This window comes from Onychostoma macrolepis, chromosome 13, assembly GCF_012432095.1.
Source record: "Onychostoma macrolepis isolate SWU-2019 chromosome 13, ASM1243209v1, whole genome shotgun sequence".
Lineage (NCBI taxonomy): Eukaryota > Metazoa > Chordata > Actinopteri > Cypriniformes > Cyprinidae > Onychostoma > Onychostoma macrolepis.
This window is the reverse complement of record NC_081167.1, coordinates 14,792,354-15,369,069: the sequence shown is the minus strand read 5'-3', so window position 1 is coordinate 15,369,069 and position 576,716 is coordinate 14,792,354. Positions and strand designations below refer to the sequence as shown.

General features: G+C 37.0%; 30 protein-coding genes, 3 long non-coding RNA genes and 1 pseudogene across 75 annotated transcripts in view; 20 read left to right on the top strand and 14 right to left on the bottom strand.

Annotated features, from left to right (window-relative positions):
* si:dkey-103j14.5 (isoaspartyl peptidase/L-asparaginase) overlaps positions 1-10,329 on the top strand; it is a 15,385-nt gene extending 5,056 nt beyond the window's left edge. For all 4 annotated transcript variants that reach the window (XM_058796680.1, XM_058796682.1, XM_058796681.1 and 1 more), the window contains exons 4-7: positions 1,140-1,297; positions 4,984-5,102; positions 5,297-5,407; positions 9,479-10,329. In XM_058796680.1, the coding sequence (XP_058652663.1) occupies positions 1,140-1,297; positions 4,984-5,102; positions 5,297-5,407; positions 9,479-9,684 (594 nt within the window). In that variant the 3' untranslated portion in view covers positions 9,685-10,329. The remainder of the gene's footprint in view (positions 1-1,139; positions 1,298-4,983; positions 5,103-5,296; positions 5,408-9,478) is intronic.
* Positions 10,330-12,422: 2,093 nt separating this feature from the next.
* Positions 12,423-63,831, bottom strand: LOC131552711 (sorbin and SH3 domain-containing protein 1). Of its 7 annotated transcripts, none has more exons than XM_058796671.1 (27): positions 63,726-63,831; positions 50,630-50,672; positions 49,742-49,828; positions 49,096-49,212; positions 48,092-48,207; positions 46,832-46,979; positions 46,110-46,258; positions 45,936-45,996; positions 45,712-45,786; positions 42,762-42,791; positions 42,585-42,681; positions 41,022-41,136; positions 39,364-39,447; positions 35,258-35,272; positions 33,303-33,352; positions 30,075-30,250; positions 22,811-22,896; positions 21,896-22,060; positions 21,747-21,793; positions 21,528-21,642; positions 21,310-21,435; positions 19,503-19,697; positions 18,764-19,312; positions 17,370-17,468; positions 16,690-16,874; positions 15,207-15,313; positions 12,423-15,049 (listed from the first exon to the last, which is right to left on the bottom strand). In XM_058796671.1, the coding sequence occupies exons 3-27, from the start codon at positions 49,770-49,772 to the stop codon at positions 14,982-14,984; spliced, it is 3,006 nt and encodes a 1,001-aa protein (XP_058652654.1). In that variant the 5' UTR covers positions 49,773-49,828; positions 50,630-50,672; positions 63,726-63,831; the 3' UTR covers positions 12,423-14,981. The 7 variants fall into 7 exon arrangements, with proteins under 7 accessions (XP_058652654.1, XP_058652659.1, XP_058652655.1 ...); XM_058796676.1 differs by lacking the exons at positions 35,258-35,272; positions 63,726-63,831 and adding exons at positions 24,728-26,029; positions 52,567-52,747; XM_058796672.1 differs by lacking the exon at positions 63,726-63,831 and adding an exon at positions 52,567-52,733 and having other exon boundaries at positions 46,110-46,255.
* Positions 63,832-64,705: 874 nt separating this feature from the next.
* pik3ap1 (phosphoinositide-3-kinase adaptor protein 1) lies at positions 64,706-79,929 on the bottom strand. Its single transcript, XM_058796115.1, is given in 21 exon segments — positions 64,706-65,667; positions 67,432-67,532; positions 67,901-67,971; positions 68,098-68,265; positions 68,364-68,424; positions 69,174-69,376; positions 69,475-69,537; positions 69,917-70,186; positions 70,618-70,686; positions 70,923-71,082; positions 71,361-71,557; positions 71,744-71,873; positions 72,467-72,609; positions 72,796-72,940; positions 73,602-73,828; positions 74,283-74,388; positions 74,391-74,698; positions 76,228-76,526; positions 77,682-77,771; positions 79,486-79,591; positions 79,791-79,929. Coding segments are annotated over 17 exon segments (2,517 nt in total). The 5' UTR covers positions 74,682-74,698; positions 76,228-76,526; positions 77,682-77,771; positions 79,486-79,591; positions 79,791-79,929; the 3' UTR covers positions 64,706-65,555.
* Positions 79,829-85,350, top strand: kifbp (kinesin family binding protein). Its single transcript, XM_058796116.1, has 7 exons — positions 79,829-80,275; positions 80,407-80,505; positions 81,214-81,293; positions 81,384-81,567; positions 81,848-81,941; positions 83,936-84,048; positions 84,131-85,350. The coding sequence occupies exons 1-7, from the start codon at positions 79,829-79,831 to the stop codon at positions 85,007-85,009; spliced, it is 1,896 nt and encodes a 631-aa protein (XP_058652099.1). The 3' UTR covers positions 85,010-85,350.
* Positions 85,351-88,675: 3,325 nt separating this feature from the next.
* srgn (serglycin) lies at positions 88,676-92,522 on the top strand. The gene is made up of 3 exons (XM_058795991.1): positions 88,676-88,834; positions 89,949-90,087; positions 91,839-92,522. The coding sequence occupies exons 1-3, from the start codon at positions 88,768-88,770 to the stop codon at positions 92,104-92,106; spliced, it is 474 nt and encodes a 157-aa protein (XP_058651974.1). The 5' UTR covers positions 88,676-88,767; the 3' UTR covers positions 92,107-92,522.
* A 1,303-nt stretch (positions 92,523-93,825) lies between these two features.
* On the top strand, positions 93,826-99,796 carry vps26a (VPS26, retromer complex component A). 2 transcript variants are annotated; one of them, XM_058795969.1, is made up of 9 exons: positions 93,826-93,955; positions 95,906-96,055; positions 96,147-96,222; positions 96,680-96,836; positions 96,991-97,155; positions 97,302-97,408; positions 98,053-98,121; positions 98,417-98,559; positions 98,664-99,796. In XM_058795969.1, exons 1-9 carry the CDS (start codon positions 93,953-93,955, stop codon positions 98,775-98,777), a joined length of 984 nt encoding a protein of 327 aa, XP_058651952.1. In that variant the 5' UTR covers positions 93,826-93,952; the 3' UTR covers positions 98,778-99,796. The 2 variants fall into 2 exon arrangements, with proteins under 2 accessions (XP_058651952.1, XP_058651954.1); XM_058795971.1 differs by lacking the exons at positions 93,826-93,955; positions 95,906-96,055; positions 96,147-96,222 and adding an exon at positions 96,268-96,420.
* Positions 99,797-100,923: 1,127 nt separating this feature from the next.
* supv3l1 (SUV3-like helicase) lies at positions 100,924-108,253 on the top strand. Its single transcript, XM_058795967.1, has 15 exons — positions 100,924-101,354; positions 101,589-101,666; positions 101,966-102,073; positions 102,161-102,275; positions 102,402-102,570; positions 102,657-102,768; positions 102,904-102,981; positions 103,542-103,633; positions 103,857-104,037; positions 104,227-104,320; positions 105,061-105,280; positions 105,369-105,449; positions 105,554-105,730; positions 106,452-106,600; positions 106,750-108,253. The coding sequence occupies exons 1-15, from the start codon at positions 101,096-101,098 to the stop codon at positions 107,126-107,128; spliced, it is 2,292 nt and encodes a 763-aa protein (XP_058651950.1). The 5' UTR covers positions 100,924-101,095; the 3' UTR covers positions 107,129-108,253.
* A 141-nt stretch (positions 108,254-108,394) lies between these two features.
* hkdc1 (hexokinase domain containing 1) lies at positions 108,395-120,164 on the top strand. Of its 2 annotated transcripts, XM_058795963.1 has the most exons (19): positions 108,395-109,271; positions 110,461-110,623; positions 110,758-110,906; positions 111,167-111,286; positions 111,449-111,544; positions 111,675-111,774; positions 111,910-112,093; positions 112,565-112,720; positions 113,000-113,233; positions 113,316-113,620; positions 113,866-114,014; positions 114,198-114,317; positions 114,462-114,557; positions 114,808-114,907; positions 115,037-115,220; positions 115,538-115,693; positions 115,982-116,215; positions 116,306-116,459; positions 116,784-120,164. In XM_058795963.1, the coding sequence occupies exons 1-18, from the start codon at positions 109,209-109,211 to the stop codon at positions 116,454-116,456; spliced, it is 2,760 nt and encodes a 919-aa protein (XP_058651946.1). In that variant the 5' UTR covers positions 108,395-109,208; the 3' UTR covers positions 116,457-116,459; positions 116,784-120,164. The 2 variants fall into 2 exon arrangements, with proteins under 2 accessions (XP_058651946.1, XP_058651945.1); XM_058795962.1 differs by lacking the exon at positions 116,784-120,164 and having other exon boundaries at positions 108,396-109,271; positions 116,306-116,705.
* Positions 113,885-137,831, bottom strand: LOC131552296 (uncharacterized). 2 transcript variants are annotated; one of them, XR_009273938.1, is made up of 6 exons: positions 137,041-137,831; positions 136,193-136,305; positions 135,914-136,109; positions 132,839-133,013; positions 132,095-132,160; positions 113,885-114,023 (listed from the first exon to the last, which is right to left on the bottom strand). It is a non-coding gene; the product is annotated as an uncharacterized LOC131552296 (long non-coding RNA). The 2 variants fall into 2 exon arrangements; XR_009273937.1 differs by lacking the exon at positions 136,193-136,305.
* hk1 (hexokinase 1) lies at positions 127,582-143,022 on the top strand. 3 transcript variants are annotated; one of them, XM_058795964.1, is made up of 18 exons: positions 127,582-127,873; positions 130,416-130,578; positions 132,841-132,989; positions 133,781-133,900; positions 134,072-134,167; positions 134,272-134,371; positions 134,638-134,821; positions 134,912-135,067; positions 135,896-136,129; positions 139,149-139,453; positions 139,979-140,127; positions 140,638-140,757; positions 140,844-140,939; positions 141,059-141,158; positions 141,304-141,487; positions 141,936-142,091; positions 142,208-142,441; positions 142,530-143,022. In XM_058795964.1, exons 1-18 carry the CDS (start codon positions 127,811-127,813, stop codon positions 142,675-142,677), a joined length of 2,757 nt encoding a protein of 918 aa, XP_058651947.1. In that variant the 5' UTR covers positions 127,582-127,810; the 3' UTR covers positions 142,678-143,022. The 3 variants fall into 3 exon arrangements, with proteins under 3 accessions (XP_058651947.1, XP_058651948.1, XP_058651949.1); XM_058795965.1 differs by lacking the exons at positions 127,582-127,873; positions 130,416-130,578; positions 132,841-132,989; ... (4 more) ...; positions 134,912-135,067; positions 135,896-136,129 and adding an exon at positions 137,986-138,125; XM_058795966.1 differs by lacking the exons at positions 127,582-127,873; positions 130,416-130,578; positions 132,841-132,989; ... (4 more) ...; positions 134,912-135,067; positions 135,896-136,129 and adding an exon at positions 138,135-138,262.
* A 624-nt stretch (positions 143,023-143,646) lies between these two features.
* tacr2 (tachykinin receptor 2) lies at positions 143,647-149,046 on the bottom strand. Its single transcript, XM_058795968.1, has 5 exons — positions 148,366-149,046; positions 147,127-147,321; positions 146,722-146,872; positions 146,093-146,289; positions 143,647-145,890 (listed from the first exon to the last, which is right to left on the bottom strand). The coding sequence occupies exons 1-5, from the start codon at positions 148,758-148,760 to the stop codon at positions 145,698-145,700; spliced, it is 1,131 nt and encodes a 376-aa protein (XP_058651951.1). The 5' UTR covers positions 148,761-149,046; the 3' UTR covers positions 143,647-145,697.
* Positions 149,047-150,707: 1,661 nt separating this feature from the next.
* tspan15 (tetraspanin 15) lies at positions 150,708-172,979 on the top strand. Its single transcript, XM_058795972.1, has 8 exons — positions 150,708-150,899; positions 155,162-155,347; positions 156,342-156,416; positions 161,714-161,809; positions 164,040-164,153; positions 168,556-168,606; positions 168,973-169,089; positions 171,666-172,979. The coding sequence occupies exons 1-8, from the start codon at positions 150,816-150,818 to the stop codon at positions 171,843-171,845; spliced, it is 903 nt and encodes a 300-aa protein (XP_058651955.1). The 5' UTR covers positions 150,708-150,815; the 3' UTR covers positions 171,846-172,979.
* Positions 172,980-188,721: 15,742 nt separating this feature from the next.
* On the top strand, positions 188,722-209,030 carry rufy2 (RUN and FYVE domain containing 2). Of its 4 annotated transcripts, XM_058795746.1 has the most exons (19): positions 188,722-188,837; positions 189,289-189,436; positions 193,792-193,965; positions 194,393-194,510; positions 194,863-194,964; positions 199,622-199,745; positions 199,834-199,898; positions 199,995-200,060; positions 200,208-200,277; positions 200,360-200,461; positions 200,706-200,822; positions 200,921-201,088; positions 201,276-201,373; positions 203,444-203,563; positions 203,680-203,809; positions 203,963-204,057; positions 204,141-204,189; positions 204,346-204,426; positions 207,630-209,030. In XM_058795746.1, exons 2-19 carry the CDS (start codon positions 189,361-189,363, stop codon positions 207,771-207,773), a joined length of 1,899 nt encoding a protein of 632 aa, XP_058651729.1. In that variant the 5' UTR covers positions 188,722-188,837; positions 189,289-189,360; the 3' UTR covers positions 207,774-209,030. The 4 variants fall into 4 exon arrangements, with proteins under 4 accessions (XP_058651729.1, XP_058651728.1, XP_058651727.1 ...); XM_058795745.1 differs by lacking the exon at positions 188,722-188,837 and having other exon boundaries at positions 188,904-189,436; XM_058795744.1 differs by lacking the exons at positions 188,722-188,837; positions 189,289-189,436 and adding an exon at positions 190,628-191,179.
* Positions 209,031-209,161: 131 nt separating this feature from the next.
* Positions 209,162-217,102, bottom strand: hnrnph3 (heterogeneous nuclear ribonucleoprotein H3 (2H9)). 4 transcript variants are annotated; one of them, XM_058795750.1, is made up of 10 exons: positions 216,988-217,102; positions 216,072-216,181; positions 215,818-215,973; positions 214,156-214,299; positions 213,590-213,728; positions 212,908-213,098; positions 210,240-210,445; positions 209,993-210,128; positions 209,839-209,895; positions 209,162-209,719 (listed from the first exon to the last, which is right to left on the bottom strand). In XM_058795750.1, the coding sequence occupies exons 2-10, from the start codon at positions 216,157-216,159 to the stop codon at positions 209,646-209,648; spliced, it is 1,191 nt and encodes a 396-aa protein (XP_058651733.1). In that variant the 5' UTR covers positions 216,160-216,181; positions 216,988-217,102; the 3' UTR covers positions 209,162-209,645. The 4 variants fall into 4 exon arrangements, with proteins under 4 accessions (XP_058651733.1, XP_058651734.1, XP_058651732.1 ...); XM_058795751.1 differs by lacking the exon at positions 216,988-217,102 and adding an exon at positions 216,965-216,983; XM_058795749.1 differs by lacking the exon at positions 216,988-217,102 and having other exon boundaries at positions 216,072-216,896.
* A 2,093-nt stretch (positions 217,103-219,195) lies between these two features.
* On the top strand, positions 219,196-236,814 carry LOC131551720 (phenazine biosynthesis-like domain-containing protein). Of its 4 annotated transcripts, XM_058794802.1 has the most exons (10): positions 219,196-219,364; positions 220,808-220,904; positions 220,989-221,087; positions 221,166-221,275; positions 221,411-221,440; positions 221,524-221,612; positions 221,899-222,074; positions 235,127-235,189; positions 235,314-235,385; positions 236,745-236,806. In XM_058794802.1, exons 1-10 carry the CDS (start codon positions 219,281-219,283, stop codon positions 236,759-236,761), a joined length of 837 nt encoding a protein of 278 aa, XP_058650785.1. In that variant the 5' UTR covers positions 219,196-219,280; the 3' UTR covers positions 236,762-236,806. The 4 variants fall into 4 exon arrangements, 3 of the variants coding, with proteins under 3 accessions (XP_058650785.1, XP_058650784.1, XP_058650786.1); XM_058794801.1 differs by having other exon boundaries at positions 235,314-236,814; XM_058794803.1 differs by lacking the exon at positions 220,808-220,904 and having other exon boundaries at positions 219,222-219,364; positions 235,314-236,814.
* Positions 236,815-240,050: 3,236 nt separating this feature from the next.
* On the top strand, positions 240,051-245,047 carry LOC131552339 (phenazine biosynthesis-like domain-containing protein). The gene is made up of 9 exons (XM_058796032.1): positions 240,051-240,327; positions 240,456-240,552; positions 240,698-240,796; positions 240,880-240,989; positions 241,634-241,663; positions 241,749-241,837; positions 242,097-242,272; positions 242,447-242,509; positions 242,670-245,047. Exons 1-9 carry the CDS (start codon positions 240,244-240,246, stop codon positions 242,780-242,782), a joined length of 861 nt encoding a protein of 286 aa, XP_058652015.1. The 5' UTR covers positions 240,051-240,243; the 3' UTR covers positions 242,783-245,047.
* A 3,990-nt stretch (positions 245,048-249,037) lies between these two features.
* On the bottom strand, positions 249,038-251,868 carry LOC131552577 (uncharacterized). 2 transcript variants are annotated; one of them, XR_009274014.1, is made up of 5 exons: positions 251,483-251,868; positions 250,961-251,011; positions 249,885-249,986; positions 249,725-249,780; positions 249,038-249,535 (listed from the first exon to the last, which is right to left on the bottom strand). It is a non-coding gene; the product is annotated as an uncharacterized LOC131552577 (long non-coding RNA). The 2 variants fall into 2 exon arrangements; XR_009274013.1 differs by lacking the exon at positions 251,483-251,868 and having other exon boundaries at positions 250,961-251,295.
* Positions 251,869-254,153: 2,285 nt separating this feature from the next.
* LOC131552391 (phenazine biosynthesis-like domain-containing protein) lies at positions 254,154-256,343 on the top strand. The gene is made up of 9 exons (XM_058796159.1): positions 254,154-254,318; positions 254,447-254,543; positions 254,689-254,787; positions 254,866-254,975; positions 255,070-255,099; positions 255,185-255,273; positions 255,512-255,687; positions 255,862-255,924; positions 256,083-256,343. Exons 1-9 carry the CDS (start codon positions 254,235-254,237, stop codon positions 256,193-256,195), a joined length of 861 nt encoding a protein of 286 aa, XP_058652142.1. The 5' UTR covers positions 254,154-254,234; the 3' UTR covers positions 256,196-256,343.
* A 17,843-nt stretch (positions 256,344-274,186) lies between these two features.
* Positions 274,187-293,747, top strand: LOC131552815 (phenazine biosynthesis-like domain-containing protein; annotated as a pseudogene).
* A 5,267-nt stretch (positions 293,748-299,014) lies between these two features.
* On the top strand, positions 299,015-301,400 carry LOC131552813 (phenazine biosynthesis-like domain-containing protein). Its single transcript, XM_058796938.1, is given in 10 exon segments — positions 299,015-299,207; positions 299,336-299,432; positions 299,567-299,665; positions 299,749-299,858; positions 299,966-299,995; positions 300,080-300,168; positions 300,625-300,668; positions 300,671-300,799; positions 300,926-300,988; positions 301,134-301,400. Coding segments are annotated over 10 exon segments (858 nt in total). The 5' UTR covers positions 299,015-299,123; the 3' UTR covers positions 301,247-301,400.
* Positions 301,401-311,690: 10,290 nt separating this feature from the next.
* LOC131552814 (phenazine biosynthesis-like domain-containing protein) lies at positions 311,691-318,533 on the top strand. Of its 2 annotated transcripts, XM_058796939.1 has the most exons (9): positions 311,691-311,831; positions 311,960-312,056; positions 313,775-313,873; positions 313,957-314,066; positions 316,375-316,404; positions 316,504-316,592; positions 316,860-317,035; positions 317,157-317,219; positions 317,432-318,533. In XM_058796939.1, the coding sequence occupies exons 1-9, from the start codon at positions 311,748-311,750 to the stop codon at positions 317,542-317,544; spliced, it is 861 nt and encodes a 286-aa protein (XP_058652922.1). In that variant the 5' UTR covers positions 311,691-311,747; the 3' UTR covers positions 317,545-318,533. The 2 variants fall into 2 exon arrangements, with proteins under 2 accessions (XP_058652922.1, XP_058652923.1); XM_058796940.1 differs by lacking the exon at positions 316,375-316,404.
* An 89-nt stretch (positions 318,534-318,622) lies between these two features.
* Positions 318,623-330,838, bottom strand: dna2 (DNA replication helicase/nuclease 2). The gene is made up of 23 exons (XM_058796933.1): positions 330,508-330,838; positions 330,341-330,388; positions 328,646-329,562; positions 328,368-328,541; positions 328,089-328,272; positions 326,705-326,853; positions 326,358-326,489; positions 326,027-326,255; positions 325,810-325,927; positions 324,066-324,222; positions 323,769-323,963; positions 323,167-323,397; positions 322,947-323,063; positions 322,756-322,865; positions 322,494-322,603; positions 322,097-322,318; positions 321,340-321,533; positions 321,102-321,191; positions 319,921-320,128; positions 319,739-319,828; positions 319,461-319,643; positions 319,166-319,312; positions 318,623-318,998 (listed from the first exon to the last, which is right to left on the bottom strand). The coding sequence occupies exons 1-23, from the start codon at positions 330,535-330,537 to the stop codon at positions 318,945-318,947; spliced, it is 4,089 nt and encodes a 1,362-aa protein (XP_058652916.1). The 5' UTR covers positions 330,538-330,838; the 3' UTR covers positions 318,623-318,944.
* Positions 330,839-330,935: 97 nt separating this feature from the next.
* Positions 330,936-334,648, top strand: LOC131552812 (E3 ubiquitin-protein ligase TRIM39-like). Of its 3 annotated transcripts, none has more exons than XM_058796935.1 (7): positions 330,936-331,142; positions 331,623-332,164; positions 332,592-332,684; positions 332,845-333,078; positions 333,161-333,183; positions 333,379-333,512; positions 333,610-334,648. In XM_058796935.1, the coding sequence occupies exons 2-7, from the start codon at positions 331,640-331,642 to the stop codon at positions 334,194-334,196; spliced, it is 1,596 nt and encodes a 531-aa protein (XP_058652918.1). In that variant the 5' UTR covers positions 330,936-331,142; positions 331,623-331,639; the 3' UTR covers positions 334,197-334,648. The 3 variants fall into 3 exon arrangements, with proteins under 3 accessions (XP_058652918.1, XP_058652917.1, XP_058652919.1); XM_058796934.1 differs by having other exon boundaries at positions 330,939-331,142; positions 332,589-332,684; XM_058796936.1 differs by lacking the exon at positions 332,845-333,078 and having other exon boundaries at positions 330,939-331,142; positions 332,589-332,684.
* A 1,629-nt stretch (positions 334,649-336,277) lies between these two features.
* Positions 336,278-371,816, top strand: psda (pleckstrin and Sec7 domain containing a). 6 transcript variants are annotated; one of them, XM_058796926.1, is made up of 17 exons: positions 336,290-336,741; positions 342,779-345,146; positions 345,234-345,351; positions 346,160-346,691; positions 348,818-349,273; positions 355,961-356,146; positions 356,443-356,523; positions 356,644-356,756; positions 356,911-356,969; positions 357,666-357,755; positions 363,395-363,438; positions 365,764-365,951; positions 366,747-366,817; positions 366,941-367,098; positions 368,044-368,188; positions 368,988-369,131; positions 369,211-371,816. In XM_058796926.1, exons 2-17 carry the CDS (start codon positions 342,927-342,929, stop codon positions 369,460-369,462), a joined length of 4,857 nt encoding a protein of 1,618 aa, XP_058652909.1. In that variant the 5' UTR covers positions 336,290-336,741; positions 342,779-342,926; the 3' UTR covers positions 369,463-371,816. The 6 variants fall into 6 exon arrangements, with proteins under 6 accessions (XP_058652912.1, XP_058652909.1, XP_058652911.1 ...); XM_058796928.1 differs by lacking the exon at positions 336,290-336,741 and having other exon boundaries at positions 342,695-345,146; XM_058796931.1 differs by lacking the exons at positions 336,290-336,741; positions 342,779-345,146; positions 345,234-345,351; positions 346,160-346,691; positions 348,818-349,273 and adding an exon at positions 352,942-353,448.
* A 320-nt stretch (positions 371,817-372,136) lies between these two features.
* LOC131551829 (nuclear factor NF-kappa-B p100 subunit-like) lies at positions 372,137-402,018 on the bottom strand. Of its 2 annotated transcripts, XM_058794993.1 has the most exons (32): positions 401,622-402,018; positions 393,805-395,052; positions 390,502-390,609; positions 390,128-390,322; positions 389,718-389,864; positions 389,139-389,345; positions 388,812-389,049; positions 387,724-387,839; positions 386,274-386,321; positions 382,315-382,435; positions 380,253-380,292; positions 379,574-379,643; positions 379,424-379,464; positions 379,112-379,210; positions 378,874-379,025; positions 378,593-378,705; positions 378,339-378,497; positions 377,648-377,752; positions 377,473-377,561; positions 377,220-377,358; positions 376,565-376,702; positions 376,276-376,449; positions 376,041-376,182; positions 375,728-375,842; positions 375,344-375,551; positions 375,068-375,237; positions 374,798-374,900; positions 374,344-374,567; positions 374,151-374,232; positions 373,902-374,065; positions 372,852-372,963; positions 372,137-372,752 (listed from the first exon to the last, which is right to left on the bottom strand). In XM_058794993.1, exons 2-32 carry the CDS (start codon positions 394,970-394,972, stop codon positions 372,676-372,678), a joined length of 5,064 nt encoding a protein of 1,687 aa, XP_058650976.1. In that variant the 5' UTR covers positions 394,973-395,052; positions 401,622-402,018; the 3' UTR covers positions 372,137-372,675. The 2 variants fall into 2 exon arrangements, with proteins under 2 accessions (XP_058650976.1, XP_058650975.1); XM_058794992.1 differs by lacking the exons at positions 386,274-386,321; positions 387,724-387,839; positions 388,812-389,049; ... (4 more) ...; positions 393,805-395,052; positions 401,622-402,018 and adding an exon at positions 382,845-383,063 and having other exon boundaries at positions 382,315-382,370.
* Positions 372,970-378,468, top strand: LOC131551833 (uncharacterized). The gene is made up of 4 exons (XR_009273834.1): positions 372,970-373,204; positions 374,777-374,870; positions 376,598-376,775; positions 378,332-378,468. It is a non-coding gene; the product is annotated as an uncharacterized LOC131551833 (long non-coding RNA).
* glud1a (glutamate dehydrogenase 1a) lies at positions 400,696-412,839 on the top strand. The gene is made up of 13 exons (XM_058794994.1): positions 400,696-401,532; positions 405,532-405,612; positions 405,699-405,754; positions 406,177-406,240; positions 406,814-406,908; positions 407,868-408,047; positions 408,963-409,100; positions 409,261-409,398; positions 409,521-409,601; positions 409,881-410,004; positions 410,690-410,781; positions 410,887-410,949; positions 411,933-412,839. Exons 1-13 carry the CDS (start codon positions 401,130-401,132, stop codon positions 412,050-412,052), a joined length of 1,635 nt encoding a protein of 544 aa, XP_058650977.1. The 5' UTR covers positions 400,696-401,129; the 3' UTR covers positions 412,053-412,839.
* A 135-nt stretch (positions 412,840-412,974) lies between these two features.
* Positions 412,975-414,928, bottom strand: zgc:193505 (uncharacterized protein LOC559113 homolog). The gene is given in 4 exon segments (XM_058794995.1): positions 412,975-413,337; positions 413,452-413,691; positions 414,482-414,586; positions 414,589-414,928. Coding segments are annotated over 4 exon segments (435 nt in total). The 5' UTR covers positions 414,629-414,928; the 3' UTR covers positions 412,975-413,287.
* Positions 414,929-415,845: 917 nt separating this feature from the next.
* On the bottom strand, positions 415,846-424,848 carry sncga (synuclein, gamma a). The gene is made up of 5 exons (XM_058794996.1): positions 424,585-424,848; positions 418,439-418,480; positions 418,190-418,317; positions 417,355-417,411; positions 415,846-416,756 (listed from the first exon to the last, which is right to left on the bottom strand). The coding sequence occupies exons 1-4, from the start codon at positions 424,703-424,705 to the stop codon at positions 417,355-417,357; spliced, it is 348 nt and encodes a 115-aa protein (XP_058650979.1). The 5' UTR covers positions 424,706-424,848; the 3' UTR covers positions 415,846-416,756.
* Positions 424,849-431,080: 6,232 nt separating this feature from the next.
* mmrn2a (multimerin 2a) lies at positions 431,081-449,509 on the top strand. Its single transcript, XM_058795664.1, has 8 exons — positions 431,081-431,481; positions 437,580-437,702; positions 438,496-438,602; positions 438,943-439,026; positions 439,740-439,904; positions 443,626-444,062; positions 444,138-445,653; positions 446,305-449,509. Exons 1-8 carry the CDS (start codon positions 431,147-431,149, stop codon positions 446,706-446,708), a joined length of 3,171 nt encoding a protein of 1,056 aa, XP_058651647.1. The 5' UTR covers positions 431,081-431,146; the 3' UTR covers positions 446,709-449,509.
* bmpr1aa (bone morphogenetic protein receptor, type IAa) lies at positions 449,491-469,626 on the bottom strand. The gene is made up of 13 exons (XM_058795665.1): positions 469,430-469,626; positions 465,239-465,375; positions 461,028-461,301; positions 453,813-453,978; positions 453,600-453,702; positions 453,407-453,503; positions 452,843-452,933; positions 452,330-452,465; positions 452,040-452,232; positions 451,649-451,946; positions 451,395-451,570; positions 449,767-449,897; positions 449,491-449,626 (listed from the first exon to the last, which is right to left on the bottom strand). The coding sequence occupies exons 3-13, from the start codon at positions 461,095-461,097 to the stop codon at positions 449,501-449,503; spliced, it is 1,587 nt and encodes a 528-aa protein (XP_058651648.1). The 5' UTR covers positions 461,098-461,301; positions 465,239-465,375; positions 469,430-469,626; the 3' UTR covers positions 449,491-449,500.
* A 217-nt stretch (positions 469,627-469,843) lies between these two features.
* On the bottom strand, positions 469,844-516,808 carry ldb3a (LIM domain binding 3a). The gene is made up of 17 exons (XM_058796504.1): positions 516,655-516,808; positions 516,261-516,454; positions 500,318-500,469; positions 496,475-496,550; positions 493,393-493,415; positions 491,826-492,029; positions 487,661-487,827; positions 487,513-487,549; positions 486,314-486,406; positions 481,100-481,288; positions 475,435-475,491; positions 474,185-474,324; positions 473,731-474,100; positions 472,661-472,841; positions 472,420-472,540; positions 472,193-472,308; positions 469,844-472,090 (listed from the first exon to the last, which is right to left on the bottom strand). The coding sequence occupies exons 2-17, from the start codon at positions 516,354-516,356 to the stop codon at positions 472,001-472,003; spliced, it is 2,112 nt and encodes a 703-aa protein (XP_058652487.1). The 5' UTR covers positions 516,357-516,454; positions 516,655-516,808; the 3' UTR covers positions 469,844-472,000.
* An 8,694-nt stretch (positions 516,809-525,502) lies between these two features.
* opn4a (opsin 4a (melanopsin)) lies at positions 525,503-552,726 on the bottom strand. Of its 5 annotated transcripts, none has more exons than XM_058796963.1 (12): positions 552,443-552,726; positions 549,604-549,918; positions 541,972-542,114; positions 541,063-541,196; positions 533,300-533,503; positions 531,373-531,544; positions 530,938-531,099; positions 530,177-530,284; positions 529,068-529,263; positions 528,794-528,964; positions 526,930-526,998; positions 525,503-526,405 (listed from the first exon to the last, which is right to left on the bottom strand). In XM_058796963.1, the coding sequence occupies exons 2-12, from the start codon at positions 549,754-549,756 to the stop codon at positions 526,139-526,141; spliced, it is 1,779 nt and encodes a 592-aa protein (XP_058652946.1). In that variant the 5' UTR covers positions 549,757-549,918; positions 552,443-552,726; the 3' UTR covers positions 525,503-526,138. The 5 variants fall into 5 exon arrangements, with proteins under 5 accessions (XP_058652946.1, XP_058652948.1, XP_058652949.1 ...); XM_058796965.1 differs by having other exon boundaries at positions 549,604-549,779; XM_058796966.1 differs by lacking the exon at positions 552,443-552,726 and adding an exon at positions 548,924-549,012 and having other exon boundaries at positions 541,923-542,114; positions 549,604-549,687.
* A 4,767-nt stretch (positions 552,727-557,493) lies between these two features.
* Positions 557,494-576,716, bottom strand: part of usp54a (ubiquitin specific peptidase 54a) — a 59,548-nt gene continuing 40,325 nt past the window's right edge. For 3 of the 6 annotated variants that reach the window (XM_058795875.1, XM_058795873.1, XM_058795874.1), the window contains 9 exons: positions 576,478-576,614; positions 575,214-575,372; positions 574,912-575,031; positions 570,284-570,440; positions 569,074-569,969; positions 561,480-561,607; positions 561,191-561,328; positions 560,350-560,566; positions 557,494-559,769 (listed from right to left, as the gene is read on the bottom strand). In XM_058795875.1, the coding sequence (XP_058651858.1) occupies positions 559,210-559,769; positions 560,350-560,566; positions 561,191-561,328; positions 561,480-561,607; positions 569,074-569,969; positions 570,284-570,440; positions 574,912-575,031; positions 575,214-575,372; positions 576,478-576,614 (2,512 nt within the window). In that variant the 3' untranslated portion in view covers positions 557,494-559,209. Of the gene's footprint in view, positions 559,770-560,349; positions 560,849-561,190; positions 561,329-561,479; positions 561,608-569,073; positions 569,970-570,283; positions 570,441-574,911; positions 575,032-575,213; positions 575,373-576,477; positions 576,615-576,716 lie in introns of those variants that run through there. The other 3 variants (XM_058795877.1, XM_058795878.1, XM_058795879.1) reach the window with 3 other exon arrangements.

Here is a 576,716-nt window from a genome sequence, read left to right as displayed (position 1 = left end):
GCGATCAAGCTTCACTGACTTCATGCTCTTGCTTTGCAATCTAAAATGCACAGTATTTGACAAAGAAATATGACATTAATAACCACGTTAATATTTAAAAGTTTCCTAAGCCAGAGTTATGGTTCAATCCATTGAGATGTTGTACAGAAAGCAACACAAAGAAATAAAACTGTAGAGAGCAGGGTATTGTCTCAATAAATAATAGCAGTTCCATGTGGAGATATGGGCAGTAAATATGAAAATAAAGTGAAATGGTATACATAAGATGTGGTGTAGTTGTTTTATGCTGTAAACTCTCTTTTTGTTAGAGTGTTTATGTGGAAGATATAACAGCACATCCAAGGGAATCAGAATGCAACAGATAAGACTACTACTGATTTAGTCAGAACAAAGAGCTAACCGTGTAAGACATTGAACAATTTAAGGCTGTTAACCTGTCAAACAAGGCCTAAGGGCTCATCTTAATTTGTATCATCTGCATAAACATTTGCTATAAAGATGTTTTGTAGAACAAACCTGAGGATAATTCGCCTTGGGTTCCCTCTGGAATATCAAATGGATTTTTACACTCAATTACAGTATACTGTAGTCAACTGAATTTTTCATTTATGACTAAGGTCTGTGGTTGACATTACATGACTTTCATGTTCTGTTCTGTAACAAAAACGACACACAGTCATACTTAAAACATGAATTTTTAAAGGGAAACCATAGCTTGAGACAAGCTAGTATGTAATCTGCTTGCTAAGTCGTGACATATCAAATACTATTTCCAGGATCAAGCTGTCTACTCTTTCAAGTGAGAATACTGTCTTAACAGCTGTCTATGAGAGCAAACTTTTAGAAACTCATGATGTACACTACAGGCTCACGGCGTCCAAGACACCAATATTTTAACAACTGATAAAAAATAAATCACTGTCTGTTCGACTGAGATTTCAACATGAAGGTTAAGATCATGATTTTTCTGTAGAGGTACAGCTCACCATTAGTGTATACTAGCACCATTTGTTGTTTGCTTTTACGATCTGAAGGAGCGTTTGGACCTGGAAACGGTGACACATGACATCAGACTGGATAGAGTAAACATTTAGACTACTAATCATCTCTTTAATGCCATTTTTGTGGTTTTTACTCAGACAGATCATGTCATGTTGACAGACAGAGGAGCGAGCATGTTTGCGGAGCGCATTGGTATTCCAGTAGCTGATGATTTGGTGACTGAGCTGGAACGTAAAGACTGGGAACAAAGCAGTAGCTATCCTGTCGGAGTCGAACAATTCTTCAACACACAATTGTGGGTAATTTTGTCAATTTTATTGAGATGTTTTTAATAATTCCTGTTTTCTTGACATATTCATTTTAGACACTGATTTTGATGACTGTTCAGTTAAAGTAAATTGTCAACAGCTTTTTTTGGAATGGTATGTTTTGTGTGCTTGAAGGGAAAGCATTTGGTGTTGCTTGAATAATTTCTCTTTCAACTATCATGAAAAAAAAATAAAGGATGAAAATCTGGAGTTTTAAAAAGTAGTTCTTCTTGGCATTGAGGCAGTGGGCTGAGAATGGCAGCATATTGGCGTGCTGGCCTGCACACAACTCAGGTCATTCCCTGAGGCCTTAGGCAGTGCAGTTAGAGCTGTGTGGACTCCAGCAAAGCAGCCTTACCTGCCTGCCACCTCTACTTCCCCAGGCTGAGTGTTGAGTGGTAGTGGAGTCAGGGCCATGGCGGGGTGTAACCTCAGTCCCTGAGGGAGTCTGTAAAAATAGTGCTGTGGAGGTGCTAAGTGACAGTTGGCTGAGCTACTGCCTTTCATCCCACCCCGCTGTGGCTTCATTATTGATAGCCTCCCTCTGCTCGCCCTGTACTACCATCACTGGGCTTTTTAACACACAGGCCCTAGAACTCAATTACCCTCCACCTTTATTTAGGTGATTACACAGCCTACCTCTGCCCTTCTGGTCTGACCATGCTTTTATAGTACAAGTCACCGATGTGCCAGTACTTCCTATTCACAGCATATTGATCAAAACAGATTTAAGTATTGGATAAACCTCAGTCATGTAATAAATATGGACACCACTATTCAGGATCAAAATACAGTTAGAAAAATTATGTATGAAAATATGAATAGAATAGAGAGCAATGGTAGAGTTCAAAAAAATGAAAATTCCATTCAAAAAACTTGCCTATCCTAGACTTAATGTGTGCTGCGAGGTTGTTAATCAATTATATATATATCAAGCATAGCCTTAGTTATGGCAGGTCACGTCAGTCGAGATCGCATCAGCTGACTCTTAACTAATCCACATCTACCTATAGGAATTTGATGCCTGTCATTACTTCCTTATAGAAGGTTCATTCAGTATTATTCGACAGCTCAGGAGCTAATTACCCTCCTCCATCCCCAGCTCCTCCTTTTGTCCACAGTCAGGACTTGACATTCAATATTCCTAGTTGAGTCAGATCCTTTTATCCCAAATTATGTTGTTACATTAAATTGTCATTAAGAACATTAATGATATGTGGGGTTATTGCTGCTCTCCCTGCTCTTATCAATGCTAGACTGGGAGGTTTTGCCCAGAACAGAACCATACTGCCAGTTCACACTGTATGTTAATTGTCAATATGATTGATGATATTGGTCCTGACAGAAATGCTTTTATTGAAGCCATCAGTCTGCAATATTTAAAATTATTTATTTTTAAATAATTGTGTTCAACGATGGAATTCCTGTTAAAAACTGCATTACCCATGATTCTGCAAAGAAATGTACACCACCAATGAGATAATTAAAACAAGCAAAATGCCCTAAAAGAATTCTTTAATGCCTGCCCACTTCCATAAAGAACTGAGAATGACATAACAGAGTCAGACTCCCTACACTTTTAAATACTTGTATATTTGTATGTATAAGTTTTGCAATAAATGTAAAACTTGCTTCGATATACACAATCAACATGTTTAAATCAAGAGTTATATTTATTCATTTTTATTTTGTCATTTGCAATGCTTCATGGGATTGTAGTTCTTTTCTTCATCAAAGCTAAGTAATGCAGTCTTGTACCTTTCACATCAAACTTCATAATGTTGTTTTGATTCACCTCATAGCTAGTTCATAGTTTCTAACGCTTTAACAAAGACTTTTTAAAAATCCCATGGGAAAAGATGAATCGGAAAAAATTATTCTAGAACCAAGGCCACTGAAAAAGTGGCTGGGCACTGTTGTACTTTATTGCAAAGATAATGATTATTTTCAAACAATCTCCATCACACAAATGGATAACTCTGCCAGTGTTTCTATGCTGTGGTCATCAGTATTCTCAAACAACACAGTTTTTACATTTTTCGGCAGAATCAGCCTACAAATGGCTTATTTACTGCTGTCTCTAAATATTAAAATGGAATAGGAGAGAGATTTTTAATATTGGAAAAACTGACGCTAATAAATTGAAGCCCTTTTCTATGTCGGAATTTTTACAAATTTAACTTGCTATGTTACTAATTTGCACAATTGTAACTTTGTCAAATTTCACAATGTGATTTTATGTTTCACAATATAACTTCTCGGATATTTGAATTGTGATTTTAAAACTCACAATATGACTTTCCTTATCACATTGTTACTATATCTTAACAGCGAGACTGTCTCACAGTGTGTTACTTTTGTCATATTTTAAACTTCATCTCACAATTATTATTATTATTATTTTTTTACTTTCAGGTTGAAACAAGCTTCCATATGCATCTGCTTTAAATGCATACTGTTGTTTAGTTTTAGCAATTAGTATGTAGAAAATACATTTACAACAAAAAGTTGTCAAAAACAACCACCTGTTCTTCTTAATGAGAACTCTAAACTTCTATTCCAATATCTGCACACTTCATTAGGCTGTTTATGGATGTGTGAAGATTTACTGCAAAACTCTGTGATAACTTTGAAGTGTGAAATACAGTCCACCGTCAAGCTGCTTTTAAAAGCTGTTTTCACCTAAACCGATGAGCAAGATCGAGGCATCGCCGGTGATTTAAAAGAGCAATCAAGCACCTGCCAAAAATGATTGATGCCTCAAATCTGGAACCTGACAAGTGATTCTTCGCCAGCTGCTTCAGACAAATATTCTCCACGAGGACCATGTTTGCTCTCCAATTTCTGGGAGAATGGCATGGAGGCTGTTTTCTTTAATTTCACCTTGAACCATTGTCCTCCGTGCCGCTTCAAACTCATAACACACGCTTGTTTTCCACAGCACTGCTGCCTTAATCAGAGTTTCATGGGATATGAAGCCTGTGAAATACTAGGGTCTCTGTTCATCCCACATTCTGCTCTCTATTCTATTTCCTTTCAAGTGAACTGGCAGGGAAGACTGATGTGCGCATCATAAGAATTGTGTTTTGTTTTTTTGAAGAGCAATCCATACTTTTTCATGTGTCTATAGAAATATCACAACTGATACAACACTTTCCCTGCAATCTCTCTGAGTGTACTTTGCCAGACTAGCGGCTGTGATTCAGAATGGTGAAGGGCACTTATTCTCGCTCTCTTCCTTTGTTGACAGGCAGATGATGATGAGTCAATTTCGGGTGTGCTGGCACTCTTAAAAGCATCTGTGAGGTTGTCATTAGCACCATCCCTTTCGAACATCACCAGAACAGTGCAACATGCATCTTTTTTGGACTGAAAATCACATAGGAAACAAAAGTAATTGCACAGAGGCTATTTTTAGAAGGGAGTTTGAGGCTTTTATCCAGTAGATTATGACTGCAGCGTATTAAGTTGAATTCCGGGACAAAAGTCTGTCTGATGAAGAGGAACTAAGCTAGAGGCACATCTCTGAGTGTGATGAATAATAATGCTGTCTCTTCAAAGCACCTTTTGAAAATACCATGTCTGAGACCATAAAATTACATATCTGAAGAAAACAAATCTCAGCGCTAATCTTTATTATTTAAGGTTATAGAAATTTTTTTCATAATTATAGGGGCCATGATACAGTCGGAGCGGTGGCTCTGGACTCTTTGGGTAATGTGGCGTGCGCTACATCCACCGGAGGAATCAGAAACAAAATGGTGGGAAGAGTCGGAGATTCTCCTATTATAGGTGAGTTGGATCAGAGATAGAGGACAGAGATAATCTCAGTGTCACACCAACATTAATTTTGAAGCAGTGCCTCGGTTGAATGAGCCATTTCGGGTTTGAAGGTGTCAGCTCTGATCAATACTCAATTGTCAGAGTGTTTTCTCCCGAGGTAACACACATTAACTCTGTGCTGCTGTCTTTTCCTGTGCGATAAGGATCTGGTGGATATGCAGACAATAGAAGTGGCGCGGTCTCCTGTACTGGTCACGGAGAGTCTATTCTCAAAGTCACCTTAGCCAGATTAATCCTCTTTCATATGGAGCAAGGTATGAGACTTCTACACTAATCCTGATGAGTGTGTGAGTGTGCATGCACACTCGTTTACATTTAAGGGGTACAAAAGTGTCCATATTTGCTTAATTAATTTTGTGCATAATCTGTTTTTTAATGGATTTTTTTTTTGTTGAAAGGTACCTTTCAAAACTACCTTTCAAAAGTTTGCAAGATTTTTTAAAGAAAATGAATACTTTCATACAGCAAGGATACATTACATTGAATAAATAAATAATAAATTAAAAAATATATATATATATATATATATATATATATATATAAATAAAAAATTCAATGAAATGTTTTTTAACTGTCTATTCATTCGTGAATCCAAATGTGTCATGGTTTCCACAAAAATATTAAGTAGCACAACTGTTTTTAACATTGACAATAATAAGAAATGTTTCTTGAGCAGCAGATTAGCATATTAAAATGATTTCTGAAGGATCATGTGACACTGAAGACTGGAGTAATGACTGCTGAAAATTCAGTTTTGCCACCACAGGAATAAATTACTTTTTAAAATACTGTATATTAGAATAGAATTTTAAATTGTAATAATATTTCACAATATTTTTTAAGTTCTTGTTAATTAAATAATTGCAGCCTTGGTGAACAAAAGACTTCTTTAAAATAATAATAAAAAATAAATAAATAAATAATAATATCAAAATCACATAGACCCAAGAACAGTATGTATTGGTTCATTTGGTTAGATGATGCATAACATGACTGTTTTCTATATTAATGTATAAGAGAACATGTATATTTTAGGTCCTTGTCTTCACTATTTAATCATATTTTAATTGGTCCTGAAATGTGACAAATTAATTTACAGTATAAATATCTCCATATCAAGACAGAGGTCATAAAAGCTGCATGCATTATACTTATATAAGAATGATAAAAATTACATGAAAACAGGTGTAGGTGGAGTGTAGCATGTCATGCTGATGCCAATTATAATACTTTCAATAAATATAATACTTTTTCAAAGTCCTGTCAGGTTAATCAATATCACAGAATTACAAATGACATAAAAAAACAATTATTCAGTCAGAGCTAAATAAGATTTAATTTTCAGTATTTTCTTGTATATTTTGAATGGAAAATTCACATCACCCATTTGTTTTTTTCCCCTGCTTTGTCTTCCCCTTTGTTTGTGTTTTTACTCTTATGCAATTTGTGTTCATATTGTTTTGGCTTGCAAGGTCTCGATCATCTCTACCCCTTTACTCTCACCCACATGTTGCTATTATTATCAGATTTTGTATAACCTAGCAGAATGAATGTCAAACCGCACACAAATCGGATGCTGCTGTTGCCAGTCATTTTAATTGGTGTGTGTGAGAGAGAGAGAGAGATAGAGAGGCAAGAAGGATCGGATGTGCTGCCACAGTAGGCAGATGATAATGAGGTGTTTTTGTCTGAGGAAAGAGTGTGAAGGGTCAGCAGGCTATTGTTTGCTTTGGCATTCTGTGGTAATGATGCTGCAAGCGCAACCATTCTGTTTTTATATACAAGTTCTTTATTTGATCAATTATTGGGCTTGCCATTAGGGTCTCAACTATTTGTTGAACATTTGTGTAGTTGATTAGTGTGATCAATTCATTTAGGTTTTTAAAAATATTTTTAGTTATTGGTACCATTGGCACTACTTATAATAATAATAACAATAAATATGATGAGCATAAAAGCTTTAATAATTGGCTAGAGGTCCATGAGTCCCCAGTTAAAGCAAAAAAACGAATTCACTGCTCTGAAGAACAAGAAACAGGACACAAAGAGATGGATAAAAGAGAATTAAAAATAGACATTATAACTAAACACAGTACGTCCATATAGAAAAAAGCAAACACACAATGCAAAAGATATTAATAATAAAAATTCTAATGCTACAAATTGGAAAGTGTTTGTCGTTGCTAGGCTGATGTTGGACTACTAAGACTACAATACTAAGACTGATGGAATGAGAAAACCACGAGAGCAACATATCTTGTTCACTGTGTGACCTGTAAAGGGTCACTAAGGACATATACACTGTCTGTGCAGTATTTCATCATACGGCACACAGAGATCAAATGCTCTTGATTTTCTTCTGTTGTGCTGGAAAATACTAGAAAAATACAAGCACAATAGAAAATGTTGTGAAGTTGAATGAACCTATGTACACTACGTTTTAAAAGTTTGGGGTTGGTAAATTTGTTTTTATGCTTTTAATGCTCACCAATCAAAAATACATTAAAACAGTAAAGTTGTGAAATAACTACAATTTAAAATAACTGTTGTCTTAATACGTTTTAAAATATAATTTGTGATGGCAAAGTAGAATTTTCAGCAGTCATTCATTACTCCAGTCTTTATAGTTCATACTAATATGCTGATTTGCTGCCCCAGAAACATTTCTTATGATCAATGTTGATTTTTTTAAATTTGAATAAATTGAAAACTAAAAGAATTTCAAATCACATTAGCCAATATTTTATTCACAATAGAACATAGATAACATAACAAATGTTTAAACTGACTGAAAAGCTTATTTCAAATTTGATGCCTGCTACAGGTCTCAAAATAGTTGAGCCAGGGGCATGTTTACCATGGTGTAGCATCTCCTCTTCTTTTCAAAACAGTTTGAAGACGTCTGGGCATCGAGGTTATGAGTTTCTGGAGTTTTGGTGTTGGAATTTGGTCCCATTCTTGCCTGATATAGGTTTCCAGCTGCTGAAGAGTTTGTGGTCATCTTTGATGTATTTTTCGTTTAATAATCCGCCAAATGTTCTCTATAGGTGAAAGATCCGGACTTCAGGCAGGCCAATTCAGTACCTAGACTCTTCTACTATGAAGCCATGCTGTTGTAATAGCTGCAGTATGTGATTTTACATTGTCCTGCTGAAATACACAAGGCCTACCCTGAAATAGACATCATCTGGAGGGGAGCATATGTTGCTCTAAAACCTTTATATACCTTTCAGCATTCATAAAGCCTTCCAACACATGCAAGCTGCCCATACCTTATGCACTTATGCACCCCCATACCATCAGAGATGCTCGCTTTTTAACTGAACGCTGATAACATGCTGGAAGGTATCCCTCCTCTTTAGCCCGGAGGACACGGTGTCCGTGATTTCCAACAAGAATGTCAAATTTGGACTCGTCTGACCATAGAACACTTTTCCAATTTGACAGTCCATTTTAAATGAGCCTTGGCCCACAGGACACGACGGCGCTTCTGGACCATGTTCACATATGGCTTCCTTTTTGCATAATAGAGTTTTAGTTGGCATCTGCAGATGGCACGGCGGATTGTGTTTACCAACAGTGGTTTCTGGAAGTATTCCTGGGCCCATTTAGTAATGTCAATGACAGAATCATGCCGATGAGTGATGCAGTGTCGTCTGAGGGCAAAAGATCATCAAAAGATTCAGAGAAACTGGAGAAATCTCTGTGTGTAAGGACAAGGCCGAATACCTTTGTTGGATGCCCGTGGTCTTCGGCCTTGTCCCTTATGCACAGAGATTTCTCCAGTTTCTCTGAATCTTTTGATGATGTTATGCATTGTAGATGATGAGATTTGCAAAGCCTTTAAAAACAATGTTCCTCAACGTCAAATTGCAAAGTATTCCACAATCTTTTTACGCACTCTTTCACAGATTGGAGAGCCTCTGCCCATTTTTTACTTCTGAGAGACTCTGCCTCTCTAAGACATCCCTTTTATAGCTAATCATGTTACAGACCTGATGTCAATTAACTTAGTTGCTAGATGTTCTCCCAAAACTTCCAATCTTCTCCCAATCTTTTCAAAATTTCTTTTTCAGCCCTTTGTTGCCCCTGTGCCAACTTTTTTGAGACCTGTAGCAAGCATCAAATTTGAAATTAGCTCATTTAGTGGATAAAAGTGTAAAATTTCTCAGTTTAAACATTTGTTATGTTCTCTATGTTCTATTGTGAATAAAATATTGGCTCGTGTGATCTGAAAGTCTTTTTTCATTTTATTCAAATTTAAAAAACGTCCCAACATTTCAGGAATTCAGGTTGTACTTGAGTGTTTTCTTTGTGAAATGCAGGGAAATCAGCCACAGCCGCCGGTGCCGCCTCACTTCAGTACATGGGAGAGAGAGTGAAGGGATGCGGAGGAGCTATTGTTCTGTCCTCCACAGGGGACTGGGCCGCCAGCTTCACCACACCACGCATGGCTTGGGCCTCCATTAAAGAGGACATCCTGCACTACGGGTTAAATCCCAAAGAAGATTTCACAGAGAGGCTGAAATGATAACATTATACTTTAATTGTATTTTCATTCATTATTGTGAATTTCTTAAAACTTTCAGTTAGTTAATTTATTTTGCTAGATTCTATCAGTTTCCTATGTGATTAATTGTATCCTTTATACAAATCTAAAAGTTATTTTACATCAGTAGTAATGAGATGTTTCTCATATTAAGAAAACAAATACTCCTCTCTACATGTTCTGATAAGTTTAACCAACAGTTAATGAATAATGATTGATTCAAAAATGGGTGAAAATATTGTACATTTTAGTAACTTTAGTAGCTGGATTACTGTACATAGAATATTTAATTACATTTATGCAGGTTGTCCCTACGGTTTCCTCGGTGAACAAACAATAGAAACACAATATGGTGTTAAGTGACTAAATGAAGAATTCTTAAAGAGTTCTGATAAGCTTAATGAATAATGATAAGAGTTATCATCAGTTAATGGCATCATCTTATGAAATGTATTCACAAATTACATCTGAATACGTCATAAACTGTATTCAGTAAGATAGGAAGACATATGGGAAATATAACAGAAATATACTGTACAATGGCAAAATCAACATATTAATTTAACCAAATACATCTGTTTTTACTACATTTGTAGAATTCAACACTATTAAAGATTAATCTTACCACTTCATGTCTTCAGTCGCTTCATTTCAGGTTTTTATGTGAATGTTCTTGCTGATTTGTGAAAAATATCCTTGATTTTTTTGTTTGCTTCTTTTAGTTTGTGAATATATCAGTGATGATATTATAAAATGGAAATGAGGGAACACTTAAAATATTCCAGCCGTGGGAATTGATGGATGAATAATTATGTCCTGAAAGTTTAATTCTTTATTAGGAAAAAGTTTTCACAACTGCTCCTAGTTAGTGTCCCCTTAGTTGCCCTCCTCTCATTTATTTATTTCATTTTTCTTCAAATTAAGGACAGGCTGTGTACTGTATATACGAAGACAAATATGCTATACAGAGTATAAGTTCACACGCTTTTAACAATTAAAAATTGTCAAAACCTTCTAAGATTTCTGTGCCCTTGTAATATTACTGTATTTCTTCTGCATTATAAAACAGTAAAACCCATTGTAGTTGAAACCATGCAGCAGAGCAAAGACGTGCAGGAATCGGAGTTTTCTGCCTCTCCAAAAAGGCAAAAATTTCTCTCCTCTTTTTATTGCAGATGGAGCTGATTATTCCAGTGATTCCTGCACCCCTGCTGAGCACAGCACCTCTACAGCAATTAACATTTTGACATGTTTGATCAATCACTCAGACTACAAAAGAAAAAATAATAATTAAATAAAGATTATTAGCCTGGATGCATTCAGTGTATTTGATCAGTGCAGTGCTGTTAGATCAAAGCATTGCACGAAGTATGAAGAGCCGACATTACAACATCTACCCAGCACCATGAAACAAAAGTGTGCTTCCTCAACTGGAAAAGATAAACATTATGCGGAGAGCAACCCCTCTGAGCTTTAAATGAACAATTCTGACTTCAGCAGAGCTGAAGTAGGTCAGTATTTGGGATTCCTTGTTAAAACTTAACAAGTCAACATTTTGCTGAGCTGCTGAGATGTTCTGCTCTGTTGATTTGAGTAAGCTCTCAACACCACTAAAATATAATGTTTCCTTTTCTAAAAACTTAACTTTTTTCTTTCTTTCTTGTTGCAAATGAGCAAAAAAAAGAGAAGTAATCTTCGACTACTGTTAGCGAATGCTGTTAAGACATTTACATTAAGCCAGTTTTTACATAACATTTATAGGCTACTGGTTGTCCCCTACTGTTTCAACAGAATCCTCAGTGAACAAATCGAAACACAACTGGTGTTAAATGACTAGATTACACAAACAGAATTTACCTCCTGTGGTTGGGGAAAATTAGATACTAGTGTTTCCGTGTCACATAATCAGCGTCCTACTGGGTGTTTTCCCCCTCACTTCAATTTACTTTTTCAAGTGTACAGTAGGTTAATTGCAAACATCTGGGACTGACAGTATCACACTTACCTTGTGTTTATGCTTTACTGAGATCGTGTTGCAGCCTATTTTGTTAATGTATCATCGTTTTTTGAAAGTGTTATTTCTGTTAGGTTCCAACTTGTGTTTCATTACAAAGTTTTCCCTTCATGACAGAGGCAGTCAGACGTTGTTTTATTAAACGCAGAACGAGGAAGTTCCTTTGTCTGTGCTGCCCCTTAGTGGTTATACGTGGTATTGCAACGAATGTATTAAATGAGGTGGAGTGTTTTTATACAGTGGGTTTAAAATTCCACATAAAAATCTGGGATCCACCATTTTTTTTTTTTTTACATTATGCATTTAATTATTATTATAATATTTTTTTTAAACCTTCTTGCATTCTAATGGAACACTGACTTATAATACAGCAAATGCTTTTCTTCACGCACCCCATAGACGTCTGTTTTGGGAGTGTAAGTGACCCACGTGGATGTGTACTAGTCACTGTAATTTCGACAGAGAATTCCACTCACTTAACTGTTGCTGTTGCTCCAAAGTCACAAAAATACATACAGTGGCTATAAGTCTTTAGTCCAAAAAGATTACATTTTCTTGCTTCCATTTATTAGATCGATTATTTTTATTTTTTTACTTGGGAGAAGATATGGGGTTTAAACTGATATTTTTCACTATTACTTAATCACACTGAGTATATAGCATTTGCACAGGCCGTGCACATCACGACAACAAACATAGTCAGTCAAAAGCTGTAATATTGTTTATTAAATATTGCATAATGAGGCAATCACAGCAGTAAATAGTGTTTTAAATTCATTGTAATTAACAGCACTGCAAATAAACAAAAACAAACAAAAAATGCAAAATTTGTCTCTGCATACAGACCACAAAATAATAATTATACATTAAACATCTCAGGTGTCATCTCACACTCTTGAATAACTCATGTGATTGTGGTAACGAACTCAGTAATTGTCTCCTGTGACACACTAAAACGTACTTAAAAAGTAACGTGTTTACCTCAAGGCAAAAAAATAAAATGAGGCACAGTTCAATGAAGCCATGAGACAGAAAGGCATTTCAATCCCAACACAGTGTCAGAATTGCTCGTTCAGTCATATGAGACGGCCTGTGTTACACAAATCTCTGTGCTTTCCTAATATTCTTCATTTAATATAAACTGTAATATTCATAGAGGTTGCTGTAACTTCAATCACTTTCATTCATTTTACTTTACATATTTACAACTCTGACAGAATAGGAAAACTGTGAATTTCAACTGTGTTCACATCCAAGTTAAAAGTTTCTCAGAGCACTACATTCAGATATGCTACGCTAACGGTTCGAAAGGCCAAAACATCATATTCAATAGAGATCACATATACGTATTTGAATTCCGTGTTGATCTTCTATGTGATTACTTCCTGACAAAGGTTTTAGCAACAACCACTGGTTTAAAAAATGAAAAATATATCATCTAGATATTTGAAATGACTCATTTCCGTCCAAATGATCTTTTCCTAATTCTGGTTTTGAATTGGACGGAAGGCTGGTAAGCATAAGAGTCTCAGACGACCCTCATGCTCTCTAGCAGCACGTTCTCTGGCATTATATGGAATGGACCTTATAAAACTAAAGGGGAGATTCAAAAAGACACAATTTCATCTGAAGAAATCCAAACATATATCTTCAAATTTGCAATTCTACTTCTTAAAAGGAAGCAAAAGCAAATCTACAACCTGGAGTAGATGTGAACTACATTCAGTTAAGGAAGACCACAAGCTAATCAATGGAGACTACCTAACTAATAAATGAACACAGCAGTCCACATGTAGCATCCTCTACTGTGAATGGCACTTTGAAAATGAGGTACAGCAATCTTATATGGATCATCATTTCCCAACATGCAACCATATTACCAGTCATAACACTATGTAAATGTCACTGTCAAATGGTACCTGGGTTAAGATGTTATCAAGGCCTGTTATCAGAGGTAAATACTGCGCCTCAGACTCGTAATACACTCTTCAGAACAACCAATTCAAAAACGGATGACTGAAAGAGCAAAATATGCACTACTCGGGCAAATAAATAGTATGTTTTGAGGCAAAGCATCTGTTTAGTGGGGTTTAGTTGTAGCCCTTCACCTCACTATATTACATTACGCTTAAAGCTTAAAGATTGTTTTTTTTTGCTACCAATAAAAAAGCTTGTTAGATCTGGAGTTTCTAGAGTCGGTCACTCCATCGTAATCTTATGAACAGAAATTTGGTAACATTTTACAACAAGGTTTTATTTGTTAACAATAGTTGCTCATAGTTAGCTCATGTTAACTAATGCATTCAAATAAATAATAATAATAATTTGTCACATTTGTATAGCACTTTTCTCTGTACTCAGAGCACCAAGTTACTCTTTTCGAAGGACATCTTAGGATTTTTACGCCCACACAAAGTCAGGACCAATTAACAAATGTTAACAAATCAGACCTTACTTTAAAGTGTTACCATAATTTTGTATGTCAGTATGAGACAGTAATTGCTGTGACGTTATCCTCCTTAACATGACCAACACTGATTTACATCATTTTGATGTCTACAAATAGCTTTGCTTGGATTCGCAAATACTGATGTTGTCGTCTCATCCTTTGAGCCCTCATCAGAATAGAAATTTACATCATACTCTTTATGAAAGTATGATAAAAAAGCTCCATAAATATGTTTTTTTTACAAAATGGGAGTGTAAACTGTAATTTAAACACTTTTCAAAATGGCTAAACCTAACTTCTATGATCCTTTCAAAGCTTCTCTGACCTGTAACCCTTAATACGGACACCTTCAGGTGCTTTCAGTACACTGTCATCTCTAACGGTCACACTCAAAGTCCATCAAACATTTACAGCAAAAATAAATAGTAGAATTTCATGTTTTTCAGTAATGTCAGGTATGTGATGAAACTGTACTTCAGTACAATTAGCAGCTGTAAACTTAAACACCTTTTCCAAGTCTGATATACTTCATATTAATGGCTTTTAGCAGAGTCCGAACATTTTCAAAAAGCAAAAACAATGTATTCTTCTAAATCCTTCAACAAATGCTGCCACTGTAGTACAGTTGAACTGCATGTTCTTCGCTGACATGCCGCACACCTTTACTGATCACATACCTGGACATTCATCTGGGAAAGACCAAATTTTGCAGGGGAGAAAAAGTCTTCATTTGACGTCAACAGGTAGAGTGTCCCAAACGGATCAGGCTGCTTAAGCATAGTGTTAGAATCTCTTCATACAAACCATCATTTCGTGTCACAAATTAACAGCTTTCACATAATTTCCTGGGAAAGTGCCAAACTGTTTTGTCCTCTTGGATGTACCTGCACAGAGAACCCAGTGCATACATAAGAGTCTGGGTACAAATAAACGGAAAACATACAACTCCAGAACAGAGCTCTATAATATATACATATATATGGATTTAGTATGGGAGAGATGATGTAATGGAGAATCGATGCGATGATCAATGACACTTACCCACAAACCAGCCATCATCGCATTTCTCCATGACACTGACCAGGTCTCCTTCCTGCAGCTCCAGCTCATCATCATTCTGAGGCATGTAATTGTACAGAGCCTGAAATCTACAGCAGAACACAACACATCATTACACGCATGGAAAGGGAGGAGGTAGGAAACTACAGCACAAATCACACTATTGACCAAATGTACAGCCTTGTTTAGTCTTTCAGTTTAGTTGAAAAAGAAATAAAGTTGATTGGCTTACATTGAAAACACTGCACACAATTTTGTCTGTCTGACACAGTTGGTTTTATAATATGTCACACTACACACTTGACAGCTCATAAAAAGTTGACACACTCCACAGCTACATGAAATAATGCTTAATAGATATGTACATAAAACAAGGCTAAAAAAAAACAATTTGTCACGTCATTAGCGATTTTGTTCAAAAAATGTTACAAAGAATTCTATTTCCAATAAATGCTATTCTTTTGAAATTTCAACATCAACAAATCCTGAAAAAAATGCATCACGGTTTTCAAAAAAATATTAAACAGTACAACTGTTTTCAACATTGATAATAAGAAATGTTTATTGAGCACCAAATCAGCATATGAGAATGATTTCTGAGGAATCATGTGACACTGAAGACTGGAGTAATGATGAGGAAAATTCAGCTTTGCCATGAATTACATTTGAAAATACATTAAAATAGAAAACACTTATTTTAAATTGCAATAATATTGCACAATATTGCTGTTCATTACTGATTTTTGATAAAAAAAAAAAAAAAAAGAAATTGCAGGGACAAGGTGATGGTTAAAAAATGAGCTGGGAGGAAAATTACATTTCAATGCTTTTGCATTTTCTCACAGAACTTTTGCGTTCCCTTGATAAATTTCGAGTTTGCCCATAAAACTTTTGAAATGGAAATAATATGAGGCAGTAATAAACACTATGTTTCAGTGCAGTTTCTCGGGGGAGCGCAATAATTTTGCAAGATAACGCAACTGTTTTGCAAGAAAACACAAACGTATTGCAAGTGAACACAAAAGCATAACTACATAATTTCCCCTCCTATCTCATAATATTTTCTCTGTACATAAGAGACATCTTTTTTTTGTTTTAATGAAACCCACTGTATATACTTTACCTTAGCTTCTTAAATTTAACTCAAACTCGACTTTAGTTTGTATTGAAAACTGTTCTTTGAACTGCTACTATTATACTTTTTCTCTACCTAATCTAAGATAAATGGGATAAATGTTTGCTTTAAATGGGAGCTTGTAGAAAAAAAAAAACCTTGACTTGAAAACTAAAAGTTTAATATTTAGCATTTAACATAATTCAAAACATCCTAAAACAACTCATCCGTAAATATGGTTTAACAGTGTTGTTGAGAATTACTGAGGGATGTCCTAAATTTTTAAAGTGCAGGTCAGAGGAAACTACAGGTGCATGGACAGAGAAACACACCGAGGTAGATCATACTTACATCCCACAGCTCATGCGTCCAGGCTCAGGACTGCTGCTCTGGGACAGGGGTTGCTGGGAAATGATGAGAGAGTGTTTACTGGGAGGAGGCAGGAGTCGGTGGGCGGAGTCTATAGGGCGTGACAGAGTGCTGCAGTACCTCACTGAGGTCTCTGCAATATTCATGATCTCATTACACACTGCCTCCTATTGGTAGAAGAGGGTCAGCCCAAAAGGTGGCCACAAACCAGGAAGTGGGGTCAGTCATTGAGATGGAAAATTGAGTTTGAGGAAGGGGCGGTGTGGTTAGAGAAGATAGTAACAGGGCAGAAAGAAGGGAATGTCCATTAATACCAGGAAAGCCGGAAAGGATGGTAGTATCCAGAGGATAAGCATGGAAGAGTAAGACAACAGAGTGAGTGCATGTGGAAGGAGCGGAACATACGCCACAATCATATCGGACGGGCTTACTTGCAGGGTACGGAGATTTGTCATGCATTACATGGGTGAGTTTAAGGATTAGATATCACATAAGATTAAACACTGAGATGAGCCTTGTGATTGACTGTTATGTGTATCATAAGGACCAATCAATGCAGAATATGAAATAGCTCATATTCATCATTCATATTCAATCAATACAGACGACATCAAGAAATAAGTATGTGCATTTAAGAGTAATCTTCATGAGAGTTCATTTACCGTGAATGAATTGGCATTCATGTTGTTGTCTTGAATGTCAAACAGCATGACAGGACTTCTTGAAGATCGCCCGTAATATTCTACATCATTTCTTAATGGCTGTGAAAAAAAAAGAACTTGAATTAAATGATCTGCCTTTTTAAAAACATATACCATATATGTCTGCGCACAACGATTCATGTTCATCCATGAGATTTGGGTTCAAATTTGAAAATTGCACAAACAGCAGTATGGTTGCCACTTGATCAGTCCATTATTATTTGCAGAGGACTGCAGTACAACCTTACAGTACATCAAACAGATAAAGGACTGAAATAAGACTGTGAGTTAGTAGCAGTCACCACATTTCCTACGAAACTTCAATCAAACAGCGTGACATCATGCTGGGATGCTCCCTCTAGCGGAAATAGTCCTTAGGATAGCTTATATTTCTAGTTTATGTAGCTTGGTAGTCAGTAAGACTTTTTATTGTTTTTTAAATAAGTCTATTATGCTCACCAAGACTGCATTTTAATTTAAATTTTCACTATTTCTGTTTTCATATCTTTTAAAATGTAATTTATTCCTGTGATGGCAAAGCAGCGTTTATTTAAAATAGAAATCTTTTGTAACAGTGTAAAATTTTGTCAATTTAAATCGATTTAATGCCTCCTTGCTTAATACAAATATTCATTTCTTTTAAAAATCATACTGACACTCTTTATAACCTAATACGTATTTGTCATTTGAACGCAGATACAAAATACAAGAGTTCTTCAAACAATTACACAGAATTAACCATCTACTATTAATATAAATCAGGGCTGTCGAACTGTTTTTTTTTTTTCTGATTAATTGCATTGTATGCTTAAATCAGTCACAATTAATCACATATATCAACATTTGCTAAAAAAAAAAAAAAAAACTGCCTCAAAATACATAATTAAATAGACAAATACAGAAAGTGCCTTCAGATATCGAAATATTATTTGTTATTATCAAAGAATTTAACCCTTGCACTTGCCTGACAATCCTTTTTCCAATCAAAATTTTCAATCTGCCATTAGATTTAGGGGTCCTTGTTTCATTTCAATGTGCACACTCTATAGATTTGTATCAGACATGCATGATTTCATAATAGGCAACATAAACAAAAAATATCAACATCCAAGCTTCATGCTAATCATGTTAGAGGTACATGCAGCAGTTCCTTTTCATCTGTGTTTCTCTCAATAGCGTGGAAGCCTCAAATGTGTGATTGAAACTCACTAGCACAACCAGAAGGGTCAGATATAATTTCCTATCTCAGTCTGTTAGATCTACAACTCGTGCCGATGTAAACAGTGACCTCCCTTGAGCTTAGGCACCATATGATGGGCACCTTTAAAAAACACACCACACCATGCAGAAGATACCTCTGCCGGACTATTGTTCCTGCTGTAAGGAGCCTTGCGGAGGCTGCCAGCCCTGTCTATTTCAGCCCCATCCCCTTCCTGAAACTCCTGATCCAGCCTGTTGCCCCCTGTAAGCCAACCCTCAAGCCCAGCACCCCCACAGGGACTCAGGCTGCGGGACAGGCGGGGAGAGGGTGGAGAAAGAAGGAAGTCCTCGCCTTGAGGTGGAGTGAAGGTGAGGAACGGGGTGGCCGAGCAGGGGCGGGGTGGATAGGGCGGGGGTAAAGGAGATGTGGAGGGAGAAGCCATGGGGGAGACGCAGTAGGGGCTGCCGCTGATGGGAGGCACGGGACTGGCTGACATGGAAGGGGGCAGATATTCGCCCCAGCGGTATGAAGCGCTTGGCAGAGGGGGGAGGGGTGGGGTGGGTGCAGCAGGGGGGCTGCTGCTGGCTCCGCCCACAGTGAGCGAAATCCATTCGTTGGAGATGGCGTGGACTTCGGGGGAGATCGAGCGGCGGGGAGACCGCGGCAGAGGGAGAGGGGAGGTGGTGAGCCGATTACGAATGGGCTTTTTGGAGGGCAAGGCCGGGTGCCAGGAGAAATGAGAAGAAACAATAAAGAGGAAGGAGGAAATGGAGAAGTGAAACAGTGAGAACAACTATATGAGATAATGAATAAACAAAAACAAATGGGAAAATGAAAACAGCGAGTTTTCCAAGAAAATGATTCAAGGGCCACGACTATTGTCAGGTCTTTACCTGTGGAGAGGCATTAGTGCTCCGGTGAGGTGACTGGCTGATAGGGGGATCAGGGTAGTCCACTCCATTTTTCACTCGGGGTCTCTTGTGCACCTCTATGTAGGTGACGGGGAAGATGCCCTGCCGGTTAGTGCCAGAAATTTTGCCTTCATACCAGTTCTCATCTACTCGGCGAATCAGTGTAATACGCTCCCCCTACAGGCAGACAAAATGACACAGACAACACACACACATTTATTTTTCTTTTATATGTATATTTATATATATCGTTCAAAAGTTTGGGATTAGTAAGAAAGTTATACTTTTATTCTGCAAGGACGCATTCAATTGATAAAAATTGACAGACATTTATGATTTTACAGATTTATATTTCAAATAATTGCTGTTCTTTTGACCTTTCTAGTCCACATGAAAAAATACTATAGTAATTTATAGTAAATACTAGTGTTTTTGAACCATACTATAGTAAAGTGTATTATACTGTATATATTATAGTATTTACAACACTTTGTTAATGAATGCTACAGCATACTGTAGTATTAACTCTAGTGAATTGATAAACTAATAAATACTGTAGTATTGCCTACATTAGTTTTTACTACAGTAAAGTGTAGTGTATTGTAGTATAATATACCCTATAGTTGTAGAGAACTATCACGGTGCACACAGCGGGGAGGAACGAGGAGACAAGGATGAAACTCAAAATACAGTCTTTAATTCAAACCAACAGGGCAAGACAAGGCAGGGCAGACACACAGGAACACCGGGAGTAACGAGTAGACCAGACGAAAAGGAACTGAACGGGCAGAAACTAATATAAACTGGATAATTACACACACACCTGAACTGAATAAACTAATGATCACACTGAACAAGGACATGAACATGACCAAATATAGAAACATGAGAACGGGAAACACACAACACACGACAGAGGACTGACAAGAACATAGTAGGCTACAGTATTGGGTAAAGTAATTTGTTTATTACTATAGTTGTTATATTACCACCACAACTATAGAATTACCACAACAAATTAATTCAAGTACTTTACTATAGTATGGTTCAAAAACAGCTTAGTATATACAATAAATTACTATAGTATTTTTTCATGTGGGAAGTTTTTTAAAAATGATGAAAATAAATAATCAGTTTCCTCACAAAAAATATTAAGTAGTGTATATGTATATAAACCATCATCAGTTAACACACAAACACACAAGCATTTGAAATGGTGTGAGTGCAGTGTTCTTTGGTATTTCAGTAGAACAGAGTCATTTTCTGACTAATTTACCTGCAATAATGTCTGCAAGGTAAAGTCTGCTTAGATATGCATATGTCCAGATGTGACTCAACATTCATATCTAATCATCTTCTTGGTGAATTTGATTATAGTCACTGTTGTCTCTGTATATAGTACATTTTATTCTGCTGGCTGGTGACAAATCTGTCCTGAATGTGTGGCTTAATTTGCAGTGTATCTATCTTCATTTATTTTTATTTTTCCTCTTCCATAACATGTTTCTGAAAGCTTTCTGTTCAGCTTGTTTCATCACACTTTAAGTGTGTTTAACTCCACATTCATCTCAGTAAATAATAATAAATAATAATAGAATGCATGCCGTTGAAGGATTACTCCAAGAGGTAGTTTTCTAAATTAAGCATATACAGTACATATAATAATAATCTCTCTAGTTCTTGTTGCTCACATATCAGTAGTGGTACACTATGCGTGGTTAAGGTTGACGACTCCTAGATTAATAAAGCATTATAAAGCATAAGCTTTATTAAATTGCTGAAACAATACCTTTCTGAAAGACATTTCAACAGCAGTGTCACCAGTGAAATTGAATCGAGCAATAGCCTCTCCATACTCCAACACCTGGACCGGAGCACTCTTTTTGGGCTGAGCCTTTTCTGTAGGGGGCAAGATCTGGAGAAACAGCATTACAGACAAGAGGTTACTGCACACTCGGAAACTCTATAAATAAAAAAATCTAATATTAAAAGATAAAGATAATGTACCTCAACGTAGCTACGCGGAAAAATCCCAACTCTCCCATGATGCTCTCCCTCAAACCAGTTCTGATCAACCTGCCGGTAGATGTATACAATATCTCCCTTTTGAAATGGTAGTTCCCTGATAAAGGGGAAGTAAAATGTGGTTAGATTTGTGACGTAGTATTCTAAATATGACATGCTGTTATTAACAAACACTTATTATGATCTTTGTGAGACACTTACTTTAAACTTTCTGCTCTGAAGTCAAATCGAGCCAGAGCAGGAGTCCTCTGCAGATAACAACAGACCATTAGCATTATTTCACAGTACTGCATTCAGTACAGGAACTCTCAAACAATATCCTTTAAAGCATAAAATAGAAGATGTGTCACCTCTATATTTTTTCTCTTCTCTTTCTCATTAATAACCAGCAGGTCGCCGAAGCGGTCATTAGTAATGAACTGTTGATGAGTCACAACCAGCCCAGCATGTCTCCGAGCAGCTGTATCTGCCTCTTCCTGCTCTCGCTTTAACCGTCTCTGCTCTTCCAGAATTTTCTTTAAAAAGAAACAGGCATTTAATTAATAAAGAAAGGGGTTTATGCCTATTATAGATTTAACACAATGTATAGCAGCAATATAAGTCTCCATAAAACATGCTTTAAAATCCATATGCCCATCATTATTAATATATACACTGTAAAAAGTGGTTGACTTAACTTAAAAAAATTTAGGAAACCCGTTGCCTTAAAATTATTAAGTAAATAATAATAAAAAAAAAAAAAAGTTAAGCCAACTTGACAATTCACTTAACTTATTTTTTTTAATTATCACTTACTTAAAAATTTTAAGGCAACGGGTTTCCTCAATTTTTTTTAAGTTAAGTCAACATCACTTTTTACAGTGTATACACTAGTATGTATTCCTAAACTTCTTAAAACCCTGAATGTAAAATTAACAATATAGATATAAAATAGAATAAAAAAATTGTTGATCATTTATTTTCCCTTAAAACAAGATACATTTATACAATTGTGTAAATAAGATTTTTTTTTAGGGAAAATATTTTGAATTTTTTTTTATTACTGTTTTATGATTAAACCTCAATAATTTTGTCATTGGGACAGACAATTCTACTTAATTTCAAGATATACTCTTTGAAAACAAGTCATATTATCAATGTTCTTTCACAAACAAAATTATCTTGTTTCAAGGATGTTTACATGTTGTTCATGGGAAAAACATAAACATACTGATTAAGAAAATGATTTGTTTTTGGTGGGAAGATAATGTCAAAACAAATGGCACCTCTTTATCTCCATAGCGTTTCCGGATTGCCTCATCTGAGTTTTCTCCATGATCTCCTTGGCTTAATGGATGTGAGGAATCGGATTCTGTTTGAAAAAACACAGAATTCACTTTCTGTTGCCATGATAAGTAAAATTACACAAAGAAAGAGTAAGTGCCATGATTCAAATCTGTCTTGGCTCAAGCATTGCACAACACTTCATATTTCTGAAATGCCCATTTATACAGAGCTTTGAAAGAGTCAATGAGAGGATGATATAGACACTCTGGAAAGAACACAAATACAACAGAAGGTAAATAAAATACATATCTAAATTACATGAACATACAATGGCTTACACATCTTACAGTTTACAATTACAATAGTTTATTAATGTATGTATTTTGAGATCTGCAGGATAAGCATAAGCCATGGTCTGTCAAAATAAAAAGATGCATGCATCGGAAAAAAAGTATGGTAAAAATACACAACATTCAGACATTGTTTTAAAAAATGTCTAGAGTAATATGTATAATGCAGTTTTGAAAATAAAAACTTAAGACACAAACAAGTAAAAAATAAACTTAGAGTGAAAACAGACTCACGCTAGGGTTACACTATTTTGTGTATGACTAATATGACTTTTTTATTTCAAATCAAATCTATGAAGCTGTAATTTACAAGGCTTTGCAGTAAGATAACATTTCTTTCTATGCATAAGAAACACTGTTAAATGCCTGATTAATGTACATACTGCATCTGTTCAGGAATAACATGGGAGGCCTGAGTATTTTCTCAAGCTGACAAGAAGCTAAATGACAAGTGGGTGAATCCCGTGCCAAAATTCCTCTCAGTTTTCAACTCTTATCATTATTCTTAGGAAGGATGAAAACAGAACTTCTGGTAAGCAGTAATAAATGATAATGGATCACAGTAAGGCACATAAGTATCCTGTAACTTCTAAAAATGATGGGCATATAGAGATTGATGCAGATTCTATGACTGTAATCTGATGGTGCAACAGTCATTTTACACAAGTAAAAATTTGGTAACACTTTACAATAAGGTTCCATTAGTTAACATTGGTTAATGTATTAACTAACATGAACAAAAAAATGAGCAATACATTTATTACAGTATTTATTCATCTTTGATAATGTTAGTTAATGAAAATACATTTGTTCATGGTTAGTTCATGTTAATTCACAGATCATTAACTAATGTTAACAAGCACAACTTTTCATTTTAATAATGCATTATTAAATGTTAAAATTAACATTACTGAAGAAGATTAATAAATGCTGTATGAGTATTGTTCATTCTTAGTTCATGTTATCTAAAGTAGTTAACTAATGTTAACTAATGAACCTTATCGTAAAGTGACTATAACTCAAAGTTTTATATTATACTACTGTTTATGATTCGATTACATAATTCTCAATGTTTCATGGGATGCATAGATCATTCCCTCACAAAACAACTTAAGTACAGTCTTGTCATTTTGTCTGAATTTCAAATACATTTTTGCTTAAAATAAAAAATTAGCTTAAACTTTATTGAACAATGTTTTGAAATCCTTTTGGAAAAACAATTCTGGAAACAAGGCAGCATGATAGGCTCTTTTTAAAGCCTGATCTTGGTTTGTTGCTAATTCTGGATAGTATGTTAAACAGGTAATGAAAAAAGTGGGAGTCCGAGAATAAAAAAAAGTGACATGACACACTTTTACACTACACAACAGAAATGGATAATATGCCAATAATATGCTGGTTACAAACCACACAAAGTCAGCACACGGCAGAAATGGAAAAAGTAAAGTCACTCGGTGATAGCAGACAGGAGAAAGAAAGGCTGGAGGAAGATGAGTGATCACAGACATTGTCATGCCCGGACATGAGTGGACAATCTGACACTCATGACACTCTCAATATAGCCACCTTCAGAGTGATCTTTACTGGCTTCTGAGCCCTCCACATCCATGAGGTCATCCGAGTTGCACCCCTCACAGGGAGAGCTGTCTCCATTACTGAGCCTCTCCAGCACCTCCAAAGAGGACAGGCGCTGGGGAATCAAAGGCTTCAGCTTGGCCGAGATGACATCTCCGGTCATAGGCTTCATGGCAGAGAGAGCGCATGTCTTTTTGGCCTGTTGACTGTGTAGGGACCTCCGTAAGGAGAAAGGCGCTGGTCCCATCAGAAGCAAGTTCCTGGGGGGAGTGCACTTCTTCTCCTGCTGGGTGTTGGCCTGTTGGCGCTCGTGCCTGAGGATTGTGGTGAAACGTGTGTAGGAAGCCGGGCAGGTGCCTTTACACTTGCTTTGTTTGGTGTGGAAGGGGAAGTGATCGTGGTGATGGTGACCTGTGGGTTCTGAGGTACCGCCGGATGGCGTCTCTTTGGCAGGATCATGAATGCAACTGTTTTTGTCTTCCGATCTGCCCTCATTTAGATCCAAAGGGAAGTCAGTTCTTGAGGTGTTCGGGCACTCGTCTTCCTCTTTTAGGGTCTGGGCCTCTGTATTCATGGCTGGACAATCCTCAGGCCCTGGCAGGACTAGAGTCTCAGCTGACAGAGCGGACTGGAGGAAGCAGGTCGGAGCAGGGCTGTGAGGCGGACTTGGGTTACTAGGGAGTATGGGCATTGAGGCGGAGCGAGTGGGTGCAGAGTTCGAATGCTGAATGATACGCTCAAACTCCATCACCCGAAATGTCACAGCATCCCGGGGGATGATCTCAGTCCTCTCCATGGTAATGTCGTCCCCCGGCTTCTCAAAAAAGGAAGTCAGGCAACGGACACTACCGTGGGGGCTGGAGCCCAGAGAGCTCGGCCTCTGAATGTTGTGCATGTTCCGGTAGAGGGTGGAGAACTCGGCTGTGCTCCTCACAGATCCCACAAAAGGTCCATTTTTATGCAGGTTGCCCTTGCAATCTGAATTTAACCTGTGATCGGCATCTGTTGTATCTCCATTGCGTGAGCCACAAGCATCGTGATGCAGATCCTCGCAGCTGTGCGCTTTAGGCCGCTGTTGTGTCGGCTCGGTCCGTCTTTCCAGGCTCCCATCGGTAGAGGGAGATAGCTTGGGTTTAAACTTGGAGGGAAGGATTTGAGGGATGCAGGCTTTGGCAGCGGACAAGGACTTTTTAGTCTTATATTGAGAAGCTAGTGCATTAGTGGCAAGAACTGAGTGAGTATTTACAGAAGAGCAGGGTGAAATCATACAGCCATTCCCACCTTTATAATCCACTGGCAGGCATGCAGGGTAACAGAACAAACAGTGAATTAGATTACACTCATAACAAGCAAAGACACAATAGTACCACACGACTGGCAAATAATGAAAGAAATGTCACATCAATTTCTAAATAAATATTCAAAACAAAGAATATATTGTCAGTACAATTATCAAGAGCATTCAAAATGGTTCTACTCTGAATTGTCTGAGGGTAATACATTGGGATTTTTTCCCCCAAACCAACTAAAAAAAGAAAAAGATTTTTCTGACAGGGCTGACTATCTACACAACACTGAAACAAATACCAGCCCCTAACTCTAACCTATTCCCTAACCTAGCATATGGTAGGACATCCTGACAGATAAAAGTGATACTGTCACAACTGGATAATGGGATCTATCCGTGATTTTTCTAAACTCTAAATCCTTGAAGTCTGAACTTTTCTTGACAGGTGACTGCATGATGGAGTTGACCAAGGAAATCGGCAGTTGGGCGGGGTTTGCGCTTAACATTTTTGGCAAAGAATCACGGCAGTACATCTCGTATTTATAAAACATGTCAATGACAATTTAGAATGGATAATAAATATTCCATTAAAAGGCTAGTTTAATCATTTAACAGCTAATATACAGTATCTCACAGAAGTGAGTACACCCCTCACATTTTTGTAAATATTTTATTATATCTTTTCATGTGACAACACTGAAGAAATGACACTTTGCCACAATGTAAAGTAGTGAGTGTACACCTTGTATAACAGTGTAAATTTGCTGTCCCCTCAAAATAACTCAACACACAGCCATTAACATCTAAACCGCTGGCCACAAAAGTGAGTACACCCCTAAGTGAAAATGTCCAAATTGAGCCCAATTAGCCATTTTCTCTCCCCGGTGTCATGTGACTCATTAGTGTTACAAGGTCTCAGGTGTGAATGGGTAGCAGGTGTGTTAAATTTGGTGTTATCGCTCTCAATCTCTCATACTGGTCACTGGAAGTTCAACATGGCACCTCAGGGCAAAGAACTCTCTGAGGATCTGAAAAAAAGAATTGTTGCTCTACATAAAGATGGCATGGACTATAAGAAGATTGCCAAGACCCTGAAACTGAGCTGCAGCACGGTGGCCAAGAACATAAAGCAGTTTAACAGGACAGGTTCCACTCAGAACATGCCTCGCCATGGTCGACCAAAGAAGTTGAGTACACGTGCTCAGCGCCATATCCAGAAGTTGTGTTTTGGAAATAGATGTATGACTGCTGCCAGCATTGCTGCAGAGGTTGAAGGGGTGGGGGTCAGCCTGTCAGTGCTCAGACCATACACCGCACACTGCATCAAATTGGTCTGCATGGCTGTCGTCCCAGAAGGAAGCCTCTTCTAAAAATGATGCACAAGAAAGCCCGCAAACAGTTTGCTAAAGACAAGCAGACTAAGGACATGGATTACTGGAACCATGTCCCATGGTCTGATGAGACCAAGATAAACTTATTTGGTTCAGATGATGTCAAGCGTGTGTGGCGGCAACAAGGTGAGGAGTACAAAGACAAGTGTGTCTTGCCTACAGTCAAGCATGGTGGTGGGAGTGTCGTGGTCTGGGGCTGCATGAGTGCTGCCTGCACTGGGGAGCTACAGTTCATTGAGGGAACCATTAATGCCAACATGTACTGTGACATACTGAAGCAGAGCATGATCCCCTCCCTTTGGAGACTGGGCCACAGGGCAGCATTCCAACATGATAACGACCCAACAACCTTGCTAAAGAAGCTGAGGGTAAAGGTGATGGACTGGCCAAGCATGTCTCCAGACCTAAACCCTATTGAGCATCTGTGGGGCATCCTAAAACGGAAGGTGGAGGAGCGCAAGGTCTCTAACATCCACCACCTCTGTGATGTCATCAAGGAGGAGTGGAAGAGGACTCCAGTGGCAACCTGTGAAGCTCTGGTGAACTCCATTCCCAAGAGGGTTAAGGCAGTGCTGGAAAATAATGGTGGCCACACAAAATATTGACACTTCGGGCACAATTTGGACATTTTCACTTAGGGGTGTACTCACTTTTGTGGCCAGCGGTTTAGACATTAATGGCTGTGTGTTGAGTTATTTTGAGAGTACAGCAAATTTACACTGTTATACAAGCTGTACACTCACTACTTTACATTGTAGCAAAGTGTAATTTCTTCAGTGTTGTCACATGAAAAGATATAATAAAATATTTACAAAAATGTGAGGGTGTACTCACTTCTGTGAGATACTGTATATACTGTGTGTATAAAATATATATATATATATATATATATATATATATATATATACACACACACATTAAATATAATCTAAAAATATATAAGATTTAAAAATAACTAAAACCAAACTGCTAAGAAGACAAGAGGCAGAAATATCAAAGCAAAATAACTTCAACTTTACTTACACTAGAACAAACAGCATGTAAAAGAAGGTTTTGTACAGACTACTTTACAGTGCTTTTTTTACAACAAACATAAATCTGGGGGACTGTTAAAGGCATTTATAAATCAATAACAACTAGAGACTTCTTGCAAACTGCAAAAAAAAAAAACAATATATTCAATGAGAAAGGCTTCAGTGTATCAGAATTTAAATGACATAATTAAGTTCTAGTAGAGTAAAATAAAGAAAAGTAATTATTTCTGTTAACTTACAATTGCCAATGAACTGAAATACCACAAAACTACCAACTGGAACATCTCTTGCAGCACGTGCATGTGACTCCCTTGGAAATACATGCTTGTGCCTGGCTCAATAACTCTTTTATGTTTAAAAACTGTTTTAGAGACATATACACTGCAAGAGAGTATCTAAAATTTATTTAGCAATTGCTCTTCTGTTCTGACTTCCAGTAAGTTCCTCAGTCCAACCAAATGCATCATTTGTTTCCTCTTGTCAAGGTTTGTCCAAATCTGCCAATATGATTTTCCCTTTGACCTATCACAGGCTCCCCCAAACCGCACCAAGATAGGCACTTACTCCCAATGTGGTCATAAACTCATGTAAGCACTACTTGAGTGCTCCACAAGTCTTGGGATTTCTCACCAAAGAAACCTCAAGTGTGCTGTGATGTTACCAACTGCTATCCACAGGAATTACAGCCAGAATGTTAATAGATATTTACAGTGCATTGCCAAAAATGCAGCAGGACTTGATAGTAGGGGAAAACAGGGAAACGTTGCAAGCCAGATTCAAACTCGCATCATTTGGATTAACACCACAGCTCAATAGTTTCAATGTGTAAATAATTTTTGTATTGATTTCTTTATACTCAGTTATGAATTAGAAACATATCTTAATGAAGTGTCACAGATGACTCAACAAGATACATGACTGCATTGTATGTTCTGTATTCAAAATATGTTGTCTTGGAAATTCAAAGCATACAGAAAGAGTTAATAAAAAATCTTCACACAGTGATCAACAAAGCCCCTGTCTAAACATGTGGGTCATGTTAACTATTAACGGATACAGTCATCATCTTCAACCCTTTTCGCCCATCCTCCGGGTCAAATGTGCTAGCATTCCATTCATGACCTCACTCTGACAGCTGACCCCTCATACCTGGCCACCCTTGATCATGCTGCATGTTTATTTCCTCTGCAGGGTGAATGTCTACCATCAAATCTGCCTATTAATCTCTACATCCATCCCCTTTCCTCTCTGTCCACACCATGGCCCACTTCTAAAGCAGTTGGACACCCAACTGAGCCGAACCTCATGAGCTCATTCTGTCTAAGAGACCGGTGTGGAGAGATTGACTAAAGGTCAAACTGGACATCTGTTATGTTTCAACTGTGAAAAGTGGCCAGCTTTAACAAAACACAGAAAGACAAATGAGCTGTGTTATTTGTGTGATATTGTGAAGGAAGGAAGGAATGTGGAAAATGCTGATGAAAAGGGGTTCAACGGGCAACAAATGGATCGGATTTACAATAGCGTGGTGTGATTTCGATTATAAATCCTTAAATCAAAATCATTTCAAACCTGAATAACATTTGAATCTCAGTAAACGTAAGTAAAACGGCCTGGAAGCCTACCTTTAGAAGAAGTGCTGGGGTTGCGCTTGTTAAGCGCTCTCAGGCCCTGCAGTGGGATGTCGCCGCCCTCCAGGACACTCTTGTAAATGTGCCGATCACATTCCGGAGCTGCCTGCCCACTGGCAGACAAGCTGTCCTTCTTCTCCACTTCACCGTTGCCTGCTTTACAGGCTGAGCTGGGCACAAATAGAGATATGAGGCTGTGACTCACATAAATCATCATCTTCACGTGACATGTCTGAATAGAACAGAATGATAGTGCCACGTTTACTCTATATGAAATGCTTATTATTAAAAGAAGATATAGAAAATAGAAATAAAAAAATAGAAATAGGAAATAGAAAAACTATATACTACAGAATGATTATAAAATCTAAAAAAAGTACTTTGCCATGGGAACACTGCACTGAAGATTTATTTTAGCACACTTCCTAAACGTGCTCACACTATTGAAAAAAATCCATAAAAATTATATGTGTGTGTGTATGTTTTATGTTTTTATGTATGTTTTAATTTGATAAATACATTATTTTACAAATGTAAAAAAATGAATTCATGATTAAAAAATATATAATAATAATAATAATAATAATAATAATTATTATTATTATATGCTTCAATTTAATAAATGTTCACATTTCTTTACAAATAAAAATAAGAAAGAAATAAACAGACTGAATTCTTTGAAGAATATATGAATATTAATTTTATTTGTAATGTAGGCCAAACAATTTAAAACAGTCTGAGAAGTTTTTAGTCAGCCTGTGTTTGCTCTTTGATATAGATGAGACGGCACCAGCTGCTCTGGCCCTTATCACAACATTCCTCAGAGGCCTGTGTGGCATCCTTTAAAAAACCTATTTGAAGCTTTCCGCATGTAGCAGTTAGTCATATAAACCTACAGTATGTGCTTACAGGAAACCGTCCAGAAGTTTTTAGGGATGCACAACTTTAATAAGTTGTCTTGTGTCAGGTCTTCCCATGTAATGAGCTGTAGTCACTCTGTATAATTATATGTTGGTATAAGAAAAACTGAAGTATATCATGCTTACTTATCAAATATGTCACTATGCTGTATGCAAAAAAGTTATAAAACAGCCTGTCTAGAGTTCAGTAAGGCCTTGTTATGTTTCACCATACTATTCTCTGCTGAAAACCAAAAATGTATGATGGTCTCAGTTGGTTTAAATTGGTCTATTTAGTCTCAGTCTGATCAGCTTACAAGTGCTCAAAACCCTAAACCAGACCAGTCTAAAAAAGACCTTAAATAGTTTTTTCAGCAGGGTTAACACAACAGACTCACATGGGCTACATGCTAAGTGATTTGGGAGGGAATTTTAACCATGAGAAGGATTTTAAATGCACAGACAATGGTCCTACACATCGGCAGCTCTGTTTCGAGAGAATCATATTAACAGTTACTACTCAACGTGCCAATGAAATCCTAAGGGCCCTAGCATACTTTCCTACTTTTTCATAGTTGGAAACAATAAAATACCCATTATTCAACAAAAATGATGTGTGCGAACAAGACACTGTTCTTGTGACTCCAGCTTTATGAATTATTCCATCATTCTGTACACAAAATAAAGTCTCCATGAATGACATCACTCCAGGGATGCATCGGATGCTTTCCGCTGGAGAAGTGTGAGATGAACACACGTCATTCCAGACGCCACTGGCTCCAAACTCAGGAACCTGAGCAGCTGCCTGACAACTGCAGGAGCGAAGATGGTCTTACCAGATTTATCTAACCATTAGTAAAGCTGAGTAAAGTATTTTCATGCTGTTCGGCTCCTTTTCAAGGATCTGTTAGCCATAAAGCAGAACTATGTTTCTCTCAGGGTTACACTTACACAGGGTTCGTCTCTCACACATTCCTCAAGTCATGAGAGCATATTTTCGGTTTAGTGTTTTGGCTGAACACTAGTTGGCCTCCTGGTTTATAACTGAACCATGTGGCTTTTGATAAAACAATAAACTCCACATTCAAACATCAAAAAGATCCACACACCAAAGAGAAGACTGTTTGGCTAAAACCATGTGCCAGAGATTCTTAAGAGAAATGCAAGTACCACAAAAGATTCATTCATTCATTCGTATGTTTTAGCGTTACAGTTTTGGCGAAGGAAGCTAAGAAAAATGTTAAACTGTTTTAACTAATGAATATGTTTACTGTTCAAATCCCCAGTTATTTTTAAAGAATGCTTTTAAGGAAAGCTTACATGACATTAAATTGATTGTATTTAGGTTAGGCATGCTTTAGATAATACTTCAGATGTTTTTCCCGCAAATATTCACATTAAGAATAAAATGTTCTACCTGGAGCATATAGAAATACTTGGAGAACTCTGTAACTTCAAGCTTCAAAATCATTAAAAAAGAAAAAAATTGAATAAGGAAATAAGAAATAAATAAGCTGAATAAATACATTTAAAATAATCATAATAAAAAAAATCTACACTATTTTTTATATTCCTTCCTGTTCTAGCTTGTACTATTCTGGAAAACTTCTGAAGCTTCGTATTGCTAGCACTTCTCATGTTACTGCCTCCTTAAAATTATTCATTTTTGGAATTCAATGCTTTGGATAACAGTGTCTGCTAAATGAATAAATGTAAATGAATAAATGTTTTCTTTGAAAATTATGTTATTTTACAATTATATAATTAATAATTGTTATTAATAACATTTTAAGAACCTGTTCAAATGTAAAATTCAAAAGTATCTTAAAAGCATAATTTAAAGACATAATATTGCTGCTGTGAAGGTGTTATTACGTAAATTCCCCATTTCAGGGAAAGATGTCAATAAAAAATGACACTTCACTTTCACAAACAGCACATTAAGATTTGGGGGATTTCTCAACAGAATGGGTGGAGGTACAAGGTCCCTTATCTCTCTTAAAAAGACATCCAGGCTTTATTTTCAGACACTAGTTTCAGCACGAAACAAATCATCACACTATCCAATGCCTCTCCTCCAACGAGCAATGAACGAACGCACGCAAAAATACATCACACGAACACATACAGCCTGTATTGCAAATGGTTGTTCAGGAAACAGAAGAAAGGAAACCAGGGAAATCTCCAGAGCCCCGTGACAGCTCTGCCTGAGAATAGATGGCTGGAGAGCAAGACAGACACACAAACACACCCACATACAACTAGGGCGTCAGAAAATGGTGGAGAGGAACATTTGTGAGGGAAAGAAGGAACATGGACTTACTATTGCTGTAGGTCGGAAGATGTTTCCAAGGGGCTGAAAGAGGGGGCACTCTGCAACAAACCAAACAAAGAAGTCATTGATAGCTCCAAAGGCTTGACTCTCTGGCAGCTGGAAAGGGAGAAGGCGCATTAGTCAGTCAGGCTTGTGAACGTCTGCCGCGTCCAAAGCTCTGAAACTCTTAGGTCCTCCGGATGAAGCCGAGCGTGGAGAAGTAAGCAAGTATTTTGGCCTGCATGCAAGTTAGGGGGGAAAACAAGCGACTGGGAGCGAGGGGTGGGATTAGCAGGGACTGTGAGGGGCGCCCATTTTGGGAGGGGGCTGTCAGTGCTTCCACCAATCAGCTGCTGTCTCTCACCGAGGCTCTCTTTTGTCTTCTATTGAGTCACTCTCATTACTGGCCGGCCAGACAGGGAGACAATTAACCAGCTGGTGCAGGAAGCAGGCCAAATTACATGGGCAGACACACACACGAATAGATTTACACACATATATTAAGAATATCACGAGTGTCGGATCGAACATGCTGTACAAAAATCACAGGCCGATATTAATAGTACATCAAAGGAAGTTCACATCACGGGCATCCAGTGCTGGGTAGCAACTGATTACATGTAATCTAATTACGTTATCAGATTCCAAACATTAAGTACCTGTAATTAGATTATATTACATTTTAAAATGCTTATAATCAGATTACAGTTACTTTTTGTATTAAATTATTATTTTAAACTAAAATATTTATCTGAATTCCCTGTGAGATTTCATTTTTGAAATGTTATAACTTTAACATAGGTTCTCTCAGTTCTCTGATGTCGGTTAATGGTCACACTGACATGCAGGTAAACAAATGAAATATTTCTATTTTTAGTGTTCAGGTAAGCAATATTTATTTGTCTTTAAGTTTACATTTTTATGACTAAATTAATTAGCTTTTGATCAATTCACTAACCCTCTGCAGTTACTTCACAAACCCCAGTTTGGGAAACCATGACATTTAATGCACTTTACACTGTTGATAATACATTTTTTTTTTTTTTTTAATAATGTGCTACACAATAATCCTATTCAAATCTATGTGATCAACAAGTTAGGTCAAAAGTAATTAAAAGTAGTCCAATTATATTATCTAATATGTGTAATGTAATGGATTACTTTACTGACTACAATTTCCATCATGTAATTTGTAATCAGAAACAGACTACAATTTATAAGTAATCTACCCAGCACTGTGTGCGTCAAGCCAATAAGGAGAGTGGCTGTTATTGCCGGGCAGCAACTCCCGACGGCAGATCAGAGAGAGCCATTCGCTGGGACGGCCTGTAGCCCTCCTTGCATTTTGAATGGTTTGCAGGCATCTAATTTTAGGCTGCTGTTTCTGTTGCTTTTCCCTAAGTGCACATCACAGATGGTAAAAATAGCGTGACAGCACACCTCCGAAGAAAAAAGCACAAGTGGTGTTTGCAAATACGATTGCACAATCCCAGCCTTCCGCTGTCCCTTCAGAGGCATGCCACATGCGTGCCAGCACCCCACAACCCCCTCTTGTGACCGACAGAAGAAAAGTTCAACTCCTGACCGCAGCATGTTCATCCCATTGGTTGCTGGGGTAAAGAGGATCACGAATAACCTTCGCGAATGAATACAGGCTTTGTGCGAGAATATCGCTCTATTTATACAGCGTCATGTTCTAGAAGTTTTGTTTCCTGAGGAACACCCAGTGACATAACAAGCCGCTATTACGTGTGCAAAGCGACCTCCAGTGTTTTTGTCCCTTTTTTTTCTTTCTTCCCATTTTTCTTCTCTCTAAAAAAAAACAGCCGGCACAGCATCTCAAGAGGCTTTCGCACGAGACTTGGCACAGATGTGAAGAATAAGCAAACAGGAAGCATGCATGAAAGCCTTATCTGAAGTGGCACGCATCTTAATCTAAATACTTGTGACGGCCAGTACAATACCTTAGTGTGATGCAGCTGTTGAGATGAAATGATAAGAAAGTGAAATTATGCAATTAAGTATAATATAAACACTGTTACTGGCATTATAAAGTACAGAAAGCCCTGTATACCGTATCTGACAGCACGTGTTTTTAAAATAGTACGGTATAAAATACCATGTAAACAGACTAAAAAGATGATTCTGTTTATCTTTAACTGTGAGGAGGACTAAAGGAAACAGACTTACGAACAACCACCGCAGTAAAGTCAGAACTGTTATAAGTGAGATTTAAGCTGAGTACTTGACATTCTTGACATGACCCACGGAGACGGTGGGTGAAAGTGACGTGCAGTATGTTATTGAGAATATGGTTTCAAAGCCTTACGTTATTTGAAATGCCAACCGAAACAGCATTTCTCATATAAGGTATTTAACTTTAAAGGAAATGACATCTCAGGAAGTAATAATGCTGGGATAGTATTCCTTGAGAATTTCCCATTGTCTTATCCGGTATGTCCAGTTGTCACATTGGGGTATACAGGGACTAATTTCAGTATGTAGGCCTTTATGTACAATGAATCTATCCTTAAAAGACATGAAAATTCTGTCGTCATTTACTCACCGTCGTGTTCTTCCAAACCTATGTGACTTTGTTTTAACTGCGGAACCTAAAAGACGATATTTTGAAAAAGGTTGGGTTTTATACAATAAAATAAAATAATTGTATTACAATAAATAAATTAAAAACAAGTCATACTGGTTGGAAAGACATAAGGGTGAGTAAATGATGAATTTTATTATTTGTTGGGATCTGCCACAATGCCACAATGTGCTACAAGCATTTATCACTGCAAGGAGACTTTTTTGGGGGGGGAAATGTCTATATAACTATTTTTAAATTAAACCATATATTTCTAGCTTATATGCCTTGTAGTTCTAGCTGCTATTTCAAAAAAGGCCATAATAAAGATCAAGAGATGTTTACCACAGTATTTCCTAGGATGTAAATTCCTTTCCCCTGATTGTTAAGGCTAGTCAGTGGAACAGTGTGTTAATAATGTTTGTTCATTTTCATGTGCTAGTTTCCAAACAGGTGCAGGAGATGACTCAAGAAAATTTACAACTTTTCTGTTATATAAATAGCATACAATGTGAGTGAGGTACTGTGCAACTTAACCACATGTACAAATGGGGCTTATGTGTCCATGTATGAAAGTATAACTTTACATGCAACCTTTTTCTTGCATTCCCTGATAAACTGTTATTATCAAAGCAAACCTTCTACAAAATAATGTTGTTGTCTCTAATTGGACAAACATGTAATGGTTATGAACTTTTGGTGCAGTACTACTGTATATGTCATTCCATATGCTGGTAAACACGGGATCTGTAAGAGTCGGGCTGACTGAGTTTGGCGTGTCAATCACAAAGGAAGCCAGGTCACATGCAGTCTCCAATAACCTTCGACCCACTTAAAGACAGACACACACGCAGCTTCATACTTAAAGCTGCCCCCGGTTAGGAGTCAACAAGCTCAACGAGTCTATTGCTGGGACTTTCTGTGACCTCAGTCTCAGAGCTTTAGGACTTAAGCTTGTATGACAGATACTGTTGTTAATATTTCTAAAACTAACAAAATATCTCAACACATTTCATGAGAGTGCATGAGAGAGCTTTAGAAATGTACTTAATTTGATTTTTACAGCTGAATTTTTATGGGAATCCTACTAAGCCAATGAGAATTTCACACTGGCTTGTGAAACTAAGACTATTTCAGCATTGCACTGTGATCACAGTGAGACCGGGCCGCATCAGCAGACTCTGAGACACCCGCTCTCAAGGGAAGTGACTCCTCACTTTCGTCTCTAAACAAGGAAATCTGGAGAGAGACAGGAACCTTCTCTAAACTTGTGCCATGACGCTGATGGTCAGATTTATGAGTCTATCCATCAGGAATGCAGCCTGTGACTCAAGGGTTTGGTTTCACTGTCAGAAGAACCGATTCTAAAGACATGGCATACATGCCATTCAAATAGGATGCATGCATGGACAGTAATATTGTGGAACATTATTACAATTTAAAACAGCTGTTTTCTATTTTAATATATACATTTTAATTGTAATCTATACCTGTGAAAGCAAAGCTGAATTTTCAACAGCCATAACTCTAGTCTTCAGTGTCACATGATCCTTTCATTATTTTCTAATTCTGTTTTATTAAATAATTATAATATATTGGTTTGGTGTTCAATTTTTTTTATTATCAGTGTTGCTTTTTTCAGTATAGAAAGTTCAAAAGAAATGCATTTTTAACAATTTAGAAGTCTTTACTGTCACTTTTGATCAATTGAATGTGTTTAATTTAGATTACAAAAATACTGAAAAACAGTTTTTATAGTACATAAATATCAATATTTAAAATTACTAATGTTTTAGTTATATCTCCAACCCTAAAAGCAATCATAGTGAGTTTCTAAAAAGAAAGGTGAACAACCCAATCACCTTGGGGTGTATCATGGTACGTGTCTCCAAGCAAATAAGTGTGAACGAATGTGCTATTTACTCCCAGGTGTTGAGTTGATGACAACGCTGCATAGGCTCTGTGTCACTGATAGCATAGCGACAGTCTTCCTATCCTTCACTGAACCCAGTGACAGCACGCTAGCACTACTTTACAGTGCTTTACTTACTTACTGCGTCAAGGTCAGACAAAAAGTTTACACTGCAAAAATATAATCGCCATGAGCGGAGAGATTCCGGCAGGATGTTATGTACTTTCGCATTAGTTAAGGTGGATGGAGCGAATCTGACAACCAATAAGCGGATGATGCAGAGGCCAACTTTTCAGTCATTGCTGCCAGGCAACACTGCTGAAAACAGGCAACAGGGTTAAGCACAGGGGAAACAGTTTGGCTAATGCTGAGACTGTCGTCTTTACCAAACTAGTTGTAACATCACAGCTTGCTGTCTGTTTCCAGTCTGGGCACTCCATAAAACTGAAAACCTACTCAAAGCCATCTGTGCCAACACCAGAATTACTGCCAGTTAAATAGCAGGATCTCAAAAAAAGACAAGAGCTTCCTAAAGACACAGGCTGCAGTAGTTTTTTGTCAAATGAACCCCAACTTCAAATCAGATGCCAGTTTAATGCTTTATCACAGTGCAAAAGATAACACACTGAGATTCAATTACAGTCAGAAAAGACAAATATGAGATGAACAAGATGGTGAAAAAAGGTTCAGGATTTAGAATATAATCAGGAAGCATACTGGGAAACTGAGAGGTGGTGTTTGCCATTTTTTGACTGAACTGTTAAACGTTTCTATCTCTGATGCAGCTTCTGAAGCACATTGTGTTGTTTTTGAACTGCTATGCACTCAGTTACAATGGGCTGGATAAGGAACATATAGATGAATGGTCAGTGCAGACAGGAAGTGATGTAAGAACGGTTCTAACGGGCTACGTTCACACTGCAGGCAAATGTGGCCCAAATTTTTGACTCGGATCTGTTTTTCTCATGACTGTGTGAACAGCACAAACCACATGGAATCTGATCTTTTTCATTTCTATTTGTGCCACTTCCATATATGGCACTAAATGTGATACAGGTCAGAAGTTTTGCAATTCAACCACAGTCTGAACAGTCATATCGGAATTAGTGTTACTTTTACGTCACTCCAGATCAACATTTGTCACAATTCTGCTTACTTTATGTCCTCTGTGTTTACTTTCCGTGGAATTGGGCTACTTTTTTATTGTCGCTGCGGGTTGTTTTTCAATTATGTGGGTTCAAGCGACCACACTAAGGGATATTGGGCTAGTTTTGGACTAGTTTTGAGAAGCAATTGGGTGGATTTTGTTGTGAAAACCTGGCAATCCTGTTTGTATCGTTCTTTTGCGCATACGGTTCAGTTCAGAACCATGATCTGTTCACACTGGAAATCTGATACTGGCCACATTTACAACAGAAATGTGAACAGCTATACAAAGAATTAGATCTGAGAAGGCTCGCAGTGTGAATGTAGACATAGACAGACAAAAAATATTTAGGGTCCTGTACGAAAAAAAAGGGATGACATGCAGTTTTTTTAAATAAAAATGGGTCACTTTCATACTGCCAACTTACCGCTTTGCCAAACTCCATCTCAGAAAAGAACCTATACCAAGGCTCATTCTCTAAATCTACATCTTCTGGACTTATGCCCTGAGTCTACAGAAATATGGCAACAAGGAAAGGAGGACAAAGAGAGAGAGAGAAAGAAAGAAAGAGAGAGAGAGAGAGAGAGAGGAAGATTCAGAATACAAAGACAATGAGACTGAATGATGATGTTACATGAAGTATCTCTTAATGTCATGATCTCAGACAGTAAGAAAGGCTCCAGGCTGAGAGAGTGGTGGAACCATGAATTGGATTTGTTTCCAGCTTGATGACTTATTGCAAGAACATCCGGTTGATCTCAGCAGTCAAAGCAACAGGAAATAAGAAATAAAGATCTCATAAAGGCAAAGTCCTGATGATGGAAAGGGATCCATTAGAGCTAGGGCAAAATCTTTTACACTGTATAACAAGTGAATAAGGAGAATAAACACATTCATATATTCAAAATGCATATTTTTACACCTCTGCTATGATTATAAATATTTTGCATTGATGTTTTTAAAAATATTTGCTATACTTAAATATCTATAATACAATAATTATGCTAAATTTAACATTACACTATCATTCAAAAGTTTGGGGTCAATAAGCTTTTTTTTTATTATTATTCAGCAAATATTCAAACATTCAATTGATCAAAAGTGACAGTAAGGACATTTATGATGTTACAATAGATTTCCTTTTGAAGGAATAAGGATCATGTGACAGTGAGGACTGGAGTAATGTCATTGCAGGAATAAATTATATCTAAAAATATCTTGAAATTTAAAAAGTTACTTTAAATTATAATAATAGTTTAGATATTTACTGTTTTTACTATATGCTCAAATAAATAAGCATAAGAAACGTCTTTAAAAACATTTAAAAATTGTTACCAACCCCAAACTTTTGAATGGTAGTGTACACTGAATTTTCACAGTAATGAAGGACTGTTTCTGCAAAGCTAAATCAGATGAATAGACACAGGCAGCACATTATCTTCTGCCCTAGATAGGACCTGACCTAGAGCCATTTTAATTACTTTCCCTAACAATGAGAAGAAAAAAAACGAAAGACCTAATGCAGCTTGCACTTTCTCTGCTTCAGTTGTTTCACTGATGAGGATCCAACATACTTTGCTTTACTTCTACAATAAACCTATTACAGCGGTATGTCATCAGAAAGACATTATGTAATAGCAGCAGCTCCCAGAATGAGTCACGCTTACAAGATTGAATCATTGAATGCCATAACAATAAACCTTCCATGAAAAAGACCAGACTGCAGATACATACAAGCTCCTGCAGGAGCCTCTATTCTTAACTGGGTCTGGACACTACATGTGTCACTTATTGATGAGCTATTTATAGCTGAGTAAGGGGTCCTCCTACTTCCTATATTCTAACATTACTGTGTGCACTGTGTGCGTCAACAAACAGGATCTATATGATACGTATCACAACATTGAAAAGGGTCGCCAGTACAAATCACCTACTGAGGTCACTTAATAAGACTACCAAGAGCCACACAGCTGTGAGTGTGCTGTCATTGTAAGTGAAGCAGGCAGAAACCAGCGTCAAACGGTAAGCACAGATCTGCACCACCAACACCAGCAAGCAAACATGCATGTATAAAGAGCATCATACCGGTCTCTCCAGCTTCAGCACTGAAGACTTTCCTGGCTCGTACTCAAATATGCTCTTGGGCTCGGCGCGGTACTTCCTGGTGTCTACTTTCTTGTCAGGGGGCTCCCACTCATTCCTGCAGGGATGCATGGGGGGGGGGGGGGGGGTGGGGGAAGGAGATGGAGTGATACAGCCAGGGAGGTGGAGAGTTGCCATGGCAACCAACAAGGGCAAGTTTTGACTGCACGTTCCCATACATGCAGCGTATGTTTTAAAAACACAGCATACATCCCTTATGTAAAAGCACTTTAATCATCTAACCAATCTACACCAACATGTGTTCAGCTACCTGTATTGTATAACTGTAATTTAACAAATTTTTTTCATAAAATTATTACAAATTAGTAATACTTTACAATACATCACAAATCTTTGACGTTAGTTATGTACTAGGTACGATGAACTAACAAATACTGTAATATCAATTTTTAATTTTTAGATTTGCATTGTGATCTATGTTAATGTATATAATGTATATAAATAAATATAATAATAATAATATTGTATAACAGCAGTGTAACAACAATTTATTTATATAAATGTGCTACTGTTCATACTGTTAATTCAGTTTGTTCAAAATAATCTAATTAACTTCATTAAAAGAAATAAACATTAGCATGGAAAACTAAACACTTTAAAAGCACCGTTTAATGTTAGTTCACAATTCCTAATTAATGTTAATTAATTGAACCTTTTTGTAAGTTTTCTCCAAATTATATTATCATTACAATCTTTCGGGTGAAATGTAAATATTAATAATAACAATTATATTTACATTATAGTGCACTGCCATTCAAAAGTTTGGGATTTTTTAAAGAAATTAATACTTTTACTTTTATTTTAATTAATTTAATGCATTAAAATCTTTTGCAATACCGCTACTGGAATATTACAAAAGATTTATATTTAAAATGCATGCAGTTTTTTTCTGACATTCTATTCATTGAAGAATCTTGAAAAAAGTATAGGTTTTCTTCATTTAAGTAAAAATCCTCATTTAAATCATTTAAAAAATTCAGAATTTCTTTATTTATGCAAATCTCAACAATCCATGTTACCCACAAATCTTAAGAATCTTAAAAATGTTTTATTCGTTATTCACATGTCATTAAATGCTTGTGTTCAATTTTTTTCAAAATGCTAAAACCTTGTTTATCCAATTTTTTTAAAATTATTATTTATATATAAAACCTAAAATAAACTACAAAGATACAAGGTAAAGATACATTATGGTAATGACTTTTCTACTAGTGAACACAGATTACTTTAAATAAATGGGTATCTATTATGAATTTTAACAGCAAACAGCAACATCTCCTAAGCCAACACATGCTTGTTAAGGCAGCTGAAATACAATGTTTCACATATTGAGGTTTTGTGAAGAAATGTCATCATCTCTATCTTGAGCAACTCTAGCATGGTGCAAGAATTCACACTCTAATATGAAAGTTTCAAGACATCAGTCAATGAATGTGCTAGAATCTGCTTCATTAATCATAATATTTGTTTCACGTCACGGCTCACCTCTGAGGTTTTAGGGAAGATGTGCGTGTTGGTACAGGCATCTGTCCTCTGGAGCTCCCCACATCTACAGCACTCTTGGAGCGAGGGACTGCCCGCACTGAAACACAGCTTTCTTTAAATAAGAATTCATAGTGTCGCTTATGTTTTCTCTCGAAGGATTAAAATGAAAACACTTACCATCCTCACCACCATATGACAGCATGTCATCTGAAAGAGTTAGAAAATACTTATTAGGTACAAATAAAAGTTAATACAGCTGACATATTTTGAGAACTTAATATATTTATTTCACATTTCAAATGTATTCCTAAGGTAGTTTATAACCTGTTTTCTTATTGTGCTGTACTTAGTGTAGCCTGTGCTCTAAAGCAGCATCTCTGGGAGGTATTCTAAACATCTAATATATACTAGGTGAAAATTACAGGGATTAGTGTGACATACATAGCAGTCCATTATCAACTAAACAGCAGCTCCAAGACAAGGCCGCTTTATTTCCTCAGACTAATCCAACCAGTAGATGGCACTATAACCACAGCAGTGTGTTTTCCTCATGCTGGAATATTCCATTAGCCGGTTAGTTACAACACAAATAAGACATTTTCACCACAAACTACTGAAAGGAGCCATTTGAATGATGATTATTTAACAAATATTTGAGACCAGCATTGGAATGGCATTGCTAACAGTGCATTCTAAAGAATCCAATGGATACACCAGGCCCATTAGGTGTGTTGTTGTGACTGCTTTAATAATTCAGCAGAACGGTTCTCTAAAAGCACAGCCACGAAACACATCACAGAGGTATGAAAGCTCTTAAAATGGAGGTAATCAATCTATGAGTTTTAAATACATGGTGATGTGGTTTTCTCGGTGTGTTGAAAATAGCTCTGTTACCACAGCTCACCTTGAGTGCTGTGATGCCTCTTTAGGACAATCAATTTGTTGACACTGTGTACATATAAATCAGCATCTATTGCACATTGGGATTTGTGAAAGAATGGACACAGGATGGAGCCAACAATGTGGCGCATTAACACCTTATTATATACACTGCGGCTATTCTCAGCCCAGTTTGGGAAAGAAATGCTAATTAAATATAATACTTTTATTTAGAAAAGATGCACTAAATTGATCAAAATTGACATTGACATTATAAAGTTACAAAAAAATTCAATTGTTTCAAATTTCAATTATTTAAAGGGCACCTATTATGCAAAATCCACTTTTACATGGAGTTTGGACATAAATGTGTTGGCAGTGTGTGAACACAACCACCCCACAATGATAAAAATCCACCCACTCCTCATTTTTTAATCCCCTTTAAACCAAGTCAGTCTCACTAGGCCTGCCGTTTTGATTCTCACGCAGTGTGACTGGTTTGCTATAGTTTCTGCCCTCAGCGGTTGTACTCTGTCCTCCATTTTCTCCGCTGGAGCAGATGTAACGTCAACAATGTCTCGCAAGCAATCCCCGTGCTCTGTGTTTGGATGTAAGACTGAACATAGGAGTCTTCATTTTCTCCCAACATCTGAGCTGCTGAGGACGCTGTGGATTACTTTCATTTTTCAAGGTAATGCGCCTCAAAATCTACCTAAATACGTGTATCACTCCAGACACCTTTGTGAATGTCAGGTCATTATCCACCTTTTTCTTCAACGCGGAAGTAAGCCTATGGGTGAGACTTCCGGTTCATTAGCTGCTATAGGTAAATAACGAGGAGAATAACAACATGCAGTAAATGGTAAAACTTTTTGCACTACAAACCAGTGTGTTCATGATTAAGATAATACATTAAAATAATATGATAAGACACTCTAATTTTCAATATCAAGCAGCAAAACGAACTGTTTTGTACAGCTAAAAATAGCTAGACGCGGATGAGACCGGAAGCTAGACGCATAGAATTTACAAATGGCCGCGCCCATTTTTATGTCAAGAAAAAGGTGGATAGTGCTTAGCGTTTTAACCGTATTTGTGTGCGTACATTAAGTATTTTTAACTGGTCAGAGCGCAGAACCTGATTTCACCAAGAGCAACATGTTCCTGGATCAACATTTTTGTTGACCCTGGAAAAACATTGTTATTAACCAATCAGATTTCAAGAGCCAGTTTATAGTTTTTGTGAAGTTTAGGCTTATAATCAGTGTTTGGTGCTTGTACATCAGTGTCATTCATCTATCATTTCCTCTGATTTTAGGGATTACTCATGGTTAAAGTTAGGTTTAGGTGTAGGGATATAGTCAAGAATAAATTTTTGGATTAAAATGTTGTTCCAGAGTCAATAAAATATGTTGACCTAGGAACACATCTAACTCAGCAAAATCAGGATGTGCGATCAGCACCGCACTTGTGAGATTAGTTTGCGCCGTTCGTAGCGCGAGATTAGTTCGGTAGCGCGGTCGCGCGGCTTGCCGCGGCGATGACAGGTCAACGCGGCACGAGCTCTGTAACATCGTGCTGTTTCATCCCACTTTCAGTGCATTTGGCTTCCCATATGTACGGCTAAACACCGGTTCTCTCGCTCTCAGTTATCTTGTAGATATGCAATGCAGAGAGACTTCTGGAGACTGGGTGGGAATATGCAGCTCATTTGCATTTAAAGCGATACACTCCAAAACAGCTCTTTTTTAAACGCACCCCAAAAATGACATTTTCCAGCTGTTATAATAAATGATCTGTTGTGTATTTTGGGCTGAAACTTCAAAGACACATTCTGGGGACACCCAAGACCAATATTACATCTTGTAAAAAGGGGCATAATAGGTGCCCTTTAACAGGAATCACAGAAATATATTACATTTCAAAATATATTCAAATAGAAAACAGTTATTGTAATAATATTTCACAATATACTATTTTTACTGTACTATTTTTTTTTACAACAATACTATTCTTACTGTTTTTTTGATCAAATAAATGCAGCTTTGGAGAGAAAAACATTTACAAATTCTTACAGACTCTAAACTTTTGAACAGCAGTGTATATCCTTTCTATTTTGGTTTTCATTAACTGTATATAAAATTACCCAACACATATATAGAGATAAATGTGATGCTAAACGACAGACAGAAAAGAGTGGCATGGAGGAATGTTAATAAATATCAGATTATAACTATTACTAAGGTACCTCTGGTTTTCAGTGGCCTGTCATTGCTCTCTGGAAATATGTAGGTGGGACGATATGGATTTTCTTCAACAAGCTCTGAGTAAGGTGAGTGAAAGACAAAACACACACTGACAAAGATGACTACACACATAGATACATGACTGAAATGTGACCTTCAGATTTGGACACACAAAACGATGAAATAAAAGTGTTGATTGTATGTGATTCCCAAGGAGCATCTTTACCTGGGACTTTGTGAATCTGTTTGAACATGTTTCTGTACCAGTCCTTTGACAGCTCTGTGTTCTAGAAAACAAAATAATACAGATGGTGTTTTATTTAAATAAGATTTTGGCTATATTTATGTAGTCAAAGTCTGCACAGGTATATCTTGAGAACTAGAAATGGGCGTTTCTTACCCGTACTGGGACTCTGGGAGCTGGGACAGCCGAGTGTTCAGACAGTCTCATTCTCTTTCCTTCCATGTCTGCTGGCGTCTCAGAGGAAGATTTATTCTGGCTGACGGCAGGGCTCCGATTAGGGCCACTGCCCTGCTCCGCCACAGCTTCTGAAGCACAAACTCGAATCATAAACGTCCAGAACACAAGATAAAATACACACTGGTCTGGTTCTTTCAGCTGACACTTATCTAGGACAAAATCTTTAAAAGCATCACTGAATGATTTAATATTTAAATGAATAAATTATTGCTACAGCTCTGTTCGTACGGGAATTGTTTTTTCTAAGAAGATCATATATATATTTATATTTGTCAGATGTACTTTGTAATTTTAATCTTGTTGGAATCAAACAAGTTTCTGTTATTCTCGCAATGCTTCTCCTCATTAATCTGAACAATTGTTGAATACTGTAAACATTTTGTAAAAAATGTAACTTTTAGTTAATCTCCACTCCCATAACCATACAACAGACACTACCACCTTAATAATAACTACAGAGATGCCATCCAGTCACACAGACGTCTTATGTTAATTTTACCTCAAACATAACTTTGAAAACTAATCACAAGGGACAGAACATTCTCGTTTCTCTTTCTACATCATGAAAGCATTTCGATTTTAAATGCACGTGATACTTTTAATTTTGATCCATCCTGAAGCATTGAGAGGCTGATATTTACCTCTGCTGTGCTGCAGCAAGACGATTGTTGGGTTGACGCTGCTGGTGGAGGGATATGAAGAGGACACTTTGGCTGATGAGGTAATAGGACTTGGCTGATCAAGGCAGGACGTGAGCTGAGACTGACTCTTACTTACAGGTGAGTCCACCTGAGGAAAACACACCAAAACAGACACTCTAGTGGTTGTGAAATACAGATAAGTTTGAATTTCCCAGGATTCCTTATGGGGGAAATTTGCATGAAATTTGCTTCACTACACTTCTCTTTCAAGCTAACAATTGTTGCAAAGATTCCTCTGCATTGCTGATAAAGACAATGACAAATAACATAGAACAGCACTTAAAGTATTTGGTCACTTCGAATTATTTGTCTTCTGTCTTGAGGAGGTCATCAACACCAGGAGTATTCAGCTTTATAATAACATTTTTTTAAGATTTATATAATGCTTAGCCAGTTTTATTTTTATAATATTATAGTAGGCAACTCATTTATATAATTTACACAAAATTACTACAATTAAAATATTTTACATGGTCAGTTTTCATTTTAAAGAGATCAGTTGGTGGTAGAAATTGACTCCCATAGCATGGAAAAAAAATTGTATGTAAGTCAATGGCTACCAGCAACTGTTTGGTTATCAGCATTCTTCAAAATATTTTATTTTATGTTCAACAGAAGAAAGAAATTCATACAGTTTTGGAACAACGTGAGGGTGCATAAATGATGAAATTTTCAATTTTGGGTGAACTATCCCTTTAATTTATTTTTAAGTTTTATTAATTTTAGTACTTCAATTTATTCAACTTCAATTTTTCAGTTAGTTGCATTTCTAGGTTTTTAATGTAATATTTTTATGTTTTGTCTTGTTTTTATTATTTTAACAGTAATAGTTTTAGGTAACAATAACAACACTTGCTTAACAAATCACTAGTTAAAAGTTAGTTAATAGTCAAAAATTATATACATTTTTCAAGTGACTTCTCCACTAATTCCCTAGAGCACCTTTAGGGATACATAATTGATCACCTTGGATCTATACCATTATAGATGATAATGCAAATTTCATCTTGCTTGTAAAATATTGACAACATTCATTCACTGCTCTCATTTAAATGATTTTAAGATTGAGGAGTTCCTCAGTGTCTCCAGAGATCTTGGGACCGAGCTGTTTAATTAGCACTGATATCAATCTCTAAATTGCATTTTTGCAAGAAAGCAAAGTATTGCTAAAAGGAATGAAGTTCAGACATGATGACTCACTTTTGTTGGTGTCTCATTGACCTGAGTTGAATTTAAATCAGCTCCGGTGTTGTTTACACTTCTCTTAGCCAGACTTGTTTCTGTGGCATCTCCATTGACCGCACCAAGCCATCCACCTGTAACAAATCCAAACAGTTTGAATTCTCAAAGAATCTCCAAGGCACTTTTTAAAACCTAAAAAGGCATAAACGTGAAATAAAGCTCCCTCCACTTGGCAGCAAACCTGTTTGCTTCCAGCACTAACCACAATTTATGCCACAACAAATTCCTTAATCCTCCATTAAACGAATCACCAGCCAGAATCTGTCAGAACTGAACCCTACAGAGAGTCTTCATCCACTGAGATGCTAATTTATGACTGGAAAAAAACGATTCTCTGAACTTTGTCAGAAGAACAAGGGGACCATTGAACCCACTGTAAGAAGTGTTTGTTCCAATGGCCTTTTTATTCAGGCACAACAACAATTAAGGCATCTCTCCCAAGTGCTGGCAGTTAGCCAGAATAGTCCCAACATGGAGATGTTGAAAACGTCCATGCTGAAGGTTTCCATTTCCACAGCTCAACGTGGGTGTGAACAAAAGACGTCTTTGATTATCCCCTGCAAATATGAACATTCACTGAAAGTTATTTGAGCAATGAAGTTGACTGTCAGACAATGATGTATATGTTCCACAGAAAATACAAATTTGTCTGTATAATTTACTGTGCAATTTAGCAACTAACCACATCATGCCCATTGACTGTAAAACATAACCTAACATGAACCTTTTCATTAATAGGAAAAGAGGAAACTCAGGAAAGCACTGTTCCTGTAAACAGAGATCCTTCCAGTTAATGGGGTACAGAAAAAAATAAAAGCACTTTTTAGTGCACATTATCTGCAGCTACAATCATATCCTAAGTAACATTATGACAGCACACAACAATTAGTCTGGCACTGTCCTGCTTTGTGCAATATATTCAGAGCACTCTCCTATTGACAAATCCTGCATTTCCAACTCACTTTTGGCAGAGTTCTTGGATAGCTCTTGGCTTGTGCCGTCCTCATCATCGATGTGCACTAGTGTGGCCCTCAAAGTAACAGCACCCTTACCCTTGCAAACACGGGTAGGGTCCAGCTCTGCAAAAACATAAGCAAAGAAACTGATTTGATCTTTTCAAAGCACTAAATAAAGTTTAATATTACTCATTTGTGATCCTGGAGCACAAAACCAGTCAGAAGTAGCTGGGATATATTTGTAGCAATAGCCAACAATACATAGTATGGGTCAAAATTATCAATTTTTCTTTTATGCCAAAAATCATTAGGATATTAAGTAAAGATCATGTTCCATGAAGATATTTTGTAAATTTCCTACCGTAAATATATCAAAACTTTATTTTTGATTAGTAATATGCATTGCTAAGAACTTCATTTGGACAACTTTAAAGGTGATTTTCTCAATATTTAGATTTTTTTGCACCCTCAGATTCCAGATTTTCAAATAATTGTATCTCAGCCAGATATTGTTGCCAGATATCTTAGCAAATCATACATCAATGGAAAGTTTATTTATTCAGCTTTGAGATGTATCTCAGTTTCAAAAAATTGACCCTTATGATATTACTCATAACGTTACTCCCCCAAATGCTACAAATGCTGCTCTAACCAGTAGGCATGAGATCAGGGGAACTCTTCATGATCCTCAAAGGAGTTACTCGCACAGCAGATACAGTGCGCCGACAGGGTGGACGTGCTGCAAAACACACACAACCGTAAGTGAGATGTGGAGAACAGCAAAAGAAACTAAAGAGAGCTATTATAATTGCATTTATCATTGTTTTCAACCTCCTCTGTGACATTTGGGTCTTGACCCACCCATCGAGAAACACTGCATTAGTTTTACTAAGTTATTTGTTAGACTTTATTGAGAACAACAGCTCTAATAATGCTCATATAGAGACCCCAGGGCTTTATAAGTTCTAGGAAGATTGTAATCACAGTGTTCTCCGAAGGCTGGCACAAATATCAAGAAAAGATGGATGAACGGAAGGAAATAGGGGGCCTGGCAGTGAGAATACTGATTCAACAAAGACTCAAGCCAGAGAGAAAGACAGAGAGAGTCTGTTTGTGATTGCTTACTCATGAGCCTCCTGCATCAAGAAATTAGACAGCTATTATTCCTTCCTTGTTACTGTCTTTTATGTATTAGTGTTTTAAAACAGGCTTAAACAATATTATATATTGAAAATAGATGTTTAAATTGCCTTTTGCTGTTTTACCATAATTTATGTTGTTTTCTTTATCTGTGTTGCAATTGTTTTGTTTTGCATGTTTCATTCATTACATTTACATTTAGTCATTTAGCAGACGCTTTTATCCAAAGCGACTTACAAATGAGGACATTAGAAGCAATCAAAACCAACAAAAGAGCAACAACATATATGAGTTATATATGCATATAATATTCATGCCCATATAACAGAAAATAAAGGCCAGCCAGGCCTGCATAATGTCAAGAAACTGGATGGAGATACTGAAAGTGTGGCACGCTTACCAGGGGCTGCATCAAATTTCCCTGTGCCCTCTGCTGGAGAGCCCTGCAAATGAAAATGAATGAAAGGAGAGATGAAGGGAAATGCTGAGACAGAGAACAATGTTGCTCAGCATATCATTAGGAAAGAGAACAAAGAATATTGAGTGGCTGACAATCAAGATTTCAGCAAGTCAACAAAAACACCTCCATGGTATGTTCCTTAGCATGTTTACAACTGCAAAAAAGCTAGTGCAAAAAATGAGGGTGGGTGATATGACCAACATCTTATTTCACAATTTGAGAAATGTTATCATGATATATATTGTCCTACTGCACAGCCCTAGCAAAAAATATGACAATTAAACAGTGATCCAAAAAAAAAAAACCCTGCCCTGCTAGCTTGACTTGCTTTGAATATTTAGGCCCGATCTCAATGGCTCTGAATATAAATATTTAAAAACAACCTAATTGGCTGGATTGTGAAATTTCAACCAGAATAATGTTACAAATAATCCTACTAATATGGTAAGTGTGAAGGTGCTGATGCATGAGGAGACTGACTATCCCTCTAACTGATGTGTCACACCTATGTTCGTGGTTCACACTGAAACTAGATACAAAGTGACTCGTTACAGAACATTGGCTGAGTAAGAAAATATGGGTCAATGAAAATGTATATGTTTCAGTAGCTGCCAATGGATATCCCTCTAGCACAGATGTTTCTGCCCTGAGTCACTTTGGATGAAAGTGTTTGCCAAATTAGATAATGATTAGTATATTAGATACTAATTACTATTTGCCAAACGAGAGCTTTCTTTATACATACAAAATATTACAGAAGTCCTGGGTAATTGCAGATATTCCTGTAACATTTCTAATGGATCCCAATGTAAACATTAACCATCTGTCTCTATGCGAGGTGCTCTGTCTCATTGACTTATTATAGCCTACAGCTGCTGTCTATAGGAAATCAGAACCAGTTAATTAGCCAAATACTTAAACTTAGACAATTTAATAGCGCCTATATCTTAATGAAATGTGACCCTGGACCACAAAACCAGTCTTAAGTCACTGGGGTATATTTGTAGCAATAGCCAAAAATACATTGTATGGGTCAAAATTATCCATTTTTCTTTTATGCCAAAAATCATTAGGATATTAAGTAAAGATTATGTTCCATGAAGATATTTTGTAAATTTCCTGCCGTAAATATATTAAAACTTAATTTTTGATTAGTAATATGCTTTGCTAAGAACTTCATTTGGACAACTTTAAAGGTAATTTTCTCAGTATTTAGGATTTTTTGCACCCTCAGATTCCAGATTTTCAAATAGTTGTATCTCGACCAAATATTGTCCGATCCTAACAAACCATAAATCAATGGAAAGCTTATTTATTCAGTTTTCAGATGATGTATAAATCTCAATTTCAAAAAATGTACACTTATGACTGGTTTTGTGGTCCATGGTCACAAATAATATGGTATATAAAAAATGTAGCCTAGACAGAAGACTCTCTCAGATGTTTACAGAAAAGACTGTTAGGACTGGATTTACCCACTTGAAAATGGATATCGTCCTAAATTTGGAGTTGTTGAATAGTTGCGTAACAGCAATTTTGTAATTCAGTAATACACAAATATGCTGTTTATTTTAAACATTTATATAGCATACTGAATTGGATAAGTAGGAATCATTTTCCATTGTATATTTAAAAACAGTTCCAACAAAAACAGCTGCATGCATCAATCCATCAGTCAAGAGTCACATGGTTTGAGGATCCTTAATACTCTGAATTGCTCCGCATGCTGCCTTTTTAGAAGATATGCTAATAATCCTGATTTAACTTAAACTTCGAGGTGTTTTACTAAATCCAAAGCCATAACAGTCAATAATTATATATGAAACTGATTTATTTCTACATATTAATCTTGATAATATCATACTGACTCAGCTTACCTGTAAGGACCTTCGCCTTCAGAGAACTTCAGCTGAGCTTAACTTGGTTTAAAGACCTAACAAACACCCAAACATTGAGGGTGTCCTTTTAAATGTCCTTTGTTGCAGCCTATCATACAAATCCAGACTATCATGTTCTATTGTCTTCAAAGAACTGAACCTTAACAATGCTTTGCCTCTTTCAACTACCAAGATGGACCTGTCAGCACCTGCCACCTGGGAATGTGGCACCTACTTAGCATGTGATGAACGAATTACAGCATCCTGCTTTCCATCCACCTCTCCATCCCTGTCTGGCATGCCAAGCACCTCATGAGGCTATGAACTATATTAAGATAACTGTAAGATAATAGACCAAATATGTTATAAATCTGGATGTTTGTCATACTAATATGATAAAGTACGAACTGTTGACTGTTTGATTTGAGGGGTATCAGAATAGGGCATGGGCCAAGTTGGACTAGATACAACTTTCTCACAGTAAATAGTGACCTGGGTGGTCATATCAAGGTCAAAGGCATGAACACTGACAGTTCAGGCCACTCTAGTGTATTAAAAACACTTATGATGATTACAGTCTTGGCTAAAAATAAAATAAATCCAGTATAGTCATTCAGATAGATTTAAAAGGCATGCTAGAAATATCCTAGGAAATTAATCTTGAAAAAAGTGTCATAACCAAGAACAACAAAAAAAACAATAAAAACTTCAATCTTATTATTTGTCTAAGCCAGCCATGACCACGATATCTGCTCCCCATAACTGTACATTAAATCAAATATCTTTAATCGGCTGTATTTTTCGTAATGTCATGCAACAGCTCTGTGTTGAAACAGATAAATCGTGTGAACAGACAAATTGCTGGAAACTTGTTGCATTGTGCCTGGTAACTGCTCTCAGTCCAGCTGGCCTTCTCGGGGCAAAGCTGTAAAACAGAGCAACAGTGCAAAGGCTCATGTCAGACATGAGTCCAAGTCTTTGTTTCAGAACCAAAACACTGACTCGAATCTCACTCAAGGCCAAGCTGTAACTCTCAGGTACACAGTTTTGGCTCATGTAGCTATTGGTGAGAAAAGGGGCGTCCTGCAGGGGCACTTAGTAGCTCAATAAATCAATTCCTCCATGGAGTCTCTTACATTTCTGAACGTTTTAGCTCACTGAAAGTCCAATACAAAACATTAATGTTTTATTTATAAAGACAAACTTTTTTTTTTACAAAAATGAAACTCTATCATTACAGTGACTGTAAAGATATATATCAAGATATATACTGTATCATTTTAAACAGTAAAAGATTTTTAAAATGTTATGGTAAAAACCAGTTTTTTTTTTTTTTGGTTAACAGTTTCCTTCAGTGAAAAACTGTAATAGATTGGACACCTAACGGGACACTTTATGTAATTTTATAGTAAATCTGAATACTGTTAAATGTACAGTTTTATGAAGTGAAAAGGAAGAGGTCATTTTATAATTTACAGTGAAAAGCCATAAATTGACTTTTTTGATATCAGTTATGCACAATAGGGTTTACATCTTGTTTCATCTTATCATCTGGCAACCACAGATTAAATAATGATGAAATAAAATACCTCATCCTGCTAACACGCATTTATGAGCTTTTCTCCTGAATTGCAATTAGCTCTACTCACCCCAATTTTCAGCCACAGTCTGTTTTTAGTTTAGAATATTATCAATAACACACAAGTGGTAACTATTTGAAGTTTGTTTTGTTTGATTTAGGTTGATGTTAAATGATACATTATTTAATATAATCTTACATATTTTACATATATATATACACACACATACACACATTATTTAACATTGCTTGCTAACATAACAAAACAATGTAAATGCGCATATTTGACTAATAAAAACAATTAATTCTGACATTATTACATAAAGCACATTTGTTGTTGTTTTGTTTTTTTTCAGTGTAGACAACTTATGAAAAAATAAATGGTCCCTTTCCTAAATTCCCTCCCTTCTACCAGTTTATTTCTGTGAGCAACACCTCGATCTTGTGAATGTCAAAAAATTCCCGCATATCAATAATGCTGCTGAAAGCCTTTCAAGAACTTGGCAAAACCCTGTGAAATTCAGCCAGATATTCCACATTTTGATGGCAGAACAATTGCCACAATAAAAGACTTTTCAAATAAAATCTGTGAGAACTCTCCAACCATCACAATATCCAGAAAAGTTAATAAGTCACAGCATTAGATTCTAAAGCACAGCTGAAGGTCATCATGTACATCCCGCACTGTTTTCCACTCCATTATGCCAGTCCTATTAAAATAATAAAGGGGGTGACACAAGAAAAAGAACCGTGATATTCCACCCAAGAATCTCTGGGGATTGCCTCATTTTATTTCCATGACAGCTTTTAAAGAGTCCAGCTTTAATACACAAAGGAGCTCTACAAGGGGCCTGCTGTAGCCGGAGCGAGGGGGCCGGAGGGGAGGGGGACTCTTACATAACACAGTTTGACTTCTGCTTTGTCAACAAATGGCAGAGGGGGACAGAGAGAGAGAGTAAAGCTCACCAGGATCACAGCAAACAGCTCCAAACATGGCTCGAGAGTAGCGCTGTAGAAGAACAACCGTGGGTGTTTAATTGAGAATAGCCCATCAGTACCGTAAACATCTTCAGCAGACACACTGGACGGAGGCCTAGACTGTCATACTCTCCACACATTTAAACAACGGCATCATAAAAGGAAATGTATTCAGCTGTGGTATTTGCCTCAGCCACCATTCATCTACACGTGTCTTTTTTCCGAGCATGACATTACTGTTAGAGAAACCTCTCAGCTATATTACAGAATAATAGGAAAGGTGATGAACAACTGAAAAGGGAGCTAATAACTCCAAAAAACAAATACATGTAAGTGTAGATAATATTAATGCTGATGATTAATGCTAATAGTGTGAGCTTATTTTGTTTTACTTACTATTCTGAACTCCTATGGGCTTTCAGGAACACAAACAGTGCATATCAAAGCAGTTTTTCTATAAAAATGCTCAGATTTTTTAAGCTGACCCACTAAGCATGTATAGTTGTTGAGTTTAATTAATGCATTTCAAATAGACCTATGCACAGAAAAAAATAATTTTGCGGTTTAATCCTATTTGTCCTTTTCCAGCATGCGCAGGGATATGAATAGTTAGTTTCCTTGTTTGACTGTTTGCCTGTTTTATTTACATTTATTCTGGTCCTATTATTAGTAACTTGCTGTCTTGCAACATTAAGAGTTTATTCCTATATTATTAACATGATTAGTTAGTTGATTAATAAGTGTTTGTGTGTAATAAGTAATTCGGTATTATTTTTTTATTATTATTGGTGTGTGTGTGTGTGTGTGTGTGTGTGTGTGTGTGTGTGTGTGTGTGATGGTTTTCATGTGATGTGGTCAATAGTTTAGGACAACAAGCACTTTACTCTCCATGACATGTAAATTAATTTACAGAAAATAAATGCATAACATTAAATTATTTAAAACAGTGTATATAAGGGAAATTTTACAATTATTTTTAGTTTATCTTTAATCTTGGACATATGTATTATTTCAAATAATTAAATATTTATACAAGTATATAGGCATCCCAAGTGAAGTTAATTTATTTAATTTTATTTTCTATATAGTGCCAGATCACAACAGAAGTCATTTAAGGTTCCTATTAATCAAAAGTAGGTGATTACACTTGGACTAGTATCTGTAAATATTAAGCCACAAAAAGACTATTTAAAAAGGAATCCTATCCTGCATGTTGCGCACTTGAGGCTGCAGTATTAGCAGCTGTCATCTCTCTAAATGAGGACATAAATACATGAACAACATCTCCAGAACTGCTCTGAGAGTCACTTCATGAGCATTTTACCATTTCGTTTGAGTAAAACTAGCCTCATATCACACAGAAATGTAAAGGTATACACGGCAACCTGTCAAAATAAAAGTTCGGATTAACTTGAAGACACTATGCCAGAGATATTGTTCAGTAGAATGTAGGCTAATACTACTAATATTATTAGTACTGCTCCCAAAATTATTCGTTCATGTGCATTCGGGGCATTTTGTGCAGATAGCCTAGAAGTGGTAATATTAACGTTATGTTATATAAATAACGAAGCGTATTCTATGTGAGATAAATGAGTTAAATCCCATTGATTAAAAACCTGCTGCTTCATTCTACTGGTCCTCTTCAGCGCGAGCAGCTCAAAACAGAAATGCAGAACGTTATAACTACGATCATATAATTAACATTATAGTGAGAGCACTATTGTAAAAAAAAAAAGTTGTGAATTCTTAAGGGTTACACATTTTCCCTGTGTATTTATGACTGTCGAATGTCTTACTTGATTCTTGGTAATGTATTTTGCCCCGCCCCCAAATATATGATTCGACTATCAGCCGACTATCGCCATGATTCGAAAATTCCGATTCGACTATGAAAATCCTTAGTCGGGGACACCCCTACAAGTTATATTAAAATATGCACTGTTTAAAAGTTTGGGGTCAGTAATATATATATATTTAAGAAATTAATACTTTTATTCAGCAAGGACATACTAAAATCAAAAGATCCAAAAAAGTAACAGTAAATTCTTTTACATTGTTACAAAAGTTTCTGCTGTTCTTTTGACATTTCTAATCACCAAAGGATCTTTAAAAAATAAGCAGCACAACTGTTAATAATAAGACATGTTAAATTGTAATATTTCACATTATTACTGAGACATTATTACTAGTTTTTATCAAATAAATGCAGCTTTGGTCAGCATAAAATACTTTAAAAACATTAAAAGTTTACCAACCTCAAACTTTTGAATGGTAAGTTTTATATTCTTAGAACTGTTACAATGAAATTGAAGTTAATATCAGGACAATTAATTTAAATGATCATATTTTAAATAATAGTAAGAGCAAGCACATTGATCTCAAATGGGTGCTCGACTAAAAAACAAGTAGAAGAATTAGAAATGAAAAATATTAGAAATGCAAAATAAATTTCTTTGATACTTTTGGAGCTTTGGTGTTGCCGACTTTGCATTTCTAATATGCTTCTACATATTTTAAATAATGCAATTAAAAAATAGTTTAAAAAAAATAATTAAACTCATTTAAAACTCATTTTTAAAAAGTCATGCAAACTGTAGCCTTCGTTCAGGGATAGTTCACCCAAAAATGAAAATTCTGTCATCATTTACCCACCCTCAGGTTGTTCAAAACATGTATGAATTTCTTTCTTCTGCTGAAGACACACACACACACACACACACACACAAAAAAGGATATTTTGAAGAATGTTGGTAACCAAACAGTTTCTGGTCCCCACTGACTTAGTTTTATTTATCTATTTATTTATTTTTTCTCTATATTATGGAAGTCAATGGGTACCAGCAACTGTTTGGTTACCCACATTCTGCCAAATGATATTATATCCAAATTATTTTATGTTCAACAGAAGAAAGACACTCATACAGTTTTGGAACAGCTAAAGGGTGAGTAGGCTAAATGATGACAGAATTTCATTTTTGGGAAAACTATACCTTTAAGACGGCAAACACCTCAAGAGAAAACTAATAACATAATATATCAAGTAATAATTTACTACATATTCTATGACTATAACGTAACAATAACCTCTGTAATGCTATAATGTTATAATGTAAGAGTAATAATGTGTGTGTGATTGCTACAATACTACTAGTTTCCATTTTCCATGATTAACAAACTGTTTCTAAGTAAAGACTACTATTTTAGTTAGAATTGCTAAAATTAACAACTGCAAACAAGATTCCGCTCACAATCACCTGGCTTTATTACTAATGGAACATTTCCGTACCACAACCGAACACTTATAGCACACTATTAGCCTGGCTACTGGGAGCTATCTTCACCAGTAAGCGTTCATGCCATCTGATACAAAGTGACATTTAAAATAACAACTGATATTACATCATGGAATACAGAAGCCCATTATGTCTGGAAGATGTTCTAGTGCACAGCTGTGTATAGATGAGTCAAAGTCTCCGGGTCTGGCCCTCGCAGGCCTCGGCATTTGCTGACCAGGACAACAGGCAGCCACAGAGGGAGGGGCACGCGGCACGCGGCGCATGCACAGTATCAACCGCAGCCCAAGCCAGAAAAAAAGCCTTTGTGCGCAGCATGGATGTTCTAGAAGGACAGATGGGGCAATGATAATGAGTTTCACACTTGGGATACAAAGCAGTGCGTAACGAGGCGGCTTTTGATATTGAATGACTGACAAAGCTCATAAGGCATGCAGGGATTTATTTTGTAGGTAATAAAAATAAAAATGGACCAGACTGAGATCTGGGATACTGAATTTTGGCGCCTAAGTGAACAGCTCAGGATGTGACACATAAGGGTTCATGACATATCATATAAGAGCAAAAAGTAATAATAATGTTCCAAGTTCCAAAAAAAAAGAAATAATAAAAGATTATAAGAATGCTAACATTTTACAGTATGATTCCATTAGTTAATTTGATTAACAAATCAAAAATGATTAACAAAGATTAACAAAACTAACAATGAATGAGCAATACATTTGTTACAGTATTTATTAATGTATTATCTTATTTGATAAAAATGCAACTGTTCAATGTTAATACATGTTAGCTCAGGTCCATTAAATAATATTAACAGATACAACTTTTGATTTAATAATGTATTAGTAAATGCTGAAATTAACATTTACTAAGATTAATAAATGCTTTAGAAGTATTTTTCATTGTTAGGATGTAGTTCACTAATATTAACAAATGGAACCTCATTGTAAAATGTTACCATAAGAATTTACTTAAGGTTTTCTTTTGAATAATTTCATTATTTTAATGAGGTGTTTTATAAGTTGTGTCACCCTGACATTTGTGACTCTATACACCAAATAAATATCAAAATATATTTTAATTCAGAATTTAAAAACAGGATAATCATAGAACATGTGTAAGTTAATGTATATATTGTTTTGGAATGAATTAATTGATAGCACAAAAAGACACATCATTGGCCTTAAATTTATACATACTAACCAAAACTAACAGTGTACAAAGTGCAAAAACAAAGTAAGAAAAATCTGTGAAAATACATCCCAAAGTAATATGAAGGAATTTTCTGTTTTGATTTTCAATGGGTGTTTTAACTATACTTTGAATCACACTGCATTGTGTTGTGTTTTATGGTTGAAGGATATATCTGTAAACTTAATGAAAAAGTTATTGGTCATTTTCTGACAGGACATTATCTCTTTTTCTACAGATTTTTTCTACTGAATAAAGATATTTAGTGCTGGAAATCTCACCAGCCAACAATTCATCAATATTATTCTAACCAACAGAGATTGTAGGCATCCCACTTGCAATGCAGACAGAGACAACTGTTTCAAACCTCTCAGTTATGTGACTGGTGCCTGATAATTTTGTCAGGGGATGTAGACTATTCAGCCACACCTAAAAACGGCTCTATGATAATCCAGACATTTCAAGTGCTTCCCTAATGATGGAGGACCCCAAATCTCAGTGTTGAGCAACACCACCAAGCACAGCATTTATAAAGCAAGCCAAGCCATACACATTCACACACACACTTGGACTTCACACTCTCTTAAGAGGTGAATAGTTCACAGCACACAATATTAACACATTATCTGAAGAACCATCACGCTGAGTGTCCCAGCTATGTGTTACATGGCAAATAAATAAAATGCATAACGTTTAAGCCCTGACGTATCATTGTCACGTTCTGTCTAAATATGATCTGCCTTCAAACTAAGAACTCTCATCGGGCAAACATCATCTCAACACTGACCTCAAGCCAGCTGGTCCACAATCTGTCAAAGCAGCAAGAGGTGAAAAGAAAAACCTGTCAGCACAACACAATCTGAAGCAGAGACGGTCTGTTCAGCTTCTTGTTTGCGTTAGCGTGTTGCTTTGTGCACACAGACCTTGAAATTTGTAGCGCTAATAAAGCATACAGACTCGCGCACACTTCAAGTGCCACTCAAAGGAAAGTATGGGGTTAGATGAAGGTTGCTAAGCAACATGGTGTAACATTGTGGTGTATGATCTGTCAAGGGCGCCTCAATCATTGTCTGAGGCTGCAGGTAACCAAAAACATGCAGACATTCAGACCAATAGCATGATAATGAGTATGATATTGCTTTTAAACAACAGTTAAATAATAAGTTAAGGGGATAGTTGACCCAAAAAATTCTGTCATTAATTACTCACCCTCATGTCATTCCAAACCCGTAAGACCTTTGTTCATTTGTGTTCCGATGATGAACGAAGGTCTTACAGGTTTTCATTTTTGGGTGAACTATCCCTATAAGATTTACAGACATTTTAGACACAATAATGCCAGATACTTTGTGTATCACCACACACTAGTGGCGTTTCATTCTTCACTCTTCTAGTGGTGTTAATGATTCAATGACTCACTCATTTTTTTTTTTTTCTGTTGCACTTTAAATTTCAATTTTAAAAAAAGAAAGATTTTTTACATTTACTTTGGTACACATGTAAGTCAAATTTACTCGTGCAAGTAAACTTTGGACTAAATTTATGTTTTTCCAAGTTATTTATTTATTTATTTTAAATCCAACAAAGTACAACAGAAAAACAAAGTCATTCAAAACTACAGTAAATACAAGAAAAGAAACGTTGCTATATGATTGTATATTAGCACTCTTAAAACGCTGCCCCACCGATCAAATTCGAGGGCTGGACAAATCGTTAGAATGGATGGTTTGTTTTTAAGCAAATAAATAAGCAGCTTAATTCATTAATGGACACTGGACATGAATAATGTTATGATGTATTTGTAATGGCAAATGGCTGTAAGTTGTAAAATGCAATACAACCAATTACACCACAGCAATATTCTACACTGATTTCCTGGAGATTTTCAGAATTATTAAAAGTCACTTGTGTAACTGATAAAGACAACAAAACATGATCTCATAATTAGGCCAAAGTACAAATAAGCTCTTGTTAAAAAAACAGAGGATACTATTAATATGGTAAACCCCTCAATCCTATGGATGTGAGTGACCTCAGAGCACTTCCTCTTTTTGGTTAACAAGTGTTTCAATAGCAGTGAAATGAGAAGTGGCAGCAAATAGCACTAGGAGAAATGGATAATAGCATGCTATTAGCAGTTAAATCATGTTTTGGCATAATTGCAGTGCTACAAAAAGGCTTTTTCTAACTTGACAAACCTTCTTAAAAACTTTTATGGCTTTATCAGTGCTTACAGAGGTGTAGAAATACTTCAAAATCCTGAGGTCTCATGGCCTACACTATAGATCTATATGTAACAAACTGATGATCCTATAAGATCACCAATATCAAATGAATGAGTTTGTCAAATCATTCACAAGACAACTCATTCAAACAGTGTTTCACCACCAATCTTTTGGGCGCCTGTTCACCACACTAGACAGTAACATGATTCTACACAAAGCTTATAAAATATTAAGCAGGCAACACAAATTATTCATTATCTTTGTAAGGAGACAGCTTCCAAAGACGCTGGCAGGAACTTCTCACAAATGTTGCAGTCGCTCACCTACTTAAGATTTTAATGTTGTTCACTTCCTCTTGCTTAAATACTATATATCTCCTGTGCCAGAGGACGATGATAACATCATGTTTGTCTGGCACAGGTGTTGAGCTGAAACATCTGTAAACACAGATACAAATTTTTTTAAGGTGCAAGATTGCATTACAACTACATTATGCTATTAAGGAACAGAACAGAACAACTTATAGTTATAATATTTTGCCCTGTGTTAATGATTGTAGAAATACCTGTTATTTTTAAAGCAGGGAAAGTATGTTATTAAGTTTAAAGGTTATGTTATGCATCTGGTTTTCAATTCCGATACAGTAATTTAACCAGGTTAACTATTTTTAAAAGAACAACCTTCGATTTTAAAATGTATGAATTCTAAATTTAGGAATGTTTGTCTTAAATTATTAGAGTTTTTCAAAAATTCTTCCAGGGAATTTTTTGAATTTTGGTTAATGTATTGCCTGTGTGGTGTACAGTTTATTATGAGGGGTTTACATCAGCAAAAGTGGGACAAACAAACAACACAATTGAAATAAATGTTGCATAAAGAAGAGAAGTCAGCCTCATTATACCTTTACTGTTATTTTTTTTATATGCATTCTCGAAGGTAAGTTACCAACAATATATATTTCAGAAAAACTGCTTGGTTTCTAGCTTGATTGTGCTGGTCATTTATGGTCTAGAGATGATAGCCTGTGAGACTGAGGTTGACCTGGCAGACCATCATAAAGCTAGCTGGTAGACCACTGGAGCTGATAGACTAACAAGTTCCACAAACCATCTTATGATAAAAAAAAAAAAAAAAGTTAAAGCAGTACCTAACTGTTTAGAAATGGAATAAAATATTATTTTAGATGTAGGTGGATTAGAGCATCAAAAAAGCTCAGGCTGAGAGTGAAAAGCTTTTATCTGTGCTCCATCACAAATCTACCAAAAACCGTCCCGCTGCATAGTTCATCTACTATACATCTGCCGCATACACCGCACTGCTGTACAACTACAGGCAGTTTTATCAGTAAGATATGTTTAAATTGTCCCGTTTAATTCTTTCAAGCCATGAACAATGCGATGGATTGAACTCGTGAAGTCTCGTTTCACTGTCCTGCTCCCTCCGCATATTTAGTGAATCCTATTCTATTCCTTATTTGGATGTCAAGTGCAGCTGAAGTCGGATCTCTTTTCCTGCGGAATACAAATAATCTCTATCCCATCTCCTTCATCGGTCACATTATAAACGCTCGTGCTTTCAATAAGCACTGCAATTCATAGTTTCACCCTTTACATCCGACAATATAGCTATAAAATGAGCACTATATAATAATACCACTAATGCTGAAGTGACTGAAACACTTAGCCACGCTGCCGCACTTCTGCACCGCACATTTGTCTGCATCGGATGGCTGCTGCGGTTTATTATAATAAACCCTGGGCCAAATAATAGTGCCCCAGACGAAATAAACACGCAAACTTTCTGTTTTAGTGTGATGTGAAATATCACTGAGGTATTCAAATACTGGGAATATGACTGAGAATGAAGCAGGCGTTGCGTAATACCCACCTTTCTGAGGAAGCAGTCCAGGTTTCCGTATCGATAACGCTGCTGCACGCTGAACAGTGACGGTCACTACACGCCGCTCGCGCTCGCCCGTGCATGGAGCCTCTCACGCTCTCATCACATTATCACTGAGTGGGAGGAGAGGGGCGTTCCGTAGAGGCACAGACGTTTAATCAAACTTTCATTTTTAATAAAGGTACATATTCTGTGCACATTTAAATTATCAATGATGATAATAACAAACAAACAAAAAAACAAAAAAACATTTAAATGACATATATTACATTTCGTTAATAACTTCCTAGTAGATATTAAATTTCAACAATAAAAATTATGCTAGTTTACATGTTGGCAATATTCATTTTTAGCGTTTTGGGGTAATAATCGTTATTTTAATTTTCATAAGTTTTAAATATTTTAAGTCATCTTGCGCCCTCCTAGGAAGTTTGCTGAGGCCCTCTAGTGGTCACAGGACCCCTAGTTGAGAATCACTAGTCTACAGAGCTAAAAATAAATAAATAAATAAATAAAAATGAAAGTAAATATAGATTTTTTTTTCTTTCAAAGTAAGAATTAAAAGGAAAAAAAGAATCAAAATAAAATCCTTTTAATTATAATGGTATTTATTTATCTTTCATTTGGTAGGCTATTTATTTATACTGAATTATAAGGGTACATATAAAAACATTCACAGGATTTGCTGAGAAAGACATTTTTAACATTGACATGAAATTTATTAAGCAAGAAGCAAACTGGATTGAGTATTAAATAATTTTGTGAATGGAATTTTGAACAAATTATCTAAGCCAAAAGATAAAATATGTTTCATGTTCCATTTAGGTAGGCTAAATACTCATTCTTAGGTAAATACAGTATGTGCTGAATATAGTAACTGTATATAGTGTGGGTCTCTATAGAGGCCAGCATTTACAAACAAAGCCTTGCAAACTTTAGAAAGTTTATTAAAAGGACGACACAATATGGAAGAAAAGACTACTTTCATTTAATCAGTTTTGTCTTCATGGTCTAACAAACATGAACACACCCACAAACAAATACTCTACACACACAAACAACACATCTGCCATTTTCACACTGTGCATTCACACTTTTTATGCTGTTAAATACTCTCTTTCTCTGCTTCTTATTTGGGTGATATATCATAGCCAGCAATAAAAAGTGAATACATCAATAAATACTTTTAAAACGCATAAAACTATTTAGCTTTAATCTCATAATCTCATGACCAATCCCAGCCAACACAATCTATATTTCAAATAGAAAAAAAGTTCGGATGTAGGCAAATTCTTGAGTTTGCTATTTGCTACTAATGGAACTCAGAGAGCACAAACCAAATGGCTATATTGCAAACAAGTGACCATATGAAAAGACCCCTCCAACATATTGCATATCTTCAGCTGAAGATTTATAATTTAATACCTATAAACTAAGGTGATTGTTTGCATTGCAAGTTGAGTCTAGATCAAAACCCTTGAAGAACACTAGATACTGGCCGTATATGAAACCACAGGCAGTATATGAAAAATAAGATAGCTTCAAGACTTCTGAAACTGATGTTTGCATAATATCCTCTGTGCTACGTAGATGGCAGTTGGTAAAAGAATATAAATGGCAAACCAGTTTCCTTAAAAGGCACCTTCGCACAAAACCTCTGTAAGGTTATTGACCGACAGGGCAGCAAAGCAGCTGTCTTCAGTTTTGGACACAACCAGTAGCTTTTGTTCCACCTTGGAGAGACTACAGATCTCAAAGGCTCAACAAGAAAAGTGCAGAGTCAAACAGAATGAAAGCCAGCCATGTTGAAGCAGGCCGTCACCATGTGCGTCTCGGTATAGGTGGAGGCGGCATGGGCCTTTGCGCAGGCGTCTGATGAACAGGACGGGATGGAGTCGATACATATCGCTCGTTTAGTATCTCTGGATTCCTAAGAGACAGTGGGTTAAATTTAAAATGAGTAATATACAAACTGAGCTCCAGACAAACCAGGGAAATAGGTTACAACTGTTAAACTTATGTAGCCTAATAAATACATATCAATACATGTTGAGGTTTTTTTTTAACCCCAAATCTTAAAGAGTGAATTCTATTGTTCAAAACTTTGGGGTCTGTTTTTTTTTTTTTTTATGAAAAAAATCCTCACCAAGGCTGTATTTTTTTGATCAGACATGCAGTAAACAGTTATAATGAATATTATTGCAATTTAAAATGACTGTTTTCTTTTTGAAAATATTTGTAATTTATTCCTATGGTGGCAAAGCTGAATTTTCAGCAGCCAATACTCCAGTCTTCAGAGACACATCATCCTTCAGAAATAATTTCTTAATATTATAATTTTGAAAACAGTTGCTCTGTGATACATTTATCTTTTCTTCTATATATTATTTTTTTTTCTTTCTCTTTATTTTTATATTTATATTAGTGCTGTCAAGCGATTAATCGCATCCAAAATAAAAGTTTTTGTTTACATAATATATGCGTGTACTGTGTATATTTATTATGTATATATAAATACACACACATGCATGTATATATTTAGGAAAAATATGTAACGTTTATATATTAAATATATTTATATATGATATAAATTATATGAATATAAAAATATACATGTAAATACATGTAAATATTTTCAAAATATATGCTGTATGTGTGCGTTTTCATATATATATAATAAATATACCCAATACACACACATATATTATGTAAACAAAAACGTTTATTTTGGATGCGATTGATCACGATTAATAGTTTGACAGCACTAATTTGTATTTTTATTTTTATTAGCGATTTTATTATCTTTGAACAGTAGTTTATGTTAGTTGTATGTTTATCATATTTCATGTTGTATGTTTTATTTCAACCTTAGGTATTCTTTTTTGTTTTTATTTACAAAGAATTGTAAAATTAAAGTTTAAAAATCTCCCTTTGATATACACTGATAAAATTTTTACCATTCAAAATGTAGCATCATCCTAACATTTGCATACTGAATTGTGATCAGTTTTGTCTTCTTTGCATATAATACGTATCCATTTATAACCACCTTGGGTTGGATGTGCGCAGATTGCACACCTTTCTAAAATTTCTCTAAATTTATCATAGCTTATCAAAATTTAGGCAGTGGATACGTGGCACCCACATCAGACTGCAGATGTTCTTCACCCCCTCTCTGACACGACACCAATCCTCTGATGTTTGTGTTTGTGTATATTAGCTGGTGAAGATGTAGCACATTCTAAACCCACACTCCGTCTTTATGAGATTTAAAGATTGATGCTTCTACACATGATCAAGTCACTGATGGAAAGTTAAGCTTCACAAACTCCGGAATTGTGGTTTAAAGAGTTCAGCGATTGATGCTGTGGTTTGTCACATGGGGAGGTGTAGAGTGTCATACACGAAGCACCATTCGCTTCACCTACAAACTTTTATTCAGTCATCTGGTACGGTCTCACAGTGAACTTTTCAAAAATAAAACTAGTCTAAGCCACAACTCTCTATGTACATGTTCACTCTGAACTACTTCGAATCTAAAGACTCGCTGTATAAAATAACTGTATAAATTTATTTTTACTTACAGTTTGAAATATACTTCAGAATAGAGCTATGACAGAAAACACGCTCGTCTTTTCTGATTCCAACACAGTTGGTTTTACCTGGTATCGTGTAAGCCATTTTAAACACGTACCTCTCTATTACTCGTGGTGGGACTCTGGGTGGAGGGAGTACTGGTGGAGTATCCACTACGGACCGGAGAGGCCGTGGAGGAAGTGGAATATCCGGAGGCTCCTTAAACCATTAAAGAAAAGACATATGACGTGATGGATTTCTAATATAACAACCTAAGCTAAACACTTTGTGCCAGTATATTTTAGAATAACAATAATCTATTAATGTGTAATGTATTATAGTTTAAATGTTTGCAGTCACTAAGTCACTAAGGCTGCATTTATTTGATCAAAACTACAACAACATTATAAAAAATATTACTACAATAAAGAAAATGAATTTTCAGCATCATTATTCCAGTCTTCAGTGTCACATGATCCTTCAGACGTCATTTCTAATATGCTGTTTTGCTGCTCAAGAAACATTTCTTCATGCTGAAAATAGTTGTGCTGCTTACTATTTTTGTGGAAACTGATAAACAAACTGACCTCACATTCTCCTTCCACCCCACTGCTGTTGCTGACAGTGCTCTGAATGCTCAATCTGTGACTGCTACTACCTGCACGGGTCAAACCTTTACAATTACATTGTAGAAACACTCCATACTTGTAAACATGGTTCTGTTCAACTTCACAGTAATATCAGATGTTATTGTGTGAGATTAAAGAAGTTATTTATTACATACTAGAAGTGCTGGAGGTGCTTCCTGTCTGCCAGCTTCCTCTCTGCAGCGGTCTACTAACAGGAGGGGGTTGGGCAATCGAACGAGGTGCAGGTTCGTACACTGAGCAATTCACGTTCATTTGAGAACCCCACTGAACGTTTGTTTGCATTGGTGCTGTAATCATAAGCTCTAATGGAAAAACAGAAAGATTTGTACATTCTAATTGCATGCCATGCTAACCACTTACGAGTATATTGTATAATGAAATGTGGTCTTCGTTTCCTTACCATTTGCCCCTTTGCCTCTACAGCGTCGAGTGATGCTGTCTCTTAATCTTTGTAAATTTTCCTTAAAGAAAATGGAAAGAGTGTTACAGAAACATCAGAGACACTTATTTCATTTGTTAAACCTATGAAGGGTTAGCATTGTATTTGATACGCAAGGCCTCTAAATTATCCACATGATCAAAGCTTTGCTGAAAAACCTGTTGTACACAATCTACCACATGCATTCTGATTAATAGTTCAAACTTTTTTTTTAGAAAGTAAAAGGTCTTTAAATATAATTTCACAAACTTCATGAACTTCATTTTGCTGTGAAATCTAAATGTAAGAATAACTTTATATTGTTAGTAATATTTCAAGATGAACACCTGCTGGACTGAAGCAACTTAGGCTTATTAAATTATCCATACAGAAAAATAATGTTAAAATGTAATTAACAAATATGATAGATTAGGTTTTTGAGGAACATTTATTTGTATCTTCCAATCATCAGTGTATTGTTGCATTATATGTTTTGCCTCCCACAATAAATTTTGATCATAAAACTAAGCATTTAAATATAATCTTAATAAGACATATTATTGGGAAATACAGAGTGACAACTAATATTTACATGCATTGTATAAAGATCTCATTGATTTCCACTGCAAGCTATCAGAATTTAATCTAACGTTTTGATCATATACATAACATCTACATCAAAGTGCATATTTTCACTCAGTTTGAGCCTCTGAATAAAATGAGCCATAAAAGCCTGATCAAATATGAAAAGAAAAAAAAAAATATGCAAAAATTTGACCTGGAGTTACTTACATGCTGAAAGCGGAGAGAGCGCCATCTTTTATCTTGATCAAACTGCCAAGCCTTGAACTCCTGCACCGCCTCTTCTACAGTTAGCTCACCCACCTTCACCCTCTCCTGCAGAGAGATGAGCTGCCTCTGTCCAGGGGTCTTCATACCTGCAAAGGGGTCATGGTGACTGCTCATGTCTCTGTCTCTAACCAGCCGTACAGGAGCTGCAAGCATGGAAATTTAGATTTATTTTCAATTTAATAATCAATATTCTGTTCATATACACATATGGTTCGCAATTAGGCTCAGGAATCTTTTATACCTAAAGAGGAATCCCTTTCTGGCCGTTGACTGAGTGAGTATACAGGTTCCTTGAGACAAAATACTGTAAAACAGGTCAAATTGAACTGAAATTACTATAAGAGGAGTGTTTTCAGAGACTTAAGATTTCTATTAAAAGGATAGTTCACTCAAAAATTCAAATTATGTAATAATTTACTCATCCTCATGTCATTCTAAAACTGTATGACTTTCTTTCTACCATCAAACACAAAAGAAGATATTTTGAAGAATGTTGAGAACCATGTTGATTCCCAGTTTATTTCTTCAAAATATCTTCTTTTGCATTCCACAGAATTAAAGTAATTATAGAATTATACAGATTTAGAATGATATAAGAGGGAGTAAATGATGCAACAGTTTCTGATTGTAGAAGCTAAAATTAGAGCCTCTATATTTGCACTGTGGTTTAGCTGTGTTTGCACCTTTGGAAATGTAGGTTGTGTTCTCTTCAGGCTCTGGCAGGTTGGCTGGTCGTGGAATCGGCGCTGGTGGGCGGTTGATTATTTCAGGTGTGGATTGTGGCTCCACCGTGTCATAAATTTGATCAGGGCAGCACGGATTATACGGGTCCTCTTCTTCTATGTCCCCATAGATTTCCGCATTAAGGTCATGGTAATCTTCATCATCCATTTCAGGTAATCCACCATTGGTTGAAGTATGTTCAAAGGGTTGAAAACTCTTGTCAGGTTGTGCTAAAGGAAAACAATTCATGTTATTTGACAACTGCACAATATATAATATCCAAGAATGGTTTATACCCATTTGTACGCCAGTTTACATCTTCATAAATGCCATATATTAGCAAGTTCACACTACGCAAACAAGCTACATCCTGTGGCAGAGAGGTTCAAATATACATACTAGCAGAATAAGCTAAGTTGGCTTAATAACTGAACTATTTCCTGGTATGTTACGTTACAAACATGAAAATAATATCGTAAGCCTTTGCAAAAATGTTGTACAGTAATATGTTTTCAGGCTTTTTAATAAGTAACAAGAGTTTTCAGAGATGTATAAAATATGTATAAAAAAAGACAAGATGGAGGGTGTCATCACACGGGAAAAGTGGCAGAAGTCACACAAAGAACTGTTGTGTCATGATCAACATTTCTCATTGACTTACCTTCAAAAAACTTTCTCAACATTGTCTCCGAGTTGGAGTCCTCCAGAGCACTTTCTAGGTCATCATCATCTGTAGAAACATGAATTTTGTGTAAATAGTTTACAGTGCATACCTTAAACATCTGACATTAGGCCTATAAAACATGTCTTTTAATGCTTACATCACATATAATCATAGGTTAGCAGTAGTAACAAAATACGAAAGAATAAAATGTAAAAAATGCTTTAACTTTATGCAATAGTGATTACTGTTCTTGTTCAAGAAAATATATCCTAGAGTTTCAAAAGAAAATACCACACACAAACCCATGTCAGGATTTAGTTTCCTCATAGACTCGTAAATGTCCTCATTATCAAAATTTGTGATGAAATTTTGGGAAGCCTTCAACATGTCCTCATAAATATCCTCGTCACCAGAGGTGTTCTGCGATTCCTCCATGTGGGTCTTCACTAAATCTACTGTCTCCTGTTTTGTTTTATGAAAAAAGAATGATGATGCATTAATTACTGGCATTATCACTGCTGTACGGAAATGAAGAAATACCGCTGTATAAATGAATGCGGATTAATAACAGAGCTATATATAAACTGCACATAGCACTTTTACAGTGCTGTGATATTTAGTTTTACATTCATTAATATGTTTATGTGTTCCCACAGCGTTTCAGGAATTGGTTGACTCGGTTTCCTACAATTTGTTGTCAGTTACAGAAGTCATCAAGAACATTTATGCAATAAACTCACAACATATTCATCCATAGACTGTCTTAAATCGGAGAAGCCACTCTTCTCGGCCAGATTGTTAGGGTAATCCCCGTCTTTGTTCATCACACTGTAGGCCTGTATGGCTCCAGGGCACTGCATTAACAAAGATGTTAACTTTTTTAAGCCATACTTGGCTGAGAAGTGAAGCAGTGTTGGAAGTTCCACATCACGGTGATCTGAAAACAAAGAGATAGCTTTTCATTATTGTTCAATAGAATTTCCTGTCCTCTGAAAAAAATTAACCATCCACACCAGTTCCTTAGCTTGGTGTTATGTTTTCTACCACCATAAAAGATCTTCATTGTAAGCGAGACCTCTATGAACTATAACACAAGCAAGCTGTTATGAATGAAATCACTTACTCGCTGGTGTGTTATCTGCAATTTGACTAATTCCAAATACTTGTAATCCATTTAGAGGCATCCGTTTTTCCAGACAGTCAGCAAGCAAATGATCCAATGACTCGGGCATCTTTGATGTGATATCAAATGCCTGAAAATTGAATATTATAAAAAAGGCTCAATGTTAGTCTTTAAATTAAAGGTAATTATCTGTAACTACTTTATAAAGCAAAACATTATGGTCTGCATGTTAACATTTAATGAATGTTTATTTCTGCTCCTGTTGCCTCACAATTTTTTATTTTTTTTAAGTGTAAAATTGACTTTTTGTTTTTATTGTTACTGACTAAACAACAAATTACGTAAAGCATCTTGCATTTCTGATTTCAGGGACTGATACACTGTCACACATATTTGACATAAAATTACTGCATATTATAATATTTAAAAGATTAAATTGTTTAATTTATTAATTTTATTATAATATTAAATATTAATTAATTATGAGACCTTACATTTTTCACAACACCATAATGTTTCACCAATACGCGTCATTTTTTAATATAATTATATACGATTTATATTTCGTTTTATATAATTTTATTTCTGTGAAGCTACTTTGAAATTATTAATATTTTGAAAAGTGCTATGCAAATAAGCATGGCATGTCTTAACTCCATTATCACATTCATTAACAAGTCATTTCAGTTTATGTAATTCAGTTTTTTTCAGTTTCATCATTACCTGACACATGAACTGCATTGGATCCATTGCTTTCTTTAGATACCTGGAAATCTCCTCCATTTCTGTGTAATATGTTACAGTTGTTGAACAGACCACAGATTCATTTTGATAAAGAGTCAATGAGACTTTCCCAGCTGGCATATCTAAGAGAAAAAAATATTTTTAAGGACACAACCCTGACACAAATCCAAACACAAATTTGAAAAAGACAAAGCTTCTCTTATAATAAGTGAGCACAGTAACAGGAAACAATATGTAAATTCAGTAGAAAGTGAAAAAGCATGGAGGAACTGATATGAAAAGTTCCTCTTTCTGTGTTTTTGTCTTACCAGGTGACTGTACAGTAAAAATGCACTCATTTACAAGAGTCCCAGGCATCCGTTGAGGTGTCGAATATTGAGAGTGAAACTCCACCTCCAGTCTGCCCTCATCCACAATTTTCTTTACCGAGATTATATAAATATTCACAAGATTCTTTATGGGAACAAACAAATGGTGAGCAAGTCACGAGCCAATGTCAAATACAGTAAATGACATAGAGTAACACAAGACAATTGATGTTAATTCCGCAAATGTCAGCAAATGCTTTTGAATGAAATGCTGAAGCTATAGTTTGCTACAGTGTAAAATTCTTTGCTTTCACAAAATTCAAAAGTAACAATAGTTTACAATGTAGAGGATAAAGAGTTTTAAAAATATGAACAATTCTGACACTATCCATTAATAGTGATATGACTTTATCCATTAAAATAAATTAGGCATAATTGGATTTATTATATTCTCAAATAATCAAATCGACTGATTTAAAACTGCATGGCAAAGTATTTTAGTGATTAGTAAAAACACGTTACGGACAGGAACAAAAGTAGTCTATGAAGACGACAACTTCATTCATCTGTGATACTGTGATCACCCATCGCTGATACATCATCCTTCTTTCAACATATCAACGAATTAAGAATGTTATCTAAATTAAGCTTGTTAGAAAAGGGCCCAGCACTGACTTCCTGTCTAATTTGAAAAAGCACAAAGAAGTGTGATCTCAAAGCATGTGAGCTTCATGCTGACATTAACAACTAGGCCTATGTTTTCTTTGAAAAGCTTTCTATTCAGGCTCTGCATGCACTGCGCTTACCCCACAGAGTATTCTATCTGGTTGGACAGCGAGGCAGGTTTGGTCATCTTGTGGCTCTGTGGCATTTGAAGAAGTTTGCTCAGTATGACAAACATCATCCCCGTTCAACTGAATCTGTTCCGTCTCATCGGGTAAAGTCTCGGGAAACTCCGATAATGTGAACTCATTAATTTGTTCTTCTAGTTCAATTTCATATGGATTTTGGCAGTGGTTTTCATTAACAGATCCTAGAATGAAAAATGATATATTAAACTTTATTCAGACTGAACTCTTCATGTTTAGTAAGATTAATTATGATCCACCCTGCAAAAATATGTATGCAAATAAATAAATAAAATAAAATAAACCACTTTATTTTAATTATGTATTATTTAGTAAAATTAATTATGATCCAACATGCATAACTATTTATAGTACATAAAAAATATATATATAAAAAAAAGAAAGAAATAATAAAATAAATTTCTTAATTTTATATTAAACACATATTTCTTAAAATTATATTCATATGCACTCTTTAGCAGTGTGTCAGTCTGCAGGGGAATCATGTTAATGTTTTACATCTTTTTAGGCCATCTTTGTATTATTATTATTGTTGTTGTTGTTATTAAAGGTGAACAATAGTGCAAGTAATTAATATATTCTTATGTTGAATGTACATACCGTTTAAAAAATACATACCGTTATTAATACACTCAAGGACAGTAGACACGTATACTGATGGTTCGTCTTCTGAATTGAGCTTTCTCCAATACTCCCAGTGTTCAAAATAGTCCGCTGACACTTGCCTTCTGATACACCACACAAAAAGGCAACAACTTTGCATGGAGGCTGAAGAAGATCCCGGAAAGTGTCCTGTGCCTCTGGGTCGTGATGCATGTCCAGCAACGCAGTAGACAGCAAAAGCATGATGCACTTGCTAGAGCCAAACAGCTCATGGTTTCTCATCCACATCTCTTCATTCACATCATACAGAATGAGAGAGCCCTCTGGAAAGTTACATGATGCCACCAAGATTTGCTGTAGATACTCGGCCCATTCCTTGGCTTCACTGGTATGAACAATCAACACCTCACACATTGTGTCTCCAGGTTGTTCTGCAACACAAATGGATAATAAACAGAACATGAAGAATTTAAAATAATTTCTTGGTTCATCAACTACCAAAATTAAATGTTACACTAAAATAATTTTCACTCAGAAATATCCTCAAAAAGCAAACATTTCACAAATGTTTACAAAGAAAAGTTAAGAAACACATGTGAATTTCATGTGAAATTTTAAATAGAAAGACACACTCCAATAATCTTTGTTCGAAAAAAAAATTTGTTTACGTAAATATTAAGAAAACTCAAATACATAGTTTTTTCTGCAAAACTGTGCAATTTAAATGAACTATGTTGCATTCAAATCTAACCAAAGTATACCCAGAGCTTGTTTATTTGCTGATTAATGAATTAGTGAAGAACCGAACGCCAGCCATGTTGCAGGGGCTACATTATTGAGCTAGACACTTTTTGTCATAAGATAATTGTACAATAAGTTGGTTTTGTCAACCAAAAATACATCAACACTGTAATTAGTCATCTTTTGTCTCCTAAAATGCTCTATAAATGGCACTCTGACATAGTGTCTGTGTACAAATAAAAACATGATATGAATGAAGAATTAACCAATGGAATTTTAAGAGTCAGGCTTGGTAACTATGAAACATCTTCTATGACCCACATCAACACAACAGAAGTGATCTAATATGGTTAAAGATACATTTCAGGGCAAAGCCTGTTCAGTATGTCACTCAAATAATTAACAACAAATTTCATATTTTATGCTATCGACACATTTGTGTGACTGTCCTGTTTGTGATGTAACCTGACAGAGGAGAATTCACTTTTCATGAAACTACTACAGTACATCAACAGTACCCCTCTGAACACAACTGACTGTATTGAGTTCCACACACTTCAAGTAGATATAAACAGAAACTCCGGTCACACTTTATATTAGGTGGCCTTAACTACTATGTACTTACATCAAATAATAAGTACAATGTACGGGTAAGGTTAGGGACAAGTTTGGTGGTACAGGTAGGTTTAAGGGTGGGTTAACAGTGTAATCATAAATGTAATTACAGAAATTAATTACAGATGTAATTAAATATAGGTATTTTTTTAAATATAAAGTACAATGTAAAAACATGTACACAATAAGTGCATTGTACCAAATGATTAATTCAAATGTAAGTACATAGTAGTCAAGGCCACCTAATATAAAGTGGGACTGAAACTCATTCTCTGAAAGAAGACGCAATTAAGCAACTTTATATCATATGCAAATTTATCTTTTTTAATATTTTCCACAGAAAGTCGATGAATATTAAAGCACAAATACAGGAAGATTTTTTTCAACTTCCTTATCGCTTTCAGCAAAATTATTATTTTGCATGAAATCATCTCTATCATTTTCGACAAAAAGATAAGACATTTTATGTCAGTAATCTATTCAAATTTTTAAAATGAATTCAAAACTACAATTCTTAACCACAGACCAAACCACAAAGACTTTGTTTGTTCAAGCATAACATTTTAATGGCAATAAATGAGATCTTTATGTAAAAATAACTCACCTTGCTTCTTGTGATAAGACTCCCAGGTTGTAATAAACAGTGCCTCGCTTCAGATGGTGTATAGTGGCAGCACCTTCCCACAGTGGCTTTCTGTTTACCTCCGTTCTCCGTCTATAGCTTCTGATGAAAATACACCACGTATATGACTGTGGTATAAGACCGATTTGCCTTCAGCTCATGACTTACATCTACTAAAAGAAACAGTCCATTTCCTGATGGTGGGTGGTAGCGTCACTTCCTAAAATACACTGCAACTGCTTAAACTCACACAGACAGAGCTGCTGTAGGCTGTTGTGACCCTGTAAAACAGACAGAAAATTTCCCAGACAAGTTAAAAACAGAAGTTAAGTAAAACAGCCAGAACACTCAGACCATTCACAAACTTTGTGTACAGCACAGTAACTAAAGGTTTACCACTTGATTCATTCTCATGATTCATAATAGTGCTTCATTTCATTTCAACCCCACACTGTAAAATAAATTAATAAATAAAATAAAACATACGCAAATAAATAAATTTAGACTGTTAAATATTGTAATATCAAGTCAAAACAGTAAAATACTGTTAATATAGCTGACATTCCCAGATTGATGGTTTTTCATTAGACATTTCTTATCAGTTATGTCCATCTTATATTGTTTAATTATTGTTTATTGCATTATTTCATGTGTGTTACCTTTATGGTGTTTTGCATTTGTGCGTATAACACCTTGCACCTTCTATATATATTAGAATTTACCTCAACTACTTGTAATGAGCTTTGATTAATCATGTGGCTTTCTCTTTACCACCTGTGTTATTGTGGTGTTTATCATATGTTAAATATACAAAACAGATTTTCGTAATTAGGTATATTAACATTATTTCAGTTAATAAAATATACAATAAATAAAACTTGAAATGTTGCTAAAATTCTGGAAACCACAGCAGCCTTTTTTTTTAAACTGTAAATGCCATTTTTTTTGTTTGTTTGTTTTTTAAACAGTGCAGTTTAAACCCCCAATTTTAGGTTATTATTTTAGACTTTGAGCCCTAAAAATGAACACTGTTTGCTAGCTGGTAATAACAGTGGGACTATACTGCTTTTCTAACTGCCATTTATATAACTCTGTATATGGGCAAATACAGAAACAATGCATAATCATTAAAGTTCCTATTTAAAAGCTTGCTATTAATGCCATTATTCTATCCACTATTAACTAAAAGGAGGAACTAAAACATTGCAGCCTTTGCAGCGTTTCAGGTACATTTGAGTCAGGTTGAAGCAAAATGTTGAAGTGAAACATACATTAATTGTGAAAATAAAGTGGAGATAAATTAGGACACACACAGTATCTACACTTAAAACATGCAAGGCAATATAAGGAAACATTTCTATAATGATTTCTATGAATACAAGCAACATTTCTATGAGATTTGGCAATTGACCAGAAACTTTGCAAATGTCACTCACCCTATGAGGTTTTATTCTCTGTCCTCTTGTACCCTCAAGAGAACAATTATAAACTTCTTCTTTAGTTCGTGATGTAAAACAAGAATCATACTGTAGGTGTAAGAAAAAAAGTGTCATTTTGTACAGACCACATGGGAAGGATGTTCTTAAATGGACAGTGAACGTTTGAATGAACATATCTAAACATCAGCAAGTCGAGAGACTTAACTGTTCGATTTATAATGTTGGGAAACATAAGTGTCATTTTCACTTTATCCCAATAAACACCAACAAGGTACTAATCCAGCATTAATCCAACAAAACCCAACAGTTGCTGCAATTTGGTGTTTGTTGACTAACAAGCCATATCTCCAAAAAGTATCAACCACATAGGCAGAGGCAGAATTGTTGACATTTTACTAATTTTTTCATTCATTTTTTTCTTAGCTCCTAGTTGCAAGATACTATGTAGGCTAATCTTTATCAGTCTGTAATCTAACCTTTTCGGTTACTAAAACATCTTTTGAAAACGCTGTTTAAATGTATACATGAAAAATGTAAAAAGGTGTACCACCCACCCATCGTTTTGACAGTTTGTGGAGGTTCAGGCCTTAAGAAAGTGGCTCATACCCCATTATTCAAAGCATAATTTACCTGCCAACTGATGAGAGAGTGAGATAAACCACCTACACACCAGTATGGACAGACTAAAAGACCAACAAACTCGTTTTTAGGCAAGATACAGACAAAACATTGCTTTTCATGCGCTGTTCAAATTTTACATTTTGGGCCATTTTGCTTCCAAAATCTCTTTCAGACCAGAAAGATAATGTTTATTCTGTTTTACTTACTGTATCTATCTGTTCCTGTAAAGTTCATTTTCTCAAAATGTGTTTTTCCTAATGAAATCAGAAATCTTCACTTCAGTAGCATTTACATACATACAACAAACTTTGCAATTTGGCTCCTCTCTATATTCTGAAGGTTTTGACAGAGGGGTTTATTCATTCACATGGTTTATACAACATTTTAACTTCTATTCTGGAAATGTATGGAAATAAGAGCAAATTCACTTAGATAATGCCTCATTTGCCATTTTAAACATAAAACATGTAATACAAAACCAGTCTTAATGTACTGTGATTCATCAACTGAGAAAGCATGGTAATACCTATTAGTTAAACATTTTTATGTCTTAACTAAAATCAGCCAGTAGGGATATATCATTGTGTTGATGTATTATTGTACAGTTTTACATATAATTAGGCAGTGAAACATAAAGTGTTGCACATTTTGTTAGTGTAGAGATATGAATGTGTATGTTAGGCTATAAAACATGTTCAACTGTTTTTTATCATTTAATTAGAAGCATCACAGTTGACTTGTGTTGTCTTTTACAGCAGGGACTACGAGTTTATTTTAAAGCGTAAACGTGATTATGAGTGTGTCTACACACACTTACGATATTCACGCGCAGCTGAACACATGGATCAAATACAGGAAATATGTCATGTAAGTAGACATTTGGTCAAGTTCAAAAACCACAAATGTGCCACAATAGCCCCTCACTGCAGAACAAAAGATCCAGGGGGCGGAGTTGGATCCACATCCAGGGGGTGGAGATTGGTAGGTTTAGGGGTGGAGATGGGTAGGTTTAGGGGTGGGGATGGGTGGGTTTATGGATCAGGGGGTGGAGACGGGTAGGTTTAGGTCTATGTAAGGTGGGAGGAGTTGGATCTAGATCCAACTCCACCCTCTGGATCTTGTGTTCTGCAGTGAGGACCATCTCACAATGTGGGCCTAATGTATAAAAAAAATGAGTGACCTGTCATATCCGCCCACTCAACGTGCAAGACGCCTGCTTATGTCTGTGTAATACCAAAGTAGTCTTTGGTAATACACTGCTTGACCTGTAGATGGCGCCAAAATATCTGGAAGGGAGAAAGGGACAGTGACTGATCGCAGCCATATCAGAAGCTAATGATAGAAATAAGACAGCTAGCAACATAACAACTGAATAATTGTGATTTTAAATAAATATTTATTTTTAATAAAATATTTATTATAAATATGTACATTCATTCGTTTATTAAAAGTAGTCATACTAGAACCTGTGCGTCGTTGACTGACCTCTGCTGGTGGAACGCTTGTCATACCTCGAAGAAAACATGGCCGCCAACCAGAGCTCAGAGTGGAGGACCGTGTGCGAGAAATTTCGCCTGGCTCAGGAGCTCTCCGATGTAGAGTCGAGAAAAGACCCTGAGAACAACCCATTCCGGTCAAAATACAAAGCTAGAGATCTGTTGAAGGAAATCCATTGTTCATTGAAAAAAATTCAAATCGAGGAGGAGGGCGAGGCTGACAACGAAGCAGACAGTGAGTCCAGGCAGACGGTGGATAAAGAACCGGAGAATGAATGCGGGAAGTCGTGTTCCGGAGACTCTCCCGCCGGTCTGAGAGAGGCCAGGCTCGCGGTGGTGCAGTACTATCTCGGCGTGAACCACATAGAGACCGAGGAGCTGTCAGCTGGAGAGCAGCATCTGATGACCTGCATGAAACTCATCGACAAGTGCACAACAACACGGGAGAACGTCTCGCTGTTCATTCAGGCCCGAGTAAATATACACGGCATACACGAGCCCTTCCTTCTAAACGCTTGTATAGTTTAATAAATGTGCAGTGTTGTTTGGTGCTTGACTGCTGCGCTTTGGTGTGTGATGATGGTATGTATCGTGTTTTTTGACAGAATCAGCTCGGCATTTTGTGGGCGGGAAGAGATGAGGTCGAAAAAGCACAAGGATTTCTGGAAATCGCCGAATCTATGTATTTGCTCTACATGAGAGAGGTGTGTGTCCCAATGACTCACTGTACACGATACACTCTTACTGTGTACTCTACCGTCCAGTTTATTCATTTTGTAAGATTATTTTTGTGCGTTAGGCGTGCAACATCTTTTAAGTTTTTATTAAAAAAAATAAATAAATAAAAAAAAGCAGCTTTTATTAAAGGCTTTTTTTTTTTTTTTTTACCTTGATAGTAATTTCTAAATCATTCTAGTGGTAGGGTGATTTCTAATAAGGCGAATGGGACAGGTTTTATAAGCTGATTTTACTGGTACAGGCAACAGTTAGACTCCAGTGATATATTTCACAGTGAATTTCACGCACTTAAAGGGATAGTTCACCCAAAAATGAAAATTCTGTCATTAATTACTCACCCTCATGTCGTTCCCCGTGGACTATTTTGCCGATGTCCTTACCACGTTTCGGGGCTGTGAATATTTCAGTTGCATTGCTGTCTGTGCAGGGTCAGAGAGCTCTCAGAGTTCATCAAAAACATCTTAATTTGTGTTCCAAAGATGAACAAAGGTTTTACGGGTTTGGAACGACATGAGGGTGAGTAATTAATGACAGAATTTTCAGTTTTGGGTGAACTAACCCTTTAACTGTAGGGGCTCCAAAAAGTCACAAAAATACATAAAACTACATACAGTTGCACGTACATGATGATAATGATGTTTTGGGCTGACATTTCTTCCCTTTATGCATATCAGGATGGTCAACCACCACTGGATCTTCAAGACTTTTTTGTGGTAGAAGGAGAAGAATTATCCCAGCAAGAGAAGATAAGAAGGTAATATCCATCCCTATGCTCCTCTATATAAAACATTATTGTGCTTCCACCAATGTTTTAACCCCACTTTTTCCCCATATGTGTCAGCAGGTTTGAAATGGCATATACGCACACACTGTATTATCTGGCTCAAGTGTATAAGAATCTGCAGCAGTATGAGAGAGCTGGACAGTACTGTCACAGTACACTACAGAGACAGCTGGAGTACAAGCAGTTTGTGCCACTCGAGTGGGCCATTAATGCAGCCACACTGTCACAGTACTACATCACCAAGGTATGATGTATATAGTGTGTGTTGCACTGCATTTTTCTTTTTTGTAAATAGCAGTTGGAAAACGTACTGGAAGGTGCATACTGCACAACATCGGCATGACAGCTGAGGATCGATCAAATAAGGATGGAGCTTTTGGATAGTCGATACCGATCAAAAAAATGCTTAATTGACCCAATCCCAATCCTTGAGATTGTCTTGGGACATCCCTAATTATAACCTCTATGATTCTGTAGTCAAGGTCATAGTAATTAACTTTGTCTCTGTTGTCATTGTATCACAGACACGGTACATGGAGGCTCGTCACTGTTTGGCTGCGGCTAGTGTAATTGCTACTCTTGCAGGAGAAATCCCTTCAGAAGCAGCTGCCAAAGAAAGTGAGTTTCTGTGTGGTATTCGCTCTTGTATGTTGCTGGATATTGTGTATTTCCCAGCACTTCCATTGCTTTACTGAATGCCATGTGGTGGTTGCTAAATGAAAGCAAAACTCCCTAAATTTACAAGTGGCCTTAGTTTCACTCATAGTGAAAATTTCACTGTAATAATACTGTATTTGATTTTAATAGTACTGAAACAATGGCATTTAACACTATCTGTCTAGCCGCAGCCACTAGCCGCAGATTCCTTCACTAACGGCTTTCCTGTAGCTCAAATAGTAGAGCATGACGCTAGCAACGCCAAGATCATGGGTTCGATTCCCAGGGAAAGCAAGAGCTGATAAAATGTAAAAACTGTAACTTGAATGCAATGTAAGTCGCTTTGGATAAAAGCGTCTGCTAAATGCATAAATGTTAAATGTTAAATGTCTGTTATTGTAACACTCATGCTTGTCGGTTGTTTTGCATTTCATCAGATCCTGAGGTTGTACAAACCAACAAACTGTGGTTTGAACAACTTTGGCCAATGATACAGAACCTCTAACGCAGTGGTTCTCAAACGTTTTACAGTGGCGTACCCCCTGGGGCATTTAAGATTCTTCTGAGTACCCCCACTTAGACCGCTGTCACATCTTTTCCATTAAGGGACAATATTTGCCCCCTTAAATTGATTTACAGGTGCATTTTTTACCTTTAGGGAGGCAGTTTTTCTAGCCTTATTAATTGTATATCATGTTTTATGTCATATTCTTAACATGCCATTAAGTGTTTTATTAATAGAATAAAGCAATAAATGATGGCAAAACTAAGTGATACTTCGCCAGTAGGTGACAAGTCACTGTCTTAATGAGCAAAGCGTCGCGCCATTCATTCATTCGTTCAGTAACGAAGCAAATGGCTGTAGTTATGAATGGGTTATTAATCACTGACTCTCTGAATCGTTCAAAGCCGCAGATTCCTTCACTAACGAAACACCGCTGTTGCTTGGAGACGCACACCAGTTCTGTCACGGATTTCATTGAACTATTATTATTTCGTAGTAAAATATAACAAACAATAATTGACAATATTGTGTTTAAAATGTAGGCTACATTTAAAATGTAAAATGTTTACTTAATATTATAAAATAAATGTCACAGTTGCAAACGTTTGGATATTCAGGGAAAATTGCATTCTTGCTCGTATTTTAAACGTGAAAAACAATAACCCGCACAGGGTATGTTTGTGTATCGAAGAGGTTCTTAAATCGATCTCTATGTAAAGTCTGTGTCAATATTTGTTCTTCATGCTGTAAGTGCTTCAAATCTACTTTTTTAATGTTACTTTAAGTTGGGGTAGAATTAAATGAATGCCAAAGCTCAGCATTTTGTTCGCATACCCCCTCCGTCACCTCACGTACCCCAGTCTGAGAACCACTGCTCTAACATATAGAGATAAGGCTGTAAGTTAGTTTTGTCCAGAGAAGGTTATACCTACTAGTAAACATCTTTGAAAGATCTAGAAAAGTGTTACAATGCTGTTAAACGCCATTAAAAAGTCTGGGGTCAGTACGATTGTTTTTTTTTAAAAAGAAATTAATACTTTTATTGAGAAAAGATGCATTAAATTTATTAATAGTAAAAACATTTGTAATGTTACAAAATATTACTATTACAAATAAATGCTTTTTTTCTTTCTTTTGAAAAAAAAAAAAATGGTTTCCACAGAAAATATTAAGCAACTTTGATGAAAAATGTTTCTTGAGCAGGAAATCATCATATTAGAATGATTTCTAAAAAACCATGTGACTGAAAACTGAAGTAATGGCTGCTGAAAGTTCAGCTTTGACCTCACAAGAATAAATCACATATTAAAATAGGAAACATTAAAAATCCTAATGTCCCCAAATAATGTATTTTCCTGCTTTCCTTTTGTCTTATAGCACATTTATTAAAGTGAATACATGTAGGTTTGAATTTATATGATTACATAAATTATTCTGAATGTTCTCAAAGGTGATGCTGAATGTGAAAAACGTGAAGAGCTCCTGCAGAAGCGAGCCGAAATTGCTAGATGCTGGATTAAATATTGCCTTAATCTGATGCAAGATGCTAAAAAACTTCTTGAGGTAGCCATGCTTCTTTCTTTTACATTTTGAGAGCTTTGACTATTTACTTTGACTTGTCTAAGCATTTTCCATTGCTCCATAGGATAATATCGGAGAACTAGACTTAGATCGGCAGGAAGAACTGAAGAGGGCACGTCGGAATGAAGAGGAAGAAAAAGAGAAGGGAAGAAAAAGCGCCATCCTTTTTGGTTCAAGCGATACCTTTGACTCCATTTGCAGCCTGGAAGAGAGAGTAAGCAGCATGCTTCCACTAGACTTTGAAGAAGCCCGTAGCATCTTTCTGGTGGGTCAAAGCTACGTAGCCCAGGCCAAAGAGTATTTCGCAATAGATGGGCACGTGACCGATCACATTGAGATCTTGCAGGACCATAGCGCTCTCTTCAAGGTCCTGGCCTTCTTTGAACAGGATCTGGAACGCCGCTGCAAGATGCACAAACGTCGCGTCGACATGCTGGAGCCAATCTGCAAGGATTTGAATGCTCAATATTATTTGCTAATCTGCCGACAGCTGCAGTTTGAACTTGCAGAAACCTATTATGAGATGATGGACCTGAAGTTGTCTGTAGCCGACAAGCAGGATCAGCCCGATGTGCACACCATAAAGAAGTTTAACCACTTGTGTTCCTCCTCTATGAAGTATTATCAGATGTTCCTCGACTCCATCCGTTCACCAGAGGGAAAGTTTCCTGAAAAGCTCGAGGATGACCTGCTTAGGCCGGCGCTGGTGGCCAGATTCCGTGTTGCCAGATTACAGTCCAAGCTTATTTCCAGTAACCCAGCCACCCAAATGGAGAATCTCAGCCACTCACTGGAGTCATACAACTTTGTTGTGCAGTACTGTGAGGAGAACCCAGAAGCCAAGACGGCTGTTGAAACCGAGCTAGAGTTGAGCATTGAGATGGTCTCCCTGCTTCCTCTGAAGATAAACAGAATTAGATCCAATATTGCCTCCTGCAACTAACGGGCTGTTGAAAACATAAATAAGAACACCTGACAAATATACACTACACCTTGTTCCTTGCCAGACCTAGATATATCAAATGAGCTTTAGGACCACAGTGTAAGAAACTCCTTCAACTGTAGAACCATTTATCACAAACTCTTGTGGACCGATGTAACTGCATGATTTACAGTCACTAATTTATTTTCAGTGTGCAATGTACAGTTGTATTTAATGCAGTAAAATGTTTGTTTCAAATTTTATGACTGGTATGTTTAGCAGGCCCAAGATTTAACATATAACTGTAATAACATTAAAGCATTTTATGTCAATAAACATAAAAAAAAGCATAAATGCCATTATTCGTTTTGTTTTATTCAGTCAAGACAAAATATTAAAGGAATAGCTCACCCAAAAAGCAAAATTTGCTGAAAATGTACTCACCCTCAGCCCATCCAAGACATAGATGAGTTTGTTTCCTCATAAAAACAGATTTGGAGAAATTTTGCATTACATCACTTCATCTGCAGTAAACGGGTGCCGTCCAAACAGCTGATAAAAACATCACAGTAATCCACAAGTAATCTTACTCTAGTTCATAAATTAACGTTTTGTGCAGTGAAAAGCTGTGCTTGCTTAATCTGTGCATATTTCGCTCCTGATTCAGAAAAGACTACTTTTTCAATGGATAAAGCAATATTATGGATAGAGTAACGGTTTGAATTAAAAACGTCCTGATGCATTTGTTCATTACAAACATGCAGCTTTTAACCTCACAAGATGTTAATTGTTGGACTGGAGTTGTGTGGATTGCTTGTGGATTATTGTGATGTTTTTATCAGCAGTTTGGACTCTCATTCTGATGGCACCCATTCACTGCAGAGGAAGTGATGTAATGCTTAATTTCTCCAAATCTGTTGTGCTGAAAAAACAAACTCATCTATATTTTGGATGGCCTGAGGGTAGATTTTCAGCACATTTAAATTTTTGGGTAGGCAAGTATTAAACTATTCCTAGTTTGTAAGGGTAAACTATTCCTTTAATTGTAAATTTCCATTTACACACACACACACACACACACACACACACATAAATATGCAGCCATTATACTGGTAGATTATCCAGTTGAGTGCAAAGAGGAAAGTACCAGAGAGTACAGTGCCATGTTCATTTTATTCAATTGAGTTGATGTATAGCATCAAGAACATTTAAGCAGCAAGCTTGATGTACACCTTGATCTTGATCTTTCTTCGCAAAGGATGTGGTTCATATTGTACAAGATTGATCACAGATTAGAACAGCATTCATAATATGAGCTGATTTCACAGAGTGAACTGTGCAACTAACGGCTGTTTTCAACAGACAGTTGAACTATACGTAATGAGCGGTTGACCCGCAAAGTATAACCAAAACTTACTGCATTTCCTTCTCTAAATATTTCAGTAATACCATTCTGGTGCTTCTCTTTATTGTTATGCTATAGGCCTATCTATTGTACATTCATGTGATAAACAACTAATACCAAACTAAATACCAGGACCATAGTTTACTAATTATGGTTATATGCCACGTTTTACTCGAACATAAGATTTGATATCAACTAGATTCTCGAATTAGAGTCTTGCTGCAGTTTAAATTAGTTTATTGAACTCATTTTTACTCTCAGGTTCATAAATTATAATCCAGTAAAACTCAATGGTTTTGTAATAATCCTTTCAGTTTCAGTGTGATCAGTTTTAGGTTAGGGTAAGATCAGGAAACCTCTTGCGTGCTTGCTATAGACATAAAGAAAAAAATACACAGAATGCTGTCACAGTTTTATCACAGTAACTGTAAAGAAGAGAAAATGCAGAGAGGGCAGGTTTTTTCCCAGAGGAAATAGCATTACGTGTTTTAGTCAAGTCTCTGCAAAGAGCAAATATGACTAGCTCAGAGGAAGGTCTACCAAACCGAAATTACACACTCCTGTTCTTGAGATACATCATCTGATCATTATGCTTGAAATATGAGTAAATATCCTGTGTCTGTGTGTCTGGGACAATCATCTTCAGCCTGAGTGACAAACAAACTTCAGACGCCGAACCTAGTCAAGAGTTAAGTACATAGTTTGACAAACACCAAACTCGGTGTACATTCCATCTCAGTGCCATTTAAAACATGAAGATTGTTTAGAAACATTTTGAGACACCTTCTTCATGTACAACTGTGTCTTTGAGTTGTAGGGCTCCTTTTTTTTTTTTTTTATCTGTATCAGTTGTCAGGTCATTTCTATATGCCTACATTTTATTTAATACTGTACATTAAACCCCAAATTAATTTGTGTTCTTAAAGTAATCATGCTTAAAAATTGACCAAAAAAGTGATTAGTCTAGTTGCTATAGTATGGCCAAATTAGCAATGTTAACAGAAATATAACAAACTCCCCAGCAGACAGCAGCACTTGTAATACTTAGAATAGTTCGCAAGACAGAATTTCCCACACTTTCCTTTTGCTCATGCATGAAATGGAAAACTCCTCTCTGTCTTGCCATGCTATGTGCTAATAAAAGGAGAAACTTTGTCATTTCCTGTGTGCGCAAAACCACTTCCTGCAAGTTATGACAGCTTTGTATCAACTGTGTTGACACTTTCATATAGTCTATTGTGCGCAACACTGCTCCACTATATTTTACTGTTTTACATAAAAAATGTATTCCTATGTTCATGTTTATAGCAACACACTAAATATTCATCTCACTTCAAAAGACAAACATAATTTTTGTTATGTATATAACATATCTTGTCAGTCGTTCATTTATCAATGTGGATAGTAAGACACAATTCAAGTAGGCCTAATACACATTGAGTAGTAAACACATCACAATTAAATTAATTCGTTTAAAAACATCTACATGCAGTCACTTTTTGTGTTTGTTAAAAATGCCATTGTTGTGTGTCACTCGTACTGTAGAATTTCACTTTCATGTTATTTGATATAATTAGTTGGGAGTGAGATCAACCCATTCCCACAGAAGAGTTACGTCTTCGTTCTGGAAATAACCTAATACTGTAAATTTATGGGTGATTCTGCAGAATTTGACCTCATTAATTATAGGCTGACTGTTAATATTGCTCAACATATCAGACAAGTTACAACAACAACATGTAAATACTGTGGTGCTGGTATGAAAATATTTTTGATAGAAACTGATAGTGTACCTGATATGGGGCAATGGCTTTCAGAATCTTACAGCAGAATGTTTGCAGCATTTGTTGCTTAAGTCTGCACCTGACACAATAGTGATTTATAATGGAGTACAGATTTAAAAAATTCACTTTTTAAAGATAAACATGGACCTTATAAAATGATGCACTGACATCACTTCCATTATAAAACTTTCAAATTAATTTTATTGTCTAGTAGAACACTAGCCTTTCTTGCCACTCACTTTTAGTTCAGGTCTAGCTTTGAGTTTTCCAGTAACACTTTAATATATTTTTGTTTAGTTTTAATCTGACTTGTTTTGCCATTCATGTTGTGTATTTTTAAAACGACGGTTTGGATTCGGGTTGTGTATTAGTAGGCTAATACTCGGTGTTTTTAGGACTGAGTGTTGAGAAACCTTGCCAAACCGAGCTGCTGTAGTAGGTTGCTTTCAGGAAACAATGACGCACACAGGGGCAGGGTCTTGTACATAGGCTAGTACTGAACTGAACTGAACTGAACTGGGAAAACTTCTTGTCTGAGGTTCATCTGAAGACATTTTCTTTCGCATCTTCAGCTTGACAGGGACAACAGAATGAGATTTTACCACATAATAGCTTTGGCACTGGCAATAATATGCCTTTTTGGGGACAGAGGACTGGGTAAGTTTATTATTTTAGCATTTTAAGATCAGATGTTAAAAAGATGATAAACGTAATGGTCTGTTACGGAAAGTGTTTCTGGGTTTCAGAAACTGCGTGTCTTCACGTAAAGATCAAAATAAATTATTATACAATATATTTTAATAAAACAAAATACAATTAAGTAGCCTAACTTTCAACACCGGTAATTGACTGTCAAATCATCCATGATTATACTTAAAAATAAATAAATAAATCAATAACGTTACATCCAGTTCTGTTACGTAACGTTACACAATTAAGCTACAACGTTATTTCTGCGCTTTTAATTTGTCAATTTAACAAAGGGGGAAAAGTCTAGTCTGAATAGGCTAATTTACTTAAATTAATTCACTATATCAATAGTGCCATTAATTAGTAGCTTAATTGTTTTTCTTTTTTTCTTCGATTCTTACTCTTTCGATTCGGTTCTTCGAACCAGTTCAACGGTTCCATCAACTAATCTTTTAATAGCCTACTTTTGAGAAGGAAGTATATGTAATTGTATGGTATTGCACATAAGCCTGTTGCCGATTAAAACATTTTATTTCAACAGAAGAGATGTGGTTTTGATTCACTAAAAAGAACCGGCTCATTAGAATCATTCGTTCGGATTTCGGACTACCCTGCAACGTGAAGCATGGTTTTGATTCACTAAAAAGAACCGACTCCTTAGAGTCGTTAGTTTGGGAATCAGACTACACTGATCACTGCGCGCAGTAAATTGAGAAGCGGTGAGACGGGCGCCGCTGGATAGTAGTGCAGGAAATGGTTTTAAATGCCATGAAATGATAAAAATGTCATATACCACAATATTCGTCGGCGGAATTCATATAATACACAATAAAAATACACAAACAAACAATAAATAAATAACATAAGATAAAAGCTACATAATAAATTAAAAACTTAAACACATGAAATCTATTTGATAAATACAATTTGTGCTTTCAAATTAAATATAGATCATAAAAACGTTAAAAAAATATTTAAGTATTCTGGCCAGTTCATTGTTAAAAAATAATTCCTGAGGAGGTTGAGGATGGTGTTACTGTTAAGTCTCTCATCTGTCATTCTGTATTATCCCTGAACGCAGGAGCCCCAGCCAAAGGCAGGTATATGTGGTTGAAATGCAAGCCAGATGATAAGAATGCAAACTGTCTCACACAAATGGGCCCCTCGGTGCCCCTGTCAGGGCAACGCTCTCGACTTCTGCCTTCTGCTGCAAAACACATGTAAGTTGCATGTTTATTCATATCAATTTGTATTGTGAATTAGTATTGTACTATGGTATGTTGTGTTCATTTTAAAACCAGAATCTGTTCAGTTATTTCTCTGAAGTGTGTATTTATATCTAGGTCAAAACTAACAGGATGCATGCATGTCTCTATTACAAATTCGAATTCAGTTTTAATAACACAAAAATCATTATCACCACTATCCCTGCTGTGATGTTAGAAAAAAATTATATATATATATATATATATATATATATATATATATATATATATGTAAAAATTCCACAACAAATTATCATGATTAAGGATGGGACCTCAGGAGTTGTGTTACAGTTGAATCATCCATCGATATTGTTGTAATAATTTCAATATCTGCAAGAGGAAGCTGGAGTTTCTACATACCCGTATAGGGCTTTTAAAGAAACCCTTCAGAGATGCTATCAGTGTTAAAGTAACAACCAGCAAATAAATAAAAGGGTCTGTAAAACAGAAAGTGTCGCGAGAGACTTTTTTCTACCTACAGGAAGAACTGACTGCTTCCTTATTAAGTATCATATAGAAAAAGGAGGTTAGAAATTAATCTTTTTTAACAAAATATGCTGAAGTTGTTGAATGTCGGGCATTTCCCATAAGTCACTCTTATGTTGTGACATATTGATTGTGAAGCCTTACCACATGATTCAAATCTCTGCTATCGTTTTCCTGGCAGTGCAGATTATTTCTGCTCAAAGTAGTTTAGACTATGTCTTTTCCTGGAAATATAAATATCCGTTAGGCTTTAGAGATGTTTTCTGCAAGGTTTTATAATGTCAGATATACATTTTTAGTGCTCATTTCTACATTTACAATTGTTGTGTATTATATAATTAGATAACGCACTTGATAGCACTCAAATGTTTTATAATTTCTGCCAATCAAACAATATGTGATTATGGTCTTATTGATATCAATGTAACATCAATTTATCTTCAGATTGTGCTTTTTTCTACTCAGCATTTCTCATGCTGAATCACTTCCTTCCACACATCGATCACATTGACGTCACAGATGTATCTCCTCAAAATGTTCATGATCTTCATAGCCAGAAAACAGAATATCTCACAGATTAATAAGATAACTAGAATGTTTCTCAGTGAATTAAAGGGATAGTTCTCCCAAAAATGAAGACTTTGTCATCATTAACTCAAGCTCATGTTGTTCGAAACCTGTATGATGTTTTAATTGTATTGACTGATTGATTTTGAACACAAAAGAAGATACTTTGAAGAATGTTGGTAAACAGTTTCTGGTCCTCATTGACTTCCATAGTATTTTTTATTTTAATTTTTTTCCGTACTGTGGAAGTCAATGGCTACCAGCAACTGTTCGGTTTCTTCAAAATATCTTCTATTGTTCAACAGATGAAAGAAAGTCATACAGGTTGGCAACAACTTGAGGGTGAAAAAATGACAGAAATTTCTTTTTTTGTGTGAACTGTCCCTTTAATGCTCCTGTTATTCACTCACTGTCGTGGTTAACGGTTACATTTCCCAATATCTTCCCTCTAAAGTAGGTAGTCTAAAACATTGTGCTTGTCACAAAGAATATGCATTTTTATTTAGATATTCCATTTTGTTTTTTAAGTCTAGAGTGGTGAGGTCAGTGAGATGGTTAAGAAATGGGCTCCTTATGTTCTCAACAAAATTACAGGAAGGGCTGAGAGGATGTTGGATCGCTCTTGAATGACTTTGTGCTTTTGTTTCCAACAGATTCCCAGTTAGCACAGAGGAAGCCACTCCTGATATGGAGGAGCAGTCAGGAGAGGGTTCAGGTAACTCCGATGCCTTCGCGCCTTTTATCAGCATGGATCAGAAGATGATGAGAGACACAAGAAGTCCAGAGCAACAAGTCGACAAGAATGAAGAGGAGGGGTCGACTGATTTCAGTGGAGACATTGATTACTCTGAATATATTTCACCTAAGAAAATAGATTGGCTTTCTAAAGAGGATTTGAAAGAGGAAAACATTATTGCATAAAGGGCTACATTAGATCTCTTGTGCTTTTTCTTTTTCTTTTTGTACAATGTGAACCATATGGGATGCTGCTTTTTTGGTCACAGATATAATTAATATGTATTCTTAAACAGTGACATGCTCTTCAAAAGTTTATTGTATTCCTGTTTGCATTGTAAGGATCTATTTTGGTTTGCTCTTCAACTTTGAAACTTTTATAGTATTATTATTATTTTATTTACTCTTAATGTCCACAGTGTGACCTATGATCTGTATTAAAACAATAACTTAAATCCATTTGGAATGGAAATATTACTAAATTCAACTTAAATAAAGTTTTTGGATAGCAAGACATTTTGTAAAAAAAATATATTTTTTGCCATATTGTATTTGTAATATATTCTGAACTTTAAAAAAAAAATACAACTTTAAACTATAAAGCATCTGTCTCTTATTTTAAGCACTTTACACCAGAAAAAAGGAGGAATGAACTGTATTGAAGAAATGCTCTAAATATGAGATGAGGTCAGCCGTTCAGGCTTCCTGTTTTACCAGAAGTGTATTATCACACTTTGGCTGATTCGATCGTGTGCATTTCCGGACTCGCATCTCATGACCCGTTTCTCAGCCTCTAGAGTACAGACGTAAAGTTTAGAATCATTCCATATGTGGAGCAACATTATAAAATTGTTTTCAAAAGGTGCAAATGTACAAAAGTATGCCATGTGGTTAAGATGATACACTGCCTTCAGAAACCATTTACACCCACATTGCTGTTACACCTACAAAGTTACACCAGCACAATAAAATATTTGACCTACTCAAGAGCCAAACAGATCAGTATCTCCAGTTTCTTCTATTCCAGCCAAAGGGATCTGCAGCTCCATTAGTGTTGTGTGGCTGACCTTTTGTTCAACTCTGAAGATCACTACATTTGAATAGCTGGCCTGATATCAGAAGAAGTTTGTGTTGTGCAGCATTTCACAGCTTCAAGGGACGTCCAAGGAAGTTTTTTGTTTCTAATATAATTCTGAAGATGCTTGAGTAAGTGTTAAAGTTTAATTAAATGTTTATTCATTTTTGTTTATTTATTTTTAACACAACATATAGCCTGCAAAAGAAAGAAAATCATGCTTTTAAATATTACTTTGCGACACAGTCTGAAAACATGTATGTTTCTCAGAGCAGGATTAAAGTTTTTTTGTGACCAATAGTGGGGCATGTTGTCACAATATATGGGATGGGGTAAATTTACAATGCAACATGCCATTCAACAGTCTACTAAAGGCTTTTAAGTAAAATGTAAAAAATAAAAAGAACACAAAACGATTAATGAAATAAATTAAATTGAATGAATTGAAATTAAGGCACAAATGCATACAAAATTGTCATAAAATGTTTCTGACCAACAGAAATCGTACTTTAAAAAATTAATTTAATTAAGTTATTGAAATAATTATACCAGACACAAATAGAGTACAAAATAATGCTTAAAAAGTGTTTAATTTTTTCTTTCTTTCTGTGTTTGTTACCATTCTGTTACCAAAATTCGGTGCATGGGAAATGACACATTCTAGCATTTTAATATTATAACATGAATATTTAAATGTGAAGAATTATGTGAAACATAATAATAGTTGTTTACACAAAATATGCTTATACAATGTTATTTTTTATTTTTTGAAGTTCAGTAATATGGTTAAACTAAAAAATAAGAAACTTTTATTTTGAAGTTCAGTGGTACGGTTGATGTTTCAGCGCGCACTCGCTGTGTTCCCGTCGTTCCCAGTCCGTTCAGCTCAGAGGAACAGGGATCCAGCGGAAGCTATTCTGAGGAGGACTGTGTTCAAGCTAAAGCTACAGAGCTGAAATGGTGAGCGTTCATTCAGACTGCAATTAATGGTTGAATTCTTGCACTTAATACACCGCTTGGCTTATTCCATCTGGAATAAAAGCCCGCGATCCTGGCAAACATGTTTGCAGTGTATCCAGTCTGAAGTAGGCCATGGAAGTCGTGAAGGATTGGGCGGGGAGGCTGCTCATTATCAGTCAGCGATAAACACTGATAAAACACAGTGAACGGACTCTAGAGGCCTTACAAATGAGCTCTAATGGAGCATTTGTACATTTTGAGCATGTTTTAAAAAACTTACATCCTCGCAAGTCCTCCAGGACCTTTAAAAACAGCTGTAAAGCTGAAGGTTGAATCCAAACTAGATACCGAGTTCTTGTTGTTTTTCACTAAAATGAAGCTATTTCTACAAGTTGGCGCTTCCTCTCTCCGTGTGGATATTGAGAAATGTAATGCACATGATACTTAAACGTTTTCGCACTGCGTCAGTATTTCCATGTATTGGCAGGGCTGTTTATGTGATTATATTTGTTTTGAGACAGATTGAACAGTTAAGCTAATACCAACATATGTTAATTGATGTGTAAAATTGACTTGGAATGTCGCTGTAGGTGTCCTTCAGGCTGAAGTCTGATGTGGTCCTTCAGTTTTGATGTAGTTATGTCAAAGTGTTCAGAATTTTGAACACTTAATTTTTTAAATTTTTGAACTACTGTTTTTATACTATTGCTGCACTTCACACAAATGATGTAAACAAATGCCTGAAACTCATACAAAATATTTGCAACCTGTTACCAAAAATTGGGATGTGTCAAAACCCTGATTTGGGAAAATCTAGATTTTCAATATTCTCACAGAATCTAAACTGGGTATGTGAAGTGGGACAAAAACGAAAAGGGGTTTTCAAGCATCAAAGCTTTAGTTTTTTTCTGCTTTTCAGCTTTAATAATTTTTTTAACATACATTTTTACCATGATTTACAGAAGACTCCCACTAAAATACCATTCAGTGTAACAATAGTTCATAGACCAAAAAATTTTGTCAGGCATATTTAGAACAAGAAACCTTAGCTGACATTAAAAGAAATTATATCATTTAAGGATCACAGTGCAGCCCCCAAAACACCTTCAAACTAATTTTTAAATAATTTAATATAAAGTAAGTTTAGTATGCTCACTTTTTCTTTTACATATTTTAATCATCACGGGTCAGAATTAATGTTGCTTTATTTTTACATAAATATGTCTGTTACGCTGAATAATAATGGAGCATTATTTCACACATATTTTGTCATTTTATTTTCAGAAAAGTTATCTGAAATGTTAAAATAGACACTCTACTTGCATTTAATATGCTTTATAGGTTTGTAAAATTACTTTTAGAAATTTAATTTGATGTGGACGCGAAAATGGGACGTCTCATCTTTGATCCAAATACAAATGTGTCGAAATGAAATGAAAATTCAGCTCATCTGTTTTCTAAATGCATGTTATAGATCTTTTTGCAAATTATTCATACATATATATTTTTAAATCAGTTTTTTGTAATTTATTAATCAAACTGTCGCAACTCGATCTTCTGGGTAAATGTCAGACTTCTCTTTGGTGACACATGCCAGACTTATCCAATCAGTTAGTTTGATTAAACTCCACCCCATTTCTTAGAATCAGATGCAAGCTCTCATTCAGATCTGCCTTCAGCCAAACTGATGAATATAACCAAATTTTTTTCTTTTTTGACAATCTGTTTAAGTTAATTGTACGTCACAATATGGAGAAAAAGATTTGTCGCTACTTCCGTTTCTATCACGACTTCAATAATATAAAAGAAATACACAGAATATAATGTAAATGTAGCCTAAATTAAGCCATCACTCAGCAGGGACATAAATATTAAATGGTTTGTTTAATCATTTAAACATGGTTAACAAGGTGAATTGAAAAAAGTAGAATGACATTGTCATTCTTTCAGAGTTTCCTTGGAGGTCTGTTTGGTCCCGTGTGTGAAATCGATGTCATTCTGAACGATGCTGAAAGCAGAAAAACAGCCGAGCTGAAGACCGAGGATGGGAAATTGGAGAAGCATTATCTGTTTTATGATGGAGAATCAGTTTCAGGAAAGGTGAGTGAGTAGATATCTCCTGTATGACTCATTTCCTAAAGTCTCATAACATTTCAAAGACAACTGACACGCTATGTTATGTCACCCCAAGGTAAATATCAATGTGAAACAAACAGGCAAAAGGCTTGAACATCAGGGAATTCGCATTGAGTTTGTAGGACAAATCGGTGAGTTAACTCAACACATTCACTTATTCTCTTTTCTCAAGGCATTCATGCAGTAAACCAGCCTCAGTATCGCTGTTCTACTGTGCTGAGAGCTTAGGAGAGCATGTGGTTGTCACATGGAAAGGGAGCTAGACTGCTCTACACATTTCTGTGAGGGAGCCGATCTGTTATGGTGCCCCAGTTGAATTCATTATTAAGGTCTTTTTTTTCCCACACTGCAAAAATTGTAAAATAAAAGTTGTAAATAAATCAACGGTTATTAGAAATTTTACAAGAAAATTCTATTTCTGTTTTTCTACAAAATTTAATTCAATTTGTTACTTGAATTACTTGAAACTGACATTTTTAAGTATCATTAGTGATTCTGATTGTCTGATATGCATGCAGTGTTTTTTGTTTTGTTTTTTGTCTAGCCACTGCATAAGAATGTTTGTGTGTGTGTTTTCGCTTCATGCAGAGCTCTTCAGTGATAAAAGCAATACTCATGAGTTTGTAAACCTTGTGAAAGAGCTTGCTCTGCCCGGAGAGCTGACACAGAACCGCAGCTATGACTTTGAGTTCATGCAGGTGGAAAAGCCTTATGAGTCTTATGTTGGAGCTAATGTGCGATTGAGGTTAGTGAAGACTTTGAAATGTTTTTTTATTTTTTATTATCCTGGCTGAGCAATAATGATAAATGACAGTGTTTGTATTTTAACTGCTGCTTTAATTTAAACAGTTTTTTTTTGATAAGTCACACAAGGTCATGTGCTTTTCATGTCTCTGCAGGTATTTCCTTAAAGTTACAATTGTGAGGAGGCTGTCTGATTTGGTAAAGGAGTATGACCTCATTGTGCATCAGCTGGCCACCTACCCTGATGTCAACAACTCTATCAAAATGGAAGTGGGCATTGAAGACTGCCTACATATAGAGTTTGAATACAATAAGTCTAAGTAAGTGCACTTAGAACTTTACTGTTGATTTATTTCCTAGTTACATGAAGTGAGCTGCTGAGTAATTCTAAGTATGTATGCATTGATTGGTTTGAACTAATTAGTCTAATTGATTTTGAGCTAACAGAAGTCTTCTTGCCTATCAGGTATCACCTCAAAGATGTAATTGTGGGTAAAATCTACTTCTTACTGGTACGGATTAAAATCCAACACATGGAGCTTCAGTTGATCAAGAAAGAAATGACGGGAATTGGTATGATCTCCTTTTGTGTTAAGTTGTATACACGTATATGTGCATTTGATTTAAGAATGACTGTTAAAAGTTATTATTAAAGAAAATTTATATTAGTCCAGTTTCTTATATACACTCCTGTTCAAAAGTTTGGGGTCGGTAAAATGTTTTTGAAATATTTGAAACATTTTTGCGCACCGAGGCTGCATTAAATACAGTAAAACAATACTATAAAAGCAGTAATATTGTGAAGTATTACATTTTACAAAAATAATATTTTAAAATGTAATTTATTCCATCAGAAATCATTCTAATATGCTAATTTAGTGTTTAATAAACATTTTTTATTTTTATCAACGTTGAAAACAGTTGTGCTGCTTAATGGTATATTTTTTCAGGATTCTTTCATGAATAGAAAGAACAACATTTATTTGAAATAGAAATCTTTAATAACATTATGATATATGTAATATTAACATTTAATTTTAAAAAATGAATAACAAACTTTTGAACAATAGAATGTTTGTAATTTATTTTTATAAACTTAATTTTTCATAACACTTTTGTACACCTTGTATCCTCAAGCACTTAAAATTCAGTAGTTTCTCATTTGGTTCTGAATAATGTGAGATTTATGATGTGCATCATATGACATGCCTTTCTAGGTCCGAGCACAACTACTGAGACAGAGACTGTGGCAAAATATGAGATTATGGATGGAGCACCAGTGAAAGGTGAGCAGCTGCTTCACACCATTTTTTTGTATCATTTTGTAATGACATATATGTAGACGAGTCTTTTAAAAAGGTTACTACTACAGAAAACACAGAGTACTAATGCCAGAACATTAATAATGGGCCTCATTCATGAATCACGAACAGAACAAATTTCTGTGTAAACCATTCGTTGAACCTTTCGTGCATGAATCATCACATTCAGTTCAATGCGGGGTTATTGAAGTAGAATAAACTAAATTGCCAGTTTCATTACTGACTTTTCCTCCCTATTGGGCTAAAAATGTATTTCTAGGTGAATCCATTCCTATTCGTCTTTTCCTGGCTGGTTATGACCTTACACCCACAATGAGAGATGTAAACAAGAAATTCTCTGTGAGGTACTTTTTGAACTTGGTGCTTGTGGATGAAGAAGACAGGAGATACTTCAAACAGCAGGTCCAGTAGTAATGAAATTTACAGTATAAAATTAATTTTGATCTATACGAATCACATAAAAAATGTATAATTTCGGTGAATAGAATGATTGGTCTTTTTTGTAGGAAATAGTTTTGTGGAGGAAGGCACCCGAGAAACTGCGGAAACGGAACTTCCATCAGCGCTACGAGTCACCTGAGCCTCGGCCGAGTCTCTCTGCTGAGCAGCCGGAAATGTGAGCGGGGTCTGGAGAGCAACCAGCCAGAGACACACGTACCTCTCAGTGACCAGTCGCAGGAGAGGAGAACATCTTCCACCGAACATACATGCAGATCGCTGTTCACATGGTCACCCCTCACAGCTTATGGTGATAAACTGTGCCTGATTTGGCTCTGTCCTCCCTGCCGTCTACAGCAAGCAATCTGTTAGTATACAAGGACACTTTTAGAAAGCACTGGAAACAATAATGTAAGTAATATAGCACATCTTCAAGGTTGCACGCCTCCCTAGACGAAGAAATGTTCTTAAAAGTGCACTCACTGGTATCCTCTATGCTCCACATCATGGAGCAGAAACACATAGACCTAAATACATTTTAAAGAGCTTCCTCATGCATGCTAGCTGGTGAATCTGAGTTCATAGTAACGGTTACTAAAGGCAATGGGGTCCGTTTAAAAAAAAAAAAGGTCAAGAAATGTAATGGCACCCAGCCAACACTGTATTTGCAATCCACTTAAACGCTGTAAAACATTTCTATTTAACTTATTTAGCCATCTTCTCTTTTTTGTTGTTTGTTCTTTAAATACTCTTTATGTTAAATGAATTCTGTCTTTGAAATAAAAAGTACATGTCTATATATAAAATATTTAAAGAGGTTTTGGACTAGAAGCTTTATAAAACTAGGGCAGTTTGTGTAATTATATTGGGCACATGTATTCAACTTGTCAGCCCAGTTTTGAATAACACACTGGCTTAGTAGTAAAAGAGGGCCACTTAGTTTTGTGATCCTAATTAGTTTTGTGAATTTCTGAGATGATTCGTTGCTATTGATTGCTAAATATCATCTCTGCTGCAATTACATTTCATACCGTCTAAATGATTAGACACCCCTGAGAAATGATGGAATTTTGTTGTATCCTTTGCATGTCATCCTGCTAAAATGTTTCCTATCAAAAGGGGATGTTAACAATTTTTCATTGTTGCAAATGTGCTCTTGCATATTATGTGGTTTGTGGATTAAATGTTTATTTGGACCTTTTCATTTTGAAACGGTTTTTGATTTCACTCTAAAACATTATTTTTTTTTTTTACTCACACTACGTTACTTATGGAAATATCTGTGTACAAAGCCATTGAGTGCCCCAATTGAAGAAACACAAGTGTGTTTGGAGAACTGATTGAACAGTTGTGCTACAGCAACTGAGTCATTTGTAAATCTTGAAAAATTGTACATATCCAGCCATAGTTTTGTTTATCTGCCGATGTCAAATAAAAATGCAAGTTTATACTTACAGCTACACTTTTTTTTAATTAAAAATATCAATGTCATTGTTGAGAGGTGCTAAAAATCCATCTTTCAAACACCTATTGTGGTGATTTATACACGAGCTGTCGGGACGGATTTCGCGGGAAATTCTGTACATACGTCATTGGCGTGTTCGTGTCACGTCATATTCATAGCAAAGCCATGGTGAATATATTTTTAGTGAATATATTTTTCCGGTTACAGTCTGCCGTTAAACATTTGAACTACATAATGGTATTGGATCAAATCTTTCAAACCTTAGTGATATTTTATTTGTGAGTAAATTAGTCCGTTCTTTTCAAATAGTAAGTCAAACCAGTTCATACAGGGGTCTGTATTCAAATGTTTTTTTGTTTTGTTTTGGTTTTTTTATGCATCAGAAGTGATTGAAGGTCATGTAATTTTATTGATCGAAGTGAGTTGGAAACCTGTCCTTGAAATAAAATCTTAAAGGATAACAAGTGCCCAGTTTTTGCTTCAGTGTTGTCATTTATTTGTTGTTGTTTTTTGTTTGTTTGTTTTTAAATAAGAGAGAGCTTTAAACAAATAAAATAAAATAACGTCATTCAAACGAGTGAGTTTCGTTTGCGCTGAAATCAACAATCCTGGTTACAACCATAGACATATTGCCTATGGTTACAACTGTTTGTACCACATGTCTACTGTCATAACCCCAAGTAGTTTCCGTTTGTGCCGCTTTCCAAAAATGATTAACCTTCAAGATTTCACATGTTATAGCCAACGTATTCTCTTGATATCTCAGTTTATGATACACTCGTAATCTGTTTCCTAAATCTTTCTAATCTAGACTTTAACACTTGAATCAATAGTGAAATATAAAAAACAGGCATCGCTTCGGGCACCAAAAAAATCTTGGGTCCTTCGGCACGTTGTCACTGAGAGGAACTTGACCTCCTTGTCATCATAGGTATTAGTACTGTTGCAGTAGTTAAACAGAGTTTATTAACATGAAGTTTATAATATAAATTGTGCGACCGCGGCTGCCCTCGATTAAGTTAACAGAAGCTGAAAATGTCGGTAAATCGCTGTGTTTACTTATTGTCGCGCTCTCACATCCGATACCGGGTATGTGCTAGCACAGCTGCTGTAGCAAACAACACTACACTGCATCCAACAAGAAGGACATTTGAAAAATTATCAAGTAGATATTCATCTTCAGACAGTTCATCGAGACCCCTTGACACTTCCCTGTTTGTACCGCTCACCGTCAAAAGCCATGAAGTCGCGGACGGGGCAGTCGGCGAGGAGTTGACGCAACCGCTGGACAGAAGTAAAGGCCGTGTTTATTAATGTTATGTTATTAGTATATAATCGATTTATAGATGACTGACTTTATGTTCTAAGCATTCATATTTGCATATGCATGCATCTTTAATAAAACTCATTCAACGTATTTAAATGAAACCAAACTAGATTTGACCATACAGATTAAATTCGAATATTGGATTCAATTAACTATGATCAGAAATACATCTGATCGTTGTTTATTTATCCGTTTTAACAGGTGAACTTCTGAAGGTACTGAATAGATTCTACAAAAGAAAAGAGATGCAAAAACTTGCTGCTGACCAAGGGCTTGATGGTAAGAATCATGGTCCCATTATTAACCATTGGTGGTTGAGGAGAGACTCCCCACATGATTGTAAAGCGCTTTGGGTGTATAGCAATACACAATAAAAGCGCTATATAAATGCTTCATTCATTCATTCATTACTACATGATCTTACATAATTAACATTGTTTTTGTCAACCACACCCGTCACACTGTGTTATCATAACACGCCCATCTAAAAACTATGCACAGAAGTATGTCAGGAATACTACTGTATTTTGTTTGTTACAAAGCATTTTTGTGATCGTTGTATATTTGTTCTTCCACAGCTCGTCTGTTTCATCAAGCATTTGTCAGTTTTAGGAAATATGTGCTGGAATTGAACTCAATAAATGCTGACTTGCATATTATTCTTAGTGACATCTGTTGTGGAGCTGGTGAGTATTTACAGTACTTCAGATATACTAAATTGTCAATATGTATTAGAAAACCCCAAATCTGTAATTTTCCTTTCCTCGTTCCAGGTCACATAGATGACATTTTCCCATACTTTATGAGACATGCCAAACAGATCTTTCCTATGTTGGACTGTATGGATGATTTACGCAAGATCAGTGACCTACGGGTCCCAGCAAACTGGTACTTAGAGTTGATTTCTCATCTGCACTTTCTAAAGTCTTCTTGCACGATACTATGAATTAGTCATTACACGCAGTATTTTTTTTACCAATACAATATTTTGAACATGATAAACGTGTGTTACAGGTATCCAGAGGCCAGGGCTATTCAAAGAAAGATTGTATTTCATGCAGGACCCACCAACAGTGGTAAGACCTATCATGCCATCCAGAGATTCCTAGCAGCCAAGTCTGGAGTTTACTGTGGACCGCTAAAGCTGCTGGCCCATGAAATCTATGAGAAGTGTAATGATGCTGTGAGTTTCATTCCTCAGATTAGGTTATTTTGGTTTTTAATGTAATTACACATTTTGCAGTTGTGAATGTTATGGTTTCCTATTAGGGAGTGCCATGTGATCTGGTCACAGGGGAAGAGAGAATATTTGTTGATTCAGGAGGAAGACTGTCTGGCCACATTGCCTCTACCATAGAGATGTGCAGTGTCACAACTCCATGTGAGTATAGAGAACATTTATTTTATTTTTTTACTTGATGGTTCTTTAATTTATATTGACTGTTAAGCTTTTGAGCTTATGGAAGCATACTGTATAACTAAAACATATTATTAATGTTTGAATATTTTTTTTTAGATGAAGTGGCTGTCATTGATGAGATTCAAATGATTAAAGATCCTGCCAGAGGATGGGCATGGACGAGAGCTCTTCTTGGTGGGTTGGCTTTGGGAAGTCACCAGAAACCGTATTCATTTACACATACTGTAGGGTTAACATATTTAGGAGAAGATGAATCATTTTGGGATTTGTATTTATTTATTTTTTCAACAAGAAAAAAAACAAGCTTTAAGAATTTTAAAAAAGATCAAATATAGAGAAATATATAATTTTCTAGGTCACTAATCAAATTTGTGTAATTGACTAAGGAAAGGTTTAGTGCCTTTCACCTAAATCTTGATATGGATAATATAATTTAATGAAAACACATTTTTTTTAAATCAGTAAAGAATGCAAATTAGAAGCATTTTCGTTGGTGGTCTCAGATTTTTTTGACCCACCTGTAGCTTATTAATCGCTTTATTTTCTTGTTTGGACTGTGCCCACTTGTATTAATCATTAGTTTCTAGTTATTAATAACATTTAGATTCCTTTCTAAATACTAATTTATTAAACTCGAGATTATGCTATAGTTTCATCTGAATGGGTAAATATGTTGATTGAGGTGTGTTAAAGATGCATGTGGCTGCAAATATGAATTTCCTCTTTCTGAATAGGTTTGTGTGCTGAGGAGATCCATGTGTGTGGAGAAGCTGCAGCAGTTGACTTTGTCACTGAACTCATGTACACCACTGGTGAAGAGGTTGAGGTGAGTCTCAGCAGTTCTTAATAATAATGGTTGATTATTGCAAAGTGACTGGACATTAATATTTATTTTGCCTTTTGCTTTTTTTTTAATTTAATTTTTTATTATGTTGATGCTTACTATTTGTTCATTTGTCTTGATTATCAAATATTTAGGTTTTTGCCTAATGATGTGAGATACTGAGGCCATTAGTGTGCTTTGACATAAATGCGTTTTTATCTTTAAGGTACATAATTATAAGAGGCTGACCCCTTTTTCAGTCTCAAACCATGCTGTGGAATCGTTGGATAACCTGAAGCCTGGCGACTGCATTGTGTGCTTCAGCAAAAATGACATCTACTCAATCAGCCGACAGATAGAAGTCCGTGGCCAGGAGTGTGCCGTCATTTATGGCAGCCTGCCCCCTGGTAAGAGTCCTTGAGTCAGTTTGTTCAGATGTGTCATAAGAGAAATCGTCCACATGGTATATTTATGATCTGGTTCTAGTTTATTGAACTTACTGTATTAATATAACATTGCCGCCCTGTCATTACATCACAATAATTTGGTTTTAAATTTTATCTGGAAACTAAACTAACATTTTGATTGGTCAACAGGCACCAAGTTGGCCCAAGCAAAAAAGTTTAATGATCCAGACGACCCTTGCAAAATCCTTGTTGCCACAGATGCAATTGGAATGGGGTTGAACCTGTAAGTAACTTGTTAAAATGACAAAACCAATAACCTTGTTCTACATTTTGACTCTTAAAACCTTTACAAAATATGAAGTTATTATTTTATTTTTTACTTCCTTACCCAAGATTCACACACAATTTTAGTAAACATTTAATATTTTAATTTTTCATGACCTTGTTTTTGACCCTGAGAATTAAATCAGTGGTTCTCAAACTTTTTGAGCCAAAGGCCCTCCATACTGGCAGAGAAATAGTATTTTATACTGTTAATATTGCAAAAGTTCAATGAACAGATGTATATAAAAAAAAGAAACTATAGTATTAAAATATTAAATTAACCACAGCTCATTTTGTGATTCCAGAAGTTTCAAGGTTTTCAATAAGAATACTGAGAGAAAATAAAAACTAAATATGATTTCAGTTTATATCTTATGTTTTGATTTGGTTTTTAGCATTTTAATTTAGATTTTAATATGTTATAACAGACAAGTGACTGTAGAGATGTTTAATATGTTAATAATAATTTCGTAATTTAAATACTGTTAGTTCCCCTTGTGGCTCCCGGCCCCCTGTTCGAGAAACAATGAATTTAATCTATAATTTTGACTGCTTTGCCTATAAGAAAATATTTTCAGTTTCTTTTGTGTTACATTTAGTGACACCTTTTGTGTCTCTGCACTAATAACAGCATATTTTGCACAAGTGTTTGATTTATTCAGGATATTCAAGAATACACTGGTTCTTTGCTTCTTTTAGGAGTATTAGGAGAATCATCTTTAACTCTCTGGTAAAGCCCAGTGTGAATGAGAAGGGGGAGAGGGAGCTGGACACTATTTCCACCTCACAGGCGCTGCAGATCGCTGGCCGAGCAGGACGCTTCAGCTCTGTGTTTAAAGAGGGTGAGGTCACTACTATGCAAAGGGATGACTTGCCTGTTTTAAAGGAGATCTTGGGGAAGCCTGTTGACCCTATTGAGGTGGGAATAATTTTATATATTACAAAAGTAGGTATGTTGTTTGGAAAAAGGTTTTATTTGTTTATTTCTCATCCATTCATGATCTCAGACAGCAGGATTACACCCCACAGCAGAGCAGATAGAGATGTTTTCCTACCATCTTCCCCAAGCGACTCTCTCAAACCTCATTGTAGGTCGAAATATTCAAGATTATCTCACAATAATATTTTCACAACAGTATTTTACTGACTAGTAATTGCCTTCACTCCCTGTCCTTTCTATTCTTCTGCACAGGATATATTTGTGAGTCTTGCACAAGTGGATGGACTTTACTTTGTGTGCAACATTGATGACTTTAAATTCTTGGCGGATATGATTCAGCATATCCCTCTGAATCTGCGTTCCCGCTATGTGTTCTGCACGGCTCCCATTAACAAGAAACAGGCCTTCGTTTGCACATCCTTTCTCAAGGTGAGCATTATAATCTGAGGGAACTACTTGTGAGCTCGAAACCTGAATAATTCACAGCAAAAACGGATCAAAGAGGATTAATAGACAGTTTTTCCTTTTGACCTTTAGTCATTAGATTTGGTTTAGTTAAGAAATTATTTATAATGCAGTTGAAACAGCATATGTGAAAACTGTCTTTTAGTGGAATATTTGGTTAAAGTGTATCAAAATAAAGAACACTTTACAGTAAGCTTCTATATGGTAAGCATAAGTTAAAACTGTACCTAATATGAAATAACTGAACAATATTTGTATAGCAATACATTTTTCAAGTATAAATTTGTTAGATACTGTAAAATAAATGAACAAAAGTGTATATAGTATAGAAACATGATTATTACAATCATAGTAATATTGTAGCAGTAGTGTAATATAGTAACATTGTTATTTTAGTATTATTTATATACTATGCTATTTATTTATTTATTTTATTTCATTTATAGTGATTTTAGTAATTACATTTATTTTTAGTTAGTTGCCAATGCGATGTTTCTAATATTTATGTCATATCTGATCTAATATTTATTTATTTTATTTAGCTTTATTTCAGTAACCGTAAAGTATTTTTAATAGTTTTAGTTGACAATGTCAAAGTAAAGTAGTAATTGTATAATAGTATATGTATAAATTAACATTGATCTAGTTGATAAATGCTGTAAAAAAAAAAATCTGTCCTCTGTAGTTTGCCAGACAGTTCAGCAGAGATGAGCCTCTGACATTCAACTGGGTGTGTCGACATGTGAATTGGCCCCTGGCCCCTCCCAAAAACATCAAGGACCTTGTTCATCTGGAGGCTGTCCATGATGTGCTAGATCTTTACCTTTGGCTCAGGTATATATATTTTTTTTTTTACCCTAAAACTGAACCCAAAACATCTGTAACCATCATTTATTTATATCGTAGCATTAAATCAGAGAGCAATAATTAACAAAGAATCCCATTTCCCATGATTAACCTCTTGGACCGCTTCCCTCTCGCAGCTATCGCTTCATGGACATGTTCCCAGATACTAATCTCATCCGTGATATTCAAAAGGAACTGGACGGAATCATCCAGGTTGGCGTGCGTAACATCACAAGGCTGATCCGTGCCACAGAGGATCAATCCGCCTCTTCAGAAACCACTACCTCCGTAAGACTTTCTGTTTTAGACACACCTTCACTGAGGAGGGGACGAGGGTCAAAGAATCAACAAAAAGAGCCCAGGGCGATGGACTCTTCACTGAGCTCAAGGTTGGTGCGGGACGGACTACTGACAAAAGAACTGTTACAGCAGCTGCAGAGAGAATGGGTCGGAGAGAAGAGCCAAAATGGAGATGACTCCAATTCAGCAAATAAAGGGAAAAGAAAGAAAAAGTGAACACTAACCTGAGTAACATGGACTTGTATATACTTTTAAAGGATCAAGAGAACAGTATGGCTGTACTGCTGATGTTTTGAACTTGTATCTCCATTTCTGGAGCACTAACTTGCTATAAAACCGAGTGTCAGAAAGAGCCCTGTAACACCCCCTTTTAGATTTGACAATAAAATTATATTGATATTTTTAATGGATCTCCATTGCTTAACCATAGAAAAATGCAGTTTCTTCCACAAAATAATAACCAGAATCAAAAACACTGAAAAAGAGGTAATTTCTGACACCATCAGGTTCCCATGACCAAAAAAAAACGCAAGGCTGCAGCACATGACCTACAGTCCACTGTCAGCCCACTGAACCTGTCGTTGAAAACCAATAATTTGTGTTTACCCTCTTATTTACCCTCTTCTATTTTTAGCATGGTTATGCAGTCTGATGTTATTTTAGGAACTCTACTCAACCAATGAAATACTACAGCTGATATGTGGATTGATTTCGTCATTGTTCACCTTACTGCAACAGCCTTGTACAGTTGAGGGTAGTGTCCTGCTCAGTTTTAAAAAAATCAATGCAAATCAGAACTTGTCATATGTTACAGGATAAATTTAATGGTACTGTCTACTAAAGCTGCACGATTAATCGATAAAAGATCGCAATCTCGATTCAAACACCCATGCGATCTTGTTTCTAAATGTCAACGATTTGTCTGTCTGTTAAACCTTTGATAGTCATATTGAAACATTCAAATCTGTTGGCGCTGCCGCGGAGTTATCATGCACACAGTATCGTTTCTGTCTTACAATCATTAATATTATCACAGAAGAACTAATAAAAGATAAAAATGTATAGTTCGGATATAAACGATCAAAATGGAGCAAATCATAGTAATTTTCACTTTAAATTGACACTTCAAATAACGTTTGTTGTTTACGGTGTTGATTACATTGTTTCACCAATAGGTGCAAACTGACTGTTAAAAACATTATTCAAGAGATTAGTTCAAAAATGCTGATTCATTCAGTAATGGAACAAGTGATTTATTTATGAGTGAGCCATTGGAATCATTCATCTCTATTTGAATCAAAAAAAATTGTCATTCTCAATTTATCCAGAATCATGCAGCACTACTGTCAACTAATAGAGAGAAAAAAAATATTATTGGGTAATTTTATTGTAGTTTGTGACATTTTTGTAATATTATTATTAATATTATTATTATTACTGTTATAAAAAGTAATGGAAAACCTGTTTTTGTACCCTATTTGTAAAAAATTACATGGACAGTTTTATCTACAAATTGATTATTTTACACCATTGTAAATATCAACTAAAATGGAATTGCTAATAGCATGTAATAGCATGCTGAGTCATTTTTTCAGGGTAAATAATTCAGAAAAGAAGTCAAGTGTTAAATGTCTGGTAGATCAACCTGCTCTGTGTTTGCTAAAGGGCCCTGGTTAATCTCTGCCCGTTACTATGGTAACCACATTAGCAGAACGCCTGAACAACATCTTAATCCTTGAACATTTTCCTTGGTTTTAGCCCATAAAACTCTTTGTGAACTTGTTGCTATAACTTCAGCACATTTATTACATTTAATACCTTACAGTTACAAACCCGGAGGAGCAAAGGCCTGATAACGTCTGGGCAGAAATACCCTCTCACTGATCTTGTCAGCTCTGTTCTGGTGAATGTAGATAAGGCTGTTTTGTGTTTCTCTCACTTCCTCATTAAGGATGTTTATATACTGAACAGAAAAGACTCTTTCTGATCTATTGTTTCACTCATGATTGTTTTAAGGTGCTCCTGCTGTCTGGAGTGAATTCAAACACATTGCTAGGTGAGGCTGGAGAGCAGAGGGGCCGGACGAGGCTTAGCCATTAATTATTTAGCCGTGAAAGGGGAGGGAAAAGCAAGTGCTGAACTCTCACATAGGGAAATACAAGCTCAAAGGAAAACTTTCTCTCAGTCATACCAGAATCACTCCTGAAGATTCAGGGGGACAGACCTAGGGACACATTTAGACCTGATGATTCATTTTGTCTTTCAATAAGTAAATCACCTGCGTTGGGAAGTCAAGATGTTTGCGGTCCATTTGCTGTCCTTCTACTTCTCAAAGCTTCAGGAGGATCAGATCAAGAAGGTAACTGTTCATAAAATCTCTTCACTTGTTAAAATATGTTTTTAGACATATGCTCTATCAGAAGTTTCTACAAAATAATGCCCTGTATGTACTGATAAGGTCACTTCTTGTTTTGGTGTCTGTGATGTTCTTTGCGGTTTTGTGATTTTCTGTGCTGACAGTAAGAGTTTAACTCAGTTATCAGTGAATTGTCAGATGTAGCCTTGCGTTCATGATGAATGTGATTTCACTGAGGCCTGTGGAATCATTAACTCTTCTCACACATGCTTTCTGAGGGCAGATAACTGACTGCATGAGGAGAGAGAGAGAGAGAGAGAGAGGACCTTGACCTACTCCTCTGCATTTATTGAACTGATTTTCATTTCCATAAAAGTTCAGGCCTTTTGTGAGCCGAAATTTAAACAACGATTATTCTGTTGTATATTTAGGAATTTTATTTGGTAACTTTTACATTTTTTTTTTTTTTTTTTTTTTACTATTTAATCTCTCCCTTTCAGTAGTACTATGAAGTTATCTGTTATACTTTACCAGTTAAAGACACACCTACTCACTCTTCATTACTGTTTTCCACATTTTATAATAATAGTCATCAAAGTGCTGCAGTAACACAAAAGGAAGGATGGGAATTATATAGGAAGCAAAGGTACATCCAGGGATCCATTTAAACAGTATTGAGGAATCCGTATCAGAAGGAGTTCCAATGAATGCTGGATACATGTTCCACTGCTTTTCCTTGATATGTTCATGCATGTCGAGTAAATATATAAATAAAAGTTAAAAAAAGAAAAAGAGCTCTATAGACAGCTTAAATCTGTCTGCAAAACTAATTTTGAGTGTTCAAGTGTAAGCCTTTGGATCAAATGTATGTCCACGTGTTCACTGATAGTTCATTTTACAACAGTATCATTTTTATCTCCAGAAACACACCTACATTATCTTTCAATATGTCATATCATTGCATGCGTCACTGATAGTATTACGTTTTGCTTGGTCATTTTTTCATTGAAATACATTTTAATATTGTTATTTCTCAATATTTTGTCTATTTATTATTTGTTTTACCCTGTTATTCAGTCACTTATTCCCCAGTACTTGGTTTCATTCAATGTATGGAATAAGAAAGTGTGAAGGAAACAAATCCAGGCATCAGAAGAGATGACAAAACTTGCATAATTGTGTTTCTCAACAGGTAGACCGATTTCTGTACGCAATGCGTCTGTCAGATGATCATCTGGCGGATATATCAGCTCGGTTTCGTCAGGAGATGGAGAAAGGACTGTCAAATGAGAGCAATGCTACAGCTGCAGTGAAGATGCTGCCGACCCACGTTTATTCCACACCTGATGGCTCAGGTACACTGACATACGCGTGAACTATTTTCACATGCGCCAGAAAAGGCAGAACCACTGCAATTGAGAAATATTAAATGATTAAAATCTGATAATGTAGCTTTACATATTTTCCCTTTCATATATTTCTCCTGCAGAGAAGGGTGAGTTTCTGGCACTGGATCTGGGGGGTTCAAAATTTAAGGTGCTACAGGTGAAGGTTTCAGAAGATGGGAAGGGGAAAGTCCAGATGGAGAGTGAAACCTTTCCCATCCCTGAAGAGATCCTTAATGGCAGAGGAACTGAGGTGATCATCGCTTCACAAATATGAGTTGTAACAATAAGGAATCCATTGCAGATTACAAGCTGTTTCCAGTGGATTATGATTAGGACATCAATAAGAAAAGACTGAAGAAATTTTGGAATTAGTTCTCATAGTTACACCAATGCAAAATAGCAATTAAGTATGTATTCATGCATTTTTCATGTGCAATAAACAATGTCAGCTGCTTTGATATAAATAAGCGGCAGATTATTCTAACTGAAAATGTATTCATTCTCTTGCAGCTTTTTGAGCATGTGGCAGAATCTTTGAAGTCTTTTCTACAGAAACACCACATTAATCACACAAGAAAACCTCTGGGCTTCACCTTTTCTTTCCCATGTGCGCAATCCAAAATAGATGAGGTACAGTTGAACTCCAACAGGTTTTTAATGTTAATTCAGCCCGTTTTAATTCAATCAATGTTCTCAAGTCGTTAAGATGTTGATTAAAGGTGGTGAAATAGAAGAAGAGACATTCATGTCAGCTGATCTCCTCACTGACACCTTTTGTTTGTGTTGAGACAGGGTGTCTTGCTGTCATGGTCAAAGAATTTCAAGGCTAGAGGTGTTCAAGGGAACAACGCGGTGCAGTTATTACGGAGAGCCATTCAAAAAGTTGGGGTATGAATACCATTTTCTTCTCTCATCATTTACATTGAATAAAACGAGGAAACTACCCTATGTAGAAGTCATAACAGTAGCCATGTGGAATTGCTGATTCATGTTCATGTTTTCTGTTGTGTGTGTGAAGGATGTTGACGTGGATGTCCTGGCTATGGTCAATGACACAGTGGGGGCCATGATGACCTGCGGATATGATGACCAGGACTGTGAGGTGGGGGTTATTGTAGGTAAGGCCTCACTGAACACTTTTCCCACAATAGATTTAAAAAGAAATATAATGTACTGCTTCAAATGGCAGAAGACCTATAAAACCTTTCCTTACATGGATTACTTGGTTTAATTTTCGCCTTGCATTTCTTCAGGTACCGGCACTAATGCTTGCTACATGGAGGAAATGCGACACATTGATCTGGTGGAAGGAGATGAAGGCAGGATGTGTATTAATACTGAATGGGGGGCATTTGGAGATGATGGTGTGCTTGATGATTTCATCACAAGCTTTGATCGTGAAATTGATGCCGCCTCAATTAATCCAGGAAAACAGCTGTAAGTGTTTATTAATGGGCAAGTCATCAGACTGCTTTAACACAGAGGTGCCCAAACCAGGGACGGGGGGCCAAAGTTGGCTTATAATGACCTCTTATTTGGCCTGTCATTCTATATTACAAAAGCAAAATTTATAAATCTTTTTGCTTTTTCTCTATTTTCTTTTCTTTGCATTGAAGTGTACAAAATATAAGTTAATTTGATTTTAAAAATTCATTTACATATCACTTAGTTGGATATAATGCAACATTTACTTTAGTCCCAAGTTTTCAATCATTTGACCTTCAATCAAGTTTTATTTTTTGCCCTTCATAGTAAAAATTCAGGTTACCTCTCTGATTTACAAATTATTCCCAAAATTTGTGCATTGAACTCTTTTTTTTTTTTCTTTTCTTTTCTTTTTTAAGTTTTGTAGTCTTATGTTTTATAGTCTGTGTATTACCTTTGTAACTCTGGTTGTGTCATTCCCAGTTTTGAAAAGATGGTGAGTGGGATGTACATGGGAGAGCTTGTGAGACTCATTTTGCTGAAGATGGCCAAAAAGGGTCTACTCTTTCATGGCCAAGTCTCTGATGCTCTCCGAACCAAGGGAACTTTCCAGACCAAACATATCTGCTTGATTGAACAGTAAGATTACATACTCACAAATATAAACTATATAAATTGATATTAAATGGGTTAAAATAAGCAATATATTTTTCTATCTATGAGGAATTCTATGCCAAACCTATTATGACTGATTTTAGGTTCTAAATCTTCAAGTTTTATTGATTACTTGAGAATTTTCCCTGCTGAATAGATTAGATTAGCTTGAATTTCCATCTTGGCTCAGTCTGGTTGTTGGTGGTTAGTGTGCTGGTGGAGATGGGGTTTAAATGTACATATTCTAACTGAGGATGTTTCCAGGTATAAAGGAGGTTTGGAGAACACCAAGGAAATCCTTGCAGACCTGGGTCTAAATCCCAGTGAAGATGACTGCATTGCTGTCCAGCATGTTTGTACCATCGTCTCCTTCAGGTCAGCTAATCTGGTTGCTGCTGCTTTGGCTGCCATTCTGACACGGATCCGAGAAAACAAGAAGCTGAAGACCCTTCGGACCACAGTAGGAGTGGATGGGACAGTCTACAGAACACATCCACAGTACGTCAGCTCACCTTCAAAAAAATGTCAAACCCAAGGAGGTTTAGTATGAAAACCCACAACTTCTATCTGAATTTTAAAGGTACCCCAAGAGGCTCCACAAGGTGGTCCGTCATCTGGTGTCAGACTGTCATGTCCGTTTTGTGCTGTCTGAAAGTGGCAGTGCAAAAGGTGCCGCCATGGTGACTGCAGTAGCTCAGCGGCTAGCGTCCCAAAGAAAGGAGATTGATGATACTCTCGCGACCTTCGCCTTGAGCCCCACACAGCTTCAGGAAGTGAAGGCGAAGATGCGTGTGGAGTTGGAACGAGGCTTGAAGAAAGACTCCCATCCGACTGCCTCAGTCAAAATGCTGCCCACTTATGTTTACAGGACTCCAGATGGGACAGGTAAAGGAAACTACCTACTTATAGCAATCATGGTGAAAGGTACATTTTTTTGTGACTTTTTCCTTTTATCATTTATTTTTAGCAATATAATATACATTCTCCAAAACACTTGTCCTATTTAGGGTTGAAGATATGCAGACTATATATTTGAATACATTTCATTATTTTGATTTCATTTGTGTATTTAGTGGGAAACAGAACAGATGTGATGTCTTGAACGTCACTGAATGTTGTTACTTTCACAGAAAGAGGAAAGTACCTTGCCTTGGATCTTGGCGGAACCAATTTCCGTGTGTTGGTGGTTAAGATTCGTACCGGTATGCGAAATTCAGTCCGGATGTACAACAAGATTTATGCCATTCCAATGGAGATCATGCAGGGCACAGGAGAAGAGGTGAAACACCTATCAATAAATAAACAATAATAATCATTTTAGTCCAAATCAATACATTAGTATCACATATTTAACATCATTATTCTGCACAAGGTCAGAAATGTATCAGTTCAACATTCACAAGAAATGTGAATTGCTATTTTCATATTTATTTTGAAAAGTTGTTTTTTTATTTTATTTTAGTTGTTTGACCACATAGTTCAGTGTATCTCGGATTTCTTGGACTATATGGGGATAAAGAACACTCGTCTGCCTCTCGGCTTCACCTTCTCTTTCCCATGCAGTCAGACGGGTATTGATAAGGTAAAAAAGTACTTTGGGTTATCAGAGGTCATTCAATTGTCAATATAATTCTCATAACAAGGCTTAAACACCTTAAAATAAACTGTTAAAGCACACAGACAAATGCTACTCTCAATTGATCATCCTTGCTATCCACTTGTTTAGGGAGATCTGGTCTCCTGGACAAAAGGCTTCAAAGCGACAGATTGCGAGGGGTATGATGTTGTGGATATGCTGAGAGAAGCCATCAAAAGACGAAATGTGAGGGGAAGCAAACAAGTTTTTTTTTTTTTTTTTTGCACATGACATGCTCATTCACATACAAAGAAGCACCATTATCTTTAATGTTAATTAATGTTCCATTGTCACTTAATCAAATGCTTATATTTTTTCATAAATAATTCAAATGTAGCCTATAATTCTTTGATTTGAAGGAGACCTAATTTTTGGGGGGTTTTTTGCGCTACTGATTTTTATATTGGTGTGATCATGATTAAATTTGTTCCTTCAGGAATTTGACCTTGACATCGTTGCTATAGTTAATGACACGGTTGGCACAATGATGACATGTGCATATGAGGACCCTAAATGTCAGATCGGTCTTATTGCTGGTATGTATTAATGTGGTGTTTCAGTGAGGCTGTATGTTAACTGACAACCTCCCTGCTGATTATAAACCAACACACACAAAGATTATAGTATGCAGCATGTCAACACCTCTATGATTCTTAACAACGCAGGAACGGGAAGCAATGTGTGTTACATGGAGGAGATGAAGAACATTGAGTTTGTGGAGGGTGATGAAGGGCAGATGTGTGTGAACACTGAATGGGGGGGATTTGGAGAAAATGATAATATTGAGGACATCCGGACCAGATATGACAGAGAAGTGGACGGAGGCTCACTCAATCCAGGAAAACAAAGGTAAAGATGATCATTTTAGACAATGTTATTTGCCTATGGGTCTAAATAGCTGTGTATGACTAGTGCAATCCAAGTTTTCTGCATTTGTCCACATGGAGGCAGTATATGATCAGGATTTCATGCAGTGTTAGCAACCTGTTGTAATGCACATAGCCTTTTATGGGCAAAAAGCAAAACAAGTGCCATTACAATAGTAATTAATTACTTTTTTCATTATTGGGAAGAAAATAATTATTTTTATTCATTTAAAGTTTTAAAAATATATAAAAAGTGTCAGGTTTTCCAAATATAATCTGATGTTATCCTCTCATTTCCAGGTTCGAAAAGATGACCAGTGGAATGTATTTGGGAGAGATTGTAAGGCAGATCCTCATTGATCTCACAAAGCGTGGCCTTCTGTTTCGCGGTCGCATCACAGAGAGACTGAAAACCAAAGGCATCTTTGAGACCAAGTTCCTCTCACAGATTGAGAGGTACAGCAGCCATTTACGACATTAAATGTATTGATCACATGACTGACCTCAGCTCCCTAAATATTTTGGCATATAATTTATATATCATGTTGATGTTGTTCAGCCTACTCCTTCATATTAAAGATGCACTCAGTTGCTTATTTATGAGCCTTTATGAAGTTTTTTAATAAGGAAAAAAATGGAGTGCACTTTTAATAATAGACATTTATCTTTTAAAGTAACTTAAATCTCTTTCCTTCTAACTTCAAAGTGAATAAATGCAACATTATATATTTATTTTGACTCTAGTGACCGTTTGGCTCTACTGCAAGTGAGGTCTATTCTGCAGAGTCTGGGCCTGGACAGCACATGTGACGACAGTATTATTGTGAAGGAAGTGTGTGGAGCTGTTTCCCGTCGAGCAGCTCAGCTCTGTGGAGCAGGAATGGCTGCTGTTGTAGACAAAATCAGAGAGAACCGTGGGCTGGATCATCTGGAGATTACTGTGGGAGTGGACGGCACGCTTTACAAGTTACATCCACAGTAAGTAAAGATTAGTGGAACATCTTTACATTTACATTTGATTAGTGTTTGATTCATATCCTAAACTTGACATGTCGCTTTTCGTGACAGCTTCTCCACAAACCTAAAGGACACTGTCAGAGAGCTTGCGCCCAATTGTAAGGTGGATTTCATTCTATCAGAGGATGGCAGTGGGAAAGGGGCGGCCCTGATCACAGCGGTAGCACGGCAGCATCATATAGAGAAACAAGAACCTCACTAGATGGTCAGACTGGGTTTCTTTGAGGGCTGATATGTTGTTAATATGATTGTTGAGTTCAGGTTTCTATGAGTAATCATATAGATTCATCAAATGACAATGCTCACAAATTCTTGCTCATTTTGCAGCTTGCATATAAAATGATATCTATTTTTTGCCATCAGGTACATTGGCAGAAAAGTGTTCATTTATTACTTTTTATTCTTTTATTTTGAATGTATTAATTAGTGCAATAAAGACTGCACTGATGTTCATGGTGTTCAGCATCATTTTACTCTCACTGTACATTGCCTCTTTAAAGGCCTATTTTCTTGTTGTCCTTTTGTTCAGACTCAGTGAGCGGTTTGCATGGCCAGTCAGAGTGAAAGGCTCACAGAGGCCAAACTAAAGGGGGCAGTGGCTGTGTGCAGAGGAATGTCATGACAGTATGTTGCTCTAGTGCTCTGTGATGGAGTCTGAGAGGCTTGGAGACCAAACAACCATATTAAATCAGGAGCTGCTACTGTACTTTGAAAAGCTTCTTTTTTTTTTTTTTTTTAAAAGACAAATTAGAAGGCAAATTAGAATCCAATTCAAAGTTTTTTTTTCTGGACTGTGAAAATCATTTTAAGATTTTATTTTAAACTGATTTATTTTTTAAGGAATAGTTAAAGGGATAGTTCACCCAAGAATGAAAATTCTGTCATTAGTCCAGGTGATATGTGAAAATAATGTTCACTTTTTCATAAAAGCATGAAACTTGCTACACTTGTATAGTTTGTGGCCCTAAACATTTTCAGAAATGGAGCCATCGGCAAAACACCTTGTGGTTGCCATAGCGACCATTTTACTTTCTGCCATAACCAAATTATGTATTTTATGTCATATCTCCTGAACCAAACATAACACAGAAAAAGTGATGTCTACCCCTATGTCAAGGATTACAGTGATACCATATACAACAACATAAACTGTTCAGGTGAAGAGTTAATGGTGAAATCAGCAATGTGAGAAGGAAATAACAATATCGGAGTATCACAGCATTTACAATAGTCCATAATATGGCTATTAATTTTTTCTTTCTTTGATAATTAATATTTTATTCAATAATACATGAAAAGATTGTTTTCAAGAATACTATCATATATTTCAGAGATATAAAAAAATCATCTCTGGTAAGTGTATATTTCCTTACCTCTCAGGCAGAGACATGTAGGCGGTAGTGTGTTTCCAGTACATTCTTGTTCTCTCTCAACAACGCTCTAACATCACATGCAGACGGCAACACAATCAGCTGAACAGTTAATGGTTAATTCAGTGACTTTATGAGAAGGATTACAATGAAATCTTTATGAGAAGTATTACAATGAAATCTCAGAAGATGCAGAATGAAATTTCAAACATATTTCATGTAAACTTAATTTACAATCACTCTCTGGGGCCAGAGTTGTCTATTATATTGTCCACAAGGGGGAAGCCAGAGTCCTGCATGTGGGCGGGTACACGCAGGTGAACCACTAATATTTGATGTAACGGGTGGAATAATATTTATGTGTAGGGTGCGGTGTGAGTGTGGGCCAGACGGTGACAAGCACGGGCGGGTTGCGGGTACAATAACCAAAACTATTTTGACTCGGCCCAGTACACGCTGAGCAATGTAGCCAATCGCGCTGCCACTGATTGACAGCTGTAGTAAGTATATTAAAGGGAGAGCTATTTGCTTGCTTTATGTATTTAAATCTATTCACAATTTGAATAAAAGTTTTAATAAATGAGTTTTGTCTACCTCATGTAGGAGATTTAATGCAGGTGCAGTTGTCAAATGGGTCAGGTATGGGATTAAATTAGTGTTGCTTTCAGATAATGTGTCGGATGTTCTGTTAATTACTGCGGGTGTGGGAAAATCATTTCACCAGCCAGGAAAGGTGAATGAAAATGCCTCTCTGTGACGTTACCACGAGGCATCGCTTACTTGCAGATCTCAAGCTTCTGGAGGGGATGTAGATTCGTAAGATTGAGGAGGAAGCAGGAGGGTGCTGAGCCTGTTGCTGTTCTGTACACGTCATGAACTTGATGCAAGCCGCAACCGGTAGCCAGTGCAGGGAGATAAAGAGAGGTGTGCAGTAGGCCCTTTTGGGCTCATGGAAGACCAGTTGTGCCGCTGTAGAGGTTTGATTGCACATGATGGAAGCCCAGCTAGAAGAGCATTGCAACAGTCCAGCCTAGAAATGACAAGGGCCTGGGCAAGAAGTTGTGCAGCATGCTCTATTTGGAAAGGCCTGATCCTCCTGATGTTGTGCAATGCAAACCTGCATGATTGAGCTGTCTTTACAATATGGTCTGTGGAAAGAAACCCTGTGGCCAGTTGATGTTCTCTGGATTCCTCTCTCAGGAATCCCTGAAAGACCTAACTGTGAGATAAGATTCAAACCAGTGGAGCGCAGTTCCTGTGATGGTACACAGGAGAATCTGATGATTCACAGTGTCAAAAGTGGCAGATAGATCCAGCAGAATAAGAACTGATGATTTGGAATCAGCTTTCACAATCTGCAGGGCTATACTGACCGACAGTAAATCTCAGTTGAACGGCCACTGCTGAAACCTGATTGGTTAAAGTTCAGTTGGTCATTCTGTGAAAGAAATAATGTAACTGTGTCTATAAAGGTGTGAACCAAAAGGTCCATTCCATTGGAATAACAAAGGAACAGCATTTTTCAAATGTTGTCTGTGATACAACTGCATGTGAAAATTAAGTCAAGCTGGTTGTCTGATTTGTTAGTGCTTATGGTTAGCCATTTGAGATTGAATGAAGCTAGGAGTGGAAGTCGAAGTCTGCAGTGTAAGGCTCCTCAAGATGCATTTCAAAGTCACCAAAGACTACAAGTGGACTGCCATCCACAGAAAATGAGGATAGCAGCCCATCCAGCTCCTCTATAAAGGTGCCTAGTTGACCAGGAAGGCGATAAATCATTACAATATGGAGTTTAACAGGAGTTGTTACCATAATAGCATGAAACTCAAAATAATTTTTATTGCATAGGGAAGAGTGGGTTGAGTATTTCCAATTATTAGAAATGAGTAGACCAGTACCCTTCCAAACTGACGGGGGTGTGAGAGAAAGGGAAGTTGTTAGAGAGAACATCAGTCAAGCCCAAGATTCTAAGAGTAGATTGAGAAGCAATGGCCAGAATTAAGTTTGTTGACAGCTGACTGACAATTCCAGTGACCCATAGAAAATGACAGAGGTGCAGCAAAAGAGGTGCAGATAGGACGCAGGTTAGCAAGATTTCGTTGCCATCTGCGTGTGATGTTAGAGCATTGTTGAGAGAGAACAAGAATGTATTGGAAACATACCTACCCGACTCTGCCTGAGAGGTAAGGAAAAATACACTTACATAAGATTATTTTTTTTCTAAAATGTATGATTGTATTCTTGAAAACAATCTTTTATTGTACTATTGTATAAACTATTAGTCAAGCTGGTGTGTGGTGGGCTGCTCATTGGTGGTGGTTGAGGAGATTCCCCCTTCCATGTAAAGCGCTTTGAGTACCCAGAAAAGCGCTATATAAATGTAACGAATAAATAAATTAATTAAAACACTATTTTATTGTACTATTGAATACAATATTAGCTAATTAACAAAGAAAGAAATTAATAGCCATAATATGGACTATTGTAAATGCTACGATACTGTGATTTCCTTCTCACATTGCTGATTTCACCATTAACTCTTCAAATGAACAGTTTATGTTTTTGTATTTGGTATCATTGTAATCCTTGAATCCTTTATGGCGGAAAGTAAAATGGTCGCCACGGCAACCACGAGGTGTTTTTGCGATGGCTCCATTTCTAAAAATGTTCAGGGCCACAAACTATACCAAACTATTCTTGTAGTTTTGTAAATTACGGTTGAACCCCTGATGTCACATGGTCTATTTTATCGATGTCCTTACTACGTTTCTGTACCTTGATCATGGTAATATCCTTGCTGCCTGTGCAGGGTCAGAGAGCTCTAAGATTCCATCAAAAATATCTTAATTTGTGTTCTGAAGATGAACGAAGGTCTTATGTGTTTGGAACGACATGAGGGTGAGTAATTAATGACAGAATTTTCATTTTTGGGTGAACTGTCCCTTTAAGGAAAGTCAACATTTTCATTCAGTGTGTGTGAGTGGACCACGTTATTTTAAGATATTTTTACATCTTTTTTGAAGATCCAATCCACATTCATTATAATTCTATGGAAAAGAGTGAATAGTACACTATCGTTCAAAAGAATTATACTTTTATTCAGCAAGGGCATTAAATTGATAAAATCTGAAAAGTACAAAATATTTCAAATAACTGCTGTTCTTTTAAACATTACATTTAGCAAATAATCCTGAAAAAAAGTTTCATGGTTTCCACAAATATATTAAAAAGGACAAAGGTTTTCAACATTGGTAATAATAATAATAAACCTTTCTTGAGCAGCAAATCATTATATTAGAATGATCGTGTGACACTGAAGACTGGAATAATGATCCATCACAGGAATAAATTACATTTTTAAATTTAAAATATATTAAAATATAAAACAATCATTTAAAATTGTAATAGTATTTCAGGAAATCACTGTTTTAACTGTATTTTTCGACCAAATAAATGCAGCCTTGGTGAGCAAAAGAGACCCTTTTTTTTTTTTTTTTTAAACATTAAAAAATCTTACCAACCCCAAACTTGAACATTACTGTATATTCTCAGCATGTACATTAAATATATATTTGACAGCTTTTCAAAGACTTAATAGATCTGTTTGGGATAACATTAGCACGTTTCCCTTTTGTGTTCACTAATTTAAGCTCCTAAGGGATTTAACAAAGCAGTTCAACCAGGCCAGCTCCTGCTGACAAATCCTCATGGAGCTGGAAGGGAAAAGTTTACTCATCGTAATCCTTCCCGCTAATGCTAACTAGCTTCAATGCCGAACAATAGTAGCTGCAGCTAGTAGCCAAGCTCTTCAGCACGTCACCGTACCTGCATGGTGCTAACATGCATGCAGACATGCTCACTTTGTAAGAACACACTTTTTAGGTTAGCTAACTCTGCTAAATTAAGTGCAATAAAGAAAGACACTTCTCTCTTACCTCTTTAATTTAACTCGATACAAGGAACAATGTTTAGCATTGTTTGTTATTTGTGTAATATCAGTAAGTATCAAAAGTACAAGCTCAATTACAATCCTTACAATAGCACCTCTCTCAGTGCGGTGGCATTGTTGTGTTATACAAGAGCATGTGTTTAATCCGACTTGATCTCAAGGAGCCAACTAGTTCAGCTGACGGTGAGATTCTCTATCCTATTTTTTTAAAGAGTAACCCACCTGCCTTCATTTATGGAAAGTGACAAGGTAACAAAACTTCCTACATCCTGTGTCTGTTCAAATAGCTGTGTTTAGAGAACAGGCTGACATTTTGTAGTGTTTAGATCCTTAAAAATGTTCTCCTGGGTCCTTTAAATTTCAGCAAAAGCCCAATGTTATTATAGTATTGGGTTATACATTAAGTTTATTTGTAACTTCTGCCATATACAAGTATACAGTAAAATTACAAATTATTTATCCAGGTCCACAGTGCAAATTCCAGACAGATTCATGACAATTAAATTAGGCCTAATGCATTTTATGTAAGCTTAAATCATGAGCTGAACATTTATTTTACCCCTCGTAGAGGATGTGTTTTGCTCCGCCTCAGTAAACTAAAGACTTGTTAGAAGGAGACAGACATACTGTGAGATTATTCCTGTTCTTCTGGATGTTCTGTTGTGGACATGGTGTAATTAGCCTACTTCTTAGAGCATTTTAGAAAGCAGCTGTTAAATTTTTTTCACTAAAATGTCTCTAATTATGCATTTCAAATTCATAGTTCCACTGGACTGGCTTAATAAGCTAATCACACTGATCAAGATGATATTTAAATCATTTTAGCAAATCACAGCAGTTAATCTTACGTCTATGAGTACTTCAATGTTGTAGGACAAATTGCAATCTCAAAGGTTAGTTATGACCAAAATAACCCAAAAATTTAAATAAATAAATAATTATAATTTATGTCTTATATTTTTAATCACTGTTTTTTTTCCCCACACAGTACCTAAATCAAAAAATAATTTTGGGAAAAATTAGATGAAATTATTTATGAAACACTGCTTTTACTGATCTGGCTCAACCAATCCTCCTTATGCGGAATATTAAAAAGCATATCTAAAAATGGACTTGAATTCACATTAAATTGGTTAAGAACTGGCCAGTGTCCTTGAAAAAAAAACTGACCTCTGTCAAAGTATCTGTCCGCTCATTCATGCATGAACATTTAGCTGTCAAGTGGTGTAGTAGGTCTACTGGGTAGGTCATTTGTGAAAATGTCAGACATTATTTATTATATGTCATATCTCCACTGTCCAGTTGTAGTATAATTTGTAATTCAATTAACTGTAGAATAACCAATAAATAGTTTCCCGCATTTTATATTGTTGTTCGACAATGTTTTTTTGCTTTGCCCTGAAATGCGACGCAAGTCTTCGGAAGGAAGATGCTCGAGTTTATCGCTTACTGATGCGGAGACTCTGGGTTCGGACCATAAGGTAAACTCATATTACGATTATTACATGTAAACACCACAATTACCGGCTTTATGTGGTGAAAGTGAAACTTGAATGATGCATAGTGCTTGAAGCCACGTTAAAAGTAAATGTTTACGGCCACATGAAGCTGTTAGAAAGCATATAGATTGAGGATTTCCTAGAAGCAAGGATAAAATAACATTGTGTACCCACCCTAACAAAATGATAGCTGAAATGTGGTACTTTGTTCACTAAAATAAGTTTAATCTTACCATATCCAAAAACTCGCTCACTCTGCTGTTATTTAATAGATTAAATGCACTGGAATTTTATTGAATAGTACATGGGGTAATTTTTAATTAAAATATTCATATTAATCAAGGATTTATTGACTTTTAATGCACTTTATTTCGAAATGTACAGAAATACGTGCTTTCAAGTTAAGATTATTTTATTTATTCACTATACTATTTATTATTACTGTCTCATTTCAGCTTTAGTTTAGCTCTAGTTTTGTATTTATTCCAGTTTATATGAAACGGTTCATGTAGCGTGGATTCAAATTCATATATAGAGTAAATCCTTTTCACTAAACATGTTAAAAATAAGTTTGAAAAAGTTGTCGGGAGCGCGGTGGTGGTGACGTTGAAGGCGTCGTTAAATGTCGTTTGTTTATAGCCTATGTTTAGCTTTTAAGTTCTGGCGCTTTTATTTAGGCTTAAAAATTCGTTAAAGTTATATTATTTTGTGAAGATTATCTTGATGGACAAACCGGGTAAGTTTCATGAACTATGGTTGAACACAGATCTTATTTTTTGCCTATGAAAAAGCCTATGGAAAAATCCTATTGGCTTTTTGTCGAGGAACCAGTTTCATGCTAACCGCCGATCCGCCTACAAAGTGACGTCACAGTTCCCACACTCTATTAAATCACATAATGACATTAATATTGTGAGATAAAAATTCACTTCCTTTACACTCTTATAATGCTCTGAGTAAATCTGCCAGGAAGTGACAATTTCTCGACTATGCAAAGTGCTCAACTGGCTGGACATTGTTCCCTTGTAAATGAACTTTCAGGAATGAGAGATATATGAATGTGTGCCATACGGTGACATTTCTTGCCAGTATAATGCATGTCCTGTAGAATATGAACATCTCTGTTCTAGGAAACCTTATCTCACTTTGAATCACCTTCAAGTATTATGATCATAAAAAGCATTGGTATCTTTTATATGCTGTAAATGTTTCTGCACTGCCACTGTTTATGACTTAAAATACATTTCATGGAAATCATAAAATTACAGTTGCAAGTTAACTGAAATGTCTCTCAGTATACTTAGGGCTGAATATAGTCAATGTGTGTATTGCTTTTAAAAAAATTGCTTTATAAAACAGAATTCCTCCACGATATAACAACGTTTCAGTACAATAATATGCACATATCCGGGACAAATATGTGCTCTAATATACAGTCATGGCCAAAAATATCGGCACCCTTGGTAAATATGATCAAAGAAGGCTGTGAAAATGAATCTGCATTGTTAATCCTTTTGATCTTTTATTTAAACAATTAACCTTTCATTGGATAATAACAATTTAAAATTGGGGGAAATATCATTATGAAATGAATGTTTTTCTCAAATACACGTTGGACACAATTATTGGCACCCCTAGAAATTCTTATGAGTAAAATATCTCTGAAGTATATTCCCATTCATATTCACAATTTTGAGCACTCCAGGCTGATTATGAACATGAAATTATCCAGCCATGGCTTCCTGTTTCACAGGAATATAAATAGGAGGGAAAACAAAGCCCAAATTCCATTAATCATCCATCACAATGAGAAAAACCAAAGAATATATTTCCTATGTGCAGCAAAAGATAATTGAGCTTCACAAATTAGTGAAGTGGCTTTAAGAAAAGAGCTAGAACAGTGAACATTTCCACCATCAGGGCAATAATTAAGAATTTCCAATCAACATAAAATGTTACGAAACTGCCTGGAAGAGGACGTGTGTCTGTATCGTCCTAATGCACGGTGAGAAGGAAAGTTTGAGTGGCTAAAGACTCTCCAAGGACCACAGCTGGAGAATTGCAGAAAATAGTTGAGTCTCGGGGTCAGAAAACCTTAAAAAAAATGTCAAACAGCACTTACATCACCACATGTTGTTTGGGAGGGTTTCAAGAAAAATTCTCCTCGCTCATCCAAAAACAAACTCCAGCATATTCAGTTATCAGACACGACTGGAACTTCAAATGGGACTGGCTTCTATGGTCAGATGAAACTAAAAAATGAGCTTTTTAGCAGCAAACACTCAAGATGGGTTTGGTGAACACAGGGATAAAAAGTACACCATGTGTACAATAAAATATACTGCTGTATTTTTGATGTTGTGAGCCTATATTTCTGCTGGAGGTCCTGGACATCTTGTTTAGACACATGGCATCATGGATTCTATCAAATACCAACAGATAAAAAATCAATAAGTGACTGACTCTGTTAGAAATCTTATAATGGGCCATGTTTGGATCTTCCAACTGTACAATAATCCAAACACCAACCTCAAAAACAACACAAAAATGGGTCACTGAGCACAAAACCAAGCTTATGCTGGCCATTCCAGTCCTCTGACCTGAACCCTATAGAAAATGAGTGGGGTGAACTGAAGAGAAGAAGCACCAACATGGAGCTGGGAATCTAAAGGGTCTGGAGTGATTCTGGATGAAGGAATGATCTCTGATCTCTTGTCAGGTGTTCTCGAACCTCATCAGGCATTATAGGAGAAAATTTAGAGCTGTTAAACTGGCAAATAGAGGTTTCAAAAGTATTGACTAAAAGTGTGCCATTAATTGTGGCCAATGTGTATTACAGAAAAACATTTATTTCATAATGATATTTCCCCCCATTTTAAATTCTTATTATCCAATGAAAGTTTAGTTTTTTGTGAATTTTCTAAATAAAAGATCAAAAGGATTAACAATGCAGATTAATTTTCACAGCCGCCTTTGATCATATTTACCAAGGGTGCCAATATTTTTGGCCATGACTGTATGTTTAGCTATATGAATGAATCAAATCTGTCATTTGTGATGCTTCTCGTGACGCATCTCAGTGTAATTCGCTGTGATTGGCTCTGCTCAGAAAGAGGATGTTAGGCTGTCACATTCACGTGCTTCTGAGAGGGGGAGGATGGCTGCGTGCCTTGAAGCACGACCCACAGTAAAGCTCATCTGGCCTGTGTTACCATCACCTCACCCGCTTCTACGGATTTTCCAATTACCTTGAATGTTTTCCACCATGACATTCCCCTGAGATACTGTAAAATAAACCCTATCTAATAGCTTAGGCTAAATCAAATTTAACACACATTTTTATTTATTTATTTTTTTAAATGTATTTTATATTTTCATCAGCATTTAATATGTCCAGTATATATAATATAGGATACCATTTGTTTTATTTATTTATTTGATTAATACATAAGCATTTTATGACCAGCTAATATCACAGGGATTTTTTTGTTTGTTTGTTTGTTTATTTTATTATATTAGCATTTATAATATTCAGATTATAGGGTACCAAATATTTTATTTATTTTATTTTTTAATACATAAGCATTTAGCATCCATCACACATCAAAGGGTATTAATCGTTTAATATTTAAAGTTTTATTTTATTTACTTTTATTTTTTAAATCATTTTAACATTTACCTAATGCTTGCTTTTTTTTTTAAAGTGTTGCATTCCTTTTCAGAAAATTAACAAGTGCATGTATCAAATCGGTGTGATGCAAAATGGGTATTTTAGAGCCTCAGTCATTGTAATGAACATTTTAAATGACAATTAAATCACATAATGACATGGATATTGTAAGACAAGGAGTTCATTTCCTTGACATTTTAATGTCATTATGTGTATTTTAACATCAACATGTCATGTGCATCCTCTCTTGTTTTCAAATGTAAATCATCCCCAGCTGTTCACACATTTTAGGCCAGGCCTTTCCAGACTGACCACTAATGTCATTTTTGCCGCCATCCTTTTGACCATCCCCCCTGCCGACTACCCTCTAAATAACGTCACAAGAAGTCTCCTTTTTTTCCACCAGCGTCACACATTTCTAATGGTCCTGTCTCTGAACTGTATAAACAGGAAACATGCATCTGTGCTGATATGACTTTGGCTATAGCGTTACTCAGCATTTCCGCTTCTCCATCCAAATCTACCAACCTAACTACTTTTAAGATCTCAAACGGTGAGGCTTTGAGCATGTGACACACTGAGAACGTGCACTACGTGCCTCTTAGGTGAAGCCCTATTTCTTTCACTCAAGGTGGAAGAGAATGAGGAAAAAGGAAGACTGAAAAGGACTGAGCGGATAGAATGGAAGAAAGAGGTGGGATCTGAGAGGAAGAAGCAAGAAGGAGAGCCAGAGGAGGGGGGCGGCTGTCAGCTGTGCAATGCCTCACAAGCCTGCCCATAAAGTTCAGCCAATAGGAGCACAGTGAGTAGGCAGGGCTTTAGCCGTTCCCCATCCTAGCCTCTGCTGCATCTCATGCAAGCGCATTACATGCAGCTTGACTTCCTAGGCCGAGGAGAGTCAGACATTGTCGTAACGCTGGGAGGGAACACCCCTACGTACCGGCTTCTTGTTTTACAGCTAACCCACGTTGCTTCTGGGCTCAAATTGTTTTGCCTGCCTCACTGGAAAGGATCATAAGGCTTGTCCTTCTCTCTTTTGTTGCTTTTTCACCAAAGAGGTGAAGCAGGATGATAGCGGCACAGCTTCTGGCCTACTACTTCACTGAACTGAAGGATGACCAGGTCAAAAAGGTGAGTTTCATCATTTGTCTTTAACAACTGCTGCTCAAAACTCGCCCTCACGAGCGTTTGCGAGCTTTTCCAGACGCATGACAACAGGTGACATGGGCCTGCGTTTTACAGCAGAGAGTCGTGAGATGCGCCTCTTCTCACGTCCCTCCATCTGCAGCTTCTACGTCACACGATGTGCGACGGCGAGGATGAGAGGACGAGGTATACCCTTGCAAATGACGACATGACGCCGTCGCCATAGGTTGTCGGGTTCATGCTGCAATGTCCTTGAAAGCAGGATGTGGGGCGTCATGAAGCTGCCATGAGGAGAGGAACGATTTTTTTTTTTTTTTGTGTGTGTGTCTCTTTGTGAACGTGCTTATTGGAGAGTACGTCTCTGAGTGGGGGAAGGTGGTCGTGAGCGTCAACCCCCCTCCCCCGTAGGAAGAGTGTCGGGTTTCAACAGCTGACTAACGGCGTGCCTTTGTTGGAGAGTTTTGACAGTTTGAATGCAATTGTGGAGGGAGGGAAAGGTGTAAACAGAGCAGGCCTGCATGTATGCACATGCCTGTGTGTCTCACTTTGAGGATATGTACTCTATATTTTAACTCTGTTAGTAAAAAAAAAAAGCTTGATTTTAAAATACCATTTTAAATGTGATTATTAAATAGTTCTACCTTAACTCAATTGCTGAGAAATATTTGAGAAATACTCTAATATTTGCACACAGATTTAGATATTAATACATAGGTGGTTTATATATTAACTTCTATGATTATTTTTTCCTAGACTATTTACTAAACCATTTTCCTAAACCTAGATGCTAATATAATAAATTCCCCCATTTTAATAATCTATAATAAATAACTAAATTCTGCCACCCTTATTACCTTATATTATGCTGAATTCTTATATAGTGCTATTATGAAAATATTTGCACAAAATGAATTAACCAGATATTAATTTGTCTCAAACTTTTGAAATTTAGAGTTTCGTATGTGCCACTTTCTCTGGCAATGTGCGTCAAGAAGTCATCATGGTTTGGATACAAGTCAGATATTTTATATGCCTCATTATTAATTTCCACAACAGTGTTATTTTAGTATTTATAATTCACTATTACAGAGTTTAATAATATTTTTAATAAGTGTTTATTTTAATATTTTCATTTTAGTCTTTTTTTTATATATTAGTTATTAAACTTCAGTAGTAATTAAACTTATTTCAGTTAACTGCCAAGACAACATTTCTATTTTTGTTCAAGTTTTTTAAGTTTAAGAATTTCATCAAATATTGAATTATTTTATTTCAGTTTTATTTCAAACAACTATTTTTAATAGTTTTAGTTAACAGTAACAACACCGTTCCACAGAAGCACATTAACACTTCAGAGTAAGAAGCAACAGTTGTACTGTGTAACATGGTTACTATAACAACATGTAAGGCATGACAGACTGAAATGAAATCCATCCTGTGTGATTCAGTTGTGCACCTGCTACTCTCTCCTGATAAGAGTTTTATGACCCATAGATGCCATACATATAATTTAATTATAAAAGTTATAATGTGACAGGAAGTTGGTGAATAAGCGATTAAACAGTGGTGAAATGTAGCGTATACGACATAGCCTTTGCAAACAAATCACACAGAGAGAAGAACATGTGAGTGCTCTTAGCACATTTAAAGATAAAGCCACCATTCTCTTCAGCCTCATTTAGACGATCCTGGCAGCTTTACCACTGCTCACATGTTTTTACGAGGAAGTTGGATGTTACTCATGGCGGTTATGCAATGACCCATTTTACACACCCTCCTTGTGAACAAAACAAATTCAACACCTTGAAAGATATTGTAGTAACCTTCATGCAGAAATGTCATCATGTAAATAGAGATTTTACTGGTATATACTGTTTCTTACATGTGTGATATTTGTAAAAAGTAATATATTTATCAAAATTAACATTTGCCTATGGTTTGGAAGACTATACTATGTACAGAACTATATCTGATTGAAAAATATATATATATTATATATATAATAAATAATATAATAATAATATAGTAAATATATTGTCTTCCAGAATATTTGTTATTAATCTGTAAGGGTATCATCAAATACAGAATGTAAAGAACAACACTTTGCATACTAATATAAAGTATTTTTTCATCAATGGCATCATACACAGATTTTAGCCTAAATCTCACATGTGCTCACACTACAGTTAAAGGCTCAATCACGAGTCAGCATATGCAAGAGCAGGTGCTTATGTTTACAGTATTAATTCACTTTTGTTGCTGTGAACCATCTTCCACTAGCCATTTTCCTGATGAATACCGTCTGTGTTTATGTTTATAAACGGCATTGGCCATATTTCTGGTATGTCTGCATCTAGGCCACAGGCCATATATTTCAAGGACACACTGACCTAACAACTGACAGGCAATGACTTGACTGCATTCACCATGATCATCAATATTGATTACTAACAAACACCTGTGTGCTTTAGAAAACAGGGGGCAAAGGGCACAATGTAATTTGTTTATTTTGTGTCCATTTGTGTAGATTGACAAATACTTGTACGCCATGCGGTTCTCTGATGAGACGCTGCGCGACATCATGGCCCGCTTCCGAAGGGAAATGGAGAATGGATTGGGACGAGACACTAACCCGACAGCTACCGTCAAGATGCTGCCCACCTTTGTAAGGTCCATTCCTGATGGATCAGGTGAGCTTATCATTTTTATGGCCACAAATCGTAAATAAATGCCTTTAAAGACCTTTATCTGACAACAGAATCCTTAAGTAATGACAAAAGCTTGCTTTGGAAGTAGCTGAGAAAGGATGCTGTGTATAGACAAAAAAAATCATCCGGGCTTTCCTCATAAATTAGTGTCAAGCAAACTGTGGAGTCTGCAGTTCTGTCCATCAGGGCAAATCAGTCTCGAAAAGAAATGTCAGCTTTCTTCATTCACTTACTTCTTTTAAATGCTTTGACAAAAGAAAGAACAATACGTTTGACCAAAATTTTGTTTTTTCAATCGAAGAGGTCAGATGCTTACAATTGACTTTAAGTGAATTGCCCTCAGAGATACCTGAACCTTAGAAGGTATTCATTAAAAAGCTGTTTGCAATTTGTGAAGAAAACTAGTTTAACCGGTATTGCTGCAAGTGTAGATTTCCCATAGCACAAAAAGTGCTGGCAATCGGTTGGATTTTCATTTTAACCATTTGTTTATTCCATTTTTAAGATGAATATGCACCAAGGCTAAGTAATGGTTACATCTGAAACATTCTAAAGTCACATTCTGGTATGATTCTTTTAAATAGCTTTTGAATTAATGACATTTGCCTGGCTCCAAATGTATTTACTATGCAAACTTTACCACAGTATAGAATGGGATGCACCTACTACCGCGTGTTCACAATATTGAACCGATTTTCCCCGTGCCACAACACATTGAGAGCTGCATTGACATGTGCTCATGCCTTTTTACATGCCCTGCAGCATCCAACCAAACTCACTGGGTTACATCACGGATTATATGAGCTGTAATCCCAGTCAGATTGGCATGTGAAAGTTGACTTCAGTGCAGTTTGTTAGCATCCGTACTACAATGTGTTCTGCAAGGCAGTTTCATTCTAGTTAATGATGGCAGATTTATCGCTCATGTAGCAGCAAAGTAATTAAAAACAATTAGAACAACATGGAAAAATCTGATTGATTATGTGTCCACATCAATAATCCATTCATCCATCGCTGCAATATGTAGCAGTCCAGAATAGCTTGTCAAGAGCAGCTCTCTAGTCCTAAGGTGCTGGACGCTACAGCATAAACAATTCTATATATAGATTCTGATCTATTAACATCCCAATGATAAAACAGCAAGTCTCTCGATATGAAAATGCCCACCAGTGACCACTTACCTGCATTTAAAACAAATGCATCTGATTTCTTGTGGTTTGATGTGATTTTAGATGTTAACAGATCGTCTGTGTACAGTGAGTATAGAATAGTTTCAATTTTGTCAGGTCTCTTTTTGTGTGAATTGCACTTTACCTCACATTACCCTTTATATTTGTACTCATCTCTCATTTAAATGATAAAGTTTTCCAGGAATGGTTTTAATATGTTGTTAAATGACATATTAAGTTTGCTACAGGTCAATTCAGTCATTAAAAAATACATTTAGGATGTTGAAATAACATTTTACTGTAATAACCTGCAACTCCAGTTAACTGACCTTTCCAGTTGATGCTGAGTTTACAGAATTAAAAATCTTCACACTCCCAGACCCCTCATTTCCAACCTAGAAACAGAAGACAGCCAGAAAAAAGAAAGGCATTTGAGTTTCAGTGTTGCTTGGCAACAAGCACTCCACATAATATTGACAATCTGGACACGTCGAGGAGCCCCGAGAACCAAAAAGACAGTTACAGAGAGCATTTTTGACGTATTGCAAACATCTATTGGCATTACTCTTTCTCTGTTCAATCTATGGCATAAACAGACTTGTTAATCACCATTTTACTGCAAACATTTTCTGAAGAATCTATTTGTAAGAATTTACGTTGTCTTGCTGTGAGTGCGCTGCCTGGGGTGATTTGTTTCTGTCTTTCGCCAGCTCAGTAAAAAAGCATTCCTGATTATCCTAGGTCACAACCAAAATAAATGTTGATGCAGTCTCACCATTTCAAGAATGGTACACTATACCCAGTCAAGTTTCTGGCATGTTGTCATATGGATAATAGTGGCAGTGTCCTTTAGGTAGCTTAATAAAGCAACTTCCAGAAGGGAACGTTCTAACTAGTTTAATGTTACATGCTTTTAAGTATTATTAAAGGGATAGTTCACCTAAAAATGACAATTCTGTCGTCATTTACACATCCTCATGTCATTTTGGTTGAACTATGTCTTTAAGTTAACTTGTGAACTCTTGATAGTAAAGAAATACTTGTAATATTGATGATTTCTTTAATTCACTTACAGAGAAGGGAGATTTCATTGCCCTGGATCTGGGCGGCTCTAATTTCCGTATTCTGCGAGTGAAAGTGTCTCATGAGAAGAAACAGACCGTGCAGATGGAAAGTCAGATATATGAGACTCCAGAGGACATCATCCACGGCAGCGGATCACGGGTACATGACCAGTTTTTCATCCACCTGAAATCATAAACAACCAATTTTTGTTGAAAATACAGTATGTGTGAAATTAAGTATATGAATTAATATTGAACAACGTCATCTGAATAGCCAATATGTTAGTGCTTACGATCAAACATTGTGTCTTTAATATCATATAGTCTTTTGTACATTAGACAGTTAAATGCCAAGTTCTGTCATGAAACTCTAGATGGTACAGGCTGAAGGGTCCTTAGCAAACTGATGATATTCACAGCGTTAAACTACTTGGCACAAGCTGATTGATTCATGTTGCATACGCTGCCAATGAGCGTGCTGCTTTACATTTAAATGGCTAGTTATCATTCACTAGAGCAGTTCGCAGCACACTTTTAGAGTTCCTCTGAAACCCTCCACCTTCCCCAGCTCCACCTGTATAGATCTACTACGGGTTATTATATATGCTATTGTGAGTATTTAAGAGTATTTAAGACAGCAGTATGACTCACATACTCACAGTACCGTATCAGCAGTATTGCAGATACAGCAGTTCTATACTGGCAGTAGCAAGTTCCTGCACTTGCTTTGCAGCAGCAACAATAATCTACAACAGCAGCAGCAATTCAGCAGCATAGCAGATCTATTTCGCCAAGACCAAATACATTAACATTGTCATATCCATTACCATGCTAAAATCTTCCAAGAGTTGTCATAATAGAATAGGTGTTCTGATCTTCTGTCTAAGCCATCCAGCTTTTGTCTACAATCTTAATTGTCTCCATTTTGTACATGCTCATTATTTCTTGCAGTTGTTTGACCATGTTGCAGAATGTCTTGGAGACTTTATGGAGAAACAAAAAATTAAAGACAAGAAGCTTCCAATGGGTTTCACGTTCTCATTCCCTTGTGCACACTCCAAACTGGATGAGGTAACGGAACATTAAATTCTATATGGTTTGCCAAGAAATTATGACATTTACATTTTTATATATTTCTACTACTGTGTGTCACAGATCCAGTTTAAACAATTGAGATTTAGATTTTTTATTGAATCCTGCTTACAAACTTATGACAACATTTGTACTATTGTATTTTTACAGGCTGTTTTGCTAACATGGACAAAACGCTTTAAGGCCAGTGGGGTTGAGGGAATGGATGTAGTAAAGCTCCTAAACAAAGCCATCAAAAAACGTGGGGTGAGTGTTATAAAGTAATCTATTATTTTATGGATGGTATACAGGTGGATATTCATTTTAGACTTTTTCCTGAAGGTTTTAATGGTGTAATAATTCACTTACAGGACTATGATGCAGATATCATGGCTGTTGTCAATGACACTGTGGGAACTATGATGACCTGTGGCTTTGATGACCAGCGCTGTGAAGTCGGCATTATTATAGGTAAAAAAAATATTTATATACTAATATCTCTCTATTTTATGTATTTTATCAGACTCTTAAATGGACAACAAATGAGTTTAAAATTCGAATTGTAGAGTTGTAATGCCCATTTAAATCATATAAATTAAAATGAAAAGAAATTTGCACGCAGCAACATTGTAAAATTAACTTCCCTCAGTGTATATGTTTGATATTCTAAATATGCTCAATCAAAGCTTCTGGATTCTTGAACATCTGCGATGACATATGCTGCTGTGATCCCTCAGGTACTGGCACTAATGCATGTTACATGGAGGAGCTCAGACACATTGACCTGGTGGAGGGAGATGAAGGCAGGATGTGTATTAATACTGAATGGGGGGCTTTTGGAGACGACGGCACATTGGAGGATATCCGAACTGAGTTTGACAGGGAGATTGATCGTGGGTCCCCCAACCCCGGCAAGCAGCTGTAAGTCACAGAATTTTAAAAGCTCTCAAAAATCTTAGCATATTTTATCAGAATTTTGAAGAGGTGAAGGTGAATGTTGGCTGTTTTAAGGTTTGAGAAGATGGTCAGTGGGATGTACATGGGTGAGCTGGTGAGGCTGATCTTGGTCAAGATGGCTAAGGAAGGCCTGCTGTTTGAGGGCCGCATCACCCCAGAGCTGCTTACAAAAGGAAAATTTGAGACCAAGCATGTTTCTGCAATTGAGAAGTGAGTTGTACTTCATTTCATTATGGCCATTATTAATTAGATAATGACCATAAATAAAATGAATAATTAATTAATTTTAAAAATGTACCTAAAGGGACAGTTCACCTTCAGTTGCTGTTCCCCATTGACTTCCATGGTATGGAAATAAAAACTACTATGCAAGTCAATGGGGACCAACTGAAGGTGAACTATCCCTTTAAATCTTATTTGAAAAATGGAATCACTGTCACTAGTGGACTGAAATTAAAGAAATAGTTCACCCCCCAAAAATGAAAATGTAATCACCCTCAGGCCATCCGAGGCGTGGATAAGTTTGTTTCTTCATCAGAACAGATTTGGAGAAATTACAGCACTTGCTCACCAATGGATCATCTACAGTGTATAGGTGCCATCAGAATGAGTCCAAACAATTAATAATCCACAAGTAATCCACATGACTCCATCAATCAACAGTCCATCAATTAACGCCTTATGTTAAGCTGTTTGTCAGAAACAAATCCATTTTTTCCCCCAACAAATCCATCAGGTTTTTTTACAGATAAATTTGTTTGCTACAAATATACAGCATTCCACTTCACAACATAATAGATAAACTGGAGTTGTGTTCTGGGCTATTTTGATATTTTTATCAGCTGTTTGGACTCTTCTGATGGCACCCATTCACTGCAGGTGATACAAACTTATCTGTATCTTGGATGGCCTGAGGGTAAGTACATTTTCAGCATTTTTGGGGGTGGGGGGGCAGAGCTAGATGAACTATTCAGGTCCTTTATGACTCTAAAAATCATGATATTTTAAACCTTACAACAGTACCACTTCTTTCTTTAGGAGCAAAGAAGGACTTACCAAAGCCAAGGAGATTTTGACACGCTTGGGTGTAGAGCCATCTGAAGACGACTGCATTGCTGTGCAGCATGTTTGCGCTATTGTCTCTTTTCGCTCTGCAAATCTAATTGCTGCCACTCTGGGTGCAATCCTCACACGTCTCAAGGACAATAAGAACAGCCCGCGCCTCCGCACCACAGTGGGCATCGATGGTTCCCTGTACAAGATGCACCCACAGTGAGTATTACATTCAGATCATCCAATCAGACGAAAGCATGACTTATCAGTAATAGTATGTACCCAGCATGCTTAGTAAGTCATCTCAGAGGGTTTTGGGAATACATCTGCAGGTGCATGTGACACCATGAGTGAGGGCTGAACCCTCTTGAGGGCTCTTCAGACAAGGGCGAGTTCTATTAATACACATTGAATAGGTTTCCATAAGAGCAGCTGCGCCTCTATTTGTTGTGACACTATACTCACTGACCTTATATGTGGACACTAAATTGGACATTAAAAGCTTACTGAGCGACTGAAAGATTAGAGAAGTTCGCTTTTGAATGGGAACTGATATGACATGAATTTCTATGCCATTCATGTCACATATCACGACCTCTTTGAATGTCAGAATAGAATGTCTTTAAATAAACCTGAAAGAGACATGGCTATGTTACAGGACAGTGTGTTGCCCAAGAACGTTACGCGACGCTTTGGAATACACCACTCCAATAGGTCAGTCTCTGCATTCTAAGTAACCGTTGACATAATTCTAAAAACGCGGCATTCAAGTAAAAAAATGTAACAGGGGCAATTCACACTTAACGCATTCTTTTCCATTGAAAAACGTGCGTTTTAAAAGGTGATCGCAGCATTTTGAAATGCCGTGTAACCCGTTCCAGACGCTGCGAAATACTCCTTGAGCGCAACGGTCAAACGCGTCCGTCGAGCGCAGGTTTACAAAATGACCCATCAGTATTTTCCCATTCCTTGGCGTTTTTAAGCGCAAAACGTGTTCTGTGTGAACCGAACAATAGGTCATATTGTAAACCGGTATCCCGTATCAGAGCCTATGCAAACAATATCTCAATAGCAAGCGTGATATGTATAAAACAATTAAATAATGGAGAAATTAATATTACGTAACTTACATTTTAAATAGACTGTCAGATACTTTGTGTAGTTTTGCTCCTCAAAAGCAATGACTCCGAATTAACCGTCTCCAACACTTTCATTTGTGAACAAAACAGAGTGAATCGTTTGAATAAATGATTCATTGACTCATAAAGAAAGTCTCTTTTTGCGTTCCTGAATGAATAATTTTGAAAGAATCGGTTGAATGAATCATTCAATTAATCAGTCCCTTGTCGCCACCTACTGGCGAAACTATAGCTGTGTCCGAAACCACTCCCTATCCACTATATAGTGCACTATATCGGGTGTCAGCCATTTTGTAGTGCTGTCCGAATTCTGAGTGAACGACTTCATTCCCTACATTCGTTCACTACTTTTTACCCACAATGCATTCTGATTTCGAGTGTACAACCGATGTACACTCGCTGAAGCACTATTTCCCACAATCCAATGCGGAGAACCGACGAGCTGTTAGAGCGAGCCAGTTTGAACGAGAGATGCCGTTTAATTTGCAAAAATGATGAATTTGGTGGATTTTTAAAAATGTACGTTGGTAGTGTATTCATTCTGATGTCTAATTAACGGTCCCCTGAGGGCGCTCTACGGCCATCTTATTTGAGTGCAAAAATGCTGCTCGGGAGAGTTTCAAGATAATACAAACAATAAATACATACAATTATTAATTTGTGCTAATGTGAGTTTATTTTTGTTGACAATATTTTAATAGTATTTAATGATTATGACCATATTACAGAACAAATGAATAATATACCATCAATGAAACCACAAAGCTGATTACAATAGTCATTTTAAGTGTTATTGCTATTAATATTATTTTCTAAAATGAGGTACATGAAATATAAAAGTACATCTAAGATGTTTTTGCAACAGCCAAGTCTCACGCGCAGTGTACACGTCACCGTCCGAATCCGTTCACTTCATTTAGTTCACTCCTTTGTAATATAGTTCACTCAACTGCCTTACACTATATAGGGATTAGTGAATGAGTGACCGAGTGAGCGATTTCGGACACAGTTTATGTAACCTACGGATAGAGTCCACACTGACGACTCCGCTTCGCGTGGCCGCATCACTACCTCAGGTGTGCATTATTTTTCTAATAATTCAACGGACCGAAGTCAATTATTCCGTTTATACTACGGTTGCCACACCTCATCGACATCGATCAGATGATATATTACAAGGCATTCGTCCAGTTTTTCTACTTAAATCGCTATTGTGAGTAGGATTATTTCTTCCGCCAACGCCAAGTAACGGAGGCTTGAGTCGTTGATAGCAGACTAATGCAGTTAATACAGTTAATAAGTAAGTTATGAGACAGAGAGAGAGAGTTTGGCAGCAATGTCTAGTTATACTTAAACTTAGTTCCTTTTGTTCACGAACAGCGCCGTTGTTGTTCCGTCGCTTGTGAGAAGTCATGTAGTTTTTAAGTTGTTAAACTACTGATAAAATCGTCAGAGTAGCGCTAACAACATTAGCGCGATGTATGCTAGTGTGTGTGCAAACTGTAACTGTTATGTATGTGCGGTCTGTGAGGGAGAGATAGAGTATGTGCTTTCCTTCCGTACATAATAAAGTGTAATTTTGTGGCAAAACATGGACATGATCTGTCGTTTTTATTCTTTTGTTTACTATATTTATTTGTTTGGCCAGTGTCGTTGTGGATTTTGGTTATTTTGCTGTTGTAAGACCTTTGAAATAAAATAAATCATTTGGCGAAGTGATATGGTCATGTAATGCGGTCAAGAGCTGCCTGGAACTACGTTCGCCGTGCGTTTCCCTGAAAATAATTGCACACCTTAGAACAGGGTTCCTCAGATCTTTCCCTGGAGGGCCAATCTGCTGCAGAGTTTAGCTCCAACCCTGATCAAACTCACCTACCTGTGATTTTCTAATGATCTTGAAGACTCTGATTAGCATGCTCCTCAGGTGTGTTTGATTAGGGTTAGAGCTAAACTCTGCAGGAGTGGGCCAGATTTGAGGATGCCTGCCTTAGAACGTTGGTCAGCCAATCAGATTCACGCATTCAACAACCCTGTAGTATAATTAGTAATACACACTACACAAACTGACATTTGAATCCACAACCCTCTGTTTCTGCCAGGTATGCCCGCCGGTTGCACAAAACTGTGCGTCGTCTGGTGCCGGAGTCTGATGTTCGCTTCTTGCTCTCTGAGAGTGGAAGTGGCAAAGGAGCTGCAATGGTAACTGCCTGGGCTTCCCGGTTGGCCGATCAGACACGTCAGATTGCCGAGACGCTGGCAGAGTTCCGGTTGACCAAAGAACAGCTGCTGGAGGTGAAAAAGAGAATGAGAACTGAGATCCAGAATGGACTGAGCAAGAACACCCAAAGCACGGCCACCGTCAGGATGCTACCCACTTATGTGCGGAGCACCCCTGATGGAACAGGTAAAAGATGTACAGCTATAGAGTGTATTTTCCTAAAAAATAGGCAAAGAATCCTATATGGGCAATGATCCCTCAGACATAATCTTCCATTCCTTCACTAAAAATGCAGTGTCATAATTACATTTAGCAAAATGCATTCATGCATCATGTCTAAAATCTGCCTGCTCCTCTGCTATGAGTAAATGAAATTCTCTTTATCCCTGTTGAATTGCATCATTGTATAATCCTAGGCTTACTCAATACAAGCACATGACATTGTTTTGTTTCCCTGATGGTGATTTAAGGTGAAGAGTTTTAATATGCAGCTCAGTTAAGAATAGTGCATGCCGATGTGTTTTCACCATCCAACAAATATAAATACTTTGCAAATGTGCTTAGAATTAAAAACCATCTGAATTCACAAATAGAGCAATAAAATTAAACGATGGCAAATTATATTGGATAAATTTGGCATTATTTAATACATTTTTGTATGCTGCAGGATTCATGACTTCTCTGTATTTCTGTATTTTCTCCTTTATATAGAAAATGGTGACTTTTTAGCTCTGGATCTTGGAGGTACAAACTTCAGGGTGCTTTTGGTAAAGATTCGCAGCGGCAAGAGACGAACTGTGGAGATGCATAATAAAATCTACGCCATTCCCATTGAAGTAATGCAAGGAACCGGAGAAGAGGTGTGTGTGGTCATTGTGATATATTTGCACATCATTAAAAGACTAGACTTACACAAAAAGCATCTTTTATATAGTTGTACACAACCTAAAATATTCCACTAAAAATAGCTTTCTATTCATCAGAGAATCCTGAAAAATGTCAAATGTTAATCTGATTATAATAAATATTTTTGAGCTCAAAATAAGCATATCATAATGATTTCTAAAGGATCTTGAGACACTGAAAACTGGAGTAGTGAGGAATCAGAGGAATTTTATTTTATTTTTTTAAATGGGAAACTTAAAAAATTAATACAACATTGTTGAGCATAAGAGATTTGAAAAAAAAAATAATAATTACTGACCCCAAAGTTTTGAATAGTAGTGTACATACAGTATTATGCTATGATATAGGATGTGTTGTTTTATTAATTAATGACTACTTAATGGTTAATAACAATTTTTTATCTCTAAATAAAAGCAACATTTCAACACTAAATTATTTTAATTTCTGTTCCACACCACCTGCAGCTATTTGATCACATTGTGTACTGCATATCTGACTTCCTGGATTATATGGGTATGAAGAACGCCCGCCTGCCTCTGGGCTTTACCTTTTCCTTCCCCTGCAGACAAACTAGTCTGGATGCGGTGAGCTGCCTTGTTTGCTTTTTCAACTTCATTTGCTTATCTATTGAATGAAATCCTGATGATTTATCATACTTTGATGAATACAGGGAATTCTGGTAACTTGGACAAAGGGCTTTAAAGCCACAGACTGTGAAGGAGAAGATGTTGTCGGCCTCCTGAGAGATGCGATCAAAAGGAGAGAGGTGAGTTATGGCATACCATCATAAATGTGACAATACGATACAAGATTTTATAGAGTAATTCATTTTTAAATCTTGATCCTTGTGTGACGAATGTTGTGTATATGCTATATTATGTACAGGAGTTTGATTTGGATGTTGTAGCCATAGTGAATGACACAGTGGGTACAATGATGACCTGCGCATATGAGGAACCCACATGTGAGGTTGGGCTAATTGCAGGTAAATACAATACAATGTATAATGAAATATTATTCAATATATCAAATGTGACAAATAATAAAATTGTACCGCTACATTTTAAAGAGTCTTATATACACATTTGAGTTAAGTGAACATGCTAAGATATTCATATGTGTGATTTTAGGAACGGGTAGCAATGCCTGCTACGTGGAGGAAATGCGAAACATTGAGACGGTCGATGGAGTGGATGGCAGGATGTGTGTGAACATGGAGTGGGGAGCGTTTGGAGATAATGGCTGCCTGGATGACATCAGGACTCAGTATGATAATGCTGTGGATGATCTCTCCCTCAATGCCGGCAAACAAAAGTGAGCAGTTTTACCTAGTCGAATGTGAAGAAAAGAAAAAAGTGAAAATAGATTGATGCAAATGTTTTAAAGTAAGAAAGCAAGTCTTGAAGAATCAGAAAGATGATGAATCTACTGTTTGCTACCATTATTTAAGAATGTAAATGCAGATACTATCAATATTTACAGTCTTACTGCCCATTTTTTTTAACAATTCTTTTAAATTGTAATAATATTTCACAATATTACTATTTATTAACATTATAGTTTCTGTTCTGTTTTTATTAAATAAATGTAGCATTATGGTGTGCATAAGAGACTTCTTATAAAATGATTTAAAAAATCTTTTCAATCCATAACTTTTGAATGATGGTGTGCAATATTTCATTTTTTTTAAATAATGTTTTGGCATATTAAAGATCTAAACTAAACTCTAGATCTAAAAAAGTTTTTTTTTTTTCACTTTTAGGTATGAGAAGATGTGCAGTGGCATGTACCTGGGTGAGATTGTACGGAACATCCTGATTGACTTGACAAAGCGTGGCTTCCTCTTCAGAGGACAGATCTCTGAGACCCTAAAGACCAGGGGCATCTTTGAAACCAAGTTCCTTTCCCAAATCGAGAGGTACTAGTTAAATGACATTTCCATATTTCATCACAAAAACCAGAGAGACTGAAATGCCTAAATACATCCTGTTTAGAAACATTTCAAATTGCTTAATGGTTGTTTCTTCCCTCTAGTGACCGTTTGGCGCTACTGCAGGTCAGGTCCATTCTGCAGCATCTGGGCCTGGACAGCACATGCGACGACAGTATTATTGTCAAGGAAGTGTGTGGAGCTGTTTCCCGCCGGGCTGCCCAGCTCTGTGGAGCAGGAATGGCCGCTGTTGTAGACAAAATCCGAGAGAACCGTGGTCTGGACCATCTGGATATCACCGTTGGGGTGGATGGCACTCTGTATAAGCTCCATCCACAGTAAGTACATGCAAAATAAATGCATTTTTGATTGTATTTATAGCTACAGTGCGTAAATGTGGTACCTGACTTGTGCCTCTCTTTTCAGTTTCTCACGGATAATGCATCAGACTGTGAATGAGCTCGCCCCCAAATGCAACGTCAACTTCTTGCTCTCAGAAGATGGAAGCGGGAAAGGCGCCGCCTTGATCACTGCTGTTGGCTGCCGCCTCCGCCAGCAAGAACAAAAGAGCTGAACCCTCCGTCGAACAAGCCCTCAGCTCCTTCTCTAGCTCTCTCGCAGAGCGTATACATTTCCACTCGCAGCTGTGACTCAGCTGTCATCCACCACGATCCGGCACATCCTTCTGCTCATGCCCAGAGCTGTGATTTGACCCCTTTGCTTCTTATCTCACTCCTACATGTTCCCGTCAGCCTTTCTCTGTGTATGTCTTTGTGTGTTATTAGGGGTTGGTCTATCTGTGTCCACCCAAACTATATAAAGATGTTAAACTGTTGTTAAAGTATTTATGGATGTATATTGGAAAAAGGGAAGAAATGTAAACACATTACAAACATTAAAGTTAAGATATTTGACCAAGTATATGAAGATATTATTTATTTTATTTTTATATTTGATGGTAGACGTGACAGGAAATGGATACCTGAGGGGAAGAAGGTATTTTGTTGCGATTATGCCAAGCTAGTTCCAAACCTCAGTATATTGTCATTTCTCTGTGTGGCAGTTTGTGGTGTGAATATTGCAAAACATCTGAGGAACATTCGCTAACCATAACAGCCTCCTCATTGGTCACAGTTGAAGTGAAGAAGATGTGCAAATTCAGTCTCGCAGTCACAGCTGCCTTCCTGATAATTCAAGCCCCTTATACTGGTCGCTGTACAAATGAACAAGGACAGGAAGCCTATTGCCTTTGCATATCCACTTTCTCTGAAATAGTCTTACCCTCTCATTCCCGAAGAATTTAGCGAATTGTATCATGCGTATTGCTTTTGTCAGCTTTTTGCTGTGTGTGTATGCAGATCTGCGAGTTATCGATACTGATTCCCAGTAAATGTCCTTCTGTGTGCCCTGGCTGGTTATTTGTGAGTGTAGTTGATGTGAGTGAATCTGTGTAGTGGCTCAGAGATCTTCTGATGAATGCATGCCTTATTTGGTAACTGAGGTCTAGTATCTACTGATTTTGTACTATTTCATAGTTGCGCTATATAAATAGATGTTCCTGGAAAAACCTATATAGGAGAAACCCATAAAAATATTTTGATCACCTCAATTTGTGTTCTGTGGTGTCCTTCGCGGTTGCCCAAACACAGTAGCGTATTTATTTATTAAATTTTTTTCCTATGTGATTGTGCCATAAAAGAAAGTCCTATTATATCTATCTCAAATGAATGTATTGACAGTTGATTTGTCAGGTGATGCGGAAAAAGCATGCCTGAACAAAATGGTTCAATTTTAAAATGATCCTCCAATCACATTTCTTAATGTTATAGTGAAAATGCTGGTTATTTTATTATTGATTTTTAAAATTGTCTTGCAGTATTTTTATTTACACACTTAGACATTAAATGGGCCACTGATATCACAAAAATCACAAATAAATAAAGATTTAAACTTTATCTTAATGGAGCCAAATGTGAGCCCGATTGATCAGAAGCTTCAAGGTGAAGTAGTCAGATTATTTGTCTTATTTTTTATGGCTACTGTGTACTTACTCTTTTTTTTCTTTTTTCTTTTTCTTTGTATTCCTGTTCGGTTGTCATATTTGGGTACATCCCAATCCCTCTGTTCTGTTTTACATTTTTGTATTTGACCAAACTCTAGTAATGTAATGCACTAGTAACGCATTAACTGTACGATATCTTTTACTCAGATTTCATACATTCATACAATTAAACAGATCCTAGGCACTCATGCAAAAGAAAAACAAACAAAATCAATAAAAATATCAATTGTGCATTACCCACTGCCATTATATGTGACAGCATAACAAACAAAATAGTTGTATATAGAAAACATACAGCTTAATTATTACTCAGCTACATTTTAGAAATTTATAATTTAGAATTATAACATTTTAGGGAAAAAAAAACATTAACTTTGAAATTAAATATCTCAGGGCTAAAACTAAGGCAAACATACTTAATTCTCTTTAATCAGTCAAACGTATGGAAGTACATGCAGATATATATTAAATATAATGCATGCTGTAAACATTGAGTACCACTGAAATGTAAGCTTGCTTGCCTATTTACAGTACAATTACAACTGTTTGGTTTTGTTTATATTTTAGCTTATATACATGATATCTTCGACCACTATACATAATTAGGCAACACATATTTCCCACCTAATTTTGTCTCTCTGTTTCCAACACTGTCAAATCAACCCAACAGTCATCATACTGCTTACACTGGACTGAATATATCTCAAGCAATCCATACTCTTTGGGTACAGATGCTCTGACCAATTTAATGCTGATTTTGCGGTTTTGTTTTTACATTTAGAGATGCCACTTGACATTTAACCAATATTTACTGCTTAAAACATTCATTGCTCAGTAGTGGTGCATGAATTAACATGGTTAACTGTTGTTCAGGTTTAGGGTCAGTAATATGTTTATTTATATTCTTGAAAGCCTCCTATGCTCAGCCAGGCTGCATTTATTTGATCCAAAATGCAATAAAAAAACTGTAAAGCTAAATTTTTAGCATCTATAACTCCAGTCTACAGAGTCACTTGATCCTTCAGAAATCATTCTAATATGCATGGATTGGTGCTCAGGAAACATTTCTTATTATTATCAATGTTGAAAACAATTGTGCTACTTAATATTTTTGTGGAAACATACATTTTTCAGGATTATTTGATGAATAGAAAGTTCAAAAGATTAGTAATTATTTGAAATATTTTTATAAATGCCTTTATTGCTATTTTTCTGAATATATGCATTCATTTCTTGAAAAAAAAAACTTTCTGACCCCAAACCTTTGAACAGAACATGCAGTATGACCTGATCTATACACATACTAGGACTAGTACTTCAAGCAGCAACACAGAAACAAATAAGGCTTGGTGCTTATGCCATAGGAGTAGATGAAAACTCCACCTGTAAAGCCCGCTGAATCCACAATAGAGAACAATAAGAGGGAAAATCTAAATCTGTTGTGAGGTATTAAGTGTAAGTATGGTCGTGCTTGATTTTAATAATCGCCAACAGGGATGTTTATCACCCTCATCACTGAAATGTTGTAGAATTCAGGCTTTGATTAATTTGGATGTGGTGTCTTCCGGTTCGCTTGCATGATTACGGACCACCATGCTGGTGGTCTCAGTGCGATAACTGCGTCTCATGTGGAAGGTTCTCATGTGCTGCAGCTCCATGTTGTCCTCCTCAGAAATCTTGACGAGGGGGCACCACTGGAATGCTTTGCGAAAGCCTGAGCGGAATCTAAAGAAGGACAGCAGATGCTAGATGTTAACTTCCTGTGCATTAAGAATGGGACTTCCTGAAGAAAAAATAACGATAATAGTATTGATATAAAACTTTATGGATCACTAGATAAACTGACATCAGTGCAAATGCTGCACTAAATATCCATGTTAATGTGTTTACATCTAATTTTTTCTCCTTCCTGTGATGTAATGTTTACCTTTGGTTTAGACAGCAGTAAATGATGGGGTTGTACATAGTGGAACTCATGGCCAGCCAGAAGATGGACAAATAGACCTGCTGGATGTAGTGCTGCTTGTATATGTCTCTGTTGAAGCTCCCCAGGATGAAGTAGATGTGGTAGGGAAGCCAACATATTGCAAAGGTCGTCACCACCACTATCATCATCTTCACAACCTTTATTAAATTGCAAAAATGGCATGAACACAAAGAACTATAATCCAAAACCATAAATAGCTGCTTCCACCAATGAAAAATCTCTCTGGACAGGCTTATTATTATGAAGGACACAAGAAAGAAAAATGTGAAAGGAATGAAAAAAGCTCATTTTCTGTTCTGCAAGAAGAAAAGCATTCTGTCCCCAGGGAAGGTTTTTGTCATTGATTCTTTAAGATTTTATAGAACTTAACTACATTTGCTCATGATAATACACTTTTTTTTTTTTTTTTCAGATGTAGCTACCAATGATGGGTATCTATTTAGAGTTTAGAAACATGACAACTGTCTTCATCTGAGTGTGCATGTGGGCACATAGCATAAGGTAGGCGATTATGTAGAGAAACTGGAATAAATAACAAAATTACACAAGTAAATACTAGCATCCCTAACCTTGCGTTTCGCTTGCATCTGGTTCTGGTAGTGGTTTGATGCTTCTCCAGGGATCTCGCTGCCCCACAGCCTCCGTCCAACCAGGCTGTAGGTCACCAACATCACCAGCAGAGGGAGCAAGTAGATCAGGATAATCACAGCAATCTGATATCTGTGAGATCAAGCATCACTTCAGTCAAATCTACATAAATGCACATTTTTTTAGGTTAGAATCTTCTACTGTCATTTTTTTTATTCCTATGTTATGCCTTTGATGGGCATTAAAATCTTTCAGAAGTTAAAAATTAGGCTACTCTCAATGTTTAACCTCATTTAAAATGATTTTCTTGTCAGTAAAAATTGAGCAAAGCTACTTGTGTAAATCATACAGAATAAAAGGATACAATTTTTGTCCAATTTTCTTACGAGAGCTGATGTTTCCCTCCATAATCGTCGGGCCATTCCACCATACAAACAGTCCGAGGGAAGTAGAATTTGGTGCTGGCGTAATAACACTGAGGAAAGGCCAGTGAAAAAGCCACGGTCCAGATGACCCCGATCAGAACTTTAGTAGTAGTGGAGGAGAGCCTGGGCTTCAGAGGGTGGATTATAGCCATATATCTGTGGATTTCAGCCAACAACATCTTAATGAAAGTGAACGTATGCCTTTAAATTACAGGCTGCCATAAATGTGATATAGCCTATATGTATAACAAAATGGAAAAGGCTGGCAATACCACTTTGTTGACTTTGCCCTTGCCATTCAGTGCATTACAGCGCTTTTTGGACGGAATTCACTGCATGCCTAATATATCACTGGAGCACATCCAGAAAGAGAGGATTGATTGGTTGCGTTATTTCCCATGCTTAATTATTTCACGTGTACGACCGCAGGTAAATTACATGTTCGGAGACGTTGCGCGCTCGAACTACATGCGCACAGGTTCTTAGACCCATTGAAAGCTTAAGTGTGGGTCCTAATCAATTCACCATTTTTATTGAGTTTGCATGAGCTTTTAAGCGCTTTTCTCAATACTTTTAAGTAACCGTGACAATTGCCCATAAAAATAGGAGTTAGGCTATTTATTATTAAAAGGGGCCAAAATGAATATTAATCTAAGATTTATTTTAATAACTAATTTTGACCGTCTATGGAAGATTGGTGGTGGTGCACAGATAAAAGGTTTATAGAGTTGATGGATTTAGAGCTATTTTCCTATGTACACTGACAAAACCTAAACTTTGGTCGAATTAGGTTTATATCCTTGCTGGGAAAAATAGCACTAACCGGCTTCGTCAAGGTCTACCAGGTGGATGTCAGTCCACTTGATTCATCGTTTAGATCAGCTCTTAACCATATATGACCAGCAAAAACATGTGAAACCAGCTGGCATCAGAAGAGTAACAGATCAGATATGTTTTATCACAGGAACTTACAATTTCTGAATTAGCCTATGGCACGGTTAATGTCATGTTATCATATGATGATATATCCTAATATGATAATTATCCTAATCCATGGGAACATGTCATGGTAAACTGAAAAAGAACAAAAAAAGAACAAAAAAAAAAAAAAAAAAAAAAAATATATATATATATATATATATATTGTATAGGCTAAATAACCACAATGATTTTCAGTGAATTGTTTTGTTGTCTGCTTACCTGTCAACAGCAATAGCCGCCATTGAATAAATGCTTGAGAACATTGCTGTTATCGGGAAGAAGTTTTGAAATTTACAGTATCCCAAACCAAAATACCAGTCATTGTGCAAAGCATATACGAAATTAAAGACGGTGTTAAAAGTTGCCATAGATGCATCAGAAAAGGCGAGGTTTACAATGAAGTAGTTGGTGACTGTCCTCATGCGTTTATGTGCCAGAATGATCCAAATAACAGTGACATTGCCAATGATGGAAACAATTACGATTAAAGAGTATGCAATCGCCCATAGTGCCACCTGCCAGTCCGGCTGCTCGAATAGATTGGTGGAGGTTTCGTTTCCATCTTCCTCGTCGTAGAGAAGAGATGTTGAAAGGGGGTCCAAAGTGGTATCCATTGTAACTGTCCGTAGTCACAGGTGATAAATCAATCTGTATGCTTATTCCAGTGAGTGGCTCGCTCTGCTGTCGCTACGACATGGTAAACTTGTGTATTTTAGACATTTGCAGCAGTTCATTTTACAAACAATGAGTGTGGTCAGTGCGCCTCGTGTCCAGACCGCTTGCTTAAGTGCGTTATTGCGCCTGAAGGGATGATATAGAACTGAAAAACTGAAGGAATGTGTGCCAAGTGTTGGAGGTGTGTCGGGTCCAATGCAATGACGTTGACTGAAACACTTTTGCCAGAGCGCATTGTGACGCACAGCATCCTATACTCTTCTAAAAAGCTGGCGAAAAGCAAAATATTTCATTGACATGCATTTGAAACGTTAACCGTGGACAGCTTGCTGTCATTAATAATTGCCAAACCCCTGTAGCGCACACTAATAGAAATGTGTCACAGTTTAGAGCATGTGTAAGGTCTGCTGTACTTGTTCTGCTGAGACGTTGCTTAGTTACCCCTCTTTTCTCCAATTGTGTGAGGTGATATTTGTTCATTTTGTCAGAGCAGTGAGACAGGTGTCTGGGCAGCAGGTGGAGGAAGTGGATAGTGAGTCAGTGTCCATTACTCTTATTTGGACACTTCGAGTGCTATAGGATATTTCAGGTTGATGTCTGAAGATGTCTCTGTCATTATTTTGTGAATTAGGTCTCATCCCAGCACTTTTGAGTAATGGCTAAACTATTTTTTATTCTGTGTCTCTGGTAAATTGCAGTCTGTGAGGTGTTAAGCTAAATATCAAATAATGAGGGAGTTGTGGACACATCAGTGTTTTTGGATTTGTGGAGTAAAATTTAAAATTAGTTTTTATTTTGAAGTAAAAAGATCAAATTAGACCCTTATGATGACTTGGCACAGAACCCAAGTGGTGTGTTGTTATTATTTTTAAATTAAATGTTTATTGTAATTAGTGGGGGTTTTATGTAGCCTAATAATACCATTAATTTGATATACATTTCAAACATCTCTGTAAGCTGAGTGAAATCATTAAATTTGTATTCATAGTGTTGCTATTATGACATAGGCCTATCTTTACTTTTTAATGGACAATTAAATATATTAACAGATTACCTTTCATATGAATCTCTTTTACTTGGATTCTGCTTTGTCTGTCATCAGTTATTCAATTATTCAACTAAATTATCAAAATAAAATATTAAACAGAGTAGTTAATTTAGTATGTTACATTAATTACACTTAAAAATTTAAATATTATTAATAATTATATCAAAAGCTATTATTACTTTCTGTAAAACATTAGACCCCTTTCTGTACTTTCTGGGGTGAGGGCTGGTGCAGTTACTCCTCTCACTCCTCATTTAATAGTTTACATTGCTAAATTAGCAATCCTTTATTAACACATCGGCTGATGTATCATTATCCTCATCCACATTGTTCTTAAGGAGAGCATCTTACCCTATCTTACACCCATTTTATCCTATTTTATTATTTTTTTAAAACGGAAATTTCTGCCAGAGATTTGCAGACTTAATCTGTTGATGTTCGTTTTGTGCAAAATAAAAAAATAAAAAAATAAAAAAATAAAATAAAATAAATAAAAATAAATAAAAAGGTCACTGTCAGCAGTCAGAAAAAAAGGTTAAATCAGTGGTGTCTACATTAAAAACCTATTTAAAACCTATTTAGATGCATAAATCTATAATGCAAATGTTCGTGTTTTATGAGTTTTGTTACATTCAATATCTTTAATATATGCCTACATGAATATATAACAATTATATATAACATTTTCGTGTTAACTGTAGTGTTAAATCAAAAAGTAATAGAATAAGAACTCTAAAACCATAAACTCCTGAAATACAAACAATATACAAGCCATGTGAAATCACGCTCTCTCATTGGACAAACCACCTATCAATCAAAACATTGTGATTCATATTGGCTTGTGTGATAATGGAGCGCGTGCTCTGCTCACTCAGGTAGAAGCTACGAACAAACCAGGAAGTGTCTACTACTCGAACGTATTTCGTGTTATTTATACGTTTTTAACATGTCAAGTGAAGTCAGATATTGCGACAGGTGCTCGTACCTATTTCTCAAGTTCTCGTTAATCGTATATGCAACAATATTCTGGGTGAGTTTGATTGTTTTCTTTATGCGTAATAATAAATCGGTCTGGTATCTATGAGGCTAAATCAAGCAACACAGGTGCAGTTTAAAAAGTCGGAAAAAACAGAGAGTAAGCAAACAATATAACAATAAAGTCTACCAGCAGTAACGTTTGAGTTTGTTTATATATTTTAATTATGTTATGTCACGCATTACCTGTTCCAGTGCTCTTGACCCCACCCTCCTCGAGTAATTCTGCTGTACTCTGGGATTATGGGTTTCTTACTCATTGAATTATCGATCTCCGTAGTAGAGTAACGTTAAATTGTTGCAAATGTTTATCTATTGATTTATTAATAAATATCTGACGTCGCTGTAGAAAATATTAAGCGATAGTATAGGCTAATGAAAACATTTTAAATAGCAACAACTTTCTTGGTAAATGTCTTGGGTAATTTGTACAAAAAAACAACAAATAAATAGTATGTACATAACATAAACGAAGCAGATAGAAACTGAAACAGACTCATTTGAATGGTTAGTGGTTGTTTTGCTTTTGTTATTGATTTCATGATACTGTATGTGGTCATACTGTGCAAAGCCATGCCTTTAAAAAAAAAAAAGAAAAACTCTGACCATTATCTAGCATGGAGTCAAAGGCCATTAGAACCATCATTCATATTTCATTGGCACATAGGCTAATCATTATTACTTAGCTCAAGATTGTTGAATATGTGTTAAGAATATACCACATGAGAACTTTTCTCATTTTCATGAACAACATCTTTCTTATTTGTCTTTAGTATGAAGTTTGTTTGCTATTTGTTAGACCTGTATTTATAAGGTCAAGCTCGTTTTGAACCTACATTAAATTCATGAGACTAGTGTAGTTTGATTGACCCTAAAATGGAATTGTAGGATAAATCATCTGGTTTCATGTGCTTTACAAGATTATAATATCAAACTGTCACTGAAGCAGTGTCATTTCGATTGTTACTAATATGTACAATTTAGGTGTTAATATTGACTTTTAAACTACTAATATGTACCTTTAAGGTTCTAATATTCTCTATTTAGGGGTAAATAAGGTACAAAGATGTAAAGATGTTTTGTACCTTAGGTAAGAAGAAAATATCATATTATCGATACACAACTATCTCTCTCTCTCTCTCTCTCTCTCTCTGTCTGACATTGTACTGTACTTTAAGTCATTAGTGAATGTTCCAGTGCTTTTAATTCAAAACATTATCAAGCATGTATTTCCATATTGCAGTTCTCAAGTTACCTAATACTTTTATTTCCTGATGTCAGCCTGTGACTTACCAAAAATAAACTAGAGAGTCATTTGGGGTTATATAAGCCCTGATATTTATAAGTTTTAAATTCCTTTGACAGTTCAAACTCGGGTCTGATTAAACAGAATTATTGTTTATTTTAATGTTCTGTCACCATTTGTTTCTGTTCTCCACATTTGAAGTTCTTTATTCACTAGACAATAGAGTTTCCTGTTGTTTGAATTATTTTGCATCATCTTTGCATAAACTCTTTTGTATACATTTCACAATTGTGCCATTAATGTATTCTTTATGCTGTTTTATACGCAAATAATGCTTTTCATAGAATTGTTATTCAAGTTTGAGGCGCTGTCATGGCATAGGGACTGTGACATTCTGTAGTTATCTTTATTCTCATCCGTTATTGACATTTGAAAAAGATTATTGTGAGTAAAAGGCTGGTGTCAAAGCTACTCTTTGTGACAGCAGAGGTTTGAAATACTTCGGGCTGCACCATTGTGCTTCTCTCCCCGTTTTGTCAAGAGCAGGTCTGCACATGTTGAACCCATCACACTGACAGCGTAAACAATAGGCCCCATAGGACCCCATTTCAGACCATTATGCCACCAGCCGAGGCTCTTAGTGGCCCATTGGCACCAGCATTTCAGTGCTGACTGACCCAGCGCACACTTTGTGCCGCTTTCATCATGGATTTTCACAAGAGACCTGGAGCACGTGCCTCACGCAGGGAGGTTTTGTAGATTATTACCCAGATACTCTTTGTTTTCATATAGTGTTTAAGCAATGTGTTTTGACATAATCCATTTATTTTCATGCATCTTTATTAGTTATGACCAACCAGATGGAGCCAGTTTCAGCCTGAGAGAATTTCTGTTGAAATGAGGTCGTGGTGGTCTCGGACTCCATCATCCTTTATGCCTTCAGTCTTTATAGTATGCCAAAGGTCATAACTCTGGTTGACACTTTCCAACCAATTTCCTATTTTCCTGGCTTTTGTAACCTAATTGAGGGAACTAAACATAAAGGCATTTCTTGTTTCTGTTTTTAAGTCTTTCAGTACCTCAAGGATTTAGTGTTGCCATTTATGTTATAACTAATAAATATACAAATATAAAAAATTAAAAACCATTATAATGTTTGGTGGTCTTCTGAAATGCAGAGAGGGACTTTGCTTCTCTTCGTTTGTTGTTGTTTTTTTGTTTTTTTTGTAAATTTGCGTTTCATTTATGTTTACACATTCGGGTTAATCAATGCTACCATATTCTTTTATATGTTTATATATAAAATTATTAAAATCACATTATTCACATTACAATCGCAAGTCACATCAAATTCTCATTAACTTACAGTTACACTACTGTTCAAAAGTTTGGGGTCAGTAGGAGCAGCAAATCAGCATATTAGAATGATTTCTGAAGGATCATGTGACACTTAAGACTGGAGTAATGGCTGCTAAACATTCAGCTTTGCCATCACAAGGAATAAATTACATTTTAAAATATATTAAAATACAAAACAGTTATTTCAAATTATAATAATATTTCACAATATCACTGTTTTTATTTTTGATCAAATTAATGCAGCCTTGGTGTGCATAAAAGACTTCATAAAAATTTATAGGTAGTGAGAATTAACATTTTAATGTATGTTAATAGTTTTAAATTGCTCTATAATAATAATAATAATAATAATATAAAAAACGTGTACCAGACATTTGTTTATCTTAAACACTACTACCTATTGTTTAATGATATGAATATCCACCTTCTTTTTTAGCCCGTTAGTCAACAAACCCTCTGTAACCTAATGATGATTGTAGACACGGAGGTGGACCTTTAATTTTACCAAACTATACAGACCTTCATTAAATCCAGATCACCCACAGATCATTTCATGTTTTAAGTTCATTTTAATTTGGACAAGACTAAAAGTGGTCCGAGTGGGTGGGTTGTTTACTCTGTAATTAGTTCAATCATTTCCACCAGTTTGACCTGTTTACACCCCCTCACATTCACCATACACTTTAGTTGCTTCCTTCTGAAACTTGATCCGTTGATGTCATTGCTGAACAGTACTGTATAATTTTAGAAAAATTAGTGATTTACACACTATTTGAGTTTATAATATTTACTGTTTTATCTATGCACTGCCAATTATTTTCTAATTTGAATGCTGTTAAGACATCCCATTGGTACATACCGATGATGCCTCCATTTGAGGAAAAAGATTATGACTTATCCGTACAGACTACATGCTGGTGTGATGTTGAATGAGAAAGGAATGCATTAGCACAACAAATGTGTTGTAAAGCCCATATGTGCACACACACACACACACACACACACACACACACACACACACAGGCGTTAACAGGCGTGCCGTGGAGTGGTTTTACTGCAATTACCAGGGCCGCATTTTGATGGTTATTATTTGATTATGCCATTAAGCCATGCCACTGGAGCTCAGTGTTTGTTTCTCAGGGTTACAGAGGTGCATCTGCTATGTCAGTTTTGCACAACTAAATCTGAATATGCTTCTCCCAGATCTACTTTCTACTACATTTTATTGTGACACAGAAATGGTTTGAGGTTCACACCATATGCTTTAATTCTGCAACTAGTTCAGTAGAGTATGATAATCATGTAGAATATTTCCAAATGGAAATCACACATGGTGCATTGGGGAGCCATTAAGATTTAAGGTTGGAATACATTAACCCAAGGAGGTCACAGTTTCTCATAGCTTTACTTTGCTCTTGTTTGAATCATAATACCTTTAAATATGCAAAACATACTGAAGAATATACACCTAGATTCAGTAGTGTCAATTTTTGTGGCTTTTTGAGGCCCTTAATGTGACTAAATGTACTCTTATGTGTTATTTTTAACCCATGTGCCTTTTAAAGGTACTAGTATAGCTAGTGATATTCTTCCCATCTGTAATGTAATTTTGCATGAAACCCAAATGATCTGATTTGTGTGATTTGTTTCAGCTCATAGGGGGCTTTATTTTGGCCATTGGCATTTATGCGGAGGTGGAGAGGCAACAGTACAAAACTCTGGAAGGAGTATTCCTGGCTCCTGCCATTATCCTCATTGTGCTCGGTGTGATCATATTCATCGTCTCCTTCATTGGCGTTCTGGCGTCTCTCAGAGACAACTTGTGCCTTCTCAAAGTGGTAAGTTTTCATTTTCCCATCAGACTTTTGCATATAGTAGTGTCCTCTTCAGCACATCACTTATTTAAACCATACTGATTATCTGTACACAACACTTCATATTCTATTCTTTATGATTCTTTTTGAAGGAAGCAAATAAAAAATATCATTAGCACAAAAAGACAGTTCACCTAAAAATGAAAATCCTGTCATTATTTATTCAACCTTTCATGTTGTTCCAAATTTGTATGAATTTCGTTTTACAGGGGATTGCAAAATGTATTTTGTCCTTGTCCACATATTGAAAGTCAATGCCTAGTGTTATGTGCCCCATTGACTGTAATTATATGGACAAAAACATTTTTCAAAATACTTCTTTTGCATTCCACAAAAAGTAAATTGGGTCAATAGTAGAAAGCGGAAAACATTCCTACTTAAATCACTTATACTAAAAAGAAGTAGCAAAACAAACCACACTATACTAGTTTATGAGTCATTAGGAATGAAACATTTATCAGTTTGAATAAATGAATCATTTCAGTAACACTTTCTGACTACACATTCACGATGTGTCAAACATCAGATCGCCTGATGTAAAATTAACATGAACGTTGCAGACATTTGATACCAGTCAAACCCATTATGAAAATTACCACTCTCATTTGCCTAAAGATCACATGATGAAGGCAGGGCTATCAACATATTAAATTCTTAAAGTGCAATTATTATCAACAGTACTGAAAATGACAACAGTACTAAGAGTGCTTCCTGTTTCAGACCAAGAGTGGAAGTTTGTCTCATGAAGAAAGTGTCCTCTTAATTTCCAGTTTCTCTGTTAATACAACTGCCTAATCACACTAGCTAGAAAACAAAATGTCACTGGGTGCTGTACACACACGCATAGACGGACTCACTGCCCATGTAGGGCAGGAACAGGCTTGCAACTATCTGAGTAATGTGTGGGTGTGTGTGTCTCTGTTTAATTTGAGATCCTCTCTTTACTGTTGCTTTGCAGTTTCTTTACATGCTGGCTCTCTGTCTCATTTTGGAGCTTGTCGGTGGGATTCTTGCTTTGATCTTTAGGACACAGGTACAGCCATTTTGATCTTCTTTCTAGTTTCATTTATGATGTTCTTGACAAATCCTTAATCCCAAATTTGTAAATTTGAATAAAATGAAAACTAAAAGAATTTAAAATCACACGAGCCAATATTTTATTCACAATAGAACATAGATAACATAACATACGTTTAAACTGAGAAATTTTACAATTTCATGCACAAAATGAGCTCATTTCAAATTTGATGCCTGCTACAGGTCTCAAAATAGTTGGGAGGTGGGCATGTTTACCATGGTGTAGCATCTCCTCTTCTTTTCAAAACAGTTTGAAGACGTCTGGGCATCGAGGTTATGAGTTTCTGGAGTTTTGGTGTTGGAATTTGGTCCCATTCTTGCCTGATATAGGTTTCCAGCTAATGAAGAGTTTGTGAACGTCTTTGACGTATTTTTCGTTTATTGTTACGCCAAATGTTCTCTATAGGTGAAAGGCAGGTCAATTCAGCACACGGACTCTTCTACTACGAAGCCATGCTGTTGTAATAGCTGCATTATGCAGGGATTAAAGTTCTCCGTCGCCACGACGGATTTCCGTTAATTGCAGGGAGTCTACAACGGATTTCCGTTATTTGCAGGGAGTCTACGACGGATTTCCGTCAATTGGAAAAAAATGAGGGGGAAAGAAACATGTAGCGCATTGTTGTTGTTGTTCTGCCGGCACACCAAAAATCATCCCCGCCACGTCTGCAGCTTCTCATTCAGTACGTTTACATGGACATCAATACTCCGATTTTAATACGATTAAGACAATACTCTGATTAAGAGTCTACCGTGTAAACAGAGATCTTTGATTACCTTAATCCGGCTAAAGTCATAATCGAAGTAAACACTAATCGAATGAAGACATGTGGAGTACTACTATTTTAGTCGCATTATTGAAGTGCAGTACAGACATGTAAACACCTTAATCATACTATTACTGTCGTGCAGGACTTATCGGAGCATTTTGCGACAGGATACACACACGGCAGTGGTCAACCGTTTGACGGCAAATAAAAGCGCTTCAACGCCGCCGTCGTGCACGTACAAATAATTGACTGCACTTGAAGCTTTCATAAAATTAAAAATGAAACACCCAAAACTGTATATGGCATCATCACAAAGACGAACTATATGTTTATACTTGAAATTCTGTCAATATTATGATTAGGTTGTTTACATGAGTTGCTTTTAGAATAATCCTTTCATGTTCCCGTTTTACATGTTACAGTACATAGACAGATTAATGGCATGCGTCATGACGTCACCACGCGACGCTATCCGACGTCCCTCCAGAATTTCAAGGAAATTGAAATTCATTAGGAATGCTAATTTTTTTTTTTGTTATCAACATTTTTTTATTTTTCATACATAACATCCAAAAAAAAAAAAAAAATAAAAGGAATGCTAATTTTTTTAAATTAGGAGGACAAGCGCTCCTAAAAAGAAAAGTAAGCACAGAGCCATGTGTAACATAGAGGTCTGCATTCCCGCGGCTGATCAGATTTCTTGCGACGCGGGATTAAATTCCCGAATAAAACGCGGTTGCGGTCCGTAACTCTGGTGCAGTTTGAACGGGAGCGGGCGGTCTAACAATATCCCGTTCTCGACGTCTTTTCAGAACAGCATATCTGCACTTTATTCAAGCACCGGTACAGCCTGCACTGGACTGTTATGCACGCACTGCACACATGAACCAGTGCTTCGTTTTATTTGCGAGGTCTGTGCGCAGCATGTGCAAAGCGATGCTCAGAGCAGGCTGTAGCCTACCAGTGGTGAATATACGGCCCGCAGACAGAACAGGCAGGTTGTCGATGAGTGACAGAGCAGAATAAAGATGGAGCAAAGTGTGGATGCGCTGTCCTTGAAGAACGCTCAACTCGGTTTTGTTTATATTTTGCTTAGCCTATAATTTTAAATGACAGATGTCCAATTTATTTATTTATTTTTCTTCCGCGACATTTTTCCTAGGCTACTGTGTTTACAGCAAGATGTTAAACGAATTTAGTATTTTGACAAGACGAATAAAATTATAATAGGTTTTTGTACAACCTACATTTTGTTTCCCTCTGCGACACTTGTTCCTATATTGTGTTGTAAAGGTTAAACGAATTGTATCCTGACAAAACGAATAAAAATAAGGAATACAATTTTTGTACATTTTTATTTTCTGACACTTTTTTTTTTTTTTCCTACTGTGTTGGCAGCAAAATGTTAAACGAATTTCGTGTCTTAAGACACAAAATTCGTTTAACATTTTGCTGTCAATAAAAGACTCTTGACTAGACGAATAAAATAACAAATACAATTTTGTGCAGACTACACTTTTATTTGTTAGCCTATCTGTCTTTCTTTCAGTAGAGGAAATTTAAATGTGTGATTCTGGAAACGAGATCTAAATTTAGCGGGAACGGTCGGGTAGGGAAGAAAATTATTCCAAGCGGACAGCGGGTGAACAAAGAGTGAATATATCAGCGGTGGGTGCGGGATATAACCTCGCGGGAGCGGGACTTAAAAAACAGTCCCGCGCAGACCTCTAGTGTAACATATTAGATCCATGCATGAGGTCTTAAAGAGACAGCAGCCTAAATAAACCTGCTGCTGTCTTTCATTATACAGTGAAACTATCCAGTGTTATTTTACAGTTGAATAGATTATAGTTAGACCTAACTGAAAAAAATTAAGTACTGATCATTTAAATTTGTATCTTGTTGTTTTTGTTTGTGCTATTGATTGTAATTAATTTATTTGTTCTTACTTTATTATTTACTTGTCTTTTTTAGTTAATATAAATTCAATTCTGAGTGCAGGTGATTCTTGGGTGGGGAGGGGGCGTGGTCCATGGGAAATAGTCCTGCCACCACACCTGGCATAAATCCTAGAGGAAACACTTCATACGTTTAAAAAAATTAGAAAAATGCATTTACAAAGGTAAAAAGAAAATGCCCCTGTAAATCACTTTGAGTCAAATGTTTTTTAAAGGGGATTTGTGGGGGTGAAAGAATGGATGAAACGCATTTGTCCGTGTTTCACTCCATCTTGAATCGCGCTCACGGAAAGTGCTCGAGAAACAGTATCTCTTCCGCGGCTCGATACGCTTTCAACTCGCTTTTTTTTTTTTTTTAGTCTCGAGCAAGAGACTATACAACATTCATGTTACATGCTTTGACTGATTTTTACATAGAGAGGGTGACAGCGCACCGCATTAAAAGAAATGATCATTCATGTTTTCAGTCAAAAGATTTTTTAGAGAGGGTGACAGCGCATTGTGTTTACCGACTGTGGTTTCTGGAAGTATTCCTGGGCCCATTTAGTAATGTAAGTGACAGAATCATGCCGATGAGTGATGCAGTGTCGTCTGATGGCCCGAAGACCACGGGCATCCAACAAAGGTCTTCAGCCTTGTCCCTTACGCACAGAGATTTCTCCAGTTTTTCTGGATCTTTTGATGATTTATGCACTGTAGATGATAAAGTTTGCAAAGCTTTTGCAATTTGACCTTGAGGAACGTTGTTTTTAAAGTATTCCACAATCTTTTTATGCACTCTTTCACAGATTGGAGAGCCTCTGCCCATCTTTACTTCTGAGAGACCCTGCCTCTCTAAGGCCGCATTTACACTGCATGGTTCAAGTGACCCAATTCCGATTTTTTTTTTCCTCCCATGTGGCACAGATCGGATATGGCCCATGACCGTGTAAGCAGGAAAGTCACATGGATTCCGATATTCTCCGATCGGTTTCAGGCCTCATTCATATGTGGAAATAAATCAGATATGAATTGGATACATGCATTTGCGCGTGCCTTGTAAGCGGTCAGATTGGATATTCCCCTGTAAATGCAACTCCTACGTCATTGAAAAGTGAGGTTTTTTTTTTAAACATTTCTGTACCAAATGAAACCTCTCTACTTGAGTAGCAGAGTATTAATTTAGTTCATTTGTGTTAAATAAAAGGCGATCTGACGCTGAAATGTGTTGCTTTTGAAATCATGCCGAGCACTTCAGTCCTGTTCATTCCATTGAAACCACTATATAAAATGCACACAAACATGTCCCTGCCTTTGATATACAATCACTGATGAACACATTTGGTTTTAATTACTAAAAAAACACAATATCTACTACCTATTATTGCATTCGCAAGCTTTCAGCGGAGCTGCGTTCATCACTGTCCTGAAGAATTTGTTCTAGGCTATATAATTATTTTAGTGTATAGATGTAACTATTGCATTAAAAACGTTTCTATATGATTTCCATGTCATTAAATTAAACTCAATGTACCATTCAAATTGATTTGTGATGTCATATATGCTATTTTTGGCTTGTTTCACCAAGTGCAGTGTAAAATGCACATATCAGATATGGGTCACTTTTAAAAGACATGTAAGCACATCGTCCAAAAAATCGGATGTAGTCACAAAATCGGAATTGGTCATCAAGACCTGCAGTGTAAATGCAGCCTTGGACATCCCTTTTATAGCTAAACATGTTACAGACCTGATGTCAGTTAACTTAATTAGTTGCTAGATGTTCTCCCAGCTGAATCTTTTCAAAATGTCTTGCTTTTTCAGCCCTTTGTTGCCCCTGTGCCAACTTTTTTGAGACCTGTAGCAGGCATCAAATTTGAAATGAGCTCATTTAGTGGATAAAAGTGTAAAAGTTCTCCATTTAAACATTTATTATGCTCTCTATGTTCTATTGTGAATAAACTATTGGCTCATATGATTTGAAAATCTTTTAGTTTTCATTTTATTCAAATTTAAAAAATGTCCCAACATTTCCGGAATTCGTGTTGTACATTTCCAAGTGGCAGACTGCGACATGGCTCACATACAGAATTCTGTATTGCATTATTTTATAGTCATTAGCCATGCAATGTGACAATAATTGTTGGCAGTCTCTTTGTTATTCGTTTCATTGGGCTAATGGGATCCATGCTAATTTGAAAAAGATAATTATGAGTACTGTTACATGGTCGCTGGGTCATGACTGTTTTCTGATTAGTTGAAGTTGTATTTCAGCGTCTGCTGAATGTGGAAATTTGTTTGGCTTCTTGACACTTCAGCGATCATTAACAAAATAAGTTTGATGCCAGAGCATCATCATTGTGAACATAATTTCAATCATATTTTTTAAGAAACTAATTGTACCAGTCCCCAGATATTACAGTTTTGAGTTTTTCTAAATGCAACAACAAAGGCTAAACATCCCATGCTAAAAGAAATCAGACCTTTTACATTTTGTTGCAAAAACAACATCTTCCTTTTATAACACTGACCTTTTTGTCAATCAGACAGAGGACCTTCTCAACAAAAACATCCGTAAAGGCATGGTCAATTACTATGATGACCTTGATTTCAAAAACATCATGGACTTTGTTCAGAAAACGGTAAGAGATTTATCTCATGTACAGATTTAATATGCTGACTTTTTAAGATTGCATTGAAGGCATCTTTAAACTTGATCTGTCAAAAAAGTTTCACATAATGAAACTATGAAGGTCCAGATCTCTTTGCATGTACTCACTCTGCACTGCCATTAGCAAACCCATTCTGTTTAAAATTGGTTGAACTTCAAACTATTTTTTTGCTTGTGTGTTTCTGAAAATAAAAGAAGCTGGTAGGGTCCTGTGAATTATTATTTTTTTCCATTCCAATTTTGTTTCAAAAGATTTCTTTTTTCATCCTTAAAATGCATTTAATAATGTAATCATTTATAAATTTCTTTTTTTACAAAAATCTTAAATTCGGTTTCATTTTTCTAGCTTTTCAGTTTTGATTTAATACAAATGTATGATTTCATTTAAATTTATTTAAAAAATATTAATTTAATCACTTTTAATCTAAAGATTGTAAATGAAAATAGGACAGTTTCTTTTTACAAAACTACAAAAATAGCATAATATATATTTTTTTCTTTAGAATTTTTATCAATTCTGCCATCATTTTTCAGGCTAAACGGAACTTTTATTTGAAGTTAAAAGGTCTTCACTATAAAATAATTTATTTGCAGATCTCAGAGCAGCTCTGGAGATGAAGTTCATGTGGATGTACTCATATAGTCAGCAGACACTGAAAAAACCATGAGCATCAATTGTACAGCTCTAATTTTGACTTTTTTATTATGACATTCTGCTCTATATATTCTGTTTTAATGACTGGATAATACAATTCAGTCTGTGTTTTCCACATCACGAAATAATCATGTAATGCCAATTCAGATGTACTTTTTTTATGATCATTAATTAGGTAACAACAACTCCTTGAGTGCATTCAGAAGTAACGCATTGAAACCAACCATTAGAAATTTCTTTGTGTTTATTTATAGGACGAGTCCATTTAAACGGCACTGCTTGTAGTTTAAAATGTTAGGGACCCAGCAGACACATCTACATTTCAGTGCTCCGATATTTCAACAGAAACACTCTAAGTGAGCCCAGTGGCTCTGAGGTGCACTCAGGTGCATGAGAATGACTCTGTGCCGGTCCACCAGCTGCACAACCTCACCGTGCACATCTGCATGTACCTGTTTAAAGTGAGTAATTACAGCGAGCTGTTCAGCAGTGCTCAATTATGTACAGAAATATTACAGCAATTTCATTTTAACAAGCTCCTTTTTGATTTGACTTAAAAGAAACTAAGTAGAGTGGCACCTCTTAGAACAGTCAATTTCAAGTAATCATTCCTCACTCTGTGATTGTTGAAAGAAAAAGGTTTAGCACATTCTGTTTGGTCCATTGTTAAGAAAAAGGGATTATTTTTCTTTGAAAACCACAGTCAGTGCCTGTCACGGCAGTCTTTCATTGTGGTTTGAATGTGTTTTTTTTTTTTACTTTTCTTTCTTTTTTTTCTGTCAAACAGTATCCCAAAAAGCCCAACATGACACAGTAGGTATTTGTTTCTTATTTACAGGATAATTATCTTGAAAAAAATTCCAGTAGAGGGAAGATCAATCTGAAGGACAATAAAAACATCACAGGGAGCAAGTCTACATCGGAATATCAATTCACAAGATTTAGAGAGAGAAAGAAAGCTGGCTGTAATTTTGTTCCCCCTAGTTTCTAGTTAGCCTTCCACAGTAGGACATTATCAAACAATTATGCTCTTTGTTTTCCTTATACTGATGTACAATAATTATATGACAATCAGCTTGAGATGTTTCTTATGAGAGAATCAAGCAATTGCATACGTAATTACCTTTAATGTTATTCACTGAGATTTAAATGAGCTGTGGGGCTGGAATATGAATTGTGCCATTCACTGAGGGAAGACAGGAGCCTAATATTTATTCATGCTTGTCCTCTGAAAGTTTGGCTCAATAAATGAATACAGAGCAGCTCAGATCATTCATTTCACCACTCGTGTTTCATGCCCTGTCAACCTAGGTGCAATTTAGCTGATGAATCACTAGAAAATTCAACTCATATCCAACCATTAGTACATTACCCAAATGTTGCTTTTAAAAATGCAATGTACAAATATTGTTCTAGTAGTCTCGTATATCACTGTCTTCAGCGGTGCCAGAACTTTTCCAAATAATATTGGCCTTCGTCTGAAGCTTTGCTGATATTTCAATCTACAAGCGATTTTTACTGGTTTGATTTCTTCTTTTTTTTCCAGTTCAAATGTTGTGGGGGAACCGACTTCACGGACTGGAAGGTGAACATGTATCATAACTGCTCTGCTCCTGGTCCTCTAGCATGTGCGGTGCCTTATACCTGTTGTCAGAGCAAGGTTTGTCTATGAATATTTTTTTCAAGTGAACCTACAGTTTAAAGTGTCCTTATGTTATGTTTGCTGTTTAACACTTGCAACAAGTCCCTAGTGAAAAATCTAAATACTAAATGTATTTGAAATACATTTATTTCATGTTAAATATACTACAAATACATTTACATGTTTATGTACTTAATAAATAACCCCTGTAATTGTACTTTTATTATACTAAACTGGTATACTTAAAGTCTGCTAATTTTAACAACTAATTTTGTACTTCATGCATTTTAATTGTGCAGTAGTGCTGAAGTCCAACTAAAGATATACGAAAGTATATTTGATTGTGCAAAAGTGGAACATTTGCAAGTATACTTCAGGTACACTTTAAATACCTTGCATTTAAAGACTGATATTATTCAAAGATCATACAATCCTCATCAGTAGTGACATTAAAACAGTTTAGGCTTAATATTAAGAAATGTGCATTGTGCACAAGTAGAACACTAAATAAGTTTAGTCACAATTTTATATCCGCAAGTCTCAAGCAAAATGTCAGTAAATATTTTAATGGTTTTGGACTATACTTAGTATGAAATAAATGTATTTTAAATATATTACTTTTTTACTAGGGGAGTCACATTTATATGCCTCCAGTTTGTCATAAAGCACATGCACAATACCATTTTCATTGGAGTCAATAAGGTTTTATTGGAGCCAGTAAGGTTTTTTTTTTTTTTTTTTTTAAATAAATGAATTATTTAATTCAAAATCAAAAACACATTAAATTGATCAACAATGACATTAAAGACTTCTTACATTGTTACAAAAGATTTTAAATAAATGCTGCTGTTTTGAACTTTGTGTTCATCAAAGAACCCTTAAAAAGGTATCACAGTTTCCACAAAAATATTAAACGGCACAAATCTTTTCATCATGAGCAAATTCAAATCTGCATATTAGAATAATATCTGAAGGATCATGTGACACTGAAAACTGGAGTAATGGCTGCTGAAAATTTAGCTTTGCCATCACAGGAATAAATTACACTTTAAAATATGTTAAAAACAACAACAGAAAACAGCGGTTTTAAATTGTAATAATATTTTACAATAGACACGTCTTTCAAAAATATTTAAATCTAGTGTCCACATTAGATCAAATAGTTAAATGAATGTGTCTGAAGCTGCAGTCATGAATTAATTTGGTGTCCTGTTAACGCAGAAGGTTAGCTCATATTATTGCAGAGTCCTCTTATCTCCAGGATGTTTCATAAACAAATATAGCTGTATGTCTGTAAACTTTGGCAAAGTCGTTGTTAACGGCTGTCGAATAACCTACATAAATAAACCTTCTGTTAAAGAAATATAATCCTAGCATTTTAAGTGTCAGCACTTAAATTGAATGGGAGCAAATACTAAAATTCTAAATTTAGATCAGCCCTGGTTCACTTGACTGGAAACAAAAGCATTTATTTCTTTTGTGAGTCTTTCACGAGGTTACTGTTTGCTTACTTGAAAGAAGATCTAAAGGGAGAAATGTGGGCAGATGGAAAGCATAAAAAAAAAAAAAATTGTCATTTTGTGTTTCTCAGCATTCCCCATTTAGTTTTGTCCCATTTAAGCTCTACTCATATCTGCTTTCAGTTCACAAGTTCACAAAATCTGCTTTCAATTCACAAATAACTGGCACATTACAAATTTTACAGGTGCAAAAACAATGGCACTACATCCAGTGAACTGGGAAAGAACTTTGTCCACACATCATACTTTTGAAATGATGCATGAAGTGTTTTTCTGCTCAGGTTTTCCAGTTTTTATAATACTCGGTTGCTTTGTTTTACTTTTGTTCATTTATGGAAATCGTTGAGCTCATAATGATCCTGCGTTATCTGGATCATTCCTGTGTTGTGTACATTTGAAATCTATAACTGCTAAAAGTGAATGTTCTCGTGATATATTTTAAGAAGTATGTCTATAAAAGGGTACCAGACTTTCAAAAATATGCTCTGATGAAGCATTGATTGATAGCTTGATGATTTACATAATGGCAATAGCATGAACAAGCTGTCTAACTGAATGGAAATAAAGAGCTAGAGCTAGCCATTGCCCAGTGAGCGATTGAGAGTTTGTTTACATCAATTTAGGCTGGAATATTTGTGCTGCTTTTGTCGTGCCAAAAACGATGTCACTTCCTGGTGGAAGGGACCTGGCTTTTGTTAGTTAAAGTCATAGTTCACCTAAAAATGTTGATAATTCTGTCATCATTTACTCATCCTCGTATTAGATCTCATTCACTTTCATTGTATAGAAAAAAAAAAATCTAAATATATTTTTTGTGTTCCCCAAATCTGAAATGTGTCTTATAAAGTCCATTTATATGACGACATGATGGGGACATGAAAATTTACTGCTTAACAGGAATTGACCCATCTGCAAGTCTGGAAGAGTCTGGAAGATATTGTTACACCATGTGCCGATAGAGACGGAAGCTATTTTTATTCGTTTCTTCCGCATTTATTTTCTTGTCATTCTCAACACAAGCCAGAGCATTCGTAACAAGACCCAACTTGAAATTACATTTAACTGAATATTAAAAGAGCCCATTTTTGGAGTTGCATGGGACAGTTAAAAAAAAATAGCTCTTCTAAAAGTGCGACACTAAAGCAGGTCTTACAGTCAAAAAGGACATCTATTTTTCATTAGTTTTGGAAAAAGCACAGAGCCTGTTTGCCGACGTCCAGCTGTGTGCAGATTACCTATGGACAAGCATTACCTCATCACTACTTCAGTCTAAGACAAAGCAATGCTGCTGTCTATATATGAAGATTACATCAGAAAATTTAGTCTGAAATCAAATAGCAGAATGTAATCTGACGGCATTACCTTTAATACCAATGAAATGATCTTTAATCCCACTCCATTAAGCCTGATGGAGATCAATTTGTTCATTGTCGTTTCTTTGCTTCTAAATAAGATTACAAGATATAACATTTTATATCACTTAACCAGCTCTGTGTATGAAGAAATAAATTGTAGAATATTTTGGCAGATGCATTTTCCAAAAACAAAAATCCTGATTCTGCTAACCATCTAACAAACTAAATAAAAGAAAGCAATAAGGTCTATTTTGCTACATTTTGTTTTTCTAAGTGACAAAGTATATTATCCTAAGGCATGGTGCCTACAAAGTTTTGATATAATTTTGACTGAATTTCCTCAAGGTGCCTTAGTTGCAACAATGTCTGCTTATCGTATTAGATACACAGTTGTTGCAAAATAAAATGAGATGTTGATAACTTATCTGCCTTTTTGTTTGTGGACCTCATATTAAATAAAAATCACACATTGTTTAATGTCCTTGAGCTAAATATGTTGATCTTAAAGGATTTAAGGTTTGTCTTTTTGGGTTGTCTCCTGATGTGTGTTTTCCAAGTGTAAATTGTTCCTGTCATCGGTAAACATATTTCATTGAAAACTCTATATATGCAACCTTTTCCATTTAAATGAGGTCATGCCACGCTGATTTAAAGAGATATTTCACCCCCAAATTAAAATTGTAATAATTTGCTCATCCTCATGTTGTTCCAAACCCTTAAGATTTTGTTCATATTTGAATCTAAAGTTAAAATATTTTGAATGAAATCAGATAAGATTTCTGTCCCTCCATTGAAAGTTCATACAACCAAAACTTTAACGCTTCGAAAAGTTCATGAAGAGATCAGGAAAGAAACCCATATGAATCAAGCAGTTCAGTCCAACTTTTATGAAGAGACACTATCACTTTATATGATCAATAGATTTAATTTAAGCTTCTATTTACTTAGAAACATTTATCAACGCACATACATTGAGTGCATTGACTGAAAGTTGCGTGAACTTTCAATGACGGGATAGAAATCTATAATTTCATTAAATATCTTTAATTGGGTTTCAAAGATGAACTAAAGTCTTATGAATTTGGAACGACATTAGGATGAGTAAATGATGGCAGAATTTTAGTTTTAGAGTGAACTAACCATTTAAAAGTAATCAAAATGTCTACAGTTACTCACAGAATGACTTCAGCTTCATTTATAAAGCTTAGTAATCTTATCACCGCATTAGTTTAAGACTAAAACCCTTTATAAATTAGAATGACAAAACAGGGATCATTATATCAAAACTAATGTAATGGAAACCTGTTATGTAGAGAGTAGGCTAGTCATTAATCAGCTCCAAGTGTAATTCCATACATACAGCGGATTGGGAATGTTAAATGTCTTCCCCACAAGAGGTTTTGCTGTTTGCCAAATCAGTACTTTTATATAATCTCTCAGCTGATGTGAGAAATCCAAGATTTCTAAGAACCGTTAGCTACTGTATGCATCTAGGTGTTTTACTTTTATGAAAATATTAAGACTGCATTTGCTTGTGTATTACAGCATTCTGAAGTTGTTAATACTATGTGTGGATACAGGGCCCTGGTGAAAGAGGTATGTGCCCTGATCACACCTCTTTGAATGAAGAAAGTTAATGTAGTTTATAAGTGCATTCTGATATTTGAATAGAGCTGCGTGTCCTTTGTCAATCCACCTGGTATAAATGCATTCATTTGGAGGGGTCAAAGATCTGATCATCTGAGAAGAGTAATTAGAACCACCTTTGACACCTTTGATTTTAACAGGCTGTGAGGACATGCAGCTCCACAGATGAATGATGATCTGCCTTATAACCACATCCAATTATCTCTCAATACATTTCCAATTGATCACTTTATAACACTAGAGTGAGACATAGTGATTGCAGTTTTTTGACTCTGCAAAGTAATAACATTTCTATTGCCTGACCTTTGCCCGCAGAGGCTAGAAAATATAGATGCGATCTACACCCGTGGTTGCACTAATGCCGTCTTCATTTGGTTCATGGACAACTATAAAGTCATGGCTGGACTTCTTCTGGGCATCTTAGTTCCTCAGGTAAGACTTATGCTTATTTAGATAATTTGTATTATTAAAAAGTCTTATGCAGACTATCTACTTTACATAAAACATACATAGATTAAAAGTCTGTAAGCTTGCCAAGAACAAAAATGACATTTTTCTTCGGCTGAAGAACCTTTCAAAGTATTTGAGGGTTTGAGTTAGTTTTAAATGGTTTTCACAAGGGTGGTGTGGGAAAATTGTGGGGGGAAATCTTTTTTTTTGGTCTCTTTTTTTTTTTTTTTTTTGCATTGAATGTCACAAAATCGATAGTGAACAAAATTCTATTTAATTTTCACTTGAGTAGTAGGATGTTAGATTAGATTTAATTGTGTAAATGTGCTATATTTAAAGTTTGTAATACATTTAGCTACATTTACTAAAACTACTACTAATTATAATTAATACATTCAAATTAAAAGCATAACTATTAATTAATCTCAAAAAATGTTTTCAGAAATCCTATTATTCATATTCATATATTTACTTTGACAGAACTTTCCAAAAAAAAAAAAAAATGCCAAAGAATTTGATTTATGAGGATATTTCATCTAGTCTTTATTCAGGTTTCATCGTTATCTGTGCCCACTCATAAATTCAGTGTAATTAAGAACTCTTTTATAAAGTATCTCTCATTAAGTGTTTTCCACACTGATTAAGATGTGGGTGGTGAGAAAGGCATGGTTTAAATGAATTTAAATATTTCTCAAGAGTACCATGAGTAAACAGGTTTTCAACAAATTAGCAGTCTAGAAATCTGATTCACTTACAAAAACAGCCTCTAATGTGCAGCTGTTTCTGCGTGTCCCCCCACTTTAACCAGTGTTAAAGAGGTGCCTCGATGCACTGAAAAACACCTCAGCACAGTCACAGATGTAGATTATCATAATTACATAAGTTCTGAATCTATTTTGTAGTAATTTAAATAATGCTGCAACTTTGATAATAACCCACCAACACAGAAAGCACATGCACACCAAATGTAATTTAAGTCTTTCTTATAAAGGCTCCGGTTGCTGGGAACAGGGCTAAGTTTCTATTAGATCAGACAGTCCCTGTCTGTAGGCTGTTTCGCAGGAAATGATGCCAGAAGATATAGCACTGTATCTGTGATAAGCACAGGTATTGTTGAGAAAGACTTTAATATAGCATTTCCAGCAATGACTTTAATATTCACATCATATTGGATTGTAATGTTTCCGTCTGATGTTTGTGTACAAATGTTTATTCGAGTAAGGAGCAGTGGGAATTTTCTTTTTGTTTGTTTTATACAAAAAATGAGTTTTTCCGTAAATGGCGATTCACAGTTGGGAAAAGTCATTAGTCAGTCTGCCCACACTGTGAAACATCCCAGTTGTTTATTACAAGCTTTATATTACTGCACAAATTGTATAGCATATGCAGTATGAAGTGTGCAGATTAAAGAGAAAGTTCACCCAAAAATTAAAATTAAGTTGTCATTTACTCACCCTTGTGATGTTCTAATGCTGTATGCCCTTCTTTATTTTTCTGACCACAAAAGGAGAAATGTAAAGAAATGTCCCACACGCACTTTTCCATTTAATGGCAGGGAATAGCGACCAGCATAAAGCTTTTTAAAAAGATGCAAAAAGTATGACAGAATGATGCCACATGTCGACTCACCTATAGGAAAAGTATGCATGTTGCGAGAAATCAAGACGAATAAAAACGTGACATGAAATGTCTAGAAATCCATAAAAAAAAAGTATCCATGTACTTTTCTTCACTGAGTTGAATATCTTCAGACTGGAACCTGATTGTCATGACTGACAACTGACAGATAGGAACGCAATAATTTGTTGTGATGAACACAACAGATATATTTACCTACGTCAAGAGAGTAGATGGATTTTGTCATGCTTTTATTAATCTTGATTGTGTGAACCGCTGTGCTAATAGAGTCTCATGACTGTGACGGCCAAAGTCAGGATTTTCATTAAATAATATATTACATTTTTTTTTTTTTTTTCACCAAACCCTATTGTATACCCCCAGAACACTTGGAGTATATGACCCATGTCGCATGGGATTATTCTGTGATACTTTTTTTTTTTTTAATGGTACATGGTATAATTATATCGAAAATAAAATAACCGCTTGAGCCTCAAAGAAGAAGGACTGCTGAAAGATATGCATCTGAAAAGGGATTGAAAGCCATTGTATGCAAAATGAATGGAGAATGTTTCAGACCACTGGCAATATGGACAGACCAGACCCTTTCACCAAATTCACCCCAAGAGCAAATGCATCAGGAAGTCCCAAAGAACCTCAGGGTGCCTTCAATAGATTTGCAGGCAGCTCTGGCAAAAGTTCATGAGCGTGTGCATCAGGCAACCATTAAAAACAGGCTGCACAAATTGTGCAAAATGGTCATCTGTTGAGGGTTTTGGAAGGGCAAAGTCACAGTCCAGATCTCAATCCTGTTGTTATGCTGTGGGGTGCTTGCAATGCATATATGCATATATATATATATATATATATATATATTTTTATTTTTTGCACGGAAGACAATTTTGTTATCCAAAAATAACTTTTTTTTTTTTTTTTTTTAGTTTTTTGGTGTGATCTTTGCCTGGCTTTATATCACCCGTGTGGAAGATGCCATTGAGGAGTATGGACACTATATGGATGGTCTGCTGGACAGCGGAACCTGGGAGACCAAGTACCAAAGCAAGTGGGCCAAATGCTGCAAATGCATGCCTTTGCAAGTGCAAACTCCTAAAAAGCCTTAAATTGGATGGAAAAAAGGATTTATACATGTGCTGTGGATGAAGTGAACTGTGCTGTTACTTTTGTAATACAGATACACTGATGCAAGCAATTTTTATACTGTCAATATCGTTTTCACAGTTACTCCCAGGATTCATTATTTCATCTGTCAGCTGAAAATGGGTAGTTTTTTTTGTGTCAAATATACTGATGCTAGGACTGACCTTCTGTCTTGGGACTAAATCAGATCTGAAGCAGTACACTAAAGACAGAGTCAGAATGCCTTTAGATTTTACACAGGTTAGTTGTGTTTAACAGGGAAACTGTTTTGATTGAATTGGCACCCTGTCATTCTCAGGTAATACAATTCCAGGTTTCTTTTTTCCAGTGCAAACAGTGCTCTTCGCATAAGTTAACGTCTACCGTTAAAGTCCATAAAAACGGCAGCTACACTGATCATAATAAGAGTGCTGTTTCCCCTGTACATTGTGTCTAAGATGAGTAATAGTATAAATCCTGACTATAAAACATTTCCACATTTAAAAGCTGTGTAAATCTTTACTTTTTTTATTTGATTATTGCTTTACTTCAGATTGAGTCTTTACCTGAAATGGGTTGTTCCTCTTAATTTTAATAATATACTGCTTATTATGAGCTGATTATTTTGTAATCTGTGAATTTTAATGTCCATCGTTTACATTTTTATTTTGTCTAGATTATTTTTCAAACTCAACATATTTCTGTCAGAGCTGCATGTGTATGTCTTGTATATCTTTAAAGTGTTTTTCCCTTTCTTTTTTGCCAAATGGTGATGATTTTTTATTATAACTGCATATCTTGACCTGTTTTTATAAATAAATACATAAGATGGATGTTTCCTGACAGGAGAATCATCTGAAGGCATATTTATTTTAATGCACAAAATATTGCATTCATATGTCATTGTTCAGTGAAAGACAATTGCAAACAAACAGGTTGAAGTGAATAATATTAAGCCTTAACATTTTTCTGTCCTTTTTTTCTTGGTCTATTTGGGTTTTCTCTGCTGTTTTTATGTGATTTCAGTGGCTATATCTTGACCTGACTGTTAAAGCTTGAGCATTGCCCTGAACACAGTGAGTGTCCTGCTGAATGAATGAATAAATGATGTTTACAGAGCTGTGTTCTGCTGCTTCAGTGGATCTTCTTATCTGTTCTCTTTCATGCTGGTTGTTGTGTTTGCAGGGGGACTGTGGCACTCTCAATATTGCACTTTCGACATGGTCTGATATCGTCTGGTATCGTCAATATGTGGCAGTCTGTGTTTTACCCACTTATTTGTTCCATTTCCTTTTTATCTCTTTTAAAACCGTAAACAAATATAGTCACTGTTTTTCTAATAACAAGTTCCACAGATTCTGATAAAGTATGTTGGACATTCTCATTAATGCTTGTCATTGTGCATCTTTTCTGTTTCATAACTTTTATAAATATGAAAAGTAGGATCAGTATGGTCTTTACAACATTGTCTGCACACATAAATATGATAATGTATAAAGAAATATCATGTATTATTAGATTACAGCTTCCTCAGTAATTTCTCCCCATTTTGCCTAATAGGATAGAACATCAAGCTGAGCTCTGTACCAGTTTTATTTTTTTAAATGAATGTTTCTGAATGTCAAAATAGGAAGAAATCAAATGGGTTCTTGCAGTCATCTCAACACAGCATCTTATAAAATGTGCCTCTTGATTTTTGGTTTGTCAAAAGTGATGATGACCACTGCCATTGCTGCAATCACAAACCATTGTTGGAGAAGTTCTGATCTGATCATTGTGAGGAGGTACGTTAAAATCAGTCGCACTTGCATACATTTCATCAAAGAAAAGTGCCTTTTTGATGGGCTGCTTCTATTGCATGTGAATGAAACTTTAAGGTCTCCTGTGGAGTGAAAAGAGGCTTTTAGGAAAGGTAGTGGAAAAGTCTTGACCACAGCATGGGACTCAAAGGTTCATATTTCTTTCATAGTAAGGGTGAAAGAGAATTTCATTAAAAAAAAAATGGACACTTATGAAGTCCAGTGTCATCGAGCAGGTAAGTGACTTCCATACAGAAAAGGCATAAAAGGAATTTAAGCTTGTTATAGTGCAATCTTTGTTCACTGAATTGCAAAATATGAATATGACCTTTAGTATTGTTTTTAATTTTATCATATATATATTTATTATATTTAATTTAATTTTCATTTTTCCACTCATTTTTTCCCCCTTTCTTCTCACACATAATTGGAAGATGATGTCAAACTCAGAAACATGGCCAGGTCATTTATGTGCCGGTAAAATCTAATAAAAGAACATTTCACCAAGTGCCACTTTTTTATTAAGAACCTCATTTAATTCAGGACAGTCTTAACACATCTGTATAGGAAACCTAAAATTAACAACTCTATATGCAGTTATTGGGATTTATTGGATTTTTGTCTTTGTTTTTCACATGGTGTGCTATGCTTTTAGAGAGTCCTTTATGCTTATAAAAAATAAAATAAAATCATGACCTCTTCTTACCTCTTGGTGTGGGATGGTGGGATGTCAACCCATCATCCTTTACATCATCTTTATTAGGCAAGGCAAGTTTATTTATATAGCACATTTTATACACAGTGGTAATTCAAAGTGCTTCACATAAAAGGAAGTGAAAAAGTCATTAAAAAAAAAGTCACAACAATAAATACAAGGAATTAAAAAATAATAATAATAAAAACAAGATATAAAAATTGATTTAAAAAGAATTTAAAACGGTTAAGAATAGAAAATGATTATAAATAGTGCAATCAGTTTGGACGTAGCACAGTGCTCATTTGACAAATGCACAGCTAAACAGATGAGTTTTGAGTCTGGATTTAAATGTGGCTAATGCTTTAGCACATCTGATCTCATCTGGAAGCTGGTTCCAACTGCGGGCAGCATAATAGCTAAAAGCAGACTCCCCTTGTTTTGTGTGAACCCTTGGTATTTCTAATTGACTCGATCCTAATGATCTGAGTGGTCTATTAGGATTATATTCAGTGAGCATATCTGCAGTGTATTTAGGTCCTAGGCCATTGAGTGATTTGTAAATGAGTAAAAGAACTTTAAAATCAATCCTAAATGTAACTGGAAGCCAGTGTAAGGACCTAAAGACTGGTGTGATATGCTGGCAGCAGCGTTCTGGATGAGCTGCAGCTGTCTAATGGTCTTCTTCAGAAGGCCGGTGAGGACACCATTACAATAGGACGAGTTTCTCCAAGTCTTGACTGGACACAAAACATCTAATTCTTGTAATGTTTTTGAGATGATATGCTGATTTAGTTACTGCTTTGACATGACTACTAAAACTAAGGTCTGTCTCCAGAATCACATCGAGCCTTGTGGGACAAGACAAGTCAAGTTGAGTTTTATTGTCATTCTGCTACATGTGTGGACATATAGTGGAACGAAATGTCGTGTCTCGCAGGACCACGGTGCTGCATACTAGTTAAACATGAGATAAACATACAACAATGCAAATAAAGGAAAAACAATAGAGCTATACAACAGTTTAACCATCTGACTATACACATACTATAAATACTATAACTACTATACCTAGTTGACTACACATACACAAACTGAGACTGTACAAGAACTTTACATAAATACTGTACATGAAATAGTGCTAAAGAGATATTTGTACATGAAATTGTGCAGGAAATATATATTTTGTACATTAAATTGTTCAGAAGAGAGATTTTGTGGGAAGCAGTGCATAGTGCAAAAGAGTTAGTAGTGCAATGCTCCAGTACACCTTTTTTTGTAGTGCAATATTCAAGTAAACATATATTATCTTATTGAGTCTTTGTTGCAGGGAGTGTTTATAGAAAGTGTCTAGTGTGCATATAGTGGGACGAGTGCGTTACTACAGGTGGTTTGTATAGCCCACTCACCTGTGTGTAGCACACTCAGAATTGCACTTAGGAAAAATTTGTCAATAGTTATTTATGAGTTGGGGGGCTGAGGTGTTCATGGTTTCAGAGCGGGGACAGGGAGATTGGAGTTAAGAGCTCTCACAACCTGGGAAAGAAGCTGTTGAGCAATCTGACAGAACGAGCTTTGATACTCCGGTACCTTTTTCCTGATGGCAGGAGCTGGAAGAGGTTGTGGGAGGGGTGGGTGGGGTCCTTCACGATGCTGGAGGCCTTGCTGGAGCATCGTGCAAGGAAAATGTCCAGGATGGAGGGAAGAGGGGCACCGATGATCTTTGCGGCAGTGTTCACTGTCCATTGTAGGGTCTTGCGGTCAGCAGCACTGCAGTTCCCGTACCAGACAGTGATGCAGCTGGTCAGCACTCTCAATGGTGCCCCTCACATAATAACCTCTCCCTTCTAAGTATGACCTGAACCATTTGAGTACCATCCCAGAAAGCCCAACCCAGTTTTCCAGTCCCTCTAGAAGTATGTTATGATTAACAGTGTCAAATGCAGCACTAAGATCTAGTAGTACCAGCACTGATATTTTGCCAGAATCAGAACTGAAGCAAATATCACTTATTATCTTAATAAGCGCTGTCTCTGTACTGTGATGCGCTCGGAAACCAGATTGAAAATTGTCCAGGTATCCATTTGAGTTTAAGTAGTTGTTCAGCTGATTAAAAACTACCTTTTCAATAATCTTACCTATGAAAGGAAGATTTGATATTGGTCTATAGTTGCTCAACATTGTGTTATCAAGATTGCGCTTTTTCAGAAGAGGCTTAACAACTGCAGTTTTCAGGGAGTTTGGAAAAGTCCCAGTAAGAAGTAAAGCGTTCACCACTTCTAAGAGATCTGCTTCTAAACAGTTTAGCACACTTTTGAAAAAAGATGTGGGAAGTGTGTCAAGATAGCAGGTTGACGATTTAAGGTGCTGTACTATTTCTTCCAAAATTTTGCTATCAATTGCTTCAAAAACAGATATTGTCACTTCTTTTTAAAATTCGAATCTGTGTGACCTCTGCATAACTTGAGGAAGGATGTGCCAATCTCCTTTCTGATATTATTGATCTTCTTAGAAAAGAAGGAAGCAAACTCATTGCATTTGCTGTCGGAGAGCATTTCACTAGGAATCTGACTTGGGGGGTTTGTTAGTCTGTCAACAGTAGCAAAAAGAGTGCGAGTGTGGTTTAAGTTACTGTTTATGAGGTTTGAGAAGAAGGTCTGTCTAGCTGTGGCTAGTTCCACATTGAAAGCATAAAGGCTGTCTTTATAGATGCTATAGTGAATGTCAAGTTTCGTCTTCCGCCACATCTGCTCAGCTTTTCTGCATTGTCTTTTCATACTCTGAACTGCTGTTGATTTTCTCCAAGATGATTTTTGTCTGCCATTCTTCTTGCTGACTTTTTCAGGAGCGATATCATCAATAACATTCTTAACTTTTGAGTTAAATAAATCCAGGAGAAGATCAACAGAGTCTTGGTGTTGAAGATATAGCCTTCATAAATAGCGCACTAGTGTTCTCGTTAATGTATCTCTTTCTGACAGAGACAGATCTAGATTCAGTGGTAAAAGAGATCAATATATCAAAGAAAATACAGAAGTGATCAGATAGTGCTACATCCTTCATAACAATGGATGAAATATTTAGACCTCTACTGATGAGTAAATCTAGAGTGTCCCCACAATTGTGTGTGGGTCCATGCACATGCTGAATCAGGTCAAAAGTGTTTAAAACGGTTATTATTTCTTTTGCAATTTTGATTTCTGCATTATCTATGTGAATATTAAAATTCCCTGCAATAGTAAAACAGTCAAACTCTGAGGAAATTATTGATAACAGTTCTGTGAACTCTTCCACAAAGGCTGGAGAGTATTTTGGAGGCCTGTAAATAACGATAAACAGAATGCGTGGAGCACCTTTCAGCACAATACCTAGGTATTCAAAAGACAAATACTGACCAAATGACACTTGCTTGCATTGATAAACATCTTTAAATAGAGCAGCTACACCTCCACCTCTCCTAACAGTCCAGCAGACACTTGTAAAATTAAAGTTAGGAGGGGCTTATTAGATTAAAGACAAATTCTTATTGGCAAGGAGCTCATCCATCCTTAGTGCTCCCCTGCTGTTTACTAGTATATAATTAAGCTTCCTCTCCATGCTAGAGTAAATATGAATCAACCCCCAGAGTTTTATGGTGCTACGTCTACAAATCAAGCAGTTGTTTGTCCACCAGTCCTGTGAGGTGTTGTATGTATATGATTTGCAGTCTTTAGTGGAGACTGTAACAACGTGGGATCTTCTAAATGTGACCACAATTTTCATTAAATTTCATTTCATTTTCATTTCACATTTTCATTAGGTCAGAAAAGTTCGCCCTTTCATGCTGTGCCCTAGGAAGTCCAATAGCAAGCTATATACTTGTTTTTGTTTCAGGAACACTTACCTGTTTCCCCTAACCCTGCATTTGCTGATTAAACCAACTCCAGACGTTAGAGGAATAGTGAATGATATTGTAAAATAGGTCAGCTAACCCTAAAGTTGTTTGTGAATATTAGCTATTGTTTAGATTTTAACCGTAATATTACTTAATAACATCCTGTGAGTTCATTACTGGACAAAAGGTACAAGAAATGTTTTTTTAAGAGTTACAATCCCATGAAGTATTGCACATGACATTAAATTAAAAAAAACTGTTGAACAATTATTTTAAAAACAAGTTGAAATAATAATGTGGGTTGATGGCTTTAACAGAAACATAGGCCTATAGCATCGAATAATAACCTTGATTCATGTCTCTTGCTACTCACTTGCTCTTGACACAAATGCAAGTGATGCCATCTTGCCATCAGGTAGGCTATATTCCAGTAAAAATTACCTCAGAATACATATCAATATTACTGTAATATAGTGGCAGTATTTGTCTTTGTTGCTAAAACAATTGTTTGTATGTTTTAACGAGCTAGATTTTTTTTTTATAAACAAATCAATATTTCATGTCCATATTTATTTATTTGGTGATAAGCGGAATAATAACAATCTCCTTCAGGTTGATACAAAACTGCCGACTATCCAAGAGATGAGTGAACTGACCAAGACGAGCGATTGACAGAACCGAGGACGTGATAGTAGGCCTATCCTCTTGCATTCTTTTCTACCTGCTGATTCAATCATTACAACACAATGTTTCACTCTCTTGTAAGTCATGAGAACGTGTCTGCCAAGAACATAAATGTAAGACCTAATTGTACTTGCTAGGTGACATATAGTAATGGATGGGAGAGCATGCCTCGTCATTCCTTGTGAGCCTCAAGGATCACTGTTTATCTGTTTATCAACACACAGTGCAGTGGTTCAGAAAGATCCGAAGAAGCATTTCTGACCACATTAAAGATTATGTTAAAGAATATAAATTGTAGTTGAAACTAGATTTTTACATTTCTGAAGAAAACAGTGAAAGGAAAAGCAGAAAAGAGATGTTTGTGCATGAATAACCTGCAATCACAATGCTAGAGCGGTTGCCAGAGCATTGTTATTCTGTTGCCAAGATGTTCTAAATGGTTGCTAGGGTGTTCACTGGTCCAAATTTAAGATAATTTAGAGGCTTTTTTTTATTTATTTATTTTTTTTAATTCCTTTATTTAACCAGGGGAGGTCATATTGAGACTATAGTCTCTTTTGCAAATGATCCCTGGCCAAGAAAGGCAACACTTAAAATTTAAATAAAATAAATTTGGAAAAAAAGAAACCTCATCAACAACAAACAAAACATACCACATTACATAATGACATAGCAACACTACAAAACCCATACCACAACACCTAACAAAAACTAATTAAATACAACAATAAACAAAATATAACATAACCAAGACATCATTCAACAAGCAGTATAAAAAAGCCACAGGCAAAAACAAAAACAAAACGGTAACCAGTGGTGGAAAGAGTACTAAAAATTTGTACTCAAGTACAAGTACTGTTACATTGCTGAAATAATACTCAATTACAAGTAAAAGTACTGGTGCCAAAACAGTACTTAAGTAAAAGTACAAAGTACTCGTCTCAAAAACTACTCCGAGTACTAGTTACTAGTTACTTTTTAGCTGGTGATATTTCATGAAAAAAAAAAAAAAAATTCATTCATATCAAAGATCTATTTGGATAATAGCTACTTTGAACAAAATCCACTTTTATCTTATTGACTGAAATTAAATATTGGATATTGAATACTCCACCTCTTGCTCATAGCAGATTCACGGTTGGATAGGAGTGGTTAAGAATATCTGTTTGTTACGTCTGACATCACGCTTCACCAATTCTGGGTCCTAACGCTCTGCCAGACGCACCAAGAAAACAACAAACTGTGCTAATATACACCCACGATGTCATGTAATACTGAAAAATTATAACCCTAACCTTTATTTCCATACTGAAATCCCAGATGGCCAGACAGTGATTCAGCTAAAATATTAGTGTCTGGGACACTGTGAGCACGGAGACTGTAGTGTGCACAGCAAATTTTTAAATGCTTAGCTTAAATATGTAATATTAATTAAATAGTGCTTATAAATGGTTGTTGAGATAGTATTCTCAAGTGAAATAAGTAGAGGCCCGGAAAAAGCAGTCCTTGCGTCATGACTTAACAAGAGGATTCTCCCCAAGCCTTCAAACTGACGTCATCAGAGCGAGAACGCCATTCCAGAGCGGAAGCAAATTTTTCAGTTTTTGATTAAAGATTACGACTGTAGACAATTAGATTTTTTTCCCAGTGTATTGCACGGTTTAATTGTTCACCACAAGACTAGTAATGTGCATTAAAAAGTAAGTAGGGTCATTTTGATTTCATGACAACTAATCATTTTCAATACCATTGGCAAAACTACAACATACTGTATACTGCCATATAGATATTTTAATATTTAAAAATAAAAATTGTCCATCCATTTTTTCAAGGCAATTATTTCTTTGAAACTGGTTTAATCCAAGTCTTCTAAAAAGACACATTCGCTTTATATGATGAACAGCTTTTAATATAGGCCTTCATGTACATGCATATAAATATTGATCAATTACCATTACAAAAATTTTAATCTTAAACATTTGCTCATTCTGTGTATTTGTGTCTTTAAAATAGCGTAACTTTGTTGCAAAAGCTTACAGCACAAGGATGCTTGATTTCAAATTTGATTTCAAACTGAATTGAATTTACAAAAAAAAAAAATGACAAGTACAGTCAGTAATAAAATTATAAAACAAATGACCTCAATTCAGTTGAGGTATTCGAAATATGACAACATTAATTTTTTGTAAGCAGTGATTTAAGACCCATATATTTTAGGCCTATTTATTTAGGCTAGATAAATGGAACATCAGATGGCTTTGACCTATAATGTCTGTACAATGTAGTGACGCAGTTAGGCAGACTAGGATATTTATATGTACAAATCAGACAAATATCCCATTCCAAAACATTTCTAGCATAAACTTACATTGTAAAGAAATTAAAAAATTAAACAATCTTTGATTGTTGGAAGACTTTCTGGTGCATTTCACGTACAGACAATAAAATCTCCAGTAGCATTTCCACCGGTCAGGCATGGATCTATTATGAATGGTTGATAACTTTCGACAAAGTTTAATCCAGGAGCAAAGAGAAATAATTTCTACTTTAAAAGCACGGAGAGATCGCGATAGCACACAGTCTGCGCACAATATCGGAGTGAGAGGACAAGCAGTTCATTTGTATAAATTAGGCCTATTTGAAAGCTCGCATCCAGTTTTCTGTGACTACATGACTGTTCTCATGGTACAATAAAGCGCTCGCCACATTTGCGTGGAAATTATTAAAACTGTAATAGGCCCTACCTGCAATCGCGCGCGGACATTCAGACTCTGTAACTGACGGGAGGCTGATACCTTAAGTACAAGTAAAAGTACAGCTTTAAAAATATACTCAAAAAAGTACAAGTACCTGAAAAAACTACTCAATTACAGTAACGTGAGTAGTTGTAATTCGTTACCTCCACCACTGACGGTAACCTATATACAATCACACTTATAGCTGAAGGTTTCTGTGATATATGATTTAAAATCATTAAGTGTAATAAAAGTTCTTAACTTCAACTGTTTCTGCAAAGCATTCCAAGTTGAAGGGGCATTGTAACGGAAAGCAATTTGACCAAATTCAGATTTTACAACAGGTATAGTAAAAAGAATGCTGTTTTTAGACCTAAGATTGTACCTACTGTTTTCTACAAAAGAGAAAACTGATAAATAAGAGGGCAATAATCCTATCACTGCCTTATAAATAAAGATAAGCCAGTGATGCTGTCTACGAATTGAGAGTGGAGGCCAACCTGATAAACTATATAAACTACAGTGATGTGTAGAATACTCAGCCTTAATGACAAAGCGTAGGGCAGAATGGTAAACCGAATCCAGTGAGCGTAATACAGACTTTGCTGCATGCATATAAAGAATATCTCCATAGTCTACAACAGACAAAAAAGTAGCAGCAACAAGTTCCTTTCTTACTTTTAAATTAAAACAAGCCTTATTTCTGTAATAAAAACTTAATTTAACTCTCATCTTTTTTACCAAGTTATCTACATGGGGTTTAAATGAGAGCTTTTCATCTAATAAAAAAACCCAAGTAATTATAACATGACACTCTTTCAATTTCCTGGTCATATAGAGTAACAATTTGAGGCAAATCCTGTACCTTACTAGAGTGAGTAAATAACATAAATTTAGTCTTTTTAGAATTTAGTACCAATTTTAATTTAAATAGATTTTTTTGTAGAATTATGAAAGCATCCTGCAATTTCTTTAATGCCTCATATGGAGATCTAGCAGTACTGTATATAATAGTATCATTCGCATAGAGATGTACAGCTGCATCTATATTTGTACAAATATAATTTATGTAGATCGTAAACAACAAAGGCCCTAATATGGAACCTTGAGGGACTCCAGCTATTAATTCTGCCTCCCATGACATAATGCCTTCACAAGTGACACACTGATATCTACTAGACAGATAATTCTTAAACCATTCAATAGCATTAACAGACAACCCAATTTTAGACAGACATTTTAACAAAATGGTGTGATCAACCGTATCAAAGGCTTTCGAAAGATCAACAAATAATGCTGCACAAGATTCTTTACAGTCAATAGCACTAACAATATCATCAACTACCTTAGTGGCTGCTGTGATGGTGCTATGCCCTTTCCTAAAACCTGATTGAAAAGGAATAAGTATATTATTTACTGTTAAGAAATCCTTTAACTGATCACTAACCAAAGACTCAAAAATTTTAGCTAATACTGAGAGTTTTGAGATAGGACGGTAATTGTCCATTTTTAAAAAGTGGTGTTACATACGCTGTCTTCCAAGATCGGGGTATAATATTTTGTTCCAAAGATAAATTAAAAATATAAGTTATTGGTTCAACAATAATGTTAGCCATAAGTTTCAAAAGGAAAGGGTCAAGCCCATCAGGCCCAGCTGACTTTTTACAATTTATATTTCGCAATGCGAATAAGACCTTCTCCCTTGAGATTGGCTCAAAAATAAAAAGGTTTGAACCCCAAGCATTGGGGAGAAATAACCCTGGAGATGAAAGATGTTCTAGCGCTGACTTAAAAAGGAGTCCAGCAGAGGCAAAATGATTATTAAAAAATTAAACTAGATCTTTTTTATCAGTAATTTGCACATTATTAACATTTAAAAGTTTAGGAAGAGCTGAAAATGAAGAATTTTGTACTGTTTTCATTGAATTAATAACTCTCCAAAATTTAGCTGGGTTTTTTAAATTTCTCGTTGTCTCATCAAGGTAGAACTGTGACTTAGCTTTACGTATTTGTGTGGTACATTTATTTCTTAAATATCTAAATTTGACTCAATCATTTTCTTGCCCAGGCCAAATCCCGTTTATGCAAGAGAGTATAATGCATCAGAAAACCAGAGATTATTCCTCCCCTTTACTTTGAACTTTCTCAGGGGTGCATGTTTATTTAAAATACCCATGAATGAATCCTTAAAATATGACCACGCCAATTCAACATCAGGAATTAAACAAACCTTTTTCCAATCAAAATGAAAAATATCATGGATAAAAGCTTGCTGATCAAATGATTTGAAATACCTTTTCTCCACAATTCGTGGAACTTTCTTTTTAAGTTTGCAATTTCTAATCATACCAATAACACAATGGTCACTTATATCATTTGAAAAAATACCTATTTGTGTGCATTTATCTGGATTATTAGTTAAGATCAAATCTATTAATGTGGACTTTTTTGAGTCCTTTGCGTTTGGACGAGTGGGAGCATTTATTACTTGAGTTAAATTTACAGAATCACAATAATCTTTAAGGTCCCTTGAAACATCTGTCAACCAATTCCAGTTCAAATCACCAAGAAGAAGAATTTCTTTCTGATGCACAATATCTGCAAGTGCAGTTGAAAGTATAGATAAGGCTTCCTTATTAGCTGAAGGGAGTCTATAGCAGCAAGCAACAGGTAGTCTAGTATTTCCTAATTTTAAATCAATAGCCAACATTTCGAGGCACTTAGGAACAGTCATAGACTTTATCAAAATAGCATTTAGTCTACAGTTTACATATATAACGACACCCCCTCCTTTGCTCTTTCTATCTACACGAAATATATTGTAACCATCAATGGCAATATCATTATCTGAGAGGGTTTTCTTCAACCACGTCTCTGATATGGCAATAATATCTGCCTTCGTAGACACCGCCCATATTCTAATAAAATCAATTTTAGGCATCAAACTACGGACATTCAAATGAACAACTTTCAAACCAGGTCGACTTGAAAACTCAGAGGGAACATACAAACATTCAGGTTCAGGATCTGGGTTTGATTGAACATTTCCTGCCATAAGTAACATCAATAATATGAGACGACGTTGCCACACGTTTCGATGTTTCATACTCAGACAAACATTTCAACATTTTTCTTTAACCAAAAACAAGTAAACTAAAGAAAGGTCAACTTTAAGTCCATATAGAGACAGTTTGCAAAACTCCTGTGTAGGAGTGTATGTGTGCAATGTACATTTTGACGGTGCGTATGAAGCGACAAACAACGACTTTGGTATATTAGGTGCATTATCGTCCATATAACAAGTCTTTAAATCTAAAAGACAAAGACAAAATAACCATATTACCTGTAATGCACCCATGGCAAACAGACTATTGGAAGACCGTCCACGGTAGATTCAAAACAATCAACGCTATAATCAGCTGGATATTCTATCCGTAAGCCTATACGACAATATGGGAATTGTGTTTGGGCAAAGGGAATGGAAATTTTGGCTGGTGTTTAAACAGGGAAACTCCCAGATGTAGCACTCCAGGCAGACAAGCAGATATAAAGTGCAAAGCCAGTTTTTGACAAGACGAAGTAGAGTCTGAAATTCCAGGCTTTCTCATAAAGTAATTAATGAAGCCTTACTTCGAAACTGGCGTTTGGAGAGGGAAACTCCCAGTTATAACAGATATGAAGTGCTGAGCCGATTGTTAACAGAGTAAAGTTGAGTCGGAGTTTCCAAAATTTCTCATCAATGGACAGATATCGTAGCTGCAATCACTCAACCTTCAGCGTTGTTAGAATAAAAAGGAGACAAAAACAGGAGGACAGAAACGAAACGAGATGAGGTAGCCCAGACTACAAACGTGCTGCCATCTTGTATTGTGTGGCAATATTTTATCATCTGTCAGTTAAAGAAGAAAAGACTAGTTGCTATTTCCATTTCATTATCACTTTAATAATTCTTTGAAGGCATAGTAGCTGTTCTTAATGAATAAGGTACAGAATTAGAGCACAAACAATACTGGATAAGTTCCGTAACAAAGTGTATACTTAGGGTCAGGGATTCTGAAAATGTAGGATTAATAATATTGTAAATAGTCCAATAATATGTTTTTGCCTTAGAAAGCACCATTACAGAGCGGAATCTTGTTTCCTCACATTTCCTTATTTTTTTTACTGCATGTATGAAATAAAAGATCTTTGCAATGGATCTTTATGATCATACATTTGAATTACAGCGTCTGAAGACCAAAAGACAATATGTATTACGATGCCAGCCCACATTCTCCAGCAGGAGGTCTTCATTTATTTAATAAGCTGAGGTCTTTCCTCATTTGAGCGTGTTCTTTAAATAGACGAGATCATAATTACCTCCTTGGGCTCGGTTAATAATGAAGTAGAAGAGGACTGTAGGTCTTGCCGTCTACACCCCTCGCTGATCTAAAATAGGCTTTCTTGGACTCATTTATCATGTCCTTTGGCAGACGAATTAAAGTATTACTCAATATCAGTATCTGCGCACACACAAATCCTTTTGAGATATGAATTTCAGGCCATTGTCATAATAACTGATGTTTGAGATCAAAAATCATCACTTCGCTGTCTTGAGTTCTGAACACAATAAAATGTCAGTACTATAAGTTAACTGACCTTCCCTTCCCCTATGGTTATAAATGTTACATCATCATATCATGTGTGCACAAAAACTATGAATATTAAATAACAAAAACGTCTTTGAACTTTGACTATTTCACAGGAGCTTCACCTCGAGTTCGAGTGCCTCTCTATGGCAAATACCTCCTTCCCAAGGGTATGGAAATAGAGAGACAAAATATGCACTCATTATACTGATGTGAAAGATCAATGCTATTTATAACCAACCGAAATCCTTTAACGCGAGTCGTCTGAAGGGTGTGCCGAGGAGCCAGCAGTTAATCAAATGTTGTTGCCTGGTTAAATGTCTGAAGAACCCTTCAAATTCAATCAGATGTGATTTCCTATTCATGGCATTGCCGATGATTCTTGGTCCCGTGCCTGTGGCATGAAAGATGCAACCAAATCCAACAAGACCATTGGATTCTGTTCAACAGCAAGATTATCCAGTTTGATGGTTCTTACGATTTTCACAGGAAGGCATCAACGCTGAAGGCTTGTGTGATAATGAAAACCCTCCTCACCCTTTGTAATGATGGCTGTGAGGACTACTTTTACATAATGTAGATTTTGTATTTGTAACATTGCATAAAATAACTACGAGATGGAAAGCTAAAGTGTGTAATTACATGTAAATTTTGAGGCATGTAAATTTTAATGCTTGAATGGTGTTGAAGCTCCAACACACAAAAATAATTTGATTTTTTACAGCAGTGCCATAGAAGAACTTTTTTTTTTTTTTTTTTTTTTAATCTAAAGAATCTTTTCCTGCTATAAAACCCTTTTGTATAATGGAAAGGATTCTATGGATTGGATCTTCATTGAACCATCAATGTCAACAAAGACACTATACTGCCTTGTACCTGGTATACAATATAAAAATGTTGATGTAACTAAATAAACCCAGTGTTTATTTAAAAAAAAAGTTGAATCTTTATTTGATTGTTTATGCTGGAAGTCTTTGGAATTGGTGGAAGCTAGATATTAACCAAGCATATTCGATAGTGTGCCATAGAGCTATGAACTGTGGCTATTATTTTGGGTTGGTTTTATCTACTGGATAGTGAGCATATTTAAATACACTCGCTGCCACATTATCACACTCAGTGTTTACATATAAGATTTTGATTTGTTTGTTCGCATGAAAGGCATGAATGCGACTATTCAAAAACCCCAAGGAGTTTTATGAGTTTAATGCAAAGCACTTGAAGACAAATGAATCAGATGAAAGCTCTTTACTGACACTTGCCGTCTCATCACAACATACTTTAGCTCCATGCTTTCAGGAGGATTACAAGTACAAAATCCACTTGTGAAGACTTCAATCAAGTCTGAAGTGGACGTTTGTTTTAAATTAAAGGCTGAAAATGTAAACGAAGTAATTGAAGAAGTAATGATGTGATGGAGATTAATTAATGATGATTTAAATAAATAAATAAATAAAAATTAAGTGTATCTTAGAAACACACTTAGTTTAATTGTGGAAAGACCATTTCACCACTAATAATAAAGTATTATTGCAAGATCCAAATTGATAGAACGTCAAATGAATACAGTTCAAGTTTTTTTCTCTTTTTGGAGGACACTGCCATCTTCTGGTTAAAGGTAATGCATAGAAGGAGAGGAATTTTAGTACTGAATTTCATGGAAGTCACTGAATATAATAATGGCATTTTATTTGTTTTATTTATTTAAAGAAAGACTGAATACAGGTAATATTGTATAGGTAAAAGATCAGATTTGTTTAAACAAGGCCATCCTGAGAATAGAACACAGTTTGGGGTTAGTAAGAGTTTTTTAAAGTCTCTTATGTAGGCCTATACCAAGGCTGCATTTATTTAATCACAAATACAGTAAAAAAAAAAAAAAAAAAGAAAAAGCTATTTATTCCTGCAATGGCAAAGCTGATTTTTTTAAAAAAAAATTTTAAGCAGTCTTCAGTATCACGTTCCTTCAGAATTATCATTGTGATATGCTGATTTGGTGCTCAGGAAACTTTTCATATTATTAACAGTATTATGTTATGCTGTTTCAGATGTGTTTAATAAGAGGGTGCTAAACACTGCAGATCAGTGGCCCTCCTAGAACAGGTTTGGATATCCCCGGTTGAATACAACTTTGCTGAATAAAAGTATTAATTTCTTTTAACAATAGTGTATATTCATTATTTTCTCTGAAATGTGCATGCATTTACACAAAATCATCTAACAAAATGCAACTGCAATAAGCATTGGCCATAATACTTAGCCTAGTAGTGGTATGCCTGTCACATTCATACTTCTCTTGCAGTGCAGTAGGATATCATTCAGAATCCCACTTCCTGAGTAGCCTGCAGGTCCACACTTATTGGCTAGCCAGTATGCTCACATGTCCCGCCCCCTTTGTTTGACCGCCTCAGCTACCCTGCACCCAATGCACTCAGCTGTTCCAGCAAGAGACATCTCCTCCCAACTGCCCGCTAATGCAGCAAATGGTTGCACCTCATCTAATCAGCTTTCCCAGCCCAATAGTACCAGAAGAACACCAGCACAGGGTGTAGACTTAACAGGGTAAGTGTGTATTATTATGTTGCTGCAGCACCACTGAGTGATTCCGTTACATTTTAAAGCAGAAGTAAGTGCTTAAGCAAGATGACAAAGCATGAAATGTTTGAATTCATGTTGTTATCAGCTCTATATGTTTACTGCACTGAAATCTTAAGGTGTTTTGTCTGTTCAGTCCGAATGTGCATACATATCCTTTCATGTGAGGCGGGACATTGGTGCAGGAAATCAGAGTCATATGATAGCCAGATCCTGATCAGCAGAAAACAACAGAAACATGTTGAGTTTGTGACCAAGTCTGGATGTAGGTCATCAGTTGTATGCAGCAGTCAGCTTTTATTTTCTGCAATTTCAGTTAGTTACAAATAAATGACAACAGGTATGCTATTAGTTCAGTTAGACATATGTAAGTGATGTTTAAATGGTAACCACCCTTGTATTGTCTGTATGCATTCAGTGTATTCAGGGCTTCCTGAGAAACAACTTCGTCTTCAGTCTTCACCCTGAAAGGGGTTGTGGAGCAGCAGTCATGTATTCCCCTCAGAGCCTCCACCGGTGGGGCATCACCCACAGCGAAAGTATGGAGCGTTTGGCCTACAGTCAAGGTAAGCTTCTAGAACTTCATATACTAAGTAAAAATATAAAGTATATAAGTTATAGTTGTTTGGAACTCCAGACCCACCCCATTGTAACTAGCATATGGTGACACCCTACTCTAGGAGAATAATCCTGACTCAGCACCAATGAGGTGGTTATCAGCAAAGTGTTCTTTTAAAGCACAATATTAAATTCCTCAGTGTCAGAAATGTTAATTGACTCTTTGTAAATATAATGGGGATTGTGATTGATCCCAGTGACTTGAATCTTTTTGAAAGATATATTTTGTTCAGTGGCTCTTTCCATTGTTACATCAAGTTGTGGACACATTTACTTTGTGCGGCAAAGTTTCGCAAGCAAAACCCAGTAAATTTCAATAGTAATATACGCTGTCAGGAATAGCCTATAAATGGCAAACAAATTCCCAGCACAAATTTGACTAACAGAAATCTGCTTGGTTTAAAGATGACTTGTGAGCTGTGTTCCATACATCACTACACTTTTGACAAAAGACAAGTGAGTTTTGTGCTGAAATGTTTTTTTTTTTAAATGATTTGTTAAAACAAAAACAAAGCTGGGTCCGAAATCACATATTGTCTAGTAGGTAGGCTACTACTTGTGACTGCTAAAAAAGTATGTTCTATACAGTATGAATCTCTGTCAGTCAGTCGCATCACTGCCATTCACAAATCCTCTCCAGCTGAGGCTTCATGGGATAGAAAAGTGTCCATTAGGTGCTATGTCATCCTGGTACTTTTTGCTTACTGGGGACATACAGTATGGAAGTATGCATCTTAGATGCAATGCGAATCGGACACGAACAAATCGAGTTTAATTTATTCAAATTTGCATGCTAATAAGAGAGACCTCATTTAAGAGTTTTTCTTAAGTTTTGTCTTGAAAAGGAATGCAGTCACCTTAAAAGGGAAAGAAGCGAATGAGTCGATTCATGATTAGAACGATTCACTTTGTTTTAACTCACCGATTCGTTCACTAAAGAATCACGACCAATTTTTATAATTACCGCGTGTTTTTCCCCATTATCACGATTATCCAAAATAATTTTATAAATATTATGTGTTAAGGCTGCTAAGCAGTGATTATTTCATAATTTTCTAAATTAAATATTTAATAGTTCAGGACAATGTGCCATACAAGCGGTAGAGGGTAGTATATTCATACTCTTCCACCGAATAACGTCTTTTTTAACATTATGACACCACCCCTTTGCTGCAGACGGATCGCGCAGGAGTGCTCGGGTGTAAACAAATTTACAATCTAGCCATTTGTTCGCTAAAGATAACATGATCATATGAATGGAAAACATACGTCGCCTTTGGGGCGTTGACAAGGAGCATCACAAGGGAAAGCGCTTGAATTTCGTCGTTAACTGTTTATCAATGCCGCTCAACGCATCGCCGCCGTGGTGGTTAGGTGAAGCGTTATCCTGAACTGCATGATATTCTCGTTAACGATGGCGGCACCCGCAGAACAGGACCTTGTGTTGGCAGAAGCAGACAACAACAAAGAGAGAGCGCAAGTGTTCGGTATCCTCAGATTGCAGGAGGATAAATCGGCCGCGGGTGAGAAAGCGAGCAGCCCTGCCATGAAATCTGGAGACGGGAGATGGCAGGCGCCCATATTCGCGTTAGCCAGAAAAGCGTCAGAAACCTTCTCGGGTGGCATTCACGTCTTGCCCAAAGTGACAGAGCCCAAAACATCGCCTTTTTCCGAAGAATGGGGTGCCAAGGGTAGGTTATGGATAACATTAAAGCCCGTTGCTGAAGTCGGGATTCAGTTCAGATGCAGAGCCTACGTGTGTATGGCAAGCCGTTTTAACATTTTGTCGCTTAAAGCTAATTCTGTTTTGTTTCTAATAACGTTACTTATTTTAAATGACTATTAAAATATATGTACAATACTGATTAATATCTATTTAGTTACTCAGTTGTCTTATATCCCATTGCTACTATACTCAGCAACCCAATAGTCCATTATTATTGGTAACAAATTGCACTTTTTTTTCCATTGAATTCAATTTGGATCTGTGCTGTTATGTATCAGCTGTTCACTTCTGATTAGAAGGCCTGTATAAATACAGTTGTTGCTAATAGCTATTCCATTTTTACTAGTAAGAGATACTACTTTATTATTTAGTTAGCGTTGACTATTCAAATATGTGTTCTGATTGTTTTAACGTTTTTAATCTTACTAGTGAGATTGATCTATAAAGTATACATTCAGACTAATGATAATAGAAAACACTAAAAAAAGCAATTGATTTAAATTACCGAAACCAATCTATTGTGCCTAGGAGATAAAGAATAAGTATGATTATGTAACAATTAGTTACTAGTGAAATTGAAAAATATACTAGTCGTGTGCTAAATAATACTTACTGGTAATAATTACTAGTAACAGTTACAGAAATGCGTAGTAGTTATATTAGTGTGGCTTGCCATACAACATTTTCTGCATGATGTCATAATGGTATGATGTCATGAAGAGTGTGCCTTGTTGTTTTGTATTCATTTGTGCATGTAATAAATCTTGGTGTTTTAAGATCACAAAGCACCAGTTCATTCATACAGTTACTGTAAAAAATGTATTTTACTTATGAGGCCTATCAGCCAAATTAGTATGCTACTGATTTTTCATGAATGGTGTTTACCCCCGCCCATGATCATGACAAATAACCAAACTGATTGTAAATTAATTTAATAATAACATTAAAGGGTTAGTTCACCCAAAAATGAAAATTTGTCCATGTTTTACTCACCCTCAAGGTATCCTAGGTGTATATGACTTTCTTCTTTCAGATGAATCCAATCGGAGTTATATTCAAAACTGTCCTGGCTCTTCTAAGCTCTGTCATTGTAGTCAGCAGGTGTTTCTGTTGCACAGACCAAAACACATAAATTAAAGTGCGCGAATCCATAAAAAAAATGTGCCTCACACGGCTCCAGGGGGTGAATAAAGGCCTCCTGTAGCGAATCGATGCATTTTTGTAAAAACATTTTTTTAAAAATCCATATTTAAAACGATATGAACAGTTTTGTGTAACTTCCGCTATCTGTTGTACGCGCGTTCAACTTGAAGCAGCGCTGTGCAGAATGATCACTGTATGACATCAGAGTACCGCGAGAGCGATAAGAGAGCAGACGGATCCTATGCATTCAAATCGTTCTCGCGGGACTTTGATGTTATACAATAATCATTCTGCACAGCGCTGCTTCAAGTTGAATGCACCTACTACCTTTCCGGCGGATGACGTAGGACGCCGGCGCAGCGCATGCACGTGTGAGTCTCGCAAAAAAAACAACGTTTGTTTATTTGAGCAAAGAAAGCAAAGTTTCCTTACTTTACCAAAGGAAAACCAGTCTCCTCCTGGCCTATATCAAAATCTTCCGTAACTTTTCTTTACAAATCCTAGTACTGTGCTTCTAATTCATGACCGACGTTTTGTTTTGTTCTCGATGTCCTACTTCTTCCGCTAGAAGGGCTTCCGCGTATGACAGATGAAGTGAGAGAGATGTGTTTATTACGTTTGAAATATGGATATTTTTCTTACAAAAACGCATGGATTCGCAACAGGATTCATCCCCCGGAGCCATTTGAGGCATGTTCTTTTATGGATTCACGCACTTTATTTGACGTGTTTTGGACTGTGTAACAGACTGCAATGACAGAGCTTAGAAGAGCCAGGACAATTTTGAATATAACTCCGATTGGATTCGTCTGAAAGAATAAAGTCATATACACCTAGGATGGCTTGAGGATGAGTAAATAACAGGATAATTTTCATTTTTGGGTGAACTAACCCTTTAAGAAGAGTGAAGAAATGCAAAACATGTAAAGTTATTTACCCAGAAGTCTGATATAATAAGGCTTCTTTCACATAATAATATCCAAATAAATTGAAAATGGGAACCAACCGACATAAGTAGGAAGTAGATTACCACAGTGTCAGTATTGTTCGACCGAGCATGTCTGAATATGTTTGCATAAGAATTGTTGATTAGCCTGATGATGAAAACAGAGTCCAATGTATCATTGACAATTCAAAACTGATAAGTATATAATTTATGCAGTATTTGTTATTGAAACAGAAAACAAAAAGTGAAATGCTGCTGTTAAGGACTGGTGAGTGACAGTACAGTCAAAACCAGCGAAAGCGCTTTAAGGGTTTGTTAAAATTTAAACTCAGCCATTCAAAGTGTGGTCACATGTTAGTTCTAAATAAACTGCCAGAGGTTAAAGTGCTGTGATGAGTTGTGGATGTTGTTTTTCATTGTCACATCCTTCTACCATAATAATGATATAATCTTTGGATAAATTATTCTGTGGACTTTGTGTCTTCCAGCATTTCGAGATCCTATGGCAATGGAAAGAGCAAACTTACTTAATATGGCTAAGCTTAGCATCAAAGGCCTGATCGAGTCGGCTTTGAGCTTTGGACGAACTCTGGACTCTGACTATCCGCCTCTGCAACAGTTCTTCGTTGTCATGGAGCACTGCCTAAAACACGGTCTCAAAGGTACAGCCATCATCAAACAGCCAGCCTCAGGGAACCATCTGTTACCACATCTGTTATACTCAACATCATAATCATTTAAAGTCTTTACATGCTTGCTTTTTGGTAGAATATCTAATTTACTGTTAAATTTCTCTGTTGTCAATATCTCTTTATATTTCCTATAGGCCTATGTTAGTGTTATTTTTAGGCACCAGACAGATAGCAGCCACTGTTATGCCATGTTTATCTATTATAGGAAAAGAAAATGAGGAAATGCTTTTTTATTCATTCTCAGATGACAGATCATCTGAAGTTCTTGTCCAGTGAGCCAGTGCTGCAACAAAATTTGAATACTATTTTGAGTGTTTCATCAAAGCTTTTGCATACTCTGTATTACATATTGTGACCCTGAGAGTTGCTTAAAAACACGTTTGTCTCCATCTCCCAGTGAAGAAATCGTTTCTTGGTTACAACAAGTCATTGTGGGGGCCTCTGGAGATGGTTGAGAAGCTCTGCCCAGAAGCAGGCGAAATCGCAGCCAGTGTACGAGACCTTCCCGGACTTAAGTATGTCCAGTGCACAATGTTCAGCCTTTCTGTTACATTGATTACACTGCACACACATCTGTAACATTTCAATTTTGTTTAAATCTTTCAAATACTCTGTTAAAAAGCTACCGAGCCCACTACTGTATAAATATACAAATTCTTTCTTACAGTCATTCCTCAGTACAATAATAAATGTGCCATTCAGAATAGGGAAGTGCAAATTTCAGTTCTAGTTCCCTGACAAAAATGAAACTTGCAACTGCAAGTCAAGACTATTTCCAGAATCAAGCATATCACTATCTGTCTGACTATCTATTTATCTATCTACGATTCTCAAATCAAGCTGAACATGTCTGTACGTGTTTGTTAGGACGCCTCTGGGCAGAGCCAGAGCATGGCTGAGACTGGCACTGATGCAGAAGAAATTAGCAGATTACCTACGTCTCCTCATCACCAGGAAAGATATACTTAGGTTAGTATTTTCCCGTAATTCATTCTTTGTTCCTTTGTCACAACAATTGTGGTGGGGTATTAGTAATTAGAGAAGTGATAAGTAGTGTCTGAGACAAACTAGTGTTGTGTTTCCTGCTCAGGCTATCAGAATGCAGTGAGCAATGCTCACTAGAGGGTGTGCATCACATGTAGTCATGTAAAAAATCTTTCTGCTTCTGCTGACTTTAAAAGTATCAATTTCTTATATGCACTACCATTCAAAACTTTGTGGTTGCTATGACTTTTTAAATTATTTTGAAAGAAGTCAGGTATGCATGTTTAATAAACATTAAAAACAGTATTAATGTAAAGTATTATTACAATTTAAAAGAACTGTTTTTCATAGTAATGTATTTTAAAATGTAATTTATTTCTGTGATGAAAGCTGAATTTTCAGTATCACATGATCCTTCAGAAATCATTCTAATATGCTGATTTGCTATTCTAGAAACATTTCTTATTATTACCAATGTTGAAAACAGTTGATCTACTTTTTTTTTTTTGGAAATCATAAAATATTCTATTTCAGGATTTTTACTGCATGATGACTGAAATCACGCAAATGGCCTTAAGCTATTACCTAAAATAAACGATTGTTTTCTAAAACATAATGGACGGAATGGTCCTGAAAGCGCCGCACGAGCTCGCGACGCCATCTGCAGGACAGTTAAAAACATTCAAACAATTCAAAGCTTCAAAGCGCCAAACGCGAGTAGATTCAGCGCTGAAACGTGTTACTCGACCCAGTGACTTTCTATGAATGGCGGTGAGAATTTGAGATTGCTAGTGCTGTCATAAAATCCGCAACGTTTGTGGTGTAATTATATAATAGGCTGTTGTCTGACGCGCCACATGTCTGCTGTTACAGTAACGTTACTGTTTTTATTTTCGATTCACTCTTACTGTGCGTTCACACCAGACGCGACTTGCGTGAATAAATCGCGCTATTAGCGCGTAGTTGGATGCTTGAACATTTTGAGTTTACTCGCTTCATTCGCACGTGAAATTCACTTCACAACAAACGCGAATTCGAGGAGGGGCTTCTGCCAGGCGGCTCCAGTCTCATTAAGCCTGGTTTATACTCGACGCGTCCGCAAGTTCGCTTGGGTGCGCGCGCCAAATATGACGTCATCGCGGTGTTAGCGGAAGTTCGCTTTGGGTGAGCGCGACCTCATTTCGCGTGGCGGTGTGCACGACATTTTTTGAGACTCGGCGAACAGTTCGCGCGCCGCAGTCAACATGAACAGCTTATATTTTCTTTGTAATTTTTATAATAGTTTTTAAATAATTATTAAAATGCCTGTAGCACTGTAACTATAGCAAAGTATTCTATGCACCACAAAACAATGTGTCTGTAATATATTGTATTCAGAATAAAACAATATTTATCAACATTGCTCTTTTGAACTGTTCTTATATCTTCTCATTTTATATAACATAACAAAGACATCACATGGGTTAATCTATGGCAAAGTACATTTTGCAGTCCCTAACCTTTATAGAAGTGTTACATTTGCAAAACACTGTATATACATTATAACATTAATCTTGTATTTGAACAGTTACACCTACTTGAGCCTCAACATGGTAATATTTTTGTCTAACTTGTAATAATGTGGTCTAATTTGAAATGTTAGAATAAGAAATAAGACATCCTGTAAATTCCAACACTGTCGAATAACCCACATAGCCTACCGTTAGCTATACTACTGCAATATGTAGAAATGTGTCTGCATTATGCACAGAAATGAAAGAGTGAACAAAAAGTTTGATGTAAAATTTTATTAAATCAACAAACAATAGTACATCTTGAATGATCTGACGTAATTCCGGTAAAATTCCTACTTCTCTTCTACTTCCTGCGGATTTAAAGGACGATTTCGTTTGTGCGCCCCCTGTCGTTTCAAAGAATATCTCAACGGCGAACGCGTCAAGTATAAACGCCTCGTCCGTTTGGGGAGGTGCGCGCGCAGTCAGTGGAGGCTCGCGAAGCGGAGCCAGGCGCGAGTATAAACGAGGCTTTACACTACACTGGTCCTATCACAAATAACTATTTTTACTATACTATTGTGAGTGTATTTGCAATAGGATATAATTAGAATGAATGTACAAATGTTTGCCATAAGTAGCCTATTCTAGTCTTAACATAGAAATAATACTTTTATGTAACAAATAGGCTATAAATTATGATTTACTATGTTGTGCACAAAGTAACACACCAAGCAAGATCCTTTTTATTCCTGTTTCTATAAAAGTACGAAGATGTATCGTACAGCTCCGGGTATCCACATACAGTGACGGTGATTTTGTCCTCCATTATTGTTTCGGATTTCTGCCTCCCTCCTACGTCGTAATCATGTCACTACTAGAGCAAGCTCCTGATTGGTTAACGCGGCGCGAATTTTCGCCAAAGTTCAGATTTTTCAACTCGCGCATCAAACGCCCGAAATGCTCAATTCGCGCTGCAGGATGTCTATTCGTGTCTTTGCATTGACTTAACATGTAAATCACTCGCGCTTAACGCTTCATTCGCATCTGGTGTGAACGCACCATTAGTGCTAGCTGCGCTGCGCTCAGTGTTGCCAGATTGGATGGACGATTTCCAGCCCAAAAGCTCACAAAAACCCACCCAAAACTTTAACTGTCAAAATAATGTGATAGAATGTAAATCAAGGTTGATAAGAGCCATTTTTAACTCCTTATAACGAAATAATGACGACAAAATAATATAACTATAATGCTAGATAAATTTCCCATGGATCAAATCAGGGCAAATACATTAGAGAACTACCAAATATGATTAAAATATGCAAGCAGACTGTCAAAACAGCAATCAAGAAATTAATCGATACCCTCGAAAAACACATGCATCATTTTCAATGTCAACAGTCAGAATTTAAATGCAAAAAAAGTGCCCAATATAAGTGATCAGAATAAGCAAAGGTATTTCACTCTCGTTCATGCACACACCATCACAGTCAAAACTGTGTCATTCTGTATGATAATTAAAAATTAAGAACAACAACAATGCTCTTACCTTCGTGTTGCTCTATAATTTCACACAGAACTAAGTTTTTTGTGAAGTTCATATTGAACATAATGTAGACAGTCAAAACTAACAAGCTTTAAAGGATAGGTGGACAGGATCGATTTAAATAGATTTTGTTTAAATAATTTAACTGTGCTCTGATTTCGGAGTTGCAGTGATAGAGCCTTCATGTCATCTCCCTCAACAGGTGTAATTCACGTTTTGAGAGTTAAAACACTCTCCACTCTTTACCATCGAACTAATATATAGGCATTATGATCACTTACAGTTATACATTCAAAATCAGATCCGTTATCGCGCTAAAAAACCATCGCTCAGGAATCATCACGTCTGTCTGCTGATCCCTAGTGATTGGCTAAAAGTGCGGTCGCGAGGTCAACATCAGCACCTGATAGGCTAGTAGTGCGTGTGTGTTTAGTAACGTTGTGATGACTGATTAGATGCATGCAGTAGGCTATATGCACACTTGGGCTTGTTTGTTAACAATGTTTTGAAAACCGCCAAACTGACCAAAAACCAGCCTAAATTTTGTCCACCCGCCCAAGCCAATATTTACCCGCACAATCAAATTCAAAACCGCCCAATCTGGCAACACTGGCTGAGCTTGGTTTGAGCTCCTTTAATTTGCATCTGGGAACGCAACATTCGTCATTAGAAACGTTTAGTTTCAGTGTCACACAATCCTTCAGAAATCATTCTGATATGCTGATTTGCTGCTCAAGAAACATTTCTCATTATTATCAATGTTAAAGAAAGTTTTGCTTAATATTTTTGTGTAAACAATGATACCACTCAGATATTTGTATAGGATTTAAAAAAGAGAGAGAAATTAATAATTGTATTCATCATGCATGAAAGTGATAAAAAGTGAATGAAGACAATGATTTATATTTAATAAATGCATTAACAAATTTAATTAATATATTTGATAAATGCAAATAAATGATGTTCATTAAACTTTATATTTATTTAAAAAATCCTGAAAAATAAAGTTTATCACCATTTCCACACAAAATATGAAGCAGCAAAATTTTTTCAACATTGATAATAATCAGAAATGTTTCTTGAGTCAAATCAATTGTAATGATTTCTAAGTGATATTTGACACTAAATACTGCAGTAATGAAGAAAATTCTGCTTTGCATCACAGGAATAACATTACATTTTATAATATATTAAAATTGTAATATTTTATAAAAATATTTTTAATATTAAGTGTTGGGGGCGTGGCATGTGGGCGTGACTTGGGGCGTGGTCAGATTTTCCTTCTTTTTTGTCTCACATGCCTGACCAAATTCTATATAATGCAAATACTTTACAATGGAAAATCAACACGTTGCAATTTCATGGCTTGATCAATATGAGGCAAAGATATTTATGTTTTTATAGACCATGTGGCTTCTTTTTTATACTGAATAAATGGAGCTAGAATTTGGATAGTTATATTGAAGTGATCATACTGTAATTGTATTAAGCTCCATCCATAGAAAATGGTCTCTTTCTATCTATCTAAAGTATTTATATTTTTTGTTTTGATACTCATAAACCAGTGATAAGTGTCAGAGCATTTGTGTGTGTGCATTTGCAGTGAGTTCTATGAGAACTCGGCAGTGATGCTGGAGGAGGAGGGAGCCGTCATCGTTGGTCTCCTGGTGGGACTTAACGTCATAGATGCCAACTTATGTGTGAAGGGCGAGGACCTTGATACACAAGTATGAGTGTTGTGTATTGACCATTTTTACTAACTTGCCGTCTGGCTTATGTTTGAGAAATGTTATTGCCTTGTATTGGAATCTACAGGTTGGTGTAATAGACTTCTCCATGTACTTGAAGAATGACATTGATGACTACAGAAGTGAAGAAAGGTAGAAAGTATACTTGGTAGACAATAATTGATTACATAATTACCTTGATGTACTATGCCGTTCAAATAACCTCCATCATAAATATGTTTTTTATAGAAATGGACAAATTGCAGCTATTTTGGATCAGAAGAACTATGTTGAAGAATTAAATAGGCAGCTGAAGTAAGTTCATGCTCTTTCTGAAGCGTTTGTGATATATTTAGGATGAGTGATTGTGGCTTTTAAAAACAGATTAATCTACTGAAGCACTTTCAAATTTTGATATGAGTGCTTATGAATTTTATCTAAAACTTTTTGTCTTGGTCAAAGTTCTACAGTTCATGGCTTACAGGGACGCGTGGAGTCATTAGAAAAATCCAACTCCAAACTCATCGAAGAGGTACTGTTGGATTTCAGAAGTCTCATCTGTGAAATTGAAGTATTCTATACTAACTTGTTGCTGTCATCTTTTCTTATTACAGTTGGCAATAGCAAAAAACAACATAATTAAATTACAAGAAGAGAACCACCAACTCAGAACAGAAAATTCAGTAATTGTTATGAAAGCACAGCAGCGTCTTGAGGTATTGTGTGTTTAATGTGTTTGTATACAACATACACGAGGCAGATAGTAGTTCATTCACACAAACTTATTATATAGTTCTTATAAACATTATATTATGTGTTCCTGAAGAACTTTCTGCCAGTTTTTGTGATCCATTTAAGTTTAAATCAATAAAAATATTATAAAATGTAACTGTTATCTGTAAAGATACACAGGATTCAGTATATATACTATAATTGCTGTATTTACTGTACTCTATTCAGGTTGCAGAAGGAGATTTGAACTGTGAGCTTGACACGTATAAGCAGTCAAGGCAGGGCCTGGATGAAATGTACAACGAGGCAAGACGCCAACTCAAAGAGGAATGTCAACTTAGGCAGGTCTGTGTTTGAAAAAGGAACCTGCTATTCAGATTGTGTAGTGGCACACTGGCACTTAGAAGAGGTCAAACCTGTTTTTGAATGTATTTGTCCTCAAGGATGTGGAGAACGAGCTGGTTGTGCAGGTGAGCATGAAGCAGGAGATGGAAATGGCCATGAAACTGTTAGAAAAGGACATCCATGAAAAGCAAGACACTCTGATTGGACTTAGGCACCAATTAGATGAAGTTAAAGCCATCAATGTGGAGATGTACCAAAAAATGCAGGTAAAACATCTTTTTTAATTAAGTGTTCTTCCAGCCTGATCTCACGGCAATACGTACATATTTTACAAGGTGGCTAATTCGGAATTAGCCACCTCGTAAAATATGTATGAATTGCCATGAGATAGCGTTGGTTCTTCACAATTTGTGGTTAAAATACTTTGTAATCAAGCAATTTAATCATCAACAGTCTTCAGATGACAGCATGAGACAAAAAAATGACATGATCGCACGGTTGGAGGAGAAGACCAATCAGATAACGGCAACTATGAAACAACTAGAACAAAGGTAAGAAGCAGTTTCTAATATATTTCGATTCATGTCAATCATAACGTTTAGTCATCATACTCCTGAAGTGCATTCAAAACATTTTCAGTCACTTTTGAGTGTTTCAAGTGTAACTTTGAATGAAATGAGAACATTTTGTTTAGCCTGATTCTAACCTTGTATTTCTATGATGTATATAAAAACTTGTGGCCAGTTCAAAGTTTAAGTATGGCTTTGTTTCATTTCATTCAGATTAATTCAGAGTTCTGTTTGCAGAAAGGGCACATTAAAATGATCAAAAGTGACAGTAAAAACATTTCTAATGTTACAAAAGGTTTCTATTTCAAATAAATGCTGTTCTTTTGAACTTTCTACTTTTACTGTATTTTTGAACATTCAGGGCCCTATTTTAATGATCTAAGCGCATGGTCTAAAGCGCACGGCGCAAGTGCACTCACGGCGTGTCTGAATCCACTTTTGCTAATTTAACGACGGGAAAACGGTCAGCGCGCCTAGGCGCATGGTCTAAACGGGTTGTCCCTATTCTCTTAATGAGTAATGGGTGTTTTTTGGGCGTAACGTGCAATAAACCAATCAGAGTCTCATCTCCCATTCCCTTTAAGAGCGAGTTGCTCTCGCGCCATGGCGGATTCGCTATTTAAACGGCGGAATTTTAAGGCGCACGTTTTAACGCGTTTCCAGAGAGCAAACGGATCTGCTCATGCGCGAGCAAATAGGTAGGCTAATTCTGACACGCAATGACTATCCATTATGACATGTATTATAAATATGCACATTTTTATATTTATGTAGTCTACACAATACATAATATTCTTTTAGACTGTAATCCTTTAATTTTCAATAATTTTCAATAATTTGCCTTGCGCCGGGTTTACGATAGGGCCCATCAGCCTAAATGCAGCCTTCTTTCAAAAAACATTAAGAAACCTTAGTTAGTGTACCAGTGTAAATGCATTTCAGGATATGATATCTGCTTTTCCAGGCTAAATCACATTAGTGTGCATTGATGGCGTCCAAACCATCAGTGCTTTTGTTTCATCAGTAGAAGCGGTTTTCAGAGGGTGTAGAAATGTCGGATACCTGATAGCATACAAAGGACTTTGCATGCATGTATTCTGAAGGCACATTGAATGGCTTTCTCTCATCTAACCGCTCATCCTTTAGCATTTGTGTTATTTTATTGTGGTGCCGTGGTGCTGTCATGTCCACTTCTCTGTCCACACGAATCATCCTTCCCTTTCTTCTCTGTTGATTTACCGCCATCGTATTTCTGATGTTTTATGACTGCACTGCTTAACAAGTTCTTAAAGCTTTGGGATGAATTTGAAATTCACTGATATTTACATCCTCTTTCCCTTTTTGTTCCCCTTTTGATTTCTTTTTTCTCATCATCTCCCTTCCTTTCCATTGTTTTCTCTATCAACAAATAGCGATAAAGACCTACTCAGCCAGACAAGAACTCTTGCTATGTCGTTTGTAAAATGCGCTAGCACAGATACCGAGCACCAATACAAACTAGTCAAAGATATTTCCTTCTGAGATTAAGATAAATTTGCTCTTTGTTACTTAACGCTAGTTGTGTGGCGGTACGCAGTGTTCTTAAGTGACGAGTTGATCATTCTTCACTAGCCCCTTTTTAAGTTTTATTTGATGATGGTTACTGTTTTCCACATACTATTTAGTGAGCAAATCTTTCTTGTGGTTCTATAGCATAAATATTTACCTGTAACATTTAACAGTCTTACAAACCACAAATATGACATGTCTTTTATCACCGTCTTCAATAAATTTGATGTTTTCAACTACTCGTGACTCTTTATTATTTGTCAAAAAAACATTAGAAAATCAAAGTAGCCTCGACCCTTATGAAATTGCCAACTCATTTCAACTTTCTGGCTTTTCCCGCAGCACAACATTTCTGTGGTCTGGCTCTGTATATGTCCCTGCTCTATTGTGGCTGTTGAATTATGGCCATCTTTTTATTTTGTTTCCCATATGTTCCAATACATTCCCGCCCATTCCATTACATTCAGAGCCGTAGTTTTACCCAGTTGGTTTGAATTACACCAGATTGCAGGATGCCGAGAGGGAACGTACCAGTGCCGAAGACGGGGTGCGCAAATTCAAGCAGGATTTCACAAACAAAGCTGACAGTCTCCAAAAGCAGATTGCCCAGAGAGAGAAGCAAATGTAAGTTTTGCAAAGGCTATAGAATCGAATTCTAATTTTAGAATTTGTATCACAACGTCTCATTAATGCTGGAGTGGAAAATAGGAAGTGGGTTTTAATTGACACTTTTTCTTTAGGATGCAGCTGGAAACAGATTTGAAAATAGAAAGGGACTGGCGGCAGACGTTACAGAATGAATTGGAAAGAGAGCGAGATACCATCGCCCAACTCGCCACTGAAGCACAGCAAATCAACGGACTCAAAAAAGTAAGATGAATTAATAATAACTGTTAGGTCCACAGTAAATCTGTATGAGGGCTAAGGTGCTTGTCATTTAATGTGCTTCTTCATGGATATTTTTGTTTTGCTGAATGCCAAACATTCTCTATTGGGCTCTGACGTGTCTTCGTGTCCTTTCAGGAGTTTCACAGGTTGCAGGATGAGAATATGCAGCTGAAGGGAATTTGTGAGGAGCAGGAACATGCTCTGGAGGAGCTGGGCTGCAAACTCAGCGAGTATGTATGATTTAAACATCAGTGTCATTTGGGAGCCTACAAATCATGTTATTTATTTACTCGTACACATTTTTCTTATTCAGGTCAAAGTTGAAAATCGAAGATATAAAAGAAGCCAACAAGGCACTTCAGGTTTGAAACATTGTTTGAGATCAACAAGAAAGTACCTGGAACATGTTTATAGACATGTGGCTTATAGATCAAAGTAGCATTAGAAACCACAGTGTTTTTTTTGTACTGTCAAAATTTTATCAACCTTGTGTAATTTAACATGTTCATATTAAATAGGGTGGACAGGTCTGGCTGAAGGACAAAGATGCTACGCATTGCAAACTTTGTGAGAAGGAATTTTCAATCTCCAGAAGAAAGGTCAGAACCAAAATGCTATTCTGTAATACACAACGGTGTCTCTATCACAGCTTGCTGTCCATTCTCACACATCCTCACTAATTCAACTGCTCTAAATAAAGAAATTTACTGGCACAAGGAACGCACTGGACTTATGCACTTGATAACATTTCCAAATAAGGATTAGATGACGCCTGAATAAAAGACTGAGTTGGCAAATGATGCTCTGTACTCTTGAAGCCGGCATGAAATGAAAAATAAATATTCTAAATGCCTGTTATCCATTCTACTGTGAAGGATTCATCCAAACATGTTTAATTTTTTTGGGACCTCTTAATATTTAATCAAAATGTCATAACTCGATCCTCCAGTGAAATGACAGACTTCTTTCTGGTGACGTATGCCAGACTTCTCCAGACATTTAAGCTGTGTTCCAATTCAGAGGCTGCATCCTATGACTGAATGCATCACAGTTGTGCAACAGATGTTGTCCCTTTTCGAAGTCTGCTTCAAATACGGCCTTAAATTGAGTCCTTTTTTTTCCCGATCTACGAAGGATATAACGTGGCAAGGCTTAGACATTGTGCCCCGGATATGACAGGGCTTTCTGTTTTTATTTGAGAGAGAGAAAATGGCAGATTACACTTTTAAAGGTATAATTCACCCTAAAAAATGAAAAATTACCCCATGATTTACTCAACCTGAAATCATCCTAGGTGTATATGACTTTCTTCTTTCAGACAAATACAATCGGAGTTATACAGTGGGGCAAAAAAGTATTCAGTCAGCCACCAATTGTGCAAGTTCTCCCACTTAAAAAGATGAGAGAGGCCTGTAATTTTCATCATAGGTATACCTCAACTATGAGAGACAAAATGAGAAAAAAAAAATCCAGAAAATCACATTGTAGGATTTTTAAAGAATTTATTTGCAAATTATGGTGGAAAATAAGTATTTGGTCAATAACAAAATTTCATCTCAATACTTTGTTATATACCCTTTGTTGGCAATGACAGAGGTCAAACGTTTTCTGTAAGTCTTCACAAGGTTTTCACACACTGTTGCTGGTATTTTGGCCCATTCCTCCATGCAGATCTCCTCTAGAGCCTTGAAATGCTTCTTACGAAGCCACTCCTTCGTTGCCCGGGCGGTGTGTTTGGGATCATTGTCATGCTGAAAGACCCAGCCACGTTTCATCTTCAATGCCCTTGCTGATGGAAGGAGGTTTTCACTCAAAATCTCATGATACATGGCCCATTCATTCTTTAGTTTACACGGATCAGTCGTCCTGCTCCCTTTGCAGAAAAACAGCCCCAAAGCATGATGTTTCCACCCCCATGCTTCACAGTAGGTATGGTGTTCTTTGGATGCAACTCAGCATTCTTTCTCCTCCAAACACGACAAGTTGAGTTTTTACCAAAAAGTTCTATTTTGGTTTCATCTGATTCTCCCAATCCTCTTCTGGATCATCCAAATACTCTCTAACAAACTTCAGACGGGCCCGGACATGTACTGACTTAAGCAGGGGGACACGTCTGGCACTGCAGGATTTGAGTCCCTGGCGGCGCAGTGTGTTACTGATGGTAGCCTTTGTTACTTTGGTCCCAGCTCTCTGCAGGTCATTCACTAGGTCCCCCCGTGTGGTTCTGGGATTTTTGCTCACAGTTCTTGTGATCATTTTGACCCCACGGGGTGAGATCTTGCGTGGAGCCCCAGATCGAGGGAGATTATCAGTGGTCTTGTATGTCTTCCATTTTCTAATAATTGCTCCCACAGTTGATTTCTTCACACCAAGCTGCTTACCTATTGCAGATTCAGTCTTCCCAGCCTGGTGCAGGTCTACAATTTTGTTTCTGGTGTCCTTTGACAGCTCTTTGGTCTTGGCCATGGTGGAGTTTGGAGTTGGACTGTTTGAGGTTGTGGACAGGTGTATTTTATACTGATAACGAGTTCAAACAGATGCCATTAATACAGGTAACGAGTGGAGGACAGAGGAGCCTCTTAAAGAAGAAGTTAGAGGTTTGTGAGAGCCAGAAATCTTGCTTGTTTGTAGGTGACCAAATACTTATTTTACCGAGGAATTTACCAATTAATTCTTTAAAAATCCTACAGTGTGATTTTCTGGATTTTTTTTTTTCTCTCATTTTGTCTCTCATAGTTGAGGTATACCTATGATGAAAATTACAGGCCTCTCTCATCTTTTTAAGTGGGAGAACTTGCACAATTGGTGGCTGACTAAATACTTTTTTGCCCCACTGTATAAAAAAATGTCCCAAGCTTTATTATGGCAGTGAATGGGGTTTGAGATTTTGAAGCCCAAAAAAATGCATCCGTCCATCCATTCCTTCAAGCTTGGAAGAGTCAGGACATTTTTAATATAACTCAGAATTTATTCTGAAAGAAGAAAGTCATATACACCTAGGATGGTGTGAGGGTGAGTAAATCATGGGGTAATTTTCCTTTTTGGGTGAACTGTCCATTTTATTGTTGATATTTGGTGTTAACTTTACTCGAATATCTAATGATACAAAAAAAAAATAATTCCAGGATGTTATTTTATTGGTAGTTTATTATTTTTATTAAGTATATAATGGACCAGGCTGAACATGTTTAGACAGGTTGTGAACCTTGGTTTGTTTTCAGAAGGTTTTCAAGTCCTGTAAAAATGTTACTGCTGCTTGTCAAATGCAGCTGTCAAAGTTGCTAGGCGACAAGAACAAGCTTCAGTAGACTAGACTTTTCCATTTAACAACGTTCCTTTCGACATTTGTGGACTTCTTAGGATGCAGCCCCTGAATTGGGACACAGATTTAGCCTTGCCCCTTTTCATACAATTAAGCTGATATTTAGATCTGCCTCCAATCAACAACTGACGCATAGAACCAAGTCATATTTTTCAAATCATACTTTTTTTTTTGTTCGATAATTCATTATTCATTTCTATAATCCATTTGAATTTGATGTATGTCACAATACAGGAAAAAAAACTATCTGTTACTACTCCTGTTTTATCATTAAAGGGGACCTTACTCTGAAAACTTCTGATTTATATATTTAACTCCCATGAAAAACAACTAAAAGGAAATTCCCCAGAGCTACTGTTTGGATGAATCCCAGAATATCAGTAGTGAAGATTCCACTGAGTCATTGAGTCCGAACCAAACCAAAAAAACAACAACAGGCCCTTTAATTGAAAGCTCTCTTGCTTGTCTTTGTTTGAACAGCACCACTGCAGGAACTGTGGGGAGATCTTCTGCAACGCCTGCTCGGATAATGAGCTGCCGCTCCCTGCTTCACCCAAACCCGTGAGAGTCTGCGACACCTGCCATGCTCTGCTCCTCCAGCGCTGCTCCTCCAATGCAACGTAAGATAGAAATGACAGCACATCGTCAGAAGGGCCAAAATCAGCTTTAACTCACAGACTGCGCTGTCCAGCATCGTCAAAGTGACCAAAATGGATGCACTCGTTTCTGTGTTTGAAGTTTACATTTCACATAGGCCTGTTGCCTCAGAGAAGACTTAATGGCACTTGTGCAGATGGCCAATGCAGTGTTTGTCACAGAGCATGCAATGAAAGAAAATGAGTTTACAAATGGATTAATGACTCTGAGTGCCTCCATCTGGGCTGCAAGTAGACTGATTTAGATTATTTATACTAGTAAAACACTCCCATGCATTGTAAGTATACTTTTGATATTTAAGGGTGAACAGGTTTCATTCCTCAAGAGTCAAAAGTGAGCAAATGCAGTTGCTTAAAGGGATATAATTTCTTGAGCAATTATATTTCAAATTCAGTTGAAATACATAACCTTACATTCATGTGTGCCTGTATAACAAGCCAAACAGACAAATAGGGATTTGAAATGTTTCTCTGAATCTAGATGGGCAAAAAATGTATGGGTATATGTAAGCAAAAATATTGTCAGTGCTGCTCGAGAATGACTGAGGTGGATTCACATCAGATAGCACAGAAATAATGTTCTGAATATGGTGTTCAGGTTTCTTGTCTGCAAACGGTATTATTATTTCACAATTGCAGATTTACTTTGGTACAGAACTGGAACACTACTCACTTTGAGTATTTGTGCTAACGTTTGTCTGGATAATTACTCGAAATACAACTGTTAACTTAAATGTGGAGTTTATGTATGAAACTATACATACGCCTTAAACCACTAAAGTTGATTATAATTCCAAGTCTCGTGTGATGGATCTTAGCGTTTAGGTGCTGCAGTACACACACTATTAATCAGAGGTTTAGGGTCAGTAAGATTGTTTTTGGTTTGCCGGTTTTGAACGCATGAACTCTGCTGTAAGTAATTAAGTAAACAATAATGGTTCATCTTGAAATATTAAGTTAGTGTTATGTTTACTTCAAAAATCAGTAAAGATTTTACAGCTGAAAGACGTGTACCACAACCTGAAGATGGATGTTTAAAATTGTATAGAATTACTTGAGCTGAAAATTCAGCTTTAAAATACATTTTTTAAACTGTTACATTATTTAAATGATTACATGTTTTATAGTATTTTTGATTAAATAAATGCCACCAAAACATTTTAAAAATCCTGCTGACCCTGACGTTTTAAACGCTAATGTACAAAACTCAAGGCTACACAAATCTTCCTGTGTATTAAAACATAATATATAAATGGACTAATGCCATATGTTTCATCTAGCTTTGACCAAAAGCAAGATATCACACTTTATTCTTTACATCACAGTTGTCTTCAATGAACATTCTTAGATCAAAAATAAAATATATCAATAAAAGGTTTTATTCCATGGATGTGTAAATTTCACAGGTTTCAATTAGAAATTTTACTGAGCAGCAAAAACAGGTAAACATCCAAAATGATGTTATTGCTTTGGGAAAGAAAATAAAAGTGCAATCTCACACACGCAACTTGGGCTTCAAGCTATTCATACTCAATTCTGAGTCAAAATACATATAAAGCACATATCTTTAGTGAGACTTTAACACAGAATGTCATATAAAATTCATTAAGCAAAATGTACAGTAGCCGGTCAATCTATATGCAACAGCTCAAATATATATATATATATATATATATATATATATTAGATATATAGATGGATTTCGATTTCATTTTCTTCAAGCCTGGAAAATAGTTTGGGCATATTTCATAGGAACATGTGAAAACATATTCATATAAAAAGACCTTCCAAGCTGGAAGTTCCAACTTTGGGTTGAAAAGTGCATGGTTTGTAAGCATCCTCAATACATGCCCCTTAGTCCACTTCCTCGAGAGCCCATACCACCAGAGTTGCTATAGAAACCTCCTCCGCGGCCTGCAGTGTTTTTATGCCCCCAAAACAAAAGACTTAGATTTGAATGTTGTCTTCACACCTTCTCATCCATACACTTCAACAAAACTATTACATAACAATCTCCACGCAGTCATACTAACCCGTTTCAGACGGCCCACTTGAAGTTGAATTCAGGAAAAGCTCAATGTAACGATGCTCTGCAGAGAGGAAAACAGTGCGAGGATAAATGTGATACTGAAAACAGTTAAGACAGCGGTACAGTTTGAATAAGACAGAGGTTTGGAGACAACTTACGCATATGATTCTTGTCTTTTGACATGGCCGATACAGCATCTTCATGAGATCCGAACTCAACGTCTGCCTCTCCTGTAGACTTTCCATTAGGTCCTACATCAATGTGCACCCTCACAGGAATTAAAGGGGCAAAGAACTGAAAAAGAAATAAAACACTCACACAAGGGCAATAATACTTTACTTAGTGTAAAACTAAATATTGTAAGAATATATGCACAAGAAATGGCAAAACTGTAGTGTTCCTTACATGTGCGATATCCGCCTCTGTAGCGCGGAACGGTAGGCCTCTCATGTGCACAAAATGGCCGCTGTGAAAGCCTGAGTTTGAGTCACTGCTGTAGCCATCACCTCCCATTCTTCCTCTTCCTCTATCATCACGCACGCGCTCTTCAAACATGCCGTTACCAAAGCAGTAGTCGTTAAAGCCATTGTAGTTGTCAAACCCACCATATCCTTATGAAGGAGAGACAAATCAATCTTTTTTTACATTACTTCCTTTCAGTAAATTAAAGAACTGTTCAAAAGTTTACGATTGGTAAGAATTTTTTTTTTGAATGAAAACTTACAAAAGCAGCATTTATTTGATCAAAAATGCAGTAAAAATAGCAATATTGTGAAATTTTAAGCAGCCATTACTTCAGTCTTCATTGTCACGTGACCCTTCACAAATCATTCTAATATGCTGATTTGTTGCTCAAGAAATATTTTGTATTATAAAACATAATTTTTGGGTGTGGAATGGGTAATACATTTTTAATGATTATTTGATGAATCAGCATGAATTTAAAAGCACTATTTAAAAATATTAATATTTTGTAACATTATAAATGTATTTACTGTCACTTTTGATCAATTTAATGCACCTTCACAGTTTAAAAGTACATTTTTCATTTACGTTTTTAAAAAATTCCGTCTGAGCCCGAACTTTTGAACGGTAGGGCACATAGCCATTCAAACCCACATTTGTTAATTAGCTATCCATTTTATTAAAGGTGGAATAGGTGATTGCCTTCAGAAACAATTTTTTGTTATGCTGGTTGAAAGTCTCTTCACATCCCGATAGCAATCATTAAGTTAAGTGGTCTAAATGTATTTATCTGTATTAATATATTCTGTGGAAGGCGTAGGACCAAGAAATGTTCGTCCAATCAAAACGCTCGGTCCGAGCGTTTTTCTTGACTTTCCTATCTGCCTGTCAACGTACGTGTTAGCATACTTCTGCACACTCTGTTCGCATAGACAGGATCAGGGGCGTAAATTTCATCTGACAGTAGGGGGGGACAATAAACGTAAAATTCCTCAAGAGCAATTTTTGAAGGGGACACAAATAATACAGCCAAAATTGTACTTGTAAGGATAGCTATGCGTACACAGCATGTGTACATAGCATGGAGACCGTGTTTAAATATGAGTTCATGGTTCACCACGCGGTCATATTATAATTATTATTTTGCGTCATCCATAGCATTTAGGTTTCGTCTGTAACCTAGTACATCTCTTTCGCATTAATTCAAACCGCATTAAACCCACTGATCTGCCACTTAACATCATATTGAATGAAACCCAACACGTAGGTCTACAATATTAGCCTAATATCAGTTCACACACAGGCTTATCGCCGTGTTAGTGGTGACAAGCTACGGTATTAAGTTTGTTAACCTTATAATCGCTCATAGAAAATTGAAAAATCGCTCATAATTTTTTTTGTCATGACTAATTTATTAATGATACAGTATCATCTGTATTAAAGAGAAAGAATCATTTCACCCGATGTTTAAAGAGAATAAAATAGCCTTGACAGCCTACTTACACATAACTAACTTGCTCTCTCTCACCGGACTCGTGTGTGTGTGTGTGTATCGGTAAAGAAGGAAAGCAGGCAGTGGACCAAACCACTATGAGGAAAGGGAGGGGGGAATCAAAACATTTCTTAAAACGTTTTTTTTTGCGTTTATTTTGTTTTACTAATCACACAATTATTTTAAGTATATGTCCATTGTATTATTTTCAATACACAGAGTCGCTTGTAATGATATTTTTAGGGGGGACAAGCCTCAGATAGGGGGGGTCCTGTCCCCCCCGTCCCCCCCGGGATTTACGCCTATGGACAGGATACGTCATCAGCACGTTCATGCACGCTGTGCAGACAGAGCGAGAATGGCAGACAAACATCAATAACCCGATCTTCCTTCCTAGTATTGTAGTACTTTCACTAACTGTACTATAACGTTTTCTCAGCGGTGAATGACGCATGATGTAGCCAAGCGGTTCCCCATTCCAATCCTCTGCATATTTTGCATGTCTCTTAGTGAACACACCTGATTCAGATAACCAACTCGTTAGAAGTGAGCTACGTGCATGAACTGTGTTCCGATTGACATGCTCCCTACACAGTGTTCATTGCTTCCTACTCCCTGAGCAGGGAAAATCCTGTTTTTCCTCACTTCGGAACATTCATTCACGGATTTGTGCTGCACAGCATCTTCACAGACAGACGAAACTTACTAGAGAAGTGTGACATAATATACCTCTGTAAATAAATACTATTGAAATTTACGTCTTGCACACTTTAATGCCCTTTGTATGGAACATATATGCTCGCTTCGAACTGGAATCATGGAATATCCGGTGATGTCCACTTTGCAGGGCACTTACGGTCGAATAGAACAAATGACGCACGTTATAAGAGAGGACTGGAATTGGGAAACGCTAAATTGTAGTAATGGTGTCTCTGGTATTCTAGTCTGTGAGCGTATATGCGTGCAGGGGGTGTGGCTTTAGACGGCGACTGCAGGGAGGGTGGGACGTTCGCTTTCAGTGCTATAAAGCTAAAGTTTCCAAGATCTCCAACTGCACCTTAACTCTCACAGTGTTTTAGTTTAGTAAAGTTACAAAGCACTATTAAAGTAGCATACCGCTGCTATAACCGCCCCCGCTGCGCATCTGGTCCAGGACAGCACCTCCCCTTCCAGGCCCGGGCCCAAAGAAGCTCCCTCGTCCCATCATGGGTCTGTCATATGGACTAGGCCTCTGTCCCATCATCCTCCGGGGTACTTCGTAGTATGCACGCATTTCATTTCGGCTGCTTTTGAATATCTCTATGTACCTGAGTTTATTTGGAAATACAACATGTTAATAAACGTACAGGCTGTTGAATGTTTAACAGTAATGAGGAACATTTCAGGGAAGACAGTATTTGGGGCCCACTGACTAAATTCATTATGGCATCACAATAACTGACAGTTTATTGTCAGTTATTGACCAGAGGGAGAAGTAGTAAATGTCTGAAATTCTGCCCAGTCATAAAATTTAGCTGTATCTAACAGCCAATTTCAGACAGAAACAAAATCTTAAAAAGTATTGTAAATTGCTTGTTAATTAAAAGGCTCCTTTGCTTCTGCAGTATGTTGCCCAACGATATTATGAAATCATATTTCTGCCTATTTTTTGTCCCCTCATGACACAGTGTAATGTAAAATTAAACATTTCAAGTGTAATAACATGATCATACCATCTTTTTCCAGAGCAGAAAGATGCATGACCCCCCCCCACATTTAGAGATAGCATTAGCACCCAGCCCAGTCTTGCCGGCCCCACCTGTGCCCTATTCTTTCCTTGTGTTTCCCCAGAGCCTTTTCTGCTATCTCCTTTGAGGCAAACTGCACGAAGGCTTCCCCTGTGCTCCTCCCCTGGTAGTCCATCGGCAATGTTATCCCATTTGGCACGATTTTCAACCCTTTAACCCAAGGACAAATAACCCCACATGGGGAGACATGTTAAAGAGCCGCAACATTCTCATCTACAGAAAATACACCCCCCAAATTGAGCCCCTACATCATTCCCTATGTCAGACAAAAACCCTAGAGCAAACCACAAAGGATAAATCCATGAAATCAAAATCAATCAATCAAGAAATCATAGCACAAGCTACCTCTGTGATGCTGGCGACATAACAAATAATGTTAAATATAACCAAAACGCGCTTAATAATCTGTTGAATATATAAAAAGAAAAACATTCAAAATATGATCTGACTAACTATATAAAGACATAAAAAGGAAGAATTGACACAAACCAAAAAACACAATTTTCAGTAGTTTTAAAAAGATGTCCAAGCAATATCTGCAAGTCTAGGAGGTGCTGAAGTGAAACAACAGATGTACCTGAAAAGAACTGTAAAATTTCTTCTTTACTGCAGCCGAATGGCAGTCCTCTTAGACGCAACATGCAACCGCTGCTGCTGTCATAGTCTGTGGGACCGGAGCGTTTCAGCACCCAATCCATCTCACTACGGTTTGACTTGAACACTGTGGAAGGGTCAAGACACAAACAATCAATTATTATACATTTTAACAAACAAATGCACAAACATACCAACTGCTTTAACTTGTGCTATTTAAGTCAGCATAAAACAGTCGTCTTTTCTTTCCTAAAGTGATGCATGTCTGACTAAAGTGGCTTCTCGAAAAAGAAAAGAATGTAGGGCAGGACTTGATTTTGTACAACTAGAATCAACTTGATCATTGTCATTTGCTAACTGTGGCAATCTTATGTGAAATGTTGTTGTGAGAAGGAGGGTTTGTTTATGCTTTTGATTACAAGGGCACATGAAAAACAAATTGTGCAGGAATAAAACATTTATAATAAACAATGCAATATTCCATTAAAAAAAGAATTGTCCAGTAGGGTTGCACAATATACCGATATTACGGCAGTATGGCGATACTAAAGCTTAAAAAAAAAAACTGCACTGGTATCAGATCGGAATTGGCCAATACTCAAAATTTTGGTATCGTTGCATCCCTATGCACTACTTCTAGAACAGGTGTAATAGTTTGTTTCTTGAAGCATCTTTGCAATCACGAATGCAATTCCATTCATCAACATAGCGGCTTTGCACTTGGTTCTTCTTATCAATCATATCAATCATTATAAATGAATATGTTTTACTATACATGCTGCTAACTTGGAAATTCCAAGATATGCAAGCAAAAATGCTCATAACAGTTCGGCAATACGACACGAGCAAGAGTCAAGAGTGCTGTTTTTGTTTCGTTTCTGTGTTCGAATCCAAATCCGCATTGGTTTGGGCGAATCACTGATTCACTAAGCCATTCATTAAACAGTCATTTGATTCGCTCCTGAAGGATTCAGCCGTTTTGAAAGAATCGTTTGAATGACTCTTGCTGCCACCTGCTGGCGGTTTTAAGTTTCCCATCTAAAAGGCATATAACATTCTTTTCCAACATATTTCTATATTTAGAATTTAGAATTTAAAAGGTTAATCTCATAACATTATTTATGCAATTATAAATATAGTCTAAATGTATTAATGCCACATCTAAATGTCACTTCATGCAGCTTCTGTGCAGTGCTAAGGTGAGTTCGTTTACATCATTTCATGGATAACAATAGCCAGTCATTCATTCACATTAATGAAGTATTCTGAGAAAAATCTTGTTTTCATTTACATCTATTTATGAAATTTTGATTGTAGAAGTGAATTTTAAATTAACACAATACTGCATGGTATCGTGATACTACTTGGTATTGTGATACTTCAGCTGGTATAGTATCGTAAGACATTTTTATGGCATCGTGACAACCCTATTGTCCAGTCATTCATGGAAAAGGGATAGTTCACCCATTATAGGAAAGTCAACTGCTTCGTTACCAACATTTTTCAAAATATAATCTTTTGTGTTCATCAGAAGACAAAAACTCATACTGGTTTTGAAACAAGTGGAAGGTGAGTAAATTCTGGGAGAACTATTCCTTTAAATACCATTATGAAAGAATTTTCTACATTGTGTTCAGGAATGTACCTTCGATGTAACGATGACCCATATATTTACGATCTTTTGCCAAAGCCTTTTTAAAGTCCTCTGATGTCTTCAGCTCCACAAACGCCTCTCCACTCGGCCTTCCCTCTTTGGAGAAGGTAAAACACACCCCGTTCACTTTCCCTACAATGTCACAATCTGTAAGTGAAAAAAAGGAAAATCACAACCGCAGCTCTTTATCTGTAAACTCACATAGAGCGCTACAAAAGATGCTTTCAGTTTGAGAGTTTGCATACCAGAGAAAAAGGAGGCCACTTCCTCTTGTGTGCATGACCAAGGCAAGCCACGGATCCGTACCACATATCCTTCATCATTATGAGACATATTTACCTTGACAGGACTGTATCTGAAAAACAAATTAATGTAACACATTGGCTGTGCCTCCAAACCTAGTGAGCAGCCTATCAAAACTCGATCAAAATAGTTCGTATTAGTTGTTTTTTTTCTGTCTTGACAACCTTGGCAGTGTATCAAAACCAGTAATTGCCTACCTAGACAGCACTGTGTTAATTAGTCAATACTCTTAACTCGATCAAAGTAGTTTGTAATTAGTGTTTTCTCTGTAACGTGACAACGTTTGCAGTGCATCAAACCAAGGAAGTTTCCTACTTAGGCTGTCTTGGTAGGCAAGTCAATATATTTTGAGACAGCCATGTTGTCAAGAGCCAAAGGCTCGAGAGAAAAAGACAAACAATAATGACATTTCACACAAACGCAAAATGTTTTGGTGTAATTACGAATACTAACAAGCTTACATCAGTTAGCACTTTATATTAAACGTCAATTTAAGTTAGTTAGCTAGCTAGACAACCACTACCCGGTAGGTCAAAATACGGGAGGGTTTTAAACTTGAGACCAAGCTAACGTGGTACATGTTATATATAGCATTCAGAAAACAGTTCGGTCATGTGTCAAACAAACCGCAACCGACAACCGAAACTGATTAACTTTATACACATCGACTGTAACAGTAGCGAGATATTCTTCTGACAGGATGAACGACCGACAAGTTGACAGTTTCTGGAACAAAAACCAGCACTTCCGCGATCCAAAGTACACAAAATATATTCACCATTGCGTGTAAATGATCAACTTATACATGAAAAGTTAAATATGAAGAATTATGTACATGAATAGCGAATAGCTTCTCACCGTCAAGCGCCGTCCTCTCAGGTAACCCTGAACGATAGTCCAGTAGTCCAGAGTCGAAGTCTCGCGAGAACGCGGCCTGTCAGAGGACACTGACCTCGCTGCAGGCGCACCGAACGGTCTACCGTGTGAGCCGAGGCTCCAAGCGCATGTGGCGCATGCATCACGGAAGAGTCATCAAACGTAGTCACTAGGTTTATACTTAATCCTTTATAATACTGCAATGTGGCACATTCGAACACTCCAGACACATAACAGGGCCATGTGTACTACTGCGAGAGACTATCTGCAGCTCTGTACAAACAAGTACAGCTGTGGGAAGATTGTGAAGGCCAGTGAAGCTAATTAAAACTCAAAACTTTAATCCCCCCTCCCCCCAAAAACAGTCATGAAGAAAATAAATGTAACATTTTTCAGTTTTTGACTGTGTTGACAATGGAAAAATTCAACAGTGCAACAATGCAAATATTAATATTGCAACTGATTCCAGATCAACAAGTGTCTTTTAACTACTACTAACGTTTTAATGAATCATTTGATACAATATTGTGTACATACATACATTTTACTTTGTATTAATATTTAAAAAAAGAAAAAAGTGACACTTTATTTTAAAGCTGTCACACATTACATGCATGTTACATGTACCATTATAATAACAATAAATTATGCATAATTACATGCAAGTAATCTTAAACCAAACCCTAATCCTAACGCTAACCATATAGTAAGTAGGGTGATATCAGGCAAATTGGGCCATCAGGTCAAATGGGCCATTTAAGGTTGAAGTGTCTTATCTCTTTAAAAGTTAACAGCCAATGACTGCAAATAATTTTTAACTGTTGCCATAACAGTACTTGACATTTAGCAAATTAATTTATTGGTCTGAGGTTACAAACAGGGGAGGGGCAATGCCTCAATCTGAGACCACACCAGAAAAAGGCAAGGTGAGTGGCCTGACATATCCAATATTACTTCTCAATATTAAGGATGATAAATCAATAAAAAACAAATGCACATTTAGAAATAATGATTCATAACCCATGTCTTGATGGCCTCTATGAGATAAAATACTGATTTTGTTAAATAATCCAGATTTTTATAAAGAAAAATCATTTTTAGTTACTGGCCCAATTTACCTGAATGTGTTAAGATAAAATGAGCCATTAATTTCAGTTAAAATGGGCCACCTTCTGAGTTGAGTTTAAGTAGAAATTCTGGTGGTTTTTACTTTTAAAAATTATTTCTATTATTATATATTGTATTTTAGCATTTGTGACGTACCTTTTTCACATTTTATTACAGACAGCATGAAAAACAGAAAGGATCAGAAAGGAAAGACGAGGGACAGAAAGGAACATAGAGGAGATAGAAAGGATGTCTGCCAGGGATGGGGCAAAAAATACAATCAGTGGGTAGGGGAGAGGATGAGAGGAGCATTGGCAGAATATAGGGAGACAGTTGAGAGAGGCCTAAAGGCAAATGTATGCTTTCTTGCGAGAGCTTGGAATATCCCACGAGCCACTCTGCAAAGACGTATCAGTGGAGATATCACTGGCACAGACCATGCTTCTGGTCGAAAACCAATCTTCCCAGAAGCAGCTGAAAAAGAGCTTGCCACAATGCTGAAGCTAATGTCCATACCCTCTACGGCGACCCCAGTGACCCAAAGGCCACTCAGGACTGGGTGTGCTGTGATCACTGTAGTGCCTGGTTTCATGAGCGCTGTGGTGAAGAGAATGGCATTTTTGATGACGACGGCTTTATCTGCCAGGACTGTTTTTGAAAAACCTTTACATCAATCTTGAACGCGAATGCGCACACACACTCTCACACACCAAATGTTCGGGTTTTTGTACATTTTTCATTTTTATTGATGAAATTCATTGAAAGGTTTGAGTGTCTTATACCTCATCTGTTTGAAATTCTTTGCAGTAAATGTCATACATGGGTTTTTTGTTAGTGTTCCAAGCGATTAAAAAAAAAAAAAAAAAAAAGTGGCCCAATTTGCCTGATCACCCTACATGTTAATTAATATTACTCAGTACTTAAATGTATAATAACACTGTAACAAGGACACCTTAAAATAAAGTGTAACCAAAAATAAATAAATACCGGCATGTAATTACATGTAATTAATTTGTGTAATATTTATAATTATGTGTTGCCTGTAACTTTAAAAAGGGGGGTTACACTACTGGGGTCAGTTTCAGCAAGCCTCAAAGCAGCACTGGACTATGACTTGCTAAATGTCACGCTAAACTTGTTACAGCTGTTTTACTCTAGAGTAGAAGCAATGGAGATTCCAATATTTACTGTTGATTCTTTTACTAATTTACCGTTCAAAGGTAATCCTGCTGCAGTATGTCTTTTAGAGAATGTAAGTATTACACTGCACAAGAAAGTTTTTTTTTTTTTTAGTTTCTGATTGTTTAAACTAGTGCTGTCATTATTAGCACGTTAAAGGCATGCGATTAATTCTTCCAGTTCAATGGTGTTAAAAATATTTAAATTAAAGCTGCCTTAAAACTCTACATGTATGTTAGTATTTGTTAGGCTGTATATGAGTCAGATTTAAGAGCGTGTCTTTGAAATGCAGTGGTTTTCAAAACTGTCCTGGAGCATCCCAGTACTGTCCTCCTCATCTTACACACCCGATTCAACTTGTCAGTTCAATAGAGATTTTAAGACCTGAAGCATGCCAGAAATGGTAAAGGTTGTGCTCCCCACAAGTATAGGTCTCTGCAGGAAAGTAATGGGAGTTACCAGATCAGTGGGTGAGGCCAAAACAGAGGGGCGTTACCTGATTGGCCCATGTCATAGTGATGGGTATGTTTAGGGGTGGGGTCAGGTAAGGGGCATTGTTTTCATTGCATGGTTTAGAAACATGCAGCAGTTTGAAAACACCCACAAAGTCAGAATATCCCACTTTTCCTCTGCAGAGACCTCAGTCTCGTATGGAAGGCCGTTAGAGCCAAAACGTGTGGTACTAACGTGTTAACATGTACAGCTTAACACATAATTTATGTGTTAACCCGCAATTTGCACATTAATGCGTAATTGCGTGTTGACGCGTTAGTACCACACGTTTTGGCCCTAACGGCCTTCCATATTCCATAATCTCGAGTTGTGAGAAAATACGATGCATGTCAGATCCGCGTCAAGTTCAGAAGCGGCAGTGAAGTAATAGCAGCCAAAAAACCTAATAAACCAGATGCTGTGATGTCTGTTAATCAAAGAACAAAAGAAAAAAGAGGAAATCAATAACTTTTGTAGCTTTAAGGATTAATCTGTATTTAATTTAGATTTCAGTGTTTGATAAGTTTATTTAATTTCTGTATTTTTCCTACCTGCTGAAGGGCACAGGTAGCTAAGTATGACATTTATTATAATTGGTTTATGTGAAGATTGTTTTAAGTTCACTTTAATTAGAAGTTGTTATTTTTAAAGTCTAATAAATATTAAAATTTATAGCTCTCAATTATACTGTAGCTAATATTGAATGGCTATAGTCAATGGTCAAATATTAGGGGGAAAAAAATCTATTTCTTAGAGACATCAGTAGTAGTATTGGTTTCAATAATACTCGACTTCAGTCATAAAAAAAATGCCACTAAACAAATATTAAAATACTGTATTTATTGTTTCTACATTCATTTGAAGATTACATGGGAAATTATTGAAATGTATATTTAAAAACCTTAATGTAAAGTGGGATTAATTGTGATTAATTTCAGAAAAATGTTTTTATCAGTTGACAGCACTAATTTAAACGTTAGCTATAAAGATCAGAATATGAAATATTTTTCTGTAATACATTTAGGAGCTACGAGATGATCTTTATCAGAGCATTGCTGCTGAGATGAATTTATCAGAGACTGCTTTTATCACAAGACGGAATTCTATGGATTTTTCCTCAGGTATTCTGCTGCTGAGATGCATGTTGAAATACTCAAACAACTCTGATTTACATGTCTGCTTTTGGTTTTGATATATTTTGAAAGGTGCGAGGTTTGGATTACGCTGGTTTACTCCCACATGTGAGATGCCACTATGTGGACATGCAACACTGGCCTCAGCCGCAGTGCTCTTTTACATGAAAAGTAAGAAACACTTGTTCTTACATTAATAATTAAGACAATGGACTGTGACTATTCTAAAATCACAATGTCATCACACAGAAAATGTCAACCCTGTACTGGTGTTTGAGACGTTGAGTGGGGAGCTTTATGTACGTCAGCATGAAGAATCTCTAATAATGGACTTTCCCTTAAACAAACCAAACCCCCAGGTATGACCAAAACACACCTTGTGGACCCTTTCTTCAACAAAACTCATATAGGCTCTTATGATTAATCAAGTAGTGTTTTTATTTTTATTTATTTTTTGGTCTGAATTGAGTGAGTTTTGTATGTTTTATTTGCAGGATCAACATGAAATCAAGGATCTTTTGAAAGTAAGTTAGCCAGTGAGTAATTTAACATTATGTTGGGTTTTTAAAATGACATAAGGAAAACAAGCTTTTATGTGCATTTTCAGGCCGTAGTAGGAGATGCACCCATTCAGGATGTGTGCTATAATCCAACCACAAGGAACCTAATGATTTGTCTGGCTGAAACATGCGACAGGTACTGCTGGACATCCAGAGGCTGAATATAACAAGGAAGAAAATTATATTGAGGAAGTTATTGTATTTGTGGATATTAAATGAGATGAATAATGTAAAGAGAGAAACAAGACAATTCGCTCAAAGCAAAAAGAGATAATTCATTGCAAATTTTATGTCAAGTACATTTTTAAAGCAACATCTAATCTCGCAAGAATTAATAGTATGTTGGTAATATTGTCCAAAATGGCAGTTTATTTTTGTATCTAGATCATCATGCAAGGTTGTTGACTGTTTGTTGTTGGCAGATCTGAACTTACATCTTTGAAGCCTGAAGCAAAATATCTGCTGAAAAATGAATCTACTGGGAAGATTAAAGGTGTCATTGTTACAATGAAGGGAGCCTCAACTGCACAACCTGGATATGACTTCTATTCCCGTTACTTTTCTCCTTGGTTAGGGGTCCTTGAAGATCCAGTCTGTGGTGAGCTGAAATGATCACATAATCCTCAAATTGCAGCAACCTACAATACATGTGGAGAAATCTGTAGAAGCTTCCTCACGTAAAGCCATGGATTCAAATAGGTTCTAAATGAAAATGCAATTTTTAGAGGTTGACCGATGGATCGGTTGTGTCAATTAATTGACACCGATAGTTGTTTGCTGGAACCAGGGCCGCTCCCTACCTCGCCCCGCCCCGCATCAGCTAAGGACAGCCCTGGCTGGAACGATCAGCTATTTGTAAAAATCCATGCCGATAGTTTTTCCGGGTTGCGTCCATAGCTGGAGCTGCAGAGAAGGCTCTGCTGTCATAATACAGTACGAGAGTGGCCTCTAGAGGTGGAATCACTGACACCACTTGCTGTTTGTTTTGACACGTGACACTGCGCGCTGCACAGAGCAGGACAAATCAAATGCGACAACAAAACGGTGTGTACACAGTATACTGTAGTGCATGTTTTCATATTATTACTAAGCAGTGGCGTTCAGTCCATATAAGCTGCGAATGCACGGCATACCCAGGCCATCTGAGAGAATGAGTTCACTGGCTAAATAATAAACATAATTATAAATTGATCCCTTGTCATTTGAGATGTGATTTACAGCTTAATAAAGTGTTGGGAATAAGTATGTAGAATTATTTATTTGACAAACAACGGTAATTTTCTGTAAATCTACGTCAGTGACGGTATAAACGGATTCTCCGCAGCTTTGGCGCCTTGCTCTGTTGCTGAGTCGGATTGTAGCGCGTTCTCTGAGTGTGTTTTAAAAATGACGAGGAGAGGAGAGGAGAGGAGAGGAGAGGGGGGTGGAGGGTGCGGTCTTAATTTTAGCACTCAGCATAAGCGGTTAAATAGTCACCGCTCGCCACTGTTACTAAGTAATTCATTTGTTGACTAGATGCTGCTTTAGTGGAGAAAGGATAGCACTGTGTTTGCTATCAAGGCTAAGAGGACGTGCACATTAGCAGCACCTCAAGCTTTAAAACAATGTGACCAAAACACACGCACATCCAACCCAAATGTATAATGATTGTTACTATTTATTTGCATTAGCTTATATCCAGCTGCAGGGGCGCCGTAACGGGGGAAGGTTAGGCTGATTCTAAAGGGTCCGACGAGAGAGAGGGGGCCCGGAACGCAATTTTTACCGAGGGGGTAAAATCCATTTTGCTGTCAGGATTGGGCGAGGTTTACGCGAGCGAAGGAGCCAGTGTTGCCAACTAATTTTCAGAGAAAGTTGCTAAAGGAAGGTCAATTTGTTGCTAGAAGTTGCTAAATGACGTTGTGATGTCATTGAGCGATGACGTCATTGCGTAATCACGGCGCAAAATTGTGTCACAACATTAAATCTCAGCAAAAATATATTTTATATATGTTAATTTAGATTTGTTTGTAAAATAATATGCATAATATAATATTAAAATATAAACTGTATTTTAAAAAACGTTGAATTATTGAACACTTATACATTTTTGAATGATTACAATTTAAGGTTTGCTTTTTTTTAATAGCTAGTAAACTACTAAGACATTCTCAACGATTATGCTTTAAGCAGTGTATTAGTAGTTAGTATGCTACACTCCAAGAAAAGGCTGTAAAAATAGGGCACAATCTACTATGTTAATATGAAAGAATTTTACGTATTGCTTTTTTACCTGCATTTTAAATTACGCATTGTGTTTTCGGGTTACAGGGTTACAATGGATAATGGATAACGTCCTGGAAAATTACCAGCAGCCTATTTTTTCCATTTTTCTTACAGCATACTAACTGATCAACAATCGCAAGTACAAGCTATAACAAAGTGTAGCCTATCATAAATGAACAATTATTCAGTTGTTATTATTATTATTATTATTATTATTATTATTATTATATTGAAGAAATCCAAATAGCAGCTAATTCAATTCACGTGATGTGTGTACTGCTAGGCATCTTTGGTTTTCTTTTTGTGTAATTAGGATGGAAAATGTGTGTCTTTTTATTGTCCGAGTCACTTATCAAAAGTTGCTAAAAGTTGCCAAATAAATTTTAAAAAATTGCTAAATTTGTTGCTAGGTGCTTTTGGAAGAAAAAGTTGCTAGGGTAGTCTGAAAAGTTGCTAAATTTAGCAACAAAATTGCTAAATTGGCAACACTGGAAGGAGCACTGCTGTGCACATGCACACTAAACAGACCAAACGCAACAGAATAATAGCGCAATCATTTTGAGTAAAATATAAATTTTGCTAAAATATTTGTTGTTGGACATTAAATGTGAGCATAGAATTTTAAACCTACACATAAGTGTAATTTAATGATGGCAACTGAAATCGAATGTAAGCTAGCTAATACATCCCATAGCTCAAATAAGTTAATGTGTTGTTCAAATGTAGTCTGTTTTTTATTATTTATTTTCTTTTTTTAATCGGGTGATTTTAACTTTTAATTTAGTGTTTTAATGCTTTAAAGAGTAATTTTAGATAATGTTTTGTTCTACTAAAAACCATAAAAGTTACAGCTGTCATAAAATCAGAGAGAAAAGCTGCATGGCTAGAAACTGCGGATCAACTGAATGCTCAAGTAGCAACCATGTTAAAATGTTTTCATATATCTTGGGGCTCGAGCCCCTGCCCCTTTCACCGACGGTAAGTGCCCTTTCGGTCCGGTCTATGTGCAGTGGCGGAGCCAGAATATTTGACATCTGATCAGCCACCCCGGGTTAACCAGGAAACCAAGTCTCAGCATTCAAATTCTATTAGCTTTATTAAGAATTTCAAACGATAAATACAGTTTTGGAGCTTTTTAGTCGCGTGACGGATCATGCGTGCTCCCGCTTTGCCTCAGTTCAAGCGAAGCAGGAGTGCATTCTTATTAGCATGAAGTAAACATTGAATGAACGTCCGATCCATGTTGAACGATACACTACAACTTAATGTGTAGTGTCTCGTAATCATTTATTGAGTGTTTCAACCACGGAAAGACAGCAGCTATTAAACATTAACAGCAGAAAATCCATTCAGTGTCCATAAACTAGTGAGATAAATGTACACTAGTTTGCAAAAATTACATTTATATATTTACTCATAATTGCTCTTTTTTATTATAATTAATAAAAATGTATGGATATAACATTATAAAAGAAAATGGTCTAATATGAACTTGTATACAAACCAATTGATACTTTTAACCCTATCAGTAGGGTTCCCTGTATAGTTTAGTTTAGAAAAATGAAGAAAAAATAAAGTGTTCATTACCAGTCAAAAACAGTAAGATTTTTAATGTTTTTTTTTTTAAGAATTCTCTTCTGCTCACCAAGCCTGTATTTATTTGATCCAAAATACAGCAAAAGCAGTAATATTGTTCAATATGTTTACTATTTAAAATAACTGCTTTCTATTTGAATATATTTTAAAATATAATTTATTCCTGTGATTCAGCATCATTACTCCAGTCTTCAGAGTCTCATGATCCTTCAGAAATCATTCTAATATGCTGATTTGCTGCTAAAGAAACATTTTATTATTATTATTATTATTGTTGTTGTTGTTGTTATTATAAATATTTAAAACAGTTGAGTATTTTATCAAGGATACTTTTAATGAATATTGTGACACGTGTCCCGAGCACTCATCAGCGTCGCCCTGGAAACACAGGAGGAACACCTGCACGCAATTGGCACGGGCTGGCCGGTCACAGCTGAACCTCATCAACAGACAGCCACAAAAGCCGCCGAGTCACACACACTGGTGAGACATGTCTCCTGAAGACTCCCCGCTAACATACCTCTTCCTTGCATTCCAGAGAGCAGTGTGTGACCGGCCAGACACGACGCACGAGCACAGCACGGACACCCAGCACTCGAACACTTGGATTGACGGCAGAAGCGGGTCTCGGAGCACAGTTTCACCACACCAGGACACATTGGCACGCCACCTTTTCACAATAAACGCACCCTTCGGGGCATTTATTGAGCCATTCTTGTGTGATTCTTCAGCCCGTTACACTGGTGGAGAATGCGGGCAGATTCCTGAAGGGTCACCGACAAGCGTCCTTTTTTTTTCCTGGTATTTTTGAGTTATCCCCCTGTCTACGGACGACCACTAATTTGAGGTTTTTTTTTTTCTTTCTTTCCTTTGGCTCTCCCCCTCTCTCTTTCAAAGGCGGCGACTCCTCCCCAGCCATGGAGGAATTATTAAAGCACCTCACTGAGGTGAGCATTAGGCAGCAGCAAATAGTGGAACACGAGGCCGCCCGACAAGGAGAGACCGAGCGTGAGATCGCCATGCTCCGCACCGCAGCCGCCCAGCGGGTTCCGCTGCCAGACCCCCGCACTCGAGCCACGATGCTATTGCTGAAGATGACGGTTCACGACGATGTTGAGAGCTATCTTCAAATGTTTGAATCTATGGCGAACCAGGAGGGCTGGCCTCAGGAGGAATGGGCGCGCGTGCTGGCGCCATTATTTCTCAATGCCGGCGGATCTGAGGGACTCCTACGAGGAACTGCGGAAAGAGAAACCTACGAGGAACTTGCCAGCCCGCGTCCAAGCCGCCGACCTATCCCGCCTCTCACGGCACTGGCTACTTACCGGAGATCCCAGCGCTGCCCAAGTGGCCGAGCGTGTCGTCGCGGATCGTCTTCTCCGTGCCCTCCCTCGTCTGATTCAGCAAGCGGCCGGCATGCGGAACCCGCTCACCGTGGGAGATCTGGTGGAGGCCATAGAGCTGGCGGAGGCGGCCCAACGTCGCGAGGCTGGGGAGCGAGCGCTGCCATTTCCCCGAAGTGTACACCAGGAGCGACGCTCGCCGGAGGGCATCTCGCGACCAGTGAGCAGGCCGGCGGTTCCCGGCCCCCAGGATGAGCTGATGCTCACGGATCCTCCTCATTCAGTGTTTCAACCCGCGGGGGGAGTCAAAAGCCCGCCTACCCATCACGTGTGTACATGGCGATACCCGACAGGTCCCCGCTCGGCACGTCACCATTTCGGCCGCCCCAGGCTCCTGGCCCGTCGAGGTGGGGATTGTGAAGGATTTGCCCGTCCCCGTGCTCCTCGGGAGAAACTGGCCGGGTTTTGACCGCCTGCTCGCCACCGCCACCCAACCTGCCAGCCCTGTCGGGAACCGCTGAAGACGGAAGTTCAACTGAGGTCCCCGACGACGCCCCGTCCTACTAGCATCAGACAGCGCCAAAGACGGTGAGTCCCCCTCCCAAACCGCTAACCTTTTCTATGATGTTTTCCAACAGGTTACGGGAGGTGGGGCCTTTGCAAAAGAACAACTCGGGGACGAGCGGTTGAAACACTGCTGGACACAAGTGAGGGTGATCGAGGAAAAGGAGATACAGCCGCCGCCGCATCCGGTCCCCCACTTTGTCGTCCAGAATGGCCTGCTTTACTGTGTCGCTCCGAGGAAAAAAAGCTGTTAGTGGTGCCACGGTCGAAGATAGAGACCGTGATGGAGTTGGCACACTCACATCCGATGGCCGGCCACCTGGGGGCACGTAACACCATCCAGCGGATTCGAGACCGTTTTCACTGGCCAGGTCTGGATGCTGAGGTGAAACGGTTCTGCCAAGCCTGTCCGACGTGCCAACAGACATCGCCGCGCTCCCCTCCCCCCAGCCCGCTGATCCCGTTACCCATTATCGAGGGGCCTTTCGAGCGAATAGGAATGGACCTGGTCGGGCCGCTGCCGAAGTCCGCCCGGGGTCACGAACACATCCTGGTGATAGTGGACTACGCCACTCGTTACCCAGAAGCCATCCCCCTACGCAAAGCCACGTCCAAGGCTATCGCTCAGGAGCTCTTCCTCCTATGTAGTCGAGTCGGCATCCCCACGGAGATCCGGTCATGTTCCGGATGATGGCTGACCTCTGTCGCCTCCTGCAGGTGAAGTAACTGCGGACCACAGTATATCATCCTCAGACTGATGGGCTGGTCGAGCGGTTCAACCAGACGTTGAAGCAGATGCTCCGTCAGGTCGCCGCTGACGATAAGCGGGACTGGGACCAGATGCTACCGTACATCCTCTTTGGCATCCGAGAAGTGCCCCAGGCCTCTACCGGATTCACTCCGTTTGAGCTCTTGTTTGGGCGTCAACCCCGCGGCCTACTCGACGTCGCGAAAGAAGCCTGGGAACAACAGCCGGCCGCCCATCGGTCCACCATCGAACACATCCGTGAGATGAGGGAGCGGATCGACAGGGTCATGCCATTAGTCCGGGAACACCTCACGAAAGCCCAGCAAGCCCAGCAACGCCACTACAACCGGGCAGCCCAGCCACGGGAGTTTCAGCCAAGAGATCACGTCATGGTCCTAGTTCCGACGGCCGCCTGCAAATTCCTCGCAAAGTGGCAAGGACCCTACACGGTGACCGAGCGAGTGGGGCCCGTTACCTAACAAGTGCGGCAGCCCGGAAGGAGAAAAGAGGATCAACTGTACCATATCAACCTCCTGAAGCGATGGGTTGTGTAATTCTTCAGCCCGTTACAATATAAAGATCCAAAGATCAGCATTTATCTGAAATAAAAAGCTTTTGTAACATTGTGCACTATACCATTCAAAGGCTTGAGGGAAGAAATTATATAAATTAATACTTTTATTTAGCAAGGATGATTTAAATTGATAAAGACATTTATAATGTTACAAAATATTTCTATTTCAGATAAATGCTGTTCTTCTGAACATTCTATTCAACAAAGAAAATTCTACTCAGCTGTTTTCAAAATAATAATAACAATAAATATTTTTTAAGCAGCAAATCAGAATATTAGAGTGATTTCTGAAGGATCGTGTGACTGGAGTAGGCTAAAAATGCTCAAATTCAGCTTTGAAAGCGACTAAATTACATTTTAAAATATATTCAAATAGAAAGCATAGTTTTTTTAAATAGTAAAAATAGGCCGATTTTACAATATTATTGCTTTTGCTGTATTTTGGATCAAATAAATGCAGGCTTGGTGAGCAGAAGAGAATTCTTTAAAAAAAAAAAACATGAAAAACCTTACTGTTCAAAAACTTTTGACTGGTTTTGTACTTAATCACAGGCTTGTTAATGATTCCTGAATAATTCTCAATCCAGGCTGAACTCAAAAGCTGGAAGTCCTGTTTCCCTGAACATTTACAAAATTCACGGTATCCTACAAGTTAATGTTAGATCTTTTGCTCCAACCACTGGTTAATGAGGTGATAGAAGTAAGATAAATGAAGTTACGGTAGGAATGAATAGTTAATGTGTGGTAATGTGAAGTAATCAGCAATCGTTTATTCATGCTTTTTTATGCCAGGTTGGAGTTATACACTGATTTTCTGTCATGGTCTATGGACCCCCTGAATTAGCCTTGGCCACCCCATGTATAAATTAGCTCCGCCACTGTCTATGTGCCCCCGGACCGCGTTTGTGCTCTAGCAACGTCGCTTAGCCCCTGCGCCTCCGGAAGTCTGTGCACGCCACTGCCTTTGAGCAAGACACCGAACCCCCAACTGCTCCCCAGGCACCGCAGCATAAATGGCTGCCCACTGCTCCGGGTGTGTTCATGGTGTGTGTGTGTGTTCGATGCTGTGTGTGTGCACTTTGGATGGGTTAAATGCAGAGCACAAATTCCGAGTATGGGTTACCATACTTGGCCACGTCACTTCACTTTCACTTTCACTTAAAACAATATCAATAAATCTTGGGCACAATACATTAAATACAGTCAGTTGTAGCCTATATTTGTATTTATTTGATTTATTAAGTTGCATTTTCTGTCTACTTTTATTTTTGGACTGATAATAAAGTCAAATAATTGTATGTGAGAGTCAGATCAATGCGTTCCTATTGGTCAGTGTTAGAGAAACTCAGCTTAGCCTGTCAGTAGCCAGTTAGCCTGCCTCAACCAGGGGTGCGTTTCCCAAAAGCATCGTTGGCTAACTATGGTCATAAGTTCCATTAAATTCTATTGGCCACGACGGAATTTGCGACCATAGTTGCTTTTGGGAAAGCACCCCAGGTTAGTTTCCCAGCCTAAGTTGCCAGAGTGACTGAGCTTGAGCTATGGTAAATTTGCTTTATGGAACCAAATCAAGTGACAATAAATCAGACTAACTGAAATAAGCCTGGCTTAATTAGTAAACTTGTTTTATGAAACAGCCCCCTGATATATTCATTCAGCCGACAGAAATCCTGCCGCGCAACAGAGCACCATTCATATAGTTTTCCATTAAACTACATTATATTTGTCCCAAACTGTGGTTAATGTACATAAAGACTTAACCCTGGAATGGAAGATTGTGTGTTGTGCATTTTTCAGTGAAACATTTCTATTTCTATTTCTTTAATAAAGTGTGTAGGCTATGATTCATAGTCTATATAGAGCTATTACACAGATCGCGCTTTCTCTTTTCGTTTTTCTTTTTTTTTTAACACTGATTTTAAAACTCATTTATGCCTTTTTGATCATTCTTGAAGTGAATCATTTGGTGATTAAATAAACTGTTTTAGACCGCAGCTTGAGCTGAATGCTTCCGGCTTCACTACTGTTCGGATGCTCTTGCTTATTGCTCTGTGCTTTGCTCCCATTCCGGAGACGGGAAAACACGGCTGTCTACATTCAAACAGACAAGAGAAAATGCCTCTCGTGGAATCTACTTGCTGCATGAACTGCCACAGACTTCTGCAAAGGATTGTGGTTCTTGAAGCAAAGTTATTTACTGGACTTCCAAAACAGGCAGAACACACAGCAGATGGTAATCATGGACCCCCTCAGCATACAGCCGGCGAGTCCTGTGAATCTCAACAGTTTATACCAAATGTAGAGAAACAAGCCGAAACTGATCGACAGACTAGTCGATGGCACAAACAGGGAGCGAGACCCAAAGGCATTCGAGACATCAGATTGTCACGAGTATCTCGTATTGTTGCCATAGCATCCTCTACCCTAGATACGGCTATGACAAGACTTGTAAACACTGGTATTCTACCACCCCATATACCCAGCAAGGGGAACTAATATGTTTTCATGGCTGCTTGGGCTGAATACATGGCTACAAAGAACCTGCAGTATAAAAGGAGTCAACTTCATCGACAACTTCAGTCTTTTCTGGGGCCATAGACAGCTGTTTAAACTGGATGGCCTCCACCCAACCAATCTTGGTGCAAGAGTGCTAAAGGACGATATCTATTTCTCCCTCCATCATCCTTCAGTGGTGTGTGCCAATCCACTCGGCCTGGATGGCACACACACACCTAGACAGAATATGACTGACCACAGGACTTCATATCAGCTTCAGAGTCATCATATGGTTGACACATCCCACAAGGACATTGATAACGCCACGCAGCCAAAACAAGCTCTCCTCACGGAGACTATCCCAGTTGAGCCCTGCCCACAGAGCTCATCACAAACAGATTGTGACGTACTACATCAGCTCCAAGACTCAGCACCCAAGGACGACTTTCTGGAATACAGCCAGGGAAGCCAGGACCACATATCACAGCCACCGGAAACACCAGAGCCAGAGCCCCGCTCACCAGACACATTATCCCTCTCTCCAGCATCTCCACTTCTAAGCTTCTCACAGAAAATGGAGGAACTGGTGTATGCTGGGACCAAACTCTCCCACTCTTTCGCTGCAAGCCCCCAGATATCAACTTAAAAACGGTGGGCACCCCAACCACCAAAGACTGCAGGCCCAGCCCTCCCTCCTCCTCCTGTGAGAGCTCTTCGACCGCTGCCACAACGCCAGGGCCCAAACCCTCCTCCACTGGCTGTAGGTGAACCAAAAACAACTGAAAACAGCTCTCAGTGATATGTGTCGGGTCCCCGCTATATTAGCAGCAACATTCACAAATGTTTACAGAACAAGCGGGAACTCCATGTTCCTGTAGCTTTCTCTATCTCCGTTTTAGCATGTGATAGAAAGTCTAAGGCCTTCACAAGCCGTATGGCTGACCCATCTAATCTGCGGCCTATAATGCATCAAACTAAGATTGCTGTAGAGGGGATTTTAATATTCACATAGATAATGCAGAAATCAAAACTGCAAAAGAAATTATAACTGTTTTAAACACTTTTGACCTGATTCAGCATGTGCATGGACCCACACACAATCGTGGACACACTCTAGATTTACTCATCAGTAGAGGTCTAAATATTTCATCCATTGTTATGAAGGATGTAGCACTATCTGATCACTTCTGTATTTTCTTTGATATATTGATCTCTTTTACCACTGAATCTAGATCTGTCTCTGTCAGAAAGAGATACATTAACGAGAACACTAGTGCGCTATTTATGAAGGCTATATCTTCAACACCAAGACTCTGTTGATCTTCTCCTGGATTTATTTAACTCAAAAGTTAAGAATGTTATTGATGATATCGCTCCTGAAAAAGTCAGCAAGAAGAATGGCAGACAAAAATCATCTTGGAGAAAATCAACAGCAGTTCAGAGTATGAAAAGACAATGCAGAAAAGCTGAGCAGATGTGGCGGAAGACGAAACTTGACATTCACTATAGCATCTATAAAGACAGCCTTTATGCTTTCAATGTGGAACTAGCCACAGCTAGACAGACCTTCTTCTCAAACCTCATAAACAGTAACTTAAACCACACTCGCACTCTTTTTGCTACTGTTGACAGACTAACAAACCCCCCAAGTCAGATTCCCAGTGAAATGCTCTCTGACAGCAAATGCAATGAGTTTGCTTCCTTCTTTTCTGAGAAGATCAATAATATCAGAAAGGAGATTGGCACATCCTTCCTCAAGTTATGCAGAGGTCACACAGATTCGACCGCAATTTCAAAAAGAAGTGACAATATCTGTTTTTGAAGCAATTGATAGCAAAATTTTGGAAGAAATAGTACAGCACCTTAAATCGTCAACCTGCTATCTTGACACGCTTCCCACATCTTTTTTCAAAAGTGTGCTTAACTGTTTAGAAGCAGATCTCTTAGAAGTGGTGAAAGCTTTACTTCTTACTGGGACTTTTCCAAACTCCCTGAAAACTGCAGTTGTTAAGCCTCTTCTGAAAAAGCGCAATCTTGATAACACAATGTTGAGCAACTATAGACCAATATCAAATCTTCCTTTCATAGGTAAGATTATTGAAAAGGTAGTTTTTAATCAGCTGAACAACTACTTAAACTCGAATGGATACCTGGACAATTTTCAATCTGGTTTCTGAGCGCTTATTAAGATAATAAATGATATTCGCTTCAATTCTGATTCTGGCAAAATATCAGTGCTGGTACTACTAGATCTTAGTGCTGCATTTGACACTGTTGATCATAACATACTTTTAGCGAGACTGGAAAACTGGGTCGGGCTTTCTGGGATGGTACTCAAATGGTCATACTTAGAAGGGAGAGGTTATTATGTGAGTATAGGAGAGCATAAGTCTAAGTGGACGTCCATGACATGCGGAGTCCCACAAGGCTCAATTCTTGCACTACTCTTGTTTAGCCTGTATATGCTCCTACTAAGTCAAATAATGAGAAAGAACCAAATTGTCTATCACAGCTATGCTGATGATACCCAGATTTACCTAGCCTTATCTCCAAATGACTATAGCCCCATTGACTCCCTCTGCCAATGCATTGATGAAATAAACTGTTGGATGTGCCAGAACTTTCTTCAGTTAAACAAGGAGAAAACTGAAGTCATTGCATTTGGAAACAAAGATGAAGTTCTCAAAGTGAATGCAAACCTTGTCTCTAGGGGTCAAACAACTAAAAATCAAGTCAAAAATCTTGGGGTGATTCTGGAGACAGACCTTAGTTTTAGTAGTCATGTCAAAGCAGTAACTAAATCAGCATACTATCAACTCAAAAACATTAGAATTAGATGTTTTAGAATTAGCAAGAATTAGATGTTTTGTGTCCAGTCAAGACTTGGAGAAACTTGTTCTTGCCTTTATCACCAGCAGGGTGGATTATTGAAATGGTCTCCTCACTGGCCTTCTGAAGAAGACCATTAGACAGCTGCAGCTCATCCAGAACGCTGCTGCCAGCATATCACACCAGTCCTCAGGTCCTTACACTGGCTTCCAGTTACATTTAGGATTGATTTTAAAGTACTATTACTCATTTACAAATCACTCAATGGCCTAGGACCTAAATACATTGCAGATATGCTCGCTATAAACCTAACAGACCACTCAGATCATTAGGATTGAGTCAGTTAGAAATACCAAGGGTTCACACAAAACAAGGGGAGTCTGCTTTTAGCTATTATGCTGCCCGCAGTTGGAACCAGCTTCCAGATGAGATCAGATGTGCTAAAGCATTAGCCACATTTAAATCCAGACTCAAAACTCATCTGTTTAGCTGTGCATTTGTCAAATGAGCACTGTGCTACGTCCAAACTTATTGCACTATGTATAATCATTTTCTATTCTTAAATGTTTTAAATTCTTTTTAAATCAATTTTTATATCTTGTTTTTATTATTATTATTATTTTTTAATTCCTTGTTTTTATTGTTGTGATTTATTTATTTTTTCTTTATTTTTCTTTTAATGACTTTTTCACTTTTATGTAAAGCACTTTGAATTACCACTGTGTATGAAATGTGCTATATAAATAAACTTGCCTTGCCTTACCTTGAATGTGACATGTCCGGTGTGACCTGACTGCATACCTTCGTGTGAGAGTTCTGCTAGACGTGGTGCTGCGCTTTTGCCCTGTGTCGTGTGACTGCCATATTTTGTTATTTTGATTAGATAATCATCAGGTGTTCTAGAACAGAAGCAGTTAAAGTGTGAGAGTATACACACAGTACAATATCCATATGCATATAATTTCAATGCTATGCCCTTTGTGTGTAGATATTTAAAGATGGCCATCTAGTTAGAGTATGTTAATTTCAACACCATAGTATGGCTCAGTACTGTTTTTTTGTTTGTTTTTTTAATAGTGCAGCACTATTTTAGTTTTCATTCAGTATCCATTTTAAGAACTGTTGGTGGATTAATTGGTATCAGCCAGTGTGGTTCAGCCTAGCTATTGGTATTGGTAAAATCCACTATATGTCTTTGTTTCCTGCTTTAAAAGACTAATAATTATTTCTCAAAGGGTCTGCGCATACAGTTCTTGCTGCCTACTGGTCTGAAAAGCTGAACAAAAAGAAAATGTTGGGTAAAGGCCTTTTCTTTCTCTCCCCTCATTAGTTCACATGAATGATTTAATTAAATAGTTTTCTCAAAAAACTTAAAAATAAAATGCACAAAAAAGTTCTATTCTCTCCTATTTGTTTTCCCAGCATACCAGTGCTCCAGTCGTGGAGGAGAGTTGGGGCTGGAGATCAGGGATGATGGTCGACTCAACATCAGTGGTCAGGCACAGATCATTCTCCAGGGAACCCTTAAAATCTAGACAACCTGAAAAACCTTCTCAGTGAATGTGTTAATAGCTTAACCCTCTGGTATTGATCATTTGGGGGTCACACTTGTGTTGTTCACAGTAAAAGCTGACCAAACGAAATGTAACTTTTTTTATTTTCAGTAAAATCAATGTAATATATTTTTGTTCCATTAATATTTTTTTCTTTTTTCTTTTGTATTTTGACAGAATTTCATAGTACTAATTAATATTTATGCAATAATTATGATAAATATTTTCCCATTGGAAATAATACAAATGCCTTTAAAATCCAATTTTTGAAGTCAGATTAGTGCCATCTGGTCGGAGTAAAAAAAAAGAAAAAAGAAAAACATCTGCAATTCCATGGTTTAGCCACTAGATTCCTACATAGATCTATATAAAAGGCTTATAAACCCTCTAGTGGTTTTTAGCCATAAAGACTTATTTTTATTAAGTTGTGGATCTGGATATATATTTAGACATTCTCAAAGACACGTTTTTGTAAAGGTTTAGATTTTTTTTTTTTTTTTTTGTCTTAGTTTTTGCATTAATTTTACTACAGTCAAACCTGAGCACAGAGAAAGGCATTTTGTTACACATAACAAAAATTCAACAAAAATGAACAGGAATGCTTTATCAGAGATTAATCAATCTGATTTCTACGACGGCGTTTTAGTGCCACGTTAAAAAAAAATATAAAAAATCGAAGATTACGAGATTAAAGTCATAATATTTCGAGAATAAAGGGGTCCAGGGTCACATATGTGTGTCTGTGGTGGGGAGTGGGTGGAGTGTGTCTATTTTGTACTATTGATATTTTAGTGTCACCCCTTTATTGCTGTGCACTCTTTATCTGCATCATGAATAATTTGTAGATTGTACACACAAAAAATTCTCTGTATTTTCGTGTTTTTGCATATTTCCCATTCATTTCCAAAGGCAGTCATTTTTGACCGTGAACAACATAAGTGTGACACTTTTTATTTACGGCTATTTAGCTTTTTCGAATCAAGTCCACAATTTTTTTTGTGGTCACATAGCGACTGCCATAAAAGTCACCAAGTTTAGTACCATTCCGATGAAGTAGCGATTTTTTTAAAACTTTTTTTTTCCGGTCTAAAATGACCGAACAGCACCAGAGGGTTAATGGAAATAAGTCAATTTTCTTTCTTAAAGATCTGCAAACTGATGTTTTGTTCACTGAATGGGCAAATGTGTTTACCTGCGTGCTAAAATACAATAAAAATATTTGGTTTTAAAAGTCTGCAGATCTAAATGTATGTTTTATACATTTTATTGCAGAATACTAATAAAACTGTCTATTTTACAGGCATAGGGAGAAACTGATGCGAGAGATATTTACAAGAAAATACCAATAGGTAAAAATGCAAATATTATCGACAAACAACAATACTGCAACTGGTTTAGTGTAGAATATATATATATATATATATATATATATATATATATATATATATATATATATATATATATATATATATTCATATATACACACACATACATACAGTGGTGAAAAAAAAATTTGATCCCCTGCTGATTTTGTACGTTTGTCCACTAACAAAGAAATGAACAGTCTATAATTTTAATGGTAGGTTTATTTGAACAGTGAGAGACAGAATGACAAAAAAACGCATTTCAAAAAAGTTATAAATTGATTTGCATTTTAATGAGTGAAATAAGTATTTGACCCCTTCGCAAAACATTATTTAGTACTTCTATCACAGAGGTCAGACGTTTCTTGTTGTTTGCACGCATCTCAGGAGGGATTTTGTCCCACTCTTCTTTGCAGATCCTCTCCAAGTCGTTAAGGTTTCGAGGCTGACGTTTGGCAACTCGAACCTTCAGCTCCCTCCACAGATTTTCTGTGGGATTAAGGTCTGGAGACTGGCTAGGCCACTCCAGGACCTTAATGTGCTTCTTCTTGAGCCACTCTTTTGTTGCCTTGGCCGTGTGTTGGGGGTCATTGTCATGCTGGAATACCCATCCACGACCCATTTTCAATGCCCTGGCCCTGACGGTACATGGCCCCATCCATCGCCCCTTTGACGCGGTGCAGTTGTCCTGTCCCCTTAGCAGAAAAACACGCCCAAAGCATAATGTTTCCACCTCCGTGTTTGACGGTGGGGATGGTGTTCTTGGGGTCATAGGCAGCATTCCTCCTCCTTCAAACACGGCGAGTTGAGTTGATGCCAAAGAGCTCGATTTTGGTCTCATCTAACCACAACACTTTCACCCAGTTCTCCTCTGAATCATTGGCAAACTTCAGATGGGCCTGTACATGTGCTTTCTTGAGCAGGGGGACCTTGCTGCAGGATTTCAGTCCTTCACGGCGTAGTGTGTTACCAATTGTTTTCTTGGTGACTATGGTCCCAGCTGCCTTGAGATCATTGACAAGATCCTTCCGTGTAGTTCTGGGCTGATTCCTCACCGTTCTCATGATCATTGAAACTCCACAAGGTGAGATCTTGCATGGAGCCCCAGACCGAGGGAGATTGACAGTTATTTTGTGTTTCTTCCATTTGCGAATAATCACACCAACTGTTATCATCTTCTCACCAAGCTGCTTGGCGATGGTCTTGTAGCCCATTCCAGCCTTGTGTAGGTCTACAATCTTGTCCCTGACATCCTTGGACAGCTCTTTGGTCTTGGCCATGGTGGACAGTTTGGAATCTGATTGATTGATTGCTTCTGTGGACAGGTGTCTTTTATACAGTTAACAAGCTGAGATTAGGAGCACTCTCTTAAACCTTTTAACCTACTCTCAAATAAACCTACCATTAAAATTATAGACTGATCATTTCTTTGTCAGTGGGAAAACGTACAAAATCAGCAGGGGATCAAATCCCCCACTGTACACACACACACACACACACACATACATATATATATATATATATATGTGTATGTATGTGTATATATATATATATACATACATATATATACAGTGGTGTGAAAAAGTGTTGGCCCCCTTCCTGATTTTTTAATTTTTTGCATGTTTGTCACACTTCAATGTTTCAGATCATCAAACAAATTTAAATATTAATCAAAGATAACACAAGTAAACACAACATGCAGTTTTTAAATGAAGTTTTTATTATGAAGGGAAAACAAAATCCAAACCCACATGGCCCTGTGTGAAAAAGTGCTTGCCCCCTCCTATTAAATCATGAAAGAACTGTGATTAACCACATTATTTTAGTAAGCTGAGTTAAATTTCACTAGCCAAACCCAAGCCTGATTACTGCCAGACCTGTTGAATCAAGAAATCACTTAAATAGAACCTGTCTGACAAAGTGAAGCATGTTTAAAGAGCAACACATCATTCCGCGATCTTAAGAAATTCATGAACAGATGAGAAACAAAATAGTTTACATGTATCAGTCTGGAAAGGGTAATAAAGCCATTTCTAAGGCTTTGGGACTCCAGCAAACCATGGTCAGAGCCATTATCCACAAATGAAGAAAACTTGGAACAGTGGTGAACCTTCCCAGGAGTCCCCGGCCTACCAAAATTACTCAAAGAGCACAAAGACGACTCGTCCAGGAGGTCATAAAAGAATCCAGAACAACATCTAAAGAACTGCAGGCCTCACTTGCCTCAATTAAGGTCAGTGTTCATGATTCAACAATAAGAAAGAGACTGGGCAAAAACGGCATCCATGGGAGAGTTCCAAGGCAAAAGCCATTGCTGACCAAAAAGAACACAAAGGCTTGTCTCACATTTGCCAAAAAATATCTTGATTATCCCCAAGAGTTTTGGGCAAATATTCTGTGGACTGATGTGACAAAAGTTGAACTTTTTGGAAGGTGTGTGTCCCGTTACATCTGGCGTAAAACCAACACAGCATTTCATAAAAAGAACATCATACCAACAGTCAAACATGGTGGTGGTAGTGTGATGGTCTGGGGCTGCTTTGCAGCTTCAGGACCTGGATGACTTGCCATAATTGATGGAACCATGAATTCTGCACTCTATCAGAAAATCCTGAAGGAGAATGTCTGGCCATCAGTTTGTGACCTCAAGCTCAAGTGCACTTGGGTTATGCAGCAGGACAATGATTCCAAACACAGCATTAAGTCCACCTCTGAATGGCTCAAGAAAAACAAAATTAAGGTTTTGGAGTGGCCAAATCAAAGTCTGGACTTAAATCCAATTGAAATGCTGTGGCATTATCTTAAACAGTCCATTCATGCTCGAAAACCCTCCAATGTGGCTGAATTAAAACAATTCTGCAAAGAAGAGTGGGCCAAAATTCCTCCACAGCGATGTGAAAGACTCATTGCCAGTTATCGCAAACGCATGATTGCAGTTGTTGCTGCAAAGGGTGGCACAACCAGTTATTAAGTTTAGGGGGCAAGCACTTTTTCACACAGGGCCATGTGGATTTGGATTTTGTTTTCCCTTCATAATAATAAACTTCATTTAAAAACTGCATGTTGTGTTTACTTGTGTTATCTTTGATTAATATTTAAATTTGTTTGATGATCTGAAACATTAAAGTGTGACAAACATGCAAAAAAATTGAAAATCAGGAAGGGGGCCAACACTTTTTCACACCACTGTATATATATAATTATTTTTTTATTTTTTTAAATAATAAATTACCATTATAATCTCTTCCACTCTATTTTACAGATCACATCACAGTAAAAAGTCAGTCTAAAAAGACATTTCAAAATCTTGAGTCTGTACCTTTAAAGTTAAAATGAGCTGCTATGTCATTAGGGTCAAAGTCTAACTTGATTTCAAATACAGCTCTAAAAATACTTGATGCAAGAAAAAACCCAAGAGCTGAAGAGCTGTAATCAATGGAAATTCCAATATTTACTGTTGATGCTTTTACCAATGTGCCTTTTAAAGGTAATCCTGCTGCAGTATGTCTCATAGAGAATGTAAGTATTACACTACATAAGACAGTCTTCTATATATGTTATCTACACAGTGTATAGATAATTTATTCAAAATCTAAATGTGCTTGCACTTTATAATATTATAAAATGTTTCTCTGTAATACATTTAGGAGCTACGAGATCATCTTTATCAGAGCATTGCTGCTGAGATGAATTTATCACAGACTGCTTTCATCACAAGAAGGAATTCTATGGATTTTTCTTCAGGTCTGATTTACATGTCTGCTTTAGTACTTATACATACCTTTTAGTATCTACAATAGTTCCACTTGGTGGAAAGCTGTTTCTTTCTTTATTATACATACAAAAAACTCTTTCATTTGTTGTAAAAGTATTTTATGTATTTTGAAAGGTACAAAGTTTGGATTACGCTGGTTTTCTCCCACAACTGAGGTCCCACTATGTGGACATGCAACACTGGCCTCAGCAGCAGTGCTCTTTTACATGAAAAGTAAGAAACACTTGTTCTTACATTAATATTTAACCAAAGACAATGGATTGTGACTATTCTAAAATCACAATGTCATCACACAGAAAATGTCAACCCTGTACTGGTGTTTGAGACGTTGAGTGGGGAGCTTTATGTGCGTCAGCATGAAGAATCTCTAATAATGGACTTTCCCTTAAACAAACCAAACCCCCAGGTATGACCAAAACACACCTTGTGGACCCTTTCTTCAACAAAACTCATATAGCCTCTCATCAAGTTCAAGTTCATTTATTTAGAATTTAAAAAGTGTTTGATTTTAGACAACAAGCGGAGTTGGTAAAAACTGGAACCAATCACAGAAGAGATATGCTCAGATTTCACACCCGAGAAGATCTGGAGGCCGATAAGCTGCCCAGATCTAGGGTGGTAGCCTGAGAATGATCAGTATAGAACTAAAAACAATCACCTCTGTTTTATCCTCATTTAATGTTAAAAAATTTTGAGCAAGCCAGATTTTGACCTCTTCTAAGCACCTTAGTAAAGTACTAAGTGCTGAGGGATCATTTTTCTTAATAGGCAAGTAAATCTGGGTGTCGTCAGCATAGAAATGAAAAGACACCCCATTCTTTCTTAGAATGGAACCCAGAGGAAGCATGTACAGGGAAAAAAAGGGAGGGCGCCAATATCGAGCTTTGAGGGAGGCCACAGGTGAGATGAGCTACGGAGGAAGAGAAGTTACCAAGTTTGACAAAAAAATTTCTGTCGGATAAAAATGACTGAAACCACTTAACTGTACCTTTTAGGCCCACGTATAGCCTCTCATGATAAATCAAGTAGTTTTGTATGTTTTATTTGCAGGATCAACATGAAATCAAGGATCTTTTGAAAGTAAGTTAGCCAGTGAGTAATTTAACATTATGTTAGATTTTTTTAAATGACATAAGGAAAAACAAGCTTTTATGTGCATTTTCAGGCCGTAGTAGGAGATGCACCCATTCAGGATGTGTGCTGCAGTCCAAGCACAAGGAACCTGATGATTTGTCTTGCTGACACATGCGACAGGTACTGCTGGACATCCAGAGGCATTTCTGAAAAGGAAGAAAATTATATTAAGAATGGTCTTGTATTTGTGTATATTAAATTAGATGAAAAATGTCAAGAGAGAGAAGCTAATTTTGTGCCAAGTACATTTAAAACTTTTTTTTAAAAGCAACAGTCAAGAGACAACAATTAATGGTATGTTGGTAATATTGTCCAAAAAGGCAGTTGATTTTTGTATCTAGATCATCATGCAAGGTTGTTGACTGGTTGTTGTTTGCAGATCTGAACTTACATCTTTGAAGCCTGAAGCAGAAGCCCTGCTGAAAAATGAATCTACTGCGAAGATTAAAGGTGTCATTGTTACAATGAAGGGAGCTCCGACCGCACAACCTGGATATGATTTCTATTCCCGTTACTTTGCTCCTTGGGTAGGGGTCCTTGAAGATCCAGTCTGTGGTGAGCTGAAATTATCACATAATTCTCAAAATGCAGCAACCTACAATACATGTGGCGAAATCTGTAGAAGCTTCCTCATGTGAATGCAAAACCATGAATTCAATAGGTTAGAAGTGGAAATGCACAATTATAGTCACCATAAATTTCATATGAATTCTCTTCATGCTTTAAAAGGGTCTGCGCATACAGTTCTTGCTGCCTACTGGTCTGAAAAGCTGAACAAAAAGAAAATGTTGGGTAAAGGCCTTTTCTTTTTCCCTCCCCCCCTCTACTAAAGAATCAAAGGACCCATTAGTTCACATAAATGGTTTAATTAAACAGTTCCCTCCAAAAAAAACTAAAAAATTACAAATAAAATGTACAAAAAGGTTCTATTCTCTCCTATTTGTTTTTCCAGCATACCAGTGCTCCAGTCGTGGAGGAGAGTTGGGGCTGGAGATCAGGGATGATGGTCGACTCAACATCAGTGGTCGGGCACAGATCGTTCTCCAGGGAACTCTTAAAATCTAGACAACCTGAAAAACCTTCTCAGTGAATGTGTTAATAGCTTAATGGAAATAAGTCAATTTTCTTAAAGATCTGCAAATTGATGTTTCGTTCACTGAATGGACAAATGTGGTTACTTGCGTGCCAAAATAAATATTTGGTTTAAAAGTCTATAGATCTAAATGGATGTTTTATACATTTTATTGCAGAATATTAAAAAAATGGTCTATTTTACAGTCATAGGGAGAAACTGAAGCGAGAAATCATATATTTACTAGAAAATACCAATAGGTAAAAATGCAAATGCTATCAACAAACAGCAATACTGCAACTGGTTTAGTGTTGAATATATATATCAGTGTTGGGTAAGTTACTTTGAAAAAGTAATTAATTACTATTACTAATTACATCATCAATATTGTATTTAAATTACTTTACTAATTACACTGTCTGAAAAGTAATTTAGTTACTCAATAAGTAACTTAATTATTCAAATCGCTTATTAGGCTACATCTTAAAATCCCTATAAACCTTAAAGCATAGACAATAGAAATTAAACTCTTCATTCTTTAAATTTGAGTCAAACATAGAATAGTTTAACATTTTAGCTTTAAAATAACTGTAATACTTAAGCTTTTTATAAAAATTGTAACCTTTTTTGGTTAACAAATAGAAATACTCGGCAAAATATCTGAATAACCAAAAAGCTTAAAGGGACAGTTCACCCAAAAATTAAAATTCTGTCATTAATTACTCACCCTCATGTCGTTCCAAACCCCTAAGACCTCCGTTCATCATCGGAACAGAAATTAAGATATTTTTGATGATATCTGAGAGCTCTCTGACCCTCCCATAGACAGCAAGGGTCCTTACACAATTAAGGTCCAGAAAAGTACCAAGATGATCGACAAAGTAGTCCATGTGACATCAGTCTGTCAACTGTAATTTTACGAAGCCACGAGTATGAAAGTTGCTCACGGACACCCAGACGGCAGAAAACGCACCCGGTTTGTTTTGTTTATTTTACAAAAGCACAATGTTTTGTTGTTATTGTCAGTGGTGTACACAAATAAAAGCAGGCCCTTTTAAAATTCGATTGATTTTAGTCTTATCTGTATCTGAGTATTTAAGGTTTCTCTGTGAATCAAGAAAAACTGAAAGTGAACGCGCTGGCGCGCAGAGGGTTAAAGACGCTGCAGTCAATTTTATCTTTAGACTGTAAATTTAGATTTCAAATTCAATATTGATTTTAGAACTGTTGAAATTATTTACAGTATGTAACGCAAGTACTTTATAAGTAACTGTAATTAAATTACCTAAAAATGAACAGTAATCCCTTACTTTACTTTTTCAGTGGATAAGTAATTTAATTACAGTAACGCTTTAACATGTTACACCCAACACTGATTGATATATATATATATATATATATATATATATATATATTAGGGGTGTAACGGTACACAGATGTCACGGTTCGGTATGTACCTCGCTTCGGGGGTCACAGTTCGGTACGATTTCGGTATAACAGGGAAAAAAAGCAACAAATCTACTATGATAGGTTTCTTTTCATTTATTTTGAACAGACAGTAGTACAAATTACAACTTTTTCCACCTAGATGTGAAAATACTTAATATTATATTGAAGGAGTGGATGCCGAGCTGCCGTATCCTTCATACTGATATTACATTATTTCTTGTTTGACTATCAATCAAGTTATGGCAAGAGTGAAATGTGTAACCTTATGTGCACTTATATTAAATATGAGATATTAAAGAATCCTGCTTTATGCTGTACTTCTACTCTCTAAGATGATGACTTCATAGTGTGTGTGTAATGAACCATACTGATAAAATTCTAGCTTGGGCTATAGGCGGCCTTGAAGTTCTGATAAGTGCTCTGTGTGTATGTATGTGTGCTGGTAGCTCTCTCTCTGTGTGTTAGAAGACTGTCTCTGTCAGCTGCCGCCATCCTGACCAAAAATAGGTGTCCGGAAGACACCTATCTTGTATGATCCCTGATCGCTGACGTCTGCCCAATCTGATGGAGATATGTTTGAAGCGTGTACGTCCATATGTGGAGATTGTCTAAGTTTATCTAGGTTTTAGAACCTATCAGAATTTTGATGACTTAAGCATTGATGCAATTAGCAGCCTCTGTTAGGGTATAATTGCTGGTGTTTGTTAATTGTACGCAGAGCGGCCTACGAACTCGATTGTGTGTCTTGAAGTTGACTTCTGCTGATGAAACCGCAAACTATAAGTAAATTTTCTTCATTTTTGGTCGAATCTCTTGACTTCTGGTCTTCATTCAACACACCTGGTCTGAGGGTCTTACTTGTAAATTCCCCTTCAATATTAAATTATAATGTTATATATATATATACAGTGTTGGGAAGGTTACTTTGGAAATGTAATAGGTTACAGATTACAAGTTACCCTACTTAAAATGTAATAAGTATGTAACTTTTCAATTACTTTATTAAAGTAATGTAACTGATTACATTTGATTACTTTTCTAAATTTCTAATGTTTTCAACTGTTAATCATTTTCAAACATGTAAAGCAGGCAGGGTTAACCTTACAGTAGTACTCAACACTGATTTCTGTCAGACTTTTGAAAATCCTTTATCATTTGAATGAAGATTATATTTCAATTTTAAAGTAGACATTGGATGCAAAATTCACTTTTACATGGTGTTTGCATATAAATGTGTCTTAGCAGTATGTGGACACAACCACCCTAAAATGATAAAAATCCATTCATTCCCTTTTTTTAATCCCCCAAAATCCTAAACAGTCTCAATTATCAAGCCGTTTTGATTTTATGAGCAGTATGATGTCATGTTGCTCAGGCCCCACCCACAACTGCTGAAGTACTGTGCAATATTAGCATATTTTTAACCTCAGCCAGTTGTACGAAGTCCATCATTTTCTCCACGCTCGAACAGCTGTAGCGACAATGTCTTGTAAGCAATGCAGGTGTTTTGTAGTTTTGTGACGTAGAAGAACATAAGACATCAGAGCCACTGAAGACGCAGTGCATTAGTTTTGTTTTAAATGGTAATGCGCCACCAAATACACCTAAATTTGTTTATGTCTCCACAAATAATTTTATTCCACACTGCTTTCTGAATGAGGGACAATTCAAGGCAGGTTTGGTTAAAAAGTTCAAACTGAAGGATAGATCAGTATCCATTGTTCGTGATCCAGCTGCACCTCCAGAAGACGCAAGTCTGACACTTTATATTTTTTATGATTATTTGCAAATCGCCTTTGCTCTTCCACGGAAGAAAGGGGCAGGTGAGCGGAGCTCATTAGCATTTAAAGGGACTTGCCCCAAAATGAGTCGCTGTGAACAGAGCAAGGTAAAAAGTGTGTTGTTTTACACAAACACTGAGGAATTTTAATCAATGTATGTTGCAGACCTTTCATGAAGACCCTAAAGAATCATACCAACTTGTGGAAGATCAATGTCCCCTTTCAAGCACAGCCACTGCAAAATCAGAATCTAACAATGCCTTGGAAAAAAACGGTTAATCTTTAAAAAATGAAGCATAGCTATACATAAACCCATATAGGAAATAAAAGAGTTATCGAATAAGCATGTTCTAAACTCCTGAAACATTGGTGTTGCATATTTTAGAGCAGTTACTGCAATTTATGAAAGAAATCAATTAAATCTGTATGTGGGAGTTTGTGTGAAAAAAATCAGATGTAACCCCCTTTGTAATCCTTAACATTTTCATAAGTAACTGTAATTTAATTAAAAAAAAATTCTCAGTAACTGTAACTGATTACAATTACTTTTATTTTGTAATTAAATTACATAATTCCCTTACATGTAACTAGTTACTCCCCAACACTGCACTGAAAAAAATAAGTTAAATTTACTTAATTTTTGTTTTGCAAGTTTTTGCACAAATATTTTTTAAGTAAAATTTAAATAAGGAATTAAGTAAAATCTACTTTAACTAAGTTATCTAAAATTAGTAAAGGAAATAAGTAAATTTAACGTGGCCAGGTAGAGTTTGATAAGTAATTTCTACTTAATTATTTTAAGTTTACCCTACAATGCTCAAGTACATTTCACTCAGTCACGATTTGTAAACTGACTTAAACAACATAGCACTGAAAAAACAAAAAAACAAAACTATAAAGCATGTGGTTAAGTTACAAGCAAGTAGACTGCTGGTTATTGGTAATATGTTGATTCAATATAGTTATTAACTGAATGAGCACAGAGACCTCAATACTTGGCACATGATACACAATGACGGTGGCAATCAGTAAATGGTGTTTGAGTATGAATGGGTCATTTTGAGTAAATAATGAACTCCAGATGTCACAAAACAGCAAGTTACTTCACCTAACAACAAAAGCAATCATAAAACAGTGTAAATACATCTCAAAAACAGAAGAAAAAAAAACGTATTAATTATTCATGCCCAAGTGCATGATGGGAACAATGGGATCATGATGTTGATATTTACTTAAACAATATTTGTAAAAATAACAAACAATTCCAAGTAAAATATACTTATAAGTTCAAACTTTAAATTCTACAAGCTTAAATTGAGTACTAATATTGAATTTACTCTTTTATTTAAATTCTTGCCTGAACTAAATTATTTAATGTAGAAATTGCATTTGTTTTTCTGTAGTATTTACTTCACCATAAAATCATTTTTATCAGTGTGTATATATATATATATATATATATATATATATATATATATATATATACATACAGTGGGTACGGAAAGTATTCAGACCCCATTACATTTTTCACTCTTTGTTATATTGCAGCCATTTGCTAAAATCATTTAAGTTCTTTTTTTCCCCTGATTAATGTACACACAGCACCCCATATTGACAGAAAAACACAGAATTGTTGACATTTTTGCAGATTTATTAAAAAAGAAAAACTGAAATATCACATGGTCCTAAGTATTCAGACCCTTTGCTGTGACACTCATATATTTGACTCAGGTGCTGTCCATTTCTTCTGATCATCCTTGAGATGCTCGCTGGAGAAGCCCTATCGGTGGATTCGTCCGATTGTTCCCGGCTTCCTGGATGCACCCGCGCGCCCCATCTCTCCCCAGATTCACGGTGGAGGAGTTAACCACGGTGTTCTCCGTCTACTGAACCGAACTCATCCTTTGCCTTGCGAGTCCCCGCCGATCAGAATGGGATTAATTAACGTTCGCTCTCTGGTCAACAAAACTTTTATCCTTTAGTGTTTCTATTGGCCAACATAGTTCGTCATCACACCCACTTGCTTGTGGGGTGCCACAGGGCTCAATTCTTGCTCCAGTTTTATTCTCTATATTCATGCTGCCAGTGGGTGCTATCTTTGAGAAATATGGAGTGTCCTTCCATCTTTATGCGGATGATACTCAGCTGTATTTTCCCTTGCAGCATAAAAGTAAAAAATGCTTAGGACCTCTGTTAAATTGTCTAAACGAATTACAAATATGGTTAAAGCAGAATCTTTTAGTGTAGAACAAAACCAAAATCATTTTGTTTGGTTCAAAGTCATCCCAGGTGAAAAAGAAATATATTTAAATTGTGCTTTTTCAGACACACTTAATATATTTATATTATACTGTACTAATTGCATATTAAATGTATTATTTTGGAACAACTTTAAGTATATTAAGTGTATTTCAATATATGCTTAAGTTCAATTTTAATCTATTTGTAATATATTTAATATATTGAAATTGTGTTAAATTGGAACCACTTTAAGTATATTTAGTGCAATTTAAGTGTATTTTTAAAAATACATTTAAAATGTACTTTTAATACTTCATGAACTACAGCTAAGGTATATTTAAAGCATCGTTTTAATGTGCTTCAAGTACATTTAAATTGTATTTCAGCTTATTAGAAATGCATTAGCAGTACACTACTAGTATATTATATTTATTAATATTATATTTTTCAATATATACACACACGTACACTTTGATATTTAGAAAACTTTAATGTATTATATATTGTGTACATTACAAATATTCATGAAGTACATTAAAAAAAGTACAGCAGCATATATACTTTGGTGAAAAACAAAAAAAACATACTATTAAATGTATTAAAAATGCACTTGAAATAAGAGTATGTTTATAGTATTTTTGTATTACTACAAACATACTCAAGTACATTTTAAAACATTATACAAAAAACATAAATGAAAAAAAGACTGAAATGCCATCTTCATGATATGGAAGAGCCATCTTATCCATTTGTAGAACATTTCGGTTAGACCTGTATTACTGAAAAGTAAAGAATTTTACATCAATGAATAAATAAAAATTACAATGCAATTTTCTGAAGAAAAAAAAACATGTAAAGTGAATAGATGTGTATGCAAAGATTGAAGATGATAAAGTTCAAGCAACAGAATAGGGAGGGATGGAGGGGGTTTTGGAGGTGGACAAGGAGATGGTGTAGGGATGGTGAGAGGCAAAGGTGCGGGATGATGGCAGGATGTGGTGAAGGGATGGTGATGGAAGGATGGCGATGATGCCCTGGCGGCTTAGATGGTGTTTGGCACATGGCACAGACCCAGAGCATCCCAGTGCTGACAATACACGGCGGAGTCAAGGGAGGGAGGAGCCAAGATGTAGATGGTGTGGCTGCCGACATCTGGGGTCCGACTGACAGAGACAGAGCTGGTGGACCTGAAGGCGCAGACTAAGGGCCAATGGAGCTGAGTGTCGTCGCAGGTTCCGGTGACCTGGGCACAGCCTAGTCAGTAGTGTCTTGCAGCTTTAGAAAAAAAAAAAACACAGAAACAAAATTAGATAACAGATTTTTACATGAATGACTGAAAAGAAGCACAAATTAGCCACCTGGAATGGACACTTCGCTAACGTTTTTCTTCCAAAATTCCCCCTCTATTAGGCCTGATTCAAAAATCTCTATAACAGAGGTGATACGACATTAAAATATACTTACTATTCCTTTGCTTGTCTCTGCACACAGATTTCATTTTGTCTTCTATAGCAGCTGATCTAATAAAACAACAAATGTTAATATTTCTTACACGCACACACACAAAAAAGGCAAATGATGATTGATGATTTGTTTTCTATTTAAGAATGACAGAAGAATGTACCTGGTCGGAAATATAGTCAAAAACCTTCCCAGCCTCAGCAGTTTCAGATGTACTGTATGCTTTTATAAGCAACCCTTCTCACAATTTAATCTTTGTTCTTATCTGTAATGAGAAATATATAGAAAATAAAGTCATAAGGTTGTCAAGCTTGAACAAATATAGACACCAATCAACCAACACTACCACAGTTTGCTGATCAGCTCAAGACAAAGTAATTGTATGTTCATAATCATGGTTTTTCAAAGATCATTAACCTCATTACAATGAAGCCAAATTGTTCAGGAAATCAGAAATATATATACCGTATTGACCCGAATATAAGACGATGTTTTTTCCTTGGAAATACATTGAAAAAATGCGGTCGTCTTATATTCGGGGTCTAGACTTTGACATGTCAATAATACACCCACAACAATAGGTGGCGCCAAAAACCCATAAAACGAGTGTGCCATGAAATATGTAATGTAATGTGTGCTGTAAAGATCGCGAATGAAAACAAATGAAAAAGAAAAGCTTACAGCAGCATGATCGTGACTGTCATGTTAGCCTGATGGGACCAAACTTCCTCTGTAAGTGATTTTAAAACATAAGACAGTACCCAGATTTGAAGACTGCAATAAGATTTCACGTCTACTGATAATAACATTTTGGTAGGCTACTATGAGTTGGATAACCTAATTGTTATATAATTCAGATGGGCTACCTGTTATTTCAATGGTATATCAAAATTCATGTCATTGTTGGTACATTTTACCAGTATTTACCATACTTTCAAAACAAAAATTAGAATTGGAAAAATATGCAAAATGAAAATAATTTAAGAATAAATGTGTTTTACAGAGAGAGAAAAAAACCAAGATTTGGTTTTCAAAAAGCCTTTTTCCAACAGGTACATCTGGAAAAAGGGGGGTCGTCTTATAATCAGGGTCGTCTTATATTCGGGACAATACGGTACTTTATGTTGCAAATAAAAGAATGTTAATGTTAACTAATTTTTTTTTTTTTTTTTCTGCCAATGCATGTGTCAAAAGCATGACTGGTACAGACAAATAACGTTAATTAAATACAAATCTTACCTGAAGTCACAGTGAGGTTCTGAAGCCAGACGCCATACACGCTTGTAGAAGCTGGTAAAAATAAGAACATACCGCTTTATGTCATGGTCTGTCTGAATACTGGATTCTGATTGGCTGGCAGGTGTTGATTGAACCGCACAGGTAGTTCCGGGTCAGTTTAATCACGTTCTATATTAATGCGCTTCCTATAAACATTGGTAACCATAGTAACATACAATTACAGTTGAATAGTAATACAGACGAAAATAACCGTCATTTTTATCGTTCCGGTCAAATATTGCAGCACAAATATTATTAACATCTTTAATATGTGAATGCTGGCAAATGACCATGGCATAAACGGGATAATCAACGGCTAGCTGTGCATTAAACGATTTGAATGCACTCGCGTCGGGTGGTTCTTCGCCTCCACGTCCTGCATTCAAATCGTTTAATGCACAGCTAGCCGTTAATTATCCCTTACATATTTTATAATTAATTTCATAGTTCCCCCAAAACAATTTGAATTCTGCCATCACTCACCCTTAAGATGCTCCAAACCATCTAAGACTTTCGTTCATCTTCGAAAGAAAAGCGGAGATATTTTAATGAAATCTGAGAGAATTATGTTCCTCCGATTAAAAGATTCATCAAAGATGTTCACGTTTCAAAAAGTTCATCGCAAAAAAACATCGCCAAAATAATCCATATGAATTGCGTTTCCTCCAAGCGCCCTAAAGAGACACGATCACTCTATATAATATAACACTGTTTAAATTTAGACTTATATTCACAATCAAGGGACATTTGCACGCACATCATATTTGATTTACGAAGCTCTCTGCTGCGAGCTCATTATCATACGAACCAATGAGAGCCGTTCAATGGCTCTGGAACCAATCAGGTTCAGTCTGTGTTGTTTGAATTTAAACACAAATAAACGTGTTTTTTTTTTTTTTTTTCTCATTAAGTTGGCTTGAAAAATCCTGTCATCCACACATTCTCGACGTCATCATCCATGGCCTGTAAATACTTCATTGGTATCAGATATGATGTTGAAATCCTTGTGGGAATTGAAATGTATATTAGAAAATAATGGCGTCAAGCTTGAACAAGTTTATAAACACCTAGCTTATTACAATTAATGTATCATGTAATGAACAACAGCCTAATAAACCAAAGTAGCATAACCCATATTAAACAACATATTTTAAATACTGCAATGGTATTTAAAATATGGTTAATAATATTTGACAAAGGTTTGTACATTGTAAATGTAAAAATGTTTTTCAAAATATCGTACTTTTCCAAATATTAAAATTATAAATACATAAATATTTAAATTATAACTATGTGTAGGCCTACTGCAATATAAAGTACATTAAAAGTTAATTAAGAGTAACACAAGTGTGTTTTCTGTAAATACACTAAAACGTCACTAAAAGTATGCTTGTGTTTAGTATATTCCTTAAAAGTGTAACTAAGAATATATTTATTACCAAAGTACTTCTAGCATACTTTTTAGAAATATATTAAAATGCAATTCAGTATATTTTTAATGCACTTCAAATAAGCATGTTGGGAATACAAATGTATTATAAACATACTACTTGAATTTCAAGTATATTTTTAATACATTTAATACTACGTCTTTTTCACCTGGGATATGAAGACTAAGTTCTTCATTTTGGTCATCTCTTTTTCTACTTCACACCCTGTGCTAAAATCTTGGTGTTCTTTTTGATTGATTGCAGGCAGACGAAGGGTGGACCACATCTCGCCCATTCTTATTTCCCTAAACTGGTTACCAGTCAAATCTAGAATTACTTTTAAAATTTTAACTTTTGTTTTTAAATCACTGCAAAATCAATATCTCTCCGATATGATATGATAATATCAGCTCCATCATATCTCTCCGAGGCAATCTCTACTTATAAACCAAATAGGTCCCTAAGATCCAGTAATCTTGGCCTCCTCTCTGTTCCTAGATCTAGGTTCCATTGCAGAGGTGATCGAGCTTTCGATGTTGCTGGTCCTAGTCTATGGAACAAATTACCAGCTTCTATCAGAGCTGCGCCCTCTTTGCCTGTATTTAAATGTTGGCTTAAAAAACATCTTCTGTCAATAGCTTTTGTCTAGCCATGTCAATTGTATTGTTATGCTGTGTTTTGATGTTCTGTTGTCTCTTATCTGTTTTATTTTAGTTGGATTGTACAACACTTTGAATCAACTGGTAGTTGCGTGAAAGTGCTTTATAAATAAAGAAAAAAAAAAGTGAAAATGCAGCATCGAACTGGGCCTTGTTTATAAAACGTTCGTCAACAAACACACTTGAGAAACTCTGTTACTCCCCCGAAAAAACAAACTGTATCCACTGTTTACTTAACACTGGGTTCTTAGGTAAGCTGAACAAGGTTATCTTTCCCTCACAACTAAAAACACACTTCTTTAGAGACATTCTTCCCGAGCGAGTCCCGTGCAGTGTAGCCGAATGAAGCGCGTTCATGGGCGCGCTCTCGCTCCCGCTCTGGTCTATGCGTGCACGGGCACGTTCTTCCGGGAGAAATGCCCATATAAGGAGTTCCACCCTCGTTTACGTCATGAAGAGCCACGATCGCAAAAAGATCTCTCCAAAACGTGTACGAACCCGGAAGTAAGATTTTTGGCACAGAAATACTCTGTTATACGTCAAATTGTTTTTTGAAACTTTGTCCATGCTTAGCATGAAAATCCAACTCTTTAACAGTTTAAACAAGTCTGAATGCATGAAACAGCATTGTACCCCCCTTTAAATTATACTCCTTTGTCCAAGTACTCCTTGCTGCAGACTGAGACGCGTTCAGAATCAGCACTTGGTCACTGTTTAGTGGGCTTTGGTTTCAAGTGCGCAACTCATGGCATTCGCTGTTCTTCTGCTGCCGGTTATCAAACAGCGTTGCATTACTGCGGGCGCCCCCTTCGGAATTGAGGGTGAATTGCCTGTATTCGTTGTAAGGCCTCAACCGAGATGTCCGTACGGTTCGGTACAAATACATGTATCGTTACACCCCTTATATGTATTATTTTTTTTTTTTAAATAATAAATTACCAATATTATCTCTTCCACTCTATTTTACAGATCACATCACAGTAAAAAGTCAGTCTAAAAAGACATTTCAAAATCTTGAGTCTGTACCTTTAAGGTTAAAGTGAGCTGCTATGTCATTAGGGTCAAAGTCTAACTTGATTTCAAATACAGCTCTAAAAATACTTAAAAGGTGCAAGAAAAAACCTGAGAGCTGAAGAGCTGTAATCAATGGAAATTCCAATATTTACTGTTGATGCTTTTACCAATGTGCCTTTTAAAGGTAATCCTGCTGCAGTATGTCTCATAGAGAATGTAAGTATTACACTACATAAGACAGTCTTCTATGTATGTTATCTACACAGTTTATAGATAATTTATTCAAAATCTAAATGTGCTTGCACTGTATAATATTATAAATTGTTTCTCTGTAATACATGTAGGAGCTACGAGATGATCTTTATCAGAGCATTGCTGCTGAGATGAATTTATCAGAGACTGCTTTCATCACAAGAAGGAATTCTATGGATTTTTCTTCAGGTCTGATTTACATGTCTGCTTTAGTACTTATACATACCTTTTAGTATCTACAATAGTTCCACTTGGTGGAAAGCTATTTCTTTCTTTAATATACATACAAAAAACTCTTTCATTTGTTGTAAAATGATTTTATGTATTTTGAAAGGTGCAAAGTTTGGATTACGATGGTTTACTCCCACAACTGAGGTCCCACTATGTGGACATGCAACACTGGCCTCAGCAGCAGTGCTCTTTTACATGAAAAGTAAGAAACACTTGTTCTTACATTAATAATTAAGACAATGGACTGTGACTATTCTAAAAGCACAATGTCATCACACAGAAAATGTCAACCCTGTACTGGTGTTTGAGACGTTGAGTGGGGAGCTTTATGTGCGTCAGCATGAAGAATCTCTAATAATGGACTTTCCCTTAAACAAACCAAACCCCCAGGTATGACCAAAACACACCTTGTGGACCCTTTCTTCAATAAAACTCATATAGCCTTTCATGATAAATCAATTAGTTTTGTATGTTTTATTTGCAGGATCAACATGAAATCAAGGATCTTTTGAAAGTAAGTTAGCCAGTGAGTAATTTAACATTATGTTAGATTTTTTAAAATGACATAAGGAAAAACAAGCTTTTATGTGCATTTTCAGGCCGTAGTAGGAGATGCACCCATTCAGGATGTGTGCTACAATCCAAGGACAGGGAACCTGATGATTCGTCTTGCTGACACATGCGACAGGTATTTCTGAAAATAACAAGGAAGTTATTCTGAATGGTCTTGTATTTGTGTATATTAAATTAGATGAAAAATGTCAAGAGAGAGAAGCTAATTTTGTGCCAAGTACATTTAAAACTTTTTTTAAAAGCAACAGTCAAGAGACAACAATTAATGGTATGTTGGTAATATTGTCCAAAAAGGCAGTTGATTTTTGTATCTAGATCATCATGCAAGGTTGTTGACTGGTTGTTGTTTGCAGATCTGAACTTACATCTTTGAAGCCTGAAGCAGAAGCCCTGCTGAAAAATGATTCTACTGGGAAGATTAAAGGTGTCATTGTAACAATGAAGGGAGCTCCGACCGCACAACCTGGATATGACTTCTATTCCCGTTACTTTGCTCCTTGGTTAGGGGTCCTTGAAGATCCAGTCTGTGGTGAGCTGAAATTATCACATAATTCTCAAAATGCAGCAACCTACAATACATGTGGAGAAATCTGTAGAAGCTTCCTCATGTGAATGCAAAACCATGAATTCAATAGGTTAGAAATGGAAATGCACAATTATTGTCACCATAAATTTCATATGAATTCTCTTCATGCTTTAAAAGGGTCTGCGCATACAGTTCTTGCTGCCTACTGGTCTGAAAAGCTGAACAAAAAGAAAATGTTGGGTAAAGGCCTTTTCTTTTTCCCTCCCCCCCTCTACTAAAGAATCAAAGGACCCATTAGTTCACATAAATGGTTTAATTAAACAGTTCCCCCCAAAAAACTAAAAAATTACAAATAAAATGCACAAAAAGGTTCTATTCTCTCCTATTTGTTTTTCCAGCATACCAGTGCTCCAGTCGTGGAGGAGAGTTGGGGCTGGAGATCAGGGATGATGGTCGACTCAACATCAGTGGTCGGGCACAGATCGTTCTCCAGGGAACTCTTAAAATCTAGACAACCTGAAAAACCTTCTCAGTGAATGTGTTAATAGGTTAATGGAAATAAGTCAATTTTCTTAAAGATCTGCAAACTGATGTTTCGTTCACTGAATGGACAAATGTGGTTACTTGCGTGCCAAAATAAATATTTGGTTTTAAAAGTCTATAGATCTAAATGGATGTTTTATACATTTTATTGCAGAATATTAATAAAATTGTCTATTTTACAGTCATAGGGAGAAACTGAAGCAAGAAATCATATATTTACTAGAAAATACTAATAGGTAAAAATGCAAATGCTATCAACAAACAGCAATACTGCAACTGGTTTAGTGTAGAATATATATATATATATATATATATATATATATATATATATGTATATATATACAGTGAGGAAAATAAGTATTTGAACACCCTGCTATTCTGCAAGTTCTCCCACTTAGAAATCATGGAGGGTCTGAAATTGTCATCGTAGGTGCATGTCCACTGTGAGAGACATAATCTAAAAAAAATTCAGAAATCACAATGTATGATTTTTTTAACTATTTATTTGTATGATACAGCTGCAAATAAGTATTTGAACACCTGAGAAAATCAATGTTAATATTTGGTACAGTAGCCTTTGTTTGCAATTACGGAGGTCAAACGTTTCCTGTAGTTTTTCACCAGGTTTGCACACACTGCAGGAGGGATTTTGGCCCACTCCTCCACACAGATCTTCTCTAGATCAGTCAGGTTTCTGGCCTGTCGCTGAGAAACACGGAGTTTGAGCTCCTCCAAAGATTCTCTATTGGGTTTAGGTATGGAGACTGGCTAGGCCACGCCAGAACCTTGATATGCTTCTTACAGAGCCACTCCTTGGTTATCCTGGCTGTGTGCTTGGTCATTGTCATGTTGGAAGACCCAGCCTCGACCCATCTTCAATGCTCTAACTGAGGGAAGGAGGTTGTTCCCCAAAATCTCGCAATACATGGCCCCGGTCATCCTCTCCTTAATACAGTGCAGTCGCCCTGTCCCATGTGCAGAAAAACACCCCCAAAGCATGATGCTACCACCCCCATGCTTCACAGTAGGGATGGTGTTCTTGGGATGGTACTCATCATTCTTCTTCCTCCAAACACGTTTAGTGGAATTATGACCAAAAAGTTCTATTTTGGTCTCATCTGACCACATGACTTTCTCCCATGACTCCTCTGGATCATCCAAATGGTCACTGGCAAACTTAAGTCGGGCCTGGACATGTGCTGGTTTAAGCAGGGGAACCTTCCGTGCCATGCATGATTTCAAACCATGACGTCTTAGTGTATTACCAACAGTAACCTTGGAAACGGTGGTCCCAGCTCTTTTCAGGTCATTGACCAGCTCCTCCCGTGTAGTTCTGGGCCGATTTCTCACCTTTCTTAGGATCATTGAGACCCCACGAGGTGAGATCTTGCATGGAGCCCCAGTCCGAGGGAGATTGACAGTCATGTTTAGCTTCTTCCATTTTCTAATGATTGCTCCAACAGTGGACCTTTTTTCACCAAGCTGCTTGGCAATTTCCCTGTAGCTCTTTCCAGCATTGTGGAGGTGTACAATTTTGTCTCTAGTGTCTTTGGACAGCTCTTTGGTCTTGGCCATGTTAGTAGTTGGATTCTTACTGATTGTATGGGGTGGACAGGTGTCTTTATGCAGCTAACGACCTCAAACAGGTGCATCTAATTTAGGATAATAAATGGAGTGGAGGTGGACATTTTAAAGGCAGACTAACAGGTCTTTGAGGGTCAGAATTCTAGCTGATAGACAGGTGTTCAAATACTTATTTGCAGCTGTATCATACAAATAAATAGTTAAAAAATCATACATTGTGATTTCTGGATTTTTTTTTTTAGATTATGCCTCTCACAGTGGACATGCACCTACGATGACAATTTCAGACCCCTCCATGATTTCTAAGTGGGAGAACTTGCAAAATAGCAGGGTGTTCAAATACTTATTTTCCTCACTGTATATATCAGTGTTGGGTAAGTTACTTTCCAAAAGTAATTAATTACTATTACTAATTACACCATCAATATTGTATTTAAATTACTTTACTAATTACTCTGTCTGAAAAGTAATTTAGTTACTCAATAAGTAACTTAATTATTCAAATCGCTTATTAGGCTACATCTTAAAATCCCTATAAACCTTAAAGCATAGACAATAGAAATTAAACTATTCATTCTTTAAATTTGAGTCAAACATAGAATAGTTTAACCTTTTAGCTTTAAAATAACTGTAATACTTAAGCTTTTTATAAAAATTGTAACCTTTTTTGGTTAACAAATAGAAATACTCGGCAAAATATCTCAATAACAAAAAAGCTTAAAGGGATAGTTCACCCAAAAATGAAAATTCTGTCATTAATTACTCACCCTCATGTCGTTCCAAACCCGTAAGACCTCCGTTCATCTTCGGAACAGAAATTAAGATATTTTTGATGATATCTGAAAGCTCTCTGACCCTCCCATAGACAGCAAGGGTCCTTACACAATCAAGGTCCAGAAAAGTACCAAGATGATCGACAAAGTAGTCCATGTGACATCAGTCTGTCAACTGTAATTTTACGAAGCCACGAGTATGAAAGTTGCTCACGGACACCCAGACGGCAGAAAGCGCACCCTGTTTGTTTTGTTTTGTTTATTTTACAAAAGCACAATGTTTTGTTGTTATTGTCAGTGGTGTACACAAATAAAAGCAGGCCCTTTTAAAATTCGATTGATTTTAGTCTTATCTGTATCTGAGTATTTAAGGTTTCTCTGTGAATCAAGAAAAACTGAAAGTGAACGCGCCGGCGCGCAGAGGGTTAAAGACGCTGCATTCAATTTTATCTTTAGACTGTAAATTTAGATTTCAAATTCAATATTGGTTTTAGAACTGTTGAAATTATTTACAGTATGTAACGCAAGTACTTTTTAAGTAACTGTAATTAAATTACCTAAAAATGAACAGTAATCTCTTACTTTACTTTTTCAGTGGTTAAGTAATTTAATTACAGTAACGCTTTAACGTGTTACACCCAACACTGATTGATATATATATATATATATATATATATATATATATATATAAACACACACACACACACATATTAGGGGTGTAACGCAGGAGCGTAGCCAGAAAAGAGACTCTGGGTGTGCAACAGAAAAACTGGGTGTGCCACATTTACTGTCAGATTAATTTAATTAATTAATTAATTAATTTAAAAAAAAAACACCAAGACTGTGTATTACTAACTTTACAGAACAGAACAGACTGGGCTGATATAGCCTGTAAAAATACATAACATCTCTAATTACGTAGTCGGAATGAAAAGGTGCATTTCTTTATTAAAGTTCATGCGGAGATGGTGAGTGCAGCGTCGCGTTCGGCAACTTTATCTTTTCAGCCGACACTGACGGAGAAGAAATCACTAGGTTATTAACAAATAATTTAAATGTTTTCTTTCCCCCAACCTATTCATAATCATTAGCCTACTTTTGCCATTGCAAGTTTTATACGTGTGCTTGATCGCGGAATAGGCTATACGCCTATATATTAAAGGACGGTTAGTAGCCTAGATTATTATATTAATCAATTTACGTGTGACTAGTGAAATTTTTAGTCGGGGACAGGCCTACTTGGCACAAGGAACCGATCCATTTTTAAAATAAAATGCTGACAATTCGAAAAGTGCGCCTGCTAATCACGTCACGTTATATTGCAATGCACAAGTTATGAATGCGTAATAAGTCAAATGTTTTTATTTTATTTAATTTCTTATGGGTGCTATGGCAGTGCTTTGGTCTTTCTTGGGGGTGCTGAAGCATCTGCTAGCCCCTCCTTAGCGCCGCCCATGTTTATTACGATTAAAAAAATAATAATTCTGCATCTGTTTTTAGGCACCGGCACACCCTGGCACACCCGTGGCTACGCCCCTGGTGTAACGGTACACAGATGTCATGGTTTGGTACGTACCTCGGTTTGGGGGTCACGGTTCGATACGATTTCGGTGCAACAGGGGAAAAAAAGAAATCTACTATGCTCAGTTTCTTTTCACTTATTTTTAACAAACAGTAGTGCAAATTAAAAAAAATTTCCATCTAGATGTGAAAATACTAAATATTATTTCGTTATATATATAAAATCTGTTTTTTTTTTTTCATTGTGAGTGTACACAAATAAAAGCAGACCTTTATACAGTGATTATTAATAAGACAATAAGTCTTTAAAGTTGATTCTGCTGGTATAAGGAAACAGTTTATGCGATCGCACCGAACACACACACACACACACACACACATCAGTTCCAGCATTGCTAACTTGGCAGCACAGTTGGTACTTTATCAAAATAAAATACAGTGAGCCAAACATCAGCGCGCCTCTGTGCCACCGTTGGAACGCGAGGAGTTTGCAAGCAGAGGAGCCCAGAATATGAAAGCAATGCGTAAAGTTTTGTGTTAAGCATTTTCCTCCCATAGAAAAGAGGCTATAAAGAGAAAAAAAAAAGAAAAAATTAACGTGGCCTAATGCATTAAGAAAGTAAAATTGAAAGGCCAACTCAGTATACTGATGATGCAAACTATATGAAGGCAAGCAGCCCAGGATATTAACCCAAAGTGCATGCATGTTAAGTGTTTTCCTCTGATAAAAAACCTTTATAAAGAAAAAACAACAACGTGGCTTAATGGTTGGAGACAGTAATAAAATGGCCAAATTCGGTAAATTTAATGGGTCTGGCTTCCAGTCTCATCCGCTTACAGCAATTTTTAACTGTACAAAACAGCTCATTTTGCTGCTTGCTTGGTATTGCAAACTGGTGTTTCTTACCATATTATTTTAATGAGTTACTTAATTATAAACACACAAGGTGGATAGCACAAACAATTTTACCGTTTATTGTTTTTATTATTTATTATTTTTCTCAGGATTTCCCTACCGTGCCTAATGAAGTGGAAGTCTCGCACATTCAGTCTATGAAAAAAGCTTACTTCCACATTGAAAAAGGTGAATAAGTTTGTTGCTGTTGCCACGAATTTCTACCGTTCCATCTCTCGCTGTAGCCAATAATATCCGCTTGCGCTTAGCCGCTGAGTCACGTAATGGCATAACAAAACACTAACGCTGGGGAGGAACATAATGTTTGCATACTAGACGTGAAAAGAGCGTTATATAAACACACATACATGTCTATTCTTTGTTGAATGTATTAAGCAATATATTATGTGTAGAGGAGAGAAAATTAACCTAAAGTATCGATCTAATCAGGCTAGTATCGGTCCGATACCGATACCAACGTTGGTATCGATACTATCGATATTAGGATCGATCCGCCCACCACTAGTGTGCAGGACATTTTTTGTAACTTTCCGCGCAGCTCCGCTTCCGAAGATGCACGAGTTCTGGGCAATTCTAGCGGAACATGCACGTCTGTGCTGGCATTTGTGTGAAACAGAAGCAGTTTGATGTTCATTTCAAACTCCACCAGGTAACTTTTAAGGCTTTGAGGGAAAACAATGAAGAGGTTTTTTTTTTTTTTTTTTTGCATAGTTTGTCCAAGGCTTTTTAATTCAAGAACGTTTTATTTTTATTGTATAAAAATCAATTAGAATTCATGTAGACACTATTTGCTTAATAATATGCGAAATAACCCAAAAGTTTAAGATTATTTTAACCAGTTTATAAAGAAATTATTAATTCATCAACTCATTCATCACACGAGAAGCCTTGTACCGGTGTTATGGATCAACTGGGGATCGTGTTAACTGGGGATGTGCGCTTGCACGCAAATATTTTTACCTGGATTTCCAGCAGATGTTAGACGGCGACAGATTCGTCACTGCGATATTCCACGGGTCATAAATGAAAAAACGTGTTTCACCAGTTGTATACATTGGCATCATGCATAATAAAGCGTTTTGATTCCGCGGTGTCCACCTGCGTATGTCACGCGGTTTTAGGGAAGTTTACTATGCTCCAGTGTCACGCTCACAACCACGCCCACGTTAACGTGGGACATTGTTTCAATGGATGATCAAACTCTACAACGAACTGAAGTAAAAATGTAAGTATTTTCATTTCAATATTATTGGATCACATTGTGTCTGTAGTGTGCTGTCATGTGTTCTAATTAACAGATATAGATTAAGTTAAAATTAGCAGTAGGCTACATGAATTGCAAAGTCCTATTTTTTTTATTGACAAGCCTGTTCATTGAGTTTACTATTATTCTTAATCAAATTATTTATTTTCTGAGTGATTATATATACAGAGAGAGAGAGAGATGATGAAGGGGGAAAAAACAGAGATGGGCTACTTTGGCTTGAGTTTGTGTGACTTTACTCTGCTGATTTTATTATCTGAGATCTCTTGCTTGTACAGTCAGCTCTGGTGCCTCTCTATCCTCTTCCCTGGACATAAAGTTTCATCCTGGATTTATGACTGATCTGAAGTCAACATTTTGCATTGGCTTAGAACTCTGTTCAGAACAATTCTGTATTCAGTTTCTTATAATTACATTTACATTTAGTAATTTTGCAGACGTTTTTATCCAAAGCGACTTACAATTGAGGAATACATAAAGCGAATCATCTTGAAGAGGCAATCAGAGCATAATTATATTTTATTATGCTTTTCATAATAATATAATCAATTAAATTAACTTAATTTTATATGCTTAATAGTGTGTCTATATTGTACTGTACATTATGCTCAGTTAGGTGCTTGAATAAATGTTGTCTTTCATTGAATATGTAGAGAACACTTTGTCTAAAGTAAATTCTAAGTTCATGACTTCTGCTTTTCATTTTACATATAGGCCTACTGGTCTCTTGACAGACCTATAATTCTTCTCTTGTGTTTCCAACCATAGAAAACATGTTATGAGCAGTGCAGGATTCAAAGCTAAACTCTTTAATACTGTGTGATGAACACAGGAAGGCATTTTTCCACAGTTTGTATGAGCGATGTCACATGTATGGCATGTTTACATTTTTAAGGTGACAGTGTTTGACAGGTGTTTATTAAAAGTAAACCATGCTGTAGGATCTTTCTTACTGCCTCATAGCTTATTTTTCTAGTTTCCATACTGTCTTTTTTATGAAAGTCCTGTGACAATCACTAATATTGCAAAAGACAGTATACATCACTAACCTCATAATCATTTGGCATCTTACACGAATATGATACCTCTCTCCCAAACATTAATTAGAATAGGAAAACCAATATTTACTTTATTGCAGACTTCTTGAACTAAAAATATGACACAAAAGTCTGTCAGTTTCATAAATAATGAGTGTGGGCCTCTTTATATATATATAACTGAATTATGCCAGTTATCTTAATTTCAGTGGTAACAACCTCACTAACATTTGGATTCAGCCTTTGTGAAGATTTTAGATGACCCTAACACCTGTGAAGAGATAACAACCCCTGCAAAAAACTAATGATCCCAACTCTGAATCAACATGCAAAACTGCACAATTATCCTTATATTATAATCATTATGATCACAATATGTAAATCATTGCCTAAACATGTTTGTGCTTAACTGAATGATGTTAACTACCCAGATCCAGCCCGTTTCCAGTCCAGATGGTGGATCAGCACCTAGAGAAGACCACAACAGCTCTGAATGTCAGTGGAGACCATGTCAACTGTAGATGTGCCCCACAGACAGATCCCCTGCGAAGACCTCTTCACCTCGACAGCCATCAGCACAACTGAACTGAGCTGGAGGATGACATCACTGAATCAACGATGAACTGACTTTAACTGAGAAACTTACTGTTTACTATTGTCCTCATTTTAAAGCTGCTTTACAGCTGAATTGAACTTTGTTTGCATTATCGACACAGTATTTCAGTATACACTGTGAAGCTATTTGGACATAACCTGTATTGTATAAAGCGCTATATAAATGAAGGTGACCTCACTTGACTTGACAGACCTCTGTTTTAAAACTGTACATTTCTGCAATATGGACATTACATTGACAGTCATTTCTGACATAGAAAATGCATTTTATATAAAGCTGCTTTGAAGCTGTGTATTGTTAAAAGTGTTTGTTTGTTTGTTTGTGCGTGTGTGTATGATTTTGCTTCAACACCTAACTATGTATATACGTTTGTTGAACATTCCCTATTCAGGATAATTCACTGCAATTTATCTGTGTCACTAATTCGAAATTATATGCATAATGCAAAACTATAGCTTGTTTATCACTCATTCTTTAGCAATACAAAAAAAAAGAAAGAAAATGAAATGCTTGACATTCCTTTGACCATAGCAATATTGCTGCTCAAATTCATTTAAGTAAACCCCTTATTTAATGCATTTACAACTGTCATTAGAAAGAAAAAAAATCTGTTGAAACTAATGTAGCCTAAACAAATTAATCTGGGCGTGGTCTGAGACGCGACATGAAAGCGCATTAAAACTTCCCTTAAACCGCGTCAGATACATTGGAACATCGACAGGGGAACAACAGAGTCCAATAATGATACAAACATTCACAAATAATGTGGAAAGCTTTGAAATCTGTTCCGTTGAAAATTCCCTGTGACGAATCTGTGGAGGTCCAACATCTGCTGGAAACTCAGGTAAAACTATTTAGCGTGCACGCGCACATCCCCAGTTAACACGATCCACAGTTGATCCATAACACCGGCAAATGACTTCTCGTCGGTGATTCCCGATGGTTTTAGAGGAAAAACCTTTTAGAGGAAAACTCCTGGTACAAGTTAGACAAAAATATTGCCACGTTGAGGCTCAAGTAGGTGTAACTGTTCAAATACAAGATTAATGTTATAATGTATAAGTTGAAACCCTACAGTGTTTTGCAAATGTAACACTTCTATAAAGGTTAGGGACTGCAAAATGTACTTTGCCATAGATTAACCCATGTGATGTCTTTGTTATATTACAGGTGCTGGTCATATAATTAGAATATCATCAAAAAGTTGATTTATTTCACTAATTCCATTCAAAAAGTGAAACTTGTATATTATATTCATTCATTACACACAGACTGATATATTTCAAATGTTTATTTCTTTTAATTTTGATGATTAGAGCTTACAGCTCACGAAAGTCAAAAATCAGTATCTCAAAATATTAGAATATTTACATTTGAGTTTGAATAAATGACCATCCCTACAGTATAAATTCTGGGTATCTCTTGTTCTTTGAAACCACAATAATGGGGAAGACTGCTGACTTGGCAATGATCCAGAAGACGAACATTGACACCCTCCACAAAGAGGGTAAGTCACAGAAGGTCATTACTGAAAGGTGTGGCTGTTTACAGAGTGCTGTATCAAAGCATATTAAATGCAAAGTTGACTGGAAGGAAGAATTTGGGTAGGAAAAGGTGCACAAGCAACAGGGATGACCGCAAGCTTGAGAATACAGTCAAGCAAAGCCGATTCAAACACTTGTGAGAGCTTCACAAGGAGAGAACTGAAGCTGGAGTAAGTGCATCAAGAGTCACCACGCTCAGACGTCTTCAGGAAAAGAACCAGAGACAACGTCAGAAGCATCTTAACTGGGCTGTGGAGAAAAAGAACTGGGCTGTTGCTCAGTGGTCCAAAGTCCTCTTTTCAGATGAAAGTAAATTTTACATTTCATTTGGAAATCAAGGTCCCAGAGTCTGAAGGAAGAGTGGAGATGCACAGAATCCATGTTGCTTGAAGTCCAGTGTGAAGTTTCCATAGTCAGTGATGATTTGGGCTGCCATGTCATCTGCTGGTGTTGGTCCACTGTGTTTTCTGATGTCCACAGTCAACACAGCCATCTACCAGGAAATTTTAGAGCACTTCATGCTTCCTTCTGTTGAAAAGCTTTATGGAGATGCTGATTTCATTTTCCTGCAGGACTTGGCACCTGCCCACACTGCCAAAGGTACCAAAAGCTGGTTCAATGACCATAGTGTTACTGTGCTTGATTGGCCGGCAAACTCGCCTGACCTGAACCCCATAGAGAATCTATGGGGTATTGTCAAGAGGAAGATGAGAGACACCAGACGCAACAATGCAGATGAGCTGAAGGCCACTATCAGAGCAACCTGGGCTCTCATAACACCTGAGCAGTGCCACAGACTGATCGACTCCATGCCACGCCACATTGCTGCAGTAATTCAGGCAAAAGGAGCCCCAACTAAGTATTGAGTGCTGTACATGCTCATACTTTTCATTTTCATACTTTTCAGTTGGCCAAGATTTCTAAAAATCCTTTCTTTGTATTGGTCTTAAGTAATATTCTAATATTTTAAGATACTGATTTTTGACTTTCATGAGCTGTAAGCTCTAATCATCAAAATTAAAAGAAATAAACATTTGAAATATATCCGTCTGTGTGTAATTAATGAATATAATATACAAGTTTCACTTTTTGAATGGAATTAGTGAAATAAATCAACTTTTTGATGATATTCTAATTATATGACCAGCACCTGTATATAAAATGAGGATATAACATTTCAAAAGAGCAATGTTGATAAATATTGTTTTATTCTGAATACAATATATTACAGACACATTGTTTTGTGGTGCATAGAATACTTTGCTATAGTTACAGTGCTACAGGCATATATTTTAATAATTATTTTAAAACTATTATAAAAAATTACAAAGAAAATATAAGCTGTTCATGTTGACTGCGGCGCCGCGCGAACTGTTCGCTCGAGTCTCAAAAAATGTCGTGCACGCCGCCACGCGAAATGAGGTCGCGCTCACCCAAAGCGAACTTCCGCTAACACCGCGATGACGTCATATTTGGCGCGCGCACCCAAGCGAACTTGCGGACGCGTCGAGTATAAACCAGGCTTTAGGCTACCATCTGCAGTTCTGAATCATGAACGGGATATTTTATAGCTGGGACTGCTCCATCTTTCAATATCAAAAGATGTGCAAATGCAGCGCCGAACTGGGCCTTGTTTATAAAACGTTCCTCAACAAACACACTTGAGAAACTCAGTTACTCCGCCGAAAAAACAAACTGTATCCACTGTTTAAGTAACGCTGGGTTCTTAGGTAAGCTGAACAAAGTTATCTTTCCCTCACAACTAAAAACACACTTCTTTAGAGACATTCTTCCCGAGCGAGTCCCGTGCAATGCAGCCGAATGAAGCGCGTCCATGGGCGCGCGCTCCCGCTCTGGTTAATAGAGTGTGGGAACTGTGACGTCACTTTGTAGGCGGATCGGCGGTTAGCATGAAACTGGTTCCTCGACAAAAAGCCAATGGGATTTTTCCATAGGCTTTTGGATAATCGCAAAAAATAAGCTCTGTGTTCAATCATAGTTCATGAAACTTACACGTTTTGTCCATCAAGATAATCTTCACAAAATAATATAACTTTGATGAATTTTGAAGCCTAAATAAAAGCGCCAGAACTGAAAAGCTAAACTTAGGCTATAAACGAACTACACCACCATGGTCGCTCGCTTTCAACGTCACCACCACCGCGCTCTCGAGAACTGTTTCAAACTTATTTTAAACATGTTCAGTGAAACGTATTTACTCTGTATATGAATTTGAATCCACACTACATGAACCTTTTCATATGAACTGGAATAAATACAAAACTAGAGCCAAAATAAAACTGAAATGAGACATTATAGTAATAAATAGTATAGTGAATAAATGAAATAATCATAACTAAAGGACATTTAAAGCACGTATTTCTCTACATTTCGAAATAAGGTGCATTGAAAGTCAATATATCCTTGATTAATATGAATATTTGAATTAAAAACGTATCCCCGTGTATTTAATTTTTTAAATAACAGCAGAGTTAGCGAGTCTTTGCATATGGTAAGATTAAACTTATTTTAGTGAACAAAGTACCACATTTCAGCTATCATTTTGTTAGGTTGGGTACACAAAATATTATTTTATCCTTGCTTCTACAATCTCTTTCTAACAACTTCATGCGGCCGTACACATTTAATTTTAACGTGGCTTTAAGCACTATGCATCATTAAAGTTTCACTTTCACCACGTAAAGCCAGTAAATGTGGTGTTTACATGTAATAATCATAATATGAATTTACCTTGTGGTACGAACCCAGAGTCTCCGCATCAGTAAACGATAAAACGAGCTTCTTCCCTCCGAAGACATGTGTCGCATTTCGGGGCAAAGCAAAAAAACATTGTCGAACAACAATATAAAATGCTGTAAACTATTCATTGGTTATCCTAAAATTAATTGTATCATAAATTATACTACAACTGCAAAATACTAAATTGATATACTGTTCGGCGTGATGACGTTTAATGTCTCCGACAGCGCCTGTAGTCCCATTTAGCAATTTGTTAGCAACCGTCTTTTTTTAGAAACCTAACAGCTTAAAAAAATCACGAGTGGGGTGTGACTGGTGTGTTTTATGTCATAGAATAAAACGTGAAAGTATCTTGAGCCCGTGTGAACCACGGACCTTATTTTAGGGATTTAACCAAAATCCCATTCAAAAAACCCATTGACTCTAAGGATGGAACCGGAAGTGCTAAAATGCACTCGCTTCCGGGTTTTCGCCTACAAAGTGACATCATAGTTCCCCCACTCTATGAGTGCACGGGCGTGTTCTTCTTCTTCTTTCCAGTTTTACGGCGGTTGGCATTCAGCTTTTTGGTGCTTTACCGCCCCCTCTGCTCCGGAGTGTGGATCAGATAATAGGTTATAATATAACAGTCTATTCCCTTACCTACACTTACATGACACTCACTTAATCCCCTCACATAAACACACACACACATACACACCCTCACATCACACTTTAATTATACATTTAAATCCTGTTGAAAACTCCTGCCTCCCTTAAAAATTAGATCAATATTCTATTCTGTGTCCTATTTACAGTACTTAATAACCCTTTTAATGTGAACCCCTGCACCCCAATCTCCCTCAGCTTATACTTCATTACCTGCCTCTGTGTTTCATATTTCTTACAAGTCATGATCATGTGCTCCACTGTCACCTCTTCTCGGCATCCCTCACACAACCCTGTCTGGTGCTTCCCTATCATCTTTAGTGTTTTGTTCAGGGAACTGTGTCCCAACCTTAACCTCGTCATCACTACCTCTTCTCTCCTATTCCCAATTCCCACCCTATCCTCTTTAACATTTCTCTGTATTTGGTATAAGTGCCTCCCTTTCTCCTCTCTATCCCACCTCTCTTGCCACCTTTTATTGATTTTCTCCCAAATTATGAATTTTACCTCTGCTTTACTTACATTTACCTGCACTTCTACATTCTCTTTTGTTAGCGCCCTTTTAGCCAGCCTATCCGCCAACCCATTACCAGTAATGCCAACATGTGCTGGGACCCACATAAATTTAACCTGACATCCCTTATGACTTATTCTTGTGTTTAATTGAAGCACTTCATACAAGATATCTTGCCGAGCTTTAGAATGAAATGACCTTAAACTTACCAAGGCTGATAAAGAATCAGAACATATCAAAACCTTTCCCTGCCCTACCTTTTCCACCCATTGCAAAGCAATTAAAATTGCCATCATCTCTGCTGTATATACCCCTAATTTATTAGACGTTCTTTTACTAATTTCTACTTCTTTCCCTGGAATTGCCACCCCAAACCCTGTTTCTTCTGTCTCTGTTTTTTTTTTTAGCACTGTCTGTATAAATTCACTATGTAGTTACCTCCTACTCGATTGTTAAATATGCTTTTCAAATTAACTTCTTCCTTTGCTTTCCTTTTCTCCTCAAGCACAAACCAGTCTACCTCAGGCCATATCATCTTCCAAGGGGCAATCTCTGGAAAAACTACCATAGGGCTTATTCATAGATTAAACACTTCTAACTCTTTTGCTACATTGTTTCCAATTCGACCAAAGTTTTACTTTAAATTTCTTCCATTCTCCCAGCAATCCTGCAATACTGCTTTCGTGGGATGAGAGTCACTATGTCCCTGCAATCCAGCCCAGTAATTAGCCATCAATTGATTCCTTCTTAATTCCAGTGGCAATTCTCCCATTTCCACTTGTATAGCAGGTACTGAAGACATTTTAAAAGCACCACAGCAAATTCTTAAAGCTTGATTCTGAATAACCTCCAACCTCTTTAATAGAGACTTAGCTGCGGACCCAACCACTATACTACCATAATCCAACACTGATCTTATCAGAGCCACATATATACTTTTAAGAGATGAACGACTGGCACCCCACTCTCTTCCTGTCAAACATCTCATCACATTAATTACCTTTTTGCTCTTGTCTTCCATTTTCTTTATATGTTCTGCAAATGTCAACCTTGCATCCAAAGTCACTCCCAAAAACTTAATGAAACCTACCCTCTCTAACTCTCTCCCATACATCATTAGCCTCATTTCTTCCTGAATTCTCTTCCTGGTAAAAAAGACTGCCTGAGTCTTTTCTGTTGAGAACCTAAACCCCCAGTCATAGCCCCATTCTACCACTTTATCAATTGCATTCTGAACCTTCCTAATTGTGTACTCTATATTCCTTCTTCTTTTCCACACTGCCCCATCATCTGCAAACAATGATGTTCCAATGTCTTCTGAAACATTTACAAAGACATAATTTATCATAATAATAAATAACAATGGACTTATCACACTTCCCTGAGGTGTCCCATTCCCAACCTCATACTGGCTTGATATTTCTGCCCCAATTCTCACTTGGATTTTCCTACCGAACAGAAAATCTTTTATCCAGTTAAACAATTTCCCACCTATCCCTATTTTATCCAGCTTAATTAGTAACCCCTCCTTCCACATCATATCATAGGCCTTTTCAATATCAAAGAACACTGCAACTATGGTCTCTTTATTTACTTGTGCCCTTCTTATTTCAGTTTCTAATCTTACTACTGAATCCATTGTATTCCTTCCCTTTCTAAAACCACTCTGACAACTTGCCAGTAATCCTCTCTTTTCCATTTCATATGACAATCTCTCTGTTATCATTCTCTCCATTATCTTACACAAGTTTGATGTAAGGGCAATTGGCCTATAACTTGTGGGTTTACTTGGATCTTTGCCAGGTTTCCTAATCGGAATTACTACTGCTTCTTTCCATGCAACTGGCACTTTTCCCTCCTTCCAAACTTTGTTAAATACCTCAAGCAGTTTTAACAGTGACCCTTCCCTGAGGTGTTTTAGCATTACATAACACACCTGATCCTTCCCTGGAGAAGTAGGCTTTGCTCTTTTAATTGATCTAACCAATTCCGCCAAAGAAAAAGGCTCATCAATGATACTACCAGTCTCTTCCTTCCAATTTAAAGCATGCATATTTTGATTCAAAGTTACTGACCTTTTCCTTCTCTCTTCTTCTGATAAATTTTCTGTACTGTGTATCTTTGTAAATGACTTTGCCATGATTTCTGCCTTTCCCAGATTAGTGACACCTATCTCCTCCTCTAATATCAACACTGGATACTCCCACTGTCTCCTATCTCCACCCATCTTCTTTATCATTGACCATACCTTACCCACATGTGTTGATCTTCCAATTTCATTACAAAAAGTTCTCCAACTCGCCCTCTTTGCCTGTCGAATAGTTCTTCTCACCTCTGCCTGCACTTTCTTATACTGAATTAGTGACTGCATGTTGTGGCACCTCTTTACTAGTTTGAATGCTTTATTTCTTTCCCTAACTGCCTTGTGACACTCCTCATTCCACCAAGGCACCAGTCTTTGGTTACCTCTATTTTTCCCTTTAGGAATAGCTTCTTCAGCTGCCATTATAATTGCTAAAGTAACTTGGCTATTTACCTCCTCTATATTTCCAGATGTATCAATCCTAGTCATTATTTCTTCACTCATCTTCTTGAATTGATCCCAGTCTGCTTTTTCAAATATCCACTTTGGGATCCTTTCTTCTACAATTATTTCTTGTCTCCCACAAACTCTGCATATTACTGGGTAGTGATCACTACCCATTGTAGTTGTTGCCCAGACCTCCCATCTACTACTTCCAGCCTGAGTATTAGACACTAAAGTTACATCTAATGCAGATTCCATTCCTGATACTAAATTTATCCTAGTTCCACTTCTATCATTCAGACTGACCAATTATCTTTCATCCATCAATTCTTCTTCATCCATCACTTCTTCCCATGTCAGTCCTACCAGTCTTAAGTGATTAACTGCAGCTTTAACTATCAACTGAATTTTTTCATTTTTAGATTTAACTTCCACAGTGCTATTAATCACCCCTGCTATGAATGTAATGAAATCTCTTTTTCCCACATACATTCTGTCATTGATTCTCTGATGTTGTTCTCGTGTTTCCATACCTTCTAGCTCTCTTATTCCATCTTCCCTCTCTTTTGACACTCTTACAGCTTCAGCATAGGATATCCTTCTCTCCACTATTATCTTTTGAATATTAGTCTCCCGTCTCATAATTTCACACCCTCCATATGCCACATTGTGGGCACCTCCACAACTGCAACATTTTGGTGGAACCCCTGTACCACACTTCCCATATTCATGGTCCCCTCCACATCTAGCACACCTTCTCTGCCTATTACAATTCTTTGCAGTGTGCCCAAATCTCTGGCATTTAAAGCATCTCATTGGCATCTCATTTAAAACCCAAGAATACCCTCTTTGGAACGTTTTCTCCTTCAAATTCTACTGACACCGTTTCACTGTCTCTCATCACTCCTTCCTTAGCTGATTTCAATCTTTGTACATTAAGTTCTTTCCCTCCTTTTATATTCCTTTTTAATTCTTCCATACTAACACTTATTGGAACCCCCGTTATCACTCCAGTACTTCCACCTCCCATCCGAGCTCCCACCCTTCCTGTGTTTTCCACCTTGCATTTTCCTACCTCTTTAACTTTTAGCGCTTTTTCCATTTGCACTGCATCAGCACATCTCACCAATAAATAGCCATCATTTAGAACCTTTGCATATTCTATATCCCCGATCTTGTTAGCCAGAGTTGTTGTTAGCACCATTGGGTTAACTTTCTTCATGCTTCCCTGGTTCTTCTCATTAAATCTTATTACGACTACAAATTTTTCCTCCCTTTCTTTTTGGACCGTAATGTGCCCATTTTCTTCACTTTCCGTGCCCTCATCTTGCCTTTTATTCCCTTTGGCTTTTTTATCATTTGTCCATCTCCTACTTTCTCCCCATTCTTCATCCTCCCCTTCATTATCATCCATATTAATCCAGCCACCTACCTCTGATCCATTCACGGAACAGTCGTGCTCAACCGCCTTACGGCCTTCCTAGAAATATTTTGCGTTTTAGACGTTCATAACAAACTGCCAGAAATCAAAAAACGTCTGCGTTCTTCCGGGAGAAATGTCCATATAAGGAGTTCCACCCTCGTTTACGTCATGAAGAGCCACAATCGAAAAAAAAAAAACCTCTCCAAAACGTGTACGAACCCGAAGTAAGATTTTTGGCACAGAAATACTCTGTTATACGTCCAAATTGTTTTTTGAAACTTTGTCCATGCTTAGCATGAAAATCCAACTCTTTAACAGTGTAAACAAGTCTGAATGCATGAACCAGCATTGTACCCCCCTTTAAATTATACTCCTTTGTCCAAGTACTCCTTGCTGCAGACTGAGACGCGTTCAGAATCAGCACTTGGTCACTGTTTAGTGGGCTTTGGTTTCAAGTGCGCAATTCATGGCATTCGCTGTTCTTCTGCTGCCGGTTATCAAACAGCGTTGCATTACTGCGGGCGCCCCCTTCGGAATTGATGGTGAATTGCCTGTATTCGTTGTAAGGCCTCATGCACCGAACCGAGATGTCCGTACGGATCGGTATGAATACATGTATCGTTACACCCCATATATATATAAATTATTTTTTTTAAATAATAAATTACCATTATTATCTCTTCCATTCTATTTTACAGATCACATCACAGTAAAAAGTCAGTCTAAAAAGACATTTCGAAATCTTGAGTCTGTATCTTTAAGGTTAAAGTGAGCTGCTATGTCATTAGGGTCAAAGTCTAACTTGATTTCAAATACAGCTCTAAAAATAGGCTACTTAAAAGGTACAAGAAAAAACCTGAGAGCTGAAGAGCTGTAATCAATGGAAATTCCAGTATTTACTGTTGATGCTTTTACCAATGTGCCTTTTAAAGGTAATCCTGCTGCAGTATGTCTCATAGAGAATGTAAGTATTACACTACATAAGACAGTCTTCTATATATGTTATCTACACAGTGTATAGATCATTTATTCAAAATCTAAATGTGCTAGCACTGTATAATATTATAAAATGTTTCTCTGGAATACATTTAGGAGCTACGAGATGATCTTTATCAGAGCATTGCTGCTGAGATGAATTTATCAGAGACTGCTTTCATCACAAGAAGGAATTCTATGGATTTTTCTTCAGGTCTGATTTACATGTCTGCTTTACTAATACGTACCTTTTAGTATCTACAATAGTTCCACTTGGTGGAAAGCTATTTCTTTCTTTAATATACATACAAAAAACTCTTTCATTTGCTGTAAAATGATTTTATGTATTTTGAAAGGTGCAAAGTTTGGATTACGATGGTTTACTCCCACAAATGAGGTCCCACTATGTGGACATGCAACACTGGCCTCAGCAGCAGTGCTCTTTTACATGAAAAGTAAGAAACACTTGTTCTTACATTAATATTTAAATGTCAACCCTGTACTGGTGTTTGAGACGTTGAGTGGGGAGCTTTATGTGCGTCAGCATGAAGAATCTCTAATAATGGACTTTCCCTTAAACAAACCAAACCCCCAGGTATGACCAAAACACACCTTGTGGACCTTTTCTTCAACAAAACTCATATAGCCTTTCATGATAAATCAAGTAGTTTTGTATGTGAGTTTTGTATGTTTTATTTTCAGGATCAACATGAAATCAAGGATCTTTTGAAAGTAAGTTAGCCAGTGAGTAATTTAACATTATGTTAGGTTTTTTAAAATGACTAGGGCTGCAACTAACGATTATTTTAATAATCGATTAATCTGTCGATTATTTTTTCGATTAATCGATGAATCGGATTAAAAAAAAAAAAAAAGCATTCATTTCCAACCCTTTATTCAAAAACAGAACTAAAATCTTTAGAAAGTGCACAAACATGTTGCTCCTTGAACATCCCTGAGCTGTTATAATAATAATAAAATAAAATAAAAATGGACTAACACAAAAAACATACACATGTATGCTTTACATCTGCCAAATATATAGACTTTTTTGGGGGGGGGGAAAGTGCAAAAAATTAAATAATTTAACAACACTGCGTCGTTAGCGTTGGTATTGTATCAGACACCTGCACTTAACATTATATGAAAATCAAGCTCAAATGGAGTTAATAATGTTTTTGACCAGAGAATGACGGAGATGGAGTGTTTTGTCTGTCGTTAGAACGGCTGTTATGCAGTGCATAAGTGCATTAAGCTTTCATCAACTTTTACAGGTTATATAACTTTGATTGTAGCTATATGGGCGCTTAGTTTTTTCTTGTTGTTTAATACACTTGGCCAAAATCTCAAATTAAGCGCTTATGCACATAATGCACAGGATATTTAAAACGTATATAGACAGCAAATAACTAATTCTTCTCCACTCTTCAAACACACAAAAACATTATCCTTTACTGACATAGTGTTTGAGTAAAGAAAACGCTGTACTATTCAAACACCAATTATTTATTCACCCTTGCATTGCGAAAAGCAGAGATCTCATCTTCTCCAGGCTGTGCGCGGCGCGTCAATCTGAACGGAGGCGGGGTGAAGTTACGAGGTCTCGCTGAGAGCTTGATGATCCAATGGCGTTACAGTTTTACTGACAAGTTATTTTAATGCTTATCATTGGTTTACTATTTTAAAACTCTCTGATTTAAAATAATAAAAACGAATTATAAGCGACTCAAGTTTGCATAATTTTTCACAGCACCTGACTGGGCTAGGGTATGGCAACTGCCATACTCTGCCATACGCAAACGCCGCCCCTGCTCCCACACCTCGGATGACTTGGGTCGCACGGATTTCTCTGCCTCCGCCATGTATCTTTCCTCTACCTCCGCTCGTTTTTTTTTTGTTTTTTTTACTTTTTTTTATTTATGAGGCGCCAAACTCTGCTAGCATCCGTGCGCGAGAGAGACCGAGTGTGTTCACTCCGCTCCGCGCTCAACTAAAGTTTTTTTTTTTTTTTTTTTAATAATCAAACGTCTCCGCGTCGCGCGACACAACGAATCGATTATGAAATTCGTTGCCAACGCTTTTAGTAATCGATTTTTATCGATTTAATCGATTCGTTGTTGCAGCCCTAAAAATGACATAAGGAAAAACAAGCTTTTATGTGCATTTTCAGGCCGTAGTAGGAGATGCACCCATTCAGGATGTGTGCTACAGTCCAAGCACAAGGAACCTGATGATTCGTCTTGCTGACACATGCGACAGGTGCTGCTGGACATCCAGAGGCATTTCTGAAAAGGAAGAAAATTATATTAAGAATGGTCTTGTATTTGTGTATATTAAATTAGATGAAACATGTCAAGAGAGAGAAACTAATACAGTTCTTGCTGCCTACTGGTCTGAAAAGCTGAACAAAAAGAAAATGTTGGGTAAAGGCCTACCCCCCCCCCCCTTACTAAAGAATCAAAGGACCCATTAGTTCACATAAATGGTTTAGTTAAACAGTTTCCCCTAAAAAAATCACAAATAAAATGCACTCAACATCAGTGGTCAGGCACAGATCGTTCTCCAGGGAACTCTTAAAATCTAGACAACCTGAAAAACCTTCTCAGTGAATGTGTTAATAGCTTAATAGAAATAAGTCAATTTTCTTAAAGGTCTGCAAACTGATGTTTCGTTCACTGAATGGACAAATGTGGTTACTTACGTGCCAAAATAAATATTTGGTTTTAAAAGTCTATAGATCTAAATGGATATTTTATACATTTTATTGCAGAATATTAATAAAATTGTCTATTTTACAGTCATAGGGAGAAACTGAAGTGAGAAATCATATATTTACTAGAAAATACCAATAGGTAAAAATGCAAATGCTATCAACAAACAGTAATACTGCAACTGGTTTAGTGTAGAATATATATATATCTATCAGTGTTGGGTAAGTTACTTTCCAAAAGTAATTAATTACTATTACTAATTACACCATCAATATTGTGTTTAAATTACTTTACTAATTACTCTGTCTGAAAAGTAATTTAGTTACTCAATAAGTAACTTAATTATTCAAATCGCTTATTAGGCTATATCTAAAAATCCCGATAAACCTTAAAGCATAGACAATACAAATTAAACTCTTCATTCTTTAAATTTGAGTCAAACATAGAATAGTTTAACCTTTTAGCTTTAAAATAACATAAAAATTGTAACCTTCTTTGGTTAACAAATAGAAATACTTGGCAAAATATCTGAATAACAAAAAAGCTTAAAGGGATAGTTCACCCAAAAATGAAAATTCTCTCATTAATTACTCACCCTCATGTCGTTCCAAACCCGTAAGACCTCCGTTCATCTTCGGAACAGAAATTAAGATATTTTTGATGATATCTGAGAGCTCTCTGACCCTCCCATAGACAGCAAGGGTCCTTACACAATCAAGGTCCAGAAAAGTACCAAGATGATCGACAAAGCCACGAGTATGAAAGTTGCTCACGGACACCCAGACGGCAGAAAGCGCACCCTGTTTGTTTTGTTTTGTTTATTTTACAAAAGCACAATGTTTTGTTGTTTTGTCAGTGGTGTACACAAATAAAAGCAGGCCCTTTTAAAATGAAAAACTATGATAGGTTTCGTTTCATTTATTTTGAACAGACAGAAGTACAAATTACAAAATACTTATGTGAAATGTGAAAATACTTAGTATTATATTAAATTATAATGTGTTTTTTATATATGTATATATATATATATATATATATATATATATATATATAATCTGCAGTACATGCATACAAGAAATAAATACTTGAAATATATTTGATTTAGTTAACCCTTTAAAACCGGCTGTGTCGGCGCCGACACATCAGACCAAGCTGTATTCATGTTACCATAACTCTTCTACCGTTTGCACTATCAAAATAATTCAAATTGCTCCTGATAGCAGACAACAATGCGCTTTTCGGCAATATATGGCTTATTACGGTAATGTCTTGCGCTCCGTCAACAAATGACGGCAGATTTCCGGGAGAGCGGGAAGGGAGAATTTGAATGGAGAGATAGGGAGCGCTGAGTTTGTTATTGCATAAAATAATAAACAAAATGAACAAAAACATGGTCAAGGAGGAGTAAACAGCATAAGAGTCGATTAGGATGATTTTTGATGAGACTTTGGGAGCAGGCTGAGTGAGACTTTTTCACATGTGGTGTGTGCATCGCTATAATGAGTCCGCGCATGTAAATGAATGGGTGTATGCATGTACATGCATGTGTAAATGTGTGTATGAACAAAAAGCCTCCTGAATGAAAACTGTGCAACCCAGTGTCCCAAAAATACTTGTATATATGTATTATAGTTGAATTTTGAAGTAAGAAGTGTTGGATTATTTTGATCATGATTTTTCTCTTTTTTTTCTAAAAAAAATAAAATAAAAATATTCCGTTTTTTTTATTTTTGTCTATTTAAATTCTGTTTACAAACTCAAAACACAAGATTAATGGTCAAAAACTGTACTTTTTGGAAAGCCATTTGTTTTCTGAAAAAAATTACACCTTGCACTTGAAAATAGCACATTCTGTTAGAATTTTACAGTCAAATAAACAAAATGTGTGAAAATGACCTATTTTACCCTTAGGTTTTAAAGGGTTAACAGATAAACAAGGGAAAAAACAGTGCAACACATAACGTAGCCTATATATGCTGAGGTTCAGTTCATTTTTATGACAGGCTTAATTTGTTCACAGAAAGGAAACTCAAATGGCAGAAAGCAACATCCTATTTGTTTTCTTTATTTTACAAAAGCACAATGTTTTGCATTGGAATATTTGGATTTGTGCCGAATGGGAGGTAGGATACACTAGCACAAAGCTCCATTTTGCAAACAGTTGAGTGCGCAAGCCTTTAAAGGGGACATAACGTTAGGTTATTGACGTAACCCCGGTTCTCTGATAACATGAAGTGAGGTATCTCACTATGGGAACGCCTCGTGCGTGACCGATCGCGGAAGCACCAATAACACCACATCTGTCAACTATGGCAGACCAATCGCTGCAGCGATCAGGGAGTCCCGCCTCCCTGTATATAAACCGCAGCTACCTGCCGTTTCATCATTCTCCGCATTATCTCTTCTCTGTGCAATAAGGCAAGGAGGGCAATGTTTGTGAGATACCTCACTTCATGTTATCAGAGAACCGGGGTTACGTCAGTAACCTAACATTCTCTTTCTAACATTCGTTCGGTATCTCACTATGGGATATAGACCACTCCCGTATTGCCGATATGCTGACGAAGCAGACTGAAGAAAGAGTAGGTTATTATCTGAATCATAAACCCCGACTGAGGTGAAACAGAATGCAAGAGGAATTCTCCCCTTAATAAATTGCATTATACCCCCTGACTACTCACTCCCAGAACTGAGTGGGCCAGAGATGGTTCTGTCACATCCAGTCTATAGAAACGAGCAAATGTGTGCGGAGAAGACCAGCTGGCTGCCGTGCAAATTTCTTGAATAGAAATGCCCTTAAACAGAGCCCAGGATGTAGCCATACCTCTAGTTGAGTGTGCTCGTAATCCTATTGGGGACTCTTTATTCGTACTATTGTAACATAACACGATAGCCTCCACCACCCAGTGGGAAAGGCTCTGACGGGAGATAGGCTTTCCTTTGTAAGAGTCAGCCCACGAAACAAATAGCTGATTGCTCTTACGAAGTGTGCGGGTTCTCTGAACGTATGTATACAGAGAACGAACCGGACATAAACTGTGTAACCTCTCCTCCTCTGGGGATAAAAAAGGCGGTGGATGAAAAGCTAGCAGGTCCACTGATTGAACTGCACCAGCCTGATCAAACACTTTAGGCACAAACGCCGGGTTAGGTCTAAAAGTTACTTTTCGACCCCCTGGAGCAAACATCATACATGAGGAGTGAATAGATAAAGCATGTAGCTCACTCACCCTTTTTGCTGTAGTGAGAGCAAGTAACAGAGCCGTCTTTAAAGCGAGCAGCTTCAAGGCAATGTTATCAATGGGTTCGAAAGGGGCTTTTGAGAGCGCGTGCAGAACTATGGACAAATCCCAAGGCGGGACCAGCGGCTTCGATACTGGGTGTAGCCTACGTGCCCCTCTCATAAATCGACAGACGAGAGGGTGTTGGCCAATAGTACCCGTGTTAAGACCCACATGACATGCCGAGATAGCGGACAGATAAACCTTAACTGTAGAAAAGGCTCTGCCCTTGTCCAGAAGGTCCTGTAGGAAGCACATCACATCCGAAGCTGAACACAAGAAAGGAACAATGTTTCTATCGGTGCACCATCCCTCAAACACCCTCCATTTGAGATTATATAAAGAACGTGTCGAGGCAGCCCTCGTGTTCTAAATTGTCTCTATCACTTTCGGAGGTAACCCAGCTGCATCCAGATTTAGCCTCTCACGGGCCAGGCCCAGAGAGCTAATTTCTGAGGGGAGGGGTGAAATATTTCCCCCCGTGCTTGTGAGAGGAGATCCCTGCGTGCTGGTAATGGCCATGGCTGGTCGTAGAGCAGTTGTGCAATTTCCGCAACCCACATTCTCCCCGGCCAGTATGGCGCGATCAGAATCATTACATGTTTGTATTGTCGAACCCTCCGTAGTGTCGGTTCGATCAGGCTCAACGGAGGGAACGCATACAGTAACACGTCTGGCCACTCGTGGGCTAGAGCATCCACACCCAACGGTGCATCGTTGCCGGCCAGAGAGAAGAACAGCGTCTTCGTGCGATGCGAAGAGATCTACGGCGGCACGGCCGAATCTCTGCCACACCCTGAGAGTCACTTGGGGGTGGAGTCTCCACTCCCCGTACAGAGGATTCCCTCTGGACAGTAAGTCCGCTCCCCTGTTCATTATTCCTGGAACGTGTGTCGCGCATACCGACAGGAGGGTCCTGCTGCTCCACATAATTAGTTATTTCGCTAACAAGTGAAGCTTGTGAGAACGAACTCCTCCCTGCCGATTTATGTAGGCTATCACCGTTGTATCGTCCGTCCTGACCAATACATGATGATTCTTGAGAAAATGCACAAAATGTCTCAGAGCTAGTAACACTATTAGTACTTCTAGAAAATTTATGTGCTTCTCTCTCAGTGCGGGAGACCAAACTCCTCTCACTGTTCTGCCCTCGAACACCGCCCCCCCCAGCCCGTGAGAGATGCATCTGTCGTCACCACTTTCCTTAACATAACAGGACCCAGAGGGCATCCTGTTCTGAGAAAAGACGGAGCTCTCCAATGACGGAGAGCGTTCATGCATTCTGGAGAGATGCGCACTCTGCGGCTGAGACGGCTCTTTGGGCGAATGCCCTGTGACGCTGTCCAGTTCTGAAAATCCCTCATTCGCAGCAGTCCCAGGGGAACCACTGACAGTGTTGAGGCCATCAGACCCAGTAGCCGAAGACACATTCTGAAAGAGACTGATCTCCCTCGTTGAAAAAGGGAGAGGCAGCTGTGAAATGTCTTGATGCGATCCTCTGATAGGAAAGTTCGAAACGTCACTGAATTCAACCTGAGACCCAAGTAGACTATTTCCTGTGCAGGAGTTAGACAACTCTTCTTCTGGTTTATTTTGAAACCTAGTCTCTCCAGATGCGTCACTAGTCTGTCCGTATCGCTCTCTGCTTGCCTCGGGGACGGCGCGCAGATGAGCAGGTCGTCCAGATATGATGCAACTCTGATCCCTCCACTCCTCAATGGTATCAGAGCCGCTTCCACACACTTGCTGAAAACCCTGGGGGCCAAAGCGAGGCCAAAGGGAATTCTTGTATACTCGTATGCTGTGCCCTGATAAGCAAACCTCAGATATTTCCTGTGAGCAAGAAAAATATCTATGTGAAAATATGCGTCCTGAAGGTCCACTGAGGTGAACTAATCTCCCTGACGAATACTCTGACACAACGTTCTGAGCGACAGCATTTTGAATCTGTATTTTTTGAGGTGTTTGTTGAGGACCCGTAAATCCAAAATGGGACAGAGACCTCCCCCTCTTTTGGGAATCACAAAGTACCGGGAGTAAAAACCTATGTGGCTTTCTCTCGTTGGAATCACTCTTATGACTCCTTTTCTGATTAAAGAGGATATTTCTTCCTCTAAAACCTGAGCTGCTTCCCCTTGGGCCACTGAGATTACCACTCCATTGAACATAGGAGGTTTTACAGCGAATTGAAGTCTGTAACCCCTGTCTATCGTGGTTAAAACCCAGGGATGAACTGCGCATGCGCACCAGTTCGCTGCCTGAGCTGCGAGTGGGCCCTTCTCGTCTTCGCTCACTAGCGGTGTTGCAGCACACTCTAGTGGCGAAGGAGGGGAATGCCGCTCCAGTAAAGGAGTAAGATTCGTCTTTATTTGTGATTGTTTTAATCTTTTGTGATCCTTCTTTATTTTCATCCCACTCTGCGCCCTCAGCCCTTGGCCTGGATGCGTCAGAGAAAACTTTATTTGTGATGGGATGCTTGCGAACTTTTGTCCTTCCTCCCTCAGAACAAACCTCGTAGGTGGAGGGAGAGACAATTCTTTGGGGGGCACCAGAAGAACATGGGCCATTTCCCTGCAAACATTGGACTTTGAACTGACCGCACACGTCCATTCTACACTTAAATTCCTTCTCCTTTTCCCCGCGGGAGGGAGAACGGAATCGTTCTGCAGGGATGGGACAGAGAAACCCTGGGTGCTGTCTCCAAACCCTTCCTGATGCCAAGCTGACATCTCAGGTCGCCCGCCTCTTTTTGTTTCCCTGAGGGGCTGCCGACCGGTGTTTCGCTGCTGAGGCTGCGAAAGACTGCTTTGGTTTCACGAAACCGGGTTTTGACTGAGGGCCCGCGTTTCCCGGCTGTTGCGGTGGAGCAGGACGGGAAGGCTGATAATCAGAATGTCCCCCTCTCCCTGAAGGTCTGAAGTTCGGTCGGCTCGGGTGATAAGGCCGAGCTAACGGCTTTCTGGGGAGACAGACCTCGAATGCCTCTCCCTCCTTTTTCCGCAGGTCACATTGCTGACGCATCGCTGTTACCGTTGCGCCGAACATGGCCTTTGGATCAATAGGGGCATCCAAAAACTCCACCTTCTCTTTGTCAGAGAGGCCTGACAAACCGAGCCATAGCGAAGCCCATACTCCGACCGCAGCTTTGAACTGCTCCGCGGGACGTGCGCATGTTTAAATCTGCAATGACACATATCTCCTCCCAGATCGCTGGGTTGGGAGATCCGGAGTCCAGCTGACACCCCATCTCCTCTAATAACTCCGCTTGGTAGGCAGTAAGGAGGGACGTCGCGTTCAGAGCACTAACGGCCAGTGCCGATGACTTATAGATCTTTTGAAAAACAGAGGCGGCGAAGCGCTCTGTTTTCCCTGGCAGCGAGGCTCCGGTTGAAGAGAGCGCTGCCCGGCAACCTGGGTGCAAGTGATTAGCCACCGATGATTCAATAGGGGGAGGGTCCGCCATCCCCACATCCTCCATACTCTGAACATCTAGCCTCGAGAAGCCCTTAACAGGCACTCGGTGGGAAAAAGGCTTGTCCCAAAATCTCTTCATTTCAGCCACACATGCCGGGACGGCTGGAATAAACTGCCTCGATGGAGGGAGACGTGACGGAAGTCTCTTTCCATCATACAGATCTCTTTCAGCCCCCGGACCTGCCGGTTGGGATGGCCAGTCGATCGACAGTCTACCCGCGGCCCTGCGACAGACCTCGAGTAGATCTGTGTCCGTCTGTACGGGGGAGGGTGAACTCGCCTCCTGTGCACTCGGTGGACGCAACTGATTCGGGGGAAGAATAGCATCTTCATCGTCGTCATCCTCGTCTTTGAGGATGGCTAACAATACTTCGTCCTCGTCATCTTCCTCTCCCGCTAACGGATCGAACAGCGGGGGAAGGACTGGCGACACCCTCTCCATCATCTCTCCCCATGAGCTGCTGGCCTGCGGACAGTCCATCGGTTCCTCTCTGGGTTGAGCAGAGAGGCATGGGTCCGACTTACCAGCTACTGCCATGCGGACTCTCCGCTCTCGGGTCTTAACCGAGAACTTCGAACAGTGAGGACAGCCCTCGGGGTTTGACAGAGCCGCCTGAGCATGTTTCGCGCCCAAACAGGAGATGCAGAGGCCGTGTGAATCCTTCGCAGAAATCCACATTCCGCAAGCACACGGATGGGGAGGATTACCTTTTCCTCCAGGGCTCTCCGGTTCTTTCGTAGTGGCCATGGGGCCTACACTCTCTTCGTACGGTAAGCCCACCACAACGTGCTAACTAGTACGGAGCTGTGCAACAAAAGAGAGCTGTTCTTTTCCTTCCCTGTTTTGGTGCGTGGTGAGCGCCCCCAAAACTTGGAAAATAAGTATAAAACTTAGAGCAGAAAACTCGCCGTAACGCGTTAGTTACCCCACTCTAAGTGAAGCTCAACAAATGTTAGGAATCCTGCGTTTGGGACGTTACCTTGCGGCTCCGTCTGTAAACTGTTGCGCAATGATTCCCTAAGTCTGCTGAGCCAGCTTCCGAAGTCTTCACGGGGAAGAGAGCGAGAATGACTAAACGGCAGGTAGCTGCGGTTTATATACAGGGAGGTGGGACTCCCTGATCGCTGCAGCGATTGGTCTGCTATAGTTGGCAGACGTGGTGTTATTGGTGCTTCCGCGATCGGTCACGCACGAGGCGTTCCCATAGTGAGATACCGAACAAATGTTAGAAAGAGAACACACACAGTTTCACCGAATCTCATGTTAATCTTGAGTACCTATAGAATAGTATTGCATTCTTCGTATCTCCAAAAAGTCTTTAGTTTTATCATATTGATAAAAGAAAGATACATCTTTATGATTCTCTCCGAAAAAAGCCGAGCTCCTGGAGGCGCGCCGTGAGCAAAGCTAAAGATTGAAGAGCACTTGAGCGCCGATCGCCATCAAAACAAGAAACATTTGATGCCGTTTCACTTAGGCTACCATCTGCAGTTCTGAATCATGAACGGGATATTTTATAGCTGGGACTGCTCCATCTTTCAGTATCAAAAGATGTGCAAATGCAGCGTCGAACTGGGCCTTGTTCATAAAACGTTCGTCAACAAACACACTTGAGAAACCCCGAAAAAACAAACTGTATCCACTGTTTACGTAACGCTGGGTTCTTCAGTAAGCTGAACAAGGTTATCTTTCCCTCACATAACTAAAAACACACTTCTTTAGAGACATTCTTCCCGAGCGAGTCCCATGCAGTGCAGCCGAATGAAGCGTGTTGATCATAGACTGTAAAAAAAAACGTCACCGCGCGTCACTCCCGGATAATCGAAAATGGGCAAAAAGGCGGGACGTGGGTGAAGCTGAGCTGAAACCACGCCCGTCATGCAAAGACAAAACACCATAATTTTGTTTTTGGTCGAAAATGAGTTATTGATCATTTTGGGACATTAATGACCTCCTTTATCATGTGTTGAAGTATCATGGAGAAAAGCCCCGGAGAAACCAAGGCAGAACACAGTATAACATCAGTTACCGCTCTTTGATTTTGTTTTGGAAAGCTCAGATAAGTTACAGTGCTCTGCATATGTTTGCATTCGTTCGTCAATACTGTGCCAGCCTGGAGTTACACGGTATTCTGCCTTTGTTTTACTGTCCATTAAAGTCTACCGCGTTTATTGTGTACTTCTATATCTGTTGGCACTTCATTAGACAAACAAATGAGAGAGACCGCTGGTGTGTTCGAAATTGCATACTTCCCTACTATATAGTATGCGAAAAACAGTATGCGAGGCGAGTAGTATGTCCGAATTCATAGTATTCGAAAAATAGTAGGCAAGAAGTACCCGGATGACCTACTACTTCCTTCTGTATTCTGTAGTAGGCATACGATGGACACTTTACTATCCCATGAGGCCGCGGGAGAGGAGGCGTCATATTTGAAAAATGGCGGAAAGCCGCGACGCGGCTGTCTTCAAGTGTAAAGTACCTCAGGGAAAAACATTGTTGATGTTCATTGTGGTTAACTTGTACTTGTTTAACATCATCCAAGTAAACGACTGACTTGTTAAGGGTTTAACAAACAGATGAAACTACGTTAACCTCAATGTAGTACATCAGCTTGTTAACGCTGCTTTCTTTAAATAGATGGTTTGTTAAGCGTTAAGAATTTAAATCATTAACGATGTTGGCGCAGTGAAGTGGGCTTGTCACTACTCGATCCGTACCGGAAACACGATTTGTACTGTGCATGCGCGAAATGCTTCCCCTTCCTGTCACCGTCAACGATTTTACGACAGTCTAGCGATATGGATTCGTTTGCGTTTTATATACAGCTTCAAGATTTTCTCTTAAAAGGAGAAATTCCTGACAATTCTGCAAATCGTCGGAAGGTACAACGGGCGTCAGCGAATTTCATCATCAGGGGTAACTATTAGTACCGAAAGATTAAAAAATAATAATAATAATAATTGTTTTAAAAATATCAAGCTACGTTCACTGTAACTTACTTGTTCAGCTCCCATATCTGGTTATGTTTTGATCTTTTTACATTGAATTGCTGCTTCTTTTGACTTTTTCTTTTTTCCTATTAAAATAGATGACAGACTCTTCTACGTCGGCCCCAGTAGGCAGTACATGCGGCTAGTTGTCCTGTCAGAGGAAGAGAAGAGGTCTGTTCTTACGGAGTGCCACAATAACCCTGGGACTGGAAATCACAGTGGCGTCAGAGGCACTCAAAACAGGGTTATTGCTGGATACTATTGGCCTACAATTATCCAGGATGTGAAAGAATGGGTAATCTACTACAGATGTAGTACTTTACTTTCTTTTTCTTTTTTTTTCTTTTTTTTACTTCTGCCAGTTTTTTTTTTTTTTTTTCTATGCAAGTATCTATACTTAAAAATGTGTCTATTTTTTTACCACCTCTGATTGCTAGATACCTCCTTGATTTAGAAGTTATATTTATTGTCATCACCAACTCAAGTGGCTGTTTTTCTTGACATTTTGTTCAAAAAATGTGTTGCTTTTTAGGTCAGATCCTGTCACCGCTGCCAGTTGAATGACCCCATCAAGACTGTTGTGCCAGTCTTGCATTCTATTAAGGTACTGCTTACAAGGTTTTAGCAAACTGATGAGACTAACAAACTAGTCTCAACCTTGTGTACAGTTTTACCAGCATTTGGTTGATGCTAATTTTGTGCCATGCAGGTAAGAGAACCTTGGGAGGTGCTTGGTTTGGATTTGATTGGACCACTGCCAGGAACAGCACACAACAACAAGTGTTGTATGTCCTTACCATGACTGACCTGTACACCAAGTGGGTGATTGCAGAACCTATGAAATCTAAGACAGCAGCTGAGGTGTCTGCAATAATAACCGCAAAGCTGTACTTGTTCGGCATGGTAAGGAAAATCATTACAGACCAAGGGAAGGAGTTCGTCTGCAAGGTGAAGTTTTGTAAATGTTTAATTATGTTTTTTTCCCCCTACTCTTGTCTCAACATTTCCACCTTATTTTTCCCGAAAGAGCTTGCGCGGCCATTTGTAAATTTAATGTGTCTGATTTCCGGTCTCATCTGCTTCCAGCTATATTTAGCTGTGCAAAACAGCTCGTTTTGCTGCTTGATATTGCAAACCGGTGTGTTTTACCATATTATTTTAATTATGAACACACTGGTTTGTAGTGCAAACAATTATACCGTTTACTGCACTGTTATTCTTCTCCTTATTTACCTATTGTGCATAATGAAGTGGAAGTCTCGCACATTCACAGAGAACAGCTTACTTCCACGTTAAAAAATAAGGTGGATATGTTGTTGTCTACAGTTATTCCAGTCTTGCAAATTTAACTTATGATCCCTCTGCAGCTCAACGACAGCATTTTCAATATGCTGAAAATCAAACATGCCGTCTCCAGTGCTTACCATCCCCAAACCAACGGGCAGGTGACTCTTTTTATACCTGTCTTTTAAGATCTATTGTTGTCTTATGGTTATTCATCAACTTTCTAAATGCATTGATATGTACAGGATGAAAGAACTAATCAGAATATCAAGCACGCACTCAGGAAGTATGTGAATGACAACCACAATGACTGGGACCTCCACCTTCCTGCTGTGTTGTATGGAATCAACACTGCAAAGCAGGTTTTGTCTCACTTATTATATTTATAATATCTATGGTTAGTTGTCAATGGTAAAACTGAATTGGTGAATTTATTTACTATTTAATGTCAAAATGGAGTTTTTCAAACTTATAGATAAATACAAACTTAATAGTTAATGGGAAGCTTCCTTATGTGATCAGTACTCCACTAGACACAGTCCCTACTTCCTCCTCTTCCATCGACACCCACGTCTGCCAGAGGTCATGAATGCCTGTCCCATGGGAGATGATTTTGAAGTTGCTGACCCAGAAGACGACATCGACACCAGAGTCAATAAGATGAAAGTTCTCAATGAAAAGGTTTGTATTTGAATAATAAAGGTAAATGAAGTAGTGAATTACTATCAGAATTAGATCTAGGCATAGGCTGATCTATGTATTTTTTTGCTGCGATTCTGCTTTATCTCTCTTTAGTTATAAAAGCAGTTGAATCTTCATGTGAAGCCACTGTCCCTCGCAAGTTTGTGCGCAAGTTTGTGCGAGTATGTTCAGTTCAGGCCGGTGATGATGTTTGCTCTCACGGGACCCCAAGAAACGACGGACAGGAGACACATTTACAAGTCAGCACCAAGGACCATATACTGTGGCCAGCATAACTTCCAAAGGGGTGGCCACTATCGTCAAAGGGTCAGCTTGTCAGAGGGTCAATGTGTCAAGACTGAGGACATACTACAGATTGAAAAGTAAGAGTGTTTGATAAACTCTGTATAAAATAGTTTGAAATTAAATGGTAGATTGAGAAATATTATAATGGATTATATGTACAGTTACTTCCTGGTTTTAGATAAGCCAGCTCAGTTATTTCCGGTGAACTGTCAAACTCCGCTGTGCTATAAGGGGAGTGCCCTTTATTCGGTTTCTCTACATAATCCATTAACAATCTGAAGAAAATTTTCGGTAACACTTTATTTTGATGGTCCCTTTTGAACATTCTGTTGACACTAAGTAATGTTGCAACTACATGTCAACAAACTCTCATAGGAGTATTAGTAGACTGTCTGCTTCACTACTAACTCCTTATTGTGTTGGTCTCCCAACAGATATTCTACTGACTATAAGTAACTTTGCAAGAACGTGTCAACTTAATCTACCCCTAACCCTACCAGTCAACTAATACATTACTAACACTCTAATGAGAGTCAGTAGAAATGTAGGTGCAACATTACTTATAGTCAATAGAATGTGTTAAAGGGACCATCAAAATAAAGTGAAACCAAATTTTTGTTTGTATGAGAGGACCAAACGTTCACGTGTACTGTTTCAGGAATTACAAAAGCAAGTGTAAATAATTACATGAAGTAGTCCGCTAAATTGTTCCGCAAGTCATTACTATGATTGACAGTGATAACTGTAGCGACGGATAGAACAAAACATCTGCAAAGCTGATGTCAAAACAGCATTAAGTGATTCAGAGTAAATTCAGAGTAACAAAACTACAGCTGCAACAAGTCTGTGTTGGCTGAATATATTGAGCAGCTTCTACAGGTAAAGATAAAACTTTAAAAATGTAGTTTTGTAGTATTTAATTGTAATACCATTAATAATTAATTTAATTTGTCGTTAACTAGTTTAGTATTTAAATAAATAATCCTTCTAGGTTATTGGTGTCTTATTTATTTGTTTGCTATACTTAAGTACAGTAAAAGTTTAAAAAAATTCTTATAATAGTATTTTTTATTTTATTTTGTTTTATAAATCCAGAAACAAAAAGTCAAAAAAATCTAAGGAGTTGAAATAGCAACTGAGCTAATGGGTGATCCTCTGCTGCCATCTATTGGTTATAATGCTAATTTCATGTCATTTTAATCTTAAAAGTCTTTGTTTTCCAGGAAACATATTTTTTTGGAATATATTTTTTCATGTCGTCATCATCATGATTGAAAGTGAATCTTTCTCTGCACAGCTAAAGAGTTGAGAAATAATAAAGGCTTTAAAATATCATGTGTTTAAAACATGTATTCATGACTATGAATGTAAGTTATCAGGTATGAAGAATACCATTACAATGTTGTTTGAGATAACATCACTAGCTAGCCAACGTTTACCAACGGATTACCAGGATCAGCATATACAATTTTATGCAACCTGATCTCACAGAATTCCGTGTAATGTTCACGGACTTAATTAACCCGAATCTGTGGTGGCATCACGGAATCGCCGAAAATTCCGTGATGGGCTCACAGAAGGCATCAGCCGTGGTCCATGCACGGATTCACTGGTTCAACACCAGCGCTGCGTAAAAAGAGTGACTCCGATGCAATTATATTTTGTATATAAATTTATACTTTCACTGGAGTACCTGACCCCACCCCTACCCTAAACCTACCCAGTTCTGAACAATAATGATGAAGATAAATTTCCCAGTATCGCGTCGGCATATTGATGCTAAGGGTTTCCGTGCGTGGTTCACGGCTGATGCCTGTCACTGACTTACATTGGTATAACTTCTGTGAGCCCATCACGGAATTTTCGGCGATTCCGTGATGCCACCACAGATTCGGAGGTTAATTAAGTCTGTGAACATTACACGGAATTCTGTGAGATCATGTTGATTTTATGTTGTTAAGTGTTAGATAAGATAGGCAGTCATTATTTACGGTGATTGGAGTTATATTGTTTCTGAGTTTCTGACAAGAATGAGGCAGGAGAGGTTTCTGTGAGGGTCTCAAGAGTATCTACATATATACCACAACGTCAAATGGCATTTCACCGGAAGTTTTAAGCTGGCTGAACTATATACAGAAGTTCTAAAGAATGCTCCATGCTTATAGTCCATTGTCACGTATTTGTATATCATCAGATGGACCAACTGAGAGGATGTTCCTCCAGGACCACTGCTACTCAACATTCAAATGGCAGGTAGAGCATCCATATGCTTGTTCGGGTTTGATGTGGGAGAAGGACTTGGACCATATTCAAGATGAACTGGTAAGTATTGTTTATTTAGTGACACTTTGCATATTTAAATGATAACCATTACTTAATCTGTTAAACTTTATTTTTAGTTAAAGTATGTGTTGGACAAAAATCGGTCATCGGAAGAACTGATCATAAAGCAAGGCCAAATTTGCCTCACACGAGAAGACTTCTGGAGCCTGGGTTTAAGCCATTGCATGGAATCTAATGTGCGTATGTTTAGTGTCTTAATTTACTTATTAGACCCACCTCAATAGCAGAAATAGTGTTTTGCAACACAATATGAACACAATAAATACATTGTACTTATTTTTTTGATGTAAGTACATAGTAGTTAAGGCCACCTAATATAAAGTGTGACCAAAAAAAGTTTTTTCAGAAACTTCATTCATTCCCATGTGGGTCAAATTGACCCGCAAGGGAAGGATTTGTTGTTTTTTTATTTTTATTTATTTTATTTTTTTTTATTACAACCGCAGAAACTCTGCTATCCACTAATTTTTTTGTGTGCATGTTCCCAATTCAAGTGTGACAAAAGTCATAAAGTCTCATACCATAATGATCAATGCTTGGTTTTAAAAATAAACTAAAATCATTTCTGGCTCGAAATGATCCTAAAAGGATTAGGATATGTATGTATACATGTTTAAACAAGACAGCAGTTGTTTTTAAAGCTAACTGTGGATGCACATTTCCTTTTCCAGTGTTTTCCTCAACAGTCTACAGGAAATTCCTGTGGCATCTACATGCTGATGGTAAGAATGTTTAATTTGTCAAAGCTGTTAAATAATCAAATCAAAGTCTTACAGTGTTATTTGTATTTCACAGTATGCTCTCAGCACCTGTACACATCATGGTCATTAACATTCACAGAGGTAAGCTAGATTTTCACAAAGAATATACCAAACTACTTTTATGTGGATTTTTTGTTTTTATTTTTGTGTTTTGCACTCTTTTAGGAGGAGGTGCCATTAATTCGCCAGTGGTGGTGCATTCAGCTGATGGAGAGGTTTTGTCTTGAAGGGTATGACAGACTCTACAGTTAAAATTTCAGTATCCTGGCTGTATTAAGTCACTGTTGGCAAAGTGATACTAGAAAGGTGTTATACAAATAGAGTGCATATACATTTACATATTTTACAAAGGCATGGACAGAGATTTGCAAACTGGGCAGAAGAAGCATCCCAACTCCTTCAGGGAACCCTTGAGCCTGTCTTTAGGGTGTCAAACTCCACCACCACCAAACAGACACCCAGCAGAAGAGTTGTGGTTGAAGAGGACACTGATAAGGTAAATGATTTTAGTGATCATATATCAAGGAGTTGCATGCAAGCTGGATAAATAGTTTAACCCTTAAATGCATGAATGTTTCGTCAATCATTATTACATATTCAGGTCTTTAGTGACCTGGACCTATATATCCAGCATGGATGGATCTCTAACTGCTGCAACAGCAAAAAACTGTCTTGATGTTTTAAGAACAATTACAGAAGAATACAATAAAGCATATTTCGTTACCTTTTGAAATGTATAAGGGTTCAATTTGAGCAGATCATTTTACCATCGCTGTCATCGTCAGAGCACACTTCCACAGTATATCCAGCATCTGGCTCATATTCACGATCTTAGCCATATTCTCAAAACTATCATTTTCAATGACTTAAAAATCAATATTTTGATCACTGGCAGCTTATTCACCACATCCACCATCAAATGACAGTGACAATTATATTTCATTGTGTACAGTAATTTCTTTGCAGTAAAGCCATTCAAACCAGTTACATTTTTGCTGATGATATTCGTTTGTTTTATGCTTGCTGTAAATTATGAGGGACACATCACGTCATCATTGTGTATCAAACAGTGCCACCACAAGGAATAAAGATGCATTGCATGTATTTAGTCATCGGATATGTAAATATAGCTGAGAAGGAAAAATACACTTACACATTTACATACCTCTGGTCTCTAGCGACCCTATACACTTTTTACAAAAAATTAATCAGAAAACAGGCATTCTTGTGTATATATTTTTTTCTTGTTATATTGTTTATAATGAATAAATTGAGGAATACTAAAAAATTTGATGTCTAACTTTAAAAAATGAAGGAGGGAGAGGGTAGTGAATGATGTCCTGGGTTGCTAAAGATCTGCGGTATGCATTTTAAGGGTTAATTTGTTTGTGCCATTATATAGTTATATTTTATAATACTGTTCTTCACCAGGTGCAACAGCCTACCATTGTGAGAGACCTTCATACAGCTTGGTACTGGGTACACAATCACAGAGACTTATTTCGTGGAGAGGTGACAGAGCCTGCTTTTCTGCAGATGAACAGTGAAGATCAACAAAATGCACTCAAGAAGGCCCTGGAGAGTGAATTCTGAAGCAAAGGATGACTTTTGTTTATATTTCAGTATCAAGATGACATGGAAACATTTTTGTCATACTGTGTTGATAAACAAGGCCTGAAGGTCAATGCCATGTTCCTCAATCAGCAATTGTAGTGGAAGGAGGGAGGGAGGGAGGGAGGGAAGGATGGAGGGAGGGAGGGAGGGGAAGGATGGAGGGAAGGAATGAATAAATAATTTGAAGAAAAAAAATGTTTGTGTGTGTTTCTTAGATGCAGACATATGCTGAAATAAGTAAATCATATCTTCAGAAAATTAAAAAATGTAATGTAAAACACTCACTTATATACACCTGTATTACCCAAATAGAGTCTAGTAAATGTAAACTATTTAATTGATTTAATTTGTGCAAATCTAATCGATTAATCAATATAATATAATTGATATATTTTATCAAAAAAAGTGTGTTTATATCAGGAGAATCACTAAACGACTATTTCCAGTACGGATCGGGTAGTGTCAACAACACCTGAATTATTACATTTTTAACAGTTTTATTAAAACTACCCAAAATTGCTGTAAATTGTTTCGTCGTACTTCAGACAGGAAGTAGACGCATTTCCGCGCATGCGCAGTACAAATCGTGTTTCCGGTACGGATCGAGTAGTGACAGGGCTCTTTAAATTTTCGTGCTGTTGTGAAGACGCATGACACGTGACAACATCAACATGGCGGATGTAGTACGTCCGAATTCCATTCATACTACCCTCATTCATACTATATAGAACGTACTTTTTTAACGGTCGAGTAGTACGTTCGAATTCAAATGTAGTACCTACACAAGTAGTATGCGATTTCGGACGCAGCCCGCGATCTAACAAACTGCTCCATATAACAAAGCACTGTAAGCAATAACGATTAAAACATCTAATTGCCAGATTCCCAGTGTCCTACCTATAATTATTTTCTCTGTACAAATACAAATCTTTAAAGCCAGTTTCACACTCTGGAGCAGAGCTCGCGGCAGTCCACCTGTCACTCAAGTGGCCACGCCCTTAATTATGCAGAACTTTAAGGCTTAATATAATTTAAACGGATGAGTTATAAACAAATTCACCCCCCTCACAGTTGCCACGAAGGGCAAAATTAGCTATATAGACCAAAATAATTTTTTGTACCAGGCTGTAAACATGTTTTTTTCTGCTGTAAAGTTGGGCATTTTAACATGGGGAGTCAATGTGATTGACTCCCTTTTGGAGCCAGCCTCCAGCGGCCAGTTGATGAATTGCAGTTTTAGTCACTTCCGTGTTGGTTTCACTAGAGGGAGCGGGAGGTTGCCGCTTGGCGTTGGTGGGCGCGCACTCGCTCCCGCTCTGTTGGATGCGTGCACGGGCGCATTCACTGGGGGGACTCTAGCTTGGAAAGGGGGTGGAGCGGGGCGGGGCGGGGGTTAATAATGGTAATTTTAGATGACTTTTCGGATGTATTTAATTATAAAACACGTTATAATCTATAATATCATTTATTAACAACGTATTTAATATTTTCTCTAAACTTTCTTGTATATTTAGACAAGCACCTGCAATTCTGGCCAAATTAAAGATACGTTGTGTGTGAATTTGCAAAAAATACTTTGCAAAAACGTTGGCAGTTAGTTTTTAATATTGCATTCTTGAGGACTCTATGCTTACATTTCTTTTCAGGAGCACTAGTGCTCCTACTTAAAATAAATAAATAAATAAAAAATAGGAACAGACCTTCTGATCAATGACATGAGGGTCATTCCTGGGATTCGGTAACATTTCATCTTGGAATATACATGTTTTTCAACTACATGTGATTCAGCTTCTAAATACCCCACATCATTAGGCACATATCAAACCTCCAAAAAATATTCATCATTATTTTAATATATATAATTTTCCCACTTCAGGCATTAAAGACCTTTATTCAATTTGAGTTTTTTTCCAGCTTTTTTTTTTAAAACCCCGTAACGGACAAAATGGGATTGGTTTAAAAAGGATTTTACACGGAAATCGTTATAAAACAAACATCTACCTACTGCTCTTGTGTCCCTGATAACAATGTAATGATAACAAATGTAACATTTATCATCATTTTCACAATTTTATAGGACTGAAGCTAAAAATACACAAATTGTGTGTTTACAGTCTCTTTATTTTTGTAAAAAATATTTTTAATTTTAAAATTTTAACTAAAATCACAATTTTATTGTTTTAGCCCTTAACATGTCAGATGGTAATCAGCAATAAATACTTTTCTTAATTGTCTTCCCTATATTTTTCTAAAAATATTAATGTGACAAGGTGTAATGGGGTTGAAGACTGTAACACATTTGAAGAGATACATTGCCTTAAATTTACATTTTTGGTTTTGTTTCTCTCTCATGTTGTCCCTTTGTTTCTGGGTCAACATATCTGCATGGCCAACATTGTCTTTCTGCTGCAAATGTGGGCGCAATTTCTGATGTATGATGCTTGTCAACGTTTAAGTGGACATATTACGTCAAAAATTCTGTTTAAAACAAAAATACGAGTTGTCATGATTTTGGAGTATATATATTTACTGAAACCATGACTATTTTATATTTTTTCATTAAAATTATTAATAAATTAAGCAAATAACTCAACCCTGTCACAAGTTTACAACCCTGTAACAATGAGAAATACATATATTTGTGATGGGGTTGAGTGTGACGGGGTTATGGCCACTGCTCCTCATGTAGCATAGGAGAGTAGACCATATATGGCAGCAATAAAATAAACACATTGTATATACTTATGAATTAAAATAAAATGTTGTAAAAGTAATAATTTTCCATCTTAATTTTATATGACGGGGTTGAGCTTGACAGTACCCTCCCTGACTATAACATGCCTCAGAAATATGAACAAAAAGTATGATACTACTAACCATTTTCTGCACCACTATTAAAGAGACCTGAATGAAGTCACATATGAGTGGAGACTGAATTATGGGCATAGAATGGTTAGTGTGACAGGGTTGAGTTCAGACTGAGAGACATAACTTTAAAGTCTGTTTTTTATCAAATATTTAGCTTTTTTTTTTAGAAAAATATTTTTTTACAAGAAAGGAACACAAGTAAATGCTTACATTGTTGCCAAAATCACAGACAATCACACATAATTTTCTAAGTAAAAACTCAGGGACATTACAAAATGCTTGGTTCAAGATAGACATTATTTTACGTAAAAAATATAAAAATGCAATAATTATTTTTATTAATTATAATGGACATCCCAAAGTTTTATGAAAAGCTTCTAACAATTCATTTTGGTGAACCACTTTAGAAACTCTATTTAGACTGAAATATTACCGAATCCCAGGAATGACCCAGAAATTAACCTTCCTATTGATATTTGACTCCTTAAAGTTTTTTTTTCTTTTTTTCTTTGTAATGCCATTTTTCTAACTTTATTAAATGTATGTCATCTTTTGTGCCAAAAAATTTAGATGTATAAACTTTTATCAAAAATGTTTAACTAAACAATAAATTCAATTAAAATAATAAGATATAACAATAACAATCAGGAAGAATAAATTTCCAGTCAAATGAAATCAGCATCAACAAAGGAATATTTACAGAATTTAAGACATTTTTGACAAGACTCAGAGGTGGCATTAATGCATCTCATAATAACAATGTTATGAGATTAATGTTTTAAATATATAAATTTAAATGATTTAAATGACTCGATTTATACTTTAAAAATGAGACGGAAACTGCCAGTAGGTGGCATCAAGTCAGTCTTTGTCACTGAATCATTCATTCAATCGATTCGTTCAAACGGCTGATTCGTTTAGGAACGAAGCAAGTGACTTTCTTTATGAATGGGTCATTGAATCATTGACTCACTAGATTTGTTCAAAAGCAAAGATTCATTCATAAACGAAACAGCGCTGTGTCAAAGACTTGTGCAGAGGATGTGACTTTGTTTTTTAACTATATTTTTGTTGACGAAATAGAGCAAAATAGACAGTGTTCCTAAAATGTAAGTCACTTAATATTAACTTTTGTATAAAATCAAAAATGTATAAACTGTAGTATAAATTCAATTTCACATTTGCAAACTCTCTATAATCATTAAAAAGCTGTTACCCTCCGTTCATCGCTCTCTCACAAACTTCCATTTTAATGAATGAAGCTCTCTATACTGCACACTGAATATATTATTTACATCGTCTCTACACTTCTACACTACACCCCCCTCGAAATTCACTCCCCGGACTCCGGCTAAAGACAAAAAGGACTGGACTGCTGCTGAGTGGTCCAAAGTTATGTTCTCTGATTAAAGTAAATTTAGCATTTCCTTTGGAAATCAGGTTCCCAGAGTCTGGAGGAAGAGAGGAGAGGCACACAATCCACGTTGCTTGAGGTCCAGTGTAACGTTTCCACAGTCAGTGATGGTTTGGGGTTCCATGTGCTGGTGAGGGTCCACTGTGTTTTCTGAGGTCCAAGGTCAATGCAGCCGTATACCAGGAAGTTTTAGAGCACTTCATGCTTCCTGCTGCTGACCAACTTTATGGAGATGCAGATTTCATTTTCCAACAGGACTTGGCACCTGCACACAGTGCCAAAGCAACCAGTATCTGGTTTAAGGACCATGGTATCCCTGTTCTTAATTGGCCAGCAAACTTGCCTGACGTATTGTGAAGAGGAAGATGAGAGACACCAGACCCAACAATGCAGAAGAGCTGAAGGCCACTATCAGAGCAACCTGGGCTCTCATAACACCTGAGCAGTGCCACAGACTGATCGACTCCATGCCACGCCGCATTGCTGCAGTAATTCAGGCAAAAGGAGCCCCAACTAAGTATTGAGTGCTGTACATGCTCATACTTTTCATGTTCATACTTTTCAGTTGGCCAAGATTTCTAAAAATCCTTTCTTTGTATTGGTCTTAAGTAATATTCTAATTTTCTGCGATACTGAATTTGGGATTTTCCTTAGTTGTCAGTTATAATCATCAAAATTAAAAGAAATAAACATTTGAAATATATCAGTCTGTGTGTAATGAATGAATATAATATAATATACAAGTTTCACTTTTTGAATAGAATTAGTGAAATAAATCAACTTTTTGATGATATTCTAATTATATGACCAGCACCTGTATATAATTTCTTTTTTTAAATAATAAATTACCATTATTATCTTTTCCACTCTATTTTACAGAACACATCACAGTAAAAAGTCAGTCTAAAAAGACCTTTCGAAATCTTGAGTCTGTACCTTTAAAGTTAAAGTGAGCTGCTATGTCATTAGGGTCAAAGTCTAACTTCAAATACAGCTCTAAAAACAGCTCTAAAAATACTTAAAAGGTGCAAGAAAAAACCCTAGAGCTGAAGAGCTGTAATCAATGGAAATTCCAATATTTACTGTTGATGCTTTTACCAATGTGCCTTTTAAAGGTAATCCTGCTGCAGTATGTCTCATAGAGAATGTAAGTATTACACTACATGAGACAGTCTTCTATATATGTTATCTACACAGTGTATAGATCATTTATTCAAAATCTAAATGTGCTCGCACTGTATAATATTATAAAATGTTTCTGTGTAATACATTTAGGAGCTACGAGATGATCTTTATCAGAGCATTGCTGCTGAGATGAATTTATCAGAGACTGCTTTCATCACAAGAAGGAATTCTATGGATTTTTCTTCAGGTCTAATTTACATGTCTGCTTTAGTACTTATACATACCTTTTAGTATCTACAATAATTCCACTTGGTGAAAAGCTATTTCTTTCTTTATTATAAACTATGGTTTGACGTAAAATTATTTGATATATTCTAAAAGGTGCAAAGTTTGGATTACGCTGGTTTACTCCCACAACTGAGGTCCCACTATGTGGACATGCAACCCTGGCCTCAGCAGCAGTGCTCTTTTACATGAAAAGTAAGAAACACTTGTTCTTACATTAATATTTAACCAAAGACAATGGACTGTGACTATTCTAAAAGCACAATGTCATCACACAGAAAATGTCAACCCTGTACTGGTGTTTGAGACGTTGAGTGGGGAGCTTTATGTGCGTCAGCATGAAGAATCTCTAATAATGGACTTTCCCTTAAACAAACCAAACCCCCAGGTATGACCAAAACACACCTTGTGGACCCTTTCTTCAACAAAACTCATACAACCTTTCATGATAAATCAAGTAGTTTTGTATGTGAGTTTTGTATGTTTTATTTGCAGGATCAACATGAAATCAAGGATCTTTTGAAAGTAAGTTAGCCAGTGAGTAATTTAACATTATGTTAGGTTTTTAAAATGACATAAGGAGAAACAAGCTTTTATGTGCATTTTCAGGCCGTAGTAGGAGATGCACCCATTCAGGATGTGTGCTACAGTCCAAGCACAAGGAAATTGATGATTCGTCTTGCTGACACATGCGACAGGTATTTCTGAAAATAACAAGGAAGAAAATTATATTCTGAATGGTCTTGTATTTGTGTATATTAAAGTAGATGAAAAATGTCAAGAGAGAGAAGCAAATTTTGTGCCAAGTATATTTAAAACTTTTTTTTTTTAAAGCAACAGTCAAAAGACAACAATTAATAGTATGTTGGTAATATTGTCCAAAAAGGCAGTTGATTTTTGTATCAAGATCAGGGGTCACCAAACTTGATCCTGGAGGGCCTGTGTCCTGCAGAGTTTAGCTCCAACTTGCCTCAACACACCTCCCTGGAAGTTTCAAGTATACTTAGTAAGACATTGATTAGCTGCTTCAGGTGTGTTCGATTAGGGTTGGAGCTAAACTCTGCAGACTGCAGGACACTGGCCCTCCAGGACCGTGTCTGGTGACCCCTGATCTAGATCATCATGCAAGGTTGTTGACTGGCTGTTGTTTGCAGATCTGAACTTATATCTTTGAAGCCTGAAGCAGAAGCCCTGCTGAAAATGAATCTACTGGGAAGATTAAAGGTGTCATTGTAACAATGAAGGGAGCTCCGACCGCACAACCTGGATATGATTTCTATTCCCGTTACTTTGCTCCTTGGTTAGGGATCCTTGAAGATCCAGTTTGTGGTGAGCTGAAATGATCAAATAATTCTCAAAATGCAGCAACCTACAATACATTCAATAGCTTAGAAGTGGAAATGCACAATTATAGTCACCATACATTTCATATGAATTCTCTTCATGCTTTAAAAGGGTCTGCGCATACAGTTCTTGCTGCCTACTGGTCTGAAAAGCTGAACAAAAAGATGATGTTGGGTAAAAGCCTTTTTTTCTTTTTCTGCTCTGGAGAATGGAAACTGATAAGGACACTAGTCCACATGAAGGATTCAATTAAATAGTTTTCTCAAAAACCTAAATAAAATGTATAAAGTACTAATCTCTTCTGTATTTGTTTTTCCAGCATACCAGTGCTCCAGTCGTGGAGGAGAGTTGGGGCTGGAGATCAGGGATGATGGTCGACTCAACATGAGTGGTCGGGCACAGATCGTTCTCCAGGGAACTCTTAAAATCTAGACAACCTGAAAAACCTTCTCAGTGAATGTGTTAATAGCTTAATGGAAATAAGTCCAATTTCTTTCTCAAAGATCTGCAAACTGATGTTTCGCTCACTTAGTGGACTTACTGTATGTGCCAAAATAGAATAAAAAATGATTTGGTTTTAAAAGTCTGCAAATCCAAATGCATGTTTTATTAATTTTATTGCAGAATATTAACAAAATTGTCTGTTGGGAAGAGTAAGACTAGATCTTCTGATATTGATTCAGGATGCAGCAAACCAGGGTTACAGTCATAGGGAGAAACTGAAGCGAGAGATCAGAGATGATGGTTGACTGAACATCACTCATCAGGTATTGATCATCATGCAGGGGAATCCCAGCAACTGCTCTGATGGATGACTACCAGCTGTCTTTTCATTTAGATTGAATTACAAAGTCTACATTTTCAAAGTCATTTTCAAAGATAATAAAAGGCATTTAGAAAAGAAAATAACAACAGGTGAAATTGCAAATGCCATCAACAAAGAACAATATTGCAACTGGCTCATTGTAGAAATGAGAGAGATTTATCTTCATTGTTAGACACTTATTTTCATATAATGCTATTTATTTAATAGGAAATTATAATTGGGTCAATATCACCATAGAGTGCCTTTTCAACCCTCCCAATACTCAAAAATTTTGGTTTTAATTTCCCATTCGCTTTGTCATATCATAAATAGTAGACACTCAAGTTCTATAGAAACATATTAGCTAAGCTCCCACACATTTATTTTTAGATAATTATGGGCCATTATTCGAAGCATAAACCATAAGATATGTCTACCCTGTTAAATACGTTTTCATTGCAAAATTAAGATGCTAATTATATTTTCTGAAAGGTATGATGTTCCTTTCCTAAAAAAGGTTATTTGTTTGCTTTCAAATTATAAATACATGAAAGATTTTATGTAAACCATGTGTTTTTAAAGAAACTCATACAATTCACACATGTATTTTTTCTTATTTGGAGAAAACTGTGATATTTGGATGCAGTTTTTGTTTGCATGTTATTGCCCCCACACCTAGCTATTGAACACACTGGATTATATAGATATGATTTAATTATTATTTAAAATATTGTAAAATATCAAGATGACAGGGTGGACCAGCACATGACGGTGTGGACACATAATGCAGAACACACAAATCATGACAATAATATGAAAATGAAACATTTATTCAACTTAATAATAATATAATTACATCCTCAATCACATTGTTATCCCTCCCCCCAATTCATTTTCATTCAGTCCACCCTGTCATGTTTATGTCCACTATTGAGTCTAAGTGGCCGACAGGGTGGACATTTTGAGCTTCAATTAGCATATTAGCTTACAACAAACTGTGACTAGCTAAATATTTAGTCTGGTTGTTGAAGAGAATTTGGTATATTTAAACTTACATATTTTGAAAATACTGTATTACAATGACTTTTGGCATATTTTATGCCGACAGGGTGGACATGTTAAGCTTAGGAAAAGTAAGCAAGCAAACTCAGACAAAGAAAATTTGTCATTTGAAAAGTCACCAACTTATTCACCTAAGCGGTTAAAATTCTCGCCACTGAAGAGACAAAAAATCTGTTGTCCTGATGTCACTAAAGTGGATGGCCTTTTCTTAAATGGGCAGATTTCCCAACACGACAGGGTGGACAACCATTCAAGGGACATGGACAATCTCTTCTTTTTTATTAAAGAAAAATATTGTTTTTATTACCAAATGATCAATACATTCAAATTGAGTTTAACAAAAAATTAACAAAATATTAATAGGGAATTTTTTTTTAATTTTATGATTTGACTGTATACTACTCATATTCACATTTAATGAGCAGTGTATGGGACAAAGCAAAATAACTTGTATCCTCTTACACAAAACTAAAAAAAAAATATAGAAAATGTATATAGAACCAAGTAATGCTTTTGTTATATAAAAACTTAGCCTAAAATAATACACCCTTTCATAGTCATTTTTATGTTAAGTTATCATGGCAAATGAGTTATGTACAGGACACCAAAAGGCACCCTACAGTGATATTGACCCAGTTAACATCATTTTTTCCCCCATGACTTGTTGGATAATGTCACGACAAACTTTTACAACAAGACAAACTTTGCTGTTCAAAACTGCTGAAAATTATACCATTTTAGGTTGAGTAATATTTATCTCCCCTGTTGCAATACTCTACTGTTTTGTTAAGATATTTTGAGATACAAACAAATCTGTGGTTCTTTTAAGTGTGTCACACCATAGGATATTAAGTCACACCATAGGACATCACGTCACACTAAAGGACAGAAATGGTAGTTATTAAATTATTTCTATTTAATTTTGAACATGTCAAAGGAGAAGAATGTTTAATTTTGATACAAATGATATCACCATGTTTTTTTAAACGAAACAAAAAATAATTTATAAACAAAATTCAGTCTCTTAGTCAATCAGTATGTTACTGAAACTCTTCTAGCCCCCGCCCCCACTGTATGTCCCACAGCTAAAAATGATTGATATCCAAACTATATTCATTAAGATGTGAATTAATTTTTTAAAACTATATGGCTACTTTTTTTAAGGATTCATTTTGATTCTATTTACTTTCTGCATTGTTCTCTTAGGATCTCCTCCCTTCTGCATGGATCCCTGTTCATTTTCTCTATATATTTCCGTGTCCTCTCTCTTCCACTAATTTCTCTCCCTCAATTCTTTGTCTCAAAAACAAAGTATCACATTTTATACTTATTTTCATTACACTTTATAACAGTACAAGTTTTCTGTAAAAACATCAGAGAATAATTTAAAGCTGCAGTCCGTAACTTTTTTTGGTTAAAATTGATCCAAAATCAATATTTGAGCAAGTACATAACTAGCTAATGTTCAAAACTATCGCCTTACTTTAGCCCGATTCACAAGGGTTAGCTTATATAATGTTTTCTAATTTGAGTGGTACGGGTAGGATTTTGCAGGAAATTCGTCATTACGTAACGTCTGTAAACATAAAGAAGTTGTCCCGGCTACTAGGCTATCGCATGTGAGGATCCTGCAGGTGATGGATCGTTTAGCCTTTTCTCACAGCAGCTATAGAATAATTAACTCCTTAACTGTCACCCCCGTTTTTGAAAATTCACGAGAAAGTGCACTATACAAACTTAAGTTATTATAATTCATGAACGCTTTTGAATACAGACCTAATGTTGGTCTCCTTTTAAAGACAATTAGCAGATTACTACAGAAGTGAAATCATTTAGTAAAATTAAAGTATTAAAAAGTTATAGAAAAAAATGTATTATACTATTTTTCTTTTCTTTTATATAAAATAAATATTTTAAAAAATAGTTAAAAATCAATAATTGCTATAAAATTAAAGCCATATGTGTACATAAGTTGTGTTCCAAATTTGAAGTTAATATAAAAAAAAATTGAGGTTCATATGCAATTTTGTTTAGGCGTTATACCAATACCGATGGCGGATTGTAATCCAGAAAGGATAATGCGTTTATGAAACACATGTGAATGAAATGAAATTATATTCCAGTTTTAAATGTGCTTCTGATTACAGATAGCCTGGGATTACACAATATTTGTATTTTAAAGAAAACCAGTTCGAAGAGAGCATAATTAGCTTTTTGGGTTAAAAGAACTTCTTAATATGAAATTCGAATGGCATGACAATTAGATTAGACTGTACAGAAATTTAAATTACACGTTAATACACTATACTCATAGTCACGCAATGCTGATGTTGTTAATATTAATAATTTGAGAATAAAGTATAACAATAATAATAATTTGCACGGTTTGATGTGATATGAGCTAACTGATCCTTAGATTTAATCACCATTGGTTGCGCGATTTATCGCAATGCTTTTTTCCTCAGTTGGTCAGAACAAACGTGGCAGACTTGTTAGCTGTTTGCACTGTGCAGGTAGATCGTTGTGTGACATTCATGAGAGCTATAGAGAGCAGAGCAGACGGCTCCTTATGCTTTCGATTCGAATCGCTCTCGTGCCTACTTTGGTGTCTTTTTTGATTGGTGCACAGCGACGCTTCAAGTCAAACGAACTGTAGCATTTGGACCAATCAGACACACAATTTTTCATTAGATTTAACTAAATCAATTAGTCATTAGATTAACAAATAGTCAAAGACCCCTCGCCCAATACACATACTGGGTTCCAGTATGTCTGTGAATGACTCCAGGCCCCCGGTTACCATGGCAACCAGTTTGATAACACTAGTTTTATTGCTCAAAGGAATGCGGGCAGAGCAACACATTTCATTTCCCCTAATGCCCATAATGCCCATAAAATGGGCTCTTCTCTAATTAATTCATAGGAAAACCTTTCTTTGAATGAACACACATATCCTTCAGGTCATTGTGTATATTATTACTGTTCTTGTATATGTTCTTGTGTATTGTATCCTGTTTTATGCATGCTCAAGATAGATCACTAGTTAATATTACCTCACGTTCCATGTTTGGTCTTTATCAATTTGTCTTCGGATGATCTAATTGAGAGTGTATATTATATGTTGATACCTATGCAACATACCGTATTGTCCCGAATATAAGACGACCCTGATTATAAGACGACCCCCCCTTTTCCAGATGTACCTGTTGGAAAAAGGCTTTTTGAAAACCAAATCTTGTTGTTTTTTTTGTTTGTTTTTTCTCTCTCTGTAAAACACATTTATTCTTAAATTATTTTCATATTGCATATTTTTCCAATTCTAATTTTTGTTTTGAAAGTATGGTAAATACTGGTAAAAATGTACCAACAATGACATTGGAAAATGTTGATATACCATTGAAATAACAGGTAGCCCATCTGACTTATATAACAATTAGGCTATCCAACTCATAGTAGCCTACCAAAATGTTATTATCAGTAGACGTGAAATCTTATTGTAGTCTTCAAATCTGGGTACTGTCTTATGTTTTAAAATCACTTACAGAGGAATTTTGGTCCCATCAGGCTAACATGACAGTCACGAGATCTTGCTGCTGTAAGCTTTTCATTTTCATTTGTTTTCATTCGCGATCTTTACAACACACATTACATTACATATTTCATGGCACACTCATTTTATGCGTTTTTGGCGCCACCTATTGTTGTGGGTGTATTATTGACATGTCAAAGTCTAGACCCCGAATATAAGACGACCGCATTTTTTCAGATGTATTTCCAAGGAAAAAACATCGTCTTATATTCGGGTCAATACGGTATTAGTGTTCTAAGAATATCAGTTGGATTGGAAGTATATCAACTTCCAATCCAGTTCAAATGCAAATTACCTTGTTCAGAGACAAACAGTCGTAAAACTTTCCCTCCAAAATTCAAGACACCGTTGGCTCTTTGACACCCCAGAGGTGTGACCTCTATATTTGATAACGTGACATCAGTGAAGCCTACCAGTCTGCAAATCTTTTGGATTCTGAGAAGATGAGGATGTGAGCTAGAACTCTTCTGGACCCTTAAGTTTTTGTGCCAGGCCTTGCGGCCTTGACTTTCCACTCAACCAAACGTACTCGGACCTCAGCAGTTCTCTTTCTTGGCTCTTTTTCACTTTCTACCTGGGAAGAATCTTCCAATCACTATCGAGTCAGGACATCTTTGGAATTCATCACTCTTCAACCCGGAAAAACGTGATCGCGAGTCCAAAACCTTGAAACCATCAAGACTTTCATCCGAGACTGCATTCCGAACACTCGCCAACGACCAAGGCAATGCAAGTATCGTACATTTAACTAAACGAAACAGAGGTTTAGTATAAGTTATAGACCCCGTTATAAACGGCGCTGATGGTTTTACTCAGGTGGTTAACTGACTCTTTCCATAGCTTCATTCTCTGGTTTCTCTAATGGCTTCATTCATCCACTTTAGAATCATCCACCGATATAAATAATTGTAATTAATCATAATTAATTGTAATTATTTATATACATTTCCCTTTTGAACTGATTTGTTACAGAACAAACAAACGTGCACATATTTGCATCTCTTTGATCATTCTCTGTAGATCTCACCTTCTCACACGCAGCGCCACGATTGGTCAATTATGTACAATACCTGTGTGTTATTGGTCAAACTACATGTTATTGGTTTATGGCAATATTAAAATCCTGGCCAGGACGTGTCCTGTATAAACGACACATATGGCCACCCTAAATATACGGAGAAAATTCTTATTTGGGTCATATATTCCAAGATGTAGGCTAGAATCTGTGATTGCGAAGTACAGTAAGCATCCAACACCGGTGCGGTGACTGACAGCCACACATACTCCTCAAAACATTAGATTCATCTGCGCTGCAGCCGTGCCAGAGCATAGCCCACGCAAGGAAGATAATTCCGCACACAGCTGCAATTCCAGGTTTTCAAACAGATGGTTACAAAGAGGCAAAACAAAGCTTTAAGCCTAATCCTTTCTTTGGGGTCAGTATGACCCCAGTCGACTTTTCTTTAGTTAAAAAATATGTTTCCCTTCATCTCAGTGGAATAAGATTTTGTTACTTTTCAACATTTTCTATCTGTATTCACATAAAAAAAAATGGGCTTGATTCGGTTGTTCCGAAGGTATGTAATTTTTTTTTACCTAATAAGGTCTTTGGGGTCAATATGACCCCAATTGAAAATGAATGGGAAATGCGAAAAAAATTTTTTTTTTTTAATTTGTCAAAAAATAATAATAAATCCAGCATAAGTCTGAAAATTTTCACACAGAAATGAAGGCCTGGTACTAGATCACAAATGCAATGTAGAAAAGACATACTCACTCACATGCACACGCGCACACACACACAAAACACACACGTGTGACTGTAACAAAGCATTTTTTATAGAAATTGGCAAATAAAATCAATAAATTCTGCATAAATCTGAAAATGTCCACACAAAAAAATTAAAGCCGGATACTAGAGCACAAATGCAATGTGGAACGAGCATACTCACTCACATATGTACACACACGCACACACACACACACGAACACACACACTCTCTCTTACACACATACCCACCATTCATATCTGCTTATTGCAGTTGTTGTTTTTTAGCTTAGTTTAGGGTTTTTTTTTTTTTGGTTTTATTTACATTTATGTAAAAAAAGATTTTATTTTACTTTTTAGATTGAAATAAATATGTACCTGCAATCACGTTTTAGTGACAACTTGTGTGGCATTTCTGCAAATTTATGTGGCATTATTGCAAAAGCGGGCTCTTCAAAATACATCAAACAACAAAAACAAAATCTAAACTTTGGCAAAAATATGTATTGTAATGTATTTTATAATGTTTCAATATATACTTACAAAATATATATCAGAAAAGTTGTGAGAGGAGCAGTTGACCACTTCCAGAAAAATGAATGGCTCTCTATGGGCCTCTGCTGGATATATATGGTCATTACACTATTCTTTCAAAAACTGTGACTTCTACAAGTTTTTTTCTAACCACCAGATGGCAGAATTGCATACCTAACACCTAGATCAATATCCAGAAACGATTTAAATTCAATTTAGATCATCATTTAAGAGATTTATTCATAATAATTTAATATTTCACATGCAAGCTAATGATGTAGTTGAGAATTTTTGTGGTAAACAGGTACAAAAGTACTTCATATCTCCAAAAACACAGCATTAATGTATAGATGAGAAGTTAACAAAAAAAATGATATATTATTTGTATGATTAAAAATTTATAATTTTTTTACAATTACTCTTTCAATTTTGGGGTCATATTGACCCCAAATACCGGTAGTGTAAACAGGAAATGAAGCCTTTATAAGGGTTAATTTATGTAATTATTGCATTTAAGAACACTGAAAATGATCAAAAAAGAATAAAAAGTAGTTGAATAAATCTTATTTAATTATTTAAAATGATTTTTATTGAGACCTTCTCCTCTGGTGTGACATCTTTGTCCTGTGGTGTGGCAGTACAGGCGTCACACTGGAGGACATTTTCTGTCACACCATAGGACGTTTCAGCCTTTTTCTGTCAATTAATGACCTTGCTATTCAAAGCTAACCTGTCATTAGCGGTAAGCAAGACACATTTGCATAATTTTCCATGATTATGTAGTTTAACATTCAGTTTTTAATTAAAAAATATAATTTAGGGGTGTCACACCAAAGGACAACAAAACATAACACTTTTGTAGTGGTTCCAAAAAAGTTAAATATTTGAACAATTCTGAGACAAAATTGACCATGTGCACATGTCATGGGCTTCACAGGGGCTTCAGTAACACGACCACGAATAGGGTCCTTCAACTAATTAAAGTTTTCTCTGGAATTGGCCAATTTAAAATGAGGATATGGTGTCACTCCAGAGGACATGGTTTACAGAGACAAAATGTATCAAGCTCCTACGCTTTCAGAAATATATGGATGAAAAAAATTATTGAAATTTACTAAAATAGACACTTGTACAATTATGCCAGAGGTATCTATTAACATTTTTATGCTTTTCTTTTTCATTTATAAAAGTAGTAATTTATTGAACCATGCTTGGGACAGTCACACCATAGGACAATTTTGAGATTTAGAAAAAAAATAAATAAATCTAATTACACTGCAGCTTTTATAACAACAGGTCCACGTAGGACAAATAAATGTTTAACCATTTACTGCATTTTAAATAACGACAATATTAATTATATTCATTTTTATCTTGTGGGACAGTGAAAATGCCATGTCACGTCAACAACCCATATATATACTGTATACACACACACACACACACACACACACACACACACATATATATATATATATATATCCAGGTGCATCTCAAAAAATTTGAATATCATGAAAAAGTTCATTTTTTCTTGTAACTTATTTCAAAAAGTGAAACTTTCATATATTCTAGATTCATTACATATAAAGTAAAACATTTCAAAAGTTTATTTGTTTTAATTTTGATGATTAGAGCTTACAGCTAATGAAAGTAAAAAATCCAGTATCTCAAAATATTAGAATATTTACATTTGAGTTTCATTAAATGTCCATCCCTACAGTATAAATTCTGGCTATCTCTTGTTCTTTGAAACCACAATAATGGGGAAGAAGGCTGACTAGTCAATGGTCCAGAAGACAATCATTGACACCCTCCACAAAGAGGATAAAGTCACAGAAGGTCATTACTGAAAGGGGTGGCTGTTCACAGAGTGCTGTATCAAAGCATATTAAATGAAGGAAGGAAGAAATTGGGTAGGAAAAGGTGCACAAGCAACAGGGATGACCGTAAGCTTCAGAATACTGTCAAACAAAGCCGATTCAAACACTTGGGAGAGCTTCACAAGGAGTGGACTGAAGCTGGAGTCAGTGCATCAAGAGTCACCACGCTCAGACGTCTTCAGGAAAAGGGCTACCAAGCCACTTCTGAAACAGAAACAACGTCAGAAGCATCTTACCTGGGCTAAGGAGAAAAATAACTGGACTGTTGCTCAGTGGTCCAAAGTCCTCTTTTCAGATGAAAGTAAATTTCGCATTTCATTTGGAAATCAAGGTCTGGAGTCTGGAAGAAGACTGGAGAGGCACAGAATCCAAGCTGCTTGAAGTCCAGTGTGAAGTTTCCGAAGTCAGTGATGATTTGGGGTGCCGTGACGTCTGCTGGTGTTGGTCCATTGTGTTTTATCAAGTCCAAAGTCAATGCAGCCGTCTACCAGGAGATTTTGGAGCACTTTATGCTTCCATCTGCTGACAAGCTTTATGGAGATGCTGATTTCCTTTTCCAGCAGGACTTTAGCTCCTGCCCACAGTGCCAAAATCACTTCCAAGTGGTTTGCTGACCATGATATTTCTGTGCTTGATTGGCCAGCCAACATGACTGATCTGAACCCCATATGGAATCTATGGGATATTTTCAAGAGAAAGATGAGAAACAGTCAATCCAACAATACAGACAAGCTGAAGGCTCAATAGTGCCTCAGCAGTTCCACAGGCTGATCGCTTCCATGCCACACCTCACTGATGCTGGAATTTGTGCTAAAGGAGTCCTGACCAAGTATTGAGTGCATAAATGAACATACTTTAAAGAACTTGAATGTTTCGGCTTTGCAAATCCTTTTTTAAAATTTTTTTTATTGATCTTAGGAAATATTCTTATATTTTGAGATACTTTCATGAGCTCTAATCCTCAAAAATAAAAAAACTTTTGAAATGTTTTACTTTACATGTTATGAATATAGAATATATGAAAACAAGTTCCAAAAAATGAACTTTTCACGATATTTAAATTTTTTGAGATGACCTATATATATATATATATATATATATATATATATTAAATGATAGGTTAGCATTATCATCTCTTCCACTCTGAAAAGATATTTTGAAATCTTGAGTCTGTACCTTTAAAGGGAGCTGTTATGTCATTAGGGTCAAGGTCTAACTTGATTTCAAATACAGCTCTAAAAATACCTAAAAGGTGCAAGAAAGAAAAGCCCTCGAGAGCTGAAGAGCTGTAATCAATGGAAATTCCAGTATTTACTGTTGATGCTTTTACCAATGTGCCTTTTAAAGGTAATCCTGCTGCAGTATGTCTCATAGAGAATGTAAGTATTACACTACATAAGACAGTCTTCTATATATGTTATCTACACAGTGTATAGATAATTTATTCAAAATCTAAATGTGCTAGCACTGTATAATATTATAAAATGCTTTTCTATAATACATTTAGGAGCTACGAGATGATCTTTATCAGAGCATTGCTGCTGAGATGAATTTATCAGAGACTGCTTTCATCACAAGAAGGAATTCTATGGACTTTTCTTCAGGTCTGATTAACATACAGTTATGGCTAAAAATATGATCAAAGAAGGCTGTAAAAATTAATCTGCATTGTTAATCCTTTTGATCTTTTATTTAAAGAAATTCACAAAAATCTTTCATGGGATAATAAGAATTTAAAATGGGGGGAAATATCATTATGAAATAAATGTTTTTCTCAAATACATGTTGGACACAATTATTGGCACCCCTAGAAATTCTAAAAATATCCCTGAAGTATATTCCCATTCATATTCACAATTTTGAGCACTCCAGGGTGATTATGAACATGAAATTATCCAGCCATGGCTTCCTGTTTCACAGAAATATAAATAGGAGGGAAAACAAAGCCAAAATTCCCTTAATCATCCATCACAATGAGAAAAACCAAAGAATATATTTTCTGATGTGCAGCAAAAGATAATTGAGCTTCACAAATTAGTGAAGTGGCTTTAAGCAAAGAGCTAGAGCAATGAAAATTCCCATTTCCACCATCAGGGCAATAATTAAGAATTTCCAATCAACATAAAATGTTACAAAACTGCCTGAAAGAGGACGTGTGTCTGTATTGTCCTAATGCATGGTGAGAAGGAGAGTTTGAGTGGCTAAAGACTCTCCAAGGACCATAGCTGGAGAATTGCAGAAAATAGTTAAGTCTCGGGGTCAGAAAACCTTAAAAAAATTTTTGTCAAACCTCACCTACATCACCACATGTTGTTTGGGAGGGTTTCAAGAAAAATTCTCCTCGCTCATCCAAAAACAAACTCCAGCATATTCAGTTATCAGACACGACTGGAACTTCAAATGGGACTGGCTTCTATGGTCAGATGAAACCTAAAAAATTAGCTTTTTAGCAGCAAACACTCAAGATGGGTTTGGTGAACACGGGATAAAAAGTACCCCATGTGTACAATGAAATATACTGCTGTATTTTTGATGTTGTGGGCTTATATTTCTGCTGGAGGTCCTGGACATCTTGTTTAGACACATGGCATCATGGATTCTATCAAATACCAACAGATAAAAAAATCAATAAGTGACTGACTCTGTTAGAAATCTTATAATGGGCCATGTTTGGATCTTCCAACCGTACAATAATCCAAACCCAAATCTCAAAAACAACACAAAAATGGGTCACTGAGCACAAAACCAAGCTTCTGCTGGCCATTCCAGTCCTCTGACCTGAACCCTATAGAAAATGAGTGGGTGAACTGAAGAGAAGAAGCACCAACATGGAGCTGGGAATCTAAAGGGTCTGGAGTGATTCTGGATGAAGGAATGGTCTCTGATCTCTTGTCAGGTGTTCTCTAACCTCATCAGGCATTATAGGAGAAAATTTAGAGCTGTTAAACTGGCAAATGGAGTTTTCAAAAAGTATTGAATAAAAGGGTGCCGTTAATTGTGGCCAATGTGTATTAGAGAAAAACATTTATTTCATAATGATATTTCCCCCCATTTTAAATTCTTATTATCCAATGAAAGGTTAGATTTTTGTCAATTTTTTAAACAAAAGATCAAAAGGATTAACAATGCAGATTAATTTTCACAGCCGCCTTTGATCATATTTACCAAGGGTGCCGATATTTTTGGGCATGGCTGTATGTCTGCTTTAGTACTTATACGTGCCTTTTAGTATCTACAATAGTTCCACTTGGTGGAAAGCTATTTCTTTCTTTATTATAAAAAACTATGGTTTGACGTGAAATGATTTGATATATTCTGAAAGGTGCAAGGTTTGGATTACGCTGGTTTTCCCACAAAAATGAGGTCCCACTTTGTGGACATGCAACCCTGGCCTCAGCAGCAGTGCTCTTTTATCTGAAAAGTAAGAAACACTTGTTCTTACATTAATATTTAACCAAAGACAATGGACTGTGACTATTCTAAAAGCACAATGTCATCACACAGAAAATGTCAACCCTGTACTGGTGTTTGAGACGTTGAGTGGGGAGCTTTATGTGCGTCAGCATGAAGAATCTCTAATAATGGACTTTCCCTTAAACAAACCAAACCCCCAGGTATGACCAAAACCAGTGTTGGAGAGTAACTAGTTACATGTAATGGAATTACGTAATTTAATTACAAAATAAAAGTAATTGTAATTAGTTACAGTTACTAAGAAAAAAATGTGTAATTAAATTACAGTTACTTATGAAAATGTTAAGGATTACAAAGGGGGTTACATCTAATTTTTTCACACACACTCCCACACACAGATTTAATTTCTTTCTTTCATAAATTACAGTGACTGCTCTAAAATAGGAAACACCAATGTTTCAGAAGTTTATAACATGCTTATCCGATAACTCTTATATTTCCTATACGGGTTTATGTATATGCTTTATTTTTTTTAAGATTAACTGTTTTTTTTTTTGGTTTTTTTTTCTAAGGCATTGTTAGATTCCAGTGTTTCCAGTCATCATAGCTATTAAACTATTGGTTACACTTTATTTCGATAGTCCAGTTTAGACTTTCTACTAACCATAAGTAACTTTGTAACTACCTGTCAACTACATGTCAACTAATTCTCATTCATTAGCAACTACATGTCTACTAACTCTCAGTAGGGTAGGTTTAGGGTTAGTAGAATAAGTTGACATATACTTGCAAAGTCTCTCATAGTCAGTATGTTGTATGTTGTGGTCCCATCAAAATAAAATGTTAGAATATATTAAGCAGACAGTCTAATACTCTAATGACATGTAGTTGCAAAGTTACTTATGGTTAGTAGAATGTCTAAAGTAGAAATAAAGTGTTACCAAACTATTTCTTGTTATGATTTTAAATCTGCATTTAACCTCAGAATGATTTTAAAGTAAGTCTGATTTTGTGGTGGCTGTGCTTCAAAGGGGACATCAGATGCCCATTTTCCACAAGATGGTATGATTCTTTAGGGTATTCTTGAAATGGTCTCAGTGGTCATGAAAAACAACACCCTTTTTACCTTGTCAAAAACAGCTCTGTTCACAGTAACTCGTTTCGCTGCATAGCTCTTTACATGCTAATGAGCTCTGCTCACCCCACCCCTTCTCTACTGTGGATTAGCAAAGGCGATTCGCAAATAATCATAAAAAATATAAAGTGTGAGACTTACTTCTTCTGGAGGTGCAGCTGGATCATGAACAATGGGTACTGATCCATCTTGGAGTTTGAACTTTTTAACAAAACCTGCCTGGAGTCTGGAGTAAAATGATTTGCGCAGCCAGACATACACAAATTTAGTATTGTACTGTATTGTATTGTATCGTATTTATTTATTTATAAAGCACTTTTCAGGCTACACAGTAACTCCAAAGTGCTGTATATCACAAACTTAAGATAATATAAAAAAAAATAATAATAATTAAAACAAGACAACAACAACATTGAGATAAATAACCCAGTAAAGAGTTAAAATGACAGGGAAAACAGGTATGACTTTAAGCGGCACTTGAAGGTACTTAACGTGAGGGATGCTCTAACCTCAAAAGGAAGGCTATTCCATAACCTTGGGCCAGAGACAGCAAAAGCGCAGTCACCTTTAGATTTAAGATGCGTTCTTGGGATTGTTAATAGTAATTTATTTGAGGATCTCAGTGATACTTTTGCATTACTTTTGTGTGCCCAAGTATGGTGACCCATACTCGGAATTTGTGCTCTGCATTTAACCCATCCAAATACACACACACACACACACACACACCGAGTTGTGGACAGCCATATTGCTGTAGAGTCCCGGGAGCAGCTGGGGGTTTGCTCAAGGGTCTTCACCTCAGTCATGGTATTGAAGGTGGAAGAGAGCGCAGGTTATTCACTCCAAAATCAAAATGGCTTGATAATTGAGACTGTTTAGGTTTTTGGGGGATTAAAAAAAGTGCATTTTTGTCATTGTAGGGTGGTTGTGTCCACACACTGCCAAGACCCATTTATACGCAAATGAAGATATTTGGCATCCAATGTCTCCTTTAAAATTAAAATATTATAATCTTAATTCAAGTGAAGGATTTCGAAAGTCTGACAGTAATCAGTGTTGAGTACTACTGTAAGGTTAACCCTGCCTGGTTTACATGTTTAAAAATGATTAACAGTTGGAAACATTAGAAATTTTGAAAAGTAATCAAAAAGTAATCAGTTACATTACTTTAATAAAGTAATTGAAAAGTTACACTACTTATTACATTTTAAGTAGGGTAATTTGTAATCTGTAACCTATTACATTTCCAAAGTAACCTTCCCAACACTGACCAAAACACACCTTGTGGACCCTTTCTTCAACAGAACTCATATAGCCTCTCATGTTAAATCTAGTTGTCTGAATTTATGAAGTTTTGTATGCGTTATTTGCAGGACCAACATGAAATCAAGGATCTTTTAAAGGTAACACTGCCATGTGCTAATTCTGGTTTTAGTATGACACAAGTAGAACCTAGCATTTATTCATTTATTTATTTTCTTCATTTTGTTTTAAATTTTCAGGCTGCTGTAGGAGATTTACCCATTCAGGATGTGTGTTACAGTAAAACCACAAAGAAACTGATGGTTCGTCTGGCTGACACTTGTGACAGGTATACTGCTGGACTTTTCTTTAAAAAAATAACAAGAAAGAAAATTCTGTTGATGATAGCAATGTGTTTATGGGCGATAGGAAATTGCCTCTGCTTTGCAGAGAAAAAATGTATAATCTATTGCAAATTGTAGGTGAGGTACAAAAACAAAAACATTTTAGTACAAAATTCAGTCAGAGAAAAAAATAATTGTCCATATACTACCTATTTAATAATACTATGGTATTTTCCCTTTCATTCTGCAGTGTTAACTCTTATTGTTGGCAGGTCTGAACTTGTGTCTTTGAGGCCAGAGGCAGAGGCTCTTCTGAGAAATGAAACCACTGGTAAGATTAAGAGTCTTATTATTACACTGAAAGGAGCAGAGAGCACTCAGTCTGGATATGACTTTTACTCCCGTGTCTTTGCCCCATGGGTTGGGGTCCCTGAAGATCCAGTCACTGGTGAGAAGAACATTTAAAAGCTGCTTGAAATGTGTATCATGTAAACTCAAACCATTTACATGTAGAGTAATCAATGCTCACTGGCAATCAAAGCATCATAATACAACTTCATTTCTAAAAGGGTCTGCACATACAGTCCTGGCTGGATACTGGTCTGAAAAGCTGAAGAAAAAGAAAATGTTGGGTAAAGGCCTCCTTATCCTTCCCTGCATCATGCCATCATACACACATTGGAATAAAATACATCAGAATCCACATTAAAACGGAAGTTAACATGATCGAATAAACAAGTTTAAAAGCAAATGTGTAAGGATGATTAACGTAAGTCCTGATGACATGAACAAAGGCTCTTGGCTCAGAATAAAGCATTCATCTCTGCAATATTTGTTTTTGCAGCTTACCAGTGCTCCAGTCGAGGAGGCGAGGTAAAGCTGGAGATAAGAAATGATGGTAGACTGGACATCATTGGTCAGGCACAGATCATTCTTCAGGGAACTCTTAAAATCTAGACAAACTCAGAGTTGTAAAGTATTTGAGTAAATGTAATGAATTACTGTACTTGCATATCTTTTCAGATACTTTGTAGTTTTACTGAGTATCAAAGGTATTAGCAACTTTTACTCTCTACGCCACTACATTTCTGAATTAATGTCTGTACTCTTTACTCCACTACATTTTAAATGAGTGTCGCAGCTATACACATTACATTCTGCATAGCACCTAGCTTTTCTGCTGCAGTTTATTTCTGATACAAAAGATGTGGTACTGCCTACTACAGGGCACCTGAAGTACTATATCTTATGACCCTTACTCAACCAAACTTGTCAACAAGGTTATTTTATGTGAATGCGAGCTCCTTAGCTTATCATAGGTGTTTTACATGAGATGAGGACATGATGACTACAGCCAGCAATGAGGCCCAACTCAGCACATGCAGTGCTAGGCGGCTTTGTTTTTACTTAACATTATTTTATCTATCAGTGAAGAGACCTTTTTAGAGGATGTTGTTTTTTGCAATTTTGAGGTGCTGTTTTATTTTGGTTTTAGAAAATTAATGCGATTGCTCTCCTTACAAATCAACTCTTTCTTGTTTTTTGTTACATGTTCTCTGTGCCTTGTCTTGGACTTTTGTCACTTCCTGTCTCATGTGGTGTTTGTAGTCAGTTTGTAGTCCATTTGTTCATTGTTTCCCCTTGATTAGTCTCCCCAAGTGTGTCTTGAGATCTTGTTGGCCTCCGTGTTTCTTTAGTTCCTTGTGAGTTGTTGAATGTAATGGTTGTCTGTTTGCTCATCATTCCATTCTTTATTCCCTGTTGTTTTTGGTTTATTGTTTTTTTTTCTAGTTTTTCTGTACTTTTACTCAAGTATGGGTTTCAGATAATCTTTACACCTATGGACAAACTTGTGGTTTTGATGGAAATCAAGTGCATTTAATTGCTATTTAAATCAACGTGTAGGTGCAAGTTATATGTCATTTAATAAAATCCAAGTTCACAGACCTGCAAACCATTCTTTTTATTATATTTAATTCTAAAATTCTTAATTTAATTTAAATTCAAAGAGAACGTAATATTTGTTGCAATTTTTTATTAAACAAAACTTTATAAATTCACAAAAAAATAGATAAAACACACACAAAACACTTACATGGATAAAACTGTATTGAATTTAAAAATTATGCAACATGAGGTAGGAATTAATTGAGTAAAGAAACTCATGAGTGTAATTATGCACTAGGGCCTGTCAGCACTTTATTATTAAACTTTGCATCTTTTATTAAAACAAAATAAAAGGTGTCTATAGTCATCTGAAGCTTATGTATACAATTTCCCTAAAATTTTCTTCAAGTAAAAGTTTCACAGCATTGTCTTTGATGTTCACTATGGATCAGAAGAGGTTTTTGTTTTCATCACAAGTGGATTCCAGGTAGTGCCTCATGGGCAGCAGCAGGCAGCTGGAAGATGTGAGTTAAATTAAGGAGAATTTCAAAAGCTCTGTTTTACAAAAAAAAAGTAATAATTTATAATTTATTACTGATTTTATTAACTAATTTCAATTACAGAGTGATAAAAAGTCCCTGAATGAACCTGCAATAAGATTCTCATACATAAACACAGTTGTAAAGGATATCATATCTTCCTTTTGAAGGTGGCAGAGAAGTTTCTCTAGCGGTGCGTACCGGCGAAGGGTGGGCGCTGAGCCCAGCATGAGGAGCTTGTGTTTGGCTCTAGTGATGGCCACATTTAGCCTGCGCCAGTCTTGGAGCAACTCACCCAGCTGTAAAATGATTTTACACATAAGAATAATGAAATAATCGAGCACATAATGGCCCATGCATCATATACTCGATCACTGCAATGAACAGTTAATTGGCTTAAATGTTAAATATTTAGTTTGTTTAAATTCAGGGGGGAAGGTCACTTACGTTGCCTTCAGGGTTGCTTCGAACAAAGGACACAATGATGACGCTCTTGTCACGTCCTTGGTATTTGTCCACAGTGTTGACTTCCAGAGCTTTAAAGGCATCTCCCTGCAGCAGACTGGAGATGGCTTTTAGCTGTTGTCGATATGGAGCAATGACCCCAATATCAGACGCTCTGCATCCAGCCTACAACACATTTAAAATTAAATATAATTTCAAGTACTACAGGAGAAAAAAAAAAAAAAAATCTGTGTGTTTCACAACAAATGGTATGTTCGGACCTTGAGCAGCAGAGTGACAAGGGCTTGTACCAATATGGCTTCCATGTGGTTGCTGATACCACTTTTCTCCACCGTCTCAGGGGCGGGAACCTGAAGAAAGGTACAGTACATAATGATAAAATGTACGAAAAACAAATTTAGAATTGAGATGAAGGCTAAGAAAAAAAGGAAGTCAGACTGACCTCGGAGGTGTCCAGGAAACAGACAGGACTATTGGGCTCCAGTGCAGCCTGGACCCAAGCGCTGTACTGCGGCTGACACACAAACAGGTCCAGCTCCTTCTCAACCTGAGCTCTACCAGGCAGCTGCAGCACTGCGCTTGCCGTCCTCTCAGAGCCACACTCCAGTCGGCCTTCATACATCAGAGCATTGCTCAGGGACATGATCGCACTGCAGGATGGAAAATAGCAAGTGTAAGAGCTGCTTGTGAATATTCTCAAAAATCACCTATTAGTATACCACATAGTTCTTAATGCCCATTTAAGAGAAATTTAATATTAAAAGGATAGTTCACCTTAAAATTAAAATTATGTCGTTCCAAACCTGTAAGACCTTTGTTCATTTTTGAAACACAAAAGATAAGTTATTTTTGATGAAATCTGAGAGCTTTCTGACCCCGCATAGATGGCAACGCAACTACCACGTTCAAGGCCCAGAAGGACATGGATGTAATTGTCCATGTGACATCAGTGGTTCAACTGTAATTTTATGAAGTTAATTCATTTCTTTACACACGAAAATACTTTTTGTGTGTAAAGAAAACAAAAATAATGACTTCATTCAACTATTCTTCTCTTCCGTGTCAGCCTCCGCCGCGCATTCACAAGAGTACCACGCATGCATGTGGTGCTGCTGATGCTGGAGCTGGCGTACTGATGTAGAACCCGGAAGCGCTGAAGCTTGTTTTAAATTAGAGGAATGCACACGCATGCGTTGTGGTACTGTTGTGAACGTGTGTCGAAGTCTGACACAGAAGAAAAGAAATTGTTGAATAAAGCTGTTTTGTTTTCTTTGCTCATAAAAGGAATTCTAATAGCTTCATAAAATTACGGTTGAACCACCGATGTCCTTACTATGTCTCAGGACCTTGAACATGGTAGTTGCGTTGCTGTCTATGGAGGGTCAGACAGCTCTTGGATTTCATTAAAAATATCTTAATTTGTGTTCCAAATATCGGAGGTCTTACAGGTTTGGAACAACATGAGGGTGAGTAATTAATGACAGAATTTTCATTTTCGGGTGAACTATCCCTTTAAAGATTTAGTCCAAATTTTTAACTCCTTATATCAAATTAGACTTATATATTGTTTTTTATTTCCATTTAACAATCTTAGTCTGAATGTCTGACTGGTGTAACTCCCACCTGTTCATTCGGTACTGCACATTCAGCTGAACAACTGCATCACTATGGTGCTCCAGACGTTTGAACAAACTCTCATCCATGCCCAGTGTTCTGAGTAAAAATTAGAGCAATGGAGAAAAGAAAAAAACAACAACTTTATGGGATGAGCTATAATAATATCATGATAGTGTAACTGCTGTATTCAGAGGCTCAACGTGACAATCTTTCAAAAAGTTCTGAATGAGTAGAAGTGTACTACCTGGCTTCAGCATTCTGTACAATCGGAGGAAGTTGCTGGTGGTCTCCCACCAGGACAAAGCGCTGGGCATAGAACAGCGGACCTAAACATACAGGTTGACTGATCTGAGATGCCTCATCCACGATGCAGAAGTCAAAGCGTCTACGGCTGAATATTGGATGCTTTACACCCATACAGGTGGTGGCCACAATCAGCTACAAAGAAAATGGGGTAAGCTTTACAAAACAATTTGGATTTTTAAAATGTAGAGCAATCAATCAGAGTTTGAACATTATCACTTAAATGTCATATTCGTTATGGTTCAAAAGTTTGGGGTCAGAAAGAAATCAAAATTTTTATGATCAAAAGTGACAGTAAATATTTCTGTAACCAAAACAAAACTTTTGGATATTAAGCAGCACAATATTTCAACATTAATAATAAGAAATGATTCTTAAGCATCAAATCAGCATATTGGAATTACTTCTGATGGATCACGTGACACTGAAGACTGCAGTAATGACTGCTGAAAATGTAGCTTTGACATCACAAGAATAAAAACGTTATAAAATACATATTATTTTAAATTGTAACAGTATTTCACAATATTACTGTTTTACTGCATTTTAGATTAAATATATGGTGAGCATAAGAAACTAATTTCAAAAAGCATTAAAGACTCAAAAACTTTTGAATAACTGCATTTCTTTTAATAAACTCTAATAATAATAATTAATATCTTAATTATTTTATATGATTAAATATTTTAATGTCTTACTTCTTTGTTATACAGTTGTTCCAGCTCTTCTAGTGTTTGGATGCCTTTGGCCCGACATGACTCCTCTGTGAAGGGCAGGATGTCATGGTGCACCTTTTGTGAACGACCCAGTCGCAGGAAGCCAATCTTAAACCTCTTTAGTTTCAGGAGGATGTTGTCCACAGCAGAGTGGGTGTAGCTAGTCAGAAGTACACTGAAGCCACAAGCATGGAGTATACGCACCTGCAAAAAATAAATGTCAGATTAATATTCCTTTGTATACAGAAACCAGTAGCAAAAACAATTTCACTCCACAGGTCAGAAAGAGGGTAAAAAAATGTAAATGCAAACAAAATTATGACATGAAACAATACAGTTGTATAAACTCAACTGGTTTTCAAAATTCATTAGTTCTTACCAGTGTACAGATGGTGGTAGTTTTCCCAGTACCTGGCATTCCCACAATAAGTGTGTAATCTTTGGATAGTAGCACTTTTTTCATGGCTTGTTTCTGGGGTTTGTTGAGCCCTAAAAGGCAACATGGTTAAAACTCATCAAGTATGAACAGAGAAGTTCTGTTATTCAAAGAACACATCAAGGGCATGTTTTAAAGCAACTCACTGCAGAAAGAGTGACATTATGGTTCAATGTTATCAGGAGAAGGCAGCATTTGAACACACCTTTCAGAATGTTGGCCACAGTGTCCTTGGCGTCTCGTGGCAAAACACTGCTGAGGCTGTCAATGAACTGGGGAGGCCTGAATTCCACAATCAACTTCCTCAGTCTTTCACTGCAGAAAAATATACATTTTATCAACACTATCAGCAAGACATTTAAAGTAAAAGGAACAAACAGAAAATTATGATCAGACCTGGTTGGAGTGTTTTCCATTAACATAGACAGGTTTCCTAAATGGGTGCTAAGACCGCCTACACCTTCATCCTGGTCCAGTCGGAAAACTGTGTTTGAGGAATACTTAAAAATGTTTCTGGAAATGATATGAATGTGGAATTAAGCTTTGATGTACCCTTGAACATTTCAGATTCAGTAATATTAAATAGCATTATGAAAAGCATCTGCAAGAGACTTACTTGTCCAAAGAGCAAGTCACTCCACTGACAGTTATTTCTGTGACATATCCTGTGGCAAGGCCTATAAGCAACGAGTCCTGATCACTGACCACAATCCTGTCACCCACTATCAGCCCAGTGAGAGTCTGATCGCCCTCCTTCCTCACAAAGCTGTGCTTATATACACCTTCAGACAGGATGCTGACATCTCCAGCTAACTGCATGTTACCCGCGCAGCCACCACTTTTCTCCCTGAGAATGAACAACATAAGAACAGTGATGCAACAGAGACATTCATTAAGGCCAAAAGCATTCAATTAATTCAGACAAACACTGTTAATCTTTTATTTATTTAGGCTTTTTACATATACTATAAAGTAAACACGTCTCTTCAAAATTCATGTAAAAATAGCTTGTTTTGTATGGTTCTGATTATCTCTTTATTTTTGGTGAAACTGTCTCACAATGGAGGGACGAAAATATCTAGACATTACGAATATCGTCATTTGTGTTTCGAAGTTGAACAAAAGTCTTCGGAATGGGTTTGGAATGACATGAGGGGGAGTAAATGATGGGTGAATAACACAATTTACAGTAAAAGTCATATTTTATAAAACACCCACCTCTGCTGGGCAGTCTGAAGCCAGATATTGCGCCGACCTCCTTTGTTCTCCATGGTGAGAGCCTCCAGCGTGCAGAGCAGCAGCCAGTGGTTGAAGTACTGGAGGTGCACATGGCTGAGGTGCTCGCTCTCCGACTGCACAAAGGCCTGTGGATCTTCACTGTGGAAGTTCCCCACAGAAGCTCTCTCAACAGCTCTATACAAAATGGTGCATTTCAGCTGAAGCTCAATGGAATTACAAAACTCTGTTTGAAGTTGTAATGGAAGATGCTGCATGGAGAAAAAAAAAAAACAGTACCTGTTGTAAACTGCACAGTTCCTTTTCTGAGGACAGTACTTGCATGTCTGCTGGTCAGATACAATGGCAGGCAATAGGGCCATTTGACTTCTTCCATCCACCTTAGTAAGGTTGTTTCCGATGTGATGGGCCAATGAGTTTCTTATTTTAATCAGCTCTGTGATAGCAAAAAAAATATTAATCAGTACAGTCATAAGCAGGATGTAAGCCTATCAGAGATTTCAACATTACTCGGTCAATTACAAGTCAATTGGCTCTTGTTTGCAACATTTGTTTTTAAACTACAAGATTCAAAGCAATAGTTTCACCCAACAATGTAAATTCTGTCATTACTCACCCTCATGACACTCCCAACCCATAAGCCCATTGCATTCATTTTTGACACACAAGTGAAGATAAGATAATGCCGAGTTCACACTGCATGATTTTCAAAGTCATTGGATCACCGTTGTTTTCACACTGCACGACTATCTGGGATAGCATTCAGTTGCTGCTGTGTTCACATTGCATGTTAGATCGGCGACAAGAGGTTACACACTGCATGAGTATACAATAGGAAGAATCGCCGACGTCAACTCTGTCTGATCCACAAACTACAGCCAAACGCACGTGACGTGAGAATAACACAAGACCATGCTGATATTATGGTCTGTAAAGTCCTCCACGAACACACAATAATGAACAAATATGACTTTCTTGTTAACAACATACTTAAGCTGGGAAAATTTTATATAGCCTACACAAATCTAATAGGCTACTTGAAAGTGAAACAAACGTTTTGTGCATTTTATAATGAATTTATTTCTTATAGCCTACAAAAGCCCTCAAAGTGATAATGCAAAATCTGTTAAATCTTCTGTCCTTTATAGAAGAATATTATTTACAGGAAAAACCCTAACCCCATTTTATTAATTTTAATTTTTTTTTTATATTATATATATATATATATATATATATATATATATATATATATATATATATATATATATGTGTGTGTGTGTGTGTGTGTGTAAGCTATATATAGGCTATATATAGCCTATATATTTTCTTGTACCTGTTCTGTATATTCTAATGCAAAAATGTACTGATATTGCCACGTTGTTTATATTGCTTGATAAAAAGAAATTTAAAAAAGTCCTCCCCGAACGTCCCGCTGCCCTGCATCTTGCTCTCTCATTGGCTGTAGGTCATCGCTGATGTATGTTTCAGTCAGAACTCATTTTACACAGCAGGATTTTCACTCGCCCACAGGTCCAGATATTTAGCATGCCAAATATTTCACGGTCGGCGATTCTCTCAGATTGAGTCTTTGATAATTCACACTACTTGATTGTCACTCGCGTGAACGAGCACCGATTTGTCATCAAAACCTGTCGGCGACTGAAAAATCGGGCTAAAATCGTGCAGTGTAAATTTGGCATAAGGGATTTTGTTCTCTCTGCAGTCAACTACTTCAAAAGTTTCATGCATCAAAATTTTCAGAAAGACATCCGTAAAAGTAATCCATATGAATCAAGCAGTTTGATCCAAGTCTTCTGATGCTGAGCAGATTTAGTTTAGGTTTTTAAATCGCAACAATAAACAATGAGCATTGTGCTTTGAGGACAGAAATCACTCAGGTTCCATTAAAATAGCTTAACTTGTGTTTTGGAGATATATGAACTGAATGACTTCAGGGTGAGCAAATGATGACAGAATTTCGCTTTTGGTGAACTATACATTTAAAAAACCAAAACAAACCAACCTCTCCTGTCCATGTGGTTGCCCACAACAGGATGTAGACTGCCAGTCTTCAAGTAGACAAGGAAACCTGCCTCTGGATCACAACGTCTAGCTGAGCTCATCAAAGTGTACAGAATAACCTTAAAAAAAAAATCAAGTCAAATAATAAGCAATATTCAGTAGTGACATAAATAGTAATATTTTAACATGTGACATGTCTACACAGTTGCCTTTTGTACCTGACTGCGATGCTCAATGGAGTTGGACTCCTTGCCGGTTTTCAGCTCCAGTGGCACAATCCTCTCTGTGGGCTTTCTGCCTCTCCGATGAATCCTAACTCTAGCTGTGACATCTATCTTCCCCTTCAGGCCAAAACGTGGACACCAGATGTTCTCCTCGATGTCCGCAAAATCTGTGACTGTCACGCTACAGGTGGCATCTTGCTTGCTCAGAGCCCCGTCACTAGGGCTGATGGCAAATAACCACACAAACCATTACATTTATTCGTAATATTAAAACCGAACCCACTATGTTCTCAATCTTTTAAAATAAATAAATAAATACACTCACAGTTTGAGAGTGAGCTGCTTTTGTCCAGCCTGTGGTGAAGTGTGGAGGTAGTGTTTTGACCACTCAGATAAAGAGGGAAGATATTCTTCTACTTCCTGTTTCATGTCAGCCTGGGTCAGCTTTAGACTATACCTAATTAAAGTAAGTAAAAATCAAGCACAGTCTTTTTAAGGCACACAATAGAGATCTTTACTGTTGTTGTCAAACACTGTATTTCAGGTCTAAGAAAACTACAAAAACAAACAAACAAACAAAAAAAAACAGAAAACTATGTAAAAACAGTAATTTATAAAGATGGTACAACTTATATGCCTCTAAAGGTGGAGATGTTACAAGATAACTCTTACATTTGTCTGAGGTAGTTGGGGTTTCTTAGGGCCCCTGCAGCAAATGTCTGTATCCTCTCTAGGGAGAAATCTGAGGACATGGCTGCTTTTTGGAAGATATCATGAACTATGGTACCATTTAACATCTGCTTAGATCCACCATCAAATGCCTGTATAAAACCCACACAAACTATTTCATTATTTTAAGCACCACAATTTTGACACAAGAATAATTAAGAACACGGAAAGGTTTGCATCATCCACTGTTGTAAACATTAATATGAGCAGTATACACTGTACATTCTGCATTTGATAACTACTGGATATTGATATTTAATTGTGCATGCTCATTAACATGCTGCGAAATATAATCTAGTAAATCTGAGAATGAATATTAATTTCCCATACCGTACAATATAATATATTACTACTCAAAAGTTTGGTCAGTAAGATTTTTTTAATCTTATGCTCACCAAGGCTGCATTTATTTCAAAAATACCATGGAAACAGCAATATTGTGAAATATTGGTACATTTTAAAATAACCACTTTCTATTTGAATATATGTTAAAATGTAATGTATTTCTTTGACAGCAAAGCTGAATTTTCTTGGTGCTCAACAAATATTTCTTATTACGATCAATGATCAATGTAAACGGTGCCGCTTAATATTTTTGTTGAAACATAGTATTTTTTCCCAGGATTCTTTGATGAATAGAAAGTTCTAGAAAGACATTATAAATGTCTTTACTGTTATTTTTGACCAACTGAATAACTGAAAAAATAAAAATAAAATAATAATAATAATTTGCTGACCCCAAAAACTTTGAACGACGGTGCAACTGAACTCTAACCCCCGTTGATCCACTTCCTCATATATTATTAACTCTTCTCTCCTACCTCACATCTGCCTTATTTGCACTACTGAATGTAAATTTTTATTACAGTAACAACTGTTTACTTTTGTATCTTGCACTACCATACCTAAATTGGACTATGCTCATTTGCACTGCCGACTGTTGTTTACATTATCAATGTTTACATTAACATTTTGCACCGTATGTCTAATTGTAATATGCAATCACTTCCACTGCACTTTTACACCTTGTTTATAGTAATAGCCATCTGTATATTTATTCACTATACATATTCACCTGTAAATTCTGTTTATATTAATAACCATCTTTCTATATATATTTATACATATATTCAGTACATATCCTTGTCCTGCACTTATTCAACCATTGTATATCCTGCACTTGCTGCTATTGCACTTCTGGTTAGACCTAAACTGCATTTCGTTGCCCTGTGTAATGACAATACTTGTGTAATGACAATAAAGTTGAATCTAATCTAATCTAATCTAATATGCTTTATGCTTGAGGCACAACATTAAATTTCCACACCTTAAACATCTCTCCCAGCACCCCTCGCCTCATGCAGCGAATACTGCTGGCAATGCTGGTCCCCGATATCAGCAGGTCAGGCAGCAGAACCAGGAAACCAGAGTCTCTATCAATCGTCCACAAGCCAGAAACACACCTCCCTTCCAAATGAACGATGTCCCCAACAGCAACCGAAGTACTCTCCCTTTAGAAAAGAGGTTGGAAAGTTCAAAACAAAAAGACAATCAGAAAGAAAGAACTCTTAAAAGTTTTTTTCATATGCCAAGTAACATTTTGTACCAGCCATCTTTGAGAATACAGGTCTCTCTGGACTGTGTCGTCTTGGAGCAGGTGATGGTTAAGTGCTTCTCCGTGCAACTTCGTGATGAGGTGATATCCCGTACATCCAGTACCCAGTATCGGTTATGAACACCAGAGGCCAGTATAACATGCTCTGGTATACATTTGTTTTTTCTAAAATTCAAAGAAACCAGTTTTAACACAAAAATCACCATACTATCAAATATTACTAAAGCTCACTTATGTGCACATAAATAGATTGGATAAAACATTCATACTCATGACTGAACTTCTTGGGTTTTGACGCCTCCGATTTTTGCTCCATGCCATCATCAAACCTATCGTCTATCAGATCAGTAAAATCATCTTCAAATGGGACTGGCAAAGTTTTTCCATCAGCAATTTTGTCTTTCGCTTGCAGATCAGCAGTATTCAAGGGTCTCTTCTTAGTAACTGGACAGTTGAGAAAAGTCTCTTTGTCTTCAGTAGATCCATTTTGTATCCATGAACTATATGACATCACAAGATCAAAGTCATTCGTTCCAGAAACCGTACTCATGTCCGGCTTCAGGTTTACACCAAGTGAATTTTCTTTTTCACTTGTATTAAAGCTCAGATGTTGAGAGGATTTTTTTGAGGGTTTTGAGAAACCATTTGTTTTTCTATTCATTGTCACACAAGACCCAGTTGTCAATCGGCTACTCTCAAAACTGACAGACTCAGCTTTCATTTTTTTCTCAGGACTCTTTGAAAATGCATTTGGATTGGCCCCTGGAGAGCTTGCATCACAATCAGGTAGTTTCTGAACTTGCATGGTCCTGGACCGTTTGGCACTCTGGATGTTCTCTGAGCTGTGCAACAACCTCTTCACAGAGCCAGAGTGACTCAGGCCATTCTTAAGCTCAAAAGTTTCCTCTGGCTCTGGACTGCTGTTTTTCTGTGGCTGCATCAGCTTACGTGCCATCAGGCTTGGTTTACCCCTGACACCTTTAGAATGTAGGTCACGGGAGACAGGTGAGCGGTTCTCATATGAAGTGTCTGAAGGGTTCTCACTCCTCAGACTGTCAGGCGTCTCTGGAACAGCAAAAGGGGTTGGAGAGCAGGGGACATTTTTATCCTCCACAAAACCAGTCTTCAATGAAACGGGGAATCTTGTGATCCCAGCTGCAATTTTTTTAGGTGACTTTGGTGAAACCTGATAAAACATAAAGGTGATGTTATGGTGTGAGGTATGATGTCAACCTTATTTTTAACATAAGAGCAGGTGGCGATTACTTTAACATGCAAGGTACTGATTACTTTTTAAATTGAATTTCAAAAAGACAAAAAATTAAGAAGGTTCCAAAGACTTACTGAACAACATAAATCAATATAAGGATCAGGAGTAACTAACTACATAAAAAATTAATTTAATTACAATTAAAGGGCATCACAAACATATATTAAATGTTTGGGACAATAGACCAATTTGGAGTAGCTGTCACAGTTATGCCACTTGCATCTGCATGGCGCATAGTGGTGGCAGAAAAACACTGGCAACAAGTGAAGGGAAACGGATAAAACTCACGGAATAAAATTAAAAAATATATATTTTTGTACCTTTGGATGTCAGAATCAGAATGCAAATTTTTATAGAATCATGTCATCAAAGATGCCATTTGAAGCTGAACACAGACGTTTTGAAATTACGAGAATAAAGGCAGAATTTTGAAATATGAACTCAAATTTACCTTTATTTTATTCCATGGCTTCCATAGACTGCTAACTTACTTGAAAACTGTAATTTTCTGCCACCAGATAGGCTCTGCCCACAAAAACCATCGTTCATATATCATATATCTATATATCATATATCTATATATCTATATATATATATATATATATAAAGGGGAATATACGACCACAAAACGTTAATTTTTTTAGGTGAACTATCCTTTTAAGAGCAACTTAAAGAGTTCACTTTCTTATCTTACCTTTGAGACAAAAAAGGCAGAAATATTTGACTGAACTCCAGTGACCATCTACAACAACAACCAAAAGTTAGTTAGTACACTTTCACAGCTGATAACATTTACATCTTCATAGTAAGATGAGGATGAATAACAAAGCATCAGAGATGAATATGAAATAAGTTACTTACGGAAGATTTTCTGGATTTACACTTAATCATCGTGGACCGTAAGTAAGTAAATAAATAAATAAATAATATTCGGAGAATCCAATAACATAAAGCAGCTCTACTGATATCAAATCTTAAAAACCCCTCACATCACTGTGACAACTGCATATAAAGATAGCCACCGCTTTCAAACGTAATTCGTCCAGAAGCAGATATTCTCCAGTTGCTACGGTCATCCAAACGGTTCTCACATATGCTTTCACAGAAAATTAAAAATAGCAGATTTCTTGCGTAAACAACTCTTGCTGCATCCCTGCAAAGTAAACACTGCGATCTCAAAATTCCCGCGTACATCAAACACATCAAAGCGAACATTTCCTCGTTTTTTGTCTGCTGCATTCACATCGCCATTATCGATACACTGCCACCTAGCGTCAGTGAGATTATTGCTCGAATTTGTAGTTGTCACACACACAGTTTGAAAACAAATCTGCTCGTTTATTATTAACACTCCGTTAGCCTCGTGTCATATAATTAAACAAAAAACTGTCCATTACATCGTTGTTTTCTGTCTAATAGAATCGAATTTTGTAGTTACCAAGACAACAAACACAAGCAATGCTAGATTTTCCCGCACATTTTTGAATGTCAACATGGTAAGTACGTTTTGCTGTGTGCGTTTCAAACAATTGTTTATGCTTCTTTAAGCTGCTTTAAATTAACAAAATACATGTTAGGTATAATAATTATACATTTGGGCTTTCAAGTGGTTTACAGATGATTGTCATTAATACATGACAACAATTCGATTTGAATTCGACATTTTACACTTTTTTAATTTAGCAATAAAGGCATTTGTTTGCCTTTTGGTGTGGTTTTCTTCCATATTTGAGGTTAGACTTAAACAAGATGGATTTGAATATCACTGCACGTTATAGTTGGTTTGAAATATTTTATATATTGTTGTATTAGAAGACATGCACAGTGTATTGTAATTGAATACACTTATAACATAATGGCATTGCAATATGAACCTCATCTTTGAAATATTAATGCCGGGCCACCACACACAGACAGTAGAAGGTCTGCTGACATGGACGCTCGAGAAGAAGAACTAATATGTCCTGTTTGTGTAGAGCCTTTCACAGACCCTATGCGTCTTCCATGTGGGCACAACTTCTGTCAAACCTGCATCCAAGTGGTCTGGAACATGGATAACCCAAAAACATCCAGAGAAGGGCCACTGTTCTGTCCGGAATGTCAAATCCTCCTTCCTCCTGACCTTGAGCTTGAGATCAACTCAGATCTTCAAAGGAAAGTTCAGGATGCCTTTGCAAGAGCACCTTTGCTGAAAGAATCATCTCAGATGTCACCTTCTATTATCATGTGTGATCAGTGCATCGGGAAGACTGAGGTGGCTGTGAAGAGCTGCCTCACCTGCGATGCCTCTCTGTGCTCTGCTCACACCCTCCTGCACCAGCAGAGAGAGGCTTTAAGAGGGCACTCTATCATCGAAGTAACTGAAGACTTGATTTCCTTTAAGTGTAAGGAGCATGGGGAGGAGCTGAAACTCTTCTGTCAGGAGGATCAGATTGCTGTGTGTTGTCTGTGCATTGCAGTTGGTTCACATAAAAACCATCAAGCTGTTACGCTGCAAGAGGCATGCACAGAGTTCAAGGTAGGATAGATTTAATTAATTAAATTTCAAATAATTTGAGTGAACAACATTATTTTGATAGATTGGTCTAGTAGTGATAGAAGTGTCCACAATCTATTAAAGGAAAATCATTAAAATGTTTACAGTTTTTTTTTTAGAAGTGAAAATATATAAATATTTAGCAAATATATTGTATATGCTTATATTTACTTCATTTTAGTACATAAATGACATGCTCATCATAGAAGATATGTATTCAGGTAATTAATTTAGATTTTAATGTTTTTTTTAAATAAATTGATAGATCTGGACAAAAAATAATTGACTCGGATACATTTTTATTAGATAAATACTATTAAATAACTTAATGGGCCATTATTATGTCTAAAATTGTGTGGAAAGTAACAGTGTATTGAGAACTTATGGAAACATCTCTTGTTTTTAGAAGGTGTTGGAGACCAACAAATCACTTCTTCTACAAAGGAAGCATTTAGCCAAGTCTGCTTTGCAAGATTTGGAGCCATTATTTTCAGAGGTGTCGGTGGGTATTTCAATATGAGTCATATACTAACCAATTAAACCAAATAAAGTATTGCACACATCACAATGAAATTTATTGAATTTATTGCAGCAAGAGGTGTTCAGATATGCTGTGTTTTCTGATAGTTCATCAGACTTTTTTGACATCTTGTGGTTTGCAGAAAAATGCAGAAGCATATAGAGTCAGAATAGTTGAGAAATACAGCCAGATAAAAGCCCACATTGAGGAGGATCAGAAGCTGATGTTAGCCATTCTGGAAACAGAAGAGATTTACAGCAACAAATGGCTGAGATGCAGGAGTGAGTCACTACAGCGTCATGTTAAAGATATTAATACTACCCTAAGATCAAGCCAAACTCTCCTCGAGGAAGAGCATGATGTCAAATTTCTCCAAGTGCGTATTTTTTGCGTTTATTTTTTGTGCACATTTTCATTCTGTATTTTGTCACTAACATAAAACAAAATTGATTTTACAGCATTTCAAAAAACATGGACTAGGGTGAGTTCTTTCTGCATTTTCTTGAAATTGAAACTAAATATTTTATAAACATAAAATAACAGTATTTTATGGGGACTGAAATGGCCAATCTATTTTTTTTTTTTCTAAATTTTTTAAAAGTGTTTTTTCTCTACTATGCCATGAGACATTAGTACCAAAATAAATATTTAATAGAATCCTTCATCATCACTCTAGTTCCCAGGTGGAATTGCCACTTGTGTCTGTGATAGAGCAAGAGTACAGCACTCTAGACAAGATGAAGACTGTTGAACAGCTGGTTGATAACTTAGATGAAGTTGTCCTTCAGAACACTCAGCGGCTGTGGTCTAGTAAGTGTGATGTTTCAATGCACAATGATAAAAGACATACTTAGACTTACATAAACTTAACCTTATAATGTATCGTATCATATTTTTCCACCTCCAGGTCTCAGAGCAATAAGTTTAGACCCAGAAACAGCACACCCTGAGTTGGATGTGTCAGCAGACAGGCTGGAGGTACACTGGAGTAAGAAACCAACCCCAGAGAGGAAACAGAAAACAAACATCAGCTCTCAGTACAGTGTCCGGGCCAAGGAAAGATTCTCCAGTGGCTCCCATTACTGGGAAGTGGCCGTCTGGAAGAAACCTTTCTGGTTGATTGGTCTGTCGTATGGGTCAGCTGCTGGAGATCAGGATTCAGAGCATTGCAACGGTGACTTTAACAATGCATTCTGCTACATCTATCATGGTAATGGAAAATATCTCATTTGTCAGGACTCAAATGAAAAGCCATTGGCAGTAAGGAAAACCATCCAAAAACTTGGAGTTTTGGTAGATATACAGAAAGGGAATGTGTCTTTCTATGATGGTGATACGCTGGCTTTGCTCCACTCATTCTGTGTGGAATTTTCTAGCCCAGTTTATCCCATCTTCAATCCCTGTATTGACATAAATGGCCAAAATAGTCAGCCTCTTGCCATTGTACATCTAAGAAACAAAAATATTCCTCAAAGCCCCTCACAAGTTGTGTGAATCCATAAATTTTCCAGTGACAGTGCTTAAATAATAGATGAATCATTCTATTGCGTGTCTGTTTTATATGATTGAGTTTGGCGTAGTTATCACAAGAAATATAGGATTTAATACTTTAATTCTATATTTTAATTTTTACCTCAATGTAGCATATAACCCATTGTGCTCTGGGTGTTTTAAAACTGAAAAGTGAGAAAGAGGTGCAAGTAGTTACAACATTTTTGACAAATTAATACAAATTAAATGTAATAAACTATTTTGCCCTTTTTTTACTTAAAAAGGATAGTTCACCTTGCCTCAAATTGCTTCATCAATAATGAACATTTTGACATCATTTTTTGTTTTGTCCATAAACTGTGAAAGTCAGCTTGCATTGACTCATTCTATGAATAAAAACTGTTCTTTTAAGAAAGTGATACAGGTTTTGAATGCGAATGGTTTTTTTGACTGAACTATCCCTTTACCTAGGCACCTGCTAAATTCTAAATTTCAAAATTAAATTTCAATTCAAACTGTCAGAGTAACTGTACGATATACAGGTGCATCTCAGTAAATTAGAATGTCATGGAAAAGTTCATTTATTTCAGTAATTCAACTCAAATCGTGAAACTCATGTATTAAATAAATTCAATGCACACAGACTGAAGTAGTTTAAGTCTTTGGTTCTTTTAATTGTGATGATTTTGGCTCACATTTAACAAAAACCCACCAATTCACTATCTCAACAAATTAGAATATGGTGACATGCCAATCAGCTAATCAACTCAAAACACTTCACAAGGAATTGGACTGAGGCTGGGGTCAAGGCATCAAGAGCCACCACACACAGACGTGTCAAGGAATTTGGCTACAGTTGTCGTATTCCTCTTGTTAAGCCACTCCTGAACCAGACGACGTCAGAGGCGTCTTACCTGGGCTAAGGAGAAGAAGAACTGGACTGTTGCCCAGTGGTACAAAGTCCTCTTTTCAGATGAGAGCAAGTTTTGTATTTCATTTGGAAACCAAGGTCCTAGAGTCTGGAGGAAGGGTGAAGAAGCTCATAGCCCAAGTTGCTTGAAGTTCAGTGTTAAGTTTCCACAGTCTGTGATGATTTGGGGTGCAATGTCATCTGCTGGTGTTGGTCCATTGTGTTTTTTGAAAACCAAAGTCACTGCACTTGTTTACCAAGAAATTTTGGAGCACTTCATGCTTCCTTCTGCTGACCAGCTTTTTAAAGATGCTTATTTCATTTTCCAGCAGGATTTGGCACCTGCCCACACTGCCAAAAGCATCAAAAGTTGGTTAAATGACCATGGTGTTGGTGTGCTTGACTGGCCAGCAAACTCACCAGACCGGAACGGTATTGTCAAGAGGAAAATGAGAAACGAGACCAAAAAATGCAGATAAGCTGAAGGCCACTGTCAAAGAAACCTGTGCTTTCATACCACCTCAGCAGTGCCACAAACTGATCACCTCCATGCCACGCCGAATTGAGGCAGTAATTAAAGCAAAAGGAGCCCCTACCAAGTATTGAGTACATATACAGTAAATGAACATACTTTCCAGAAGGCCAACAATTCACTAAAAATGTTTTTTTTTTATCGGTCTTATGAGGTATTCTAATTTGTTGAGGGTTTTTGTTAAATGTGAGCCAAAATCATCACAATTAAAAAAACCAAAGACTTAAACTACTTCAGTCTGTGTGCATTGAATTTATTTAATACACGAGTTTCACAATTTGAGTTGAATTACTGAAATAAATGAACTTTTCCATGACATTCTAATTTATTGAGATGCACCTGTATGTGACCCTGGACCACAAAACCAGTCTGAAGTGTCAATTTTTCGAAATTGATCTTCTGAAAGCTGAATAAATAAGCTTTCCATTGATGTATGTTTTGTTAGGATATTTGGCTGAGATACAACTATTTGAATATCTGGAATCTGAGGGTGCAAAAAAATCTAAATATTGAGAAAAACACCTATAAAGTTGTCCAAATGAAGTTCTTGCAATGCATATTACAAAGCAATGCATATTACAAATCAAAATCGAAGTTTTGATATATTTACATAAGGAAATTTATTAAATATCTTCATGGAGCATGATCTTTACTTAATATCCTAATGATTTTTGGCATAAAAGATAAATCTATAATTTTGACCCATACAATATATTATTTGCTACAAATATCCCTGTGCAACTTAAGACTGGTTTTGTGGTCCAGGGACACATATAGACATGTACAGAGATATAATTAGGCTATAGATTAAAGATTAGTTGTGTATTTTGTCCAGAAAACCCAAGTTTATCCAGCTTTAGAAGATAGAAAGCACTTCTTGACAAAGTTGTAGTCCACCTTAAGCTCAGATGGGCCTCCTGCCAGTGCTCTGTGAATGTGATATGGGCACTCCCTAAAGACACGGACACAAGTGTACTGACTGCTTTGCCTGCTGTAGTAGTTTTTCTAATTACAGCGGAGCTGTCCACTTCAGCACCACGCACGCACAATGAAACCATGAAACCTCAAATGTCTGCTGCATTTGCACCTCTTCATGAACCCATCAGGTATGTCAAGTTGCTTGTCCCTCTGTTTTTTCACTAATCAGATAAGAAGTAGGAATAGCAAGCCTCTTGAGAATGTGGCGTACATGTTATTAATTTTCTGAATTTTATTGCACACCTCCTTCAAATTGTATTGTTTATTCATTCTAGGCTTCTTGTGCTTGTTTGTTTTGACTTGCAATAGTAACTACTAGTAGAGACATTTGCTTTTAGTGGTTGCAGAAAAACATGTATAGTGTATTATGAAGGTATAATTGAACTCATGTGCTTTAATTTTTGATCATAGATCTGTTGTATACCCTAGACGTCCATTGTAGTTATCAGTCACCTTAGAAGCTAATGTCTAAGAGCAGTCAGTCTGAGTAAAGTATTCTTTCCAAAGCTCTCAGATAACATAGTAGGTAATGCAGGACAGGACTACCCAGTGCCCAGTGTCTCTCTGTGTATGCGGGAGGTCAGCTGAGTTGTTCAATATTTTTACAGCACGCAATAATGCCTTAACTCTTGCTCCTAAACTACTTTCACATTATTTACACTGAAAAAAAATGAAAAATTTTCATTTTGAAATTGCTATTATATTTCACATATAATTACAAAGAAATGGCATTGAATTAAACATGAAATTTTGAAGTAGAAAAACTGAAATAGTATTGGAGTAAAACAGTCTTTTTATTAAAATTTCTAAAAATATATTTTTTTACTGTATAATGTGCTTTTGTGGTTCTTAAAATAATAAAAAAAATATATATATATACAGTGAGGAAAATAAGTATTTGAACACCCTGCTATTTTGCAAGTTCTCCCACTTAGAAATCATGGAGGGGTCTGAAATTGTCATCGTAGGTGCATGTCCACTGTGAGAGACATAATCTAAAAAAAAAAATCCAGAAATCACAATGTATGATTTTTTTAACTATTTATTTGTATGATACAGCTGCAAATAAGTATTTGAACACCTGAGAAAATCAATGTTAATATTTGGTACAGTAGCCTTTGTTTGCAATTACAGAGGTCAAACCTCTCCTTAATACAGTGCAGAAAAACACCCCCAAAGCCTGATGCTACCACCCCCATGCTTCACAGTAGGGATGGTGTTCTTGGGATGGAACTCATCATTCTTCTTCCTCCAAACACGTTTAGTGGAATTATGACCAAAAGTTCTATTTTGGTCTCATCTGACCACATGACTTTCTCCCATGACTCCTCTGGATCATCCAAATGGTCATTGGCAAACTTAAGTCGGGCCTGGACATGTACTGGTTTAAGCAGGGGAACCTTCCGTGCCATGCATGATTTCAAACCATGACGCCTTAGTGTATTACCAACAGTAACCTTGGAAACGGTGGTCCCAGCTCTTTTCAGGTCATTGACCAGCTCCTCCCGTGTAGTTCTGGGCTGATTTCTCACCTTTCTTAGGATCATTGAGACCCCACGAGGTGAGATCTTGCATGGAGCCCCAGTCCGAGGGAGATTGACAGTCATGTTTAGCTTCTTCCATTTTCTAATGATTGCTCCAACAGTGGACCTTTTTCACCAAGCTGCTTGGCAATTTCCCGTAGCCCTTTCCAGCCTTGTGGAGGTGTACAATTTTGTCTCTAGTGTCTTTGGACAGCTCTTTGGTCTTGGCCATGTTAGTAGTTGGATTCTTACTGATTGTATGGGGTGGACAGGTGTCTTTATGCAGCTAACGACCTCAAACAGGTGCATCTAATTTAGGATAATAAATGGAGTGGAGGTGGACATTTTAAAGGCAGACTAACAGGTCTTTGAGGGTCAGAATTCTAGCTGATAGACAGGTGTTCAAATACTTATTTGCAGCTGTATCATACAAATAAATAGTTAAAAATCATACATTGTGATTTCTGGATTTTTTTTTAGATTATGTCTCTCACAGTGGACATGCACCTACGATGACAATTTCAGACCCTCCATGATTTCTAAGTGGGAGAACTTGCAAAATAGCAGGGTGTTCAAATACTTATTTTCCTCACTGTATATATAACAATAATAATAGATGTAAATATTAGATATGTCAATAGATTTTTTTAACATCAAAATCCAAAGTCCTTTGCAATTTTGAATTTAATACTACTTTAATAATAAAAATGATAAAAAAAAAAAAAAAACTTTCACTAGTGGTCTCAGACTTTGGGACCCCACTGTTTGTAATTCTAACCTTACCCACAGTAGTTTTTAACATACAAATACAAATTACTTAGAGTTTTTTGACATACAAATTGTTTATATAGTCTCAATTAATATGAGGTTTTCAAAAATTGAGCATGATTACTTGATTAATGAGTACACAATATTAAAAAAGTAATAACATAATGTCAGCTACTCAAATACTGGGAGACAGGAAATTGTAGAGAGTATGAATGAGAGCACTATGGCTCACTATGTCTGGAGCACATGCACTAACCACTAGACTATGGCTTTGACTCTTGAAGTTTTGCTGATTTATGTAACACAACCCTCTTGAGGCAGCAAGCACAGTGCTGTTAGCCCATATACTGTGCTGAATGTATGAAATATTTGAGTGACTCATTAAAAGTGGCCAGTATATCACATTGCTGAGGCTGAGTCCTGCCAAGAGCTACATTAAGAGGCATGTGTCTTTTTATTATAAATATCTCTCCTAATATTTTATTTAATAGAAAACTGTCTTGTGCTTTAATTTGATTTTCATCTGTTGGTGCCTTAGGTCATAGTACAGTAAAATCACAGCCTTTATATAGGCATGCACAAAACATTTAAAGCAGCGGTCGGGAACCTGTAGAAACCTCACAAGCCACATTTTCAACAAACAAAATAAATAAAGCCATACATTTTAATCAACAGCATAAGCCAGCAAATAAAGTATAAAAAGAAAACAATAAGTTACATTTTTTCATGCCATAATGCATTCCCGGGAACAGAAAGCACCAACCTAGTGCTGTTTACACAGATAATCTGTAAGTAGCTGAGTTTACGCTAATGCAAGCACAGCTAATCATTACAGTTCTGTCGCATCACAGTCATCTCCTGTTCACTATGAAGTATAATTGTATTAGGCTGTAGATAGAACTATTGTAAAAACAACAGCAGCTAGTAGCATTAATATACTTTAAATTCACAGAAGTGTCTGCTAAGACTCAGGACTGTTTCAGTTCAGATCACTAGTTGTAATCCCAGTGGCCTTGACTCAACCCCTGTTACTGTATAAGTCTATTTACGAGGGGCTTTCCCTCTGGCTAGGCCCCCCTCAGCAGAGTGAGCTGAACCTTTTGCCATCTGTCACTCTGTTACTGCGAAATGCAGTACTTCACAGAACAGATAGAGCTGGCGCACCTGATTGGCTTATTTCTAGAATGAGGTGGGTCTTAAGAACATGAGTGACAGGTTGAGTGCAGGAAGTCCTGTTGGGCTAAGACAGGTTTTCAGTGTGTGTTTGTGTGTGTGTGTGTGGGGGGGGGAAGTGGCGTTAGAGAAGACGCACTAAGTCGTGTGGGTGGCGTAAATCCAGTATGCGTGAGCCAGTAAGGCAGGCCAGAGCTGTTTTTATTTTCTGTGAAGAAGAGAGGGAGGCACAGAGACTTCATACACATGAATAGCATCTTTTTCTGAAGACTCTGAAGGAGGGAATTTACTGCGTTCCCACTGCTGCAGTGTAGCGGATGGGAAGGAGCGGTTGAGAGGGGAGTTAACAGGTAAAGGGAGGGGTTTGACTGTAATTGGTTTCTATGTGCCTGTTCATGTAACAGTTACAGGAGTGAGGACAGGAGGAGGGGTTGGAGGAATCCTATTAGCTACAGCAGAGGAAAAGTAGGTCTGCTTAACAGAAAGTAGCTATATTAAATATTTGCGTTTGAACAACTTTCCTTAACTAATTTTGTCATTTTCAGTGATTAAAGAAATAAAATTGTACGCCAATGATTTACATTGCTGGGAAAGTCAAAATAATTAAAAAACATGTTGGACGTGCTTTGCAATGAATGAAAGTCAGTAGGATTTATAATATATAAAAAAAAAATTTTAAAAATTAAAATTACTCCATATACCTCTTCTTACTCATTGGGAGAATTAAAAATATGAAAGCTCAATTGTTTTTTTTCTTCCTTAATTAAAACAAAACTGTAGGTTTAATCTCAAAGATTTTTGCAGTAGTTGCAAAGCAGAACTAATTAGTACTGTGTACTAGTACTGTGGATTTAAAAATAACAACAACTTGGTAACACTTTAGATTAGGGAACACTATTCACTACTAGCTGCTTATTATTAGTATAGCATATTGGCTGTTCATTGGTACCTTTTAGAACATATTAATGGCTAATTCTGCATGACCATATTCCAGATCCTTTAACCCTATACCCAGTACCTAAACATAATTACTACAACAACTTGCTATCAATATACAGCAAATTACGTGTTTATTGAGGGAAAATATTTAGTTAATAGTGAATATGTGTTCCCTAACCTAAACTGTTACCAAAAACGGTTTTATTTTTATTATTTTAAAAATATATTAAAGTAGTACTATAAACAAAATAATAGTCTTTCTGCATCTACATATATTTCTAGCTAATTTCTAACAAACATCTGACAGTATTTTGTCATGAATGTGGCGTGTTCTTTCAGTTAAGGAATTTGATCCAACGAGTTAATTAAAGGGGGATCAATTTCAAGTTGTTACAGGTTACCTTGGAACATATAAAACAGGTAAAGTTACTAGGCATACAGTATAGTCAATACATTTCAGCTGAAGCACTGCAGGAAGACTGCAGTAAGTAAAGGCTTTGAATGTGAAAATCTGCTATTCACATCCAAACACTCTGCTTCTGTCATTCAGATTGACTGCAATTATGAGCTGAGAGTTATTTCAAGTATTAGTCACCCTACCTGTCTGTGTGGCATTATTAGTGTCTAGTTTGTGAATGTGATGCTTAGCATTTTTCAAGGATTTATATAGTATGTGTGTGTATATGTTAGAGAAATAGAGAAGAGAGGAGTAGAGAACTTCCATTGTGAATAAGTACGTGTGTGGTCTCTGAGGAAAAACTATGTACTATCCTTCCCTGCCTCCTCCCCCATAACTGCAGTGGTGGTCATGATGCTGAGTGCGTACGACTCAATCAATTGAGCGCAACACCTGGCACACGTCCAAACACAGCCACACTTCCCCACTCTCACAAGAGCTGACAGAACACAAGCAGCTGTGTGAGACTAGCATGTGAGAGGTTAGACTGGCTTATGAGCATCAAAGAGAGCAAAGCCTCGAAGGCATTTTGTAATGATCAGCTTCGTCTCTCTTCTGAGCTATTGGGATATGCAGTAGATTTACTTCATTTAACGTGAACTGACTTTGAGGTTTTGTAAAGGTGATTGCAGTCTAATGCAGCCATTCTGAATGCATTACAGCAGAAAGATTTATATGGGGTTCTATGCGTATGGTCACAAGGATATGCTATGTTTTGGATGCTGGTCCCAGCTAACATAAACAGCAAGAGTTTCCTTGGTAAGGATGACCAGAAAGACTATGCTAGTTAATATGTACTTGACTATGCAAGATAAGTACTTGTTAGTATCTCTGTTTAGGTAATAATATTATACCTTACTATACCTCTGAGAGAGCTACAGTAGATTTTAGTTACCACTATGTAATATGAAGAGGGAGTGAGGCAGAGACTGCCAGCAGTGCCGAGGTGCTTACGTATGTGTAGTTTGCTTTGCATTCTTTAATTAGCAAGTCACATTTAGATCCTCTTGCCCTCAGTAAACACACTCAGCTTGTTTTGGAGGAGTACAGTATAAACAAGAGGAGCCAAGGTGGTTAGTTCTCTTTACACAATATTTTTTTTGCTTTAGAGTTATTGTGAGAGTTATTTTTAATAAATATTGACTTAAAAAAGAGTTCAAAATACTGTAGACTTATAACATATTGCTAGTGTTAATGTTATAGAGAGTTATACTGGTCATTGTAGTCATGTCATACCGAACGTGTTCTAGAAGATGTTTATGTAATGTTAAAGTTGAAATACGTTTTCTTGTTTGTCTCTTATAGGTGATTTTGAGGATGATATTGGAGTCCATCCAAACTCTCAGATGTGCAAAAAATTTCTAGAGCATACAAGATGACCAGTGTGATTAATCAATTGCAGAGAACAGGCGTTGTGCTATAGGACAGATCTGCAGGTTGCTTTTGGTCGGTTATGTCTCAGTCGGGTAAAATCCTCCACCTGTATGTAGAGGTGAGATCTGTCACTGATGAAGAAGGAAAAGACCTGGGAGATGTGGAGAAAACAGACTCCCTCATGTTGACAGCACCAGACATCCTTCAGTCATCGCAGTATGTTGGCTCTAATGCACCACATGGCCGGACGTCCCCACGTGGAGTCCTGCATAAAGGTGGAAGCAGCACCCAGAGCTTGGCCTCTGGTAAATCAACATCTAGACACTCTGTAAGTTTTCAGCTACATCCAGGACATGGCTCAGACCAACCGGTGACCCAACAGCAGAAAAGCTTACCTTATGATGAGATAAACCAGTTACTGTCTGCCCTTCAGACAGATCCCGCTGGAAATACATGTCATTTGGTGTGTGCTCCTTCTGAACGTGACCCCTTCTTTGGGAGGGAACATCACTTGTCAGGACGGTTTACTGCCCCTCCTACTCCTAGTGGAACTCGTAAAGCTTTCAGCCCAATTAAGATGAAGGGAGGAGATGAAGGAAGGCGATCTGTTGCCACTTTCAGTTACATTGAAAAAGCTAAAATTAAATCAGTAGAGGGTCAGTATAGCTCTTTGTGCCAAAGCGAGCCTCAGAATCCTTTCAACAGAACCATGGAGGAAAAAGCTACCCCTCTTCACCTCAGGAAAAGGCTCAGTGACCCAGTGTGGTTCAACAGCCTAGAGTCCATGAACAACTGTAGTTCAAAACAGCATAGTCAAGGTTTGGGGAACTCACATATGGGTAACACCAGCTTTAGGAGGGCAACTCTAGACTCCATTGCCAGAGAAGCCACCCATCGAGCATTGGAGGAATTTGGTTCCCCACAACTAAGGCAAAAATTGGCAGGCAACTGTCCTGATAGAAGTCATAATGTCAGGACAGGAGAGCAGCGCCGCTGTCGGTCTTGGTCTGGATCACCTGTGATACCATGCAGTTCTAGAACCCTTCCCACTAAAGCAACAATAATGGACCATGAGCGGAATAGTCAGTTTAATAGAATTCCTAGGAGCCCTGCTACAGACCAACTGTCTAACCATGCCAAACAAGCTTACTTTAACATGCCACACTCAACCGCAAACACTCAGGAGGTCTCAAACCAAAGAGTGCAAGGGTATAGGTATCGCCCAAATTTACCATCTGGTAAGCCTACAGCTATTCAACATGAACTACCAGCTATGATTGTAACTCAACCATCAAGCTATCAACAAATCAGTCATTCCATAAGTGATAGTCCACGGCAAGCCCACAGAGTTAATTTCAACCTGGCCAACTTCAAAAATAAGTTAGAAGAAGGAGCTAACCAACTGAGTGGAAGGGGCAGCGCATCCCCAGCCACAAGTCCCGATATGGCTCGTAAACTAGCCGAAGAAGCCACCAAACTTTCCATACTTATGGAAGCTAGGAGGTCTCCATCCCCAACTCCATCATCAACAGACACAGTAAGGTCTGACAGTCCCCAGTTGGGACATTCAAGAGAGCCTCAGCTCTATGCTAGCTTCCAGGGCACTGGAACTCACTCTAATTGCAACCTTCCTGTTCAAGAGCACAACTGGAAACAAGAGTCTATCAAGACTGGTCACCACTCTGTTCAAACAACTCCTCTTTTGCCCCACATTGGAAGTACATCTCCAGCAGCTCCAGCAAGGTTGAACCGATCAGATGTAATATCATCCTCTCCCATACGAGACCCTCGGATAGAGAGAACACAGTTGGTTGGGAAGGACAGCCCGACTTTGCATCGGCACCTGCCTTCCCAGTACACAAGGGACAATCATACACCTAGCTATGAGCGTAGGCAGTATGGGACACTCAGAGGTCACAAAGACAGCCCAGATAGCAGCAGGAGACCTTTCACAAGGCCTAACCTAGAGACACCAAGCTGGACCACTCAGCAAAAGCATGGGATAGAGGAATGCTTAGCCAGAGAAAAGGGAAACTTGAGGGAGTTGGACAGTCATAAAATGAGTAGTCCAACAGCACCAGTCTCCCAAGAGAACCATTGTAGGGTCTCATTGCAGAAAAATGAGATAAAAGCTGACACTAGGACTAACAAGGAGTGGAGTGGTACAGCATCACAGAGCTCCAGTGGGGTCACAGGCAGCCTTATAGAGGGCACTCTACATGACAAAGATTGCATATCCTCGGAGACATCTAGCAAAACCAGCCAGAAGAGTCCTGACTCTGGAAACACAGCGATACAGGTGATCTTGGTACACATTTTTATATTCATCTTATGCCTTGATTCACTGTTTGATTTTACTGTCTGATAACTGAATTTTTGTTTGTAGTCTGAAAGTGGACCATTTTCACTGAAGCCTTCCTTGCACTCACAGAAGATTGCTCGTGCCAAATGGGAGTTCTTGTTTGGGTCCCACTCTGATCAACAAGATCAACATGAAACAAAAGGTGAGAATTTCTTAGAAATGACCAACTCAGACTTCCAGGAGCTAGTTTTCTGAAATGCATCCTTATTTCATTTGCTTTTCCTTATAAACAAGCTGTTTGCCTCATAATGAATGCTTAATCCAGTTATGTAACAAGCCTCATCCCCAAAGCATGACATTAGGATTTGCCTTCTCTGTTAAACTTGGCTCTTTGTTTTTTTTTCTCATCGCTTCTAAAGGTGTTATACTCTCTCTATTTTAAATTACCTTTTAATGGATTTATGTTTCAGCTTTGCTAGATTTTAGCTGTGGTTTTATGTTGTTGTGTATACATTTCTTGAAAAGTTATGTATTTATCTGTAATTCCTGTGGCCTTCAGATGGATTATTTTTAGGTTCATTGAGTTCTGAATTCTTTACTGTGTGTAGGTGTTTTCAATTCACTGATGTCAAAGTGAGAGGTTAGAAGAGAATGAGTCACTTGAATTATTCTTGAAAAATACTTGTTTTAGGTGCTTATTTCTTTCACTTACCTTGACATTTATCCAGTTTGCAAATCCCTTTATCCAAAATAATTTCAGATTTTTTTTTTTTTTTTAATCAGTATATGAATTTCTTGGAGATCAAGCTCATGTCCTAGGCATTGATGATGCCATACTCTACCTGTTGAGCTACAGAGCCTAATCTCATACAATTGTTAATTTAATAACGTCCTTATTTGTAAGCCCATTCAGATAATAACTTCTGCAAGCAGAATTAAAATGTGGCCAAAACACTTTACTGTTTACTGTCAACTGACGGTTCTCAATCCTTTGGTTTTCCACATTCCAGGCTCCTCCACTGCACCCTCCAGTGGTTGTTCCAGTGAGTCTCCGACACCCATTCCACCCTTGTCTACCCCCGTTAGGCCTATAACAACACACTCAAGACACTGTAAATCAACTGGCTCTTCGAAATCCCCATGCCACAATGTACAGCATGTTGACATGGAGTTGATAAACCATCATCCCACAGTGGGGTCTTCTAATAAGGCGGGCATCATCAAACGTAGTGTCAAATATTCAGAGACAGACATAGATGCAGTGCCCCTGCGCTGTTACAGGGAAACAGACCTTGATGAGGTGATGCTGGCAGAACAGGAGGAGGTGGACTCTGCATTTGGCAGCAACCGCAGTGTGCTGGACACCTCAGGCACCAGCAGCAGCAGCCCCCTGGAGGGAGTGCTATGCCCACACACAGATGGAGAGGAGGAGCTGCAAGATGAAGAGGTGGTGAGCTGGGCCAGTGTGAGGATGCAAGGCGACAAAAAGAGGCAAAATGCCACACCTGAGGGAGATGAGGTGTTTAGTCGACTGCTGAGAGGGTGAGTGTGGAATAGATTACAATTAAGCACCATTGCACTTGTGAATTCACACACATATCCACAATCCACATCCTAGTGAATGCAACAGAGGACTTTCACTTGACCAAAAAAACAACAAAATGGGCAAGAGCAGATAACTTTAAGATATATGTTTAAGATTCCTCCATGTTGAAGACTTTGGGGTAAATTAGAGCGGGTCTGTATTCTTGGAGGCGCCCAGAAGGGCAGTAATGGTGTACCTGACCAGCATATGCTGTTTTTTCAACAGGGTAACTTTCATTCTGATTTCTAAAAACTTGTTGGAAATCTTCAGACTAATTACAGTTATTTTATTCTGTTGACACCCATCTTCTCAGTAGTTTCTCTTTATGTATTTTTATGGTGGGTAGAAAAATAAAGTGTCAACTTAAAAACATTTTTTTTTGCAGTACAGGTGCATCTCAATAAATTAGAATGTCGTGGAAAAGTTCATTTATTTCAGTAATTCAACTCAAATTGTGAAACTCGTGTATTAAATAAATTCAGTGCACACAAACTGAAGTAGTTTAAGTCTTTGGTTCTTTTAATTGTGATGATTTTGGCTCACATTTAACAAAAACCCACCAATTCACTATCTCAACAAATTAGAATATGGTGACATGCCAATCAGCTAATCAACTCAAAACACCTGCAAAGGTTTCCTGAGCCTTCAAAATGGTCTCTCAGTTTGGTTCACTAGGCTACACAATCATGGGGAAGACTGCTGATCTGACAGTTGTCCAGAAGACAATCATTGACACCCTTCACAAGGAGGGTAAGCCACAAACATTCATTGTCAAAGAAGCTGGCTGTTCACAGAGTGCTGTATCCAAGCATGTTAACAGAAAGTTGAGTGGAAGGAAAATTGTGGAATAAAAAGATGCACAACCGCAGCCTTATGAGGATTGTCAAGCAAAATCGATTCAAGAATTTGGGTGAACTTCACAAGGAATGGACTGAGGCTGGGGTCAAGGCATCAAGAGCCACCACACACAGACGTGTCAAGGAATTTCGCTACAGTTGTCGTATTCCTCTTGTTAAGCCACTCCTGAACCACAGACAACGTCAGAGGCGTCTTACCTGGGCTAAGGAGAAGAACTGGACTGTTGCCCAGTGGTCCAAAGTCCTCTTTTAAGATGAGAGCAAGTTTTGTATTTCATTTGGAAACCAAGGTCCTAGAGTCTGGAGGAAGGGTGGAGAAGCTCATAGCCCAAGTTGCTTGAAGTCCAGTGTTAAGTTTCCACAGTCTGTGATTATTTGGGTCATCTGCTGGTCCATTGTGTTTTTTGAAAACCAAAGTCACTGCACCTGTTTACCAAGACATTTTGGAGCACTTCATGCTTCCTTCTGCTGACCAGCTTTTTAAAGATGCTGATTTCATTTTCCAGCAGGATTTGGCACCTGCCCACACTGCCAAAAGCACCAAAAGTTGGTTAAATGACCATGGTGTTGATGTGCTTGACTGGCCAGCAAACTCACCAGACCTGAACCCCATAGAGAATGTATGGGGTATTGTCAAGAGGAAAATGAGAAACAAGAGACCAAAAAATGCAGATGAGCTGAAGGCCACTGTCAAAGAAACCTGGGCTTCCATACCACCTCAGCAGTGCCACAAACTGATCACCTCCATGCCACGCCGAATTGAGGCAGTAATTAAAGCAAAAGGAGCCCCTACCAAGTATTGAGTACATATACAGTAAATGAACATACTTTCCAGAAGGCCAACAATTCACAAAAATGTTTTTTTTTTATTGGTCTTATGAAGTATTTTCATTTGTTGAGATAGTGAATTGGTGGGTTTTTGTTAAATGTGAGCCGAAATCATCACGATTAAAAGAACCAAAGACTTAAACTACTTCAGTCTGTGTGCATTGCATTTATTTAATACACGAGTTTCACAATTTGAGTTGAATTACTGAAATAAACGAACTTTTCCACGACATTTTAATTTATTGAGATGCACCTGTATTAACTTGGTCTTTATTCATGAAAATGTAAAACTGCCATTTAAATTTTAGGAAGGTACTATGGCATCATTTTAATTCATTTTAAATGAGGCAGACGAACCACTCATGGGAACACATCTATGACTTATATTCCTCTTGTAGTCCCCTAGATTGGCAGCCTGACAGCCACACGGCTTTGAAGTCCCCCATCTCTGTCACCAGCCCCTGCCGAATCTCATCAGATGGTTTGGACTCTTTCAGCAAACACTTTGAGAGCATTATGGAGTCACATCGTGCTAAAGGTACCTCTTATAGCAGCCTGGATAGTGAAGACATCACCCCTAGTGGCCCACCAGTCTTCACTTTTGACTTTCCGACCCTCACTCCTGAGATCCAGAGTCAGATCAGTGAAAGTGCCAAGCAGATCATCGAACTGAACTTTGCTCCTCTAACGTCCCCCGAACCACCTGCTGCGTCTGATCGCACAGAGTGTGTGGCCTCCCAGGACCTGTACAGGGAGGACCAGAGCAGTGTCTATGAAGAAGAGAGTCCATTCTGCAGTGAATCCTGCTCTGATCAAGCCCGAAGGCCTGATTCTGACACAGATGCTGGCATAAGGTTAGTAGCCGTCAGGGTATATTTTCCATAAATATCTCATCACTGCATGTTAACAGATATGTTAGTGTAGTGTAAACACCCTCAACCCCCCTGGTGAAATAAACACTTGGAAGAATAATGGTAATTATACACATTAGAAAAGGAACAGCTGGCAGCGCAGACACACACACACACACACACACACACACACACACACACAAAGACAAACTCATTCCTGCTGTAGTTGCCATAGTTGCTCTCAAAATGCAAACAGCTGTTTTGATGACAGATGGTACCCATAGCTCTATGTAATTTGAATGAATAGCTTTTATTGTCATTGCAAGCAGAGCAAACAACGAAATTCTTAAAGCACCTCACAAAAACATATAAATACAATATAATGATAGAGCAGCATATTAACTGTTCAGTGTGCAATGGCATTTCAGTGTAGATAACTGTTCAGGATGTTTATAGCTCTCGGAAAGAAAATGTCTCTGAATCTGAATTTTAGCTGATCTGTAGCGTCTGCCAGATGACAGCAATACAAACAGGCCATGACCGGGATGGGAGCAGTCTCTTGTGATGTTTTGTGCCCTGCTAAGATAGCATGTAGAAGCAACATCCTCCAAAGGTGGCAACTGGCAGCCAATGATTTTCTCTGCCGTTCTCACCACTCCCTGCAGTCTCTTTTTGTCAGCCGCAGAGCAGCTTGCATACCACGCTGTTATACAGTAGGTCAGAACAGACTCGACTGTTGAATTATAAAAGCAGATGAGCAGTCTCCTGTCCATGTAATTTCTCCTATGCACCCCTTAAGAAGTGGAGTCTCTGTCGTGCTCTTTTATCTATAGCTGTGGTATTGGCTGCCCAGGATAAATCATTGGATATGAGGACACCTAGATATTTAAAGGTCTCCACTCTCTCCACACGTTCTCCATTAATGTAAAGTAGGGCAGGGACTGAGTCTCGCTTCTTCCTGAAGTCCACTGTCAGTTCTTTGGTTTTAGAGGTGTTCAGAACCAAGCTGTTTGTTGAGCACCAGGTTGCCAGTCTGTGGATCTCCTCTCGGTATTCAGATTCATCTTCATCTGAGATAAGTCCAACTGTGTCATCTGCGAACTTAATAATGGAAAGACATCATGTGTATACAGGGTGTACAAGACCGGGCTCAGTACACAGCCCTGGGGGGCTCCAATGTTCAGTTTAATGGATGTTGATTTATGGAAGCCAAGTTTAACATGTTGGGAACGGTTCGTCAGAAAGTCCTTGATCCATGTACAGATGGTTTGGTGAAAGCCCAGGTACAACAGTTTGTCCATGAGAATATCTGGTACGATGGTATTAAAAGCAGAGCTAAAGTCAATGAAAAGCATCCTTACATAGCTCTGCCGGTGTTCCAGACGGTGCAGAGCCAAGTGGATAGCCAAGGCAATGGCATCTTCGGTTTCAGTTATTCACTGAAAATGGTTTTAATGGGCTTTCTGTTTTATGGTGGGTTTAGAAAAAAGAATTTACAGTTGAGAATTTACCACTAGAGGGCAGTGCTGGGCTATGTGATTATACTGAGACACTAGCTCAGTTTGTCTTCTCTAGACGATCGGTTTTGGCTTGGAATGAGCTCCAAATACATTTTCTCTCACAGATGCCATTGATGAATGTAATGTGAACAGTTTTAAATCAGAGAAATTGTTTTGATCAACTGTATGTAGCAAGCAGTCATATAAGGATGAAGTTCCTAATTAAATAAGTTCTCATGACTGCATAAGAGCCTTCTGGTGCTGTGACTTACCCACAATCTCAGGGTCAGATTTGTGTTTAGGCCTATAATCTCTTGCTACTCCTTCCTGTCTGCTGTCAGAATAAATCAGAGTCTAGCACTGAGTCAATGGAATTATTTTTGTGCCAATAAAAAATTATGTAATTTTTCAAGAAACTTATGAAAATATAAACTGAAACTGAATAAAATGTCTTTGAAACCGTAAAAAAAATTGCAGGCAAAATCTTTGGCTTCATTTTTAATACACTGCATGTTTTGCTAACTGTTTTCTCCTCTTTCTTTTGCTGATATGAACTTACAAATGCACTTACAGAGTTTTCATTTACACTTCTAAAGTTTCTTTTACGCTTTTGAAGTTTTCATTTATGCTTCTGAAGTTTTCGTTTGCCATTCTGGCACAAACCTCTCGTGGGGGCGGGGCAAGCAGTGATGTGTTCTCATTAGCTTCTGAGTTTTTGATTGACACCTTCTTGACCTGGAATTGAAAGCGTCAGTGTTGAGCCTGTGTGGATGTGAGCGTCTGTTAACGGCTCTATATTTCATTTTAGTGATATAAAATTAGAAGTTTTTTTAAATCTGTAGTTTAGACATGAGCTTTTAGGAGCACGAGAGATCAAACGCGAGAGAAAGCGAAGGTGTATTGAGGTATAATTAGAAGTATAATACTGAAAATACTGTATAATGGCTAATGTTCTCAAAGGATATTTGTCTATTGCTGATGATTCTTTTGCATTGTAGGGTCTAATTAGGTTGTGCTGTTACAACTGAAAGATAATACTATCATATATATGTGTGTGTGATATATTCAGACGTCAAGAAAGTCTCACTCCAACCAGGCAATGAAGGTTGACAACCCTCGCCATAATGCATATGCACTTAGACCATCACAATTAATGATCACCTAGTTCTGAAGAATTCAGACAATATGAAAATTACATTTTGCCTGCGATTTTATTTATTTATTTTTTTCCAGTTTCGAAGACATTTTATTTAGTTTCAATTTATATTTTCATAAGTTTCTTGAAAAGTTACTTCATTTTTAAAGGCACAAAAATAATCCCATATTATTTTAGTCCACACTTGCAAATATCATCAGCATTTTTATCATGTTTTCCAATAAAAATAATGCAAACCTCCTTAAAAGCAATGAATTTAAAATTATTGGATTTACTCTGAAAGAAAATAAAAAGGCTTGCTTATTAGGGAAAACAATTTGTCAATTTATATTGAATTAAATATGTTTTTGCTAAAAAAAAAAGACAATAATGTTCATCAAGAAAATATTTTTCTAGCGTGGACGGTAGAAAATATTTGCTTTTGACCTTTAAAAACATGGTAAGAGTTGTGTGACAACAGCAGTGTTTCACAGTGTTTGTTACTTTAAGACTGGCATTTTAATGTGGCATAAGGTTTTCAAGTCCCCTACAATAAGGAGCATTGTCTGGATGTTTTATCTGAGTTTTACTGTGGTTATTAAGAGGGCCTGAAAGCCAACACTGTCTGCTTTGATACCTGGCTCATCCGCTACATTCCTTCTCCTGCCGTGGGGCCAGATAGACCTGGAGCTTTGCCAGGCACGCTCGGTCTCCATGGTGAGAGCAGATTAACTTGTCGTGTGATTTCAGGGTTTTAAATAGAGAGAGTAGGAAACTCTTACTGTTTCAGCAGGGCTGTATCTGTCCATTATTTTATTCAAAAGGCCACTGATATTGAAGAAACACAAAGCATTATTCTAATCTAACACATAATTCTGGCCTTTACTTTTTTTTCTTATAGATCTATACATATTAATCATTTATTAATGAGACAGACTATGTATTCAGAACCATGTTGAGATTGACAGAGTTTAATGGGAGGGACGAAAGTAACAAGGCTAGACAAAGAGAGGAAGAGAGGGTTGGAAAGAGGGGAAAAGGGGGAGTAAACTGTTGTGAAAGGAAATACAGACCATATCCACCAGCGAAAAATAGCTCAGCTGACAAGAGAGGAACACGCATTCACATCTACAAACAGGCAAGCATAAGGCGGGAATAGCTGGCAGGACGAGAAAGAACGAGAGAAAATAAAACAGATGAACAGCTGTATCAAGCCTCTGACTTCGCTATGGGCACAAAAAGAGCTTGTAAATGTTTGGAGTAGGATAAAAGAATCAGCAACACAGCAAACTAAAAGACTTCAATGAGAGTTCAAGGGACTTCTTCTAAAGCCTCCTCAGGCTAGTTCTGGACAAAAGGAGGTTCAGGGAAGGGTAGAGAATGTGGAAGGCTGGATACTGTGTTTATAAGCGAGCTCCTGTCATCATCTGGCTCTGTAGGGTGTGAAGGGGCAGGGCTAAGGTGATGGCTCATTATGTGCTCTGCTGGGGGGGTGGGGCCTTGGAGGATAATTACATGTATGCCCCCCACCCTGCCATATACCGGTGAGTAGAAAACTTTTTTTAACTTATTGTCTGTATCAATGTTATTATAGTATCACTGAGATACTATTGCATTTTAATTTAACTTTTTAAGTTTTACTACTTTTACTACTTTTGTTTTTGTCATTTTTATTAGCACTCATCAATTTTATTAATTTATTTAACTATTGTCATTATTAAAATGTCTGTGTAGTGTTTATTTTAGGGCTTTTTTCAGTTTTAGTATTAGTTATCTAATCTCAATTGCTAAATGGTGTTTGGTGAATACCTGAGACAATTCACAGATTATCATATTATTAAACGCAGTATTCAAGGTTTTTTTTAACAGCCAGAGTCTGAATTAAGTTGGGGTTTGGGTGGTCTGACTCCTTTAATTATAATTTGTTGTCAAAACGAAAAGTTCAGGGGAATTAAAACATATATGTTTTAGTCATGGTTTCAAAAAAATATTTAAATAACAAAAAAAAAGTTTATTACAAGTTAGTTAGTTACCTGATGGTAAATAGAAAATAGTTTCATCCTTTAACTTGCACCACAAAAAGGTGTGTTTGTTTTGCTACTGTATTAAATACAGAAATCATGTTAGCTTGAGGATTTAACCATGGTAACATCATAATCTGGCAGAGCATTGACAAAACATAAGCGCTATTACTTCATTGTTGCTTAAAATATTACAAATATATCACAATTATATTTATCTCGAGTTGTGCAAGACCATCCTCAACACATTGTGAAACACATTTTACAAATTTCTTTAAAGACTTATAGTCATTTTTCCATTAAGTGTTTTCATAACCAGTCAAGGCTGTTCTAGTGCAACTCGTCAGTGTAGGGTAATACCATATCCTTGGTATGTGATACTCTAAGGCAGGGGTGTCAAACTCAGTTCCTGGAGGGCCGCAGCCCTGCAGAGTTTAGTTCCAACCCTGCTCCAACTCACATACCGTGTAGTTTTCAAATAAGCCTTAAACACTTGATCAGCTGGATCAGGTGTGTTTAATTAGGGTTTCATCTAAACTGTGCAGGGCTCCGGCCCACCAGGAACTGAGTTTGACACCCCTGCTCTAAGGCTTAACAAGTCATGCAAAAAATGTTTAAATTATGCAGTCTTTTTCCTTCTTTGGTATGCAAATCTTGTCATCCATTGTTAAAAAGAGGTGTGTTAAAAATTTTCACGAAGCACTGGAATGTTGTAAAGCCTCAGTGCATGTGACTTGATTGTTTGCCCATATACCTCCCTGTATGCACCTTGCCATTTATAGTGAGTGGGTGTGAACATGTCCACTAAGAAGCATTTATTCGTACAATGTAGAAATATGTCCTGGCATTTGAAACAATCATTGTCTTGCATTTTTTTCTCCTTTAAGTGCCCTCACCAAACAAGTTATGATACGTGTGTCATGTTATTCTTATTCAAACACAGGTGTCTAAATATATCAGCTGATGTCTGACATACAAAATATTTAGCAAAGGTGTGTCTGTTAGTGTCACTGTGCATTTTTGTAGAAGCTTTTTGCACATCCTAGAAGCCGTGGCGGAAATGCTCTCTATATTTCTTCCTGGTTTTCTCTACCATGTTTCTAACTGTCCATTGTTTGAAGAACAAACAATCTGCCCTCATCCCCTTTCTTCGAGTCTCCTCCCCTGCCTTGTTTGTGAACTATCCGGTTGGAGTAGGTTGGGAATGGAGAACTTCGGAACAAACCAAAGACAGATGACAGGGGTGATCCGCATGTGGCATGAACATTTTTTTGTTTTTGGTGCTCATACATCTAACAGACTTTGGAATGCGGTGGTTTAAAGGCAGAGTTGGGTCACTGAGGTAGAGTAGATGTTTTTTTTTATTTTAGCACTTTTTGGGTAGCCGCTCTTGTTTTGGTTTTTCAGACCTTTTGTCTTATTAGAGTTTTACGCTTTAGTTTTTGATTCAAGACTGAATGGAATATATTTAACATATTTGACACTTTTAATACAAATTCAACTTCTTTCTGTCCTCTCACATGTGAATATCAACTGAAGACCTTTATGTTTGTCTGTGTATGTGAAGCTTTTGTGCCTTTGAATAGTGTACAAAGGGCAAGTATACAGGTGTATGCACTCAAAATAATTTGTCAGGTGTGCTTTTTCAGTTAAATGTTGGTTTCTCTGTGAATGGTGGATTGAGTTGATCTGCTGGGAAAGAATCTGTATAGAGAGATCAGATAGACTCTATTTACATCACACTGCTAGTGCTAAGAATAACAGGTTCAGACATGAGAGATAGAAGGTAAACAAATTTAACCTCATGATTTGACTGCTTTAACGAATAGTCAGTATTGATATGTTCAGAATGCTTATATTGTGTAGTTGTCTATGATGGCTTACTTTAAGCCCAAGCATATTTACATATCATATCTGGGTTGCCTTTTTACAAATAAAATGTATACTTTTCCTTGGTAATGCTATATCTCATATTCAAATGAATGTGTGTCACCTTTCATGTAGATGTCATACATTTATTTTTCCTCCATTCCAGAGAGAGGCCATCACGGCCGCTGTCTGAATCCGATCCAGAGGTGGCTGAGCGATTGGCTGTGGGCAGCACTGAAACTCTGGCCAATGGCAACAAAGCTGACCTCCAAGCTGCAAAACGGCTGGCCAAACGTTTGTACAACCTTGATGGATTTAAGAAGTCAGACGTGGCACGTCACCTGAGCAAGAAGTGAGGATCATTTTAACCATTAAATACTCTTGCTTTGTTTTTTGAGCTTTTGTGTAGTTAAGTTCCCTTTAATAACAATACATATGATGTTTTAAATATAGAGTGGGGACTGTGTTTTAAAAATGTAAGTTGAAACTGAATAATAAATATTTATTATTCTGGACTGTTTTTAGGTCATTTATTTGTGAAAATGACCATGTGAACTTCTTTGTATGAATGATTGATTTTGGACCCCTACCCAGTATGAGGCCCAAAAACCTTATATTCTTACGCTTTTGTCTTTTCATGACTTGCAGCAATGATTTCAGTCACATGGTGGCGGAGGAGTATCTCAGTTATTTTAACTTCTCAGGGATGATGGTGGATCAGGCGTTAAGGTGAGCTTGCTATTCCTCCCATGTTTAGTTAAGTAAATATTTGCTCTCATTGCTCTCATGCCCAACAGGTTTATTCAAATTATATTTTTCTCGTTGTCTTTTGTCGCTCTTGTTTCTTAGAGTGTTTTTGAGAGAGTTTGCCCTAATGGGAGAGACACAAGAGAGGGAGCGAGTATTATCTCATTTCTCTAAAAGATACCTCCAGTGCAACCCGAACACCATTCTAAATGAAGGTAGACCATGCCAGCATTGTGTGTGTGTGTGTGTGTGTGTGAATGAATGTGCATTTGTTGTGCATCTGATGTGTATTACAATATAACTAACACTATGGGGTGCTCTTGCTCTGACTGTGTGAGCTTATGGGAGTTCTGTGCCTCTGTGTTTCAGACAGTGTTCACACACTGACTTGTGCCCTGATGCTGCTCAACACTGATCTGCATGGTCATGTGAGTTTGAGATGTATCTGATGTACCATAAACACATAACAAACAATGAAAAAAAAAAGAATCATATTCAGGTTAAAATCCCAAGGTTATTTTAACTTGGAAAATCTACATTGATACTAAATGAATTTAGGTTTTAAACATACTCCATGGCAATTTGACTTATATGCAGTAAGCAACAAAGCATGAATACATTTTTTATTAGATTTTTCAACAATGTGTTTTTGCTGTGTAAAAGTTGACCACCTAAAATGAATGCCAGTCACATCTCTGAAATATCCATGTCTGTTTTGTGGAAAACAAAAAAATATATCCTGACTGTTAAAAAACTGGAAGTTACAATGTATTTATTGTGAAATTACTAGTTATTTTTTACATGTATAAGATTTGAGTCTGTGTGAAGGGAGCTGGAACTGTGTTTTTAGGATGAATTTTATTCTCTGAGCTGTTCACCACCCTGAGGGGATGAGGAGGAGTGTCGGTTTTACAGTTAGGAATAAAAATAGAAATTCATCCATAAATGTAATAGTAAAAACTTTTCTCAGGGGAGGCAGAATTATTTTTGCACAAAATATTAACACGTTTACTGCCCACTGTGTACTTGGTATTTTAAGTGTTGTTGAGTGCACAGGAACTGTGAAATAGGTCAGCGCATCAGCTGACAGTGAATTTATATGCTATCATCTCTCTCTCATTCAGAACATCGGGAAGAGGATGTCCTGCACGCAGTTCATTAGTAACCTGGAGGGGCTAAATGAAGGCCAAAACTTCCCAAAAGATCTTCTCAAGGTTTGTTGGGTTTTCAAGCATTCACACACTGACCGCTTTGGCATATTGAATTATCCCATTAAGGTCTAATTGTGTTTAAGCCGTAGAAGACATTCACTTGCACCACAGCTAATGTAATAACCCTGTGTAATTAGCATATTCTAAATAAATTTAATTTTAGCTACTCTTTTCTGGAAAAAAAATTGTTATTTAATATGATGCATTTTAGTAAGTTTGAACGGTAAATAATCAGCTCATTATTGCTCATAGTAGAATAGTTTTAATTTTCATACACTACAAACTTGCACAAATATTTTTTAAACGTTTTTGAAAGAAGTCAAAAACCAATGCTGCATTTATTTGATCAAAAATAGTTTGTAATATGCTTTGATATACGCAGAATTGTCCCCAAATTACAGGCACATGTCAAATGCCTTATTTAAATGTATAGAATCTGCAATAATCATAATAATCTGATTCATATCTGAATATTCTTGTGCATGTAAAATTATTATCAGAATATTTTTGTGCATGTAAATGCCCATATAAAAGGCACTTTTTATTTTAGATATTTTTGGAGTTGTGGTAGAACCATTCTCACAGATCATAGCTACAAGATGAAGTTTTGCATTATAATGCTGCACTGGATGCACGCTGTGCCTGAAATGATTGATTTATTGCCGTTTTAGTGTTTACCATGTCTGAAATTGAGTGTTGTGACTAAAATCAGCCATGTGGGGGTTTCTGTCGCAGCTGATGTCAATGAACTTCCTGTGCTCCAATGTTCTGGTGCTCAGGGTTTGTCTATTTTAGTCCCTTCTCTTGGATTACAGGCCACGCTGCACAAGAATAATAGCCACATGATGACCGCACCTGAACCACTCTGCTTATATGTGCTTTAAAATCACAGGGAGCCTTTCAAGCGTTTGGTCCTATCTCTGTCTCTCTCTCTCTCTCCTCTGGCCATCTCTCTCTCTGTGTGTCGCTCATCCCTCATTCGCTCCTCCACCCTCTCACTCTGTGCCTCGCTCTATTCCATCACCTCCCACCCCCTCACTCAGTTTTCTGCACTCTCTCGCTCTAGTCGTTTAACTATCTGCCATCTTGCTCTTTGTTTCACCCTATAATCTGCAAAAACTTAGTCTGCTGAACTGTACTTATCCCTGTCTGTCCAGGCTATTTCCATATCTATATGATCCTCCTTATCTCAGGGCTCGGCTAACGAATGGCATCCTTCTTCTCTCTTCTTCTCAGCTCTGGTCTTCTTTCTCCCCATTTCTCTCCTCCTACCACCATGTGAGGGTGTGAAGGCCACACAGTTGCAGAGTAAAGACAGTTAGTCTGGATAACTAGGCTCTGGGAGTGAAGCGTTTAGCTGTTTGGATATTCCTTCACATAATTTTAGTCCCTTGACCCTCTTTTTCTTCTCTGTCTGCCTGATATTACAACAGGTTTTAGGGTTAAATATAGCGCAGATAGAGATGGCAGCTGAGAGAGACGTCTGTGAGCCAACAGGTTAGGCTCTCAGTGCCTGTATGGTTCATGACAGTTAACGGCCGTGAAAAACCTGTGTGAAGTCTGTCTTCATGCCAGTAACAGCAGGGGTGGCAGGGAGGACAGATGGGAATTTGGCTGCCACACGGCTTCTCACTGAAATGAGGGTTTTGTCATGGTATTATCATAAATGCGTTACAAATTGCTCATTCTCTCTCTCTCCTGTCCCTCTTTCTCTCTTTTGTTCCTTTTTTCAATTTGCAAATTATGGTTTTGTTCTTTCACTCAGTTGTGTGAACAGCATGATTCTCGTTATGTCCCAGGTTGAGATTAATGAATATATGCATATGCATCAGTGCATTATGTATTATGCTCCTCCCACTGGTAACTACACAATTTACAGCATCAAACTGTGAAAATTCTGTTTTGACAATTGATCTTTACATTTTTGGTAAGGTTCAATTCTTCAATTCAGTTCTTGAATTTCAATAGTTAATGCATGAAATGATTCTTCAGAAATCATTTTAATATGCTGATTTAGTGCTCAAGAAACAATTTTTATAATTATCTATGTTGAAAACAGTTGTGCTGCTTTATGTTTATGTGGAAACCATGATACATTTTTTTCATCCTTGCAGAGAAAAAAAAATCGGTCACTTTATTTTAAGGTCCAATTCTCGCTATTTACACAATTAACTACAACTTTTTCCTCAATAAACTCCTAATTTGCTGCTTGTTAATAGTCAGTTAGGTAGTTTTAGTATTAGGCAGGATTAGGGATGTAAAATATGGTCATGGAGAATATTTGCTTTATAAATACTAACAAACAGCCAATATGTTAATAATAGACATGATAATAAGCAATTAGTTAATAGTGAGAAATGGTCCTTATACTAAAGAATTACCAAAAAATCTTTTAAAAATTGCCCAAACCTTTAAACGATATTGTATGTAAATCATCATTAACTTAGATTTTTTTAAAAATGCTTTAAAAGTAATTTTTATTGTTAGTTCATACATCATTAATATTAACGTGTGTTTTATCACAGATAGAATGCTGTATTGATAATTTACCATCCAGGACTGGAACTATATTGTTTAAAATTTAACAAAGTTTGAACTTTTTCATTATAGTTCTTCAGGCACTATCTATGATGCAGCAGCTACTGCACAACACACGTGGATGTAATCTATTTCCAAGATGTGTTTACTTTTCAATTTAGGCTTTACTGCTTTTACAATCTCAGCTGCTAGCATCTCAGTCTGCTTTGCTGAACACATGGAGTCCTTCTTGTTCTCTAAGCGAGCAGATAAAACCTGCCTATGCCCAGCTCGCTGGGATAACTGCTGGCTGCCTGGTGACAGTGGCCAAATAAAAGCAGGTCACGTTTGAATAAAGTTAGACTCAGACTATGGGATGCACAGTGTCCCAGAGCTGTCTGTAACAGAGAGAGAGAGAAAGAGAGAGAGAACAGGCTGCATCAGTGAGCAGCATGCCAAAAGAAACCACACCAACCAAATTAATTCACTCCTTCTACAATATCCCCAATGACTTGTTAAATTGCGTAATTCTTATTGATAACATAAGTCGACTGTTTATTGGCTGCTCCCATGTGTGAACTGTCCAGTTATATTTTGCAACTCATTTGGCAAATGGCTAAAGTATTTGGCTGATGGATATAAAGCAATTTGTAAAAGCTTTATGTAATAACTGTAAAAAAGATTCTTTGGAGTTGTAAATAAAACTCCAATAGATTATTGGAGCATGTTTTACAAGAACCTGACAAATTTCACGTTAAATTCAAAGTGTTATTTTCCAGTTCTTTGAAACAGTTTTCACTCAGAAATGGCTGGTAAATTTGACAAATAATTACAAAGAAGTTATTTTTTTCATTTAAAATGATTTATCAGTTAATTATTTATTCACACAGAAGAATAAGGGTTTAAAATTGTACCTTTTTGGGTACAACAGCTTGTCCCTGGAGCAGTACCCTTAAAAGGACATATTTGTACCTTTTTACCCCTAATAGGTACATATTAGTACCTTAAGGGTACGTATTACTACTCTAAGGTACTAATATGTACCTTATTTTTCTGTGTGTTGTTGCATTTTTAATAAAAAATTTTAATGGTTTAAATAAACATTTTAAATCAGTCTATTTATCAATTTAAAAAGTGATTGATTTATTTACATTTTTAATTAATACGTAATTTGATTATTTAATGCTATTCCTAGCCAATAAAATAAACTCAATATCAAATAACTCAAAGGTTAATGCTGATTTTCAGTGCCAGCATACTTAGTTATCATAATTAACATGATAATAAATTAGAGCAACAGGTTTATTATCATTATACATTACAACAGACCTTTTCTACATTATGCGTATTGAAAATGAGAGCGAGTATGGCAATAAAGCGATGTGAGGATTTGCACGTTTGAGAGCCTGGAAACTGATTGACATTCACAGGAGGGTGGGATCATGGAACATTCAAGTGCCTTGATTTGTCAGTCACGCTGGGAGACGGGTACATCAATTGAGAAGCAGAGCGCGAGAGAGACCGTGAAAGAGATCGGGCGAGATTGTGAATGCAAGAGAGAGATGGGAGGGTGAACACTCCTCCCTCACAAGATCTCATTCTCACCGCACAGCCCATTTTTTATCTGCATCACGGAGGAGGAAAAAGACTGTGAGGAGAAGAAGAAAAAGAGCGCAGGACTCAGACGCCAAACCTCTATTGTTCCTACAGCCGTGCAGCAGAGCTGTGTTTTGTGGAAAGGAAAAAATCAGGTGTGAAAGAACCTGGATAACCGGAGTGAGGATACAAGCTTGAAGAGAAAGAAAGGGATGAAAGAGAATTCTGGAAAACTTCTAATGCATTCAACCGACTGACATTGAATGGAGAAAACTGCACAAAGCAACAGGATTGTCTCGTTTCTTTGCTGATTTCCTGCTCCAGTCTGGTCCTTCTGTCTCTCACACGTTTGATATCTATTTTTCCGTCCCAGAGGGGGACGTTTGGTGACGTCACAGTTTTGGGATGCCAGTTTGAGAGTGGGCGGAAGTCAGACCATCTCAGTCTGTTCCCTGCATGAGCCCATGTGTGTTTATCTCATGCATTTGCTTCAGTGATGTTCGCATTCATCCGTCTGTCCTCTTCTCCAGTTATCTCCTTCCACCATCACGGTCCTCGCAAGCCATCTGCAACGCACCTGTGAGCGTGTCAGCATGCGTCGGTGAGCGCATGTAGGAGTGATGAACTCGAGGATGTATACCAGGAAACAACTGGATGTTGGCCGCAGATCCTCAGCCTTGATCGTCTTTGGTGTTTCAGTCAAAGCAGAAAGTTTGATGCAAAATGGCGCTGGTGGATTTGCAGTGGCCCGGCGATGTTTTTACATGCATAATGAATAGGAATGGATCCATAATGCAAGAGTTGGAATCACTACGGAAAGCCTGATGCCCATGTGACACCCTCAAGGATCTCCCAAAGAGCTTCGCCACTGCCAAAGACTTTTGAGTTTGCCACTGTGTCATTTGGTGTGCTTTTTGAACTCATTTCTACTCGCTGCTCTGGATTCTACTCGTGGAAAAAAGACATCAAGTGAATGAAGACTCTGTCAAGTTTAATTTAGCATTGCTTGGTTTTAAAGCCTTCATTTCCTCATCTGTGGATCCTGTATCTAGAAAAATCATGATTGGTGTAAACAGTATTCACTCCACTGGTCGTATCCGCTCTCGCTCCTTGTGCTCGGTGCGATGTGGACGGGACTTCAGCGCGATGGACCCGTTCCGTTACACCAAAGCACCTCGCTCGCGTTCCTTAAAGCCCCTGGCCTTCCCTGATCTGCTCGGCAAGGTTCAGGATGGCCAAAATCACCCACAAACCCGGAAGAAAAAGGTAACACTTGTTAACTGCAGGATATGCTCATGGGAATTTGTATCTTCTTTTTTTTCCTTCTGCTTTTGGTTGGGTTGATTTTTTTCCATGATGAAAAGTGTTGTCTGCAACCTGTGTCTGGTTCATTTTGTGGTTATTGTTAACTTTCAGTTGCTATTTTTAGACACGTCAGTGGGATGTTTGAACACACACATATACACGCAAAGGGAAAAACTGTTGATGGGGTTGTGTGCTTTAACGCTGTTGTTTTCCTCTTTTAACAGGCTCTCTACAACTCTATCAAAAATGAAAAGCTGCAGTGGACAATGTAAGTCTAATGTTTTCCCTAGTGGCTCCTTTTCACTACATCAGATTCAAGAGCACCATCCTGTCACCCAAAACATTTGAAAATAATTCAATGTCTCTAGAAGTGTTATTGATTTAAAAATCGTATAAGCTCATTATAGAATCCTTCAGCTGGAAAGGCCTTTCTTTTCTTCAGTGAGATAAGCTTATTAGGTGCACTTTTAGGGAAAAATAAAGGTTTTATATAGGTTCTTTGCTTGATTAAAAAACAAAACTCTTTAATCAGAAAGGTTCTATTAAAAATTAACCTTTTTGACATTAAAGAAAAAAATGAAAGGATTCTTTAGGATCTATTAAATAATACCAAATTAATTAAATGTTTTAATTATTATTTATTGATTGTTTTGTTTTTTTTCTTCTAGTGTCAAAGTCTCTATTTATACAAACTGTTTAATCCTGATATCACAAATGTTGTGGCAATAAAGCAAACCGAATCCATAAAACTCTAAAAAGGTTCTGTTTTTATTTAGAACATTTTCACCAGGCTACAAAGAATCCAGTAGGTTTTCTTTCGATTAAGCCCCAATTAAGGGAATCTTTAGGGGTTCCAAAATATGAAGACTAAGGTCCCGTTTACACTAGTGCGTTTTCGTTTTAAAACGCATAACTTTTGCTACGGATACGCCTATCGTTTACACTACTCCGGCGATTTCGAGGTCGAAAACGGAGACTTTTGAAAACGCTGCAGACCCCGTTTTAGTTTGAAAACTCTGGGGTTGCGTTTCAGTGTAAACGGACCAAAACGGAGACTTTTGAAAACGATGGCGTGGCTGCCCACATTCTCTCTGCGTATCCTTGACGACCGTGTAAACAATAACAGAACGCTCATTGTTGTACCGGTAGAAATGCAAAGGTAGATACCCCATTCGACCGCTCCAAGCACGCAAACGCATCTGCGATCTAAATAATAGGGAATCTACCTATACGTACCTATGGTTGTACCTGCAAATGGTCATGTGACATGCAAACGGAGATCGTTTCTGAAACGCTGATCGTTTTCATTCTAAAACGCTGTTTTAAAAAGAAAACTCACTACTGTAAACGGGTCCTTATTGCCATTGATGGTTCCATGAAGAACCTTTAGCATACATGGAACATTTGCTTTGCACTAAAGGTTCTTTGGAAAAGCTTCTTTAGGTTATTAAAATGTTTTTTTTTTTTTTTTTTTTAGAACTGTTCACTGAAAAGTTCTTTGGAGAACCAAAAATGGTTCCTCTGTAGTATCGTTGCAAAAACCCCTTTCCCTTTTTTAAAGAGTGAATGTACTGTATGTGTGTATTTATGACCTGGCCAGATCCGTGATGCTCTAAGCCCTTACTTTCGACTTTGGCTTTCCAGATTTTGTTGCCATGGTTACCGCAAGTTGCCTCTCCATAATTACAGGTTGAAATCTTTGACTGGCTAATGTGCAGACTTAAACACAGCCCTCTCTCTCACACACATACTAACTCATGTGCACTGCGTTTGCTCCTTGAGGGGTTCTGCAGTACCCTTGTTTATGTGTGTAGGAGAAAATCACAAGTGATTGTTTTATTCTCTTTCATTCAGCAGCAGGTCTTTGATCTTCATCCATCCCAGCGTCCCTCCACTCTTTTCGTCTCTCTGTTTCACACTCTCTCCATTTCTGAGTTTGATTCACTTCATTGCACTTTCATTTATTTAGCATTGTGTGATTCTCAGCTAAAGGCCATCATTCACTGTATGAATCAATGCACGTCATTCACCATTTTTATGTGGCTGCTCTTTCTGCCTCTCTCTCTCTCGGTCTCTTTCGCTCCCATGGTGCTCCATCTTCTGAGCTGGTTCTCTTGGTTACTAGTGTGTAGGCCAGCAGTTACTAAGCAACAGATGAGAGCATTGTCATGTGAAGGCAAAGGCTATGTGCTGTACTCCGTAGCAGTTAGAGAGGAGTGTTTAGCGGTCCAGACCTCAGGGGCCCTCCAGGGTGTCTGACTACACTCCCTGCACAGCTGTCACTCAGCTGGATATATGTACTGTAGATAAAATACAACTGTGCCAAGCGCTAGGCAATAAAGATGCTGTTTCAGTCCTTATCAGTGACTCTAAATGCACAATAAAAATGCCTTTAATTGAGGTGGGAAGGAGCTTTATGCTGAATCACTGTCTGTATGTGTCTGTGTGTGTTTAAGGTCCAAATCTAAAGCAGCAATTATAGGTAAATGTTGAAAGTCAGGGAATTTTGCATTAGTATGTAAAATGCCTTGTGGGTAAAGGTGAGAATACAGACTATTGCTCATAATAAAGCTCTTGTTTGTGTTTTCTACAGCGATGAGGAGGAACTGCGGAAGTCTTTCTCTGAGCTGGATGGCAGGAAAGACTCCACATCGCACACTATGAAGCGGATCAACAGCAGTGGAAACCCCCTCGTCAGTGTTGGACAGCAGTCCAGCGCTCAGGTCTACATGAATGGCTTTCTCGTGAGGAAAGTTCACGCTGATTCTGATGGGAAGAGAAGTAAGCCGTAGTAATGTTCTTTTTTTTTCGTTTTCATCTATTTTATACAGCCTGAATAATTGTAGTTTAATTGTAAATGCCAACCCCTCAGAGGACCTCAGATAATGCTAACCCTGAAACAACACATAGAACTACCAAATTTTACTATAAGTTTGATTGCAATATATAATCATTGCTGTTAATAGTGTTCATCGTCTGTTTGATTATGTCATTAACTGATTTTTACTGTACATTTTTGCCATATGTACATCAACTTGACAGTCACCACTGATAAGCTACTACTAAATATATTGGAGAAACTTCATTTCCTGTAAAGCTGCTTTGCAATGATTTGTGTCGTGAAAAGCGCTATACAAACAAACTTGAATTGAATCGAGTAGTTTAAATGACAAAAGAATATTCTTGTTTTGTTTTCCAGTAAACATGCATTTAACTAAGATGCAATTCATTATAGTCTTTTTTTCTTTCTTGTTTTAATCATAAATCTTAAAATATTTGTCAATGTGGCAAGAAAAAAACATATATATATATATATATATATATATATATATTATTATTATTATTATTATTTTTTTTTTTTTTTTTTTTTAAATCTCCTTAAACAAGTTTGATCTCAGAGTTTTGCTAATTTAGTAAATGTCATGTTTTAACAATTTTTTATATTTTTACTGGGACAGAAAAAGTGATTATCAGTATTATGATTATTTCAGTGTATTTATTTTATTTAAAAAAATAATCACCTAGTTATAGAATATTTATCTATTTGTTTAAAAGTTTGACTTTGTGTTCTTTTAGCTCCACGAGGTAAAAGAGGATGGAAGACATTTTATGCTATCCTAAAAGGACTGATTCTTTACCTTCAAAAGGTACATTTTAGTCATTAATGTTTTGTGCTATATGGACCATATTTTGTTGTGGTTGCTATAGTGTTATTAACTGTAAAAAAAAAAAAAAAAAAAAATTGCCTCTACTTTGTGATTGGTCTGCAGGATGAATATCGTCCGGATAAGCAGCTGTCTGATGAGGACTTGAAGAATGCAGTATCAATCCATCATTCTTTAGCCATGCGGGCAGCAGACTATAGCAAACGACCCAATGTGTTTTACCTTCGCACTGCTGACTGGAGGGTCTTTCTTTTCCAGGCCCCGTAAGTCTTGTTGTCTTTATTTGTACTATAAGAGTGATTCACTTCAAAAATCAGAAACACAATTTTATATCTTTAAGCTTTTTTAGTACCATTAAGGTTTTTTTTTGCATTTTGACAGTTTTTGAAAATTAAGCATATTTTAACCCCTTTCTCCAATTCTCAGTAGCCTACTGTAATGCCAAAATCCAGCATTGTCATTACAGTAATACATTACAGTTTGAAATATATTAAATAGAAAATGGTTCTTTTAAAATGTAAAAATATTTCACATTATTACTGTTTTTATCGGTATTTGATTAAATAAATGCAGCCAGGGTGAGCATAAGAGACTTCTTCAAAAACATAAAAATATTATACCGACCGTAAACTGTAGTGTAAGTGAAAGGCAATGAAATCAGTTTTTAGCCTTTTATAGAACTTTTTGCAACTTTTGCATAACTTGGATAAGTTAAAAGATAACTTTTATAAGTGACAACAAGAATTATTCAGCAGAAGGCTCATGGACAGCTCATGTTGCTTTGTCTTTTGGAAACAGGACAGCACAAAAATACACAATGACTTTCTTTCAAACTCACACACACCTGAGTGTACCCAGTGCACCGGCTGGTTGTTGATTACATGCTGGGCTGGTAACGGCCTTGTCAAAATGTTCTCATCTCAGATGAATGACTCAACGTGTATCTCCCAAGAGGATGGATCCTTCTCAGCTATTCTGTCTGTCCCAGATACACATACTAAAACTCTCTCCCTCTCATCTGTTCCACTCCATCTCTTCTGCTAACAGCTGCCTGCTAATTTCTCAGTTTTCAAGACTGTGTTAGTTGTATTAAACACAAAGTGCACAGTTTCTTTGAGCAGATAAAATTTTGACATTTTTTGTTCCATCTACTGAATTCTCTTATTTTGCTGCCCTCTGGTTGACCTGTGCTTGCATTTCACCACCAGCAACGCAGAGCAAATGCAGTCCTGGATAACCCGCATCAACACGGTGGCAGCCATGTTCTCTGCCCCTCCCTTCCCAGCAGCCATTGGCTCCCAAAAGAAGTTCAGCCGCCCTCTTCTGCCAGGCTCAAACACCAAGCTCTCACAGGTAACCAACAATTCTCTCTATTAAGGGGCGCCACACTACAGTTTTCCTTCCATTCACTACTATTCACATGCATGTGGATGCCGGAGACCAGAAACGCAAGCTCATGTGAAGAAGTTTGGCAAAATTTAGGTCACACTTAAAGGTCCAGTTCTTGCTATTAACAAAATATTAATTATGACGTTTGCCTCAATAAACTCCTAATTTGCTGTTTATTAATAGTTAGTAAGTTATTTGTTAAGTTTAAGTATTGGGCAGGATTAGGGATGTAGAATATGGTCGTGCAGAATATGTGCTTTAGAAATACTAACAAACAGCCAATATGTTAATAATAGGCATGCTAATAAGCAACTAGTTAATAGTGAGAATTGGTCCCTATACTAAAGTGTTAACAAAATTTAAAACGTGTATACATGTGAATGTTCATTATTTTCATAAACATTTTTCAAGGTTAAACATTTTAAAACAAATAGCATGAATTATTAATTCATAATAATTATTTGTGGTTGTACCATATGAAATTCTAACTTTTTAAATATTTTCGCACATTGGTTCACCACAAATTTGATTTGCTGAACAAATGTTTTCCAATATTTATATTTTTACAAAGCTGCTTTACTGCATAATTATTTTCCCTTTTTATCTATATATTTAGTGACATTTTAGGAAATTATAAATAAACAAAAAAACGAACATCCTCAAATCAGGCTTTTTTGTCATCGCTAGATCTAAACTGACATTTAAAACTTTTTAACAATATATTTATTGACTTTTTAAAAAAATTTCTTCATTATGATATAAGGAGGAGCAGCTTAAGTCTCACGAGACACGGTTTCGAGCCATTTCTGCTGAGCTCCAGGAACTGCACTCTACGCCCCAAGACCGCAGGACCAAAAGCAGGGACCAAGAAGAGTACAAGCAAAGGGAAGAGTATCTGGACTTTGAGGTAAAAACATTGTTTAAAAACACTCTTCCTTCCTTCACTCTTCACTCCATTTATACATCTTCCTAAATGTATCTCATAGAAAACACGCTACGGAACATATGCAATGCTGCTGAGAGCTAAGATCCGCATAGGGGAAACGGACCTGGAGGCGTTTGAGGCCCATTTGTTTGATGACGGCGGCCTGCATAGGGCCCACTCCAGCCCCACGTTACCCCAGGACAACAGCCATGCCAGCAGCACCAAAGAGTCGAGCAGGAGCAGCGGCAGCAGCAAGAGGACCAAGCGCTCAGACGGTCAGAGACACAGCTACAGACAGGCTGTCAAACAGTGAGAGAACCCAAGTGGAAGGGGTTGTTTATCTCCATTCAGGGGCTGAATATAGAGCGCTACCAGGACGGCTGCAGTTTACTTTGATGGCTGTTCTCAAGTCGTCATGATTAAGAAACTGTGGTTGGGGTTGCTGTGCCCCACGTGACCGCTGGTAAAGCATGCTTTCTGGCCGGTAACCGCAAACCCAAATCTGCCAGTGGGCAGATGAGAAGGAGCACCAGCCTCACATTGTCTTATTTCAGTCAGTGTGTGTTTTCGCAAAAAACCTGTTTGGTTTATCTGTGTATTATGCTTGTTGATCGTCGGTTTAAACACTCGTGGCTTTTCATTTGAACAAGCAGAAGTGCAAACTTCGTCTGGTGGCCCTGGGAGCGACAGCCAAATGAGAAGCGAGCCTCTTTATCGTGTGAACATGTGTTGTTCACTTTATATATTTAAAGCATTGTAGATTTTGCTTTTTAGATCATTTCATCATTTGAGGTCGATCAAGCGCTTTAACTCCTTATGGGAAGTTCGAGAACTTAGTCTGTATAGTCCTTTAAACCTTCTTAAAGCACGTCTCAAAGCATGCCTAAGATGTTTGAAGACAATCAGTTCCTCATTTGGTACAATTACTAAAAATATGAATGCATTATTTCTCTTTATACCACGACAGCGGACTAGTGATAATGACAGTGCAAACAGCATTTTCCTTGTGAAAAACAGATGCACTTGTAGTGTACTAGTGTATTTTTAAGAAACTGTACTTGAGGATAATATAATATTAATGAAATTAAGGCCATTGATGTGTACTTAGAGTACTCTTTCTTGACTGTTTCGTAACACTTTGTAATGATGTCAGATTTAAAGTTACAATTTAAATCGTTATGTTTAAATAATCTACTGTTGTGCTTTAAAGTAGTACATGTATTTTGATGTGTTGACTAACATAGTAAAGCACATTTAAAGTGTTTTATTTGATATTACATTTAAGATAATTATATTTTAAATGTACTAAATTGCAACTTTATTATAATGTGTAATTAGAAAAATGTTTAAAATATATGATATACAAGTTTCAGCAGGACATTAAAGTGTATTGCAGTCTTACCATAAATGCTTGTCAGTATATTTGGCAGTAGATTTTAACCATATTTTAAAGGTAAAGTTATTAGGAAATTACAGATAAAGATTTACTAAGTCCTAATTGAAATGCAATTAATCGTATTTAATATAATAATACGTTATCATTTATTTGCAAATAGGTCTCCAATAAGTACTCTTTTTAAAAGTATGCTAAAGTGCACTTTTTTTTCACAAGGGATTACTTTACACGCTGTCATCATTTCAACAGGAATGTCTGAGTGACTTTACCTAGTGCACAATGACAAACTGACCAATTACCATGTGAAACGGATGTTAAAATCCATCACAATAATCGACCCCATCGTAATATGTAGTGTAATGTGTATTTAAAATACCTATTGAGCTTGAGAATGACGTGATGCAAAATCTGTGTTGAAACCCTTTGGCTATGGCCGAGCCATTGAATTCTCAGGCACTCATTTTCAAATTTTTGATCCATTCAGTGCTGTGGTAAAACAGGAGGCACTAAAAGCTGGTTTGTTCAGAGTAACCATGTCTTATACCTCAATTGCACTGAGAGACCTGCTCAAGGGAGTGTGATTTGGTCGGAAATAATTCTACCTGTTTACAAACTGGTGTGTTCTTATGTTCAAATGAATTTGTGTGAAGTATTGCTTTATAGGAGAGTGAAGGTAAGCTTCTATGCTGCTTATCATAACCTCATGAATTGTCCTATTGATATCAGAAACATGACGGATCCAAGAAATTGTAAAACCTGTAAAACAACACTCTAATGCAAATCCAGGTCATGAAGATCTAAACTGACTGTTAACACTGCCAGCATATAGATCAAATTTAGACATTAAGGACACAAAATACAAAAAAAACAAAAACAAAGCAAAATGATTTTGATATGATCTGGGACCCAAACTCCATCAAATGGCACTTCAATAGTGTTACGCTTCACTGCACTATGAATAATAGGTGTATTTAATGAAGAGTTATTTATATATTTTGAACATTTATTATCTGTCTTGAGTATTTGTTTATGACTGAAGCATATTGACAAAAATTTATATACAAGTTTTTATAGGGAGCACTCGACCACTACAAGTAGTTTGGTGTCACCCAAAGATTTTGCTGTAAATGTAACTTATTTCTTTTTTTGTGTTTGGTGTGTTGTCCATTCTAGCTGTATATAATGTGAATATTATGTTACAGCCGCTCAGTAAAAAATGCTAAAATGTTTGTATGTTTTGAAGGCATAGGCAAAATAAATCTGTTTTGAAAGGATAACTGTTTCATTTAATATTTACATATAAAAGTGTAGGTTTTTGAAAATACAATCTTTATTATATTCTTATGTGTTGAGTCTCTCAAGGCTGCATTTTGAGTAAAAACAGTACTATTGTGAAATAGTCCATTTAAATATTGTCAATTTAAAATAACTGCTTTGTTTTTATATATATTAAAATACAGTTTATTCCTGTGATGGCAAAGCTAAATTTTCAGCCATTACTAGTCTTCAGTGTCACGCAATCCTTCAGAAATCATTCTAATATGCAGATTTCTTATTATTACTATATTCAGTCAACATATAAGACACAGAATAATGAAATAACTTTATTAAAACACAAACATATTTACTCTGAACGAGCATATAACTGCAACCAAACATACACATAAATAAACATTATTAGTCTCCAGATGTATCAGAAAATCAACCAATGTGATTTAAACTGCATCACATATTTGCAATTTCCTAAGGTTGCTTATATATCGTATCAGAAGATTCTGCAGAAATATTCCAGGATTACAGCTGTGGTTGTGAAATGACAGTTGTATTAACTGTGAAATCTCAGTAATTTAATGGTTGTTTAGATAAAAGTACTGAATTGTCTGCACTAAGACTACAGCTTCACTCCAGGCCATGGAGATTTGAGTATCTTAAAGGACCTGGTTTCTGTCATGTTGTCTTGCTGTTATGTAATACCAGCGAGGGCTTTTGACCTCAAAACGATCCTTTTCAATTTCTCCTGTGCTGTGCTGTATTTCCACTTTATTGAGATGATTAACAGTCCACCAGTTCGCACCTGAAAAATCAGTCAAATAAAGTGCCAAGTTGTCCTCAAAGAATAGATCCTGATAATCAGTGATTGGTCACTGCAGGATTTCCCATCTTCTCTTCAATAGACTGACTCCCAAAGCCACTGTCCTCTTTAGAATCTGGAAGAAAGGAAAAATGTTTTATTCACAATCTACTGATTAAAGATTTTGTGTTGTGTCAGAAGTGAGAGGTTTCTCTGTCAGAGTGTGAACCTGTACCTGTGCTCTGCTTGTCCTCTCTGGGTTGGCTGTCTCTCAGCAGTCTCACTCCTTCACTCACACCCAGAGACTGCAGCGCCTCCACCAGGCCGTCCACAGGACCACCACTCAACTGAACGTAAAAAAATAAATTAAAAAAAGTTAGGTTAAAACCACCCTCTAGCGGTTGAAGCATAAAATTAAAATTTTCTTTACATCTCTGTGGTAATAACGTGAGTTGTCCCTATTTTTCGCGGGAGAATCTAACGGCTTGGGTCGCGTGCTGTGCACATGGTGTGAATCTCACTGATTATATTAAATTTCCCCCAATAACGAAAGGCAGACTGGTATCCAAAAAACTGTTTTATGAACCGGTAAGTTGCTTATATGTAGCTGCCGTTTTGACTTGTTGGAAACAACTGTTTTAAAACAAGTTTACAAACGTTTTTATATCTTACTAACATTACATTTAATGATTGCTATTCATATCAGATTAATCTATTACTAGCAGTTTCACTTTGTCTTTTTGCTTGCAAACTTGTCAGTGTTCATTTGTTGTGGATAAGCCTTTAGGACAATGCATATAGTAGTAGTAGCCTAGCCTGGCTTTCTTTTTATTTTCGAATATGACATAAACACATTCCCGCGAAAACCGTCCCGATAGTTCTATAATATGTTTAATTATTATTAAGCTATTGATTTGGGGTGAGGCAATACATTATTTGGAAGATGTATAAGATGCATTTGCTCATTGTTTCAATTTTGTTAATTTCAAAGGAAAAAAGTAACAGTGTAGCTTTAAAAAATCTTTACTTCCAGTTGATTAGTCACATGCAATATATTGTGAGATATGACAAGGAGCTATACAATGTATTGCACATTCTGGTAAATAAAATCATCATCAAACTAATCCATGCATATAGAAAATTTGCATAATGTGCCATACATACTTTATACTAGAGATAAAGTCATCAGTATGCTAGTATGCTGTTCCGAACAGCAATGTGCCAATTGCATATTTAACATTATAACAGAATCTGCCAATTTATGAGAACAACGACAATCTCTTACCTGGTAGTTCTCGAGAAGCTTCTGGCAGGGTGAGGCACTATCCTGGTACAGGTGAGTGAGTGTGAGCATGCCCAGTTTTTCCGCCAGCTCTTTCCAGGGTACATGGTCTTCAATGAGAATACTACACAGTTTTGTGAGCACTTCACTGTCCAAACCTTGGTTCACTGTAGGAGGACGAATACAGATCAGTCACACATGCTAGAAGCATGAGTTTGTGAGAACATAAAGCATGCATCTAAGTCTCATTACCTTCCTCAGTGCTTATTTTGGTCCTCTTGGGGGCGAGTGAACTGATCTTGGGGCCTTTCCTGCCATCTAAAAGATCTCTAACCTGAGGAAGAAGGTGGAATTTCATAAAGTTAAATCTATTGCATGTATTTATTCATCCACCTTCAAGTGTTCACAGATTATACTTGGATATTACTCATACAAAAGCTCAAACCTTTTGGCATTTGGCCAGATCAAATGGCGTGTGTCCCGCAGCAGGCCTCTTGCGTGGGTTAAATGTTCCTCTTTCAGATGATATCGACATGCAGTGAACTTGTTGAACCATGAGATCTGGAAGCTGCCTGTCAACTTTATTCTTCTCGCTCTCGTCATCTTCATCTGAGGAAGACGAGCTCTGGAAAAAAAGAGGCTCGTCGTTCTCCATGCGTTTATCAGCACCTAAAAAAGAAGACAAACATCATTAATCAAACAGTTCAAATGTCATTTCTTATGAGTGACATAATTGAAAATGTGGACAAAGACCTTACTAAAATCACATGCTATACAGTAAATGCTAAGCAGCTTGACCGTGTTCTTAATGACTTTTCACTGTGGTTTCTGGGCCTTCACATATGTTTAAGTACCTCATATTTGTATTAAATTTGTAGGAAAAAAGGTTTCTCAGTTACCTGCAGCTATCAGCATGGAGCAGAGAGGTGGGGAGCCCTGACTGGCAGCGAAGTGAAGAGGACTGTTGCCCCCGTAGGTACACGCATTCACGTCAGTCTTCAGCTGTAACAGAAACAACAAACATAAATCTTTGTGGTGGCTGTATGCTGAAGAAGTGAACCCCTAATAGTGATGTAACAAGTATTTACTGAACTAAACCGAAACTATGACCACAGAAGAACTAGGAAATCTGAACTGTTCAACCCTTTAGCACTCCATAGGTCCTTTACCTCGGTAATGAGATAACAGGCCAGTTTTAAAAGGTTGTCCCTCACTGCCAGGTGTAGTGCTGTGCAGCCACTTTTCTGCTCTGGCATGTTAATCTTTGCTCCTGCCTCCACCAACAATTGAAGACAGTGCTCTCCATCTTTCTTTACTGCGAGATGGACTGGATATTGACCTAAGAAAGAGGAAAAAAAAATGTTCACAGCAGGTTCACATGTGTGATGCAACTTTAAGCATTATTTCAATGAAAACTGAGAGACAATACCATGTGTATGTCTCACCTGAGAAGTCAGCAGAGTTTATTAAATGGGCATGGCGCTCTCCCAGCAGACCCAGGATCACTCGTAGTATGGCCTCATCACCGGTGTGAGCGGCCAAGTGAAGCGCTGTCCGGCCCTCTTGGTCCAGCAGGCTCGGGTCTGCACCTGTTTTCATCAGCATCTCAACTAACTTGGCCTGCTTTGTGATCACAGCCAGATGCAGTGGAGCCTAGAGAAGAAAAGAAAGATGACATATGAAACCAAAATAGAAATCAAATAAATATTAAAATAGAATAAATAACATAAAAAAGCCTAAATAAAAAAAAATAATAAAAAAATTAACTAAATAAAAATCTCTTACATTTTGACTGGTAGTTTAAAAAGAGCATGTATCTGTTAAATTACCTGATTGAGGTTGTTGAGTTTGTTGATAAACTTCTGCTGTGGAGTGTTGTTCAGGGCCTGAATAAGCTGTTGTACCACAACAGGTTGCTGATGGATAATGGCCAAGTGCAAAGGCCTATGGGAAAATAAATACAATACAGATTAAAATTACAAGTCTGATCACCATTCAATTCAATGCTATTGTATCTGTGTACCATTGTTAAATGTATTAAAAACGTCACTACAATGTTATTTACATTTGATAGTTGACACATAACCTAGTATTTAATTAAGTATAGTTGACGTGTTAAGGCATAGATGGGAAAAGACGTACGTGTCTCCGTTCTCATCTTGCACTCCACACAGATGTCTTTGAAGAACCAGCAGAGGGCGCACATCTCCTGTGCTGCAGTACTGTAACAAAGCACGAGCAGAGAACTTTGCCATCAAAGTGGCACGACTCTGCAGAGCTGTGGCTGGAAACAATACAGGAAGGAAATATACATCACTGAGCGCATATGCACCTAAAATCTCAATGTCTTGAGTTTAGCTGGCATAATTCTACTCACCAATCTGAAAGAGTTGCTGTTGCATTTGAGAGCCAGACTGAGTTTGTGTGTTTGTCGACTGATTCTGAGATCTGTCAGTCTGTGGGTTGGAGCCTGACATTTGTGCCCCGCCGCTAAATCCACTACATCCACCAATGAAAAACCCTGAACCATCCATCGGATTAAATTGAAAACCTAAGGGTTAAATTGACTATGTTACATATATGAATGGTCTTGTGTACACATGAATAATTGAACTGGCAATCTACACAGGAAGCCTCTGTGTTTAGGAATATAATATAGCATATACCTCCTCCCATTCCTCCTCCTCCTCCTGTTCCAGATCCAGGACCTCCAAAGGCCCCTGCTCCTCCTTGAGGTCCTCCCCGCCAGTGATCATAGGGTTGAGGAAGAGCCTTCATCCTCTTCCTCTGAACCTCTTCTTTGTCTGTGGGGAAACAGGAGCCAACATGTCATCAAACGTGAGAAATGCATCTGACGGATCAAAATTACTGTTTGGGGTTAGTATGTTTTTTTTTAAAGAAATTAATATGTTCAATACTGTTTGCCAGGATGGATTAAATTGATAAAAAAATTACAGCAAGACATTTACAATGTTACAAAAATGTTTCTATTCTAATTTCAATAACTTTCTCTTCAAAGTATTCTGAAAAAAAATATGCAAGGGTTTCCACAAAAATATTAAACAGCACAACTATTTTCAACTTGGATATTAAAAACTGAATGATTTCTGAAGGATCATGTGCCACTGGGTTAATGACTGCTGAAACAACCACAGACATGCATAATGTACATAATGCCGAAAAGGAAGTGAAACAATTAAGCTACTGAATGAGACATAAACAGTTTGTCATAATCTGTTGCTTTAAATTCTTTATTCAGTCTTAAGGACCGATGTTTAATATATCACTACTCTGATATACAGTATCATAGTATATCACTACCTTGATTGTGAGGAATATACGTGAACTGCTTGGGTTCGCTGGAGTCGCCTCCCTTCTTCCTCCTGAGCTGCAGGAAGACTGTGACAGGACGTGTGATATCTGTGCAGCGGTATGCTGGGGTCTTAAACACGATCGCATACTGATGGGAATAAAAACAGTGTTATTAAACATTTGTTGTAAAAGGCTAAACTGCCTTTGATGACAAAATCTGGAATAGTCAATCATTTTATGCATGTATCAATTTCTAACAAACCTGTTTGTGGACATCAGTAGGGGAGAAGTCTCCAAATGCCTCCCATCCTCCATCATCTTCCTCCTCGTAAAAACGAATGTCAATATCATCTGGAAATGAAGGATATATACATCATTTGATCTAAAAGGATGGGAAGGACTGTCAATCCTTTTTGAAATTAGAAAATCATAATAACCTTTTTGAACTTTATCACAGAGCAGAAAGACCTCTTCTCCTCCCAGGACTGATCCAGAGGTTTTGTCCATGCGGGAGATCTTCAGATTTGAAGCATTTGGTGATTCTGGGCAAAGATCAGCACATTTTACTTTAGTTATAACAAGATTATATAACAACGCGTGCTTTTCTAATTTAATTGCCGTTCAAAAGTTTGGGTCAGTAAAATGTTTTAGAAAGAAGTGCTGCTTAATGTTTTTGTGGAAGTATTGTTCGATTTTTTTCAGGATTCTTTAATGGATAGAAAGTTCAGAAGAACAGCATTTATTTCAAATAGAAATTTTCAGTAACAGTATTAAAGTTTTTACTGTTACTTTTGATCAATTTAATGTGTCTCTGCAGAATAAATGCAATTTCTTTCTAAAAAAAGTTACAATTACATTTAAACAGAGGAAATTACAGTAAAATTATAAATTGTAAAATAAAAGACGCTAAACTAATTAAATTAATAAAAAATTAAAAAGGAAAAAAAATAAACCAGTATTTGATTAATTCAAACTACATATGAGTAAAATCTCAATTTCTTTTAAATCATAGTGATTATACATATTTTAGTTTATTTTGGTAGATATGACCTCTCAACTTTGAGGTGAGTGCTTATTAAAAGTTAACTGAATTTCATTAATTCGCTTATGTTGTTTTGCAGGACTTACTACTGTCGTAGATAGGGTTGGAGACAACTGGCTTCAAGGCTCTTGTGAAACTCCCATTGCTGTCCTGCAAGTAAGCAGTGAACTTTAATCTCACAATGTTTAGGTCCATGTTTTTGCCCAGTTCTCTGGCCTCTTGCAAAAAAGCCTGTTCCTCTGCATCTGAACGAGAGTAATAGAGAAAGCTTGTCAAATGAAGAAAGTAAGCAGTAGAGAGTTATTGTATGTCCAGTTGAATAATGAAATCACAGACTTACCAGTAAATTTATATCCAGGCTCTTTTATCCTCCTCCTCTCTTCTCTCAGCCTTTTCGTTAATACTTCAACCACTCCTCTCTTAGTGACATGGAGGATGCCTAAATTACTGAACCTAGACATAGAGGATGTGAGAATGAATTAAGATTGAGCAACTACACACAAACATCACTCAAAAGCCACAAGCATCATATGATGATACATACGCAATGCCTTCACTTTAATCATAATAACAAAGAAAGAGATCATATGAGCATGATTAACAGTAATAGTGTTCACTCACTGTGCTGTGAGATCATTAGGCCCGACATCAATGGTGCATATCCCATTGTCATTACAATGGCGACCCACAAGGCTGTGCGCATGAACACGTGGGGGGTCTGTGTGCGTCACTAGCTGAACCTCTACGCGAGCGTGACTCGCATGGTTTGACACCTGTAGAGGGAGAAAGTGTGCGTTTATAAATGTACTGTTAATTTAAAAACTTCATCGCTACATTTACATGTGGCATAATAACCCACCTTGACTGTGGGATACGTCCTTCTGTTCCTCTCACTGGAGGCCCCTGGTAGACCACCATGGGATGGGCCCTCACATTCATAACGAAATCTGAATCCTCTCTGTAACACACACATACAGTGTTATTCACATAAAACCTTACTCACTGATAAAACCCTGTTTTTGGGGAATTCCAGTGTATACGTTTTGGAATTATGCCACATTGCCTGGACATTCTGTGCAACATATTACAAATATGTGCAAAATTACTTGTTAGTATTGTCAAATACAGTGGAAATGAAACAAATAAAACAAGCATATGAAGACTTCTGTACCTGCTTTGGCTCCTCGATTATCTGTAGGTAAGGCCCATGAACTGGAATAAAGATCAGATCATATACAGTAAATTATCCTTATTTTCAAAAGGTATACGAACAACAAATGAAAAACATAATTAAATGCATTCATAGACATTGTTAACTCACCTGTCTCTGGCACAAAGGGTTCAGGCTTCACCTCAAAAGGTTCATGCAGATACGGAAGGTCCATCATAAACTGTAAGGACAAAATGTTGGTGTTTTTATATTAAGTGTATTTTTATGTGTTTTAAACCCAAACTTTTAGCACAAATCACAATGTGTCTGAGTATGAAAATTAAGGATGCACCAATTATAAAATTCTGGCCATTACCAATAAGCCAATAATTATTTTTATGTTGTGATAACTAATAATATATCCTGATATAAAAATGTAGACAATTTTGTTTAAATATATGTATTAAAAAATAACACACTACAAGTGAATTAAAGCATCAAATCATTATAATCTACAGTGTGGCTATACATTTTGAGATCTGTAAAATTACATTTAACAGTGTTATTAAATTTTTAAAAACAAGCTTTCAAAGTAAGTGTTTGATAATGGTAAAGGTAATCTAAATGTAAAAATATGAGAAACGAGCATTAAAATGAAATATGCAATATCAGCTAATACGAGAGATAACCGATATGGTACCAATATACTTCCCCCACCCCCACCCCACATATACACACACACACACACACACACACACAAGCACAAAAACATCTAGAATTCGTCACCCTAAATCAAAATCTATTGTAAGATAGCAAACTACAGCAGTAATATTGACAACATGTGGCTCACCTCATTGGGAAACTTCATGGGATACTGTGTATCATCCATTCTGTAATGTAGAAGAAACAGAGAAGCTCTTATTGAGACCGTTTCACACAGAGACAAACCCAGAACTCCAAAAAACCCAAGAGGTAAGGTGCTCTAATACAGTCATGCTGAATCAAAACATCAACTGAGCTGCAAACCCCTACAGATGAATTTAATTTCCCCAGTTTTTCCCCACAGCAGTCCTTTGACCTACACACAAGAAGGCGTACACTTAGCCTACCTGACAAACAAATGCAGAGAAAAAGGCTCTCGGATTTACACAAAGAACTTACACAAATCCGTTTCACTTTCAGTGTCAGGATATTTTTTTTACTCTGCCTCCCTCCTTCTGTCTGGCTGACTTGCTTGCGTTACTTCCAGGAAGTAAGGCAGTGAAAAAAAAACAGAGGAAAGCCCCCAGAATACCAGCTCACTGCTGCCGCTGATGTCAAATCCTGAGAAATGCAGGTACCAGCATATTCACACTCTGACATCAAGCCTGCTCATATCTGAATTTCCTCAACTTTCCAAAGGCTTTTTTGAATTCCCTTCTCTTTCTTTTTTTGAGGTACTTTTGAAACTAAATTCCTATAATGTTTCCTTTTTAAAACAAAATTTAGATTAAATTCTGTGAAAAAAAAAAAAAAAATTCCACCCATGTGTAATTTACTCAAAATGTATTTCTGAGTGTGTGTAACTGAATTAGTCAGATAGTGTCGTCAATACTAATGCCATGAGAATAGCCCTGAAAGATGGGGATTGCCCCCCATCTGTTGGTCTGCCCTGGCAGCCAAATCTTTTAACCCACAAACACTTCCACAGTAAACCAAACAGGAAATGGAGTTGAAGATCTCTAAATTAAATAACTACTACAGAAATTGGAGAAATTGTAATGTTTTATTTCATTTATTGCATTATTATTATTATTATTTTCATTGGCTATGTTTGGCTACACTGGATGATAGGATTGCACAAGAGTTTACTTAAACTGCCACTGACAGGAAAGAGGAAGCATTGTACTTTTCAGGATGAGCTGTTATGAGATTGCTCTAAAGTGGCAGATATTCTTAAACTCATGGGACAACTAGCAGAGTAAACTATGAATTTTCTTTCTGAGGTGTCAGGGCTCACTTTGAGTGAAACACAAATCCTGACGTCAATGAAGAGAGAGTAAAACTCTTCTGGATGACAACCACATCCTGTCCTTCTTCTGTGAAATGATAACATCTTCATTTCTGTCAAACAACCCCTACATCTAAAAAATGTCAAATATAGACAAAAAGATTCATTAAGAAAATGCAAAGAAAGGCTGTGAAAATGGTTTTGTCAGTCTAAATCAATGGATGTCAAACAGGGGCCTGGGGACCGCCAGGAGGCCACATAAACATCCAAAAGTGTGAAATGACTGTAAATTATTTATAAAAGTTATTTTAACATAATCCAGTTTAATTAAAATGCTAACAACATCAAAAACAAAATGTATTACTGACATGTCTTTCAGTATGTTAAAATATTTTAATCAAACATACAAATCTCTTGAAACAGAATCACAAATGGACAACTATTTAATTTTACTGACAGTCACGATTGCTCTCAATAATAAGGTTAAGTCTCACAGACAACACATTATAAAGTTTTTTAAGTCTAACCCACAAGATAAACCTTGCTCTTTTCAAAGGAACAAAACATTTTTGATGTTGAAAAACCACAATAAATCTGAGTTTCAACTCTTTTATATGCATAAAGAGTTAAATAAACTACTGTATGTAAACCCTCTAATTATTTACATTTAAGTTTATTAGTATCAGTATGCAAATTTGACTAATTACAAGTCTAGATGCTCCATGTAAACCACATCCAAACCTTTTGGAGTACATTTATATTTAAAAGTGTGCTCAGTCTCATAACTAAGTGAGCTGCCAATCAGGACAGCGTTATTGGGCCTCTGAATTCTGTATGTGCCAATGATGCCCAATGAAAAAAGGCTGCACAGGTAGACAGCTCACTAGGATGCGCGAGACAGCAAGAGTGGACAAAACCGTACCTTAGTGCTCCAGCCATTCTGTGCTCTGCAGGGTCATCCGAAGCGACTCTGGTCTCCTGTGAGATTGAAAATGATGGAAATGATGAGTGAGTACACGTTGTTTGATGGGGATGTGATTCCCCTGCACATGTACGTTATCCAAAAGTACTGACTTTTGATGGGAATTTCCCGCATAGTCGCGCGAGCAACAGCAAAAACACACGGGACAAAACTTGTAGCCTACACTATCGATAACTGACATTAATGAACATTGCTCAGATTTTCGTTAGCAATTTAACGGTTTTGTTATTAATATGCAGTGATACTGTATGCACGCGAGGGCACATCATATTGTACAGCATCTCTGTAATGTTTTCAAAACAAGCTTAAAATAGATTTCTCTATGTAACTTACTAAGTAACAGAGTCACTATTTCTAAATAAGAAAGCAGGGTAGCATTCTACTAATTGAAGACCCACATTACTTGTTACAAAACTGATCGGTAATAATGAGAATTTCGTTTTTACTACATGAGCACTTATCAAACTTACCTTAGACAACCGTGGTGTTTCCTTATTCTCGTAGTTTCTGTTAGACGACAACTTTACTAAATCACTGCTAAAATCTTAGCAAACGCCTGAAAAACATAAACAAAATGCACCATCCATCAAATGACTCTGTTCCAGTTTCTTTAATAAATATTCAGTGAACACAGTGTACGGTACGAGTTTGCGAATCGATAGTTCTGCTACGCGACGGAAAGCCCCGACTCGAGGGGGAATTCCGCGATCACGTGGCGTGATGGGAGAGTTTTGATTGGTTCTTAGACCAGTCATGATTTGCATGTTCTCCAAAACAAATATCAGTCTCTTAGCAAAGTTAGACTATGAAGTGTTAAAATCCGATGATCTAAATTTCATCATAACTGTGACACAATGCAACACAGGATTGTTTTAGAAAGTATATAGACCAATTTCGTGTAGACGTCACAGTTACGTCACTCGCAGCTGCGCGCGCACTGTGGAGGCAGAAGCACACGGTAACGAGTGAAACGGGAAAAATCCACAGAATAAGATATCAAATGTACTGTTGTGCCTTTGGATGTCAGAATCGGAATGCACATCATTTTTATAGAATGACTCTTGAAGGACCAGCATCACATCCAGATGAGATAAAATGAGCTCCTAAAACTTACTGCCAGATTCTGGAAGATAAATTCTTCAAACAGTGGTACAAGAGGATGTGATGCTGGTCCTTCAAGAGTCACTCTCAACTTATCTGTCCATAAAGCCTATACAAAATCAGTCTTCATGTATTTCACAACACTTCAGCATGTTATTCATATTAAGTGAGGGTTATTTTTTTAGCATTTTTTACCCAAGCATGGTCTCTGAGAACCTGACACATTGCACTTCTGGAGACTCCAGGAAGGTTGCAGTTCTGGAAAATGATGGCGCTGGAGACTAAATGGTTCCTGATGGTTTCACACCTAATTCTTCACCTTAATTCTTTTGTAGTTAACGTGTCTTTTCTTTTCCACCTGTTTTTTTCTGACCCAATGAGCATTTAGCTGCCCAATGGTCATGCCTTAACTTTGCTAATTCTATTATTGCATTAGTATTGCATCCTTCTCATGGGCATTTAATAATTTTTTTACTTTTATTCTTGAGTTCAATCTCTTTTTTTGGCTCATTTTATCTGTTAAAGAAAACCTGCCTAATAATTCTGCACACCTGAAATAAGGAGTTTTTGACTTTCAGCCTTCATGGACAATTATATATCACTTATAAATGATTAAATACAAAATCAATAGTAGTTATCAAGATTGATGTGGTTTGGAATTGGTAAAATGTTCTTGGAAAAAAAATATGACCAGAATATCAACTTGCCTAATAATTCTGCACACACTGTATATATAATGGTATGCCAAAGTTTGGGCACCCCTGTAAATTTTCATGATTTTCCTTTATAAATCATTGGTTGTCTGGATAAGAAATTTCAGTTAAATATATCATATAGGAGACAAACACAGTGATATTTGAGAAGTGAAATAAAGTTTATATGATTTATGGAAAGTGTGCAAGAATTATTTAAACAAAATTAGGCATGTGCATAAATTTAGGCACCACAAAAGAAAAATTAACTCAATATTTTGTGCATCCTCCTTTTGCAGAAATAACAGCCTCTAAACGCTTTCTATAGCTTCCAATTAGAGTCTGGATTCTGGCAGAAGGTATTTTGGACCATTCTTCTTTACAAAACATCTCCAGTTCAGTCAGGTTTGATGGTTTCCGAGCATGGACAGCCCGCTTTAAATCACACCACAAATTTTCAATAATACTCAGGTCTGGGGACTGAGATGGCCATTCCAGAACGTTGTACTTGTTCCTCTGCATGAATGCCTTAGTAGATTTTGAGCAGTGTTTAGGGTCGTTGTCTTGTTGAAAGATCCAGCCATGGTGCAACTTCAACTTTGTCACTGATTCCTGGACATTGTTCTCCAGAATCTGCTGATATTGAGTGGAATCCATGCGACCTTCAACTTTAACAAGATTCCCAGTCCCTGCACTGGCCACACAGCCCCACAGCATGATGGAACCACCACCAAATTTTACTGTAGGTAGCAAGTGTTTTTCTTGGAATGCTGTGTTGTTTTTCCACCGTGCATAACGCCCCTTGTTTTGCCCAAATAACTCTATTTTAGTTTCATCAGTCCACAGCACCTTATTCCAAAATGAAGCTGGCTTGTCCAAATGTGCTTTAGCATACCTCAAGCGACACCGTTTGTGGCGTGTGCAGAGAAAAGGCTTTTTCCGCATTACTCGTCCATACAGCATCTGCTTGTGTAAAGTGCGCAGAATAGTTGAACGATGCACAGTGACACCATCTGCAGCAAGATGATGTTGTAGGTCTTTGGAGCTGGTCTGTGGGTTGACTGTGACTGTTCTCACCATCCTGCGCCTCTGCTTATCTGAGATTTTTCTTGGTCTGCCACTGGCCTTAACTAGAACTGTGCCTCTGGTCTTCCAATTCCTCACAATGTTCCTCACAGTTGAAACTGAGAGCTTAAATCTCTGAGACAGCTTTCTGTATCCTTCCCCTAAACCATGATGTTCAACAATCATTGTTTTCAGGTCATCTGAGAGTTGTTTTGAGGCTCCCATGTTGCCACTCTTTAGAGAATATGCAAAGAGGAGAAACACTTACAATTGGCCTCCTTTAAATACTTTCTCATGATTGGATTCACCTGTGTATGGAGGTCAAGGGTCACTGAGGTTACCAAACCAATTTTGAGTTCTAATAATCAGTGCTAAAGGTATTGAAATCAATAAAATGACAAGGGTGCCTAAATTTATGCACATGCCTAATTTTTTTAAAATAATTCTTGCACAAATCATATAAACTTTATTTCACTTCTCAAATATCATTGTGTTTGTCTCCTATATGATATATTTAACTGAAATTTCTTATCCAGACAACCAATGATTTATAAAGGAAAATCATGAAAATTTACAGGGGTTCCCAAACTTTGGCATACCACTGTAATTTCTTAATGTTTTATATAGAAGTTGCATACAAAAATACAACACCCTATATTTATTTTTTCCCACTATGGACCATATTTAGGGTAGAGACTACATTTTTATTTAAAATTTACAATTTTTATTTAATACATTTTAAATTATAGCCGAAGCAACATATTAAAAATACATCTTTCAAAGAATATCCAGGATACAAAAATACTCATGGGCTGTGAAAATTAGACATGATATATGACCTTATGACAGTTTAATCATAGACTATAAAAATACATGGCATCATCTTACATCTTACAATATACATGAATATTCTTCATGACTCTAGTGAGCTGAAGTCTAATAATAAAAAGTTCTGAATGACAGGAATGCTGTTGTCATCACACTGGAAATGGCTTCGGACGGTCAGGAGAAATGTGTTCTTCATGGGGGTCAATATGGAACTAATCCTGTTAGCTACTACCTGGATGAACCTCACCTCTGATGCTGGGGCTAAAGACACACACACACACACACACATAAACACAACTTTTAAAGTAACAATATTTAAACAAATCGTCATTATTGTCACATGACACACAGCAGCCACAATAGCACTGTATAACTGATAATAATAATAATAATAATAATGTTTAATTTATATAGCGCCTTTCCCAGGCTCAAGGATGCTTTACAAGGTACACCAATACAACAAATACTCATAACAAAGAAACTATTTAAGTGGACATTGGACATTTGCCCAATTCAGTAACAAATAATGCAGTTGCATATAACACAGATTATGTAATAAAGACATAGAAAAAGAAAACAAATGGGACAAATACACAATGCTATTTAGTGATAGTGTTGATTAAACAAATATGTATTATGCTTTATAGGCTTATGTTTTATTTCTTTTTTTCCCGAAATATTCCCAAACGTGTTAACTATATCATGAAATATCTCGATAGTAAATACATTCTGCACCTTTATAGATTATGTTAGTTGATCTATAATGGGCGATGGACAAAGTAGCCTAGTAGTGTAATCTATTAACTATGCGTAAAAACCTGCTTTTTACTTAAGTACCAGATATGGTTAAAAAAAAAACTTGCTACGTGTACTGTGTTAGGCTAACCGAGATTTGTCATAGCACTTGCATATTATTGCTCTTTTGTTGGTTTTGATTGCTTCTATTGTCATTATAAGTCACTTTGGATAAAAGCATCTGCTAAATGACTAAATGTAAATGTAAATACGCGTGTCATGCCATAAAATATTTTTAATACGACTGATTTTGTATGTAATGTGAATTTTATAAAAACATTGTAAGTTACTAATTATAAAACTTTCATTGTACAGAAAGAGAGCAAAGAACAATTATATTATCAAAGGACATTTTCACTGACTTCAGTCTAATGTTAGCCAGAGTTCAAGCACTCTCAAAAACTCCCATTAAAATCACTGCACTGTGAAATGAATATCTCACTTAAATTCTGGTGAGAGAATTCTCCAGAGAGCAGAATTTAGTCAGTGAGCCAATGAAAAAAAACACCGGCGTTTCAGCGGTGACTCATCTGAACGCCTCTGATTGGTCACTGCATTGATTCATGCTCCACAGAATCGTGTGTGATTGGTTATAATGCGCAGCGCTGCAAAAATGCTTCTGTCTCTGGCTCAGCGCCAGCCAGCGAACACAGATTTGAATTTAGCAGCTGGTGATGTGCTGCACTGAACGTTCTAATCACGCCGGTGTGATAGTATAAATTATTTTTAAAAATTCTTTGGCTATTTTTTTTGCTTTTGGAAACTGCATTTAAAATCCATTTGGCTCAAAAATCTGAGAGGGCATGAAATGGGCATGACGTCTCTGAAATAAACACTGGAGAAGGGGGAAAACGAGGAAGTACCTCACCTATGGTCTTATGTAGCTTATCTGGGGGAGTGTTCAGGAGGATCTTCTGCACTAGAGCGGGAGGAACTTGCACACAGATTTGATCATCTCCAGCTCGAACAGTTAAAACAACTGGCCTACAAAGACAAGTCATTATGAGAAAGTAGATCTAGATAACTGGGAAACTTCAGTTTCACTTTACTTATGCGGTATTTAATTACATTATATAATTTTTATTTATAAATAAAATTATTTATTTATTTCTCTGATATTTGTATATAATGACCACTAAACTGTATAATTGACCTTTGTCCCTGGCAGTCAGTTTCTAAAATAATTAAAAACAATATTTATTACTTAAAATAATGTTGGCAATAGTGTTGAATTTTCAATAGCCATTACTCCAGTCTTTAGTGTCACATGATCCTTCCTAAATCATTTTTATTCATTTTTTGCTACTTATTATTTTTGTGGAATCCATGATACACTAACATTTGGGGTCAGTAAGATTAAGAAAGAAGGTTATTACTCTTATTCAACTAGTATGCATTAAATTGATCAAACATGACAGTAAAGACATTTATAATGTTACAAAACATTTATAATGTTACAGAACTCTTATTCAACAAGGATGCATTAAATTGATCAAATGTGACAGTAAAGACATTTATAATGTTACAAAATATTTCTAGTTTAAATAAATGCTTTTCTATTGACGTTTCTACAAAATTATTTACTGGAAAAAATGGTTTTCATTACTGATTATAATAAGAATCATTATCAATAATTGAGGACTAATAATAAATAAGCAACAAATCAGCATTATTAGAATGAGTTCTGAAGGATCATGTGACACTAGGGTAATGACTGCTGAAAGGTCAGCTTTTCCATTTCAGGAATAACATTTAAAAATATATAAAAATAGAAAACACATATTAAATTGCAATAATATTTCCCATTATTATTGTTTTACTATATTCTTGATCAAATAAAAGCACTCTTGGTGACCAAAAGAGAAAAAAAATGAAAATGAAATTATCCCAAACATTTGATCTGTATGTATATTAATTTATACAGACACACACACACGCACTTTGGTTGAGACAGACCTATAATAGCGACGCACTCCTGTGTGTGGCAGACATGGGTAGCAGGGTCTGTATATGCTGTTCTCATCTGTTTCCAGTTCTGCAGAGCACTGACCACATCCAGCAAAGATGATGTCACCAGAGACTACGTCCAAGATCGTCTCCGAGGCCGTGTTGCCATCTATTACCAGCGAGGCCTCCTGGGATGGACTGCTCTGGAACTGGAACGCTGTGATTTTAACTCTCAGATCCACATCACCTAATGAGTGCATAAACAAGAGAGTCTTAATGTAACCATGATCAATTATACTACACAAATGCATTGTTAGCATCAACAAATAGTTCTACCTGAGTATTTCTGGGACAGGAGTGTGCTGAGATCAATCTCAAAGCTGCTAGCGGTCCTCTGTGAGCGGACAGTGTTGTAAAACTCCTTGCATCGATTGTCATCAGGAAAGAGAGGCTGACAGCTGCTCCATGGAGTAGAATGCAGCTCTAGCAAACCTGAAGTCACATCTTGTCTGACTAGCAGCAACTTGAACTCCCACACAGCATCTGTAACATGCATTAGCAATACAATTAGGTACAATATCAAAAAATACTCAAACTTCATTGCTTTATTACAGTGGTTGTTCAACCGAAAGCCACAAAAAGCAAGTATTTATATATTAATTTTGTGATTACAGAAGTTAAATACTATATGTTCTTCAAAAATAATTGCATTTTGCATTTGCAAAACAACATAGTTAGCATTTTATTATATTAATATTTATATATTTATTATTTTAATATATTATTAACAATAACAGTTTGTTAATTTTAACATTAAATAATATATTAAATAAACATTATTTAAGTCATCCTGTGGCCACACTTTAAGGTTGCTGAGACTCGGCCCCTTTGGTTGAACCATTAAATTATAAACACCTTTGTTCCTCTCCAAACGCTGCAGCCAAGAGAGAGCAGCTCCCCAAAGTATGACAGCACCTCGGTGACCATCTCCTTGCTCCACATTCAAAATAGCTTTTAGTACACCTCCTGATCTGGATGTCCCCTCTGCTTCATCACGCCAGGCTAAAATCAAACAAAACAGCATTATGAATACAAAAATGACTTTTAATTGCCTTTCGGATTTGATTGTTTAGTATGTGAAGTGAATGTGAAGTACAAGGCACATATAAACCAATTTATTAAATCTCTCCGGAATACTTGATTGGTCAACAGTGTCATCCAGTGGTCTAGAAGACCGCTCACCCGGGTAACTGAAGCCGGTGCTACTTTCATGTTATGACAAAGCAATATCATCTGAAACAGTGGATTATAATGCAGTTCTATACCTGTGATTAATTTCCAGTGTTTAACCCTAAGTAGAGCGTGAATCAGTGTGTCAGGACGTAATGCTCCAAGGCGGATGAATGGGATGGAGTGCAAATCCTGAGGCTTCTGAGGAGGCAGAGACACCAACAGGGGGCGCTTCTCACACAGATGAGTGCACAGCGTTCTCAATGTATGACAGTTCAAATTCTGTGGGGCTAGACAAGATCAACATTACATAAGAAGGGAATAACCTATACAGTAAAATACATAACAGTTACATTACATAATCTGTTTACAAAATTTAAATGTAAACAGACATTGCAATATGACATCTATACCTTTAACTTGGCAAAATGCTTAGGTTAAGCCTCAGTAGTAATTATGTTTCTGTTACCTGGTGGAATACGTTCCCTTGTGACCTGTCCCAAATTCAGCAGCTTACTGGTGAAGGATGACTGCAGGACAGTCTCAGTCTTCCACTTGTCTATGTGCACTGTCACATCTGCAAAAGCAAAAACAGAAAGACAACTGTGAGTGAAGCATGAGGACATTTAATTGGAGTGCATATCTCATGGGTGTTTATTTTTATTTTTTATTTTTTTCAACCACACATCCATTTTGACCACTTTATTTTAAGATGATTCACGGTTGTTCTGGATATATAGGTTGAACGAGCTTCACTGGGGTGATTCACTGTTTGTTGGACTGACAGGTCATGATTTTAGAGGACCATCCTGATATTCTTGTTTTGTTGCTTAGTTGTACATTTCCTATGTTCACACCCATTCTGTTGACAAAGATTCATTCAAATGCATGCTTAAAATACATTCCTACAAAAACAGTAAACAATACTGTTTTCAAGTAACATGCATGACCTTAAAATCAGGACTTTTAAATAGATGATGTGGTCTAAATAATAATTCTCTAGCAACTAATTAAGTTAATTAGTACATTTAGTACATCAGGTCTGTAACATGATTAGCTATAAAAGGGATGTCTTAGAGAGGCAGAGTCTCTCAGAAGAAAACCCGGGTGAAAAACAAGTACACTTCCATAATGTACTTAAAGTGCTCTATTTTCGCATACTATAATTTTGTACTTAATATACTATAAATCATCCTTTAGTACTTCTTAAGATAAACTTAAGATCATCTAAGTGTACTCAACTGTGCTATTTTGAGACACCATGAATATGAACTAAAATGCACTTTTAACAAACTATCTTTGTATTTAAAAATGTATTTAGCTACCACTTGTAGTATACTTGAGTGTACTAGTGAATGAAAGATGGGTTCAAGTGAACTATAAGTGGTAACTAAATAAATGGTCACACTTTATATTAGGTGGCCTTAACTACTATGTACTTACATCAAAAAAATAAGTACAATGTATTTATTGTGTTCATATTGTATTGCAAAACACTGTTGCTGCTATTGAGGTGGGATATGGGTAAGGTTAGGGACAGGTTTGTTGGTATGGGTTGGTTTAAGGGTGGGTTAAGGTGTAAGGGATGGATCAACAGTGTAATTATAAATGCAATTACAGATGTAACTACATATAGGTATTTTTAAAAAATATAAGTACAATGTAAAAACGTGTATGTACACAATAAGGGCATTGTACCAAATTATTAATTTAAATGTAAGTACATAGTAGTTAAGGCCACCTAATATAAATTGGGACCAAATAAATTTTTTAAATACAAAGATAGTATGTTAAAAGTGCATTTTAGTTAATATTCATGGTGTCTCAAAATAGCACAGTTGAGTACACTTAGATGATCTTAAGTTTATCTTAAGAAGTACTAAAGGATCATTTTTAGTATTTAGTGTCCGAAAATAGAGCACTTTAAGTACATTATGGAAGTGCACTTGTTTTTCACCTGGGAAGATGGGCAGAGGCTCTCCAATCTGTGAAAGAGTGCGTAAAAAGATTGTGGAATACTTTAAAAACAACATTCCTCAATGTCAGATTGCAAAGGCTTTGCAAATCTCATCATCTACAGTGCATAACATCATCAAAAGATACAGAGAAACTGGAGAAATCACTGTGCATAAGGGACAAGGCCGAAGACCTTTGTTGGATGCCCGTGGTCTTCGTGCCATCAGCACATGATTCTGTCATTGACATTACTAAATGGGCCCAGGAATACTTCCAGAAACCACTGTCGTTAAACACAATCCGTCGTGCCATCTGCAGATGCCAACTAAAGCTCTATCATGCAAAAAGGAAGCAATATGTGAACATGGTCCAGAAGTGGCGCCGTGTCCTGTGGGCCAAGGCTTATTTAAAATGTTTCAAAGTGGAAAAGTGTTCTATGGTCAGACGAGTCCAAATTTGACATTCTTGTTGAAAATCACGGACTCCGTGTCCTCTGGGCTAAAGAGGAGGGATACCTTCCAGCGTGTTATCAGCGTTCAGTTAAAAAGCGAGCATCTCTGATGGTACGGGGGTGCATAAGTGCATAAGGTATTGGCAGCTTGCATGTTTTGGAAGGCATTATGAATTCTGAAAGGTATATAATGGTTTTAGAGCAACATATGCTCCCCTCCAGATGATGTCTATTTCAGGGTAGGCCTTGTGTATTTCAGCAGGACAATGCTAAACCACATACTGCAGCTATTACAACAGCATAGCTTCGTAGTAGAAGAGCCCGGGTGCTGAATTGACCTGCCTGCAGTCCAGATCTTTCACCTAGAGAAAATTTGGCGCATCATTAAATGAAAAATACGTCAAAGACGACCATGAACTCTTTAGCAGCTGGAAACCTATATCAGGCAAGAATGGAACCAAACACCAAAACTCCAGAAACTCATAACCTCGATGCCCAGACGTCTTCAAACTGTTTTGAAAAGAAGAGGAGATGCTACACCATGGTAAACATGTCCCTGTCCCAACTATTTTGAGACCTGTAGCAGGCATCAAATTTGAAATGAGCTCATTTTGTGCATACAATTGTAAAATTTCTCAGTTTAAACATTTATGTTATGTTATCAATGTTCTATTGTGAATAAAATATTGGCTCACGTGATTTGAAAGTCTTTAAGTTTTAATTTGATTCAAATTTAAAAAACATAACATTTCCATAATTCGGGTTGTATATATACAGCAAATGCTTTACAATTTAAAATAATTGATTTTTATTTTAATATATAGTAAAATGTAATTTATTTCTATGATGGCAGAGCTGAAATTTCAGCAGTCTTTACTCCTGTCTTCAGTGTCACATGATCCTGCAGAAATCATTCCAATATGCTGATTTGCTGCTCATTAAACATGTCTTATTATATATTTTAATATTGAAGTTTAACAGTTATATTAACAGTTGCCTGCTTAATATTTTTGTGGAAATCATGACATTTTTTGAGTATTCTTGATTAATAAATTTCAAAAGAACAGAGGTAATTTGAAATAGAAATATTTTGTAATTTCATACAATTCAATTCAAAAATCATTTCTTAACAAAACAAAACAAACTACAGATATTACAATTATAACTTAATTGGTCAATAAACATGAATTCTGATTTATTCTTGAAGAGACTATTAAATGAGAGATTCCACAATATTTAACATCAATCACATTTATAAATTAACATAAAATCAGACTTTTTTGGATACTTGGCAATGATATTTGCCTGACACAATATAAAAAGTGTTAATTCATAGATCTAATGAGGAGGTCTCAGTGGTTTCACCTGTAATGAGCAGAATTTCTCCTGGAAAAACTGTCAGAGCCCAGAAAGCTGCTGTCCTCCATAGCACCACCTTCATCTCCACGTCTGATTGGTCTGTAACAATCATTGTTGCTAAAGGTACACTGGTTCCAGCCGAAGCTCCAGTTTTCACTTTGACTTCTTTTAAGTGGCATGGATGCACCACAGCAACCAAGATTGCGTATCGTACACCATGTGTCTTACACCTGGCTAGCAGGGTTGTAGGGCCACAGAGGGGGGCAGCAGTTGTTCTTGCCCTCTGCTTTGTTTCTTTAGCTTTACTTACAGTCTGAGACAACTTCATCCTTTTAGAAGAAGTGGGACTAGGTGAAGTTGGTGCAATTGTAGATGGTGAGTCAATATTAAGCCCAACTTCCTCATGATCCACAGGTTTTTCAGCCATAGCATTGCCCTGAGAGCAGAGGATGCCGTCAGTTGTGATTTCCAGGATCACCCCTCTCTCCTGCTGTCTTTGGCTTAGACTCTCATTATGCCACTCTCCTGAGCTTTGCAAGGTTCCCCCCAAGCCCCTCTCTTCAGGGCTGACCACAGGACTGTATAATTCTGGGGAACTTATAGAAGATGAGGGCGTTTGTTTGGGAGGGGTGTGTGGAGAACCAAGAAGGAAGTCATCAGGAAAGTCAGAAGTTGGACATTGGGCCACTTTACCTCGAAGAAGCAAGGCTTGGGACTTTGTCCATGTACTCAGATACTCAGTCTCTGTGGAAACAGGTGATACAGACCTTCCATCTCTGCCTTGTCTGCTCAAACTATGCGAGAAGAAGCAACTATCTAGGTATTCTGTCACTAATACAGGACACAATTCCTCTTCTTCAACGGACTCTGCCTTAGATTGAGAGCATTGGCTGCCCAATGGAGTACCGTCATCCTGTGATGTTTCCGTTTTGTCCTCTGTACTCTTAGATACTTTGTCAGAGGTAACAGCAGTTTGCATTCTACTACTAACCATCGCAACACACTCATCACCTGTTTGGGCTTCTCTAACGGTGTCCTTGGGAATCAACCTGCCTTGACTCCAAGTGAGGTCCATTGTCTTCCAGGGTGGGGCTGCTCTCTCCTGCATGTCTTCAGCGAGTGCTTGGGGACATGGGGCACCCAAAAAAACATGAATCTTTGGTTTGTGTGCCATTTTCCTGTCCTTAGAAGTTGCACCGATATTGTCCCAATCATAAAATTCTACTATATTTGCAGATAGATTAAAGTGGCCATCTGTAAGAAAACAGAAATTCATACTGTTAGTTAAAACATATATACAAAAGTCCACAAAATGATTAAATGATTGGTTCACTTCCAGAACAAAAAATTTCTGATAATTTACTCATCTCCATGTCATCCAAGATGTTCTTCAGTTGCAAATAATTATTTTTCTTCAGTTGCGAAGTTTTTTGAGAAAAACATTCCAGGATTTTTCTCCATATAGTGGACTTCTACGGTTCCCAATGTTTTGAACTTCCAAATTGCTGTTTCAATGCAGCTTCAAAGGGCTCTACACGATCCCAGGTGAGGAATAAGGGTATTATTTAGCGAAACAGTCGGTCATTTATATACCTTTTTAACCACAAATGCTCGTCTTGCATTAGCTCCGTGATGCGCATGCGTGACTTGGTGCATTATGCAGTCACATTGGAAACGTCACACACAGTTAGTTCTTCGTCTGTGTACTCCGGTACAAAGGGTTAGGTTAGGGTAGGGTGAAAAACTCCATCTCATTTTATTCTCAAACTTCAAAATTGTCCAACATCGTTATTTTACCATTTTTCTTTGTAAAGGGCGTTTGACTTTCTTTGCATGCTCACTTTGTAAACACTGGGTTGGTACTTCCACCCCCACATGGGTGGAAGGGAAAGTCGTGGCCTAATGGTTAGAGAGTCGGACTCGTAATGCAAAGGTTGCGAGTTGGAGTCTCGGGCCGGCAGGGATTGTAGGAGTGACTGTCCAGCGCTCTCTCCACCCTCAATACCACGACTGAAGTGCCCTTGAGCAAGGCACCGAACCCCCAACTGCTCCCCGGGCGCCGCAGCATAAATGGCTGCCCACTGCTCCAGGTGTGTGTTCACGGTGTGTGTGTGTTCACTGCTGTGTGTGTGCACGTTGGATGGGTTAAATGCAGAGCACAAATTCACTTCATGTATGTCACTTCACTTTCACTTTCACTTTCACATCACGTGTGACCAGTGGGGATTTCTTTAAGACTGCAAGGGAAGCTCAGCTTCCCCTATAATGTCAAAAAAATAATGGTCAAATATGTACTATTGTGTTAACATTTTATTGACTAAAAATGCGTTAGAACACGTTCATCTCGAAGATGAGTTCGTTCAGAATCAGCTACATACAGCAGGTCGGACTCGATTTCCTTCTCATACACTCCCGTATTTCTCTGTTGAAGCCGAGCGTCCATTGACTTCAATGGGGCTGCTTTAAACAGTTTTTTTCAGAGCTTCTAAACTAGACGGTCATTGGATAAAAGCTGCGATTATGTCCCGCCCACGGACGCTCAGCGTCTCTGGGGGTGAATGGAGGAGTGGGCGTGCCTGGACTCCGGGCCTCTGCGTGATGATTGGACGGTCTGTATCTCCTTTTGATTGACAGCGATTGTGTACAATAAAAAGTCGCTGACGCTGAAGCTATTCGAGCTCAGTCCCATCGCGGCTTGCACTTGGTTCTTATCAATCATTATATATATTTTTTATTTATTTATAATGTTATGTTTTAATATACATGCTGCTAACTCGGAAATTTCAAGATATGCGAGCAAAAAATGCTCCTGACAGTTCGGCAATACGACACGAGCAAGAGTGCTGTTTTTGTTTCGTTTGTTCGAATCCAAATCCGCGTTGATTTGGGCGAATCACTGATTCACTGAGCCATTCATAAAAACAGTCATTTGATTCGCTCCTGAAGGATTCAGCCGTTTTGAAATAATCATTTGAATGACTCAGTGATTCAATCACGAACTTCTGCCACCTGCTGGCCGTTTTTAAGTTTCCCGTCTAAAAGTAGGCATAGCCTATTACATTATTTTCCAACATATTTCTATATTCAGAATTTAGTATTTAAAACATTAATCTCATAACATCATTTATGCAATTATAAATACAGTCTAAATGAATAAATGCCACATCTAAATGTGACTTCATGCAGCTTCTGTGCTAAGATGAATGTTGTTTAGATCATTTCATGGATAACAATAGCCAGCCATTCATTCACATTAATTAAGTATTCAGAGAATAATATTGTCTGTTTTCACTTACATCTATTTATTTATAAAATTTTGATTCATTTTGTAGAATTGAATTATAAATTAAGCTGGTATAGTATTGTAAGACATTTTTATGGTATCATGACAACCTACACCACATTCCTTGTTTCAGTTTAACCTAATTCCCACATTTCCTCCGTCGAGTTTAATATCTTTTTTTTAGATTGTTTGTTCATTCATTCATTCATACAGTAGGCTAGGCTAGCATCACTGGAAAAGACGCCTAGTTGGTACGACAGGGTCACAGAGCATTTTCTTGAAAAGGAACATAGGGCAGAATTTACGTATAAATAAATGGACAATTTTTATGATGTAGGCCAAAAATGAGCTTCCCCTCTTTGAAAGACCAGCAGCCGCCACTGCGTGTGACCTTTCCAACGTGATTACATAATGTGTGAGGTTGGGCTGGTGCAAGACGAGCATTTGTGGTTAAAAAGTTTATGCATTTTAGTTTTTAAGAAAATGACAGTTTGATTCGCTAGATAATACCCTTATTCCTCGGCTGGGATCGTGTAGAGCCCTTTAAGGCTGCATTGAAACTGCAATTTGGAAGTTCAAACCGTTGGGAACCATAGAAGTCCATTATATGAAGAAAAATCCTGGATTGTTTTCCTCAAAAACGTTAATTTCTTTGCGACTGAAGAAAAAAAGAAAGACAGACATGGACATCTTGTATGACATGGGAGTGAGTAAATTATCAGGACATTTTTGTTCTGGAAGTGAACTAATCCTTTAAAGGCATAGTTCAGCCCAAAACAACATTGGATCCAACTGACTTTAATTGTATGAACAAAGATTTGGAATGACGTGAGTGGGAATAAATGATGACAGAATTTTCAGAACTGGGCAAATTATCCCCAGTGTTGTTATATTGTTAACTAAAACTATTAAAAAAAAAGTTTAATTAATTGAAATAAAGCTGAAATAAAATATAAATATTAGTTTAAAAAATAAAATAAGTTTAGACTAAGTACTAAAATTACTCAAACAGAAATAAAAATAAAGCTAAATAGAAATATTAAAAAATAATATAAAAAAAGACAAAACATAACAAAATTACGAACATAAACAAAAAGTCCAATGAAAACAGTGTATAAAAATAAAAACTAATTCAAAAATGCTAGTAATATTATAAGAATATATAAATAATAAAATCACACTGGCTACCCCTTTAAATATTATCAAAAGCCACACAGCTGAAAATGTTAAATTACAGTAAAGGAAAATTCCAAGCAAGTTCATTGAGGAAGAAAAGCATGAATCAACTAAAAAACCTTCACAGCTAGTGGGAATAACTGAGAGCATTTTAATGTGTCTGTGCAAGTGTGCATTCCTCAGATCAGTTGTTTTCACTTAGCAAGAGAACAAAAACAGCAGTTTAATGAGTGACTCTCCAGAATTTCACCAACCAGATGATGGGTGTAGTCACCACATGAGCCAATAACAGAGCAGTACAGGCTTCTTTCAAACTAGTGTGATTTATTGCAAGAAGAATTTGTAGACTGAGACAGAGGGGTGGTATACTAAAAAGAAGAAAGAGGATGGAAACAGATTTTCTTGCTTTAGCTGATTCTCACGTGCATTCAAGGTGTAAGGAAAATGGTATTACTGTTTTACTCGATGGTTAGACCACATAACACTGTTCATTAAACTGAAACTTTTCTTGAAAATTATTTTTTCAAAACCATGTGAAACAAACATGAATACAAACATTTGAAAACTTGGCACATGTGTTTTAAACAATTTCCTAGTCTTGATCATGGACACTTTTACTGTATATGAAAAAAAGGAATCCACTGCTGCTGTCCACATATACGATCCTCTGAGGCAATGGAGCAAGTACACATTGAAACATATCCTGGGAGACTGTAAAAAAACAAGCACATATTCTTCCCTGGAAAACAGTCAAAGAGGCCCTGCAAGAGCTGATCTCCAGAATAGGATGTATTGTAGGCAGGAACAAATTACAGCAGACACAAATAATATATGACATAACTCATCATGTTACTGTAACCGCAGGTGAAATAAAGGAGTACATCTGGTTTTGCCGCATTAGCAAAGGAAAAAATAGTAATAGGGCACTTTTTGGGGCCTTGTTTAAGTCATATCTGTTTTTGTGTGCAGAAAGAGAGAGCACAGAACACAGGGTCATTGCCCATTATTATCCTTCTGTGCACGTGCCATAGAAGATAAACAACATTCACAGAAGATCAAAAAAACACATTTACTGAACATACTATACTGAACAACTGCTAATACTACACTGTAAGACCCAACGAGTTAAGGTAATGCAAATCATTTGAGGAAAATTATTGCTTTAAACCATTTAAGTTAAAAAATATATATATTAATTTGAGTCCACAAAAAGAGAATATTTCTATATAATAATAATCAATATAAATCCATGTACAAATCCACTCAAATACTTTCTGTAGCTGAGGCTTAATTAAATTGCATAAACTTTACCTTAATCTCTTGCAGTTAACTAGCTAGTTATATAATTAACACTATGACTATCATTAAGCTGTAGTGTGCAACATATAGTCTTAAATATTATTTAACCCATCCTTGAACTAATCACAGGCTCTACCCACACACACACACAAAAAGTTTAAAACGTACATAACAGAACATTAAACACTAACACATCTACAGTATTCCTATATTAATCTTGTGCAAAAACACATAAAATAACAGTTCGTTTCAATGTTTACTCTCTTTTAACAGTCTTAAGTAAAGCATGTTGGGAAAATGAAATCTGCTGTAACTCAATTGGTTTGAGTTATGCTTAATAATATAATTAATTAATAATCAGTTCATGCAGCTTTTTTCTATCAAGTACAAAGAACTTTCAGTAGTATTTAAGTAAAATGAACTTGTTTCAATAAGTAAATTTGGCTGTATGATTTCAGGTAGGAAGCAGACACTATAACTGATTTATGAGACTGGAGATATGAAGCTACTCCATCATGGGCTGGAAAAGGACAATAACCCTGACACTAACTAATCACAGTCAGCAGGGCCTCTGCTGACCTCACATGACCTCAGCTGCGCAAGAAAATGACAGTCTGGATAAGTGAAAACATAATAACCTCCTGCCCTTTATCACGGAAATAACTATATTTAAATACTGTTCATATGCACGGAGTATGAATGAATCTGCTGTGTGTTTGTTTGGCTTCTAACAAGTTACTAGATAAGCACTACAATTACCAAAGAAGAGTTATGACGAATTGGAAAACTGTTGTAGTCCTTATATAGCAACTTAAAAATTCACGTTCAAGATATAACTGTAACTTAAAAGTCTCTTAACGTAACATTAAGCACAAACCTTATTTTACTTATAAATCTTAGCAATGCTTAAACAGAAAGTGTTCCAGGGGGAACCATGGCTCAAAAAGCGAACTGTCTATAACAGCACATCTTGAGACAACATACTCTCTTTAAATTTCTTTCAAAGTAGTTAAGTTAATTATTTTATTTAAAGGAATCAGTCTGTTTTGAAAGCCCTTTTCATGTGGCATTCCTTGCTAAATATAAATATATATATATATATATACACACACACACACACACAATCTGTTACACTATTTCTAAAAACCCCCTTTGTTCTAGTCTGTAGTAAAATACCATGACTTTTACAGTACAGCAAAGAACATTCCCACAAAAATTAAAAACTTTTTTTTTAAGAAATATTACATACGTTTAGCCAATACATTTATTTCATGGACAGCAGCAACTTTATACTTGTACATGTTTTTTCAATACTTTTCCATAAGTTAAAAGCGCAGTGTTTGCTTAAGGGTTCCTGCTCTTTGAGCGCCTCCCAGCTTGAGGTGGAGACCCGCCACGGCACGCCTGCCTGCCGTTTAAAACAACTCACAAACAGTCCTCAAGCTGACACTTTATTGAGTGGAGAAGAAAAAGGAGGAGCCCTGGTGTCCGTTTATTCACCCGTCCCACCCTTTGACACTGTCTTAGTTTTTTCTGTTTGTAGATACTGCAAGTTAGTGTTTTAATTCAAACCATGTATAGGTATCTGGGGGAGTTTGTCAGCCGCGCAGCCGCCAGCAGCGTGCTGGCCTCGGGGTGTGTCGACTCCGCTTTGCCCGCTTCCGCGACTCTGCTGCGCGTCCGCCGTTACAGCGAAGCCGTGGCAGAGAAAGACGATGACCCTAACTTCTTTAGGATGGTCGAGGGTTTCTTCGACCGCGGAGCTTCTATCGTGGAGGACAAACTCGTGCACGATCTCAAGACGAGAGAAACGCCCGAGCAGAAGCGGCATCGAGTGCGGGGGATCCTCAAGATCATCAAGCCCTGCAACCACGTCCTGTCCGTGTCGTTCCCCATCAAGAGAGACAACGGGGAGTGGGAGATGATCGATGGCTACCGAGCTCAACACAGCCAGCACAGGACTCCGTGTAAAGGAGGCAAGTTCATGCGTTATTTACCCCAGAGTTAATAGGAAGCAGACGCGCTATCGAGAGAAAACATGCAAACTAAGACACATATCACTTACCTGTCTAAGCATCTTCTGATGTTTTACATTGTCTTGACGTAATTCTGCGTGTGTCCGACGCATTAATTTACACGCATTATCTTTGTAATTTGACAGAGAGTGATAAATAGGCCTTGCGTGCCATGAATTGGAAAAAATCCTGCGTTGCGGTTGCGCAGCAGCGACACTCTGCGACTGTTTGCTTGCAAGTGCTTCAAGCTGCAAAATAATAAAATCAATATGCAGTGTACTGTAGGTGGTAATAAAGCGGCTAATATATAGGTGTTATATCGGAATAAACTGGCTTCATTTATTTATCTGGGCCCGTATTCACAAAACATTTTATCTTACCACTAAGAGTTCTCCTAAATAGCAGTAAGAGAATTTAGCTACGAGTTTTCTCTTAAAACCTATTCACAAAACTGCTGAGACAAACTTTTACTAGGGAATAGAGAGTAAGGGCGGGGTTGACCTCGTTGCTATGGATCATGTCAGCATGCTTACTAACTATGCACACAGTGATTGGCTTATAGGAGAGGGGAGGGGTCTCTGTCAGAGATTTATTCATAGAAATATTGTAGAGTGCAATATGTTGCCGTATTCAAATAAAGGTTTCAAAATAAAATGTCAATTGCCACATTCAAACAAATAATTTAAAATGCAGGATAAATGTCACTACTTAAACAAGTATATATGTTCAGCTAATTGTCAGCTTCTTACATATGTGCTTCTCAAAAACAACTAGTGTAAATGCATATAAACAGCCTTTTAATTAACAGAGTAGAGTAATCATGGCTGATAATACATGCAAATGTAAAATACTGGACGAAAGAACAGCTGTTATTTCTTGCCCAACTGGTTAATGATATAATCATATCAAGGATATAATCGAACAAAAATCTGGAGTTGGAATAACCTCCAAAACCAGAGCTGATACCTTTTTAAAATGTCATTATCATCAAATGTTTCTAAAATGTTTACGTTCCGTGGCAATCAACAGCTATTTTAGGGATAGTTTGTGGCTTGGTTTTAGTGACTTAGGAGTCCTCTTCACTACTCCTAACATTTCACAGATTTAGGAGCTAGTTTTATTGCTAAAATGCTTTGTGAAATACTCTTAAAGCAAAAATGTACGAGTCCTAAATTTTGACATGCCCTTAGTCTTCTTAGCCTTAAGATGTTTTGTGAATACGGGCCCTGGTCTATTAGCTGGTCTAATGTGTACATTAGGTGAGATGGACACTTGGCTGGTTTGTTGCGGTAAAATGACCAGCTTGTGTCCTCCTTAGAACATTAAAACATAGTTTGACCAGCTTAAGCTGGTTTGAAGACAAGTTGGTTTCTGGTTTGTTTCTGGTACAAGATGTTATACAAGCTAATGACCAATTTAGACCAGCTAGAATCCAGGTGCATATTCCAAAATACAGCTTGAAATGGGTTTTCCAACATAAACCATCTATACATTCCATACACAATATGTAGCCTATTGCATTTAACATTTTATAATATGTAGGAGAGAGGAAAGGCTTATAATTTAAACATATCCTGCATTGCTTCAACTTTTTAGATTTACATTTGATCAATATTTCAGCAGGAATGCTGCCTGTCCTGTTCATATGTTTATTTTATTGGGTAGTTCTGCTTTCTTTTTTTCTTTGTCCCCCACCCATCATATAAATGACAGTTTTATATTTACAGAGATATTTGTGTACTTTTTGGAAGTTGTGAATTCCTTTATTATCAGTGGAATGTGCTTGTGTAAGAGCTGTTTCTATCAAGCATGACCTATTCTGGAGTTGTTTGTTAGGCCATTAGATTTTGCTTCGTCAGGACTGACTGTGCAATGCTTTATTAAGGAAGGGAGGTGGAAGCCCCCCAGGGCAGCTCAATCTCTCTGCAGTTCCTCTGAATAGAAGCTCCATCCTATCAGTTTCAACATCATAGTTTCAGACTATTTTCCTCTTTTTAAAACTAAGATCTTCACCTTTAACTGTAGAATGACCAAATAAGATAACTTGCATCCCATTTACTTTAACCACCATTTTAAGTGGTCTAAATTGCAGATGAGTTAGGCTAAACTGATCAACAAAGTTTTGGAAGAGATCTTATAATGTACACTGCTTGATGTTTGAGTAGATTCAAAGGGAGCTTTCAGTGAGACAGTCACTGAATTGATGGCTAGACTTTAAACTTTTAAGTTTGTAAATTAGCTTAGTCAATGATTTTTACCTTGAGGTCTAGTAACCGGATAACACATCATGTGTTTTTGCACCTTGTGTGCTAGTAAGTTTGATTAAGCTAATGTAAAAGAGACCTCATAACCAGTTTACATGGGGGAGGAGCTCAAAGTTGGCTTTTTTTTCACCATAGAAATAAAAAGTTTTTGGCTGTAATTTATACTGTACTGTTTTTTACTATATTTCCTTTTATGGAGGTATAAGGAAACTAGGTAAAGAATAACATGACTGACAATCCTAATCTGTTATTTGATTAAATGAGTAAGAAATGAAGATTCAGCAAAACATGCATACAGTATAGTAGGTAAAAAAATGCAGACTTTGGACTCCCTGAATATGTACATGCTCATTCCACAATATGCATACAGAAAAGCCAACAAAACTGCCTTTTTGAGTTTTCTTGCTCACTTAATCACCAATAAACTCAGAAAGGATACTTCTTTAAAGGGATAGTTCACCCAAAAATGTTATAATTTACTCGCCCTCAAGCTGTTCCATACCTGTATGAGTTTCTTTCTTCTGTTGAGCACAAATCAAGTCACCTTTATTTATATAGCACTTTATACAATACAGATTGTGTCAAAGCAGCTTTAAACAGGAAAATAGTGTGTCGATAATGCGAAAGGATGATAGTAAAAACTCAATTTTCCAGTTAAAGTCAGTTCATCATTGATTCAGTGATGGCATCGTCCTGCTCAGTTCAGGTCACACAGTATCTGTGCAATCAAGTCGACAATATTGCCAGAAATTTAAGTGTCCCAACTAAGCAAGCCAAATGCAACCGTGGCAGGGAACCAATGAAATGACAAAAAAAAAAAAAAAAAAAAACAGGCTCAGTCAAAAGAAGATATTTTGAAGAATGTTAGTAACCAAACAGTTGTGGCTAGCCATTGGAATCCATAGTACTTTTTCCATACTATGGAAGTAAATGCCTAACATCAACTGTTGAGAGTGAGTAAATGATGACAAAAATTGCATTTCTGTGTGAACTATCACTTTAAATCTCCTCTAATAACATTATTTTGTTAGTAGTAATTTGAAATGAATTACTAGCTCATCGTCCATGAATTCAAGAACTTGCCATTGCTGTTCAAGCAGCGCTTTTGAGGCCGATTGAAAACAGAGATGTTTAGTTCGGGGTAGTCACACTGGCTTTAACCACACCCAGTTTGGGCCCTGCCTAGATTTTCTTCCCTTGTACTTCAGTGGAGAGAGTGAGTCATCACAGTGGTTGGTTTTCTGCCTGTCCTGCCACACAAAATTTCCTCTCTTAGAACTGTAGACCTATTTTTTATTTTTTTTTACGCAAGGCCGTTAGAGCATTTGAATTTTCCAGACCTCCTACTATAAACCGCATATTGCCCGAATCATCAATGCTATTTTAACTGACATTACATGCAAGGCCCACCTTTGCAGCGGACAAATATTTGGAAGCTTTCATTTCATTATTTATTCTTTTTTTTCCCCAACACCCTAAAATGTCCTGAATGATATAAGCGCTCAAGTAATATAAAAAAGGTTATCAAAGTGTTGTAGTCTGTAAGCTTTAATCAATAGAGAATATCCTGTCTTAGCATCATAAAACAAAGGCTATAATGCCATGTGATGCTTGTTTAATGACTTGAGTGATCTACAGACATTATTTGCATAGACCTAAATTCTAATAGATGAGGACACTGCTTCTGTTTCTCCAGGTATCCGTTACAGCACAGAGGTGTCCGTGGATGAGGTGAAAGCCCTTGCCTCACTAATGACATACAAATGTGCAGTTGTAGGTAAGTTCTTGCTTAAGTGTAAATTTATTTGGTTGTGGTTGTTAGTGTGAACATTTAATCATTCACATGAACTGTGTTCTCAACAGATGTGCCTTTTGGAGGAGCTAAAGCGGGGGTGAAAATTAACCCAAAGAATTACTCTGTGAGTGTTTTCTTCATATTCTCTGACTAAATATAATTTTTGAAGATGGTAAGAGACATTAACTTCAGATATTTTGACTCTAATAATAAATACTTCTGCAAATGAATGTCTAGATATGTATTTGCATTGTCTAGAGTCCAGAGACAGATGTTCAGAAACTCTGGCACCAACCAGATTCAGAAAGGTGTTTATTTCTTAACATGCAAAGTAAAATCCTATAGGGTTTCATGACTGTCCTTAGTTTGTAATTTAATCATTGGTGAATTAAACATGCAATTTTGAGTTTAGTGTTCTGATGACAGACTCCCCGTCTACAGCTGGAACAACGAATGCTCATGCATTGCTTTCTTAATGTATACTTTCATGTTGTTAATCACATTATAGTCACTGATGTACCGCCATTTTTTGTTTTCCTTGCACAGGACACAGAACTGGAGAAGATCACTAGAAGGTTTACTATTGAGTTGGCTAAAAAAGGCTTCATTGGTGAGATATGAGCAGGCACAAACAGAATCATTTCCCAAGTTCTGCAAAAGCTCAGCAGAATTGATATTTGTTGATCCCAAATGACATCAGTTTAGCATATTTCACTATTATGAAACAGGAATTCTATGGCAGATTAAACTGCAACACAATAACACTCCTTAACAATTGTCATGTAATACTGCACTTATCATCAGATGGCACAGTTAAGATTAACAGCCAGGCTGCTATTGACACCACTTCTACATTACAAGTTATTTAACCTGTAGTTCAAAAGCCTAGATAAGCTGTATTCATATTACAATAGTCTGTAAAGAGCTTGCAATAGAGCCAACTTTCTTTAGGTAGTTGGTGTTTTTGAGTTTGTGCAGGATTCCCACAATGTACTGTAGCTTCTCTCATAAAATTGTGCAGTGACACAGTTGCCACAATGTGACAATTATCACATAATGCATTGTATGTATAATGTATTTTATGATTGCCATTAATTGTGTCCAGATATTTAAGTTAAATATCTGAGCCATGGCCATGGGAAGGGCGGATCAGTAGCACACTCATTTCTGTTTCCTGTGTCAGGGCCTGGCATTGATGTCCCAGCCCCGGACATGAGCACAGGAGAAAGGGAAATGTCCTGGATTGCTGACACATATGCTAACACGATGGGCCATCATGTAAGTTGAGGAACCTGACCAAGTGTTCATATAGTTTACAACAGGTTTGCTGAAATTAATTCAAATGAATCCAAATCACTTAACATATAAAGTAAAAGACTGTTTTGTATATAATTTCAGCTATAGTAGTTTTATCTACTTTTAGCATTCAAAATGCATCTAGCAGCAATATTGTTGTAATATTTGCAACTGTCCACTTTCTTAAATCTCTTTACATGGCAAATGGTGATCCATTTAGTCTTCCATGCATTTCCGTGGATCTACCTATTTATAGCTGTCATACATGTTGATGCTTCTGTCTAGCTGACTGCAAACAAGACATACTTACTCTGGTTTTGTGTAAATAATATACTCTCTCTTTTGCTGCCTTGCAAACACTTCATTCAGGAAATTCAGATCTAGTTTGCCCAATTTCATAGCATAATATTGTAGATAAATACAGCACATACAGAAAATTGGGTGCATGCATTACCATAAAATGGTGCAGTGATTTCAGTTATGCTTTTACACATATTGTAGCTGTGTTGAAAAATCACACAGGGTATCTGTAAGAAACAGACAATCTAACAAACAGATTGTGACTGTGCTGGTGACTCAGTGCCTAGAGCCTTTACTGTCCCTGACAAAGAGTGCGGTGTTCATTGGACCAAGGGAACAAAGCACCCCTGTGTTTTTCCACCCTCTACTGACAGACTCTTTCAATACAGTCTGTCCTCCCGTGGCAGTCATTTGCTTTGTCTAGGTAGCCGTGATATTCTGTCCTATTTGTGAGCTTCCCTGTAGCGAGATAAGTGAAAGGACATGAGAGATATGCTGTAACATCAACAGGACCTTATACTGAATAGTCGCAACACAGTAATACAGACCTCATAGCTTTGTGCCTCATTATTAGTTGAAGTTAGTCTGTTTGAATGCAAACAACATTCATCTAATTCTTAAATATCATTCTTCTTTATCAGGATATCAATGCTCATGCCTGTGTTACCGGTAAGCCCATCAGCCAGGGTGGAATCCACGGGCGTATATCTGCCACTGGCCGTGGTGTCTTCCATGGCATTGAAAACTTTGTCAATGAGGCTGCTTACATGAGCCAGCTGGGCCAGACCCCAGGGTTTGGAGACAAGACATTTGTCGTTCAGGTTTGTGCATGTCAATAACACTTAAACCACACTTCAAGTTTATGAAAACAGTGCTAGTGTGTTTTCTGTTTTCTTTCATTGTGGAAGTTACAGGCACTCATGACTCTGTTCCAGCAGTTAGTGTATGCTGACATGGACCATTCTGACTTTGCTTATCTAAGGACTTTAACTATTCAGAATGTGCTTTTAGATGCCTGATCAATGTTTATTAAGAATGCTTAAAAGGGTGCAAGACCTTCAAATGTTATACTTCCGACATAAATGATTAAAAGCTCATTAATTTTACTACGTGTTGCGACATTTCATTGTCATGTCAGAGAAATAAAATGTATTGTATATATGAACATAATTTAGAAGTAATTGGGACATGATGTAGGATTTTTCATGTGGTATATATTTAATGCATTAATAATGAAATATTGTGCCTTTTTTTTTTTTTTTCAAAGAAAATGCCAAGAACTAATATTGCGCTCTTTGCAGCATGAACATGGTTTAACTCATTCATTTGGTGCTAAATACAAGTAGAAACAAGCTATTTTATTTGTGTGTATTTGTGTCCAAGTATGTGTAAACATAATTCAAACCCAAATTCGCTAAGATACCTTAGGATAAAATAAGATCCAAAATGTATCTTTTTATAATGAATATATCTTGAATATAGTTAGATTATGATTAGACTATTTGACAGAAGGGTAAGAAAATGTATGTTAATTCAAGCTATGTCCTCGGAAAACAATTCTTCAATCTTATACTTTTAATTTTGTTTTAGTGATGTTTAGACATTTTAATTTGAACACAAATACTGACTTTGTTTTGCAGTGTGTTTAGATGTTTAGCAATGTTCATGCACTAAATCCATCAGCTCTGCTGTCAGTATAAAAAATATTTAATGCGTTCTCCTGATTTTTGTGGTAGGGTTTTGGTAATGTGGGCCTGCACTCCATGCGTTATCTGCATCGTAATGGAGCAAAGTGTGTGGGTGTCGGAGAGCTGGATGGAAGCATCTGGAACCCTAACGGCATCGATCCCAAAGAGCTGGAAGACTATAAGCTGGTGAGTATCAGCCGCTCATTTCCTTTGGGGTGACATTCAGTGCAGTGTAAGAATATTCACTGTAAGGCAGCCACCTTGTGGCCAATCAGCAGTACTACATATAGTAAATGCAACTCTATAATTCAAATGTATTAATACATTAATTACTCACATTTTCCAGGCCAATGGCACTATTGTTGGCTTTCCTGATGCCACCCCCTATGAAGGCAGCATCTTGGAAGCTAAGTGTGATATCCTGATCCCTGCTGCAAGTGAAAAACAACTTACAAAGAAAAATGCCAACAATATCAAGGCCAAGGTTAGAGGTCAACCATAACCGTAGTCATTTTAATGTAGATGAGTTATTAATTATATTATGCCACTTAAGAGAAGCTGCAATGAGAATATAAACGAAAAGTGAATAACACATTATTTTCACAGATCATTGCAGAAGGAGCTAACGGTCCTACTACCCCTGAAGCTGACAAGATATTCCTAGAGAGGAATATCATGGTGATCCCTGTACGTTTTCCAATCCTAAATGTTATTTTAATATTAAATCTAAATTTACCAGCCTATAATACTTTTTTTTTTTTTTTTTTTTATATGCATATACAGGTGATTTGATCTTATTTAATCTATTTACTTTTATTTAGATTTTATTTACAGGAGATTTTTATTGTAGTAATAAAATTTGTGTTTTTTTCCCCTTTTTTTTTTTAAACTAGTTTGATCTTGCCTTGAAAATAGCCTTTGATGCCAATAGGATACTAAACATAAAAAATAATTATGCATATATAGGACATGTACCTGAATGCTGGAGGTGTGACGGTCTCCTACTTTGAGTGGCTGAAGAACCTAAACCATGTCAGTTATGGCAGACTGACCTTCAAATATGAAAGGGACTCAAACTACCATCTCCTTAGTAAGTCCAAAATTTGTTTTCTAGAATATGTGATGTGTAGTCATTTAGTAAAACTATAATGCTACATACATAGTCTACATACTGAAGTGTTTGTTGATAGAAATCTCCCTAGCCATGGTGTGATTGCTTGCAAATCAATTCCCAGTCTTGTTGTTTAGTTGATTTAGCTCTCTGGAAGGGCTTGTTTTCCATTTCCTAATTGCTCTAGATTATGTTGGTGTTCAGGCGGGCTAGAATAGGTCATGTGGTATTTTTGTTCACTTTGTTTATTCTGCTCCCACAAGCAAATATAGTGGGATTGGTGTCCCCTTGAGAGTATCTGGGCATGCTTGCATGTATACACAAAAACACTAATGTGTACTCTGTCCTGCCTATCATCTGAATGGCCTAAAATGACCTCACTTCAGTGATAATCACATGGTAAAAACAGACAGATAGAAACAGGGCAAACCCATGTGAAAAAGAATGGTATAACGTTCATTTTAGCATATTCGTACACTAAAACATGACCACACATTATTACACCCTTTATAAAATATTTAACTAAATCACAGATTTAAGCCTCAGAGAAGTTGTTAGAGATAATAAGCATTGTTTTGGGAAGATTAGCATTTGACCATTACTATCTTAAATCAATGAGTCAGTTTGCTCATTGCTAATGGGGATCTACTGTGTTGTTTGGCAGTGTCTGTTCAGGAGAGTCTGGAAAGGAAGTTTGGGAAACATGGTGGAGCCATACCCGTTGTTCCCACATCTGAATTTCAAGAGAGGATTGCTGTGAGTATAAACGCAGAAGCTCTTGTCACATATAATTTGCATTTTTTAAAATAGTTTTAAATTAGACTGCTGGAGTTTTATATGCTTGTTTTGCTCATCTGGTAGGGAGCTTCTGAAAAGGACATTGTGCATTCTGGATTGGCTTACACAATGGAGCGATCAGCCAGAGTAAGTAGATATATACTGTAAATATATAATCTTTTAAATGTATTTATATAATTACATACAAATATATATTATGCCTTTATTTATATATGCTGCTGTATATACTTTGAAAATCTTTTAATATTGTTTTTTTTTTGTTATTAGCATTGTTAATAATAATTATTATTATTAATTATTTTGTGGATCTTTAAAAAAAAAAAAAAAATTAAGTTAAATAGTAAATTCATAGTAAATGTAGCATTCTGCTACACCAGTCTTAGTAATGGCATCAGACCCTGATAGACATATTACAGATTATGATTAATGACAAATAGTCGACTAATCATTACCAGCTTATGGTTGTGTTAGATGGCATCTAACATCTCTCCATCAACATTTAATGTCATGCAGCATCAGTGCCTCTTCTGAACATGCAAACAAACAGATACACTTACTTGTTACACACCCAGCTACAGCTTTTGTGTGAAACTGGGATCTGGTAACCAGAGAACAGCATTTTGTTCATGTGTTCTTGTTTGCTGTCAGTCGTTTGTTTCTGAATTGGAAATGAGATCCAGCCCTTTTACTGGATTCTTAATCATTCACCACACCCAAAAATGTGTGGATCATTGAAACCATTAGCTAGAGGATCTGCTCAGCCCAATATGTTGGGTAAAGTGATCCATTACAGCTATTTTTATTGATATTTTTCTCATTATAATGTATTTCTATATTGACTTCTCCGCAAAGGACAAACGCTATGCTGCACTAGAATTTGACCAAAATTAGGTATTTTTGGAGGCAGCATAATTAAGATTCATTTTACAGCAATATTCACTTTAAGAAGTATGCGTATGATGGATTAAAATGCCGTCTCAGGAGGCAGTGTACTGCTGTGCTCTGTCCGTGTTTAAGCTAGTTTGATGATTTATGAAGAGCCTCTGTGATGTCAAATACTGTTTCAGGAAGGCTTCGTTTGTTCACATAATTTATCTCTCCTCTTTTAGCAAATCATGCGCACAGCCAACAGGTATAACCTTGGGCTAGACCTAAGGACAGCGGCCTACGTCAACGCCATTGAGAAAGTCTTCAAAGTGTACCATGAGGCTGGTCTAACCTTCACATAGACGGTTGTATTATTCGCCTGACTCTATATCTGAGTCTGTTTATCTGCACAGACCCGAGGTATATCACTTAACCCCTCAGCTCCTCACGTTTACATTTTATACATCCAAATATATATGTCAATCATTTATGCATGTGTTTACCAATATGCATCTTAAGAATCCTCTGGTCTTTCATAGTTTATCATCCTTTCAAATGTTCATGGCTTTTAGAAAAGCTTTAATGCCAAAGTCCCTTTAATGCACTCTCCTTGCCATGTTTCAGAGCATAGCGGGAATGTCTCGACAGAAAACACCGATCAGTTTTACAGCTATTTTGTAATGTTTTCTTCAGATCATGTGTTAATGAAGTCGCTGCATATTGAAAACACATTAAACCTTAGAGTCACAGCCGCACATTGTCATTTCTAAAAACCAGTTTCTAGAATTTCTAGATGGTTACTTTTTTCCCCCACCCATTTTGACACAATTATGGTCAAGTGGGAAAGGGATGCAGGATGAATCTCAGGCTTTTTTATATCTGTTACCAAAATGTTGCACATAAATATCTGGTTTGCTGCTCCTTGGAACAGTTTTCAGTGATAACCCAAAGCTTCCTTTGTTTTTAAATGTGTCCTTGTTCTTACAGGTCAGTGTTTAATTTCTTAGTAATTGGCAAATGTTAGGGCATATATTTGGGAGCAAATGTTTATTTTCATCATATTAGCATTTAATATGAAACACCCTTTAAAAACAGACTTTGTATTGCCTTTTTAAATTGTCTAAAATTAATAAAATGTAAAAGAAAATGTGCAATGTGTCAGCTGATTTACTGTGTTGTTTGTATTTGTACTTTTGAAATATTTTAAAATATTTTAATGATTTTAAAAAACAATAAGATTGTACTGCTGTAAGTGGATAAAGCAAGACCTTTTTCATTCAGTAATAACTTTTTTTATTTAGCTTTATTCACTCAGTGTATTCAATCACACAGTTTTGAAAACAAAAGCATGCTAAATAAACTTATTTAAACAATACCTAATACGATTGTAATAGGCAAATATAATAATTAATACTAAAAATAATTTTTTAGTAGTTTGCACATAAGATATTAAAGAGACATATGTTTAAAACTATTTACATAAGTAACAAATGAATATCTTTTAATATTGTTTTAGTCCATGACATTTGGTGCTGATGTAAGAGGGGTCTCCAGCTGAAGAACTCGGCCAATGAGATTTGTCCTAGTTGTCAGAACATCATTTCTCACAGAACTCATTAGCAAGGTCATCCAGTGCATTGTTGAAACCTAATCAAACACGAAATATGAATGAATTATTATTATATTGTGCATGGTGGATTTACATTATTGCTAGACCCATCAGGTTTTGGCTTTTTGTGTGTGTGTTTGTTTATTACTCACTGCTGTCTGCACCACTGTTGTCTGCTGCATTGCTGCCTTCAGCACCAAAGGCTCCTCCGCCGCTGTTTTCCCCTGGTCCCTCTGCTTTAAGGAGGCCACCAAATAGTCCTCCTGACTTTTCCTTTGGTTTCTTGTCCTTCTCCCCGCTACTTGGGAAAAGACCTCCCATGCCACCGGTCTTATCAGTTTCCTGCTTCTTTCCAGTAAATGCTTCCTTCACTTTTCTTTTAGCTGCAGAAGCTAGGAAAATTTGAACAGCAACATTATAGAAAGGTAACGCATGGCAGTCTACTTTCACACACTACAGCTCCTCTTTCCCATCAGATTTGACCCAAAATAATGTTTCTTAGATGTCTAAAAATAAAAAGACTCTTGGATGGCGTTACTGGCACTTTTCTAACTCCATCCCTTATAAGGAGTGGCATGACTACTGGACTGACTGCATTTTTTTAAAAATATTTCATCTAGCACTTTCATAGAGAACAAACAGCAGCAGGACTAAAACAAGTACAAACTTAAAAGCAGTTAAAACATTTTTTTTACCATTTTGAAGGGGATGGAAACAACTTGCCCAGTCCAGATTTTATGGAATAATTGATGTAAAGTAAATGTTAATAATTTAATTCAGTTAAATGAGTCATGGTATCATTACATTATTATGGTAACTATTACATATTTAGTTAGGAGGTTCTGAAAATAAAAAGATTAGAAATAAATTATAAGTAGTTGTCTTCTGTCTTTTTTTTTTTAACTATAGCTTTAAAGTTATAATTGTTAGTATACTTTATCCAATATTTTTAGGTAAAGTACATAATAAGCTACTAAATATGTTTTTAATCTCAATAAAAATCTCATCTATATTTTTGTGCCCTAAAAATTAATATACAGTTTAGAAATAGCTTATAGGTTTGATTATAATTGATTTATTATACTTAATTACTGGCTGGCTAAATGAGGACACAGAGTGTCTCAGCATAAAAAGTACAAAAACAAAAAGTTTCTTTAAGCTTCTCACACATTAGAGACTCACCTGCTTTGTCCACAGCCTGGTCGACAAATGACTCTGCTGCTTTATTACCCAAAACTCCTGAAAGGAAAGACATGTTTGTAGAGTCCTCGGTTGTTGATGTTTGCAAGAGCGTGTGAATGTGTCTGTGTTTTGAGACAGAAGATACATGCGGTTTTATTAGGCTGGTGCTCCATCAAAGTACGTCAGAGATGTGCGTGTCTATTGGCTACTTCAGCCTGGGTAGAGTAGAAAGATGTCAACAGAGAGAACAGCAAGCTTGCTAGACTGGTTTACCTGGTTGCCTGTATCATCATCAGTCAGGATTTCAGCATAACTCATAATTTGTTAAATAAGAGCATATAGTTATTTTATTTTATTTTGTTGTTTAGGTTAAGTTGAGAGTTTGAGGGTATACAGGGTTAATAGTCCTTTTGATTCTTGTAGTAATTTTGATTCTTTTCCTATTTTATTTTATTTTATTTTATTTTTTCATTTAGGGGAAGGTGAGAGTCCTTTTGATTCTTGCCCTAATTTTTATTATTTTATTGTTTTGTTTTGTTCAGGAGAAGTCGAGAGTTTCAGGGATATGCAGGGTTTTGATCCTTGTCCAAATTTTACGGACATTTCTAACATTTTATTTTATTGTATTTTTAAAACGTATTTATTTTATTTTTTATTTTTATCATTTAGGGGAAGCTGAGACAGTTTGGGGTATACAGGGTTGATAGTCCTTTTGTTTCTTGTTTTGTTTTGGGGAAGTTGAGAGTTTTAGGGATATATGCAGGGTTTTGATTTTGTTATGGACATTTCTAACATAAGTTGCATTGTTTATGTTTTGGTGTAAATGACTTTCCTCTGAGCAAGAGGGAAATGATGGGCTGATAGACTTCTCCGCCTCCTCCCATTGCTGGAATGTGGAAAAAGCTGAATGACTGTCATTACAAACACGAATTTCACAGACCATGAAAACTTCATAAACATTGACATCTTCCAGAGGTGCTCTGGGAGGTACAATTCAGTGGTATTGTAATGGCCAATTCAGATTTCAGGTTTTGTTGACGAGCTGCATATTTAATTGGATGTGCATGCGGGTGTGCCGGGAAGAGCAGGAGGGGTGTTCTGATCTCAAGGGTGTGTGTCATGATGCTTTCAATGTTCTTAAATTAGTTTTCATAGTTTCACTGAATATTTAAAGGGAGTGCTTGCCCTGCCTCTTTCGTATAGGATGTACTCTGTTATTGACGTAAACACAACCATATTTAGTACACAAATACTTCGCAATGTTACTTACCTGCTACTTTATACTTCACATATTGTGCAAATGAATCTTGTTAGCTTTCTTAGCAATATTCTGTTCTAAAAATAAGGATAAAAATGAGGACGGATTTATTTTTCACAAAACTGAATTTATTACAGATGGTATATTTAAAAAATGTGCTGTTTTCAGACTTCATGACATGGGGAACAATGAGTCAAGTACATGAATAGGATCGGTTAAAGTGTGGTCGTGAGGCAGCATGCATGGTCAACAAACAAATCATGTAACCAAGCAACTGCTCTGACATCATTCGCAGATTTTGTGAGTTGCTTATAAAGGCTGCTATAGCATACTACATATAAGAGCATTACTAAAACCCCATCACTCTATAACCACACTTTAAGATAATACTGAAACCGATTTACCCAGCCATCTTCATGCTTTAAAAACATCAGTTGCCCTCTTTTTTTTTTGGATTTGCCTATCTGTGATTCTGTCTTTTTCTGCTCCTTGTTTCAAATACTGTCTCAAATACTACACTGACTATGTGTTTGGACTGCAATGTTTTAAAACTTTTCTCGCACTGGTTGTGTGAGAATCATCTAGCTGACCTCATTGCATTGGGTGGAGGAAAACTGGTTTTAGGGCAGGTAAGAAAGACAGACGTTGCCTATATAAAAATGTCCAAAGCACATGCATGTAATATTTGCACAAATTTGATGGCACGCACTGCACCGTATATGTGAATATTGCATAGCTAAATAATAGTGTTGTTACATGAGCTTTTTTTTTCTTGTGAATAGGATAGGTTTACTTGAAGAAAAGTGGTAAATTGAGGTAAGTAGAGGTCGTTTGTGAGGACAAAGCAAGCGAGAGACGTGGGTGTCTTTTGTTTTGTTTTTTGTGAAGTTGGATATTATTTAGCATCCATCAGAGGTTTAGTATGATAATATTTAGCCATGGCCCACAGCAGCTAATGAACTCTCTCTTCTTAAGCAAGAAGCAGAGCATCACAGGGGTGTTCAGTGCGCCATCACTCTGAAAACGAAACAGAAGGACAGTTATGTTGTTTCGATGCACATACTGTGCACATGATTCTTCAGAATTTGTCAAATATAATTTTTGTAACAACTGGGAAACTTGGTACACATGAAAGACTGAGGTATGAAAGACTGTTTTGAAGCACATGTGCTGTGTTGTATTGGGCTGTAGACATAAAATCTATCTGGTAAGACCGTAAACTACAAAATGTACTAAATGTCACAGGACACTGAGATCTAACTGTCAAATGACTGCCCTGAATAAGTTCAGTAAAGATCATTAAATAACGATTGAATTTTCTTCAGTGTTTAAAGAAAGTTGCCAATAAATGATTTGATTTAAAAAGCTGTGCATTTTCAGTAATAATCACATGTACTGAGTCAGACATCTCTTACTAGTACTTAATCTGCATAAATGTACTTGTGAAGAAAAATTGTGAACTACTTTCAGAGGCCTACTATAACTTAAATTGTTACCCGACGTTAAATAGTCTAATACATTCCTTGAAAACAAGTGTCATTTTACACTACTTTGCGATTTTATTATTTTTCGTTATTTTGAAAGGTTTTGCTGTAAATCCCATCTACTCTCTCACCTACTGTGCAGCGTCTGTAGGCTGCTCTCCAACTCCCTCCTGCTTCGACATCTCCCCCTGCAGGCAGAAACACATCAACACATCTCAGATATCGCTGCTTATCATGTTTTCACCTCTTCAAGTATTTACGCAACAGAAAAAAACACTACTGTAATTTTTAAATGATGAAATACATCTGTTTTGTTGTTATTGCTCTCTGGAAGGTTTCAGACTCATGTTCATGAGTTATTTTGTTGCTACACATCGACTGATAATGGTCGCATGGTTATGGCTTGTTTCTTCATGAGATTTTAAATGAATAAAAACTATTTTGGAACTCGAAATAAAGGAACTGGGATGAGTTTTAAAAATGCAGAGCAATATTTAGAAAGCAGAAATGAGTTATTTATGAATAACATCACTCTTGCTGAGCAGCGAGTCAAGTGCAGAGAAGACATTTTAACTGCAGGGCTCCTTAGTTGCTCCTAAACTGAGTGTGAAAATATGGAAATAGATCTTGATAATTTGATGCATTGAAATGTAGAGATTTTAGTCTGTAATGGTAATGGCTTTGAGGTAAATGCGATCATTCAGCATGCTTTTATTGAGTTTCTAAAAGCACCTCCGTGTTCTCCAGCTCATCCTGTCCATGTTTGGGTAAGAAAGAAAAGCATGGGCATCATATAAAATAGACCAATTTTATGACTGGGGTTGTACTGAAATAGGCTATATGACCAAATAATAATACTGTGCACCTAAAGACACCAATGCACCTGCCTTAAATGTTTAGAATTTTACATATACTTTTTAAAAACATTTTTCCAGTTAATTGACCTCATGTAAATTGAATCCTTACCGGTTTGACAAGGCCAGTGGATGCAACCACACTCTCCAGCCCCTCCACTGTCTTTTCTGACACCTGATTGGCTCCAGTCACGGCGGTATCGCTCACAAGATTCGCCTGCTCAGTCGTTTTCTGGGCAACTAGGACAGATGAAAATGTATCCTTATATTTTGATTTGAGACTTTCCGTAGATTAGGGTATTTATGAAAATGATATATTGAGTGTTGTTTAGTTAAGACCTGTTTCTGTTCATTCTTTTACCTGTGTTTACACTTGTCACAACACCTTCCTTTGTCTTTGCTCCTGTCAGAAAAATAAAAAGAGAATTTTATTGTGAAGTAATGTAGCTCAAATTATAATTCACCCAAAAAAAAAAAAAATCTGTTAACGTTTATTACCCTAATGTCATTCCAGACCTGTATGACTTTTACTGTGGAACACAAAAGAAGACTTTTTCCCCCATACAGTGAAAGTCTTTGCGTCCAAAACAACATGTACAATACTGCCATTTCTTCAAAATTATCATCTTTTGTGTTCTACAGATGGAAGCAATTTAGTTTTGGAATGAACAAATTATGTTAATAATGAAAGAATCTTAGGTGAAATGTCCCTTTAAGCTCACAGACATACATCCTGTGAACAAATGCCTTTTCCACAAACATTCACACAACAGCAATAAATTATTCATCATTTATTGATTCTCTTTAATTCCTCTTTTTTTATCTTTTAAATGTTCCTTTCTAAAATAGTCTACCGCTTATATACACTCAGAAAGTCCAGTTTTGTGGACATTCACACAGAGATCAGTCATTATTCAGGTGGCGACAGAGGATTTGACCAACGGTTTTACAAAAATCATTTCAGGTATAAGAAGTGTTTCAACATTGCATCAACTACTAATGAACACATTAATTTTTATTTGAATGATCACTCAGTAGGTTATTTAACCATGTATTATTGAAAGGTTTTTGTCTTTCAAACTCATTAAAATGCACAAATTCTCGTTATTTCTTATTTGCAGACATTCTCAAACTTTGTCATCTGAACCTCTTTCACCTAATATATTTACTTTAAAGGGGTGGTCAATCAGCAATTCTGTAAAAGACAACATATCCCTTTGCATTGAACTTTGAGCATCGTATCTTTGCAGATGTTGTTTATGCTCAAACAGCAACACTGCACACTGACTAAAGTTAAAAAAGTGAAATCACAATCAATGACCTGAAGGAGAGGATGGAGTGGATGCCGATCTGACCATATCCTTCCTTTTGATATTAATTATTTTATTTATATTTTTTGTTTGACTATTAATCAAGTTATGGATCAGTATTTCACCTCCTAGATTATTGGATGATTCACTTAAGTTAGTGGTGCCATCTATAATAATAATTATAGATAGAAGTTTTTGGTCTTTCATTAGAGCAGTGCGGCAAGAGTGAAATGTGTAACCTTATGCTTTACATGCCGAGATCTATTCCTTCCCTAAAGGTCACAGAGCCATGTCAGGAGGTCAGGATGACCTCCCATCTACGTGAGCAACAGTATCTGAGACTTACGTGTGTGTTTAAGAGATATTAAAGAATCCTGCTTTATTCTGTACTTCTACTCTCTAAGATGATGACTGCATAGAGTGTGTGGAACGAACCATACTGATAAATGTCTAGCTAGGGCTAGGCAGCCTTGAAGTTCTTATAAGTGCTCTGTGTATATGTGTGTGTGCTGGTCGCTCTCGCTCTCGCTCTCTCTCTCTCTCTGTCTTAGAAGACTGTCTCTGCCAGCTCCCACCGTCCTGATCAAGAATAGGTGTCTGGAAGACACCTATCTTGTATGATCCCTGATCGCTGACGTCTTCCCAATCAGTTGGAGATATGCTTGAAGCTTTTACGTCCATATGTGGAAACTGTCTAAGTTTATCTAGTTTTTAGAACCAATCAGAATGTTGCTGACCTATGTATTGGCGCAATTAGCATCCTCTGCTAGAGTATAATTATTGGTTTCTGTAAGATGTAAAGCAGAGCAGCCTACGAACTCCATCGCGAGTGTTGAAGCTGACTTCTGCCTGAAACTGCAAACTATGTTCTTCAGTAAATTTGTCTTTAATTTATCGCATCTTTGACTCCTGGTCTTTGTTCATCATACCTGGTCCTTGGGTTTTAACTGTAAATTCCCCAACAGACGCCTTTAAGTACCCCTGGGATTTTAAAATAAATATTTTAATAAGTAAGTATCACATTTGCATGTTCACGGTTCTCTGACATTGGTTAATGGTCATATGGCGCACAGGTTTTTATGATTTAATAAAAAATAAGTTTTGCCTTTCATTAAACTCACAAACTCCCTGCAGTTCCTTTACGAACCCCAGTTTGGGAAACCTTGATGTAATATAATGTTTAATGCACTTCATGTTGTTAATTACAGTGAAAAAAATATATTTTCTCACTCTTTGTATTTGTACATCATTATGGTACAAGATTATCCTGTTTAAATCAATGAGATAAACAAGTTAGGTAAAAAAGTAATCTAAAAGTAATCTGATTATATTACCTAAAATGTGTAATGTAATGGATTACGTTACTGACTACAATTTTTGTCATGTAATTTGGAATCAATAACGGATTACAATTTGTAAGTAATCTACCCATCTCTGCTTGTAACTAATTTCATCCTATTTTTAGACAGATGTCTGATCCTCGATTGATGCTTTCAGCGCTGGCTCCTGTTCTGTTCTGGGATCCATACACTTAGTCTCCTCTGGCAGTGCAGCCAAAGATCCAGCTTTCTCCAGTACCCAGGAGACTCTACAAAATCATGGCAAGTAAAAAATGCTTCTGATCCACAGTCAGTGTACAGGCTGTTGATTGGCATCACTAAGTGCTATTAAGCATTACAGATCGAGAAACATCCTTTCTACTGAGACGCTTCCTGCATGTTAACAGTGGAAAATCCCACTTCGGCCTCTAAAGGGCCCTGGCATCTCCAGTTCTGAATACGCGTTGCACGAATGGCCCGTAGAACAAGCATGAGCTCTGTTTTTTCCCAGAACCTTTGAGCCCACAGCAATGTGTCTGTGAAAGTCGCTCCTCCTTCCCAACATGCGCACGCACAGCACAACAAATACACCCCTCAAGAGAGACGTGACATTGTCCTTGTTGTTCTGGACAAAGAGCTGATTTATTATCAAGACATGCACATTCTTCAGGGCTTAGCCTCTGCTTGCAACACAAACGCAAACCTGAAATCTTATATTATTTATGTTATAATCAATAAAGATTGAGAATATTGCCGCCACCTGACCACTGCTGCAATATGATGTCACTTCCACAGCATCTCGGATTACGTGACGAAGCATAAAACGTCTCTACTGCTGCAGCTTGCTGCTATGATTAAGAGGAGGAGACTGCGATACACCAAATATAGTTGAGCATAATTATAGAGGAAGATATTAGATATTATTAAGATATTATTTCTTAAGATGACACAGCACTTTTTCAGATAATAATGCTAATATATAATGATGATAATGTTAGCAGGATCTATATTTAAAAGTACTGATACAGGGCAAAATTTAATCTTCATTTGTATTCTATACATTAGAATCCCATTTTGTCCAATCCCAAAGCTTTCATTTCTGATCCATATGAGACGTAATGGAATTAAGTCTTCAAAATAATTAAGCTGGACTGTGCTCACACAGTAATAATGTAACAGAAATTAAAGTGACAGGCTTATGTGAGCTCAGCCTGGTCTACAGTAGGGCTCCAAACATTTGAGACCACTAGTAAAAATTCTTCTTGACTTTCATTTTTTTTTTATTTTATATCTACTATAATTTTAGTTATATTTTTGTTTCTTGTGCATTATCATAATAATTTGAGTGAAAATTAACATGTATTTAACTTTTTTCCAGAGTATGGCTTGTCACTCTTTTGCTACATTGACAGCAGCACTCGAGCATCATGAGCTTCTCAAGTTTGTGTTAAACCTGATGATCATGTTCTCCAGCATGATTTGAGATGATACAAAGAGTATCTTAAACTTCAATGGAAGCTCATCTGACTGTCTGTACATGATTAATGTCGCAAATCTACTTACAGCAGTGCAAAATCTCAAATATTTTTTATTCATTCAACATTGTTAGCTAAAACTAAAACAATAAAAAATTCATTACTTGAAATAAAATAAACATTAACTGAAATAAAATATTTTAATAATAAATAAAATGTATAATAACTAAAACTAAAAACTATAAAAGTATATTATCAAAAACTGCAATAATATGTCAATGATCCTAAAGCAACACTGCCACTACATAAAACTCAATGAAACGAAATAGACAAAAACTGAAAGCTATATATAAAATCTAAAAACCATACAGTAAATAAACTATATAATCAAATATAAATTATACTAAAATAACGCTGACAATAAATAATATAATTAAAGATAGGTTTGAGAATCAATCTATATTATTGAGATGCATATGTAGGCATATAAATGATCTCTACTGTATATAACAGATGTGTATACAGTAGTTGAGTCTCGAGGGTGCAGGGTGTGTATGTGTTGGCAATTTGTCACAGTTCAGTGGAAAGTGACCTCGCTTTTCTTTGAGAGGCTTAAGATTTCTCTGATTAAAGTAGATCGTCTGTGTGGTGCAGAAGAAAGCTTTTACCTCCAGTTGCAACACACACACACACACACACACACACACACACACATGTCTGGTTTGCTATCCTTCTGGGGACTCTCCATACTGTACAGACCGTATATTCTATTGCCCTACACCTAAACCTACATTACAGGAAACTTTCTGCATTTTTAGATTTTAAAAATCTTTTTTTTTTTTTTAATTCCTCATTCTGTGTGATTTATAAGCTTGTTTACCCGTGGGGACCTCAATTTAGGTCCCCACCGTGACATGAGTCCACATGAGTCTGTGTGTATTCAGGTTTAAGTCCTCACCCAAATAGAAAAACAGGTACACACACACACACACACTCCATCCTGGCGCATACACTCTTCCTTCTCCTCCTCCAAAGCTCCTTGTAATAGCAAGCACATTGTTCTTTCCATTCTCTGATGTGGAGGACAGGCTATGGTCTTAAAAAAACTGAAAGCATACAGTGACAGGCTCCTATGACTGGTGTGTACACACTGAGAGCCATTGCAATCATCAAAGATTGTGTACTGACCCGGGAAGACCCTGGTCTCTGTGGACCGGGATGTGAAGTGGACCGGAAGGGAATGGGATTACAGTACAGTGTGCTCCTGTCGGCATAGTAGCACAACCAGGAAAATACACATAATGCTTGTGCCTATGTAGTCATGTACGAGATGCAGTGGTTTACAGTAACACCTTACTGTGCTTTAAAATGTTACCCATATTGCATGTCAGTATAATTGGCCCTAACAGTTATTTTAATGTAAAAACAATAAGATGTTCAGCATATTTAAGTATACTTATGTAATCAGACTGCAATATCATCATCATCATCAAGAGACAGTATGTTAAAATTCTTTACAAATTCTTTTAACACGCAAAATAAATGGAGTTCAGTTAGGCTCTTCTCTTCATAATGTATCTGCCACTCAGCTCATCGACTGATTGCATCCTGAAGTTATAGAAAACACAAAGTGCTTCCTTTCTTCTTCTTATCCTGTCTTTCTTTATCTCTGTCTATCTCCCTCCTCATTCCCCACCCATTCCTGACAGTAGAAATGTGGATAAAGCTACTGCTCAGAGTAAACAAGCATGGTACTAGCAACCATGTTGTTGTCTAGCAGTGTTGTCTAACAGCTGAATCTAGGCAAATGAATTTGTGATCTAATAAGAGACTACAGGCAGGTAGATAATGCTGGTTTTTCTTTTGTTCACTTATTTGTAGTCACGAAGCACAACAGTCACATGTAATAATGGGCTCATGCCCCACATTTATCTTCATTGCCCTGGATTTCATTTTCAGGACTCTTATCACCAGTGGCTAATAATTCAGTTGTCTAATACTGAAAGTTATATATATATATATATATATATATATTTTTTTTTTTTTTTTTTTAATTGTAAGCAAAAATGTATCATAAAAAAAGGAAGCCCAACAACTTCCTGACAGGTTTATTTCTTGAATATATTTGGTTAAGATATGTATGAATTGATTAAAATGCATTTTTGTATTAGATTATTTAATATAGATTTAAATTATGTCTATGCTTTTGTAATTTTACAATTTGTAATTTGCATTGTTTTTAAATATGAAAATGGAACACCATACCATTTTAAAAAGCTTTATATATCCACCACACTTTACTGAAGAAAACAAGAAATAAATATATTAAAAATATATTTTTAGATAGTACAAAAAGTACTTTAATTCTCTCACTTTTCTCTCCTCAGTTGAATTTGTACATACCTACATACATGACCCCTTCTTTGGTTTTGGCAGCTGCCTCCTCCACCCCGGCCTTAGTTTTCTCGGCAGCAGCCACCACTCCCTCCTTAGCCATGGAGAATCCTTTCTTCAGTGCATCCATACTGGAGCTCAGAGCTGTATGTCCTTTAACTGGAAGTGGCTCTCGTCTTATAACCGGTGGATGGAGCTGTGTGTGCTCTGACTGCCGGTGTGGTAAGTGTGTTTGCCAGAGTGTGTGTGCAGCTCCTTTGAGAGTGGGATGGGCACTCAGTGCTCAGACAGATTGGGACACCCTTAACAAGAGGAGTAGTCAAGCGGATGGGGAGAAGAAGGCACGAAGAGAGAGAGAGAGAGATGGGGCTATAATAACAAGTGGGTGAGAGGAATGATGAGAAATGGATTCCACAAGAAGAAAGCTTTTTCAGTTTGGCCTGTTTTCTCCAGCCACCCATAATAAATGAGATTCACATACTGGAAGATTAAATTGTTAATGCTCAAATCCAGCATCAGCGCACAGCTTCATAAAACTATTAAACGATCTCTTCCCTTAATCCTGCCATAGCATATGCATGCAAGCCATAACACACACTTATATGCTAGCCAAAACCAGTGTTATAAACCGTCTACATCCCAACCTGTTTTACTTTATATACTATTATACTATTTATGTATTAATATTTTGAATTATCTTTTATTTTTTGGTTTTCATTTTTAATTTTAGTTCATTTTTATTAGTTTTTTTTTTTTAATTCTGTACAGTTTTAGTAAGTTTAATAATTCAACTTTTAATTATAACTTCAAATTTTAACTAGGTGTCAAAAAACTGTCCAAAAATTCTAATTTTCATTTAAGCTTGTTTATTTAGGCTATATTTTTTAGTTTATTTTAGCTTTAGCTTTTTTAGTTTATTTCAGGTTTTAACACTGATTCCTAGTCTATTTTAAGTCATTATAATTACATTTTATTTAATTTAACATTAATATGTGGCTAGATTATATGTTTAAATATGCATATCAAACTGCGCAGGCTGCACTGACTTCCGCATCAGTGGCAACAGTCCTCAGCCTCATAGAGCCTGTCATATTCATAAAATAATAATTTCAGTCTGACATGAGTGTATAAATATATGTTTGCTGTAATCTAATATGGATCCTCTTTGTGTGGACCAGCTGATGTGAAGCCTCTGTAAGATATGCAAAAGTGAAGTTAAGCAAGAACCCCATAAACATAATTAGATTATGTTATGATACATGCAGTATGTGAAAGACAAATCTCAATTAATAATCTTTCTCATACAAGCAGTTCCATAAATAGCAAAAACTATCTTGATAAGAGCTTAATAAAATCACACTGGGACACAGTACAGAAGGAAATTTGTGTTTTTTTTATTGGCTAATCCAACATGAACAAGGCAAATGATGTATTGTCCTTTATATATTTATTAGGTTAAATCCCTTGGGCAGTCTGAGCCACTGCACCACTCTGAACTGAAATTGCAATTTTGAGTTTATATTTCACAATTCAAAACTTCAACTTTGAATCTTCTTATAAACTCGCAATAAGATTGGATTGGCTTAGATTCCTGTCAAAAGGAGAGATTTGATACAAATACCTCACTAGTTCATGAAAGTACAAATGCAATGGTTTTGTTATCATTCATCCTGGCAGAAATACAGTAACTTATTCTCTCAGCTGTACCTGATAGATACAAAACTGCTCCTGATGTGTTGCAGACGGATCTCTCTGAGCAGACTACTGGTCACCAGTAGCCACGTGACCTTATTATCCACCTCCATGATGATGCTCAGCCCAGGCTAACTAAATGACCACCTCTGTATGTCTAAATATAACTCCTTGCATTTCCCAGGACAGTGAGAGAATGTAATCTAATACCGGCTGCTCAGAACTCAGCGCTATCGGGTCGATATGTATCCATCACGTGGCAAAAATCGAGACCATGGGAGAACAGCATGATCAGTACTGAACTAATCATCAACATGATGACAGAACAGTGTGAAATATCTCATCCAAACTTTCTCAAATCACCTTTGAAGCGATATCTAGACTAGAGCATATACGTCAAACTTTTCAAAACAAAATTCTCTCTAATTTGAGCTCAATGCTAATTTAATAGAATTCATCAGTGGACAGAAAAGCCTTTTATGCTGAAAAGCTGGAGTGTGATGCTACATGAAAAATGAACAAAACTACATGTAAAATGGACAAAATGTTGAATGTACTTGTTTACTTCGTAGGAGCAAACACAAGTTACACAAGTCTGCATCTTACAGCATTTACCATCAGTGCTGCAATATGAAAACTGAAAAAAATGAATATTTTTTTATGTTCATAGTCATATTTTTGCTTATGATCTTCAGTTGTCTGACATTAAGTCTCCTTTTCTCTCTCTCTCTGTCTCTCGTTCAGTCTTCTGCCTGTAACAGGAGTTATTGTGGTTGACCAAACGGATCATCTGACTGCAGTTTCTGTAAGGGTGTGATGAAGCAACTAGCATCCTAATGTTTCTAGGTTCAGGGCAGCCTGAGAACTGCTTTGAGAATGGGATTCAAGGAAAGATCCGGTCTGTGATCATACCACATACCACATCCCTGCTGTCACTGAGGAGAAAGGGTGAGGCTTGCAACAAAAGTACCAAATTTTGTATTGCATAGTGCCACTGGCAGACCTTAAAAACAATGACAGTGTTCTTCTAGAGATCTCTATGGTGACGCTCACATGTTTTCAAACTTTAGGACTAAAGGCTAAAACTTTGGACATTGGTATTTCTTTTGAAACCATATTGAACTCAGTTTCAAAGTATTCATTATTCAAAATTTCATTAACTTCAAATGGATAATTACATTTCTTAAGGATCATGTGACACTGAAGACTGGACTAATGGCTGCTGAAAATTCAACTTTGATATCACTGTGTATTATAATAAAAATGGGTTTTAAATGAAATACCACTGCCCTACAAAATATCGTGTGTATACAAAACTCAATTCTTGAAATTAGTTTGCTGTGTATCCAAATAAAAGGATTACATGCCGAGATACTAGCAATCTTCTTCATTCTTATAAAGTGCAAAAAAGTGCTCAGTGCATGTTAAAATCAACAGACGTTTCGGACGCAGGACCTTCCTCGTTGTTCACATACTATTGAAACGGTTCATTTTTATATTCGATTCCTCACACATGTATGTATTAAATCAATTCAATTAATGAATCAGTGACAGACCAGTTACTTCAGCGGCTATTTACAAATATATCCAGAGGAGATACAGAAGAAAAAAATAAAAAGACAAAAAATATCAAAAAAAAAAAAAAAACATTATAAAAAACTAGACAGATTGAAATATTCATTCAAACCATTTGGTTGTAGAGTGTTAAGGCAAAAAATCCATTTACTTTCAGTTTGTAATAATTTCCATTCCAAATTCGTATGACGATGCATCGGAAGTATCATATCTGTTCCACAAAATGACAGTTCATTAACTGAATGATTTAACTCAGGGGCAACAGGTGATTTACTATCAGCTCTATTTATGACACTTCTGTGTTTTTATACATATATAGACACACAAACACATTTATATGTCCCAATAAATAAATAAACAATAAGAAACACAGAGCATGTTGCTGTTGTTGCGAAATAAAAGTGTATTGTAGTTGCATTGTATTTAAAGCAAGTTAAGTGTTTAATACTTTCTTTAAAAACCTTGCAGTTTCTCTCACTCTCTCAAACACACACACACACACACAAAATGTTTTGTCTGTTTTAGTGACTTTGAAAATCCATTGCAACAGCTTGTGTTGCCTGGAAACAAAATGTTTTCCCCCTCATTGAATCTGGGTCTAAAGAATTAGTTTAAAGGTGAGGACTGTGAAAGACACTTTCTCTACACATGTCTAAGTAGCTCTTCAAGCGCTGTGGGTCAAAGGTAGTTCACCACCAGAGGTCATTGTCATGACAGCAAAATGCATAAGCTAGCTGAAAGGCTTTCTGATTGGTCGCTGAAATATAGGCTACCAAATTTACACTGTAGTGCTAAATGACACATAAGTTGGAGACAGTCACAAGCCTTGCTCAAATACCTGTGTATGTTATTGGCAACTGTACCAACAAAAACAGCCGACGCTCAGGTCTCATTAGTGCGCACTGTAGCATCAGCCATTGCTCCTGACCGCACTGGAGGGAATTCACTTCTAATGGAAGCTTTTCTCAGCCACAACATGTTCTCTACTTTACAGCCCAAGTCTCTCTCTGCCCACAGCTTAAGATCATTGTATACCATGCCATAAGTCATAGATTACTGACATTTGCAAATGCACATTACTGGGGATAATTAATCAAGCTGTGATTCAGCATTTAAATATTTAATTTCAAAAATATTTTATTGGTGTTTATATGGTAATATGTTTCCATTAACTATTATTTCTCTGATGATTTTGGAAGGCAGTACAATACTACATAATATCATAGTCATTAAATATTCACTCGGTGAGCTCTACAGTTAACTTGAATCAGTTCTTGATTATTATGTGTGACATTAGTTCGGTCATGAGCAGTGCGTTCTCATCAGCAAGGCAAGCAATATATCAATAGTACTTCAGGAATTCAACTGAAAAAAAATATACTACATTTTTTTTAAGGTAAGTGGTTGCAAACAATTTATTTTAGCTACATTTAAATACAAAAATGTTGAAAGTTAGTCAACTAAATTTATTTAAATGTAGCTCAAATAAATTGATTGCAAGCACTTAAAAAAAAATTAGTAAATTCAATGAATCATTTTTTTTTTTTTTTTTCTCAGTGTGCTGTACTAGCTTTCACGTTTGTTTTACAGCACTGACATCTACTGGTGACTCTAAGTAAGCATCCTGCATGAGGCTTGATCATTGTATTCTGTCATACTCATCATAGTTAATATTCCCTGATTCAAAAATGACCAAATTTAGATCTCTTCTCAGCAATACAATCTCTATTTTTGAGCTCATATTTGAACACTATATTAACACACAAATGGTTGTATTCCCCTCCAGACTGCTCAGATATTTTATTTATCTATTTATTTTTTACCATTTATCTTTCCTTAATAAAAAAAACACTGTGGTAAAAACACTTCAATGAGCTCTAGACAAAATATTTGCTCATTGTTTATACAGAACAACTAAAACATCTGTTTCTGTAAGTATGGTAAAGCAGAGACATTATACTGTTTCAACTAAAACACTGACTCATCCTTTGACTAAACAATAAAGGTCATAAATCCATGTTTCCTCACATCTCTTAAAGGTACAGATCACCCTGTTCCAAACATTTATGACTTTCTTTGAAGAATTTATCCATCCTTTCTAAGCAGTTACAAAGAACAGTGCCTGGGGCTTTCAAGCTTCAAAAATCATCTGGACATAAATGGTATCTATAGATTTATGTACAGTAGATACTGTTGTATGTTTTGGAGAAATATCATAACTTTGAGTGGTGGATTTGTTTGATTTTATTTTTTGTGATACATGAATGAAATCAAGCTTGGCTTGTCTCACTAACTCTGATGAATTTTTCAGTGAAGACAAGATGTCAAGATTAAAATTTTAGGGTTGTGCTAAGATCTTTTTATGCTTTTGAAAGATGTCTCTTATGCTCACCAAGGCTGCATTTATTTGATCAAAAATTCAGTAAAAACAGTAATATTGTGAAATATTATTAAACTTAAAAAAAACCTGTTTAGTATTTTAATATATTTTAAAATCAAATTTATTCATTTGATGGCAAAGTGGAATTTCTCTTCAGTGTCACATGATCCTTCAGTAATCATTCTAATATGCTGATTTGGTGCAACATTTCTTATTATTATCAATGTTGAAAACAGTTGTGCTACTTAATATTTTTGTAGAAATTATAATAATTTTTTTTTCAGGATCCTTTGATTATTGGAAAGTTCAAAAGAATAGCATTAATTTAAAATAGACTTTTTTTTTAACAAACACAGAAGTATGGGAATGAAATACTGGAGTTTCCTCTTATACCGAGTAGTTTTTTCCCCATGGTTTTATGTATAAAAACCATTGTCCTTTTATCTTCTTGTAATACACTTGCATTCAGCTTTAACATCCCTTTCCTGAGCTACTTGGTGTCGAGTGGAGACAAGAGCAGCAAGAGGTGATAAGAGTGTAAAACATCTGGTGACCAGCCAAGAGAAATGGACTGCTTCCTCACTCATACAGTCAAGTGTGTGTGTCCAGTACCTCTGAGCATGTAAAGCCTGAGAGCTGACGGGCCTCATTGTTTCAGGCTCCGCGACCTTTCCACGGGGAGTAAGCTGGACGTGGGTGGGTGGGGGGACATTTCCGAGGATTGTTGGAGGTCTTTGAAACTATTAAGATGAGGGAGGGGAATAGATAGAGGTGGGGGACACAGGGAGCGGAGGGGAGTGGACTGACAGGAGAAGGGAGGGAGAGGATCATTTTTGAGATGGGGGGCGGAGAGTTTCCACAAGACACCAGAGAGCAACGGCTTTACAACATCTTGTTCTCTCGTGTTTGTAGCGGTTTGTAGATATGGTGGTGCTGAGGTTGGCCGTGCTACTCCAGGGGCTGCTTCTCGCAGCACGATGTGAGGTTAGAGCCAGAGACCCGGAGCTAGAAGAGGAGGATGAGCTGAAGGACATGTCAGATGGTGGTGGCTGGGACCACAGAGTTCCACTGGTTGGGTTTGGAGCACCTCATCATGGTCAAGGACTAAACAGGCAGAGCCCTGATGTGTATGGATCTGTCCACCATCCACTCGGTCATGGACACCGTGGTCCCACTCCTGGACATGTTTCTCCAGACGTGCCTGAGGGAACAGGGGACCCATCAGAGCCATCAGCTCGGGGCTCTTTACTCCGCACTGGGTAAGTGTTGCTGTTCTTCATTCATTCATCATGCTTCATTTGATTCAAACACATAATTGTGACCACATTGTACAAAACAAAAGTACTTTCTTTTTTACAAAGTAATTTCTTGAGGTTTTAGCTGAAAAGAAGGTTGTCCATCAGGGTAATTCTCTCATAATCTGGCTCATTACATGTATGTCATAAAAAACGTGCATGGTTTTAGAGCTCATTATTTATCCTGGAGAGCCACCCAGGTTGAAGTAGAGCAGCAGCTTGTGAGGTTGTAAAAACAAAGTGAAGTTGGGTTCCTCTCCATTATTTCCTCAAGTTTCTTATCAAAGCTAATTTTGGCAGCAATTTCTTTACTCTCACTTTTGATCAGTTTAATACATCCTAGCTGAATAAAAGAGTACATCTCTTTAAAAAAAAACAAAGTTGGGTTGCTCAACTTGCTCTCCATCACTTCCTCAAGTTTCTTATCTTCCCCATCTCTGTTACAATCAACATTTGGCTCATGTGGAAGCTAAACACAGGAAAAGAGTTCCAGCAAACATTTGGAGGTACCCGTTACTAAGAAAATTCGGTGTTTAAAGGTCTCCTCTAACCCCACATCTCCTCAAAGTTTCAAGAGTGCCCATATGTTTTCTCTTAACTCTGGCTAATCCATATAATTCAGCCTAATTAGCTGGAGCAGAGAGGACCCGAATGTTTCCTGCGCTTTGAGATCAGACTCAGTTTAATCTTTGTACAAGAGCTGGGTCACTCTTTACATCAACCCGCATACATACATTACACCCCAGTTTGCTCAGCAGCAGGCTTGAGTCTCTGATAACACCCTCACTTTGTATTTAATATGTTGTCCTTGTGATTAAAGGAAGAACATCTGATTAAGATCCCATTATGGCCCCATTCAGAACTGAGCTGAGCATTACCTCTCAAAGTCCAATTCATGCGGTTCCTGAATTGGGATTTAATTTAATTTGAGGTAGCAAATACTGTACAGCAATTTATTAATTTATTACTTTTTTTTTTAGTATGAATTAACAATAAATGTGTTATTATAAATAAAACATTAACAGGTATTTACAGATGATTATTATTAATCAACTGCATTTGCAATTGCAATGCTTCCATTTATTTTGTCTTTTATAATTCTTTGTTTAACATTAAAGCCTGGATTAGGGTAACATAAAAGGTTTGTTAAATAACAGGTGGAATTTGGGGGAGGTCTCGGTCTGTGGATGAAAGAAAAGATCCTTTTTTTAGAGATGTGATGTCTTGGCACGCATGAACAGCTCTGAATAGTTAGAAAGAAAGACAGAGCGACAAAGAGAGAGTTTGCTGCCCAGGTGCACAAAATTGGAGTGAGCTGGAGGAAAATATCACTGATCACGGTAACAAAGGGAATGTTTTGTACTTATGTGGATAGTTAAATAAAAATTGTTGGAAATCATTTAAATAGAAATTTCACTTCGCAAAGTTTTTCAAGCTTTCTGAACAAAAACCAGCTGTTGGAATATCACGACAAATCAAATGTCAAAACAAAATGACATGTTCTTATGAAACAAAACCTTGTTTTGCCAAAGTCAAATCATCAAGACACACGTCTTTTGTCTTTGAAAACCCCTAAATTCATCTGAATGTGGATGTTCTGACCTGACACTCATGCTTACCTCTCTCCATGCCTGTGTATTCGGTTTCTATATTTCAAATCCTCTCACAAATCCTCTCTTTTTCTCTGATGTGGTTTTAGTTAATCTGCTTTCATCCTGGGTCTGTCTTAGGAAGCTGTTCTAGCTTACAGCCTGGCCCTAAAAAGGTTTGCATACAATTTACTTCTTGGGTTTTAACCAATCTCAACAGAGGTCTGTCTGTCAAAAAAGTAACAAGAAAATCCATGTTTCCTTTTGTGATCAAATCAGTAGAAACGCACCACTTCACTTGCTTATAATGAGCTTTATTTCTTGGACTAGAATCAGAGGAATGATATGGACGGGGAGAGTTTTATCTGTTGCAGCTGCTGGACAACAGTCAGAGGCAATGGGAAGTCTGTAGAGGATCCAAAGTCAAACTTAATCCTCCATTAATATTCAGCCGTAATATTTCAACTTTGTATATATGCAGTAGGATAAATGTCTACTGATAAAAACATCAAAGCAGCTTTTCAAAGCCCTTTGATTTGTAACGGGCATTTGTATACAAGTTTCTCTCCATCTAGTAATATGTTATGGCTTGGGATGTTCACTATTTTACAGTGTGGTAAGGAAAAACATTACCATTCAAAATGTTTAGGTCCGTAATATATATATTTTTTTTAATTAATACTTTTTTCCACATTAATGCATTAAATTGGTCAAAAGTGACAGTAAAAATATTTATAATGTTACAAAAGAATACCATTTCAAATAAATGTTGTTTTTTCTAACTTTTTATTCACCAAAGAATGCTAGAAAAAATTATTACGATTTCCTCAAAAATGCACAACTGTTTTTAAGATAGATAAGAAGAAATATTTCTTGAGCACCAAATCAGCATTTTAGAATGATTTCTGAAGGATCGTGTGAGAACTGGAGTATGATGAATAAATTCCATTTGAATAAATATTAAAATACAGTAGAAAAAAGTTATTTTAAATTGTAATAATATTAAGAGAATGGTTTTTTTGCAGTACACTCTCTGGAAACTGACACAGGACCAACGGAAAGTATGAAACAAAGGGGCTAAAGGTTAGAGGTCATGTCAGTCTGTATGTGTGGAAGTCCGTGGGTATCTTCGTTGGGTAAGGATCCCAGGATGAGGGAAGTTTGCCGGAGGGACAGAGCGTCAGATGCTTCCTTCCTGTGAGGGGACACTAATCGGCAAAACGCAAAAGGAAAAGCAGTGTGCTTATAGGGATGTCCATCCATAGAACTATATGGAAGGAAGTGACAAAGTCTGATTTAAGCCTGAAAGGTGCTGATTAGGGAAAAGGAGTATATATGGTCCAAAATTTAACACGCAGTTCTGTACATAACTTTCTATCTGTGATGCAGTGAAATTGTAGTTTTTTAAACAAGTAAACTCACTAAATGGAGACAGAAAATTAAATTGAATGGATTGACAAATAAACTGATTTGTTTTCCTTTCTGTATCAAGGGTGCCAGAATTCTGCTCCAGACCGTTCCAGCTAGATTTAACCTCTTCTTAGGGTTACAGAAGCTAACGTAAACCAGAGATGAAGGCAGCGAGAAGCAAGTCTGCTGTGCACCGTCCTTTAATCCTTTAATCTCGGTCTGCCCCAGAATAAAGCAAAACCACAGACTTGTAAACTACAATGATTCACGTGCTTTAAGTAACTTGTCTTGAGACCTTTAATCCCTTTACCTTCAGATCCTATCAATCAATGAGCACATTACGGTCAGCTTAGTTATCAAGACAAATATAATGTCAGATGAATAACCAAGTAATGTTCAAAATGCCTTTACATCTGCAATACGATTCCCCTCTGTTTGGCATTTTCAGTTTGTGTGCATTACCAGAAAAATGTACTGTGTTGCACAAGAATCGCCACTTGGATGTTTTGCCTTACTCTGACATTTTGTATACTGAAAATGAGAGTTGTTTTTTTATCACACAGTTTATTCTATTTGGAGACGAGCACTAAAGCTGTTTATGTAAGGCTAACTGTGGCACGTATGGTACACGATTGTATTTTGTTTCAGCTCAGGCCTTGCTTAAAGCTCTCTAGTATAAGTCATTCTGCATGTAAGTTTCATAGTCTAATGATCTAAAACGCATTAGGTATTACTAATCATCCATAAAGTGCTGTTACTTACCAATAGTGTTGGAACGAGTATGTTTTTGTTTGTGTTTTGGCTTATAACTGAAGTGCAACTTTGCTTAACTGATTCATTTGGCTATATTGAATGTATCATGGCCTGTGGGTTTAAAACCACTGGCGTATTCCCAGTCATTTAGTCATCAAAATTCTTTCGAAATGTACCGGTCCTCTTGACCTGATCTGCCCTACATTCATGTTTGATTAATGGAGAGACCAATACAGAGTTTCTCATTCTCAAGCTCATACCGAACACATTAACCATTGACCAAAGAATGAACAATTACACCCAAAACAATTCACAACTCGGCAGTGGATGTGATGGATTTGGCAGGGAGGTTTTGACCGGTCTTGCTTGTGCACGATGAATCATACATCAAGAGGATTGAGCAAGTTAAAACAACCAATTGCAGGATGATGTTCCTCCTCAGAGGACCATTTCCAAATACATCTACCCACAGAGCCTTATCTGTCCAGCCTTTAACTTCAACAAACCTCTGATCTCTGCTCAGTTTTACCGGTTAACTCGTAATCAGTAACAAAGACTCGTGTCAAAGATCAGCTCTAATGCTGTAAAATAACTGCAGCTCATCACCATCAGCTCTGCCGTGACCTCAGGAAAAGGACCTCACAGCTGGACCCAATGAAATCTTAGTGCTGTGTTTTGTCTTTCTGGTCAGCCACCGTCAATCAGTGTATGTAACCAGCCTCTCTAAACCTGTGGCATGGTACGGACCTTCTCTGTCCTTTGTGTGAAGCAATGACCTTTCCATTTTTTTATCTCCTAATTGAGCTCCTAATTTGTATGCAACAGGTCAAAGCAGGAACAGGGTGTTTGGGCTTGCCCAGGTCAGAAGGGGGCTCTGTTTTTTTACAGAATTGTAACTCAATAGAGAACTTTTCATCTCCCTCACTGTCAGATCAGATCCGGGATGCCATGCTCTCAGCACTATTATCAATGAGTCATGACTGTTGGCACCCAGACACCTATTCTTTGGTTCCTGGTTTGAAAGGAAGCAACTATGTGCCAAAATAAAGTGGATTTGGTTGACACATTGTGTTGATAGGAATGCAAATGTTTGCAATGTTATTACAATCAAAGTATTTTTTATTTCCAATAACTAAGAAATACAAAGTTAGGTTTTTCACATTTTAATTAACCTTGGGTTAAGGTCTTTTTAAAACCCAGTTACTAAGTTCAGACTCATTCTGATTGAATGAGGTGTTTGCGTTACAGAATATTATTACTGCAATGCGTAAAGTTGCCTTTCTTCTCCAACATTTGCATACAGTTGTTTCATTTTGCCAGTCGCATGGTACTTTCAAGTTGGTCATGATGTTGCTGTTACCTTCCTGCTTTCACAATGATAAAATGTTTAAATATAGACTAACACACATTCATTATTCATTCAACACAAACAAACAGTTCCTTTGAAAGGAACGTGTAGGTTTTCAAGGGCTAATCAACATAAACATTAATTTAACAATGTATATTATTTGGATGTAATTATTCATAAATATCCATTTTACAGGAATAGTGTTTAAAAAAATTATATTTTTGTGGAAATATATTGGTAATTCTAACTTTGTTCTTCATCATATCCGGTTTGACGGTCGGACAAAAGTTCCAATATTTCAACATATTCAAAGGATCCGAAAATTCTGCATATACATATGATTGGAACTGTTTCAATGTTTCACTCTTGTAATTTTGAATGGTGTTTTGCACCACTTTTAACCCTGAAAAGAGGTCATCTACGAAGGTTTACAGTGTGTGAGAAAGTAAAGTCAAGTTGTTCAGCAAGAGACAACCAATCATAAGCTGCCGCAGTGCTTGCCTCATTAAATATTCATGTGCTTTGTATAGTCACTTAACTTTTATATACAGAAGGAAACTCAGAAATGACCCTGATTATTATTTAATTTGTGAAAAGCTGTCTTGATGTACAGCGCTGGTGCAGGAATCGCGGCATATTTACTCTTAATGTTGCTGTAAAAGAACTTTGAGGAAAACATCCGGCCATTGATTCATCAAACTAATTTGAGATTACCATGGATGCATTCCAAGAAACACATTAAAGGGCTTAATGTGTCATTTGTAGGTTAATATTTGCCTGTAGACAAATCAATATTTTTAGGCTTGACCCTGAGAACAAGGAGAAAAAAGGTTCAGCTAAACACAATTATGCAAAAATAAGTGTATTGGTACAATGAACCTCTGGCCTTGACCGAACTGGATACTTCCGATGTTTCCTAACTACAGAGTATTTGTGTGGCTGATTTTCACTCTCCCTTCCAGGAATTGGTGTGCGTTTGTTCACAAGCGTGCTGTTACTGTGGCAGTATCCTGTGGAACTGAGAAGTACACCATCAAGTCCCAGAGTCCCTGTCCTAACGGCACCCCAGACTGCCAGCTAGTCATGTAAGTAATACATTATATCTTAAAAGTGAAATGTAGATTCTGCACTACAAGCACCAAACCATCACCTGTTCCATCAACTGCCACAGTTGGGATCCGGAAGTAAATATTCCTTTCATTTTCCCAACAGAAAAATTAATTTTGAATGATGACTAATGAACTTTTAAAGACAGACCTGTGAACTACGAGGTTGTAAACTGATGGTATGCTTTTGTTGAAGCCATCGGTCTGCATTACTTGTTTTTTAAATAATTGTGCTCAACAGTGGAATTACAGATGGGTAACTGTGTTACCCATGATTCTGCAGAGAAATGATCAATTCTCAGTCAGAGTTATGTAATTTTGAGAAATAAAATTGTGCCAAATGAATATCTTTAAATCAATAGTTTTATATTTATGTTTTTAATTCAATTATGTCATTCTTGATGTTTTAGAGGATTGTCTTTTTGTCCACTTCTCAAAGACCTATTTTTTTTCTTCTTCAAATGAAAGTTTGTAAAGTTGTAATTCATCACCTATCTGGCTGGTTTGGTTCATGGTGTATAACTCCTAAACAAAGCCTTTTTAAAATCCCTATTGAAAAATGAATGGGAAAAACACTTCTGGAACCTATAGGTTGCTGAAAAAGTGCATTCTATTGGTTGAACAAACAGTTAGTCCTGCCCATAAACTCATGTCACTGGTTGTGTTTTTACTGGTTGATGCATATTATGTTAGAATAGAAAGGGAATTTTAACATAAGAAACATGTATTACATCTCATAACTTAATCGGTATGCAACATAATTTGTATGCAGGTACAAGCTGTCCACTCGGCCAGTGTACAGACAGAAGGAGAAAATCTTCACTGCACTGCTGTGGCGATGCTGCCCTGGGCATGCTGGGAAAGACTGTGAGGAGACAGGTACTGATGAGATTTGACAGTGCTTATGGTGATACTGGACCCAAGAACAAGAAATGCTTGCATTTCCAAAAGTTTGACATGGTGTTACACCTCTCTTGTGTACATGTAACAACATTAAAGATCTGAATACACTGCTTGGCCAAAAGTATATAAACATCCCCCTTCTAATGACCAAGCTTGGCTCTTTCGTCTACTGTAAATAGGATCTGATTGTCCTAAACAGATGCAAAATGGCTTTTGTAAAAGGAGCTTTTCACTGGTGAGGTGCCATATGTTCTTGAAAACATAAGAATGGCTAAACCAGGCAATTTTCTTTCTCTCTGTTTTTGTCTGTGCACAGTCACAGATGGCCACGTCTCAGAATCTGAAGACCCCAGCATGGCAGGCACAGCACACACAGGGGGACATGAAGCGACAAACAGACGTATGTGGTGTAAAAACTCTTTCATCTTGAAATGTTAAAGATCTACAGTTTTGCCATCTGTAATTGAATGAAATCTAATACAACATGGATAGTTGCATCTCTGCATGCTGATTGGTTAATACAACATTAGCCATGCATGACTATATACCTGTGACAGACTGACACAGCCTGGCTGCTGAAACAAACTGAGGAAATGACAAAAGCGTGTTTGTGCAAATATTAGCTGGCTATGGGAATGTTATTGCCACACATGGGAGGAAAGGAAAAGGGCGTATGAGCATTCTGAAGGCAAGGGGCGAGCCCACACAGGGTGTTAACGTGTATGACCGTGCTTCAGTCCAAGCATGGACAAAACAAAAACGGTCTTGGGTAAATACACACATGCACTGGAACATGCTAGAATAATAGCACGTTTCAGAGGAGGCTGTCAAATCCACAGCTCTAAAAATAATCCTTTGAGCTGGTTGTTGGGACACAAACAAAGGCTTTGGACACAAACTTGGAAATTCCCAGGCTGCTGATTAATCTGATACGAAGCACTCCTACTGATGACCTTCCTGAGATTCAAACGCACAGGTCAAAGTGCACAGGTCACATTTGTGCAGCGAGTAACAAAATAAGAAGAGCTGCATGATGGCAAAGGCATCATCACTCAATACAACCACAACGCTACATAAGATTTGGCACTACTGTTTTTTCTTCTCTTTTCTTAGGACATAAACTAACTCAGGAGAACAGAGAGCAGAATGATTACCAAATGTTTGGAGGTCCATTGTATGAAGCTCAACAACCTGATGTAGAGAATCAAACTGCAGCAGAGCCCACTGATGACTATGAGCACAGCCGTCATGCTGGCCATGACCACTTTGAGAGGAGAGGTATGTTACATTTTATTATATGCAATATTCCTCACAGACTTTGCTTTGACCACATAGAACTGGCAAACAAGTTGCTAAATGGGACTGCAGAGGTTAACATGAAAAACATCAACACGCCAAACTGGTCAACTCATCTACTCTATTGTCAACTTTTACAGTCCTCTTGTGTTTATGTTTGCACTATCGAAACTATTCTAACTCAAACTTTCCAACCTGTAAACTTTTTTTTTTTTTTTTTTTTAAAGAGTTTTTAGAAGTTTAAAGGTTGTGAAGTTAAAGTCATAAACAATTTGTCCTTTGTTTATAGCCAACCTTTAGTTTTTCAATTCTCGCAATTCTATTTAGGCTTCAAAATTGGTAAAAGTTATGTTTTATTTGTACAGATTAATGTGATATAACGTGAGAGAATTATAAACCTTCTTGATCACAGACTTTATATTCTGTAATAATCCAAAAGCCAATGAAAAAATACAATTGGCTTTTTGAGGGAACCAGGGTGATGTAAACCAAGTTAGTTTACAGAAATATGTAATTCTTGCAGCATATTGGCAGCTACTTGCTGTTTTTTGTAGAGTATGTGAAAATCCCTTTTCCTCCATAATATTCTCTTGTAATATATACTGTATATATACAGGTGCATCTCAATAAATTAGAATGTCATGGAAAAGTTCATTTATTTCAGTAATTCAACTCAAATTGTGAAACTCATGTATTAAATTCAATGCACACAGACTGAAGTAGTTTGTTATGATTTTGGCTCACATTTAACAAAAACCCACCAATCTCAACAAATTAGAATACTTCATAAGACCAATAAAAAAAAAAAAAACATTTTTAGTGAATTGTTGGCCTTCTGGAAAGTATGTTCATTTACTGTATACAGTGGGTATGGAAGTATTCAGACCCCCTTACATTTTTCACTCTTTGTTATATTGCAGCCATTTGCTAAAATAATTTAAGTTCATTTTTTCCCCTCATTAATGTACACACAGCACCCCATATTGACAGAAAAACACAGAATTGTTGACATTTTTGCAGATTTATTAAAAAAGAAAAACTGAAATATCACATGGTCTTAATACTTGGTAGGGGCTCCTTTTGCTTTAATTACAGCCTCAAAGTGGTATGGAAGCCCAGGTTTCTTTGACAGTGGCCTTCAGCTCATCTGCATTTTTTGGTCTCTTGTTTCTCATTTTCCTCTTGACAATACCCCATAGATTCTCTATGTCTGGTCTGGTGAGTTTGCTGGCCAGTCAAGCACACCAACATCATGGTCATTTAACCAACTTTTGGTGCTTTTGGCAGTGTGGGCAGGTGCCAAATCCTGCTGGAAAATGAAAACAGCATCTTTAAAAAGCTGGTCAGCAGAAGGAAGCATGAAGTGCTCCAGAATTTCTTGGTAAACGGGTGCAGTGACTTTGGTTTTCAAAAAACACAATGGACCAACACCAGCAGATGACATTGCACCCCAAATAATCAGACTGTGGAAACAACACTGTACTTCAAACAACTTGGGCTATGAGCTTTTCCACCCTTCCTCCAGACTCTAGGACCTTGGTTTCCAAATGAAATACAAAACTTGCTCTCATCTGAAAAGAGGACTTTGGACCGCTGGGCAACAGTCCAGTTCTTCTTCTCCTTAGCCCAGGTAAGACGCCTCTGACGTTGTCTGTGGTTCAGGAGTGGCTTAACAAGAGGAATACGACAACTGTAGCCAAATTCCTCGACACGTCTGTGTGTGGTGGCTCTTGATGCCTTGACCCCAGCCTCAGTCCATTCCTTGTGAAGTTCACCCAAATTCTTGAATTGATTTTGCTTGACAATAAGGCTGCGGTTCTCTCGGTTGATTGTGCATCTTTTTCTTCCACACTTTTCCTTCCACTCAACTTTCTGTTAACATGCTTGGATACAGCACTCTGTGAACAGCCAGCTTCTTTGGCAATGAATGTTTGTGGCTTACCCTCCTTGTGAAGGGTGTCAGTGATTGTCTTCTGGACAACTGTCAGATCAGCAGTCTTCCCCATGATTGTGTAGCCTAGTGAACCAAACTGAGAGACCATTTTGAAGGCTCAGGAAACCTTTGCAGGTGTTTGGAGTTGATTAGCTGCTTGGCATGTCACCATATTCTAATTTGTTGAGATAGTGAATTGGTGGGTTTTTGTTAAATGTGAGCCAAAATCATCACAATTAAAAGAACCAAAGACTTAAACTACTTCAGTCTGTGTGCACTGAATTCATTTAATACACGAGTTTCACAATTTGAGTTGAATTACTGAAATAAATGAACTTTTCCATGACATTCTAATTTATTGAGATGCACCTATATATCTATCTATATATATATATACACACAGTATACACAGTATATATATATATATATATATATATATATACACAACAGGTCTCTCTTCCCACTCTTTTGTACATCCAAAAACCACAGAAAACAGATCACGTGTGTTGTCCATACCAGAAACTTGCTTACCAGACATTTCCTTTGGTTGTGATATGCATTGTCAGAGATATTATGGGAATATTATTCTGTCTGTCTCATCCAGAGCCGGTCTCTCTTACATCCTTCTGTTCTGTCCAGAGGATGCCGGATTAACAGAACGGTAAATAATGCTGCAGACTGGGGGAAAACCTCCATTCCTCTGCTATGACAACTCCTCCTCACTGTCCCTTCTCATTACGAGTTCCTGCACAGGATATCCTCTCTTGCCTGGGAAAAAAGTCCCTCCATACAAACAATGTATGGTTGTGAGTGTGATGTAATGGTCTATGGAAACGACAGAGTTTCAGATATAGATTGAATCCAGGCACATACAACACTGAGAAAACTTTGAACAGCTGGAGTGGTATTGATGTAAGGACACATTTGTCACATAAATAAGGCTTGAGAGCCTCTTTTAAATGTGCATTCTCTCACAGAATAAGACAAAAGAAAGAAAAAACTTTGAAGTCTGAAAGGAGAATTTTCTTCTTGTTACCCTGTTGTTCTGGATAGGCAGAGCTTTTGTGTCTGTGTGAAGTGTGGTTCAACTAGCAATAACAATGTTGTCAGGGTAATAAAAGTTGACTCAATCATATATATTAGATTTTACAACACAGGAAAAAAAAAACAGCAGGAGCATAAATTCTGAAGCTTTTCCAGAGAGTGTTTTGACAGCATGTGAATAAAAAGGATAAAAACAGCACATGACCTCTATTCAGCTTCCCAGCAGGGAACTTGTACATGTACATATCTCTTCTTGCTTCAAACTCTTAACTAAAACTTGTGCACAAAAACCTAACAAAACATACCACACACAGTTTCTTACAACGCAGGGGATGTGAAAGACCTTGCGCTGTTGACGGGTCAGTTAAAAGGTCAAAAGGTCGGTTGAATGACCCAGGCTAAAATGGAAATTGACATATAAATCTTTCCAACATATTTTTGATGTTTCCTCATGAGCAGCACAAAAAGTCAAACAGGACAAACAGCACGGCAGGGAAAATTATTATCCAAGAATGACAATAGAATCAAATTTCTATTTTTGGCAATGTGATTATTATCCTCCAAAACATTATTGTTGCTGGGATTCCCCTCTTTGTAAGCTGCTTAGAATGTTCATAGAAACTGCTGACCAATGAGAACAACATTTATTTTAAGATTTTCTCTAAACAAGGCTAATTCAAAGTTCACGGGTCTTGGTTTCGTCACAATGTCTTTCTTTTTTCCCAGATTCTCATGCTGAAAATGAAGGTGTTCCTCAACCTGAAACACCTTACCTTCACCATGGGCTCCTACCAATCTTGAAAGAGGCTGTGATGTCTCAGCTGCAACCTGTGTTGGACAGTTTCAATCTAACCCTGGAACGGCTTTCTCAGGAGGTGCAGGGTTTGCAGCAGGACATGGCCCAACTCCGACATGAACAGGGGCAGGGGAGGGTCACAGAGCCTCTGGAGGTTGGTGGTGAGGAGCACAGTCCACAGGAGTCTGTTGAGGCAGAGTTGAGAGAGAGTTTACAGAAGCTTCAGGAAGTGAAAGCTCAGTTTCGCAACCACCGCGATGAGGTAGAAGCGAGGCTCCACGCGCAGCAAACCATGCTGCACTACAACCTGACGAATTTCAAGACAGACATAGATGTCAAACTCAAACGTAACCAAAAGATGTTACAGGTCAGATTTTTTACTCAACCTCAAGACACTTTTATATGTACAGAACTATTGTACTGAATGTGTGTCTTGCTCTAGGTGAATCTCCACTCCCTGAACACATCAATGTCTGAAGTGCGGCAGGAGCAGGAGAGGCTGGACGAAGAACTTCAGAAGATTTGGCCTGAAAAGACAACCAATCCTGTACAGAGTCAGTCTTATGAGAGCACAGCTGTTTGGGAGGCCATCACACGTCTGGACAACAAAGTCGTCAACAACACAGTGAGACTTAGTGGCTTGACTGAAGGCCATGAACAAGTGACTGCAAACATTAAGGACCTCCAGAATGGTTGGAGTGATCTGGACAAGAAAATAGTCCAGACTGGCCTCAATAGCCAGGTTCAGTTTATGGAGACCGGTTTAGAGGTGGAAGCAGCCAAGGTAGAAGTTCTTGACCGCATTAATGAACTGAACAGCAACATCAGTGTTCTACAAATCACCCTGCAGGAGATGGAGACTGATGTCGACAATCTCTATACAGACTATTACAAGAATATAAGTTCGGCAAGTGGGGATTGTGACTGTATCGCACTTGCAGCATCAGTGACCCAGTTGGAAGAAACTGTAGCTAATGTGAAGGAGATAGCGAATGAAAATAAGTTGGCCCGTGAGCGTGAGGCTCAGGAGATGTTAGACAGTCTGGCTTGGATTCCAACTGTGGAAGACCTGAAACTAGGGCTACTAAATGTGCAAAAGTCTCTTGCTTTTGAACAGGAAAAGAGCAGAATGTTACAGCACAATGTGACGCAACTCCAGGCCTCTCTCCTGGGCAGCCAGCAGGACATCGAAACACTCCAAGAGCATGATAGGGCCAAGGTCGAGAAGATCCAGCAGCTACATAGCATTTTCACAACCTTGCTTCAGGATGCCGTTCGTCACTCAGAGATACTTGAGCTTTTGCTTGGGGAAGAGGTGTTGGAGTTCATGCCGTGGTCTCCTGAGGAAAAAAGGCATTTCTCTATACCAGAATTGAGGGAAAGCATCAGAGATATGCAAGAGCAGATCAATGGACACAGTCGCAGCTTGGCCTCAATGCTGAACTCTGCTACCCCTGAGGTGACGGCAGCAGATGAGCCCTCAGTGCTTTCAGACTGGGCCTCGGTGGGCATCAAAAGGAGACGTGGGGATGAAAGGTTTGACCTTTCCGAGGAGCTGCCAGAGTACTCTGATAATGACTTCTGGACTTTAGAGAAAATGGTGAAAGAACTTGGAGCTGACATTAAACAGCTTGAGGAACATCGTTGTCCTTCTTGCTGCAACTGCACTAAAACTGCTGCCACTGGTGGTGTGGAGGTGAAACTGCAGTCCGAGGTGGATACTTTGCGTAAGGACCTTAAGACCCACCTTGGAGTTTTTAACAGCATTTTCAGTAATACAGAGGGACTTACTGGCTCTGAGGTGTCTGTGGATTTGCATAAACTGTCAGCTTTGATGAAGAGAAAGGAAGCAAAACAGCAAAACAGGAAACAAATGAAGAGAGCAGATAACAGAGCTGTTCAGACAGGAGAACGAGTGAATTACCGCATCAAAAGGGATGCATCACTGGAGTCTGCAGGTAAGGAGATAATTAAAAATAGTACCTTGCAAAAGTATTCACACTCTTAATAATATATATATATTTTTTATTTACATTTATTTACTCATCCTCAGTTTTCACCACTGCAAAAGTAACTTACAGGGGTTTGTCTATTAAAGAACTGCCACATCAAAATTATTTTAATATTCTATTGTTTTACAGAGCCTTGTACATAACATGAAGGGGGAAAATTATATTATGGCCACAAATTAAGAATTAATTCCCACAACTTTGTTTTAGTTAAATCGTGGCCATGATTTAAAAAAGAAAAGAAAAAGGAAACAAATTTGTACAATATGGAAATAATTTGACTAAAATGAAGGAATTAATTAATTAAAACATGAACATGAATTAATAACACAATTTTCATCCTCCTTATGTCATGTGCAGGGTTCCGTGCTTCAGAGACCCTTGCCTTAAATAATATTTTCTAGACAGAAATAATGCAGGTAATGTAGTTAACATGCTACATTAAGCATGTAAAATGTTTTTCACATTGAACCTAGAGTAAATGTTAGTTGACATTTGTGACAAGAGCACCCCCAGTGAGAGTCAATTGTAATTGCATTATCATTTTTCTCACAGCATTCATATTTTAATGCCTTTTCATTATCATTTGATTTCAAACAGTGCTTCGTCAGCTCCCAGATAGTCCAATTATGTTCCTGGCCAGCACTACAGAAGGTGCTAACGGATCTGGCACTGTACTTTTTGAAAGTGTGTCCCTAAATCATGGACAGTTATACTCACCAAAAACAGGCATATTTCGTGCTCCTACTTCTGGCGCTTACCTCTTTGTGGTGACACTTGACTTTGGACCAGGCCCATCTCTGGCTCAATTAAAGAGAGGTGGAGAGGTAGCTGCCTCCTTGCGGCAGAACCCGAGGAAGTTGGGGGCACCTGCAACACGTGTCTGCATCCTGCAGATGGAGCAAGGAGAGGAACTCCGTCTAGAGCTGGTGCAGGGAACTATAGAGCGCAACAACCCACAAGATAACACGTTTGCGGGTCTACTAATGCTGCAGACCACCTGAGAACATGCAACTAACTAAAGGTGCAAAAGGACTGCTTTTTTTGCACTGAGCACCACTTAAATTTCTCTTTCAGAATCTGAGAGACTACAATAACTGCTAGTAATTGTGACAGGTTGACATTGAGCACTGTTTTCAAGTAGCAAGATTTAGAAGATGCGTCCCTACTTGGTGGAATACAAGTCTTATATTTGGTTTCAGTGCAACAACCACGATATTCCTTATAAGCCCTAAGAAAGATGTCAAGATGTACTTTTTCAATTCATACAAAACAAACAAACAAAATAACTCACAGAAAAAAAAAGTGTGTACTAAAATTATATTTTTTAAAAGATTACATGGACAAATATTATACAGAGTTTGAGGCCTAATCATAAGGCACCCTTTCAGCATGGGGCTGAATAAAACAAAAAAACATTTTTCCAAATTAAGACAGGTTGTTTAATATATTATATAGCGATGGGCTGGGTGATACTATAGTACAGGCGTATATACAGTAAGGTAACAGTCTTTTCAACATACTTAACTCAAATTACAGGGAGGAGGTGCATTCTTAGTTTTTGGATGAAGTACAGAAGCAAAATTCAGTATTTGGGGAAATGCAGACAAAATTATTGAAATGAAAAAGATGAGATTATTCTGGTATAGCCAAGAGATGATTCCTCTTTCTTTAATTGATTCCTCTTTCTGACTTAACGTTTTAAAATCCCTTTCAGCCACAGAAAAGCATTTGATGTAGATGATCAATTTCACAGATTCAGATTTCTTGTATAGTAAGAGCAACAAATGTATACCAAATGTATTTTCATATACACCAAATCTAGTGTTTCTCTAGCATACTGTACTGTATGCTGAATTTATCCACTCTGAAGTGAGATAATGTTTCCTTTAAAAGTTCTATTATTTATTTTCAGAATATTTTAAATACTTTTGTATTAAGCATGTCAGTAACCTTGGCATATCGTTTTAATCAAGATGCCCTTTTGGCATTTCCAGGCATACTGTTCTGAAAGTATTGTGACAAAGCACCTTAGTCTGGCACATTGTATATTCACACATCCTGTCTTTAAGGGTCCAGATAATGGTGGAAAGAACTATTGTGAATTGTTCTGTTACAATTACAAATCACATTGGTCTTTTCAATGGCACTGAGAATAATAATAAAAATTTAAAAATTAAAAAAAAAAAAAAAAGAATTCTGCGTTTTCTAAAGAATAATAAAATTAAATCTGCATGGGAGTTCTGGAAACATGTTATGCAACAATGTGTGTTTTGGATCGTACCAGTTACCAAGACTGTATTTTGGCAGCCCTTACTGAAATATAAAGCACTGATGACTAACAGATGTTTCAGTCGTACCCTTCACCTTCAGCCTCCTCATAAACATAAACACAGTTCAAACACAAGATTCATAATATTGGCAAGGACATATGGTCAGAATATCACCAAATCCTCGAAAGTCACATTCATAGTAATCCGTACCAAAAAACCTGCGCCCAGCATCTCTTAAATAAAGTGAACTCAGGAATGTATCAACCTATCCCCAACAAACACTACACTGAGTTTGGCAACTTTGAAGGGGTGTTCATACGGACCGCAGTCCAGTAAGAAATCACTGCTAAGAGGAGATCCACTCGGCCTGTCAGTATGAAGAGTTTTCTTTCCTAATTAAAATGAGATGTATCGGCAGCTGGTTCACTTTATGAAACTATATGGTCAAAGGCTTGCACACTGGGAATGTTTTCTATTTTGAGGATCTTAAAAATAGCATGCTTTAAAAACGCAAACAATGTGACCCTGGACCACGTGTCAAGTGTCAATTTTCTCAAAATTGAGATTTATACATCATCTGAAAGCTGAACAAATAAGCTTTCCATTGATTTCTCCTTTGGATTGTTAGGATCGGACAATATTTGGCCATGATACAACTATTTGAAAATCTGGAATCTGAGGGTGCAAAAATCTCAAAATATTGAGAAAATCGCCTTTAAAGTTGTCCAAATGAAATTCTTAGCAATGCATATTACTAATCGAAAATCAAGTTTTGATTTATTTACAGTAGGAAATTTACAAAATATCTTCATTTTTTTTTACTTAATGTCCTAATGATTTTTGGCATAAAAGAAAAATCAATAATTTTGACCCGTACAAATGTGTTTTTGGCTATTGCTATAAATATACCCCAGTGACTTGAGGCTGATTTTGTGGTCCAGGGTCAAATTTATGGTTTAGGCAACAACCATTTTGACAACTGCATCTACTGAAAAAGCAGCATGCACCTCTTTACCTTTAACCTTCCGTGGGGGATGAGAGAAGAACTTCTGCCACACATCAGATAGTCTACAACAGCTCTTAACTGGACGAGATTATATTGATAGCATATTGTTTTGCTCTGTTGTCAGTTCATCTATTACTATAATATATTACACATCATACATTAAATCACAGTATGCTTTACACAGATTCCATGAGAAGTCAACAGCATTTCATCCATATGGCAGGAAGTTTATCCCAGAATCTAAAGAACATATGCAGAGTAACTTGAGTGTATTTTAAGGCAGTGGGGTTTACGTCAATCTTTCCCACTCTACTGTTTCAGTCTGTTGCAGTAATCCTCTGATCCAAGTTTGCAACGGCACAGCTTTCACAGAAAGCAGCAAAGGCACCATTGTCTAATCCAGCAGAGAAAGAGAGCTTGCTATATTTCATAGTTAGCTGTGTTAGATGTCACCATCACTGACTCTCCTCCTCCTCTGTGAAGGGGACAATGATGTCAAAGACGAAATAAAAGCCACTCAGATTTTAATGTCTTGAGATTCCACCATTTTTGCTAAAGTCTTCTTTACTCGTAGGATGGTCAGGCGCGATGCGGGATTGTGGGCCCAGCATTCTGACATCAGCTTTAACATGGCCCTCAAACACTGGGGAGACAAACTCTTATTAGATCATGAAATACATTTCTCTTCTGCACATATTTATTAACTGCACAAATATGAACTAATTCTGTAAACATTCTGCAAATATAATCTGTAAATATGCTGCCATCTGCTGGATGACTCACCTCATCACTGTTCCATCTGTTGGATACAGTGGGCCGCAGTCCTTTGACGCACACAACCTCAAGCATATCCTCAAAAGACGGATCTGATGGCACAATCTCATAATATGGCAGCTGATAGTCCTCAACGATACCTGGGAAACAATCATGGAATTCATTAATTAATTAATTACGAATGGTTTCAATTCTGTAAGCATCCACAACAGGAAGTTTTCATTTTAGATCAAAATACTTAAAGCTGCAATGTAACAGAAGTAGTGACAGATCTGAGTGAAAATTATCATCAAAAAGAAAAAAAACTTGGTTCTATCCATCAGTTGTTGATTGGATGGAGGCAGTTCTGAATGCAAGCTTGCAGTTGATTAAAAGAAAGGGCTGCCCCTTTGGTTTATGCAGACAAAATGATTGAGAAGTCAGGCCTTTTTGCCTCAATCTCCTAATTTGCTGTTTATTAATAGTTAGTAAGGTAGTTGTTAAGTTTAGGTATTGGGTAGGATTAGGGATGTAGAATGGTTGTGGAGAATGTGCACTTTATAAGTACTAATAAACAGACAATATGTTAAAAGGTTCACCCAAAAATGAAAATGATCCTGTTATTTACTCACCCTCAAGCCATCCTAGGTGTATGAGACTTTCTTCTTTCAGATGAATCCAATCGGAGTTATATTATAAATTGTCCTGGCTCTTCTAAGCTCTGTCATTGTAGTCTGCGGGTGTTTCTGTTGCACAGTCCAAAACACATCAAATAAAGTGCGCGAATCCATTATAAAAAAAAATAAATAAAAAAACACGCATCACACGGCTCTGGGGGATGAATAAAGGCCTCCGGTTGCATTTTTGTAAAAAAAAAAAAAAATTATATATACTGATATAAAGTTTTGTGGAACATCTGCTAATCTGTCGCACGCGCGTTCACGAGAGATTGCCTTTCCGGCAGATGACGTAGGATGCCGGCGCAGCGCATACGCATGCGAGTCTCGCAAAAAACAACTTTTGATTATAGGAGCAAATAAAGCAAAGTTTCCTTACTTTACCAAAGGAAAACCAGTCTCCTCTTGGCTTATATCGAAATCCTCTGACATTTTTCTTTACAAATCCTTGTTTTGTGCTTCTAATTCATGGCCAGCGTTTTGTTTTGTTCTCGATGTCCTACTACTTCCGCTGGAAGGGCTTCGCGTATGACAGTTAGATGAAGTGAGAGAGATGTGTTTATTACGTTAGAAATATGGATATTTTTCTTACAAAAACACATGGATTCGTTACAGGATTCATCCCCCGGAGCCATTTGAGGCACGTTTTTTTTATGGATTTATGGATGGAGGCACACTTTATTTTACGTGATTTGGACTGTGTAACAGAAACACCTGCTGACTACAATGACAGAGCTTAGAAGAGCCAGGACAATTTTGAATATAACTCCGATTGGATTCGTCTGAAAGAAGAAAATCATATACACCTAGGAAGGCTTGAGGGTGAGTATATAACAGGATAATTTTCATTTTTGGGTGAACTAAGCCTTTAATAATAGGCATACTAATAAGCAACTAGCTAACAGTGAGAATTGGTTCCTGTTATCAAAAATCTTTTAACATGTATAAAGCAAAACAAAAGAAAGATTTGCCAGTGAATACCTCCAGTGACACAGCGTCTGGCCATTTCCCATATAACCAGCCCATAATTGTAGATGTCCGCCATGATGTAGGCCTGGAAGTGGTTCTTATTCAGAGTCTCATCCAGGACCTCTGGAGCCATATAGCGTCGGGTCCCCATACGTGTGCTCAGTGGGATGTCCACTTCATTTGTGTCACTGAGACAAACAAAAAATGTTACTTCCTCAAAATGACTGAACAAACCACTTCAAAATGAACGAAGAGTGAAGAAGCACCTGTTGAATTTGACAGCAAGCCCGAGGTCAGCGATGCAACAGGTGCCGTTTTTCTTTATGAGGATGTTCTTGCTCTTCAGGTCTCTGTGAGCGATGGCTGGTTTTCCCTGCGTGCCGTAGATTTCCGTGTGCAGGTGACACAAGCCACAGGCTGCAGAGTAGGCCAGTTTGAGCAGGGCCTGTGTGTCCAGAGTGGTGAACTTCAAATAGTCATACAGAGAGCCGTTCTCATGGTAGTCTGTGATCAGGTACAGCTGCGTAGAGGCTCCAGTGCCATTAATGTCAGCAGCAATGAAGCCTTCAGACAGATCGAAGAGTTGTTTAACACAATTGATATACAATTACAAACACTACACATGAACGAGATCATCTTGAATGGCATGAAGTGTACCTAGTATGTTCTCGTGTCTCATGAGCACGGTTTGGTAGATCTCTGTCTCTCTGAACCAGCTAGCCTCCTCTCGAGTGAAGAACACCTTCACTGCTACCTTTTCCCCCCTCCACCGGCCGAGCCACACCTCTCCATACCTGCCTTTTCCAATAAGACGCACTGTCTGGATCTGCTTCGCAATGGTGCGCTGAACCTGTAAAAATGAGCAGGAAGATGGTGGATAAAAAAAATAAAAAATGAGCAGCTACAGTCCTACAAAGATCCTACACTCTGCATTTCTGATTTCTCACCAGCAGGGGGAGCCCAGAGCCACTGCCTGAGGTTTGAGACTGGTTGATGAGATCTTTCAGAGATTCTCCTGCTGGGATAAAGGCGTCCTGCTGCAGGTCTCTGTGGTAGCGTTGCCTCTCTGTCTGCCACTTATACCTGAGGACACAGTCAAAAACAATTTTTTTTTACAGCTATACTTGAAATCTGAGATCTTTTTCTTTTCTTTTTTTTTACAAACATGACACGTTTTGACAGATAGCTCAATAAACAGACACTAAAAGATTGATTTGTTATAAAAGCAAACTTTTACATAGTTAGTAGTCTTGCCCCTACTTGCAGTAAGAGAAGTGTTTCTCTTTTGACAACAACAGGCCATGATGTGGGTGGCATGTGTTTTCAAAGGTACTATGCAAAAACACAGCAACCATTACAGTTAAAGTTCACTGATGTGGAAAAAATGGGCATGTCACAAGCGGCTATTAAATGTAAGAGCTTCAGTGTGTTTTGCTGCTTCAGTGCGGTGATGATCTCACCTGTAATAACAGATGACAGTGACACAGATGAGGGCACAGAAGCACACAGTCACTGAAATAAGGAAGGCCAGCCAGTGAGGGTCTGGTGGTTCTGTAAAGACATCAAGAGAAAACACATGTCCATCATTAAGGCATTAGGTTAGCCAGGGCTCAATCAGCAGTCATGGTCGGATTATTATTTTGGCAAATTTATTATATTTTAATTTTTGTTTTTTAGGATTCTATGATGAACAGAAAGTTCAAAAGACTCCGTTTTTTTTTTTTTAAATATTAATTTTTGAAACAATGCAAATGTCAATTACTGACAATTTTGATCCACATGATATCCTTAAAACAAAACCTACATTTTGAATGGAAAACATTAATATACTTTAATGTATATATTCTTTAATGATTTTGATGAAAATTTATGGTATATCATGCTAAACATCACTAACTGATTTGTCCCAGACAAGCCATTCTTACAATTTTCACAGCAATCTATTTTAGCTAGCTAGACTATATGTTTATTTTGTTTATTATATAATATGTATGATCTGCCAGGCAATTAGTACTGAAGCATACCAATGTCTCGAGGCGGTAACTCTGGCTTTAGGTCTCGATTACAAAAGTCAAACTGGCAGCATTCGATGGTTCGACGTGTCTGTGCAAACTGTGAATCCTGTGAATAATCAAATGGGTCAAACTTAGAAAGTCTGATATTTAATTACACAAGGTGTCAAAGCATAAAACACTTATAAGAAACAATGTTCCTTACCTTGCACTGAAAGTGAGAGCCCTCATATTTCATACAGCCTGAGCTTAATATCACATCTCCATTTTCATCTTCTTCAATAATGGCGAAGCACTGCCCATTTGTCCTGTCATGTTTTAAAGAAATGCAATCTGCTTAATTTTTTTTCGAATACCTATAAACAATGCACAAACGTGCAATAATCATTTAAAAGGTGCCATGGCCTATAACACTTACTCGCAGGTGTTGTTCTTGGCGTCATCAGGGCAGTGTCCTGAGCAGTGGCAGCTGAGGAAGCGGGCAGCATCCTCTGGTGCCACAGTAGAGTCGTCCCCGGGCCTTCTGGAGTCTGAGCCAGGCTTCACTCCAGTGCCCTGTAGCACATGGTCAGGATTCTGACCCGCTGTAAATGACAAGACACTAACAGGTGAGCAGAGAAAAAACATTGCCAGTAGTTTTTAATAAACTAATGTCGTGGTTCCAGAAACTCGCACGCTACCGTTCAAAAGTTTGGGGTCAGGAACATTTTCTAAAAATAAATTAATACTTTTATTCTGCAAGGATGCATTAAATTGATCAAAAGTGACAGTAAAGACATTTACATTGTTTCAAAAGATTTGTGTGCGTTAAAATTCAGTTCCTTTGACATTCATCAAATAATCATGAAAATTCTAAAGCTTTCCACAAAAATATTAGACAGTACAACAGTTTTTCCAACTGTATTTTTCTATGATAATAATAAGAAATGTTTCTTGAGCAGCAAATCAGCATATTAGAATGATTTCTGAAATGTGACACTGAAAACTGGAGCAATGATGCTGAAAATCCAGCTTTGTCATCAGGAATAAGTGACATTTTTGGTTAAAAGCTAGCAATGTGCAGTTTATTTCTCTTCATATAATCTCTTACGTAGTGATGCCAAAAGTACCAGTACTTAAGAATCAAAAATGTGCTAAAAAAAAATACCAGTCTTTCTGAAGTATCTGTAGCAAATACTCAATTTAGTAGCCTGTTCTGACTGACAATTTGCAAATGAAATTTAGGTATTGTGTCAATCCTCAACAAGGCCACCATCTCCTACTTTTTTAATTTCCCATCCTTCACTCCTCTGTAAACCTGCTCCTGTTCAAATGCAGCCCAACTACCATGTGCATCCCTGTACGCCCCTTTCTGTTTCACACCCTCACAACCTTTACATTAATTTTCCTTTTTATTTGAATTTCAGTTCAATAAAGGCCTCTGAGACATATCACTACTGATCTTACTGTCTTATCATCATGTCACTATGCATGAGCATGTATTGCTGTAGCTTTCTGTTAAGCATGACTCCAATCCAGTCCAGACCTGTTGGTAGAACAGCTAATCACTCACAAAGCAGCAGTTTGAGAGATTGGGCGGCAGGGCGACACGGCGCTCTCTTTATCAGCTGCATTCCATCCTCAGATCCCATTACTAGTCTGTCTTACACAGCCTCCCCGTGTGCTGCTGATCTTACAATTAGACTGGACTTTCCTCTTGGACTAATTCTATTAGGACTCAGTGATTAAATAGAGAGCTGGGCATGATAAAGGAGCCTCTGTTGCTCTTCGATTCACTGCATAATTCAATGGGTCGCCTACAACGTACATACACTGAAAATGTGATTGATGAGTACATACAACTCAATATAAACACAGTATGAGCCTAACAAAATAGGCAGCCTGAAAGAAATGCTATTAGAAATGATATCAGGATAAACACATATTTTTCCTAACATGTGTAAGCATATCACAGCAGTTTGCTTTACAATTGTTGAATGTCCCACGGCAAAACAAAACTTGAACACTGAATTAAATGTAATAAGTTAAATGGATTTTACCATGCTGTGGGTGCATAAAGAGATAGTTCACCCAAAAATGAAAATTCTGTCATTTTCTTGCCCTCGTGTTGTCCCAAACCGATATAACTTATTTTCTCCTGTGCAATATTTTGGAAAAAATGTTATTCGTTCAAACAATTAAAGTCAGTGCGGTAAAATGTTTTTGGTTTGGAACGACATGAGGGTGATTAAAAGATTAAATTTATGGGTGAAATATCCCTTTAACACTCCACAAACCATATTATGTAATGAGGTTCATGAGAAATAAATTGTTATAGTCATTACTGTTGTTTATATAACAACTAGGGATGCTCATATTAACCGTTTAACCATTAACCGAAATAATTTAGTTAAACGGTTTAAAAGTTGTTTTTTTGGGGGTAAAAAAAACATTATTTTCAGTATATTTTCCCACAAATATTTTTTAAGTTTGCTGCATGGTAAAAGAAAATAATAATAATGCTATACATACAGTATTAGTTTACTCACGGGCGTGTCGACGCACGGTAAATATGATCAAAGAAGGCTGTGAAAATTAATCTGCATTGTTAATCCTTTTGATCTTTTATTTTTAAAAATTCAAAAAAATCTAACCTTTCATTGGATAATAAGAATTTAAAATGGGGGGAAATATCGTTATGAAATAAATGTTTTTCTCAAATACACGTTGGACACAATTATTGGCACCCCTAGAAATTCTTATGAGTAAAATGTCTCTGAAGTATATTCCCATTCATATTCACAATTATGAGCACTCCAGGGTGATTATGAACATGAAATTATCCAGCCATAGCTTCCTGTTTCACAGAAATATAAATAGGAGGGAAAACAAAGCCCAAATTCCCTTAATCATCCATCACAATGAGAAAAAAACAAAGAATACATTTCTGATGTGCAGCAAAAGATAACTGAGCTTCACAAATTAGTGAAGTGGCTTTAGGAAAAGAGATAAATAAAATCACAATAAATCAGTGCTAATAGTTTTAATAAAGTTCAAATAGTTTTCAGTTTACACATCTGTTAGGCTACGTTTACACTAGTGCGTGTTTACACTAATCATCATTTCTGTTCATTTATTCTAGGTTGTTAATGACTTCAAGAAATTGAAAATCTTTACACACTTTCAAAAGTGGGTGTTTTATTTTCTTTCACCATATGTTTTATTGTTATTAAATTCTGTGTTGTAGTATGCCTAATTATTTGAATGCATAAATACAACTTAGTTTATTCAAATTTATTCTTAAAATAGCCTTATGAAATGTTTTATTTTTCCCTCAGAAATTCTGTGTTCTGTAACTGGTTTTCAAATGAAGGCATAAAACATTTAATTTATCTTTAAATTATTGAAAATCCAACTTTATTTATTTAGGCAAACAAAGGGGGTTTACTATTAAAATTCAAACATGGAAGAAATGTTGTGTGATCATTACTTAAAAAAAGGGTGAAGGTACGCACATCCGAAAATGTCTTAACCAGGTGCTAGATCAAAAAACATTGTCAAAAAAAGTGGAAAAAAGATCCACACAGACCATTACTTAAAAAAAAATAATAAAGATTTAATCATTTTAATAGTAGCATTATGTACATTCTGCTGAACAACAGTAATATATTTCAGCAGTAGTGTCTTCCAAGTTAAACCGAACTTTTATTTTGACAGGTTGCTGTGAATACCTTTACAGTTGTGTTTGTATATGATATGATGCTAGTTTTACTAAAATCAAACGGTAAAATCCTAATGAAGTGACTCTCAGAGCAGTTCTGGAGATGTTTATGTCCTCATTTAGTGAGACGGCCTACTGTATTGCACATGTGCTACTGTAGTACATTTATTCAAGGCTCTGACCGATTTCATCAGACCAGTTCCAGATTGTAAAAGGATAAAAATAGTGATAAAAAATTTCACGTCACCCTTCCGTGATGTCTCTCTGCACTGTCGCACACAGAAATGTGTCAACAACTAGACTTTGTTGTTATTATCCCAGGAAGGCTAATTCTTATTGTGGGGAGAATTTTTACCGGTATACCGCAAACGATAAGATATCGCCCATCCCTAACGAGCAGCAGTTGTTGGTCAGCACAATTAACCAAAATTAGCATCCCTAATAACAACTCTAGTTAAAGTTGCAGATTCGGAACAATTTTATAATATTTACATAAAAACAACAACATTAAATCTGGATGGTGTGGAAAAAGTAAATTGTGGTAGTCTCCAACAGAATTATGGGAGTCAAAAACAAGATGCGAGACAGCGAAAAACATTAACAAAATCGTCGATCACAACACAAACAAGACCGCTGGAGAAACACCCTGAGAAAACAGAGCTGATAGAGGCAGTGCAGTTAAATGTCCAGATAACGCCTGTGAAGCTGCGAGACGCTGCCTTTGATACGCTCAGTCTATCAGAACGATTCTAGACCACAAACTAAATGACGCACTCAGCCTCTCAAGTGCTCTCGTTCATGGTGCGGACAGACTCCATATCTTTCTTTCTTAAGTGGATCAAACACACCATCTAATGTTACTTTTACTAAACTATAAAAATCAACTCTTAAAGAGAATTACACTGTCTAGACTTAATCTAATTCAACTGCTCGCAAGGGATTTCAATGAGGTCATTTCACTGATTGAGCTACTCATAAAGCAAAATGTAAGAGGTTGTGTGGCCTTGAGCCCATGCAGGCTAAGGGAGATAGTCCCCCTTTATGACGGCAGATCCTGATACGCAGGGCTAGGATGGAAATTTCACATTAGGAGAAGGCTGGAAAAGGATCAAATGGGCAAAGCCCCAAAAAGGAACCCAGGGATCCCTCTCCATCACGCTTTACTCCTCTTCTCCATTCTCTCTACTCCGGTTCAGAGCTTGAGGAATGACTTTGGGATTGAAGGATCTTGAATCCGGTTTTCACTGTAACTGCACAAAAACCTATGGGTGTGGCAGAAAAGTACAACTTACAACAATGTTAGGATTTCAAAACTCTTCAAAATAGCTGTGAAGCAGTTCTTCTGACAGGGCAAAGAATCTCCACCCACTGCTGGCCTGTGACTGGTTGTGGGCGATGATTGATGTGTCAGAGGGGCCCATTAGAGCCTCCACATTCACATGTGGGCCTAATTTTGCCACCAGTTACAGTGGAGTCTGAGGTCTGGCAGATCATCCCCCCATAATGAGACTCTCCAGCAGATACACACCATTACCCTCTCTCACTTGAGAAAAAGAGCAAAGGAAAGAAAGAGCAAAAGAAGAAAATCAAAAATAGATTTCAGTCTACAGCAAAGCTGAATTACACAGCAATGCATTGTTTCATTGACAATATCCCACTTTACACTAATCCTCACACATGCCACTTGAAATTGTACTTGAAGGAGAACTGTGAATTAAATGTAGTTGAATTAAGTAAGTATACTGGAATAAAATGTCTGTGTCATTTCTATTTGTTCACCTCATCAAATTAAATGCCTGCTTCCATTTAAAACACGTTCTCTTCTCCCCTAGGAAGAGTTCTAATCTCATTCACTATTCAATCCAGGTACAAGTCCACAATTGCTTGGGGAAAAAGCACTTTGCACTGTTGGAGGCAACTGAGGGCTTTCAGTCGCCAATGTCACCTCTCCGTTTCTTGAAGATTATGTTTCAGAGGTGCAGACACCTGCCTGAAATTACATCTCAGGGGTGCATCTGATGAGCAAGGTAAAAATGATGTACTATAGAGGTATTTAACTAGCCATTACACAACTGTAACACTGAGAGAAACAACAGCGCATTGAGAAGTCAAATGTCCTCGCCTTCGTGCTGCGTCTCTGGTTTCAACCATCTCCTACTTTTCTGCTGCATCTGTACAAAAATACACTGACAAGGACATTAGACTGATGTTTGATATAATATGAACTCTAAAGGAAAACTGAGCTGTTTGAAAATCTGACTACTTGGCATGTTATAAGACCACTTTTCTTTCTCTCAACTAACTGATCAGAATCAAATAAAAGACTAGGCTTTTAAAAAAATAAGAGTTAATCGGGAGTGGCATGTGTTGAATCTAAGTGTGGACTAAATATGATTAATTCAAAACTTCTCAAACATGCACATTAAAACAAATGAATGCTTCATTTGTTAATTCAAAAATGTAGGTGAATTTTAAAAAAAATTAATAAAAAATAATAAACCACTCAAGTTCTATACTCAGTATGGAACAGAAAGCAAGCAAGCAAGCCTCTTGTAATATCTAAAATCTACTAAATAGGGGCTTAAATCTGAAGATCAACAGCACAAAAAGACCCAAGTATTTCCGGAGAACACAGTGTGTTTGGAATAGTTCTAACCAACTAGCAATTGTGAAGTGCCATAGAGGAAATGGTTAATGTGCTAAAAAAGGAAGAGAGAGCGGCAACAATCACTTCAACAGCTTCCTTTAGTGGGGGGCCTCTGAGAGGCTCGTGGTTCAGGAGTGAGTCACGACGGGAAAGATGTCTTTTGAACTCCCTGGCATGAGTGTAAACACACCTCAGAGATATCAGAGGGTGTTCTAACCCAGAGCACAAAGTATTGTTTTACATAGAAGTTCAGAGTTAAAGTATGTTAACATAAACAACGTGAGCTAAAATATAAAGCAGTAGGCTTTTCAACTCAAACAAATTTTTTTCTGTGCACTAAAACGGTTTTCCGAGTAATCGGCTGTTGCTGTTTGCCTTCACAGCTCATTGATTGTCCACAGGCAACCATCAGTTAGTTTGTCTCGGGGAGGGCGTTTTTAATAAACAAAGATATCAGTTTTCTTTGACATCAGTAAACATCACGTTATTAAGCATATGGAAACGTTCAGACGGGCACATATGATTCCTGCCCTGCTGTACTGCAATCACATCAAAGCCCCCCCAAAAAACAAATAAATGCAAGAGAATGCGAAACTTAAAACAACCAGTGTGTCTCAGCTTTAAACTTGTACCTTTAATGAATTGACTGATGAAGGAATTTCCCCTAAACCAACTTTAATCACAAAAACAGCCATCTGTACCTCATTGTGCTCAATTGAAAATATAACAAATTTGACATTACATTGCATTATTTTCTTATTAAATTAAGAGCTTCAATACAGAGCTTCGCAGCATGAAACAAAGCAACACATTCTTATTTTTTGTAAAATAAGGAATTAAATCTGTGGAATTAAATTACCTGTGGCATGAGAATATAGTTAAGTCACAGCCATTCTGTGTGATATTGCATGGAAATTTTGATTACTATTATGTTACTACACAACAGCAATATATTTCTTAATTTCTTCAAAAGAGACTGTGTGCATTTAATGAGAATTAGATAAACTCTCCATTCAGAATTAAATATTGAAATGCTTGTGAGGTGAGCTCTCACAGTAGCTCTGGAGATCACATTTATGTGGAGTGTTCATATATAACTCTCAGAGCAGAGTTTGCGTAGAGCAGTTGCAAAAAGGCTTGACAAACACCTATCACCTTGTTTGAATGCCACTTACATGCTTGAGACTGTGCTTGGTTTATGTGAAGAGTATGAATATAAGCTAAAGCTACTGTAAATGAAAGATGAAGACAAGGACACAGGTGTGAAGTAAAGAAAACACCCTTACCTCCAGCACAGAGCCTCAGAAGCAGGCAGACTTCGGCCAAAACCACAGTGACATACAAAAGCTGTGCCATCGTCAAACAGCGTCGTCGTAACCTTTGGGGTGAGGATGAGATCAGTGATGACGGCTGCTTATGCTCCTGAAATCCCAGTGAACACTAACGTACAGGTGGAGCTGAAGAGATTATGTCTGAAGAGATGCAGAGAATGAGAGGAAGAGCTGGGGGATGATGATGGCACTAGAAACTCAGAGATCCCTCCTCACGGGGTCCACGGCACTAAAATAATAAAAGAAACAAAGAATGTGTGATGAGCAGATCATACACGTCTCAATGAATCTTTCTAGACAAAATGTGTGCAAACACAAAAAAAGTCTAAAATCATCTATAGCTTAATAATTACTCAATATTACAAGAAAAAAACAAACTTGATTAAGCAGTGCTCTATTTTGTCTTGGTAGCACTGAATATCATTGCCCCCTTGTTTTTTCTGGGCTTGACCCCTCAACCCGTCAGGCCGGCGCTACCCTTGAATGCTGAAACATGCCCAAATAATTTGATGAAGGATGTTCCGCAATTACCCCGTTGGCCCCTTCCAGCGTTAATAACGTGATGTGTCTGTTCCCTTGTAGGCCTGTGCGTCTCGCTGCAATTAGTGGCCCTGAGCGAAGTCTGTTCTGAGGGGGGGACAAATTAGTGGGGGAGTGGGCCGGTGTCTGTCACTTCTGATTTGCCCAAGGGGGACAAAGAGCCCCGACCTGTGCCCCACTTTCACACATCCCTGACCGGATAACAAGGGAACAAAGCTAGCCTCCGCAAAGCAAGGGGACAAGATAGCTGTGTAGGCACCTTCACACAGAGACAAGAGGCTGAGGCTAGCTTTGAGGCCTGCTGCAAAGATGATGCCTCAAAACTTACCAGGTGGCATCACTTTCAAACACTTCAGAAAAAAGAACGGTATAAAGAGCTATGTTAAATTTATAAGTGTACACAGATATGGTGAAGATACCATATTAGACAAGCACACAAAGTCCTATCAAAGGATATACAGAACAGAACAGTTTGTCTTTTGCTTTAGGAATGAAATATGGGGCTAAAACCCCACAACATTCAAGGTTGAAAGAGTGGGAAGAGAGGCAACACAGTACAGAAGGATGTTTAGAGGTATTAGTCACTAGTTTTGAAAGATCCAGTCTTCAGAGTCACATGATCCTTCAGAAATTGTTGTAATATGCTGATTTGGTGCTCCATGTTTATCCATGTTGAAAACCGTTGTGCTGCTTAACATTTTTATTGCAACTGTGATGTTTTCAGGATTCTATGATTAATAGAAAGTTCAAAAGTATATCCCAAACACCAAGGAAATGAGAGCAATTACTCACATTCTGCAAGTAAAATCAACTTTTATTCAGATGTTTTATACATGAATGGCTGAACAAGTTGGGTCATGTCCTGATGTGATGAAGACAAAACTTGGATCTAGACACACACACACACACACACACACACACACACACACAAAGTGTGGAGAGAAGGACACCCCTGAAAACTGCTTACTATACTTCTAATATTAGATTAAATCAACTGCTAAACCTTGGAGACTTTCAAATAAAACAAGTCCAGCGGTCATGTGTCTTGAATGGACATCTATCACTATTATTGCTTCAAAAGTACCACAGATCTTAAAAAGCAATATATAAGGCACACTGTGTTTCAGTGTTTCATCAGACACTCCTGGAACTTTGCCCTCTGAATGTCTTTGATGGCGCCATAAATTTATGTTAGGAGGATGAATGAATAGGGGTATTGTATGGGGATGTGTAACCATGGTGCACCTTTGGAGTCAACTTTAAGGCCTGGCTATGCTTCATTTTCTGCATTCCGTTCCATTTTGTGCATAGCTTTCAAAGTGTACTTGATGGGCGCAGATGGACAAGTTTGACACTCTTCGGTCTCAACATTTCACCTTGCATGTGCACTGTTGTACACGCACCATCCAAATTGGCACAAAAATTGTGTCACACAGTACACGGAACACAGTCAGCTCAAGTATACTTTACACTTGACCATGAATTGCTCTCAATCCCTGAGGAAGGAGTCATATCTGACCTTCCTAATGTGCAGAACATAATTCAAGGGTTCCCTCAGGTCAACAACCCAACATAAATGACAGTTCGCAACAATATACAGAAGGTTTGGGTGGGGGTTTCAACTAGAAGAAAAAGCCAATGTTTGATAATATTATGAAATAAACATCTGTGAAATAAATCTCACCTTGCCTTTCTTATCACTTCTAACTACAGCCTGCATGACGAGCAGAGTGGTCTGGTGTTTGTCTCCCCCTCGCCCCCGCTCTCTTGGCCTGGGTCTCTGGTCCCTCCTGGGGCCCCTCCTTAGAGCAGGGCTCCCAGTACTGGAAGCTGCCTTCCCTCAGTGTCGGCGCTATGCCCGACATGCCTTTCAAGGCCTGCTAGACTGCAGGGCAGACTTTCTGGCTCCGCTGCCATTGTTTGCTTGGCTGCTTTGCGCCTCATCTCAGGAAAGGATTAGCATAAGAATACTTAGGCACATTGAGATGTGCCCCACGACCAACTCTCTCTCTTCTACCATCCTCTCTTCTTCTCATCCTCACCGAAGTCCCACATCTCTTCCTGACACAACACCAATCACTGTCAAGCAGCTGCATCGCAGAGAGTCAGTCAAGCAGAGACTTTAAAGGTAGCACAAGACTGGTGACACAGCAGTGGATCGCAGGAGAAGAACAAAAGTTAATCTGTGGAGCACTTGGGTGCAATATGAGCTCCTTTGGCCAGATTCCTCTGGAGGGCTAATGGGTTGAGACACCATTTCTAGAACAAAGCCCCCAAAATTTGAGCACATTTTGGCTGAGAAGTTAAGAAACTCAGCTCGACCGACTAAAATCGGAACAGCTCGTCTGTGAAACACGAAACAAATCTCACTAAAGAAGCCGATTTGATCGTTGTGCTTTATAACTGGACTAATTACCCCAAAATGATTTTAAAGTGCCAACTGCTTGATTTGTCATTACTTTTACAGTTGCTTAAAAAATTTTTAAAAAAAACTTTTAGACAAGCTCTTGCTTGTTTTATTTAAAAAATGTCTAAACCTCTTATGGTGCAAAAAATTTGAATAAATATAAAACAAATTTAATTATATCAGAATTACTGTTGGTATCATTACAGCATTGTTATTGATGTTATTTATCATTCCTTTTTCCTGTTTATCATAAGTCAGTAGGAAATGGAATTTGCGATTGTGTTTTCCTTCCTATTGTAACGTAAATGGGATTGTCTTGTGCCAGAGGTAGGAAATTTTAATGATTTTGATTAAAGATTACAAGGAAAAAAAGAATTTTAAAAAACTGCATGAATTAATCATTTTATAAATATCTTGATTTCATGGTGACTGAATAAATTGATCAGTTCCCATAAAAACATTCTGCAATTTATTATTATATTTCTCTGCTTTTAAACTGAGACAATTGTTTTTTCTTGGAATTTATATAGGAAGAAATATGGAGATGGAAAAGTCTACAAATTTCCGGGAATTACTGAAGCAGCAGAGGTTTATTGCACATTTATTTTCTATTACCTGCCTCACACATTCCACCAAAGGGTCTGAGGGTTTGGGTGTACTGGGGTTTGGTGAGAGATGGGTCCAGTACAGAGACCTACCGTACTAGTCTTCAAATTTGAACCATCTCCAGACTTATGATGACCCTGCACTGAGATACCCTTTACTTCAAGAGACTTTTGTAGACACATTTTTCAACATATTTTCAGATAAAAATATCATTTTCAGCTTTGCATTATCATTAATCACATTACTTCTTTTTTTTAAGAGAAAATAATTTTTCCTCTGTGAAAATTCCTCTCTGAATATTTCACAGCTTAGCATCTGCTAACCATAAGTCTGCACCTCAGGTGTGAGAGAAACTGGGTAGGGCTGTTGCCTTAGAAACCAGCCACACATGGATGAACTTTGACATGTAAAAAAATATTTTTTTTCCCTAAAATGTATTCCCAGATCCAAACATGTGGAAACCATTTGTTGCAGTCCGGCCATCTCTGATGTAGGGAGCATTTTTATCTACTGTGGTCATGCAATCACCACATGAAAACACACTTCTTGGTTGCTTGTACTGCAAGGGATGTCAGAAGAAGTGGCATTTTTTTTTTAGCAGAGCTTTCCTTACCGTACAGAAAGATCCATTTCTGTGAAGCATGTTGGCATAGTGTTTGGTAAGCATGGAGGTTGGCTACAGGTGTCATTCGGATCCAGGTGGCTGAATGTCCAAATGGCATTTGGATTCTGTCATAGTACCACAAAACCCTGTAAAATATAGAAGAGAATCTTTTATGCAGCAAAGTATGTTACATCTTTATAATTTTGTTTTTGCTATCAAAGTTTAATAAACTCAATAAATACAATGGTATGGTAAAAGAGTTTATAAATAATAAATATTTGACTGCATCTTTAAACCAAGGCAACATGAGAACCCAGTTAATAGCTGGAACCAAATCAGCCACACTATTTTTATTATCCAATCAGCATAACCAATAGTAACACAGGCGAAGCACTTCTACAGTACTTGTTTTGAAGCACAGATACTCCAAAGGAATGAACAAGTGAAAAGACATTTGAAAAGGGGTTAAAACATAGTTGCTTTGTTTCTATTCCTGCCATATAGGGTAGTTCTATCCATGATAACAACTCATAGTTCAGAAATGTGAAAAACTTGTAAATGTGAAATGAACTTTAAATAACTTAAAGTGCATCATGTTGAACCTGATAATGTCACAGAGTAACCTACAACATAGCTTAATTGAAAAGATGAATGAGATGGAGGAGAGCAACTAAAGGGAGTACAACTAAAAGGTGTTTTACTCCCAGTGCATCATTTAGATGTTTTTTTTTTTTAGATATATTCTTATTTCGCAAATGTAATAAATTAAAAGTCAAACAAGTATTTAGATATGCAAAACAGACAGTACTAACAGAAAGCGAGTGACATTTAGACTTCAAAGACTTAACTTAAGAGGAGATGAATTGTTGAATAAAGTCGCTATTTTTATTTTCTTTGCGTACAAAAATTATTCCCGTTGCTTCATAACATTCAGATTGAACCACTGATGGCAGATTAACTATTTTGACGATGTTCTTTATACTTTTCTGTGCCTTGACAGTGTTATTTACTTGGCAGTCAATAGGACAGTCACAAGCCTCCTGGTTTTCATTCAAAATATCTTAAATTGTGTTCCGAAGACGAACGAAGCATTTGCGGGTTTGGAATGACATGGGGCAAGTGATTAATGACAAAATTTTCATTTTGGGGTGGAGTAACCCTTTAACATCAGCTTTTTAAAAGTAGAACAAAGAGACAATATCAAAAGCATATATCTACAGCATGCCACCAAGTGGAATTAGACTAGTTGCTGTACAAACAGAAAAGTGCTGGCATAAGCTAGGCCTAGTTTGTCAAAAGCATTCCGGGCATTACAACTCTCACAAGATGTTCATTACATGCCATTAAAAAAGATAATAATAATACAGGCACATGTAATTCAATTATCTAGGTCTCTACAACCAAATGAAATCCCCTAAATAATATGGTAAACAAGCATTACGACTCATTACAAGACCAGACAGAAATCGTTTTGGTTGTCTTTGCACTAACCCAACCCATCACTGAATTCACCCTATCCGGTGCCACTCTAAATAATTTACTCCGATAGCCAAGTGTATTTAAAGCAGATCAATACCATTAAAGGACAGCTGGGGCATACTGAATAAACAGAGATCACTCTCCAGCACTGCACCGGCCTCCCACTGCATAGCTTCATCCAATCTATCTTTATCTGATCTGCCATCATACTAACCAACAGTGGCATAGAAAGAGTTAAAGAAATCAATGGCTCTCCCTCACTTTCCTACCATCCACTGGAAGCACAAGCACAGAGGACTCCTCAGCCTACAGTAAGTGTTAAAGAAAAGTCTGTTCAATGGAAGCTCAGTAGCATGTATCAAATGGCCATGCTCATCTAGGATTCGTTTTCCACCTTTTAGATCGGAATGATATGACTAAATGGTGGGGGTGATACATCAGCACCTTTACGATGGGATGGGTGATACATTCGGGGCCAGGTCTGAGGTGGCCGTGTGTGTTTTTCCCTCTTGCTTAGCCATCCTGTCTCCAGAGTGAGTCAGGGAGGGTGGGGGGCTGACTTAGACGGCACAGCAGCTTGAGGAACGCAGGCAGGGATGTGAAACCTGATCTACACTGCCTCTTAACCCTCCCGCCCCCACACCCCTCTTCCCCTCCAGCCTCCCCGCGCTGCCACCTCGCCACAGACTCCCACTGCAATCCGACCCCTTGCACTGTGGCTGAGATTGAAACACACTCCTAGAGGGCTTCAGGGCAACTCAATCTGGGCCTGGCTGATATTTTAAAAAACAGATAGAAGGGGAAAAACATCTGTGTTTATTGTTGTATGCTATTGCAGCCTTTTAAGCAATTAAGTCATTGATTTCGCACATTATATCTGATTATTATATCAGATTGCATATTAGATCTGAGCCAAATAGAATATATGTCAATAAAAGGTAAAACAGGCATTTTTTATATTGGGGTGGGGAGGGGGGTGCTGCAAGGGATTGCTAGGGGTCAGTGGATGTTTACAGAAAAGAAGTGTATAATTAAAAAATTATAATAAAACAATAAAAAATAAGATTCAAATAAATAATTTACAAAATACCTTAAAATAAAACATTGATTGAAATAAAACAATAAATGGTTGATTATAATAATATCATTATAATTAAACAAATTGAGAGAGAGATATTTATAAAACTGGGTAACAATTTAAATACCTTACAGGGTTGAAAACCCCTATACACCATTCACTTTGGGAAAAAGCATATGACCATCACATCTGCATAACAATCGATCATTAATTAACATTCAAAGTACGACTGAACAAATAATTGCTCTAGCAGTTACTGTAAATACACTGTCACATGCTACACAACACAAATAACAGGACATTCAAGATGTTACTGTTTTGCATTTCTTAACATAATAGATCACCCAGAAATTTACATTCGTTCATCCTTTACCAATCGTCATGTCATTCCAAACCTGTATGATGAATGTAAAAGGTGATTCAGTTTTACTGTACAGGGAAAAAAAGAAATACTGTGATGAATGGTGACTTTGCTCCCTAATATTCCAGCTAACATCTCCAGAAACTTACAGAGCACAATAGAGTGAGTAAATGATGACAGAATTTAACACACTTTAACACACCCTGGTTTTGTTCTCATGAGCACAGTTCTTCCAGATATTGATTTTTTTTTTTTTTTTTTAAGAAAAGATCCTGCATCAAGCTGTGGAATGCACAGATGTCTGACATGTATATACTATGAGCCTTTAGCTTTAATTTTGTAAAATAAATCCATTTTCCTCAGACTAAGCCTCTCTCCTCCAGGCCTCTCGAAGCAGACTGCTTCACAGGCAGTGTTAACATCTGTTTTTTGACCTTCTTGAGAAGGTAAAGGAGCTGAGCAGACCCCTTCCCCCCCAGAACCCATAAATTAAAAGCAGCTTTTGTATTGAGCGGGCTAGAGGCATGGTCAAAAGAGAGACAAAATGTACAAAAGGAAAAGCAGTACAAAATGTACAGTAAAACCAGCATCATTTAAATGTATTACATTTCTACAAACAGCAGCTTTTTGTATTGAGAGGCGGATACGTGAGCAAAACAGCCCGAAGTTAAAAACAACCTATGAAAAGAATATATTATGCAAAATATAAATAAACACAATACTGTATCGTGAAAAGAAATGTAAAACAGTTTCCATAAGAAAGATAAATAAACATTTAGAAGCAACACACAGCTGTCAGATTATGAGGGAAGTTGTTGCTAGCATTACGCGACTGTCGCTTTAATAACTTTTCACTCGGACTTTTACAAACCGTGATTTTATTCAAAACAGATTAATGTTATTTTAAAAATATAATAAAAAGTAGATTAAAAAGACACTGTATTGCTTTACAGCAAGACGGTCCTTATTGGTAGTTATGGAAGTAAATTTAAACGTATTTTGACTTGCTAACGGCGATAGCACACTAGCTATCATTCAAGTCGCTTCACTCTGAGGAAATCTGATAAAATTATGTAATAAACGCGTCAACCCTCATCGTTTTATCTCCTTAAGCCGTGTACATTTGTTTACTGCATAGTACAAAAACATAACACCCCACGGCAGTCGGTTTTGCCTTTGTACCGCGTTTAAAACATTAAGTGGAAAATGGAAAATTCAGCGCAACAAACTTTCGCGAGGCAGCGTTTAGCATAGCCAAGCTAACACTTTCCATTTCACTTACCGAAAAGATTCTTCAGCAAATTTTATTTCCGTATACTCTCTCTCGAATAACTCAGAGGGTTCGTTAGTAGTTGTGATCGTGATGGACTCTGATTGAGGTCTGTTAAAGGTCTGGCACTGACCATCACAGTAGAGCGTCCTACACTTACTACACTGCACACTGACTGCGGACAGATCACAGCAGCGAGCGCCGATACACCGACTCCATAGCGCCCCCTGCAGATGAGCGTCCTCAAAAAATGTCTCAATACATTGGTTAAAAACATTAATCTGTCAGTTTAATGCTAGTAAAAATCACACTATTAGATAGAAATTATATTAGTTCGTTTTATTTCAAAACAATATCACAGTTAAGAGAACATAATGTTAGCTATTTTGGTTTGAGCGAAAATAACAGCACATACATCAGTAAAACAATTAATTAAATGTTTTATTTTTTATTTTGTGGTATTAGTTGTCTCGCTCAAAAACAAATATAAAATTGTAGAAACCCCTCACTGCCCTATACACATCATAAATACTTATTCAAACACTAAATAAAAGATAATTTCAAATACAAAGAAAGAGAATACTATTTAGTATTAACTACTAGTTAGTTTTTCATTTCACCTTGAAAAAACAAACAAAAACACACTAGCTCATAAAGTCAGTCTACAGTATTCTGTAGAGCTGCATCTCAGTTTGAACTATCATATCAATACAAAGAGAAAAACTGTATTTTTTTCAACAGAAGACTGCATTAAAGACACTTGTTAACATATAGGGCCTACCCCAGAACGTCATATTTATAAAAATGAGTGTCACATAACACATACTGTATATGGTTCTTTATTGCATTATTGAAGTATCTGCAACTTTATGTAATTATGGATCGATCCTTTGTCTTTGTAATTCCCAGGTGAACTGCAGAATACAGCAGATGACAAATTGCGATAATACATTATTTGTAAAGTACATTCAATAGCATTAAATTACATCAAATACATCTGTTTTTGAAAAATGCTAAAAAGATTCGCACTTCTGAGCCCAACACTGCTATTAATGCAATTTTAAGTAACTTACTAATCTTGTGTAAAAAAAGAAGCTAACAATTCATTAATTTAAGAGGCAATTATGACATGCCAAACCACTGTTAGTAATATTCAAAAAAAAAAAAAAAAAAAAGAAGCCAAAATCAAAAGTAGCCCTAATAACACGTCAACTGATGTGGTAGGTGACATTAACTTCAATATATGGCAGTGAAAATGTATAAATCAAGGACACATTTATATTTGTATGTCTAACTAAAAGTTATTTTAAGTGAAATGTATGCATAAAATATCAATATCACATAGGAAAACATGAGTGTCTAGAATTGCAATCTCAGAATTTAACCATGATGTTCTTTAATTGCCACTAGGCATGAAACAAAAACTTTACTGTAATCTTAAAGTTATACAGAGTTGGGTAGCATATACACACAGAGAAAAAAAAAAAAGTCTCAGATACCCCATTTGTTACATATTAACAATACAACTTGCATCCTGTGTGTGCCTCTGTCTTGTTAATTAAAGTATTTATTAAATAAAAATATGAATCCCTCCTTCTTGGCAAAGAAAACAAGTAAATTATCCATGCAAATTCAGAACAGTACACCATTTGCAAAGATTTTGTAAATATTGAGGTTTTACACACAATAAATAACAAAAATCATCTATCATAGGTGACAAGGCAAAACATGAACAACTGAAAAAAAAAAAACTCCTTGAGAGCTGGACATTATTACAGCTAACTATGTCTTGCATACACTGTGAGGGCAACAATTAATAAATTAAAATAAATTCAGTTACCTTTTCGGATGCCCTGCTCCCATTCTTAAAATGAGTTGATAAAAATATGACACATAATGCTAATATTGACATCACATATGCATGAATTAGCTCACTTGGTTTCCCACACACTAAAAGCACAAATGAACAAGATTAGTAACACATAAAACTCCCATTAAGTATTGAAAAGACTGCAAAACAACATACAGTCTCAATCTATTTAACATCCTTTTGTGACTGATAAGCAAGTCAGGGATCTATAGGCCTCATTATTGTTCAAGAAAACAAATAGTAATGGAATAAACACACATTTAAGTTTACTTTAAATTTTAAGGCGTAATAATATGCATAGACTTTTTCAATAGTTAACATCCATGTATAATAATAATAATAATAATAATATCTTTCAAATTATGGTTTTAGTCAGTAATAGCACAAAAATGTTAAGTTGCATAAACCAAACCAAAAAAAAAAAAAAATGTGAAAATGTTATCTCTCTCAAATTACTGTATCAGACAAACAAGTGCATGTATGCAAATGTATTATAATATGAGTTATAATAAAGACAAAGAATGACCTAAAAAGGTCAAAATGTCTTTTTTTCATCCTCTTACTAATATGCTATTTAATATACTGTATGTCTTTTATATTAGTTTTTGTGTCATTTGGATAGGCACTGATGTCTTGCCATAAAACCACACATGCAAATGTATTAATTGCATTTAGTTCCTTCACTGACAGCTTTTGATGCAATGTTGAAGCATCTACACATTGATGGCATGTGCATGCTTCTTGCATAAGGGCTTGTCCTTCTTGGAGTAGAAAGGTTGTCCTTCCAGGTTCACATGGCACACCTGTATGTCGGGACAAATGCATAGAGTCATAATTCAAACTCAGCGCTGAATTATATATAAACCATATGGGCAAGTGCTTTAACAAACTGATTTTGAACCTACCGCACAAACAAAGCAGGTATCGTGCCATGTGTGGCCAAGAGCTTCAATAAATTTGTCTCCTGCCTCAACTGGGAAGTCACAGCCATGGCACTTTGTGCTGAAGAGTGCTATATAATCTGGTGACAGAAACATTTTATGAAAATTATAGCAGTCTGGACTGTATATCTGCATACACCAAACTTGTAAACATACAAATTTGTGTCAGACATAACTGGTGGCTCCCATACCTTTCTCACAATACGGCTCACCATCCTCCATATGGAAGAGACTGTTTCCAAAGGGCTTTCCACAAGCCGCACACACAAAGCAAGTGGTGTGCCAGGTCTGCCGCAGTGCATGCATCACTTCCTGTTGAGCAGATGTTGAGCGGATGAACTGTCAGTACCTGTGAAGTGTGTTTACAGTCATGTCTGTGCATGTGTGTGTGTGTGTGTGTGTGCGCATGCAATGTTAATCTTTTCAACATACTCCCATGATCTTGGTGTTGCAGCGGGCACATGTAGGTGCAAAGAACTCTCCATAGCAGTTTTCACAGTAAACATTATTCTGCTCCTCCACAAAGCTAACATCAGCCAGAGACGTGTGGCAATAATGGCAGTTGAACTCCTCCGGATGCCAGGAACGACCCAATGCCACCAGGAATGGCCCCCTGAGGAGTCAAAAAACACTGATAAAAAAAAAAAAAATCCTATAGACAAATTGTTTTGATAACATAAAAATCTATTATAATATTATTAAATCATTAAAACTAGGATAATCTAGGGGTTTTTCACAAGTTACTTCTTTTATAGAAAGGAGACAAAAGTGTCAAAAAAAGAGATTGAGATGTAATATGAGATGAATAAAATGAACAAATGTATGAACAAAAAATAAGGATAAATATCACTTGAAAAGAATATTTTTGTGTCCCTTCCAGTCACATAAATCACATTTAAAAAAGTTTAGTCATTACTCCTTAGAGAATGCTGCAAAATAATTTAAGATTTAATGTCTGGGTCTGTGATGAAGGTAAAAAAAGAAATTAAAAAATCTATAAATAAAATGCATTTTTATTTTAGTGTAATTTATACACTATTATTGTATTTATAAATACAATAATAACTGAATTAGCTTGTATTTTTCAAATTTCACTTTTATTTTATTTTAAGCTTTAGTAATTTTGTTTATATGCTTTGGTCATTTTTGGGGGCAATTTAAATATTGCATAGCTTTATTTTATTTGAGTTTTAGTTTGAATACTTTTAGTACTTCAACTTGTACTCCTTTATTTTTAAGTTTTTCATCTAATATTTATTTAATTTGATTTCAGCTTTATTTCAATTAATGAAAATGGTTTTTAATACCATTAAAGTAATAAAGTAGTACAATGTAGGCATGCTACAAAAAAAAAAAAAAAAAATTTTTTTGTATAAAAATCAATTTCTGGGACATGAAAGTGCCCAAAGTTGGAAGGTTTATGGGATGTTGAATAAAAACACATATATTACAAGGGGTCTTTTGATTTGAGATGGGTGAACATTGCACAAGTGTTATTGTACCTGATGATGCTGTTGCAGGCTCCACACAGAGGTGTTCTGTTGCTGGCTGCAAACCGCTCTGCCCTCTGAGCAACTCCACGAGCCACAGGTGGGAAGGGGGCGGGGTTGAATGCAGGGCTGGGTGCAGCAGGTGCAGGAGCGGGAACAGGAACGGGAGCAGGGTTAGGGATGTAGAGTGGTGGTGGTGGGGCCGCCTGGGGAAGAGGCTGCACTCTGACGTTTGTGCTGGTGGTGGTGGGTTTGCTAGGGTCAAATTTATGGGCAAAGTTCTCATCAGTAACCCAAGGAGGCCTGTTGGAAGAAGACGCAGGAGCTGCTGCAGGAGCAGGTGGAGGTGGAGCAGGTTTATAAACCATTTGAGGAGCTGGTGCTAAAAGATGCCCATGAATTAGTTTTGCATACAAAAATGGACACATACAAACACTGAATTATATCACATATGTGCAATGGCTACCTGGGGCAGCCGAGTAGGCTGCAGGTACAATGGTGGCAGTGCTGACCACTTTAGGTGGAGGTGGACCTACAGGGATCTGGATGGAGCTGTGCTGCATGGGTGGTGGTGGCTGCTGCATAGGTGGGAGCTGGGAGTAAGAACTACAGAAGAACAGACCAGAAATTCACTAACATTTCAGTTTAAATGCAACTGAAGCTACTCCTCCTTTCTGCTTTTTCTAACTACTTAAACTTTTCCTGATCAATCTAAAACATTACACTCTCAGCAGATGCTTTCATCTAAAGCCACTGCATTTAAAATATACATTTGTATTCCCTAACAATCAAACCGTTGACTCATCTGTTTGAGCTAAAGGTACACATTACTTTTCTTTTATTAATTATAATTGTAATATGTATTAATTATATTATTGATGTTTTATAAAGAGCTGCTACACATTTTACAAGACTTAACCCATTGATGTCCATATTTTGCCCATGTAACTGCATTTTAAGTTTTACATATGTGGTATTTATCTCTATACAGAAATTCACAGAGAAACGTGTGCGAAATCTATAATAATAAAGTGTTTTGCACATCTGTCACTATAAAGTTGCAAGTGTAAACATGCAGAAAGGGCAACAAGAATTAAAAACCACATGGCACATTATCTAGTAAGTTGTCATAAGCTTTTCCTAAGGTTGTCTATTTTTACAGTATGTCAGCTGTTTTTAAAACATCTATAGTCTACAAGTAGGAAAAGATTGATATTTCCTTTGGTGACTTTAGTTGTCCACAGGCTTAAATGGGTTACTGACTCAAAGTTCGGATGCACATTCAGTTCTCATAGACTTTACTGCTAATATTATCCAAGGATGTCTGACCACATAATCTATCACACTACCTTAAATCCCTTCATTACAATATTATTGCAAGAATTAGTTATTTTAACAGAGCAGCGCACAAGAAAAAGACTAGAAAAAGAAAAAGTCTAATACCAACAAGTGTTAGAAGAGAGAGCCTCCATTGAGCCTCCAAAATGACCAGGTTACACATTTAAATACATAAAAGCACATATTCAAGAATGGATAAAACATGGAAAGTAAAAAATAAAAACGATACCCCAAGCATAAGTATTATCCTTTGGTTAAGTTAGCTAAAAGAAGCAGTAAGGGAGAAAAGATGTGTTATGGCACATTTGACAGGCCACACTGACACTGGGAGGGAGAAAACACACTGTGTTTGAATACAGAGCAGGACCACAGCAGTACCTGGAGATGGAGGTTTTGTACTGGGAACTGTAACCCATAGAGGTCTGCAAGTTGAAGCTATAATGCAACAAAGACAAAAATGGTGGACAGTCAAAAGTATCATACCTAGACTGAACCAGAGAGAGGACATGTGCACTCATATTTGAACGACTGCTAAGCTGATCCAAATATTGCTTTATATATATATATATATATATATATATATAAATACAAACAGGATCAGATATTTTGGTTTTCCAAATCAAAATGCATATGGAAATTAACTGAATATACAGTAACTCTTCAAATAACTAGTCAGATATGTATTCTGTTTGTTTAGTCCGAATACAACAACAGTACCCTATCAGTACTGTACAATATGAGTGAACATGGCAACAAACAGACCATGAACAAATCATCTTACCAACATAAAGACATGCAGACACACACAAAACAGAAAACAAACATGTGTTCATAACCCACCCACCATGTACCAACAACTGTATTTCAATAGCTAGTAAAAAAAGACCTAATTTAATACAAGATTCATATATTTCAGGGTTAACAGAGTCACCTGCTGACTCAATCACTTCCTGTAGTAGGAGACAAATGAAAGATAGTCAACTAAATCTGAATTAATAAAAATATGACTTTATGGTTTCCAATAAGTACATTGAAACTTGGTTATTTATATGATTATTTGTATAAATATGAAGTTCACTTCTGTCTGGACGCAATAAACCTAACAGACTGCTGTGTCAATGTAAGCAATGGATAATGCGAAGAGTTTCTGCCATGTCTCAAAAACAAACTTACTTAAGAAACATGAGAATGGGTTGATAAAGGCCCTTGGGAGATATGTTTCAATGCCCAGATATGAAAACTCACACTTAGGTCTCAAAAATTGACTTGGTATAAAAGACTAAATGAAATCTCTAGAAATAATACATATTAAATAAGAACATTTACATATAAGAAATTGAAAGAGATTTATTAAAATAAGGCTAACTTTGAGATCTGAGACTTGACGGTCACATAACAGCATCAGGTGTAGTAGTACTGATATAGAACCTCATTAAAAGAAAAAAAACATGTAAGGAAAATTAATGCTCAACCCCCAGAGGAAACGTATTAAGTCACTTTATCTCTGGTTTCATAAACACCCGTTCCTGCTGTTATTGTTAAGAGTAACACAAGAACATGGTGTATATATATATATATATATACATACAGTGGGTACGGAAAGTATTCAGACCCCCTTAAATTTTTCACTCTTTGTTATATTGCAGCCATTTGCTAAAATCATTTAAGTTCATTTTTTTTCCTCATTAATGTTCACACAGCACCCCATATTGACAGAAAACACAGAATTGTTGACATTTTTGCAGATTTATTAAAAAAGAAAAACTGAAATATCACATGGTCCTAAGTATTCAGACCCTTTGCTGTGACACTCATATACAGTGGGGCAAAAAAGTATTTAGTCAACCACCAATTGTGCAAGTTCTCCCACTTAAAAAGATGAGAGAGGCCTGTAATTTTCATTATAGGTATACCTCAACTATGAGAGACAAAATGAGAAAAAAAAAATCCAGAAAATCACATTGTAGGATTTTTAAAGAATTTATTTGCAAATGATGGTGGAAAATAAGTATTTGGTCAATAACAAAATTTCATCTCAATACTTTGTTATATACCCTTTGTTGGCAATGACAGAGGTCAAACGTTTTCTGTAAGTCTTCACAAGGTTTTCACACACTGTTGCTGGTATTTTGGCCCATTCCTCCATGCAGATCTCCTCTAGAGCAGTAATGTTTTGGGGCTGTCGCTGGGCAACACGGACTTTCGATGGGGTTGAGATCTGGAGACTGGCTAGGCCACTCCAGGACCTCGAAATGCTTCTTACGAAGCCACTCCTTCGTTGCCCGGGCGGTGTGTTTGGGATCATTGTCATGCTGAAAGACCCAGCCACATTTCATCTTCAATGCCCTTGCTGATGGAAGGAGGTTTTCACTCAAAATCTCACGATACATGGCCCCATTCATTCTTTCGTTTACACAGATCACTCGTCCTGGTCCCTTTGCAGAAAAACAGCCCCAAAGCATGATGTTTCCACCCCCATGCTTCACAGTAGGTATGGTGTTGCATTCTTTGGATGCAACTCAGCATTCTTTCTCCTCCAAACATGACAAGTTGAGTTTTTACCAAAAAGTTCTATTTTGGTTTCATCTGATTCTCCCAATCCTCTTCTGGATCATCCAAATGCTCTCTAGCAAACTTCAGACGGGCCCGGACATATACTGATTTAAGCAGGGGGACACGTCTGGCACTGCAGGATTTGAGGCCTTTGTTACTTTGGTCCCAGCTCTCTGCAGGTCATTCACTAGGTCCCCCCGTGTGGTTCTGGGATTTTTGCTCACAGTTCTTGTGATCATTTTGACCCCATGGGGTGAGATCTTGCGTGGAGCCCCAGATCGAGGGAGATTATTAGTGGTCTTGTATGTCTTCCATTTTCTAATAATTGCTCCCACAGTTGATTTCTTCACACCAAGCTGCTTACCTATTGCAGATTCAGTCTCCCCAGCCTGGTGCAGGTCTACAATATTGTTTCTGGTGTCCTTTGACAGCTCTTTGGTCTTGGCCATGGTGGAGTTTGGAGTTGGACTGTTTGAGGTTGTGGACAGGTGTCTTTTATACTGATAACGAGTTCAAACAGATGCCATTAATACAGGTAACGAGTGGAGGACAGAGGAGCCTTTTAAAGAAGAAGTTACAGGTCTGTGAGAGCCAGAAATCTTGCTTGTTTGTAGGTGACCAAATACTTATTTTACAGAGGAATTTACCAATTAATTCTTTAAAAATCCTACAATGTGATTTTCTGGATTTTTTCCCCCTCATTTTGTCTCTCATAGTTGAGGTATACCTATGATGAAAATTACAGGCCTCTCTCATCTTTTTAAGTGGGAGAACTTGCACAATTGGTGGCTGACTAAATACTTTTTTGCCCCACTGTATAGGTGCTGTCCATTTCTTCTGATCATCCTTGAGATGGTTCTACACCTTAATTTGAGTCCAGCTGTGTTTGATTATACTGATTGGACTTGATTAGGAAAGCCACACACCTGTCTATATATGACCTTACAGCTCACAGTGCATGTCAGAGCAAATGAGAATCATGAGGTCAAAGGAACTGCCTGAAGAGCTCAGAGACAGAATTGTGGCAAGGCACAGATCTGGCCAAGGTTACAAAAAAATTTCTGCTGCACTTAAGGTTCCTAAGAGCACAGTGGCCTCCATAATCCTTAAATGGAAGACTTTTGGGATGACCAGAACCCTTCCTAGAGCTGGCCGTCCGGCCAAACTGAGCTATCGGGGGAGAAGAGCCTTGGTGAGAGAGGTAAAGAAGAACCCAAAGATCACTGTGGCTGAGCTCCAGAGATGCAGTCGGGAGATGGGAGAAAGTTGTAGAAAGTCAACCATCACTGCAGCCTCCACCAGTCGGGGCTTTATGGCAGCGTGGCCCGACGGAAGCCTCTCCTCAGTGCAAGACACATGAAAGCCCGCATGGAGTTTGCTAAAAACACCTGAATAAGATTCTCTGGTCTGATGAGACCAAGATAGAACTTTTGGCCTTAATTCTAAGCGGTATGTGTGGAGAAAACCAGGCACTGCTCATCACCTGTCCAATACAGTCCCAACAGTGAAGCATGGTGGTGGCAGCATCATGCTGTGGGGTGTTTTTCAGCTGCAGGGACAGGACGACTGGTTGCAATCGAGGGAAAGATGAATGCGGCCAAGTACAGGGATATCCTGGACGAAAACCTTCTCCAGAGTGCTCAGGACCTCAGACTGGGCCAAGGTTTACCTTCCAACAAGACAATGACCCTAAGCACACAGCTAAAATAACGAAGGAGTGGCTTCACAACAATTCCGTGACTGTTCTTGAATGGCCCAGCCAGAGCCCTGACTTAAACCCAATTGAGCATCTCTGGAGAGACCTAAAATGGCTGTCCACCAACGTTTACCATCCAACCTGACAGAACTGGAGAGGATCTGCAAGGAGGAATGGCAGAGGATCCCCAAATCCAGGTGTGAAAAACTTGTTGCATCTTTCCCAAAAAGACTCATGGCTGTATTAGATCAAAAGGGTGCTTCTACTAAATACTGAGCAAAGGGTCTGAATACTAAATACCATGTGATATTTCAGTTTTTCTTTTTTAATAAATCTGCAAAAATGTCAACAAATCTGTGTTTTTCTGTCAATATGGGGTGCTGTGTGTACATTAATGAGAAAAAAAAAAAAAAGAACAAATGATTTTAGCAAATGGCTGCAATATAACAAAGAGTGAAAAATTTAAGGGGGTCTGAATACTTTCTGTACCCACTGTGTGTGTGTGTGTGTATATATATATATATATATATATATATATATAAATATAAATAAAAGTGCATATGGTGATCTTAAACTTAAAAAGTAGTTCCTGGATGTCTTGGGAGGTTTTTATTTGGGTCAAGTCCTGGTGTTGAACAATGTGATGATAAAGAGACACCACTCATAAAAGCAGAAGGCCAAAACAGACAGCCATCCTGGCAATGATGACATGTATTCAATCAATGAGTTTCTAGTTTCCTTTGGGGGAAGAGTATTAGTAGTAATAAGCTGCAGCAAATGAAGCAGCAGCTGCAACGAGAAATTGGGTTAAGACAAAGAAGATCATATTAGAGGATTAAAGTCATTGATTATAACATTAATAGGATTGGAGGATTGGCTTTGCTTTGAATCTCCAGGATCAATGAAGTCTCTTTGTTCTAACAATCTCTCTTGTCCTACAATCTCTCACATGTTAGGTTCAAATCTAATAGAAATAGTTCATTTTCTACAACATCTATCACTTGTCTCCACTAATAGAAGTTAATTAAAATTGAAATAACTCACTAATGCTATGTCCTACACACAGCCAAACAAATGACCTGCAAGTAATCAAATTTCAAACGTGTTCTTTTTCAAAAAAAAAAAAAAAAAAAAAGTAAAATTAGGAATGAATGACACCAAACATTCCAATAATAAAAAAACAGCAATAACAACTTGGAACATAAATAAAATAACACTATGAAAGTTTGAGGTTGGTAGGATTTTTAAATGTTTTTGAAAGAAGTCCCTTATGCTCAACAAAGCTGCATTTATTTGATCAAAAACACGGTAAAAAAGTAATATTGTGAAATATTATTACAATTTATTACCGTTTCCAATTTGAATATATTTTAAAATGTCATTTACTCCTGTGTTGATAAAGCTGAATTTACAGCAACCATTACTCCAGTCTTCAGAGTCACATGGTCCTTCAGAAATCATTCTCATATGTTGATTTGTTGCTCAAGAAACATTTCTCATTAAAATCAATGTTGAAAACAGTTGTGCTGCTTTATATTTTTGTGGAAACAAATGTGTTTTCCCAGGATACCTTGAAATAGAATATCTTCTGTAACATTATAAGTCTTTACTGTCACTTTTGGTTGATTTAATGCATCCTTGCTGAATAAAAGTATTTTTCTTTCTTTCAAAAAAAAAAAAAAAATCTTACTAACGCCAATCTTTTGCAATGCATATACATATACATACCAATGGAGAATACAATAAACCAAATAAAGTTAAAGCAAGCACAAAATGCAACGCATGCAACTTTACCTGGTTACCATGGTTTGCTCAGGATTCTGCTCCGCATCAGGCTCGGGTGCCTGATTGGCTATCTGCGGCTCCGAAAGGAGCTCATTGGGTGAAGCAGCGATAGTAGGCGGACAGACAGGTGCAATACTGGTGGAAACTGGAGCATGCTCAGCAGGAGTACTAGATACAAGGTTAGGTTGCAGAAACCGATGTCAGGCTGAAGCCATAAATACAGACAGCAGCCGTGTTTCAGGCCATGTATGTATATATGCCTTAATTGAAGTTAAATTTTGTTACAAGTTGCTGTTTCATTCTCATGCTTACAACATTTCTGAGCACAATGCAAGGATGTCCATCATGGGGGGGAAGGAAATGTTAATTGCTTTCTTCTCATCTGGCTACTCATTAAACGTATCCATTTTTTCATTGAAGGTTTGTAAAAACTGTAACATAAAAACATTGAACTATTGATTTGGTATGAGTCACCACTTGAGCTGTGGAGGAGGACCAGGCTGTATTTTTACTCTGAAAGCAGTGGTGTCTCGGCAGCTGAGACAACCGTAAGTGCTATTCTAGCATGAATTAAATGAATCCAGACATAAGGGCTACAAATCAATCGCGTGTTCAAACAGTGGCAATGAACTGCATATGGCAGGACCTCAATGACGCAGGATATAAAGGTTACGTAAACCCTCTTAGTGTGTCCATAAAACACAATTCAGTGGTTAGAGTGCAGTAGATTAGTGTTAAATAATACTCCCCTGTGATCCAAGCAAAGAAAAGAGCATTATTCACAAACTGACATTTCTTTCATTTGAATCATTTGGCATCCCCTGTACATAATCAAACACAATCAAATGACGAAAATAGATTGGTGTTGGAGCCGCCCAGGCAGGAGAGAGAAGATAAAAGGCAGGCACCTAGCAGCATTAGGCCTGGTGGTGGACCGATGGCTGACCCCCTTCACACACTCCACAACCATCCTTCCTGACCATCTCTCTCTCTTCCGGTCTCATTTTATGTAGAAAAAGCCCACAGGGAGGAGTGAGGTAAAAGATGAAATAAAGAGAATATTTAAAGCTGAAGGGTCTCATTATTTTACTTTATTTATCCCATATTAATATGCAGAAACACCTGTAAGTGAAGTGAACTATTTGTAGGTTTTCCTGTTGATTAACCCTATGTTTACGACCAATCCAACGCAGCAACGTTGGGCTAACCAACCTGGTTTCATGAGAAAATGAGAAATGGGAAAATTTTGGACTATCTGTCTGTCCGACCAATAAAAAATTTGGGGAAAATTCTGGAAATCTATATAAAAATAGTTATGTTTGCAATTTCAATTTGTGATGTTACTGTCATAGAAATGACAGGCTTCAGCTTTAATGTCATTCTGTGGATCTTATTGAGTTATGGTGATGGAACAGAGAGAAAGGTCTGTAACTGTTGGTTGCAGACATTTATAAAGCCTTCATGAAGATTTAAACACTTTCTGTGGTGAACTTGTATGCGTATTGAGTCCCTCTCTGTTATTTTGTATAATGTATGTAGCATGTAGCGTGTGTGTGTATTGGAGGGGCTTTGGTAAAGGTGTGTGGTGGCAGAAAGCAAACACACATTAGCATTTATTGCAAGCTGTGAGACTGAAACAAACAAACAAAAATTTTAACTTAATTAATTATGTTTACATCACTGATTACATGACTCTTTAGTCTCTCTCTCTCACATACATACACACACACACACACACACACACACACACACACAGGTCCTGAATGTCCTGAACACTGTATTCATCAACTGGCTATGCTGCCAAACTGTGGCACTTTTAGTTATATTACCAAAATCTTGAATCTCAGCACAGATTCAGAGAACAATGATATACAGATCACAGAAGCAGACAATGCCTTCAGAAAGAGGGGTTGTTACTGAAACTAAACTACTTGCAAATGTGTGACACAAATTTATGGAAGAGGACCAGAGAGCAAAGAGAGTCAAGACAGGCAGAGGGTAATTCAGACAATACTGCAGTGCCACCTGCTGGCATTATATGCTTGACACATGGTTTGGACATAGGGAAAGAGTGTTCTCATCCTAAAGCGGGTTAGTGCAACAGAGTCTCATGAAAAGCAGCCTAACATGTAGACTATCACTGTTCTTCTATTTACATGCAAATTATCAAACAAAGTTGGCATAGTAGAGGGTTGCAAAGAAAAACTGAATGAATATTGAAAAGGAATATGAAATATTCATGCAATAACCACACATTATAGGGTCTGTAATGCTTTGAATGTTGGATAGGTTCAGTTTTTCAACCCATGCAGTATTAAGTATTAAGCATTTGTTTCCAAATATGTGTAACTGTTTGAGGAAAATATTATGTCCCCTTGTTAAAGAAATCTAACATGAAATACAGGAATACATAAGACTGGGTAGCGAGTTATGGAAAAGACTTGGGTGTGTTTCTTTGAAAGCTTTAAAAAATACCCATTTGGCTTCATTTATCTACATACAGTCATGCATGACAGAAAACAACCTTTACAATGATGGGTTAAAAACACCAAACTAATACTTTAATATTCTATAATATTTAATATTATTACAAGAATTCTGGAGAGGCTTTTTAACAAGGGTAGAGACAATCTATTATTAAATAAATACATTAGTGAAAAAGGTTGTTTGATGCTAAAGCAGTAATTCACACTGAATGATTGAAACAGCATAAGAAGATTACAAACTAATGCAACAACACAACAATGAACATTCAACAGCTTCATACAGAGCTGCTTGGACCACATCTGGCACTATAGACAAGACAATAGTGCGGTGGAAAAGAGAAATTTGTCACAAAACACCAAAATCCTTGTTTTGTGACCAACTGAATGTACAATAAACTTAAATAACTTAAAAAGATAACTTAAAAATTACTATAATATAATTTTAAAAAAAAACATTGAAATTGAAAATTAGAAATGTGGCTTAAAAATAATTTAAAGCTAAATGGAAAAACTAATAAAAAAAATAACAAAATTACTCAAATTTAAACCAAAAATAAAATCAATATATAATAACACTGCAATAAAACTGCAATTAGAACCAAAAAAGAAAAGCAATACCAATAAAGTGCCAACTTGATAAGACCAAGAAATTCTTGGCGGAACGAGCAAAACAAACATACAACTTAACGGACAGCAGGAAACAGCACTGCAGTGATGTGCAATGAAATAATTGTTTTGTTTCAGTCAAGTGAGAAGTGTCTGATGAAAAGTTGGAGACAATGATAGCATAACATACAAAAGAGCTGACCGATGCAACATTATGTCAACCTAGCATGATGTGTTCATATGTACATGAAGGCAGAGATCTGAATAAATATGACAAAGATGAAGAGTGAGGGAGGGGCCAGCCACCCAGGGCCACAAGCACTCCAGTGCAGTCACACAGTCTTCCCAGCATGCACTGCATGCAAGTGGGAGGCTCACAAGTGAAGTAAACCAGTGGTGAGATGGTATGAGAGAAGGACACTGTTAGCAGAGGCATAATTTTATACTATTAATAAAAATCTAGCGCAAACCAGTCCAAAGCAGAGCTAACACCATTTCCCTATGTGACAACCAGACAGGCAGAATTACCTGGAGGAAAAGTCCTGGTTTATTGACTCTCTCTACTCACAGACATTGACTTCCATCTTGCTCAACCGCTTGAAGTTCTGACGGTTTCACACGCCTTCGCTCATCCTCTGGACAGAGAGCGTGTCCCTTCAGCCACCACTCATCTAGCTAAAGGTTATTACTCTTCCTACACAAATAAACTTTACACTCCCACCATAAAGTCTTACTAAAAGCCTAATTTTCTCAAAGCAAAACCATTAGATTCTAAAATAGTGATCTGTCAACATTTTTCCGGTCTCATCCCAGATCAGTGCCATATTGCAATGCTCTGTGATAGTTAGACAACTGACTGACAGATCAACATTCTTATCTCATGAAAGCCCTAGGCAGTCTAATTTATAACCACAGGCTTAAGTAAAAAATGTCTGACAAGTTAGATGAAAAAAAAAAAATCTTCAAAGGGATAATAGTGTTGGTGATTTGAAGTTTGGTTTAAAGCAAAATCTTTTACTGTCTGTCAGGATTTACTTTTTAACAGATAAGAAATGACTTCTGGAATAAAACTGACTGCATGTGCAAGCTATTTCAACATTTGCTAACCTTTTTAACAAACTTGCCCTTGCATAATCGTTGAAATGCTATCACAGTATCAAAGGGTTAGATTCTAAGATCTACACAGAAAAATAACAAATTATCCAATTCAGTGGTTCTCAACTTTATTGACTCTTCAAGGTACCCCAATGTCCAACATACTGGCTAAGATATTTCTGCCGTAATTATGACAACATAATTTTTTTAAAGAAATGTTTTAAAATATAATTGCATTTTTAATAATTTTGTGATTCCAGAAGATTCAATGTGTTCGGTTTCTGTTTGTTCTTCAAAAAGTCGTTATTGAGGGGATATATAGATGCATATAGATATTCCAATAAACTGAACACGTAAAATGCTAAACTTTATTTAAATAAATAATTTTAAGCAACACTGTGCCCCTGGACATTTGCAAAGACCTTGGCCCCCTTGTTGGGAACCACTGATTTAATCTAAAAAGCAGAGTGGTTTATTTGTGAATTTATGGCCAAGAATAAAATGGGAATGATTACTTCCAGCCTTGCTATCAATGAGAAAAAACAGTTATCAGGTTATAGGCTATATATCTAAAGATTAATATTAAGACATCTTTAAATAACATTATTTAATACAAAGTTCATTTCCTTTCTGTAGACATAAATCTTTTGAACCCATGCAGACTTTCACACCCAGACAAATCCCAGTGCCAAAAAGCCTTTCCACATGATTAGTTCATCACATTTCTTTTATTTGATGGATTTGAAAGACCTATGCACAGATGCAGTGATGTTCTCAACAACCATCAATATGTAAACACACAATCCAATACGGGAGAGAGAATTTAAATGGTGGCAACACTCACATGAACAATTTCAAAATCTATACTATAGAGTGAACAACTAGCTTGAAACTGTAATGATGAGCCAAACAACATAACTGACATTCATCTTCATTCTTTCTGCTTTCCTCTCACATGCTTTGACTTTCCTGTTACAGCAGTACTGTAGTCTCTCTATGCCACCTGTCTAGCTCTCTCTATCTTGGGGTGCTTTACTGAGGCACATTAAGTATTTGTGCCGACAAGCCATGGTGCCAGTTTTTCAGTTTAGCAAAACGAGGGCCTTTGGCTTCAGATTCAAATCTTTCCCTGTAACATCAACACATATATACAAGACAAAAGGGGAAGGAAAAAAAGAGAAAAGAGAGGTTGGAGAAATGGGTTAGGGAATATGGTATTCACTCCCCTGCCCAAGATGTGTGAGTGTATACAAATATGCATGGCGGCTTTGAGGCAAAATGTTCCAGTACCCACTAAATGTTTCACATTCAACTAAATGCCAGAGGTCACATTCTGCATATATTGTGTCAGATATGTTATTACAGTGTGAGATAAATGAGAGCTAATGATATATGAAATATAAAGCTTGATGTAAATACCACAGACCAGGGGTGTAAAGTACAGTATTTGAGTAACTGTAACTATAATGTAGTAATAACATTAATAAGTAGTAATTTTCTGAATTTTAGGAATTTGTACTTAATTATAAAATTATATATTTTACTCTTTATAAATAATTTAGAGAAGATATTCACATCTCAAAATGAATATCATAACTTTAATAATTGTAATCAAGAATGCTCTTCCACCTTGCTACTCCAGTTTTATTTTTACTACTCTATGTAGTAAAAATGTTTGTTGCCCTGGGTGGATTACTTTATGAATGTCTAGTTTTACAATACGTTATTCCTGTATGCTTTCTCAAGGGTTTTATGGATAGTAATGTCAAAACCCTTCCCGTCAAATAACCAGGTTTTTATGTTATGTTATTTTGCATATCCAATTTGAAAAATGAGATATAGGTTTACAAAGACAGGGTTAGCAAGCATTTTGTAATGCAACGTCTAATTCTAAACATTTACTTCATTTTACAAGTACAATTAAACTCTGGTACTTTCAATTAAGTATAAATATTCTAATATTTCAGGTAAATATTTTGGTATTACCAAATATCAATTTATTTAACAAAAAATACTAATTCTCTGTACTACACCCCTGATGCAGACTACTATGAATACATCCAAGCTGTATTAGACTGAGGCATCTAATGAGTGCGGATCAAGTTCAGCACAGAGAGTGGTATCCGATTATGGGGGTCTGTGAGTCGATCAGCCTTTCAAGTTTTAAGAGGCAGAGGGCTGGATTTCAGCACAGGTCAAGTATGTGGCCACCAGATCCTGCTACTAGATGCCTACCTTGACTTTCTCAGAGCTTCCTCATCAGGGTCTTGCACTGCAGAGGAGAAGAGAAAAGACAAAGAGAGAACATGTCAGACTCTGCACTCGAAGTCAAAATCCATATCAAAACAAAAGCAAACTGACAAAAACATGCAGGCAGACTTACTGTATTCAGTTCCAGTAACGTGGGCGAGGACACGGAAGGACTTGGACTGCAGCTGGGCGGCTCTTATGGCCCAATCAGACGGCCCCAGTTCATTGGTTTCACTGGGGATGACGGCCTGATACACTGGGGAAGCACTGTCTATAACACGGTCTTTAACTGGCAGATTACTGCAACCACAGAAAGAGCCGGTCGTGTGAAAACACACACTTTCCTATCAGCATGACTGGAATGTTAGCAAAGGTATTTTCATGTTTAACGACATCAAAAGCATTTTTTGTTGTCTTAAGTTCAAACTCCATAGATAATGAACTGGGATGTAAATGCATTCATTTGAACTAATCTACTGCCATTATCACTCATTTACAGTGTATAGCCTAACATATGCTTGTTAACACTGATTATTTTACATAAATCAATGAGTATTATGCAGCATATTTCATATAAGTGCTATAAAACAGAAAAGCATGGGCATTGTGGCCAGAAGCTTGCTTATCACTACCAAATGCAGTATGACAGCATATCTTAGACACGTTATATCTCTTACCCAGAAGAATGACAGAGCAGAGCATTCAGAAATGTGTTTGTTGACATCTAAAACTCAATCGCTGACTGATTTTCAGTTCCCACATTAGCAGACCCTCCTTCTGTAAACCTCAGCATTTAAACACGTTTCCACCAAACACTCTTAAAAAGTCACCTAGCAGCGATATTAAGGGTTTCAGAACAGAACTTGAAAAGGAAGTTTAAGGTGCCATCTGAGAGGATTAAAAAGAGGAGTAGTATGTGAGGTCACTGTTGCATTCGGCTAAATAAAAAGACAAGATACAACTATTTCAAAAGTCACCGGACAGTCTCGGTTCATGAAAACCAGGTGCATTTCAGAACTCCAGATGCTCAAGATCAGACAAACGGAGGTTAGAGGAAGAGATGAGAGAGAAATGCATAATGTGGTGATCAGGCATGCAATGCGCAAGGGAAGAGACGAAAAAGAGACTCATATCAAACAGATGGATCAAGCTACTTACGATAGCGGAGAATCAGTTTCATTGCTGCCAGGCAGGGCCATTGAGATTGGACACAGGTAGGGTGGGGACAGGGTACGTGATGTACAGTGTGATGGATAGATGAAGTGATGGATGGTTGGGAATGGAGTGAGAGAGGGAAAATTAGATAAAGCTTCTCTGTTATGCATTAGAGAGTGGCTTCTGACACAAGACCGAAAGCCTGAGCACTCATTTTCATGATTTTAAACCATATAAAAACCACAGGACATCAGAATACTGGCACCAACAAACAATACAAATATGTAGATCACTGCTAAAGCACATGGATATACAGGAGAAAATATGCACAAATACACAACTCATACTAGTACAGATTAATAGAAAGACTATCAACACACACAATGCCATTCAAAAGTCTGGAGTCGGTAAGAATTTATGTTTTTTGAACAAAAGTCTCTTATGCTCACCAAGGTTGCAAATAATTACTCAAAAATACAGTAAAAACGGTAATATTGTAAAATATAATTTATTCCTGTGGCGGCAAAACTTAATTTTCATCAGCCATTACGCTTCATTGTCTTATGTGTCTTATGATCCTTTTTAATTTTTAATTTGATAATTTGGTGCTCAAGAAGCATTTCTTATTATTATCATCAATATTGAAAACAGTTGTGCTGCCTAATATTTATGATTCTTTGATGAATAGATTTCAAATGAAAAGCACTTATATTAGAAATAGAAATCTTTTGTAACAATTTAAATGGCTTTACTGTCACTTTTGAATAATTAAAAGTACCCTTTATATACATATATACATGTATGTATGTATGTATGAATGTGTGTGTGTGTGTGTAGAGTTCATTTGCAAAAACCGATAACTCCATTTTTATTTTTCAGAAATCACGTTTTTTTTATTGCACATTCCAAGTAATGTTAATATCAATCAAACTGCAGATGGGTTGTTTTGATTAAGTAATAGTAACTTAAACAAATACAGTTCATTTACAAAATTAAAGTTCACTGAAAGTATGTTTTTTTTTTTTACATATTAAAAGTTTGTTTTATAGCAAAAGCAGATAACTCCAACAGTCGTTTTTTGGCAAAAGCTGATAACTCCGCATTTCATGTTTTAGAGTTTATACTCGTTTAATCTACTATATTTTCATCTGAGATGCCTGACTGTATGGATGTGATTACACGCAATACACGGAGCTTTTCCCTCACCATTGTAATACGCTGCTTTTGCAAGGCTCCATGAAAATCTTTCAGCTTTTATTTTCCTTTTTCACCCTGAAGATGATATCACAGTTTCATCAAGTTCGTCGAAATTATCCATCCTCGATCACTTTTAGTCAGTTTTGACTAAACTGCCCTCAGCTAGCACATCTTTTCAAAGTGAAAGTAGCCTTGCCACCTGACCTGAATACAGCGCGCTGATTCGCTAGAATGGACTTATCGGCTTCTATTCAAAAACGACAAGGGCGCTTGTCGGCTTCTGCAGTAAAACGTGAACTCGATGCCTTGAAAGTGGACAATACCGGCTTTTTTTGACTAAACGTGTTTAGGGTTCAGATCATTTTTTTTTTGACAGTGCCGTTTATAGGTTTTTGCAAATGAACTCTTCATATACAGGTGCATCTCAATAAATTAGAATGTTGTGGAAAAGTTCATTTATTTCAGTAATTCAACTCAAATTGTGAAACTCTTGTATTAAATAAATTCAATGCACACAGACTTAAGTAGTTTAAGTCTTTGGTTCTTTTAATTGTGATGATTTTGGCTCACATTTAACAAAAACCCACCAATTCTCTATCTCAACAAATTAGAATACTTCACAAGACCAATAAAAAAAACATTTTTAGTGAATTGTTGGCCTTCTGGAAAGTATGTTCATTTACTGTATATGTACTCAATACTTGGTAGGGGCTCCGTTGAGCTTCTTCACCCTTCCTCCAGACTCTAGGACCTTGGTTTCCAAATGAAATACAAAACTTGCTCTCATCTGAAAAGAGGACTTTGGACCACTGGGCAACAGTCCAGTTCTTCTTCTCCTTAGCCCAGGTAAGACGCCTCTGACGTTATCTGGTTCAGGAGTGGCTTAACAAGAGGAATACGAAAATTGTAGCCAAATTTCTTGACACGTCTGTGTGTGGTGGCTCTTGATGCCTTGACCCCAGCCTCAGTCCATTCCTTGTGAAGTTCACCCAAATTCTTGAATCGATTTTGCTTGACAATCCTCATAAGGCTGCGGTTCTCTCGGTTGGTTGTGCATCTTCCACTCAACTTTCTGTTAACATGCTTGGATACAGCACTCTGTGAACAGCCAGCTTCTTTGGCAATGAATGTTTGAGGCTTACCCTCCTTGTGAAGGATGTCAATGATTGTCTTCTGGACAACTGTCAGATCAGCAGTCTTCCCCATGATTGTGTAGCCTAGTGAACCAAACTGAGAGACCATTTTGAAGGCTCAGGAAACCTTTGCAGGTGTTTTGAGTTGATTAGCTGATTGGCATGTCACCATATTCTAATTTGTTGAGATAGTGAATTGGTGGGTTTTTGTTAAATGTGAGCCAAAATCATCACAATTAAAAGAACCAAAGATTTAAACTACTTCAGTCTGTGTGCATTGAATTTATTTAATACACGAGTTTCACAATTTGAGTTGAATTACTGAAATAAATGAACTTTTCCACGACATTCTAATTTATTGAGATGCACCTGTATACACACACACATAAAATTTCTTTAAAAAAAATATTGACCTCAAACTTTTGAAGGGTAGTTCACCCATAAACCATGATCCCTAACTTGTACAACTGAGCATTCCCATCATCATTCCCATTTGAAAAGGACACAAAAATCCAACTGAAACTGAAACTCAACATAACATATGCTAACATTGAAGACTTCGAAAACCTTTCTTCTGCATCCGTATGGCAACGTTCATATTCTGAGATTTACATTACTCAGATCAATGCTGTGAAACTGAGGAAGAGTAAGACTATATCAAGACTATGATCAGACATCCTTGGGAAGTCTTTAGCCTCTTGAGCATTAGCAGATAGCGCTGACAAGCGTGGCTTTGACAGGCATTATGGCAAACGTGTGTCATGCAGGACATGGGAGGAGGGAGAAGACACAGTTAGGTGTGACAGGTCTTACCCAGACATCTCGCTACCCCTGGCCTGGGACTGGCCAGCAATGGCATCCATAATAGCATCCTGGGAGTACATGCTGATGGGGGTGTTGTACTGTGCATGGATGATGGTGGCCTTGCCTCCAGGCCCCTTCACCTCAATGGGCTTGTTGGTGGAGAGTGCAGAGTCCTTCAGAGCTATTGGGTTAAAGCTGGTCAGGTACTCAGTGCTGTGCGAGTGAGGGAGTGGTGATAAGGGATGAGTATGGGTAGAAGAGAGACAAGAGAGATAAAATGGAGGTTAGACAGAGAGTGAGATGAAGGGTGTGTGGACAGTGAATTGGGAGGGAAAGGTGTAAGAACCCAGTTGATAATACCAGCATATGTTGTGTTTTGGATGCTGGCATTTCAACAAAGCTTCTTGATTAGATTAACCTCCAGAAAATCTATTCTGGTCGAACAGTTCTGCTAGACAACTGCATGCTTACACCGGCTTGGACCAGCATGGAAATTCATGATGGAAGGTGTTGCAGGTGAGACAAAACCATAGTATGATAATAATTAAATAGGTAAATAAACAAATAAAAGGCTCAGTCTAATTTTTAAGGCAGAAACAACACATCAAAAACACGCTTCACACAGCAAAAACTTACTACTGCACACTTGTATAACTACAGCAAGCAGTACAACTTAATATACTAAACAGGGACAGGAATCAGATTCCTGATTCTAATTCCTCTTAACCATTCCGGTTCCTTATCGGCTCCATTTATGATTCTTCCAAAGAATAAATATTTGTAAAAAAAAATAAAAAGTATGACAAGATGTTTTTAATAATTTATAAATGTACAATAATTCTTGGAAAAACTTGTTCAGAACAGTAATGCATACATGTGCAAGAAACGTTAACAGAACTGGGCAACATTTAATTATGATATATTTTTTCCTATAACGGATTATTGTTAATGTCTTAAGAATAATCGGAATATAAAAGAGATAAAATACAATTTAATGTAACTATCAAAGAGTTAATTATAGAATAAATATCTAATATCCCACCGAATAAACTATAATTATTAATACGGCGTTTGAATAATGACTGTTACTTGCTATATTGTGGTTGTGTCTATTAAATTACACAAATTCATTTTGCCATTGTTGCAGCAGAAATACATAATTCAGATCACAACTAATAATCCCGGGTTGTCATATAGTAAATGTGATAATTACGACATGGTGTGAATGCAGCATAAGAAACAGTTCTTGACTCCCAACCAAACACTGAGTATACTAACTAAGAAGTGTCAAACTGGGACCAATAAAATTATGACAAACGCATTCTCAACGCTAAACATGAGTTCAGCAAACCAACTGGGATTCTCATAAATACATATTCCAAAGATTCAGATATGATTCTCTGTATTGTAGTATAGGTTTATGTTAAGCATTAGTACATCACTAAAGAAAGCTGAGATTGCAAAGGATGACAAATCTCACTAACCACACTTTATACCACAAAGGCAGATCCAAACAATTCCATGCACGTACACCACACAGACCACAACAACGTTATGCCAGGAGGCTGTTACTAACTTGGCAGGAGTGTTGGTAATAACCTACAATGGGCGAAAGGAAACAGAAACAAGGGCATTGGTTAGCAACGCATATAAACTTAACATGGAAGGGTTGTGCCAGTGAAAGTTCTTCAAAATGAGGAATCTCATCAGATTTTCAAGGTGCAGTGTGTAATTTCAGATTTGTAAAAATAATGCCTGCTCAAACACTTCCTGTCTTCCACAGGATATCCTGCACTAAACTCAAGCCAATGGTTGACCCAAGCCAGGCTGCTCAAATAGACAAATTATGTTTTTTGGCACAGAAATTACACATTTCACCTTTAAGGAAAAGGGAAAATGTTAGTGTGTTTGAGTGCCAATCTGTGTGTTTGTGTGTGTTTGGCGTGAGTGACATGTTGCGAGCAGCAAGTCCCCTTTCAAAGAAGTAAATAAATAAATAAATAAATAACCGAACGCAACAGACATGTCACTGACCACAACTGACAAAAGAGAAATACGCTCTCATAAGAGTGTCTCCCTGCAAAGATGTGATGGGAGGGAGTGAGGGGGGTGTATCAGTGTAGTTAGGAAACTGAACCATGAAATTCCATGGCCTTTTAAAGGGAGAGCGGCGACAGGTGCTCTCTCACCCGTCTCTTTCCGTATCACTCAACGGCCTGAGATTTCCTCTGTACTGAGGCACATGCTAAGACCCTTTTCACCGCATATGAGGAAGAGAGTAAACGGAGAGGGGTACAGGACATTGTCATCCATTTACCTAATCCACCACAGTACTGCCAAAGTACATTGCTTTGAGGTTACAACGCAGAAGTGAAACTGTCAAACTGGGAAAGTGATATAGTGCTTTTAATGTCTCAATACGACAGCTTGCTTTGGTTAGCAAAACATGAATTTATGCAGATACAAATATGGGATCTGTTTTCAAAACTTTTTCTGATTTTTAAAAAAAAATGTTTTAGAAATAAGTCTCTTATGCTTACCCAGGCATTTATTTTATTTGATCAGAAATACAGTACAATTGTGAAATATTATTACAATTGAAAATACCTGTTTTCTATTTTAATAGAACATAAACTATTAAAATAGACATAAACTATTAAAATGGCAAAACTAAATTTTCAGCAGTCATTGCTCCAGTCTTTAGTGTCACATGATCCTTCAGAAATCATTCTGATATGATATTTGAAGAGTTCAGATGCAAAAGCCTCTAAGTGCCATCTGAAATTTTCTTCTAAAATTAGCATTTTTCTCAGGTTCCTATGTTTTTTGCTAAATATAATTAATATGTATTAATTTCTTACAAAAAAAAAAAAAAAAAATTACTGACCCCAAAATTTGGAACAGAGGTGTATTTTCCATTTTGACAGCCAATTTTTCAATCTAACCCCTCTGGTGGATGCATTATCTGGTATAACATGGTGACTGTACCTGAAGGAGGGCCACCTCCAACTGAAGCCTCAGCTCAAATTTGTCTTGCACATTCCTTCAGAGGCTTGAAGCTTTAACTAGATCCTCCTCTGGCCTGCTAATGCCAGTGGGGAATAGGGTCAATGTAACAGATGTAACCTCTCTTTTCTGAATGTTGCATGGCCGCTGTCATTCTTCTGTCAAGAGCAACGTTAGCAACTGGGTGGGGCTGAACTATAACCAGCCCACTGATTCTAACTACTTTTAGAAACTCTGTACTGTTAATTTAGCATTAAAAACTATATTTTTAAATAGGACACCTGGCTGCTAGCGTCAGATCTCAGTCATTCTGTGATTACATACCCACTAGGCATGCCTGACCCCGAGCTCTTAACCCTCTCCTGCAGCATGGCCATCTCTCGTAATGTCTCTGCAGAGTACAGACCGATGGGGGAGTTATACTGCTGGCTTTTTTGCCCAGAGGAGGATTTGTCCCTTGGAGCAGTTAAATGCCTTTGAGCAGGCAAAGAAGCTTCTCCGCTACTGCTCACCACAGTGCTATAGGACTGGTTGGTGTGCTTGCTTGAGTAGCTGGAGTTTGTCTCAGCAGAAGCCGAGAGAGCTCCATTCATTTGCACAGGCTGATCCTTAAAAGGAAACGTGCATGTGTGTGAACAGTGATGAGAAAGAAAGACAGAAGCAGCCGGTCAGAGGAAAGCTTAGAATGACAATAATTTACCTTCACACTACGTAAACTACAAACATTTATTTGACTTGATGTTTTACTGAAAGCAAAAGGAATATTTTACCACAAAAAAATTTACAGTATGCCTTGTGTTGTTTGAAAAACCTATGATTTTATTATTGTTGTTGTTATGTAGAATTTCTTTAAAGCTTCATAGCTCCGATTTAGTAATCATTGTCATGTATCATGAAGTGCAGGAATGACATTTTGAAAAATACCTCCTTTTTGTTGAAACAGAGGAAAAACTGATCATATTGATTTGTAACCACACAAAGGTGGGAAATGGCTAATGTTTTCATGAAATAACTTATTCTTTACCTTCTTAAACATAATATGAGTTTGTACACTACCACTCAAAAAGTGAAAACCAGCAGGGGGCATCATAAGGCTTTTTACATGTAGTAGAACATTTGTAAAGATATCATACACTCTTAAAAATAAAGGTGCTTTTACGATGCCATAGAAGAACCTTTTTGTCTAAATGGTTCCATAAAGAACCTTTAACATCTGAAGAACCTTTCAGTTTCACAAAAAGTTCTGTGTGGCGAAAGAAGGTTCTTCAGATTATAAAAAGGTAAGAAAGAGATGGTTCTTTAAAGAACCTTTGACTGAATGGTTCTTTGTGGAACCAAAAGAACCTTTTGAAGCACCTTTATTTTTAAGAGTGTACATGATAAAGGCATCCTGAGTTGAGAGAAATCAAAAGAATAGAATCTTTTATCCTACCCTCTAAAAAGAATCTTTAACATAATTAAAATTTCAAAAAACAATCCCCTTTTAACTGAGGACTTCAGCTGAAGCTTGCACTAATAATTAGGCTCGCTCTAGCTTTTACATTTCATGAACAATCATGTGGAATGTATGACCTGTGCTTGACTTAAAGTACATGAATGCACGGACACATAGTGTATGCAGATATATGTAGAATGAGTAACACGTGACCGACCTTCTGATGAGGGATCACAGGCATAGGGGAGTCAATCCTTGGTGTTGTCATGGCAATTGGAGTGGGCCGCTTTGACCTGTGATAAAACAGAGTGAGCACTTGAAGAAAATGACAGAAGTGCTAAAGACAGACTGTCTGGATCACATCTTTTATGACAAAATTGCAATGTGCAGTGGTGAACTATAAACATTTCACACACAGTTCTAGAAAAATGCAGCAGCCATGTACAAACTTGTGGCAAATATTTTCAGTTTCCAGACCTCTCGACTTTCCTTTGAGATTGAACACTGTCACAATAACAACATAATGAATCCCATCCACAACAGAAGCAGTTTTCATTGCTATCAGCTTTCAGAAAAATGCTTTTGTCCAAACAGACTCGGTGTCAAATTGAACCTTTTCAGAAGAAAAAATGAAAAACATTACTTACACAAAAGGGAAAAACTAGCATACTTTATAGTGCACATTGTTTGAAAATTTGTGCAAAAAGAACAAAAAAACAATTTAAAAAAGAGAAGTCCTTCGAACACAGTAGAGACAACAGATACATTTTGAACGTATCTTGACAAGTGTTAAAGTTTATCCCACCCTACATGTCCACTTTCTAACAACAACCCTTGCAATGGGAACTCTGGGATCTATTAAGAGTGTTAAAGCAAGGAAGGATGGTCCGGTGTAATCCCTGCAGGTATGCTCAAGAGGGAAAATAAAGGTGAACATGCCTTTTTTGGGGTTTTGTTTACTGAACTAACAGTAAACCTGACTTAAGAACTAAGATGCATCAGAATTGCAACCTGCCCTGGAGAGATCAAGGATGCTTTTACAAACTCATATATTTCACATATCTCACGGATGACTGGTGCAGACATGGTTCATGAGGAAGATACAATAACCCAGGCATGCCACTCTCTCTGCAGCTTCATCTATTGATAACTGACATTTATATTACATGCCTAGAATAAGATATCATTCATTCCACTGTTTTGATTAGTTGATCACTTTACCCATATTTTTTCAGCTCAAATCTGATGTTGTTCACATATGAAGCAGGTTACATGATCTTTTAAATGTGGCCCATACCAGACATTGTCTAAACAATCACGTAACACACTCTAGCCTGTCATGTACATCATAACACCATCAACACATTTCATAATGCAATATGATATCATATTTTGTTACATTTGTATTTTGTCTAGTCTTCCAATCTCAAAACTTTGCATTAGCATTAGAATTAACATTTTAGTTTCTTTGCAATGTTTAAAGCAAGTGAAAAACATTATTTGGCATCAATGTATACACTTCTATTGTGAAGTTTGGGGTCAATTTCTGACTTTAAGTCTCTAAATGCTTTACAAGGCTGCATTTATTTAGCATCATTACTCCAGTCTTCAGTGTCACAGGATTCTTCAGAAATCATTCTGATATGCTGATTTGTTGCTCAAGAAACATTTCTATTCTGGTGTATGAGGCTGCTGATGGACGAATGGACACTCGCCAGAGGCAGAGAAGAACGATTCTAGAAGCTGCAGCTACCGAATATCATTCTGAGTACATGATATTCATTATCTGTTTTGAAGAGCTTTTCAAATGTGTGCGGATGCTTGTCTAGTAATGTTGAAAATGAGCAAAATGAATCAGCAGTTAGTCTGATGTGAGTTGTCAGATGTGTCACAAAACTCTTTATATATTATACATGAAAGCAATAAAATCACATGACCTTTCCCTGGCTAAACACATACAGAGCTCATCTGAACTCGCACAAAATCTCAGTCACATATGTTTATGATATACTGAAGCTGCAGTCTGTTTACGCTTCATAAAAATTATTCCCATGATTGACTGAACAGACAAGGCCTGCTTTTTAGGGCTGCAACTAACGATTATTTTAATAATCGATTAATCTGTCGATTATTTTTTCGATTAATCGATGAATCGGATTTAAAAAAAAAAAAAAAAAAAAAAAGCATTCATTTCCAACCCTTTATTCAAAAATAGAACTAAAATCTTTAGAAAGTGCACAAACATGTTGCTCCTTGAACATCCCTGAGCTGTTATAATAATAATAAAATAAAATAAAATGGACTAACACAAAAACATACACATGTATGCTTTACATCTGCCAAATATATAGACTTTTGAAGTGCAAAAATTAAATAATTTAACAACACTGCGTCGTTAGCGTTGGTATTGTATCAGACACCTGCACTTAACATTATATGAAAATCAAGCTCAAATGGAGTTAATAATGTTTTGACCAGAGAATGACGGAGATGGAGTGTTTTGTCTGTCGTTAGAACGGCTGTAACTGTTATGCAGTGCATAAGTGCATTAAGTGCATTATGCTTTCATCAACTTTTACAGGTTATATAACTTTGATTGTAGCTATATGGGCGCTTAGTTTTTTCTTGTTGTTTAATACACTTGGCCAAAATCTCAAATTAAGCGCTTATGCACATAATGCACAGGATATTTAAAACGTATATAGACAGCAAATAACTAATTCTTCTCCACTCTTCAAACACACAAAAACATTATCCTTTACTGACATAGTGTTTGAGTAAAGAAAACGCTGTACTATTCAAACACCAATTATTTATTCACCCTTGCATTGCGAAAAAGCAGAGATCTCATCTTCTCCAGGCTGTGCGCGGCGTCAATCTGAACGGAGGCGGGTGAAGTTACGAGGTCTCGCTGAGAGCTCGATGATCCAATGGCGTTACGAAGTTTTACTGACAAGTTATTTTAATGCTTATCATTGGTTTACTATTTTTAAAACTCTCTGATTTAAAATAATAAAAACGAATTATAAGCGACTCAAGTTTGGATAATTTTTCACAGCACCTGACTGGGCTAGGGTATGGCAACTGCATACTCTGCCATACGCAAACGCCGCCCCTGCTCCCACACCTTGGATGACTTGGGTCGCACGGATTTCTCTGCCTCCGCCATGTATCTTTCCTCTACCTCCGCTCGTTTTTTTGTTGTTGTTTTTTTTTAACTTTTTTTTTTTTTTTTATTTATGAGGCGCCAAACTCTGCTAGCATCCGTGCGCGAGAGAGACCACTCACTCACTCACTCCGCTCCGCGCTCAACTAAAGTTTTTTTTTTTTTTTTTAATAATCAAACGTCTCCGCGTCGCGCGACACAACGAATCGATTATGAAATTCGTTGCCAACGCTTTTAGTAATCGATTTTTATCGATTTAATCGATTCGTTGTTGCAGCCCTACTGCTTTTATTACACTGCAGTGAATGAGCCAACAATAGCATATTCATCACAGTAACCCATGAGACCCGCTATCATCTGTATTATTCACTATAATTAATTCAATTAATAATTTGTTTGTAGCAACAGAATTAACAGATCAAACAAGAGCATGAGAAAGGCTGCCCCAGAGCTGTCAGTGAAGATAAAGATGGTTACAAACTTCTGGTCGCCAAAACAGATTAAATATCAGTGTGGATCATAGTGTAAACATGGCAGATAATTTTATTACCTTCACCAGAATAGAAGAAACTAATTCTATCTAAGAGGCGTCTCTCACATTTCTACAGACTCTACATAAGTCATACACAATAATGAATTTCCAAGTACTGCCACATCCTTCCTGGTTTCAAAAGGTTTTTGCAAGTACTATAATACACAAATGCATCAGAGAGAAATAAGACTCATTTTTAAAAGTTAAATGTAAGAATTAGAATGATTTCTAAACGATCAAAAATACAGTAAAAGCAGTAATATATCTTCAGTGTCACATGATCAAGTAAATGCAGTCTTGGTGAGACTCAAATTTTTGAATGGTTGCACACACACCTCCAAAACACTAACAATGCACTGTACCTTTGCATGGTAAGGGCCAGATTGAAGTTGGCAGACTTGATCTTGTTTTGGGCCTCCAGGTGTGTCATCCCCTCTGTGCTGACCCCATCAATGGCCACGATGATGTCACCCTGGATCAGGTTGCTGGAGGCCGCCTTGCTCCCTGGTGTAATCTGCCACAAACCAAACAAGCTTTTAAATGAAATACTGACAGGTCAGCACTTCTGCAAACACAATACTTAGACAAGGTCTTAGACAGGATCGCTCAGCCTGGCATCTTGCTGTATTAATTGGGGCCATGGTCTCAGAGCAGATGCACAGCGAAACTGCAAAGAAAAAAAGCGCAGTACGCAAAGCAAGAGTAAGCAGCAATCAAATGACAGAGAGAACCTCAGGGGCCTGTATCATGAAGCCGGTTTAGCTGGCTAGCAAGGTAAGTTTCAGTTTAGTTTGCGCCAACTCTTGGTTTTAGGTACCATGAAAGTGGTTTGGCTTTTAGCAGTGTTCATCACCATAGTAACTTAGGCTCCACAGCTAACCTGCTCCGGGGCAGGTTATGTTCTGGTTTAGAGATCTCAAACCGAAATTTGACCAATCAGCTTCAAGCAAAGTGACACGTCTCTGACGCAATAAAGCCACTCCTCCAGTTTCTCTTACTCCAAATTAAAGGACACTACATAGTAAAACATTTTTAAAGATAAAAATCATCTGATATTTAGAGATATTTAGATTTATTTTATATTATTTATATAATTATTATACCCATAATCCATTACACAAGCCAGCTTAGTTTAATAGTAATTATTAAGCTTTTATTTAAAATCAATGTAAACATATAGATAATATGCAATATAAATAAGTTTTACAATCAATAGCTTTAAACATGACTACATATGAGCTTAGATTTTTAAGTGTTTTTATACCTATAAACATGATCAACTCTATAAACTAACTTTACAACTTTTACTTGCGCTTATATAGTAAGATGTTTTCTTTAAGTTTTCCTCTTTCATGGATAGATCGTTTCATGATCATGCTGTGTAAGTGTGTTTAAATTCTTCATATTGTTCAATCTTTTAATCTTCGCACTGACTCTCTCATAAGAAGTGAATCATAGTTTTAAGGCATGTGATTGGCTGCTCATTACTGATGTCATACTTTCATGTGCACGCACTCCATTAACTCAGGATCAAGCCTGAGTTAACAGAGAAAGTTGATGATCAGCTTCATGGTACCAACAAAGCCGGATTGGACTGGTTTGGTTTTGTCAGCTCAAAACCTGAGTTTGTTCAGCCACTATGGTACAGGCCCCAGCTCACTTGATCTGCCCCGTTTGTCAGAGACACTTCCAGGCCAGGATTGGCCTTATTAGCCATTTGCGAACTCACATTTCCCATCGCTAGACAACATTGATGGAGTTGGTTATCTTCTTACTAGAAGGACAAACAGAAACTTAGACAAGGTAATAATTTGGTCTTTATTTGTCTGCCTCCACATGAGATCCACGTAGGTTGGATGTATGAATAAAGCTGAACAAAAGGAGAAGGCTCTGTCATCTACAGGTGCTTGCTTGATACCCTCTCAATAAAATCAGTGGAGGATAAAAACACACGGATCCTGAATCCATGACAGCTGGGTGCACAAAGAGATCTTAAGCACACATTTGGCACGCTGCATGCTTAGTGCTTGAACAGATAATGTGTTCCTCTTGCTAAAAATAAGACTGCGTTTGCAGAATAAAGTCATGCGCTTAGTCTACAGACCAGTCTGAAATAATGCATATGAAGTATACAATATAAATGAAACAAAAACATGTCTGGGTCATGTTTCGCATGTTTTTAACAGGCTTTGTGAGATTTATTAATACCTTTATAAGTTACATAGAAATTACATAAATTTAAAATTTGTTATATACACTACTGTTAAAAGGTTTGAAGTCAGAAATATTTTGAAAGACATTAATACTTTTATTCAGCAAGGATGCATTGAATTCATCAAAAGTGAGAGTAAAGACATTTATAATGTTACAAAAGATTTCCATTTCGAATAAATGCTGATCTTTGATCTTTCTACTCAAAGAATCCTGAAAAATGTATTACGTTTTAACAAAAATATTAATCAGCACAACTGCTTTCAACATTGACAATAAGAAGTGTTTCATGAGCATCAAATCAGAATAATGATTTCTGAAGGATCATGTGACACAGAAGACTGGAGTAATGACTGCTGAAAATTCAGCTTTGCCATATAAAATGAAAACAATTGAGATAGCATTTTTACTGCACTTTTGATTTTGAATAAGATGAGCTGTTATACATTTGTGTGTGGGGAAATTTTAATGTAATAAAAATCTTAAAGTTCTTAATGTTACTAAAATTAAGGTTAATTCGACCTAATTTAGATTTATTTATTTAAATTTTGCGATGAAATACAACATATTCTCGAAAAGTTTTGTGAGAATTGAAATAAGGACATCAAAACCCTCTTTACTGATGAAAAAATTCTACAGGAACTGGTAACTGAAAACTGCTGATTTGAAAAGATTGTACATCTACGCAGACAACTTTTAAAAAGATTTTGAGTTAATTCTTTTCCTCCATGACATGTACGGAGCATGTTGCAGACTACCATTTAGGATTCTGTGATATACAACAGAATAGATACATGAAAACCATCAGACTGCAAATGGTTGGCACTGTCATCTCGGTACCATAAAACTAGGCTATCAAAATTTAGAGTCTGTTTCTTTTCTACTAAATCTGGTGAGCTTTCAGCTGTGTTTTGAGCCAGAAGCTTCTCTTTAAAGTCTGACTGTGCACTTCTGAGAGCCAGCAATGTAGAAGTCTAAGAACTGTCTCATCTACAAAAAACAGTGTGAATGCAAAATGAATAAAGCATAATCTCTTCTGGCTAGATTATGAAGTTTTGAGACTGTGATATGATTTGCTTCCTGAGTGACTACTAAAACCCCCATTGAGAAGAACTGAAGAAATGTTAGCATCTGAGCCAAAATTTAGACACAGAAGTGCCAAGACTGCAAAGCCTATTTCAAGAGCCTGAGAAGTAGACCAGCCATAACAAGAAAATGAGAAGTATGTGTCTGAAACAGCATACAAGACATACAAGATCACTCTGTGAAAGTTCGTTTGTTGTCGATTATCCAAAAGCTGTCAAGCAGTAAGATAGTATATAGTACATAGTACAATAACCTCATTTAAAGCTTAGAAACTACAGAAAGGTGATTTTAAGAAATGGCAGGTTTTTTTGTTTTTGGTCACCAAACATTTTTATCGTAAACATAAACTTCAAAATAAGTCATACAGGTTTGGAATAACATGAGCGTAAGTACATGAAATAATTTCCATTTTTGGGTGAACTATCCACTAATAGAACAATCAAATCAACTAATTTAATCAGTTCATGGGCCACCTTTGGTATCATACCTGCAATATTTGTGTCCAGATCTTTAGAAATTCTGAATTGAATCAACCCTCAATAATAATTATTCTTTGGTTTTTAATCATTTAGATCAGTGTCAGACATTGATCAGTTCCTGCTATTTGATTCTCACTAATTACTGGGAAGCTTTGAAAGCCTGTGTCACCTAGATTGAGCCTTTGACAAACCAGCAAATGGTCCAGCAGGAATACCAAACTGACAGATGGAAAGGAGCAGCAGAGCTGGCCAAACAACATCACGCACTATGTAGCTACAACATACAGTATGATGGAATGAAAAATACAGTTAAAACGACTCCTTATAACTACTGGCACTTATAAATCCTATTACACAACAGTTATAGTTCTCGAATTTGATTGGTCAAACATATGCATATTAACATGGCCAAATTTAGTCTGAAATTAAAGCTACTCAACATTAAGTGAGACAAACAGACTGTCCAAATTTAGTGATTTCCCCCACAGAGTTCAAACAAACACTTTAAACTACTAAAATCATGCAATTTAATTATCAAAGATTCAAATATTTATTTTTTGAAGTTGCATTTAAATTCCACTTGGCTTAGAAATCTGAGGGATGTGCAAATGGATGAATGCTTTTGTTTCTTATGGTCCTGTAACGTTAGCAAAAAAGGTCCATTGCTTATTGTCATTAGCAATGTACTGTATGAAGTATAGTTTACACATTAGTCACTTTCAAACCAATTAGCTTTCTGTTGGTCGCTGCAGTGAATATCACATCCAAATTGAACACATTGTGAAATTCCAGACTGCATGGATTTCTATTGAAATGACCATATTTCACTGTCAAAAATCATCAGTATGACGGCAAATGTGGCCGCAACTTTATTGACACAGCCGTTATTCTCATCTGAAACTTCTTTCAGACTCCTCCTGGTACATCAAAGGCGAGACAAATAATAATATAGGGATAAACTAGTAATCAGCATAAAAGAAAGATTAAAACTATCATGCATCAAGGATATCCTGGTTACTAGTGTAAAGCTGATAATTGTTAGGCAAACATAGAATCTTTGATTGCATGCCCTGAGTGTTTGCTTATGAAATATTTTGGTTATTTTGATTATGCTTTCAGCATACTACTCTTAGCTGTGTTTCTGCACAAAATCAAAAAACAAGAAAAAGTCTGCAGATTCAACATCATCTTGATAATTCAGTCCATAAGAAAAAAAAAAAAATAAATAAATAAATAAATAAATAAATATCGCACAAATCAGTGCCGTTGTTAGAAAAAGCTTGCAGCGTGTCGCTACTGTGTGTAATATCTTTAAAAATGTATCGGTATGTGACAGCTGTGTTTCCACTACTGTGGTCACGTCCACACTGTGGATGAGCTTAACATGATCAATGCAATCCGACACCTGGATGGTCTATATATCCAGGCACTTCACACATACTCATGGGCAAATATGACAGATTGTACTTGCCCTTCTTGCATACTGCCGTGGCACAGTTTTGATAATCATTTTCTCAAATGAATTACCAGCTCAAGTTCACGGACCATGTCCAATATAACTGCAGCCCCCAACTATCCTATCCTCTGGCACAAATTCACAAATAACTGAAGTCTGTCTCATATGCTTATTGAAGTACAAGCCTGTAAAAATAAGCCACACTAGGTTTAGCACAAAACCTCTGCTGGTCTGGGGATCTACCGTCCAACCTTTCGAGGTTGGAATGATTATGCTCACAGTAAGATGGCCATGATGAGTCTAAAATAGCTTTGAATGACTTGCTCCTCCTTTCAAAAAGATGTTCTGTATAACAACCCACAGTGGGTAGCAATTGCAGTCTTTTTCCTGCTTGACAGCTGCTCTAATTGTGTCTGTGTGAATGGGTGCTACCTACTAGAGTGCAGGGGTTGTTTTAAGAGTCTTCTTCCTCTATAAATGTCAACTCTAATTGCCACATCTAGCAGGGGGAGTGTCCTGCCACATTCAGAAAGGCCACTGTGATAGTAATGTTCATGTGCTGGGGGCAACATCCCCATAAAATTATCTGCGCTACAAATTAAAAGGATTACTTCACCCAAAATGAAAGTTAAGAGGGTAAGTAATTGATGCCGGAATTTTCACTTCTGGGTGATTCGGCCCTTTAAGGCTTCATTATTTATAGGCCACAAAAACTTAAATGGCAGAAAAGAAAGCATTTTGTAAAACTTATATTTACTTATTTTAGTACATGCACCGATACTGTTGCTTTGTGTAGGGGTTAGCAAAACTAATGGCAAAATAAAAAGGAAGGGAGCATGGGAAAACAAAGGCTTGGAGAGTCTGAAGGGAGGATTACCAGGCCTGGCACACAAAACATGCATTAACTCTCCATTCTAGCTCATTCCAATTGATGCCTGGATGAATGAGTGGCTGATATGCCAGCTCAAATCTCCTGCTCACTCACAGCAGCACAAAGGAGCTGTTCTGTGGGTCAAGTAAATCATGGGAGAAAGTAGGCCACAGAGAAAACTAGAGAGACATTTGATGGCTAGACAGATGGACTGTAAAGGGAAAATAAAATGAAGCCAACATGAAATCAAAATGCACCCTATATACACATTCTTAATAAACATTGCTGGTCTTATTTTGGTAACATTCTGGTAACATTTTCTTGACACATGTCACACAGCAGCCACGATAGCACTGTATAACTGATATAAGCTTATGTTTTTTGTTTTTTTTTCCTTTTTATTTGAAATATTCCCAATTGTTAAATATATCATGAAATATCTCGATTCTTAAATACGTGTAAGTAAATGCATTTTGCACCTTTATAGAATATGTTAGTTGATCTATAATTGGTAATGGGAAAAGTAGCCTAATAGTGTAATCTATTAACTACGCATAAAAACCCGTCTTTTTACTTAAGTTCCAGATATGGGTGTCATGCCATCAAATATTTTTAATACGACTGACTTTGTATTTAAGGTGAATTTATTAAAAACATTGTAATTTAATAATTATAACACTTTCATTGTACAGAAAGAAAGCAAAGAACATTTACATTATCAAAGAACATTTTTAAGCACCCTTAAAAACTCATGAGCTGTTTACACTGTGAAATTAATGTACTACTTACATCGTATGCACATCTGCACTTTGTTGTTTCTGATGAGAGAATTTGTCAGAGAGCAGAATTTTAAGCCAAAGCACAACGCAGATTTGAAATTAGCAGCTGATGCTGTGCCGCACTGCACGTTCTAATTACGCCAGTATGATTGCATGAAATATAAAAAATAAAATACTATTTGCTATTTTTTTGTCTTTTGGAAGCTGCATTCAAAATCCACTTGGCTCAAAAATCTGAGGGGTCATGACGCCTCTGCATGTACCGATCATTATTTGAATTGACAGTCATGGTGTCAAAATATCTGAAATGGTGAAGACTTGCCCATGATTGAGGCCTGAGTACTTAACCAGATGGGCTCATTTATGCTAACAAGACCGAAAAGAATCCGACACCATATGAATGCAATGTGACCTGATCCTCTCCTGCTGTAGCACCCCTCATATAAGAGCCGAGTAAACCTGCCCAACACCAAATGAATAAAACACATGTGAAAAAGACCAAGAGTTTATCACAGCACATCAAAGCCAACCTGTTGAATTATCTGAGAACAAGCTTTGGTTAAATACATCAAACATTTCTGTACTTCTGGAAGGAAGCGTGTCATTTTGCTGGATGTTGGTATATAATAGCTCTTAGAGTCTTCCCCAGCAGGACTGACCTGACCTTCAGCAGCCATCTAAAAACAGCTCTGCCTGTCAGCAGCACCGGCTTCATGCTCTCACGACAAACACCAAGACTGGTACTTGCTGCCTACTGGTTTGGGACCATCTGAGAGAGACTAGCATTATATAATAACATTATTGACACAACAACTTGTTCTGAGGAACATTTTTGTTTTCTAAATTGCATGCTTTATGATGTGTGTATAAATCATAAGGTTAGTCTGGTGGACCATGACTGAATATCCCGTCTTAACCTTGTAACACAAAATCAGTCAATCAGAAGATATTTTATGTTTAATGTACAGCTAATGGAGCAATATTTTGAACCACAGACATTTCACAATAGGCTAAATGGTGTGATGATGCAAAAACAAAAATAAAACAATCAATAAAACATCCTGTCACTTGTTGCAGTCAAACAAATAATTTTTTTTTTTCCACTGTATGCAACTGCTTTCCAAAATTATTCTAAAGTAGATGATCTGATGCATATAGTATGCACTACCATTCAAAAGTCTGGGTTGGAAAGAAGTCTCTTATGCTTATAAAGGCGACATTTATTTGCTCAAACCTACAGTCTAAATAGTAATGTTGTAAAATTTAAAAATAAAATTTAAAATAAATATTTCCTATGTATAGTTGAATTTTCAGCAGCTATTTCTATAGTCTTTAGTGTCACATGATCCTTTAGAAATCAACCAAATCAATGTGCTGATCTGCTGTTCAAGAAACATTTCTTTATTATATCACTATAAATGTGCTGCTTAATAATTTTTTATTCCAACTAGCTCATGGGAAAAGAGAATGCAATAATCAGCTTTAAAAAAAGAAGTAGTTTTGTGTTCATCTGCCAGCATCAATCTTCCTGAAGACTGACTGGAATGAACGATTCCCTCAGCTCATTAGAGAATAGGCGTGTGGAGAGATGTCATATAAGCAGTCCAGCATTGGAAAGTCACAATGAAAATCAACACTGTGGGGAACGCTCTCACCAGGGGTGTTGTGCTATTTCAAGAACTTGAAGAAAAAAAAAAAAAAAAACAACTTTGAATGTTGTCCAAGTGAAGAGACAGCTACATTTGTGTCATTAATCCAACATGTTGATAGTATTAATGCAGATCAAATTCAAGCCAACCATAAAACTCAATCTTCACAAGCTTTAACTGGATCCTCAGTGAATACCATATGAATGAGAGTAGCTCTTAATTTGAAACGTCCATATTTGAACACCCTAATATCACTTCACAAAGGTGAAACACTATTCCACCAGTTGGTGCATTAGGGTACGTCAAGAGAGCCCACAATAATATTATGCTGAGTTTTATAATATTAGGCTACTGCAAATGCCCTTCACCGGATGAAACATCCTCAAACTATTTGGCAGATCCTAAAGAGTGGATCCCTGTTGACATTTAACTGTAACATCTTTTCAGAGGCAAACACATTTCTAATGACACCACAGTGTCAAATGAAATGTCACAGAACATTAGTGTAAGTATAAGGTTATTTAGTGCTGGGTAACCCCATAAGTTTCCTGTTTTACACTGGAGGTCCCAAGCCCCCTTTACTACTACCACCACTCAGTTCAGTAGGATTCATAATTTTCTCATCTGTGCTATTCTATACATGCTAGTGACAACGTAATGGCTGAAACCAGCTTGAATCTCAACTTCTGTTGAATAATGCAAATGCTTGATTATTACACATTTCATAGTTTTCATAAAGTAAAAACATGCATAAACATTCATAGTTTAAATGCATTTAGTGAGTTCATAGACATGATTTAGTTTAATTTAGTAGCTAAATAAATAATTTAGTAATTTTTTGGGATAATTTGATAGAACTGACCTTTTATAACTTCCAAAACCATATCTGCCATTTGTCACTATCTCTTTGTTGCCGTTACTTAATTACTGTCTAATGCATTCTCCAGATAAAAGTATTATTTTCCTTAGAAGTTCCTTTTCATCCAAACCACCCAGAGGTATTTATATCCCTCATCTGCTGCTTTCAGTTTGAACTGAATTGCAAGTTCATGCTTTCTGTGTGCCATCTGTTACAGTCTGAGCTGCTCTCAGCCAAGAGAAACCCTCATTTCAGCACCTAGTGCTGAATAGGAGCACTCACAGTCATACACAGAAGCATCTGCCAACAATATTTCACCCAATTCAGAAGGCCAGTATATTAGCCAAAGAAAGTTAGGAAATATATTTGCCTATCATCTGTTATATGTCAGTACAATTCCTCAAAAGCATGTGAAAAATTTCTATACTAAAATAGAGTCTAATGTAAACAAAATCAACAAGACTTCTCATCAGGAATACTGATTCATGGTGTTTTTTTTCTTTCTTTCTCTAAATTACAAACTGAAATAAACAGATTAAACTCTTAAGTAAACTTCTTAAGTTTTTGATATTCTTCATATTCTGTGTTGTGGTCAGTTCACACTGATAGAAACTAATCCTTTTTGATAGGTTTAAATAGATTTTTACCTTTATAAATCCATTTTTTTTTTTTTTTAAAGTGTGCATTATCTTTTATGTCAAATTCTTACATTTAATCAGTGAATTAGAATAAGACTTTTGGGATGTTACCGAGCAAATGAAATCAGTATCAACAAAATTCATCTTTGCAATGCAGAGGAAACACAGAAGCTGCATCTGAAGTGGCATTTAGATGTGTTTACACACTGTTTAATACAGAACATTTATGCATTTAACATGCAGTTACAAATGCATAAATAATGTTTTGATATATTAAACATAAAACATTGAATACTGATATTTGAAATTATTTAAATAATAAAAAGATACTTTAAATGTGAAGCTAAAACTGACAGTAGGTGGCAGCAAGTCACTGTTAATAAGGGAGTCATTGCGATTGAACCGAATCATTTAAACAGTTGATTCATTCAGGAACGAAACACCTTCATGTTGCTCAGAGACGCAAAACAGTGCTATGGCTGTGTTTGGAATAATTTTTGTTTTCGAAATAGAAGAAAAAACAGGCAATATGGTGTCTAAAACGTAAGTCTCTTAATTAAATTATTTATTGAACGGTTGTAAAAAAAAAAAAAAAAAAAATCAATATCACATTTGTAATCATAGTAATTTTTGGAGAAAAAACGTCACTCTTCAAGTGAAACTGATTACTAGCCTATATGAAGTGGTATAAATATGTAAATTTTCTGCCCCCATATCTTGAATTTGTGATCATTCTAAATGTATTTTATTAGACTGAATCATGCAGTGAAAGAACACACTCTAAATGCGCACTCTCACTAGTCTAGACTTCACGTAATGTATGTGTGCACTTTGTAGGGGTGTTTTGAATGGTTTTTGCAAAATATACTCGATAATGCTCGATAATGTCAAATCGCACATCGTTAAAACAACAATTACGATATTAATCGCAGACGATATATATATATCGCATACCCCTATATACTGTATAATAATATATATATATATATATATATATATATATATATATATATATATATATATATATATATATATATATATATATATATATATATATATATATATATACACATACACACACACACACACACACAATATCTATATATACACACACACACAGTGCAGTGAATAGGTTTTTGCCCCTTCCTGTTTTATTATTTTTTTTGCATATTTGTCACACTTAAAAGATTCAGATCAAACTATTTTAATATTACACTAAGATAATGCAAGTAAATACAAAATGCAGTTTTTTAAATGATGATTTCATTTATTAAGGGAAAAAAGCTGCCCAAACCTACCTGACCCTACGTGAAAAATTAATTGCCCCCTCCTGTTAAATCATAAAAGAACTGTGATTAACAACATTATTTTGTTGAGATCATTTTTTGAAAGCTGAGTTAAATTTCACTAGCCAAACCCAGGCCTGATTACTGCCAGACTTATTGAATTAAGAAATCACTTAAATAGATCCTGTCTGACAAAGAGAAGCATGCTTAAAGAGCAACACAACATGCCTCGATCTAAAGAAATTCAAGAACAGATGAGAAACAAAATCGTTGACATGTATTAGTCTGGAAAAGGTTATAAAGCCATTTATAAGGCTTTGGGACTCCAGCAAACCACGGTCAGAGCCATTATCTACAAATGGAGAAAACTTGTAACAGTGGTGAACCTTCCCAGGAGTGGCTGGCTGGCCTACCAAAATTACTCCAAGAGCGCAACGACAACTCATCCAGGAGGACATAAAAGAACCCAGAACAACATCTAAAGAACTTTAGGCCGCACTTGCCTCAATTTAGGTCAGTGTTCATGATTCAACAATAAGAAAGAGACTGGGCAAAAACGGCATCCATGGGAGAGATCCCAGGCAAAAGCCACTGCTGACCAAAGAACACAAAGGCTCGTCTCACATTTGCCAAAATATATCTTGATTATCCCCAAATATTTTGGCCAAATATTCTGTGGACTGATGCGACAAAAGTTGAACTTTTTGGAAAGTGTGTGTCCCATTACATCTGGCGTAAAACCAACACAGGATTTCATAAAAAGAACAACATACCAGTCAAACATGGTGGTGGTAGTGTGATGGTCTGGGGCTGCTTTGCAGCTTCAGGACCTGGACGACTTGCCATAATTGATGGAACCATGAATTCTGCACTCTATCAGAAAATCCTGAAGGAGAATGTCCGGCCATCTGTTCTTGACCTCAAGCTGAAGCGAACTCGGGTTCTGCAGCAGGAATAATGATCCCAAACACACCAGCAAGTCCACCTCTGAATCTCAAGAAAAAGAAAATTAAGGTTTTGGAGTTGCCAAGTCAAAGTCCGAACTTAAATTCTTTCATCCTTGAAAACCCTCCAATGTGGCTGAATTAAAACAATACTGCAAAGAAGAGTGGGCCAAAATTCCTCCACAGCGATGTGAAAGACTCACTTCGCACTATCGCAAACGCTTGATTGCAGTAGTTGCTGCAAAGGGTGGCGCAACCAGTTACAGTCATGGCCAAAAATATAACACTTCTCTCAGAAAATTGTTCCAATTGCAAATGTTTTGGTATTCACGTGCTTATTGTTTTTGTTTGCACTGCAACACAAAAAAAACAGAGAAGAAAAGTCAAACTTGATACAATTTCACACAGAAGTCAAAAATGGACTGGACAAAATGATTGGCACCTTGTCAAAATTGTAAGAAATAATTGCTTTTCAAGCATGTGATGCTCCTGTAATTTGTATTTAGACACACCTGTGGCAAGTAACAGGTGTGGGCAATATAGTAATCACACTTGCAACCAGTTAAAATGCAGAAAAGTTGACCTTTGTGTTGTGTGTCACACTGAGCATGGAGAAAAGAAAGAAGTGTAAAGAGTTGTCTGTGGATTTGAGAGAAAAAAATTGTGGAAAAACATGGACAATCTCAAGACTACAAGTCCATCTCCAGAGATCTTAATGTTCCTGTGTCCACTGTGCGCAATATCATCAAGAGGTTTACAGCCCATGGCACTGTAGCTAACCTCCCTGGATGTGGACGGAAGAGCAAAATTAATGAAAAATTACAACGAAAGATTGTTCGAATGGTGGATAAAAAACCCTGATTAACTTCCTAACAAATTCAAGCTGATCTGCAGACACAGGGTACAACAGTGTCAGCTCGCACTATCCATCACTATCTGAATGAAAAGGGACACTATGGTAGGAGACCCAGAAGGACACCACTGCTGGCTACAATCCTTCTGGGAGAACGTACTGTGGACAGATGAGACAAACGTAGAGCTTTTTGGTAAAGGACATCATGGCACTGTTTACAGAAAAAGAAATGAGGCCTTCAAAGAAAAGAACACAGTCCCTACAGTCAAACATGGTGGAGGTTCAAAGATGTTTTGGGGTTGCTTTGCTGCTTCTGGCACTGGATGCCTTGACTGTGTGAATGGTATCCTGAAATCTGATGATTACCAAAGAATTTTGGGGCGCAACGTAGTGGCCAGTGTCAGAAAGCTGCGTCTCCACCAGAGGTCATGGGTCTTCCAGCAGGACAATGACCCGAAACACACTTCAAAAAGGAGTTCTGAAATGGCCAGCAATGAGTCCAGATCTGAATCCAATAGAACACCTGTGGAGAGATCTCAAAACAGCAGTTGGGAGAAGGCATCCTTCAAATCTGAATGACCTGGAGCAGTTTGCAAAAGAATGAGTGAGTGGTCCAAAATTCAAGTAAGAAACTCATTCATGGTTACAGGAAGCGATTGATTTCAGTTATTTTTTCCAAAGAGGGTGCTACCAAATATTAAGTTAAGGGTGTGGAATTGTATCAGATTTGACTTTTCTTCTCTGTTTTTTTGTGTTGTTCCAATGCAAACAAAAAAATAAATAAACCTGTGAGTACCAAAACATTTGCAACTGCCACAATTTTCTGACAGAATTGCAAGGGTGCCAATATTTTTGGCCATGACTGTATTAGATTTAGGGGGCAATTACTTTTTCATGTAGGGCGAGGCAGGTTTGGACAGCTTTTTTCCCCTTAATAAATGAAATCATTATTTAAAAACTGCATTTTGTATTTACTCGGGTTATCTTTGTGTAATATTAAAATTTGTTGGGTGATCTGAATCATTCAAGAGCGACAAATATGCCAAAAAAAAAAAAAAAAAGGAAGGGGGCAAAAACTTTTTCACACCACTATACATATACCCTGTATGTATGCATGCATATATTTATACTGCAGGGCCGTTGAATGCTTGAATCTGATTGGCTGACGAACGTTCTAAGGTGTGCAATTATTTCCAGGGATACGCACAGCGGACGTAGTTCCAGGCAGGTCTTGACCGCATTACATGTCGGTATCATATTTTATATATATATGATAAATACATTTGTCAGGATGAATAGAAAGTTCAAAAGCACAGCATATTCAAAATATAAAAATATATAATTTTCTGTAACAATGTAAAAGTCTTTATTATTTTGATCAATTTAATGCATTCCCTATTATGTTATATACAGCTAATTATTCTTTGATCTCAACAGCTCATAAACAGGTCCAGAACGCTTCATTATTGCAACACTCAGAGCAAAGTCTCCAGCACTGGAGGCTTCCACAACTGGAATTCTCACTGGCTGATCAGTAAATAGCACCCAGGCCGTCTGTCTCCTGTGGGCTGGTGGATAATATTCATCCTCTTAAGTTACATGGATCCTCTTCAGACCTACTAATGTGATACTCACAGCATTTGTAAATCTACGTCTTGATTCAAATACAGAATAACAGAACACTTCTTGCCTCCTTTACAGCAAGCCCGCACACCTGTGAGGTACTTTTATAGAAAAGCCCCCTGTTGAGCCAAGCGGCAGCCAGAACAAACGTATTGGGTACCACCTGTCACTCTACAGTGACTGACTAGGCCCTGTGCTACCGGTCTTTTCCTGTAGACAAACGGACCTGCCACACACCTCTTGATTTAGATATTCTTAGTAACCAGTACAGTGAGGCCAAACGGCTGTCAAATGTTGCAAATAAACAGGCCTAGAAAAGCGTCAGAAGATTCCAACCTGCATTACGATACTGTTGAGGGAATATACGTCACTATAATATGCCTAACACTATGGACCACCTAGGATAGTGGCAGGACAGACATTCTTCCTGACCGCAGACTATGTTGGCAGAGGTGACAAAATGGCTGTGCATCATCTCTTTGTGACATGTATTGCCACCGTTTGACCGCTCGATCACAGTCTGACATTTTTTACACAAGAGGATCTATTTTTTCAAGACCCTCTAATGCCAGCAACATATTGGGGCAGTGAATCTGTCCTCACTAGACATCTGAGAATAGGTGCATGGGGACTGTGCTTTTATTTGAAGACACTTCAACACAATCACACAAACAGATACATTTAGAGTCATACGGACTCATGCCAACAATATAATGTTCTCTGGTATGTCACATTATGATTTCAATAAGCAAAATCTTTCTACTAGGTCAACTATGTGCGTTTGCAGAGCTAGAATTGTTACAGTTCAATGAGAACTCATCCTGTGATATCTGACCTTCCTCACAATAAAGCCCTCATAAACACCCTTTTGCACTCATTCATGCTGACTTCCTTGTATATATCGAACTACAATTTCACAGAACTAGCTGTTCAAGAGAAGCATTAGTCATCAAGACTTCATGTCACATGCAAGAATAACAGCAGAACAAGGATGAATCGACTCGAGTGCAATGAACTGACAGCAAACATTACGATCAATACTGTACATCTACATTGAAAATATGGATTTACAGGATTCCTCAAAGGAGCACTGCAGAAAGACTACTAAATAATTCAGAAAAAACATATCACAATATTTACACAAACTTTACACCAAGATACCAATCACTTCTATGAGGCACAAACTGCACATGCCCAATGCAAGTTTCCAAATCAAGAATATGATGAATAACGTCATTACTATTACATAACAAACAACTGGATCAGCGACAGATCAGCAAAGGATCAAGTACCAAGATAACAATGAATGAATAAAGGAACTACAAATCATCAAGTCACACTATAGTTAAATGATGGATCATATTTTAAGTCTCATAATAAGAGAATTGGACAGTGAGGTTTGGAAAAGAATTCAAATTGGAGTTAAACACTTAAGATTCTTCTTACTTACACAATACTCATGAAAATTTCAATTAAGTTGATTAGACTCAATCTACATTGATTTGTATGTGAGTAAAGGCATGCTGAACTAATGAATCACTGTCTGTTTGGCCAAGATTTGGGGGTCTTACCCTGGAAACAGTGAGGGGCATGTTGAAGTCCTTGCCTCCTTGCAACCGGAAGCCCCAAGGCGAAGGTCCAGCGAGTGAAACGTTGTACGAAGTCATTGTTCAAAAACGCCTGTGTATTGTTTAAGCAACAGAATTTCTCCAAACGGATGGGGAAAATGGATTTGGAGGGGGGCGGGGCACGTGCCAAACAGCCTCTGAAAGAAGAAGGGGAAAAAAAGTGTAAAATGAAAGTAACACTCACACCTCTCCGATAAAAAAAAAAAAAAAACCTGCAGGCCAAAAGGGTCAAAGTAACAGCTTAAAACAAGGAATTCAGGCCCAGCCAAACTGCAACTAATGCAAAATAACTGGAGCAACAGAAAAGAGCTATGAGCCAGAGGAAGAGGACTCTTGCCTGTTTAGATGAGCTGGACAGACAGCCTAAGAATAGCTGCCCCTCTGCCGAGAGCGATAGCACTACGGCATTGTGGGGAGGGGGGAGGAAGGGGTACTTATATGGCATGTAAGGGGACACCCAGAATGCCAAGCCTCCCATGATTCACAGAGCTAATATAGCCCCCTCTTAGGCTAAAAGATTTTTCTAGACGCCTTTTTTCTAGGGTGCCTCATTTATCTGGGTCCTCGGCTAGTTTTGGTTTGGGTTAGGGTTAGAGTTAGGCTTAACTCCTTGCAAGTGCTACCTCGCTGATTCTGAAAAAAAGGTCAACAAAAGGTTAGAGTTAATTGGCAGCCCCTACGGACACAAGCAAGCTTATCTCATTCATTCACAATGCATTCATGGATTGAACTGATTGAACTGTGTCTCCTGTTTAAATGTCTATCATCATTATAAATACACTGACATTTTAACATACACTACCGGGTCAGTAATACATTTAAAGAAATTAAAATTTGAATTTAAATTAAAAAAAAAAATGGAAGGTCATTTATAATGTTACAAAAGTAAAAAAATAAACATTTCATAGTTTCCACTGAAATATTAAGCAGCATTTCAAAATATTTTTTGAGCAGCAAATAAGCATATTGGAATGATTTCTAAAGGATTATGTGACACTGAAGACCAGAGTAATGGCTGCTGAAAATGTAGCTTTGCCATTATAGCAATAAATTACATTTTAAAATATATTAAAACAGTTATTTAAATCGTAATAATATTTCACAATACCGGTATTACTGATTTTATTGTATTTTTAATCAAATAAATGCAGCCTTGGTGAGCATTAGAGACTTCTTTTAAAATCATTAAGAAGTCTTAACGACCCTAAACTTTTGAATGGTAGTGTATCTTTATGAATACATTAACTTTGGATGCAATCAATCACTCTAAATTCATACTAACATTTAAAACATTCCATTGGCATTGTAATCATAATGCAGGATGTAATTTTTTATTCTTTATTGCAAACAAACCTTGAATGGCATCTACATGAGAATGTTATCCCAAGCATTCCGAGGCATCTGGAGGTTCTTTATGAGCAGCTTTAAACAAAGAACGAGTGGCAGTGAGAAAAGCCTGATATGCTCTTATTGCTCTCAGAGAACCGAGATAAGAGGACCTCTCGTGCACCAGCACATCACAAGCTCCGCACCGAGACATCGGAGGAAAGATAACCACTGAGGACCTGCCTGTTCGCCCAGCCTAATTTGGGAGACCTCTAGTTTGCAGCTAAGTTTAGCACGCTTTGTCAACGGAAGAATTTGAAGTAATACTGTACATGAATGTTCAACAAACAAGCCTTCATAGACGGCATTTCAGAGAACAAGCGTCCTGGACAGTTTGTGACATTGCTTTGATAATTGATACAGTGCTTGTCATTGTGAGCCTTTGCAAAGACAACATACTATTATTGTAAAAGAGAGCATTGGGTTTTTCTGATTTAAAGTATTTTCTGATTCAAGTTGTTATATCTTTTCTAACCAGTCATACTGTATGGTTTGTCCTTACCATACATTAATCTGTATGTACATATATATACACAGTGCCGTGAAAAGGTTTTTGTCCCCTTCCTGTTTTTTTTTTTTGTTGTTGTTTTTGCATATTTGTCACACTTAAAAGATTCAGATCGTCAAACTAATTTTATTATTACACAAAGATAATGCAAGTAAATACAAAATGCAGTTTAGTTTTTAAATGATGATTTCATTTATTAAGGGAAAAAAGCTGCCCAAACCTACCTGACCCTACGTGAAAAATTAATTGCCCCCTCCTGTTAAATCATAAAAGAACTGTGATTAACAACATTTTTTAGAAAGCCGAGTTAAATATCACTAGCCAAACCCAGGCCTGATTACTGCCAGACTTACTGAATTAAGAAATCACTTAAATAGAACCTGTCTGACAAAAGTGAAGCATGCTTAAAGAGCAACACATCATGCCTCGATCTAAAGAAATTCAAGAACACATGAGAAACAAAATCGTTGACATGTATCAGTCTGGAAAGGGTTATAATGTTATTTCTAAGGCTTTGGGACTCCAGCAAACCACGGTCAGAGCCATTATCCATAAATGGAGAAAACTTGTAACAGTGGTGAACCTTCCCAGGAGTGGTCGGCCTACCAAAATTACTCCAAGAGCGCAACGACGACTCGTCCAGGAGGTCATAAAAGAACCCAGAACAACATCTAAAGAACTGCAGGCCTCACTTGCCTCAATTAAAGGGATAGCTCACCCAAAAATGAAAATTTGATGTTTATCTGCTTAGCCCAAGGGCATCCAAGATGTAGGTGACTTTGTTTCTTCAGTGGAACACAAACAAAGATTTTTAACTCAAACCGTAGCAGTCTGTCAGTCGTATAATGTCAGTCAATGGTACCCATGGCTTTACCACCACCTATCTCTCAAATGGACCATTGACACTCCTAATTGAGATAGTAGAGAGAGTATCAATGGTCCATTTGATAGATAGGTGGTGGTAATGCACTTATAAATCTGCGATCCGCTGTAAAGCAAGAAGAAGACGCGTCAGGCTCTGGCTGTTGTGTGAAGAGCTCAGGACAGTTAGACATGGCGGTGGATAAGAGGTAAAAAACGATATACATACTGTTCAGTTTCTTGCACAGACCGATCGTTTCGTGTCTAAAGACCTCAATGTATCGTCAATTTGGTTTTGTCTGTGTATGTTTTTTTTTCTCTCAAACCCGTGGGTACCATTGTCTGACATTATATGACTGACAGACTGCAACGGTTTGAGTTAAAAATCTTCGTTTGTATTCTACTGAAGAAACAAAGTCACCTACATCTTGGATGCCCTGGGGGTAAGCAGATAAGTCTGATAAGGTAAGCAGGGCAAGTCAGTGTTGATTCAACAATAAGAAAGAGACTGGGCAAAAACGGCATCCATGGGAGAGTTCAAGGCAAAAGCCATTGCTGACCAAAGAACACAAAGGCTTGTCTCACATTTGCCAAAAAATATCTTGATTATCCCAAAGACTTTTGGGCAAATATTCTGTGGACTGATGCGACAAAAATGTACCCTTTTTGGAAGGTGTGTGTCCCGTTACATCTGGGGTAAAACCAACACAGCATTTCATAAAAAGAACATCATACCAACAGTCAAACATGGTGGTGGTAGTGTGATGGTCTGAGGCTGCTTTGCAGCTTCAGGACCTGGACGACTTGCCATTATTGATGGAACCATGAATTCTGCACTCTATCAGAAAATCCTGAAGGAGAATGTCCGGCCGTGAGTTTGTGACCTCAAAGCACACTTGGGTTATGCAGCAGGACAATGATCCCAAACACACCAGCAAGTCCACCTCTGAATGGCTCAAGAAAAACAAAATTAAAGTTTTGGAGTGGCCAAGACAAAGTCCGGGCTTAAATCCGATTGAGATGCTGTGGCATGACCTTAAACAGTCCATTCATGCTCGAAAACCCTCCAATGTGGCTGAATTAAAACAATTCTGCAAAGAAGAGTGGGCCAAAATTCCTCCACAGCGATGTGAAAGACTCATTGCCAGTTATCGCAAACGCATGATTGCAGTTGTTGCTGCCAAGGGCGGTACAACCAGTTTTTAGATTTAGAGGGCAATGACTTTTTCACATATGGCCAGGCAGGTTTGGACAGCTTTTTTCCCTTAATACATGAAATCATTATTTCAAAACTGCATTTTGTATTTATTTGGGTTATCTTTGTGTAATATTAATATATATATATACAGATAAATGCATCACATTAATTTTATGTTCATAATCATTTTTAGATAGACCACATTATCAAACTTACAGCAGATCAAATGTGAGTTTGTACATTATTTGAACCAGCAATATGAATCTACACAAATACAATGAAACAGGATATTGGACTAGTTGATTTATGATAACTTGGTCAATTGTGTGCATACAGAGAACAGTCTTTATGTAATGTCCCTCATGTCTATTGTCTGTAACAATTACTTTTATAAATACTTAATCTTTGCACCAAGGATTCCCAAGAAAATGCTGACCTTCAAAGAGAAAAAAAAACACAACAACAAAGCTGAGAGGAGCAGCATCCAACAGTTGCCACCTGAATTAAGCATTAAGCAAAACACTTTTACACCTTCTCACCACGCACAGTAGTGAATTGCATGTAGCTACCACAATATAAGCAAATATAAATTATCAATCTTTGACCAGATATAAACGTGCAAAACATGTAAATAATGTCCCACGCAACACTACACACATCAGGAAAGAAAAAAAGACTTCAAAGAGCTTGAGCATCACTCAATCAGTGTTGCCAGAAGCCAAAACCAGACACATGCACCTGACAACAAATTCAAAACAATAACAGACAAGCCACTGACTGCAGAATAGTCTATATTTAGACTCGAAGTAATATATCGGTAGGTATGGAAGAATGGGAAAACTTTGAATGAAGCCCTAACTGAGAGACGATGTTTATAGAAATATTTTCACGCGACTGCAGCCGCTGAGCGTCTCGAGTACAGTTTCAAGCCTGTTGCCTCCATTTCCATTCAACAAACCATTAAAGAGAAACAAGTTCTCAAAGTTTCGCTTCAACCTACATTGCATGCTTAAAGTTGCTTTATACTGACACCCGCGAGCCTTGCAGTTTGAAGTCGCTCCGTTTCCTCCAGGGGCGAGCTCTGTCACTCACTAGATCCCTGGAACCCCCGGTGTACGTAAACACACGGGACGCAAATTGACCAATCATACTATGCCGAAGGACTAGCTCATGAATATTAATTATGGAATGTGGCATTCCCGTAGGCCTCCCTGATTCGCTGGAATTCAGACGCTGAGCTAATCACCTGGCGAATTAACGAATCATCATATGGTGAGTGTTTGGCTCATGAATATTAATTAGCTTTTGTGACCGATGTGTTAGTGGACTTACCAAGCAACACAGCATGACCTGATAAATATTAATAAGTAAAGCCTTTTTTTCCATAGTAGGATTCGTAATTTCCCACACGGGACGGGGAGAAGGAGGGTAAGGGATTTTCATTAGAGAGGAATTATTAAAGAGACAGTCTTCCCTTCTGTTGCCCTTGTCAACTGTTTTGCAAATGAGTCAACTTAACATCTGACCTATAAAACAGCCTCAAAAGTCATCAGACATTCTGCAGGGCCCTATATTTAATTCACTATACTTAGTTCTCAGCCCTATTTAAAATAGAAAAAAGAGCATCTTAAACCAGCTTAAGCTTGTTTGCTGGTCTTTAAACTGGTCTAGCTGGTCTCCCAGCTAAATTGGTTCTCTTAGCTGGTCTGCAAACTGGAACACCAACTTGACCAGCTGAAAAGTCCTAAACTAAATGTGATGAATGAATGTTATTTATATCTGCTGATGTATTTGGGGAGAACTGTGGACCCCAGAGGACATGTCAGTTACAGTGACTGAATGAATAACTGCTGTTAGTGACACACTTGAGGGGGTTTTGCATGCCACATCAGGTTATGATGCAGATCCTGCCTCCCTAGAGCACATCAGTAACCGCCAGAGTTGGGACTCAAACATATATTTTGTTTTTCATGCTCAGAGACAGCATACATTACTTACAATCTGATTTTGCCATGAATCACATTGACACACTGATAAATGCGTAACACTAGATGGATTAATATTACGTTTTAGGCATGAGAAACTTTTCCTCAAAGAGAAAAGAGTGCAAAAAACACACTTTTGTTAGTTTTCCAACCCATAAAGGAATATTGTGTGGACATGTGCAAACATTTCTTGCTGTAATGTTTAATGTCATATGTGTTTTTTCAAGAGCCACTGCTGAATTGGCAAATGGCAGATTGCCCACAGGAGGGCATTGTGTGAAAGAGCAGATGGTGCATTGTTTAAAAATGACAACCTGCGTCATAGTTGCAACGAAAGGATTCAGTGTTAGAGCATTTTAACCACGCATCACAGTACACACACAGACATTACATTAATAATGTTCTCAGGTACCTTTGAGAAGAAGACATGACTGAGATGGAAGTCCACACATGTTACACTCACATGCCCAATATTTCTAGGCTTTACTGAACCAAATTCCAGATTATGCACTATTGTTGACTTTTGGGGTAGGTAAGGTCTGTTAATGTTTTGTTTTTTTGTTGTTGTTGTTGTTTTTAAAAAAATTGTCTCTTATGCTAATGGCTGCATTTATTTGATTAAAAATATAGGCCTAAAAACATTATTACAGTGAAACATTACAATTTTAAAGACCTGTTTTTATTTCAATATATATTTTTCAAAATTCCTTGAAAATAAAATAAAAACAGCATTTATTTGAAATAGAAATGTTTTTGTAACAACGTAAATGTTTTTCTTGTCACTTTTCAATTTTAATTTTAATTTAACCAGTTCAATGCATCCTGGGTGAATAAAATATCTTTTTTTAACTGTCTGTATTGTCCTCTTTACACCATGTTATTATATTATAATGTTTTTAAGTCAGAAACAAACTAAAAAGTGGGCTCGTGCAGTTCAACATGTGGCCAGAGGGGGGCAGATGTGTTTAGCCTTTGGGTACAATTAACTCCAAATTACTTGCAGAACCACAAAAAGAAAATAATACCACTAGTAAACAACTTCCATTTCTGTATCCCTCCTTTTTCATTGAGTTTAAGAGCAGGCTTCTTGTTATGTAAAAGCCCATTCAGGCTCAGAAGCATTTATCCTGACAACGTAGGGAACTTTTGCTGTGATTCTCTAAATGCAAATGAAAAACCCTTAAAGTTGTGGTTGAGAAAAATGATGTTAAATCATTACTGACAGCATGTGTTAGCGAGGACAGCGATGTCTGAAGGCTAGAGAAACGTCTCTATAAATAGACCAGCTTTTTCTTTTAACTTAGTGGTGTCACTTGACAGTAATATTTTATGAAGGAAAAATTAGAATATGTTTTGCTAATTTGATTATGAAAGTACTTGCTCTTCTCCACATTCTATAGAGACAAGAAACAATGTGTAGAACTGCAGGTTTATTTAAAAAATAAATAGGAACAACCACATAAGAGCATTACAAATATACAATAATGTTCTTCTTGGTGTTGGATACATATTGTGTCTTTCATGTGAATGGATACACATTAACAAATATATATTCTGATACAATTTGAGACTATACTTAATATAAACAGTCCACAGACTGTAGTCGTCTGGACAAATAAATGATTCCTTTTTACATACAAGCCACTCAAGAACAAGCTAACACTAGATAACTCTAAAGAGCGCCACAATGTTTATTTGCTAAACCGTGTCTTCCAGAACTATCTAGAAGAGCAGCCACCATCACATTTGAGTTACATCCAGTCATTGAGTAAAAAGGCAACATAATTGTTCAAACATTAATAGTTGAATATAATTTGATCGTGTACTCTAAAGTGAATATTCAAACAGTGGTAATTAAAAACATAAAGAATAGCAAAACCAAAACACAGCTGTAGAGCTGGATGCACATGTGAGCATGTGATCAATATTTAGGGTCATTCATCTCGATGATAGATTGATGGAAACACACACAGCATGTATGACATCAGTTGCGCATTCTCTGTTGGTGTGATTTAGCGAGATAATGATGCGTCTCTGCTCCAGGCATATGTGTTCTGTGGCAACACAAAAATCTTTTTATCCCTCCAATCACTATATTACATCAGTTAAACAGATGATAAACAGATGCTTTCCGGTGAATTGAAGTGCTGTTTTCACTAATGTGATATAGGCCTAGCTCATATTTGCAAACTATGATAACAAATTAAATTCCACATTCTTAACGCTGAAGTTCTTAGGGTTCTATTCCACCAGACTGTTACTTTCAAAGGCCATTAGTAATATTACAAGAATTTTACAAAACACACATACACACACACACACTTACAACTTATAGTGAATCTAAAAAGACAAAAATGTCAAAACCAGAAATGATTACAATGCTTTCAAAAATCAGAGGTCAGGAGCAGACTTATAGAAGCTTCCTAACTTAAAGTTACACTATAGGCATTTTGGAGGAAAATGTAAGTTAATTCCGACGTAAAACCCCAGTGTGGATAAATGGACAAGCTCTAAATAACTTCAAGCCCTCTAGCGGTTGCAAAGTAAAACTGCATGCCTCTTGTGGAAGAAGATTGTTTGTGCTTCGGCTCTGAGCCTCTGCGCGAATGAATGTTAGGCTTATTTGAGGCACTGATGTACACATGGATACGGTGTTTCCTACCAGAGCAGATTGACAAGTTTCTTTGTTTTTAATACCGGAGGTTTGAATGAAAAATTGATACATTTGTCTCATTCGCACTGACAACAAACTTTTAGCTTCATGCTACTACCACACAACATCAGAACTACTTTACTTTGTGTACAGATATGACATGACAAGTTATAGGTTTATCAAAGTGTTTTGGTGGTAAGGAAAAGACATGGCTTGGAAGATGCTTTTTTTTTTTTTTTTTTTTTTAACTCTCCTCAATAACAATTTGCTATTTTTATTTTTTTATATTAAAAAAAACATAAGAAAGTACCCAGATTTGAAGACTACAATAAGATTTCACGTCTACTGATAATAACATTTTGGTAGGCTACTATGAGTTGGATAGCCTAATTGTTATATAATTCAGATGGGCTGTTATTTCAATGGTATATCAAAATTTTCAAAATTATCAAAATTTTCCAATAACAATTTGCTATTTTTATTTTTTTATATTAAAAAATTACACAGTGTACATTTAAGTCTGATGTTCTGATAAGTTTAATATTCAAAATGAGACCACCATGGTGACTGAACAGATAAAACAGGATTCTAAGTTGTAATATGGCTTCATATTGCATACTTTGAAGTTCTGTGGAAGCAAGCATTTCAGTGTCTCATGAGCAAAACTCACACACCACAGTCTTAAGATGATCCTGTTAAGCAAAACATTCAGGTAGAGTCTCGCTTTGAATGAAGATGAAATGGCATCATAAAAAATGGTCAAAAAGGTCAAAATTACATTTATAATGTACAAGAAACACAAAAATGTAAAGCTTAATACTAAAGCAAACACAAAGAACTCCCTAATTAAGCTGATGTTACCTGTATATGCACTGATGACGGACTAAAATAATCTGTGATGTCCTTTCTCTCCAAGTCTCCATGGACTGAGCAATAACTTTGCCTGATTCAAAGCACTGTCTGTTAAATGTTTCCTTAAAATATAGGGAAACAAAGATGCTGGACATTGTGTAACAGTTGAGGTCATCATAAAAATGTATTACACGTGTAAAAGACAATATATGACTTTAATATTTTACATTCTGTGATACAGAGCACTGATTAATCTCTCAGGTTTTGTCTTCATTTCAAGTTCCCCTTACTAAAGGTCTAAACCACAGAACAGGATAACTCACAATAAACACAAAGCTTGAAGGTAAGATTTACATGGCGAGTGAAGAGGTATAAGCACTAGAGATACTGAGGGTTAGGGTTGTCTAATAAGTGAGTGGACTCGGGTGTTTCAGCAGCAGTGGAGAGATGGACTGCCCCCTGCTGGACTCCTCCATGAGAGTCTCTCCTGGGTGGATTTGCCCCAGCACTGGACACACTTGAGCGGCTGTTTCTGTAGCTGGGCCGTACCAAGGGCAGGAAAGAGCTAGACTCAGAGGTGATGACAATACTGGGAATTCGACCAATCGCACCTCTTGAAATTGGCATGTCGGTACCGTCACCAGCCTGCAAACAGCACAGAGGAAGGTTTTGAGAGATTAAATCTACCTATTGCCAATCATCAGCATTAAATCAGAATTAAAACAATTTTTTCCTGGAGATAACACTGCTGCAATCAAGCTCAAGATGACGCCCGTAACAAAACACTGACAGTAAAATTCTTGGTTTAATTAATAGGGATTCATGTATGAACAATGATTAGGATTATTCTTTCAAAGGCACATATTTATTCTGCAGAAACAGGGGGGGGGGGCATGTGGCTTTTATTACATGCTTTTCTTCTGCAATCAGAATTCAAATTCATTAACTAATTATATTTTTTTCAACAGCACACTGTGATTCATCAAACAGCATTCTAGCAATTTGAATGTGCTTTCAGATTTTTCATGTACAAATTTGATTGCCTGGCTGTTCTGTTGCCAGTCACACCAGAACAAAACATTCCTGACGTCAGCAAATTTAACAAATCACACCACCTACAGGATCCTGCAAAAGCTCGATTAGTATATACTGAACTTAAACAGACTCACAGCTAAAGGGTTAGTACGGTCCGTCTGAACGAGTCCAACCACAGACACATCATCCACATCAGAGGAACTCTAGGTCAGAAATGAGAGAGTCAGGATAATAATCAAAAAAGTCTAGGGTCAGAAAGTGTTTTTTTGAAGAAAGCAATAATTCTATCCAGCAAGTACACATTAAATTGAGACATTTATAATGTTACAAAACATTTCTATTTCAAGTAAATGCTGTTCTTTTGAACTCTCTATTCATCAAAGAATCCTGAAAAGAAATGTTTCTCCAAAAATATGAAGCACAACAACTTTTTAATGTTGACAGGAATAAAAATGTTGCTTGAGCATCAAAGTATCAAAATGATTTCTAAAGAATCATATAACATCACAGGAATAAATTACAATTTAAAATATATTACAACCGTGTTTTAAAAAATTTTTATTGGAATAATATTTTACCAAATTACTGTTTTCACCATATTTTAATCAAACAAGTTTAGGCTTGGTGAGCATTAGAGATTTTTTGTGGCATTTTGTAAGCAATAAGCTTAAGCTTGTAAGCAGTAAGCACTTGTGTGCCTTTGTATGTAAAGGATAATCAACAGGGTGATTTCATATTAACCTAAAGGGTTGTTTTTTTTTGCAACAATAACCAACTGACAGTACATTATCAAATTTAGTTCACCCACAAACGTACATTCTGTTGTCATCTACTCATCCTCATGTTGCTTAAACATCTGTACTTTTTTATTAGTGTAACCAAAACTTGACTGATTATTTTTCTATAGTCCATATTGCTCATGATGGCCACTGTCTACTTTGATTATATCAAAAACAATCTGTTGAATTACTTTTTATATTCAACAACACATAGGCGTAGCTTGCAGGGGAGCCAGAGGGGCATGGCCTAGCAACTGAAAGATTTTAAAAAAATTTAAATAAATAATATTTTCAACTCAAAAGTTAATATGCATATAATGTAGTTATTTACTACATTTTAATACATCCTTATTGTGTAAATAAATAACCAAATCAAACCTACAAACGTCTCCCTCAAACTTGTTTGCCTAAGTTGTGTTTTTTCAAATCAGCATTTTGAAAGATAATAGCCTATATATTGCTTGCCTGTTGTGTGGCTTTAATACATAATCAGCATTTTTTTTACAATGTACACCAACTGCAGACAAATCTGGATGTAACAAAAAAAAAAGTATATATTCATGTTGTGTTTGATGATCAGGACACAGAAAATCTCATAAATGTGATCTGCAGGACGCAGCTCAGTGTTCTTCATTTATGTCAGGAGGAACATTTACCTCCAAAGGTTTTTTTCATTTACCCACAACAAAACCTAAACATAGATTTTAGAACATAAACTGCTTAATTGTCTATTTTCAGTTAAATTTATGAAATATTAAGTGTTTGTATTAATTCTATACTTAATATTACAATACTACAACATATAATTCATGCCCAACAGATGTTTGTTTCAAAGCAGTGGGAGAGTAACACACTCCTTGATTTACTTAATACAAGACTACTTTGAGATTGTCGACAAATGTTTATCGGTTTAGTGTGGCAAAAGCAGACATAGTGCAACGCATCTGATAACCATGACAGATTCACTTGAATATGGTACACTCACTGAGTGTAAATTTGTAGGTTTACTATAAAAAAAGCTGAAATGTGTTTAAAAGTGTGACTGACCAAATTGACTGGCTAGGTCAAATGGCAAGCTACACCCATGCTTCAACAGAGTAACATGAGGATAAACAGAGGATGACAGGACTAGCAATTCTGCATGAACACATTTTCATAAGACAGGCTACACTCCTTTGATACTTGCCACATATGTAATACATTCAGCCTGTGAGGTCACCTTTTCGAAGATGCCAGAGTCATGGCTTTTGAGCTTTGACTTGAAGCTGGATGAGTTACATGGTTTGAAGTCTGGGATCTCCGCAGTGTCCTTGCTGATGTCACAAGACACCTGGCGGCTGGCAGGCCTGGAGCTCATGCTCGAGAGATCGGCCTCAGTATCTGTCCAGCCCTGAAGAGTAGTAACAGATAATAAAATACATCCATTACAATCACATTTGCCCGTGTGAAGACTTATCATCAAGTCTAGAGATCCATCAGGCTCACACACTCACAGATTCGCTGTCGGAGGCTGAGGAGAGCCGGGACTTGCCGGTGCTGGTTCTGCGAAACTGTCCGGACATATCAGAGGACTGGCTTGTGACGGTGGAACGACGTGTGGACATAAAGCTGCTGTGGAGTGAGTGGAGGTCACGCTTGGGGACACACAACAGCACACGAAGACATGGAATGTATTTCGCTATGGCCAACCTGACGAAGACACAGAAGAGATACAAGCATGAGACACCGTAGACATTGTGGATACATATTTACTGTACGTTACACAGAGCATGATTAAAACCCGATCAGTCAAATAATAACTAAAATAATGAAAATATAAAAATAAATAATACAAAAAAAAAATACTAAAATAACACTTGATTGCTCTGATTGCTGTCAGAAATGTCAAAATCATTTGTGTAGTCAACATGTAAAAAAATATATACAAATGTGTTTTTAATTCAGTAGCAGTGAAAGCGGTTATAAAGGCAGCAATAGTAATAGGCAAAATAAGTTCATTTTAAATGTTTTGTGTCAGAATATATGCAATAACTTCAGAGCTTCAAATTAGCTACATATGAACCGGTTGTCATTGCATGCATGAAAACATGTTCAGTGTATAGGGACTAAAATGTGTTTAGCAAAATGTGCTTTAGTGTTGTGGGAGAAAATCAAATCAAAATGACTTTTTGACCCAGCAGGCCTTACACAGGGTACCATATTGTCAGGATGCTCTATGCAGGATTAATTATTCTTTATGCTCAAATGGATATTCAGGTTAATGAAATCAATCAAAATGAAATTTCACACTTTAACCCAGAAGCAACATGTTTCTGATAAATTTTTGATTGAATGGCTCAGTGAGCTAGACACTAGGAAAAATTAAAACAATCACAATTTGCCACAGGTGTTTAGTCCTAATGGGGCCAGACCAGGTAATCTAATCTCTGACCCATATTCTTTGTTAATGGAAAGTGAGTTTGTCCATTAAAATGTCAAACATTACCACTTACAGTGCCATTAATCTTTTTCATTACCACTTTGGGAGTCAAAACTAAGCCAGTCTGGTTTCAAAAATATATTGAACTGACATCAACGATTCTCAATGAGACTCCTACAGTACCTGTATTTGGGGTGTGTGATGGCGTAGATGATGGGATTGTGGATTGCTGAAGCTTTAGCTATCACAGCAGGTACTGAATTCATATATGGTGTGAGCATATCAGAATACCTGAAAAATACAAGTGTATAAATTAATTAACATGTTCATTTATGTATCTATATTTTACTGTAGCCCATTACCTCGGTTCTTGTAGTCTACATAATAACAATAAGTTGAAAAAATATAAATTAACATAATTATGCTAAATATATGTAAATGCTAAAAATAAAATGACACATAAACAATAAAAACATAATAAAATTACATGTTATATTATATTATATTATACAGTAAAAACAGTGATATTGTGAAACATTTTTTAACTGTTTTCTATTTTAATATATTTTAATGTAATTGATTCCTGATGGCAAAGCTGCAAAGCAGCCATTACTCCAGTCTTAAGATCCTTCAGAAATTATTCTAATACGCTGATTTGCTGCTCAAGAAACATTTTTTTAGTATCAATGTTAAAAACTGTTGTGCTGCTTTTTTGTTGTTGTTGAAACCCTGATACTTTTTGTTGTTGTTGTTGTCAGGACTCTTCAATTAAAAAGAGTCCAAAAGAACAGCACATATTTTACTGTCTTTATTGTCACTTTTGATCAATTTAATGTGTCTTTGCAGAATAAAAGTCAAAATTTCCTAAAAAACTAAATCTTTCTGATGGCTATGTATGTTTTATATTACAATATATTGTGTTATCAGGGTTGGGATTCATTTACCCAGCAAAAGCTGTCAGTGCCACAGTTGAATATGGAGACCAGGAGATGACATACATCAGAATGACAATAAGAGCAATTTTCGCCATCTTCCATTCATTTTTCATCCGTTGAAATTGTTTAATTGAGTCTCTCTTGTTATCGCCATTAATTTTGCCCACAGCTCTTCCAAAGACAAAAGGAAAGCAACAGTTAAACAACACAAATTTTCTAATATTGGTTTTACTGCCATCAAAAGCTTATCTATTTTCAATAGATCACACCTCGAGTTTAATTAAAATGCAGAATAAAAGTGTTTAAGTACTTCAGTGTTACATTTTACTGACATTTCTCCAATACAATTTACATTTTTAAAACAAAAGACATTTAACAGCTTTGAGACACTGCAGGTGCTAATTAATTCATACTGTTCTGTTAGATCTGTATCAAAGAACTCACTCATTAGTGCTGCGAATGGATCGGAAAATAAAGAAATAGCAATAGATGATGACGATAAGTGGAATGAAGAAGACGAAGATGAAGAGGAGCATAGTGTAAGCTCGCACAGAGGGTGTGAAGGTCATATAATCCCAGGTGCAAGAGGTCAACAGCCCTTCAGGAACATAAGCACCTGCAAAACAGAGACAGACAAACAGAATAAAAAACTATAAAATAACAGAATTTGTGGAGGAAAGTGAAGGCTAGCCAGCAGCTAAGCCTTTTACACCCGGAGAAATATTGTCAAAACTGGAACAAAATCACAAAGAAAGGGGACTTAGGAATACTGTCTGGCTGCTGGGCAAATGTAGTGAAATACAACCCAATGCACACACAGCTGAGGATATTTAAGAAGTACGCTATAATCACAGTATTTCTTATCACCGCCAATCATAGTCTGGCTTTCATGCAAGTGCTGCTATCATCAGTTCTCTGAGGTTTGAGGTTGGAAGATATAAGCTGTCAGAACCGTTAAAGGAGACAGACACCCTTCGTGTGAAGAGCAGGTTGCCTGTAAACCAGAGATAGAAAGTGCTGGAGAGCCAAAAGCACCAGGCTTTACCAGTATATCCCTCTTAAGCTGAAAGCCTTGGTCCTCAGAGACCACCTTTATGCGAAACAGCTCACTGTTTGTAAAGCCATTGGCTAACAACTCTCATGCTCCTGTGCTCACACATGGATGACCCAGAATGCTCAGAGTACTTGTCCCAAAAGACCTGAGCTTATAAAAGACTGATGCATCCTGTGAAAAGAGCATCAAAGGTATACTCAACTCCATTAACACAGGACCACACTTAAACACCTGCAAATGCATAAAACATCACATGACATGTTGACATCTGGCTTAAAATAAATAACATTTGGTTTGATTTTGTTACCTAATTCAGTGATTTTCATTAATTTATTTGATGGATGTGTAGATCAGGTCACTGACTGTATGCCTTTTTTTTTCTTTTCTTTTTTTTTTTACAAAGAATGACTGTTTTCTAGTTTTGCGATATTGCCCTCTTTTCCTTATTCTGTATTAATCATGTTTGCAGAAATGCTTTTAGAAAGAGCTATGGAAGAGAATGAATATTGCTCATATGCACCTACCTGTTTCTCTTACAATGTAACCTGCACTGTAAAAAAGGAATTGTTGAGAAATGCTGAAACTGCAAGGCAACGTGATGCATTAAGATATTTAGAACAGTGACAATCAGCAAATGTAAAAAGATGAGCTCTTTACATCACAACACAGCAAATAACTAACAATAAAACAAAACAATAATCTTATAACAGTAGCCATATAGTTTATTGATGCAATGCATGCTGGAACTTCATGAACACTTAACATTTCATCAATATTGTTCAATATGAAATTCTTTGTTGTTTGACTAACTGGAACAACATTTGCGGGAATTCTGTAGACTTTCTATAGAAACACATGATGTTACACTTTAAGTGATAGTTCACCCAAAAATGAAAATTATGTCATTATTTATTTACCCTCATGTTGGTCAAAACCTATATGTCTTTCTTTTCTGTCGAACATAAAAAATATATTTTGCAAAATGTCTCAGTGTTTTTGTTTTGACCATACAATGGAAGTCGAAGGTTATCAAAACTGTTTAGTTACAAACATTGTTCAAAATATTCTCTTTGTGTTCTACAGAATAGAGAAAGTCATACAGTTTTGGAACAACATGAGGGTAAGTAAATGATGACATAATTTTCATTTTTGGGTGATCTATTCCTTCAGGCCACATTTAATCATGTATGAATGCCCTTGCAGGCCTGTTAGATAAAAATATCAAAGTGGCATTAATTAAAAACAAAAAGCATAAGAACACTTTTCACAAAGTTTAATAGGTTTAAAATGTTAAAACAACAGGTATACTACACTTACTCCAGCCAAAGAAGGGTGGCAGGCTCCAGCCAAGTGAATAAGCCCAAGCTATCAGAAGGATCAGCAGAGCTCTCTTCTGAGACAACACACCGATGGAGGCTAGCGGCCGCGTGATCACGAAGTATCGATCCACAGCGATGACCATGAGCGTGATCATGGAGCAGATGCCAAATAAAGCCCCACAGAATGCATACAACTCACAACCTGGAGGGACAGAACAGAGGAACAGAATTAAGTGAGTCCGTAGACATTTCTGTGGTAAATTCTTGCAGTTTTGTTGGAGCAGTGTTGGTGCTTGTTAGGCCAGTGTGAAAATAACCTTTATGTTTCCAAACATTCTACATCCAGCAAACTTCTTAAAATATTTGCTGCTGTTTGTTGGGGCAGTGTGAACCAGCTTTTAGACCTGGAGACACTTGGCTGGCAGGAACACAGACCGCCGCTGGCTCCATTTGAGGACCTGTGGCAGTGGTTCATTAAAATAATCTGCTCTGAAAAACTTACAATGAATGTTTTTCTTTCTGGTCACTGCCGTCCATCTCCATCTGTTGCTAAACTGATTTGTGTGTATACATGCTTAGGTTAATTGACCGCTTAGTGTTACAATACTGTGTTTTGCCACAGAATTGGAAAATATATTCAAGTTAACTATTTTGTAATTTTAAAATGGCAAAATCATTCTTATTTGAATTTTATTTCTTTTTAAATCAGTGGTTCTTAACCTTTTTGTCTCTCCTTATTGCACTACTTGAGATCCGGGATAAAGATTTTTTTTAACATTAACTAAATTTCCACATGATGAAATATTGAGTACTGCTGAGGCCCCCTAGTGGGCCCCGGCTCCCTAATTGAGAACCACTGTTTTAAATTAACTTTGTCCACCCCGCATATCCAAACGAACATCATGGTATCCTAATAACACTACTGTTCTAAGTGGATCTTACATCAAATAAACACAGAAATACAGAGATAGAGCTAGTTTGGGTCTGTCTGAAGTCTATTTCACATAATACATCATGTCATCAATAAAACAGGTCAAACAGAAGAAGAACCAGCGGAGAACCGAGAAACAGATGATTTCACACCATTATACTTAACACACAGTCTGATTCATGCTCATTTGTGCTTGTTTCCTCAGAACACATTTACTAGATGTACTTTAATAATTACAAAACAGAGGCGTCTGTTATTGAAGATAATCCTCTCACACATCAGGATGTCTTCTCTATTCTCTCACACCTTGTCACAGATTATGCTTTCAGGTTAATCCTGGAAAAGAGCATTTTTGTGAGTTGTATCTGATTGATTGAGAAAGCTTTCAGGGGGATCAAGCACACATGTTGTCACGATCGAATTAACAGTGGTCATATTTATGCCTTGTTTTGTAGAGCAGTCAGAGCTGACAGAAGCAAGAAACACATCTTTTAACAGTTTCCACCAAATGAAACTGGGTCAGAGTCCCTCCTCCAGGAGGGAGGCTTCAAACTCTGCTTGGAAAAGCGTAACGCGTCAGGGTCCCAACAGGGAGACCAGAGGCTGTTCTGTTTGAATGGAAGTCAATGGAGCAGAAGCCTTCAATATGCTAAATAAACTGCTCTGAGCGGAAATTACATAATAAATAGATTTTTGCTGTCTGGTATGACAAATTAGTTGTTTTACAGGGGATTTTTCTTTCTTTTTTTCTTTTTTTGTTACAGGCAAGATTGAATTATGGCACTGCATTTACAGTATATTTATATTTGAGAATATTGGTTCTCAACGTTTTTGACACCATGGCCCCCATGGTCCACAACAATATACTTAAAGGCATAGTGACTTTTTCAACGTTACAAACTGTCAACTATAATTTTATTAATTCACATGACATTTCTGGGTGTAGAAACCATAATTTAAAAAATATAGCTGCAAACATTTTAAGGCATTTAAGCAAATACAAAAAATACATACTATTTAGATGTTATTTAGGAAGTAAGTATTAATATAATTAAATTAAATATCATTCAAACTAAATATATGATTAAACAGTGCATTTTTGGCAATTCCAAGTTAATTTGCCATAGAAATATAATGACCCTTTACAATTTAACCATATTGTAAAGTGCAATCTTTTTAGATACTTATTGAGAGTCCAAAGAATTGTACTGCAGTGGTTTTCTTGAGGTTATGCAATAAACCTAGGACTAGTTCGCAAAAGTAGGTTTTTTATTGAAATTATCTTGAATAATCTATCAAACGATTTGATTGACAGCAGTGGTTCTTGAGGCAAAGATCTATCATATGATATGAATACCGCGTACATGTGTGAAGAGTTGGCCAATATACAATCGTTTACACGCTTGAAAATGCGATATTGCCCCCAGTGGCCAATTTCTTTCAATTTTTTTTTATCACAGACCTTTAGGGCCGTAAGTCAAACAGGCCCATTCAGTTTCGTTCTGATCAGCCTCCGTTAACACCATCTAATAGGTGCTCTAACTTCATTGGCTGATGGCGGCCATGTTTTTCGAGATACATAAACGTGCTGATAGACAGCAGTGGCACTTTGGACACAGACACTGCATGTGAACTTTCAAGTCAATCGGACAAATGGATGTGTAGGTATAGTAATTTTTATTAATTTTTTTGTCCTGTTATACACACTGTGGCCAGAGGTCTTATATATGCGTGTTGAGTTTGGTGTAAATATCTCATTCAGTTAAAAGTTATAACCGTTTTAGGAAAAGAACCTCTTTCAAACGTTTTGTCGTCTCTTTGCGAAAGTGAGTAGAAAACTCAAGTTTTTTTGTTTATACTTATTGATATTCACATATGGAAGCAGAATAATGACAATATTTGAAACATAAAGCATGCTGAATTCCACAAATCGAAAAGAAGATGCATTGCAATTAACAGTGCTTGCATTTTAATGCCTTGTATTTCCAGGGCTTGCATTTTTAGGTCCTGAAATTTAACATAGTTGTTTATTTAAGCTGTGAATATTTCAATTGAAAATTTTTCACACACATTTTCATAATTAAAAATTCAATAATTCATATTCACCTTCCAGAATTCACTTCCAAAATATTCAGTCTGTTTAAAAATACGATGTATAATATTCGACTGTTCCAAATGTTGCATGTTACTAGTGACCAGACTGACTTACTACAGTTGAAATTTTTGCCAATATCTTCCTTATTGTACATACAGTATATAATTATTGTTAAGAAATTAATTCACAAATTCTTTTGGGGTATTTTCGTGTTCCAAAAGTCGTAGTACATTCCTAGTCACTAGACTCACTTACTATAGGTGAAATTTTGCTAATACCTCCCTTAATGTACATAAAGTACATCAATATCAATTCCTTTTGAGGTCTTACAGATTTTTTTGTTTTTGTTTTAAAAATGAAAAAAGTGAATTGTACATACAGTAAGGGAGATACTGGCAAAATTTCACAACGTACTACAACCTGTGGAACATGAAAAACCCTTTTGGTGAATTACTGGAGTTTTTTTACCAACAATTACTAACATCAATAATAACGATCACACAGTTGTTTTGTATCCAGCAATGCACTACAACCATTGGAACATGAAAAAAAACCTTTCCAGGTATCTTTTATATGTAAATAATTGTGTACTGTACATACAGTATATATATTGGCAAAATCTCATCTGTAGTAAATCACTATGAGCAATACAAGCTTTACAATTTGACTGTGTTATTTTAAATGTTAAAAGTAATTTTAATTTAAATACATTGGATGTTTTAACCCAGTCGGTGGAATTGTCAGACGGCCCCTTGGGAGCGATAGCGCGACAATGCTCTCTCAGGTTTACATTTGCTGCACAAATACACCTAGGCGGTTTTGAACTCCTTTTTTATGTTGATATAAAGTGGTTGCTTACTGTTAAAACTAATCGTGGTATTGAAATCTTTGTAGGACTGTCGACTATAGATCAGTGGTAATCCCTTTCGTTTAAGGGAAAGCAACGAAAATGCAGCGCGTTGCTTTCTTCTGACCTCATTTGCATGCCTGTATATAGTTTGCATAATCATCAATAAAGTGTATTCTGAGATCTGAGGTCTTATATCACTGTATTAGTTCACTGAGGCGCTTTACGCGTCGCTGGAGAATCCTGGAGTGTGACGTATGAGGGGAACCCCAGTATTACAGCACAGTGTCACACAAGCCATGATAAAGGGTTACAGAAACTAAGCAACCGAAAGCAATACAGGTGCTGGTCATATAATTATAATATCATCAAAAAGTTGATTTATTTCACTAATTCCATTCAAGAAGTGAAACTTGTATATCATATTCATTCATTACACACAGACTGATATATTTCAAATGTTTATTTCTTTTAATTTTGATGATTATAACTGTCAACTAAGGAAAATCCCAAATTCAGTATCTCAGAAAATTAGAATATTACTTAAGACCAACACAAAGAAAGGATTTGTAGAAATCTTGGCCAACTGAAAAGTATGAACATGAAAAGTATGAGCATGTACAGCACTCAATACTTAGTTGGGGTTCCTTTTGCCTGAATTAAAAGTCGATCAGTCTGTGACACTGCTCAGGTGTTATGAGAGCCCAGGTTGCTCTGATAGTGGCCTTCAGCTCTTCTGCATTGTTGGGTCTGGCATATCGCATCTTCCTCTTCACAATACCCCATAGATTTTCTATGGGGTTAAGGTCAGGCGAGTTTGCTGGCCAATTAAGAACAGGGATACCATGGTCCTTAAACCAGATACTGGTTGCTTTGGCACTGTGTGCAGGTGCCAAGTCCTGTTGGAAAATGAAATCTGCATCTCCATAAAGTTGGTCAGCAGCAGGAAGCATGAAGTGCTCTAAAACTTCCTGGTATACAGCTGCGTTGACCTTGGACCTCAGAAAACACAGTGGACCCTCACCAGCACATGGAACCCCAAACCATCACTGACTGTGGAAACTTTACACTGGACCTCAAGCAACGTGGATTGTGTGCCTCTCCTCTCTTCCTCCAGACTCTGGGACCCTGATTTCCAAAGGAAATGCAAAATTTACTTTCATCAGAGAACATAACTTTGGACCACTCAGCAGCAGTCCAGTCCTTTTTGTATTTAGCCAAGGGGAGACGCTTCTGACGCTGTCTGTTGTTCAAGAGTGGCTTGACACAAGGAATGCGACAGCTGAAACCCATGTCTTGCATACGTCTGTGCGTAGTGGTTCTTGAAGCACCGACTCCAGCTGCAGTCCACTCTTTGTGAATCTCCCCCACATTTTTGAATGGGTTTTGTTTCACAATCCTCTCTAGGGTGCGGTTATCCCTATTGCTTGTACACTTTGTTCTACCACATCTTTTCCTTCCCTTCTACTCTTTATTAATGTGCTTGGACACAGAGCTCTGTGAACAGCCAGCCTCTTTTGCAATGACCTTTTGTGTCTTGCCCTCCTTGTGCAACGTGTCAATGGCCGTCTTTTGGACAACTGTCAAGTCAGCAGTCTTCCCCATGATTGTGTAGCCTACAGAACTAGACTGAGAGACCATTTAAAGGCCTTTGCAGGTGTTTTGAGTTAATTAGCTGATTAGAGTGTGGCACCAGGTGTCTTCAATATTGAACCTTTTCACAATATTCTAATTTTCTGAGATACTGAATTTGGGATTTTCCTTAGTTGTCAGTTATAATCATCAAAATTAAAAGAAATAAACATTTTAAATATATCAGTCTGTGTGTAATGAATGAATATAATATACAGGTTTCACTTTTTTAACGGAATTAGTGAAATAAATAAACTTTTTGATGATATTCTAATTATATGACCAGCACCTGTATATGTCTTCCTCAGATGTAATGTTAGTTTTGTACTTCAGCGTTGGGTAAAAGAGCATTATAATCTCCTTTGTGGTAGAGAAAGCTGCTTATATGTAGGCTACGGGAAACAGCGAAAATATTGAATTAAACATACACACAATCAGCGTTTCCACACGTTTATACTGGCCCCGATAATCAAAACTTCTAGGGCTAGCTCCATTTCTGCAAATCAGTTTTTGTAAATGAGTGACTTGATCCACATATGGCCTGCTTCATCAACAGCCGCTTGCGCCACCTGCTGGTGAGCGGCTGACAGCAGCAGGAGATCATGCATCGGTGCTCTACTGCTATTCCTGCGGTTCCCGGATGTGCAACGCTGAATTTTCTGCCGAATTTTAACCACTAAATTTGTGGCAGCGAATTTGGAAAGTGAAATAAAATGACTGAAATTTGCCTGTTGAATATTATACATCGTATTTTTAAACAGATTTAATATTTTGGAAGTGAATTCTGGAAGGTGAATATGAATTATTGAATTTTTAATTATGAAAATGTGTGTGAAATATTTTGAATTGAAATATTCACAGCTTAAATAAACAACTATGTTAAATTTCAGGACCTAAAAATGCAAGCCCTGGAAATACAAGGCATTAAAATGCAAGCACTGTTAATTGCAATGCATCTTCTTTTCGATTTGTGGAATTCAGCATGCTTTATGTTTCAAAAACTATTGTCATTATTCGGCTTCCATATTCACACTCCAGAGAATTTTTCTGCACTGGTTTGGTTCCAATCGGGCAAAAAGTCTAGGACTAGTTCACAAATGTATTTTATTATTATTATTTTTTTAAATCCAATTTAGCCAAAACTTTTGCCAAGGTGGTGACTGAATCCGTCACATGCGCTATGTTCATCATGACCCAAGAGTCACCGGGACGAGCCTCGGTGATGTTGTAGACGGGGTGGATACTCCCATCCCTCAAAATTTTAGGTCTCTAAGCCGTATGGTTTGGTCTGCAAACCAAGTTGTAAGTGTAGGCGATATCTTGATAAATACCTTGATTTTTGTACTTTTCAGTGTTTGTTTTATATCTGCAACTTGTTTTTCAATAAAACCAACCACCTCTCTATAAGACACTCTATGACTGGGTGACCTCATTTCCTGTCACAGGAAAGAGCAGACAACAATTTCAGTGCTGCCCAGTAAACTCCCTGAACACAAAAGATAAGCATCAATCACTACAGTAATCACAATCACAGAGCTACTGATTCCATTACAAACGTCAGCAAGCAGAAAACTCCAACAAAACCCAGTCAAGGCTGATGAAGGCAATTAAGATTAAGTCCTGATAGGAGCTGACATTTAAAACACCTCAGGGAAAATAGAGTCTTCCATCATCTAATACCATAAACAGTGGCATTTCACAGCTGAGCAAAATGACTAGCTAATGCTGAAAATCAACAAGAAAATCCTTGATGTGCAGTTTTTTGAGATGAATTTAGAGATAAAAAAAAAAAAAAAAAAACTGTACTAGAAAAGATTACATGTACATCGGACAGAAAGACATTCATCATTCTTAGCAACAAAAGCATAAAGAAAGATCAGTATGAATCCTTGTAAGCACTGAGAGACAAAGGCCGTCTCCAAGGGCAACCTAACCTCTCCTTCATTTGATCCCATTCAACCCGAGAAGTGATTCATTTTTTTCTTTAAATTTAAATCCGTTCATTATAATTCAAAAAGTATAGTAGAGCCCAATAACTTATGGGTGTGCATGTTTTATTTCAGACACTGCCTATGCATTAACTAATGATCTGCAAAGATAAGTCTATCTATTTGACTGTGGCTGTGTGTACATTTGACTGGTCCTGTTTGAGCTCTTAAATTGACCAAATCACATTTTGCTTCATCATCACATAAAACTACATCTATGTCCTATATACAGTATATAGTGAAACCATACGTGTACGTTTCTTTGTACCTTTTTCCCCAAAGATCCATCTCTTGTGCATGCTGGTGGTGAAAAAGATGGGTGCCTGGGTGACACACATGAGGAAATCTGTGATGGCAAGGTTTATTATGAACAAGTTGGCAGGTGTCCTCAGGGTCCGGCTCCTACACACACACACACACACACACACACACACACACACACACACACAAGTTGTTAATTTCTCTGTTCATTTAGTAGTTTATATTAGCTATATAACGTCTTTGAGAATATCAGCCTCCCTGTGCAACACAAATAGCTCAAACAAAGCAGACAAATCTACAAGAAACACAGCATAGTTTAGTTCCTTCCTGAACTAGTGTTTTATACTGAATCAAATGAGTGACTGATTGATGACTCACTCAGACAATCACTTGTTTTGTTCCTAAACAAATCAGTGTTTTTGAAGAAATAGGCCTAGGTTAAATAGATGATTCCATGACTCACTCATAAAGTCAGGTGGCTTATTTCTGAATTAGTCTGTGATTTTGAAGGAATTGGTTAAGCGACTGATTCATGAATCGCTCAAACAGTAAATTGTTTAATTCCTAAATGAATCAGTATTTTGGAACAAATCGGTTGAGCAGATGATTCAATGACTCACTCAGTCACTTATTTCTGTCAAAATGAGTCAAAAGAACATGAAAGTTTCAGATCCCATTCATAAGACAAGCACAAACTAACAAAAATCCCACTGACCTATCCAAATCGAAGAGTGGAACTATCTATTGTGGAAATGTGCCAATTCAAAGTTAGTGACACAGAAGTGGCACAGGCCTAATGATGCTGAGCACCAATCCATCAGACTACAGTTTAGCTTCTTTTGATAATTAACAATAAAAATTTCATACACTGTTTTCATATTAAGTGTCCAACTTCCCCACAGCCTTTTGTTCTGACCTGCTGAATGCATAGATGACCAGGAAGTTCCCCAACATGCCAGTAATGCCAACAGCAAGGATGACAGCACCAATAGTGTAATGAGCATGATCAGGCACGTCCACTGTTGGGAAAGGGTGAACGAATTCTTCCACCTTGGCAACCTTGAAGACACAGGAGCGCACATTAATTAATAGCTCAGATGAAAAGCAGCACTTGCTGTTTTATAATGACCTTTGCATCAAAGAGTGTGCAATCAGTTTAAAACACACCATTAGGCCTGAACTCACAGCTGACACCACCAAGACATTAATTCATTATATGGGAGGGGAGCAAAAATATTAACAATACAGACACACTGCCGATGTTTTGAATATTGGATTGAATGCATTTTTAGACAGATCTCACGATGCCTCATTTTTTCAAAAGGATATCCTGTTGTGGTTTATCTTCTAAATGGGAATTTTCACTATATTACAGAAGGTGGATTTAGGGCTTTTTTGTGTTTATAGACACATTTAATCAGTTTTTGCAAACAATAAGCTTCGGATATCTTTTCATCGTATTATATATTTGCAGTTATATCTGTGCGCTTGCAGTTAAATCCAGTTATTTGCAGTTATTTGAGCACATTTCAATCTTAGAGGGATTTAAACAGACCTAAATGACAGCCAGCTTGCATTTCTTTATGCGTTTCATTGCAGATTCAGGTCTAAATCAGGACATTTAATCTGTTCATATAAATATCTGTTTCTGTTTTGTGTGTATTGAGAGACAAACAGGTATAGTGCAAACTAGAGTGTGAATCTGTATAGCTGAATTTTTTTATAAACTCTAAATGACAGATCAGTTAGAGCAGCAATATCAATGTAATCTAAGGTCAGCTTTGTCACTTTGAGCAGTAAATCTTTTTAATTAACTGAAATAGATACTTAAAAGAATTAAGAAATCCTACTATGGCAAAGGGATTGTTTTTGATGGCATAATCTCTCACAACAATCCATTCAATTAGATCCTAAGTTATTGCATGCGTTCTTCCAGCACGGTACAAAAAGTCTTTAAGGTAAGAGAGTTATTTTTTGTAATCAATTTTATTTGTTTCATTTGGCATGATACAATGTAAAATGGAACACAAAAGGCTTTCACAGAACAATCATGATTAAATGCAAAAAAAATTTGTTGACTGCAATTTCCTCTGGAAAAGCTTTAATGAAAAGGCCTTTAAGTGCCAAGGCTGTGGGCAAATGAGATGGCTGAATGCAGGACAAGCACTCCCGGAAAAGTCATTTCAAGACAGATGAGTGTAACCATGTGGTGATGATAGAGGAAATATGACAAAGCAGATTCAGTCTCTGCCTTCGGTATGTGTCAAGTGATGATGCGGAGACAACTCTTTACCAACAAACTGTCAAAATCATCATATTTGTTATGTAAAACACAGAGTCAGCTGTAACACAACCATGCATTTTTTCTGGGTCATATCTTGTTTTTGCGTAGATGTGTTCATGTTCTCGAGGATGTCACGCAGTCTGTCAAATTTGGCTAGTTTCTCACGAGTGAACGATGAGTTTGAGCCAAAATGGGTTTGCTTGGACACACAGCCTTTGACGTCAACAGCAAAACACAATATATGGGAATTGTTTCTCCTCTCTTTTAAATGTTCATGAGCTGATGCAATTTGCTATCCTGACTATGATTATATGTTTAGCCGAATTTTTCTTTTTGCATTTAGCACTAGTAATTAATTAATCAAAACAAGCCACCGGTTGAGATCTACTGTGCAGACAAATAGTTTTTGTTTCTTTGTTTCTTCCAAGGATGACAAATAATATTTTGAACTCCAAGTGCGTAGCTGATAAAAAATCATGTTCAAATAAAGATTTAAACCTTGGAAACATGGTTCCTTTTACAAACATCCAAATTAAATGAATACAAACCATGTTTCTCATGAACCTCAACAGATACGGGCCATTTTGTGTCATCAAAACATTTGTTAAACCACTTCCATCTTGAGCTGCACTGGAGAATTTATTTGTTCTGAAGGTTTTTCAAAATAAAGCAGTAGCCATTGCTGTGTGTTTTCATTCATTACTTCTGAGTTTGGGGTCAAATGAAGATCTAAGCCATGAAAAACTTTGAGGGCTGAGATAAGACTGTCTTATTTCTCCGGAATGAGAAGGATTCTAATGAAATAGATACTGTTTGAGTCCCACATCTGTTTCTCACTCAGAGTAATAAGACAGTAACTGTGTTAAGGTGTTTCGGTGGGATTTTTGAAGATGTTTCAAAGTAAACCAGCCTCTTCAAAAGCATGTAGTTATTCTAGAGAAGAAAGGTGGTTTAAAGGTTTTTTTATTTTTTTATTTACTGCAGATGATAATGCAGATGGGATAACTCATCATGAAAACATTTGCTTTTGAAACAGGATCGCCTCACGACAAACGCAACAAAATTATTGTTTTGACATTTTTTACCATTATGTATCCCACTCCTGAGGACAAATACAACTCAGTGTCGTTGTAAATAGTTAACATTACACAGGCTGTTTCTTAAAATGGGAGCTTTTCTTTGTCTTTGGAATTTCAAACTACAACTCCTTCTTATGTTATATAATGGATATATGGAATTTATAGTCATTTAATAGTCATGTAATTATATTAGTGATTAGTGACCTATATACTGAGAAAATTATTTAAAATTAATTCTTAAAGAATACAAAACAAATATGTTCCTTTTCTTGCAATAATCTGTAGCTTCAAATCACATAATTTCAAATGATAATGAATAATAAAACATCGACTCCGCTGTTAAGAGAACATTGCTTTCTATTTTTTCATGTGAAGGAAAACAGAAGTCATGTACGATAACACTATAACTATTAATTCCTGTAATTCCTGTAATTCCTATAATTCCTGTAAATTAAAGGGATTGTTCAACCAATAATGAAAACTGTATGATTACCAACATTCTGTACAGGTGAGTAAATGACAACAAAATGTTAATTTTTGGGTGAACTATCCCTAACTATGAGCATTATTCTGAAGCTTCAGATATACATTCATTTGGTATATGAAAATTAATATGATGATTTTCATTTACTGTTATTACTGATACATCTTTACTCTTATATATTTAAAAAATCTCTTTAATGCACATTACAATGCATGATTGCTACGTACTTGATCCTAATAACTGAGTTACGAATGTACTGTAATTCTCATGATGTTCACAGCTGTCCTTCATATATGGATGGTTTCTCTTGCGCTCCAGATGCTACTGCGCTTGTTTGACCGCATTACCATGATTACTTAGCTCAGTTAGAAAGCAAAGCTGCCTGAGCTCAGCTAACCACACGCACTGCCAATACCTTCCACTCTTTCATCTGAAACAGTTTTTCCTCTACACTACCCAGAGCTGTTTAGTTCCACTGCGTTCTGCTGTCCTTTTGGGGACATTTCTCCTCAAATTAGAGAGAATGCTGCATTTCTATGAGAAACAGTGTAATAGACATTTTGTCCAAAGTTGGCAGATAGTTTGGGATAATTTAGTGCCAAATAATCAGTCAATTAATGTGTTTTCTTAATGGTGAATGAATTCCTATGAGAATGTTTCCACAATAATAATAGTTTTCATCATAACAAACATGTATGCACCCACACAGCACAAGATCCCAAACTCAACAAACTCTCCTGAAGCAAACAAACTGTCCTACATCTACAAAACAGTCCACGCTCTGTATCTGCTCACAAATCACATTATTTTAATCAAGAGGAGGAAAAGAACACATTGAGAGGTCAATATGTGAGCATGGACCTGAATATGATTATATCATAATCGCATGATTATGGTGTCTTTTTTTTAATATCCTAATCCCTCATGGTCAGTGAAGCTGGTTTTCCTGTGAGGTTTGTTGCCGTCAGTTTGAAACAAATGCGTAAAGTGATGCTTAACACCCATTAAACTTATTGATAGACTTAAATCTACGTCACTGTGGCCTGGAAATATGCATATCTTATCAGTCTGGGGTGTCACTGGGTTTCTGGGTCACATTTCATTCCTGATGGGTCACAACAAGCACAAGTGCGTGTGTATGATTTATGCAAATTTGGTTCATCACCTAGTAAATCCCACTTGACCCAAAAATGTATCCTCCTAAACAAGGCTCAGAGTTATATAAAATAATTTCAGAGAGCTCAGATAGTGATTTGTTACAGTAACAGCTTTTGGGGCCCTTTTTAAGGTCCCCCAACATTCCACCCAAATGCAGATTCAGGATATAAACACAGCACCCCCCTCTGTTCGTTTTGTGCTAAAACATTGTAGCAACTGAGATTAAATGATGAATTATGTAAAATAAAATCATTCAAATCTCAATCCAGGTCATTAAGTCATAATCTCATGATTAAAATCATGTGTTTCTTTTAAATCAGTGACTGCTATAATTTTCATTCAGCAAATCCAATTTATTTTAGCTTAATTTTCAGATCTTATTTGCTGATGAAGACATGTTGAATTGCAAATAGGAACAAGACATTTGTTGAAGATTTATCCTGATTAAAATTAACCTTCAAAAACATTTCGCAAATCCTTTGTTTCAAACTTTTAACTGTTACTGTATTTATTCATTTATTGGTTAGCATACACTGTTAGACATTTCTATAATTTCCAGTTTTTTACTGTATATCACCCAGTATAATACTGAAAATTCCCTTTACAGTAAATAACTGTAATACCCTTTGCATCGTGGGAATTTTCTGTGACATCAGAGCCCACAAACAGAGACTTACTGTATTTTTTAAAATTGCTGTATACTACTGTATTTGCGGTAACGGTCTCTTTGACGCCATTCTGTTGAGGTGGTTTTATTTTCCTCATTTCTTACATTTGGATTGACACAATTTGCCCTGGACCGTGTCTACAACGCCGCAACAGCTTGGGACTCACTACTGGATGTGTTACATCGCTTATAATGATTGGAAAAATCCATTTGTACTTAGTGTCAGAAACAGCGCGACCGCTTGGAGTACATCTGCACGTCAGAAATATACCGGGGCATCAGTTTACTGTCCGCATCCACTGTAGATAATATATATAATGGGTTCTATATTGTTGTCTGTTGTCGAGTTGCGCCACGCCGCGCCACTCGCGTCCGAGGAAGACACGGAAGCAGTGCGGCAGCACCGCGGGTTTTTCCTGGGGATGAACCCGCCAGAGTGGAAGAGCTCCGGAGAAACATATACTGTATGCTGTGTGTCGATGCACCTTACGAGAGAATAAGACCAGCAAGCAAGGTAAAAATATATGTGTTTGTGTCAGATTTTCAGTAACATTTACTAGTCAACATGGCGGTTACAGAACTTTACCATGGTAAACTGCGCTGTTTCAAACAACTTTTGTCATCTTGTTGAATTAAGTTACCAAATTAAAATGATTTTTAACGAGCAACGCTTATCTTATATTAACATTAGGTTAACTAATATGAAATTTAGTTCAGGTGTTAATAATAATGTTGGCCAGTAGCCTATTGAGAAAATAAAATCGTATGTTAGCTAGGTTAAACTAGTTTTATGGCTAGCTGCCTTTCTAGTTTTAGAATTAGTTTGTTATAGTTTTTAATGGAATTTAAGATTTACTGCATTTTTTGTATTTGTGTTTTAAAGGCAACTGCAATGAAGCATCAAGAAAGACATGAGCAGGCCAGCCACCCTGAGACTGATAATTCATGGTAAGAGAACAACTATGGTTTTGAGAGGTTTGTGTATTCTGTATGAGGTTTGCCTTTTAAAAGTGTGCTATTTCTACTATTTGTTTTTCAGAGAAGACATTTCTGTCACTAACAAAGTGGATGGTGAGCAAAGATGGTGGCCACGTTTTGGAGTAGCACCATGGGTTTTGTGGATAGCTATGTATTCTTTGGCTGCTTGTCTTTTTTTCCCCCATTATGTTTCTGTTGCCTAAATATTCTTTGTGAGGATGAATCCAGAGGACACAATATAATGCACTGCAAAAAGTCCTAAGACAGGAGAAATGGTGAAGATGCACTGTTCCAGCATTGGAAGTATGTATTTTTAAGTGTTATACATGCAATGTTTTAAATAAAGAATTTGATATTTTGTAATTATTGTGTCTGTTTTAATTGAAAGCCACTAGTACCTATGTACAGTAAAAATAAAATGAATTATATATAAAAATTATAAAATCTAATGAAATCTATATTAAAATGAATGAATTACAGTAGTATACTGATGAATTGGATTTTATTTACAGTAATTTACTGTGAAACAGTACAGTTTTCAACTGTAAATCAAATACAGTTTGCAACTGTAAATCTTAATTACAGTAACTTACTGGCAACAGTGTTGCCAGTAAGTTACTGTAAAAACCCTTTGAAATGTCTAAGTGTAAATTAATGCCTGTATGTACAAATCTACCACACTTTGTGTTGTGTGGGCACAGACACCCATCATACTGCAGGAGTCCAGACTATCTGTTGTTCAATTCATTTAATGTTGAGAGAAAGAGACATCAACATGCAACATGTAAAAGAAAGCATCAACAGCCCCAAGACATGCCCAATTAGCATAAATATGTAATTCAGTGGTACTCCTCTGTGGCACTGACATGCCTTCATAAGTCCTCTCATAGCTCAGTGTTTAATAATTATCTCAACAGTGAAAACCCCAAAGACTTAACCTCACGAATACATCTTCAGGCTCAAACCACAGACTCGAGCCATATATGGTAAAATTAAGTGATTAACGGCAAAGGACAGTTTCAGTCATCTTTGTTTAAGAATTAAGATTTCACATGAGAAAAATGCAGTGCATCTGACCTGACTCGGTGGCATAAAGACTCTAGGTATGAATTTAAGACAATTAAAACAATATTTTTTATATTTATTAGATCAGAATAGCTTAACTCCTGGAAAAGTGTAAATGAAATGTCAAAATCTTTGGATATTTTTTCAGTTTACCTTCTGATGGAAACTGGTTTTCTATGCAGGTTCAAGCTGATCTAGATGATAGATTAGAGGGACTACCAGATGGTAGGGTCTAAATCAACCTGTTAAGAGTTTGATCAAGCTGGTTAAGGCTGGTAGACTTTAAAAAAAAGCACTTTAGACCAGTGACAAACCAGCTAAACTCACACTGGTATGACAGGTTTCCCCCCAGAAGAACACATTTGCATCATAGAAATACATTTCATCACTGTAGTATTTAAACTTAAACTTTAAATCTCTGTCCACTTACTCCCACTTCACCTGAAAAAAGCTTAAATTGTTTAAACGTCACACAGAAATTATATTAAAAATTGTTGAACATATGAAGGATGTGGCATCAAGAAAGAAATCTCAAATGCTGAGGATTCTCCCTCAAAAATCTTTCAGTAGCTGTCCCGCTTTTGCATAGATCACCATAATTATGCAGAGTTAAACTTTTAAGCATCCTTACCTTTGCTCTAAGCTATTAGTTCTGTCTAGTCAAAAGCACAACGTAAACATATCAACATGTTGATAATGTAAAAAATCTATTTACACAGCAAGATAAACATTTAAAGCATTTGGCCAAATATTTTCACTTACACCTGATCACCTGCACAAGAAATGATGAGAAAGACTGAAAGAAATAGCTTAGAGAATCATGTTTGACTCACAGATGTGGTCGTGGGGGGTAAATCCACAAGCCTGTACGCGCTCATCTCGGAGTTGTTCCACGAGGAGAGGATTTCCACGGTGCGCGTGCAGTTCGGGTCTTGTGTCGGACACGAGATGCCCTTCCTCCCCGAGCGCACGCCGCCGCTCATCATCAAGACAGCCGCTCACCAGAAGACTTTTCAGCCAGAGATAAAAGCGTTAAACGCGATCAGAGCGAGGGCTGTACAGATGTCAGATTCCGGTCAGTCTGCGAGCGCGTGGCAGAAAAACTGTGTCAGCGCGCGCCGTAGTAGCCCTGTGACAGCCTCGCACACCTTTATATCATACACACACAAAGACGATTGTTATGAAATTAGAGCAGCAAAGTGACATGACCTCACATACTCCGAGTTTTGTTCAAGTATGTGAAGGTACCAATATGACGTAACACGGGATTAAATGGTCATTTTTGTCTGTCAGGTTATTCATTTTGCACCAAATTAATATGAAACACAGATGTTGTTTCACACAGACATACAAGTGGGGTTCAAAAACTTGAGGCTATTTTGCATCATTTTATAACAATTATTTGCCTAGAAAATAGAGAAAATGTTATAATTTCACACATTTCTGATTTCTTTCTTTTTTCCATTTCTTAAAAAAAAAAAAAAAAAAAAAGTGTAGGCTACTTATCACAGAAATATCATACTTTAAAAAAATACTGAATGTAAGGTTTTTGGACACAATCGCAATTAACATGCACTGTATTGTAGTTTAAAATAGTCTAATATCACATTGCTGTTTTAGGTGTAACCACCACAGACTGTGTTTTAACATTAAAAACAACATTATAAACTGTGAGAATGTTGTATTTTCAGAATGCCATCATTAAAGGGAAAGTATACACTCAAAAATGAAAATTCTGTCATTGTTTACTCAACCTCATGTCCTTCCAAACTTTCTTTATTCTTGATAAAAGATGATATTTTGAAGAATGTTGGTAACATTCTTTTGGGGGGGGGGGTTCTACATACAACTACAAAGTTTAACAAAATCAATGGGAACCGAGACTGTTTGGTTATTAAGGCATACAGATTTGAAACGACATGAGGATGTGTAAATGATGATGAGAATTGTCATTTATGGGCTCTTCCTTTAACATTAAGTAGGCAAACAATAATATTTAAAACAAAGGTGGTCCAACTTGTAGAAGAGATATGGAAAAGACACAGGCATTGTGATCTCCAGTTCAGAGCACGCAAAATTGCCTCAGCTTCATTTTAGTACAGATGCCCAGATGCCCAGAAGGCTGGTCACTCACACACACCTGCACTTGAGGTAAATGGCTGTTCAACAGCCCCCCATCGGTCAACACAACCCCTGCAGGGGTCAAATCACTTTCCTTTGATTCTTACTGACAGGCCAGAATCAGTCACAGTCACATTTTGAGCTGTAGTTCTTAAACCTGCCTTTGCATGCAGAACATCAATCTAGGCAACAGCTCAAAGTGCTGATGATAACATCAGTGCTCAAGTCACAAAAGTAACAAGAAAATCAATGAATGCTGATTTGATGCGATTTGAAATATAAGAGAAATGCAAACCAATAGTCGCTCTCATCCTACAAATCTCTGTTTTGGTTATAGGCAACCAGCATGGCAATTCATTTCAATGCCAAATTCATTTCAAATCACTTATTTTATACTGTACAGTTTCAAATTTAAAAAGAATGTATATCTCCTTTTAAAAAGATACACGTAAATACATTATAATGCAATATTTTACTACACTCCGGACTTTAACAAAAAGTATGCTGTTCTAAATCAATATTTATCTACTAAAATAAACCTCTGAACTGTGAATAGACGCAATAAGAAAGAGGTCAGAAGCTGTGCTAATGGGAGATTAATGTCGGCACTGAATTGCATCTCTTCACAAAACCAGACCACCAGACAAAGCTTTCCTGCATGAATATATGAAATATCTCCTGTTTTTTTTTTTTTTACCACAGTATCCTCTCCATTTATTATTGTTTAATTCTCTTCTTTTTTCCCTACATAAAAATATTTTATAACTATGATAAATATCTTTTCTCACTCTAAACCAAGGCCACAGATGTATGCAATGCAATGACCTGAGGTCTGCATGGACTGATGGATTCTCATCAGACCAATGGACATTTGTGGTTCAGCTTCCCTCCAGACCAAACAAAATGTGGCTTAAAGAAATAAATACTTAAAGTAAAATAATCACAAACAAACACATGCAATACAAATGATAAAGAAAACTATTTCTCTCACTGACACAAACACAGTCTTTCCCAAGTTGCTATAATTGGCCAAGCAGTCATGAACAGTCTCACTGAGGTCTTTAACAGTAATTGTAAATATTTTAACTGTCCATATGCACGCATAAAGCCTCGTGAAAAATGGAAATAAAACATTTACTTCATACATAAAGTAATAACAATCCATTGGTGGTCATAACTGTAATAAAGCACCAGATCAGACAAGCACTCACAGCAGTGAAGCTGAAGCACATTCACAGTCTCATCACATATTCACAATAATCCCACTTATCTGATGACACACGGGCAGGCTTACAGAACCAGAATTCACACGGCAAGGATTAGGGCAAGACTACTTCTATCATAGAATAGAATACTTATCACAAGTCACACAATAATGTCAGGATCAATATATCTGAGGAATTACTAAAAGTGCATTGTAATGTTACGTTATGCTGCATAATAACTATGAATGGATACAGGAAAGTACTTTCACGTGATATACTGCAGAGCTTAGTTTGCACTATTATGACTTACGATTATGAAATGTAAATATATAATATATAGACCTACTTTTCACTCATAAAAAGATTCCAAGCACCTTTGCACATGCAGCAATTCTATGCAGTCTTTCAAGGAACCCTTGAAACATATAATGGTTGATTCTCAATGACCTCCATTGGACTCCAAGTGTTATGTGTACGTGTTTGACCTATAGTGCACAAACAAAAGATATTTAGACACACAATCACCACTGGCAGACACATCACAAACATGTAAATGTTAAAGGGATAGTTCATCCCAAATCAGATTGTATGGAAGACAAAAGAAAATATTTAAAAATGCTGCAGTATGGACAAAAAAAAAAACAGACATTTGTCAAAATATATTCTTTTATGTTCCATAGAGTATAGAAAGTCATGCATTTTTAGAATGGCAAGTAAATAATGACTAAAATGTAATTTTTTGGGTGATCTATCACTTTAAATATGTTCAACCTCTACAGAATTAGCTAAACAACTGTCAGAGTGTCAACCATATGCAAAGTTTCATTAAAAACAATAGTTGTAGGTCACTGTGTGTCATTCAGTGCATGTATATATATATATATATATATATATATATATATATATATATATATATATATATATATATAGCTAAATGTGAATAGTCAGTGTTTACAGTAATAGTCACAAAATTACAGGAAAGACTCTAGATATGGTATAGAATCAGACATGATTGTAGAGTGAAAAGATATCAGCAATGTTGACACCTCACAACACTGGGGGAAAAAAGAAGACAAAAACAGCTGTAGCTTGAATGGAAACCGGGGGACTGAAAAGATGAAAACAACAGACACATTCAACTGATCAAGGTCACTCAGCATTAGAAATAATTTCTGTCTATGAGACATGTTGAGCAGAAGATGTGACAGTTAAGCAGACCCTGGAGTACAAAGAGTCTGACAAAAGATAGTCATCTTCACTCTACTACTTGTGGGCCATCTATTGTAGAAGAGGTGAATGAATGGATTAGTTCAGCACTGCCAATTCAGGAACCTGAATAGGATTCATAAATAGAAAAAATGTATCCATTCACTCAAAACAACCACAGAATTGCAACTCACACAGGTCATTAAGTTTACTATAATATTACTATAGCTTCTTATTTGCCTAAAAATATATTCACAAGTCTTTAGGATTTGCACAGCAAAAGATGACTGGCTAAAAGGAAAAAGGGACCAAATGTTCTCTAATATTTATTAGTAATGTTTTGAATGAAAGACCAAGTCAGGAACCAATGAATGGCTTTATTGGATCACCCTCTGGACAGACAAGCCTATTAGTCCTCAAAGATGGAAAAATATCCAAGCATCTTTGGAGTAATTTGATTCAGAACTAAATAATATAGACATGAAGTTCCATGTGCTTTTAAGCAGATTAAAACATTTTTACTAACAACTCTCTCGTCAGGCACTCTTAAAAATAGAAGCCCCAAAGGAGGTTTTCACAGCCATGCAATAGAAGACAAATTTTAGGTTCTCCAAAGAACCTTCAAGAGAAAGTTCTTAATAAAACCATATATTTCTAAGTTTCTGATTATTAAAAATAAGTTTTAATAATTTGACAAACTTTTTCTACTATAACCACTGATTCCAATAAAGAACTTTTAGAGTGTGTGGATCAAAAATAAAGTTTTTGAGAAGCGTTTTTTTTATTCCTAGACCGACGAAATGTGAATTTCATGGTCACTGCAGCAGATTCAAGCATACTTTGCATCTTATTGGCAGCATGAAGACTTCCCATGCCGATTAGATTAATGCTCATTAAATCTTTATAAGTAATTCCAAATGGAGAGCTTTCAGAACAAAAATCCATTACGCAGAGAAAAGTACAGTGATTTAAAAACCAACATAAGCCCTTATTCCCTTCAGATTTCAGAAAGCACATAACTCTGCTGATGATCAAACCATTTGCATGGTCTTTTCACAGATTACGATAAAACATGGCTCTTTTGCTTTCGCACGTCTTTGGAGTTTAGCTGGACAGCAGCTCCAGTGATGCTACAGTAGGTTTGCATCTCCTTTGCATCCCCCTCCGTACAGATCAGGCCGAATTACCAGCCCGAGCCCGTCTTTTCCCCCCCTTTTCCCAAATCAGATTATACTGTTTCGGCTATTAAAATAATTCAGTTTTGTATGTAATGGCAAAGCGATTAGTTTTTAGAAAAACGTTTGGAGCATTTTTTTTGTTCGTTAAATAAGGTTTTTCTTTCTTAAAGTAACGACCAAGCGGCCAGTGGCAGACCGGCAGGCTGATCATAGCCATGTTTGATCAATTTAGCCTTCTCAAATCATCACGACTTGACTAAAAAATCTATAGATATACTAAAACAGTTCAAGCATATAACAATGTTTAAACGTTAAATCTAGATAAATGTGGCTTCATCCAATAGTTTGTGCGGAGAACGGAAGCTAAGCGCAGGACGTGGAGGCGCCAGCGCAATCAATTGCATTTTTTTTCAATGGAAACAACTTACGCCGTAATTTTTGCTCATAAAGGTAAGAGTAATACATCATTCGGAATTGTAAAGGGTCTACTTTTATTTGTGTGCACTCACAATATCAACAAAACTTTTTATAAAATATATAAAAACAATGATGCGCCGTCTCGTCTCGAACAGGAGCGCTTCACAAAAATGAACCGAAAGTCAGCAAATACGTGCCTCACAGACATGATAAATACATCTATAGAAAGCTTTTAATTACTACAAAAACTCTTTCATTATAATCCGTGAAGATGCACTTTTCTCTAAAGGCCTGTCTAATGAGGAGATGGCAGTCAGGATCATCATCTTCATCTTTGCAACACTGACACAGAAGACACCAGTTTATTAGTAAATAATTCAAATATCTCATTATTTCCCCCCCGACACATTCATGGTAATTATTTTTGCTGGGGCGACAAGATGCCTACTGCGTGTATTTGCGCTGACGGCGCGCGCTCTCTGCTGCTGCGGGACTCTAAACACCGTCGAGCCGCTCTTCACAGTCGCGGCACGGTAAAAAAAATATAAAAATAAGGAGAAGCCTAAAACAGGCCCGAGTCCCGGTCCGCGTCTGAACTATAACGTGAAAATCGGCCCAGTCGGGCTGAAATGCAGGACTCACATCAGACCAGTGTCAGGTGATCCCCCAGCGAGAGATACGCCCTAAGAATGACCCACTTACATCTACATTTTCAGACGAATGGACAAAACATCGTTGCTGAGAGATATTGACCCACGGTTGGCAGGTTGGTGGATCGATGGCTCCACATCAATGCGTCTTCATATCTGCAGCTTAACATTCAGAACAATATTATAAATAAGCGTAGGAAGCACAGCTGGTGTTTGTTTGGAACAGTGTGAATTACCGTACATCTATTTGACTGACAGTATCTTACAAAACGAAAATCAGCTCGAGGCTTTAAGAGAATGCCCTGAATATTACTTTCTTACCAAGGTATCTTATAGAGAGAGTATATAAAGAGCACAAATAATGTACCCACAGCAGGTAGATTGGAAAGTTTGATCCATTTTATAATGGTAGCTACATTAACTTATGAATCATAAACTGTGATGAAAACGAAAATGCAGCAGTGGACTGGTTTGAAAATAGCATTTTACAGGACAAGGCCTGTTCAAACCAAGGATGATTATCATAACGACAATGACAAAGATAAAGTTTTAAAAATCGAAATCTTACAATGATAGCCACATATCACAATGATGTTAATTACGAACGTTTTTTTTTTCTTTTCTTTTCTCCATCTGTATATTGAGAGCCAAACAGAATCTTTTTAAAGTGGCAGACCAAATTATTGATTATTTAAAATAAACATAACTTTTATCTCGCGTTGGTGTGGACGTTAATATAGTTATCGTTCTTGGTGTGTGGACGTGACTTAAACAGTACCTCGTGTTGCATCTTGAAGTGAAACAGCCTACATCCAGTGCTCTGCTGTGAGAATTAAATGCCTTTTCAACGAAGAGCCAATGTTTCTCACAAGCACAGCCTGGCCTTCATCTGCAGATGCTGCTTTGGCCCATGATGTTCTTTGTGAATCTGCAAGAAAGAAACTAAAGACCTTTTGCTCCTTTCCTTCCAGACAGCACAAATCAATTGGCAGCAAACTGAATTGTCAGTTGCCACTCTGGCCTCTTGAATGTTACTTTGCAATTGACTTGCAGACTGTTTTGTCATTGCTGTGACATTGGTTAACACATAACTAGTACAATCCTAGAGCAACAAGACAGTAATGAGAGCTGTGTCCTTATGTGCAGGTCATTGACTGGCCTACTTTTAATTATTCATTTTTATTTACCTCAACACACTAATCTTGAATCACCTTCTTGCATGCATCACTTTTTCAGCTTCATTTTATTCAGGAGCCCAATTACTTTGACTCGAGTCTTTCTTTTGCTTTTTACATTTTTATGCATCTTCCTTCCATACAAACATACATTTATGATTAATTTAACTTAAACACAAAGGCAATCATTCCATCAACATACCAACTTATTTTTTCTTGTTCTTTCTTGTTGCTAAGAAACTGAAACAACCTCATTAGTGTTATAAAGTTATGCAAAAAACACATTGTCATCTCAATGTGATTGTTCATGTTCGAAGCACAAGTGAAATCTTTAGAGAAGGTTAAGGTTAACAAACATTCCTGTTATTACTGGACAGCAGGAAAAATATCGGACAATAAAAATGCAATAAGCACAGCAGTGCAAGATGCTCACCGGAGGGCCTCTCAGGTCTAAATTAGCATATTAATAGTGGCATCAGTTTTCCCTATCATACCAAGAGTCTTGTTACTCTGATGCTATCATAAATGCCTGCCCTGTTTGACATCATCATGCCAGAGATTTGGGCTAATTTAAGCAAAACCATGCTTGGTTTCTTAGAAAAAGATTTTCCACTTGTTCATGACTACCTTAAAAATCATTTTAGCGACAAAAAAAAAAAAAAAAAAAAAAAATTTAATTTACAGTTAAAATTTAGTTGAAAATGAATTATCATTAAGATACCATACAAACCACAACTAACTATAGAGAGAGAGAGAGGGAGAGAAAAGGTACAGCGTTCTGCTCCTGACTGGAGCTCAATATAACTTTATTGCAAAAATACAAGTTTGATTTCTAGCACAGCATTTACAACAAATCCGAATCCGTCTGTACTTAAGGTCAAAGACTGAATATCTGTACACACTTATATATACACAGCCTTGCTTTTTTGCCATATCTGTTTGTATTTTAACTCAGAAAAAAAAGAAAAGGAAGGAAGGGTAAATCAGTCACAGATCCCTGTTCTGTCAATAATTACGCCAGGGCAGTGTTACACTGCATATTGGCCAAACAAAAAAAAAAGCTTGAGATAATTCGCCCAGTGGGAATTCATCGCAGAGGCACTCCGATTCACCGTTAGGTCCTGATTTACGAAAACATAATACATGCAAAACTGTTCTGGTGAAATAAAAATAAGAGAGCATGTGATTGGTTGAGGTATTTGACATGCTCTAAAATGTATGAAAAAAAGGTTTGGCCCTGTTTCAATATAAACTACTCTTGTGTTCACTAGGATGAGCAGGTAACACTTTCATTTCTATGAAATGGCACATTGCACCATCAAACTCAGCTAATAGCTGACAGACACTCTCAAAACTTTCAATGTTTAAGACTTAAACTAATTAACCATCATAAGCCACAAGTTCCTCCTCAAGAGTGTTCAAGAAATTAAATAAAACAAATATAAAAAGCATTCATTCTCCAGTAGGGGAAAAACTGAAATGATCCCAATTGTAAATGGCAAGTCTTGAATTTAGCACTAATATAATAAGCATTATTATATGACTGAAAATTTATAAAATGGACACTGGCACCCAGTTACGTTGCCTTTCACAAACCAAGGCACTGCAGAATGTTCTGTCCTTCTGTTTTCGATCTCTTAAAGTCTTAAAACAGTTAATGTAAGATATACTGTAGAAACCAAAAAGTTAAACTGCTGCTACTACAAAATATTTAAAATAAAAAGATCACAACAGGTGTCGGTGCTACTATCAGGCAGAACAATACTGTACACAAAAATATCGACACAAATGCCAATGAGGTTGTTGAAAGTTGACTGTTGGTACCTGATGTACCTCGGATTACTTGCACACACTGACGTTACAGCCCTCTAAATGAAGTAGTTACACATAAACATCATTTTCCCATAAAAATGGGAGAAGTTACAACAGAGGAACACTTCTAACTTAACACTTCTGAAGTGCACTAAACTTGAGTTAACATAGTTAAATTACAATCACAGAACTAAGTAAGGTTAGTTTGGAATGCTAATTGCAAACTAAAGCGTATTTGTGCATATACGGAGCAGACACTGTATATCAGCAGGCAAAGTTTGTCAGTCTTGGCGTTGTGTTTTTGCATCGGTTAAGATGCGGCCCACGCAGCAAAGTGCTCTGTTCTTCACAGCATTGTGCTGAGATGGTGGCCAATTAAAGTGAACTTAACTCTGTGGAACTGAATTAGCAGTGGAAACAATTAAAAGCGCAGGGAGTGGACATCCTTCTTTTAGCGTTTAAATGCAGCAGCTGCGTTTAAAATATGATTTTAGAAAATGACCACTCCACATTCACATATGAGCCAAACATCATTGTCTTTTACTTTAGCCAAAGCAGCTAACAAGACCTTCCTGCTTTTTGCTGCATGAAGAGCTTCACAGAATTGGCATGGGCTCTCACATTTACTTCCAAGTCAGAGAATGAATGCATTGAAGGATGCGTTTCCTGCATGACTCAGCTGGTCATCCTGTAGTGGTTCATATGGGCTCTGCAGGACTGGCAGTAGCTTCTAGTGGGCTCAGCTGGGTTCTGCTTGCACAACCCGCAGATATAAACAGGAGGGCCACGGGATGTCCCACCACGTGGTTCTGTCCTGGGGAAGACATGAGTGTCCCTAGCTCCCCTCCAGTCCCTCTCGGGGGGCACATCGAGGCGGAGGGGTTGGGTTGGAGGCTCTAGGTGAGGGTGATGATGGCTGGAGTGATGCGGGATTGGGGTGGTTGAAGCAGATTGTTGGTGGGGTTGTCTGTAAAAGCCATCCAACGTCCTATTTGATGCTGTAGTGCGATGAGGGTGGGATAGTGTGGCGTAGGCAGCGTCTGGGTAGTTCTGGGGGCCTGGGCCCACTGGGGGTCCCGGCCTTGCTTGGTACACAGGGGGCCCAGATGAAACTGACCTACGGGGGGCCCTTGGAAGGGTGCCGTAGCTCATTGCGACGTTGTGGTAGTTTTCTCGGGAGAAAGTTTCACCCCTGTCAAGCACAGCCAAAAACTTGTTGGCCTTTTGGAAATCTCCTGCAGAGAGGAGCAAAAAAAAAAATATAGAATTGTTGTTTATAGCAGTGATGCATCCTGTGTAGGGCTGCATGATTAATTATAATAAAACAAAATCTTGATATGGCTTAGAGCAATTAACAAATCACAAAGACTATGATTTAATTATATAAATATGTTTTGCTTGTTTTAAAATAGATATTGTAGTGATTATTATTATTATAAAAAATATTGAACAAATCAAAATAATAATTTAATTTTATTTATTTTTTATTTTTTGGTTGAACTGTGCAAAACAAACAAGCACAGAAAACTTGGAGCTTAAAAAAAAGAAAAGAAAAAAAAAACATTTTAAATCACATTTTTATATTGTATTTTATGAGAAAAAAATGTTAAATAGACAAACTGAACACATCTTGCCAGATGAATCATCAAGCTCAACCTCAATAGCGTTTTAGGTCCTTTGACTAGCTTAACAACAAAAGTGTTAAAACACGAGATCACAGACAACAACACAGATGGCAGCCTCTTGCAGACAGAGAAAAAAACATCTGTGTCCGCAGCATGACGGCTGAAAGTGCGGGTGGGGTGAGATGGTTACCTTTTTGTCCATGAGAGGGCCTCAGTGTCTGCTGGTGCAGGTGTGATGGAGGGGCGGGGTGGTGGCGGTGGCTTGGGTGAAGGTATTGAGGCTGCGGTTCGTGAGGGAACATAGGAGGATTGTGGGAAGGAGGGGGTAAAACATGCAGGGAGGTGCTGGAGCGACGTGTGGGGAGTTGCACGTTCACATGCTTGGACATCCTGGAGACATGGGGGTCCTTTATGAAAGAAATAATAAAAAAGGAATGAAAGGATGAGAGAGGAGGATACATGAAAATAATACGAGTTCCCAGCAGCACCATGACAAGGACAGAAATGAAACACGCACACAAAAAAAATAAGTAAATAAAAAATTGGTAATTAAAGATCAAATGGACAATGGAAATATAAATGAAAGAAAATATAAAAATGAAAACAACGAAGACAACTTAAGCTCTACTTCAGTGGTTCTCAAATTGCAGTCTGCCAACTACTGGTGTCCATGAAGGATTCCAAGAGATCTGTAAGATGATTGGCTGATTTAAAAAATAAATAACTAAATTCTTATTATAACTAAAAAAGTAGTTTTGCAGCTGAAGTGACACGCTGCCTGAAAACCACTATGTACTTAAGTTTCTTTGTCTTCTCCACAGCCACACCAGGTGGCAGTATTCCTCTTTCAAAGTGAGTTCACAAACATTTAAGTCCACACTGCCTAAAACCATGATGTAACATTTCATACACACTGAGAAAAGTACTTGAAAGCTGATTTTGCAGCAAATTAAATGGTGCTAACTTATTCTGAGTGCATAATATGAGGTTTGAGTGTTTGACCAAGTGACTTTAAATTGTAAGACACCCACAAAGCTGCGAGATGGGGGTACATCAGTCCGTCCTCCAATGACAGTCCCACTCAGACTCCGAGCAATTCGTCGCAGGTTCTCGGCACTGTATGATTCATCCTCACCCAGTGGTGCATCATAGGCCGCAGCAGACACAGGCTGCACACACACATAATGACACACTGCATTAGCATTTCACATCCTTATCAAATACTAAGAAAGATCTTCACTTTGTGTTATGACAACTATACACACATCTTTACATACATAATTCTATAAATACTGAAATAATGCAGGTATGCCAACGCACCCTCTGAAGCGATTTAGTGCTATATGCTGGCGTCCTGTAGGCACTCCTCTCGATCTCTGCTGTGGGGGTTTTAGAACGACCAAGTGTGGCAGAGTATCCAGCGTTGTGCTTACGAGAAGCAGCGGGACCTAGAAGAACACTAAATTTATACAACCTGGTTCCAGAAAATAAATAAATATATATATAAATAAAATGTATGCATGTTAGGGATGTAACAATAGTATCAATATCGTGATATCACGATAGCAAAACTGTCTCGATATTATCGTGGTCACATGATGATATGAAACGATAGGTCCTTTGGGCAATTTATATTTAAACTTCTTATACTAGCATAAAAGGTCTTTAAAGTTGTGTTTTGGGCCATTATGCTTTGGCACAGTATCTTTCAAATGAACTAAAACCAAAAAGCACAATATGGGTTAATCCCTTCATCAAGTCTGATAGCGCTGCGCGTTTTCAGTGTGCGTCAGTAGATGTCGCTGTTTTAATGTCATATGTCTTTTTATTGTTGTTAGCCTAACTGTTGCAAATGAACATACATTTTATATTTTAAAACGTTTTTCAAGTTTTTTGCTATATAATATATAAAAACTAATATGTATACTTTAAAATATAAAATGTATATTTTTTTATGCCGGTGTTGGTCAGCGAATCTACTGTGCTGCGTGCCATGCTGCGTTGTCACGGGAACATCCCATCTGAAGATTATGAGGAAATTAGATCGCTCCCTTTGCCAAGTGCATTTCAAGCGACTAAATAATGGTTCGCACGTGCCCTGTTCACTCCAAAGTCCCCACTCCAAGGAGATAGGGATGATCACTTCCATTTGGAATTTGCCCCGTGTGTGTGTGTGTGTGTGTGTGTGTGTGTATGTGTATGTGTATGTGTATGTGTATGTGTATGTGTATGTGTATGTGTATGTGTATGTATGTGTATGTGTATATATATATATATATATATATATATATATATATATATATATATATATATATATATATATATATATATATATATATATATATATATATATATATATATATATATATATATATATATATATATATATATATATATATATATATATATATATATATATATATATATATATATATATATATATATATATATATACACACACACACATACATACTAGGGATGTGCGCTACGACTAATTTGACAGTCGTTTAAACGGAAGTTTTGTATCTGACTAGTCGACTAGTTTAAAAGCTAGAAACACCCAAAAAATGGCAAAAGAGAGAGAGAAAAAAAAAACTGTGCGTGTATAACAACCAACACTTGAAATACTTAATCTTTGCATCACACTGTCAAATCCCTCAATGAAATCTGCTAAAAATAGGTCACGATGCCGTATGCTTGCCTCACGTTATCATCATTTAATTTTAGGCGGTCGTTAAATAGAAAATAAGGAAGGAGCATACACTCAACATAAACCAGTGCATAGCTTATTTATTCAGATCAGCTGGAGCAATGCAGAAATGGAAAATAGACTGACAGAATTCTTCCTTTTCATATAACGTTAGCCAACATATTAAAACACAAGTCAAAAACAATAGGAAAGTTTATCAACGAATAGCATTAAAACGGCTTTTAAAAAATGTCTAAAAACAAAACGATGCTCGTTTTACTTACTCAGGCCATGCGCATTTGTTCAGTGAATTTAACATGTTAACGTGGTCTGGCGAAAGACGGGACTAGAGGAGATTCTGCTCTTGAAAAAAAAAAACCGCGCTCAGCAGGAACTGAAGTTACAGGCACGCAGAGAGATAACTAAGCAAGCAGACAGTTTTGAAAAGAGCCTGGAAATCCCGCACCACCACCGAAGTGGGTCTTAGAGGAATAGACGGCGCGGATGGGATCGCGGACCGCAGCGGCGGGTTGTAGTGTATGACATGATTGACATTTGCTGGCTTTGGCTGCCTCCAAGCTAACGCATACGTGCCTGTATTGAATATGATTACGCATCGCTCCAGTAGAGTTATTGTAAGCCAATCTGACATTACACAGTTTACACAAACTTTTCCGTTTCCTTCTAATTCAAAATAATCCCACACCTTGCTGGTTCTTCGCTGGTCATTTCGAGCTCGCCGCAACTGACATGAAGAAAACGCATGCGAGGTCTGAGGTAAAAATGTAGTTTCTGCCCAGATACGCTTTTAAAACTATTTTGATATTTATTAGTTTTCAAAAGTTTTATTTTAGCTTGTTGTTAAAATGTTTTAAATGTAACATTAAAATTATGGTAATTTTTTCTCTCTCGTGTAATCGACTATTGATTTCAGTGTCGACTAGCAGGAGCTGAACCGTTTAGTCAACTAGTCGACTAGACCCGCACATCCCTAATATACACACACACATATATATATATATATATATATACACACACACATACACACAGGGCTGGGAAAGTTACTTTTAAAATGTATTTCACTACAGATTACAAAATACATGCTTTAAAAAGTAATCAGTAATGTATTTCGTTAGATTACTCCGGTTAAGTTATTTAATCTAAATACTTTAGAATACTTTGAATTACTTAATGTTCCTTTGTGTTACATAGCTTAACTTGATGTCTTGTTTTTATGTCCAACTCTAAATAAAAGTGACATCTTCCAGTCATAAGATTTGAGTTTTCTCTGCATTTTTGTTCTACGAACAAAAAAAAAAAAAAAGTGTAATGTCATTTAAATCTACCAATCAATATAAATTTAATTTGAAAAAAAAAAAAGGAAATAGAAAAACGAGTTACTGGATAAAAATTTTCAAAGATCAAGAACAACTTCCCTCAAGATGCTTTTTCAGATTAGACGTTGTATCCTTCGATGCTGATAGAAGTTTTGTAGCAGGTAGGCATTGCACTGAGATGTACGTCCTTTTTCAGATTTATAAAATAGTCCTTGTATTTCCACGAGAGAAATGCATTACGCGAATGACTTTGTTGTGTCGTACATATTTTGTATTTTAAATACGTAATGCCGTAACATGCATTTCGTTACTCACCAGCCCTGTATATACATACACACACACACACACACACACAGTGGGGAAAATTATTATTTGATCCCCTGCTGAATTTGCCAAACTTACAAAAAATCCAGAAAAAGCAGCATACAAATGTTTAAAAAAGATTTACATTTTAGTAAGTCAAATGAGTATTTGATGCCCTACCAACCAGCAGGAATTTTAGCTCCCACAGATTGGTTATGTGCACATGTGGAACACAGATTAGTCCCCTCACTTTAGGAAGATACTCCTAATTTCAGCTCGTTGTTTGTATAAAAGAATCCTGTCCATAGAATCTGTATCTTCCATTCCAACCTCTCCACTACCATAGGCAAGACCAAAGAGCTGTCAAAGGACATCAGGGACAAGATTGTAGATCTGCACAAGGCTGGAATGGGCTACAAGACCATCAGCAAGAAGCCTAGTGAGGAGGAGACAGCTGTTGGTGTGATTATTCGGAAATGGAAGAAATACAAAACAACTATAAATCGGCCTTGGTCTGGAGCTCCGTGCAAGATCTTGCCTCATGAGGTAAGGATGATCATAAGAAAGGTGAGGGATCAGCCCAGAACTACACGGGAGGAGCTTGTTAATGATCTCAAGGCAGTTGGGACCACAATCAGTGGCGGTTCTACATTGAATTACTCCCCGGGCAAGACCCCCTCTGAGCGCCACAAAGTGAAAATAGCAGTATTCTTTAGTGATGTGTTATTTACACAGTGCAAATAGCTTTAGATTCTATTTATTCTATGTTAAAATAAAATAAAAACATGGCGAAAAACATTACTTATTGCAAAAATGGTGGTAATTATCTGCACTTCTGCATTGTAATACATTATAAAATAGTATGCAATAACTTAAGTGTAATTTTGTAATTTTATTTCTAATTATTAAATGGATGCCACCTTATTGGGACAAAAGCCCTCTCTACACCTATCCTAACCCTACCCGATACTTTATGTTCAACTTTTTGATTATTTCCTTCATTTTTATTAAAAAATAAATGCTTTTCTGATGTGATTTGAAATGTAAAAAGGGAGAAAAAGTGTAACGCAAACTTTACTATCTGCACCACTGAATCTGACACCTAGCAACGGTCTTTTGCATATTTGACTATCCCAATCATACATTTGTGGGTGGAGTTAATGTAAATAGCCTCTGCCAGCAACATAACTATTTGCACTTAAATAGACGCTCCGATTTTTTATTATTATTTTTTTTTATATTCCCAACAATTACACCGTTGCCCACATAAAAAAAACAGGGGGTGCTGCAGTTCCCTAAGCACCCCCACTTCCCGCGCCCCTGGGTGTGACTGACTTTAGCCCACTTGTCCCACTAATTTGGGAGAGGTGAACTGTCCCCCGCGGCCGCACCCCCCTCCCCTTTCCACTTCTCACACAGCTTCTGTGCTCGTTACCTTCTCAACAAGCAGGGGCGCCAATTTGCCAATTCCCCGCACAGTTATATGATAGCTAATATGATAGATAATTGAAAACCGCTTAGCGGCGCAGATGATTTATTTTTTTTTCCAAGTGCTTGTGCCGCCCCCCACGTGTCATGAAAAAATGCCGCCCCGGGCGGCTGCCCCGTTCGCCCATGCCTAAAACCGCCACTGACCACAATCACCAAGCAAATCATAGGTAACACTACACCGCAATGGATTGAAATCCTGCAGCACCCGCAAAGTCCCTCTGCTCAAGAAGTCACGTGTACAGGCCCGTCTGAAGTTTGCCAATGAACATCTAAATGATTCAGAGAAGGCTTGGGAGAATGTGCTGAGGTCAGATGAGACCACAATTGAGCTCTTTGGCATCAACTCGACTCGTCGTGTTTGGAGGAAGAGAGATGCTGACCATCACCCCAAGAACACCATCCGTACAGTCAAGCACGGAGGTGGAAATATTATGCTTTGGGGCTGTTTTTCTGCGAAGGGTACAGGACGACTTTACCACATTGAGGGGCAAATGGACGGGGCCATGTACTGTAAAATCTTGGACGAGAACCTCAGCCAGAACACTGTCATGCTGGAAGACCAATCCATGATTGGAGTGGCCTACCCAGTCTTCAGACCTTAATCCTATAGAAAATCTGTGGAGGGAGCTGAAACTGAGTTTCCAAGAGTCAGCTAAGAAACCTTGATGTAGAGAGGATCTGTAAAGAGGAGCGCATCAAAATCCCTCCTGAGATGTGTGCAAACCTGGTGACCAGCTACAAGAAATGTCTGACCTCTGTGCTTGCCAACAAGGGTTTCTGCACCAAGTACTAAGTCATATTTTGCTTGGGGATCAAATACTTATTTGATTTACGAAAATGTAAATCTTTTTTTAACATTTGTATACTGCTTTTTTTCTGGATTTTTTGTTTGATATTCTGTCTCTATCAGTTAAAATAAACCTACCTTAAAAATGCTAAACCCTTCTTTTTTTTTTCTTTTTAAGTGGGAAAACTTACAAAATCAGCAGGGGATCAAATAATTATTTTCCCCACTGTGTGTGTGTGTGTGTGTGTGTGTGTGTGTGTCAATTTTATAAAACAAAAATATAAAAAAATAAATAAATAAAAACAAATCATGTAAAATATATAAAAAGTGTATTTTTATATAGATTGTGTTACGGTAAAACTTTATTATTTTTAATTAGAGCTGTCAAATGATTAATCGCGATTAAATCGCATCCAAAATAAAAGTTTCTGTTTGCATAATGTGTGTTCTGTGTATATTTATTATGTATATATAAACGCACACACACATACAGTATATATTTTGAAACTATTTACATGTCTATATTTATATTATAAATAAATATATTTAATATATAAACATAACATTTTTCTGTTTTCTGAAATATATACACATGCATGTGTGTGTATTTATACATACTTAATACTATACTGGTGCTGGTCATATAATTAGAATATCATCAAAAAGTTGATTTATTTCACTAATTCCATTCAGAAAGTGAAACTTGTATATTATATTCATTCATTACACACAGACTGATATATTTCAAATGTTTATTTCTTTTAATTTTGATGATTAGAGCTTACAGCTCATGAAAGTCAAAAATCAGTATCTCAAAATATTAGAATATTTACATTTGAGTTTGAATAAATGACCATCCCTACAGTATAAATTCTGGGTATCTCTTGTTCTTTGAAACCACAATAATGGGGAAGACTGCTGACTTGGCAATGATCCAGAAGACGAACATTGACACCCTCCACAAAGAGGGTAAGTCACAGAAGGTCATTACTGAAGGGTGTGGCTGTTTACAGAGTGCTGTATCAAAGCATATTAAATGCAAAGTTGACTGGAAGGAAGAATTTGGGTAGGAAAAGGTGCACAAGCAACAGGGATGACCGCAAGCTTGAGAATACAGTCAAGCAAAGCCGATTCAAACACTTGGGAGAGCTTCACAAGGAGAGAACTGAAGCTGGAGTCAGTGCATCAAGAGTCACCACGCTCAGACGTCTTCAGGAAAAGGGCTACCAAGCCACTTCTGAACCAGAGACAACAGTGGTCCAAAGTCCTCTTTTCAGATGAAAGTAAATTTTACATTTCATTTGGAAATCAAGGTCCCAGAGTCTGAAGGAAGAGTGGAGAGGCACAGAATCCATGTTGCTTGAAGTCCAGTGTGAAGTTTCCACAGTCTGTGATGATTTGGGCTGCCATGTCATCTGCTGGTGTTGGTCCACTGTGTTTTCTGATGTCCACAGTCAACGCAGCCATCTACCAGGAAATTTTAGAGCACTTCATGCTTCCTTCTGTTGACAAGCTTTATGGAGATCATTTTCTAGCAGGACTTGGCACCTGGCCACACTGCCAAAGGTACCAAAAGCTGGTTCAATGACCATAGTGTTACTGTACTTGATTGGCCAGCAAACTCGCCTGACCTGAACCCCAGAGAGAATCTATGGGGTATTGTCAAGAGGAAGATGAGAGACACCAGACCCAACAATGCAGAAGAGCTGAAGGCCACTATCAGAGCAACCTGGGCTCTCATAACACCTGAGCAGTGCCACAGACTGATCGACTCCATGCCACGCCGCATTGCTGCAGTAATTCAGGCAAAAGGAGCCCCAACTAAGTATTGAGTGCTGTACATGCTCATACTTTTCATTTTCATACTTTTCAGTTGGCCAAGATTTCTAAAAATCCTTTCTTTGTATTGGTCTTAAGTAATATTCTAATATTTTGAGATACTGATTTTTGACTTTCATGAGCTTTAAGCGCTAATCATCAAAATTAAAAGAAATAAACATTTGAAATATATCAGTCTGTGTGTAATGAATGAATATAATATACAAGTTTCACTTTTTGAATGGAATTAGTGAAATAAATCAACTTTCTGATGATATTCTAATTATATGACCAGCACCTGTATATGTACACCACACACATACATATATTATGTAAACAAAAACTTTTATTTTGGATGCGATTAATCATTTGACAGCACTATTTTTAATACATTTTTTAAATAACAGAAATGTACTGTTTTTTTGAAGGTGGCAGATCTTTTCAATAGAGAGTTATATGGGATCTCAGTGAGATCTTGTTCAAAATTACCTGATCTGTTGGCTAGCTGAGGGCTGGGTCCCTGTGGGGCTCGGGGCATGCTGGGAGCCTTCAAGCTGGCCTGATAAAGTGAGTCCAGCTCTGACAGCTCCTCACAGGGTGAGCCACGTCCCGACCGTGCACAATTCTGGGAGTTGTAGTATCGATTGACATTCTCGGCCCATCGCTCCACAGGCATAGGGCCGGCTGGACTCTGATCCCGTGCTGGTGAAGACACGGATGGAGGACAGGGGGATGAGGGGGAGCGGAGGTCTGTTGGACAGTATGGGGAGGACTCGATCACCGTAGGACGGCCATCAGGACGTTCCAGACTGCGACAGGACCAATTACGCGAGGGTGCCGGGAGTGATTTTTGACAGGCATCAGAAGCATGGCTGTGGGGTGTGTGGGTTAGGCTGTGGAGAGACTGAGGACGAGGCAGGTTTTGCAGTCCTTCCCCAGAGTTGGAGTGATCAGAGATGGAAGGTGTTTGACGGGCACTGAAATGAGATGGACTAGAGGGCGTATTGTGAGGAACTGACGACTTGAGAGGAGCCTCGCAGCCATTCACTGCAATCACAGGCACAGTGGCAGAACCGCACATACTAGCAGTTTGTAAAAGAGAGTTTGTGGTGGTTACAGGGTCTCTGGGGCCCCAAGTGTGTGAATGTTGCCCATTCTCTGTCACAGCTAGAGGACTGGAGTTGTCCCCTGCATTGTCTTGCGGCTGGCAAAGTGTATCTGTATGGTAGGAGGAGAAAGGAGGGCCGGGAGCTTCAGAAATCGGTTTATTTGTAGACTGAGGCATGTGGAGAGGTGATGGTGGTCTTAATGCGTCTTCTGAAACTGCCTTCTCATCCTCTTCTTTAACATTTGTCAGAAGTATTTGGACCGGGACAGACTGCTCACTAAATGCAGAACATGAAAAATAACAATGAGTTTCAGATAATAAATAATGTGAACCTACCCGAGTCAGCATCTTGAATAAGTTCTTGACGATGTCATGCAGTATACAGATTTTTTCAGCCTCTCTAACAACGTTACATTACCTGAGCAGCTCGTTGCAATATGATCTCTTACACTAACCTGACTTTCAATTCTTCAAGTTAAAAAAAGTATTGATCATTATTTTTAAGGCACAATGCAAGTTTCCTCTTCCCGTGTGCAGGGCTCCTGGAGCGCACACACACACACATACACAACTGCAGCCAGCAGCAGGTACCTGAGGGGCTGTTTCTGTTCCTTCTCTTCCTCCTGTTGCTTCTGCTGCAGTTCCTGCTGCTGCATGCGCTGCTGCAGACCTCGTGCTCTCCTCATGCACTTTTGCATCCTGCCCTGAGCGTTAGCGCTGCTCTCATGCAAGGTATGCCTGAGTTTAGCTACAACGCAAACAAAACAAAACAAAAAAAAAAAAAGGCAAAAGAAAAATGAAACAGATGCAGAAAATAAAGAGCCAAGTCATGGGGGACATGCAAACACACATTACAAAGAACTGAAATTAAAAGGGTTTTGAATTAACGGTTTTGGAGGGTCCTGAATTATGAGGAAGGGGTTGAGGGGAGGGTCACACAAATAGGGGAGATGGGGAACCTAGTAAAATCCTTTACACAAATGTTAAATTCTCTCAAGCACAAAATGATTAAATTATAATGAAGTTGATTTAAATCAAAATGAATTGTAGTTCAGCCACTGAACTTAAAAAAAAAGCAAATTACACGAGCCTAACACCTCATCTCATTATAATTAATTATAAATAATTACAGAATGAGAATTCTTTCCTCGTCATATGAGCTGCAATCTACTCAACCCTACAGAGGCTCTGGAAACCTTGAAGCAGGGGGGGAGTGAGGTGTAGGTAACACACAGGGGCCAGGCCATGGAAGGTGTGAGTGAGTGAGTGAGTGAGTGAGTGAGTGAGTGAGTGAGTGAGTGAGTGAGTGTGAGTGTGAGTGTGAGTGTGTGAGTGTGAGTGTGAGTGTGTGTCCGTGCATGTGGTCACCCCATAAGTGACAAAGCTCAGGGTATGACATACAAAAGACAGACAGACGTAAAATGACATTGGTAAGTAAACGGCTTCTACATCAACCGCAGACAGAAAGATACAGAGAGCATTTTATTGACATTCATAAAAACTGATAGTTGGAGCTGGATAGCTGGATTCACGAAAGAAGTTAAGAAGTTTCTTAAGAAATTCGTAAGAAAGTTTGAAAGTACAATTTTCAAAAAAATAAAAAAAGTTTAGCTCTAAATTTTTTTTTTTTTTAATATACGTGGAGGCAGACTAAACAGGCTTGCAGGGGACGGTTTACTGACTGGGCAAACTGACTGGATAAGTCCTGCATCCTTCACCACAGAGATGCATGTTGTTTTGATTGACCATTACGAGGTAAAAAAAAATTAATAAATAATTAAATTAAATTAAATAAAAAAACATGCACAGATGAATTGTCCACAAGAAAATCTTTGCATGTGCTGAAAGCTGCCAAATTAAAAATTGTGTCAAAATTATACAATTAAAATGAGGTCCCTTTTTGACATATTACTAGTATTTATGATGGTTAAGAAAATTATTTATTTTCAAGAATTAAAAAAAGATCAACATTTTTAAGAAATTACTTTTTGGTACACAAAATATTCTTAACTTTATTCTTAAGTTAGAAGTTAAGAATAAAACAGCAGTTAAGAATTTCCTTCTTAAGAATGTTTTGTGAATCCGGCCCCTAGATTCTGGTCAATTGCAGTTACTTTAAAACACTTGCTATAGTCATGGCTTAAGGGGCTGCATGCAAGGCACTGTATTAAAAAAAAAGAAAACATATCGTTTGACCACTAATGTTTAAATGTAATAAATATATTAAGATAAAATTTCTTACATTTTAATAACTTCAGAATAAAATGGTGAGTGTTTTAGATAGGATTTGGAACTGACACAAAGGTAAACAACTTTTGTTTATTTGCCAAGGGACATGGTAATTGGCTGATGTAGATCTCAGCATGGTCACACTTGACTAGCATCAAATCTATTTAAAATACAGCAGACCTTATGGCTCATTTCCACTGAGCGGTACGGTTCGGTAAGGTACTGTACGCAGTTATTTCTGTTTCCACTATCAGAAGTTGTGAATGTACCAAAATAGAGAACTGTACAACTTTTTTGGTACCCTTCCGTTGGCAGGGCTTGACATTAAGCATTCTCATGAGGTTAACCTTCGGACAAGTAAATTTGTCATTTACTTGTCCGAGTATAAAAGTTACTTGCCCGGAGAGAAAAAATTAAGTTAAATTGAGTTATAAATATAATTATTTATTGTAGTTATACAAAAGACTACAATAAATTAGATTTTTCTTTTTAAATGAAATAATGAACAAAATAATAAAGTGTGATAATACTATTATATTTTAAAATAAAAAGTTAGAATTAAATACAAATACAATTATTTTATAGTAAACTTAAAAATAAAATGCTAATATACATACATACATACATACATACATACACATATATATATATATATATATATATATATATATATATATATATATATATATATATATATATATATAAATAATTTTCATCATTTTCAAACTTAAATTTAAAAAGTTTTAATTAGTTAAATTTAATCAGTCAATCAGTATAATAAGACATTTGGGCTGTTACCAAACAAATGAAATCAGTATCAACAAAATTCATCTTTGCAATGCAGAAGAAACAGAAGCTGCATCTGAAGTGGGATATATTTACCCACTGTTTAATGCAGCTCTGAGGGACATGGAATGCTTTAACCTGAAGTTAGAAATGAATAAATAATGTTTTGATACATAAAACGTTGAATACTGATATTTGAAATTAATTTTTAATTTTTTTTTTTAAATACTGTAAATGTGAAATTAAAACCACCAGTAGGTGGCATCAAGTCACTGTTAATAAGTGAGTCATTGCGACTGAACCGAATCATTTAAACTGTTGATTCATTTAGGCACAAAACACTGTCATGTTGCTCAGAGACACAAAACAGCACTGTGGCTGTGTTTGGAGTTATTTTTGTTGGTGAATAGAGCAAAAACAGGCAATATGGTGTCTAAAACGAAAGTCTCTTAATGTTAACTTCTTGTTTATTGAACTGTTATCACATTTGTAATCATGATTTTTGAAGCAAAAAAAAAAAAACGGCGGTCGATCTTCGTGTGATATTAACTATATGAAATTATATAAATGCATACATTTTCCTCCCCCATGTCTTGAATTTTCTGATCATTCTTCATGCATTGTAATTGTAATACTGAATCATGCAGTGAAAGAATGCACATGAGCTAGTCTAACCTAGACGACTTTACGTAATTATGCGTGCACTCTTTGTTTGATTCTTGCAATATACTCGTTAAAACAACAATTACGAAATTATCGCAAACGATATGTAATCGCACACCCCTATAACAAAGGCTATATCACAAATAAAAGCAGTTATTATTGTTTTTGGTATTGACTTTTTCAAGTTACTTGTCCGATTGGGCAAGTAAATTTCTCTTTCACTTGCCCGTCCAAAACATTCACTTGTCCCGGACAAGCGGACAAGCGGTAATGTCGAGCCCTGCGTTGGGGTACCTAGCACAGCAAAGGGTACCAAAAGGGTGGAGCTAAACTCACTGCAGAACGTTGATTGGTTGACTAGAATCGTCACTTTTGCGTGATACAAGGGTATAAAGCTTCTCCTTCACTCGTTCCGCTCTGCTGTCCATGAGTGTTCGGCATTTACATCAGTGCGCGCAAATACAAAAAAATAAAACAGTGTATTTTATAATTTTATATTTTCACAGACAATAGCCGTTTCTCAATATGCATTCTTGTCTGTTATTGTGTCATGAAATGTAGTTTTAAGAGTTTTTCAGGCGAGAATGTAGTTGTTTAAAACTTAAATCTGCGGTTTATTTATAAAGATAGTGCCTATTTGAAAATTTGCTATGCCGATTTCGGAGCTCCAGGCGATCACCGGGCGCTCGGTGCTCATGTATCCACATAGAGCAGCTTTATGCTCGGCTAGTCCTTCTGACATTTGCCGCTGGCTCCGATGTCTCTGTAGTGATTAAACATGAGATACAATTCATTTTGGGTAAATTTAACAGGCATTCGTGGTCTCATGAATCTATTATTTGTTCCTGGTCATATTGTTTTGGCTGAGCACAAAGTTACGTTTAACTTTACATATTTATTTTGAACTTTACCATAGTACAGCACTGACTGTAGCATATGTTTGACTGAATTGTTTGCTTTTGTCTTTATTTCCTCTTATATAAGCCTCTTATACTTATACTTTTATAATGGCTATTATTGTTCATTAAAACTGACATTTAACAAAAAGAGGCAGAGTTGTGCTTATTGTCACGCTTTATTGTCGATCGCTACTTTACGGCATACACCACGCCTATCAAGTAAGGGTACTGTTGGCAGGGGAAACGCACTGACCCGTACCGCTCGGTGGAAATGAGCCATTAGTGTACATCATACACTATACAAAGTATTCATTAAGGTTACCATACCACTAGGCCCAGGTCGCACTTCTTTAGGGCTGCTGATGGGTTTCTATGGTTACAGGCAAATCAGTCTGTATCATTATGACTTCACAGCCAAAATCAAAAATATATCAGAATAAGGAGGCATGTTGGCCCATCTATATGCAGACTTAAACCATGACACTACTATTGTCTGAAGGCAGACAGTAAAAGTGTATCTGGTGTATTAGTGAGAGTATTTATATGGAACAGAGACAAACACACTTAAACACAGAGATGTACAGACACGCAAACATGTGGCAGCAGTGATAGCAGGAGCAGGCTAAGGGCAGGATTACTTACACATTGCTTCGTTAACCACAGACAGAGCGGCGGCCACCTCTCCTGCCTGTTCCAACCTCAGAGACTGGTCTAACAGAGACTCTGCCTCCAACACACACCTCTCAAAGCCTTCCCCTTTCCCTGCAGGTAACAAACATCATAGCACAGCGCTTTTCAGTATGGAAACCAGCATACCTGTGCTTCACACACACATACACATGCAGTCCCAAGCTCCAAAGGATAAGCCACAGCAGAAACCCAAGGAAATGCATCCGGAGACAGAGCCACTCCCTTTGCCCTTGCATGGCATGCTGACGCCTCACCTTGGTTCTGGAGCTCATCCAGATCCATGAACTTGCTGGGTCTGGGATTGAAGCCCATGGCCGCCTCTTTCTCCTTTTCCTTTCGCTTCTGTAACTCTTGCTCCTTGGCCCGGCGAGCTACTTCCTCCTGTAACTCATCCAATTCACTGCGGCCTTCACCTGCCACACACAAACACGAAAATATGAAGGAAACAGTCTTGGATAATCTATTGCTGCATTTACACATTCAACCAAATTTGTTTTGTTTTTTTTACTGACACCTTGAACACATATCAGATCTTCTTGAATGAGGGAAAGAAGCAAAAATACTGAAGAGAGAGAGAGAGAGAGAGAGAGATCCAACGTTTTTGGCAGTCAGCTTTCAAATGTCATCTGACTTACATGTAGTATTGTTAACTAAAACTAAATCTATTAACAATTTTGGTCATTTTATTTCAAAGCTGAAATAAAAATATTCAATGAAAAAGTTTAACTTGAACAAACATTTGAGTACTAAAGTACTAAACTACTGAAACTGACATATAAATGAAAGCTTAATAGAAGTAATATATATAAAAAAAAGAACAAAAATGGCAAAAGCGCAAAATTATTAATACTAATCTTAGACTGCTTACATAAAAACCTTTGTATCCGATTCTCTACGTAATTCTGAAACTTTCATCAGTGTCACATGGTTGAGACTGCTGCTTTCTAAACTACACCCAATCAGACCAAAAGTACCTCTTAATAATATGAAAAATATCATGCAATTATTGTGTGATTGATCACTGCTGTCACTTCATAAATCTGTTACATACACTAATTCCTACTATTAATGTAAACACGGTCCTAAGTGAATACAAATAGACAGAAGAAAAAAAAATGGATGCATGGCAAAATCAGCCTAAGAGGCACACGATTTTAATATGCACAAAATTCTATATAATGAACAGTAGGCGGTGACCAAACACATCTATTCTGGTCACATGGAGAAGCACGAACAGATATAGCAGTTGATAGCTCTCCAGGGCAGACTCATGTTCCTCAGTTTACATAACAGATATACAGAGATAACATTTCACAGAAAGGAACAGGATGTATTTTGCAGCTGATTCTGCTCAATACTGCTTGCTTATCATATTATAAGTTCATATACTGAAACAGCAAAAAGGGCATGTGACACCTAGTTTAAACATGATTAATGCCGTAAGGTAAAGAACAGGTGAAATCGCCCACATATTGACTGTATAACAACTATAAACACACACGTTCATACTGTACACACCTAAACTCATGTGACTGCTACCCTTGACTGATGCTTTGACATCCTGCAGTAGGGCACTGCTGCTCTTGGATTTGGTGACAGTCTTCCATGATGGGCTGACGTCAGGTGGAGGCTTTTTCATTCCTGCCTCTTGTAAGCTGGAAAACGCAGAGAGAGAGAGAGAGAGAGAGAGAGAGAGAGAGAGAGATGAATGATGTGCTAACGAAGATCCTTATCAGTTCTGATGAGCTTTTTTCCAT

What these genes read in the sequence shown, in the direction of transcription:
- dna2 (XM_058796933.1), bottom strand. Translation starts at nt 330,537, where the DNA reads ATGATTAAGTGTAAATCCAGAAAATCTTCC. An exon ending in TGTATTCTCAAAGATGGCTG is followed by an intron (nt 328,273 to 328,367) that starts GTACAAAATGTT and finishes TCTTTTCTAAAG; the next exon opens with GGAGAGTACTTCGGTTGCTG. An exon ending in TGTGGCCAACATTCTGAAAG is followed by an intron (nt 322,604 to 322,755) that starts GTGTGTTCAAAT and finishes GTTGCCTTTTAG; the next exon opens with GGCTCAACAAACCCCAGAAA.
- kifbp (XM_058796116.1), top strand. Translation starts at nt 79,829, where the DNA reads ATGGCCGCCAACCAGAGCTCAGAGTGGAGGACCGTGTGCGAGAAATTT. An exon ending in ATTTGCTCTACATGAGAGAG is followed by an intron (nt 80,506 to 81,213) that starts GTGTGTGTCCCA and finishes TATGCATATCAG; the next exon opens with GATGGTCAACCACCACTGGA. An exon ending in CAGCAAGAGAAGATAAGAAG is followed by an intron (nt 81,294 to 81,383) that starts GTAATATCCATC and finishes ATGTGTCAGCAG; the next exon opens with GTTTGAAATGGCATATACGC.
- hkdc1 (XM_058795963.1), top strand. Translation starts at nt 109,209, where the DNA reads ATGTTTGCGGTCCATTTGCTGTCCTTCTACTTCTCAAAGCTTCAGGAG. An exon ending in CTCAATCCAGGAAAACAAAG is followed by an intron (nt 115,221 to 115,537) that starts GTAAAGATGATC and finishes TCTCATTTCCAG; the next exon opens with GTTCGAAAAGATGACCAGTG. An exon ending in CTTTACAAGTTACATCCACA is followed by an intron (nt 116,216 to 116,305) that starts GTAAGTAAAGAT and finishes TTTTCGTGACAG; the next exon opens with CTTCTCCACAAACCTAAAGG.
- tspan15 (XM_058795972.1), top strand. Translation starts at nt 150,816, where the DNA reads ATGTCAAGTGAAGTCAGATATTGCGACAGGTGCTCGTACCTATTTCTC. An exon ending in CTTTGATCTTTAGGACACAG is followed by an intron (nt 156,417 to 161,713) that starts GTACAGCCATTT and finishes TTTGTCAATCAG; the next exon opens with ACAGAGGACCTTCTCAACAA. An exon ending in TGGGCATCTTAGTTCCTCAG is followed by an intron (nt 169,090 to 171,665) that starts GTAAGACTTATG and finishes TTTTTTTTTTAG; the next exon opens with TTTTTTGGTGTGATCTTTGC.
- tacr2 (XM_058795968.1), bottom strand. Translation starts at nt 148,760, where the DNA reads ATGGATACCACTTTGGACCCCCTTTCAACATCTCTTCTCTACGACGAG. An exon ending in GCGGCTATTGCTGTTGACAG is followed by an intron (nt 147,322 to 148,365) that starts GTAAGCAGACAA and finishes TGAAATCCACAG; the next exon opens with ATATATGGCTATAATCCACC. An exon ending in TACTGCTGTCTAAACCAAAG is followed by an intron (nt 145,891 to 146,092) that starts GTAAACATTACA and finishes GTCCTTCTTTAG; the next exon opens with ATTCCGCTCAGGCTTTCGCA.
- sncga (XM_058794996.1), bottom strand. Translation starts at nt 424,705, where the DNA reads ATGGATGCACTGAAGAAAGGATTCTCCATGGCTAAGGAGGGAGTGGTG. An exon ending in TGTGACAAGTGTAAACACAG is followed by an intron (nt 418,318 to 418,438) that starts GTAAAAGAATGA and finishes CATCTGTCCTAG; the next exon opens with TTGCCCAGAAAACGACTGAG. An exon ending in CCACTGGCCTTGTCAAACCG is followed by an intron (nt 417,412 to 418,189) that starts GTAAGGATTCAA and finishes TTCTGCCTGCAG; the next exon opens with GGGGAGATGTCGAAGCAGGA.
- vps26a (XM_058795969.1), top strand. An exon ending in GGAGCTAATGTGCGATTGAG is followed by an intron (nt 96,837 to 96,990) that starts GTTAGTGAAGAC and finishes ATGTCTCTGCAG; the next exon opens with GTATTTCCTTAAAGTTACAA. An exon ending in TTTGAATACAATAAGTCTAA is followed by an intron (nt 97,156 to 97,301) that starts GTAAGTGCACTT and finishes CTTGCCTATCAG; the next exon opens with GTATCACCTCAAAGATGTAA.
- LOC131552812 (XM_058796934.1), top strand. Translation starts at nt 331,640, where the DNA reads ATGCGTCTTCCATGTGGGCACAACTTCTGTCAAACCTGCATCCAAGTG. An exon ending in TTCAAAAAACATGGACTAGG is followed by an intron (nt 333,184 to 333,378) that starts GTGAGTTCTTTC and finishes TCATCACTCTAG; the next exon opens with TTCCCAGGTGGAATTGCCAC. An exon ending in CACTCAGCGGCTGTGGTCTA is followed by an intron (nt 333,513 to 333,609) that starts GTAAGTGTGATG and finishes TTCCACCTCCAG; the next exon opens with GTCTCAGAGCAATAAGTTTA.
- glud1a (XM_058794994.1), top strand. Translation starts at nt 401,130, where the DNA reads ATGTATAGGTATCTGGGGGAGTTTGTCAGCCGCGCAGCCGCCAGCAGC. An exon ending in TTAACCCAAAGAATTACTCT is followed by an intron (nt 405,755 to 406,176) that starts GTGAGTGTTTTC and finishes TTCCTTGCACAG; the next exon opens with GACACAGAACTGGAGAAGAT. An exon ending in GGCTAAAAAAGGCTTCATTG is followed by an intron (nt 406,241 to 406,813) that starts GTGAGATATGAG and finishes TTCCTGTGTCAG; the next exon opens with GGCCTGGCATTGATGTCCCA.
- rufy2 (XM_058795744.1), top strand. Translation starts at nt 190,885, where the DNA reads ATGATATTCTCGTTAACGATGGCGGCACCCGCAGAACAGGACCTTGTG. An exon ending in CCTAAAACACGGTCTCAAAG is followed by an intron (nt 193,966 to 194,392) that starts GTACAGCCATCA and finishes TCCATCTCCCAG; the next exon opens with TGAAGAAATCGTTTCTTGGT. An exon ending in GACTACAGAAGTGAAGAAAG is followed by an intron (nt 199,899 to 199,994) that starts GTAGAAAGTATA and finishes TGTTTTTTATAG; the next exon opens with AAATGGACAAATTGCAGCTA.
- LOC131552814 (XM_058796939.1), top strand. Translation starts at nt 311,748, where the DNA reads ATGGAAATTCCAGTATTTACTGTTGATGCTTTTACCAATGTGCCTTTT. An exon ending in AGTGCTCTTTTATCTGAAAA is followed by an intron (nt 313,874 to 313,956) that starts GTAAGAAACACT and finishes GTCATCACACAG; the next exon opens with AAAATGTCAACCCTGTACTG. An exon ending in AAATCAAGGATCTTTTAAAG is followed by an intron (nt 316,405 to 316,503) that starts GTAACACTGCCA and finishes TTAAATTTTCAG; the next exon opens with GCTGCTGTAGGAGATTTACC.
- LOC131552391 (XM_058796159.1), top strand. Translation starts at nt 254,235, where the DNA reads ATGGAAATTCCAATATTTACTGTTGATGCTTTTACCAATGTGCCTTTT. An exon ending in TAAACAAACCAAACCCCCAG is followed by an intron (nt 254,976 to 255,069) that starts GTATGACCAAAA and finishes TTTTATTTGCAG; the next exon opens with GATCAACATGAAATCAAGGA. An exon ending in CTTGCTGACACATGCGACAG is followed by an intron (nt 255,274 to 255,511) that starts GTATTTCTGAAA and finishes TGTTGTTTGCAG; the next exon opens with ATCTGAACTTACATCTTTGA.
- bmpr1aa (XM_058795665.1), bottom strand. Translation starts at nt 461,097, where the DNA reads ATGGCACAGCTTTTGTATGTCACTGTGGTTTTGGCCGAAGTCTGCCTG. An exon ending in CAGACGCTGTGTCACTGGAG is followed by an intron (nt 449,898 to 451,394) that starts GTATTCACTGGC and finishes ATTGTTTCCCAG; the next exon opens with GTATCGTTGAGGACTATCAG. An exon ending in ACAGATGGAACAGTGATGAG is followed by an intron (nt 449,627 to 449,766) that starts GTGAGTCATCCA and finishes TTGTCTCCCCAG; the next exon opens with TGTTTGAGGGCCATGTTAAA.
- ldb3a (XM_058796504.1), bottom strand. Translation starts at nt 516,356, where the DNA reads ATGACTTCGTACAACGTTTCACTCGCTGGACCTTCGCCTTGGGGCTTC. An exon ending in TGCCCCTCACTGTTTCCAGG is followed by an intron (nt 500,470 to 516,260) that starts GTAAGACCCCCA and finishes GGTTTGTGGCAG; the next exon opens with ATTACACCAGGGAGCAAGGC. An exon ending in AGCCTACTCGGCTGCCCCAG is followed by an intron (nt 474,101 to 474,184) that starts GTAGCCATTGCA and finishes GGCATCTTTTAG; the next exon opens with CACCAGCTCCTCAAATGGTT.
- LOC131551720 (XM_058794801.1), top strand. Translation starts at nt 219,281, where the DNA reads ATGGAGATTCCAATATTTACTGTTGATTCTTTTACTAATTTACCGTTC. An exon ending in CAGTATGTCTTTTAGAGAAT is followed by an intron (nt 219,365 to 220,807) that starts GTAAGTATTACA and finishes TAATACATTTAG; the next exon opens with GAGCTACGAGATGATCTTTA. An exon ending in CTGGCTGAAACATGCGACAG is followed by an intron (nt 221,613 to 221,898) that starts GTACTGCTGGAC and finishes TGTTGTTGGCAG; the next exon opens with ATCTGAACTTACATCTTTGA.
- srgn (XM_058795991.1), top strand. Translation starts at nt 88,768, where the DNA reads ATGAGATTTTACCACATAATAGCTTTGGCACTGGCAATAATATGCCTT. An exon ending in TTTTGGGGACAGAGGACTGG is followed by an intron (nt 88,835 to 89,948) that starts GTAAGTTTATTA and finishes CCCTGAACGCAG; the next exon opens with GAGCCCCAGCCAAAGGCAGG. An exon ending in CCTTCTGCTGCAAAACACAT is followed by an intron (nt 90,088 to 91,838) that starts GTAAGTTGCATG and finishes TGTTTCCAACAG; the next exon opens with ATTCCCAGTTAGCACAGAGG.
- LOC131552339 (XM_058796032.1), top strand. Translation starts at nt 240,244, where the DNA reads ATGGAAATTCCAATATTTACTGTTGATGCTTTTACCAATGTGCCTTTT. An exon ending in TTCTATGGATTTTTCTTCAG is followed by an intron (nt 240,553 to 240,697) that starts GTCTGATTTACA and finishes GTATTTTGAAAG; the next exon opens with GTACAAAGTTTGGATTACGC. An exon ending in GAACAAAAAGAAAATGTTGG is followed by an intron (nt 242,510 to 242,669) that starts GTAAAGGCCTTT and finishes TTGTTTTTCCAG; the next exon opens with CATACCAGTGCTCCAGTCGT.
- supv3l1 (XM_058795967.1), top strand. Translation starts at nt 101,096, where the DNA reads ATGTCGGTAAATCGCTGTGTTTACTTATTGTCGCGCTCTCACATCCGA. An exon ending in CCACTGGTGAAGAGGTTGAG is followed by an intron (nt 103,634 to 103,856) that starts GTGAGTCTCAGC and finishes TTTATCTTTAAG; the next exon opens with GTACATAATTATAAGAGGCT. An exon ending in AGCCTGTTGACCCTATTGAG is followed by an intron (nt 105,281 to 105,368) that starts GTGGGAATAATT and finishes TCATGATCTCAG; the next exon opens with ACAGCAGGATTACACCCCAC.
- mmrn2a (XM_058795664.1), top strand. Translation starts at nt 431,147, where the DNA reads ATGGTGGTGCTGAGGTTGGCCGTGCTACTCCAGGGGCTGCTTCTCGCA. An exon ending in GGCTCTTTACTCCGCACTGG is followed by an intron (nt 431,482 to 437,579) that starts GTAAGTGTTGCT and finishes TCTCCCTTCCAG; the next exon opens with GAATTGGTGTGCGTTTGTTC. An exon ending in CCAGACTGCCAGCTAGTCAT is followed by an intron (nt 437,703 to 438,495) that starts GTAAGTAATACA and finishes ATTTGTATGCAG; the next exon opens with GTACAAGCTGTCCACTCGGC.
- hnrnph3 (XM_058795749.1), bottom strand. Translation starts at nt 216,207, where the DNA reads ATGTGTTACATTAATTTGTTTTTCAGATACAGTCCTGTCAAGGTAAAT. An exon ending in AGTGGCCTCCTTTTTCTCTG is followed by an intron (nt 215,974 to 216,071) that starts GTATGCAAACTC and finishes TTTCACTTACAG; the next exon opens with ATTGTGACATTGTAGGGAAA. An exon ending in CAGAGGCGGATATCGCACAT is followed by an intron (nt 210,129 to 210,239) that starts GTAAGGAACACT and finishes TTTCTTTTTCAG; the next exon opens with TTCTTTGCCCCTTTAATTCC.
- hk1 (XM_058795964.1), top strand. Translation starts at nt 127,811, where the DNA reads ATGATAGCGGCACAGCTTCTGGCCTACTACTTCACTGAACTGAAGGAT. An exon ending in CATGTTTCTGCAATTGAGAA is followed by an intron (nt 135,068 to 135,895) that starts GTGAGTTGTACT and finishes TTCTTTCTTTAG; the next exon opens with GAGCAAAGAAGGACTTACCA. An exon ending in GACAAACTAGTCTGGATGCG is followed by an intron (nt 140,758 to 140,843) that starts GTGAGCTGCCTT and finishes TGATGAATACAG; the next exon opens with GGAATTCTGGTAACTTGGAC.
- psda (XM_058796926.1), top strand. Translation starts at nt 342,927, where the DNA reads ATGTCTCAGTCGGGTAAAATCCTCCACCTGTATGTAGAGGTGAGATCT. An exon ending in GAACACCATTCTAAATGAAG is followed by an intron (nt 356,757 to 356,910) that starts GTAGACCATGCC and finishes TCTGTGTTTCAG; the next exon opens with ACAGTGTTCACACACTGACT. An exon ending in GTCTTTCTTTTCCAGGCCCC is followed by an intron (nt 367,099 to 368,043) that starts GTAAGTCTTGTT and finishes TTTCACCACCAG; the next exon opens with CAACGCAGAGCAAATGCAGT.
- opn4a (XM_058796963.1), bottom strand. Translation starts at nt 549,756, where the DNA reads ATGATGAGCGGCGGCGTGCGCTCGGGGAGGAAGGGCATCTCGTGTCCG. An exon ending in GCCACCCTTCTTTGGCTGGA is followed by an intron (nt 531,545 to 533,299) that starts GTAAGTGTAGTA and finishes TCTGTTTTGCAG; the next exon opens with GTGCTTATGTTCCTGAAGGG. An exon ending in ATCACACACCCCAAATACAG is followed by an intron (nt 529,264 to 530,176) that starts GTACTGTAGGAG and finishes TGTCTTCGTCAG; the next exon opens with GTTGGCCATAGCGAAATACA.
- LOC131552711 (XM_058796676.1), bottom strand. Translation starts at nt 49,772, where the DNA reads ATGAAGAGTTCCCCTGATCTCATGCCTACTG. An exon ending in GTCATATGGTGGTGAGGATG is followed by an intron (nt 42,682 to 42,761) that starts GTAAGTGTTTTC and finishes GCTGTGTTTCAG; the next exon opens with TGCGGGCAGTCCCTCGCTCC. An exon ending in GGAACAATAGTCCGGCAGAG is followed by an intron (nt 17,469 to 18,763) that starts GTATCTTCTGCA and finishes TTTTTTTCACAG; the next exon opens with CCATTAAGAAATGATGTAGA.
- LOC131551829 (XM_058794993.1), bottom strand. Translation starts at nt 394,972, where the DNA reads ATGGCACACAAACCAAAGATTCATGTTTTTTTGGGTGCCCCATGTCCC. An exon ending in CCTAATGATCTCACAGCACA is followed by an intron (nt 378,706 to 378,873) that starts GTGAGTGAACAC and finishes CTCTATGTCTAG; the next exon opens with GTTCAGTAATTTAGGCATCC. An exon ending in AAACTCTGCTGACTTCTCAG is followed by an intron (nt 375,238 to 375,343) that starts GTGAGACATACA and finishes CCTCTTTCTTAG; the next exon opens with GTCAATATCCAGTCCATCTC.